The sequence below is a fragment of the Bos javanicus genome, chromosome 24 (genome assembly GCF_032452875.1).
Source record: "Bos javanicus breed banteng chromosome 24, ARS-OSU_banteng_1.0, whole genome shotgun sequence".
Classification (NCBI taxonomy): Eukaryota; Metazoa; Chordata; class Mammalia; order Artiodactyla; family Bovidae; genus Bos; species Bos javanicus.
Genome location: NC_083891.1, coordinates 29642759 through 30219474, shown reverse-complemented (window position 1 = coordinate 30219474; position 576716 = coordinate 29642759). Strand labels below are relative to the sequence as shown.

At 41.3% G+C, this 576716-nt stretch overlaps 3 protein-coding genes and 1 non-coding gene across 12 annotated transcripts; 1 reads left to right on the top strand and 3 right to left on the bottom strand.

Annotated features, from left to right (window-relative positions):
* Nucleotides 1–151585: 151585 nt before the first annotated feature.
* AQP4 (aquaporin 4) lies at nucleotides 151586–166160 on the bottom strand. 3 transcript variants are annotated; one of them, XM_061399696.1, is made up of 5 exons: nucleotides 166036–166160; nucleotides 162182–162596; nucleotides 161143–161307; nucleotides 160786–160866; nucleotides 151586–156530 (listed from the first exon to the last, which is right to left on the bottom strand). In XM_061399696.1, the coding sequence occupies exons 1-5, from the start codon at nucleotides 166065–166067 to the stop codon at nucleotides 156252–156254; spliced, it is 972 nt and encodes a 323-aa protein (XP_061255680.1). In that variant the 5' UTR covers nucleotides 166068–166160; the 3' UTR covers nucleotides 151586–156251. The 3 variants fall into 3 exon arrangements, with proteins under 3 accessions (XP_061255680.1, XP_061255682.1, XP_061255681.1); XM_061399698.1 differs by lacking the exon at nucleotides 166036–166160 and adding an exon at nucleotides 165486–165671; XM_061399697.1 differs by lacking the exon at nucleotides 166036–166160 and adding an exon at nucleotides 165018–165326.
* Nucleotides 166161–206606: 40446 nt separating this feature from the next.
* Nucleotides 206607–490578, bottom strand: CHST9 (carbohydrate sulfotransferase 9). 7 transcript variants are annotated; one of them, XM_061399688.1, is made up of 6 exons: nucleotides 490372–490578; nucleotides 442212–442422; nucleotides 359154–359192; nucleotides 326027–326068; nucleotides 239904–239941; nucleotides 206607–214681 (listed from the first exon to the last, which is right to left on the bottom strand). In XM_061399688.1, the coding sequence occupies exons 2-6, from the start codon at nucleotides 442330–442332 to the stop codon at nucleotides 213593–213595; spliced, it is 1329 nt and encodes a 442-aa protein (XP_061255672.1). In that variant the 5' UTR covers nucleotides 442333–442422; nucleotides 490372–490578; the 3' UTR covers nucleotides 206607–213592. The 7 variants fall into 7 exon arrangements, with proteins under 7 accessions (XP_061255672.1, XP_061255677.1, XP_061255676.1 ...); XM_061399693.1 differs by lacking the exons at nucleotides 442212–442422; nucleotides 490372–490578 and adding exons at nucleotides 330239–330335; nucleotides 365321–365441; XM_061399692.1 differs by lacking the exon at nucleotides 326027–326068.
* LOC133237383 (peroxisomal membrane protein 4-like) lies at nucleotides 466653–467460 on the top strand. Its single transcript, XM_061399429.1, has one exon. The coding sequence runs from the start codon at nucleotides 466681–466683 to the stop codon at nucleotides 467383–467385; it is 705 nt and encodes a 234-aa protein (XP_061255413.1). The 5' UTR covers nucleotides 466653–466680; the 3' UTR covers nucleotides 467386–467460.
* A 46278-nt stretch (nucleotides 490579–536856) lies between the features above and the next one.
* Nucleotides 536857–536963, bottom strand: LOC133237888 (U6 spliceosomal RNA). Its single transcript, XR_009733397.1, has one exon. It is a non-coding gene; the product is annotated as a U6 spliceosomal RNA (small nuclear RNA).
* Between the last annotated feature and the right edge of the window lie 39753 nt (nucleotides 536964–576716).

Genomic DNA, 576716 nt, shown 5'->3' with positions numbered 1-576716 from the left:
CCAGACCCAGGAATCGAACCTGGGTATCCTGTATTGCAGGCGATTCTTTACCAACTGAGCTACAAGGGAAGCCCCATAAGCCTTCTCATATCTGTGTCCTTATCCTTTCATTCCACTGATCTGGCTTCACCTCTTGTGTGATGTTGACCAGTAGTAGGTGCCAAGTACACAGTATGTACTCAAGTTCTTGAGAAACAAGGTAATAAATCCATCAATCCTAATTACAGTGTGAGTTTTCTTAAAATAACTTAACCCCAATACATTGATAAGTACTTCTGATGACACACAAATGACTGGGAATCAAAGATTTCTTTGCAGAGATTTATTTATGTGTTTGTTTGAAAATCCTAAATAGAAACCAGATAACAAGTGGATCAAAGCCCGATTGCTCTCAGGCCCCCAGGCCTCCATTGCCTTATCTCTGTCTCATCTCCCAGGGCTGTCCTAGAGGGGGCCTCCCTGTGGAATCCGAAGACTCAGAGGAGCCAGGGTGAAAACAATTGCCCTAAAGAATCGTCAAAATGAATGTCTTTATGCTTTTCAGTTTGATTGTTTCAATAATGCTTTTCTTTTTTTAAAGGGCTGTGTTTATAGTTCTAAATGGAATCTCAGGTAAAGTGTTTATCACATCGTTTCTGAAATCTCAGCCACCGCAACGCAGTGGTAATATCCCTGGTTTTCCAGGGAAAGAATCTAAGGGAAAATTTAAAATTATGAAGTGCAGAAAGCACCAAGTTTGTGCTCAGTTGGACTGAAGTCTCTGACTTTTCACACTCTGGTCTCTAATCACTCTATTTCCCAGGACTTCCTGGGGTGTTATCTTATTCCTAATTGGTGCAATCTCCTTAGCACCCCTAATTATACCATCTCTTCTTGCTTTTGGTGATCTCTCTCCTCTCCTTGTTTAAACACTGGATATCTTTCAAGTCCTAAGACAAATTTTGTCTCCTCTAAGATATAGTTTCCTACTACTCTCTCCCTTATTTAGATCCATGAGGTGTAGCATTTAATTGTTTTGTGTTAGCTTTTTCTTCCTAAATAGGTCACGATCTCCTTGAGGGCAAAGATTATGCTTTTGCCCTTCTAGTTTCTCACTCTGGAGCCTAAGTGATAGATACATAGTAGGTGCTGATTAAATATTTGTTGATTGATTTCCTGCAGAGGGGTAGATGCAAACTAAAGTGAAAGCATAAACCAAAGCTGTGATCGGAATCTCCCTTTGGGAAGATGCTCTTATGAGAATGGAAAACATTCTACCAAGAACCCTGTCAGCTAATGCTCTTCCTTGAGTGCCCTACTAATGTGGGGGGTGAGGTGGGGTGGGGCAGGGTTGCAGGAGGGCCCATTCTCTCCTGGAGGTTATGGGGCTGGCTATTGAGGGCTTCCAGAGGCATAGAGACTCTGGGGCTCCCGGCATTTGAGTAGGATGTAATAGAAAAAAGACTTGTATATTTATACCTGCACCCAGGTTTGGGGAATGTACATCCCTCACCCACAAACCAGAATGAAGAAGGGTTTAATTCTGATGACTTTCAGCTAGAGCTGAAAAGGGAGGGGATGAGAGAGAGAGGGAGAAAGAGAGCAGGAAGTGAGTCCTTCTTTGGGGTTAATAATGTTCTCTTCAGTGATTGAGCTTGGCCAGCGGTGAAAGGAGAAAAGTCACAGAATTAGCTCCAATCCCCTATGCATGGCCTCTTCACAATTTACTGAAAGTTTAGAAACTTCTTTCTGGGGCAGACACTGGGGAAGCTGTCCCTAAGCAATTCCTTGTTAAGATTCAAGTTTCCTGGTTCTAAAGAAAAGGAAGCAAATGAGAGACATTTGAGCAGGATTGGGATGAATGGGTGCAGGTGGGGAAAAGCTACTTCTTCCTCTTCTTTGGAGAGAACAAGGGTGTGCGGGGCTGGAGGTCTGGGTGGGCACACATACTTCAAAGTTTGATTGTGGTAAGAGGCTGAATCATTAAAACCACCACTACAGGCTGGTGCACATGTCCTTCTGCTAGTTCTACATCATATCAGTATTGTATAGGGAACTTGAGAATTTGAGGCAAGGGCTGATTGCTTTGTTCGAGACATATGAACAAGTATCTTTTAGTCATTCAATGAAAAGGGGAAACCAACTTGACAAGCCACCTCTACATACCCACACACAGCGAGGAAACGCCACAATAAAGAGAACTCCAGAAACTGCCAGAATACAGAAAGGTAATTACCTTAAACGTAATTACCTTAGTAATTACCTTAAACGTAAATGGGTTGAATGCCCCAACCAAAAGACAAAGACTGGCTGAATGGATACAAAAACAAGACCCCTACATATGTTGTCTACAAGAGACCCACCTCAAAACAGGGGACACATACAGACTGAAAGTGAAGGGCTGGAAAAAGATTTTCCATGCAAATTGGGACCAAAAGAAAGCAGGAGTCACAATACTCTCGTATTGTGACTAATTATCTCGTATCAGATAAATTAGACTTTAAAACAAAGGCTGTGAAAAGAGACAAAGAAGGTCACTACATAATGATCAAAGGATCAATCCAAGAAGAAGATATAACAATTATAAATATATATCCACCCAACATGGGAGCACCGCAGTATGTAAGACAAATCCTAACAAGTATGAAAGGAGAAATTAACAATAACACAATAATAGTGGGAGACTTTAATACCCCACTCACACTTATGGATAGATCAACTAAACAGAAAATTAACAAGGAAAAAAAAAAAAAAACAGTTAAAGGAAACTTCTATTACATTTCCCTAATCTTAGCAAACAGACTTGAAAAAGAAAATTCAATTTTATTATAAAAAGAAACTAGATACAGATAGATATAACTTAAATTTTACACAACTAGTTCCTCATTAAACTAATTGACACAAAAAAAAAAAAAAAAAAAGAAAAGGGGAAACCAAGTATCTTCACGTCTTTGGAAGCTTCCCTGGTGGCTCAGATGGTAAAGAATCTGCCAGCAATGTGGGAGACTCTGGGTTCAATCCCTGGGTTGGGAAGATCCCCTGGAGAAGGGCATGGCAACCCATTCCAGTATTCTTGCCTGGAGAATCCCATGGACAGAGGAGCCTGGAGGGATACAGTCCATGGGGTTGCAAAGAGTCAAGACTGAGTGATTAACATACTTTCAGGTCTATGGAAATTAGTAATAACCTCCCACAGACATAGACACCCACTGTAGTGTTAGGAGAGGCTGGTGAAAAAGCCACATGACTTGGTTGTCCATTGGCTCACTTTCGGTAACTGTTATCTGGAAAGCAAATACAGATTGCTTATTTATAAGACGAAATGGCCACTGCTGTGGAAAATGTAATTCTTAAGTGAAATCTTATTACCATTCTGGGCCCAATATGTTTCCTTTTATAGAATTAATATTTTCGAAATAACTCCTTTGAAATTATAATGGAATACGTGGAAAATTTACACACACACAAAGGGCTTCTTTCCTTTATTACTTCTCCTGGATCCTTGATTTTTGCCTCTGCTTAACATCTCATAGGATGATTTCTGTATCTCTTTCTGGACCTCTTCAGATGGGTCTCCTCCAGGGGGTTCTTAGATGTTGTAAAATCACATGTTCCATGGGCACATCTTGGGAGACTGTTGGGTGATACTAAGGGGTGAAGAGCAAATGAGGAAAGAAATGACATTTTTCTTTTTAGCCACATAGCCCAGCATGTGAGATCTTAGTTCCCTGACCAGGGATTGAACCCATGTCCCTTGCAGTGGAAGTGTGGAGTCTTAACCACTGGACCACCAAAAAAGTCCTAGAAATGACATGTTTGGTGGAAAGACAAAGACTGTGAGTGGATATGCAATGAGTTGATGGCTGTTGCCCCTGGTTCCCAGGAGATGTTCAAGGCAGAGAAAATTTCAGGCAAAGTCCTGGTATAGTTTTACCCATGCTCTGCTTGGCAGTCCAGCAGTGGGTGGGTTAGGAGGATCTCAAAGTGGAAAACACTGTCTGATGTGACTTTACCTCATTACCTACGTTTGAGAAGGAAGAAGGCAAAGGAGAAAAGGATGGAGCTCAAAGAGTATAGTGCAGAGGAGAGATAATGAGAGAGAGAAAACCCTGCCTCAGTCCTCTCTTCATGACTTCAAAAGTCCTCTGGTTTCAGGGTTCTCAAGTGTGGTCTGGAGACTCTGAAGGTCCCTAAGACCCTTTTGGGGATCTATGAGGGACCTACCTTTTTCAGTGACCGGTGTGAGGATGGATTTTCTTCAAATACATTAATTAAAACAACATATTGCATCAAACTGGGGGCTTCCCAGGTGTTGCAGTGGTTTAAAAAAATCCACCACCAATGCAGGAGATGCAAGTTCAATTCCTGGATTGGGAAGATCTCCTGGAGTAGGAAATGGCAACCCGTCCCAGTTATTCTTGCCCAGAATATCTCATGGACAGAGGAGCCTGGCAGGCTACAGTCCATAGGGTCACAAAGTGGTGGACATGACTGGAAGACTGAATATGCATGCAACAAATTGAATGCTGAAACAGATATCAGAATCTAGTTTTCTTTTCTTCAGACAGACATTAAAGAGATTTGTAAAAATGTAAAACAGAAGTATTCTTCTTATTAGTTTTTGTTCTGGAAAATATATTCTTTAAAATAAAATTTTATTTAATGTAGTTTATATTAACATGTCGTGGGCTTATTGTTTTTTTTACGTAAATGACTACATGAATATTTTTCAATTTTCTGTCTTAATTTCTAATACAGTCTGAATAGCTGGATATCACTCACATAAGCCAAAGCTTTTTGGAGTTCTTATTGTGAAGAATGGAAAGGAGCTCTAAGACCAAAGAGTCTGAGAACCACTTTTCCAGGAAGTAGGATTACTGCAGGGGCAGTGATCCTTACAGAAGGCAAATACATGTCAGGGACATATTAAGTCTATTAATAGAAAGATCAGTCCTTTTCTAAACCAACACCAGGATTGTACTGCCAAACACAAATGTCCCAGGTAAGTTGCAAGAGGTACTTGTGACAGGTACCTCCAATACTTTTTTCAATACTGAAGCTCCAATACTTTGGCCACCTGATGTGAAGAGCTGACTCATAAGAAAAGACCCTGATGCTGGCAAAGACTGAGGGCAGGAGGAGAAGGGGGCTACAGAGGATGAGATGGTTAGATAGCATCACCAACTCAATGGACATGAGTTTGAGCACACTCTGGGAGATAGTGGAGGACAGGGAAGCCTGAAGTGCTGCAGTCCATGTGGGTTGCAAAGAGTCGGACACGACTTAGCGACTGAACAACAAAAACTTGTTACAAGTAGTTTACTTTCCAGGTTTTGCAGCCCTGTTTGATCCCATCACATTCTTCCTTATTGACTCGAACACAGTGGCACTACCTTCCTCTTGTCTTCCTTCCCCTCTTGCCATCTACATGAAGCGCTCCATTCCACTGTACTATATAAACAGGGAGGTCGTGTACTTGGTCCAGAGGCTTAATCAAGAAATGAAAGCCAAGAGACTCATGTTTTGGACCCCCAACTGACATCGGAAAGCACGTAGCTAATGTAATTAGCAGATGAAGTCATCCCTTAAAAATGAATAATAGTAGTCATTCTGCCATGACGTTATTAATATAAAGAAAAAGAGCTCCCTTTGTATGTCTGTACATTCCTGGCCACTATAGTTTTCAGAGTGAAGCTGGTGAATTCCTCCTTCTCTTGACTGCTGAGTACGTTGGGATGCAGACGAAGCTGACTTTGGAGGGCGTGGCCTTACTCTGTGGGCAAATGGGCTTGCAAATCCTGAAACTCAGGGTTTTCCAAACGTACACACTGAGCACAGGCATCTCCGGAGGAAAGCAGGCCCTGCTTCCACGGGTAGACCATTTCACCAGATGGCAGAGAGTGAGGGGCTGAGTCACCATTGCCAAGTGATTTCCCCTGAGTTTCCCAGTGAGATGCTTTAGTTATTCTTTCCCAGTGAAGATGGGGACCTCTCTGGTGGCTCAGACGGTAACGAATCTGCCTGCGATGCAGGAGACCCGAGTTCGACCCCTGGGCCGGGAAGACCCCCCTGGAAAAGGGAATGGCTGCCCACTCCAGTATTCTTGCCTGGAATGAGCCCTGGAGGGCCCCCGTCCATGAGGTCGCAAAGAGTCAGACACGACAGAGTCACTAATATTTTCACTTTTCCTGGTGAGGATGAGAGTGAGCAAGCAGGAAGGTGAAGTGTGTTACTGCCCATGTAGCCCCCTCTGCATGGGTGGAAGCTCAGGATACAGGTCTAAGTGTTACTCTCAAACACATGTTCCCTCCAGAGATACCGAGTGCCTTCTCTGTGACGGCTCGTTACCGTGCTACTTGTGTGCTACTTGCTGCTTCTCAGAGATCAGCCATAATCAGGGAATTTCTATTGGGCAGCAGAGGAGCTGAAAGATAAAGCGCCAGTTCATGTGCAGTCTAGAGAAATCCAAGGCCTGCTATACAAGGATGACACACGCGTGTGAGAGCTAAGCCGCTTCAGTCATGTCCTACTCTGTGTGACCGAATGGACTGTAGCCCACCAGGCTCCTCTGTCTATGGGGTTCTCCAGGCAAGAATACTAGAGCGGGTTGCCATGCCCTCCTCCAGGGGATCTTCCCGACCCAGGGTCGAACCTGTGCCTCTTTCATCTCCTGCATTGGCAGGCGGGTTCTTTAGCATTAGCGCCACCTGGGAAGCCGGAAGGGTGAAGGGTGACATCAAGATCCAGCTTACAGACCTGTGAGCTCAGAGTCAGGTCAACAGATCAGCACCTCAGTGTTCTAGACACTGGTCCAGATATTGGTCTTGCCCCCTGGCTACATACTTGTAGGAACCAAAAGGTTAAGTAGCTTGTCTCAGTTTCTATAGCTGGTAAGTAGCAGTCAAGATGTGAACCTAGGAGCCCAGATTCTGGGCATGCAAACATGCACCATCCTGCCTTCACCCTGCAGCCTCATCATTTCATCTAATCCACTTTTATCAAGGGCTTTCCAGGTGCTGGGAGGTGGGTTGGGTACAGTGGAGTCAAGTACCATGTCTGCTTATGGTTCAGAGAGGATCGCTCAGGCCCACCATTGAACTTGGCCCATAATATACAGGGTCTCCACTAGAGAGGGCCCGTGACACCATCATTAACATGCAGCATTATATTCAGCCTGCAAGTCACCTGTCTGGTTGGCAACCTCAAGCTACCTCATTCTCAGTTCTCAGACTCCTTTATTATGGGCTGTCCTTTGAAACCATAATCAGAATCCTTCAATCAGAGGCAGTGGTCTTAAAGCAATGTGCACTATTTATGAAACTGCCAAGGGAATGTTCTTACCAGGCAAGGAGGATTAATCAGAGCTTGCTGGTGGCTTTATGTACGATTGCCAGTATACGACAGAATTTCTTGCTTGGCAGGGGTGGGAGACATGGGGGAGGTGGGGCTCTGCAGAAGGAAGGATGGCAACAGAGTCTCCAGGGACAGCATTTTTCTCAATATAGTTCCTCAAAAAATGTAATATATATATGATGACTGTATACAGTTTGGACTACCTTGATTATGGTTTCCTCCAAGAATTCATTATGTTGAAACACAGGCATTCGAGTAAAACGAGAAGAAGGTTTAAACTTGGCATGGTATAAAGGGTTTTTTTTTTTTTGGCAGGAGCATAGTTGTGAGAAACAGAGCACTTATTGTTTAGCAAGTCAGGGCCGTGTGCTGGCCAAGGAAATGCTGATGAAGTAGTTACTCTGGAGGGGTGAGGGGTGGAGGGTCTTCAGATGAAAAGAAGAGAGCGAATGGATAACCGTGCTGTGCTTAGCCTGCCCTTCAAGACATCCTTCCAACAGTTGAAGGCAATGGTATGCATGTGCCTGTGTGTGTGGTTAAAACTGGAAACACTGCAAAACCAACAAGGAACGCTAGTGCCCCAACCGCTCCCGGCTTGATGGTATTGTTCTATCTGCTTTGATTGCTATAGTGCTGTGCTATGTACAAGGCATATGGACATTCCTTCTCCTCTGAGTCCCACACCGCCGCCAGACTGCTGCACCTGGAGCGCTCTGAAGGAACCTCAGATGTTAAAACAGTGTGCTTCCAAATAGGGTATTTCTCAAACATAGTTCTCTCTACATGAAGATCTCTCTAGAATGTTTAAAAAAAATTAATTAATGTATTATTTTTGGGCTGTGCTGGGTCTTCGTTGTGGCACCTGGTCATTCTCTTGATGCAGTGCACAGGCTTCTCCTTGCGGTGCCTTCTCATGTTGCAGAGCACCAGCCCTAGAGTGTGCGGGCTTCATTAGTTGTGGCACACAAGCTATGTGGAATCTTCACAGAGCAGGGAATTGGTGAATTCACAGAGCATTGGCAGGTGGATTCCCAACCACTGGACCACCAGCGATGTCCTATCTAATATGCTGAAGGTAATGGACTGGTTCCACTGGAAAAGGAGTACGACAAGGCTGTATACTGTCACCCTGCTTATTTAACTTATATGCAGGGTACATCGTGCAAAATGCTGGGCTGGATGAAGCACAAGCTGGAATCAAGATTGCCGGGAGAAATATCAATAACCTCAGACACACAGATGACACCACGCTTATGGCAGAAAGTGAAGAGGAACTAAAGGGCTTCTTGATGAAAGTGAAAGAGGAGACTGGAAAAGCTCGCTTACAACTCAACATTCAAAATACGAAGATCATGGCATCTGGTCCCATCACTTCATGGCAAATAAATAGGGAAACAATGGAAACAGTAAGAGACTTTATTTTCTTGGGCTCCCAAATCACTGCAGATGGTGACTACAGCCATGAAATTAAAAGACACTTGCTCCTTGGAAGAAAACCTATGATAAACCTAGACAGCATATTAAAAAGCAGAGACATTACTTTGCCAACAAAGGTCCATCTAATCAAAGCTATAGTTTTCCAGTAGTCATGTACGGATGTGAGTGTTGGACCATAAAGAAAGCTGAGCGCTGAAGAATTAATGCTTTTGAACTCTGGTGTTGGAGAAGGCTCTTGAGAGTCCCTTGGACTGCAAGGAGATCCAACCAGTCCATCCTAAAGGAAATCAGTCTTGAATATTCAGTGGAAGGACTGAGGCTGAAGCTGAAGCTCCAATACTTTGGCCACCTGATGTGAATAACTGACTAATTGGAAAAGACTCTGATGCTGGGAAAGGTTGAAGGCAGGAGGAGAAGGGGACGACAGGATGAGATGGTTGGATGGTATCACTGACTCGATGGACATGAGTTTGAGCAAGCTCTGGGAGTTGGTGAACGACAGGGAAACCTGGTGTGCTGCAGTCCATGGGGTCGAAAAGAGTTGGACACGACTGAGTGACTGAACTGAACTGAACTGAACCTGTCATCAAACTAACTTGAACATTGCTGTTAAGCAGCCAGCCACATGAGAGGTCCATATGCTGAGCACTTCGTAGGGGCTAGGGGCTGGTTGATGCTGTACATAGTCCTCTTTGACCCTCATCCCAACTTGCACAGCTGGGTGATGATGAGCCATTTTATAGATGGGAAGAGAACTTTGATGACTTCTTCGAAGTGGTATTTCTAGGACACAAGATCAAGCTGGTCAGATGGCACCACCCTGCTGCTGGGGCCACCTTACTTCCTCCTGTGCAAGCTCACAGGATCCTCAGAGTTCCAAATTAGTGACTTTTACCCCTGGGTTTGGAGAATCCTAGAACACAAGATACTTTGTGTGTGAAAGAGAAGGCGAGATTTGCTAATAAGGATTGGGCATTCTCAAAGGATTTGCCTCCCATGTTTTATTATGAGGTTTTCTTTATTACAGGGAACTTGAAAGAATTTTATAGCAATCACCTGTATACTTATCACCTACATCCTGCCATTAGTATTTTATTATATTTGTTTTATTATCTATCTATCTATCATCTATCCATCCTTCTTTGTCTATGCGTATCTGAATCTGAGGCATTTCAAAGTAAACTGTAGCCTTCAGTGTGCGTGTGTGTGTGTGTGTGTGTGTGTGTGTGTGTGTGTGTGTACACTAAGTCCCTTCAGTCGTGTCCGACTCTGTGTGACTCTATGGGCTGTAACCCACCAGGCTCCTCTATCCATGGGATTCTTCAGGCAAGAATACTGAAGTGGGTTGCCATGTCCTCCTCTAGGGGATCTTCCGACCTAGGGATTGAACCTGTGCCTCTTACATGTCCTGCATTGGCAGGCAGGTTCTTTACCACTAGCACCCACCCAGGAAACCCAGACATCAGTATACTCCTCCCTAAATACTTCATGACACACATATTTAACTAAAGTTTAATTTTGTTTACATCTCTTTCCTTTTGATGTAAGATATACATGCCATGAATTGCCTGGATCCTAAGTGTGCATTTGCTGCATTTTGATAAATAGGGATATCTGTGTAATTCAACCCCCCCCTCAAGATATGAAATATTACCACCGCCTCAAAAAGTTCCTTCATACCATTTCCTGTCCCCCTTACCCCCACCCCCAGAGACAACCCCTATTTAGATTTTCCCACCAGTGTACTCTTGTGTGAGGCTTCTTCCACTTAGTATAATGTATTTGAAAGTCATTCATCCATGTTGTCTTGGGGCTTTCCCGGTGGATCAGTGGTAAAGAATCTGCCTGCAATACAGGATCCACAGGAGACACAGATTCGATCCCTGGGTTGGGAAGGGAGGAGGGCATGGCAACCCACTCCAGTATTCTTCCCTGGAGAATCCCATGGACAGAGGAGTTTGGCAGGCTACAATCCAAAATATTGCAAAGAGTCGGAAATGACTGAAATGACTTAGCACACGTGCATGTCGTCATGCATGGCAGTAGTTTGCTCTTTTTTATAGTTGAGTGGTATTCCTTGTATGACTATTTTAATGTTTATCCATTTTTCCATGGGTGGCTTTTTCTCAGTTTCCAGATTTCATGAAGAAAGCTGCTCTGAAGATTCTTGTACAGGTCTTTTTATAAATGTTTTTGTTGCTGTCAGGTAAATGCTTGGGAGAGGCGTTCCTGGGCCACAGGGTAGATGTGCTGCTGTGTCGCTTCAGTCGTGCCCGACTCTGTGTGACCCCACAGACGGCAGTCCACCAGGCCCCGCCGTCTCTGGGATTCTCCAGGCAAGAACACTGGAGTGGGTTGCCATTTCCTCCTCCAATGCATGAAAGTGAAAAGTGAAAGTGAAGTCGCTCAGTCGTGTCCGACTCTTAGCGACCCCATGGACTGCAGCCTACCAGGCTCCTCCGTCCATGGGATTTTCCAGGCAAGAGTACTGGAGTAGGGTGCCATTGCCCTGTACATAAGGTCTTTTTTCAAAGTGGTTACCTCTTTTTACTGTTTCACCAACAATGCATGATGATTCCGGTCATTTCACCAACAATGCATGATAATTCTGGTTGCTCCATTTTCTTTCTAGTGTTTGGTGTTATCTGTCTTTTTAAATGTAACCATTCATTTTGGTGGGTGTTGGGGAGAATAGTGACTTTGAAGCAGGGATGATGGTTATAATGGAGTGATGGATCACACGCTAGCACAAATAATAGTAGATCTCCTTAGAGTTCACTTAGAAACTCATTGCTTCAGCTCTCTAAGTTCCCGCCAGCCTGTTTTCTGATTGACAGATGGAAGAGCCGGGTTAGTACCGATTTTTAGGGTCATGCTCCTAGGACAATAAGCTCACTTAAGGCTTCTTTGTATAATCTGGATGCTCAGCTTTAACCCTTCTGACATTTCTTAGCTTTGTCAAACTTCTCAGGCTGGATTGCAATTTCTCTTCCTTTACAGAGTTTTCACTCAGAGAAAGGTTGATGGTTTGAATGTCAAAAGAGGCAGGCTTCCAATAAAATGCAGAAAAAACAGTTTTGAAGACCTAGACCTCTCTTTTCCGTTATGGTTACGTCTCCAGCCTCTTCTGAATCAGAACAATACGGAAAAAAAAAACAAACAAAAAAGCAAAAACAACAAAAAGAACAAAAAACAAGCCGGGTGTGAGGAGAGCTGCCCTTTGTACTCAGCTGCGGGGCTGGGTTGTGGGGGGTCATTTCACTCGTCTTGATTGGCTGCCTGGACTTCTGGGGACCCTTGGTTTCCTGGACTTTTGGGGGAGGGGCTTGATTTCCTCCCGTGTAGAAGGACCTGGCTGAAACAAATGACATTGAAGGTCTTACTTCTTTTTGAAATTTCAGAAAGACAAATTGGTTCTGAACAAATTTCTCTTTTATTTAAACATTAAGAAATGTTAAAATTTTAAGGTAAAGATGCCACTTAAAATTTTTTTTCAAGAGACCGAATACTATTTCCTACATCCCTTCCTGCACCTTAATGATACCCGTATACATTCATGGAAGCAGGTCTCTCTTTTATATTTTGACTTAAAGATTTCCTTAATGATTCTGCGGACTCTTACCAGATGTAGCAGCTGACACTGCTAGAAGGATTCTACCTAAAACTATACAAGTGCTGGGTGAGCTGGTATTTATTTAATATTGGCTCTGGGATCTTTTTCAACAGATGGGGTGTTTGAGGTGGATTCGTTGATTTCCCCCCAACTTTTGTTATTCTGTACTGTTCAGTATTATTCTTTTTTAAATTTTTAAATTTTAATTTTCTGACCGTGCTGCATGTGGGATCTTAGTTCCCGGTCCAGGGATTAAACCCACTCCCTGCATTGGAAGCACTGCACCACCAGGGAGGTTCCTGTCTAGTTTTATTCCATTTTATCAAAGTATAATTGACATACAACATTATGTTAGTTTCAAGTGTGCAACTTAATGATTCAATATATCTGTGCGTGCATGCTAAGTCACTCTAATTGTGTCCGACTCTGTGCGACCCCACGGACAGTAGCCTGCCCGCCAGGCTCCTCTGTCCATGGGATTCTTCAGGCAAGAATTCTTAAGTGGGTTTCCATGCCCTCCTCCAGGGGAATTTTCCCAACCCAGGGATCGAATTCATGTCTCTTGTGGCTCCTGCATTGCAGGCAGATTTTTTTACCGCTGAGCCACCAGGGAAGCACTGCAAAATGATCACCATAATAAGTCTAGTTCCCACCTGTCACCAAAGTTATAAAAAAAAGTTTTTTTTCTTGTGAGAACTTTTAAGATTGACTGTCTCAGCAACTTTCTCAGTTGTATTTTGGAATTGGGTGGTGGTGGTGGTGAAGAGAGTGTGAGGAGGATGTTTGGGTCATGTTCTGTCTGCAGGCAATCATTTTGGAACAGGAAGGAAGAGAGAGGAGGATATCTAGAGAGGATTGGCTTCAGGGGAAACCGGCAGCCTGAATTTCAGTTTAAACAAGATAAGGGTCGAAGAGATAGAATCTGCCGATAAAGGTGTTTTTTCTTGGCTGCTGTTACTGCCTGAAAGGGCTGGGAGGTTTTCCTGGGTGTTCATTCCCTAGAGGCCCAGGAAGAGAAAGGATCCTGATCACTGAGGGAAACTTCAACTACAGACACACTGCAGTCCCTCAATTTTCCCTTGCTGCAAGGTTTCAAAGCCCCCAATTCTTGAGCAAACACACCAGGTGTCTCTGTGCATTGGTTGAGATTTTTGGTACTGTAGCAGAGAGCACCGCAGACGATGCTGAAGGTCAAATGAAGGTAGAGAAACCACAAAACAGCAGGACACACCACCCAACTGCAAGCTAATTGGGAAGGAAATGGTTTCAAACTGACAGACTGTGGCCAGATAACTGAAATCTCATCGGGACAAAAGGTTCATGTCACTTAAAGGGGTAGCTTTGCCGACTTAAATTGTGCAAACAAAAGAAATGAAAACCCCCGATGGGATGGGGAGTTCTATTAGCCGATATTACCATCCTTGCTTTTATGCCCTCCTGTGTCACAAACCCTGAACATGTGCTGCGTGTCCTCAGGCATCCATTGGTTAATTTCTTTATTCAAAGTAAGGCAACAAGAACAAAAAGCAACAGCAAACCCCAAACAAATTACATACTGGGGCACAGACGGCATTAAGATGCAGTGCACAATTTTGATGTGTGGGTTTTTAGGAGAAATGTGTTTGGTCTGAAATCGTACATATGTTAAACACTAGACAAAGTAAGAAGCTGACACTGACTCTTCTGGGAACTAAAAAACACAAAACAAAACAAGAAAATTCTTTAAAGGCATCACCATGTTGAGAACCAGGGATCCTTGATAAAATGTCAGGTGATCCTCTGTAGCCAACAATAGCCATTTGGGGCTCGACTTTAATCAATGTCCCAATAAAGGTCACTGGAGGAGGCTAATTTTTCTATCCTATGGATGTGGTAAAAGTTAATTATATACTTAAGTATATCCTCTGGTTTTGAAGTCCTTATAGAGTGCCTACAAAAGTAACCTTGTATATATTCCCTTATATTTTAAAGCTGAATTGTAATGAGTGAAATAATATGAAATAATTAATGCTTTCAACACTGTGTTTAGTTGGGTTTTCAAAAAAGAAGTCATTATAATAGTACTCTGTGGTTGACTGAGACTTATCTACATTTTCCATGATGTTAAGGGAAATAGTAAAGTCCAGAAACATTAAGAACTTACTCATGTCACAAAAGAAGTTGAGATAGAGTCCAAGCCAACTGTTTTCTCTTGTCTTAAAAATCAGTTCATGCGTTCTTCTGTCATGAACTCTGAGAGTTCTGAGTGTTTTGTGGGTCATCAGTGTATTTCGATTAGTATCAGTGATATCTTAATGTTTAATTCTGGTTTGATGACCAGCACCTATGTTTAAAAGAAACAAATATGAGCTAGTATAAGAAAATTATAATCATAGTTACTTTTCATTTTATCTTCTGGATAAAACAGTCTTTTCAGAGAGATGTTACAACTATTACTTAAAAAAAAAAAACAGAAAGAAAAAGAAAGTTAAAGTAAAATACTTTTAGCTATTTATACATTTAATTATTAAAAAGATTTCCTTTGTGATTCATATTTATTACTTAGTCACTACTCCACAAGATTTCCCAAACTTAAGAGGATTTAGAATCAAGAACTTTCAAAGCAACATGTTATATTTATAGTGTTCCCAAGTAATCAAGGGACTTTCCCATCTTGTCGAACAAGGATGACAAGTCCATGGCACAAAGCACAATTCTGGCTGTTACAAAGTTTTCATTCATCCTATGGAATGTTCAGGAAAATACCAGGGGCTTGTGAGTGAACTTTCCTTACATAGCTATACTTCAGGTGCTTGACACATGAACACTGGTATTCCCATGAGCAATGTGACTTACCAGTCAAAGTGGATTTTATTAAACTCTAAATGCTGAAATGAGGACCCGCTGTACATGTAAAAGAGTGATTTGAAGGAAAATTACTTACCTGCTCTATATTTTCTTCCCTACCAATTCATCATAGCACCAGAAATGGCCAGTCTTTATAGCCATTTCTCTGGTTTAAGGCCCTGTGTCCAGAAGGTCCTTATTAAAATGCAAATATGCAACTCATCAATCCATTTGTACCTTAGCAAGGATTAGCTTATCAGATCAGAGGAAAGAGATTAGGGCCCCAAGGAATGGGAGATAGGAGGCCTAGTTTGATTGAAAAGGGGGTTAGAGAAAGTATTTTCAATAGGCCCTCTGCTGTCTTGACCGTGTGACTTTGTGAAGGTATGTTCTATTGCTTTAAATGTACCCTCACTGCCATTGACATTCAACTCTATCTCACTGTCCACTCCAATTCTTATCATTTTCCTGCAGGACTTTCCGGGCTACCTGGGAAGAGGTGAACTCTTCCTATCTGAATTCCTAACATTCATGAGCTGTATTATTTATTTATCAAGTCTTGTCTTTGTTGTAATTATTTTTATTTATGCATATCTTTTTTTCTAAAATAAAGCATTTCTAATTTATTTATGGCTGCCATGGGTCTTTGTTGCTTTCTCTAGTTTCGGCGAGCAGGAGCTACTCTCGATGTAGTGTGTGGGTTTCTCACTGTGGTGGCTTCTCTTGTTACCAGAGCACAGGTTCTAGGTACGCAGGCTCAGTAGATACCCTGCGGCATGTGGGATCTTCCTGGACCAGGGACTGAACCCGTGTCCCCTGCCTTAGCAGGCAGATTCTTAACCACTGGACAACCAGGGAAGTGTATTTATACACATCTCATTTACCAACTTTGGTGTCAGCTGTGCTCAGAAGCCAGGTTAGTGACCCAGAGGAAGAGAGAGGCTATTTTGGCTGGGGGTGGATGAGAAGCAGCAGGTGCTACCGGTCCATCCAGCACCCCAGCTTCTGTTGTGACACTTTTACGTGGATTCTCTGGATTCTGTCCTCTGCTTCTTCCCTTTAGTATGATGACTCCCTGGCTTTGGTTTTGGTTTTATTGTCCAGATAGTCTTCAATCTCTCGATTTGAGAGATAACAGGCCATATAACTTGTATCCATCAAGCCCTGAATCATTGCTGGGCCATTCTGGCAGGTGGGGTCATTGTGCTTTTGTTCTGATAGGCAGGTCTGCACAACAGATAAAGGTACCACTCTGGGAGTCACTATGGCTCTGCTTCCTTGGTCATAAAAAGATAGGTTCTGGTTCTGTCAGAACACAAGGTATCAGGTTCTGGCCTGATTGAGACTCTGAGAGAATCAGGTCAGTGGAGAATGAGCCAATGTGTGGATGGCAAGTCTAGCTACTCAACCAGTCCAAGACCTAGTCCCCAAAGAAATTGATGCAGGGTAGCCAAAAAAGTAACAGATGTCCAGCTCACCACATAAGTATGTTCACATGATGGGTATTCTACCAATGTCTATTGACTATGAAGTGTTTCCAGGAGATGGACTACAAGGAGGAGAATTCTGGGCATCCAGGGGGCAACATGGGGTCACTAGTTTGGGTACGGAATGGTCAAGGCTATTGAAAGGTGAGAAAATTTGCTCAAAAGGAGATTGGGGTAAAAAGTGTTGCTAATAGTGAAGATCCCACTTCATTTTCCCTGGGGCTGACTCTGACTAACATGAATGTATTCGCTGAGCCAAATGACTCTATAAAAATAATGTGTTTTCCAGCAATTTCCTCTTTTTGGGGGTGACACAGCACACTTTCTGGCTTTGATGAATCATCCAGATAGCAGGAGGCTTTAGTCTGCTTTCATACTAGATCAATTCCAAGCTCTCAAACTGGGTATTATAATTAGCAATGCAAACCTCCAGAGAATCATCTCTGAATATAAAGAAAATATTGCGTGGACCTTATAGAGGATTCTTGTGAGCTTATTCTTCTCCTTTTTTAACTAGTTTTTTGGTTAAAGGTGAGTGAGGAAGTCACTCTTGAGAAGCTTCAGTCTGAAGAGTCATCGTTATTAACAAACATAGGCCAAATGGTAGCAGAATTCTTTTCCCTGTTTAATGGTCCTTTATTAATTAGTTTGCAGTATTACGGAGACGGGGCTTCCCTGATGGCTCAGATGGTAAAGAACTTGCCTACCAGGGCAGGAGACACAGGTTCGAGCCCTCTCATTGTATGAGAGGGAAGATCCCCTGGAGAAGGAAAATTACAACCTACTTCAGTATTTCTGCCTGGAGAATCCCATGGATAGAAGAGCCTGGCAGGCTACAGTCCATGGGGTTGCAAAAGAGTTGGACATGACTTAGCTACTAAACAACAACAACAATCACAGAGAGAGAAAATAAGGCAATATTTCTATGGAAGCAGAAAAATCATCTTTCGGGCCATTTAGAGGCAGTGAGACTCAGTTTGCTGGAGCACTCGGGGAAATGAATGTCTACTCTTCTATACTGGTCTTGAATGTAGTGTGAACACCCTCCAGGGGATCTTTCCAACCCAGGGATCAAACCTGTGTCTCCTGCATTGCAGGTGAATTCTTTACCCGGTGAGCCACAGGGGAAGCCCCACTAACCAGACTGGTCTTGAACACAGAGTGAATAAGTTCTGGAATGGGATGAGTTTCCATGAGGATGGAGCCAAGATGGAAGAAGGCAGAGTCAGGAACTAGAGAAAGGGATGTGGAATTTTTGGTGACATTTTGGAAGCCTGGATCAAACCTTGCCTAAAGGCTACCTCTGTGCACTAATAAGTTTTCTTTTTTTCATAAGCAAGTTTGAAGTGGGTTTTTTTCACATTCAGTTAAGATTTCTAATATTCATAGCATTTAAAAAACATTTATTTATTTATTTATTCAGCTGCACTGGATCTTACTTGTGGCATGTGGGATCCTCAATCTTAGTTGCAGCATGCAGGATCTTTTTTGTGGCATGCAGGATCTAGTTTCCTGACCAGAGATTGAACCCGGGGCCTCCTGCATTGGGAGCACAGAGTCTTAGCCACTGGACCCCTAGGGAAGTCCCACTCACAGTATTTTCTTTTTTTTTTTTTAAGAACAGGCTTAACCCATGAAACAGATGCTATGATGAGAGCAATACTTTCAAGGATTAAGACTCTCGAAATTAAAATTTTAGGGGCAGCATTTATTTTCTCTTGAGTGATAGCCTTGCTTTTCTTGACTTTCATATAATCAGAGTCCTACTCTGTTTGAACTTGCAAACAAGCTCTAAATGAATGAAATTTCGTGTCTGGGCTACTGCGGGTTGAGAGAGGGTTGGGTTTGATGCAGGTGTTAGGACAGATGTATTTTGGCCATCTTGGGCTCAGGATTTCTACAAATAAGAGATGACTCTAGAGAAGCAAGCAGTGTGTTGGGTAAGAAAAGCCCCAGGCAGGAGGCAGGAGAGAATGGGGTTGTGCCTCTATTAGCTTGTGGCTTGGGGGTGAGGACTTGAAGTGCCCACGGCTCAGCTTTCTCATTTGTAAAATGAGGGGCCTAAACTAAATGATCTGGAAGGCCACGGCAGCTCAGAAGATCTATGACTTAATGAATTGAAGCACCCAACCGGCCCTTCTGGGTGGGTGAGAGTTTCTTCCAGGAGTACCCTGATGAAGATGCATTTCCTTGGCAGGAGATTTCTAGGTCTGTGGCTGTCCCATCTTAGAACAGGCATGTTGAGTGCCAATGAACTTTCATTCACATCCAGTGACTGCTTGATTTTTAGTCTTAGCCAGGGTCACATTTGCAGCTGCCATTGCATGAGAGGAGAAAAACCACGGATAAAGATAATCCCCCTACCTTTCCATTCATTTATTTAAAGCAAAAAATTGGAAGGATGAGCTGATTCAAATAGGCACTAAGACTTGTCTCAAGTCAAAAGCAAGTTGGTGGCTGGGCTGAGACCAGGGCCAGAGTCTGCTGACACTCAGTCAACTCAGCTAGAGTCAGTCAGCTCAGGAAAAGGACAGCTGAGAGCCCGAGAAAAATGTCACCTGCTTTGGAGACTTGCCAGAGGTTGCTCCCTCCCCCACCATAGTCTCTGCATTGGGAATGGGGAAGTTCCCCCTCAAAGTGACTTCTGTCCCCCGCTGTGAGCAGCTGAAGCAGCAGGAGCTGGCAGAGGGGCCTTTTGCAAAGTTCTTGGGCCGAGAGGGGAGGAGGAATCAGAATCCTCACCAACATCTTGACTCCTTACTTGACTACTCTCTCTTTCTGCTCTGTCTCTCGCTCTCTTTCAATTGAGATGTCATTTATGTATCATCAGTTCAGTTCAGTTCAGTTGCTCAGTCATGTCCGACTCTTTGCGACACCATGAATTGCAGCACACCAGGCCTCCCTGTCCATCATCATCTCCGGGAGTTCACTCAAACTCACGTCCATCGAGTCAGTGATGCCATCCAGCCATCTCATCCTCTGTCATCCCCTTTTCCTCCTGCCCCCAATCCCTCCCAGCATCAGAGTCTTTTCTAATGAGTCAACTCTTTGCATGAGGTGGCCAAAGTACTGGAGTTTCAGCTTTAGCATCATTCCTTCCAAAGAACACCCAGGGCTGATCTTTAGAATGGACTGGTTGGATCTCCTTGCAGTCCAAGGGACTCTCAAGAGTCTTCTCCAACACCACAGTTCAAAAGCATCAATTCTTCGGCGCTCAGCTTTCTTCACAGTCCAACTCTCACATCCATACATGACCACTGGGAAAACCATAGCCTTGACTAAATGGACCTTTGTTGGCAAAGTAATGTCTCTGCTTTTCAATATGCTATCCAGGTGGGTCATATCCAGATGTTTTCCTTCCAAGGAGTAAGCGTCTTTTAATTTCATGGCTGCAATCACCATCTGCAGTGATTTTGGAGCCCAAAAAGATAAAGTCTGACACTGTTTCCACTGCTTCCTCATCTATTTCCCATGAAGTGATGGGACCAGATGCCATGATCTTCGTTTTCTGACCCAGGTCAGTAGGTGCCCAATATGCTACTGGAGATCAGTGGAGAAATAACTCCAGAAAGAATGAAAGGATGGAGCCAAAGCAAAAACAATACCCAGTTGTGGATGTGACTGGTGATAGAAGCAAGGTCCGATGCTATAAAGAGCAATATTGCATAGGAACCTGGAATGTTAGGTCCATGAATCAAGGCAAATTGCAAGTGGTCAAACAGGAGATGGCAAGAGTGAACATCGACATTCTAGGAATCAGTGAACTAAAATGGACTGGAATGGGTGAATTTAAATCAGATGATCATTATATTTACTACTGCGGGGAGGAATCCCTCAGAAGAAATGGAGTAGCCATCATGGTCAACAAAAGAGTCTGAAATGCAGTACTTGGACGCAATCTCAAAAACGACAGAATGATCTCTGTTTTGTTTCCAAGGCAAACCATTCAATATCACAGTAATCCAAGTCCATGCCCCAACCAGTAATGCTGAAGAAGCTGAAGTTGAATGGTTCTATGAAGACCTACAAGACCTTTTAGAACTAACACCCAAAAAAGATGTCCTTTTCATTATAAGGGACTGTAATGCAAAAGTAGGAAGTCAAGAAACACTTGGAGAAACAGGCAAATTTGGCCTTGGAATATGGAATGAAGCAGGGCAAAGGCTAATAGAGTTTTGCCAAGAGAACACACTGGTCATAGCAAACACCCTCTTCCAACAACACAAGAGAAGACTCTATACATGGACATCACCAGATGGTCAACACCGAAATCAGATTGATTATATTCTTTGCAGCCAAAGATGGAGAAGCTCTATACAGTCAGCAAAAACAAGACTGGGAGCTGACTATGGCTCAGACTTAAATTGAAGGAAGTAGGGAAAACCACTAGACCATTCAGGTATGACCTAAATCAAATCCCTTATGATTATACAGTGGAAGTGAGAAATAGATTTAAGGGACTAGATCTGATAGATAGAGTGCCTGATGAACTATGGACAGAGGTTATGTATCATAGAAGCTACCATTTAAAAGTGTACAATTCAGTGGCTTTCAGTGTGTTCCTGAGACTGTGCAACCAAAACCGTGAATTGTAGAGCACTTTCATGACCTCCAAAGAAACCCTACACCCCATGGCAGTTACGCTTCTCTGCTCCCTCCTCCCAGCCCCCTGGAACCACTAATCTACTTTCTGTCTTTACCGATGATTTGCCCTACTCTGGATATTTTATGTAAATAGAATCATACATTACCTGGCCTTTTGTATCTGGCTTCTTTCACCCAGCAGAGTGTTTTCAAGGTTCATCTTTCTTGTGGGATGTATCAGTACTTCATTCATTCTTTTTTTTTAGTATTTATTTATTTTTGGTTGCTCTGGGTCTTCATTGCTGAGAGGGCTTTTCTCTAGTTTTGGTGAGCGGGGCTACTCTCTAGCTGCAATGCTCGGGCTTCTCATTGCAGTGGCTTCTCTTGTTGCAGAGCGTGGGCTCTGGGGTGCTCAGGCTTCTGTAGATGTGGTGCACGGGCTTTAGTTGCCCATGGCATGTGGAATCTTTCCGGACCAGGGATCCAATCCTGCATCAGCAGGTGGATTCCTATCCACTGTACCACCAAGCAAATCCCTTCATTCTTTTTTACGGATGAAAAAATATTCCATTGGATAAACATATCACATTTTATATCTGTTCGGCATTTGATGAACGTTTGGGTTGTTTTTACTTTGGGGCTGTTATGAATAGTGATGCTATGGATATTTATAGGCACTTCTTTATATAAAGAAATACATTCTGGGCGTACTTCTAGGAGTGGGGTTGCTGGGTCATTTGAAAATTATGTTTAACTTTTTGATAAATCGCCAAATCTTTTCCCACATAATTTATCTCTTTGTAACCACATGTGATCTTTATTTTTGGCTGGGTTTGTCCTTCCCTTATACATATGTGTGTGTATGTATATATTATACACACATATTTACTTATTTTTAGTTTTATTGGAGTATAGTTGATTTACAATTGTTGTGTTAGTGTCAAGTGTACAACAAAGTGATTCAGTTATACATATACACATATTCATCTTTTTTAGATTTTTCTCCATATAGATTATTACAGAATACTGAGTAGAATTCCCTCTGCTATTGAGTAGCTCCTTGTTGGTTATCTATTTTATCCATAGTAGTATCTATCTATTTGTAAGGCATCCTCAGACAGTCATTTTCCTTTTTTGAATTTCTTTTTCTTGGGGATGGTCTTGATCCCTGTCTCCTGTACAATGTCATGAACCTCTGTCCATAGTTCATCAGGTACTCTGTCTATTGGATCTAGTTCCTTAAATCTATTTCTCACTTCCACTGTATAATCATAAGGGATTTGATTTAGGTCATACCTGAATGGTTTAGTGGTTTTCCCTACTTTCTTCAATTTAAGTCTGAATTTGGCAATAAGGAGTTCATGATCTGAACCACAGTCAGCTCCTGGTCTTATTTTTGCTGACTGTATAGAGCTTCTCCATCTTTGGCTGCAAAGAATATAATCAACCTGATTTCGGTGTTGACCATCTGGTGATGTCCATGTGTAGAGTCTTCTCTTGTGTTGTTGGAAGAGGGTGTTTGCTAAGACCAGTGCGTTCTCTTAGCAAAACTCTATTAGCCTTTGGCCTTACAAATAGCTATGAAAAGAACAGAAGCAAAAAGCAAAGGAGAAAAGGAAAGATATACCCATTTGAATGCAGAGTTCCAAAGAATTGTAAGGAGAGATAGAAAGCCTTCCTCAGTGATCAGTGCAAAGAAATAGAGGAAAACAACAGAATGGAAAAGACTAGAAATCTCTTCAAGAAAATCAGAGATACCAAGGGAACATTTCATGCAAAGATGGGCTCGATAAAGGACAGAAATGGTAGGGACCTAACAGAAACAGAAGGTATTAAGAAGAGACAGCGAGAATACACAGAAGAACTGTACAAAAAAGATCTTTACGACCTGGATAATAATGATGGTGATCACTCACCTAGGGCCAGACATCCTGGAATGTGAAGTCAAGGGGGCCTTAGGAAGCATCACTACGGATAAAGCTAGTGGAGGTGATGGAATTCCAGTTGAGCTATTTCAAATCCTGGAAGATGATGCTGTGAAACTGCTGCACTCAGTATGCCAGCAAATTTGAAAAACTCAGCAGTGGCCACAGGACTGGAAAAGGTCAGTTTTCATTCCAATCCCAAAGAAAGGCAATGCCAAAGAATGCTCAAGCTACCACACAATTGCACTCATCTCACACCCTAGTAAAGTAATGCTCAAAGTTCTCCAAGCCAGGCTTCAGCAATACGTGAACCGTGAACTTCCTGATGTTCAAGCTGGTTTTAGGAAAGGCAGAGGAACCAGAGATCAAATTGCCAACATCTGCTGGATCATCGAAAAAGCAAGAGAGCCTCAGAAAAACATCTATTTCTGCTTTATTGACTAGGTCAAAGCCTTTGACTGTGTGGATCACAATAAACTGTGGAAAATTCTGAAAGAGATGGGAATACCAGACCACCTGACCTGCCTCTTGAGAAACCTATATGCAGGTCAGGAAGCAACAGTTAGAAGTGGACATGGAACAACAGACTGGTTCCAAATAGGAAAAGGAGTATGACAAGGCTGTATATTGTCACCCTGCCTGTTTAACATATGCAGAGTACATCATGAGAAATGCTGGGCTGGAAGAAGCACAAGCTGGAATCAAGATTGCCAGGAGAAATATCAATAACCTCAGATGTACAGATGACACTACCCTTATGGCAGAAAGTGAAGAGGAACTAGAAAGCCTCTTGATGAAAGTGAAAGTGGAGAGTGAAAAAGTTGGCTTAAAGCTCAACATTCAGAAAACAAAGATCATGGCATCTGGTCCCATCACTTCACAGGAAATAGATGAGGAAACAGTGGAAACAGTGTCAGACTTTATTTTTCTGGGCTCCAAAATCACTGCAGATGGTGATTGTAGCCATGAAATTAAAAGATGCTTACTCCTTGGAAGGAAAGTTATGACAACCTAGACAGCATATTGAAAAGCAGAGACATTACTTTGCCAACAAAGGTCCATTTAGTCAAGGCTATGGTTTTCCCAGTGGTCATGTATGGATGTGAGAGTTGGACTGTGAAGAAAGCTGAGCGCTGAAGAATTGATGCTTTTGAACTGTGGTGTTGGAGAAGACTCTTGAGAGTCCCTTGGACTGTAAGGAGATCCAACCAGTCCATTCTAAAGGAGATCAGCCCTGGGTGTTCATTGGAAGGACTGATGCTGAGGGTAAAACTGCAATACTTTGGCCACCTCATGTGAAGAGTTGACTCATTGGAAAAGACTCTGATGCTGGGAGGGATTGGGGGCAGGAGGAGAAGGGGACAACAGAGGATGAGATGGTTGGATGGCATCACTGACTCGATGCACATGAGTTTGGGTGAACTCTGGGAGTTGGTGATGGACAGGGAGGCCTGGTGTGCTGTGATTCATGGGTTCGCAAAGAGTCGGACACGACTGAGCAACTGAACTGAACTGAGTATCTATCTGTTAATCCCAAGTTCCTGATTTATCCGTTTGTCATGCCTCCCTTTTGTGTTTTTTATATCTGTGAGTCTGTTTATAAATAAGTTCATTTGTATCATTTTTTGAGTTAGATTTCACATATGAATGATATCATGTGATAACCACACGCAGTCTTTGGATGGAAAAAACAGTGCTACAATGCTTTTATTTATATATCTCTCTTAGAGTATGCTCGTTTTCCTTTTGTGCTCTAGTCATTATTGAGTTGGAAGGAATTTCAGCTTTGAAATTAGAAAGTCCACAGATGGTGCCTTCAATTTTCTGGGTCCTTAGTTTTCTCATCTGTAAAATGGGCCCAGGAGTGCTGTGAACCAGGAATGAAACAATGGTCATAGAACTTTTGGCAAAATCTTGGCACTTAGCAGACATTGGCTCTGCACTAATGCCCTTGACCTTGTCTAGGAGAGGTACAATGTCTCTGCGCTCTGTCCCTAGCACCTGGCAGGGTTCGTGACAGTAATATTTGTTCGGTACTTGGATGTTAGTCTTCCCAGGTGGTGCAGGGGTGATTTGCCTGCAGTACAGAAAATTAGGGCTTGATCCCCGGGTAAGGAAGATCCCCTGGAGTAGGAAATGGCAACCCACTCCAGCATTCTTGCCTGAGAAACCCCAGGGACAGAGGAGCCTGGAGGGCTGCATTCCATGCGGTTGCAAAAGAGTAGGACATGGCTGAGCGTCTGAGTACACATACACTTGGTTCACTAAATGAGTGAATGAGGGAATGAGTAAAAGCACACAGGAGCACAAGGATGCTTGCATATAGGTGGTATTCAATAGATGTCAGGTGATGGACTGAATGGATAAAAAAAAAGGGGGAAAAAAAGAGGGTTACAAAGGCAGGAAAATCGCTATTCTTAAAAAAGAAGTTTTCAACAGATATATTTTCCCTGGTATTTGGGAGGCTCTGCCTAAGATCACTCACAGGCAACATATGTGCAGCTGTCTCTTCCTTTTTGAAATTAATAGGTCTGTGCTCAGGCTGCTGTCTGTCTCTGTATAGGGGGAAACAGCCTTCTTATTTTTAGAGTAATGATCACGTGACCTTTGCCTGTCTGTCATCACTGGGATCCCAGGAGTGGGAAAGCCAGAGAGTGCCTGTCTGTCTTGCCTGAATGCTCCTGTTTGCTGCTTCTATGCACTGGCATCCCAGGCCATGGCAGGATGCAGTTTCAGACATGCCAGGGACAGCCTGGCACACAAGGAGATAAGACAGTTTAGCTGAACACAAATTGAATGAGTCCCAATCAAAGAGATTTACTGTGTTTTTAAAAAGACACTGATGTTGACTTGACTGGTGGAAAGGTGCATGGCGACTGTGCTGAGTGAGGGCCTTCTGTGAACCATTAAAGAAATGGGGTTTGGTATCTCAGTCATGATTGCCCAGGAATATGGATCAACCTTGTACTCCAAGATTAAGATAGGTTTTCTGGATAGCTGGCACTTTTAAAGAATGGTGCAAGTTTTTGTGACAAGACTTTAAAATGAACAGAAGACAGAGAGGAATCTGAGATGTCTGTTCATGAACAGGAATGATATTTTCGGCTGCGTCTGTGGAACGTCAGGCAAAGTGCAATCATATAGATAACTGGGGCCTCAGAGTCCTGTTGCGGGGAGGGTGGGAAGGAATGGAGGCAGTAGATTCTTACAGATGGTCTGTCCATATTGATCGAGTTCAAATGCTTGCCTCCTCAATTCTTCTTCCTTAGGAAGGCACGCGCATGTGCTTAGTGGATTAGTCATGTCTGACTCTTTTGTGACTGACCCCATAAACTGTAGCCCACCAGGCTCCTCTGTCTATGGGATTTTCCAGAAAGAATACTGGAGTGGGTTGCTATTTCATCCTCCAGGGGATCTTCCTGATGCAGGAATCAAACCCAAGTCTCCTGCCTGTCCTGAATTGACTGGTGGATTTTTATCACTGAGCCATCAGGGAAGCCTTGGGAAGGCGAGACCTGCTTATAAATTCGCCACAGAATTTGTAGCACGGGCTCTATGTGTGCCCTCTTGTTGGCTCACAGCTGGAAGGCTGGGCAGGTGGTAAGGTTAAGGTGTCTTTCTGAGGGGCTGGGCAAGCTGTGCTGGGTGGTGGGTATGTTGTATCGTCTCGATGGGGACCCCATTCTGTACATATGAGAGAACTCAGAGCTGAGGATGAACTGAATTGCTCTCCGACTGAGAAGGTTGCTGCTCTTTTGCTAGCAACCCTTCTGAGTCTGTGGCTCAGTATGGAGCACTGCCTGGCAGGAGAGGGAAATGGCATCACAGATCATGATGTTTTTTTGCTGGGACCCCATTTCCTGACTACAGTAAGAGCATCTCTGATGAGTTCTCCAAATTGCACTTTGAGCAGACCTGGGTTTTCCCTTGAGTGTTCTCCTGTTGCCTCCTAGGCCCTGGGCCCTGAACTCTCCTTCAAAAGAATCTTGCTTTTCCTCTTCTGTACATGGCACTCACTCAAAGATGTTATTTGCTAATGAATTATGCTACCCAAACACATTTGAAAAACTACTAGCCTGGTGCATCTCTTAAGTTCTCTTCTCACTTTAGTTCCTGAAAAAAAACAAACTAAAAATAGAACTACCATATAGCCCAACAGCTCCACTTCTGGGTATATCTGTAGAAGAAAACCATAATTCAAAAAGATACATGCACCCCAATGTTCATTACAGCACTATTTACAATAGGCAAGATATGGAAGCAACCTAAATGTCCATCAACAGTGGAATGAATGAAGATGAAGTACATATATACAATGGAATATTCAGTTCAGTTCAGTTCAGTTGCTCAGTGGTGTCCGACTCTTTGCGACCCCATGAATCACAGCACGCCAGGCCTCCCTGTCCATCACCAACTCCCGGAGTTCACCCAGACTCACGTCCATCGAGTCAGTGATGCCATCCAGCCATCTCATCCTCTGTCATCCCCTTCTCCTCCTGCCCCCAATCCCTCCCAGCATCAGGGTCTTTTCCAATGAGTAAACTCTTCGCATGAGGTGGCCAAAGTACTGGAGTTTCAGCTTTAGCATCATTCCTTCCAAAGAACACTCAGGACTGATCTCCTTTAGAATGGACTGGTTGGCTCTCCTGGCAGTCCAAGGGACTCTCAAGAGTCTTCTCCAACACCACAGTTCAAAAGCATCAATTCTTCGGTGCTCAGCTTTCTTCACAGTCCAGCTCTCACATCTATACATGACTACTGGAAAAACCATAGCCTTGACTAGACGAACCTTTGTTGGCAAAGTAATGTCTCTGCTTTTGAATATGCTATCTAGGTTGGTCATAACTTTCCTTCCAAGGAGTAAGCATCTTTCAATTTCATGGCTGCAGTCACCATTTTACTCAGCCATAAAAAGGAATGAAATAATGCCATTTTCAGAGACATGGATGGACCCTAGAGACTGTCATACAGTGTGAAGTAAGTCAGAAAGAGAAAAACAAATATCATGTAGTATTGTTTATATGTAGAATCTAGAAAAATGGTACAAATGAACTTACTTGCAAAACAGAAATAGAGACACAGATGTAGAGAACAAATGTATGACTACCAAGTGGAGAAGAGAAGGGTGGGATGAACTGGGAGATTGGGATTGACATATACACACTGCTATGTATTAAATAGATAACTGTTGAGAACCACTATTAGCTCAGGGAACTCTGTTCAATGCTCTGTGATGACCTAAATGGGAAGGAAATCCTAAAAAGGGAATATATGTATAATATAAATGATTCACTTTGCTGAACAGCAGAAACTAACACAACATTGTAAAGCAACTATGAAAGTGAAAGTGTTAGTCACGCAATCCTGTCTGGCTCTTTATGACCCTATGGACTGTAACCCACCAGGTTCCTCTGTCCATGAAATTCTCCAGGCAAGATTACCGGAGTAGGTTGCGATTTCCTTCTCTAGGGGATCTTCCTGACCCAGGGATCGTACCTGGATCTCCTGTGTTTGCAGGTGGATTCTTTACTGCTGAACCATAAGGTAGTCCAATTGGGGGGAAAAAAAATTGGAGATCCAAGTCCCCCAGCTGTTCTGGAAACCCTGATTTTCCTTTTTTGTCCTGATGAGTTTTTGAAATGAATCTTAGCTCCCTGTTATAATGAAGGCCCATTTCTACAACTTCAGAATCTGCTATGCTTCATATGGTCTAAACCCATGGGACTGGGGCTAAGAAACCTACCTGCTTCGATGAGAGGTTTCACGCACATGATGACCTCCTTCAGGAATGGGTGAGCCTCAGATTTGCATCTGACTCTGAAGTCACACAAACCCAGACACTTGTCATTATTCTGGGGTTTCCTGAAATGCCTCTGCCTATCTCACGACATAAGCCTCCAGGGCGATGAGAGAGACTTTTCTTTACTTAAAATATATTGCCGGAGAACTTGTGCAGGAGGAGGGGCTGGTAGGCGCAGCGACACCCTGTGACGGGCTGCCTGGCGTATATGCGAATGAAGTGACCATCTGCATCAAATAATTAGAAGCCGTCTTCCCTGACTGCTCTCCATGTGCCGGCACAGAGGGAGGGGAGGCACCCCTTTACGGCCGCTGCAGCCCGCGGAGGAGAGGCTGGGGTGGAATCACGCATCTTCTCCCACTTTAGGGCACACAACCTGCTGAGCGGACAGGTGCTGGCAGTGTGATGTCCCTGGGCATGGAAGCCGGCCTGTCCTCGGCGCTGACATCTATATCTCCGTCTCGCTGGATTTGAAAACTGACACAACATAAGGACTGTCACTCTCTATTAGATGATCTCCGCGTGCGTCTCTATTGCATTGGAAGCCCTGTGAGCAAATGTCTTGATCACAGCTGCCCTCTCGCTTCCGCTTGAGGGGCTCACCCCCCGGAAGTGGAGCAGACCCGGAAGTGGGGCAGAGGTCTAAGTTGGTGACTGGGTTTTGTCTCCTGGTTGTGGGCGCTGTCCCACATCTGCTGGCCTGTTGAAATGATAGTGAATTGGTTTTTCCTGTTTGATAATTCTGCCCAAGTCCCACCTTCCCTTTGTTAGCTAAATACGGTTGGCACTGAGACCTGATTTTTGCCTGTTTTTGTGCGTGAGGAGCTTTACGGTTAACATTTGCAATGGTTTGCGGCCCTTGGGAACCCAGATTTCAGCACCCTGCAAGGGTGACTCGGGCCGCCCACATGGTCACTCATGGCTCCAGTGTCTGACGTTGGCCCCCTGCCAGTCCTCTCCCCTCTGGCACCGTTCTCTTGTCTGAGAAAACCTCTGGCAGGGCGACTTCTGGCCTGACTAAGCAGACATCATCAGGTGAGTGTTCTGGTGCAATTTTGTGTAGCTGGGAGCCGAGCACCCACTTCTATTTGAGAGAAGCTAAGAGAGCATCTAAGAATTTTGAATGTGTGTTGTACGGTGGAGAAAAGATGACAGATGCATTTCCATTTGTGCTTTGAGGCAGAATTTTAGAAGGTCACTCGGGGAAAGGGGAAGGACTTCCATTTCATCATTTTAAAATAATGACACATTCAAGTGTGGCTAATGCTTCTGTAAAAACATTGGGAAATAAACAACTTTTTCTATCCATGCATCTATTTATCTATCATCTGTCTTTGTCTGTCTATCTATCATCTATATCCATCATCTATCAATCTATTTATCAATCTGTCTTTCTAAAAATGCAGCACTAATTTAATTTGTCTTTCTGGGTCACTACCTTGTAGGATTTTCCTGGGAAAAGTGGGGGACCTCAAGCAGAACATACGTAGACAAGAAAAATTTATTAGTAAAAAAAGAGTTACATTCTTAATGGGAAATCTCATGTTTGACTTTCAACTCGCTTTAGAGAACACATTAGCTTTTATTATAAGCCTTTTGTTGGCTTTCTGTTTACACAGTTCTTTTACATCATTATGTTATTTGGTTCTTCCAACAAAATTGAGAGAAGACTATATTATAATTTTTAGGTCAGGAGACTGAGCTCTGAGAGATACAAGAAGGTAAACTAAACACGCAAAAATATACATATGCATTCAAAGACAAGAGTAGGAATCTTCTTAGTGACCATGAACTATGAGGAATCCTGGACAGGTGGAAGATGGAAAGTGGAAGAAAGGAAACCCGATGTGCAATGCTCATAGAGAGGCACCGTGTGGAGGTAGGAGATTCTTGAAGCGGGGGTGCTGGGAAAGATACCACATACCTGTCTGGTGGTAGGTGATAGTTCCAGGAGCGAGATCAGGCCTTTTCTCTCGAATGCCTGAAGTGTTCCTGTCACAACTTCTGAAACAAGCTCAGGACACTTTGGGCTTGGCTCCATCTACACAGCACAAACTGAATAGAGATTTGGCAGCCTTTTGTTAATTTGAGCACTGTGCATCAGTGAAGTGTGTGATTCAGGATTAATTACAATTTTTTTTCTGGTTGGTCCCAATTCTTTTCTTTCTTGCTTGAGAAATAAGCGTTATGGCATTGTAATTTACATAATTATAAATTATGTAATAAAACTGACCACACAAGTGTCCAATTCGATGAGTTCTGACAAATGTATACAGTGCGTAACCACCACTGTGATCATGACATAGATATAGTTCCTCAAAAAGTTAAACAGAGAGCTATCATAAAGCCCAGCAATTCTACTCACAGGGACATACCCAAGAGAAATGAAAACATGTTCACACAAAAATTGTGATACAGATGTCTGTAGTAGCATCACCCCAAAAGTTTCCTTTTAATCACCCCCTAGATTTCCCTTGTTTAGCTTTGTAAGCATTCCTCTTTCCCTACCTCTTACATGACAATCACTAATTTGTTTTTTGTCTCTAGTTTTATCTTTTTTAGAGTTTCATATAAACAGAATCATACAGTATGCAGTCTTCTGTGATTGATTTCTTTTGTTTCTCTTATACTTTTGAATTTTATCGATATTGTGTTTTGTATCACTAGTTTGTTCATTTTATTGATGAGTAATATTCCATTAAATGAATATACTGCAATTTGTTTATCCATTCAACACTTGGTGGACATTTGTATTGTTTCTAGCTTTTGGTTATTATGAAAAAAACTGCTATGAACTTTTTGAGTATGAGACTTGGTACAAATGTATATTTTCATTTCTTTTCAGTAAATATCTGAGGAATTGTTGAGTGATATGGTAGAAATATCAACAACCTCAGATATGTAGATGATATGGCAGAAAGTGAAGAGGAACTAAAAAACCTCTTGATGAGGGTGAAAGAGGAGAGGGAAAAATGTGGCTCAAAATTCAACATTCAAAAAATGAAGATCATGGCATCTGGTCCCATCACTTCATGGCAGATAGAAGGGGAAAAAGTGGAAGTAATGACAATGACAGATTTTCTTTTCTTGGGTTCCAAAATCACTGTGGACAGCACCTGCAGTCATGAAATTAAAAGATACTTGCTCCTTGGAAGGAAAGTTATTACAAACCTAGACAGTGTATTAAAAAGCTTTGTATAGTCAAAGCTATGCTTTTTCCAGTAGTCATGTACGGATGTGAGAGTTGGACCATAAGGAAGGCTGAGTGCCTAAGATTTGATGCTTTTGAATTGTGGTGCTGGAGAAGACTCTTGAGAGTCCCTTGGACTGCAAGGAGATCAAACCAGTCAGTCCTAAAGGAAATCAACCCTGAATATTCACTGGAAGGACTGATGCTGGAGCTCCAATACTTTGGCTATCTGATGTGAAGAGCTGACTCATTGGAAAAGACTGAGATGCTAGAAAGATTGAAGGCAAAAGGAGAATGGGGTGGCAGAGGATGAAATAGATAGCAGCATCAACTCAATGGACATGAATTTGTGCAAACTCTGGGAGGTAGTGGAGGACAGAGGAGCCTGACATGCTGCAGTCCATGGGTTGGAAAGAGTCAGACATGACTTAGAGACTGAACAATAGCAACAAATGGTATGTGTATTTTTAACTTTATAAAAAACTGTTAATCTGTTTTCCAATGGTGCTCTACTAGTTTGCCTTCCCATCAACAATGAATGAGGGCTCTTGTTTTTCCACATCCTTCTTGGCATTCTATACAGCATAGTTTAACATTTTTAACCATTTTATGGGAATGTAATGGTATCTCACTGTGGGTTTAATGAGCATTTCCTTAAAGATTAATGCTATTAATCATCTTTTCCTGTGTTTATTTGCCATTTGTTTATCTTCTTTTACTGAACTGTCTAACAATTTTTTGTCCTGTTTCTCAGCTGGTTTGTTTTTCTTATTATTGAGTTTCAAAAAACTCATTCAAAAACATTAAAAAAATGAAGGTCATGGCATCCGGTTCCATCACTTCATGGCATATAGATGGGGAAACAAAACAATGAGAGACTTTATTTTCTTGGGCTCCCAAATCACTGCAGATGGTGACTGCAGCCATGAAATTAAAAGACACTTTCTCCTTGGAAGAAAAGCTATGACAAACCTAGACAACACATTAAAAAGCAGGGACATTACTTTGTCAACAAAGGTCCGTCTAGTCTAAGTTATGGTTTTTCCAGTAGTCATGTATGGATGTGAGAGTTGGACCATAAAGAAAGCTGAGCACTGAAGAACTGATGGTTTTGAACTGTGGTGTTGGAGAAGACTCTTGAGACTTCCTTGGACTTCAAGGAAATCCAACCAGTCAATCCTAAAGGAAATCAATCCTGAATATTCTTTAGAAGGATTGATCCTGAAGCTCCAATATTTGGCCACCTGATGTGAAGAATTGACTCATTGGAAAAGACCCTGATGCTGGGAAAGATTGAAGGCAGGGGGAGAAGGGAACAACAGAGAATGAGATGGTTGGCTGGCATCACTGACTCAATGGACAAGATTTTGAGCAAGCTCTGGGAGAAACCTGTATGCAGCTCAGGAAGCAACAGTTAGAACTGGGCATGGAACAACAGACTGGTTTCAAGTAGGAAAAGGAGTACGTCAAAGCTGTATATTGTCACCCTGCTTATTTAACTTACATGCAGAGTACATCATGAGAAACGCTGGGCTGGAGGAAGCACATGCTGGAATCAAGATTGCTGGGAGAAATATCAATAACCTCAGATATGCAGATGACACCATCCTTATGGCAGAAAGTGAAGAAGAACTAAAGAGCGTCTTGATGAAAGTGAAAGAGGAGAGTGAAAAAGTTGGCTTAAAGCTCAACATTCAGAAAACAAAGATCATCGCATCTGGTCCCATCACTTCATGGGAAATAGATGGGGAAACAGTGGAAACAGTGTCAGACTTTATTTTTCTGGGCTCCAAAATCACTGCAGATGGTGACTGCAGCCATGAAATGAAAAGACGCTTACTCCTTGGAAGGAAAGTTATGACCAACCTAGATAGCATATTCAAAAGCAGAAGCATTACTTTGCCAACAAAGGTCTGTTTAGTCAAGGCTATGGTTTTTCCTGTGGTCATGTATGGATGTGAGAGTTGGACTATAAAGAAAGCTGAGCGCCAAAGAATTGATGCTTTTGAACTGTGGTGTTGGAGAAGACTCTTGAGAGTCCCTTGGACTGCAAGGAGATCCAACCTGTCCATTCTGAAGGAGATCAGCCCTGGGATTTCTTTGGAAGGAATGATGCTAAAGCTGAAACTCCAGTACTTTGGCCACCTCATGCGAAGAGTTGACTCATTGGAAAAGACTCTGATGCTGGGAGGGATTGGGGGCAGGAGGAGAAGGGGACGACAGAGGGTGAGATGGCTGGATGGCATCACTGACTCGATGGACGTGAGTCTGAATGAACTCCGGGAGTTGGTGATGGACAGGGAGGCCTGGCATGCTGCGATTCATGGGGTCGCAAAGAGTCGGACACGACTGAGCAACTGATCTGATCTGATTAAGAATTCACTGATTTCAGTTCACTACTTTTTCCAGTTGAGTCTTGCTGTGCAATCACTGCCTCTCTCCTTGAGTTAGATGGGTTGGCAGGAGGAGGAGGAATGTTAGGGGATGGGGTGGGTAGTCTATGTTCCTTGTGTGGCCAAGACCGAGGAATGAGTCAAACTCGTATTTCTGTAGGCATCTAAATGTCTTTGTGTGGTAGAGAAGAGCTGGAGTCATTACATTCAATTTACTAATGGGAAACAGAGACCCAGAGGGGTTAAGTGCTTAGTCCATGGTTATTTGGGGAGGGTTCAGAGATAGAGAAGACCACAGTCCCCCTAATCCCACTGCTCTTACCGTTGTACTTCCTGTGTGGTCCAACGACTCAACTAAATGACATCTGCTCTTAAAAAAAAAAAATACAGATTTGCCTTTCTAAAGTGAATACATCTCATGAAGTGGATAAATCAATTTAAGATATTTAGTCAAATTAAAAAAACAGGGGGCCATAAAGTTAGTCCTCAAAGCAGAATACAACAGTAGTTCACAATAGCTTCCTCATTCCTCCTGTTCTTGAACTTTCTCTCTGTGGGGGAAAAATCTCAAAGTGCATTTATCCCAGGGTAGGAAATAATTCATGCCTTTGCAAGATTTGTTACCAGAAGTGTGTATGGAAAGAGTTAACCTTTATTTTCTCAACATTTTGAAGGTGTCACTTTGAAAATTATATATAATCTTCACTGCAAAATAAACTTCTGGGATTGTATAGAATACAACCATTTCAGACTCGAAACTCATCTGCCAATGGGGCCTTAGAAACCTGAGAAGCACACTGCTTGGTGTTTTATGATTTTTACAAGTCTCCTGTCATTTAATGAAAGGCAGGAAGAGCAGCTAAATCCTTAAAAAGATCCTTTGATTCAAGACTCCTCATGTGGTTAGTCTTTTCCATGTTATTTTGATCCATACCCAATTTGCAATTAATCAAGTTATATGCCTCTGAATTCTTCAAGGGTTGAAATGCATCATCTGGTAACTAGCAGCAAATTCGATATTAAGTTGCTTCCTCTTAGACTGTGTATCTGTCTGCTTTGTAAACCTACTAAGGGGCAAACACTTCTCATTGACAGGCCAACTCCAAATGATTGAATAGAGGCCATATTTAAATAAAGGTGATTGTAACCTATAAAAATGTAGAGTTTGATTAGGATTAAGGGACAAGCTTGAGATTAGCCCTCTTGAAGAGGCTAAATGTTGTTTTGATGATTCACTCCAATTATTATACTCAAGGAAATACAGTATATATATAATATATAGAATAATATACAATATAATATTATTGCTGTTGTTGTTTAGTCTCTAAGACGTGTCTGACTCCTTGTGACCCCGTGGACTGTAACCCACTAGGCTCCTCTGTCTATGGGATTCTCCAGGCAAGAATACTGGAGGGGGTTACCATTTCCTTCTCCAGGGGATTTTCCCCACCCAGGGATCAAACTCTTGTCTCCTGCATTGACAGGCAGATTCCTTACTGTTGAGCCACCAGGGAAGCCACATAATATAATATAGTATAGGAATTATACTTTGCAGCTCATCTGTGCAATAGACTAGTCGTTAGTCTAGTGACCACATGAGTCTGTGGTCACTGATTACTGTCGATGTGGCTCATCTAGACTGAGAGACAGCACTGCTTAGGGCTTCTTTTGGAGTGGTCGTTTACTTGTCATCATCAGAAATAGGGATAGAAAGGGAGGGGTCAGCTGCACCAGAGGCAAAGCACTCTTGTTTTTTATTTTTTAAATTAAAAAAATTTTTTGGCCATGATACACAGCATGTGGGAACTTAGTTCCCTAACCAGGGATCGAACCCACACCCCTTGCATGGGAAGCTAGGAGTCTTAACCACTGGACCACCAGAGAAGTCTCACAAAGCACTTTTGGGGATATGTGAGTGCCACAGATGTTTGAAGCAAATAAATATATGGGCCCTGAATTCTTTGAGTTTGTCCCTGAGGATGTTGGTGGGCTTGGTAAACCACTCACCTTTTGTGATCCTTTGAGTTATCTCTGGGTCTTTATCCTCTACATGAATACTGTCCCATAGAAATATAAAGTGGAACACATATATAATTTAAAATTTTCCTGCAGCCACATTAAAAAGGGGGAAAAACACCCAGGTCTATTTTAATAATCTATTTTAACTCAACGTACAAAATATTATCATTTGAGGGGCATCAAATGTCTGAAATATGATTTGTATTTATACTTATAGCGTCCCTCAAATTATACAAGCTATTTTTCTTTTTAAAAAAATATTTATTTACTTAGCTGCATTGGGTTTTAGTTGTGGCATGCAGGATTTTCAGTCTTCATTGTAGCATTCAGGATCTTTAATTGCGGCATGAGAACCCTGAGTTGGGGCATGTGGGATCTAGTTCCTAGACCAGGGATCAAACCCAGGCTCCCTGCATTGGGAGCACAGAGCTTAGCCACTGGACCACCAGGGAAGTCCCCAAGCTACTTTTGAAGTGCTCAATGGCTCGAGTGCTCGTGGCTGCTGTCACAATGGTATGGACATTTCAGCCTTGGTCCTCCAGTGAGCAAGAAGAAAGTGTAAATTGGCCTCTAGAGTAAAGAGAAACATTTCATAGTTATGTTCAAGTTTATTACAGATTATATTAAAATGTAAGGATGGACTTCTAAGAACTTTATAAACCTGGATTGATGTGTGTCTCTGGAGATCTAATGGGAGGTAGAAGGGAGAAAATCTAATATTACTGATCACCTAAAATGTACCAAAAACTGTGTTAGTTGCTTTGCATGTATTATTCATTAAATCCTCTCAATAACCTATGAGTGTTATAATTGGCCCAGTGAAAATTAATGAAACAGAGATGCAGTGGGATTAGGAAGCCTGTCCAAAATTAACCCAGTGATAAATCAATAGTGGAGTTGGGATTCTTCCTGAGCCAGGTTAACATAATTTCATTCATCCCAAGATTTTAGATTACCCTGTACCCAAGTAGATTTAACCTCAGATGTGTCCAAAATACCTGACTACAAAGCCCTCTAATACAAATCAAGAAACCATGGACATCATACAATTTCCAATCATAATTCTTATTGTCTAAGTTTTATTGCCTTTGTTATACATTGATGCTGAAGCTGAGTTCCAATACTTTGGCCACCTGATGGGGTGCAAAGAGCCGACTAAATGGAAAAGACCCTGATGTTGGCAAAGATTGAAGGCAAAAGGAGAAGGGGATGGCAGAGGATGAGTTGGTTGGATAGCATCACTGACTCAGTGGATATGAATCTGAGCAAACTCTGGGAGATGGTGACGGACAGGAGAGCCTGGAGTGCTCCTTGGGGTTGCAAAGTGTTGGACATGACTGAGTGACTGAAAAATAACAACAAAACAACAAATACATTCAGGAAAATGTATTTGAAGAAAAACAGAGATATTCATCTTATAAATAACAAGATAAATAGATAGATAGATGTAGATAAATAAATCACATTTAATGAATGGGGGACGCTGCTGACACAAGCCAGTTCTTGTCCTTGAGTGACGTCAGGCAAGCCTGACATTTGTCTTCTGGTGTCTCCCTGTCCTTTATCAATTAATCTTCTTATCAAACAGCTTTACAGTTTCTTGTATGTTTATTGGTTTCTGAATCTCCTACCAACTGTTTAACAGAGTCTAGAAAACACAGTTCTGACATTTGATCCAGGTTTGTTTGCCAGGACGCTGAACCTGGCTTTCTTTTCCAAATGGCTTGATGTCTGGCATGCTAATCAGAGTCATTTCCCTAGTTGGAAATACCTAGGTAAGATGCATAAAGGAGAATTGGTATGGCCGTGGCTCCTGAGAAGAAAGCATGATGACTGAGGACCTCTGGTCTTTGAAGGGCTTGGGGAGAGAGCAGAGCCTACTGAGAGAAAAACTATAAATCGAGCATATTCAAAATAACATGCAAATGAGCGCCAGGTCATTTTGCTATGGAAGGTCAGGTACTGTAAGTGGTGAGCAGACATGCCCTAATTAGTTCAAGATCTTCAAAGGACAGCACTGCGTACAGCCACAACCTAACCCGCAGGCTTTTTTACTAATTCAGAGAGCAGCTACCCAAAGCGCCTTCTCCAGTACTTCCCTGAAAATTCAAAGGATACAAAGATTAAAAGCCCAGGTTGCATTTGAAAATTAAATGTAAAGGAATGCAAACTATTTTTTCTGGTGACAGAAAGTGTGTCTCTGAATTATATTGGTCAGGCTGGACCCCTCACTTCTAGAGATATGAATAAACCCATTCTAGGGCTTCCCAGGTGGCGCTAGTGGTAAAGAACCCACCTGCCAATGCAGGAGATGTAAGAATCATGGGTTTGATCCCTGGGTCAGGAAGATCCCCTGGAGAAGGGCATGGCAACCCACTCTAGTATTTTTGCCTGGAGAACCCCATGGACAGAGGAGCCTGGTTGGCTACAGTCCATGGGGTCACAAAGAGTTGGACATGATTGAAGGGACTTAGCACGCTTGCATGCTCACACAGACTTTCAAGACTACGTTAGTGCAAAATGTGGTATGCTTTCTAAAGATAGCGCATTTAACTCTGAGACTAGTTTGAAAAGAAGATTACAAGGTGCCATATTTTTAGAATGTTTTCAAAATTGAGAGAGAAAAATAAAAGATGGCTGTGTGTGCTGTGTGTACAGTCTTGCCTGACTCTGAGACTCCATGGACTGTAGCCCCCCAGGCTCCTCTGTCCATGAGATTTCCCAGGCAAGAGTACTGGAGGAGTGGGTTGTCATTTCCTCCTCCAGAGGATCTTCCCAACCCAGGGATTGAACCCTTGTCTCTTGCATCTCAGGCACTGGTAGGCAGATTCTTTACTACGGTACCACCTGGGAAACCAGGATTGATATCTGGTCAGATAATCTGTTGATAATCTAACCAGCAGGACAAGCTTATTTGTTCTAGACATGGTTGTCTTTTTGTATGGTAAGCACTGCTGCTTTTGTAATCTTTCATTAGGAAAAATAAAAACCCAGATAGAATGACCCTCCCAGTTCAAACCAAATTGCCATAGTCTTTTGATGTATAAATGGAATCACATTCTTTAAAGCAGTGATTTTGAGTCACGTGCACCAGGTTAGATTGATTGTCAAATTTGGGGAAGGAAAAGAATTTCCCTCTGGGGTCTACTGGCAATTATTTTTCAGTTGTTTTTGCCCTGCCCTGGAGCATGAAGCCAATATCATTTTTAGGATCAGGTGAGTTTACCCAACATGATCAATTTCCTGTGATTGTCTGCTGCTGTCACTGCGGAGAGGGGAAAGCAGCTCTCCTTGATCACTTTGACACTAAGAGCTGTCATTTGGAAATTGACCAGGACGTAAAACTCTGAGCCTCTAATGACAACCACAAAGAGATCCGGAGACTAATGAAACCGTGGAGAGAGTCAGGGTTGTACAAAGTGAGTTACTACTGACTTATGTTGCCTCCGTTCCCTCTAATGAACCAGGGCGCTAGGTGCCTGGTGTCAAGCATTGTGTGTCATGCAACTAGAGTGTTCTGTCAGGACCTGAAGAGTAACACGACAGGACAGACACAGTGAGGATAATGAGTCAGTTCTCCCTGGTGCAGAACATCGCTTGATAGGGATGGAGGCGCAGAAGAAGGCTGCATGTTTACCATTTGGAGGAGCCATGCAGGTGCTCTACGGGCACGTTCAGACAGGGCTCCTTATCTGATAATTTCTTGGGTTTGCAGGGAACTAGGCCCAATCTCATGGGTGAAGTTGTCTTCTTGCTAATTCCTAAGTGCTTCTTATCTTTTTCTCGGAGTTTTGTTCCTTGGTTTTATTTCTGTCCTCCAGTCGTGTCTGTTTACTGGTGTCTTCCGTCCTTCTTCCTGATTTAACATGAGACAGCAAACACTTATTTGGAATTTATGAGATTTCTAATTGTCATCCAAAATCCTACTCTCAGGCCTATGCAGTGCACTTTCCACCGACAGCCGGTATGACCTGTAAAAACCTAAGTCACAAGCATGTTGATTAAAATCCCCTACTGCTGCTGCTGCTAAATCGCTTTAGTCGTGTCTGACTCTGTGCGACCCCATAGATGGCAGCCCACCAAGCCCCCCCGTCCCTGGGATTCTGCAGGCAAGAACACTGGAGTGGGTTGCCATTTCCTTCTCCAATGCATGAAAGTGAAAAGTGAAAGTGAAGTTGCTCAGTCGTGTCTGACTCTTCGAGACCCCATGGACTGCAGCCTACCAGGCTCCTTCATCCATGGGATTTTCCAGGCAAGAGTACTGGAGTGGGTTGCCATTGCCTTCTCCATAAAATCCCCTAAAAATCTTCCAAATTCCTTCCTCTCTAAAAGATCTTACAAGATGCAGCGTCCCCTCGGCATTCCAACTTCAGGTCATCCTCTGCTGCCGTCACTCACTACACTCCAGCCACACTGGTTTTCTTTCCTGCTTCTTGAATCCCTGCCTAGGTACACGAGGGTTTGGAATCGTGGAAGTTAGAAGAGTGTTTTAAGAAGGAGGACTCGGCCAGCTGTGCCAAGGTTATTGAGAGCGTGAGTACGTTGTTTAAGAGAATCACACACTAACTTCGGGAACATGGAGGTCACTGGAGCCTCAGCAGTTTCCTTGATGAGAGTAGAAGCTTCATTGTAGTGGGTGGAGGAGAGAAGGCGAGCAGAGGCAACTCTTTTGATGCATTTTGCTATGGAGGCGAGCGGAGAGCTGGGGCAACAGCTGAAGGGGGATGTGTGGGAAAGAGCAGTGATGCTATTTTACTTGCTATAGATGATGGATAACAGAGCACGTTTCTCTGCTGATGGGCTGCTTTGGCAGACAGTCTTTGAGATGCACAGGGATGTGGTGATTAAGAACAAATTCCTCCAGAAGTGGAGATGGGTGATGGAGGGTCTGTTCCTGCACAAGAGCAGTCTCTGTGGGTAACAGGAGAGAGGGCAGATATCAGTGGCAGAGATGTGAGTGGGCTGCCATGTTTGTTTGGGGGAGACAATGGATTTCCTTTCTGATGGCTTTCATTTTCCCAAAGAAGCCTGAGGCAAAGTCACTTGTTATGAGAGAAGGGATGGGAAGGGGTTACTGGACATTAGAGGAGCAAGAAAAGAGAGTCAAGTCCTCTTTCTGGAAAGTGGGAGTGTGAACTACATATAGGAGTGTAGCAGCATTTCCCCGAAGAGTTGAGCACCCGCTGAGGATTTGCGGTCAGGAATTTAAAGCGGAAACAGGAATGTGAGCTCTTTCTGGTGATAGTCAGCAGCTGGGTGTCACACCCAGTCAGCTGGGTGTCACCAGAGTGTGACCTCAGTGGTTGTGGTTGCACAGGCTTAGTTGCTCCATGGCATGTGGGATCTTCCCAGATCAGGGATCGAACCCGTGTCCCCTGCATTGGCAGGTCGATTCCTATCCACTGCCCCACCAGGGAGGTTTCCCAGAAACAATTTTAATCCTTATTATTATTTCCATTCAGAGTGACTGAGGTTAGTCCTCTGAAACTTGCCTCTGGCATTTATTTTCCTTAATGAACTGTTGGTACCCCAGGGGAATTGTGAGATAAGTTCTAGAAGAGCAGTGAAAGGCATGGTAATGTTCCTCCGTGTTTTGACCACTAGAGTTTGTAGAATTAATGTTTTGCCAGATGGATAGAAGACATTTTAGGGCTCTCTTAGGCTCTATGATGGTCAACGCTTTTTTTTTTTTTCTCCTAAGTGTTGAAGACCAGTAATATGTAATAAGTTCCTTAGAAAGTGAAAAATAAACCAGTTGTTTTACTATTGCTCCAGGCCCCAAACAACATGTATAATTGACTTCCTTTCTAATTGCTGTCTAACTTAGTCCTTTTTACTCATATTCAGTCTGACTCCCCATGAGTAGAAGAGGAGGATGTAAATCTGTGACAAGAAACCTATGAAAACTCACTTACAAGCAAGAGAATTTAGTATCTTAATTTGCAAAGAGATGGGAAGAGAGTTTTCTCAAGAAAAACACTGCTGAACTACAAGCCAAGTTAGGTCAGACTCTCCAATAATTTAAATACTTCAAACACAGGCAAAGCTAGACTGATTAGTACCATTAACATCTTATAGACTGATTGTCCAAATCCAACACCGGCTTCCTCCACTTGTGCAGCATTTTTAAGAAAATCACAGGTATCATGTCATTTTATGGAAAAATACTTTTGTATAGTTTTCAAAAAGATAAAGGCTTTTAAAAAATACAACCAGAATATCATTATCATACCAAGGAATTTAGTATTAATTCCTTAATATTATCAACTATCCAGTGTTTTTATTTCTAATTGTCTCAATAGTTTTTTTTACAGCCTTTTTGTTTATACTAAATTTATACTGTTACTTCTAATTCAGCTTTAGGACAGGCAGGATTTCTAGTCCACCTGTTTGATCTAGTCCTTCTGTCATTCTTGATGATAGATGTTTTCTTGGTAAGAGAGAAATGTTAAAATGGAAAATGAACAAGTCCAGTTTACTCTGAATGCCATCTTTTGAGTGACATGAGGTTTCTGATGGTGCAGGGGCTTCATGGAATTAAAATTTTGATAACTGAAGCAAAGACTTTATGGTTCATGGCATGATAAAACTAACTAGAGACAGAGGTACACTGTTGTCACAAGGAAACAAAAATATATTTTAGGAGCCCTGGAAAATTGAGTTGTAACAAATTCATAGTTTGCACCATTCTGCATTTTTGGTTAACAGGAGATCAATGTATTTATAAAAACATAAGTTACCTCTGTCCTCATGAGAATGATCCCCTTGTCATTTGGGTATTTGGTTTTGATCACTGAGGTCATTTAGTTTTAGTAATTAGTCCTTTGTATAGCCTTCCCTTGTGGGAATAATCTGTCTGCAATCCAGGAGACCTGGGTTTGATCTCCAGGAAGATCCCCTGGAGAAGGGAATGGTTACCCACTCCACTATTCTTACCTGGAGAATTCCATTGACACAGAAGCCTAGTGGGCTACAGTGCATGGGGTCACAAAGAGTCAGACAGGACTGTATGACTAACATTTTCACTGTCCATGGAGAATTCAAATGAGTCAACAAGTGTCTAAGTAACATTTTAACCAGATTGAAATCAATAAAAGATATTTACAGGGGAAAAATGGATTTTTGGAAATAATCGGCTTCTGATCTAAATTGATTTCATTGCTAAGGTTATTCAAAAATTATCAGACTATCCCATCGGTTTTTAGCAGACTTCAGGACCGTATGGTCATACATTTAGCTGTCAGTACTATGACTTGAATGAAAAATTATATGGAAATTAAGAAATATGAGGAGTATTCATGGTAAGAAAGAAAAGTGTTCACCTGATCTACTTTCTGTCCTTCATATTCCTTCAGTTTTTGTCTGCTGAACCCCTAAACTGCAGACTCAGCCTCAATCTGACCTTTAGTACTCACACAGTACTCAGTACTGCATGAGCTATTAGTCATCAGTCCTCACACAACCTTAGGCTGGAAAGGAAAATTGTCAGGAAATTGTTGTTCAGCACTCAGAATGATTCAGTATGAGGGGACCTGTATACATACTCCACATCCACTGACTATGACCTTGAGCATACTATAATGCCAGGTCTTTGGCTTGAGATTAGATAACTGGAACCCACCGAACAGTCTGGGGCATGAGCCAGGTTGTGTGGGGGACATGATGGCAGGGACGGGACACAGGAGACTTGTGGGGGACAGGACAAGGGGTTTCCTTTGCCCTTCAGGATTCTATTTTTTTTAATTAAAAATATATGTCTTTATTTGAAAAACATATAAGTTGATTTTCATAATGTATTTACCATAAATATTCAAGTCAGATCAAGCTTAAAAAGGAAAAAAATATATCATTTTTTCATGTGACTTTTTAAATTAAAAAAGCTTTAAATTTAAGTATAGTTAATTTACAATGTTTTAGGTGTATAACAAAGTGATCCAGTGATTATATATGTACATACACACACAAACACACACGTACATATATATGTACATATATATATTTTTTCGGATTCTTTTCCATTATAGGTTATTACAAGATGTTGAGTATAGTTCCCTGTGATATATAGTAGATCCTTGTTGTTTATATATTTATATATAGTAGTGTATATCTGTTAATCCCCAATTCCTTATTTATCCCTCCCCCAACCCCACCTACCCCAGGAGCTGATGATTTTGTGTTCTGTTCACTGCTCCTTATTTTCAATTTTTATAACCTGCTTAAAAATCTTTTTTAGTGTTACTGTCTTGCTTTGTTTTCCCACTTCCTTCTTCAGGGATAAGATCTCTACCCTTGAACTCCAACCTCATGTCTGAGTCTCTGCAACCCTCCAATTTCCCCCTCAGCCTTTAATGAGAGCAGCAGCCAGTGCTGAGGTTTCCTTCTGCCCTGCTCAGGGAACCTTGGGCATCTCGAATGTTGATGGCCACCCACAGACCTCCTGTCTGCTGCGTGCCTGTCCTGGCTCCTATGACTGGCGCTCTGCCCCTCAGGCTATAGGTGAGGACACCGGGGCCTGAGCTAGGCCAGTAACATGGGGAAGCAAAGTAGTGTGGGGACCTTTCCAAGAACCTGACCTTCTTTTTAAAAATTTATTATTAATTTTTATTGACGTGAGTTCGTGCATGTGTGCTGAGTAGCTTCAGTCATGTCCGACTCTTTGCTACCCTGTGGTCAGTAGCCCACCAGGCTCCTCTGTCCATGGGATTCTCCAGGCAAGAATACTGGAGTGGGTTGCCATTTCTTTCTCCAGGGGATCTTCCTGACCCAGAGATTGAACCCGGGTCTCCTGCACTGCAGGCAAATTCTTTACCATCTGAGCCACCAGGGACACCCTGGACTACATGAAGCCCATGGTAGATGCTCAACAGTGTGAGATATTACTGTTGTAATCAGTCTTATTAGTTCAGTTATTGGATGAATTATTTTCCTTTAGCTGGTTGACATTCATTCAGAGGCGCTGAATATCTGTAAAATGAAAACTTTTGGAAAAGAACATAAAAGATGAGCGATGTCACTATTGAAGTAAGAGGAGAGCTGACATTTCTCAACACAGAAGTCACTGGTGACTGTCACAAGAGCAGTTTAGGTGGAATGACGGAAATGCAAGCCAGATTAGAGCAAGACCCAAGAAAGAAAGAGCCAGAACTCACTGAGTTCTATATAGAGTCAGAGGATGTTCCAGCCAATTGTCACCCAAGCTTCGAGTAGTTCTGCTTGTCCCTGTGGTGACTTGCACCCTGCCTCTCCATGGGCACTGAGCTAGAGGGTATGTCTGGACAGAGGAAGCATCTGTCTTCTGATAAGTCCTTCCCTCTTCTGGTGCCTTCTCTGCTTCTAGTTGCCTTCTCTACTTATAGGTGCCTACTCAGAAAACATCTTCTAGAATGTTTCTTTCTGTTGAACTCAAATCAATTTGTACAGATCATTGCCTGGAGATCAGTTCCCCAGGCATACCCAGACACATGCCACCTTTATAGGAATCAGAAATTCCTGTAATTCTCTAGGCAAGAATACTGGAGTGGTTTGCCATAACCTCCTCTAGGGGATCTTCTCAACCCGGGGATTGAACCCACATCTCTTACGTCTCCTGCATTGGCAAGTAGGTTTTTTACTAATCATGTCACCTGGGAAGCCCTGATCCCTTATAGTAACAAATCTAAATCAGTCATAAAATTTGACCAAGGGCTGAGGTTGCTCTTCAGGGGACTACATGGATTGGTTGAAGTCTTTCAACCCAACTGTCCCATAATAGAAGTAAAGTACTTGGCATAATGTTCATTACACATTAATTTCCCTTTCCCCATCCATTGCCTTAGGTTCAGAATAATCTCTGCAAGCTGAGAACTGGGGGCCAATTTCCAGGACAATTTTATGCCATGAATTTCATACTCCTTTTAAACTTGGACCACCTCCGCCCCTGTTTCCTTGGGTTTGTTTGCCACTAAAGGGACATTATTCCTGCATTTCTTAGTATTTCCACTTCAGGGGGTCACCATTAAAGGCATGAGGACATTTCAGTTAGTACAAAGCTTGGAATTTATTTGTTTGATTTATTAAAAATACACCCTAGCCTCAGGGTCTCAGGGTGTGCATACAAAATACTTCAATTAGATTCAAACCAGCAGCTAAAATTTCCTGTTAAGAAATAGAAATATCAAAAAACAAAAACAAAAAAAAACCAATGCCAATAGAGAATGTAGCAAAAGTAGAAGGATAGGCCTGGTGCCATTTTTTCAAGGTCAACAAGCTGGCAGCCTGGTGACCAGGAATGGGTAAGAGCTGCCAAACGGGACTGGCCTCATGTGAGCTGAGTGTCTGCTCAGGAACTTGTAATTTAAAGGGCACTGGTCATCCATTCCTCAAACCCACCCTCAAAAATAAGTAAAACAGATTTTTGTTTTATTTATACATTGTGCTTTTCCAACTAGAGTTCTGCCCAAACAGAGTTCTTTTGTGTGAAATATCACCTTTAAAATAAAATCAGGCAACCTAGGCTAGTTAAAGAAGGAGGACATGGAACTGGAGGAATCAACCTGCCTGACTTCAGGCTCTACTACAAAGTCACAGTCGTCAAGACAGTATGGTACTGGCACAAAGACAGAAATATAGATCAATGGAACAAAATAGAAAGCCCAGAGATAAATCCACACACCTTATCTATGGACACCTTATCTTTGACAAAGGAGGCAAAAATATACAATGGAGAAAAGACAATCTCTTTAACAAGTGGTGCTGGGAAAATTGGTCAACCAGTAGAACACTTTCTAATACCATACACAAAAATAAACTCAAAATGGATTAAAGATCTAAACGTAAGACCAGAAACTATAAAACTCCTAGAGGAGAACATAGGCAAAACACTCTCTGACATAAATCACAGCAGGATCCTCTATGACCCACCTCCCAGAATATTGGAAATGAAAGCAAAAATAAACAAATGAGACCTAGTTAAAATTAAAAGCTTCTGTGCAACAAAGGAAACTATAAGCAAGGTGAAAAGACAGCCTTTAGAATGGGAGAAAACAATAGCAAATGAAGCAACAGATGAACTAATCTCAAAAATATACAAGCAACTCCTGCAGCTCAATTCCAGAAAAATAAACGACCCAATCAGAAAATGGGCCAAAGAACTAAACAGACATTTCTCCAAAGAAGACATACAGATAGTTAACAAACACATGAAAAGATGCTCAACATCACTCATTATCAGAGAAATGCAAATTAAAACCCAATGAGGTACCACTTCACACCAGTCAGAATGGCTGCGATCCAAAAGTCTATAAGCAATAAATGCTGGAGAGGGTGTGGAGAAAAGGGAACCCTCTTACACTGTTGGTGGGAATGCAAACTAGTACAGCCACTATGGAGAACAGTGTGGAGATTCCTTAAAAAACTGGAAATAGAACTGCCTTATGACCCAGCAATCCCACTACTGGGCATACACACTGAGGAAACCAGAATTGAAAGAGACACGTATACCCCAATGTTCATCGCAGCACTGTTTATAATAGCCAGGACAAGGAAGAAAGCTAGATGTCCATCAGCAGATGAATGGATAAGAAAGCTGTGGTACATATACACAATGGAGTATTACTCAGCCATTAAAAAGAATACATTTGAATCAGTTCTAATGAGGTGGATGAAACTGGAGCCTATTATACAGAGTGAAGTAAGCCAGAAAGAAAAACACCAATACAGTATACTAACACATATATATGGAATTTAGAAAGATGGTAATGATAACCCTGTATGCGAGACAGCAAAAGAGACACTGATGTATAGAACAGTCTTTTGGACTCTGTGGGAGAGGGAGAGGGTGGGATGATTTGGGAGAATGGCATTGAAACATGTATAACATCATATATGAAATGAATCGCTAGTCCAGGTTCGATGCATGATACAGGATGCTTGGGGCTGGTGCACTGGGATGACCCAGAGGGATGGTACGGGGAGGGAGGTGGGAAAGGGGTTCAGGATGGGGAACACATGGACACCCGTGGCAGATTCATGTTGATGTACGGCAAAACCAATACAATACTGTAAAGTAATTAGCCTCCAATTAAATAAATCTAGAAAAAAAATGAATGAATCCACAATTTCCTCTACATTGTTGACTCCAGTCTTCTGAGTGAATGGGCACTTTCCGGAGGAGGAGAGAGAAGGAGATTTGGGAGCTGGGATATCACAGGGAAAGGTAGGGTTGGATGGGGTGGTCTGCTGAATTTGATGTAGGTGAGGGTCCTGGGTATCAGGGCACCTGGGATTCCAGTTCCAACTATGGGAGAAAATTACAAAAATCTTTACACATTATTCACTTGCCAGTTTTGTCTATCACAGAATTAAAGAATCTTCCAAAGAAAATCTGTAGGGTGTTTGCAGGTTCAGTTGGGAGAAAGTCATATGAAAGCTGGAGCTTATTTTTACTCTTGTGATATTTCAGAAGATGAGAATAAATACTTAATAATCTTTAATACTTGGAACAGAATATGATTAACGGGCAAGTGAGATTGGCTGGCACATGCAGTAGAGCAGTGGTTCTCAAGCCACATTCACCCTGATGGCTTGCTCTAAGTTTCTGATTTTCATAGATCTAGGGTGGAACCAGCATTTCTTTTTTTCTCCTTCCTGCCTGCCTCCCTCCCTCCCTCCCTTCCTCCCTTCCTTCCTTTCTTTCTTAATTGGAGGATAATTGCTTTCCAATGTTGTGTTATTTTCTGCTGTACAACAACGTGAATCACTTATAAGTATACACATATCCCCTCTCTCTTGAGCCTTCCCCACCCCACATCCCACCCATCTCGGACATCACAGAGCACTGGGCTGAGCTCCCTGTGCTATACAGCTGCTTCTTACTAACAATCTATTCTATACATGATAATGCATATATGTCAACGGGGACCAGCAGTTCTTAACAAGTTCCCTGCTGATGCTCTTTGCTGCTGATCCAGAGATGGTACTTTGAGAACCACTGCAGTAGAGACATTTACCTGGAGGCTAGCTTTGAGCAGAGAATGTGCCGAGGATGACAGAGCTGAGGTTTATTTTCGGAAAAGAGATTATAAACTTACTCTGAAATGGAGGACATGTGTGTGTCAGTTTCCTAGGGCTGCTGTAGCAGGAACCCCAAACTGGGCAGCTCAAAACCACAGAAACTTACTGCCTCACAGTCCTGGAGGCTGGGGGTCTGAGATCAAGGTGTCAGCAGGGCCGGGCTCTGTCGGATGGCTCTAGAAGGGATGCCTGCAACCTTTAGTGTTACTCGTAAATGGGTCGCTCCAGTCCCATTATGGCCTTCTCCCAGTTTCTTTTCCGATTATTTTTCCTTTTTGTGGGTTGGTGTCCACAGTTCCCCCTTTTATAGGAACACCAGTCATGTTAGGTTGTTGTTATTGCTCAGTCGCTCAGTCGTGTCCAAATCTGTGACTTCATGTATTGCAGCACGCCATGCTTCCCTGTCCTTCACCATCTTCTGGAGTTTGCTCAAAGTCATGTCCACTGAGTCGATGATGCCATCCAACCATCTCATCCTCTACTACACCCTTCTCCTCTTGCCCTCAATCTTTTTCAGCATCAGGCTCTTTTCCAGTGAATTGGCTCTTCATATCAGGTGGCCAGAGTATTGGAGCTTCAGCTTCAGCCTCAGTCCTTCCAATGAATATTCCAGGTTGCTTTCCTTGAGGATTGACTGGTTTGATCTCCTTGCAGTCCAAGGGATTCTCAAGAGTCTTCTCCAACACCACAGTTCAATATTAGGTTCAGTTCAGTTCAGTTCAGTTACTCAGTCGTGTCCAACTCTTTGCGACCCCATGAATCGCAGCATGCCAAGCCTTCCTGTCCATCACCAACTCCAAGAGTCCACCCAAACTCATGTGCATCAAGTCAGTGATCCCATCCAACCATCTCATCCTCTGTCGTCCCCTTGTCCTCCTGCTCCCAAATCCCTCCCAGCATCAGGGTCTTTTCCAATGAGTCAACTCTTCGCATGAGGTGGCCAAAGTATTGGAGTTTCAGCCTCAGCATTAGTCCTTCCAAAGAACACCCAGGACTGGTCTCCTTTAGAATGGACTGGTTGGATCTCCTTGCAGTCCAAGGGACTCTCAAGAGTCTTCTCCAACACCACAGTTCAAAAGCATCAATTCTTCGGTGCTCAGCTTTCTTCACAGTCCAACTCTCACATCTATACATGACCACTGGAAAAACCATAGACGGACCTTTGTTGGCAAAGTAATGTCTCTGCTTTTTAATATGCTATCTAGGTTGGTCATGACTTTCCTTCCAAGAAATAAGCGTCTTTTAATTTCATGGCTGCAATCACCATCTGAAGTGATTTTGGAGCCCAGAAAAATAAAGTCTGACACTTTTTGCACTGTTTCCCCATCTATTTCCCATGAAGTGATGGGACCAGATGCCATGATTTTAGTATTCTGAATGTTGAGCTTTAAGCCAACTTTTTCACTCTCCTCTTTCACTTTCATCAAGAGACTTTCTAGTTCCTCTTCACTTTCTGCCATAAAGGTGGTGTCATCTGCATATCTGAGGTTATTGATATTTCTCCCGGCAATCTTGATTCCAAAGTGTGCATCTTCCAGCCCAGCATTTCTCATGATGTACTCTGCATATGTTAAATAGGCAGGGTGACAATATACAGCCTTGACGTACTCCTTTTCCTATTTGGAACCAGTCTGTTGTTCTATGTCCAGTTCTAACTGTTGCTTCGTGACATATAGATTTCTCAAGAGGCAGGTCAGGTGGTCTGGTATTCCCATCTCTTTCAGAATTTTCCACAGTTGATTGTAATCCACACAGTCAAAGGCTTTGGCATAGTCAATAAAGCAGAAATAGATGTTTTTCTGGAACTCTCTGGCTTTTTTTGATGATCCAGTGGATGTTGGCAATTTGATCTCTGGTTCCTCTGCCTTTTCTAAAACCAGCTTGAACATCTGGAAGTTCACGGTTGATGTATTGCTGAAGCCTGCCTTGGAGAATTTTGAGTATTACTTTATAGTGTGTGAGATGAGTGCAATTGTGCGGTAGTTTGAGCATTCTTTGGCATTGCCTTTCTTTGGGATTGGAATGAAAACTGACGTTTTCCAGTCCTGTGGCCACTGCTGAATTTTCCAAATTTGCTGGCATATTGAATGCAGCACTTTTACAGCATCATCTTTCAGAATTTGAAATAGCTCAACTGGAATTCCATCACTTCCACTAGCTTTGTTTGTAGTGATGCTTCCTAAGGCCCACTTGACTTCACATTCCAGGATGTCTGGCTCTAGGTCAGTGATCACACCATCGTGATTATCTGGGTTGTGAAGATCTTTTTTGTACAGTTCTTCTGTGTATTCTTGCCACCTCTGCTTAATATCTTCTGCTTATGTTAGGTCCCTACCATTTCTGTCCTTTATCGAGCCCATCTTTGCATGAAGTGTTCCTTTGGTATCTCTAATTTTCTTGAAGAGATCTCTAGTCTTTCCCATTCTGTTGTTTTCCTCTATTTCTTTGCATTGATCGCTGAGGAAGCCTTTCTTATCTCTCCTTGCTATTCTTTGGAACTCTGCATTCAAATGGGTATGTCTTTCCTTTTCTCCTTTGCTTTTCACTTCTGTTCTTTCACAGCTACTTGTAAGGCCTCCTCAGATAGCCATTTTGCTTTTTTGCATTTCTTTTCCATGCGGATGATCTTGATCCCTGTCTCCTGTACAATGTCATGAACGTCCATCCATAGTTCATCAGGCTCTCTGTCTGTCAAATCTAGTCCCTTAAATCTATTTTTCACTTCCACTGTATAATCATAAGGGATTTTATTTAGGTCATACATGAATGGTCTAGTGGTTTTCCCTACTTTCTTCAATTTAAGTCTGAATTTAGTAATAAGGAGCTCATGATCTGAGCCGCAGTCAGCTCCCAGTCTTGTTTTTGCTGACTGTGTAGAGCTTCTCCATCTTTGGCTGCAAAGAATATAATCAATCGGATTTTGGTGTTGACCATCTGGTGATGTCCATGTGTAGAGTCTTCTCTTGTGTTGTTGGAAGAGGGTGTTTGCTATGACCAGTGATTTTCTTAGCAAAACTTTATTAGCCTTTGCCCTGCTTCATTCTGTACTCCAAGGCCAAATTTACCTGCTACTCCAGGTGTTTCTTGACTTCCTACTTTTGCATTCTAGTCCCCTATAATGAAAAGGACATCTTTTTTGGGTGTTAGTTCTAAAAGGTCTTGTAGGTCTTCATAGAACTGTTCAACTTCAGCTTCTTCAGTGTTACTGTTTGGGGCATAGGCTTGGATCACCGTGATATTGAATGGTTTGGCTTGGAAACGAACAGAGATCATTTTGTTGTTTTTGAGATTGCGTCCAAGTACTGCATTTCAGACTCTTTTGTTGACCATTGTGGCCACTCCATTTCTTCTAAGGGATTCCTGCCCACAGTGTTATTAGTAATAATAGGTTAGGGTTATTCTAAAGACCTCATTTTACCTTGCTTCCCTTCTGTGAAGACCCTATTTCTGGATAAAGCCATATTCTGAGACACTGGGGGTTAGAACTGAAGCCTATCTTTCTTTGGGGGAATGCAATTCAACCTGTAATATTGTGTTTAACCAATACCATTTCATAGCATCAAAATAATACATTAAGGCCCATATGCATTGGGTACTATTGGAAAATAAATTAACTAGACACAGAAATGTAATGCCTAAGGCAGGCTTTGCTGATAATAGGAGATGTAGTAGAGAAATATGCACAGTTTAAGTATACACACAGATGGCCAGACTTTGAACTCTTCTTTGGTTCTGTCCAAAATGGTGAATTGCCACCTTATGTGTGATACTATGGCTTTTGGACATACCTTTATTATAAGTATGTCCTATAAAACCTACATTCTGTACTTCCTTGGCAGTCCAGTGGTTAAGAGTCCACCTGCCAGTGCAGGGGGCTTGGGTTTGATCCCTGCTCCAGGAAGATTCCACAGGCCCCAGGACAAGTGAGCTTGTGCACCACAACTACTGCGCCCTGTGCTACAACTGCTGAAGCCCGCGCCCTAGAGCCCATACTCCTCAACAAGTGAAGCCACTACAATGAGAGAGGAGTCCCTGCTCGCTGCAATTAGAGAACGCCCGTGCACAGCAATGAAGACCCAGTGCAGCCAAACATAAATAAATGAATGAATGAATATACTGTTTCTTAAAAAGTTATGACATTCTATCATAGCTACTTAATTATGTTAGTCTCTCTGAAGTACAAGCTACTTCAAGGTAGGGCTGTGTTTAAATGTATTTATAGTCCTGCACTCTGGCACATAGTAGGCTCTCAAGGCGTTGAATGAAGTCCATAATAAGCTGAGAGCAGTCTGGGATTTGGGCAGATGTTTCCAGGTGCCCTTGCTCACACGGCAGGTAGAGGAAAGTGAGAATAGATGAGCAGAGAGTCTGCTGCTGCAGCCAGGAGCCACCCTCCACAGATGCTAAAGTTCTTTGAAGTCTCCCTTTCACTTTAAAAATTAATGTGGTTTTTGCATGTGAATCCATAACACATCCGTGTTTGTTTTAATACAGAACTAGTGTTTCAAATTACTTAGGTGAATAGTTGAATTTCTCCCCCCTCATTCAACCCATCTTCAGTTGGAGACACGTTGTATCCTGTGGGAGACATGCCATGTTTCTCTTAGGAATGTAGAGACCCCACCCCCACACTCCACTAGGCACCTGCTAAACAGCTGAAGGGGGCTTTCCAGGGGGTTCAGTGGGTAAAGAATCCATCTGTGATGCAAGAAACACAGGAAACCTGGATTCAGTCCCTGAGTCCAGAAGATCCCCTGGAGGAGGGCATGGCAACCCACTCCACTGTTCTTGCATGGACAGAGGAGCCTGGTGGGCTAAAGTCCATGGGGTCACAAAGAGTCGGACATGACTGAGTGACTGAGTACAGCACAAACAGCTGTGAAAAGAACAGGGAAAGCCAGTGGAGTGGGAATTCTATGGGAATGAAACAGGGGACAAGGAAGTATATGGCAGAGCTGCATAAACTCTCGGGGAGTTGACAAAAGAACGCATAAAGGACAGAAAGGATTTGGAAACTATCTTTGGAGAGGGTTGGGCTAGCCTAAAAGCTGGTGGTTCCAGATTCGATTTTCCCTCACATTGGAGATGGCTTCTCAGCAGGTATCATCCCACCCCTTTAAGGCAGTCATGCACATTAGTGTAGGTCTCTAGGCTAGGAATTCAAAAGCAATCAATCTAGTTGCAAAGAAAAAAAAAAAAAAACCCACAACTTGAGGAAGAATGAGGATGCAGGAGAAATTTGCAACCCATCACATGACATCTGCTGGCAGACTCGGCTCTTACTGTTAGAAGTGATTCTGACACTGTTCTGTGGCAAGAGCTGGTTAGAACTTAAAGTATTTTATGGGTCATAAGACTCTGTGGCTCTATCTGCATAGCTGCCCTAAGGAATTGTCTATTCAGGCCTTCCCCTGTCCCTTCCAAAGCTTGCTTTTCACGAAGAGTGGGCAACCAGAGAAGTCTTCGTCCAAAAACATTATATAATGCCTCCAGGAAATGCCATGACAGTGTACAGCTCATGAAATGGAAACCCTAGCACAGTGACCTTTCTCCCAGATATCCTAGGACACACTTCACACTTCACTGGGCAAACATCTCTCCTTCCAAATGGATTCAGCTCTAAAGATTTCTGCCCTCACTGGGGGCCAGGAGACACAATAGGTTGCAGAAGTGGCAAAGAGTTTTTTCCTTTAATAAAATGATCATCTAATATTTCTACAAGCTGGAAGTATACATGCATTTCATGGTTAAATAGAAATGTGCTGAAAAAAATATAACAACCTAGTGTTTGCCCTGAGGAGGTAATGGTATAAATGATGCACTGCAGAAAGAAAGGAAGATATTCACAATCCTGGTACCCACCTATCATGTTGCTCTATTTTGATTCTTGTTTCACATTAGTATACTAGTTAAGAAGGGCTTCTCTAGTGGCTAAGATGGTAAAGAATCTGCCCGCAATGCAGGGGACCTGTGTTCGATCCCTGGGTCAGGAAGATCCCCTGGAGAAGGGAATGGCTACCCACCCCAGTATTCTTGCCTGGGAAGTCCCATGGACAGAGGCGCCTGGCGGACTACAGTCCACTGGGTTGCAAAGCATCAGACATGACTGAGTGACTGAGCACACATACATGCGTGCACATACTAGTTAAGAAAGATGAAAAGTGAAAGTCGTTCAGTCATGCCTGACTCTTTGTGAACCCGTGAACTGTAGTGCCAGGCCTCTCTATCCATGGGATTTCCCAGGTGAGGATACTGGAATGGGTAACCATTCTCTCTTCCAGGGGATCTTCATGACCAAGGAATCGAACCTAGGTCTCTGGCATTGCAGGCTGATTCTTTACCATCTGAACCACCAGGGAAGCTGATTAAGAAAGACAGACAGATATCACGATTTTTGAACATCATCTTGACCATGTAAATGTCCAGGTGTTACACTTGTTAACCTACTTCGTTTTGAGAGAGGCATATAAAATGTATGATCCGATTCATGCAAAATTTATTTAAGCATGTTAACTTTGTGTGTCTTTACTTATGAAGCCTCAGGGTTGATGAGCAACACCAGGAAGAAGGAAAAAATAAAAAAAACCTTCTTGCTTCTGGGGACTGTTCCTTTAAGAGTAATTATCCTGCTAGTAATGATGACAATGAATCCTGCACAAGTGTTTATTTTGAAATGACAATAGAATCTATGTGTCCTTGAAAATTTGAATTCCTGTAAGAGTTGTTCAAAATAGATAAAACTAAGAGCCTGGGTGTAGATGTTTCTTTGTGGCTAATTAGTGAACTATCTTTTCTTCTAAACACAAAGAAGACAGGCTGTCTCCAGCAGATTAAAGGGTCAGAAAGTTCTAAGCCAGTTTTTGTCACACTTGGGCAATGCACCTGCTCTTTTTTCAGCTCTATGATATTGACTTAAATTATTGTCTGTTATAATATTGCTCAAATTTATACAGACAGTTCCTGTGCAATTAAAAATGTGTATTTTTAAAAAATAATTGACTAAGGGACTGCACAGATGCCCATTAGACAAAAATCACTAATTACAGTGTTTAAGTCTTTTATATATTTGTATTATTTTTTGTCTGCTTAATCTGACAGCTATTGATAGAGGTATATGTATTGGTTTTCTAGGGCTATGGTAACAAATACCCATAAATTTGATGGCTCAAAAAAACAGAAATTTATTCTCTTATTGTTCTGGAGGCCAGAGGTCTGAAATCAAGGTGATGGCAGGGCTCTGGGTCCTCCAAACCTGTAGGGAAGAATCTGTCCTCTTCCAGCTTCTGGTGGCGCCCAGCTTTGCCTAGCTTGCGGCTGCATCACTTGGACCACTGTGTCCATCTTCACACGGCTGTCTTCTCTGTGTCTGTGTCTTCTCTCTTGTCTTTCACAAGAAGATGTCTTATTGAATTTATTATCAGGGCCCACCCAGATAATCCGGAATGGTTTCACCCGTGATTTCGACTGCAAAGACACTTTTTCCAAATAAGGTCACATGAACAAAGTTTGGAGGGGAGGCAGGAGGGGGCCACTCTTTTGGAAATCTCAATTTAACCCATTACAGCGTAATAAAATTTCCCACTCTGCCCATCGCTTTTCAACTTCTTGTGCCTCTGCCAATATTTATTTCATGTATTTTGGGGGTGCTGTTATTAGGTACTCGCCGGTTCAGGATCTCTCTCCATTAATTGTTTTTTGTTGTTGTTTATTTAAAAATTTTTTTGGTCATACCATGTGACATGTGAGACTTTAGTTCCCTGGCCAGGGATCAAACTCATGTCTCCTGCATTGGAGGCATGAAGTCTTAACCACTGGATTGCTAGGTAAGTCCCTAATTTTTCTTTTTATTATTATGAAAGATCTTCTTTATGCTCTTGCTCACCCCCCCCTTTTTTTTTTTTTTTGCTTTAAGATCTGGTTTTCTGATATGAATACAGTTTTTCTAGCTTTCTTTAGGTGAGTGTTAATAAATGTTGTATCATTTTCTATGATTTCATTTAACTTTTTGTGTTTTATTAACTTTTAGAAGTGTTTTCTGAGAACAGCTTAGAGTTGAACTAAAACTTTATAAAAACATATTCAAAGTGGAGAATGTGGTACAATGAACCCCCATGCACCCATTAACCAGATTCATTAATTATCAAAATTATATCACATTTGGGCTTCCCTGGTGGCTCAGATAGTAAAGAATCTGCCTGCAGTGCTGGAGACCCAGGTTCGATCCCTGGGTCGGGAAGATGCCCTGGTGAAGGGAGTATCACATTACTTCCCCAACCCTTTAAAAATGAATCTTTTATTTTCTTTTCAAAACTATTTTAAAGCACTTGCTATATATCATATCATTTCACCTTATGTATTTCATATGTACTTCTAAATAATGTGAATATTTTCATTCTTACATAATGGAATACCATTATTCCATCCAAGGAAACTAATAATAATTCTTGGGTATCATCTATACCCAATATACAGTTTAATTCCTCCAGTTTTCTCCTGATTTCTTACAGTTGATCATTTAAATCAGGATCTAAACAAGGTCCGTGTTTAAGCTGTTTGTTACATCTCTTAGCTCCCTTAATATTGAGTGTTCATTTTTCTTTCATGCTCTGGACTTATTTCAGAAACAAGTTAGCTTCCTATAGAATGCCTTGTATTCTGCATTTATGAGGTCTGTGTTTCCTTTGTGATATCATTTATCTTGTTCTACAATCCCTTGCATTTTCTTTGAGTGAAAATGATCCAATATTAGAATTTCTGTCTTTTAACTGGTGAGTTTGATCCATTTATATTTATTAGTAAATGATATTTACTATGTGGATGATATTACTGATATTTAAAATTTATTTTTACCATCTCCTTTTATGCTTTCTATCTGGTTTTTCTTTATTTTTTTTACTAGCTTTTCTATTTTTAAAAATTCCTCACTTTATTCTTTGTTACATATTTGATTTCTATTTGTTTAGTGGCTATCCTTAAAATTTTAAAATAACTCTTTGACCAGACCATATCTACAAGCAATCAATATATTTACCATTTTCTGTACAATCCTTCCTTTCTGGAAACTATAAGCAAGGTGAAAAGATAACCCTCAGAATGGGAGAAAATATTAGCAAATGATAATATTGACAAAGGATTAATTTCCAAAATATGCAAACAGCTCATATAACTCAATGCCAGAAAAACAAACAACCCAATCAAAAAGTGGGAAAAAGACTTCAACAGACATTTCTCCAAAGAAGGCATACAGATGGCTAAGAAACACATGAAAAGATGCTCAACATTGCTCATTATTAGAGAAATGCAAATCAAAACTACAATGAGATATCACTTCCCACCAGTCAGAATGGCCATCATCAAGAAGTCTACAAACAATAAATGCTGGAGAGGGTGTGGAGAAAAAGGAACACTCTTGCACTGTTGCTGGGAATGTAAATTGATGCAGCCACTACAGAAGATGGTATGGAGATTCCTTAAAAAACTAGGAATAAAATCACCATATGACCCAGCAATCCCACTCCTGGGCATATACCCTGAGGAAACCAAAAGTGAAATAGACACACGTATCCCACTGTTCATTGCAGCACTATCTACAACAGCTAGAACATGGAAGCAACCTAGATGTCCATCGACAGATGAATGGATAAAGAAATTGTGCTACATGTACACAATGGAATAATAGCCATAAAAAGAAATGCATTTGAGTCAGCTCTGATGAGGCGGATGAACCTAGAACCTATTATACAGAGTGAAGTGAGTCAGAAAGGGAAACATAAATATTGTATTCTAACACATATATATGGAATCTAGAAGAATGGTACTGAAGAATTTATTTACAGGACAGCAATGGAGAAATAGACATAGAGGATAGACTTATGGACATGGGGAGAGGGAAGGAGAGGGTGAGATGTATGGAAAGAGTAACATGGAAACTTATATTACCATACGTGAAATAGATAGCTAATGGGAAATGGCAACCCACTCCAGTATTCTTGCCTGGAGAATCCCAGGGACGGAGGAGCCTGGTGGGCTGCCGTCTATGGGGTCACACAAGAGTCGAACACGACTGAAGCGACTTAGCAGTAGCAGGGAATTTCCTGTATGGCTCAGGAAACTCAGACAGGGGCTCTGTATCAATCTAGAAGGATGGGATGGTGTGGGAGATGGGAGGAAGTTCAAAAGGGAGGGGATATATGTATACCTATCACTGATTCATGTTCATGTTTGACAGAAAACAACAAAATTCTGTAAAGCAATTATCCTTCAATAAAAAAAACAAATCCTTCCTTTCCTTTCCTTCCTTCCTTCTTCCCTCTCTTTTTTCTTTCTTCTTCTTTCAAAGCTCAACTATGCAATTTTCTTGCATTACTTCTAGGTTGTAAACCATTTCTGTTTTAGTTTAATCTACTATTTTCTAGACTTATTGAAATATCAAAGTAATTAAAAAAAACAAGTGAATGAATATGTGTATTTATATGCACGTACCTCTGCTTTCTTTGGATCTGACTACTGGGCAAAGCAGTGCGGGGTGTGCCATGTGGTGTTTAAATTCTCCTATCATGTCACTTATAGATCCAGTTTTAATGTTATTTCTTGCAAAGTTTTTATAGACATAAACGTGATTGGAGATGCTAAAACTGTATGAAAGTGCTCTATTATATTACACAGCTTTCCCAGTGATACCAAGAATGCTCACATTAATATTTATAAAGAGTATCAAAATAGAAACTTAAAATTAGAAACAATCTTTTATAGAGATCCTTGGATTCCAGAATATTTGGCTGGTTTATGGAAACTGGTTTTAGAAATACTACTGCTTGGCTTAGTCCACAATCAAATTTATAACTAGCTGGTTTTAGAAAGTATTCTCTTCTGCAGATCTAACTCAGATCTTAGTTCCTCTGTGAAACTGTGTGTAATTTGGGAGGGTGTTTAAAAAAATTAAGCCTACCGTATTAGTCAGGATTCTCCAAAGAAAGAGATCAATTGCAAGCAATTGACTCACACCACTGTGGAGGCTGATAAGCTCCAAATCTGATGGATAGGACTGTAGGTTAGAGACTCAGAGAAGAATTGCACTTTGAATCAAAGACCATTTGCTGGAAGAATTCCTTTTTGTGGCTCTGGGAGGTGGGGGAGGTCCTCTATGTTCTGTTCAGGCTTTCAACTGATAGGATGAGGCCGATCCATGTTATGGAAAGTAATCTGTGTTACTTAAATGACTTAAATGTTAATTCCATCCCCAAAATACCTTCACAGAAAGATCCAGAATAATGTTTGACTCACTATATGGACACTGTGGCCCAGCCAAGCTGACATAAAAGTAACTGTCACACTTACCTTATAGTTTTTGTCTATGGCTGGATTACCCATGTGTTTTGCTGTCTGCACTAGACATTCAGGTATGACCTAAATCAAATCCTTTATGACTATACAGTGGAAGTGAAAAATAGATTTAAGGGACTAGATCTGATAGACAGAGACCTGATGATCTATGGATGGAGGTTCATGACACTGTACAGGAGACAGGAATCAAGACCATCCCCAAGAAAAAGAAATGCAAAAAAGCAAAATGGCTGTCTGAGGAGGCCTTACAAATAGCTGTGAAAAGAAGGGAAGTGAAAAGCAAAGCAGAAAAGGAGAGATATACCCATTTGAATGCAGAGTTCTAAAGAATAGCAAGGAAAGATAAGAAATCCTTCCTTAGTGATCAGTGCAAAGAAATAGAGGAAAACAACAGAATGGGAAAGACTAGGGATCCCTTCAAGAAAATTAGAGATACCAAGGGAACATGTGATGCAAAGATGGGCTTGATAAAGGACAGAAATGGTATGGACATAACAGAAGCAGAAGATATTAAGAAGAGATGGCAAGAATATACAGAAGAACTGTACAAAAAAGATCTTCATGACCCAGATAATCACGATGGTGTGATCACTGACCTAGAGCAAGACATCCTGGAATGTGAAGTCCAGTGGGCCTTAGTGGGCCATCACTATGAACAAAGCTAGTGGAGGTGATGGAATTCCAGTTGAGCTATTCCAAATCCTGAAAGATGATGCTGTGAAAGTGCTGCACTCAATATGCCAGCAAATTTGAAAAACTCAGCAGTGGCCACAGGACTGGAAAAGGTCAGTTTTCATTCCAATCCCAAAGAAAGGCAATGCCAAAAATGCTCAAGCTACCACACAATTGCACTCATCTTACACGCTAGTAAAGTAATGCTCAAAATTCTCCAAGCCAGGCTTCAGCAATACATCAACCGTGAACTTCCAGATGTTCAAGCTGGTTTTAGAAAAGGCAGAGGAACCAGAGATCAAATTGCCAACATCTGCTGGATCATCGAAAAAACAAGAGAGTTCCAGAAAAACATCTACTTCTGCTTTATTGACTATGCCAAAGCCTTTGACTGTGTGGATCACAATAAACTGTGGAAAATTCTGAAAGAGATGGGAATACCAGACCACCTGACCTGCCTCTTGAGAAATCTGTATGCAGGTCAGGAAGCAACAGTTAGAACTGGACATGCAACAACAGACTGGTTCCAAATAGGAAAAGGAGTACGTCAAGGCTGTATATTGTCACCCTGCTTATTTAACTTATATGCAGAGTACATCATGAGAAACGCTGGACTGGAAGAAACACAAGCTGGAATCAAGATTGCCAGGAGAAATATCAATAACCTCAGATATGCAGATGACACCACCCTCATGGCAGAAAGTGAATAAAGAGCCTCTTGATGAAAGTGAAAGAGGAGAGTGAAAAAGTTGGCTTAAAGCTCTACATTCAGAAAACTAAGATCATGGCATCTGGTCCCATCATTTCATGGCAAATAGATGGGGAAACAGTGGAAACAGTGTCAGACTTTATTTTTCTGCGCTCCAAAATCACTGCAGATGGTGATTGCAGCCATGAAAGTAAAAGACAGTTACTCCTTGGAAGGAAAGTTATATCCATCTAGATGGCATATTCAAAAGCAGAGACATTACTTTGCCAACAAAGGTCCATCTAGTCAAGGCTATGGTTTTTCCAGTGGTCATGTATGGATGTGAGAGTTGAACTATAAAGAAAGCTGAGCACAGAAGAATTGATACTTTTGAACTGTGGTGTTGGAGAAGACTCTTGAGAGTCCCTTGGACTGCAAGGAAATCCAACCAGTCCATCCTAAAGGAGACCAGTCCTGGGTGTTCATTGGATGGACTGATGTTGAAGCTGCAATTCCAATACTTTGGCCACCTCATGCAAAGAGCTGACTCATTGGAAAAGACCCTGATGCTAGGAAAGATTGAGGGCAGGAGGAGAAGGGGATGACAGAGGATGAGATGGTTGGATGGCATCACCGACTCAATGGACATGGGTTTGGGTGGACTCTGGGAGTTGGTGATGGACAGGGAGGCCTGGAGTGCTGTGGTTCATGGGGTCGCAGAGTCGGACACTACTGAGTGACTGAACTGGACTGTCTCCCACCAGGGTAGTTTTTGGAATTTAGTAGATGCTGGATACATGTTTATTTAGTAAATTAATATTGTAAAAGGGGAAGCAGGGAAAGAAACTGAAATGTGTTTCAGTCATCTGATCTTCAGATCAGATCAGTCGCTCAGTTGTGTCTGACTCTTTGCGACCCCATGAATCATAGCACGCCAGGCCTCCCTGTCCATCACCAACTCCCGGAGTTCATTCAGACTCACGTCCATCGAATCAGTGATGCCATCCAACCATCTCATCCTCTGTCGTCCCCTTCTCCTCCTGCCCCCAATCCCTCCCAGCATCAGTCTTTTCCAGTGAGTCAACTCTTCCCATGAGGTGGGCAAAGTGCTGGAGTTTCAGCTTTAGCGTCATTCCTTCCAAAGAAATCCCAGGGTTGATCTCCTTCAGAATGGCCTGGTTGGATCTCCTTGCAGTCCAAGGGACTCTCAAGAGTCTTCTCCAACACCACAGTTCAAAAGCATCAATTCTTCGGCGCTCAGCCTTCTTCACAGTCCAACTCTCACATCCATACATGACCACAGGAAAAACCATAGCCTTGACTAGACGAACCTTTGTTGGCAAAGTAATGTCTCTGCTTTTGAATATGCTATCTAGGTTGGTCATAACTTTCCTTCCAAGGAGTAAGCGTCTTTTCATTTCATGGCTGCAGTCACCATCTGTAGTGATTTTGGAGCCCAGAAAAATAAATTCTGACACTGTTTCCACTGTTTCCCCATCTATTTCCCATGAAGTGGTGGGACCAGATGCCATGATCTTCATTTTCTGACTGTTGAGCTTTAAGCCAACTTTTCACTCTCCTCTTTCACTTTCATCAAGAGGCTTTTCAGTTCCTCTTCACTTTCTGCCATAAGGGTGGTGTCATCTGCATATCTGAGGTTATTGATATTTCTCCCAGCAATCTTGATTCCAGCTTTTGTTTCTTCCAGTCCAGCGTTTCTCATGATGTACTCTGCATATAAGTTAAATAAACAGGGTGACAATATACAGCCTTGATGAACTGCTTTTCCTATTTGGAACCAGTCAGTTGTTGCATGTCCAGTTCTAACTGTTGCTTCCTGACCTGCATACAGATTTCTCAAGAGGCAGGTCAGGTGGTCTGGTATTCCCATCTCTTTCAGAATTTTCCACAGTTTATTGTGATCCACACAGTCAAAAGCTTTGGCACAGTCAATAAAGCAGAAGTAGATGTTTTTCTGGAACTCTCTTGCTTTTTCTATGATCCAGCGGATGTTGGCAATTTGATCTCTGGTTCCTCTGCCTTTTCTAAAACCAGCTTGAACATGTGGAAGTTCACGGTTCATGTATTGCTGAAGCCTGGCTTGGAGAATTTTGAGCATTACTTGACTAGTGTGTGAGATGAGTGCAATTGTGTGGTAGTTTGAGCATTTTTGGCATTGCCTTTCTTTGGGATTGGAATGAAAACTGACCTTTTCCAGTCCTGTGGCCACTGCTGAGTTTTCCAAATTCGCTGGCATATTGAGTGCAGCACTTTCACAGCATCATCTTTCAGGATTTGGAATAGCTCAACTGGAATTCCATCACCTCCACTAGCTTTGTTCATAGTGATGGCCCACTAAGGCCCACTGGACTTCACATTCCAGGATGTCTGGCTCTAGGTGAGTGATCACACCATCGTGATTATCTGGGTCATGAAGATCTTTTTTGTACAGTTCTTCTGTGTATTCTTGCCATTTCTTCTTAATATCTTCTGCTTCTGTTATGCCCATACCATTTCTGTCCTTTATCGAGCTCATCTTTGCATGAAATGTTCCTTTGGTATCTCTGATTTTCTTGAAGAGATCCCTAGTCTTTCCCATTCTGTTGTTTTCCTCTATTTCTTTGCATTGATCGCTGAAGAAGGCTTTCTTATCTCTCCATGCTGTTCTTTCGAACTCTGCATTCAGATGTTTATATCTTTCCTTTTCTCCTTTGCTTTTCACTTCTCTTCTTTTCATAGCTATTTGTAAGTTCTCCCCAGACAGCCATTTTGCTTTTTTGCATTTCTTTTCTATGGGAATGGTCTTGATCCCTGTCTCCTGTACAGTGTCACGAACCTCATTCCATAGTTCATCAGGCACTCTATCTATCAGATCTAGGCCCTTAAATCTATTTCTCACTTCCATTGTATAATCATAAGGGATTTGATTTAGGTCATACCTGAATGGTAGGGAGGCATAGATTTTCTGAGTTCTTAGAAATAATTTATTTGTAATATTGGTGATTACAAAACTCATGGTTTGTTTCAAACCATGTAATTTTGATACAATTAACTTATACTGAGGGGGCCTGCTACACATTGGATATTATGCTAGGTGTCATTCATGTTTCTCAACAGCTGTACTAAGGTATCTGTGTTGACCAACAAATTCTTACTCCCTTTTCCTGGAGAAAGCATGGAATATTCCTTTTTTTTTTTGCCATGCCACATAGCGTGTAGGATCTTAGTTCACCCTCCAGGAATGGAACATGTGCCCCCTGCAGTGGAAGTGTGGAGTCCTAACCTCTGGACTTCCAGAGAAGTCTTCTGGAGCATGCTTCTTTGTGCCCTTCCTTGTTTCATTCTGAAAAACCTCTAATATAATTTCAGGGATTGATTTAAGGCTTTTGGGGGGATGGGGTGGAGGAAGCAGTGGTCTTGAATTTTTCCATCTCAAATGCAGGCATATTGAATTGTTTCAAAGAAATCTCATGCAGTTTCCCAAGTTCCTGTGTATGTGATTCTTTGTCTTCCTCGCAGTAGTCCCCGGTGGAGACATTCGAGTATTTAACTATGGTTCTGAGCTGAATTGCGTCCACTCCAAATGTATGTGCTGAGGCCTTCAAACCCAGTATTTCAGAATGTGATTGCTGGAGTTAAGGTCTTTAAAGAGCTAGTTAAGTTAAAGGGAACTCATTTCAGTTCAGTTCAGTCACTCAGTCGTGTCCGACTCTGCAACCCCATGAATCGCAGCACGCCAGGCCTCCCTGTCCATCACCAATTCCCAGAGTTCACTCAGACTCACGTCCATTGAGTCAGTGATGCCATCCAGCCATCTCATCCTCTGTCGTCCCCTTCTCCTTCTGCCCCCAATCCCTCCCAGCATCAGAGTCTTTTCCAATGAGTCAACTCTTCGCAACTCATTAGGGTAGACTTGATCCAGTATGCATGGGGTCCTTATAACAAAAGAAGGTTAGGACACAGACACTTAGAGAGAAGACCAAGTGAAGACCCAGGGAGAGGACTGACATCAAGGAAATATGGCTCAGAAGGAACCAACCCAGCAGACACCTTGATCTTGAACTTCCAGCCTCCAGAAATGAGAGAAAGTCAACTTTTGTTGTTTAAGCCACCAGTCTGGCCACCAGCAACCTTGGCCAATGAAATGACCATGGATTTTTCAAAGATATTGTTTCTTATCACAATCAGATTCTTCTTTTTTATTTTTTCATTCCTTTTGCAGCCAAAACTTGCTCTCCTGCCTGGCTTCTGCAGTAAGAGGCCTTGCAAAACTTGCTATTTGGAGCAGAACATACAAAGCTGAAACAACTCTGAGAGTGAGATGAATCTTGGCTTTGAATCTTTTCTTACCACTGTAAATGGCTACAGGGTTTAGGCTAAAGTATTTAAGAAGGTCCTGGCACTGCTTTGCATTTGATCAGCAAAAACCATATGCAGTGGTTGGGGTGGGGGGCGGTGTGCCCTGCTCTGTTTTGCTGGATGACTCTGGTGTAATTAAGGATGCCGGTGAAAACCAATCTGATGTTTTGGATCTGGGCAGGGGCCAGTTAGCCGCAGTCTCTATCTGTAGATTGTAGCCAACTTTGCAGTCATTCTTAGGAAAAAAAAAAAAAGCACAGGCAGGTCAATGTAGTTTCATTGTTGCACCTGGAAATCTAAAGGAAAATAGCCTACTGGGGCAGTATCTTTAACCTTCTTCTAAGCTTAATAACTTTATTATTGTTAGCGATTTCATGTGAACCACAAGAGACTCCCTTTCTTCTTTCTCCATGGATTCTTTTACTTCAGAAAACATGCAAAAAGTATACATAATCACATGTTTGTGTGTTAGTCACTTAGTCATACCCGACTCTTTTCAATCCCATGGACTGTAGTCCACCAGGCTCCTCTGTCCATGGAATTCTCCAGGCAAGAATACTGGAGTGGGTTGCCATTTCCTTCTCCAGGGGGATCACATGTTTAAGATGTATAATTTTAGTGTTTTTCAATACCGACATATAGGGGGAAAAAAATCTTAAGACGTCTTCCTTCTTTCTCCAAACATTGATGCTATCTTTAGTTCAGATGATTAGATAATGAACATGTTGCATGAAGAGGGTTATGTGGTCACTGCTGAAATTCTTATGTGTAGTCATAAGACTACTTTTGGATATCTTTTTCAACTTCCTGGATCCTCTTAAAGTTCAATGAAAATGTATCTCTTTCTATCCTTGATCAAACAGCTTAATCTTCCCCTGTCTACGATTTTCAATTATACTGGCTTTGAAAGGTCTGAGGACATTGTATTAAAGACATCGCAAACAGTCTGGCATTATTGTAAGCTGTGCAGACTCAAATCCCGCATGAAACCTAGATCTCAATTTATCATCACCCCCAGGCATGTCTGCATTTTCTATAAACAAATTGGAATTATTTCCCCTTTTGATCTGGATATACTAAAAAAGAAATTTCTCATTTTGGGATAGAAGCTTGGCTTTTTTTTTTTTTTTTAAGTTAGTGAAGCTTATTCCTGATAGAACAGTGGAATTGGGAGTCCACCAGCCCTGCAAGTTTCCCGCCTCTTTCTTTTAAAGAAAATTTTTTTAATTAGAGTATAGTTGCTTTACAATGTTGTATTAGTTTCTATTGTACAGCAAAGTGAATCAGCTATATGCATACATATATCCCCTCTTCTTTGGATCCTTCCCATTTAGGTCACCACAGGGCACTGAGTAGAGTTCCGGGTGCTATACAGTAGGTTCTCATTAGTTACCTCTTTTATATACAGTATCAATAGTGTATATATGTCAATCCCAATCTCCCAACTCAGTCCCCTCCCCTTTTCCCTTGGTATCCATACGTTTGTTCTCTACACCTGTGTCTCCTATTCCTGCTTTGTAAACAAAGTCGTCTATATCATTTTTTTCAGATTCCACATATATGTGTTAATATACTGTATCTGTTTTTCTCCCTACCTCTTTCTTTAGCTAAAGAAAGGACTTGAGGAAGGAAATTAACCTCAAGCCTCTTTCAGCTTAAATCCAATAGACATCTCCCATGCTGGCAAAGGCAGGTGATAGGGAATCAGAGAGGAGACAATATTAAGTGTTATCCAGGGGACTCCTCGTTTTAAGTAGAGAACTCATCACCTTTAGCCTATCTTTCCTCCATCTTTGAAACCGACATTGTCAGTTTCAGACCAGAGCACATGCAGAGTGGCAGCTTGTGAGCGTATCTATTCCTTTTCCTTGTTCAGGTTTCATTATCTTTTTCATCCAAGGTGAGCATGAGCTTTTAGGCAGGGCTCAGAAAACAACTGTTTGGCTTGAATACAAGAATTTTCTTACATTCTTGCAGGACTGATTTTCTCCATGCAAAGCACAAAAATTTGTTGTTCAATAAATTTCCATCTCTTCCCCAAGTACAATAAATTTGGTTATTTATCCAAAGCTTTGTTACACTGAAAGAGAGCACTGCATTGAGGTGATGCTTCAAAGGGAGCAGCTTTGACACAAAGAAGTAACATGTTTTTGTTTCCTGGGTTTATTAAAAGATACCTCCTTTAGATCAGAGTCTGAATGCCTGTATGTGGTAAATAAAAACCTGAAATTTTAAAAAGTGAAATTTTTTTTTATCCAGTAGAATTCTCTGTGTAGGTCAAAGAAATGCCAGACTTAACAGATGTCTTACACTGTGCCCTGAAGGTCAATAAATTAGAGTTTTGTTGAACCAGGAAGAGGAAGGAATTCCAGAACTTCAGGTCCCCAAATGGAAATGCCCCTTAGGACAAGTCTAAACTAGGGAAATAGCACTGGAGCTCTTCCAAGGCAGTTGGCCCAGTGCAGTGTAACTCATTTCTGGGCCCCCTGAAGCTGTTTGTTCAACTCTGCAGTCTACAACATTACAGTGTCAAAGGGAGTTAATCATTAGCAAGTGTGAATAATGTCAGTATAACAAGGCATGATTGCAATTCTCTCTGCCTTGACAATGTTTTGCGCGTTTGTCAGAATAAAAAAACAAAAACAGAACCACCATACACACATCATGTGACCACATGTGAATGTGAAATGTTGCATGGAATCTGGGGAGCTGTTAACTCACTTTCTAGCATTTTAAATCGCCCCTCTCATTTTCCTGGAGGAGAGGATGGTGTGGTATTCTCCAGATGAAATAAGGGTTCCTGACTGGCCTGGGATGGTCTGATCTAGCTCAGGTAACTGATGTTCAGAGAACTGGTCTTTGGAGAAGGAGCTAAAGATGTAGATGTATGACCCTCAGCCTCGCCATTCTCCCTCTCCTATGCCAAAGCCACCACATTACGCTTGAGAAGTAATGTGGACCCAGCTGTGATCCAGAGCCTCATATGCCTCCTGCGTGTGTCCTGGGCTGGGGCATCACAGTGAATCCAAGACCTCTCTCTGAATGAGAATCATAAGTGCCTTGGGTTCTGGAATTCTGAGGTTAGGGACAGGATGAAAAGCAACATTCCAGCAGCACTGAAGGACTGATTTTTATTTTTTGGCTCATCTGAATTCTGATTGAAAAAAGGATAGTCATCCTAAAACACAATCAAGAATTCCAGTAGCCGCTCAACATGGCTCTGCGGTTTGGTTTCAGAGTCAAGGGGATGAAGAAGCACTCAACCAAGCTCACCAAGGTAACAGCTGCGTCCCTCACTCTGGGGAGTTGCTGAACATGAGTTACATGTTATATCTTGGATAGTCATAAAGTTCTTCCAAGAAGATGCACAGGCTTCATCTCTTCCTCGGACCAGTGCCCCTCAGAGATGCCCTTCTTCACTTAATACAGCTTCACGGATTCCTTTTGTTGCTCAGTCCAGAAAGTCAGGGCACAATGAGTCAGCTGCAAATCCCAAGATCTCAAGGTACCTTTCTCCTCTCTCTTCCTGCTGCCATGGGCTTAGTTCAACCCTTGTAATTTCTCTCTTGCTAACTTTCATGATCCTCAAACTCTAACAGGATGCTACTAGAGTCACCTCTTTAAAATCAAGACTTGATCCCGGCACTCCCCTGCACATTCTGTATACCCTTTTCCTGTGGATAAATCCAGCCCTTGGGTTGTTGTTTAGTCTCTCAGTTGTATCCGACTGTTTATGACCTCACGGACTGCAGCACTCCAGGCTTCCCTGTCCTTCACTATCTCCTGGAGTTTGCTCAAACTCATGGCCCTTGGGTACAGTCTGCCATTTACTTTCTAACTAGGGCTTTGCCGCCCACTCTGGTCCCATATTTGTTCTCTGTAGCTTTAAACCACATTCTCAAAGTTTATGTATCATGAACTTCCACACCTCCTGTCTCCTTCAAGCTGTTCCCTCTACCTAGGACACCCTCTATGCATGGCCAGCTTGAAAAAAAGAAGTCTCGAAGAAGCTAAATCTATTCGTAGGTGTATATACATATATATATATATATATATATAAACCAAAACACGTGTATTTGAAAAGATACACACATCCCAACGTTAATTGCAGCATTATTTATGATTGCCAAGATATGGAAGCAACCTAAGTGTCTATCAAACAGATGAATGGATAAAGAAGATGAGGTATATACACACAATGGAATAATACTACTCAGCCACAAAGAAGAACGAAATTTTGCCATTAGCAGTGACATGGGTGGATTTGGAAGGGGTTATGCTAAGTGAAAGAAGTCAAACAGAGAAATAAAAATACTGTATGATCACTTATATGTAGAATCTAAAAAATACAATAAAGTAGAGAATGAAAAAAAATGCAGACTGACAGATATAGGGAACAAACTAGTGGTTACCAGTTCGGGGGCAACACTGGGGGAGGGGTGGTAGTGACAAGCTATCGGGCGTAGGTCAGGCTCAAGTGTGCATTGTCCAACGTGGGGAATGTAGCCAATATTTTGTGTATGTGCTCAGTCACATACATGGCTCTGTGCTCAGTCGTGTCCGACTCTTTGCTACCCCAAGGACTATAACCCACCAGGCTCCTCTGTCCATGGAGATTCTCCAGGCAGGAATACTGGAGTGGGTTGACACACCCTCCTACAATATTTTATAATAACTGTAAATGGAAAGTAACCTTTAAAAATTGTATAAAAAATTTAAAAGTTGTTCTTTTACTGCCATTCTCTTTGTCCCCTCTCTTACTACCACCACCTTAAACTGAGTACACCCTCTATATTCCCTAAGTCCCTGTTAATTGCCTATCAGAGCATTTACCACAATGTACTTATGTCTGTCTCCTTTTAGACTATAAGGGTCTGGAAGGTAGAGGTTGTAATCACTTTTTCATCCCCATCTCCTGACACACTGGTTCTGAGTCCTGCAGAAGTTTGTTGAAGGCTAGCTGAAGAGAGCTGAAGGCTAGCTAGCCAGTTGTTAGTGTTTATGTTCAAGTAGATAGACTTAATTCAAAATGTCATGCTCGGGCTCAGTGTTAAAGAATCCTCCTGCCAGGTCAGGAGACACAGGTTTGAACCCTGATCCAGGAAGATCTTGCATGCTGCGGAACAACTAAGCCCATATGCCACAACTACTGAGTCTGTGCATTTCAGCCCAGGGCCCAAAATTCCTGAGCCCATGTACCACAACTTCTGAGGTCTGCCTGGCCTAGAATCCGTGCTCTGCAAGAAGAGACACCACTGAAGTAAGAAGCCCATGCATTGCACCTAGAGTAGCCCCTGCTCTTCACAACTAGAGAAAAGCCCATGCAGCTACGCCATAAATAAATAAAATTTTAAAAATGTCATGCTTGGTTAGATTGCAAAGTGAAATGGTCCTCACTTAGTAATTCTCAGCCTTGCTGCACTTTGCAATCACCTGGAGATCATTAAAAAATACCAAGGGCAAGTTGGTCTCAGGGGAAGAGGAACAGGTCTGTTTGGGAGCCGTAAATCCAGGTCCCCTTTCCTAAGATTCCCACCAAAGGGCCTGGGGTAGGACGGGACATCAGTACTGAAGACACTCCCAAAGTGATACTAATATGTGCCAAGTTTGACATTCATAATTCTCACTGAACCCACTGTATTAAGGATACATTGATATTGTTGGTGTCTTTCTGACATTCATAGCTTTTTCTTCTTTCTACTCTTCCAAATACAGAGACCAAACACAGAGAGTCGGACCAAGTATGGGAGTTGCTCTCAACCCTGGCCTCACAAGAGAATCATTACTCAGGAAACTTAAAAAATACCTATTTCCCAAAAAGAAAGAAGAAAATAAAAAAAACAATACTGATTCCTGGACGTATACCTTTGCTCTTAAAGGACACATCGACTTCTCTGTATTGCTCTGGATGGCAGCCTCCCAGTAGACCCATTATTGCTCTCTGGGGAGAATGATACTTTGTTTTAAAGATTGTCAGGAGTCAAGGAAGGAGAGAGACTGGGAGAACAGAAAGGGGAGAAAAGGAAGGAGAAAAATAATTACATATGACCCTTCATGGGAATGTTACCAATAATAGATTTAGGTTTCATTTAGAGACACTAAAAATAAGCCATGGAAAACTGTTTTCTCTGCATGTTTCTTCGCCACTGACCCTTGTATTGAATGGTAAATTGTCGCAATGTGAACGGGTGGTCAAGACTTCACAAGAATTATTTAACATGCTCTGAAATACATTAATTCTTCAAGAGATGGGAATACCAGACCACCTTACCTGCCTCCTGAGAAATTTGTATGCAGGTCAAGAAGCAACAGTTAGAACTGGACATGGAACAACAGACTGGTTCCAAATTGGGAAAGGAGTATATCAAGGCTGTATATTGTCACCCTGCTTATTTAACTTATATGTGAAATGCCAGACTGGATGAAGTGCAAGCTGGAATCGAGATTGCCAGGAGAAATATAAATAACCTCAGATATGCAGATGACATCACCCTTATGGCAGAAAGTGAAGAGGAACTAAAGAGCCTCTTGATGAAAGTGAAAGAGGAGAGTGAAAAAGCTGGCTTAAAACTCAACATTCAAAAAATGAAGATCGTGGCATTGGGTCCCATCACTTCCTGGCAAATAGATGGGGAAACAATGGAAACAGAGACAGACTATTTTCTTAGGCTCCCAAAGCACTGCAGATGGTGACTACAGCCATGAAATTAAAAGACCCTGATCCTTGGAAGAAAAGCTATGATCAACCTAGACAGCATATTGAAAAGCAGAGACATTACTTTACCAACAACGGTCCGTCTAGTCAAAGCTTTGTTTTTTCCAGTAGTCATGTATGGATGTGAGAGTTGGACTATTAAGAAAGCTGAGCACCGAAGAATTGATGCTTTTGAGCTATGGTGTTGGAGAAGACTCTTGAGAGTCCCTGGGACTGCAAGGAGATCCAACCAGTCCATCCTAAAGGAAGTCAGTCCTGAATATTCTTTGGAAGGACTGATCCTGAAGCTGAAACTCCAATACTTTGGCCACCCGATATGAAGAACTGACTCGTTGGAAAAGACCCTGATACTGGGAAAGATTGAAAGTGGGAAAAGAAGGGGACAACACAGGATGAGGTGGTTGGGTGACATCACCGACTTGAGGGACATGAGTTTAAGGAAGATCTGGGAGTTGGTGATGGACAGGGAAGCCTGACATGCTACACAGTCCATGGGGTTGCAAAGAGCTGGACACGGAGAGCGACTGAACTGAAATACAATTCTTCTATTGCTACAGATGTTTGATTTTATTTTACCTCTAAGAAAATATTTTACAATTCTGCAAAAGAAGAAAGATTTCTTATATGCCTTGGGATCCCCCTCAAAATATTTAGTGATGAATTTTGCATATCTTGTGTGTGTGCTTAGTCGCTCAGTTGAGTCAGACTCTTTGTGAGCTCATGGACTCTAGCCTGCCAAGCTCCTCTGTCTATGGGATTTTCCAGGCAAGAACATGGGAGTGGGTTGCCACTTCTTCCTCCAGGGTATCTTCTGGGATCCCCTGGGATCAAACCAGTGTCTTCTGCAGCTCCTCCATTTCAGGTGGATTCTTCACCACTGAGTCATCAGGAAAGTCCCTTTGCATGTAGCAAATGCCCATTAAATACTTATTGAATGAATGAACAAAGGTATGTTTGTTCTTGATATTTTCAAAAAGTGGTTTGGGTTCATGCTTTCTGATATTTGGCATCTATAATTCTATGTTTGTGTAGTTGAAAGATTCATGCTTATTTCTTCTTAGTTAATAAAGGGAAATTGATTTTTTTCCCCCATAAAACATTGCAAATTTTTTTTCTAGGAGAAAAATTTGGAGAATGGTTCTACATTTTTCAGGTTTAATTAAGAGCCAAATTGGATGTGCTATAGAAAGTGGGGTAAAATATATTTGAGCTACAAATTCTGGGTCCTGATCATTTTCTTACTGTCTTTGCTCACATTTTTCATACTACTCACCCTAAATGGTCATCAGAGCTGGCCACCTAAGAAGAAGATGTATCTGTAGTATGTTAAATCTTTAATTTCTCAAACAGTAGAAAAGTGTTCTAGTCTTTTTCTTTGGCTGCTAATATCTTTGTTAGCAAAGACATATATCAATGATTAACCAGTATTATCTAGTCAATGTGGGAAAATCAATAATTACTAGTCGCTGCCCCCACACCCCCACCCCAGCCCATTTCTCAGGTTTTAGATGCATCTTTTTTAGAGACTGAGGACCAGGACGGTCAGATTAAAAGTAGCCTTCCCACCCTCTTCTCCAGAGGAAGCAATCTTTCCCTTTCTCTTTCCTTCCTTATAGTGCAAGATGTTTTCAAAAGATACTAATAGTGCAAGATATTTTCAAAAGATACTACTGACTTACCTGAATGGTTTCCCTATTTTTACTCCATTATAGTAGCATTTTGGGGTTCAGACTTTGAAGTTTATAACTGCCTGTGTTCTTGCTCTGGCAGAAAGACATTCTGTCCCTTGGGCACCTTGCTGCTTCACTCACTGTTTTGAACTACAGCCATATGGGTGTGTGATAAATCTGTCCTGCTCAAGAAATCCAACCAGAGCAAGCAGGGGGATCCATCTGGATGCTCTGTGGCTCTCTGAGGGGTGGGCAAGCACCGTTCAGCATCAAGCAGACCATGATCGCTTCCAGGTGTCACCAGAGAACCTCTTAGTGAGGATAGCTCATGTGTGCGCGCCTGTCTGCGTAGGTGCTCAGTTGTGTCTGACTCTTAGCGACCCCGTGGACTGTATAGTCCACCAGGCTCTCTGTCCATGGGATTTCCCAGGCAAGAATACTGGAGTGGATTGATTGCCCTTTCCTTCTCCAGGGGATCTTCCCAACCCAGGGAATTTGCCTTTCTTGAATCTCCTGCATTAGCGGGCGGATTCTTTGTCACTAGCCTGAGCTCAGGACACCCTATTCTGAACCTTGATCTCTGGCCACATTCTTTCCTAGTGGGTAGAAGGGAGTAAAGTTAATGGCGGCCCCAGTTCTCACGGGACTGAAAATTTCCAGTTCTAATTGTGCTGCTGCATGTGGGGTACGAGAACTAACTACATGGGCAAACAAACTACTCCATCTCAGTAAGACACTTGGGAGTTGGGAATTTGAGGGGTCATACGGATTGGATGATCCAGTGTTTAGGCAGTATTGATGGAACCACGAGTTCCTGGATTGCCAATTAGTCATCTTCATCCTGGTTCTGTCTTTAATCTGCCCTGTTCAGCATCAGTTATCAGTGATCTGATGAGATCATTCGTGGCACACTGATGGTTTTAGTTGGTTATGGGAAGCAGGATGAATTTAGCAAATACATTCAATGACAGAATAAAAATTAAAAAATACTGGATCAGTGGGTGGAATCTAGCCAGATAGATTTCAATAGGGGTAAATGTAAAGTCTCATGTTTGGGTTCAGCACACATACACACACACACACACACACTTGTACTATCGGTGGTTCTTGTCTTCTAAAAGGTGAGGGAGATGTGTTCTAAAGCCTGGACTTGGGTGTGGCATTCAGGCGTGGGGGCTGGGAGTGTAGACGGCAGGTGGCGTTGTCCCAGGGAGATGCTGAATGAAAAACTGGCCAAGGGACTGCCCTGGTGGTCCAGTGCCTAAGACTCTGCATTCCCAATGCAGAGGGGCCCGTGTTCCATCCCTGATCAGGGAACTAGATCCCACGTGCTGCAACTAAGGCCTGGTGTAGCCAAATTAATTAAATATGTTTTTTTTAAAAAAAGGCTGGCCAAGCCACTCAACAGTAATATCCAAAGAGGTTGACGGTGGGGTGGGGAGGGAGCATCAGCCAACAAAGGCAGCCAGATAGAGATCTGTGACGGAGACTCCTTGAAGAGGGAGCAGGAGGCAGGTTGCAGGCAGAGCCCGGGGCAGTTCCTGTGCCGATCCTCGCTTTTATCTGTTGCAATGACCTTAGGCAAGGGTGGCGAGGGAACAGGTAAGGCACCTGTCAGGTGTGGACAAGCATAATTACAGAAAAGGGCAACTGTCTCTAGGAGTAGTGTATAGAAAAAAGGCTCAGGCATTTGAGTTGAAAGCATGACGTGAGTGAAGCTTAGAATGCGGTTGCTGAAATAGCTCATTTGCTGTTAGGCTGCACTGATAAATGGGGAAAGTATTTACAAGAAATCCTGCTCTGATATCACCTAGTGAACTGACCCAGTCCTGGGTAACACACTCTGCAAAGACCATTGACACCCCAGAAAGTACCCAGGAGAGAGGCTTCATTCACTCATTTATTCAGTTAACAATGACTTTAATGTGCAGCTCTCCAGGGCTAGGGACCGGGCTTGGTGCTGTGTATTGAGAGATGAATGAAATGGGTGACTCTCTAGAGTCATCCTCTCTAGAGGATGTCTAGAGACAGATGATAAACAAGATACAAACAAATATCCATGTAATTTCAAATTTTATTAAATGCTAAGGATGCAGTGAAATGCGTTTTTGTTATCTATTGTTGAATTACAGTTCACACTAAAATTTAGTGGCTTCAAACAACCACAGTCATTTATTTTGCTCACAAATCTGCCATTTGTAGGCAGGACTACAGTGGGAATAGCTTATCTCTGCTGAAGATGACACTAGTGGTAAAGAACCCTCCTGCCAATCAATACAGAAGACATAAGAGACATGGGTTTTATTCCCGGGTCAGGAAGATTCTTTAGAGTAGGAAATGGCAACTCACTGTAGTATTCTTGCTGGGATAATCCCATGGACAGAGGAGCCTCACAGGCTATAGTCCGTGGGGTTGCAAAGAGTCAGGCACGACTAAAGTGACTTAGTGCATACATACTCTGAGCACAGCATCTGCTGAGGTGGCTTGATGGGGTTGAAGCACCACTTCTGAGACAACTGACACATACTTGACACTGGCTGTTCTTTGGGAGCTCAGCTGGGGTTGTGGCTGAGGACCTCATCTCTATTCTACCTGAGGCTCTTCATGGGACTGCTTGGGCTTCCTCACAGCATGGTGACTAGGTTTCAAGAAACTGCTGGGCTTTTAAGGTCTGGGTGAGAAATGGCAAGAGTCACTTCTACCATATTCTATTGATCAAGCAGTCAAGTCCACTTAGATTCAAGGGCATTTAGTTCAAGAGTGGTCAAAAGCCCAACTCTTGATGAGAAGAATGTTAATTTTTTTTTAAGTAGCCATCTTTGATGTATCACATGCCGTCATTTTATAATTTTCTATCTTTAAGTCCAGTGTCCTAGAGAAGGTTGATTATTGCCTGCAGATTTTTCCTATTATTAGTATGTATTGACATTAGAGGTCATGGGATGTGCTGACTTAGTTGTGAATTTATGGCTTGACTAACTCATGGGGGTTATTAACAGATTATATGTTTCTCCCTTGCTTATATATTTTCTTTAAGAAACAACATCTTTATTAAATAAGAATAAAACTTCAGGTATCAAATAAATATTTGATAAATCCAAAATTACATATGGATCCTGTATATTTAAAACTTAAAAAGAAAAATCAATAGCCCTATAGTTAACCTTGTTCTTTCATCAGGTACTGAATCATAGGAGGATTTTTTTATGCCCTTGTGGTGGTGATATAATCACTATGTCGTGTCTGACTCTCAACCCCATGGACTGTAGCCCTTCAGGCTCCTCTTTCTGTGGGATTCTCCAAGCAAGAATGCTGGAGCGGGCTGCCATTTCCTCCCTCAGGGGATCTTCCAGACCCAGGGATTGAATCCAGGTCTCCTGATTTATAGGCAGATTCTTTATCGACCGAATGACCAGGGAAGCCATTTTATGTTCTGGTAGATTGTAATCATGTCAGACTTCATATCCAGAGCCCTTGGAAGTGCTTTCTTTGACTATCATGATTGTCAAAGGCATATTAAAAAAAATCATGCTTGCTCAGTTGTTAGCCAAGGACTGGAGGTCTTTTTTGGCTTTCTCATTCTTCCTGTTTAGTTAGCTTCCCCCTGCTGGGTGAAGGAGGAAGCACCTGGTTTAAATTCCTTCTAAAGCAACTTACTTTCCAGGGATTGCTGGGTAAGTTAACCTTGCTGGGATTCTTTTTTCACAACCAGAAAATGGAGATAACAATACTAACTGGAAAGATGTTTTGGAGGATGTAATACGTTACCTTAAGTGAATCACCTGTGCACGTAGAAAGTACTCAATGAAGTCTGGTCTCCTTTCTCTTCTCCAGGCTCTGACTGGTTGGTGTCTTTCATGGCAAAGTTGTAAGAAAGCCATGTGGGAATGCTAGCATATTTTCAATAGTCCTCACTTCACTATCACCGCCAGTGACTGGCGACCTTTGAAACCTTTGGGGCTGAAACACGATTTTGCTGGTTAAAAAAATTCCGTGCATGGTGACATGCATACACACACTGCACTGTTTCTCTCTCTGTTCTCTTAGTGGTGAGACGCAAAGTCGAGTTCACTTAAAATCTTGTTGCAGAGTTCTACTACAATAGAAAACCGGGGCTTCCCTGATGGACCAGTGGTTAAGAATCTGCCTTACAATGCAAAGGACACCGGTTCAATCCCAGATCTGGGAAGATCCTACAGACTGTGGAGCAACGAAGGCCCTGCGTCACAACTACTGAGCCAGTGCTCTAGAGTCTGAAAGCTGCAACTACTCAAGCCCGCGCAGCTTAGAGCTTGTGCTCCGCAATAAGAGAAACCACCTCATGAGAAGCCCCTGCACCACAATGAAGAATAGCTCCCGCTAGAGAAAAGCCCGAGCAGCAACGAAGACTCAGCACAGCCAAAACTAAAAATACATAAACCTTTAAGACAAAACAAAAACTAACCAGAACCAAGTACTTAAACCAAATTTGAACAGAAAGAAGATTGTGAAGCACGTAGAAGCTTTTTCTCCACAGTAGCAAATGTTTCCTTTATTTTCTTCCTTTCGCTGGTGACCTTGTGTTTCCTGCTCTCAACCGTGCACAGGGGAAGGCAGCCCCCTCTCAAGGTCAAGCTCTGAACTTAGCAGACACTTGCCACATGGATCTCAGAGAGCAGCCTGGTTTAGCCATTCCCAAAGGTTTGTTTATTCCTGGGATAGATTCTGTTTGCAACCGGCAGCTCAGGAGAGAAGAGAGGAAGGAATTACCTCGGATGGCTGGAGCGGAGAACTAATGAGGGGAAGGCTCCGGGGCTTTGCCAATGGGGCATCTGGCTGGAAAATCTGTGGATGAATCAGCACAAGTGGATGCTCGCTGTTACAAAAATGACCAGAATCACATATTCTAGTCATCACTGCTGATGGTATCACATTAGGAGTGAAAAGCTGCTGTGAAAGAATGCTCACTTTTCTTGGTGGTGAGAGGTAGGAATTCAGAAACCTTGGACCAAATCTTTTGAAAGCAAAAGGCCAGTCTTCAGACACCTTTTAAAGCCAGCATTCTGACTTCCAAATGGTAGGCTAGCTCTATCAGCATTATAAATGGATGTCATTATAAAGATGTTAATACCTATCTTTTCTCCTAGAATCATGAAAAGCACTACCCTTAATATAGAATTGGATATTAAAAGCCGTTTCTTATCCATGTGTCCTAAAGCAATCAGTGACATCCATGATTAATTAGCAGGGGTGATTCCTGGAATGCTAATTGTCATTCTCTGATACAGAATCACAACCTGGGGATTCTCTTTTCTTTTTTCTATTTGACTCTGGGTATCCAAATCTAAACATTGTTTGCTCAAGACGACTCATATAATTTACACGCCCAGCAATTACGACTGCCAAATATTTTGTATTTTGTATAGCCAAATGGCAACTCAAAGTCACATTTAAAGGGTATGAAAAAAGAAATCACATTTAGAGCATGATCTTATAAGTTCAGTAGGGAATAGGAATTAAGGGCACAGGCTGTGCAGTGGGACAGACTTTGGAGAAGAATCCAGCTTTCTCATTTCTGCTGTGTGCCTCGTTTAACTTCACCAAACCTCTTTTTCCTCATCTGCAGTGTTGGATAGTGATAACAACAACTTAGACAGGTTCTAATGTGGGATAAATGAGATAATCTATAGAAACAGTTCAGCACAGTCCCTGGCATAGGACAGATTTAATAAATAATAGATATTATTTGGGCAAAAATATATACAGTGCACATAATCTTGCTATATGACCTTGCAGAAGATATTTAGCTCCCCCCATTTTATTTATTTTTTTTTTTAAGATTTTTTTGATGTGGACCATTTTTTAAGTCTTGACTGAATTTGTTACAATATTGCTTCTGTTTTAAGTGCGGTTTTTTGGCTGCCAGGCATGTGGAATCTTAGCTCTCCAACCAGGGGTCATACCTGCACCCCCTGCAGTGGAAGGTGAAGCCTTAACCCACTGGACTGCCGGGGAGGTCCTGGCCCCTATTGCATAAATTTTTATTTTCTTATTTCTCAGAGTTGCTTAACTGATTCGGGCTTACTATATGCTATCCTTTATTGGTATTTATCATTTCACATGCCTCTCATTGTCTTAAGTGCTCTGTTATGTCTTAGAAGGAGGGACTGTATTTCACGTTGGTTTGTAATTTCCACTGTGATTAAACTGGTGGCTTGTATACTGTAGGTGCTCATTCAGTGCTGCTTGATGGAAATGGTGGTTGAATAGTAGTATGTGGTGCAAAGAAGCCAAAGGTCAGAGATTCAGGCTTCATGTGCATGAGAACGCTTGAAGTTTGCTGGAGGAAAGAATTCTGTTGTCTTCTAAATTTTTTGGGCACACGGAACAGCATAGCATGTGGGATCTTAGTTCTCCGAGGAGGCATCAAACCTGTACCGCCTGCATTGGAAGGTGAAGGCTTAACCACTGGACCACCGGGGAAGTCCTTCGTTTTCCCTTTATGGTCAGAGACTTCATTGTCCATCCTGTTCGGTCGTTTCACCCCTTCTTACCCTCATTGTATGAAAACATGCAGATGAATAGATACAAATACATCATTGCTACTGGCAGTACATCATTATCACTGATGACTGTCTTTGTTTACAGAAATCTTCATGGTCAAGGAACTTATTACTTTAACTTTGGATAAAGATGTTCAATGACTATCACGCTTTATTTTTATTGTGGCAAAAGATAAAATTTACCATTTTAATTATGTTACATGTTCAATTCTGTGGCATTAAAAAAAAACCCAATCCATTTTTATTTATTTTTGGCACCAGGGATTGAACGGGCCCCCTATAATGGTAATGCAGGGGTCTAACCACTGGGCATCCAGGGAATTCCCTCTGTAACATTAAGTGTCTTAATGCTTCCCAAGTGGTAATAGTGGTAAAGAACCTCCCTGGCAACACAGAGACAGGTTTGATTCCTGGGCTAGGAAGAGCCCCTGGAGGAGGACATGGCAACCCACTCCAGTATTCTTGCCTGGAGAATCCCATGGACAGAGGAGCCTGGCAGGCTACAGTCCCTAGGGTCTCAGAGTCAGACATGACCGAAGTGACTTAGCACACAGGTAGCACACACATGTTGTTGTGCAAACTTCACTATCATCTCCAGAACTTTATCTTTACCAACTGAAACTCTGTTCCCATTAAAAAATAACTGCATTCTTCCCTCCCCTGGCAAACACCATTCTACCTTCTATCTCCATGAATTTAAATACTCTAAGCATCTTATGTAATCTTCTCTGGTGTCTCACATGGTAAAGAATCTGCCTGCAATGCAGCTGCTGCTGCTGCTAAGTCGCTTCAGTCGTGTCCGACTCTGTGCAACCCCATAGATGGCAGCCCACCAGGCTCCCCCATCCCTGGGATTCTCCAGGCAAGAACACTGGAGTGGGTTGCCATTTCCTTCTCCAATGCGTGAAAGTGAAAAGTGAAAGTGAAGTCGTTCAGTCGTGTCTGACTCTTCTCGACCCCATGGATTGCAGCCTACCAGGCTCCTCCGTCCATGGCATTTTCCAGGCAAGAGTACTGCAATGCAGCAGATGTGGGTTTAATCCCTTGGTTGGGAAGATCCCCTGGAAAGGGAAATGGCAACCCACTCCAGTATTCTTGCCTGGAGAATCCCATGGACAGAGGAGCCTGGTGGGCTACAGTCCATGGCGTCACAAAGAGTTGGACACAACTGGCGACTGACACTTTCACTTTCAAGCATCTTATGTAAGTGGAATTATACAGCATTTGTCCTTTTGTGACTGGCTTATTTTACTTAACGTAATGTCCTCAAGTTTCAACCATATTTTAGCATATGTTAGAACTTCCTGCCTTTTCAGGACTGAATAATATTCCAGTGTATGTCTATACCACACTTTGTTTATCCATCTATCTATCTGTTGATGGACACTTAGGTTGCCTCCGCCTTTCGGCTGTTGTGAACAATGCTGTTTGAACACGGATGTATACATTTTGTTTTTGAGTAGTATAGACTGTTATTATGTGCTTGCATAACTGTCAGCTCAGTTCTTTTCATGTAAGGATTCATGCTGGTCACCATCCTGTAGTCGGAGAAGGCAATGGCACCCCACTCCAGTACTCTTGCCTGGAAAATCCCATGGACGGAGGAGCCTGGTAGGCTGCAGTCCATGGGGTTGCTAAGAGTCGGGTACGACTGAGTGACTTCACTTTCACTTTTCACTTTCATGCATTGGAGAAGGAAATGGCAACCCACTCCAGTATTCTTGCCTGGAGAATCCCAGGGATGGGGGAGCCTGGTGGGCTGCCGTCTGTGGGGTCACACACAGTCGGACACGACTGAATCGACTTAGCAGCAGCATCGTGTAGTGATCCCTTTTCGTTTCTCCCTGAATCACTCCATGAAGTCTTTTCTGCTTATAAGGACTGGTGTCCACAAGACGGGCTTTCCAGGTCCCACCTGCCAATGCAGAAGATGCAGGAGACTTGAGTTTAATCCCTGCATTGGGAAGATCTCCTGGAGGAGAAAAAGGCAACCCATTCCAGTGTTCTTGCCTGGAAAATCCCATGGACAGAGAAGCCTGGAGGGCCACAGCCCACGGGGTCACAACGAGTCAGCCATGACCTATCGACTAAGCATGAAGCACATCCATAACACCTGTGAGTTTGGCCATTCTACCTCTATTCCAGTTCCTTTATTCAGAGAAACACTTAGGAAGAGTCCTTGTTGCTTAAAAATTAAAGCTTGGCAATTGTCTGCTTGGGTTGGGTTTGTCCAAAGAAAGAAAAATGTGAAAAATCAGACAAACTTCAGACAAGCCACAGTCCTACTTGCTTCAGACACATCCTGGAAATGTAACATCCCCCACCCTGGGCCAGCAACGTGCCACCTTCTGAACTGGTATCCAACTTCCACGTTGTTTACAAGGAGAGGGTTCTGGCTGCTCTGATGCTCTGACTCAGAGAGCATATGGTGACCCCAGCTCTGTTGTAAAGAATTCAGAGATCCCAGAATTGATTTTTTTTTTCTTTCTTAAATCTGAAGACCAGGGTTCCTTTGAGCTATGAAGTCACAGGCTCTAGCATTTGCAGACGTCTGGTGCCGGCATCCTCTTGTGCGGCTGAGCCTCCGGAGGAGGAGAACAAACCTGCTCATCTCCCGCTGGTGAGACCAGGGAAGCAGTTCTAACATTTTTGAAAAGAAGCCAAATCGTTCCTCTTTTGACCCTGCTGCAGCTTTCGGGGGTCATCTTTTTGTTTACCGTATGTTTGCTTTTGATTTAGGTAAGTCCTGGTGTTAGTCGTTCAGTTGTGTCCGACTCCTTGCGACCCCATGGACTGTAGCCAGGCTCCTCTGTCCATGGGATTCTCTAGGCAAGAATACTGGAGTGGGTCACCATTTTCTTCTCCAAGGGAATGTAGTAGGTCCTGGAGACATAGCCAAAACAAAGACGAGGAAGTCAAACAAACAAATGGATGCGAAACAAAAGAAGGACTTTAATCATTTCCAGGTATGATCACCCTGATGGTAAGATGACTCTCAGCTTTTTGGGTGACGTTCTGAGAAGCTAACCGTGTTCTACCTAACAAGAGTCATCTGTCGCCTTATCACACACCCAGCAAGTGCCAGGCGCCTTCTGTGCTTTTCTCCCAAGTCCCCCTTCCTCCTCCATTTCCATCTTGGTGGCCTAAGGGACAGGCAGTGTGGGCACAGGCTTAGTGGGGGCCCAGGCATCCTCAGGCGGCCAGTCTGCGGGGACTGAGGAATGTTGGATACCTGGGGGCCTGGAGGATGAATGCCTGGCATGTTGAAAACTGTCAATCTATGGTTCTTGGAAGGATAAATGAATGGAAGAGAAATGTCTCTGACCAGAGATACAAATTGCCAATCTACATCTAACATGAATTTCACTCTGCAGATGGAGAGACTGAGTTATGGAGAGATTAATTGATTTACACGGGCTCAGCCAGCCAGCTACTTAACATCAGAAACAAGACCAGACTTTATGTTTCCAGGCTCAGAGCTGAAAGTGTTTGTACTAGATTTATGCTCTTGCTGACCCGTCCTGCTGATGGCCACTTTGATAAATCATCTCAATTAGAAGCAGATGTTATCATGGTATATCCAGAGACAGGTCTTCCTGGGGTTCCAAACAGGGAGGTCGTGTCTTTTAATGGTTTCCTGTCCCCGTGTGCGGCTGTGTTTGTGCAACTCTCACAAACATACAAATAAGCAGACAATAGTAACAACAATAAAAGCAACAAAACTAGTTCCAGTGGCATTGCAGATTGCAGAAGTACCTGAGGATAAAGTCGTATTCTTTTCCCTAGACTAGATTGTGGTCAGCTTTGCTCGGAAAATGAGCAGTAAGATGAAGAGCCTTGTTGTTGTACAGGGGAGTCAGAAATCACTTACCCAGGAATGGAAGTATCTGGGAATCTTGGTCTGGAAAACAATAATTACAACAACCTTTCTTGCCTTTATGGCATCTGGTACTAACCATCCCATTCTGAGAATCTTGACTTTCATGCAACCATTTTCTTAAATTATTTCTTTCTCATTTTAGTATTCACACGGCTTTTATTTTCTTGTAATAGCTTCCCTTTTGATTATAAATTTAATACATGCAAATTTTGCAGGAATTTGGGGAAGATGTTTAAAGGTATAAAGATAAAATAAAAATCAATGATCATTCATTACCCAGAAATAATTGTTATTGACATTCTGGGGTATACTCTCCCATTCTTTTATATATATATATATATATTTAAAATTGGGATGTGTTATATATTTTGTTGTACAATCTTTTTTTTTCTGCTTAAGATACATTTTGAGAATTTTTCCATGCAATTGAATACACTTCTAAAACACAGTTTTGTTTTTTTTTTTTTTTAAGGGATGCAGTGCTCTCCTGTACATATTTACTCAACCATTTTTTATGATGGAATTAAAACAGAATTCTGACTTATATAGTTCATATGCATATGGATAATATAGCATCTATTTTTATACCTGTAGACTTTCTTTTAGAAATGCATTTATTTTGAGCAATCAAGCATTTGATCTTACTTTTGACTCACTCTTTCCCCTTGGGAAACTGGAATTGGAGCAAAAATGAGAAAAGAAACAAGATAATGACTAAAGTTGAAGCAGTTAATGTTAATTAAACTGTAAAACTTTTCCTTCCTCCCTTCTCTCCTCTCTCCCTTTTCTTCCTTCCCTCCCCTCTTTAATCAACACCAACTGCGTCAGGCAGTGCACTCGCCCACAGAATATCAGTAAGCAAGGGCTAGTCCCCACTTTAATAAACACATGACAGAAGGAGAGGACCGCAGCCTACCTAGTTTCAGCGAGAGAGTGGAGGTGGTGGCTACCTGGGATTATTAGCCTCGCAGCAAAGGTAAATTAGGTCACCATTGACCTGAGGTGGTCGTGGAGTGTAGCTGAAAGAGGAGAATGTGCACGTGTGTGAGTGTATGTGCGTATGTGTGCACACATTTTCATGGTCCGCATGTGGTAGAGAGGAAGAGGTTCGGATGAGCTGAGTGCCTTTGACTCATACGAGAGACTCAGGGCTTCCAATTTCAGTTCCATCCTGAAAATAATAACATAAAATTCCTACTCAAGAGTCCAGAGTTTCTTTACTAGATCAGTCGTGTCCGACTCTTTGCGATCCCATGGACTGTAGCCTGCCAGGCTCCTCTGTCCATGGGATTCTCCAGGCAAGAAAACTGGAGTGGGTTGCCATGTCCTTCTCCAGGGATCTTTCCGACCCAGGGCTTGAACCCAGGTCTTCTACACTGCAAGCAGATTCTTTACCATCTGAGCCACCAGGGAAGCTGTGGTGGGTATGAGCCAAATTGCAAACTGTTGGTACCAGACAAGAAAATGAAAAAGAAGAGGGCTTGCCGACAGCAATCCCCCAGTCTCTTGCTTTGCTCCCAGGGTCAGACTCTCTTCTCTCTTGAGTGTGCTCCCTCTTGGGGTAGATGTGGCTGAGGCTCACGGCCGGTCATTAAAGAGTCTCTGCTAACAAAGCAATGGGGTGGATGGGGTCTCGGGGTGCTGGCTGATGGGGCAGGCTGCCCACACCGTGGCAGTCTGGCCTTGGTATGGTCAGGATGCGGGCTCCTACAGTGCCCACGCCCCCTCACCTTCTTGCCTGCCCCCAGGCTTCTATCAGAACCAGGCAAGCTTCCCACTGGCCTGCCAAAATTCTGATTCCATTGAGACCTCTCTTTTGTTGACTTTGGCTCTTAGAAGCCTCATCAAGGACCTTTTCCATTATGGAGCAGCTGATTTTCTCATTTAGTTATATTCGGGGACAGAAATATTTTTACGGCCGTGACTTACCGGCCAGTACAGTGTTGTCTTTGATTCAGTTGCTCCAAATAAATACTCCTCCTAAAAAAGAACTGGATAACTAAACATATTTTTAAAGCAAATTCCCCATAAACCAGTAAAGCAAATATTTTGAGATAGAGATATACACATATTAATAGAAAAATGTTATAATTATCTTTATAAATCTGAAAGTGGTTTAAAATAATGTTTTCTAAAATTATGACTTTTTCAGTAGTTAGAATTTGCCGTATGCAGTGAGATAAATTTTGAATTCCTTTTGAATATTTTGGAAAAACCTGGGGTTTAAAAAGGTTAAATAACTTGTCCAAGGTTACCTCGCCAGTGAGTTCCAAAGATGGAAGTTGAAATCTAAAGGCTTCACTTTTAAACAATTTGCATGTTTTAAAGATACTATTTTGTGAACAATATGCCATGGAACCACAAAATTTCATTTAATACTCATTGTGCCCCTCTGAGTTCTTCTTTTACTCACAGGGAAACTAAGGCCTAAAGAGATCAAGGGAACTGCTCCAGGTGCATGGTCATTGTTTGACTGATCAAGAATCTAACCTTTATTTATCTGGAGGAAAAAAACAACAACAAAAAAATTGACTTTTTGAAAAGATACATGCACCCCAATATTCATATTAGCATTATTTGCAATTGCCAAGTTATGGAAGCAAACATCTGTTGACGTTTATGTCCATCAACAGATGAGGATAAAGAAGATGTGGTGTATATGTGTCTGTGTATATATATACACAGGAATACCACTCAGACATAAAAAAGAATGAAATTTTTCTATTTGCGGCAACATGAATGGACTCGGAGAGTATTATGCTAGATGAAATAAGTCAGACAAAGAAAGACAAACACTGTGTGATATCACTCACATGCAGAATCTAAAAAAATAAGACACACTAGCAAATGTAACAATAAGAAAACAATCACAGATATAGAGAACAAATTTTAACCAGTGTGGAAAGGGAAGGGGAGGAGCAGGGTAGGGGGAGGGAATTAGAGGCACAAACTATTATGTGTAAAATAAATCAGCTCCAAGGGTATGTTGCACAACACAGGGAATATCGTCAATATTTTACACAAACTTCGAGTGGAGTATAACCTTTAAAAATTATGAGTCGCTATGTTGTTCACCTGTAACTGATATAACATTGTACATCAGCTATATCTCATTTTCCTAAACAAGTAAATACAGTGCCGATACAGGGCCAGGAGATAGGGAAGGGTAGGGAAACCTGGCATGCTGCAGTCCATGGGGTTGAAAAGGCTCAGACACGACTCAGCGACTGAAAAACAGCCGTGCCTGTAACAGCACCTAAAGTGTGTGGGGCAGTCTGCTTTAGTGGATCTTGATGCCACAGCTGTATTTCCTGGCAAACTGAAAGAAATGAAGACAGTTAAAGGAAAAACATTTCAAAAAGGAGCCTCATCCTCAGTCTGACTCTAATGCTCAGTTGCTTAGTCGTGTCTGACTCTTTGTGACCCCATAGACTGTAGCCTGCCAGGCTCCTCTGTCCATGGAATTTTCCAGGCAAAAATACTGGAGTGGGCTGCCATTCCCTATTCCAGGGGATCTTCCTGACCCAGGGATTGAACTCATGTCTCTTGGCATCTCCTGCATTGGCAGGCGGATTCTTTGAGCCCACAAAATTCCAGTGCACCACAGTTTCTTCTGGAGCCTGTACAGTTTGGAATATTTTTGGTTTCTCAAAACCTTCTTTCACCGTTGTTAGTTCTCAGACTTATGGACCCACTGGAAGCAGAAATAAGCTGCATTTGGACTGGGAGAAAAGAAAGAAACCATGAAAAAAAATCTGGGCAGAGTCAGAGAAAGGATTTTTTTTTCCCCCCAACCCAATTTTCAAATGATTTTTGAATCCTTTTTTTTTTTTTCCTCTTTCGATCATATTCAGAACATGCTCCCTTTATTTTCAAACCTGGCTGGTATAATTTTGTCACGCTAATTCAGATTTTCATAATCTTCACTTAAAATCACCAAATGCGTGTGCCCGGTGTTTGCAACAGCAGCCTGGAGTCGTTTCTCTGGGAAGGGCTGAGGTGATGGCAGGGGCACTTTTCTCCTAAAGGACAGAAAGATGAAGCTACCAGGAGCTCTGACTCAGGACAAGATCCAGAAAAGTAGGACAGCCTGGAGGGTATTTGGCATATAACAAGGTTGAGTTAGATCCCAAACGAAGCGAAATCAAAGCAGGCTGGCCTCCCACTGGAGATGGGAGTCTGCCTGGAGCTGACAAAGCCCAAGCTATAGAGGGGCTTCAGGACAGGAAAGGAAATGAAGACATTCCTCAGCTCCCCACCCAACCTTCCTTCCCCCAGACCCAAAGATGCTCGATCGCATTTCACGCTAGGTGAAAACAACACACAGGCTGCCTGAAGATGCCTCCGTCCACAGGTCATTTGGGCTTGGCCCAAAGCCAGTTCTTTAAATGCACCCTCAAAGGAAATCCTAAAGGAAGTCTCTCCCCTGCCAAGATACATATGTGTGCAGAGCGCATAGATGTGCATTCTGGAGATGAGGAGGCCGGCGAGGAGAGGTTTTGCTTGGAGCACCCCAAAAAAGCTCCTGGCCACGGGACCGGAGAGGGAAAATCTGCGTGTGTGAATGAAGTCTTTGCCAACTGGTTGCTGTGGGGGAACAGAAAATGCTTCCTGGCCCAGAGTAGAATCTTGCAGCCAATGTGGGAAGGGTTGGCCAAGGTTTGCTATGGGAGTTTGCATCCTTCAGGCTGGCAACGTCCTTGGCACCTAGGCAATGAAAGCATCCATAGTGTGAAGCTGCATCTTTACTTATTTGATGGCTGGGTGCTTCTCTGTGTCCAGGTTGCCCCTGGACACAGAGTTTTTATCAACTAAGGCAACTTTGTGAACACAAGCAAATAGATGAAAGGATGGTAATATTAGGGAATGTGTGCTGTGCTTAGTTGCTTAGTCCTGTCCGACTTTTTGTGACCCCATGGACTGCAGCCGGCCAGGCTCCTCTGTCCATGGGATTCTCTAGGCAAGAATACTGGAGTGGGTTGCCATGCCCTCCTCCAAGGGATCTTCCCAACCCAGGGATTGAATCCAGGTCTCCCACATTTCAGGAAGATTCTTTATTGTCTGAGCAACCAGGGAAGCCCAAGAATACTGGAGTGGGTTGTCATGCCCTCCTCCAGGGGATCTTCCCAACCTGGGAATCGAACCTGGGCCTCCTGCATTGTAGGTGGATTCTTTACCAGCTGAGCCACCAGGGAAGCCCATTAGGGAACATGTTATTGTATAAAACGTATATACACATGCACACGCCTACCTACCTTGGTGGTGGTTTAGTCGCTAAGTCATGTCAGATTCTTGCAACCCCATGGACTGCAGCCCACCAGGCTCCTCAGTCTATAAAATTTCTCAGACAAGAACACTGGAGTGGGTTGTCATTTCCTCCTCCAGGGGATCTTCCCGACCTGTAGACTGAACCTGCGTGTCTTGTATTGCAGGTGGATTCTTTACCACTGAGCCGCCGGGGAAGGCCACTACCTACCTTGGGATCACAGCTAATATCCCAACAACTAGTGTCTTAATAACTTCCTAAGATGGTCCTTGCGTTCAGAAAGATTTTTATCTTTGACTAATCACATTTTAAAATGAAGATAAGCCAGTGACTGTTAGGCCGAGATTTGGGTTTGATTGTTCTGGAGCAGGTCTGGGGTTTGGGTTGTTATTTACCTGTTCCTCTAGTGGTTCCAACATTCAGGTGGGGCTGAGACATCTGTGGAGAAGCACTTACAGGTCATCCTCAGTTACTTCCTGCCTCATTCCTACTGAGCTTAGGGGTGAGTATGGGGGTGGAACTCTGAGTTCAAGCCAGGTTATCATATGCTCTTATGACAGTATTGAGGATTTCTTGTGTATTTTAACATCACACTTTTCAGATACAGGAAATCAGTTTGACCTACTGATTTTGTGGAGCAGGTCTCCAAATATGTTTAAGAGGCTCCACAGCCCTACGTGGCCATGTGGAAACCTTTGGGTTCATGGGTGATGCCAGTTCTTGCTGTAACATTGATGCCAACTCTCCTGTCAGGAGACATACCTCAGATAAAACATACTGGCATCTTTTTTTTCACCTGTGAAATGAAGAGAAAACCAAATATAATCAATATTTGGCTGGGCTTTACTCTCTGAGAGAATTCCATGGGTCAGTAATTACCCTTTTCAAATGACCACAATTATATTGTGCTTCCTGTATCTATATTTGTTTGTTTCTATTTCTTTTTTTTAGCAGAGGATGTGGAAGTACATGGGTAACTTGGTCAGAGTTACCTGGTTATGACTGGACCAGCCAAGTCAGTTTCAGATCACAGTGAGTCCTTCTCCCTGGTTCCACATGGCTCTCTGCTCAAGCCTCAAGAGAAAGGCTTATTGACACACAGACTGAGAAAACTCCAAATGTCTTCAAATATTAGGGCATTATTTCTGGCTCATTTGTACAATTCGAGGAGTCTGAATTTATTAAGCTATGTTCCATAATACAGTAGAATCCCACATTTTAAAAGTTATATATGTAATATATAATACATATCATATAAAATAGAATAAAAATATTTATAATTGCCTTTCCTAGGATTAGTGAGTAGATAATAACATTGCATACATGGTCTGGATCCTATAAATTTGAGAAAAACCAATACAGATTTCCCCTATGACATCCTAAAAATTAATCATAGTACAGTTTGGACATTTTAGGTAAGTAGTATTTGATTTCAAAATATTATTTACTTATTTACAAATATGCACATGGTTCAAAATTTGAAAGATGTAAATGATTAACAGTAAAAAGCCTTTCTTCTATTCCTCTCCCAGCTGCCCATTTCTTCTTCCTGGATTTGCTCAGTGCTACTAGTCATGTCCAACCTAGATAGCATATTCAAAAGCAGAGACATTACTTTGCCAACAAAGGTCCGTCTAGTCAAGGCTATGGTTTTTCCAGTGGTCATGTATGGATGTGAGAGTTGGACTGTGAAGAAGGCTGAGCGCTGAAGAATTGATGCTTTTGAACTGTGGTGTTGGAGAAGACTCTTGAGAGTCCCTTGGACTGCAAGGAGATCCAACCAGTCCATTCTGAAGGAGATCAGCCCTGGGATTTCTTTGGAGAGAATGATGCTGAAGCTGAAACTCCAGTACTTTGGCCACCTCACAAGAAGAGTTGACTCATTGGAAAAGACTCTGATGCTGGGAGGGATCGGGGGCAGGAGGAAAAGGGGACGACAGAGGATGAGATGGCTGGAAGGCATCACTGACTCAATGGATGTGAGTCTGAGTGAACTCCGGGAGTTTGTGATGGACAGGGAGGCCTGGCGTGCTGCGATTCATGGGGTTGCAAAGAGTCAGACACGACTAAGCGACTGAACTGACTGAACTGAACTAGTCTCTTGTAAAGAGAACTTTTATTTATAGTATATTTAAGTAGAAATGGAGGATAAAAAGTCTTATTCTCATTGAAAGCCAAAAAAAAAAAAAAAAGTACTTAGTGACAAATGGAGGGAGAAAATGGCATAATCTTTTTTTTTCCTTCTTGTTTCATTAAGGCAAAATTAACATACAGCACTGTATAATTTTAAGGTATATAGAATAGCCTTCCCAAGTGGTAAAGAACCTGTCTGCTAATGTAGGAGATGCAGGGTCAGGCAGATCCCCCTGGAGGAGGGCATGGCAACCCACTCCTATAATCTTGCCTGGAGAATCCAATGGACAGAGGATCCTAGTGGACTATGGTCCACAGGGTTGCAAAGAGTCGGACACGACTGAAGTGACTTAGCACACACACATACAGTATAGTGATTCGATTTACATATATCATGATGTGATTATCACATATTTAGTGAACATCTATCATCTCATATAGACACACAATTAAAGAAATAGAAAAAAATGATTTTCCTTGTGATGAGAACGCAGGGTTATTCTCTTAACAACTTTCATATGGAACATACAACAGTGTCAATTATATTCCTCATGTTGTACAGTCCATCCTTGGTACTTATTTATCTTATAACTGAAAGTTCTTATAAGCTTTTGACAGTCTTTCTCCAATTCCCCCTCCCTGCACCCCTCAGGGACATCATCTCTGACTATGAGTACTGCAATATTTATCACCAAATGACTTTTTTTGTTTTTGACTGTGTTGTGTGTCATGTGGGGATCTTAATTCTCCCACCAGGAATTGAACCCATGCCCCTTACATTGGTAGCACAGAGTCTTTAATCATTGGACCACCAGGGAAGTCCTGCCAAGTTACTTAAAAAAAACAAACTTTTAATTTTATATTGGAGTTAACCAATTAACAATGTTGTGATAGTTTCAGATGGACAGCAAAGGGATTCAGTCGTACATATATATTATCCATTCTTCCCCAAACTCCCTTCCCAGCCAGGCTGCCACATAACATTGAGCAGAATTCCCTGTGCTATACAGTAGGTCCTTGTTGGTTATCCATTTTAAATATAGCAGTGTATACCTCCAAATGACTCTTTTCAATCTCTATCAATGGCTACTCCACTATCGTGCCTTGTCAGGAGATGCTAAAGAAATAGTTGCTCATTTAATTGGCTGTTGGTAGGATGCTATCTTTCTTATATATCACACCTTCTGTGTACTTTCTCCTGTTTCTACATCCTCTGTAGAGGGTCTAGTATTAGGCAAGTTGGGCCTCCTGACCTTTGATTTCCCTGCTCCCTGAACACCCACCTTACCTTGACTTGGAGAATCTGGAGTTGCTTGCCTGCATCTCACCACGTGTGCAGTCCGGATGCTGCTTCCGCTCGGGTTGTACTCATGGTGGCACTTTCTCCTGAGATGTGGGGCAGGTGAGGGCTGAGGCGCTTCTCCTGCTGGGTTAAGAGTTGCCTCCTACTTTCCCAGCAGGAAAGAAAGCCCGGTTGCGGTGAGGAAGCAGTTTTTTAGCCACTGCTGCATGTCAAATAGGGCTTCCTATTGTTTTGTTTACCTTCTTGTCTAATTCTGTGATTTGAGTTCCAGGAGGGTTTTGCCAGGTGGCAAATATTCTAAGTGACTGGGAAAGAGGGGAGAAGGGAGAAAGGGCATGAGGGCTCTATCTCCACTGGCAGAACCCTGACTTTCATTCCCTCTCATCTTTTCCTTCTTTGATTTCCTTATTTTCAAAAACCCTGAAGAATATGTGAAACAGGCTGGGCTGGACAGGTTGAAGCTAAAAAAGCTGTTTCCTTAGCAACTGTAGCCGTATGAAAGGCTGGCAAGGATTCCTTGTCTCATTTTTCATTTCATTTTCTGCAGTTCCTGAAAGGAGGTCAGATGCTCTGTGTTAAGTTCACATTGCAGTTTTGCTTTGCGGTACCTTCTGTCTCATAGCTGGGGAAGGCAGAGCTTGTGCAAGTCACTGACTGCTTTTGTTTACTTCAGTGAGAAATGATACATCTACACACATAGTCACATTTTGCAGCCAGTTCTCAAAGAATCATAACATATTCATTTTATTTGTGAAGAGTTCAGAAAGTGTCAGAAGCAACGGATGCATCAGCTGCACACATATTTGCAGGTCATCAGTCTCGAATGAGAGCTATTCTGATTTCAAAGTCATATCAGAATATTTTTGGTAATGGCAAAGGGCACCTTTTTTTAAAAAAAAATTCGGATTAGTTCCTCACTAATCGATTCCTCTTCTAAAATTATATGCGAGATATAAAATTGAAGTTTATGGTTAATTTCCAGTTTCCAAATTCAATTCAACAATATTTATTGCCTCTCTGTTTCACTAAGAACTGCAGGGGATAAGCAGATGTGGTAAGATGGTCTGTGCCCTCAAGGAGTTTCAAATTTAGTAGTGGGAATAAGACAAATACGGCGTAATTACAACTACAAGGGAGAAAGTGATAAATGGTGCAATGCGGTGGTTATCGACCTCGACTGCAGATTGGAATCACCCGAGGAGCTATAAAAACACCAGAGGTTCCTCCCCAGAGGTTCTGATTTAATTGGTCTGAGGGGGATGTGCAGCCGGGAGACGGGGATTTCAGAATAGCTTGCCAGGTGATTCAAAGACACAGCCAAGGTTAAGAAGTACTGGCAAAGAGCGTCCAAGAGATGTCTCAGAGGACACATTTTGGCTTGGTTGGGAGCGGAGAAGGCTCAAATGTAGCACTTGAGAAGAACCCTTGAAACGTGGGTGTGATTTCAGTATGTACAGGAATTGGGGTGTGAAAGGTGATGTCTGAGAAGAGGAGAAACATGAGAACAGTCACTGAAGTGTGAAACCCGGAACCGGAAGTAGGTCTCTATGATCGGAGCGCATCACCTGCGCATGCACGAGCATCCCAAGTACGGAGAACTCAAGCTAAGTGATTTCAGTATGTAGAGGAATTGGGGTGTGAAAGGTGATGTCTGAGGAGAAGAGGAGAAACATGAGAACACTCACGGAAGTGTGAAACCCGGAACCGGAAGTAAGTCTCTATGATCAGAGCACATCACCTGCACATGCACGAGCATCCCAAGTATGGGAGAACTCAAGCTAAGAGGCAGACAGAGGAGACGGAGGAATAGAGACGTGAGGTAAGTAAGGCAAGAAGGACCCTGAACTCAAGGTGGCACCTGGTTCAAGTTTGGTCTTTCTGCTTTTAGTTGTTCCTCGAACTCTTTGGGACTTTGAGTCTACTTGTGATGGAAGAGGAGTCTAGCGGAAGACGAGAAAAAGAGCTAATTGTGGGAGAAAGTGTGAATTAAATATCTGACAATATCGCCATCTTTTAGATTCAGGAGGAACGTTGAAGATAATTCAGTTATGTTTGTTTTCCAGTAGAGGAGGCCCTAAAGGAACCGACCTGTGACAACTACCGGATTAGTTAGTGAGCCGTCGTGATTCTGAGGTCAGCGGGGTGTCCAGGTGCAGATGTCCAGCGGGCAGTTTACAGGCAGGTCTGAGGCTGAGGAGAGAGGTCAGGGAGAGAAGTCCAGTTCTGAGAATAATTTGCAATGAGGACTCGAGGGCGAGGGAGGCATGTGTAAAGGAAAGGGAGAGTGATATTTAGATGAAAGGAAAATTCGAAACCAACAAAAGAAGCATAGAATTAGCATCTGAGAAATAAAAGGAGATTGAGAAGAACTCAGTGGTACAAAAACCAAGAAAGATGTTTTGGGGAGGAGGGGTGCAAGATGCTGTGCAAAGTGCTGTGGGTGGAGAGGCTGGAGCTTCCAGGCTGAGTGGACTCCCCTGTGCTTGGCTTGTCTGTGTAGTGGCGGGTGGGTCATGAATGAATGGCACTGTTGAAGTTACCGCAAGCTCTTTTCCTGGGCTGGAGAACCCTTCTCCAGGTCTCACTTGAGTCATTTCTCATCTATCAAAACACAAAATGGTTGCAGTGAAAACCAGATAGACTCATGCATTTTTGAGGAGAAGAACAGCCTCAGATTCTCCAATTTCAAGTCAGATCCATGAAAAAATGACATTCCATAATACAACCTTGAAAAAGAAAATGAATAACTTATAAATGAGGCCATAATTAGCTGTCTTTGCATTGTTTAAGTCATTTACAAGTATAAGCCAACCAATGGGGGTTGTGAGTCTGTGGATAGATTATGGGTATCATAGTTGCTATACAGGTCAAGAGAAAGAGGATGACTGAGGTGCTGGGGGTGGAAAAAAAGGCAAGGACTCTGGATTTTCCTCTTGGGGAATGGAGGCAGCCTGCTCTAAGCTGTTTAGTAGTTTTGCTCAGCAGTGAGAATACCAAAGGGATCAAGGCCCCCACAATCCTCACGGCTGCCCAGAAAGAGAGAGTTTATGAACTGGGACACAAGCTATCAACAAAAGGAGAAATGCTTTATTTATTATTCACAGCCCGTTGATGTGGGTGGAAGAAGAGAGTGAAAAAGCTGGCTTAAAACTTAACATTCAAAAAACTAAGATCATGGCATCTGGTTCCATCACTTCCTGGCAAATAAATATGGAAAAAGTGGAAACAGTGGCAGATTTTCTTTTCTTGGGCTCTAAAATCACTGTGGACGGACTGCAGTCACAAAATTAAAAGATGCTTGCTCCTTGGAAGAAGAGCTGTGACAAACCTAGACAGTATATTAAAAAGCAGAGACATCACTTTGCCAACAAAGGTCTATCTAGTCAAAGCTATGGTTTTTCCAGTAGTCATATACGGATGTGAGAGTCGGACCATAAAGTAGGCTGAGCATGAAAGAATTAATGTTTTTGAATTGTGGTGCTGGAGAAGACTCTTGAGAATCTCTTGAACAGCAAGGAGATCAAAACAGTCAATGCTAAAGGAAATCAACCCTGAATATTCATTAGAAGGGCTGATGGTGAAGCTGAAGCTCCAGTACTTTGGCCACCTGATGTGAAGAGCCAACTCACTGGAAAAGACCCTGATGTTGGGAAAGACTGAGGGCTGGAGGAGAAGGGGATGACAAAGGATGAGATAGTTGTATGGCATCACTAACTCAGTGGACATGAGTTTGAGCAGACTCCGGGAGATAGTGAAGGACAGGGAAACCTGGTGTGCTGCAGTCCAGGGGGTCTCAAAGAGTTAGACATGACTTAGTGACTGAACAGAAACAGTAATTATTCACTAATCTCCAAGGTCCTTGTGCTATTCAGAATCAACATATTCTCTGTAATAAAGGTTTAACAACTTCTGGTTTGACGTAGCTGTGCTCATCCACACATGTACAACATCTTTCTAAGGGCCAGGAAGGAAAAATATACCAGAGCCACATCCCCTCCAGTCCTTAGAGTCATCTGGTACACCTCCCACCCCAATGTACGAATTACCTCATGGATCCTGACAAGGGCTGCCTAATCTTGCGTGTTTCTAATGATGAAGAGTTCATCATCTAATAAAGCACCTCATTTTGTTTTTAAGCGATTTTTATAGTCTCCAGGAAATTTTGCCACATGTTGAATTCTACCTTTCTATAGCATAAGTCTTGCACCTTGTCCTAGGTCTTATCTCTTTTAGAGTCTGTCATTCCCCTCAAGCTCTTTCTCTATTAACTATTGAATGTGTATTCTACAACTGGAGTCATTTTCATTTGCTTTATAATTTTAAAAACAGAAACAAAAATTTGCAGCTTATGTACTCAAACTAAAATTCTTTGATAGGATGTCTATGTCCATTGGGGGCCCTCCATCCCTTTAAAAGGGACCTTGAAGTCAATACAACATTGGTCACTTGCTTTCCTAGTTAAGCTTAAACAGTCTAGGCTACTCATAGTAGTTTTCCTGAATTAAAAAATCTAGTGTCTTTGACAAATGTCTGTCTGTGCAAGGACTTCCATTCCTGTGCTAGACCTATTGAGTGGAGCCAGTCTACAGCATGAAGTAATGGCACCACTTTTTTCAGTGGTGAACTTAGGAGACGTCTGAGCTCTCAGAAAACTTAACAGTTGTCACTTATGTAGGTCCATTTGCACTCAAATCTCTGAACTCTTTTTTCATCATCATCTTAGAGAGAAGGGACCATGCTAAATACTTTTTTCCAGATAGTAAGGTACCTGGTAGTCACAGGTGAGTACTTGGCAAATTCCTGCTGAGTTGACTTGAATGGAATCTGCTTCAGTAGGTTTCCCCTTTTCCCTGAAGTCACATTTTCCTGTGGGAGTATTGGTGGGGTTCCTTTCCATAAAATAAGAAAGACATCTTTTGATAATCTCTAATTCTGTGGGATGTATTTGGATTCTCCAGCAGTTCTTTGCAAGACTAGGTCAAGAATGCTGAGAGATGTTATTCAAAAACATTATTTTTTGAAATTGATAATTCAAAAGGGAGAAAAGATGGGATAAGTAGCTAACGAGCAGACACAGTAGATCAGGAATCTATGTTAGCATGTTCCTCAGGGTAGCAGAAACTCAATCTCTCAATTTCCAAAATGTTTACCTTTTTTTTTTTTTTTTCAATCTGGGTTCTTCTGGATGTTTAGTATACCTGGATGACTGTTTTCACCCACATTCATTTATCAGATAAATTTATCAGATAAGTAACACTTTTTTTTCCTTTTGGTGACAAGGACGAAGAGATATGAAAATAAGTTGCAAATGACTTTTTTCATGTGTAGTTTTTCAGGGCATTTTCCCTGATTCTCTGACATAAGTATAAATGTAATATGACTTGATATGCGAGACCAATATAAATTAGATGCTACTGTTTGTTTTTAAAGCTTTATTTATTTATTTTTGGCTGTGCTTCATCTTCGTTTCTTTGCATGGGCTTTCTCTAGTTGTAGTGAGCAGGGGCCACTCTTTGGTGTGGTGCACAAGCTTCTCATTGCAGTGATTTCTTTTGTTTTGGAGCACAGGCTCTAGGCGTATGGGCTTCAGCAGTTGTGGCTCCTGGGCTCTAGAGCACAGGCTCAGTAGTTGGGCTCATGAGCTCAGTTGCGCCGTGACAGGTGGTATATCACAGACCAGGGATTGAACCAGTATCCCCTGCATTGGCAGATGGATTCTTATCTTCTGCACCAGGGAAGTCTGACCCTGCTCTTTTTATTTTAACAAATATCTTGATCATATTCAGCTCTGTTACACTGATCCCAATAGGCAGTTCTTGCTAGTATCCCTTGGCTGGTATGGACTCATGAGCAGTACCACCACCACCCGAGTTCCCCGGGAACCGGATGCATCTGTAAGTCCCTCTCTGTCCATTCTCGGCAGCCACTCTGTCAATTTACTTAATGATTTTTCCTCTTGGCTTTTTTCGTAGGCATTGATGTACATTAACAGAGAAGGCAATGGCACCCCACTCCAGTACTCTTGCCTGGAAAATCCCATGGACAGAGGAGCCTGGTAGGCTGCAGTCCATGAGGTCGCTAAGAGTCGGACATGACTGAGTGACTTCACTTTGACTTTTCACTTTATGCATTGGAGAAGGAAATGGCAACCCACTCCAGTATTCTTGCCTGGAGAATCCCAGGGATGGGGGAGCCTGGCGGGCTGCTGTCTATGGGGTCGCACAGAGTTGGACACGACTGAAGCTACTTAGCAGCAGCAGCAGCAGCAAATGTACATTAATGGTAGAAGTTTTATGTACAAATAAAATTTGACATGATTTTAAAATGTTGGGTTGGCATTTAGTGGATACTTCTGTGCTTCCTCTGTAAATTGTAGGGCTGTTAATTTTATTGGAAGGCCAGTCCTTGGAAGGAAAGCCAGTGACAAAGTACCTCTCCTGGTCCCCTTAACTTTTTTCCGAGGCATGACTTTTCCTATCATTTCAAAGAAAGGACAGCTTAGTCAATGGCTGTCATCTGGGTGTCAGGATTTTGGAGAGGTGAACAAAAGGAAAGAGTGTGAAAAAGAATGCAGGGGTTGTTTAAACAGAAGACTGTAGAGTCTATGACTGTGTAAGAGAGGAGAGGCAGGTTTGGAAAGCAGACATATGAGTTGTGTCTGACTCTTTGTGACCTTATGGATCGTAGCCTGTCAGGTTCCTCTGTCCAAGGGATTCTTCAGTCAACAGTGTTGGAGTGGGTTGCTGTGCCCTCCTCCTGGGATTCTTCCTGACCCAGGGGTCAAACCCATGTCTCTTGCATCTCCTGCATTGGGAGGTGGGTTCTTTACCATTAGCACCACCTGGGAAGCCCAGACATCTGAGGCTTTTAGACAAATTAACAAAACATCCTCTCTCTGGCAAATGTTGTGGTGAAGACTTCTTGCGTACAGTGGAGTGTGGCTTGAATCCAGATGTTCTTGAATTTTCATGTGTAGATTTAGATGAGTTTGGGGGAGAGCCAAGGCCTTTTTTTCAAGGTCTATTTCCAATGTCTTCCCCCCCCTCCCCAACAAAGCCTTCTCCAATTCTCCTGAAGATGGCCCCTGTCTTTGAATGTCCTAGAGCATTCAGTATCTCATTTTGTTTAGACATTCTCCCTCATTACTCTTCATCTCCTTTGCTGGAATGGATGCCCCCTGAGGGCAGGGCTGACCTCTCATCAGCTGTGTGTCTTCTGCTGGTCTTCGTGCAGGAGGCGCCCTCCAGACGCTGGAGTTGAGTTGTGTAGACTGGGATTGAAAGGGTGGGAAAGAAAGCAGGTCAACTCTGAAAGCCTCTTGCATTTTTAAGAGCTGGAGAGCACTCCGGAGGCCACCCCGGGAAGGAGCCGGCTGTGTCATGATGCGAAGGAGCTGCCTTCTTGGATGGCTGTGAAACCCTGCCAGGGCATCTTTAAGTGCATGACTCCTCAGAATCCTCAGTGCTCTTGGGCACAGCTAGACTCTGAGGAAGAAGGTGACTCTGTAGAGTAGTTAGCAAACATTTAACCTCCAAGTGCTGAGGGTAGGAAAGGAGAAAGCCTGGGGGATGAGGCCAGCTCGGGGTCCCAGGAAAATAGGTCAGAATTCTGAGTGGCATCTTGGATGTTTAAAGAGAGTGACATCCTTCTCTAGGTAAAGTCTAGCAGATTGAGTGGGTGTCCTGTCTCTGCTTTATTTCCCAAACCCTTTCAACTATGCTGATCTGTGGAATCCTCCAATAGAAGGATTTTATCTTATTCATCCCTGGGTGCCTGACACTGTGGGAGTGGAGTGGGCAGATCCATCCACTCCAGTTACTACAATAATGTCCATGTTCCTGCTTCTGCTTTGATGTTGTCATTCTGTTAATAAATGCTGACTCTTTAAGGACTGCTCTTGTTTTTGAATTTCTAAACTGCCTAGCATGATGCCTTATGCCAGTTAGGTTTTTTTTAAAAAAAAAAAAAAAAAAACTATAACAATACATTTTCAGTAAAACTATTATTTCACAAATGCTTTAATTTTATATACTAATTAAAAATCAAGAGCATTTCATTTTTGACATTGTACTTAATTTTATTCCATTATTTGATATTTATAAAACATTAATGTGTAAAATAATGATAGTTTAAAAATCATGAACCACCACTTAATCTAAGAGCTATAATGTTATTAAAAACTTCCATTTTGCTGTATATTTTTCTCCTCCCCCAAACTCTGCTTCTGTTCCATAGATAACAATTCCCTTAACAGTCCTGTTTATCAGTCCATTGCATTTTATCTTAAGTACAGTTTTATCTCAATGTGTATATGCTTACACAATGTACTATTTAGTTGCATTTGTTTTTAAGTTTTATTTTTAAAAAAACTGTCATCTTACATTTAGGTTTCTGAAATTTTCTTTTCTCTACTTGAAGTTACGTTTCCAAAATGTATTCATGCTTTTGGAGGTAGTTATAATTCATTAATTTTCATTGCTACATTATATTCTATGGTATGAAAACACTATGGTTGTTTCATCTTCTTGTTGATGGGCCTTTGGCTTGTTTATTGTTTTTGCTATTATACTTTATGGATGTAAACCAAGAGCAGTAATTTGGGGGCATATCCACTTAGGAATGAGAGCTTCCTGGTGGCTCAGATGGTAAAGAATCTGCCTGCAATGCAGGAGGCCTGGATTTGATCCCTGGGTTGGGAAGATCCCCTGGAAAAGGGAGTGGCAATCTACTCCAGTATTCTTGCCTGGAGAAGCCCATGGACAGAGGAGCCTGGTGGCCTGAGTCTGTGGGGTCGCAAAGTCGGACACGACTGAGTGACTAACACTAACTAACTAACCACTTAGGAATAGGGTCTATTAAGTGTTTGACCTGGCCAGACACTGCCAAACTGTTTTCCAAAGTGGATTAGCACTTATTCTTCCACCAGCCAGCTATGAGATTCCCTGTGTCTGCTTTTTCCACAGCCCTTACTACTGGCAGTCTTAGCTTTTCTTCCTTTTTCTGTTTCTGTGCTTTATCATGCAGATGAGATTCAGGGTAGATTTTGCAACTTTGCTTGTTGAACTGCATTGATCAGAAGTTCCACAGATGTCAGAGCAACAAAATTTTAGAGCTTGATGGGATTTTGTAGAATAGATTGTCTGAGAGAGCCAAGGACCAGAATACAGGAGGCTTGCGTTCTCTCTCTGTGTGCGTATATACACATCCATCTCTCTGTATCTATATTATCTGTATCTTTATCATCTATAACGGCTTCCCTGACAGCTCTGTTGGTAAAGAATTTGCCTGTAATGCAGGAGACCCTGGTTCGATTCCTTGGTCAGGAAGATCTGCTGGAGAAGGGATAGACTACCCACTTCAGTATTCTTGGGCTTCCCTTGTGACTCAGCTGGTAAAGAACCCGCCTGCAATGTGGGAGACCTGGGTTCGATTCCTGGGTTGGGAAGATCCCCTGGAGAAGGGAAAGGCTACCCACTCCAGTATTCTGGCCTGGAGAATTCCATGGACTGTATAGTCCATGGGGTCACAAAGAGTTGGACACGACTGAACGAGTTTCACTTACTTATCATCTGTATCTATATATTTAATCTATGCCTATATATTTAATATACATACATATATATATATGGATATATATATATATATATATAAGAAGAAGGGAAATGGCAGCCTACTCCAGTATTCTTGCCTGGAGAATCCCATGGACAGAGGAGCCTGGCGGGCTACAGTCCATGGAATCTTAAGAGTTGGACACAACTTAGTGACTAAACCATCCATATATATTTAATCTATCTATTATATCTATATCATTTATTTCTATCTGTATCTCACAATTGTTTGTGTATGTTATGTATTATAAAGAACAAACATATTGATGTGTTAATATTATTGCAGTTACCATGCAGGAAAGGAGGGGAACAGGAAAGGAAAAGACAGATGAAAGTGGTGCAGGCTGGCAGATTTACTAGTCTCTGCTCCACTAAAGGGATTGTGGGTTGTGGGGTCATTACCAATTGGTGAACATCATACAAGGGGACCCGTGTGTGTGCATGTATTTGTGTGTGTGTATACATGTGAGTGTGTGTACATGTGTGTGAGGAAGATGTGTCTGTGAAAGAAGAGTACAGATGAGAGAAATTTCTGGAGTTTATCAATAATCACAGATTTGGGAAGCTAGAGAAGGCAATGGCACCCCACTCCAGTACTCTTGCCTGGAAAATCCCATGGATGGAGGAGCCTGGTAGGCTGCAGTCCATGGGGTCGCTAAGAGTCAGACACGACTGAGCGACTTCACTTTCACTTTTCACTTTCATGCATTGGAGAGGGAAATGGCAACCCACTCCAGTATTCTTGCCTGGAGAATCCCAGGGATGGGGGAGCCTGTTGGGCTGCCGTCTCTGGGGTTGCACAGAGTCGGACACGACTGAAGCAACTTAGCAGCAGCAGCAGCAGCAGAGAACTGAAGAGAGAAGAATCTAGTGATATTGTCATTGCCCATGCATTCTTTTATGGGTCACTGAGAAATATAATAAAGGATTTGAGTCATCTCTGAAGTCCTGTTGGAGACCTTGACGTGTTTTCTTGAACTTGACAAAACTTTGTGATGGAACCAAATGGAATGCAGAAAATTTCATTATTGTATTTACACATATCCTAAAAACTGGGCTCCCCAGGTGGCGCTTGTGGTTAAGGATCTGCCTGCCAATGCAGGAGACACAAGTGGAGTGGGTTCAGTCCCTCGGTCAGGAAGATCCCCTGCAGAAGGAAATGGCAACCCACTCCGGTATTCTTGCCTGGGAAATTCCCTGGACAGAGGAGCCTGGTGGGCTGCAGTCCATGGGGCCATAGAGAGTAGGACATGACTGAGCGACTGAGCACAGCACATATCCTAAAAACTCTAAGCACAATAGGTTGAAAAAAACCAACTTGTCATGATGATCATTGCCTTGTTCTCACTTAAAGAATAAAATATAAATGCTGTATGCACAAAATATAAGGGAGAGTTGCCTTTTCAAGTACCACTATCTCCTTATAACCAACAGTTCCCTTTTAAAACATTTTTTTAATATAAAAATATAGTATCCACTGAATCCTGGATGTATGTCAACTAAAAAAAGACAGATAAGTAGAAATACTCTTCTACTGAATCTCAATATTAGCTTTTGGTTTCAGGTGTAATAGTGTCATTGTGATTGGCAACATCATTTGAATTTATTTTCACTTCTGTGCATTTTGGAATTCTCCTGTGCCTTGTGAATTAGAGCTCAGTTGTATTTAGCTGGGCTGACACGTCCCTTGTCAAATCCACTAACTCAAGCCGAGTTGTAACAACATTTCTTGATACTCCTCTTAGGGACTATATATCTATTTGTTTACTTATTTAATGTGACACTTCTTTAGCGGCTACTCTTTCTATTTCTGGTTGTAACCGGAAATCCTTCTTTTGTACAGTGAGCAATAAAAAAAAAAAAAATCTACTCGGATATTTAAACCACTGCATTCACTTAATACATGTCTCTTTTAACCTATAATAGAGGTATAAAAATATGGGCCCCTGGAGTTTGGGGGAGAATGGATACATGTATATGTATGGCTGAGTCCCTTTGCTGTTCACCTGAAACCATCACAACATTGTTAGTCGGCTATACTTCAGTATAAAATAAAAACTTTAAAAAGTGCCATCAGGTTTTTTGGGGCTTCCCATCTGGCACCCCTTGAGAAGCATCATCTTAGATAATGCTCTCAGGGCGACTGGTCCTGTTCCAAGTTCTCCCTTTTCATTTATAAAATGTCAGGTGCTATAACAGAGAGAATCCCTTACCGAACTCAATTTCTGACCTCCACTTACCCTAGAATTCCCTGGCTTGAGAAACTCCATTTTGCACTGGCAATCCCCTTGTTTCTCTTCACAGACGGTTTCTCTGTTGCCTCGCCTTCCACCAATCTGTCAGACAGTCACCGATTTTTCTTCCCTGGCACTGCACTGTTACCAGTAATTGCAGAAACCATTAATAACATGGGTGGGAGGGGGCCAGAGGGAGAGGGAGGCGAGCCACAAAGGGAGTCAGCAGTGTACACAGCCCACAGGCTTTTCCCTCCCACACATATGATTCACTGTTGTTCCCGCCTCACGTGGGAAAATGTTGTCCTGCTGAAAATACACCTGGAAGGCAGCTCTGCCTCAAAGATATCACATATGCATATTAATAACACACACTTTGTCGTGCCTAGAGTTGTTTTTAACCAAGAGAGCTGAAATACACCAGCCACTTTCTCATCTCCTTCTGTGCGCTGCTGGATCCCTGAGTATGGGCTCGGGTGGCTCCTGCCTCCAAAAGAGCAGGCACAAGGAGGAGTTCCTTAGGACCGAAATGGAGAGGGAAGGAAGCTTCGCTGGATGAAATTAGTCCATCTTCCAGGAAGATTGAAGGAAGAGTTTCAGCACAGGAAATGTCCCCATGTGTCAACAAGAGGGAGCGCAGGCACAGGAGTGGAGAAGGACCTGGAAAGGAAAGTCAGAGGCAGACAAGAGAACATATGAGAAAAGGTCTTTAAAGATGCACAGTGTTAGTTGCTCCATTGTGTCTGACTCTTTGTGACCCCACCAGACTGTAGCCCACCAGATTCCTCTGTCCTTGGGATTTCCCAGGCAAGAATACTGGAGTGAGTTGCCATTTCCTTCTCCAGGGGATCCTCCCGACCAAGGGATGGAACTCTGGTCTCCTCCATTGTTGGCAGAGTCTTTACTGTCTGAGCCATCAGAGAAGCCCAGAGGTGCACAGGGAAGTCTTAAACCCTGAGATGAGTTTCCACCATCCTGTCTGCCATCTCCCAGTTTGCTGAAGGACTTTGCAGTTTGCTTATATGAGAACAGTTTACCTATTTTAACTGGGATGAGTGGAAGGTTGAATTTCTCAGAACAATTTAGTGTTGTCTACCAATCCAGTTCCCACCCCCTGGGGTCCGTTGCTGCAGAAGCTCAGGTGATGCTTTGGGCTCGGCAGTGAGCCACACTGGCTAATGGATATTTGGCTTCCCTTTGTTAGACCAGCACAAGATGCTGGTATAGTCTTCCTCAATGGCTTGTTAGTTGGTTGGAACATGCTGCTAATGAGACCAAAGTTAATGTCTCTGAAATCTGGTGGTTTAACTTTATGTAGAAGAAAATCTCTTCCATGTTCACAGGATTTACTCACAAGGAGAAGAGCATGATGGATTGCTCAAGAGAGGGCCACCAGCCTCAGTGGAAAACCATGGACAAAGCCTAAGCTGGTCCTGTGTTTCCTAACACCTATTCCTTTTTTCCATTTTGGAAAGAAAGACCCTGTGACCCGTCACTTCTTCCTTCAGCAGTCTTCTAATATTCTCAGTGTTTTTAGACTCTTCCCACCCTAATCACTGTACACAAGATGGCCAATTGGAGTTCTACTCAGGTCTCTTAAATCAGTGGCCCTGAGATTAAAACCCAGTGCTTTTGTACTTAACATCTTCTGGGTTTGATCCTGGGTTTTGCTTCTAATTTTGACCGTTAATCCTTCTTATCACTGAATGCTTCAATCAAATTGGACAATCCATTAGCCCTCAGACTATTTTCCATTTTTCTTACCTCTGCATCCCTTCTGCTGATGTTACCCCTGGTGGGAACATGTCTCCCCATTTCTGTCTCTGAACATTCTTCCATTTCAGGGCACTGTTCAAATGTCACCAGTTCCAAGAAAAAGTTTCTGTTCTCACAAATGAAGACAAACTCTAAGTGTCTCTTGTGCTTGGTTTGTATCTCTTTTAGGACATGTATGATTTTTATTCCTTCAGTAAATATTAATTAAATATCTAGAAGTGCTAAACACTATGGTACATGGAAAGTCAAATATGAACATATGTAACCTCCTCACGTTAGTTAAGGATATGCTGGTTGCTCCTCTGGGAAACAGACCCCCAAAGCTTAGTGATTTAACATGACAGTCCAACCTGGTGCTACTGGTTGAGTGGAGGCTCTTCTGTCTCTGGTGATTTAAGGACTTTGTTAGTTTTGTCTGTTGACTTTTATCTATTTTCTCTATTATCTGTAATATACACAATAAGTTAGTTGCATTACAAATTAGCCCCCAAACTGTTGGCTTAAGAAAATATTTACTATTTCACAGATGCTGTAGGTCAGGCATTTAGGAGAAGTTTAGCTGAGTAGTTCAGACTTCGGGGTTTCTCATGAGCTTATAGTCAAGCTGTTGTCTGGGGCTGCAGTCACCTGAAGGCTTGACTGGGGCTGGTGGATCCATTTCCAATGACTCATTCATCGTCCTCACCAACTGCCCATTGAGTGTACTTATGGCTACAGACTCCAGTAGTCCTGCCTGGGTAATCCCATGGACAGAGGAGCCTGGCAGGCTACAGTCCATGGGGTTGCAAAGAATCAGACATAGCTTAGTGACTAAACAACAACAACAATGGCCTGATAGCTGGCTTCCCCCAGAGAAAGAAACCCCAGAGAACACAAGAAAGAGTCTGATTCGATTCCAGAAGTGAGTCCCTAAGTTCAGCTCACCCTCAAGGGGGTGAGAACCAGGCTCTGACTTTCAAGGCAAGGGTATAAAGAACCTATGGACCTATTTTTCTCTTTTGCACTGAGGGCTTGTGGGATCTTAGTTCCCTGGTCAGGGATAGAACCCGGGCTCTTGACAATGAAAATGTGGAGTCATAACCACTGGTGTGTGTGTGCGTGCTCAGTTGCTTCAGTCGTGTCCAATTTTTGTGACCCTATGGGCCATAGCCTTCCAGGCTTCTCTGTTCGTTGGATTCTCCAGGCAAGAATACTGGAGTGGGTTTCCATTTCCTCCTCCAGGGGATCTTCCTGACCCAGGGATCGAACCTGCATTTCCTGTGTCTCTTGCATTGGCAAGCAGATTCTTCACCACTGAGCCACCAGGGAAGCCCCCATAACCACTGGACCACCAGGGAATTCCCTGTGGACCAGAGCATGGGACCCATGCTCCTTCAATTCTGTGGGGCTCTGTCATCTCCTAGAGCCTAGATCCTTCAGCTTCCAGCAGATGGAAGTTGAAAGCATGGAGAAGGCACTCCAGCTTCTTAAAAGCACTGATCTGATAGTGACACATATGATGACTATTCTCCTTTAAGTGGGGAGTAGTACATGGCCACCTCTGAATTCAAGGCTGACTGAAAAATGCCATCTGGGCTGGGCAATCATTTCCCAGTGACAGCCCTCTGTACCTGCCACCCTTCCCAAATGTTAGCTTCTTCCAGGCAGGAACTGTCTTGTCCTTTGTATTCCTTATTATACAAATAGCACAGACCTTGTGTGGAAGAGGTGCTCTTTAAATATTTCATGAACAAATGAATCCATGAAGGATGGGATGGTAGCATTATTTTTCTGTATATTTCAAAAGGTAAACCTAGGCTACCTTCTGTCTAGAATCCACATCAACTCTGCTACTTAAATCCTCTTTACAGCTGAGCTGTGGTATATGTGTCTACGTTCAGAACTATCTAGGCATCATGGTTCTCTTGTTATTTCTTATGAATTATTTATCTTCCCTCCTCTGAACTTTCTTCAAATGGCACATTGCAAAGGACTAGTTCTTTACTAAAGAATATTATATAAAGGCAAGAATGTTCAAAGCTTCTCTGCATCACTACACAAACAATTCAAGTAAGATGCTGCCAGATACTGAAGAGATGGGATCACAGGGTAGCAGAGATAAGAAATAAATTGTCATAGCAACCAGAAGACCTGAGTTGGGAGGACTGTACTTCAACTTAAAAGGTAGTTCTAAGAGCTTAAATATACACAAAGAAATGGCTAATTGCATAAAGATGTCATTCAAATCAGAAGAATCTATTTAAACTTTTCTGAGTGAATATAATTTGGAAACATAATGTGGGAAAGTATCAAATAAGAGCATGAATGAGCCTTCACCATAATGTTTAATAAGAACAATAATTTATGATAATTGTTGAATTCCATTTATTTACCAAAAAATAAGATATTGTTCATTTGGGAATTACAATGATGTTGCATGATTGGTGTAGAAAAATTGAGGTGGGAGGCAGGCTCAAGAGGAAGGGCATATATATGTATACATATGGTTGATTTACTTTGCTATACAGCAGAAACTAACACAACATTGTAAAGCAATTACAGAAAAAAGAAAATTTTAAAAATGCAGAAAACAAGAAAGGGGATGAAAAAATCACCCTACCACTCCGAGTAATTTTAAAAATATGTTTAATGTATATATAAATATGTACAAGCATGCTATGTCGCTTCAGTTCAGTTCAGTTCAGTCCCTCAGTCGTGTCCGACTCTTTGCGACCCCATGAATTGCAGCACGCCAGGCCTCCCTGTCCATCACCAACTCCCGGAGTTTACTCAAACTCACATCCATCGAGTCAGTGATGCCATCCAGCCATCTCATCCTCTATCGTCCCCTTTTCCTCCTGCCCCCAATCCCTCCCAGCATCAGAGTCTTTTCCAATGAGTCCACTCTTCGCATGAGGTGGCCAAAGTACTGGAGTTTCAGCTTTAGCATCATTCCTTCCAAAGAACACCCAGGGCTGATCTCCTTCAGAATGGACTGGTTGGATCTCCTTGCAGTCCAAGGGACTCTCAAAAGTCTTCTCCAACACCACAGTTCCAAAGCATCAATTCTTCAGTGCTCAGCCTTCTTCACAGTCCAACTCTCACATCCATACATGACCACTGGAAAAACCATAGCCTTGACTAGACGGACCTTTGTTGGCAAAGTAATGTCTCTGCTTTTGAATATGCTATCTAGGTTGGTCATAACTTTCCTTCCAAGGAGTAAGAGTCTTTTAATTTCATGGCTGCAATCACCATCTGCAGTGATTTTGGAGCCCCCCAAAATAAAGTCTTACACTGCTTCCACTATTTCCCCATCTATTTCCCATGAAGTGATGGGACCGGATGCGATGATCTTCGTTTTCTGAATGTTGAGTTTTAAGCCAACTTTTTCACTCTCCTCTTTCACTTTCATCAAGAGGCTTTTGAGTTCCTCTTCACTTTCTGCCATAAGGGTGGTGTCATCTGCGTATCTGAGGTTATTGATTATTTTTCCCGGCAATCTTGATTCCAGCTTGTGCTTCTTCCAGCCCAGCATTTCTCATGATGTACTCTGCATATAAGTTAAATAGGCAGGGTGACAGTATACAGCCTTGACGTACTCCTTTTCCTATTTGGAACCAGTCTGTTGTTCCATGTCCAGTTCTAACTGTTGCTTCCTGACCTGCATATAGATTTCTCAAGAGGCAAGTCAGGTGGTGTGGTATTCCCATCTCTTTCAGAATTTTCCACAGTTTATTGTGATCCACACAGTCAAAGGCTTTGGCATAGTCAGTAAAGCAGAAATGTTGCTTCAGTTGTGTCCAGTTCTTTGCAACCCGATGGACTGTAGCCCACCAGGTTCTTCTGTCCCTGGGATTCTCCAGGCAAGAATTCTGGAGTGGGTTGTCATGCCCTCCTCCACAGGACCTTCCTGACCCAGGGATGGAACTCGTGTCTCTTATGTCTCCTGCATTGGCAGGCAGGTTCTTTATCACTAGAGCCACCTGGGAAGCCCATGTATATATATATGTATATATCTGTTTCAATCATATGTATATTAAAAATTGAGATTATATATTTTTCATTTAGTACTTTGATTTTACTTACATTATCTCATAACATTTCCCCATTTCTTTCCTATTCTTTAAAACATTTAGAATTACTGCATAATGTTTCATAATTTAGATATATCATAATTTTATCTAACTATTGCTATAATGTTTGACATCTCAATTATTTCCATACTTTTGGTATCATAAATAATTCTATAACTAACGTTGTGGTGTAAGCAATATTTGTCACAGAGTGGGTGTTGGATAAGGGTTTGATGAATAAACTACAAGATACAAATATTTTGGCACATTTCTGATAACTGATATTATGTTCCTAAAAAAATGAATTATTATCAATTATCTAGAAGATTCAGAGAAGGCAATGGCACCCCAGTCCAGTACTCTTGCCTGGAGAATCCCATGGATGGAGGAGACTGGTGGGCTGCAGTCCATGGGGTCACTAAGAGTCCGACACGACTGAGTGACTTCACTTTCACTTTTCACTTTCATGCATTGGAGAAGGAAATGGTAACCCTGTCCAGTGTTCTTGCCTGGAGAATCCCAGGGACGGTGGAGCCTGGTGGGCTGCTGTCTATGGGTTCGCACAGAGTCAGACATGACTGAAGTGACTTAGCAGCAGCAGAAGATTTATTAAGCTTCATTTTGACTATTTGGAATAAACTTAGCTTCTAATACTTGTGTTGTAGACTCTCCTATGTGTATAAGTAATAGTTTGCAAAACATAGGTGAGGGAGCTGGAACCATCCCGGGTACAGAGTCTGATCGGTCAGAGGCATCTGCTGGTGTCTGGTGTCTTTTCTTACTGCCCACAGGAAAGTCTTCCATGTGTGGGGGGCTTCAGATTTTATCAGGTTGTGATCCGCACAACCATCCTGCAAGGCCAGCAGGCCAATCTCCCCCCACCCCCAGCCCATTTTGCAGCAAAGGAAAGGAGACTCAGTTTGTGAGTTAAAATTCAGCCCAAGGATCTGAAGCTCATCTGGTCTCTTGTTTCTAGAACACACGCCAAAGACCCAAGACCCTTATGTATTGGCTCCTGTTTCTCAAGACAGTCCTCCAAAAATAAATTGGACCAGCATAGAAGGCTAATCTTTTAATTTTATTTTTAAAGGTTTTTTTTTTTTTTTAATGTGGACTGCTTTTTAAAGTCTGTATTGAATTTGTTACAATGTCGTTTCTGTTTTATGTTTTTTGGCCACTAGGCAGGAGGCATGTAGGCTCTTAGCTCCCAGACCAGGGATCGAACCTGCGCCCCCTGCACTGGAAGACGAAGTCTTAACCACTAGACCACCAGGGAAGTCCCAGATCTTTTAAATTGTGTGGCCTGTTTCTCATTATTAGGAGTCTTGAGGGACTTGCTATTATGATTATTAACATGTAAGGCTTTTCTTATGACAGTAGAAGTTGTAGCTTTTTCAGTTTTCATCCTCAAACTCTGGAAATGACTGTGACACCTGGTTTCCTTTTGCTATAAGGATGAGAGGGAGAAATAGGCATATAGCAAACAATTCAAAAAAATCCTTTTTAAAAGCTTTGGCTTAATAGAAAATAGAGCAAAATTTCACAAAACTATTATGGAGGCAGGTTAGCATAATGAGGTCTCAGTGCCTGAAGGAATGCAGCCTTCCTCTGCCAGCCACGTGGCAACCTCAGAGCGGTAGGGAGGCGGGGGAGACTTGTGACCACTCCCAGGTTCATTTTAGGGGAAAACAGGCCGCTTTTGGACTTCCCCATTAGTAACACCTGATTGAACCCTCAGGTTAGGCTTAGAAGATGTCAAAAGTGTGTGTGAATTAGGCATTTAAAATTAGGTGTCACCACTCTGACTGTACAGTAGAAATGTCTGGGGAGATTAGAAAAATGTATGGGTGTCTGGCCCCACCCTTGAAAATTAAAATCAGCATCTCTCGGAGTAGGAGCAATTGTCAGTAGTTTGCGAAAGCTCTCATGTGATTTTGATGTGCAGCGGGGATTGAGATTCAGTATTTTAAACTTTGTGAGCATCTTCCCGCAGGGTAGAGGTGGATGGATAAGAAGATTCAACAGGTGGGCAGATGGGAGGTGAGTGGATGAGAACAGTTCCCCAAAAGTTTCTCTGAATTATTGGGGACAATGAATTTTAAGTATTTTAAAAATTGTGTTAACCCCTCTCTCTGCCTCATTACCTGCAATCACAGGGCCATCTTTTATATCAAGAGGATGGTGTGAGTCTCCATTGAAGATATTTAGGGGACCCTGGGGAAGTAACACAGGCCCCCTCCAAATTACTAACCTCCTCATCTAGACTTCAGACATCCCGTTAGACTGTTTCCCTTGAGGTGCCATTCTTCCCCTGCATTACAGAAAGCTTTTCTAGTGACTAAATTATAATGATTGGTTTACCAAGTACCAACCAAAAAGTTTTGAAATCTAAAAGTCAGACAATTAAGGGTTGAAAAGGCAAATATTTCCAAGCTAGACCTAGGCTTGGAAGCAACTGACAATTGAAATTCTCAAAAATGTCTTTATAAAATAATGTCACAAGTAAGTAGATTGCAAGTCTCATCACCTTTAAACCCAGCGCCATCCACATACAAAGCCTTCCTGAGCTCACGGAAGACACACCTTAGGCTCCAATGGTTTACATTTCACAATTGGAAGCGCAAGAAAATAAGCTGTGACTTGAAAAGGTACATAGTGACTCCCTCCCCAGCCTCTGGATCTCAGCACTATGGGCTCAGCAGCCTAGCCTTCTTTGTTTCTGGAAAATGGGGAACAAATGTGACCTGGGCTGCACGTAGCTGCAAACAGATGTGGGCAGCAGCTCCCACCCCTCCCCTGGCTTCCCCACCCTCTCCCGTCTTGGGCTTGTTCTCCATTGTTTTCAATCAGGGCATTATTTTTCTTAAATATCATTTCTCCCGTCTCTAGGGATATTGCACAGAAACTTACTAATGAGAGTCTTATGTGATGTCACCATGGCTCTTGCACGTGTTGGGTGATTTGCTTAGTTTATCAGACATCCAGAAGCTAACAAGTGACAGGCATGTGTGTGAGTATTTAGCATTTGCCAGCATGGCAAGAAATCTTCCAAAGTGCCAGGAGGAAAAGCCAGCTTGTGCCTCAGTTGCTCGATTTTAGCACCTCTTGACCTCATCATCTCACTGTTTTGAGGCACCTAACTTAGTGTCATTGCAATTGCTGTGAAAACAACTCTACAGGAAGTCACACCACGAAAAGGAACACACCAGGTGGCCCCTTCCACAGTGTTGCTGTGGTGATCCCTTAACTGGAAAAAAAAAAAAAAGCTTCACTACCCTGTTATTCATCCTCCATCCCCAGAAACTTTGAATTTTATACACACACACACCACACAGACACATCTGATATTAAAAAAAAAAAAAATCAGAGTTGTTGATGCAGAAATGACTTACTTTCAACACCTGCCAAGGGGTGGAGCTGCAGAACCACAGACCACGGTGGTACTGCGTGTTCTATCCCGTCAGGACTGCTTTCATCCAGGATCTAGGCTGCTGCTGCTGCTGCTGCTGCTAAGTCGTGTCAGTCGTGTCCGAGTCTGTGTGACCCCATAGACGGCAGCCCACCAGGATCCCCCGTCTCTGGGATTCTCCAGGCAAGAACACTGGAGTGGGTTGCCATTTCCTTCTCCAATGCATGAAAGTGAGACGTGAAAGTGAAGTCGCTCAGTCGTGTCCGACTCTTTGTGACCCCATGGACTGCAGCCTACCAGGCTCCTCCGTTCATGGGGTTCTCCAGGCAAGAGTGCTGGAGTGGGTTGCCACTGCCTTCTCCGAGGATCTAGGCAGATCCACCTTTTTCTTTTCAAATTGGAGTATAGTTGATTTACAATGTTTTGTTGGTTTCATGTGTACAGCACAGTGGTTCAGTTAAACATATATCTATACACACACACACACACATATATATATATACTTTTTCAAATTCTTTGCCCTTATCAGTTCAGTTTAGTCGCTCAGTCATGTCTGACTCTTTGTGACCCCATGGACTGCAGCACATCAGGCTTCCCTGTCCATCACCAATTCCCAGAGCTTACTCAGACTCATGTCCATTGAGTTGGTGATGCCATCCAACCATCTCATCCTCTGTCATCCCCTTCTCCTCCCGCCTTCAAAAATTTGTGCTTATAAGTTATTACAGAATATTGAGTATAATTCTTGGTGCTATATAGTAGGTCCTTATTGGTTATCTATTTTACATATAAATATATCTACTTTATTATAGATATATCTTTTTCCATCCCATCAGTACTGTGTTTATCCATGATCCCTTGCGGTTCAGATGATAAAGAATCTGCCTGCCAGGCAGGAGATCTGGGTTTGATCCCTGGGTTGGAAAGACCCCCTGGAGAAAGGAATGGCAACCCACTGCAGTATTCTTGCCTGGGAAATGGGGAAACAGTCCATGGGGTCGCAAAGAGTTGGACACAACTAACACTTTCACTTTTAAACAGATCTACCTTTTATCTCTTTTCCTTACTTAGTTTTAGGTTCTTAGCCTTTTTATTTCCTGGTGCATTTACCCTGATTATAAATGGGTGTGAATCCCTTCACAATTCATCCCTGTGATAAGATCTGAGGGGGAACAGGTACTTAAGGACTCAGCCCTCAGAGAATCCATCTTGTTAAGACAGGTACATGAAATGTAGAGAACTAAGTGGTTAGGGAAAACGGTGATGCAGAAATTGTGCATCAGTTTGTTCACTTTAACAAGTTTGGTTTTAAACCTTTGTGCAGGGTTGCTGCTGAGTTTAAAATACAGGGCTGATGGGGAAATTAAAGGTGTCTGGAAATTTAGCCTAAAATTCCTGGATTTGAAGGGACACAGGCAAGCCCAGACTTTTCTTGTTTTTGTTTACTAAGCATATAGCAATGTTACGTGCTTTTTAGCTGTCATCACATCTAGTTGGTCCTTAATCTGGATTTTAAAATTTAGAAGCATACTCAAGATCTTCACTACAGGCACCCCTCTGGTGGTCCAATGTTTAGGACTCTGAGCTTCCACTGCTGGGGACTAGGGTTTGATCCTTGGTCATTGAACTGAGATCCTGGCCAAAAAAACCCAAACAAATAAAACCGAAAAATGATCTTTACTAGAGCCATAAAAAATGAAAGCAAGGGTAATCTTTGTAACTGTGATGAAGGTATTTATGCTCTTATTGCATTAAATTAAAGAAGCAACGTGAGATTTTTTTGTGTGATAAAATCAGAAGCAATTGGTGTCACCATTAGGTGGCGCACTCCAGCCACCGATTGCTTAGGCTTTATGGAAGCAAGCGGTGCCACCTAGGCGGAAATTCCTGGACCCTTCCACCTTTCCTTTAACCATTTAAGATTGCAAGAAGACAATCTGTGTGGAAACCGGCAGCAGGCATATTTTATGCTCCTCTGACACTTTTTGTTTTAACATTTGGCTTCTAGCTGCACCGACTGCTTCTCTTTGGCCCCACGCGGTTTCCAAGCCGGCTGCCTCCGCTGCCTTCGTTTTCCTTTCTGCTGCAGCAGCATTTGCACTGGCAACGGCACAGTGCATGTCAAACCTGCATTCAATTTGGATTGAAGTCTCTATTTTTTTTTTTTTTTTGTATTTGCAACATTTGCAGTGGGTTGAGAGAATGAGTCTGATGGGAATTGAGTCTGGTGAAGAGAATGAGTCTGGTGAACAGTGTTCTAGCATCCCATCCCTGCCTGTCAACGTTAGGCAAAAATAGAAAAGAATAGTTAAAAGGAGAAATCATGGCAATTATTAGGAGTCTCAGCATCTGCTAATGGAACACTTTTCCTTTAATCATGTTCTATAATGTGCAACCTTTACTTTCCCGGGTCACACTGGCTAGAAGGACCAATTCCCCAGCGCAGTTAATAATAATCAGGGTGGAGATCACTGTCTTTGAGTTGCCTGCCTTCCTCCTGGAGGTTTCTGGTCACACTGGCTCCTTTCCTTGGCGGGCTTTTCTCTTCACCTGGCATTCTTTACTCCAGCGTCTCACTCAAAGTAGAGACTTTAAAAAAAAATTGGAATATAATTGCTTTACAATGTTCTGTTAGTTTCTGCTGTACAACGAGGTGAATCAGCTGTGTGTATGCATATATCCCCTTTCCCTTGGCCCTCCCTCCCATACCCCTGCCGTGACTCTCTAGGTCATCACAGAGCACCGGAAGAGACTTCTCTGCTGCCAATAATCTGCCTGCTGCTCCTGTTTTTTTTTTTTTTAATTAATTTATTTTTATTGAAGGGTAATTGCTTTATACTATTGCATTGGTTTCTGCCATACATCAGCATGTATCAGTCACACGTACATGTATGTTCCCTCCCTCTGGAACCTCCCTCCCACCTCCTGCCCCTTCCCACTCCTCTAGATTGTTCCAGAGCTCCAATTTGAGTTCCCTGAGTCATACATCGAATTGCCACTGGCTATCTATTTTACATATAGTAGTGTATATGCTGTTGTCTCCATTCATCCCACCCTCTCCTTCCACCCACCCACCTGTGTCCATAAGTCTCTTTTCTGTCTGCGTCTCCATTGAAAGTGAAAGTGTTAGTTGCTCAGTTGTGTCCGACTCTTTGTGGTCCCATGGACTGTAGCCCATTAGGCTCCTCTGTCCATGGGATTCTCCTCTGTCCACGTAAGAATACCGGAGTGGGTTGCCATTTCCTCCTCCAGGGGATCTTCCCAACCCAGGGATTGAACCTGGGTTTCCTGCACTGCAGGCAGGTATTTTACCATCTGACCCACTTGGGCAAGAAGCTGTTGCATCTCCATTGCTGCCTGCAAATTTAGGTTCATCAGTACCGTTTTTCTAGATTCCATCTCTATACATTAATATATTTGTTTTTCTGTTTCTGACTTACTTCACTCTGCTTCTGTTGTTTTTGTGGATCCGTTGCTTGTATCATTGAAGGTGCTTTTCCTGGGCTCCCAGAAGGTTGACCCTGGGCTTTCAGGATCTTATATCCCTCTTACTCTAGGAACTTGGAGCACATGCCCCAAGGCTGGATTGGAGAAGATTTATTTCAGTGGCAGCACCAATTATCGAACTCAGAAGTGTCCCTTGTCACCAGCAGGCAAGAATAAAGCCCTGGCTTCTTGAGTCATGACTTCTTCCTGTAGCCATATGGCCCAAGTTCAAGGATCTTAGGTAAGTTACTAAGCTCTCTCTGCCTCGCTTTCCTCAATTATAATATAATATTATAATAATATGGAGAAGGAAACGGCAACCCACTCCATTACTCTTGCCTGGAGAATCCCTTGGAGGAAGGAGCCTGGTAGGCTAGAGTCCGTGGGGTCGCAAAGAGTCGGACACGACTGAGCGACTTCACTCACTCACTATTTATAATAATAATATAATAATTCCTCATTTAATTCCTCATAAATAATATAATTTCCTCACATAATAATATAAAAAAAGTTCATCACGGGATCAGCTTTTCAGTTGTTGTGAGGATTAAATGATTCAGTGCATGTGATGGCTCCTCTGTCCATTGGATTCTCCAGGCACGAATCCTGGAATGGGTTGCCATGTCCTCCTCCAGGGGATCTTCCCGACTCAATTTTACAGTGCCTCAGGAATTGACCCTGGGTCTCCTGCACTGCAGGTGGATTCTTTACCGCTGAGCCACTGGGGAAGCCTTGCAGCTCTAAATTTCCTTTGTTAAATCAATCTGAGTTGAGCTTTTGGTCACTTGCATCGTAAAAGTCTGTCTCTATTGTTATGATGCAACCTAGTGAAAACATTCCTATGATAGAAACACGTCATGGTTTCTTAACATCAAATTGGAAAATTATTACTGTTTCATTGGTATTTGCTGCTGCTGCTGCCAAGTTGCTTCAGTCGTGTCCAACTCTGTGCGACCCCACAGACGGCAGCCCACCAGGCTCCCCCGTCCCTGGGATTCTCCAGGCAAGAATACTGGAGTGGGTTGCCATTTCCTTCTCCAATGCATGAAGGTGAAAAGTGAAAGTGAAGTCACTCAGTCCTGTCCGACTCTGAGCGACCCATGGACTGCAGCCTACCCGGCTCCTCTGTCCATGGGATTTTCCAGGCAAGAGTACTGGAGTGGGGTGCCATCACCCTCTCTGTCATTGGTATTTAGATGCCCTGGAATACCTAAACATCGTAAAGCTTTGTGTATTTACATATGACCTCTCTTGATATGCAAATCTAGAGAGGAGTCATTTGTTAAATTGTGTTTCCAGAAAGACGTTCATCTATCAATTAGAAAATGGCCTTGAACGTTTCTAAAGTAATTCGACGCACATAGATAAAGCTCGTGAAATGTTTAAGAAATTAGGTTTTCTGGATAAATGAATTTCTGATTAATTGAAATTAATTAAAGCTCTCCCCCTCCAACACACGTGACCTACTAGTTCGTCTCTGTAGAAAATCTTTGTGAAATGTATAAATGCACTTTCTTTCATTAGTAATTACAGTATAGTGAGCATAATTGCATTTTTGATGATTAAGAATTTTACAGTGCCTCAGGGTTATGAGAGTATAAATTCTCATTGTACAGTATTTTACATAGAGAAATTCAGGGAACTGGGCTAAATATGGATTGATCCTGGGATATTTACTAGATGTTTATTTTTCCAAACCTCCAATATCTACTTACTAGATTTCATTGTCTTTCATTTTTTTCTATAAAAAATAATGTGCAAAAAGTTTAACAGAGATTTTGGTTAGCTGGGCTCTTGTTAAGGAATATTTTGTTTTATTTTTTCAATAAGCCATTTAAGCACAGAAAATTTTGTTATATTTTTTCAATAAGCCATTTAAACACAGTAATTGCACACTAACTTATTAATGTGGAACAAGATGGAAAATGGAAAATGTGGGACAAAAGGGGCCTGACATTGACAATAGGAGCTTCAGTGATGAAGTTACACTGGGGGTTGAGTTTAACTGTGTAGAGTCTCAGAAATGACCCAGGATGTTCAGTGACTGTGAGTTCAGGATCCCAGGGCATCCAGCATGTAGGGACCATGGTTCATTCTTGTCAAGCGTTTTTTGTAGAGTGGAGGCCCAGCGGTTCCAGATCTTTACATATCCTGTGGCTCAGCCACAGTCAGGACGTATAACCAACTCACGGTTGGTTATATAGGGAGTTTGACATGGAGGGACCACATCCAGGAAACACTTACTGTTCGTGGCAGTCTTTTCTCCAGGTTCATTCTTTCTAGTTCCTTTTCATCACTAGACTGGTAAGCTGTAGAAGATTCAGAGATTTGGAACCAAGGCCAGTAGTTCCTTTATTCCCATCGGAGGTATGATTAATAGTCAGAGTCAGAGATCAGACGTTGCCATAACATCATGTGGAGTCTTAAGGGTTGAATTGCGTCTCCCCACCCCCTTCTGTTTTCATATGTTGAGGTTCTCACTGCCAACACCTTAGAATGTGACTATATGTGGAGATAGGGTCTTTAAAGACATAATTAAATCAAAATCAAGCCATTGGGGTGAACCTTAATCCTATATGAAGGGCATTTTTTTTTTAATAAGAAAAGATTAGGACATCCAAGTACAGAAGGAAGATTATGTAAAAATCAAGAAAGAAGACAGCTGCCTATAGCCAAGGAAAGAGACCCCAAGAGAAACAACCTTACATACATTTTGGTTTCAGACTTTTAGCTTTCAGATATCCTTAAGGCATCCTCGTATATGTATACGTATATCTTTAAATAAAGACCTTTTCTCAGATATTCTCTTGTCTGCCTCTGATTTTCTTTTCTAGATCCTTCTCTCACTTGTGTGTGTAGTCACTTCAGTCATGTCCGACTCTGTGTGATCTTAGGACTGCAGCCTGCCAGGCTCCTCTGTCCACGGGATTCTCCTGGTGGGAATATTGGAGTGGGTTACCACGCCCTCCTCCAAGGCATCTGTGTGCCTTTGTTTCCTCTCTTATTGATACATGGACCATTTCCTGTGCTGAAACTCTTCCTACAGCTTTGGTCTTCCTGGAAGATGGACTAATTTCATCCAGCAAAGCTTCCTTCCCTCTCTATTTCATTCCTAAGGAATTCCTCCCCATGACTCTTCTGTGTCTCTACTAGGGGCAGGAGCCATCAAAGTCCATGCTCGGGAATCCTGCTACATACAGAAGGAGGTGAGGAAGTTGCTGGTCCATTTCAGCTTGTTTGGTTAAAAACAACTCTAGGCACTACAAATCATTTCTGTGGTTTAAACCATTCAATCTGTGGCATTTTCTTATGGCAGCTTAAGCAAACTAATACATGGAGTTATTCAAGAAAGGAGCAGGCCAACCATCAGTGTGTGTATTCAAGGATGGGATGGAGAAATTGTACATCAAGGCAGAAGGATATGAAGACCTGTCGTATCATCCAAGAAGCAAATGTCAGGTTGCACGACATGGAATGTCGCTGGCTGGGGATCAGAGGTGGTTGTGGGTCCTCCCCTTTCTTCTCCATCCCCTTGAGGTTGCAATTCTCCTCTTTCTACTCCCATTCCAATATCCGGTTATCAAGAGGCCATATTCTGCCACAGTTCAGAAGCTGGCATTGGACACGTTTTCAGTTTGTTTTCATATATTTTTTTTTTCCCCAGCGTAGTCTGTCCTTTGCTAGGGTCATCTTTCATGTGAGTTGATGTTATTGACCTACCATCTGCAGGGCATGTACGTTGAGTTTTATTTACAGTAGCGATGATGAATTAAGCTTGAGTTAGTGAACTCACCAGCCTCCCTTGGGAAGATGGCTTTGCATTTGTGGAGAAATAACAGAGGTTTCCTGGAAGAGAATGTATTTGCTGGAGGACTGGTAAGATTGAGACACAACCTATAATTGGGGGGACTAAATTCTCTTCATGCAAAGCTGCTGCTTTTCTCCTTTAAAAAAATCAGATTTAACCTCAGTCATGCCTCAACAGCACCATGCAATGCTCATTTCGGTTCTAGACAAAACCTTTTACTTCCTGAGTCAATCAGCTACCACTGAGCTGAGCACTACAGGGATTATAAAGATGAGTTCAACAGGGTTGGCAATCTCAACATCCCACAGGGGAGACAGATAGGAGTGATTCTAACATGAGAAAGACTATGAAATGAGCTATAATAAAAGTATGAATGGATTTCATTAAGAGGAACAAAGGAGGGAGAGGATGTTTCCAACTTAGAAGGCATCTGGAGGAGGAAGGGATATCAGTTGGGCCTTGGAGGAGTTAGAGATGTGTAATAGACACAGACTAGGGAGGCGAGAACAGCGTGCACACACACACACACACAGGCTGGAGAGAGCAGGGCCTGCTCCAAAGCAGAGAAAAATCCAGTGAGACCACGTGTGGGTATGTAGTGGTCAGGTAGGATGGGAGGGGCTGTCTTAAGGGAGACTGGAGCTGGAGGCTGGGCTTGGCTGTGGATGGCTCTGACTGCCAGATCAGAAGAAGGTGGGGAACCAATCAACATCTTTGGAAAAAGGAGTTGATACGGTTATACTGATTTTAGGAAGATCATTTTGGAGATAGAGTGGGTGGTATGGGTGGGAGTTGGGGAGCATGACAGACTGAAACTGGAGGACCCTGACTGGAAGCTACTGCAATCCTTCAGATGAGAACTGCTAAGTCATGACCTAGGAAGATGGTGGGAAGGACAAAGAGATACGGACTCAGGAGTTGTGGGGACCCAGGGAGAAGGTGGTGCTAATGACACTCAGGGTTAAATGCAATGAGGAACCAAGAGGAAGGAAGGAAAGGGGACAAGGTTTATTTTAATAAGATGATAAAGAACTTGTTTTTGAGTATGTTTAATTTTGTATGTGTACATGTTCAGCAGGAAAACGATGCTTGTTCCTTGAAGACTAGGTTATGTCTCATTCACCTCAGCCTCAGCCAGAGGCCAAGTTTTCATTTATTTGCTCATTCATTCATTCATCCATTCAACCAATACTGAGTAAATGCTCATTTTGTACTAAGCTCAGAACGTGGCATATAGTAGAAGTAAACAGTTGTTTTTTTAGCTGAACTAAACTGACTCTGGGAGTTGGTGATGGACTGGGAGGCCTGGCATGCTGCAATTCATGGGGTCGCAAAAAGTTGGACACGACTGAGCAACTGAACTGAACTGAAGCTGATTTTTATGGATTCTCATGCAGTTGAGTTGTCATTATATCGAGAACTTCTAATCGGTTGGTTTAGTAAGACTGTTGGTTCCATGGGGAAGGGATATATGGGTGGAAATAGAAGGGAGAGTGGAGTTCATAGCCTCCATCTATAAAAGTCACACACAGAAGTGCCATGGGTGTCCACCTGTCCTCTGCTGGATCTCTCAGCCCAGAAGTGGACAATGAACACAAAGTCTTAGAGATCTTATATACAGACATTTTCCAAAAGCAGGGGGAGGGATGGAATTAGAGTTGAGTCAGTCACTTAGGTATTTATGCCTATGTCAGAAATCTGTAATTTTAAAGATTACCTGTATTTATACCTCTTGTGTTTTCTTTGTACTTGAAAGCTACCTTTTTTCTTAGGTGTTGGCATTTCTCAAATTCCGTCTGTCTTTGTTTGGTGAGAGACAGAAAAGAAGACCCCCTTTAGATTGTTTTCTTTCTTGGGTTGGAAGTTTATATGGAGAGCATCATACTGCAGGGGCTCAGCGGGGTGGTAGCCGGGATCAGAAAGGAAACAAGCACAGTGGGAAGGCAGAGCCTGGGGGAGCAGTCAGCGTCTGTTGCACAGAATCCTTTTCTACCTGGGGTTCCTGTTGCAAAGGCATTGGGGGTTTGTGTAGCGCATTGGATAAGAATGTGGGTGTGGGAATCAGAGCCCTAGGTTGGAATAATCCCAATACAGATCATGTGTACTTGTGCCAATTATTTACTCTCTTTAGGCTTCTACTTTCTCATTTAAGATAAAGATAATAATCATATCTTCCTTGTCTTCTAACATGAAATACTTTGCTTAATGTCTGTGTTCATTTCTGTTTCCCCCTTGAATGTGAACTTCACGGGGACAGAGATTTCTATTTGCATTGTTCTCTGATGTCTCTCATGTACTGAACACATGGTTACTTGGAGGAATCTCCAAGGTAAAAGAAGCAGGAATGGTGGGCAGGAATGATTAGAAATGTAGAAAGAGAATAAGTTGGGAGATGGTTCTGGAAGCCAGTGTAGGAAAGGGTTCCAGCAAGGGGATGTTGAGCAAGGCTTAATCTTAGGAATCTGAGGAAAGATAGAAAGAGGTAGGCCCCAAAGGAAAAATCACTGGATTTGATAACTAGAAAGATATTGGTGGCTTAGAGAGTCTGAATGTCATTGGAAAGTGGCAGAAACACCTGATAGTCAGTGATGAGAAGTTAGAACTTAGGGCATGGTGACAATGAATTACACCTCCTGTTTGCAGAAGGTTGGTAAAGAAGAGAGGCAGGATGGGCTTGATCTTCAGGGCAAAAAGTGTTCAAGGGAGAAGCTGTATTTTTAGACCAAGGAAGGAAGATGCCCAAGGTGAAGGAGAGACAGAAGATGTGAACAGAGGCAATGACCCATAGATTAAATCTTGGGAGGGAAGGAGGTGGATAAAACCCTGTGGGGGAGGGGATAGAAATTAGCCTTAGAGGACACTTCTGGTTAAACGAGGATAAAAAAGGAAAACTATGAAAAGAAAGGAAATTTGAGGCTTAAGGGAGGATAGTTGAAAGAGTTCAAACGGGAGTCACCTATCATCTCAGTGACTTAGTAGCAAGCAAAGTCTGATTGCTGAAGAACTAATGCTTTTGAATTGTAGTACTGGAGAGGACACTTGAGAGTTCCTTGAACAGCAAGGAGATCAAACCAGTCAGTCCTAAAGGAGATCAACACTAAATATTCATTGGAAGGACTGATGCTGGAGCTGAAGCTCCAATAGTTTGGCCACCTGATGTGAAGGACTGACTCATTGGAAAATACCCTGATGCTGGGAAAGATTGAGGGCAGGAGAAGAGGGTTACAGAGGATGAGATGGGTGGTATAATCAACTCAATGGACATGGGTTTGAGCAAACTCTGGGAGATAATGAAGGACAGGGAATACTGGTGTGCTGCAGTCCATGGAGTTGCAAAGAGTCAGACACGACTTAGCGACTGAACAACAATAACAACAACCTCGAGGTGGATTAGTGGGAGCCTGAGGAAGGTGGGAAAGAGCTGGAAACTCACTAGGGGTCAGTAGAGACATCGATAAGATTGCTCAGTGGACTAGGGCCAGGTGGAATTAGAAGGCAGGGATGTGTCTCGATCTGATCTACTCAGTAATGTGACTCCCTCTCCCCAACCCCCACCAAGGCCCCAAATGGGGATTAAAAGCAAAATGGTAACTGGAATCATGTGAGATGACAAATTGGAAGGAGAATGGAGAGATGGATAAAGGATTAATGACTTCCTGAAAACCAGCCTCCTGAAAGTATGTCTGAAGCAATGGAGCAAGAGTAATAAGGGATTGAGTCACACTGGAAAGAGGCAGGAATTGAAAACCTTGAAAATAAAGACCAGATTCAGCAGCAGGTAGAGAACATGGAAGAGGTGGAAAGTTTGGTGTGCTCATCAGGTCCAGTCTTTCTTCTTCTTTTCTCCCCAGAAAAAAGTGTGGAAGTCATGAAGCTGGATGTTTTCGTGGATTAACCTGATAAATAACACCCTTTGTACTTTTTGGTGCACAAGTACACATGACTGTTACCTGGTGATAATAACTCATGGTTAGAGTAGAAAGAGCTGAAGATCTATCTGTAACAAGGAGATGGGAGGGGGCATTATCCCTCATCTCAATCACGATGTTCTTTGAAGTTAACCTGGGAAATAGAATCTCAGTTTGAATTTTCCTTCAAGTTCTTTTTCATACACATGCTAAGTTATGGCAGGGTTTTTTTTTTTTAACCCCCTTAAGTTTTTATTTCTTCTTTCCTTGGCTGTACGGAAGTCAAAAGTGGTGTCTTTCAACAGAACACAAGAGGTAGTCTTATGAGTTGAGGTGCCCTGAGTTTATGGGCTTCGGGTTGGCTGAGTGTTACCATTGATTCGTAGTAGGTCAGAGTCCAGCTACCTTCCTACCTGCATTTAAGGAGCTGGTCCAGGTAGTAAGTCTCTTTTCACCTTGGCCCAGATAATAAGGTCGCTGTCCATGCTGCTCGTATCTAAAAGCCATCAAGGAGAGAGAGACACAGAAGCCACGTTCTCAAGACGGAGGACACAGGCCCTGTCCAGAAGCCACTGGGTGATGCTGCTGGACCAAGACTGCCCACGTTTTTGGGATGCTGATATGAGTCCTTTCTCTTAATGTGGGGACTGCTGCTGCAAGTCGCTTCAGTCGTGTCTGACCCTGTGCGACCCCAGAGACGGCAGCCCACCAGGCTCCCCCGTCCCTGGGATTCTCCAGGCAAGAACACTGGAGTGGGTTGCCATTTCCTTCTCCAATGCATGAAAGTGAGACGTGAAAGTCGCTCAGTCGTGTCCGACTCCAGTGACCCCATGGACTGCAGCCTACCAGGCTCCTCCATCCATGGGATTTTCTAGGCAAAAGTACTGGAGTGGGGTGCCATTGCCTTCTTATATAATAATCTTTTTAAGGGTGGAAGTGGCTGAGGTTTCTCTATCACCTCTCTGAAACTTACCAGGTTATATCTCTCTCTCTCTCTCTCTCTCGAGTGGCCAGTAACTGCTCTGAGAAAATAGTAGACTAAGAGTGACTGAAGTGAAGCCGCTCGGTCGTGTCTGACTCTGTGACCCCGTGGACTGCAGCCCACCAGGCTCTTCCCTCCATGGGATTCTCCAGGCAAGAATACTGGAGTGGGTTGCCACTCTAGGGGATCTTCCCGACCCAGTGATCGAACCTGGGTCTCCCACGTTGCAGGCAGACGTTTTAACCTCTGAGCCACCAGGGAAACTGCTCGGGCTGAAAGGCACCATTGGTATTTGAATAATAGTTTCCATGTTACAAAGAATTTTCACATGTCAAGTAACAACAAACTCATACTGTAGAGCACTGGGAACTATATTCAATATCCTGTGTGATAAACCATAATGGAAAAGAATATATATATAAAGACTGTTTATGTATGTATAACTGAGTCACTTTGCTGTACAGCAGAAATTAGCACATCATTATAGATCAACTATACTTCAAAAAAAGATAAAAACAAGCAAACAAATAAGAATAAAACCCAAAGACTTTTCACATAGCAGTGACTTCACATAGCAGTGACTTGTAGTGTAAGCCAAGACATCACATTGCCTACAAAAGTCCATATAGTCAAAATTATCGTTTTTCCAGTAGTTATGTGTGGATGTGAGAGTTGGACCATAAAGGCTGAGCGCTGAGGAATTGATACTTTTGAATTGTGGTACCGGAGAAGACTCTTGAGAGTCCCTTGGACAGCAAGGAGATCAAACCAATCAATCATAAAGGCAATCAACCCTGAATAATCACTGGAAGGACTTATGCTGAAGCTAAAGCTCTAATACTTTGGCCACCTGATGTGAAGAACCAACTCATTGGAAAAGACCCTGATGCTGGGAAAGATTGAGGGCAGGAGAAGAAGAGGGCAACAGAGGGTGACTGACTCAACGGACATGAGTTTGAGCAAACTCGGGGAGACAGTGAAAGACAGGGAAGCCTGGCGCCATGCAGTCTATGCAGTTGCAAAGAGTTGGACATGACTCAGTGACTGAACAGCAACAACAATAGTTCCTTGTACAACTCTGCTAAGACAGTGATGATTGTGTCTAACGGGAGGAAGCTGTGGGGATCCCGGAAATGAGCCTCTTAGTGGTGTGATTGTAAGGTGGCTCGTCCTTTCTTAGAATCTAAAGGGAGAGTAGTATGAGCAGGACTGTAAAGTTAAAAATGGATGCAGGAATCATTGCTGATTAAATAGAACCAGAGGGATATGAGTATGAAAAGAGAGGATGAAGCCTGAGATGGAGGTAAGGAAAAGTAGGTTATATTACAGAATTCACACTTGGCAGATGTTTGCAGGGGGTGTGGTTTAACCTGGCTATTCCTAAGCATATCATAATAGAAGTTTATTCTATTTATTGGGAAAAAGTTATAAAATGATTAGTTACCTAACATATTTTTTTTCCGATGTGTCATAGAACATATGTGTGACATAGGCAGCTGATGTTCGAACAAAGATATCAACTTTCTCTTTGATGAGTAACTGATCAGATCACATATAGCTGACATACCCCAGTCACCTTCATACCACAGAACAAGGTTTGTTTCAGTTGTTTCGTCATTGAAGGTGGCCCATTAGGACTGGCTACTTGGAAATCAACTTGCAATGGGAGCATTTTTCACTGTGACAGCCAGACGACCTCAGAACTGTAAGCTGCCAGTCTCTGATCTTCTACATAGAAATAGTCACGGCTTCTCCAAATGAAGACGGAGAGGGAAGCATGTTGCCGTGTTTTGTTCCTCAGCTTCTAAGATGTAATAGATTAAACCAAAGCAAGAGTCAGTGTTCCTGATCCTGTCTGTGGTTTGCCTTTATTGTTCAGCAAAAGGAAGCTTCACACATGGAAAACCATATGTTCTATCACTTTTCAACTTGGGATGTCTCATCTGGGGGTGGTTTGAGCCCCCATCCCTCAAGACTTTTTTATGACTCCAAGATTAAAAGACCATACTCCATCTTATTTTATCGTATCTTTTGTGAGAGGCATGGAAATGTAACTCTTAGCGGAGGAGGGAATTGTATGCCATCTGAGCTGGAAACAGATGCTAATGTTAACCTCTTGGCAAGATCACTGGCAAGAATATACACAGTATTTTTGTATCTTTCAAACTGAGGACGCCCCTGACAATAAAAGCAAGTACAGATTACCTCAATATAACCCCCCCAAATACCATTTTCATGTGTAATATCATAACATTCCTCTTCTTTTACCAAAATCAAACCTTTAGTTGGTTGCTCAAGCAAAAAAAAAAAAAAAAAAAGCCAATTAAAGTAGGGGATCATAAAAAAATATGTTACACAAATCTTATAGGCATTATTTAAACTTGAAACTCATAATTGTACACTAATTCGCCAACCTTGTGAAGTAGGTCATGACCTTGTCCTTGAGTTGGGACCTGCTGATGCCTGTTCTTCCTTGGAGCTTATGGACTAGTGATACCCACACAGCATCATTTACAATTTTCAGCTTCAGTTTTTTTCTCTTTTTTTAAATATTTTTTTTTCTGCTTGCAGACTTACAATACCCTCTCTCTCTCTCTTTTTTTTTTCTTATCTGTGTCTATTTACTTGTTTATTAGTTTTATTTCTGCCTGCACTGGGCTTTCATTGCTGTGCACGGCTTTATCTAATTGCACTGAGCAGGGCTCCTCTCTAGTTGCAGCAAGTGGGGCTTCTCCTTGCAGTGGCTTCTCTTGTTGCAGAGCATGGTCTCCAGAGCACACGGGCTTCGGTATTTGTGGCTCATGGGCTTAGCTGCTCTGAGGCATGTGGGATGTTAGTTCGCAGACCAGGGATGGAAACCATGTCCGCTGTATTGGCAGGCAGATTCTTAACTACTGCACCATCAGGGAAGACCCCAGCTTCAGTTTTTTAAGTGAAGGGAGAAATTATAGAAATTCACAAGACAATCTGGTATCAGGATTCTTCTAGTTATTTATGATAACTCGCCTCAATCTCTTACAGTTGTCTTGCTCACATTTAATACAAATGCCCTGTTTTTACTGTTTCTTTGCAACACACTTGATGTGATTTTGCTGCAAGAGATCTTTCGCTCTTTGTATTCATATTAATTCCTTTTAAGAATCTTCAATTAAATTGCGTAATTACAGTAGCAAGTACAAGTGGGAACCCTGGATTTAGGAACAGCCTCTTGCCAAGCATCCAATGCGGGGGTCCAGACAGACTTGTAAGGGTACACTGATGAGGCTACTAGTTGTGAGGATTTGATATTCAGCGGGCGCCAAGCAGTATGTTTTACCAAGGGCAATGAGTGCCTCAGTTAGTCTCTCCTGATGGGATGGAGGCTGGTGAAGAGAGCGTTTTTAAAAAGCATTTCCATTAAGTATGTGGGCTTCCCTTGTGGCTCAGCTGGTAAAGAATCCACCTGCAATGTGGGAGACCTGGGTTTGATCCCTGGGCTGGGAAGATCCCCTGGAGAAGGGAAAGGCTACCCACTCCAGTATTCTGGCCTAGAGAATTTCATGGACTGTATAGTCCATGGGGTTGCAAAGAGTCAGACACGACTGAGCAACTTTCACTTTTATTACGTAGGTCCCTATAGGTCCATGGACTGGCTAAGAGTCAGACACGACTGAGCGATTTCACTTTCACTTTTCACTTTCATGCATTGGAGAAGGAAATGGCAACCCACTCCAGTGTTCTTGCCTGGAGGATCCCAGGGAAGGGGGAGCCTGGTAGGCTGCCGTCTATGGGGTCGCACAGAGTCGGACACGACTGAAGCGACTTAGCAGCAGCAGCAGCAGCATAGGTCCATGGTCAACTCTTTCATATTCTTTTATTGCATCAACATGCAGAATGGCTGCTCTTAGCTCACTCCTTTTACCTTTAAACAATTACAATATAGTATCCTTTAAAATCTGGTCTTGCCTTCAGGAGTTAGTGTGTCTTTATTCAGGCAATAGAACTGTGTAAGTTAATGAAGTCTGTGACACTTCTGAGTGCAGGGTATCTCACATTCCTTTTAGTTTTTTCCTAAAAGACATCTGCATTATAAACAATGGGAAATCTCTGTATGCAACCATAAAAGTAAAAAAAGAAAGCCAGAGTGTAATTTAATGTTGGAAATCAATACTGTAAGCCTCTGATTGAATTGAGAGGTGAAGATGACATATATGTCCCTGGGTGGACTAGAAAATGTTGGTGCCTGCAGTCGGTCACAGAATATCCAGTCACATGTGTTTCATTGCCTCTAGTATTTGCCAGCTCTAGACTACACCTGTTCTGACTAATGAGAGGGCCATCTTGACTGGGAGCCCTCTGAACCTTCCCATGGGGCCCCTTGTGCTTATTCATCCCTTGACATCAGCCTTCAGAGTACATGATACAGAAATCTTAAGGAAAGAAAGAGGACTGAAAGGATGTTGTGTGCTCATCTGGCTAAACTCTTAATGTCTGATGATTATATCTGATTTTTAAGTCATTCTGAACTCTATCTGCAACCCTGCTCCCTTTTATCTTTCCTCGGCATCACAACCTTTACTACAAAGCTTATTTCAAGGGAAAACCTCTTAGAATTTAAATCACTCCTGCTTCGTGCCAGCTTGTTTGTTTGGGATACCAGCTTACAAGGTGTCCTTTGAATGATTGCTTTTAGTGAAATCAAAGTGACTCAAGGAGTAAGACTTTGATAACAGAATATGTGTTTTTCACTACTTCATGGGTTCCTTTTGCAACTTGATGGAGTCGCAAATGTGAAAACTGAAATGAATCATTACAGGTAAGAGGATTGAGGCTTGTGACCGACAGTGTGAACAGATTTCTAAAGGAGCACCAGCAAGGCCAGAGGAAGTGGTCATTTTGTGAGACTTCAGAAGCAACCTGGAGTCAGATCTGTGACTCTAGAATGTTCTCAAATTGGGGTGATGGGTGTTCTTTGTTGTCAGATGCCCTGGGCTACAGCAGGAAGAGTGCTTCATGTCCTTAGGGGGCGTTTGCTTGCTTTTGGAGGGATTCTTAAAGTGGTGGTGACTTTGGGGAGTTAACTAGGGATTAAGTGGGATGGATAGAAGACCGTCCCCTTCCATGCTGGGTTGGTACCATGGATGCAGGACCCCTTACCTCCATCTGCAAGCCCTCTGGAGCTGGTCCACCTGTGATGGATGTACTTCCTCTTGGTTAGAAAAGGCATCTTCAGCTCAAAACCTACATAAGGAAGTAGCCTTACCATTCTTTGCATCAGAGTGAACACATTGTCTTCCCATGACTTAAAAGCAGAAAAAGTCACTGGATGTCCATTTATCACCTCTAATAAAACATCAGATCAGATCAGATAAGTCGTTCAGTCGTGTCCGACTCTTTGCGACCCCATGAATCGCAGCACGCCAGGCCTCCCTGTCCATCACAAACTCCCGGAGTTCACTCAGACTCACGTCCATCGAGTCAGTGATGCCATCCAGCCATCTCATCCTCTGTCGTCCCCTTCTCCTCTTGCCCCCAATCCCTCCCAGCATCAGAGTCTTTTCCAATGAGTCCACTCTTCGCATGAGGTGGCCAAAGTACTGGAGTTTCAGCTTTAGCATCATTCCTTCCAAAGAAATCCCAGGGCTGATCTTCAGAATGGACAGGTTGGATCTCCTTGTAGTCCAAGGGACTCTCAAGAGTCTTCTCCAACACCACAGTTCAAAAGCATCAATTCTTCAGCGCTCAGCCTCCTTCACAGTCCAACTCTCACATCCATACATGACCACAGGAAAAACCATAGCCTTGACTAGACGGACCTTTGTTGGCAAAGTAATGTCTCTGCTTTTGAATATGCTATCTAGGTTGGTCATAACTTTCCTTCCAAGGAGTAAGTTCCTTTTATTTTCATGGCTGCAGTCACCATCTGTAGTGATTTTGGAGCCCAGAAAAATAAAGTTAGCCACTGTTTTCACTGTTTCCCCATCTATTTCCCATGAAATGATGGGACTGGATGCCATGATCTTCTTTTTCTGAATGTTGAGCTTTAAGCCAACTTTTTCACTCTCCACTTTCACTTTCATCAAGAGGCTTTTGAGTTCCTCTTCACTTTCTGCCATAAGGGTGGAGGACTTATTATGGACAAGGCAAGGCACATGCACATTTCCATGAACCTTTCATGTATCTTTAGTGATTTAATCATCCCCTTTCTACAAAGGAGGAAGATGAGGTTTAGAAAGATAATGGCCCCACAGCTGGTAAATGGTGAAGCTGGGACTTGCAGTTCTATCTAGTTTTAAAAATAGTGATCTTAACTAGGGGCATTCTGGGGTTTTCCCGAGTATCATAAGATTTACTCAGTATTATTCAAGTTAGAGAAATGAAAGCACATAGTGTTCCATCGAACTTCTTCAGTTCTTGGGAAGGAGAGCAAAATGAAAAGGTGGATACTTTCCCTGATCATATATGAAGATTGTCTTCTATGCTGCCAAACAGATGACATATCATCACCATGTATTTATTCAGCATAAGGACAAGGAAGATAAATTAGTAGCTATTGTCTCACAGATAGGAAAGAGAATGGAGAATGGAGAACATTCTAGAATAATATGAAGTGTAAACTCAACTGAAAGAAGACTGTTCTTGCTTGCACAATAACTGGCACCCACCCTGGTCATCGCAAATGTCAGTTGCTGGGTGCTAATGGTGAACCATGCTTGTCCAGATCCCCATGCCCAGTGAGCTTTCCTTTGGTCCCCTTTGGCTCCATGTTTGGCAGGGGCTGGCACAGCTTCTGTGGTCCAGTTTCTCCATGGCCTTGTTTTCTGAAGCTCTCTCACAGCCCACATTTGGACAGGATGGCCATCCCAAGAAATGAGAGCAATTTCCTTTGCACATATTTGCCAGGGTGTGGCTTAACACAAAGAACGATTTTGTAAATAATTGGACAACATTGTGATGAATGTTTTTAAACAAAACAAAATGAAAAAATACCTGGAAGACAGAATTGCCAAGCTCAAAAGAAATCCAGATGGATTTTCTGACCTCTTTCTGCACCAACATTTCCTTTATGTTCTTGGAAATAGCTGGAGAGAGTTTTATATCTGTTCACATTTCAATCCTGGGACTTGGAAAGTTTCTCTCTTGTGCCTCAAAGAGCAGCGCGTGTCGCTATTAAACCTGAACTGTCTGGACAGCTGTGAAGATGGAAAAGAAATACCATGCGTGGAACATTTTCATTTTGTTGTGTGTATTGCTTATTGTGCAGCTGGTCTGAATTCTCTCTGCAAAGATGTTATGCAGCTGTTTCTCTGAGGCACAACCTGGGGGCAAGTATCAACTCATCACCTCTCACGTTTCTGATCTCAGCAAGCCAGTTTGGCCTTAACTCTGCTGTGTATAATCACAAAAGATCACAATTTATTGGAATCTTCTTTAGGATACAATATACGAACTCACTCTCAGAAGTTGCTGGAACACAGCATTCCATTCTAAGAGATTTTCTATGCCCCGCCTCCCCCCATGCCATTTTCACAGTTGCCATGGTGACACTTTTGCTCTGATGACACCTCCAGGATTATTGCACCATCACAGTTATTTCTTCTGATAACTATTGTTGCTTCTTGTCATCAACATCATTTTGCCTGTCGGTTCATCACACTCTGATCCTTAACACCTGACCTCTGGGGAACATCTTCCCAAAACAGTTACCAGAAGAGCAATTACCCTACATCAGGTTTATTTATTTTTTCTTTTCTTTTCAAGTTTCCCACCATGTCAATCTAGTCCTTTCAGGATATATGCGTATCAAGTTTGTCCTAATACCAATATATATGTGGTTTGTTGCCAGCACTTCTTGCTTTTAGAGAAGGAATGTATGCATACATTCCTGCATGTGTGCATGGGGGGTGTTATACATCTAAAGCTTTCTAATATTACTAAAGGAAATTTTCATTAGACACTGGAAACGAGTTATTTAGGGAACAAGTTTTAACAGACAATTATCTATCAATAATTATCTGCCTCCAGCACTGTGACTCTCCTCGAGGCTTTCTTAGGGTGACATGTCAGTGAGACTCCAGTTCTGCTGTGACACCCTGAGCCTTTGAGATCTTTCTAAAGTTGGATTGAAACCCTACCCCCTCAGGTCTTGAGAGTCTAGAACCCTCATTTTTAAGTCCCCACAAGTCCCACAGCTGTCTTTTTTGTGCTTTCCACCTCTGGGCCCCTGTGTTGATACCAGTTGCTCCTGCTGGATCTAGGAAAACACTGGAGGCAAATTCAGTGTCTTCATCAATTTCTAGGGGAAACTCCCAAGGAGAAAGCTTGCCCTCTTGCCCTCTCTCTCTCCTTCCACCCCTCCCTCTCTCCTTTCTCCTTTACTCTTTCTTCTTTCTGGCTTTCCCTCTCCTTCACTCCCCCTTTCCTGTCTCTTTTGATAGGAGGCAAGGCTTTGAGGATCTGGGGAGTTGCTAGGAGTCACTTCCTAGGGGAGCAGGTTTCCACCATCTGGTTCCCAGCTCCACCCTGTCACCTCCTTTCTTCGTCTCTTCTTGTTACCTTGCCACAAGGCACACTTAAGAATGTCTTCCCCTTGTCTCCTGTGAGGCAGCAGTCCCCAAAAGGAATTCAGTTTTTTCTACTTGGTTTCATTTTGCCCATAGATACATTCATAGCAGGCTTCCCAGGTGGAGTAGGGTAAAGATTCTGCCTCCCAGTGGAGGAGATGTGGGTTCAATCCCTGGCTGTAAAATTCATCACAAAGTGTCCATTCTTATCACAAACTACAGCATTTCCACCCTTGGGTCCCAGACAGGTCTTTGTCCTTTGTAATTCTTGCCCTTCACACACTGCAAGGATGGGGAGGGGACAGGGTCTTGGTGTGCCTGGCCCCAACGTGAGGTGCACACTGGTGGGTATGTCCTCTCAGCTTTGATCAGAGTCTGGAGTTTGGACCATGAGCCTTCTGACCAGAGCCTTTTAGAAGGATTGGGATCGTTCCTGGCTAGGACAAGGAAGCTCATTGTCTATGTGCCTAGTGCTGTCAAAGCTGCTCTCTCTGGCCCATGTGAAGACAGTGAATCTCCTGGATAAAACAGTTGATCAATGTAAACACATTTTTATTCATCAATTCCCCAACATTTCATCAATTCCCAAAAACGTATTGAAGACTTGCCTGTCTCCTGGGCATCAGGGAGACACACATCTGTCACCAAAGCACTGTCAGAATCCTCAAAGAATCCTCAAGGTGTGTGGTGGTGGTTTAGTTGTAAAGTCGTGTCTGACTCTTGTGGACCCCATGGACTGTAACCCACCAGCTTCCTCTGTCCATGGGATTTCCCAGTCAAGAATACTGGAGCGGGTAGACAATTTTCTCCTCTAGCAGATCTTCCTGACCCAGGGATAGAATCCAGGTCCCCTGCATAGGCAGGTGGGTTCTATACCAACGGAGCCACCAGAGAATCTCAAGGTATCATGGGGAACAAATGTGAAACCCAGAAACTTTGTGCAGCCTGATGATGGCGCACCATGGACAGTGCAGAGAAGAGGGCTTCAGAGCAGAAGATCAGGGAGTCTGCTGGGCTGCAGGATGGGAGTGGGCAGTCCAGGTAGAGGACATCGACTCTGCAGTTTGGCCTGGAGGTGGGAAGAGCGTGCGTGTTCAGGAAACGAGGCTTATGATTAGGAAAGAGATGGCAGTGTGAGTGGAAACTCCAGAGCCCTGGTTCTCATGCGAGAACTCATGGAGGAAAGCTGCTTGGACGAGCTGATTCAAACGGACTTATCCTAGGGACAAACTTTCCTTGGATGTAGATTCCTAGTGAGGAATGCTGGCTGCAAGTGTGTTTACTGCTAAATATATATTTGTCCTATGTTTTTATTTTAGTGGTGGGGCTTCCCTGGTGGCTCAGATGGTAAAGAATGTGCATGCAATGCAGGAGACCTGGATTTGATCCCTGGGTTGGGGAGATCCTCTGGAGAAGGAAATGGCTAATCATTCCAGTATTCTTGCCTGGAAAATCCCATGGACAGAGGAGCCTAATGGACTCAGGCCATGGGGTCACAAAGAGTCGGACACCACTGAGTGACAAACCCTTTACTTTATTTTAGTGCCAAGGCTTATAGTTGACTTTGTGAAGATTAAAGGGAAGAATGATGCAGCTCTAATGGAAAGATCTTTTTCAAATACCTGCGAAACACCTACAGTTTGTACTTTTGGTGTTCCCTAAGATCTCAGTTTTGGGCTGACTGCTATTTTAGTTCTCAAAGTTTTTAGTTTAGTGGCTTAGTTGTGTCTGACACAAAGAGTACCTAAGAAATATACCTTCAGAGTTGAAAGCTTTGTAATGTAGGGTTAATAGTGTGAACTCAGATGTAACAAACACTAGATATGAATTCAGTCTCTCTCTCTCTTAATTCTTAATGCGGGGCAAGTTAAGTCTCACTCTCTCTTTCTTTTTCTCTTGATCTCTCTGGATTTTCTCATGTTTCCTCATGCCACAGAGCCCTTTCTCCTCCTCTTTCACCCAATTAATTCCGATATAACCTTCTGATCTCATTTCAAATGACACTTCCACTGGAGAGCCCTCCTAGATTAGGTCAAATCTCCTTGTAAATGATGTCAAAATATGCTGTATCCTTTATTTACTGAATTTCTGTTTGTAGTTGTTTGTTTATTTCTGATTATTTAATTCACGTAAACCTCCAATTTTATACTATTGCTCACTGTGGTGGCCCACTGTTTATCATAGTGTCTGTCACATAAGAGGTATATGATCAACATTTTTGAGCAAATAGGTAAATAAATACCTCTGTAAGAATGAGGACTACATTTTATAATGCATCTAAGTAGTTTGGCACAGTATCTGGTATATCCCTGCTGGCTCAGTGGTAAAGAACCCCCCTGCTGATGCATGTTTGACTCTTTTGTGACCCCATGGACTGTAACCCACCAGGCTCCTCTGTCCATAGGGTTTTCCAGGCAAGAATACTGGAGTGGGCTGCCATTTCCTTCTCCAGGGCATCTTCCCAACCCAGAGATCAAACCTGCATCTCCTGTGTTGGCAGGTGGATTCTTTACCACTGAGCTACCAGGGAAGCCCAAGAGCATTTGTTAGTTAATAATAAAATAAACCCTTCAGTGAAAAAAAATGAGTATCGGTTATCAGAATTATTCTTAATCCTGTAGTTTTACAATTCTTTACTCCTAGAGTAAGCTGGATAATGAACAATTTGCATGTCTTCAGCTAATTTGGGACTTCCCTGGTGGCTCAGTGATGAAGAATTCACTTGTAATGCAGGAGATGCGGGTTTGATCCCTGGCTTGGGAAGATCCCCTGGAGAAGGAACTGGCAACGCACTCCAGTATTCTTGACTGGAGAATGTCATGGACAGAGGAGCCTGGCAGGCTATAGCCCATGGGGTTGCAAAGAGCTGGACACAACTGAGCAACTGAGCATAAGCAGCTAAGTTCCAATAGTTCTGTTTGCTAAGTTTTGGTAGTACAAATGCTTTCTTTAAGTTCAATATTATGCCCCAGGCTTCGATTGAGTGTTGGTTTAAGAAATGGAGATTTTTGAGGTCATTTGTGAAACCACGGACAAAGATTTTCTGCAGTATGGCCATCAGGAGCAGGAGTTTTGGGGGTCTGGATTGTGGTCTTTTCTTTCTAGCTGTAGCCACGGGCAGCTTATCTCTCTGTGCCTTTATTTTCCAACCTGAAAAGCAAGGATGATTGTCTTTCTCACAGTGCCATTATGACGATTAAATTATGATTCATAAAAAGTTTAGGAGAATGCCTGGCACATAAAAAACATTCGATACACGTTAGCCATTATTTTATAAGGACTTATGGGGTAAAGTAATCCTGGAATTTAGTACAAAACTAAAAACTAAAGTAGTAACCCCTAAAGAGTTAGTATTTTTCCTTTTACAACATGGCAGGTTTAATACAGTCCATAGCATTTCCTCTTTTGACTTGATATCAGAAATTTTAGAGCTATTAATAAATTTAGTATTTATGTGTAGCAAATATCTCATCTCTAAATCGATATACTAAGTACCATTATGTCTATGGTTTCCCTGATGATTCAGTGGGTAAAAAATCTGGTTGTAATGCAGGAGACATGGGTTTGATCCCTGGGCTGGGAATATCCCCTGGAGAAGGGCATGGCAACCCACTTGCCCTGAAAAATCCCATGGACAAAGTAGCCTGGCAGGCTATAGTCCATGGAGTGATAAAGAGTTGGATATGACTAAGTCTATGTATGAGTGTATATATTAATACATTACTGTCTTAGTTATCTATCTTGTGTCCCTGGATATCTTTTTTTAAAAGTTAAAATCCACCTCAAATTCTTTGTGGGGATTACAAATGATGAATTCTTGAGTTTTATAATAAGAGGTTAGAAAGAAAACATGTTAGATGATATTTATGTCAGATACATTTTGTGTGATCCAAAATTTCTTTATAACCCTGCATAAACTTCTCCGCTCCTCTGTGAATAACTAAAAGCAAATTAAGTATTATTGTGGGGATGATTCAGTACATAAATTCTAATTTAATATGTTGTGAATGCTTATGACCATAAATTGCATAATGATTACTGGCAGTATTTGAAAAGTCCAAATTATTTTCCACTGTTTATATCATAGAATCATAGAAATTTAGAACAGCATATTATTTACTTTTCATATTTTGCTTGACCAAACTGGCCAACTTAATTTTCTGTTAATCTAGTTTCAATTTCTTCTTAGAAATAAGACAAAGCTACTGGCTTTTCATAGAATTATGGTGCTGAAAGGTCTCTCCAGTTGGATATTTCATTTGACTCCCTATCAAGGTCAACCTCCCAACCACTTGAAATAGAAGGATAGCATGTTAAAATCTTTTGAAAAAGAAATGTATTTTAAAGATCTTCACCCATAACATCTGTCAAGATTTAGCATTTCTGTTCTTCCTGCAAATTGAATCTAAAAGTCATACCTCTTCTGGGTAGAGAGCAGAGAAAGAATTGGTGACCATTTGTTGTGTAACAGCTCATTGCAGAAAGCCAGTAATGGCCAATTTATTCATTCAATCATCAGCCAGCAAATATTTACAGATTGTTGTTTCAGTGCCACGTGGGTGCCACATTTTCTTGGGAAATCTAGAAGTTGACAGAAAGAGTGGTGAGCTGCTTTGATGCCACAGAGAGAGCATTTTTCTATGTGGCATTTTATTTGCATATTATATATAGAGAGAATTTATTGACTATGCCAAAGCCTTTGACTGTGTGGATCACAACAAACTGTGGAAAATTCTGAAAGAGGTGGGAATACCAGACTACTTTACCTGCCTCCTGAGAAATCTGTATGCAGGTCAAGAAGCAACAGTTAGAACTGGACATGGAACAATAGACTGGTTCCAGATTGGGAAAGGAGTACATCAAGGCTGTATATTATCACCTGGATTATTTAACTTATATGCAGAGTGCATCATGGCAAATGCCAGGCTGGATGAAGCACAAGCTGGAATCAAGATTGCTGGGAGAAACATCAATAACCTCAGGTACGCTGATGACACCTCCCTTATGGCAAAAAGTGAAGAGGAACTAAAGAGCCTCTTGATTAAAGTGAAAGAGGAGAGCGAAAAAGCTGGTTTAAAACTCAACATTCAGAAAACAAAGATCATGGCATCCGGTCCCAGCACTTCATGGCAAATAGATGGGGAAACAATGGAAGCAATGAGAGACTTTATTTTTTGGGGCTCCAAAATCACTGAAGACGGTGACTGCAGCCATGAAATTAAAAGACACTTGCTCCTTGGAAGAAAGCTATGACCAACCTAGACAGCATTTAAAAAGCAGAGGCATTATTTTGCCAACAAAGGCCTGTGTGGCGATGGTTTTTCCAGTAGTCATGTATGGATGTGAGAGTTGGACTATAAAGAAAGCTGAGCACCAAAGAATAGATGCTTTTGAGCTGTGGTGTTGAAGACTCTTGAGATTCCCTTAAACAGCAAGGAGATCCAACCAGTCAATCCTAAAGGAAATCAGTCCTGAATATTCATTGGAAAGACTGATGCTGAAGCTGAAACTCCAATACTTTGGCCACCTGATGTGAAGAACTGAGTCATTGGAAAAGACTGATGCTGGGAAAGATTGAAGGCGGGAGGAGAAGGGGATGACAGAGGATGAGATGGTTGGATGACATCACCGACTCAATGGACATGAGTTTGAGTAAGCTCCGGGAGTGTGGTGATGGACAGGGAAGCCTGGTGTGCTGCAGTCCATGGGGTTGTAAAGAGTTGGACACGACTGAGTGACTGAACTGAACTGGACTGAGAGAGCATTTGCCCAGGGAGAAAGGGCCAGGCTGCACCATCTTAATTCCTACTGACCCAGGCAGATTTCTCGGTGGTAATGAATCCTCCTGTCAGTGCAGGAGACACAGGAGACGTGGGTTTGATCTCTGGGTGGGGAAGATCCTCTGGATAAGGAAATGGCAACCCGCTTCAGTATTCTTGCCTGGGAAATCCCATGGACAGAGGAACCTGGCAAGGTACAGTCGATGGGTTTGCAAAAGAGTTGGACACAACTTAGTGACTGAGTAAGCACACACAGGCAGGGCAGAAGACTGAGTGAAACACTGAAAGCCGGAATACATCCCCTTCAGTTCAGTTACAGATGAGGAGTTCCTAGAGATGGCGATTCCAAAGAATTAAACAACCAAAGAAAACTAGAATACAGCCCAGGAGGGGAAAAAAATCAGAAGTCATCATTTACCAGAATCAGAGAAACCAAAGCTACCTAACAGTATTTTATTTGTTGAATTTGGTAGCTCTGTTGGCTTACTTTCTCCTGTGCCTACAGCTTAATGAGCCACTGTCCAAAGGGAAAGGGGTGAACAGAGAAGGACAGAGCCGAAGCTAGTGCACCTCCTTTTTGTAAGTCAGGGAGCTGCCAACCACAGACTTTATTGAGGTGGAGAGCGAGTCCTCTTAACTTGGAAGAAAAATTGAGGAACTGCTTAATATGTTGAGCAGGATACTTTCTATATTTGTGGCTCTGGTTTTGTGAATTAAAATGATCATATGATTGTCTTCATGTAAGTCAGCAGAAAGTCAAGGGAATCTGCCAAATTTCCTTCCAGGAACAGGGGATGCATATCATCACTAAATAAAATAAAGGGACAGAAAAAAGACAGTAATAAAATTATGTTTTGGTCCCATCAGCACCCACGAGTCTAATGGGTTTGTTAACATGGGAGTTACAGCAGAGACATTTAATGTAGGCTCCAGGGGGTTCTCTGAGGAAGTAACATTAAACAGAGAGCAGAAATCTGTGCCAAGATGGCAAATTAAAGTGTTTTTTTTTTCAGATTAAAGATTTTAAAGGGGATTTTAATGGGGAATCTCCCAAAATCCCCATAAAACAATTCTAAAGTGATTAAAAAAAAAGTATTACCCCCCAGGGCTTCCCAGGTAGTAGTGGTAAAGAGCCTGCCTGCCAGTGGAGGAGATGCGGGAGACCCAGGTTCAATCCTCTGGAGGAGGGCATGGCAACCCACTCCAGTATGCTTGCCTGGGCAATACAATGGACAGAGGAGCCTGGTGGGCTGCAATCCATGGGGTTGCAAAGAGTCAGACACGACTGAGCACACACATCTGTCATGTTCTTGTGTTAAACCCCAAAGCGTAAGAACAATAGAGGAAGCACTATCTACAAAATTTTGGAACTTGGGAAACAGATGGATGAGTGAGAAAGGACCAGAGAGAATTGAAAGTTAAGTTCTAGGACAGAAAGAAGAAACCCAGCTTCATTACTCAGACTCCACAGCTTAGAAAGGGGTACCACCTGGATCTTCCAGAAGTGGGGTGGTTAGGACGACTAAAATGAGAAGGATTGATTGAAAGCTAGTTTTTGAAGTAGTAAGACTTTCAGATCACCTTTCCAGCTCACTGACCAACAACACTGGCAAGAGGAGGAGGATTAACTTTTTCCAGAGAAAGAAGCTGGGTTAAATTAAGGGTGGAGATACATCCTGAGAACAGGGGAATAAAGTGAATGTATACAATTCTGGAAGGACTGATGCTGAAGCGGAAACTCCAATACTTTGGCCACCTGATTCGAAGAGCTGACTCATTAGAAAAGACTGTGATGCTGGGAAAGATGGAAGGCAGAAGGAGAAAGGGGAGGCAGAGGATGAGATGGTTAGATAGCATCGCTGACTCAGTGGACATGAGTCTGAGGAATCTCCGGGAGATGGTGAAGGACAGGGAAGCCTGATGTACTGCAGTCCATGGGGTTGCAAAGAGTCAGACATGACTGAGTGACTGAACAACAGCAATGCGATTGAGACCAGCCCCCTGCCTTCCTCCCGTGTTCAGTTTCCAGACTCTATTGTCCTAAAGCAATCAATATGAACTCATGGCTGGGAGTTGGGGCTTTGGGTTGGACTAGCTGAGCAGCTCTGAGCTCTCTCCAGGACTCCACATTCACTTGTAATGAATCAGTTTCTGGCTTAACTGGGGCTGGATGGTCTAAGATAACCTCACTTACATGTCTGGGGCCTTAGCCAGGATGGCTGGAAGAGCTGACCTTCTGTTGCCAGTGGTTCTTCATCTCCCAGTTTACTAGAATGGGCTTTACACTGTGGTCTCAAGGCAGTGTCCCAAGGAATTGGGGGCTGAAGCTCGAGGCATCTTGAGGCCTAGTCTCAAAAGTCACACAATAGTTGCATTATGCTGGTAAAGCAAGTTATAGGAACAGACCAAATTCAAGGGATGAGAAATAGATTTCACCCCATGATGGGACGGTTCACATAAATAGAAATGGTATGAGTTCTTATGGCCATCTTTGGAAATAAATCTATCACAGCTTCTTTTTAAGAATAGAGATTATTTTCTCAGATGAGATTAAACAAATTGTTCTCAGACCCTTTCCTAAACCAGTCACTGAAGAAGGTGATTAAATTACCCTGATTGGGTAAGCCTAAAAAAGGTTGACTTCCTAGACCTGAAGACCCATTATTTTCTGATTCTTACTGAAAAATATGTGTAGGGAGTTTGATAGAAAAATAATCAATATCTCTTAGATTTTACTAAAGAAATATAATTTCATTTTTAGAAGATAACCTTTGAAGATAATGATTTAATTTAGAAGATAACCTCTACAAGATGAAAGATATGATTTCATTTAAAAAAGATAACCTTGAAATATGATTTCATTTTTAAAAGAAGTTTATTATTCTCACTTGGAGGGAAGCAAGACTGAATGTAAGTAGACTACATATAGCGTTTCTCAGTCTCAGTTCTATTGAAATATTGAGCCAGATAATTATTTGTTAGAGAGTGGAGGAATGTTCTTTGCATTGTGGGATGTTTAAAATAACCCTGGCATCTACTCATTAGGTGTCAGAAGTTCATCTCCAGTGTAACAGCAAAAAATATCTCCAGACATTGATAAGTATTATCTGGGGATCAAAGTCACCCCTGGTTGGAATCCATTGGGTTCAGAGGCTAATACAATTATGTAGGTGATGATTTCATTGGTCTGAACCAAAGTAGAGGCAGTAGGGCTGGAGGCAAGAAGGATTTAAGAGATCTTAGATTTGGCAGATCATTGAATGGGAAGGGGGGACCACATGCGATGACTGCCATGTTTTGGCTTAAATAACTCTACAGTTTGGCATACACAAGAGGAGAAACAGGCTGGAAGAAATCAAGGCAATGAGTTCAACTTGGAAGAGGCTCCATTTGAGGTGTCTGAAGAACATGAATGAAGATGTTCAAGAGGCTGTGGAGTAAAGATCTTGAGCCTGGCCCAGCCTCAGATGTACTTTTCTTTGCTTCTGTGATTTTAGAAAAATACATGTGAACTTACATTTAAAAAAATTTGGAGACTTCATATTCAAGTTTGAATTTCCAGTTTGTCTAAAATATTAGAAGCTCTGGCTGCACTGGGTCCAAGGTCTTAGAGGACAGAAATCTACAAGCCAAGTTTACTGCAGCAGGTCCCAGACTCCCCAGTACCTTCTTGACTCCTTTCTATCACTTGCTCACTTACCATTTTAAAAATTTGAGTGTAGGACCCTCTTGCCTTGGGGGACATTTCTGCTCTTGGACATCAACACAGATGTCCAAGATGTGTCCCTTGCCATCCCCAGGAAGAAGTTCTGTCTCAGTTAAGATAAACTTGCTCCCACTTCTCAGCCTAGATCCAAGGAGTGCGTCACAACTGAAGCAGAATTATTTTTTTAAAATGGCAATGGAAGAAAATAAAATGAGTTTGTTGTATTCAACCTCTCTGCTTTTGTGCTTTTATTTTATTTTTTATTTATTTTTTTTGCTTTTGTGCTTTTAAAAATATATATTTATTTTAAATGGATTGATTGCTTTACAATGTTGGTTTGATTTCTGTCATATAGCAACATGATTTAACTATAGGTGTACATATGTCCCCTCCTTCTTGAATCTCCTTCCCACCTCTTACCCTTTCCCACCCCTCTAGATTATTCCAGAGCCCCTGTTTGAGTTCCTTGAGTCATACAGCAAATTTCCACTGTCTATCTATTTACATGTGTTAGTGTATATGCTTCCACGCTGCTCTCTCCATCCATCTCACCCTCTCTTGCGTCTCTCCTGCCCTTGTCCGCAAGCCTGTTCTCTATGCCTGCATCTCCATTGCTGCCCGGTGCTTTTAAAAAATATATATATATATTTTGGCCAAGCCACGTGGCATATGGGATCTTAGTTCCCCGACCAAGGATCAAACCTCTTCCCTCTGCATTGGAAGTGTAGACTCCCAACCACTGGACCAAAAGGGAGCTCCCTCTGCTTTTGTACATTTTAAGCCAAAATTTGTGCATTCTGAAGGTTACTAAGAAAAGAAAATGAAACAATCAAGAATTCAGGCAATTAAGTGTTTTCCCAACATTAGGAATTCAGTAGTCATAATTTATCACCCCTCATTCTCTCAGTGTTTCAAGGAAACATTTTCCATTTATGTTCATTTGTTTTTCCAAATGCTTCTTAAAATAGCCTTAAATGTACTATTTGTAGGTCAGTGACAATGCTCTTTTAAAACTGCTTGAATAATAGAACAAAATGACATACCTCTTACAGAACAAAATGGGCCATAATAATGTGAGAGAGACCATGTACAAAGGGATGTAATGGTTAGAATTAAAATGACGTCTGACAATTACTTTCAATTTGAACGGAGGTGAAGAAAATCAGAATTACAATACTCTTGTGATTAAACTTGGATGAGATGAAAATGTCATATTGTTTGATGAGAATTTTTTATTAGAGTTCAAAGAATATGAATGATTTAACTACAATGTACCAACACCACAGGGCTGAATACTCTTTATCAGTTTTCCTGACTTTTCCTTACAGCAGATCACTAGAGAAGTGCCAGCCTCTCTCCTTCTTCTGTTCTTCTGCCACCGTTTTCAGAAGATTGGTTTGTGAAACAGCAAAATCCTTTGTGATAAGTTTTGACACTGAAATCCTGTGCCTGCGTGCTCAATCGCTTCCGTCGTGTCCGATTCTTTGGGGCACTGTGGACCATAGCCTGCCAGACTCCTCTCTCCATGGGATTCTCCAGGCAAGAATACTGGAGTGAGTTGCCATTTCCTCCTCCAGGGGATTTTCCTGACTCAGGGATCAAACCTGTATCTACTGCATTGGCAGGTGGATTCTTTACCACTGAGCCACCAGGGAAGCCCCACCAAAATCTTGGAGAAGCTTAATATGGTAAGTCATCTCCAAGATCCTTGTGCTGAGATGAGGCTCATCATTTTTCCTTTTGAAAGAAATACATTATAAAGGCAAGGTTTCTTGTGTGAGATGTGGGGAGATCCTGCTCTCACCCTGCATTTGTTGCTAAAAATCAAAATTCGGTGAGTCCTTTTATTCCATGGGAGGAGTCTAGGTATTTCCCTTTAGCTTGAAATGGCAGCACTGGGATCACAGGTTTGATAGTCACTCTGTTGTGTCCGACTTGTTTTGACCCCATAGACTGTCTCCTCCCAGGCTCCTCTATCCATGGGATTCTTCAAGCAAGAATACTGGAGGGGATTGACAGTTCCTCCTCCACGTTGTCCTCCCATCACAGGAACTGAATCTTCGTCTCCTGCATCGGCTGGCAGGTTCTTTACCGTCTGAGCCGCCAGGGAAGCATGAGGTTTTGACTATTAAAATTGTTGAAGACGATGCTTGTTCAGTTCTCTTTCCAGTACTGATTCCATCATAGGATGATAACTCAGCACAGGGACTCACCTCTGTCTGCACAGGGGCAGAGGCTGTCCTGACAATTCCCACACTGTGGGAGCAAGAAAATAGGAGCCCCTGTCCTCTGACTTTGCTCTTAGTGAGGGACTCCTGTCTCCCCTCCCTCCCCCATGATCATCCTTTTTCTTATCTTTCCCCTTTGGGATCCCTAAATCAATTAACTAATGCTTTTTTTTATTGGAATATAGTTGCTTTCCAATGTTGTGTTCGTTTCTACTGTACAAAGTGAATCAGTTATATATATCATATTTGTCCTCCCTTTTGGATTTCCTTTCCATTCAGGTCACCATTTGGGAGCCCCAGATTTAAACAAATATTTCCCCAGTCACTGGTAGTACATCTCTATCCTGTATTTTAAAAGATTTTTGTCTTCTGAAAGTCTGAGTCAAATTAGGTGGGAACTGAAGCTACAGTTCTGAGGCTTGAGCACAAAGAGGTAAGGACTTACTGATGACAGTCATTCTACTGATTCATTTCCCAAAGCTGTTGCCATTGTAACAGTGTTAGTACTTGGCTCACTCATTGTTATATTCATCTATTTATTTTTGGCTGTATAGCACAGTGTGTAAGATCTTAGTTCCCTGACCAAGGCCTGAACCTGAGCCCTGGCAGTGAAAGCTCTGAGTCCTAAGTGCTGGACTCCCAGGGAATCCCCACCTTTATTATTATTATTTTTTTGCAAATAAAATCGATCCACTTTATAGGCCAATATATAGGATAAGTTATCACATACTATTAGTTCAATTTATTGTCAAACAACATTTTATTGCTTCCTTTTTAAAAATTGTATGTTAAATAAAATTAATAAATAAATTATAATTTATTAAAGCTTTCTATAGGATCTTGAACAAAATAGGTGTGTTAGCATACATATTGATTGGGTGATTAGTAGGTAAAGAAGAACTAAGATATATATTAATAATCTTAATGAAGGGCAGAGAGAAATTGTCGGATTAGGTAAATTAGGTAAATTAAAGACCAGTTAGGAAATCTGGGCTATTGATAAAAAGTGAGCAGTATCTGTCATACCCCTGTTCAAGAAAATAAAGTGGGTTTTTGGCTATTCAGTCCCTTTCAAAAACACTTTAAAGTTCAGCTGATTTATCTTTGTAGCATTTGCATTGGAGGGTTTCAGTCTTCCTTCAGAGGTGGTCAGAATGATAACCAGTGGTCAAGTTGTGAACAGCAGAGAGATTCAAACATGCTGAAGTCTAGCATGTAAGAATCAAAGGCTTGGAAAAAGCAGATATGAATGTTGACATGACTGGCGGCCTGAAAACCCCAACCTCAGGTAAGAGACAGTACAGGACAGCTACTAAGAGTTGAGTCTGTGGGACAGACTGCCTGGGTTCAGATCTCACTTCCCCCACTTGGTAGCTGACTTTGAACTATTTACTTACCCATCTTAGACCTCAGTTTCCTCACCTATAAAATGAGAATAATAGCAGTATCTACTTTGTAAGGTTTCTTTACATAGTGTTAAATATATGTCTAGTGCACACTACATGTTGTCATCATTATTGAATTGTGGAAGACCTAATCAGTACCTTTGCAATCAATCCTCATCTCTTTTTTCTGGACCAAATGAAAATCATCTTTAGTGGTCTTTATAATATTTTTGTAAATAAAAATCAATCAAAAATTTTTAAATTACCCAATCTAACGAAACACATTGTAGCAGTCAACTCTATTCTCTTATTTGGGATCTTGTCTAAGATTTGTAATAGGTACTCCAGATCTATAGTACTTAACTTATTATCCCTCACTGATGCTGTATATAAAGATTCCCCCTAGTGTGGAGAAGGTGTTTCTTGCCACTTGATGGCTGATGGGAAATTAGGCTGATGGATGGAAGAGAGAACTTTGTGTGACTTAGGGAAACAACATGAGGGATTGGGATTAATAGGGATGTGAGTTCCTGGTTTTGCTTTAGCACTAGGTACAATTCTGAGTAGTTTGCTTAATCTCTTTGACGCTCATCTTGGGAAATGGGAAAGATAGTAATGCTTGCCCCACAATGAGTTTTGAAGAGTGACAGATTGAGACCAATATTTAGAAAATCGGACACCCCATGTATGCTCATAATTGATAGTTATTCTAATCTGTGCATTTCTCCTCTACCATTTTGATCCTTGGCCAATATTTTTTTAAAGGAAGAAGGCATACAGGCTCTGATTTCCATCTATTCTCAGATTAACTTACTTCTTCCAGACTGGAGAGTTTCTTTCACTCATCCATCCATTCATCCATCTATCCATCCACCCCTCCATCTTTCCATCCAATCATCCATCTTGCATTTACCGAGCACTGTGCTGGGGGCTGTGCTTAGCCACTCAGTCATGTCTGACTCTTTTGTGACCCCATGGACTGTAGCCTGCCATGTTCCTCTGTCCATGGGGATTCTCCAGGCAAGAATACTGGAGTGGGTTGGCATGCCCTCTTCCGGAAGATCTTCCCAACCCAGGGATTGAACCCAGGACTCCCACATTGCAGGCAGATTCTTTACTGTCTGAATCACCAGGGAACCCCTTGTTGAGCACTAGCTATGTGCTATCACTATTCTGTGCTCAGAGGTTGCAAACATTATGCTCATGGTTTCTCAGAGACCTCTGAACATGTGGAGGCAGCAGAACTCAACTAGCTTTTAGGGGTCTTTAATGTCTTCTTGAAACCCAAGGAATGAAGATGTAGAAAAAAACTAAAAAATATTAAGAATTAATTCAGGTGACATACTGCTTTGGACATTTTCCAAGCAGCATAATTATCTAAAATCGAGCTGACATTTATTTTCTAGCTTCCCATGCTTGTTAAAATACTTTTCTTGCTGAAATACTCATAGAGCTAAATTTCATCTAACATCTGGCCATCATATAAATATAGCAATTAAAACATGTCTCGTTGCTTACACATTAGGTATACATTTTAGAAATCCAGTTAGTGTTTTATTCTTTCTAAAGTGCATTTTTCCCTTTTCTTTTCTTTAGTGTTTGAGCTAATTTTGGACTCCTAACTGGAACTATATGCATTCAAATATTTTGCACACACCTATACAGTAAAAACCAACTAGATCAAGGTATAGTGCTTTGTGGTATTTCCTAATGATTGAGATATTCTTTAAGTTATTTATTCATTTATGCAACAAGCATTTATTGAGAGAAATGTCAAGCCTAATTCTCAGTGCTGAGAATAAGACATAGTCTTAGCCCTTAAGGAGTTTAAAACCTAGTAGGAGAGACAGAAACCTACACAAATGATTTCACTACAATGTGACAAATGCAATAAGAGGTTCACATCCACCTGGCTCTTAAAGGCAGCATTCACCACTCTTCCGATGGGTTGCATGTTACATAAATGATTGTCCTCAATCCTTCCCTGAAGGTCTGTAACCTCTCAAAATTGAGAGGTTCCAACCGAGAACCCAAGGGAGTAAACTGATACTCACTGAGGCTACGTTATCCATCTGGGTAGGCAGAATTTGCCAAATGCCCTGAGGATGGATCGTCTATTTTGCAATACCAGCCTCATTTGAGTCACAGTTGTTTAAGTCTTCACTCTTTGACTCTCTATAATGATAGCTGATATTCAATGGTCTGTTTTGCACAGATGTGAACATTTAGAATTAAGCCCACAAAAACATTTTCACTGTCTATATGAGGACCTAACATACTGTGTACTCTGTAGGCTCTCAGAAATATATTTTATTATATGGATTCCACAACCATTTCATTTGGTGTTGATTGTACTCAAATATCTAAACCTCCCGGTCCTTCTCAATGATGCTTCAAGATGAAATGAGCAAAAGCTGTGGATGAATTTTCAAAATCATCAAACACAATGCTTACCTTTTAAAATATTAAACACTTTATTTGCACAAGCTTAGTAATATGAGATCAACATAATTCATGGAAATCAACCACAGTGCTAACACTTTAATAGATTATTCCAAATATTAGACATTACAGTTTCAATCTCCTTAACATTAGCTCTAACACTGGAATAACATTTCAGTTAATGAATAATTGTGAATATAACCATATGTTCAGTTTATTCTCACCAGTTTATCATGAATTACAATTTTATTGTGATTTGAGTCATAAAAGTGATAAACAATTGTTTATATAGTTTTATAAATTGCATGTTTATTTAATTAATCCTGAAGAGAATCTAGAAAGACATTCTGATGGGTTATATAAATTCAGTGTATTTTTTAGCTCTTGAGTTTTAACATGCATAGGTAATGCTATAACTGCTTTAAAGTTTAATGTTAATCGTACATGTTGCATAACATTTATTTGATCTGTATTTTCATAGGTTATTGTCATTTGACAAAGTGAGCAGCCACAGTTTTAAAGCCCTGGATTAAATATCTTGCATGTATTTTAGGGAAGAGGGTTTCAAAAGTTACAGCTGTTTTGGAGTGATCTGTAAAGTACTATGAAAGCAATGCAAATGTACACAATTTGGGGTAAAGAGAGTGTTACATTACACTTTCCAGAGAGTAAACACACTTTTCTAATAATTTTGATGCCATCAACGTATTGGGAAAGACAGAATGACTTTCAGGTATCAAATAGCCTGAGTTTGCATATTCTATAGTGCTTATGATGAGAGTTTATATCAGCTTTCTCTTGTCTGATAAGTTGGTCTGTTAGGCTCGCGTTGTCATTCTTAGCTGTCACAAAGGCAATTTATCTGTCACATGTTCACAGCATGTGGAAACAGTGTCAACAGGCTGCAACAGAGAGCTTCACTGGGATCAATTCTAGTATTTGAATGTGCTATTCTATTTTGGAATATTTTGGTTCATTATGGAGTTTAAATCAGTAAGTGAGTTGCCTGGTTTCATGGTCTAAGAAGAATATTCTGTGCTATCTAGAATCAGACCTCTAATAATTAGATGGCTTAATTCCGTCATGTGCTGGGTGCTGTGCTTAGTTGCTCAGTCGTGTCTGACTCTTTGCAACCCCAGGGACTGTAGCCCACCAGGCTCCTCTGTCCATGGGATTCTCCAAGCAAGAATACTGGAGTGGATTGCCATGCCCTCCTCCAGGGGATCTTCCCAGCCCAGGGATCGAACCCAGGCCTTCCGCAATGCAGGCGGATTCTTTACCATCTGAGCCACCAGGGAAGCGTGTTAGCAAAATACTTCTAATCTTGTAAAATCTTCAAGACTGAGCCAGCACCTACCAACTGCATCAGTAAAAGGATCAAAAGGGGGAAAATACAAGAATATAGGAAAAACATCAAATGGCAGAAATGAAGTGTAAGAATGTTACATTTAAGCAACTATTTAGATACCAGAAAATACTTCCTTCCAGTATAAAAGTTGAGAACTCTTTGAAGAAAATGTCATCTTCTACAATGAAAACATACTTTCAAACTCTGGACCCCCAATTTTAAAGAAAGCCCTGGAAACTTAAAAAATAACTCTTACCCTTTGTACTCCTTTGGCAAACTATATACATTTGCGATGTAGGGACCACCTTACAATTGGGGCGGGGGGCGCTTGTTGTACTTTTCCTTAGGGAAGAGGCGGCTGGCATCGTTTCCTGGCTGGGTATAATTCATTTATGTCCTTCCAGTTTTTTCTCTCTGATCTCTTTTCTGTATATCTGTCAGCAGCACTCTCCTGGGAGCAGCACGATGCACTTCATTAATAAGAAGGGATTAAAGGAAAAAGCCCCAGTCTCTTAATACACTTGGATAATTTGGTGTCATCCACAAGGCAAAAGACCCCTGCTGCATAGATGTCATTAGAAAGGTACAATTTCATTACTTTTTACTGGTAGAGCCTTGAGTGAAATACAAAATATGTTGTCTCATATGCGGGGAAAGGAAAGTGCAGAAGCTTTCATTCGCTGCATGCCCCTAAAATAGTAGAAGGCAAAAATATATTCGATGGTTTTTACATTTATATGGCCTTCCCTTAGTACTCCTTGAACTCATGCTTCTATAAAATATTGAACAAAATAAAGATGAAAAGAAAATTATTTATATCCTTAAATCACAAATGAAATGTATATATATATTTTCTCAACTAACACACTTGTTTTGAATACCTACTATGTGCCAGGTACTCTGCTTGTTGCTGGAAAACAAATGACCAAAATATAATTCATGAGGGTTTTTTTTTTTTCCAGTGATAGCTTATCAAATGCTCTAACTGGAAGTAAGTGTAAAATTGACTGTATAAGAAGTAAACCATATGGCTGAATAAAAATGATCCTATACCAGTAAACATTAAGTGTATTCAAAATGTTTCCTTTTTTCCCTTGATGTGTGTGTTAGTTGCTTAGTTGTGTCCAACTCTTTGCAGCCAGGCTCCTCTGTCCATGGAATTCTCCAGGCCAGAATACTGGAGTGGGTTGCCATTCTCTTCTCCAAGGGATCTTCCTGACCCAGGGATCAAACCTGTGTCTCCTCCATTGCAATCAGATTCTTTATCATCTGAGCCACCAGGGAAGACCCTTTCCCTTGCTAACCTAACTTATTTTTGAACTGGCATGTTTGCCTATGGTTGATAGCATTATCTTTTGAGCTAAACCACTCCCAGTTTTAAGCCTTTAATGATATATTGAGCAAACATGAAAAGATGGGCATAAACCATCCTTAGAAATACACCCTAGTTCCTATAGATGCTGTCCCAAGCAGGAAGCAGCGTGCCTCAGTGATGGAGGGTGTGGACGGCCACCAAAGGGACCTGGGATTTAGGCACCTGCCAAAAAGATGACAGTGGGACTTCTGGGGACTCCCCTGGTGTGATGTCTCTCTTGGAACCTTATGCATTCCTTTCCTAGCACCGAAGAGAATCAGATTTAATAGTGGTCCATTATCTCACTGCAACAGACACACAACTGCCATTAACACTGAAAAGTGACACGCAGTTGGAACTGTGTGTGGGAGAAGAAAGCCCTTGATTATCAGCTATTTACAAGCCACTCTTTGCAGTGATAGGTTTTTGCTTTACTATTAGCTTTTGTTCAGTGAAATCGACTTTTGCAGCTCTTTGTCTAAAACAAAGGCTAGAACAGACTGGGGTTTAGATGACAGCAACTGGCATTTCTAGAGACAATTTTACCGACATAAGGCAAAGCAGTACAGGAAAAAAAAAAAAAAAGCAACCCAAGTTATTTTGACAAACAAATGAGTCAATAATGAAAATTCTTAAAAACCACATTGGGTTACATACAGTATCTCTACAAACGAAAGACTGTCATCTAGTCAGCTTGGAATACAGAGGATTTTGATGTCCTCACCCTTTTATTTTGCAGTCTTGTTGTTCTTGTCCTTCGTGCATTTTAGTTCATTAAAATATCATTACGTGTATAATGAAGATGATCAACAAAGGCACAGTGAAGATTATCAATAAATGTCATGAGAAGTGGGAGGGTAGCAGCGATTGGGGCTGGCAGGACCAGTGTGTACACCTTCTAGAATGAGCAGAGCTTAATAATTAACAAAAACTCAGAACTCAACTAGTTATGTTCTTGTTATCAAAAATATGTCTCAGCTAATGTTTAAGTACAGTTAACCAAAATTACAAACAAACAAAAAAAAAACCCAGTTTTGCCAATAAATTAAAAAAAAATAAGCAAATGGTTAAGTGGTTACAAGTTTAGATTGTTAAACTCATGTGGTGTATTTGAGGACATGCACTGAAAACAGATCATCTGAAACCACCCTACAGATTGCCTTTTTCCACAGGATTTTTGTATGATGGGAAGTTTCCACCCACCCCCGTATAATTTTTCAGGTCTGTTTGTCCTGAGTCTCAATAGGTACCTTATGATGTAGATGTTTTATTAGGTGAATAAACATAAAGAATTTTATGAACATTATTCAAATTTCTGGGCTTTAGATCCATATTTACCCTAGAGACAGTGAGGAGGAGGAAGAAATATTATGAACTGAGTTTGGGTTGAAAGTTGGGTATTTGAAATATAAATGAAAACAACTCATTAGCAATGACTCATTAATATTCATTTGCCGAGGTAGTTTAAACATAAGGGATTGCATGTAAAAGAGTTTGTTATATTTTCTCTCTCGAATGTGCAAGACTCTGTGACATACTCTGCATTTTGCCATTGACAAACTGGATTTAAAAGAATAAATACTCAGATGAGGATTGGCAATACCAGTTACAAGGAAGAGGAAATAAGCTGATAGGTTATGTCTGTGTGATAGGTATGTCAGGCAAGCCTTAACAAAATCTTGATAGCATTTTAAATTGATTATCAATTAATGTCAAATAGATAAACTAGATACACATTTGCTTTGGGGATACTTCAAAAAGATTTTTTTTTTTTAGATTTGAAATTCATGATAGGTTTCTTCCAGTCCTCCTTGGTAAATAATGAAATATTTACTGTCTAGACTGAGTAATATGACATGAAACAACAAACCTGCACATGTCTAATTTATAACAAATCTGTTTCCTTAATGGGTGGAAGGAGATCTGAGGACAGTTCTAAGGGCTCTTGTCTGCTTTCAGTGCTGCCTGCTAGTCATACTGAAGACAACACCTCTCCAGATGGGTCTTTCCCTTTCTTCTCCTCCCCCCGGTCAATGTCGATCACGTGCACCACTCCGGGTTTTAGAATCAAGTCGTCGGTCTCTACCTGACTCCTGTTGTCCTCCACCTCCATGTAGCTCCCTTTTGTTTGCTGGGCAGCTTTGCTGAAGGCTTCTTTAAATCGACGTTTGAGTTCAACATCTGGACAGAAGACATACTCATAGAGACCACCAGCAAGGACAGCTCCTATGATTGGTCCAACCCAATATATCTGGGAGAAAGATGGAAGAGTTATAGAGCGTAAGTAGAGTAAAACTATTTCTCTGAACAATGCATGAATATAGAACTTTGCTGATTTAAATTGAGAGCAAATATGGCATGCATAAAAAGAGACCCTTGGAAACAAAATAAGAAAGCACGTTAAATCTACGTCTGAGATCCATATATTACTAAATAACATTTTGAACAGAAAATAAGAAGACTGTTTCCTCTTTTCTTTTCCTGCTTTCATTATGTTCTTTCCATTGTCAGATAATCCTGAAAGATAGGTCCTCTTTGGTGGTACTATAAATTAAAAAGACACTAAAACTTATTTAACTAAAATAGAGAAAAAATTTTCTGGAAAGTATCAATACTTGTTTTCTTAATATTGCCATCTTATATTGGTTTTCTACATAATCACAATCATGGTACAGATCGTACCACTTGGGGCTTTAATTATTCAGTACAGCATGATAAATGGCATCTGAGGTCTACCGCTTAGCAATTTTGTGACTGCTTGCATCCATTACATAACCTCATGAACACTTAATTCCATCAGGTGCAAAACAGGAATAATAATAATACACACCTCACCGTTGTCAGGATTAAATTGAAATAATACTTGTAAAGTACTTAAGAGTTCCAGTTTCATAGTAACTTGCTCCTTTCCATGTTTCCTAGACAATTTAAAGATGTATGGGTCTAGGCTGGCTATAAGTCACTTTCCTTATGTTACATGTTTTTTTTCTCTGAAATTTGGTGATTTGTTTTAAGAGAAAACCTCAAGGTTTGTCCATTGATCTTCTTGCAGAGTGCATTTATCCTCATGGTTCTTATACTGATGACTTGGTGGAAAAATCTGTGCTGAGTTTATGGATGATGGTGAGTAGAGGATTTGCCATCCCATAGGATTTTAATTCAATAACTAGAAGTTTCTATCATATTAGTTATGTGTCTAGAATAAACTAAGTTTTGAGATTGGATAAACTCTAACATTTGCTTTAGAGTACATGTAGACTATAGGATCTCAGACAGTAAAAATCTGCCTGCAATGCGAGAGACCTGGCTCAGGAAGACTCCCTGGAGAAGGGAATGGCTACCCACTTCAGTATTCTTGCCTGGAGAATTCCAGGCAAGAGGAGGAGCTTGGTAGCTAGGTTACAGTCCATGGGGTTGCAAAGAATCAGACAAGACTGAGAAACTAAGATTTTCACTTTCAGATTGTGGAGCATTAGACGTTCATTCAGCAGATGGACTTGAGCAACAGTTGTTCAGTCACTAAGTTGTGTCCGACTCTTTGTGACCCCACGGACTGCAGCATGCCAAACACTGTTTATTGAGTACTTTCTCTGGGCTGGCTGTATTCAGTGCTTAACTTGTATTAACTCATTTTATTCTAACTGATCTTTGAGATAGATATTATTATTATCCCATTTTATGGGTATGAAAATGGATATGCAGAGAGGGTAAGAAGCTTGCTTAAAAATTTATGCTTAACAAGTGGTTGAGCTGGGATTTCAGGTCTGTCTGATTTCAAAGCTCTTTCGAACCATTATGCTGTTTTCTATTATACTCGCTAATGGTAAAGAACCTGCCTGCCAATGCAGGAGACATAAGAGACAGGAGTTCGTTCTCTGGGTCAGGACGATCCCCTGGAGAAGGGAATGGAAACCCACTCCAGTATTCTTTCCTGGAGAAGCCCATGGACAGAGAAGCCTGGTGGGCTACAGTCAATGGGGTCGTGAAGAGTTGGACACGACTGAAGAGCTTAGCACAGATACACACACACATGCTACACTTCTCTCATTTGGAAAAAAAAAATCAGATGAATACTTCTGGGTTAAAACACTCTGTGGAAATTAAATTCATTTAGCACCCTCATTGCACAGTCTAAAGAAAATTCAAACTTAAGCTGAAGCGGAACACATACACTTTACAGGGAAATTGTTGACAAAGTGGCTGCAAGAACCAAGTTCCTTATCTTGAACATGAAAGAAATCATGTCAGAGTTGACCTTCTTAATGCCCTTTCAAAGGGGAAATGAGAGCCCTCCTCTAAATGTCTTTGTGCTACATTCCTTTGGTAAGATCTCATTTGGTATGCTCTATTCCATAAGCTCCAAATTCCACAAGAGAGACAAAGGACTGCTAAATAATTACAGTTCCTTCAAAACACTTATTCAGAAGACATCTGGCTGCATGCTCTCAAAACAAATCTCAGTTTCAAGTTGCTATTTCCAAAGTTATAATGCCCCTTAACTTTTAAAATTCATAAAGGTAAAGAATTTTTACTGCTAAAAATCCAGAAAATCCAGAAAAGAAGACTAAAAAATATTATTATACCACACGCAAAATTCATCATTAATATCTTGCTATTTTCATCTATCAGTCTACCTATTTACAGATATACTTTAATTGTTAATTTTACACAACCATTGTTACAAAACGGACATTAGTTTTCAGTAGGATTAAGTGTTATAGCAACAAGGGGAACCTTAGATTCAGTCAACAAGCTAAGGATTTTTTTTTGCCACTCAAATTTTAACTAGTGTATCACAACTCAAATAATTAATAAAAACACATGTTTTCATCTACATTTTAAAGTCCTCATGGATTAAAATTTTTCATTTTTCTAAATTTCAAATAGAAAAATTGTTTGAGTGTATAAGTTGAACTAAAAGTTGTACTTTTATCATAAGATCTATATACTGTGTTCCGTTGCTCAGTTGTGTCCAACTCTTTGTGACCCCATGACACCAGGCTCCTCTGTCCATGGGATTCTCTAGGCAAGAATACTCGAGTGGGTTGCCATTTCCTCCTCCAGGGGATCGTCTCGACCCAGGGATCGAACCGGTGTCTCTTGCATCTCCCAAATTGGCAGGTGGCTTACCACTAGTGCCACCTGGGAAGCCCTGAGATCTATATACTGCGTTTCCATTCCTGTTAATGTGGCAAGTCCTTAGAGACACACATGGGAATTTCAGTGGCAAAATGACCAATTGCATGGATAGTATTGCTGACTAAGCTTTTTCATGGCCGGGTCCAAATCCTTGCTTTTGATCACTGATGTTCATGCTTTTATTTAATGGGATAGATTACTCATAAAGACTTGGTACACTTTTCTTAGAAGTGAAAGCACATAGCAGTGGGGCAGTTTCTTCTCATTTGCAACATAGATCACGGATGAATGCATGTGACTGGGTTAATAACCCCTGTATGCATGACATTAAAACATAAGCGACATCTATCACAGAAAAGAATCGAAAAAGAATATATATATACATTCATACATTTGTGTGTATAACTAAATCACTTTGCTGTACACCTGAAACTAACACAGAATTGTGTATCAACTATACAGCAATAAAACAAAAAACATTACATTCGTGAATTAAAAATAAAAGGTGTAAAAGAGCATTCACAACATATACATGAAGATAAAAGTTAGCCCCATTTGAAGCTGGCTTATATACACCTATTTTTATTGGTTGTTGTAAGTCAGTATGTAAAAGATCTTCAGAACTGTCACATTATTCATTTAAGGGATTTACATTTCTTTTTGGTAAGAAACAATTGAAAAGAAATCGACTGTGGTATCAATGGATACCGCTGCTCTCTAGAAGCACTGCCCCCACATTAAGTAGGGTAGGCATGAGGTGTGAGAATTGTGTCTTTCCTGAAAGTCACTTATTTTTCCAGCTATGGATATGGTGATAATAGCATAAGCTCTGGCACTATCCATTCCTCACCATCTGCAGTTCACATGCTCCCAGCTCCTATACTGTTAATTGGGTTCATGCTTTTGTAAACAAGAAGGGTAAATATTTTTGCTACGTGCTTTTAAGCATTTCTCTTTTTCTTCTTTTTATTGTTTCGCAAGCATATTATGTGTCATTGCTGGGAAGGGTTTACTTTCAATTATTTAAACATCATATTCACTTCACCACCCTGATTTTAATTTGTTACAGCCAGGCAACCTCCATATACAATATATTCTGCCAAAGTCTATCAGAATACAGTGTGCAGAGCAGCGGTTAAAAAAAAAAAAGACTATCACTAAAGGCTCAAAAGAGATACGAAATGTTTTACAGCAGATAAAATCTGTCCCAGTCTGTCCCTAGTCTTAATGAAAGATGTAATAAAGTGGTGGTGGTGGGGTTACAGTTGGGTGAAAGAGAAACTAGTGAGCAAAATAATGGGAAAAAAAGCTCTATGGCTCATTGTCCTCAACTTTAGGAAAATAGGAACAATGAACATGATGGTTACCCAGTGGTTCTCCCAATTTCCCATGATAACTGCAGGTCCAAAGGATCGGGCGGGGTTCATGCTGGCACCAGTGTAATTGATCTACAGGGGAAAAGAACACAACTTCAGACATTGCTGAAACAGGGCTACTAACAGGTAGCCTTCATGGTATTATGTCACTGTTGGCCAAGTCAGTTAGAGGAAGGTTAGCAGCCTTAGCAACATTCTCATCACAAAGTTAGCAAAACAATAACCTAAAATGGACAGAAGAGGCTGGATACTAAAGAACTACAGCTGTGAAACGCAACATCTTCAGGCCAGCTGAAGGGTGAGGCTAAACAACGTGGATCCGTTATTTAAGGGAACTTGGAAACTTACTGCAAATAAATGTCCAATTGCAACAGAGATCCCAATGGCTAAAGCTATGGAACCGGTGACATCAGTCCGTTTGGAATCACAGCTGGCAAAAATAGTAAACACCAACTGAAATGTGATTATCAACTCCACCAGGAGACCGTGTCCAGCGCTAAGATTTCTGTGAACCTGGAGACAGAAAAATACTCCATCTGAATTGACAAGAGAACCTTTTCTGTGATAACATATCATTGTGAAAGGCACATTTTATTCCTATAAAAACTGATGGTCAGTTTGAGTCTTCTGTTCCACCCCTGATTGAGAGATGCATCTCCCCCCTCAAAAATAAATACTTATTTTGGGCCAGCACAGATAATTAATTAATCTTATAATGACCAAGTGGGAGTTTGTGCTGAATGTTCTTCTCTACAAAGAAAGCAAAATATGCTACTGCTGCACTTAAGTTATAAAAGAGTTTCTTGAGAGTCTTGTAATTTTATAAGGCAAAGATTAAATTTATTAATTAGGTTTAAATTAATTAATATATACTTCAATTAAAATTTAACTGTGTGTGGTTTTTTAATCAACGCCTGTGCTGAGCTAACAAATGATATACTTAATCAGCTAAGAACAAAACCAGGATCAAATGCCAATTCATTTTTTTGAGTGTGACCCTTGATGTTTTAAACCTCATGTTCATGGTAACAAATAAAACTGTTCCTTCTGCTAGTGAACCAACAAATAATTGTAATAAAAATGTCTTATGTTATATATATAGTCAATGCAGTCACTGGGATGGAGAGAAAGAGGAAAAAAGAACCCAACACAATTTTTGTGCTGCCCAGACTTAGTGCTATTCAAGTCATTCAACAGCAAATAATGACTCTATATGATATATTCAGTGTGGCTGGAATCAGTTTGCACCCCTATTAAGAGTTATCAGACAACCCCTGGGAATAAATTAGCAATTTTAGGAAAGACTCTAAGGTCACCAGGGTGTCATTTAGCACTCCATATAAGCTGCCTGGAGTCCGAGACTGAAAACAACAGCTAAAGATGGTACCGTGGTGACTCCAAGGCCCCCCACCACACTGGGAGGCGTGACCAGGTAGAGAATTCCGGCTCCAATGATGGCGCCCAGGCACTGAGCTGCAATGTAGAAGACAGACTTGGCGATGCTAATCCTCCTGGTGCACACCATGGCCACCGTCACAGCGGGGTTGATGTGGCCACCACTGATGTGGCCAAAGCACTGGACCATAGTCGCGATGCTGAGTCCAAAGCAGAGGGAGATGAGAACCATGTCGACAGGTAGTGGCTTTTCTGCTCCACCCCAGTTGATGGTGGATCCCAGGCTGAGCAGGACAAAAATAAGCATGGCCAGAAATTCCGCAGTGACTGCCTTCCAGAAAGTTTGTGTCCAGACCCCTTTGAAGGCCACCATGATACTCTCTCTTGTACACAAAGGTCCACACTTACTGAAAAGAAAAAGCAAAATTGGCATCAGAAGCTACTGAATCAGAGTCTCCTGAGATGATGGCCAGGCCCTCGGGCTCCCAGGTGGCTCAGTGGTAAAGAATCTGCCTGCCAATGCAGGAGATGTGGGTTCGATCCCTGGGTCATGACGATCCTGTGGAGAGGGAAGTGACAACCCACTCCAGTGTTCTTGCCTGGGAAATTCCATGGACAGAGGAGCCTGGCGGGCTACAGTCCATGGGGTCTCAAAGAGTCTGACACAACTGAGCCACCAAACAGCAGCAGCAGGCCCTCAGTCTTGCCTATTGTGGGGCACCTCCCACCAAAGTTTATTTGCATATAAAGCCTCCCTCAAGGTCATCTGCATACAAAGAAAGGATGCTTCGGGAAAATCTCCTTAGCTACTTAATTATCTCCTTAATTAATAATCAAGAGATTGTCATTCTGATCCCCTTTGATTTAATATCCAAAGATCATCCAGTTTCACTGAAAAATTATCTGAATTGTCCCTAGAAAGGAAAATATCTGGATCAAGTTCCTTAAAGAATTAAGTATATTTACCTTGTAGTTAATTCCCTCTGAGCAACTTTTTACATTTTCAATGTACTTTTTACACGTCATTTCTATTTGGAACCTACGGCCATAAGAAAGAGAGGTCTTTTCCAGTTTTGCACTTTCTGGTTCAAATGGCATTCTGGAAATGGATTTTGAGAGCTGACTGTCCCTTCTCTCCTCCAGTGGAGACTCTGATGAAGGGGTGTTCTGTGAGGAAGCCAGGAAGGCTATCTTTTGAGAATGTCTTTTGACTGATACGGGCAGTGGGGACTTGCACAGCAGAGCTGGGACCCAGAACTGGGACGAGGATGCTGCCGTGCTCTCCCGGCCAGCGTGGGGAGAAGTCCTAGAGCCCGCCTGGTCCGGAGGTCCAGCGCAGGCCGCCCGGGACCAGGAGCGCCCGGGCGGGGCGGCTCCGGGAAGCCCACCCACCCCTGGGTCCCAGGCATCTCGTCCGACACGGGGGATAGATTAGAAGTGCATTCTGGCCTCTGCGGTACTTCTGCAGGGTTGAGGGACTGTCCCTTCTTGGGCTTGACTCCCCATCCCTTGATGTTCACCTCTGATAAAATCCTCCCAGAGGGATCCTGGAGGCCAGCGTGTGCGGGCAGCACCCCCGGCACCCTAGCCGCCAACTGCGAGGGACAGCGACTTGGGGAGAGGGGCGGAAGGCCGCTGGGCGAGGGGAAGGTGGTCAGGAAGACCATAGGCCTCAAAGCAGGAGGCTCTGGAAAGCGGTTTTTCTCTAGTGTCTTCTTGACGGCATTCTCTAAATCTGCCGGTACCTCTTCTGCGGGAGCTTGCTGTGCCTTGAGTGGGTGGGGAGGATTGGTGGGGAGGGACGTGAAGGCTGGGGGGAGCAGCAAGGCAGCCTTTGGGAAGGAGGACCCTCTCTTCCTCCACTGTTTCCCTGCTAATACCTTGGGATCTTCACAGCTGAGAAGGGATGCGCTTTGAGGATATTAATGGCAAGACATGACTAGGATTCCTCTTGGGGGACAATCATCCCAGTGACCCCGTTTTTCAAGACATTTGCCCTTATCCTTGGTCTGTGATGGGGTAGGAGAGAGTGATGGAATGTGGAAAGCATTTAGTGAGACTCATCCCAGGGGACTATGAAAAGGGTAATGCGAGAAGGTGGGCTTCCCAGGTGGCGCTAGTGGTAAAGAACCCACCTGCTAATACAGGAGACTTGGGTTCCATCCTTGGATTGGGAAGATCCCTTGGAGAAGGGCACAGCAACCCACTCCAGTATTCTTGCCTAGAGAATCCCATGGACAGAGGAGCCTGATGGGCTACGGTCCATGGTGTTGCAAAGAGTCGGAAACGACCGAAGCAACTTAACACACCCAAAGGCAGGCAAGAAAGCCAGGTATTTTAACAGATTAGAGTTATCGCAGTTCTTCTGAGCATGGGCGCTTCCCTCCCCCATCGAGTCCCCAGGATCCTAGTCTGGTTGAGCCAGTGGGTGAGAACTGTGCCTATAAGCGCCAGGGGAACCCTGCCTTGACCTTTAGGATCTTGACTCAGCCCCTGGTTTGACATGGGGCTTTGCTACAGGGCTGGAAAGCGAAACCCATTTTCTGCCCAAGCCTAGGTGGCTCCAGAAGGGGACCAGCCAGCTCCGTCTGTCTGGAGCATCCCCTATCCCAGTGAACAGCTCTAAGCAAATCATGCAATTAGGAGAAACCCCAGCTGGGAGGACACTGACATCACACTCCCTAGAGAAAGAGAAAATAAAGAGACCAAAACAGTGCTTGGAGCGAGGCAGCCAGCGAGGGTGCCCTGGGGGAGAAATGACAATATCCCAAAGGGGGAGAAATTCACAAATTGAAAAAAGAAGTTTCAAAAGTGGCTTTAGAACTTACCAGCAGCCCACGGCTGTAGCCAGGATGGCAGAGGGCTAGGTGCTATGTCAGGGGCTGGTCCTCTGTGGCCAGATTTAGTGGGAAAAAAGGGAGAGGCAGGAAGCTAAGGCAGCCAGGTGGGCAGGACTCGGCAGGTCCCATTCAGCAGCCACACAGGGAGCCCAGGGAGAGGCATGCCCTGGGGACAGGCCGCCTCCTCCCTGCACCCTCTCCCTCACCTTCCCTGCTCATTTTCTGCACCTTCTCAGAGACCCAATCTCAGAAGCTCAGTTGCTCTTTCAGCTTCAAGACTTCATCAGCCAGAGGAATAAAAACAACCCCCCTCCAACCTCTGAAGTAAACAAACAGACACCTTGAGCATGCCTTTAGTTTTCTTTGAAAATCCGCAGAATCTGATCTCTTTCCGGGGCAGAATGACCAACTTCAGAGGGCTGTGAACCCCAGGGTCCCCTGGCGGCACATACATACCTCTGTCTTGACAAGCGCTCAGCTCAGCTCTTTCGCAGCCCCTCTGAGTTATCTACCGGTCAGTGTTCCCTTCCCTGTTCACACTCCCTGGAAATGCATCAATACCATTTGTTGTGCTTTTTCCCCTTTTGCTCCAGAACAAAGGGGGTTTGTTGATGTGACCGGGTTATAGAGAGCCCGACAACATTACTTACTAGCCGAACCCCCAGCCTGATCCACTTCTGGACAGCTGAGCCCCTAGATAAGTGATTTTTCTGATGAAAAATACTAGATGATAGATTTACCTCCATAGACTCCATAGAGGCATTTTCTTGGGCTATAGGTCTCCAATATATGGAGGATTTTTGCTGTAAATCATCCCCCTTTTTCTTCTGCCCTCTCTCTGCCTCTCTTATGAGTATGCCCATACCCAGCCCTGGAAGAACCACCTGCCCTAGAGTTTCCTTCTAGATTCTGCCTGAGCAGCACACGTATCTGTAATAAAAGAGTCCCGAGTTTCATCTTTCATCCGAGCCTCAGCATTGTTCCCTTAAGGCAAAGAAGGACTTACCCCCACCGCCTCGCTGCGGGTCTGTCACTCATGCCTCCCCCGGCCAGAGTGCAGCGCTCACATTGCCAGCCCCAAGGCTCCCAGTGCGCCGGGAGTCAGATTACGGCCACTTGTCTGATTGGGTTTTTGAAGTCTTAGGGGTGGAAAGATTCGGCACCATGTGGCAATCGCCAAGTTATATTTGAACTTGAAATGACTTTCTCTACCTGATCGTTATAGACACAGGACATTTCAGGAACACAAAATGCTGGCTCACCTAATCCTTGAAAATGAGGCTTTCCCCAAATCTTTATTTGAAATCCTCCCACCACAGGGAACTGCTGAGAAATTTTGTTGTTGTTGTTCTGTGTGCAGTCGAATTTGGGCGACTATTAAGAGCATGGATTTGCATTATCCAGCAGTTGAGATGAACGGAATGAGATTCAGGCTTCGGTGCATTTGTTTTTGAGTGGCGACATAGCCAGTGGGTTCTATGCGAAGTTTTTGCTCACAGAAGCAGTTTTTAAAGTACTGCAGATCACTTCAGGTCCCTTGGAGCCTGTGCAGCACTGATTTGAGTAACAGGATATAGGACTGCCTTAGAGTCTCACCTGACTGTTACGTTAACAATTGTTGGTAAGAAGTAGCAAATTTTAAACAGATAAACGTTGGGTGGCACAAAATTATTGGGAACTAGCTGCTTCTTGTTGTTCAGTCACTAAATCGTGTCTGACTCTTTGTGACCCCATGGACTGCAGGATGCCAGGCTCGTCTGTCTTCCATTATCTCCCCAAGTTTGCTCAAATTCACGTCTGTGGATTTGGTGATGCTATCTAACCATCTCATGCACTGCTGCCCGTGTCTCCTTTTGCCTTCAATCTTTCCCAGCATTAAAGTCTTTTCCAGTGAGGTGGGAACTAGAAGTAAATTTAATATCTAGAAACCCAAGGACAGGACTGACTTGACTGCACCATTTGTGGGGTCCAGTGAAAAGTGAATGCAGGACTCCTTGTTGAAAAATTATTAAGAATTTCCAGTTTGCAGCAGTAGGATATGAAAGGAAGTACGGGACCCTTCTAAATGCACAGGTTGTGTGCCGGTGAGGCAGGCCCGGCTAAAGAGTTTGGTGAGCTCTGGAAGGTCTGACAGTTAGTGCCTGCATTACCATCTCATTTTTTTCTTTCTTAAAATGGACCACAGGTACCTAGGACTGAAATAATCATCATCCTTGATACAGGGCACTCTGTCATCACTGGTACATTTATGGCCCTCTTTTATTTTATAATTACATTATTTTAATTAGTTACTTTTTAATAGTATAATGATCATCATACTGGCAACTAGACCTGTGATAATAACTCACTATGGGACCCTCTTTATCCCCGCCCTGCTTCTCTACCTACCATCTCATTTCACATAGGAGCTTCCTCTTTTCCCCCAGAATGGACTGTGGCAAGAAAGAAATACAGGAGAGAGAAGAAAACAGTTATGGTTTCACATCATGGTTACAATTTCTTGTTTTCTTGTCTCTTTTGGATACTTGAGAACTGGGAATGGTTGAAAAGCTCTCATGAGAAAGAGGGATTACAATTTTGAGTGTGAATTTCAGAGGAGCTCTTTATTTCTGTTTCCAGCATTCTCAGATAACAAAGATTGAATTTATATCCTTTAAGAATGTGGCTGCATACTGATGGCTGTTCATCAGGGGTTTCAGCCTTTGAAAACACATGCAAGTCAGAACAAACTCTGGTAAGAGGGCAACAGAGAATTTATGGCAATCTGCAAAGAACACTTAAAATATTTCCTGTTCATCCACCTTATTAGGACTGACTAGAATGCATTCTTTTTTTTATATAGCTGAGTAATATTCCATTGTATATATGTGCGACAATTTCTGTATCTATTCATCTGTTGATGGACATCTAGGTTGCTTCCATGTCCTACTGCGAAGTTGGTTGTGAAGTTGCTCAGTCGTGTCCGACTTTTTGCAACCCCAGGGACTGTAGCCTGCCAGGCTCCTCCGTCCATGGGATTTTCCAGGCAAGAATATTGGAGTGGGTTGCCATTTTCTTCTCCATGTCCTATAGCTATTGTAAAAAGTGCTTCCATGAAGATTGGGGTACAGGTGCCTCTTTCAGTTATGGTTTTCTTAGGGTATATGCCCAGTACTGGGATTGCTGGGTCATATAACACAGTATTGTAAAACAATTATCCTCCAATTAAAAAAAGAACAACAACAACAAAAATTATTTCCTGTTGATTGTTACAGCTGTTTACTATTCAGATTTTTGAATGAGATTTTTTAAAGGTGCAAAATGTTCTTTTTTTTTTTTTTAATTTGAAAACTTTGATTTGGACATTGGGTCAGAAGTGCTTGTGAGGTCTTTGAGTCCAAGAAACAGTGTTGCGAGGTTTAAGTTCTTCCTTGAGAATGAGGCCTGTGGTGCTAGCCACAGAAACCTACCAAATGTGGCATTCTCTAGGGCTGCTGGTCAGCAGGGGGGACATTTTTCAGGTCCACTCTTTGTAAATTGCACTCGGCTCATTAGCATTCACTCCATGGTGGTGGCAGTTCCCGGCACCATTTTACAAAGTGCCAACAGAACTTGGTTACCACAGTTTCTCAGACCCTTTCCCTTTCTTCTGGCTGGCTGATCACTGCCCTGGTAGAATGTGTTGACAGTCCAGTTCCTAAGCGATGGCTGTTCCCATCAAGGGAAGGGCCACCCTAATTGGCATCAACTCACACTTATTAGTACTCTCAGCAGAGAGGTTCAGAATTGACCAGGGATTAACCCTTCACTTCCTGGAGGTAGTTTTTCTTTTCAGATATTCTTTATTATCCTTTCTATATTTGAGATGGTAATATTGACCTTCCTATGCTACATTCAGTCTACCTACTTCCCTGGCTTTTCTTTAAACTAGGGATAGAAACTTCCAATAGGACTGTTTATGGCAATGCATACAGGATACAATAATGAAAGAAATCAGCTGTATTGGACTTATGATCGTGCAAAAAGTATGAGGTGGGAGCCCTGGTGAATATAAGTAATAGCCTCTAAGTTGACCTGTTTTGAACTGGCTTAGGACTAGAACCAAAGATTTGAAATCTAAATTTTTTTTCCCCACTGGTAACCTTAAAAAGGCCTAAATTCATTTAAAGATGGAATAACAATTTATTGATGAAGTTTTCTTGACTTTCTTACCTTTAGGAAAAGGATGGTAACCTGGGACATTGATTTAAAATCAGTCTTGTATGTCAAGCAAACTTGTGAGTTTTTAGTTAAATAGCTTTGTGAAGTTGTGGGTCAGTAACATATGAAAAAAATGAAGGCATGATAAATGTAAATTACAAGTACTTGACAAAAACTAGTGGATGAATGCACTTTGTTCCTAATTTTTAATCTCTTACATCATGTTGTTATGCTTGGGTGCTGATGTATATCTGTGGGATTTGTAGACCCCTTTCCCCACCCTGGCCCTCAGAACTTTTAGTATTTCTTCATGTGTTCAGAGATAGAAGACTAACACAAACATACTAAAAACGCCAGCAAGGCCTCAGGATCAGATAGGAAGTGTCTCCAGGCTGGCAGGGACAAGACTCAGTAGCAACTCACAAATCTCATCTTCCTTTTCATGAATCTCAGCGATAGGAATCCCTGCAGAGCACTTATGTATCAGCAAGTTCATTAAAAACAAACAAAACAACAGCAGCAGCAGGGCAACCACAGGCACAGGCACCACAACACAGGACTTCAGTGGAAAGAGGTGTTACCTTATTATTGTTACAGTAAGGCAGAGTGGTTGCTGGAAATATGGCGCACCACCCAAAGAGAAAAATAAAGATAGCAATCAAAAAACATAAAGGAATCAAAGAAAGTTTGACTTGCCTCCCTTTCTCGGTGAGGTGAAACTGACAAACCCTGGGTCTTTGCACCGGTGTGGACCCTTCCGCTCTATCGCTGCCCCTCCCCCATCACCCCTTCAGTCCAAGTTTTCCCGTTAGTGATAGCCGGTGCTCTTTCCTTGATTCAGGTCCAGGCCGACCCTGCTTTGGCTGGTGAGTTGTACTCTGCTGACATTTAAGGCAGGAATTCCCTGGGAAAATAGTCAAGAGATTCTTTTGGTGCCACTGGCAGGGTTCCAAAAGGTTTAGGGTTCCCCTCTCTAGGCAAATGGGCAGAGAGAACGGGAGGGATGGAGAGAGAAACAGAAGGACTTTATTGAGTGACTGTGTTTCATCCGAAGCTTGTACAAAAAAGCAGAAAGGTGGTTGGATGACAATGCTTTTCTTAGCCCTTATCCTTTACCCAGCTTCTATGAGAGTTCAGAGTTTGGTTTGGGCGTTTTAAAGGCTGCTCAGACATCCACAGTGGGAAGTCAGTTTTCTCGGAAGCAAAGGACTTTGGGATCTAATGGGTTGGATCAGAATGTTTGGAATGGTTAATAATCTGTAAAGTGTAGTCTGTAGTAGTAATTGTTCCAAAATGTAAATTAAATTTGAAGGTTTTAAGAGCCAAAACAGCATTTTGGCAGTTATCACTTATACAGAGAGATTCAGAATCCTCATGTTATTAATAAACTAAGAAAGATAATCCCAGTTTCAAGGAAAGAGCAAAATGCTTAAAATTCAAGGGGCTCTCACAGGAGGAGTAGACCAAAAAACAAGAAAATTAAAAGAAATGCTTTTAGAATAATACTAGAAACAGAACATTTTCTAAGAAAGGAGAAGAAAAGGTCATAATCTGTGACCATAAAAAATACAATAGACTCTCAACAGTTTAGTTACTTAAGAATTTTCTCGGATGAACCTTATGATTCAAACAAAGTTTTCTGTTTCTTTCCTGAATGATCATTCATACTACTCTTTAACCTCTGTACTTCCTACTTCGTTTTCTCATATAGTCAGAAGAAGTCTATGTGTGAAGAAATTCACAGGGCCTCTTAGAGGTGTCAGGTCTCACTGATGGTTTCACCACTGCCTAGGAATATCCAGTGCTACCCCTCGGCCCATATGCCTGTTGTGGGGGACCGTGCCGTGGCCACACCTTGTCAGCTCCTCTAGGGAGCCACCTGAGGTGACCCTTCCATCTTTAATCCCTTTCCCTTCTCTCTGCCACATGATTCTCTGTTTCTTCTTTAAAAATTCCTCAGTATTTATTCCCTCCAGGAAACCTGCCCTTTGCAGACACACTGGCTCTCATCACTTAAAATATAGCAACCTGTGAACCTATGTGAAACCCTACAGTTTTTAATAGGCAATGTGTCTGTATTATTCAGCGGTGTTTTGACGCAAGTTTACCCTCTCTTCTTGATACGAACTGAAGCTGTGGGCTATATGCTGTGCTTAGTTGTTCAGTCGTGTCCGACTTTTTGCAACCCCAGGGACTGTAGCCCTCCAGGCTCCTTTGTCCATGGGGATTCTCCAGGCAAGAATATTGGAGTGGGTTGCCATGCCCTCCTCCAGGGGATCTCCCCAACCCAGGGACTGAACACAGGTCTCCTGCATCACAGGCAGATTCTTTACCATCTGAGCCACCAGGGAAGCCCAAGAATACTGGAGTGGCTAGCCTGTCCCTTCTCCAGGGAAATTTCCTGACCCAGGAATCGAACTGGAGTCTCCAGCATTGCAGGTGGATTCTTTACCAGCTGAGCTACCTGGGAAGCCTTGTGGGCTATATATATCATATTAATTTCTTACAGTGATGATGATTATGATGGATGGACAGTAATGATTTTGGTGATGATACCATTGTGCAGTGGAAGGATAAGGGGTAAGAGCTGCCAGTCTTAACTCAGTCACTTAATTCTTATTGGCTGTATGCCACTTGATGTTTCTGAACCCTGGTTCTTCATCTGTGAAATGGAACAAAGCATTTTATGTCCTCTCTTTTTGTAAAGTTGTTTTAAGTCCAGATGCCCTCCCGACCCATTTTAGTTTTAGACCACCTCATGTGTGCTTGCTTGGGAATTCCATTTAGGAATTTCCCAAATTCCATCACAGAATTGTCCCCACCATACCAGAATCATCTGTTTACTTGTCTGTAATTGAAATCAGGGCAGAGAACACTCTCAATAATCATAGTAATTAATTAGACTTGGTAATTAATTGCTGTATCCTCAGCCTGTAGTATATCTCCAAGACACCCTTTAAAGACTGAAATCATTGTGGAATAAATAAATAAGTGAATGAGGCTCAAATAGGGTGATACTAGCAGGAGAGTTTTGCCAACAGAATTGATAAGTATAAATAATGATCATAAGGATGTTTACGATAAAAAGGCATTGAGTTATGTCAAGAAATTTATCTGTGTCAAACCTTGAAAAAGTAATTTTTCTTGACCTAATTTCCCCATTTATAGAATGAAATGGTAACTCTTTTCTAACTCAAGTGAAGGCTTCCCTAGTGGCTCTCCGGTAAAGAATCCACCTGCCAATGCAGGAGATATGGTTAGATCCCTGGGTTGGGAAGATCCCCTGGAGAAGGAAATGATGACCCACTCCAGTATTCTTGCCTGGGAAATCCCATGGAGAGGAGCCTGGTGAGCTATGGTCCATAGGGTCATAAAAGAGCTGGACGTGACTAAGTTGAACAGGACAACAACAACAGCTCAGGTAAAAACCTAGAAACAGTAAGTTTTTAATGTATGTACAGTGCTAAAAGTATTAACATCAGTGTTAACATTTTATGAACTTTATATGGGCATAAATTATTCCAAGACCACATTTTGGAGTTTAAATCAGAAGTAATATTTTAAAAAACCTCTATCTTATGGATAAATCCAAAATATCTCAGTGAATTTTATTTAAAAAAGAAGAAACTGCCTTTATGTTATCTGCTTATTAGCTTAGTAACTCTTCAGGGATGATAATGACATTTATAACTCTCACATTTCCACCGAGGCTGAGTATTGCTGGAAAAATAATACTGCTGGTATTGGTCATTTTACAAATTTATCATTTCCAGAGTAAACTTGGGCTTCCCTGGTGTAGCAGTGGTAAAGAATCTGCCTGCCGATGCAGGAGACATGAGTTTGATTCTTTGTTGGGAAGATCCCCTGGAGAAGGAAATGGCAACCCACTCCAGTATTCTTGCCTGGAGAACCCCATGGACAGGGGAGCCAGGCAGGCTGCAGTCCATGGAGTCACAAAAGAGTTCAACATAACTTAGTGTCTAACAACACCACCAACAGAGTAAACTTGCTCCTCAGTGTCACTCAGCAATCCTATTGGTTCAGAGGTATCTGACTCTCATTCTCCTGTCAGGAAAGAGATGAAAATTGTTTGCAACCAGGGACTTTAGCAGAAACAGGAAATGACTCTGGATTTCCTAAGCAAAGTGGACTTCATTGAAGGGATGGGTGCGTGCATGCTAAGTCGCTTCAGTCGTGTCTGTCTCCTTTTGACCTCCATGGACCATAGCCTGCTAGGCTCCTCAGTCCATGGTTTCTCCAGGTAAGAATACTGGAGTGGGTTCCCACTTCCTTCTCCAGGGCATCTTCCCAACCCAGGAATTGAACCTGAGTCTCTTACGTCTCCTGCACCAGGAAGCAGATTCTTTACTACTAGCGCCACCTGGGAAGCCCAAGGCAGGGTCAGAAGCTGGGGCAACACCTGCACCTCAGCCGCTGGGATGTCTGCTGTCCTGGGTTCTTTTCTTCGTGCATAACTGCCCCAAGGTATAAAGTCCCAGGACCCAGCCCTGGATATGAGTCAGGGAGAGAGATGGCTTCTGTAGAGGGAAGAGTCACCAGGAATGATCCTGCTACCAAGGCTACACACAGAGAGTGAGAAGAAATCATGGTGGCAGCTAACACTTCTATAGATAACTCGTTTGGGCCTCACTTTTTTTTTTTTTTTCTGTGCAAGGTAGGATCTTAGTTCTCCCACCAGGGATCGAACCCGTGTCCCCTGTGTCGGAAGCGCGGAGTCTTAACCACTGGACCGCCAGGGAAGTCCCCGAGCCTCAGTTTCTACCATCCCTGACATCCTCTCTTCTTTCTGGTCATATGAGACTGTATTAGTTTGTTAGAGTTGCCATAGCAAAGAACCACAGACTGGGTTGTTTAAACGACAGACATTTATTTATTTTCTCACAGGCTAGAAGTCCCTGCCTAGATAATTCAGACTTTGTTCTTTAAAATTCAGGTTTTACTTTCTCTATTAAACCTTCCCTGTTCCTATAGTTTTGTCTAGATGCCATTTCTCTTATATTTCACAGCACCTTCTAAAATAGCTTTGTACTCCTCCGACTTCCAAGCATGTGAATACCAAATTCCCTTTACATCCCTCCCTAAGAGACGCAGGTTGCCCCAGTAAGAACGTATGAAAACCAAAGGCTTTATAACCAGTACTTGACAAAAGATACTAGGAATTGTGCTTGGGGTTTCCAAACAGGGTTGCATTAGTTATAATTACTGGGCTCAGTGGTAAAGAATCCGCCTGTACTGCAGGAGAAGCAGAAGACTTGGTTTGATCCCTGTGTCGGGAAGATCCCCTGGAGAAGGAAATGGCAACCCACTCCAGTATTCTTGCCTGGGAAATCTCATGGACAGAGGAGCCTGGTGGGCTACAGTCCATGAGGTTGCAAAAGAGTCAGACACGACTTAGTGACTAAACAACAACAAGTTATAATTACACTGCTGGATAGTTCGTGGCTTACAGCTCTGTCTCTAACTCAAGAAATAAATTCCTTGGGGCAGAGATTATGTGTTAGTTGTTTATGCAACCCTGGAAAATAGAAGACGGTCAATACATTTTGGTTGGTTGGATGAATAAATAAATGAATGAGGAGTTTACAAAAATGGTTTCACACATTTTTCAGTATGTTTATGAAATAAGCAGAGTGTTACTTCTCTAGTTTCGGTCTAAGTTAGTGGAGAATTTAAGTGACCCAGAAGGTCAGAAGTTAATCAAACCAGATTTGTCCTATTATATATATTATACAAGTGTATTTTTTGGCTACTGTGGGGCTGTTGGCTGCTCTTTAAGCATATTCATTCTGTCAGGGTACAAGTGTACCTTTTGATTTATTTAAAAGATTTAAATGGAAATTTATGTTTTGATTTTCTTTTGAAAATAGAATAGTTTGTGGGAAAATTGGCTAATTTTGGGATCATTTGACAAAGTATTTTAATAAACATAGAGTTATATCCTTGTTAACTGGTTAAATTATTATTTTTTTTTTACTATACAGTTTTTTAGATTATTAGTTTTTAAAATAACATGTTTATTTCTAATTGTAGTGACTTTTAAAGGTTTAGGGAACCAGGAACACCCTGACATAAAGAACTATGTTACCCATTGATATCTGAGAGGGATTAGTCCAACAAAGTGTTGTAACAAGGACTAAACAGTTTTATAGACATACTCAATATATAGTTTACAGTTTTGTTGTGATATTTTTCCACGTACAAGTCTTTATCATCACCCAAGGGGGCATATGAAAATCAGTTTATGAACTTTCAAGAGCAATACAATTCTTCTTTATTATTATTATTGCTAATAATCCCATTTAAAAAATGAGAGCTTGTTGAGTAAATGGAAGAGCTCTATGATGCCTGGTAATACCAACATTATTCCACCTCCATTAGTGGGTCGTGTCGCACACCTCACAGAATAAGTATGCAGACTTCATATACCCTTCTCACTCTGCACAACATTTTGAGTAGAAAAAGACAAAAGGCCCATTGGGTTGTCAGAATATCTCTTTCTATGGAAAAAGCTCACCAAAATCAACCCTCCGTCAACCGCAATTACCTACCAGAGACCATTAACCCTACTTTCCCCTGTGTAGCCAAATACCCTTAAAAAGATCATTTCCATTTGTTGTCTCTTTTCTCATGCTTTATCCTTTGCAATCTAATTTTCTGTTCCTGTCGCTCCCTGTGAACTGCTCTCCTCGTGTTCTGGGGCCTCCTCTGTTGTGCGACTCTAGAGGAAATGCTCCCATCCTTACCTCCCTTGACTCTCTGCAGACCTGACCCTGCCCACCACTCATCCATCATCATAATGTGCCAGGTCTATGCTAAGTGCTTGACACGAGAGGGTTTATTTAATCTGGGTGGCATCCTGATGATGGAGCTCTGATTATTATTCCATGTTACAGATTAAAACAAAAACAAAACCCAAAAAAACAAGTACCTGAAGTCATACAGCTCACAAGTAGAAGTGTAGAGTCTCAAACCCAGGTCTCCATGACCCCAAAGCTACAGGTCTTACGCACCACAATCTACCCCCTTCTAGAAACACCTGCATCTCTTTCCCATGACATCATTATTCAGGTTTGTTGTTATCAATTTCTCAAACCTTTATCATTTCTGTTGTACATTCACTATTTTTTTTCCATATTGGAATCAACTTTTCACTGCATATATATATATACATATACACACAGTTGACCCTTGAACAATGTGGGTTTGAACTGCATAGCTCCACAAACATGGATTTTTTTTCAATAGTTAACATTACAGTTCTACATGATCTGAGGCTGGTTGAATCCATGAATATGGAACTGTGGATCCGGAGGGTGAACTGTAAGTTATATGTCCACTGATTTTCGATTGCTTTGAGGGTAGATGGCCTTAATTCCTGAGTTTTTCAAGGGTCAGCTCAGATTTTTGCTCAGAACCAATCTGTGCAACAATACCATCCATCTGATACACTGGCTAGATTTTTTAAATGTGTATGAATTTCAGTATATAACTTTCAGGAAAGTCCATTCTGTGTATCACCTCAAGCCGTCTTGCTCACCATCAGCATATGTATGCCACCTCCATTGTGAGCAGTGACACTATTTTTGAGAAAAGAGGTAAGGAAGAGAGGATTCAGGAGGAAGTGCTTTCTGTCAAGATGGAATGAAAAGAGGAGGAAAATGAAGATTTGTGTGCATCTCAATTGATGGTGGTAAAAAATGGTTGGCCCTTCAGGCCATAGAGGTTGAGGAATGTTTGATAGAACAGCACAGAAATCATTACAGAATTAATTACTTCGGGATAAAGGATGGTGTTTTTCAAGTGAAAGGTGCGGGCCCTACTGTCCTTGGGTATCTGTTATGCAGATCAGAGAGCAACTGAAGTGGCAGCGGTACTGGCCTCAGACCCTGCCAATAGGGCCCTGCCCTGGACCCCTGATTTAGAAGGCTCTGCCCCAACTCTGTGGAGAAGGCAATGGCAACCCTCTCCACTGCTCTTGCCTGGAAAATCCCATGGATAGAGGAGCCTGGTAGGCTGCAATCCATGGGGTCACTGAGGGTCGGACACGACTGAGCGACTTTACTTTCACTTTTCACTTTCATGCATTGGAGAAGGAAATGGCAGCCCACTCCAGTGTTCTTGCCTGGAGAGTCCCAGGGATGGGTGAGCCTGGTGGACTGCCGTCTATGGGGTTGCACAGAGTCGGACACGACTGAAGTAACTTAGCAGTAGCAGCCCCAACTCTGAGTGCATTGTCCTCCTCTGTACAGAAAACTTCTCTAGATCACAGGGTCCATGACTGGGACTCTGGAATTCTCTGCTCTCAGGGTTTGGGCTGGCCTGGCATCCCTCCCCTGACCTGGATCCCACTGCTGATGTGCACAACCTTGGTCCCAATCGTGCCCAATGAATGGCTGATTGTAGGTATGTGTGTATGGAGCTTGAACAGTGGGGTCCAAACTCATGCATATGATGCTTCTCATGGTATAGCATGGCACTATGGCTGGGAAGATTATGGGGGACCCTGTCATGCAACTATCGGGAGTAGACTTGATTACCCCAGACTCAGAGAACTGAGCCAAGGAGAGAGAAGTGATCCTCAGAGAATAGGAGCATCAGTCCAAAGGGAACATGTTCTGCAAATTCCACCATGAGCACCTTTATTTATCAGTCTCTGGAAGGAAGAGAATTAGCTGGCATTGTGCCAAACATCATAATGCAGACTCTACTTAAAGTAGGAACTTGTCTACTTAAAAAAGACCAAGAGATGGAGTGTTACATACGATTAGTACCAAGACAAGATTCACTTCATGATGGAAGTCACCTTCATGACCATTTTAATACAGAACCAATTGAAACATGCTAAATGGGACATGGAGCGACAGCAAAAGTAGTGCAAACAGGGTGACAAAAAGGAGCCTGACTGGGATGAACCTAGAAAATCTTCCCTCACCTGCGTCTGGCTAAGATTTCCCCCAATTCTTAATAAAAAAGAAAATAGAAGTTCATGTAGAAACTATACTAAATGTTGTTGCTCTTTGTTTCAATCAGATACAGATATATTGAACAGACTCCATCTTTCAGGTCTTTTGCAAGGTGCTGATATACATAAAATAGTATGAAAATCAGTTCCTGAGGGAACTGAGTGGGAGAAGAGACTTCAGGTGGAAAAGACTTAAGATAGCCAAGATCTGGATTAATTTGTCTAGGAAATTTGCTAGGGAAGGGAAATGAGATAAATAATAAGCTTTGGGTCAGTTGGGAGTGCATTATAAGTTAGCATGAATTTGTAGGGAGGCCAGCAAGATTCTGTGATTTTCTTTAGCAGAGATCTGCTGTCAGGGAAGGAGCAGGAAAACTGAGTGGAGGCGGGTATGTCAAGTTTGGCACAGAGATAGCTTAAAAAAATAATCCAGGTTCAGTGAGAACAGCACAGAAGAGGCTGCCATGCCACCTGGGCTAACTGTCATCATCATCATCACTAACTTTTTTTATAAACTATATAATACTTCCTGTTCTTAAGTCTTTATTTTGTTCTATTTTTTATTTTTTAAATTAAAACAAAACCTTTTTTGGCAGTGTGGCATGTGGAATCTTAGTTCCCTAGTCAGGGTGGGACCCATGCCCCCTGCCTTGGAAGAGCAGAGATTAACCTCTGTTACGTCTTTAGATGCGTCATTTCTGGGCTTGTAGAAGTCGTGTGACCACAGGAAGGTTAGTAAGCTGGGAAGAGTGGAACGGCAAAGTGATTCCAGGGCTTGATGAAGATTCCAGAAGTTTGTGTCCAATTGCTTCAACTTACTCTGGAGATGAATGGAAATTTCAGTGTGAGGAATTTAAAGATTTGATGATCCCAGAATGAACGTCTGAAATAGAGTATAGTGATCTTCTCAGAGAGACTTCCCTGGTGGCTCAGTGGGGAAAGTATCCACCTGGAAAGCAACAGGAGACTCAGAAGATGTGGGTTCGATCCCCAGGTTGGGAGGATTCCCTGGAGGAGGAAATGACAACCTACTCCAGCATTCTTGCCCAGAAAATCCCATGGACAGAGGAGCCTGGTGGGCTACAGTCCATGGAGTCTCAAAGGAGTTGGACATGACTGAAGGGACTGAGCACGCATATACTATCTTCTCTGAAGGTTGTTTAAAAACTGAATGCATCATTTTGGCTGTTTTGGAGTATTTTAGATGTGGCCTTGTTTGGAAGTAGGTTATAAACAAGGTGATCATCCCAGATCCCTTCCCATCTTTAGGGATGTGAAATTAAGCTGGCACCTTTTTGTTTTGTTCGGATTTAGGTTTCTACTGATAGAGAAAAAAGTGATTTATTTAGAATTGAGAAGATAGATTTTCAAACAGAATAGTTTGGCTACCTGTGCTGTGGTTGAGAGCTGTAGCTGTCTGTGAAAGTATTTCCTTTATCATGTGAAAAAAAAAACAAACAAAAAAAAACAACCCAGTCCAGATCAGGTTCATCTTTTATTTGGTTAAGATTTGGTAACATGGCCATATTTGAGGGGAATTTGCTATCCTGTGCAGAAGATCTTAATTGGCATTGATCATAACTAACTTTCTGACTTTTGTTAGAAAGCACGTGGGAAAAAAGAAAGAGTTGAGCCTACCTGGCTGGTTTGCTTGTTTGTGACTATGGAACAGTCCTAATTCAGATACCATGAAAGTCAGCGGACCGTGCAAGCAGAATCATCTGTGAAGTCAATTGTTCATGCACAGCAAAACTTGCTTTCAATTACTGAAATCAATTTTTCCCAATGCCTCAAAGCAGGGACCATTCTGAGGCCTTTGAAAGCAATTTTTCATATTATTTCTTTGCAGACTGACACATCACTCTGCTTTGTAACAGAAGAGCTGACTTAAAGCTGTTGGTTTGCTGCTATGGCTAGCTACCTCTGCCCAGGATCCCATGATCCTCTAGACCAGCAGTCCCCAACTTTTTGGCACTCAGAACTGATTTCACGGGAGATAATTTTTTAATGGAAGGCTGGGGAGGGGATAGTTCAGGCAGTAATGCAAGCGAGGGGGATCGGATATAAATACAGAGGAAGCGTCACCCACTTGTCCACCGCTCACCTGCTGTGCAGCATAAATTCTAACAAGCCAGTACCCATCTATGGCCTGGAGACTGGGGACCCCTGCTCTAGACTGTTCTGTGCCATATGGTGGTACCTACCCCAAGACGGCTCTCTAAATAGATGTGGGTGATTAAAACTTAAGTGAATTTATGATTTGAACCAAGGAAATTCTTTCCCCAATATTGGTGCCCATGTAACTGCGCTGATTCCTTAGTCAGTGTGACTGCTTGGAAGATTGTAAGAACCGAGCAAATGACTTTTAAAGAATTTTCATGTTTTACATGTGTAGGTCACCTACTTGAAACCTTTTTTCCCGGTTTAAATTGTTTTCTAATTAATGTGTTATGTGTCCATGGATAATCTTGAAACTGTAAGAAAATTATTTTTTTCTCCTAGTGATAAATACTGAGTTCACTGCATTTCTCAGAATACAACCTTGATCATTGGTAGCCAATGCTCATCTCTCTAGTCCTCTTGTCTAGAAAGATTAGCTTAATATGGAAAGGAGTATGTGTGTGTGTGTGTGTGTATGTTTGTGAAATAAAAGGGAAATCCACTGTGCTGTATGGTTAGTTTCTAGATAAGTTTTGTCTTGCAAGTGATAGTTTGAAAGTACTTGGAATTCTTGGATTTACTACAATTTAAAATCTGTATTCAGGCACATTGCTGTTAATACTGAAACTTTACAGTCTCAAGTTTGAACTCCAATAAGCCCATATCTCAGAGCTTATAAAACTGTATGAAAGATGCCCTGAAAGATATTTCTTGGCCAACCACCAACCATGGTGTGAAATGGAGAGCTGGAGGTGGGAGAATTGGGGATGGTTGGGAGGAGGGGTCCCAGAAGACAGTGTTTCCTGAACATAGGAAGGTCAGCAGGGCTCATGTAAATGATGCCACTTTCTCCTTGTTCACATAATATCCAGAAGCTGTGCTGGTTAGTCAGAACTACTACCTTGGTTTTCACAGTGCTCAGGGGTATACGTACACTGCCATAGAGAAAAACTTTCTTGAATATATAGTATGTGCCTGGTACTGTTATCCCTTCTTAGTTTTTTCTTGCTTTCCTTCCATGTGTATTAGCCATTTTTCGCTCCACCCCAGATGAGATCTTATTTTCTACCTGCGCATGAATTGGCCCTGTTTGTTTCCCCAACATGCTAGGAGCTGTTAGATAAGCTCTTTCTTAAGCAACAGTCATTAAATAAGTATCATTAAATAATCTGTGAGCCATGATTCCTGCTCATGAGTTGAGATAAATACATGTCAAACAATGAATAACATCATTTTTCAAATTACTATTATATGATGGCATAACAGAAGCAAGGTTGCATATTATAGACAATGAGTAAGAAGGATGTATCTGTGTTGATTTGTTATCAGATCAGAATCTGGTGATGTGTTAATTGAACACTTTCTTGGTTTATCCATTTGGACTACTTCTACTGAGGAAGTAAAAACAGAAAAGATGAGTGGGCTTCATTTTACACTGATACTGTGGAATAGAGAGCCTGGGCCGTGTAGCATGCTAAAAATTACGGATGAACCATTTTTAGATCAATTTGGATGGCTGCGTTAGAGAATCCAAGATCCAACCAATATCTGTCACTATCTTTACGACATATAAGTGACTTTTGTTGAGGTGTGTCATTGCAAACACTGCCTACAAGGCAATTCATGGACAGAGTTAAAAGAAGGTACATGTTAAGAAGCTAAGTTTCCCTTGGAGAGAAGTGGTGAAGTGATGTTGTGAGGCTTACTGGTCACAGTCCCAAATTTAGGATAAAAAAATTCCCCTTTTGTTCAGTATTCAAGTTGGGTATTTGCCCTGCAAGAGACAGTCAACTGCTGACTTTACTTGAATGTACTTGGAAAGAGAAGGACTTAAACTAGCCATGAACAGAGAAGAATGCCAGGTTTTCTGGAAACATCGCCAAACCCCAACAATTTCTCAGAATTTTCGGAGGCGCCAGAGGAGTGTTTGCATTTCAATGGAAAAAGTTCTGAAGCTCTGAAAACTATTGTCAGTTTAGTTTTGCATTGAAAGGCAAAACCATTGCTGTGAATAAGACACAGAAGCACTTGCTAGAGCTTTGTTGAGAATTATAAAGGGGACCTCTGGGAAATTTTAATTGTTCAACCCTTTGCCACAAACCAAGTCAAAGAGGATTAAGTCATAATGACAAATAGAAAATAAAAGTACTGTTAACTTTATACAGAAGTACCCAAAGTTTGGAGTTGCCTTCCACTAGCCTGGGTTAGAAAGAAAGGCAGAAATTTCTAGGTTTAATTAAATGTCATAGCAACAACATTGCAATAATATAATAATACTTCTCATAAGTACATACTCATCGTAAGTATTTCATCTTCTCACACCTACAGGTACCTAGTTAGGTGGCTTGGAGGTGATAGCATTTATGAGAGATCATTTTTGAGAAAATATAATACTATTTCCAGTTGAAATATGGGAGGTTTTTAAGTAGACCTATAGTAACAATAAAAAGTAAACAAAACTATTTTATGTCTAATTCTACCTCAACAAGCTTGAAGGTGGCACTGTCCAGTAGAAATATAATGTCAGCCAATAAAATTAAACATTTCTAGTAGCTACCAAAAAAGTAAAAACAAACAGGCAAACTATACCACTGTACTTAATCTAATACATGTAAAATAGTATCATTGCAATATGAAATGAATATAAAAATTAGTAATGAAACACTACATTTTTTCGTTCTGTTTAAATTTTGTATGCATTGAATGCTTACAGTCACTTTCCATTTGGAAGCTAAATTGTCATTGGAAATACAGTTGACCCTTGAACAATTCAAGTCGGAATGGCCCAAGTCCATTTATAGACAAGTTTTTTTTTTTTTAATAAAAACCTACGGTACTGGACGAGCCCAGGTTGGTTGAATTCCCCAATGTGAAACTGTGGATACGGAGGGCCAGATATGAGCATCCATGGACTTTGGTGTCCATGGCGGGTCCTGAAACCAATCTCCAGCAGATGCTTAGGGATGACTGCCCTTGGCTGGTGTTCAGATGTCTAATACTCATATTTGAAAGAGTAGATGAACAACTATACTTGAAAAATTTCCTGAATCGAGTAACAGTTTTTATTTTAAACTGATTAAAATGAAATAAAATTGAGAAATCCTTTTCTCAGTGTTACCAGCCCCATTTCAGGTGCTCAGGAGCCCACATGTGGCTAAGTGACTACTTATTAAATGATGCAGCTCTAAGAAGTTGCTCAGTTTTTAAAAAGTTATTATGCTGCAATTTTATTGTTTCAAACATTAGCTAGTCAAGTGAGCATCTGAAATTGACTTGCTATCTTTTTACATAAAAATATTTGGGAGGTAATACAAACGTTGTATGAGCTTTGACCTATTCTTTGTTTAAGGAATTTGTTTCTCTGTTTAATATTAAGTGCGCATATATTGTGAGAAATTTCCAAAACCTTGAGCAAACTTGGCCTGTGGGGCCCAGGGAGTCACGTGGCTATGAGGTGCAGTAGCTGTGGGAGGAAGATGAGGAGGTAAGGCAGGTTAGAAAGAGGGACGTTCTCCCACCAGTCTCAGGAATGTGAACATTGCCTTTCAGGTAATGTGACATCACCACATGTTTTATGAGTATTAAAATAATGCTTCTTTATTATAAAAATTAACAACATTCAGATAAGCCTGAGAAGATTATAGAAGCCATCCATAATTCCACCACCATGAGGTAACCTCTGGTAGCAATGAACATACTTCTTGGTAGCTTTATGAATCTGTTTAGACAATGACTGTTTTCTAGAGGGTATTTTACAATCCAGGGGTCCCCAGCCTCCGGGATCTAGTGCCCGGTGATCTGAGGTGGAGCTGATGAAGTAACAGAAATAAAGTGTGCAATAAGTGTAATGTACTTGAATCATCCCCAAACCATCCCCTCCACCCTGGTCCACGGAAGGATTGTCTTCCATGGAACTAGACCCAGGTGCCAAAAAGGTCGGGGACCAATGAGGTCCTGTCCTGATGGCTTGTAGGGAAACTGCTCAATCATGAGTTATATCTCTGTCTTAAAAATACTTTCTGTTTTAGTATTCAATCTTTTCAGATTTAAGACTCTATCAAGGCTAGTTTAAATAGTTTCTTTGAATAAGACGACTCTAGTTAAATACTCAGCCTTCCAGATTTCTGCTCCTTTCCTTCCCCTTTCCAAAATGACAACTGACTGACTCTATGAAGCAAGTCACTTACCCTTCTGGCAGTGAGCCTGAGCTCTGCCTCAGAGGGGCTGTTCGTATCTACTCCTTACTAGTGACTTCAAGATGCCGCCGGTTCCTCTGGTTTCTTTTTTCTTTTTTTCTGATTTTACCTTCATTTACTCCTTTATAAAAAAAAATTTTTTTATGGAAATATAGATGGGAATACTGAACCACCTGACCTGCCTCTTGAGAAATCTGTATGCAGGTTAGGAAGCAACAGTTAGAACTGGACATGGAACAACAGACTGGTTCCAAATAGGAAAAGGAGTACGTCAAGGCTGTACATTGTCACCCTGCTTATTTAAGTTATATGCAGAGTACATCATGAGAAACGCTGGACTGGAAGAAACACAAGCTGGAATCAAGATTGCTGGGAGAAATATCAATAACCTCAGATATGCAAATGACACCACGCTTATGGCAGAAAGTGAAGAGGAACTAAAAAGCCTCTTGATTAAACTGAAGGTGGAGAGTGAAAAAGTTGGCTTAAAGCTCAACATTCAGAAAACTTAGATCATGGCATCCGGTCCCACCACTTCATGGGAAATAGATGGGGAAACAGTGTCAGACTTTATTTTTGTGGGCTCCAAAATCACTGCAGATGGTGACTGCAGCCATGAAATTAAAAGACGCTTACTCCTTGGAAGGAAAGTTATGACCAACCTAGATAGCATATTCAAAAGCAGAGATATTACTTTGCCAACAAAGGTCTGTCTAGTCAAGGCTATGGTTTTTCCTGTGGTCATGTATGGATGTGAGAGTTGGACTGTGGAGAAGGCTGAGTGCCGAAGAATTGATGCTTTTGAACTGTGGTGTTGGAGAAGACTCTTGAGAGTCCCTTGGACTGTAAGGAGATCCAACCAGTCCATTCTGAAGGAGATCAGCCCTGGGATTTCTTTGGAAGGAATGATGCTAAAGCTGAAACTCCAATACTTTGGCCACCTCATGCGAAGAGTTGACTCATTGGAAAAGACTCTGATGCTGTGAGGGATTGAGGGCAGGAGGAGAAGGGGACGACAGAGGATGAGATGGCTGGATGGCATCACTGACTCGATGGATGTGAGTCTGAGTGAACTCCGGGAGTTGGTGATGGACAGGGAGGCCTGGCGTGCTGCGATTCATGGGGTCACAAAGAGTCGGACACGAATGAGCGACTGAACTGAACTGATAGATTTACAATGTTGTGTTAATTTCTGCTGTATGCACAGTGATTCAGTTATACGTGTATATACATTTGTTCACATCCTTTTCCATTACGGTTTATCACCGGATGTTGAATACAGTTCCTTTGTTACACAGTAGCCGTCTCTTCTTCTGAATCATGTATTGGTACCCATGCTGGAGTGCCTAGTCCTTCCCATTTGTTTCCAATAATAAGTCTGTGTTTCCTAGTGGTTTCTTCATCTCAAGTCTGATAGTCCATTTATCCTCTCAGCATCCTTGTGGCCCCCTCTGGATTCCCTCTAGGTGTCACATAGGCTATAGCGAGCCAGAAATGCTCCCTCAGACACACCTACTATCCACCTTCCCCTGCTGCTTGGCTGTCACCCATGTCCTGCTGGAGATTGCTAAAAGAAAGGCATTTCCAGGAGACCTATTGCCTCCTCCCCAAGTTCCCAGGTCTAGGCGACTAACTTCTGGCTCATTCTACCTCTCTCTGCTATTTGCGCCCTTAAGCCTTTGGGCAAGAAAGAGTGGGCTTAGTTCCTCTATGTCAGCAGTTCTCAAAGTGTGATTCACAGATCCCTGCGAGTCCTTGAAACCTTTTCCAGGGGCGCAGAGGATCAACACTATTTCCATAAAAATATTGAGAAATGACTTCTGCTTTTCACCGCGTGACGTTTCCACTCATGATGCAAAGCAATGTAGGTAAAACTGCTGGCTCCTTAGCACAAATTGAACTTGAACTTAGCACAAATTGAGGCAATGGCATTGAACTCTATTGGTATCATTGTATTCTTAACATCACACAGTAAACACACACACACACAACCTCAAGAGACAAAAAAAAATTAAAGATAATCTGCTAATTTATTTCCCTTAGGAATGTCCTTGATATATATATATATATATATATATATATATATATATATATATATATAATTTCAACTTTCAATTACACATTTTTGGAATTTTCTATGTGGCTAACTAGCAAGTACAAATAAAATATTTCTGATTTATGTTGAAACATGATGGGTGTTCTGAGAAAACACACATGTAATTATTTGAGTTGTGAACTGAATTATCAGTTTTTTTTCCCCCATGGAACCATTTTTACTTGAAAGAACAACTGATAGACAAACTCTGAGTAGTCAGAGTTGCATTTTTGGTGGACATTTTCTCAAAAATGAATGAAGTGAGTCTGTCATTTCAAGGAAAGTAATTGGAAGTATTTGCTGCCACTTTGAACTTTCAGCCAAAAAGTAGTTTAGAAAATGTGTATCACCACCAGTGAACCTGACTGCTTCCCAGCACTTCAACATTTTTCTGATGAGATGTGTGATGATGGTGATTTTTGATATTGTACAATGAAATATGTCAATGGTAGAAAAAAACTCCGTAACTCGGCAAACTAATATTCTCCAAGTGATCAATGCACGATGTTTAAAATCATGCATAGGTTAAAGATTCATTCAGAGTTCAAGATGAATGAATGAACTCTAACGTAGCAGTGTGAATGTTCATTGATATGGGATCAAATTCCAAATTGTAGCTCGCATTTAAGAAAGTATTAGCTGTTGAGTTTTGACATAGTATTAAAAAAGAATATCCATGCAAAGGTCATTAAAATACTCCTTATTCTAGATACATATGTATGTGAAGCTGGATTTATTTTCTTGTACATTAACCAAAACAATATGCCACAACAGATCAGAAACAGAAGAATCCAGCTGCCTTCCTTTAAGCCAAACATGAAATAGATTGTCAAAATATAAATAACTTCCTACTCATTCTTTTGAAGTTGGAAAGGTTTTTTTTTTTTTTTTTTCCCCCCATGAAATATGTAGTCTATTTAGTGTGGTAGATTTATTATATCTTAGGTGAATTAATAAATATTTTACAATGCTCTCAGTTTTAATCACTAATATGATATCTAAGCTTGGGCTACTATAACAAAACATCAGAGACTGAGTGGCTTAAACAACAGACATATATTTCTCACAGTTCTGGAGGCTGGAAGTCCAAGAGCAAGGTGGCAGTGTTTGGTAAGAACGCTCTTCCTGGTTTGCAGATGGGCATCTTCCTGCTGTATACTTACATGACAGAAAGTTCTCACATTACTCTTATCATGAGAGCCTTGCCCCCATGACCTAATCTAACCCTAGTCACCTCCCAATGACGTTACTCCAAACACCATTGCATTGGAAATTAGGTCTTAGCATAGGAATTTTGGGAGAACACATTCAGTCTATAGCATATGGTTACTATCAATAGATGTAATTCACATGGTCTTCTCAAGTGGAGCTAGTGGTAAAGAACCCTCCTGCCAATGCAGGAGATATAAGAGGTGTGAGTTCAATCCCTGGGTTGGGAAGATCCACTGGAGAAGGAAATGGCAGCCCACTGCATTATTCTTCCCTGGAGAATCCCATGAACAGAGGAGCCTGGCGGGCTACAGTCCATAGGGTCACAAAGAGTCAGACGTGACGGAAGCAATGTAGTACGCACGCAATCCACATAAACAAATAACTGTCAGTAGTTAAAACAGCAGAAATGATTAGGGTCCTCAATAATTTTAAAGAATTGTGAAAGTGCTCTGAGACCAAAAGTTCGAGAACCACTGCTCTCTCTTTGACCTTGTTTTTATTCATTTTGAGGCAATTCTGTGATCTAGTCACCAGTCTGGTTTCTTATACTTAGAGGCTGGTTGGGAGCCATAGGGGACTTCCTTGGTGGCTCAGATGGTAAAGAATCTGCCTGCAATGTAGGAGACCCAGGTTTGATCCCTGGATCAAGAAGATCACCTGGAGAAGGTAATGGCTACCCATGCCAGCATTCCTGCCTGGAGAATTCCATAGACAGAGGAGTCTGGCAAGCTACAGTCCATGGGGTAGCAAACAGTCGGATACAACTGAGTGTAACACACTTGGGAACTAAAGAACTTTTAAAAGTTAATCCTTGTCTTGGCAAAGAGTAGATTTCAAGACTATTTCAAAAATTCTGCTTTAATAACCAAAAGCTGAATATTGCCTTTGTATTTCTCTTCCTGTTTGCTTTTCTTCTTTCAGCCAGAACAGGTCTCATCCTAGGTACTCAGCTCCAGTCCTGACTGTGGACAGGTTCCAGACACAAAAATGTAAGGAAAAAGGATCTGACTGTGTTTCAAAAACATTACCTCAGTAATACACATTCAAAAACATACACACAATATTGAAAAACTTAAACCCTATTATGCAGACTCATTGATGATTCGCCCCTCTCCTTTGTCATGAGCACATTTTCATATCATGAATATTCCTCAAAAGTGTGATTTGTGGGCTTCCCTGATAGCTTAGTTGGTAAAGAATCTTCCTGCAAGGCAGGATACCCCAGTTTGATTCCTGGGTCAGGAAGATCCCCTGGAGAAGGGATAGGCTACCCATTTCAGTATTCTTGGTCTTCCCTTGTGGCTCAGCTGGGAAAGAATCTGCCTGCAATGTGGGAGACCTGGGTTCAATCCCTGGGTTGGGAAGATGCCCTGGAGAAGGGAAAGGCTACCGACTCCAGTATTCATGAATATTCCTCAAAAGTGTGATTTGTGGAGCTTGTACAGTATTCTACTGTAAGATCAGTTCATTAGTTGTGTCTCCTGCCACCAGCAAGGTTTAGACAGAGGGATGATGTTTATGTTCTAAGAAGGTAACTCTAATGATAATACTGAGACATCCAGGGAAACCTGTCAGAAATCTAGAGTCTACACTTGCTCCCCAAGGGAGAAGCTATAAATTTAATCACACACAACATGGTCTACAAAACCAAGATTTCTAAAAGAATGAAAACAAGAAGGCTCTCTCCTCTGATACACCTTTTTTTTTTTTTTTCAAGATCATAAGAGATATTTGCTGTTTGCTTATACGACTGTTTCTGTTCTCACCAGGCCTGAAAGCGTTAAGTGATGTTCCAAGAGTCCACTGGATTCTAGACTTCCTCCCCCTGCCTCTAGTAGGCAGTAGTATCTCTAGTTTTTTATGTTGTGTGTGCTCAATCACTTGGTCATGTCTGACTCTTTGTGAACCCATGGACTGTAGCCCACTAGGCTCCTCTTTCATGGAATAATCCCAGAAAGAATACTGGGGTGGGTAACCATTTCCTCCTCCAGGGATCTTCCCAACCCAGAGATCGAACCCATGTCTCCTGCATTGGCAGGCATATTCTTTACCACTGAGCCACTTGGCAAGCCCAGTTTCTTATGGAATCAGAGTCAAATCCCCTTGCCAGTGGAATGACTCCTTTCTTTGCCTTTTCCTCCACAGTGACAGGAGGAATTCAAGTGTTCCGAAACTTCATGGGACTTATAATTTCTCCTTACTGAAGATTTCCTCTCTGGGAACCAGTAAATCCAGCCCAGTTGTCTAAATTTCCAGGAAATGGGAAACACAAATTCTGCAAATCATTCACTGTGACTAATAAAGAGAGGAACAATCCTTTTTCCACCCAGAGCCTCGTATTTCAGTTACTAGGACACAGCTCTGTGATTCAGTATATACGCTGTAGGACCCAGGGGCAAGGGCAAGAACCCACCTAGACAGGTGCCCTTCTCAAGCCAGTGCCTCAGCTGAGTCTCTTGTAGGCCATTTCATCTTCTCTTGACTATTTCTGGGGAAAGCAATGCACGGTCAGTCTAGTGGATTTCACGGTTGTGCACACACACCGTCATACCTCACTGGCCATAAATGAATCTCTTGATTGGAGGCAGTGTTGGGTGGGACACATTAGTAGATCAGCCTTTTTGAGTGCCTTCGGGGAGCGAGCTCCGCCCCTGGCAAAGGTCATGAGGAAGGAGGCTTGGCATACGCAAAGGCGGGATCAAGCCTCAGGAGTCTCCCTGGAAATTCTCGAGCAATCTACCCCCCAAACCAGAGTCTGCCTACTTTCTGCTTTGTGCTTTCACCTACACCTCTGACTTTACAGGGGGCTGTCCCCCACTACCTCTCTGAAAAAGAGTTAGCTTACAGCTCCAGTTAATAATTCCTGGGTGTGACAGTGTTTCAACCTACAAACTCCCTTGGAAGTCCTCTAGCCTGCCTGAATAGGTTTTTCCGGCCACATGTGATTGCTCAGAGCCTCCAAACTGTGAGAGGCATGAGATGTTCTAAACTGTCTAAATACAGATTCCTTTGAGCAGTCAAAAGATTGATTAGAAATTGTATTGGTGAAGGGATTTTCACTTGTTGGGCCAATATTTGTTGCTAAGTCTCCATATCCCTTACCTGCTGTGTCCCTGGCAGTGTATTGATTAATATAATTGGTGTAAGTAGTAGCTTTAATGTTTGTAACCTGGGACCCTTGAGTTAATTCTTTTTCTTGTTATAGCCCACCACACCTTTGCTCTGTAGGAATGCAACTTTATCTAATGCTTTTTGGAGGCTGGCGCCTGACTTTAGAATAATCACCTTTAGAGAAAAAGGCCTCTGGGCCAGAAGATGATGCAAATCACCTAAACTTTTGCATATGATAAGTTTGCAGGAAGAAAGCCTGGCTTACTGCGTGACTCTACCCCTTCCCCCATTATCCTCTATGCATAACTTAAGGTATAATAACTACTTTGGAAAATAAAGTGCGGGCCTTGTTCACCGAAACTTGGTCTCACCATGTCGTTCTTTCTCTTACCTTCTGGCTGAATTATTCAGCCTCTTTTCTCCACTAAATTTCTTCACTGAGCTATCCTCATTCTATTACTCTTTATATCCTTAATTAACGTTTAATTAAGCAATTGTTTCCTGATCCTCGCCGACGCCGTCCCCGCTTCGAATTCCCTGGATCAGCCGGGGCTGGTCCCCGGCAAGTGCCCTGGAAGATGGTGCAGTGATGGCATAAAAGACAAACCTACATTTCGAATAGACAGGTGGTGCAGGAGCCACTGGAGACCCAGGATCCATCCCTGGGCCTAGAAGATCTCCTGGAGTAGGAAATGGCAACCCACTACAATATTCTTGCCTAGAAAATTCCATGAACAGAGGAGTCTGATGAGCTACAGTTCATGGGGCCACAAAGAGTTGGATGTGGCTGAGCAACTGAACATACACACATAGATCCCAGAAGCTCAAATTGTTGCTCCCTCCAGAGTGGAACAGGACCAGTACAATCAATGGATGACAAGTAGCTGCCCGGTCTTTGCTGCAAGAAGAGAGGGCCATCAGCAGTGGAAGGAACTAGGTCTATTTTGGTAATAGAGAGTCAGGCTGTGGGACCCACGCATTGCCTCCATCCTTGCTATCATGGTCACTCTGCTCATGGGCCTGTTGTACAAGCTTTGAGGAGGCAAAGCTGAAAGGCAAACTGACAGCCCTTCTGACCACGCTGTTGTTGAGAGCTTCCCTTGGGGTGAATGCTCCCGAGACAAAGATCTTCACGCATTAATTAGCATTGTTTGTGCTGTTCCCATATATCCACCTATCTTCTCCGCACATCTCACTTTCCTTATTCTTTCAGCCTTATTGCTTTTTTTTTCAGGCCTTCTTTGAACAGAGTTGAGCTACTTAGTGGTCTCTCTTTTTTTTTTTTTTTTTTGGTCTCTTCTTAGAACTGATGGAGAAGCATCCATGCAATAGAGACAGGTGGCATGGGAACAGAAATCACTGGTTTACCACCCATTCACATGATGTGATTTACTCACACCTAGATCTGCCAGATTAAAAACAGAACATTTCTGTTGTATATTGGATCACTGCTGCACATATCTGATCTTATAACCCTGTGCATCTGATAACACCCCATTTTTTGATAGGAAGCGCCAGTTACTGGAGTTCCCCAGGGGTCCCATGGCCAGGTAGAGCTTCTATTAGGTGCTGTAACCAGTTTCCAAATGGAAAGTAGTCTTAAACTGGCGAAGGCATGGATTTGCTCCAGAAACCCAAGAGGTATGTAGTACAGCTCTTCTGTTGGGACTTTCCAGAAATTCTCTACAGCATCTTTATCCATTGTGGATACATAGGTACCATCAGATACACTGGGTCACGTGGCAAGTGGAAGAGCAGCTTTTGCCCAAGCCCAGGGTTGCTTCCAAGTTTTCTGTTGGTCTGAGCTTCAGCTGAACTGACAGTCTCCTGGGTGTCTCCCAACATGGACCATACCAGTGTCCCAAATTACAGGATTGGCTGCCTCTAGAATCCAGAAAGTCTGTCTGTGAACTCAACCTCTTTCTTAATGGTGGGAGATGCAAGGTGCAACCACTTGTCATTTCCACAGATGGAATGCCCCGTATCTGTCAGACTGTTATACCCCCACCCCAACCTTTTATTGAAGTGGGATACTCCTAAATTTTCATGGGGCTTATCTCGCTATTGCACACATATATCTTCTTTGCAACCCCATGGACTGTAGCCTACCAGGCTCCTCTGTTCATGAGATTTCCCAGGCAAGAAAATTGGAGCGGGTTACCTTTTCCTCCTCCAGGGGATCTTCCTGACCCAGGGATTGAACTTGTGTCTCCTGTATTAACAAGCGGATTCTTTATCACTGAGCCACCAGAGAAGCCCAGGACATCCAGAGAACTTGCCATTTCCTGTTCTACTGGGCAAGTTAAGCTGATGTTATCAGTGTAAGTGAGCCAATATGATGATTTGCAGAATGCCAAGTTAATCAAAGTCTCTGCGGAGCATACTACAACGAAAGACAACAGAATTAACACAGCCCTGGAGCAAGACAGTGAATATTCTCTCTCTTCTGTGTGAAGGTGATCTGTGTTTGATCTTTTCTATTGAAGGAGAAGAATGCTTTCCCTAGATCAGAGTCCACAAAGCATGTGTCAGAGGCAGTGCTGATTTGTTGCAGTAAAGATACCATGTCTGGCCAGCGATCATCTGGTTCAGATTACAGTAGCCTTTGAATAGGGAGGTGATGGAGAGCATCACCCTTGCACCCTTTAGGTCTCTGAGGGCTAATCTAAAACTCCTCTTGGGATGTGGTGGTGGTTTTGGTTTAGCATGTTGGTCAGGGATGGAAGCCATTTTAGGGGATTCCACTCATTTTTTCCTATCATAATGGACAGGACCACACAGCTAAGGGGACCAGTGTGAGACATTATGCCACTTCTAAGGCTATCTATTCCAATTACAAACTTGGAGACAGAAAACACAAACACAGGGTAGGTCTGTGAACCCGTTGGACTCACTGGAAATTAGATACAGGTTGAATTTCCATTCATCGCTAGATCTCCATAAGCCTCTACTCTTACTGGAGGAGCATAATGGGATTTGGGGTCCTTAAGTATCAGTGTCACTTCAGACCCTGTATCTTACAGATGTGGAAAAGTCTGGATATTTTCCTAATGGGTACTTGTCTTAACAAATGGTGGCAAGTCGCTTTTTGAAAAGATTAGGGGAATATTTACCATGTATTCTTATCATAGCTTTGCAAGGCCCTTTCTCAAGGGGATAAGAGTTTTGTTTGGACCAAAAAGCTCTGTCTGTAAACCAACATAGGTCTGGAAACTGCACGAACATCCATGATTTTTCATTGGGGCAAAGGGTATCACCATCTGCTCTCTTGGTGTCAAGTTTTTTGACTACATAAACTGAGCAACATTGTGATCAGTTGGCCATCTACCTTACCTCTACATTCAAATGACCTATCTATCTATTAACCATTGCTGCAGATCACTGCAAATCAAGCCCCCTGATGACCACCCCAGTCTTCTTGTCCATTATGGAACCACATCTACTTGTTTCAGAAAGTCCAGTGTATACCTAGCTTCTACAACCCTCCACACCATCACCCCCAGCCGTATTATAGAGTCTGGTTCTCTCACAGCATCTTCAACTGTCAATCCTACCTTATGGAAGATTTTATTGAGCTTCTAAAAAATGCTGGCGTCTACTCACTAGGACGTTTAGAAAAAGGAGTGTTTTTTGATTGGTCCTGGTTAACACAGTCCAGTGGTGAGTTCCATGGTTTTACACATTAAGTCCATTTTAACAATTTCCCATCTGGAGGTGTCTGACCCCTTCCTTGGTGCTGTGCCAACAGTTCTGGGATCTCCATTGTATTTTCTGTAGGCCATCAGCATACTCAACATTCAAGGAACCATACCAACCAACTATTAGGATTAGCTCAAGGAACCTTTGCCAGACAGCCTGGGGAGTTCCAGCATGTGCATAAGTTACCCTATCCGACTTTGTCTTTTCTCTTGTCCCCACCTATCTAACACCCTCAAATTTCACTCTCACATGTGTTCCCCGGATTCCTGCTGATAGATATTGTTGATGCTTTCAGCATGCAAACTATTTTGTACCAGAATGTCCCCTCTTGGGCTGTGTTGACTTTAGTATCAGCTGGAGGTAACAAGGGAGTAATGAAAGTTCTTGAGAGAAACAGGCTTCATCTTATCCCTGCCTTCAGTGTGTTTCTGTGTGATCCTCGTGGAAGGTGAGGCTGTTGTCTGGCTGGGTGTTCAAGGCTCTCCAACTCTCCCACGTTAAGAACTCCCATCCCAGATCTTAGTGTCCAAACAGGGCCTTCACCTTGATATAGAGGAACAATTGAGGATGTGTGTTCAGCTCAGCCACCGTCACGACTTGATCTTGGGCTGATTTCTCAGCAGAATCTACCTTGATGCTTCAGGAATTGAAAGTCTTCAAAACTTCCACAGGCTCTCTGGCTTTGAAAGAACACCCTGAATTGGTGGTAGGCCACCCAGAGTCTATCATCTTTTCTCTTCGAGGTTTCAAATGCTGTTGAAAGAAGCCAGCCTCCTCCACAAACCCTTATACTTATCATTTATTTCAGTGACTCTCCTTCCACTTGAACCTCATCTAACCACTAACTATCCACAGGTAAAAGACTTAGCAATGGTCTTCAGGCCACCTGAAGAGACAGGCACCCAGGGAAGAACCATTTGATGATGGAGGCAGAGATTGGAGGGATGAAGCTGCAAGATTAGAAACGCCGAAGTTTGGTGGCAATTGCCAGAACCTAGGAAAAAGTCATGGGACAATTCTCCTTCAGAGTCTCCACAAGGAACCAACTCTGCAGAAACCTTGATTTCAGACTTCTGCCCTCCTGCACCTTGAGTGACTAAATCTCTGTTGCTTTAAGCCATGCAGGTACTTTGTTACAGCAGCTGTGGGGAACTAAAATACATCCAGGTTCCTAAGAAAGCAGCATCTGAGGCAGAGGTTTTATATGCTCATCCTGGGCTTCCCCAGTGGTTCAATGGTAAAGAACCCATCTGCCAATGTAGGAGACACAGGAGACGTGGGTTTGATCTCTGGGTCAGGAAGATCCCCTGGAGAAGGAAATGGCAACCCACTACTATATTCTTGCCTGGGAAATCCCATGGACAGAGGAGCCTGGTGGGCTACAGTCCATGGGGTTGCAAAAGAGTCAGACACGATTGAGACACACCAAACAACAACTACCCTGTATCAATACAGTCAGTACAATCCCAGGGAGCTGAAGTGAGGGCCAGCACAGGGAATCAGGGATGGGACGATGGCCAGTTCAGGATATGATGTCTAGCTGGTTGCCAGGAGAACCACTGGGAAAAAAATGTATAAATAATGTCTCAGTACTGCCTGTTGAGGAAATAAAGGGAGAATCATATGTCCACTTGGATACACTTCACACTGATCAAAAGCTCTTTCCATCTGGTATTTCTTTTTATGATTTTTTCTTGATGTGGACCATTTTTAAAATCTTTGTTGAATTTGTTACAATACTGTTTCTGTTTTATGGTTGGTCTTTTGGCCATGAAGCATATGGGCTCTTAGCATCCCCAGCAGGGATTGAACCCACACCCCCTGCGTTGGAAGGCAAAGTCTTAACCACTGCACGGCCAGGGAAGTCCCCCCATTTGGTATTAATTCTACTCTCAAGCGGTGCTAGTGGTAAAGAACCCGCCTGCCAATGCAGGAGACATAAGAGACACAGGTTCGATTCCTGGGTCAGCAAGATCCTCTGGAGGAGGGTGTGGCGACCCACTGAAGTATTCTTGGTGGGAGGATCCCCCGGACAGAGGAGCCGGGTGGGCTACAGTCCATGGGGTCGCAAAGAGTCCGATGCGACTGAAACAGCTGAGCACTCACGCACGCACAGACGCCTCCACGTAAAGGCTGCGTATGCATTGGTGCCTGCTGTTCAGAAAGGCTTGCAGAGAGTAGCAGCGTGCTTATCTGAGAAGATCGAGGCTCAGCCTGCTCAGGGTGCGGAGTTAACGGAAAGAAAGGGGCTGAAGATGATGGATAGAATAGGTTTTCCTTATTTGCTTCAACACTGTGGTTAGGAAGCCCACTATTTTAAATGATTATTCTTATTGAAAACCAACCCTTGAAAGTCTTCTGAACTTCAGTTACGTGTACATTGAGCAAGACATGGTTTCTGCCCTCAGGTAACTTAGAATCTAACAGACGGAAGGCCCATTTTCATATTGTTATAATACAAGTCATGATACGCTGTAAGGGAAAGGGCACAGTGCGATGCTAACAGAAGGGTAGTGTGCGAGATTCGTTCCTGCAATCATTTCTGCAACAAATATTTAATGAGTGCCTTCTCTGGGGTTACAGAGATGAACAGGATAAGGAATTCAGTGTACTGGGGGAACCAGACACATACAGAAATGATTAAAATTCTGCAAGTGCAAAGATAGAGATACACATAGGATCTAATGGGACAATAACAGTAGTTAAAGTTTATTGAGCACTTATCAAACACTTTACACAAGTTTCCCACTTATTTCTCACATTGACTTTATAAGGAAGGTATTACAGCCCTCATTTTTCATATGAGAAAACTAACATTCAGATAAGTTAAATAAATTGAAGAGATCCAAAAGTTTGAAAGTTGAAGACATGGGATTCAAAACCAGTTCTTAAGATGACAAGCCCCAGGCTCTTAACCATCATAGCATCATAACCATGTTGCCCAGTAACACAGGCGCAGAGCATCTCCTCCAAGCCAAGGGAGGGGGGGAATGCCTCCCTGAGCTGAGGTCAGGGATCAGGAGGTGAGTGATCCTCCAGAGAGGGACAGGATGAGTAAAGACCCAGGAGGCAGGACACCACTCACTGTCAGGGGACCACAGCCATTCTAGGTTGTTGAAGAGGAATCGGGAGGCGGGAGTTGGCAGAAAATGTGGCTGGAGAAGAACTGGGACCGTGGAAGACACTGCGCATGTGTTAGGAGACAAAACTGGATGATTGAAGCCACTAAGGAGCTTTAAGTGGAGAAATGCCAGGCTTGGGTTTACTTCTCTGAATGAATACAGCAAAATAGAGGATGGCGTTGAGAAGAACAAGAGTGGGAGACCATTTAGAATGTATTGCAGTGTTGCAGGCAAGAGAGGGTGAGGGCTTGAGCTAGGAGAGTGGCAGAATGGCTGGGAGGAGAGGAGAAGCTGGAGAAGCATGTAGATGGTGAAGTTAGTGCGCTTTCTCCTGGCTAGGGGGCATCAGCGCAGAGAGAAGTCTGGTTTGACTCCTGGGTTCCCGGCGTGAGAGACAGAGGAGATGGATGATGATTACATCAAATAAGGAAAAAGCAGATTTGGGGGCTAGATGATGAGTCTAACTTTAGTCCCGTTGAGTTGAGAGTGCTAACAGGCCATCTAGGTGAAGAGGTCTAGTGGGAAGTTGGAAATCTGAGTCAAGGATCACTCCAGACGTGTGGACTGAAGACGGGGATATGGGAGCCATCAGTCTAGAGGTGGAGTTACAGCAAGGGGAAGAGAGATTCCCCAGGCAGAGTGGGTAAAGCACCTAACTGAGGGACGGTGATGAGGGAAGGAAGGGGTGGGCTCAGAATGGGGGGATGGGAGGCAGCATCGGGTTGGAGGGGGCATGTGAGGAGGCCATTGAAGACAGAGAGGAATGTAGTGACGCGGATGGACCTAGAGTCTGTCACACAAAGTGAATGAAGTCAGAAAGAGAAAAACAAATACTGTATATTGATGCACATATGGGGCTTCTCTCAGAGCCCAGTTGGTAAATCATTTGCCTGCAATGCAGCAGACCCAGGTTTGATTCCTGGGTCAGGAAGATCCCCTGGAGAAGGAAATGGCAACCCACTCCAGTATTCTTGCCTGGAAAATCCCATGGACAGAGGAGCCTGGCAGGCTACAGTCCACAGGACCTCAAGAGTCAGACATGACTTACCAACTAAACCACCACCATCAACGCATATATATGGGATCTAGAAAAATGGTACAGTTGAACCTATTTGCAGGGCAGGTACAGAGATGCAGGTATAGACAAGCAGACATAGAAAGTGGACATGTGGATACAGATAGGAAGGGGAGGGTGGGATGAATTGGGAGATTAGGATTGACATACATATACTACCGATCAATGCAAAGAAATAGAGAAAAACAATAGAATGGGAAAGACTAGAGGTCTCTTCAAGAAAATTAGAGATACCAGGGGAACATTTCATGCAAAGATAGGCTCAATAAAGGACAGAAATGGTAGGGACATAACAGAAGCAGAAGATATTAAGAAGAGGTGGCAAGAATACACAGAAGAACTGTACAAAAAAGATCTTCACAACCCAGATAATCACGATGGTGTGATCACTCACCTAGAGCCAGATATCCTGGAATGTGAAGTCAAGTGGGCCTTAGGAAGCATCACTACAAACAAAGCTAGTGGAGAATTCCAGTTGAGCTATTTCAAATCCTGAAAGATATGCTGTGAAAGTGCTGCACTCAATATGCCAGCAAATTTGGAAAACTGAGCAGTGGCCACAGGACTGGAACAGGTCAATTTTCATTCCAATCCCAAAGAAAGGCAATGCCAAAGAATGCTCAAACTACCACACAATTGCACTCATCTCACATGCTAGTAAAGGGCTGCTTAAAATTCTCCAAGCCAGACTTCAGCAATATGTGAACCATGAACTTCCAGATGTTCAAGCTGGTTTTAGGAAAGGCAGAGGAACCAGAGATCGAATTGCCAACATCCGCTGGATCATGGAAAAAGCAAGAGCGTTCCAGAAAAACATCTATTTCTGCTTTATTGACTATGCCAAAGCCTCTGACTGTGTGGATCACAATAAACTGTGGAAAATTCTGAAAGAGATGGGCATATCAGACTACCTGACCTGCCTCTTGAGAAACCTATATGCAGGTCAGGAAGCAACAGTTAGAACTGGACATAGAACAACAGACTGGTTCCAAATAGGAGAAGGAGTACATCAAGGCTGTATACTGTCGCCCTGCTTATTTAACTTACATGCAGAGTACATCATGAGAAACGCTGGTCTGGAAGAAGCACAGGCTGGAATCAAGATTGCCGGGAGAAATATCAATAACCTCAGATATGCAGATGACACCACCCTTATGGCAGAAAGTGAAGAAGAACTAAAGAGCCTCTTGATGAAAGTGAAAGAGGAGAGTAAAAAAGTTGGCTTAAAGCTCAACATTCAGAAAACTAAGATCATGGCATCCGGTCCCATCACTTCATGGCAAATAGATGGTTAAACAGTGGAAACAGTAACTGACTTTATTTTTCTGGGCTCCAAAATCACTGAAGATGGTGATTGCAGCCATGAAATTAAAAGACACTGTCTCCTTGGAAGGAAAGTTACGACCAACCTAGATAGCATATTAAAAAGCAGAGACATTACTTTGCCAACAAAGGTCCGTCTAGTCAAGGCTATGGTTTTTCCTGTGGTCATGTATGGATGTGAGAGTTGGACTATAAGGAAAGGTGAGTGCCAAAGAATTGATGCTTTTGAACTGTGATGTTGCATAAGACTCCTGAGAGTCCCTTTGACTGCAAGGAGATCCAACCAGTCCATCCTAAAGGAGATCAGCCCTGGGTATTCATTGGAAGGACTGATGTTGAAGCTGAAACTCCAATGCTTTGGCCACCTGATGCGAAGAGCTGACTCACTTGAAAAGACCCTGATGCTGGGAAAGATTGAGGGCAGGAGGAGAAGGGGACGACAGAGGTTAAGATGGTTGGATGGCATCACTGACTCAATGGACATGGGTTTGGTTGGACTCTGGGAGTTGGTGATGGACAGGGAGGCCTGGCGTGCTGCGGTTCATGGGGTCGCAAAGAGTCAGACACGCCGGAGTGACTGAACTGAACTGAACATATATACTACCATGTGTAAAACAGCTAGTGGGAAGCTCTTATAAAGCATAGAAAACTCAGCCTGGTGCACTGTGATGACCTTGATGGGTGGGTTGGGAGGGAGGGAGATGCCAGAGAGAGGGGATATATGGATACATAAAGCTGATTCACTTGTACAGCAGAAGACTAACACAAAGTTGTAAAGCAATTATACTTCAATAAAAAAGCAGAGAGACAGAGAAGAATGGATTCTTCAGACACTGCAAATAGTATGAACAAAATTAGGAGAGGAGCAAGCAATGTAGTTTGGCTGGATAATAATGGGTCTGATGCCTTTATCAGGTCATACTGGATAAAAATTGTATTGTTGAGGGTCTTAAAGCCATGCAATGAGAAGCTGGGAGCAGAATGATGTTGTGGGAAGTTTATTTTCAAAGTGTGTAGAGTAGATTAAAAAGAGAAGCTCTATGTACAAAGGACATTGTTCAGTTTTAAAAGAAAGGCAATTCTGACATGTCTATAGCATGGGTAAGCCTTGGGGACATTTTACTAAGTGAAAGAAATCAGTCACAAAAAGACAAATATTCTATGATTCCGATTATATGAGGGACTTAGAGTAGTCAAGAAAAGGTAGGGATTCCCTGGTGGGCTCAGATGGTAAAGAGCCCATCTTGCAATGCAGGAGACCCAGGTTTGATCCCTGGGTTAGGAAAATCTCCTCGAGAAGGGAATGGCTATCTACTCCAGTATTCTTTTTTATTAATTTTTTAATTTTTCATAATGGTATATATTTAATGGTGTTTATCATTAGTTACTGTAATTTAAAAAAATTAATATTTAAAAATCGGAGGCTAATTATAATATTGTAATTTTTTTTGTCATATATTGACATGAATCAGCCATGGGTGCACATGTGTTCCCCATCCTGAACCCCCATCCCATCCCTTTGGGTTGTCCCAGTGCACTGGCTTTGAGTGCCCTGTTTCATGCATTGAACTTGGACTGGTCACCTATTTCACATATGGTAATATCCAAAATCACTGCAGATGGTGACTGCAGCCATGAAATTAAAAGACGCTTACTCCTTGGAAGGAAAGTTATGACCAACCTAGATAGCATATTCAAAAGCAGAGACATTACTTTGCCAACAAAGGTCCGTCTAGTCAAGGCTATGGTTTTTCCAGTGGTCATGTATGGATGTGAGAGTTGGACTGTGAAGAAGGCTGAGCGCTGAAGAATTGATGCTTTTGAACTGTGGTGTTGGAGAAGACTCTTGAGAGTCCCTTGGACTGTAAGGAGATCCAACCAGTCCATTCTGAAGGAGATCAGCCCTGGGATTTCTTTGGAAGGAATGATGCTAAAGCTGAAACTCCAGTACTTTGGCCACCTCATGCGAAGAGTGGACTCATTGGAAAAGACTCTGATGCTGGGAGGGATTGGGGGCAAGAGGAGAAGGGGATGACAGAGGATGAGATGGCTGGATGGCATCACTGACTCGATGGACGTGAGTCTGAGTGAACTCCGGGAGTTGGTGAGGGACAGGGAGGCCTGGCGTGCTGCAATTCATGGGGTCGCAAAGAGTTGGACACGACTGAGTGACTGATCTGATCTGATCTGATCTGAATATACATGTTTCAATGCTTTTCTCTCAAATCATCCCACCCTCACCTTCTCCCACAGAGTCCAAAAGTCTGTTCTTTATATCTGTGTCTATTTTGCTGTCTTGGCAATAGGGTTATTGTTACCATCTTTCTAAACTCCATATATATGCATTAATATACTGTATTGGTGTTTTTCTTTCTGACTTACTTCACTCTGTATAATAGGCTCCAGTTTCATCCACCTCATTAGAACTGATTCAAATGTGTTCTTTTTAATGGCTGAGTAATATCCCATTGTGTATATGTACCACAGCTTTCTTATCCATTCATGTGCCGATGGACATCTAGGTTGCTTCCATGTCTTGGCTATTATAAACAGTGCTGCGATGAACATTGGGGTACACGTGTTTCTTTTAATTCTGGTTTCCTTGGTGTGTATGCCCAGCAATGGGACTGCTGGGTCATATGGCAGTTCTATTTCCAGTTTTTTAAGGTATCTCCACACTGTTCTCCATAGTGGCTGTACTAGATTGCACTCCCACCAACAGTATAAGAGGGTTCCCTTTTCTCCACACCCTCTCCAGCATTTATTGTTAGTAGACTTTTGGATCGCAGCCATTCTGATTGGCCTGAAATGGTACCTCATTGTGGTTTGATTTGCATTTCTCTGATAATGAATGGTGTTGAGCATCTTTTCATGTGTTTGCTAACCATCTGTATGTCTTCTTTGGAGAAATGTCTGTTTGGTTCTTTGGTCACTTTTTGATTGGGTCATTTGTTTTTCTGGTATTGAGCTGCATGAGCTGCTTGTATATTTTTGAGATTAATTCTTTGTCAGTTGCTTTGTTTGCTATTATTTTCTCCCATTCTGAAGGCAGTTTTTTCACCTTGCTTATAGTTTCCTTCGTTGTGCAAAAGCTTTTAAGTTTAATTAGGTCCCATTTGTTTATTTTTGCTTTTATTTCCATTACTCTGGGAGCTGGGTCATAGAGAATCCTTCTTTGATTTATGTCAGAGAGGGTTTTGCCTATGTTTTCCTCTAGGAGTTTTGTAGTTTGGTCTGACGTTTAGATCTTTAATCCATTTTGATTATTTTTGTGTATGGTGTTAGAAAGTGTTCTAGTTTCATTCTTTTACAGGTGGTTCACCAGTTTTCCCAGCACCACTCCAGTATTCTTGCCTGGAGAATCCCATGGACAGAGGAACCTGGCAGGCTACAGTCCATGGAGCCGGATATGGCTAAGCAACTAACGCTTTCACAGAGTAGTCAAATTCAGAGAGACAGAAAGTAGAATGTGGATACCAGGGGCTGGGGAAGGGGAGAGGGAGTTATTTAAATACTAATGGGTAGGAGGTTTCAACTTTGCAAGAGGAACAAAATTCTGGACAGATGGTTGTGATGGTTGTATAACAATTGGATATACTTAATGCCACTTAAAAATGATTAAGATGGTAAATTTTAGATTATGTGTATTTCACCACAATTAAGAATTAAAAGATAAAAATAGAGAAAAAAAGCAAAGAGAAGAGTGGTGAGGGGTGGGGATTTTTCTAGGGGCAGTTTCTAATGCTAGTGTGACTAGAATTGCATAGGGAGCAGTAGAACTCATAGTGGAAACATTAAAAGGCTAGGATTGTACGTCAGAAATGGTCAGATGTTGACAATGTCATGTGGTTCAACCTCACAGAGAGGAAAGGAGAGACATGCTCTAACGAAGTCATGAAATGTACATTCTTAACCATTTAAGTTAAATTGCAAAAAATTTCCCGAGGCACTTGCTTTCAAACTAATAACATAAATAGCAAATACTTTCCATTTTCTATTATCTTAGGTTGATTTGAAAGAGGCTTTTTAGTTTTTATTGGAGAAACTCAGAGTGCCTTTGCGTAGGTCAGTGTGAAGTTGAGTTGCCAAAACTGCCCTCAGTACACATTTGTCTTTTTTGTCTCAAAAGGAGAAAATTTCCATCTCCCCATTTGATCCTGAAAGCCTTCAAAAGTCTGGGCAGTGCCAGGCTGTCCCCATAACTCACTCATTTCAGCTCTAGTTCTTGCAGTTGGCAGCCCTGGATGCCAAGTTTCTGCTTCAGCGCTGGTCACAATCCCATGCTGGACTTTGGTACCAACACCTGCTGATGTCTCAGTAGAGAGTTTTAAACTTTTCAACAGAGCAGCACAATGAAAGAAGCAGACTTTATTATCACCTGTAATCAATCAGGATATGAAAAAAAGAATCACACACATATAAGTGGTGCTCCAACTTTGCTGTATATAAGACTGATCCCAGGAGATTGTTAAAAAATTTTCCCAAGTGAATTTCAGGAGATTCTGATTTAGTGCATTCTGGGTGTGCAGTGCGGGAGACCTGGATTTGATCCCTGAGTTGGGAAGATCCCCGGGAGGAGGTCATGTCAACCCACTCCAGTATTCTTGCCTGGAGAATCCCCATGGACAGAAGAGCTTGGCGGGCTACAGTCCACAGGGTCACAAAGAGTCGGACACGACTGACTGAGTCACGGAGAATGCATGCATGCACACACTATATAGGTTGCCAGATTTTTTTTGCTCTTTGGGGACGGAAGTCCTGGCTATTGCTTTCCATGGCTGTGTTTCTGTTTTCTCCAACCATCTAAGTGTAGAAGTAGGAGAAAGAGAGGCTGGGGGACTGAGAAACAGAGGCAGCGGAATGCTGAGAACATCATTGGGAATGCTAATGTCACTCAGGATAATTGCAGGCATGGGGTGGAGAGAAGTGCTATGAGCCAGAGACAGAAATCCTCAGAGAAATCTGGGAAACAGGCAGTTTTCAGAGTTGAGGAAGAGTGGGTTCACTTTCAAAATAGGAGGAATTTTTGCAGGAAGGTCAGGGACTGACAGTCTGGGCGTATCAGTGTGAGCCACTTTTTGTTCCTAGATGCCCAGCTTCTGGGGACATGGGAGAATGACTCATCTCTGAAGGGGATGGGAAGGACTGCTGTGGCCAGGGGGACCCAGTGGTTAATACAGAAGGATGCCAAAGAAAGGCACTGGACTTCTCCCAACATCTTGTTGTCAATCAAAAGTAGTTTATTCGAACAATGAAATATTGTTTGGTCATCCCACTGTGTAGAAGACCAAAGGACAGACAGCATTTTGAGTGAGGATAAGGAAATCCAGAATGTGATGGCCTCCCAGAGTGCAAAGCACAACTATAGACAAAGAAAACATTCAGAAATTCCTTTGGAAGCTTGGTGGACAAAAACACACATTTTCAAGCAGGGGTTAAAAAGTGGGACACTTAGGGGTCGGCCAGGTGAGGTAAGTGAGTGACGATGGCTGGGTGGTAAGCATGAGCAAGAGAGACCTCCAGGTTTGTCAAAAGGACTGATCTGGATTCTACATGTTTTCAGGCAGGCAGGTAGGCTGCAGGATAACAGAAATTCCCTACCATTGATGAAAGAGTCCCAATTTTAAAATGTTGCAGCTAATTCAAATATTAAATCAAATGCACTGTAGGTCAAACCAAACATATCTGTGGCCAGATCTGGACTGGAGGTGGTCAGTATGTGGTCTTAGCAAGTGAGCCAGATCATGGTAGGAAGCTGGCTCTGGGGCCAGTCATTAACCCCCTGTGACTCTCAGTTTCCTCATTTACAACAGGATGAGTGGGATAACACCTATTTTTCATATTTGGGGGGATGGATGAACATACTCTTCATGTAGTTAAAGTGAAGGTGTTAGTTGCTCAGTCGTGTCTGACTCTTTGACCCCATGGACTGTAGCCTGCCAGGCTCCTCTGTCCATGGGATTCTCCAGGCAAGAATACTGGAATGGGTTGCCATGCTCTCCTTCAGGGGATCTTCCCCACCCATGGATCGAGCCTGGGTGTCCTGCATTGCAGGCAGAGTCTTTACCATCTGAACCACCAGAGAAGCACATAGTTAAGTTAATGTACATATTTTTCCAGGGTCTGCTATCCAGTAAATGGCTGTAAATGGCTCTTATATTGACCAACATCATACATTTTTTTTTTCAAAATTTCCTCTGCAAAACTTCATAAATATATAATCTTAGAAATGTACAAGACTGCTGTATGCACAGCTATACTTTATGTTAGGGTGTGACTGTTAGCATAGAAAAGGCATGTGGCTTGGGTCACTTCCCCCAGTTGCCCAACTCTGGATCCTTCTCTTTAATCCATTGGTCCTACAGATAACTGAAAGTTGTAAGGCAGAAATGTACACATTAAACACTAAGAGAAGCGGTAGGTGAACCTTTACACGACATCACAAAAACATTTATTAAAGGAGCTCTTTCCATGCAGCGCTTTGCTGGAAACTATGTGAAGTGAATTAAACAGATGCACTCTTGGAAGACTAAGACACATACCAATGACAACAGAGACTCTGTATGCATATAAAGAGGGATATAGCAAGTGAACAAATTAATGAGGCAAAAAACAAAAAGGGAAGGAATACCTGCATTCATTGGTAAAATAAGAATCTGATGCATATCAGGAGAAAATCGTTCTTTTTCTGTTGATAAGAGTGCTCATAAAGAGATAAGATTTGAAAACTGAATAATCTAAAAAGATTCCTTGGTGAGTGAATATGAAATAAATGCCCAGAGAGAGAGTATTTCAAATAGAGGGGAAGACCTGAGCAGAGGCTTAGAGATGTGAAAAGAATGGGATTCTCTGGTGGCTCAGGCAGTAAAGAATCTGCCTGCAATGTGGGAGGATCGGGTTCAATCCCTGGGTAGGGAAGATTCTCTGGAGAAGAGAATGGCTACCTGCTCCAGTATTCTTGCCTGGAGAGTCCCATGGATAGAGAAGCCTGGCAGGCTACAGTCCACGGGGTTGCAAAAAGTCGGACACGACTGAACGACTAACATGTTGACTTTAAGTGGATTTGAAGAAATTTACCTGGAAGAATAAGATCCTGGTGAAGAACCAAGATGGGAGCACCGAGGCAATTCTGAGAGTTTAATGATGCGGGACAATAGCCTTCTGCTGAACTGAGAGCTGGACTTCCTCAGGTAGAGTGCCCCACAGACCCAGGGAAAGTCTACCTTCATCTAGCTGAGCACTTATTTAACTTGACTTTTTCATGGTGGTTTTCAGTTGGTTTAAGTCAAACTGCTCCTCTGTTCTTTTGTACAGTCTTCCTGAGTCAGTTTAGGGTTATCGAAGCTAAACTATTTTTGGGGATAGGCAATCAGAATGGCCCAGCAGGTGAAGAATCCACCTGCAATGCAGGAAATATAGGAGTCATGGGTTCCATCCCTGGGTTGGGAAGATCCCCTGGAGGAGGAAAATTGCAACCCATTCCAGTATACTTGCCTGAAAAATCCCACGGACAGAGGAGCCTGGCAGGTCCATAGGGTTGTAAAGAGTCACACATGACTGAGCACCGAAGCATACACACACACAACTACCAAACTAGTATCTGGGGATAGGCACTCAGGAAAGAGACCAGCATCGTTGATCAGTTTTTAACAGTAGTTATGGAACTTTCACTTGACCGACTTGCTGAGCAAGGCCATCTTCAAAGGCCATCAAGTGCCGACCTATGTAAAATTGGCTGAATTCCCTCCCTCTTGGACTATATTCCCCTTGACCTTACCTACTTCTGGAGCTGTTTGGATTTTCATGTCAAAATTACATTTTGTTTGTGTTAGGCTAAATTTGTTTCAAGGACTTTTTCCCCCCCCTCTTTATAAAACATTGTGACTCATGATCAGCTAGGAATAAAAAAAGGGAGGGATAGGAAGCCTAAATTTTTATAAAATCTTTGAATCTGTTAGCTTAACTTAGCAGGAATAAAGAAATAAGCTGATTTGAAATGTCAAAAAAGTTTCTGGGTGCCAATATATATTTCTTGCCTTTGGCTGTTCTGAATATAGGTAAGAGAACACAATCAATCAGCTACATAGTACTGTACTATAGGTTTATAATACTTTTCGCATAAATAATACATGAAACATAAACACAAAAATAAAGCATTTTTAATCTTACAGTACAGTACTTTGAAAAGTATAGTAGTACAGTACAACAGCTGACATACAGGGGCTGGCATTGAGTGAACAAGCAAGAAGAGTTACTGACTGGGGGAGAGGGAGGAGGTGGGAGATGGTAGAGCTGAAGGGTTGTCAGCAACAGGAAATGGAGGGCAAACAGCAATTTCACTCATGCCTGATGTTGATAGAATGCACGTTTGGAGTTTTGAAAATTCACACTTGAAAGCTGTATGTAGGGGACTTACTGTCTACTATTTTAAGAAGCGTGTTTGGTAGTGGTATTTTCTGGTTGAAATCATTCTCTCACCCTACCTAATTACCAGTCATGCCTCTTTAAAGCATACCCTATTTTAGTTTCCTTTATTATATATGGGAAGGGGGTGCATATAACAACATCTATATTAGATAGGTAGCTCAGCTGGTAAAGAATCTGCCTGCAATGCAGGAGACCCTGGTTTAATTCCTGGGTCAGGAAGCTCCCCTAGAGAAGGAATAGGCTACCCACTCCAATATTCTTGGGCTTCCCTGGTGGCAAAGATGGTAAAGAATCTGCCTGCAAGGCGGGAGACCTGGGTTTGATCCCTGGGTTGGGAAGATCCCCTGGAGGAGGGTATGGCAACACACTCTAGCATTCTTGCCTGGAGAATCCCCATGAACAGAGGAGCCTGGCAGGCTAGTCCATGGAGTTGCAAAGAGTCAGACATGACTGAGCGACTAAGCACAGCACAACTTAGATTGACTATGGAGATTAAGTTAATGCATGAAAAGCACTTAAGTATTGAATAACTATTAGCTATGATTATGAATATTATTATTAACAATTATGATTAAGATTGAGACCCTAACGGTACGATCCTAACAGTAGGACTAAATTATGTTAGCCATGGTCTGAGGTGGTTGCATGCATGCTAAGTCACTTCAGTCATGTCTGATTCTTTGTGACCCTATGAACCACAGTCTGCCAGGCTCCTCTGTCCATGCGATTCTCAAGAATACTGGAGTGGGTAGCCATGTCCTCCAGGAAATCTTCCCGACCAAGGGACTGAACTCCCAGTCTCCTGCATTGGTAGGTGGGTTCTTTACCGCTAGCGCTACCTATCTACCATTAAATGCCTTGGTCAACCATTCTTCAAATATCAGAACACTTTGGGGATGTTAGCCAGGGGCAAAAATTTCTGCTTCACCATATTCTATAAGACCTAGAGTTTTAAAGATGCCCCAAGGGGCCAGATGAGCATTCAGAGTAGGGAGATGTTTACCGTAACCCAGCCTACTAATTCCAACTTCTACTAATTCAGCAAGCGATCTTTTCAAAGAGAAGTCTAGTATTCAAAAATTCTCTGTGTCTGCTTATAAATTCCCTGCAGCTAAACACTAATACACAGTGTTTGGGAGATAACACCTTTTTGAAGAATAATTATTCCTGAAAAAGTGTAAGTCTTTTTTTGCACTCTGTAATTATAAATGATGTACAACTAGTTCTTGAATTGCTGGATAGTTATAGACTGTGAAGTTCAATAACAAGTTGAGTGTCAGAGTGTTGGGTGTCCTGTGTGTACATCTCCATTGAAGTTGGTGGCAGTTTCTGGGCACAGTCACATCAATAATGCCCATCCATAGGTAGTTTCGGAGAAGGCAATGGCACCCCACTCCAGTACTCTTGCCTGGAAAATCCCATGGATGGAGGAACCTGGTAGGCTGTAGTCCATGGGGTCACTAAGAGTCGGACACGACTGAGCGACTTCCCTTTCACTTTTCACTTTCATGCATTGGAGAAGGAAATGGCAACCCACTCGTGTTCTTGCCTGGAGAATCCCAGGGATGGGGGAGCCTGGTGGGCTTCCGTCTATGGGGTCGCACAGAGTCAGACACGACTGAAGCGACTTAGCAGCAGCATAGGTAGTTTACCAGGTTAAATAACTGTGATTCTGGGTGTAATTGCCCACTTGTTACCCTAAGAGTAATTCCAGACAGGAGAATAACAGAGTGAAGGGGCCTGTGTTACTGCTGCCCATAAAAATAAATAAGATCCTTAGGGTTTAATTAGAGGACTAACAATTACACCTAAAGCATGCTAATGTTCGCATGGGAACATTGGACATCTGGAAGATGAGTCCAGATTTGGTCACTTGCCTGTAGGAAACTACATCCAAGAAATGGTGAGTGTCCAGTGCAGCAGCGATGCTCACATTTGGCATTTTTACACAGGCAGATATGACAAAGGTGAACATAAGCTGGTCTGAGAGATACAGCAATTCAGGGGAGATAAATGGGACTGCAAGGAGATCCAACCAGTCCATTCTGAAGGACATCAGCCCTGGGATTTCTTTGGAAGGAATGATGCTAAAGCTGAAACTCCAGTACTTTGGCCACCTCATGTGAAGAGTTGATCATTGGAAAAGACCCTGATGCTGGGAGGGATTGGGGGCAGGAGGAGAAGGGGACGACAGAGGATGAGATGGCTGGATGGCATCACTGACTCGATGGACGTGAGTCTGAGTGAACTCCGGGAGTTGGTGATGGACAGGGAGGCCTGGCGTGCTGCGATTCATGGGGTCGCAAAGAGTCAGACTCAACTGAGCAACTAACACGCACGCAAACACAAATGGGAAGTGTATTTAAAATCCCGGGATTATGGCAGCTTCTTTGACCCTAACACAAAAAGATGTCATTTAGAAGGAAGAACAGGTACATAAAAATGTTCTTCCTTCATAATAACACACATGGCCCCAGGAACTCAACCACACAAGATGCCGGCTGGCATCAGAGAGTCCACTGAAGAAAAGAATGTCTACGGGGCCTCTAATGGTTACAGAGGCTCTATAGAAAGGGCCAGGAAAGGAACTTTTACAGCATAACAGCTTTTTTTTTTTGGCCATACCTCTTGGCGTGGGGGATCCAGCTCCCCAACCAGGCATTGAACCCACGTCCCCTGCAGTGGAAGCGTGGAGTCCTACCCACTGGACTACCAGGGAATTCTCAGAAGAGCTTTGATACAGAGCACTGTGTATCATTTTCTTCCTTTCACCCCTCTGCTCTACCACCAATGCCAAACAATCATATATATATATATATATATATATATATATACACACACATAAATGATTGTGCATATATATATGATTGCATATGTATATTATATGATTGTGTGTATATACACAGAGTATATTCCATAGTTTCAAGCGCATTAGAGATGCTAATAAGAGACAGGATCCTCATTTCCACCTTCTTTCCAAGTTATGAAAAGAAAGGTTTTTTGTTCTTTATATGGTTTCAAGAGTAACTTTGAGAAAACTGCCTCTCCCCTTTATATCAAACCCATGTAAAACAAGTTTTGTGTAGTTTAGGCATAAAATGTTAGGCTTCTTGGCATATTTTCTATTCTTTCGTTCTTTTCCTCCATAAAAAGCTAAGCTCAGTGTCTCTAAGTGACTGGGAATCCTCTCTACACGGTATAGCAAAATCTAAATGATACCATTTAGATGACTCGAGTAAAACTCCTCAAAGACAGAGAGCACAGCTTAAGTGCATGGTTTAGAGGCAAGAGTAAATGGAGTGGAAAAGTAGTAAAAGTTGGGTTTTAGAAGGTTTAGTACTTACGATCTGGCGGCCCATTGCAGTTCCCCTCTCCTCAGGAGACAGATGGAATGGGGCACGTGAGTGTTAAGAGGGAATCAATTCATGAAAACTCAGCCATGAAATGGAAAGTCAAAATGAAATAAGCATGAGTGTAGCTATATTGGTCTATTAATATTCAAATATTAATACCTCCTTTTCTTTGAGAGACATTGCTCAATATTTACTGACAAGAAAGAAAGATAGTTGGAGGAGAGGAATGTATTCAAGAAAAGTGTTTAAACAGGGTTTGAATGTGTGGTTTGCTTAACTCTGTGTAATTGTCGGCCAATTAGATTTCCCATCCAAGTGCATCTACCAGTTCAGGGTCTCTTGGAAAAAAATTTCCAAAATGCATTACAGCTTTTCATAGGGGTGACACACAGTCTTATTTTCCTAAGACTCTGACTATTTGAATACAATAGTATTTGATTCTGTTAGAGAATAAACATGAAAAATATTTTGTTTATGCATAAGCCTATTAAAAAAACGTTTCTAGGGGCTCTCCTGTTTATTCTGTAGAATGTAATCTATCTTTGAAGTGGTATATTAGTTTTTAAAAAATCATTCCCAAGCTGAATAATTAGACAAAAGCTATTCTTAGAGTACATTCCCATCTAAAGCTATGCACATGATGCTTTGATTCAAGTAATATTCTTATAAAACTTTGTTATTGTTTGAGGTCTATATTCAGAGTGGCAACTTTTGTTTTTGATGCTATTCTTATAAAACTTTATTATCATTTGAGATCTATATTCAGAGTGGCAACTTTTGTTTTTGATGATTATTCCATCCTGAAACAATTTCCCTTCTGCCCAATTAAACCAGAATAAGGAGCACATTTGTATCTGATGAAGGTTAAACTTCTCCATCTCGGGCTTCAAAAGGGAAGACCTTTAGTGATGCCATTCATTTTGTCTCTGCAAAAGGGCTCAAAAGAAAACAGAATCAGTTCCCTTAAGTTTTTCTGGAAGAGGAAGGTTGCTTTTGTTGCTTTGATCTTAGCATGTTGTGCATTTTTTATTGGCTGTCGAATATAAAAAGCCATCGCCTCATCTGGTTTTTCTGCTATATTCTCATATTGTAAATCACATAATGCCTTCCAATTTAAGTAAAACATTCTGGTCCAAAATGCCATTTCAGAATTGATTTATCATTACAGTTGATGGAAACATTTCCAGGGGTGTAAGAAAACTATCCAATGTTTGATTCATATGCCACAGACTGCTAAAAATATCTCCATGCGCTTTAGACAACAGATTCCAGGATGGAGACATACACTCATGCTATTTTCGATCGTTTTTCCTACCCTTGAAAGAGACAGTTGTAGCTTATGTAGCAGCTGGCTGGGTTATTGCTTCTATAATATAATCCATAATGCAAAAGCAGCTCTTTTCCAAACATTCTAGAGTAACTGAAGTTGTTTACATGTCTCTGTTAGGTAATTTTCCTATAACTTTGTGCCAATTGGTTTCATACTATTTGGTAAAAATCTTCATTCAATCAAGACAACTGCACTTAGTTAAATTTTTTTCATAGAGAGAATTATAGGAAAGTTACAGCTAGCTGATTTGAGGCCATCGGCATAAAGTCAATACAGAGTTTTAGAAAAAGAAAGCAGACTACAAAAATGGAGTTGTATAATTAAACATCAAATAGTCTAAGTAATAAAAGTCATAGATTAACTGTCTCTCAGTTCTAGTCAGATCCTTTAAATACTGTCCCACCACCTGAGCGTTGGTTCTTTTATCAGAAGAGTGCCTGTCTTTAAAGTTGGGAAATTTCAGTTCTTTTGGAGCTCCGATCAGCTGTAAAAAGTAATTGGCGTCTTCTTCCAAAGTTTCAAATTTCCCTACAAAATCGTAGTGGATCAAACAGGGATAGCAGAGTTTGCTGACCTTTTCCCAGTGAATGTCCATTCCTACTGGACGATGCGAGTCCAGCAAATAATGGATGAACTCTCTGAACTTGACTCCAGATCCATTATTTAATGCTTCTTCACAGGCATTCGGCCGATATTTCTTTATAATTGCCTTTCCAAATACTGGATGGTAATAACTATTGGGGTGTTCAAATTTGTCCCTAAATGCTGACACTAATCTTTCCATGGGATCACGAACAAACACAGCTTTGGTGTAGGTGTTTAAACGACTATAAATCCCCTTTAAGTCAAAGCTGTCTAGCTTTTTCAAGTGCTTCCCGTAGTGAACAGCATCATGGGAGATGTTGTACGCAGAGGGGGCCAAGCCGTTGAGCACCATCAGAATTCTCTTCCAGTTGGAGCAGCCAGCCTTGGGTACTTCACAATACAAGATCTTGTGTTTATCCTCTACGTAGATCCTGGAGACCATGTGAAAAACATGGGATTGAGGACGACTCACCCCACCATATTTCTTGCAAAATTCCTGAAGGAAAGACCTACGTTTTTCTTGAGTTGCATCAATTCTCTTCCATTTGCTGTCTGTGACTAAGCTTTTATTTAAAGGCTGAATGTCTACCGACCAATTCGTTTCGCTGAACTTCCTGAAGAGGATCTTTGTCCCTTGCTGTTTTTCAATCAACTGAATTGTTGGTGACCCTGGGTTCCTGCTCAAAGCTGGAGCCTCTCCTTGGGAGTGGTTGGTCTCCGTGAAGACCCTAGTAGGGCTCTTGGAGTTGAGTAGATTTGCCAGTTTATCCTTGGGATCCTTGAGCATGTGGGACTTGGGGTTCTGTTAAAATAGAGAATGAGAAATGTTGAAAGAACATTCACAAATATGGGTATATTGATAAGGAGCTTAACATTATTGTTTTAAAATGCTATCCAGGGGGTCACATTTCATGTAAGCTGCCAGAACAGTTTAGCAAAGCATGAAGAATATATGGTTCATAAGCTTCTTAATAGAAAATGTAACAAGGAAAAATGGTATCCGGGCATCGCTTTGAACCAAAGCTTCATATTGTACAGTGTATTTATTTGGGTTATTATTATGTTATTCATTTAATATTCATGTGGTGTATTACTTTAATAGATTTTCTCATGCACAATTATCTGTACATTATTGGGATAAAACTATTAGTTGTTTAGAATGTATTTATTTGGCTGTGACAGGTTTCAGTTGCAGCATGGAGGACCTTGTTCCATCATGCAGGCTCAGTAGATGCGGCATGGACTTAGTCTCCCCATGGCATGTGAGATATTAGTTCCCTGACTGGGGATTGAACCTGCATCCTCTGCACTGCACGGTGAATGCTTAACCACTGGATCACCAGGGAAGTCCTCAAACTACTGGTTATTGATTTGAATCTATGGTCACAGTAAGTTTGTTATTATTTTTGTACCATCTTTGTATTCGTGGCTGTCAATTATATAATCTTGTGCATGTATGAGTCTTAAGTCACTTCTGTTGTGTCCAACTCTTTGTGAACCTAAGGACTGTAGCCCGCCAGGCTCCTCTGTCCATGGGATTCTTCAGGCTAGAATACTGGAGTGGGTTGCCATTTACTCCTCCAGGGGATCTTGCTGACTAAGGGATCAAACCTGCATCTCTTTGTGTCTCCTGCATTGCAGATGGATTCTTTACTGCTGAGCCACCAGAGAAACCCTCATACAATCTTACAAAATGCAGAAAAAGTATACACAAGATAGAAAGGAAAAAGCCCTGAATTTTCTATCTTAACTTTGCCTGTAATGCAATAAAATATAACTCCATCATTTTGTAGGTCAATGATTCTTGAGCTATTGAAGTGTGTGACCTTCAAGCATTGACTTAGTGCATCTGAATGTAGATACAAAATGTAGCTGCATTTGGATTGAGATTTTTGTTATTTTTTTTGGGGGGGGACATTCTATAATGTGCAGAATATAGCAAGGCCAATTAAAAAAGTCTAACGGCCACTTCAGTTTTCCAAGCACTTGCAAAAACTGATATATAATTTTTTCCCTTTGGAAAATGTTTTATTTTTCTAAAATTCATTTATCACAATAATTTCATAGTATCATACAGTTCCATTCATGTATGAGACCTTCCCTCTTTCCTAAGTGAAGAAAGACTAGGGAATCCAGAAATGTCTACTCGATGTCCTGCGATACAAAACTGTATCAAAAGTAGGATGAGAATTTAGTCCTCTTGGTGGGATGGTTCAGCCCACTTACCGTCTGTTCTTCATCTGAATATATCCTTCCTACAACTCTCAGAAGTGACTTGATAAAAGAAGTCTTGGGAGACAGGGTTTACAAGGTGGCTTCCTCTGATAGTGACACAAATTTTAAGAACCTTGACTTTTACCCTGGGTAAACTACAGAGGCTTTGGAGAGTTCTGAGCAAAGAAGTAACATGATCTCACTTGGACTAGAAAAGGATGGCTGAGGAGACTGAACTGAAGCTATACACGTGGGGTTGTCAGCAGGGTATTAGAAAGATGAATGAAAAAAATGATGTGTTGGGGGACTAAAGCGTGGGACTACCAGCCTAGGGAGAGGAGGGAGTGGCGGGGAAAGTTTCCTAGCAGACTTGTGTATATATACCTAGAGGGAGACAGCTACTGATATAGATGGATTTAGCATTTTGTTCTCAGGGTCAAGAACAGTCTATAGTCTCTAGTAATTATTTGTTACATGGAGGAAGGAAATGTATGACTTGGCAGATTAGGTCTTCAAGGATGATTAGGAATTTTCCAGCAAATGGAGCAAAAGAGCAGAGGAATGAAGCACTGTATATGGGAGCCACCTCCAGGCATCACAGTCCTTCCATTGGCTGAGCTTCAAGGAGATATGCTTCTTTCTGGTGGAAGAAGGTTGACTGAGTAAGCCCTGACCACCATACACCAACTTATAGAACTCCATAAATTAGTTGCCAAGACCCACCACACCACTGAGCCAACTATGTGGAGTTTCAACTCTAAAAGCATTTGTCTGCCATCTTCTCAGAGACTGCCAGGGTGACCTGAAAGCTTTGAGTCCCTCTTTACCCTGATCAACAACTTGTAGTCCACAAAGTTTTCACTATAACATAAAAGTTGACTTGAGGTTTTGAAATGGAGCACGACCCCATGGTTCTTGCCTCCCATGTCCTCTGCTGGCTTTTTGTCTGTGGAAAATATTTTTGCCAACAAGTAAGTTTAATCAGGGAAGTAAGAACATGAAGAAGGAACAGAAAACAGTCAAAGGTGACCAAGCAATAATAGTTTAGTCAGTAAGCAAAGCCAAGGACTTTTAGATCCTCCTCAAGGGCTACCCAGGCAGCCTGGGTTCGACCCCTGATATGGGAACTAAAAGTATTGTTTGGGCTTCCCTGATAGCACAGTTGGTAAAGAATCCTTCTGCAATGCAGGAGACCCTGGTTCGATTCCTGGGTCAGGAAGATCTGCTGGAGAAGGGATAGGGTACCCACTCCAGTATTCTTGGGTTTCCCTTGTGGCTCAGCTAGTAAAGAATCCGCCTGCAATGCGGGAGACCTGGGTTTGATCCTTGGGTTGGGAAGATGCCCTGGAGAAGGGAAAGGCTACCCACTCCAGTATTCTGGCCTGGAGGATTCCATGGACTGTATAGTCCTTGGGGTTGCAAAGAGTTGGACACGACTGAGCGACACTCACTTTCAAGGGCTACAGATAATATTCTGAGCCATAACCTGTGAGCTGTCTTATAGATACTGAAACCCCCAGTTTCAGTAGGGTTTCACTGAAGTGAAGAAGTCAACCACATGATGACCAGACTGCAGCCATGATGTAAGCTGCCACAATTCTGAGAACTGGCCTCAAGGAATTGGAAACAACCTGACCCTGGAACTGAAGATTAACTGTACCTAAAACAATCAAGATGACGCTAGTCAGACCATTGATGACCAGTTTCAAGATGACTGTCAAAGCTGACTATGCTGTTTCTGCATATATTCCCCCCATCTATAAAAGTTCTTGCCACCTGATTGTCTTGGAGGGGGGCGGTCGACCTTTGGACAGACACCTGCCCACCCCCCAGTCCCTGTTCCCAGCATCCAAAATAAAGCAAACTTTCCTTTCCATCAGCCTGGCCTCTTTAATGGCATTTGAGTATCGAGCAGTCAGTCCCCACTTTTGGTAACAGTCTGAAAGATCACAGGGTCATTCACGGTGGCACGGGAAGTACTGAGCATAGCCCTGAGATCAAACTGCTGCTACATTTCTGCTACTACTGCTTCAACTCCAACGATAAGCAATAATCGCTCTTATTATTGTTTTACTATTCATCATTGTTGTAATAGTATTTCATCCCAGTGACCTAGTGAATTTCAAGGCTCCCCAGTTGTCCATTATTATCCAGGCTGTAATTTGTGTGTCTACAGATGGCCCAATTAATTCTCTCCCTGCCCCATTAACAAAAACAAAAATGAAATCAGCCCTCTGATCGCCCTCTGGACCTTCTGCTTGTGGTCATCAGATTTCCCTTTATTCTTCAGGGACTTCTGGAATGTTTGCTTTCCATGACTTTTTCTGATGACTCTTGCCCTTTTTCAAGTAGATGAAACTTCACTTCTTTATGCCACTTGTCTCTCAGGCCAGAAGATGGGGAGCTGCTTGCTTGTCCTTTCTTGTAGCTTCCAGGACACGCCCCCAGCCTGCCCTCCTGCTTCTGGGAAGCACCTGGGTCCTGCTCCACCCCCTTTTCCTCTCCCTATCTGGTCACCTGCTTTTTCCACTGACCTTTCCACTTCGTGCACTGAAGACTTCAGCTCCAGGCTCAGACTCTGCTTCTTCATCCCCACTTTGTCATCATGTGTAGTGACTCCGACACCCAGTAAACTCTCTGCTCCTTGACCATCTCGCCTTTCACAGAAGCGTCTCCACTTTACATGGACCTTGCTATTGCCAGAGTCTGCACCACCTCCATCACGTCTCTGACCCCTGGCATCTAACCATCCAGTTAGTTCATCAGGGCTTCCAGTTCTGCAATTCTATGAACACTTATCACTATCTTATTCAAGCTCTTAGCAGCCAGCACGCCTGGTGACTCTCAGAAGTCATCTCTGTAGGGAGGTGTTCCTTGTACACCTTGTTTAATTTGTGTTCCTCTCTGAGATTTTCTCTCACTGAACCCTGCTTATTTTTCTCATACTACTTATCATGATATGAAATGATTTTACTTACTCCTATGCTATTTCCACCCCATCCATCTCTCTTGCCCTAGAATATGACTGCAGAAGTCTTATCTTTCTTGTTCTTTGTTGGATCACTGGTATCTAGCATGTTACCTGATGCATAGATGACCAATAAATAATTGTTGAATGAGTAAATGTGATTATAATTTAACAATGGGCTTCTAAGGAGTCATTTTTTGACCTTGTTGAAGAAAACCAGAGCTAATCAGAAGATCAGGGTTAACTTAGATAAATAATTGACTGATTCTTGTTAAGGGGCCGAAAATCTGTATTCAAACAAATCTTTGGCAGAAGAGAAAACAAATAAAAGAGGCACAAGGAGAGCTGCTCATGCTAAAGTAGGTGTGGAGGTGGGACCCTTACCGGCCTGCCAGATCAGATTGGTTCAAAGTCACTCAGTACTGCCTGGGAACTCCTGGCGGCTGGCCAGCCATCTGGACTCCCAGGCCTCACTGTGACGCCCTGAAACAGAATCTGGGGAGGGGGCTCTTGATTCTAATTTACTCTACATACAGGTGTGCTTTCCTGCTAAGTCGCTTCAGTCATTTCCAACTCTGTGTGACTCTATGGATCTAGCCTGCCAGTCTCCTATCTCCATGGGATTCTCCAGGCACGCATACTAGAGTGGGTTGCCACGCCCTCCTCCAGGGGATCTTTCCAACCTAGGGATCGAACCCTTGTCTCTTACAGTCTTCAGAAGACTACTGGTTCTTTACCAGTACTGCCACCTGAGAAGCCCAACACAAGCAATAATGGCAGTTGGGGTCCACTGTACTGGACCATAGCAGTGGAAGGTGAGGAAAAAAAAAAAAAGAGTTCATCTCATACCATTCAGGAGAGAGATTCCCAAATATGCCAAATGCGAGTATTTCAGTAAGCAGAGGTAAATGCTTTACTGTAGGCAAGGTGTCATGTCGGCCCTAACATGGACCAGTTGAAATACCCTTCACAGATACCCACTTCCCTTTGCTGGAGGTCCGTATTTCTCCAGACACTTTCCAATCACCAGTATGGCTGGGGAGATGACTGCACAAGGGAAAATTTCAGTGCTCATATTGACTTCAGTCTCCTACTGGTTTACTGAGTATCAATCTGTTTCCTTAGCTCTGATCAAATCAAGGTATGAACAAAGGCTTCACTCCAGGCACCCCATGAGGCTTCTGGGTGAATGGACATGAGACCCTCTCCCAGCAACGCCTCATTTCACTATCACTCACCTTTATAAAAACAATTACTAGGATCTTGTGACATCCCTCCTCTCCCCTCCCACCCCTGCCCTGCCTCACTCTACTTGCCTTTAAATCACAGCAAAGACTGAGGGGTTTGGACCACTAACAGAAAGGTTAATAGTATTTTTTTTTTTGGCTGTGCTGGGTCTTCACTGTGGTTTGCAGGCTTAGTTTCCCTGCAGCAATTGGAATTCGAATTGCCCAACCAGAGACTGAACCTGAGTACCCTGCATTGGAAGGTGGATTCTTAACCACTGGACCACGAGGAAGTCCCAAGGTTAATGGAATTTTAAATTGGAGGCTTAAACCAATGAATTTCCATCATGATGGTGATAATAACAACAGTAACAGTAATAATAAGAGGAAACTTACATTCCCATTTTCCTTCAGGGCACTTGGTTCAGACTGTCCCTAAAGCAAATGCATATAAAGTCAAACTTATCCTGTTCCTCCCCAAATTAGCTCCTCCTGCACTATCTTCTATTTCTGAAATGGTTCTAGTACATTCTGGTCCCCACTGACAGAATCTGAGAGATGCTTTGACAATCAGAAAGTAAATTGGTTAATTTACATCTCATAAAGTCTTTCAAAAAAACTTTTCTTTTGTACTTATTATTTCTTAATTGGAGATATTCTTTAGTAGCCTCCTAATTGGTTTTCCTGAAAATTACTGCCAAATTAGTCTTCTTAAAATATTTTATTTTTCATCCCTTAAAATCTGGAACTGGTTCAACTACAGATATGGGGTAGGAAATGGCAACCCACTCTAGTATTCTTGTTGGGAAATCTCATGGACAGAGGAGCCTGGTGGGCTACAGTCCATGGGGTTGCAAAAGAATCATATATGACTGAGGGACTGAGCACACACCAACATATAAACGAAAGTCTTATTTCCTTAGTTGGCATTGGCAGCCTGTCACCACTGGATCTCTGCTCACTCAGTGGTCTGCTCCTTTCGTGATGTGTTCTGTCCTTTACTTGCTTCTAGCAGTCTCTCAGCATCCCCTATCCATGCTCTCCCCCTTTATTGGGACTTTCTGAATCTCCTAAGCTGAAAGTCCCACTTTCCTCATTAAAACCACCCAGGTCTCTAGAGAGGGATTCCACTCTCTTTAAAACAACTTCAGCACTTAGTCTGTACCACCTGTAAGGAAAATAACTTTATTCCAGCCTACACTGAGATTTGATCGTCTCACCGGAGAAACTCTTTTCAGACACAGCTAAATTGTAAACTCTGACATAAAGCTAGGGTTTTCCAAGTGTGCCTTTAAAGAGTGGATATTACTGTAAAATTAGCTGAAAGACATGTAACCACAGATGAAAAAAAGAGTATTAAAAGAAGTGGAACAAAAATTGTGGAATATACATGAACTCTGCAGTAAATGTGAAAGCCTCTCCTTAATTTTTAAGGTCTACTGTACCTTTATGAAGTCTTCTCTGATCTCCAACATTTAAATTAATTGCTCTTCCTCTTTCCCCCTCAAAGTTATGGAACCCCTACTATACATCAGGCTCTGTGCTAGATGACAGTGATGCAGTGGTGGAGAAGACAAATGTGGTCCTTGACCCTGTGGAGCTGATATCCTTATAGGAAAAAAAATCAGATAATTACACACTTAATTAATATATTGCCACAGTGGCAAAGGCTCCAGCAGGAAGCTGTTGGAGGCTGGGAGAGCAGAAATGTGAATGCAGGGTACTAAGATAAGTCTGCTCAGTCTGCGAGTCGGGTCCTCTGTTTAGCACTTTTTGTTTCTTGCCTGGAGAATCCCAGGGACGGGGGAGCCTGGTGGCTGCCGTCTATGGGGTCGCACAGAGTCGGACATGACTGAAGCGACTTAGCAGCAGCACCAGCAGCCGTTGGTTGTTATAGTTGGTTATTTAGGTGACTAGCTTTCCAATTTATTTAAGTTTATTAAAGGTCAGAGTACAGTCTAATTTTTTTACCTCTCCTTTCTGTTTGCACCCATTCCCACTAGTGCCTTTTTATTTTAGATTTTTCATATTACATTTTCTAAGTCACTTTCCTGAATATATGGACATTCTATTATGTGATTGAACTGCTTTTTTAAAAATTTATTTTTAATTGGAGGATAATTGCTTTACAATATTGTGTTGGTTTCTGCCATATAACAACGTGAATCAGCCATAGGAACTACTTTTGCCTTACTTTGTCCTTTTAAAATTTATTTTATATTGGAGTATAGTTGATTAACAATGCTGTGATAGTTCCCGGTGCTCAGCAGAGCAACTCAGCCATACATATACATGTATCCCTTCTCCCCCAAACTCCCCTCTCATCCAGGCTTCCACATAAAATTATACAGGGTACATTCTTATAAATCTGTATTATTGCCATAAGTATCTGGAATAGTATTTTGCATAAACATATGTTTTGATTCAATGGAAGCAAAAGCAATATCATTCCTGTACTTTCCGTTTTTCAGGCAACTAACTTACATTGGCTTTATGCTGTCATGAGTTTCAGTTCTGCAATACTTTATCTGCTATTGTGAGGCTGATGGAAACTATGTGCTCAAGGATTTTGAGCATTCATTTGATACACATTGAACTTTTGCTGTATGTTGTTCTTGGCATTGTAGAAATGGATGAAGGAGATAAAATTTACAGTCCTGTGAGGAAGCCAAAGTTTAACTGGGTTGATTTTAAAAAGCAGCTTGTGAAAAAGTCGTGACAATTGCCATAATGAAAGGATGCATAGGGTATTTGGGGAACAAAGAAAATAGTACTTAATTTTTCTCAAGAGCTGTTTTGTGGGGCAAATCTCACAGAGGAGGTGGATGCCTGAGAGTCTAGGAGGATGACTGGGAAGCTGACAGGTGGACCAGCCAGGATGGGAAGGTACCATCAGGGGGACTCTTGGGGGACCAGATTCAGATAGGAGGAGAGGCAAGCAGGTTGGAGTCATCCCAGGAAGGCCTTGGGCCCATATAGAATCTAGACTTTGCCATGTAGGTGACAGGGATTTTTGAAGGCAGGGACTTAGAATGAATATTCTGTAAACAGCAGCGGCAAGAAGGCATGCCTGGAGAAAGGGGATCGTCTAGAAGACAACTGAGACTGTCCATCAGGAATTCTTAGGAGAACTCAAACAATGGGGTCAAAATGAAGAAGAAGGAATTATTTGGGGCCAATTTAGGAAACTGATCAGACTGGGAGAGTGGCGGTAAAGGAAGTAGAGAGAATGGATTCCCATCTCCCAGAGAGAGGACACAGAAGCAGAGGGTTATGGGAGGCTGGGGTGTGGGTGTGGTGGGTACTTTAACTATCTTCAAGTTCAGGCCTCTGGAGTTGGAGGTGCCTTGGGAAATCTGTCAGTATCGGGACTCCAAAGCTGGGTGTACAGATTCGGGAAGTGTTGGCTGGTGGAGGTGCTAGCTGAATGTATGGGCTTTGAAAGTATTTCCTAGATAGAGGGGCAGATGATCACAGTGTCTGCTGTTTACTAAGTGCCTGCTATGTGCAGACCCATTGCACACACCACCCCCTACTGCCATGAGAATCTTCCACTTCCGCTTTTCAACTGAAGAAACGGAGCCTCTTCACTGAACCTGTTTAAGGCACACAGGGCTTTAGCACAGGTAAGAGCCCTGTCCCAGGAAGCAGTCAAGGCCCTGTTTCCTCGCCATCCGCTGCCTAGTAGCCCGAAGCTACGTGAGCCCTGGCAACAGCCACGCCGACTGTGACGGCAGCAGTGACTCTGGCAGGACACATTCCATTTGTCCTATTTGGCTAAGCATCTGCCAGACCCAGATCAGATTTGTCCATGTCAGCATCTTTGAGTGACACACACGCCCCGCTGGCTGAGTCGCCGGCAATATTTGACAACTCAGCTTTACTCAGGGATGCCTCTTCAAAGCCCGCTCCAACCCTCTCAGTCCAGAGCGGGCGACCCACACTTTGGTGGTACCGTGGGCTAATAGGGCCCTGTGTTAGAGGGTGGCCTGGGGCACTGGATCTTGCCCGGGGGAATCTGGGGGTGTGCCAAGAGGGATTTCTTTTCAGGATTTCAGGCTGAGAAAGAATGCAAAGGAAGACTGTAAGCCATAAACTCACAGCAAAGCAGGACAGAGAAACAAGAGAATAGAGTGGGTTACCTAAGGAGGGGGTCAGAGTGAACAAATCACGGACAAAACAAAGTGATGATCGATCTGTTTCAGTGGACGGTGGTATGGATGGTCTTATCTCTCCACGCGTTGTGCTTATGCGCATGCTCGGTCGCCTCCGATTCTTCACAACCTCAAGGAGTGTATCCCTCCAGGCTCCTCTGTCCATGGAATTCTCCAGGCAAGAATACTGGAGTGGGTTGCCATTTCCTACTCTAGGAGATCTTCCTGACTCAGGGATGGAACCTGAGTCGCTTGCATTGGAAGCAGTATTCTTTACCACTGTGCCACCGGGGAAGCCCTGATCTCTTCAGGTATTAAGATAAACTTTATCACCTTCATTTTAAGAATATTATTTCATTAATGATAATATCTGAAGCTTTTTTGGAGGTTTCCAAAAGACGTAGTTTCTCCTGAGTATGACAATTTGATTCAAGATGTCACTGAAATGGCTGCTACGACGTATCAATGGCCATAGACAACTCCTTTGGTCTCCCTTTCTTCTCAAGGCCAGGTGTGAGCGGCACTAGTCCGGATCATTTAGTCTGAGGCTGGGAGCTTTCAGTCGGAAATACTTCATCCTCCAGAGCTGGTACGGAATGAGCTCCTGCTGGACTGCGAGGATCACGGAGGGGCGCCTGCCCCCTACAGCCCAGCCTTGGTAACTGCAACTGTTCGAACGGAGCCGTGGGGAGTGAAGAGGTGGGGAAGGAGGAACTGGGGACAGTCCAACCCTTCCTGTTCCTTTCTTTAGGCAGAGCCCCAGACCAGGGAAGCAGCATTTACCTGGGGAACTGTTTATTCTCCACCCACTACAGAGTCACTTGAGCCCCTGGGACAGCAATGCCCACTGGCAAATAGCAGTGACACCAGCAGGGCTGGTGATGACGTCCAACCACACTCCTCTTATATGGAGACACTGATGGACAGGATTCTGCCTAACCTACTTACAGAGACACCGCTCTCATCAAGCAAACAGGCGAGCATAATTCTCTAAAGGTCCTTCAGACACTGCATCCTTGCCCCCCTCCCCTTGCTATGATTCTATAATCTGTTTCTTGGAAGGAATAAACACGTGTTGACATACCTTGTTCAGAAACAACATCACAGTCTATTAACTCCATTATTCCCCATGCCAGAGAATACTGCTCAGGGCAGGAGGAAGGAGGTCTCGGGCTTCACACTGGGGATTTTCTTGGGCCCTCCCATAACTGTAGCCACTAACAACTAGACTATAGCCAATACTGTAACAGGATGAAAGTGGATGGATGAGCATCACTCACTTGTGAAACCCACAGAAAAGGCGGGCACTTCTGGACCAGTTATCAGACCCAGGGGAAGACTCCCTTGCATTACCTGAGACTCATATATTGAGATTCCTAGGTCCAGACCATGCTCCCTCTTGAGCAAGGGAGCACGATATATCTATATATTTGATATATTTATACCAAGTGGCAGGGAGACTGTGAGAGCTCCAGTCTCCTTTAGCTACACTGTACCTGCTAGACCAAGGGAAAGGATGGGTGGGGAGGGTGGTTTGGGGATGAATATTGTCAGAGGGCTTCACCTGTGTCACGTGCTGCTCAAACAAGTGTATCCTCCCCCAACTCTGTCAGGTGGTTATGCTCACATTCCCATGAGACTTACTCAGTATCTTACAGCTGGCAACTCCTGGAGCTAAGGTTAAGATCCAGGCTTGTCTGACTCTTCCGTTTGTCATCATACAGCACATGTTTACCCCACAAGGCTCTCAGTGCCACCACGTCTTTATTTAGAAGATGATGGAATTTCCTTGCTCTGAGATTCAACTGAATATTATCTTTTGTACTGAGCTACCCTGAGGTGGCTAGATGTATCTATGTCAGCTTCAAATAGACTGAACAGTGGACATCGCCAAGCCTTTGATTGCTTCTCTTCTCCAATTTGAATTAGATAAGTTGGGTACCAAGAACTGATGCTCTACTGGACAGTCCCAAATAATTAGCTTGGTTGAGCGGGTCCTGGGCTCTTGCTTCTAGAATATCACGATGTAACCATGATGCTGCCTGGACTTTGGGTTTCCTTTTATGCTGCATAAAGCACACAGAGATATTGATCATCTGCTTAGCTTTTATGTCTCAGAACGAAGCTTCTTATCTTCACAGCATCTTTATTTCCTTTTCTGCTTCTACACTCCTGTTAGACACACCTATCCAGGCTTGGTGGTTTTGGAGGGGTTATGTCTTCACTCCATCCCTGGTGGCCTTGTTAAGAAAACTTATTTTATATTATTACAGCATTTCAGCGACTGTAAGTCTGGGAAAACTGTAAGTCTGGGAAAACTCATCATGGGCACTGCTGAGCTGTGTGCCTGGATCAGGGATGAAAGGAGGAAAACAGAAGGTATCTTTCAATTCCTGGTAGACTCCCAGTGACAAGTGAACCTTGTCCCCATGGTTTTTGAGACACTGGCTCTATGATGCCGTCTCCATTAGGATTTATACGTTGGGGATAAATGTCCACTTCTTGCCACGAGTAAAGGGATGCCTGAGTGTTGAGCTGCAGCATCTTCTACCTCCCCAGACCCATTAGCAGGATCGTCTCTACTCTGGACCCCAGCATAGAACTCATTTTCAGTAAAGTCTAGTTTCCATGTTCTAAGTTGGTAATTTATCAGATGGTTGGCCCCAAAGACAGAAACCGTAAGAGTTTTGTGTATTGCATTTTGGTTATTTCCTGGGGGTCCTATTGCCCTCCAGGCGGTGGTCTGCAAGGTAACTGCTATCATTCTGCTCTACTAATCTCCTCTCTTACCTACATCCAATTACTTTCCTGTTGGATGTCTTCTTTAAGGTATTTCCAGCTCCCAGCCCCGCGTGGTTACAGAATGAGGAAGATAACCATGGAGGCCCACAGGGCCCCAGAGCACTTTGCACAAAACCCCTGAGAGCCAAGGTAGGTTGTGAGACACACATTTCACACCCCTTCAGCCAGACAACTTGTGAAATGGGACGGAGACCAGACTTAGTAAATTTTTATCCTTTTCATGCTTTACTGGTAACTTTCAGTTGACCTTAAACCAGTACTTTCTACCAAATCAATCTCCCTCACTGGAATAGGACAGCTAACCAATCAACCCGGGATAGTTGACTCAGCCTCCCCAGAGTAAGAGAGATAATGACGCTGATTTTATGGAGTCATGAAAAATAAATGGGACAAATACACAATGCTTGCCATGTACATATTAGACAAAAGGCTGAGAAGTGATCTGGCGTGTGGTATATACTCATTAAATGTGATTTTTAACCACGAATCGTCTTCCTGCAGTAACCCTGGGGACCTTGCATGAATCCCTGTCTCAGGTTGTTAATTTGCTTCCCACTCCCAGACACCAAACTCTTCATTTTTTCTCTAAACTGTTCATCCCACTATCAGTGTATCACCTGTGCGTGTGTGCTCAGTTGTGTATGACTCTTGCAACCTCATGGACTGTGGCCCACCAGGCTCCTCTGTCCATGGGATTTCCCAGGCAAGAATACTGGAGTGGGTTGCCATTTCCTCCTCCAAGGGATCCTTCTGACCCAAGAATCAAACCTGTGTCTCCTGTGTCTCTTGCACTGGAAGGCAAATTCTTTACCTTGGCCATATATTTTTTTTTTCACACCCAGACTATCAGCATAGCCTGCTGGCAGAATTAAGTGATGCATTCATTTGATGAATACTTATTATAATCATTTAATATGTGCCCTGTTTAATGGCACTGGGGACAGAGGACCAGACAACTCTGACAAGGGTCCTGTTCTTAGGATACTTATATTCTTGTGAGTGAAGGCAGATAATGAACAGATAAATGAGCAAAAGTTTTGATGATGATATGCGTGATGTAAAATAAACACTGAAACAGAGATTGTGGTAGAGCATGGGAGGCAGTAGAGTGGAGAGACCCCATGAACTAGGGCTCTAGGGTCTGGATCTATTTGTGGAGAAGCTGCTCGAGGTGGGATCTGAATGACAAGAAGAAACCCCAGATCTGGGAGTCGAGCACTGCAGGCAGGGTCAGTGAGGGCAAAGGTCCTCCAAATAGGAACGAGCCTGGTTAGGCAAAGGGACAGAGGGCAGGCCAGCGTGTTGTTGTGTAAGTGAGAAGGGCCCAGGCTTCCCTGGTGGCTCAGTGGGAAAGAACCCGCTCCACCAATGCAGGAGACCCGGGTTCGATCCCCGGTCCCGGAAGATCCCACATGCTGAGGAGCAACTGAGCGCATGTGCCACAGCTATTGAGCTTGTACTCTAGAGCCCAGGAGCTGCAACTACTGAAGCCTGAACCCCTAGAGCCTGTGCTCCTGCAACAAGAGGAGCCACCGGGATGAGAAGCCCTCACACTGTAATTAGAGCGTAGCCCCCCTTGCCACAACTGGAGATAAGCCTGCACAGCAACGAAGACCCAGCTCAGACACAAATAAATAAATAAATATATTTTAAATTAAGGGCTCAAGAACACAAGATAAAATCAAAGAGGAAGGCAGGATCACATGCCATAGGAGCACCAGGTCAAGGAGAATTTAGGATTTAGGTCATGGAAAGGAAGTAGGATTTTATCAGAGGTGTACTATGAGCCATTGGAAGTTTTAGATAGGAGGATAACATGATGTGATGGACAGTGCATGAAGCTCAGTCTGCTGGCCAAGTGGAGAATGGACTGGGGGCTGCAGAGTGGAAGCAGAGAAGCTTGGAGAAAGGTTGGTAGCTGCTCAGAGCTGATGGAGTCAAAAGGAAAATACAGGATATAGTTTCAAAATCCTACATTGATTTTCCTAATTTTCTTAACTCCAAAATTTTCAGTGTCACCACATTATATTTCCTGCTGAATCAAACCTGAGAAACTTTGGTTTTCAAGGTTCTCCCCGATCCTTCCCTGGCCACTTTTCATGGCTTGTTGACTTCACCAAACTCTCACACCGCCTGCTTTGTGTAGTTAATAAGCAAGGGAGTAATAACACACTCTCTGTGCAGCATTGATGGTGTGTTCATCTTCTCTTTCAAGGCATAAGTTCCCTTTAGAACAGGCTCTCTGCTGATCCTTCCCTCTACATCCTCCATCATATTTAGCACTGCTCTAAATGCAGGGTATGTGTGGAAACTGCTTACTGATTGATGAAAAACACACATCACAAGCATTCGTTTCTTCAGGATTTCTCTCGTATGAACAGTGGTGATTATCTGTCAATATTCATTGCACCATTGAGCCAATATGCAACACATGAATCATCTCGGAGATCAGCAGATGAAGCTTTCTTGTAATCTTTCCATTTTGCTGAGATAATTTCACTTGGTTCGGAGTTTATGAGGCCATAAGTGGCTCCCATCTGTTGATGAACATATTTCTAAGAGTCATTTAGTCTCAAGTATGAAATACTTGAGGGGAATTAAATAGTAACTTTTATATAAAGTGTCATCTCAGTAACAGAACCAAGATTGGAAGCATGTGTTCAATTTTAGTCTTTCATTTTCAAAGCTTTCGGTCAGGCAAAGAATTAATTTCATTTGTTTACAAAGCAGATTATGCCTAATAAAATCTATTTTGTTTATGGTCACATTTTAGACAATCCATTGCCTTAGCAAATGAGAGAAATCTGATTGGCTAATTAGTCAACATAGTAAATTTCATTATTCCACATACACAGAACATTGGCCTAATTGAATTATCCAGTAATAGTATGAAGGATATATTTCCTTTTAATACATTTTGAGCAAGGCTCATACCAGTGATGAAATAGTGAAGAATCTTGTTTATTCCATCCTTGTTTTGATGATCAACCACAGAATATAACATAAGACTTCTGTGGATAATAACTTTTTCCATATTAAGGGAAATAAAGCAAGGTAGCAGCTTTCACTGGGATCCTTACTGGTACTCTGAATTTTCACCAATTGTCTGTGCATCTTTTCTTTCCTGGAAACTTGTTCTTTGGTAAGTGCTACTTTACAAAAGAAAGTTTCAATAGAATTAGTTTTAATTTATGCATTATCAAAGAGATAGTTTTGATCACGTGCTCTAGTTATAGGTAGAAAAACTATCTCAGATACTTTCTTTCACTCCTGAGGTTCTGATGAGGACTATCTCCTCAGCAAAATACAGAGACCCATAAAAGTCTATAAACAATATCAGAGTTGCCCATGGGATCTGCCGTGAGGGGCCAAAACCATTTATATAACATGGATTTTACAGAATTTGCATTGTATTAATGACACTACTAATTATTTTTTTCTTTCTGGGCTTATAGAAATATTTATTGTGGTCAAATGTTGTAAATAGTGAAGTTCAAACTGATAAAGACAAAAAAGGATCGTAATTTGTAAATACAAAGGAAATAGCCATTTTAGCATCATTATAGAGAACAGAGCTCAACTTAAGCTATCTATAAACATTATCTTTAATCTATATACATTATAGAAAATTTCTGATTCCTTGATCACTATTTATTTCTTAAAATACATCTTTATGTACACAAACATTTTTTTCAAAATGATGACTACTTAAGTGCCTCTTTCACACAATTTCAGAATATATCAAGTTTTCACTTGAGTCCTTCATTCAGTGGTTTATCATGAGAAGAAAGAATAATATGGATAACATAGTTTAAAGGTAGATTTAAAAAATGTTGTATATGAGAATGTATACTCAAACATGATGACAGATAGACTCTTTGGCCCATCTGATCCTAGTTTTAACCCAAGAAGTAAGAGACTTTCTGCAGGGAGGAGGTGTTTTGAGTTTCTGAATGTTGATGGGTCTCCACTACCTGCTCCTGACTTGTAGAACGTGGTTACGGAGGTTAGTTGCTATGTGTTGAGGAAAATCCCAAATGATGGTGCAGACCATTTGGCTCATAACATCTGCTGAGCTGAAAAACTGCAGTTACCCAGTAAAACTCATCTTCAGGTATGTGTGTGCATGCTCAGTCGCTTTAGTTGTGTCCAACTCTTTGTGACCCCATGGACTGTAGCCTGCCAGGCTCCTCGTCCATGGGATTTCCCAGGCAAGAATACTGGAGTGGGTTGGCATGACCTCCTCCAGGGGATCTTCCCTACCCAGGGATTGAACTCGAGTGTCCTGTGTCTCTGACATTGCAGGCAGATTCTTTACCCAGTGAGTCATCTGGGAAGCCCCCATCTTCAGGTGCTAACAAATAGGAGGGGGTATGATTAGAAAACTCAAAACAGAGGAGGAAAAACAGGAGAAACAGATTGACTAGAAATCCCTTGTGGAATCAGTTTCCCTGGACTGCTTAGTGATAGCAACTTAGGTGGTAAGATTCATTTACACTAGATGGTAAACTCACTGTTTTCATCCTTTTTAATAGGAGCAACATTTCCAGCAGTTTCAGAATCCATATTTTCTCACATGATTACATAGACAGTAACACATTATGACTAGCAGTGAAAACCTTATGAAAGAGTTTTCAGAAGTAAAGTACTTTTCTGGAAAACTGAAGAGTAAGAGAAGATTTCATAGTTGTTAAGAATACACGCTTCTGTTTTAATTCTTGTTTTATGTCCATGATAGTTTGGTCTGGGCTCCGCTGAGGAAAATTGCCAATGGGCAACAGATTATCCCAATGTACACCTTTCTTTTTTTTTAGCTTTAATCTCTTTTCAGGTGACAAATAACTTTTCTCTTAGACTAGATCATTTGATTTTTTCACCTAATTAAAAAAGTAATTTAATGCTCATAAGGAGTCCCAGAGTATGTGCTCATCTTGATAGTTAAAGCATTTAAAAAGAAGCTTTTTAAAAAAGATCTACCACACCATAAATATCTGTGTTCTAGAATCTCACAACCAATTGCTTCAGTACTGGTGTTAAAATTGGAGTACTGCTTAGGGTGGTCATACGTGGAATCATCTAATTAATAGAACTTTCAGAACAAGTAATAGGACAGCACAATAGCAAAAAGAAAGGATTTCAGAATGCGATCCATCCACATAGATTCAGACTCCAGCTCTACCACTCATCATCTGTGTGCTTTTAACTAAAGACACTTAAAGCAGCAGAGAACAGCGGCTGGTGCTTACATGGTTGGGTTGGATTGCCAAATCCCATCCTTGATCTCAGGCAAGCCTCTCAACTTCACTAATTTTGACTCCTTGAATTTGTACCTGCCTTCCAAGGTCACTGCTGTGAGGTTTAAATGAGAGAATTTTATGTATAATACCTATGCATAGGAAGTTCATTAAACACTTGGTAATCATATTACTAACTAACACTGTCTTCAATTGTGTCCAACTCTCTGTGATTCCACGGACTGTAGCCCACCAGGTGCCTCTGTCCATGGGATTCTTCAAGCAAGAATACTGGAGTGGGCTGCCATTTCTTCCTCCAGGGGATCTTCCTGACTTCCACATCTCTTGCATCTCCTGCATTGCCAGGCAAATTTTTTTTTACCACTATCACTACCCGGGAAGCCTAATAATTATGTTAACCATTGTTATTATTCATTTAGTGCTAAGCATGGCAGGACCTGAAAAAGTACTAAATCTTTCAAGGGTGTTTCCACCTGTCGAGAAAGGAGATTAAAATACTCATCATCCTAGGCTTGCTATGACAAATAAACAAGTTACTGGAGCAATTCTTGGTCACAATTATACAGAAACAATCTAAGTGTGAATGATCTCGAGTGAGAACAGGTGAGTGAGAATTATCTCATATCTGGATTGCTAATAGTTCTCGCAGTGTCGCTAATAAACTGTTTTCCTTATTCCAATCAGTATTTTTTCTATGGGTTTTCATGCTTTTAAAACACCTGAGGGCTGTCTTCTCCTCCCTCTGTTTGTCTTGACAATATAGTTCCAAAGACTATATTGTCTTTTTCCACTAGACATCCTTACGTAGTGCTTTAACTTTCTCGGCTTCCAATAAAAGAGGTGAGTGCAAGCCCTTTGACATTTACACCTGGGTATCTTCCTGATGTGAAGCCTTGTGACCTTTCGTACAGCACGTCTTTCATAAATGCTTCTTTGTTAACCATTAGTGCACCACTTTTGGATAATTTCAGTCTTGCTTTCAGGTATTTTAAAAAAGACTCGTACATTGAATGGTTTTTTAAAAGCACAACTTCCAATTCTAGAAGGCAATCTTAGAAGAGAATGAGGGGAATGGGATCTTTACCTGTTGCATTAGCACTGAACCTGCCAAGAGAGACGCTCTGTAGGTCAAAGTTGTCTCCTTGAGTGCATGGCCATTTTGATAAGAATAGTGCAAGGTAATGTAATCCCACTTTAAATTTAGAAGTTGTAAAGTTCACACGACACTGAAAAGAAGCAGCAGTGAACAACGGTGCCATGCTTACAGTCAAGAAAAAAATCTCAGGGGCCAAGTCTTGATTCAAGCAAATGTTCAGTGTTCTCCAGGCGGTTATGGGATGTGGAAATAAAGGTGGGGTCCCCTTGCTCTTTGATTCTTGTATTCCCCGACTGTGTGACCATCATTTGTAGAGACCATGGGCAGCCTTAGCTGCGCCTTCTGTTTTTGGTTTAGAGTCCTGACATGGGAGGCAAAGGACAATGCCTGGTTTCTGCCTTATAAGAGTCAGTGTAGTCTGCCTGCATCCAGCAGTCCCTCTGGTTTCTAGGATAATAAATTACTGAGTGAAAGAATTGACATTCAACCAGCAATTGGTCAGCAATTGTTCAAGTTCTAATCGTGAGCACAGAAATGAGCCAAACATGATTTCTTTCCTTTGGTGCAATACTGTTTCATTACAAAATCACATAGGAATATCCATAATTAGAATATAGAGTAGAAAATGCAAGGACCTATGCCAAAGGGGCAGAAAAATAACAGGAACACGAAAGAAGGAAAGATTACTCTAAGCCCTGAGATGAGGAAAGCTTCATGGAAGAGATGATACGGGTATGAGGTGCTGGAATATGAGTAAATGTTGTACCTGCAAAGAAAAGGGTGGGTATATTGGTGAAACAACTTTAAATAGGGTACGTTAGCCTGGCGGGTTATAGTCCATGGGTTCACAAAAAGTCGGACATGACTGAAGCAACCTAGGACACACGCATGCACATTAGCTCTATACACAGGAGAAGAAGCTCTATACACAGGGAAGTAAGTCCAGGGAGGCAAGGGGCATGCTCTCCAAAGCAGATCACAGGGCCATGGATAGGATTTTATCCTATAGATGACAGGTGAGTGGGTTTCATCTTGGCTTTTTATTGGAATAACATGTTGAGTTTTAAGTTGTAGATGTCTGATTGATATCATATCAATAACATTTATGGGGCCTAGAGCGGGAGGATGAATGGAGGCCCATGCACTGTATGTCTAAATATTCAAAAGTTTAAAGTAAGTGATACTCAAGACCCTGCCTTTGTTTTTATCCAGGGTCTGCAGTCTGTCCCAAAAGATCACTTGGGCTTGGAGGCTAAAGAAGCTCCCTCTCCCTGAGGACTACCCTTCCACAGGGGTCTGAGTGGTCCTTCAGGAGGAGAGTGGGGCAGAAACTGGACTCAGCTGAGGACTCCTAGGCAGCGTCTGGATCTGTTCCCACCAAGGACAGGATGACGCAGGAAAGCTCATTAGGTTCTGGGAAGGGCAAGTTCCCTCACTTCATGTCTCACTTTTCTGACCTGGGAGTGTCAGGCAGCTCTAAGTACCACCCAGAACTATACCGCCCACTGCACCCACCTCCCAAGCAGAGGCGAGGGCGGAAGTACCATTATGGGAGGATCGCTGTCTGCCTATACATCCTCCCACTTCTGGGGGGTTGGGGGTGGGGTGGCTACCTGGAAACCGAACCAGCCTTTCTGTTTCTCTGGTTTCAAAGGGCACAGGCTAGACATTGTCATGCTGAGTGAAGCAAGTCAAACAGAGAAAGACAAACATCATATGACATTACTTATATGTGGAATCTAAAAAAATGGTACAAGTGAACTTATTTACAAAAGCAGAAACCGAGTCTCAGATGTAGACCACAAACTAATGGTTGTCAGGCGGGTAAGGGGAGGGAAGGGGTAAATTAGGAGACTGGGATTGCCACATACACTCTGCTATGTATAAAACAGATGAGTAATAGGACCTACTGTAGCACAGGGAACTTGACTCAATACTCTGTAATGACCTATATGGAAAAACAATCTAAAAAAGAGGGGATATATGTATACCTATAGCTGATTCACTTTGTCGCACAGCTGAAACTAACACAACATTGTAAACCAACTATACTTCAGTAGAAGTAAGAATCTGCCTGCAACGCAGGAGACCCAGGTTCGATTCCTGGGTCGGGTTTGATCCCTGGGAGAAGGGAATGGCAACTCACTCCAGTATTCTTGTTGGGAGAATCCTATGGATAGAGGTGCCTGGGAGGCTACAGTCCATGGGGTCAAAAAGACTCTGACACAACTGAGAAACAAAGCAAAAAAAAAAAAAAAAAAAGTATTAATTCGCCAAAGGTTCTAATGATCTACTATCCAAAAGGCACAAACAGAAAGTATTCTATTTACTACAAGTTTCAATTGCCTACTAAATAAAAAGGCAATTTTTAAATCTTAAGTCAAAAGGTTTTATTATTCCCATTCTGGTACTGACCATTTGCTACTTTGATTTGGAAGGTATTCTGGGTAGTATTCTAAGGTATTATCTTTAATCTACCATATTATGGTAGACTACCAAAATTATGGGGAAATCTACAGATTTCACCTCTACAAGGCGCATTTTTCAGAGAGAAAATCATGGCATCATTGAACTGCCAAAGGGACAGCTGAAAAAAAAAAATGGGTCATGCATTCATCTCATTCTGCCAAGCGGTTCACTGCTCATTTTTGTCCTCTTCTCGTAAACAAGCTGCGTTAACAAGTTACTTGAAAAAAGCATACTAATTTCCCCAGTGAATTACACAGGAAAGAATCCAGCGTTCCCTCCAGAGAACTCAAATAGTTGTTTGTTCTCTGAGCTCAGGTGTGGTAAAATAGCCATGGGCTAAAAATGCATGCTGGATATTAGCCAGCAGGCTAGAACTTTCCCTCTGCTCCAGTCCTGATTTCTCACGTTGGTGTGCAGCTTGGAGATTGCTTAATGGGGAAAAAAAATAAAAAACAAAAAACCAACAACAGGACTTGATTTTCAATTTCAATTTAATTACACAATCTATAGTGCCTAGTGGGGAAGGATTTCGGGGCAAGATTAACGCACACCAGTGTTCCATTTTACATTCCTTTCTGATAAAGAACTCTGTATTGATTAGCCAAAGTGAGTATATAGACATGTTTTACAAGAGTCAAATTCTTTGGGTATCAGAAGGGGAGTGTGGATGAAGAAGGACAAACTTCCAGTTATAAAGCAAATAAGTCTTGGGCTGCAATGGACAGCACAGTGATTATAGTCAATCCTATCATACTGTGTGTTTGAAAGTTGCTAAGAGAGTAAACTCTGGGAGTTGGTGATGGATAGGGAAGCCTGGCGTGCTGCAGTCCATGGGGTCACAAAGAGTCAGACACAACTGAGCGACTGAACTGAAGAGCATAAATTTTAAAAGTCATCACAAGAAAAAAAAATGGTTTGTAACTTTGGATGGTGACAGATGGGAACTAGACTTACTGTGGAGATCACTTCAGAGAATAAACAAATACGGAATCATTATGTTTTGTATATACTATACAGACTAATGTATGTAATCAGTATATTGTTAATATACTAATTATAACTAATATATGTAACTAATATAATGTTATATATCAAGTATACCTCAATTTAAAAATAATTAAAAAGGAAGTGACTTCATTTTAGCCCAAGAATACTGGACTGAGTAGACTATCCCTTCTCCAGCTGATCTTCCCGACCCAGGAATGGAGCCAGGCAGGGTCTCCTGTGTTGCAGGCAGATTCTTTAACAGCTGAGCTACCAGGGAAGCCCAACTAATATAATATACCTAACTAATATAATGTTATATGTCAATTATACCTCAACTTAAAAATAATTTAAAAAGAAATGATTTCATTTTGTGGCTCTTTGCCAGACTTTAGATAAATTAAAGGTATAAGATGGCTTTTATAAGAGGTATAAGATAAATTAGAGGTATAAGGCCTTCCTTGATAGCTCAGTTGGTAAAGAATCTGCCCACAATGCAGGAGACCCCTTGCTGGGTTGGGAAGATCCCCTGGAGAAGGTAAAGGCTACCCACTCCAGTATTCTGGCCTGGAGAATTCCATGGACTGTATAGTCCATGGGGTTGCAAAGAGTCGGACACGACTGAGTGACTTTCACTTTTCAAGATGCCTTTTAGAATTATATTCCCAGTGCATTCTTTTTTGTTGTTTATTTTGTTCTTTTTTTTTTTTTAATTACTTTTAACTGGAGAATAATTGCTTTACAATGTTATGTTGGTTTCTGCCATACAACAGCGTGAATCAGCCATAAGTACACATACAACCCCTCTCTCTTGAGCCTCCTTCCCACCTCTGACTCCACCCCTCTATATGGTCACAGAGCACTCCTGGTGTATTCTTGAGAGTGGGGAGCACCTCCCTATGTGCAAGAAGAAAGAACAGAAATTCCATTGTAGCATCAGAAATACCAGCTGGCAGACACTGATTGAACAATACACCTATCTGTCCTGAAAATGACTATATAACTAATACACTCAAGACCCTTACCTCTGAAGACTAAAGAATTTCACTCTTTTACTGGAACCGGGAGACATGATGCTTTTATCTGGCACCAAATCCATGTTTAAGATTATGAGTAAATATTTGATGTTCTATTCTAGTATCTACATCCTCGATTAGTTTAGCCAAGGGTACAAAAGAAAGAAAATACAGGAAATGAAAATCTACCCCTGAGAAGTAGTCTTAATATATTTCTTGACCAACTGTTTTACCTTGTTAATAAAGAAAACAGTTCTCTTTATAAGGAAAAATGTTCCCTCTGTGACTTAAATAAACAAAACGGTAATAATGAACTTGACTGGTTAACTGTTGCTCAACCTCACCAAGCCACTTGAGTATATACAAACAACTGAAATACAATGCTAAAGACACTAAGCTCAATAGGCAAATAAATATTTGAAACGACTAACTGACTTTAACATTACATGGGGATGGCATTTTCAAGTTTTTAAGATGGCTGAGACTGAGTCAGTATTTACAGCTCTATTCAAAAGCAAAATGGTGCCCAATAAGCATTACATTTTGCCTACTGAATTTGCAAGATAGGAGGTCAGTCACAAGGAAGGACAATTTTTAAAGCCTGGTGAATTACAGGACGTCTGGCACAGATTAGGTAGAGCTAGGGAGAAGGCAATGGCACCCCACTCCAGTACTCTTGCCTGGAAAATCCCATGGATGGAGGAGCCTAGTAGGCTGCAGTCTATGGGGTCGCTAAGAGTCAGACATGACTGAGCAACTTCACTTTCACTTTCCACTTTCATGCATTGGAGAAGGAAATGGCAACCCACTCCAGTGTTCTTGCCTGGAGAATCCCATGGATGGAGAAGCCTGGTAGGCTGCAGTCCAGGGGTCGCACAGAGTTGGACACGACTGAAGCGACTTAGCAGCAGCAGCAGCAGCAGGTAGAGCTAGAACTTAATTTGGTTGGAATGCCAATGGGAACCAGAATTGGAATTTATTTTGAAGTCCGTTAGGAGGAGACGTTGAAAAATGTACCCTTGACTGGTATAAATGCAGATGAACCATTCTTCCCCTTGACAAGGATGAGGTGACAACAACAAGACTTGGAGATGTGTGTCTATGAATGAAAGCTGTGCGTGTTTTGCCACAGGCCAGTGGCTGCGTCCCCTGGGTCTAGTGGCAGCACTGGGAAACACTGCAGCCAGATTGGCCCATGGGAAGAGGGTGAGGCGGGGCAAGCCTGGCCAAACTTGGTTTGGATCTATGGCTGCATGTCTTAAACCCCTTAAGCTGTTGTACAGAATGACTCCATCTCCTGGTAAATATAAAAAAATTAATCAAAAAAAGACTGGATAAGAAAACAGTGAAGCAGGCAGGAGGACACTAGCTACATGTGGGTAGAAATCAGAGACCAGATAGAAAACCAATTTGTACATTTCTGCGGCTAAGGCTTTAGTTCTTAACTGTTGGGGAGGGAATGACTGGATGAATTAGAACTTGAGAAAATCACTGAGGACAGTCACCTTAGTTAAGGGAGAAGTAGATAAAAGTATCTCTTTGCAGCCATGATAGAATCAATGCAGAGGTCATGACATGCTCTGAGGGCTGCTTACATCAGAGCTGGCAGAGTCCATCCTTGGGAAAGATGGTGTGGAGGGGAGGAACGAGGTGGGGGAGACAGGAAAGTGCACGATCACCCATATATGATCAATTTATTTGTTCTCAGAACCAATAAGGTGTATTGCTCATACCCAATAACTAGCAATGCCTCCTTTTAAAAATATTTACAAACGCTTAATTAATTAGTAACATTTGAAGCAAAATTCTACATCCTGGTTTATGAGAAGTGAGGAAATACCTGGTTGGTGATATGTTCCTGGATTTTTTCTCTAGTCACTGAAAAAGAAAGCAAAAAGAAAGTCAGCATTAGTACTGGTCTTGCTCTGTTCTCACTCAAAATTCAGAAAATGAAAAAACAAACAAACAAAAAAAAAGTAGGCTCTTCAATCCAGCCACTGTCACAAAATACCAGGGCCAATTTTGGAGTTTCTAGATAATAATTACCAATTTTCTTCATTTTTAATGGTACTGCCCAATTGGACACTCTTGATATGTTTCGGTATTTAGATGTCTTTTGTCAGATAATATGCAGTGTATAAGAAGAGTGTATAAAGAAGAGTTTTTTGGAGGGGGGACTTGCCTTTTGAATTAGATCACCAATGTGGACAAGAAGAGAGGGAAGAACATTCAGGAAGGAGAGAGCATTTTGGGTCCAAAGCAGGGAAAGGAAGCCAGCACGGCCAAAGTGAAATAAGGGGAGGTGGGGTGGTGTGAGATGAAGCTGGACAGACAGGCAAGAAACATTTAGCAAGAAAGCTCATGTAGACCATTTTGGGGAGATTGATGACCTTCCCCAAAGTAGTGGGAAGTCAGTTATGAAGGGAGTGTAGCCCAGGGTGTGAGTAGGCCCACTGGAATGCCTGGGTCAGCTGTGCATTTTCAGAGGACCACTCAGGGCTGGTTGCTACCTGGAGGATAGACCAGAGGTGGTGTCAGGGGCGGCAGCAGCACCAGGAAATCTTAGTTTTATTTCCTTAGGAACAAACTGAAATCTGAAGGAATTCCAGTGAAAAGTAAGAGGCCAAACAATCAGATAATCATAAACTAATCACAATGTCCCCTGGACTCTAGAAAATGGAGTAGATGGTAACCTGACATCTAATTTACAGCTCTGTCATTTATTAGATTTAGGGCCCGTTATGCCTGGAAAATCCCATGGATGGAGGAGGCTGGTAGGCTGCAGTCCATGGGGTCGCTGGGAGTCGGACACGACTGAGCGACTTCACTTCACTTTTCACTTTCATGCATTGGAGAAGGAAATGGCAACCCACTCCAGTGTTCTTTCCTCGAGAATCCCAGGGACTGGGGAGCCTGGTGGGCTGCCGTCTATGGGATCGCACAGAGTCGGACACGACTGAAGCGACTCAGCAGCAGCAGCAGCAGCATTCAATGTTCTGGTCCTGTCTGGTCATGTATACCAAAGAGTTACTAGTGTTTACCCCTCACCAGATTTGGGAGGATTAAATAAGTATGATTTTTGCACACAAAGGATAAGAGAAAGATATTCCAGGGAGTGGGACTGAAAGAATAAAGTCTCAGAGGCAAGGAGAGGGTGTATTTGGGTGAATCATGAGACATTTTGAAAATCTGAAAGTCTGCCCAGCCAAACTGGAGAGACAACAGTAAGTGCAAAAGACCAGAGGTCAAAAGGACCAGATATTCACATGAGACCAAAGTGACTGGAGGGTAGAAAGGGAGAGGAAATGACTCAAGCACAGTACCTCTGTTGTGTGCTTTATTTCTAATCTAATGGCTGCTGATCTGACAGGCTCTTTCAAATGTTCAGGTTTTAGTTTAATATTAAGGCCTCATACTAGTCAAATGGGCTTCCCTGGTGGCTCAGAGGTTAAGGCTTCCCTGGTGGCTCAGAGGTTAAAGCATCCACCTGCAATGCTGGAGACCTGGGTTCGATCCCTGGGTCAGGAAGATCCCCTGGAGATGGAAACGGCAACCCACTCCAGTATTCTTGCCTGGAAAATCCCATGGATAGAGGAGCCTGGTGGGCTACAGTCCACAGGGTCGCAGGGTTGGACACGACTGAATGACCTCACTTTCTAGTCAAATGGCCATCATTGAAAAAAAAATCTACAAACAATAAATGCTGGAGAGGGTGTGGAAAAAAGGAACTCTCTTGCACTGTTGTTGGGAATGTAAATTGATTCAGCCAAAATGGGGAACAGTATGGAGGTTCCTTAAAAAACTAAAAATAGAGCTACCCTATGACCCAGTAATCCCACTCCTGGGCATAAACCCTGAGGAAAGCATAACTCAGAAAGACACATGCACTTCAGTGTTCACTGTAGCATTATTTATAGTAGACAGGGCATGGAAGCACCCTAGATGACCATCAACAGATGAATGGATAAAGAAGTTGTGGTACGTATATACAATGGAATATTACTCAGCCATAAAAAGAAACAAAATTAAGTCATTTGTAGAGATGTGGATGGAGAAGGCAATGGCACCCCACTCCAGTACTCTTGCCCGGAAAATCCCATGGACGGAGGAGCCTGGTAGGCTGCAGTCCATGGGGTCACTAAGAGTCGGACACGACTGAGAGACTTCACTTTCACTTTTCACTTTCATGCATTGGAGAAGGAAATGGCGACCCACTCCAGTGTTCTTGCCTGGAGAATCCCAGGGATGGAGGAGTCTGGTGGGCTGCCGTCTATGGGGTCACACAGAGTCGGACACGACTGAAGTGACTTAGCAGCAGCAGCAGCAGCAGAGATGTGGATGGACCTAGAGACTGTCACACAGAGTGAAGTAAGTCAGAAAAAACAAGTATCATATATTAACACATATATGTGGGATCTAGAAAAATAGTACAGATGAACCTAGATCCAGGGCAAGAATGGAGACACAGACGTAGAGAATAGATATGTGGACACAGGGGGCAAGGGGGAGGGTGGGATGAATTGTGAGGTTAGGTTTGACGTAGATACCCTACCATGAATAAAACAGAATGCTAGTGGGAAGCCGCTCTATAGCCCAAGGGAGCTCAGCTCAGTGCTCTGTGATGACCTAGATGGGTGGGATTGAGGGGTGGTGGGAGGGAGGCTCAAGAGAGAGGGGATATAGGTATATATAGGGCTGATTAATTTCGTCATAGCAGAAACTAACACAAGACTCTAAAGCAATTATACTCCAATGTAAAAAAAGACCTTAGGGGCTCTTCTCTGGCCGGCCCACCTCCTCTGATGATTCTTGGTATCAGCCCATTGTTTATTTCTTTCCCAGCATTTATCACAACTTGCATTTATTTTGTCATTTGTACGTGTGTTGCTTCTTTGCGCATCTCCTTCTACACTATAAGCATCCTGTGGTCAGGGACCCTGCCTATCTTGGTTTATTTCTTTTTTGTCTTTCCATTTTCTGATTTGAGACTATATTACACAAATTCTGGCAATAACATTTTATTAACAAGACGAGATCTCTTATCAAGAAACCACGTTTAAAAATAGAGCAAGAAAAAGTAATAATGATTTTTATGAGGGGGCTGGTTTTATTACAAGTTGAAGAGCACTAAAAAAAGGTTTAATTTCCTACATTTTACAGCAGTGGTTACTAACATTGAAAGAATGTGGGTCCCTTTAAAATATCATGACAATTGCTTATAATTTTGTTATTTATTAAAATTCTTTTATGTACATGCGTGCTAAGTCGCTTCAGTCGTGTCTGACTCTTTGCGACCCCCATGGACTATAGGCCACCAGGCTCATCAGTCCATAGGATTCTCCAGGCAAGAATACTGCAGTGGGTTGCCATGCCCTTCTCCAGGGGATCTTCTCAATCCAGGAATGGAACCCATGTGTCTTAGGTCTCCTACACTGGCACGTGAGTTCTTTACCACTAGCCCCACCTGAGAAGCTCCAATGTTTTATGAAGTGTCTATAAATTCAACACCACCTAAAAATGAGTCTGTACCTTTTAAAGAGATCTATTTTCTTCCTGTATTTTATTTCTTTTTTAGATTAATTTTTTGGGGAGTCTAGTTGATCCATCTTATTTACTGCTGTATCGAGGGCCCGGTGCTGGCACACTTGAGGTATTCAATGCAAATTTACAGAATGATTGACAGCGTTTTCAGTCAGGGCTGGTTTGTATCAGTTCTCACATTTTAAAGGCAGCCGTTCCTGGCTCTTGCTCTTTAGTGAAAGGAAAGATTCAGGGGTTAAAACTCATTAGATGAACCGTATGAATGCCTGAAGTTGACTACTAATAAATTCTAGCCCATACCAAACACTTGGTTTTGTGATAGCCACCATTTTTGTCTTAGTTCCCAGTTGATTTCCCAAGGATTTTAAAGTATCCTAGTAATAGTGATATGTCTAATCTTCCTTTCCCCCTCCTTTAAAATATAACATTTATAGTAGCCTTAGGGCTTCCCAGGTGGCTCTAGTGGTAAAGAATCTGCCTGCCAAAGCAGAAGCCACAAGAAATGAGGGTTCGATCCCTGGGTCAGGAAGATCCCCTGGAGGAGGGCATGGCTCCCCACTCCAGTATTCTTGCCTGGAGAATACCATGGACAGAGGAGCCTGGGGGCCGAAGTCCACGGGACCAAAAAGAGTCGGATACACCTGAGTGACTGAGTACGCAGTAGCTTAGTTTTGTACTCCTAACATGAAAGTGAAAGTCACTCAGTCATGTCCGACTCTTTTCGACCCCATGGACTGTAATCCATGGAATTCTCCAGGCTAGAATAGTGGAGTGGGTAGCCATTCCCTTCTCCAGGGGATATTCCCAACCCAGGGATTGAACCCAGGTCTCCTGCATTGCAGGAGGATTCTTTCCCAGCTCAGCTACCAGGGAAGCCATACATGTTCAAGACTGTGGGAACTGAAGTGAAGGACAGAGAGTTAATTCTAGATAACTTATAACACCAGGTTTTATGCTTTTCCTGAAGGCTAACAATATTTTAATTGTTCCTTTAGTTTGAATTTACCCAAATTTCCACCATTCTCTTTCACTAAGCTGCTATTTACCAAAATAAGGCTTCTCAGCATAGCTACCCAGAAGACTCAGGCTTCTCTTTAATTGCATTGTGGAATCAGGGGCTTTGAGGAGGGTGGCAACCCCAGGGCAGATTTGACCCAAGGCCCCCAATTACAGGCAGGAACCCAAGACACAAACCTGGGCTGTGTGTCTTGGGATGTCAAGACAGACAGGCTGGATGTAAGTTTCCCAAGCAAAAGGTCACAATGAGTCCAGGATTCAGGGCTTCTATGCAAATATGGAAGAGGTGGATGATAGCAGGTGACGTACATGGCAGGGAACACATCCGTGTTTCAGAGGGACTTAGTTCCACATCATGAACAACTCAGGCAACAAGGCAGGAGCCACGCTGGGGACTGAGGGATAAGGCAAGGGCTGATTCAGAAGGCAACAGAGTAAGGTTCCAGTTACTAAGGTCAGAAAGTCAGTTGAGGATCATGGGGACTAGAGCCAGACAGACCATTACTTGAGATACAGCTATTTAAATATGAGAAAAATGATCTCCTCCCTTGAGCTATTAAGACTCTAATAAATTAAAATATATAATTACAGTATTATTTTGTGACTGTAGTGGTTATGATTGCAACTCATGATAATTTTTTCTCTTGCTCACAGATAGTCTTAGCCTGGTGGAGATGTAAATGTTCCCTGACCGAGACAAGAAAAAAGGAGGGAATCCCACTTAAGGAAAACTGAAGTCGTTCCCCAGTTTATTCAAATCGTATTTGAGAGAGAGGAATGGAATTCAGGGGATAAATTGTAACTGCATAAGCTTTTGCTAATAAAAGATTAAGAAGTATGTGGTTTAGCATCTTTTAATTATTTTTTTCTAGCATCTTGAATATACAGTGTTTGAAATCTCTGGTTGGATCAACATTATTTTGCTCAGAGGTTTGTGGACTTTGCATACTGATTCTTTCCTGTTTCCAAGTACATTTGCTTTTAGGCTATTTTTATTCACTTTAAAGGAATTTTAATAACTTTCTGTTGACAGCATGGACAGCTGGTCTTGAGAATTAAAGAAAATTCACTTGCTGACTGAGGAAGGAAGTGACATCAATGAGCTTCTAAAGTCAGCCCAGAGGGGGAAATTGGCTTGTGAGAGAGTAGCCTTGCATGGCACTGTATTTATCGAGCGATGCCTTGAGATGCAAATTGGTGTATCAATCAAACCTATGGTGCCTACTTCCAACCAACTGAGTGCAAAGAGAAGGAACATTGCCCCGCAACACTGAGGAGGAAAAGGATGAGGGATATGGGAACCCAGGGGCGAAGTGAATTATGGGAACTCACAATCCCCTCTCTGGGCGGATGCTTCACTCACTGTCAAGCCTCAGTTTCTTTGTCTAGAAAATGAGTTTGATGTAAGCTGATGGTTGAAGTCAGTCCATTTCTGTGACAGATGGCTAATGAGACTGTGTACTAATATATACGGTAGAGATGTTATCTCACCACTTTGTCCCAAAGAGTGCTATCAATCACTTTTTATCTCTCACTAAGAGCAACCTAGAAAGAGAAATCTTTAAGTGTCATTTGTAGCTACTGGGCTTCCCTTATGGCTCAGCTGGTAAGGAATCTGCCTGCAGTGTGGGAGACCTGGGTTTGATCCCTGGGTGGGGAAGATCCCCTGGAGAAGGGAATGGCTACCCACTCTAGTATTCTGGCCTGGAGAATTCCATGGACTGTATGGTCCACAGGGTGGCAAAGAGTCGGACACGACTGAGCAACTTTCACTTTGTAGCTACTACCTTCGTTCCTTGGTATTTTTAAAATTGGCATTCATTGTGTATTCTACTGCAGAAAAAGACACCAAATCTGGAAGACACCAAACCTGGACTTTAAAGACTAATGACAACGGTAATAGCAATTATCATTGTCATCATAATGAATGACTTAATTCTTCACCCTTGTTAGAGACCTGCCCTCTGGAGCTGCAGTATCCATTTTTCAAAGGTCACTGCGGTGCAAGTGGAATGTGTGTGTGTGTATGTGAGGGTTGCATCATGTGGGTGTACAGGTATGTGTATATACATACACACACCTGTGCAAAAGACAGGCAGAAAAGTACCTTAATACATTTTATGGTTATGAGCTGAAAAATAAAATCTGCTGATTATTTCTTAGCTCAGTTTATAAAGTGCTTGAGTGCTGGTTCAATAAGAGTTAAATAATATGAGTTTGATTTTGCAATCTAGAGTCAATGGGAATTTTATTCATCCCAAGAGATAGATGCATTCAGGCTGCCTTCTTTTCCTTGTCTATAAACATATTTGGGGTATTAAACTAAATTTTCAAATTTTACGAGTATAAATAGGTAACTTGAACCATTCAAAAAATATTGGTTAAGTAGAGAAAAGAAAGGATGGGCTTTCAACAGCCATAGTCTTCAGGCTAAAGGATTTTCAGATTATCCTCAAGCAAACTAATCCTACAGCAATATTTTAATGAGCATCTATTATGGAAATGGTGTTCCAGAAGTATAGAAGAAAAGTAGAGAAAGCAAGATGACCACCCCACAAAATGACAGCATGTAATCATGGAGCTGTAAAGGATTTATCAGTAACTTGTATAGGTAGTCAGATCAAAAGGTATTTAAATCTTGATGTAGTAGTAACGGCAATGGATTCACCTTCAGACTTTTCTAGTCTTGGTTTTGCCACTAACAAGCTGTATAGGGAAAGTGAGTCACTCAGTCGTGTCCGACTCTTGGTGACGCCATGGACTGCATAGTCCATGGAATTCTCCAGGCCAGAATACTGGAGTGGGTAGACTTTCCCTTCTCCAGGGGATATTCCCAGCCCAAGAACAGAACCCAGGTCTCCTGCATTGCAGGCGGATTCTTTACCAGCTGAGCCTCAAGGGAAGCTGTTGGCATTTAGTAAATAACTTCACTCCTGTAGTTCTTGCTGTTTCTTCAGAACAGTAATCACAATGTTGCAAGTATTGATGGTCTCTAAATTTGTCTCTAGTTACTTAAATTCTTTGACCTTAAAAAGAATGAGGGAGATTGAAAATTTCCATAGAATTGGCACAAACAGAAGACAGCTCAAGAGGGAGGGGATACATGTGTACTTATGGCTGAGTCACATGGTTGAATAGCAGAACCTAACACAACACTGTAAAGCAATTATTTTCCAATTAAAAAAAAGTAAAGGATCATTTATTAAAGTCAAAAAGAAAAAAGAAAAGAGGTCATGTTTGGTGGAGGAACCTGAGGAGGCTTCATAGAGGAGACAGCATTTGATCTGGGTAGTTCTATTAATAAAAATAGATTGGAGGAAAGGTTTTTCACCTGAAAGGAAAATCACAAGCAAAAGCGCAGAACCAGGAAATGTATGGGGTGTGTACAGGGTAGTGAATAGGACTTTTTGACTTTAGTGAAGTCTGTATATTAGCAAGTAGTCAGAAGCAAGGCAAAATGTGTGTGATGGATCAATATTAAGGAGGGTCCTAAAAACTTCAGGAGAAATTTTGACCTTTATTTGGTAGGAGAGCCCTAAAAGATTTTTGAGCCAGAGAGTGATCAAAACTGTTTGAAGAAGATGAATCTAACAGTGCTATCACTTGAGGATGGGAGACACTGGTAAGGAGATGGCATGCTAAGTCGTCTCAGTTGTGTCTAACTCTTTGCGACCCTATGGACTGTAGTCCGCCAGGCCCCTTTGTCCATGGGATTCTCCAGGCAGGACTACTAGAGTGGGTTGCCCTGCCCTCCTCCAGAGGATCTTCCCAACCCAGGGATTTGAACCCGTGTGTCCTGTGTCTCCTGCACTGCAGGCAGGTTCTTTACTCCTGACCCACTGGGGCATAATGTGGGTGAAAGTGAGATACTCTGTGTGACTAGAATGGACTTCCTTCTGCTGGGGGCTGGGCAGCAGGGCAGTGGAAAGAAAAGAACTAAAGATGATCAAGATCTTGAGCTCGGGTGCTTGGGAGAAAATGCTCTTAATGCAAAGGTGGAAACAAGGAAATAGGGACAGTTTAAAGAAGCAAATTTGGTGAGTAATGGTGGAGGTGGGATGATTAGCTCAGTTTGACCTTTGTTAGGTTTAAAAACACCAGGAAGACATCCTGGAGGAGGCAGTAAGTGAGATCAGGAAAGAGGTCAGTTTCCAGGCCATCTTCCACAGAGAAATGCCAGGGGGAGCTACTAGATGCAAGACTCTTTTTAAAATTTACACAGAGAAATAATGACCAAATTAGAACTTTGGGAAACAGTTGTGATTTATTTATATTTGATTATGCCTCCTTAAGTAATGGAATGCAAATTTGACATCATCTGTGCTGTGCATAAGAGATGCTGTCTCTGAGCTAACCCAAAACCTAGTGTCAGGAACTAGCAAGTTCCAGGTCCAGAGCTTAAGTCCTCACTGGTCCCGGATTTGAGTCAAAGGCTTTGATTCGGACACCAATTCTGATGTGTTTCTCCTTTAATACAACAAACAATGAACTGAATTCTCCACAGATACTGACTGGTAGGGTTTCCCAAGTGGTGCTAGGGGTAAAGAACCCACCTCCCATTGCAGGAGATGTAAGAGAGGTCGGTTCGATCCCTGGGTTGGGAAGATCCCTTGGAGGAGGGCATGGAAACCCACTCCTGTATTCTTGCCTGGAGAATCCTATGGGCTGAGGGCTTGATGGGCTATAGTTCATGGAGTTGCAAAGAGTTGGACACGACTGAAGCGACTTGGCATACATGTACATACTGACTGACTAGTTCACAAATTTAACTCAATTCTGACATTACCTCCCTGAAGATAGAGTCAGATTCTGCAGGTTAAGGGCTCAGTCCCAGATGCCTGTATCCACACACCAGTCCCACGACACACACGTGTGAGTGCACATACACACACACCTCACTTCAGATGCCAGCTGCAAGTCTAGCTTGTCCACTGGGCTTCTGACCTGCCAGCTATAGATCAGAGATCCTTACAACCCCTCCCTGAAGTTTGATCAATTTTGTTAGAGTGGGGCTCATAACTCAAAGAAACAACTTACTAGATCACTAGTTTGTTACAGAAGGATATAACTTGTGCATGCATTGTGCTCAGTTGCTCAGCTCTGTCCAGCTCTTTTTGACCCCATGAACTGTAGCCTGCCAGGCTCCTCTGTCCATAGGATTTCCCAGGCAAGAGTAGTGGGATAGGTTGTCATTTCCTACTCCAGGGGATCTTCCCGACACAGGGATCGAAACTGCATCTCCTGCACTGACAGATTCCTTACCACTGCGCCACTTGGGAAACCTTGATATAACTCAGGAGCAGCCAATGGGAGAGATGTACAGGGTGAGGTATGTGGAAGGGGCACAGACCCTCTCCGGGGGCACAATTCTCCCTGAACTTCCACTCCTTCTCCAACCAGGAAGTTCTCTGAACCGCATCCCTTTGGGCTTTTCTGGGGGTTTCAGCACATAGGCACCATTGATTAAATCACTGGTCATTAGTGATTATACTCAATCTCCAGGTCTTCTCCCCTCCCTGGAGTTCAGATGTGGGACTGAAAGTTCCAACCCTCTCATCACATGGTTGGTTCTCCTGGCAACTGGCCTCCACCCTTAGTTCAGTTCAGTTGCTCAGTCGTGTCCGATTCTTTGTGACCCCACGGACTGCAGCACACCAGGCCTCCCTGTCCATCATCAACCCCTGGAGTTTACTCAAACTCATGTCCATTGAGTCGATGATGCCATACAACCATCTCATCCTCTGCTGTCTCCTTCTCTTGCCCTTCAATCTTTCCCAGCAACAGGGTCTTCTCAAATGAGTCAGCTCTTCGCATCAGGTGGCCAAAGTACTGGAGTTTCAGCTTCAACATCTGTACTTCCAATGAATATTCAGAACTGATTTCCTTTAGGATTGACTGGTTGGATCTCCTTGCAGTCCAAGGGACTCTTAGGAGTCTTCTCCAACACCACAGTTCAAAAGCATCAATTTTTCAGCACTCAGCTTTCTTTATAGTTCACTCTCACATCCATACGTGACTGCTGGAAAAACCACAGCCTTGACTAGATGGACCTTGGTGTGGGGGGGGGGGTCCAAAAATCACCTCATTAATATAATAAAAGACATCTTTATCACTCTCATCATTTAGGAAATTCCAAGGGTTTGGGGAGCTCTGTGCCAGAAAGTAGGGACAAAGACAAAATACATCTATTTCTATTATACATCACAACATCGGCAAATTGTAAGTTCTAGGAAAAGAAACTCAGGACTATTCCATTTTTTATAAACTGAGACTTAATGAAAGTTTAGGATTTTTCTAAGGACACCAAACTTAGTGATGGTCAAGAGTGAGGCTTAGCAGTCAGAATTTCTGGGCTTGATTCTCAATTTCTCTACTTTCTGTCTAGTTGGCCTTGGGGAAAAAACAACCTCTTTGAGTTTTCTCATCTATAAAATAAGGATAACACCTATAGTATATAATCATTTTTTGTAATTCAGCAGGTTAATATAAAGGGCTTAGCACACTACCTGGTATCTGTCATGACTCACATCACAGGAGACTCCAGCTAAGGATAATAAAACCAGATTGTTTAAAGCCAAGATGGAGTAACAAGAATTTTCAAGAGAGCCAAGTATCCTATTCTGGAATAACCAAGGAGTATGGGAGAAAACTAGGGTTAATAAGTATTTTCAGTGTCAAAAAAAGAGATGAAAGAAAAATTTAGTCAAATTTAAATGATTAACAAGTAGTCAAACATCTAAGAGTTTCAGCTTGGCCAATGCAAATGCGTGCAATCCTATTTTCACCTTGAGGCATAATTGCATAGGCAGATATCCAAGTCCTGCCCTTGGCCTCCGGTCCCCAGCCTGCCACACAGAGGCACAGGACAAAGAAGCCTGCAGCCTTGTCCCTGGTGTGGGTGGAGGGGCCAGCCGACACAAGGACTTCCCTGGAGAACTGAGGGGTGGGGGCGTTGGTGCTCCTAGTGAACTGATTCTGGTTCTCCAGCGATACGTGCTTTGAGAAGAAGAATGTGCACAATTTCCTAGGTACCTTTTACCACTTCTTCGAGTGAACTATGATATGGCTCCTGAAAAAGACTCTCTCCTTGATTAGACTTGAATCAGGTTCCTCTGACCGTGACCTGTGTCGTCTTCTGCCAGCCTTGCCCAGTCTTAGCAATAATCCTACTGAGTCCCCTGAAACCTTGATCCGTGATCAAGTTCCTCACCTGTAACTTTGAGGTGTAAGTCCTTGGCTGGCCTTTAGCTAGAATCCTGTTTGGTCGGTTTAGCAAGAATCCTCCTACCCTTAAGGTCGCCTCTTAGTAATTTTCCATCCATTGACCCCATACTCTGCTCACTGGCTGTAAGTCCCTACTTGTCTTTTGAGCCCATCCCTCTCTTCTCTTACATACCCTTATTGCAACAGTCCTGAATAGAGTCTTCCTTGCCATCTTAACAAGTGTCGGAAATATTTTTTCCTTCAACACACCTAACATTTTATCATTAAATTCATTTTTTTCCTTTATATCCATCTCGCTTGTCCAAAAATGACTTTTTATTAATTTCTTGTTAAGTTTGCAGATCCCGTGTGCTCGCTAATTCTAATTATTCCTGGTGGTATCTTAAAGCCTTAGTATACAATCAGGGAAACTGTAAATCACACAATCCATCAATGCCAGACCCTGGACTTCACAATGTCATTTACAGTAGGATCTATAATCTTATTAAAAGTAAGGTCTCCTCCTGCTACCTTTGAAAGCAGTAAGAAATATGAGCTTAGGTTTCAAAAGTCAAATATAGATGTTTGAAATGGGGTTCCTTTTTTCTTTCAAATTCAAGCATGATTTTTTGTTTAAATGCTGAATTGGGATAGCTGATTTTTTAAAGGTAATTTTTAGAGTATTAGAGACTACAGACATTATGTGAATTATATGAATTATATGACTACAGACAGTATATATGAATGTTTTTCGATTACCTTTTCTATACATCAACACTTAACCAGTCTAGGCTGGAACTAGTTGAAGGGATTGTCAATAGGCTGTAATAGTTAGTTTATCTCCCAGCTCTTGGTACACAATGCAAACATATCTGAGGAGGGGCGGTTTGGATAGAGCAGATTACAGTTCTGCGGAGAGAAAAAGGGAAGCTGTGCCTTTGTCAGTGGCCCCTCTGTGTGATCAGTGGGTCGTGCCATGCGGACGGCCTGTGGTTCAGGCAGCAGAGACCACACGTCAACAGGCAGCTCTTGGTGGCTCCACGTGACATCATTATCCCCAGGATCAATCTACTAGACATGATCCTATATCATATCCATAGGAGGGGGTAGACTTGTGATGCTTATGTTTTTATTTCATCTCCTTTACATTTTGGTATTTTTTTTGGCATTTTAGGGAATTTTGTCATGTTTATTTATACATTTCAGAGGTTCTAAGTATATTATCACACTTCCACATGCAGGGTAGGGAACAAGGGAGTAAGGGGGAGTGGGGATGGTAGTAGGCTAGCATAGGGAGGTGTCATAAATTCAATTCTGTGGTGAGAACTTTTTAACACCCAGTTAAAAAGTAGAAATAACAAAGGTGAACACAATCTATGGTTGTATCATAGCCATTTCTTCTTTAATCAGATATTTATTTCACACCATTAAAATCAACTAGGGGGAAATAATTGAATAGTCATTTAAATTATAATTGATTCCCAGCTTCTTGCCTTTTGTAAAAAAGGATTTGGGGGGCTTTAAAGCTCACCATTTTTTTCACTTAGCAGGGAAATATGTTGCTTATTCTGTTACAATGGTGACAGAATAATTTTCTTTTGTTTTGTAATTTTTCCTTTCTATTTGGAAAATATATATGTCTGATTGAATTTGGTTGGTCCCATAAAAGTAGTAATTTAAGGAAGTAACTTAAACTCATGAATCCCTAAGCCATTTTATACACTAATCGTCATATAATTTTTTATTTTAAAATCTCCCATTCTTTTTTTTTTTTTTCTGGAAAGAACAGACAGCATAATTCAGAGTTTTATGCTAAAAGCAAATCATACTCATTCTTGTAGAATGAGAGTGCAATGCTGAATGCTTGCATCACTATAATTCTTCTTACATTTAAACATGCCCAAGTGGCTTAAGTAAGAATTTAAGGTGCCAGTTTCTCTCTCTCACTGTTTTGCCCATTCCATCCTTTTCTGTTAACCAAGTTAGGGTCAATACTATTTTGGTAGTTTGAATCACCAATCACAGTCTTATACAATTAGAAAATTCTTTCTCCTACTTGTGAAAATTTTTTTCTTATGTTAGACAATATTTACATAAAAACATGATGATGATTCTTGGCTCCAAGAGCTGAATCAGGTTGTATTTCTTTTGTAATAGCCCTGACATTGGGAAGGGTCCATTTCATTATTTATCTTTATGGTTTATATTCCAAGAACAAAAAGCATCACAAAGAAATTATAAGCCTGACACTCAGCAGATTTACTGTCATTAGTAACAGTGGCATTATAATCTTGAAACTACTGAAAGTATATTGTAGGAAAAAGACAGTAAGTAAGTATATTCTTAGGAACTCAAGTTTTCAGTGTAATTTTCAGAGAAGGGACAAAGGAAGAGGGATTCTAAATTTGAGTTGAAAATATATGAAGCCATCATTTAGGAAAAGCAAGCATCCTTAGCAGCTTGTTTAACACCCAGGTCTTAATTTCTATGTGCTGTGAAGTGAGTGAGTGAAGTCGCTCAGTTGTGTCCGACTCTGCGACCCCATGGCCTGTAGCCTACCAGGCTCCTTTGTCCATGGGATTCTCCAGGCAATAGTCCTGGAGTGGATTGCCATTTCCTTCTCCAGGGGATCTTCCCGAGCCAGGGCTCGAACCCCGGTCTCCTGCATTGTAGACAGACCCTTTACTGTCTGAGCCATCAGGGACGCCCTATGTGCTAGTCCTCATTAAAAGGAACCAGGGCTCCTTGTAGAAGCTGATTTCAGGGTTGCGGCAGGGAAAAGATAGCTTTTTGCTAGCAATTAGGAGAAGTACTCAAAACAAATGAAAGTGAAAGTGAAAGTGGCTCAGTTGTGTCTGACTTTTTGCGACTGTATAGTCCATGGAACTCTCCAGGCCAGAATACTGCAATGGGTAGTCTTTCCCTTCTCCAGGGGATCGTCCCAACCCAGGGATTGAACCCACGTCTCCCACACTGCAGGCAGATTCTTTACCAGCTAAGCCACAAGGGAAGCTCAAAACAAATGAGGTCGTACAAAAAGACTCAGGAACTAGCTGAAACAGTGTTTCGCTGTCCACATTAGGAAAAATGCACACCAAAAAGGAGAATGAATAGAACCGACTGTAATAGACTGCATGGGAAAAAATCAATGAGTTCATAGTTGTCCTCCAGCCTAAGGAAAAGGGATAGAAAGTGAAAAAAAGGGAAAGTTTCTTTATTAAATAATGTCATCTAATAAATGTGGAAGAAGTGACAGAATTAAGAAAAGATGTTTAAAATTCCCAGTGTCACAACTGATTCAGGCAGGAATTGTCAATAGATTTGCAAGAAGAATATTACTGCCATGAACATATTATTCCACGGATCTTTCAGTAGCTGAGAAGGAAAAATGTACTTTTAAAATAGAGAAATCTACTGTCTGTACTTTTAACAAAGGGATCAAACGTGGCATCACTAATAGTGAGAAAAGTGACAACACAGTATGAAATAGAACACTTCCCCACGAGGTATCAATGCCCCAAACCTTCAATCTGGTTTGGGCTAACTGCCAGTTTACTAAGGAAAGGAAAAATGTAAACTATTTTATGAGAAATGCTCAGAATGCAGGCCATCCTAGAGACAACGGACCTGGAATCCTAAACAACTCATACATACTTGGGGTTAAAAAAGAAGGCAATTGAATTTAGTGCTAAGCATGGCACAGAAAAGATCTGAAAACTAATGTTATTGATCAGAGTGTCTTTCTTCTTCTTGTGGCCGCACTGGTCTTAGTTGTGGCACGTGGGCTTAGTTGCTCCACGGCAGGTGGGATTTTAGTTCCCAGACCAGAGATTGAACCTGTGACCTCTGCACTAGAATGGGAATTCTCAGCCACTGGACCACCTGGGAAATCCCAAGGAGAGTTTCTTAAGAATGGTGGGAGCTGAGGCCAAATATCAGTGACTTTGGACGTGAGAAAATGAAAATGGGAAGGATGGGCTCCACAGACAAGAACTTTGAATGAAAATGAAAGTCATAAGATTGAGTCAATGCAGAAATATTAATGGAACCAAAGGACTTGAAAACAGCTTTGACTGAGACCCAGGAACTGGCCGTAACGAAGAGGTTGGACATATTGGAGACAGTACAGGAAAATTTGAGCAACAGGTCCTGGGTGGGCAAGTGGGCAATACACCCATCCAAGGCACAGACTTGGCCTTGAGCAGGAGGATGAATGCACATCCCCTGATACCGAAGGAAGGGAGTATGCAGGGTGTACACTGAGTCTGCAGGGACAGTGAGAAGCTGAGAGAGTGCATGCCTGTGGCTTCCATTTCCTCTGAAAATCTGGTAAGGCAGTCCGCAAAAAAATGAGAAGAGTGAGGATTTAAAGATGGCGGGGAAGGGTGAGGATCATCATGAGTGGGAATCGGGACACTGGGACACTGGGTGGTGTACAGACCTTCCTCATGTTGGAGAACATGATTTCCAAGTGACACTCAGCCTCCCTGTGGGATGTTCTCCATCTTTCGAGCAGATGACGTGAAAAGAGTGTTCAAGGACTACACGTTTCTGAAGAAGGGGAGATCTGAAGATGAATGTGAAGGCTCAGGCTAGGTTATGAATGAAGGGGGATGAAGAAAGAAAAAAAAACCTGCAGAGAATGGCAGCAAAATGGCAGAGATATCTACGAGGTCAAAGAACAGTTAGGTGGGCAAGGAGTGCCCTGAGATAATAATCACAAGATGAAATCAGAGATCCTTGTTTCTGATTTTTGAAGCAGAGCAGTTACAAGTCAAGATCAAAGTTGTAGCCATGGGAGCTGATGACTGAAGCTGAGCAGAGATTTAGCTCATGGTTGCAACGAAGTGTCCCCAGAACCACAGAATGTAAGAGTTACATGAGCAGGGCCTTTATTCCAATTTCCACCAGAAGAACTTTGAAAGCACTTTTGTCAGTGAAGGATCCAATTCTGGTTTACTGCCACTTTAAAAAGTTTGCTTTACTCACCCATGACTGATACAGGCAAAAACCACCAAAATATTGTAAAAGTAATTATCCTCCAATTGAAATAAATAAATCAATTTTTAAAAGTTTGCTTTACTCAAATTTTAATTGTTTTCCTTAATTTATTTTTATCCAAGTAAGACAACTGGGAAAGAGTCAACAGTGAAGCATGAATTCCCCTTACAGGGTTTATTCTAAAGAAATCCTCAGGGCAATGTATGAAACTGGGTCAGCTTGTGGGCTCCAGGCTGGGCAGGAATGAACTTGAGAACAACTAAGGAGAAACTCAGACAGAACTGGCAAAAGAAGTTCTGGTAAAACCTTTCAGGGGACTCTTAGATAGCCAGTCAAAAACGATGAAATGGATATAGTTGCTGCTGCTGCTGCTGTTTAGTCGCTTCAGTCGTGTCCGACTCTGTGCAACCCCAGAGACGGCAGCCCACCAGGCTCCCCTGTCCCCGGGATTCTCCAGGCAAGAACACTGGAGTGGGTTGCCATTTCCTTCTCCAGTGCATGAAAGTGAAAAGTGAAAGTGAAGTCGCTCAGTCGTGTCTGACTCTTAGCGACCCCATGGACTGCAGCCTACCAGGCTCTTCCGTCCATGGGATTTTCCAGGCAAGAGTACTGGAGTGGGTTGCCTTTTCCTTCTCCAGGGGATCTTCCCAACCCAGGGATCGAACTCATGTCTCCTGCATTGCAGGAGGATTCTTTACTGCTGAGCCACCAGGGAAGCCCTCCTTTCTAAACAGTTTCTCTTGACCTTCTCTCAACCTGAGTGTGGCCTCTGCTTCCTTTGGGACACTGACTGATACATGGTGGCTTTGGCCTGAGGGCTGCATTCCTGCTGGGCACTCACAGCGCTGAGGACAGGAGCATAGCTTGGGGTTGCCGGCAGATCCTTGGGGCACTGGGATCAAGGCCACCGTGGCAAATACCTGGAGAGGTGTCTGATGGAGTGAGGAGAAAACTGGCAGGTGGCAAGTGATAGATGGTAGTGTGTTTATATCAGGTAGGACAAACTCTGAAGACTTCTAGAAATCATTATTGAGATGGAGTGGAGTCAGAGAAACATAATTGGTTTTACGATGATAAAGCTTTTTGTTTGTCTGTTTGTTTTAAACTCTCATGCTGATGTTTTTAGGGAAAGACCCATCATCACTTAGATGAGAAAAATCAAGGCTTCAAAAAGTTGATTTGCTCATTTATTCATTCAGCAAATACCGAGGGCATATTAAGTACCAGGCAGTGGGCTGAGAACAAAGAGTGAACAAAATGAACTGAAGCCCCTTCCCTGAAAGAGCTAGGTGCATTCGAACCCAGGCTTGCTGCTGTTCAGTTGCAAAGTCATGCTCCCACTATTTTGTGACCCCATAGACCGCAGCACGCCAGGCTTCTCTGTCCTTCACCATCTCCCAGAGTTTGCTCAAACTCATGTCCACTGAGTCTGTGATGCCGTCCAACCATTGCATCCTCTCTTGTCTCCTTCTCCTTTTGCCTTTCTCAGCATCAGGGTCTTTTCCAATGAGTTGCCTCTTCACATCAGGTGGCCAAAATATTGGAGCTTCAGCTTCAGCATCAGTCCTTCCAATGAATATTTAGGGTTGATTTCTTTTAGGATTGACTGGTTTGATCTCTTTGTGGTCCAAGGGACTCAGGCTGTCCGACCTCTAAACACAGTATACTGCTGCTGACTCAGGCTGCCTCCTTTTTAAGTATTTGACAAAGTCTCGCTTTGTTGAAACATTACTTTAAAGACCCCCTCCTCCACCGCTTCTTGGGACACCACAGACCACGGAGCCAATTCTGCCTCTTGTCTTCCTTTAGACTCATACTTTTAGTTAAGCCTGGAAGTATCTCCAAGCCCCTAGAACTCTGCAGCTTGGTTAAGTCATTACTGGGACTATCTGTAAAAGCTGACACTCATGCTTACGACTGAGTCATTGGGTCTATTTGTAAGAACACAGAGAATGAAAAGATTTGCTGCCTACAAGCTCCCCCAGCTGTTCAAATGGAAAAACTTCACAGAGCCCTTGGGTTGAGTGGCACAGATTCAAGCTTATATTTTTAAAGAGGATTAAAACAAAAAATTTAGTGAAACAACTCTTTGTCTCGTCATCCAGAAGCACCTATTACAACTTAAGGAATATCCTGTAGCCCTAGAATACAATGACGACAGGCACAGACCCGCGTGTCAGACAGATCTGGGCTCCAGTATCAGTGCTTCTATTTACCAGCTGTGTGACCTCAGATGCTTACCTAGCATCTCTAAACCTTTATTTTTTTCCCTCCAAAACAGGATTATCCGAGTAATATCTCCCTTAGGAGGCTTTCCTGAGGACTGACTGATATTAACGCATGGCACATACTTGGCACAGCTCCTGTCACATAGCAATTCCTCAATAAATGTAGCCACTTCTATGAAGTGGGCTTACCCAGTGGCTCAGTGGTAAAGAATCTGCTTGCAGTGCAGGAGCTGAAGGAGATCTGGGTTCGATCCCTGGGTTGGGAAGATCCCTTGGAGAAGGGGATGGCAACCCACTCCAGTATTCTTGCCTGGAGAATCCCATGGACAGAGGAGCCTGGAGGGCTACAGTCCATGGGGTTGCAAAGAGTCAGACACGACTGAAGCGACTTAGGAGCATTATTAAGTGCCTTATCTCTTTGACTTGCTACCACATTAGGGAGGGAATGGGGAAATGGTAACACAATCCAAGTATTTTTTTTTTTAATTTATTTATTTTCAATTGAAGGATAATTGCTTTACAGTACTGTGTGAAGTTGCTCAGTCGTGTCCAACTCTCTGTGACCCCATGAACTATATATATAGCCCACCAGGCTCCTCCGTCCATGGGATTCTCCAGGCAGGAATACTGGATTGGGGTTGCCATGTCCTTCTCCAGGGGATCTTCCCAACCCAGGGATCGAACCTGGGTCTCCAGTATTGCAGGCAGACACTTTACCCTCTGAGCCACCAGGGAAGCCCAACAGTACTGTGTTGGTTTCTGCCAAACATCAAACATATGTCCCCTCCCTCTTGAACCTCTCTCCCACTTCCCTCCCCATCCCACCCCTCTAGGTTGTTACAGAGCCCTGGTTTGAGTTCCCCGAGTCATACAGCAAATTCCCATTGGCTGTCTATTTTACACATGGTAACATATGTTTCCGTGTTCCTTTCTCCATACATCCCACCCTCTCCTTCCTCCCCCTGCACTGTGTCCATAAGTCTGTTCTCTAGATCTGTGTCCCACTGCACGCATGGTAAGTTGCTCCAGTCATGTCTGACTCTTCGTGACACTATGGGCTGTAGCCCGACAGGCTCTGTCCATGGGACTTCCCAGGCAAGAATACTGGAGTATGTTGCTATTCCCTTCTCTAGAGGATCTTCCCCACCCAGGGATCAAACTTGGGCCTCTGGCACCACCTCATTGCAGACAAATTCTTTACCACTGAGCCATCGGGGAAGCCTGTGTCTCCATTGCCGCCCTGCAAATAATTTTATCAGTACCATCATTCTAGATTCCATATATATGTGTTAGTATATGATACAATCCAAGTATTTGAAGACAGTGCAGCAAAGTTCTAGTTTTATAAGAGGAAAATTTAAGTAAATTGAGCAAGAAACCATAAACTACATTAACATAAGAGAAATGAGATGTTGATGCAACTAATACAAGTTTGACATTTATTAAAGTTGCAAAGCTTTATAAAAAGTGGAGAGTGAATCTAAGTCCATATCAGGTACTTTTATGCCATTGCTCACATTTAATATAGCCATTAAATGTAATAATTTATGGATATACTTAGAGGCAGCTCTTTTCTTATACCCTTCAGTTAACCCCCTAAACATGACATTGTTAGAAACATTGTACATTCCTTCTCAAGCTCCCATCTGGTTACTGGACTGGAGTTTGAGGAAGGACAAGCTCCTTGTGCTTTGGTGTATTTTGATCTGTTTGTGCCAGTCCCAGGCAGGGAGAGGGGAGAAAGAACATTTTCTTCCTCCAGAAACAAATATGGTCCTTTTAGACTTCAAATTTCTTCTTCCCATTTAGTGCACATTACTTATAGGTGTTTTATGTTTCTTGATGCATTTGCTATAAGCAAGAAAATCAAAGCCAGGAGGAGAGCCATGGAAAATCTGGTGTCCCTTATGGCAGGGCTTTCTGGGTGGTACCGGTGCCTGGGGAGGAGGAAACAGGTGTGCCAGGATGCTGGCGCCGCCCCCTCCCTCCATGGGTCCCAGGTTTCTGGGCCCTTTGCGTGCCCCCTCCAGCAGCATGTGTACTGCACACCAGTACCACCATTATCAGACTTCCGTGGTGGCTTAGCGGTAAAGAACCCTCCTGCCAATGCAGGAGACGCAGGTTCAATCCCTGGCTTGGAAAGATCCCCAGGAGAAGGAAATAGCCACCTTCTCAAATATGCTTGCCTGGGAAATCCCATGGACAGAGGAGCTTGGCGGACTACAGTCCATGGGGTTGCAAAGACTCGGACACGACTTAGCGACTAAACAATAACAACCGCCATCGTACCAGGTGTGTGGTGTTGGGCATAGGATGGAAAGCCCTGTCTCGGAAAAGGGGAAGCTTTGAGCAGTGCCCTTTCAGAACAAGGTCAAAGGAATTGTGCGGGTTGATTCAGTAGTTCCCAGTACGGTACAAACAACCGCCACGGGAAAGACGACGCAATGAACAAACGTGCAAGCAGAGTCGTAATAATGGGAGGTCGTTTCCTTACTGGTTGACAGGCAAGGCCAGGTCAAGATGGTGGAGCTTTAGTATAGAAAATAAGAGCATACTATGCGAAGTCACCTCAGTCATGTCCGAGTTTGCAACCCCATGGACCGTAGTCCACCAGGCTCGTCTGTCCATGGGATTCTACAGGCAAGGATACTGGAGTGGGTTGCCATTTCCTCCTCCAAAGGAATATTCCTGACGCAGGGATCAAACCTGTGTCTCCTGCATCTTCTGCATTGCAGGTGGATTCTTTACCGCTGGGTCTCCGGGGAAGCCCAGAGAATAAGAGACATACCTCCTTTTCTGTTGTCTCCCTTCATTACCCCCAGTTGACCAAAGTCAACACCTTCTTGGGAAATTTATTAAACAGTGTAAAATGTAATACAAGGGCTCACTCTTGGTTAATAGCACTGGCCAGGCATTTGTTTGGGTTTAGAACTTTTCCCATATGCAGCAACACAGATGAACCTAGAGAGTGTCATGAGTAAAGTAAGTCAAGACAGAGAAGGAGAAATATCGTATGACATCTCTTGTATGTGGAATGTGGAAAGAAGTGATACAGATGACCTTGCTTGCAATACAGAAAGAGACTCACAAACTTAGAAAACATGGTTGCCAGGGAAAGGGATCGTTAGGGAGTTTGGGATGGGTATGTACACACTGCTGTATTCAAAATGGATAACCAACAAGGACCTACTGTATAGCACAGAGAACTCTGCTCAATGTTAGGTGCCAGCCTGGCTGGGAGGGGGGTTTGGGAGAGAATGGATACGGGGGTACGTAAGGCTGAGTCCCTCTGCTGTTCACCTGAAACTATCACAGCATTGTTAATCGGTTATACCCTAATATAAAACAAAAAGTTTAAAGTTTGAAAGAAAAAAGAATTTTCGGTGTGGCTGGACTATGACCCTCAAGTAATGCTGCCTGGGTGGCGGGTCGCAGCCTGTAGAGGCGCTGTGCCACTTGCCATGGGTTCACAAAAATCCTCGTCTGAGGTAGCATGTCCCGGTGCCCAGGGGGTGTTATTTCCACTTGCAAGAGCGGTCTGCTTTGGCGGGAGGGCACCCAACTTATAATTACGTGAAGATTTGTGAGTGGAAACACGAGAGAACTGGCAGCACATTACCCGTCCACTCCAGTGGCATCCCTGCTTTTTATAGGCTGGCATCCCCAGGCAGAGGGCCACCTGGCTCGCCCTTTCATTTGACCTTGGCCTGCAGCATGTGCTTTGGCACCCACAGACCCGAGTTCAAGTTTGAGCACTGCCATTCATTAGCTGTGCCACCTTGGGCATGTTATTTAACATCTCTAAGCCACGGACTGCAGGTCAGAGGGACGTGGATAATAATAGAACTGATTTCATGATATTGCTGTGAAGAGTAAATGAATAATATGTACCAAGTGCCTGGAAGAGCTTAAAATAGGCTCACTCTTTCTTTAGTCCTATAACGGCAGCAGTGCTATCAGAGATGGCTCTTCTATCAGTATAAGCAGATGCAGATGTTGAATAAGGACCCCTGAATCCCAATGCTGAATTCAGATCCCTGAATAAAGTCAGGGATCATAAGGCCTCGTGACCTAGTGGCAGGTCTGCCGAAGGACCCAAAAAAGAAACATCTCTTAGTAGAAAAAAATGACATTGAAGGAATAGGCAAAGGACAAAACCCCTATGGAATCCTGATCTATCAGCCAGTGACAAGAGACTGGCAATGAAAACAGAACAGATCAGTAGATGGTCTATCTTTTTCCATATGTCGAACATTATATGGACTGGCAAAAATATATTCTAGCTTATTCAAAATGCCTCTTTTATCCTTCTCAACTAATTGTCTGGTTTCTTTCTAAAGTTTCTGGCATTCCCAACTGATCTTTTAGGGTGGGAAGTGTAAGTTAAAAAAATTGAATATTGTTAATCATTTTGAATAAGGATTTTGTTGCTGAGATGCTTTATAAAATACTGCTGTGACAGCTATTAAAAAAAATCAAAGAAAAACTGTAATTGATAGGATACTTTCATTTTTGTTTTTCTAAAGAAATTTCTTTTAAGTCCTTGGAAAAGACCAGGCACAGCAAAAGTGAGTCAAACCTTGAAAAGTCTGTTCTTCTTGTAGGGCACTCTAAAATCAGAAATACACATTCATTTTAAGTTACAAGAATAGTAATCTAGGACTTTGGGGATTTAAGACAACTCATTTCCCTGCTTTAAATTCTTTTGAAACAACAAGGCAAGAATATATTATAAATATTGCATATAGAGCTTCTTGATTTGAATCAAATCCTTGATAAAACGGTGACACTGGTTTAGAATCTCACTCTTTCACCAAATGTGTTCACTCATACACACGTATGTGGATGCACACATACACCTACATATAGCTGTTCATTACTATTTCCACTGAATTAACCACAAATCTTTCTGTATGTCATCATTTCCTCAGCTGTCTCATGAGTTTCCTAGTTTCCTTGGTAATGTTGGAAATGATCCTGCCTCAGTATCAACTGGACAAGTGAAGGCCAGCTGGCTATCCTGAGGCATATGAATTATTTTCGTATATTAGGTTCTCCCTGGCTGACTTTAGATGATAAAAGAAGACTTTAATTTTTCCTCTCTGAATAAGATTCCTAGAAGTTATTGCATAAGTTTAAAAGATTCTGGAAATGTAAACAAATCTTCTGATGTTCCAGTTGGCAGATGCCTTGCACTGGTCTAGGATTCACATAATTTTAATCCAGGAATAATCAAGCACATCAAAAGTGAGTCACACCTTGAAAAGCACATTCTTCTTGTGGTGCACCCTAAACCAGAAATATGCATTTGTTTTAAGTTGCAAGAACAATAATCTAGCACTTTGGAGACTTAAAACAATTCATTTCTCTGCTTTAAATTCTAGTGAAACAACAAGAATTTGAGGGAGAGGTCATAAGGACAGAGTGACCTAAGTATTGAGGGCTTTATCCTTTCTCTTACAAAATTCTAGAGGCAGTCGTATTCACTGTGAAAAAATTTCCAATATTGAGAAAAAATGAAGTGAAAATTAAGAGAGTCACCTCATCCTCAGTATTATTCTCTCTCCATGGGCAGCTGCAGTTACCAGCTTCCTGTATAGTATTCTGAAAGTTTTTGTTGTATATTCAAGGATTTTTATGCTTGTCTTTTTGCTTTTAAGAAATGGGTCATGCAACATGTGTGGTTAAGCAAATTATATCTTTCTTTTATTTAGCAGTATATTGTAAACATACACTGTCAGTCCACACAAACATACTCCATTTTTAATAACTGCAATTTTAATAATTGCATTGGCGTCTACTAAATAGAAGTCCTGTCACTTTTTGGCAGGAAACTATTGTACATGTCAAGAAATTTCTTAATCGCAAGCAATTTGCCAATGAACTCTCATCTTCATGTGCTCATTTAAGTATATTCTGTAGGTTAAGTTCTTAGAATGAGAACTGCTTGGCCAAAGGGCGTAGATTAAAATTTTTGGCTGCTGTGGTCAAGTGACCATAAAAAAGGTTAACAAATTTACATTCCCACGAACAGTGTACGATAATGTGTCTTTCCCATATCCTTAGTCTATAAGGTTATCAAACTTTGAAATTATTGTCACTGCTATTTTGTGGCTTTAATTGGCATTTAAAAATTTAGGAGTCAGATTAATTTTTTTAATGTAGACTAATCATTTCTGATTACCTTCTTGTGAATTTTCCATGCATCTACTTTTCATGTACAGTAGTTCATTGTGGGACTTTCCTGGCGGTCCCATGGTTAAGACTCCATGCTCCTATTTCTAGGGGCATGGACTTGCTCCTTGGTTGGAGAACTAAGATCCTGCATGCCACGTGGTGTGGCTAAAAAGAAAAAGAAAATCAAACCCTGTAATAGTTCATTGAACATTAAAGAAATCAGATATTTGTGTGACAAACTCTGAAGGACTTGTAACTTTCTCTGTCTTTTAACTTGGATCATGGAAAATATTTTGTGTGTGGATATTTTTACTATTTGTGAAGTTAACTTATTAAATGTTCCACCATACTGCATGCATTTCATGCCATTCTTAGAAAAGTTTTTCCTAATTCATAGCTGTTCTTAAAAAATCAGCTATTTTTTCCCAGTATTTTCATGATTTTGTAATTTTTAGATTCTTTACATTTAAAATTTTGATATGTTTGAAACTAATTTTGGTGCAATGCTTTACGAAAAGACCTCAATATATTTTTCCTTTCAGATGGCTAGCTAGTTTTGCCCAAATGATTGAAGAATGCATCTTTCCTCCACTGATTTGAAATGCCACCTTTACTTATACAAAATTGTTGCTGCAGTCGCTAAGTCATGTTTGACTCTTTGCGACCCCATGGACTGCAGCACTCCAGGTTCCCTGTCCTTCACTATCTCCCAGAGTTTGCTCAAATTCATGTCCATTGAGTAGGTGATGCTATTTAACCATCTCATCCTCTGCTGTCCCTTTCTGCTTCTGCCTTCAATCTTTCCCAGCAAAATATCCACATGAATTCAAGCCTCCTCTCAAATCTGCTCTGTTGATTCCTTTGTCTATTGTTCAAATTCACACAGCTTTATTTTGTAATGCTACCCTCTCCTTTTTTGGCTGCTCTGGGTCTTTGTTGCTGCATGAAGCCTTTCTCTTGTTTCGGCCTGCGGGCTCTAGAGTGTGGGCTTCAGCAGTTGCGGTGCTCAGGCATAGTTGCCCCCCTGCATGTGGGATCTTCCCAGACCAGGAATCGAACCCATGTCCCCTGCCATGGCAGGGGGATTCTTATCCATTGGACTGCCAGGGAAGCTCTAGTCATCCTTTCTTATTCCTTCTTTTTCCCCCTGTTAATTCCAAAATAATATCAGGGTGGGAGTCTCTACACAGACTGAAGGTGACCTCTGGTTGTTAGTGTATATTTGGCAGTTGGGCTCACACATAAAAAAAAATTTTTTTTTCCAAAATAGTTTCCAAAAGACGACAGGGTCAGGCACTGTCCTAGGCTCTGAGGACAGCAGTGGAGAAGAATGAAAAGGTCCCTGTTCTTACTGAGCTGACGTTAGAGAAAGTGGAAGGAAATAAACAGTAAGCAAATCAACAAATATGTAATGTAATATTGTGTCATGAAGTGGAATGAAGAAAATAAATTAGGTGATGAGACAGTGAGGGGAGGAGGGAGATATATGAGATCAGCTATTTGGGGAAGGTTTTCAGAGTGATATTTGAGCAGAGCCCTGAGTTAGTTAAGCTTCAGTTTATCATATCTAATTTCATTCTAACTAGCTTGACCCTGATGCTTCAGTGTCTAAAATAGAACCTGCCATCTTTACCTTAAAATTGGCTTCCCTTTGGTCTTTACCATTTGGACCAGTGTTATCATTTAAGTCACCAGACCCTGAAACCTTCGAGGCCTTTCTGCTTTTCTTCTTTTTCCAAGACTGTCTGTCGGTAGAACAAGAGCACCTTCTCCAGAGCGTCTTCAATGTTGGTCTCTTCTTTGCCGTGGCCGTGACTGAAGCACGTGTTTCCAGTTTCCCACAATGAGATGAGGCATCTGCCTTCCCTGGTGGCTCAGATGGTAAAGAATCTACCTGCAATGCAGGAGACTGGGGTTCGATCCCTGGGTCGGGAAGATCCCCTAGAGAAGGAAATGGCTACCCACTCCAGTATTCTTGCCTGCAGAATCCCATGAATAGAGGAGACTGGTGGGCTACAGTCCAGGGATTCATGACTGTAAGAGTAATACACGGCCGAATCACCAACACACACTATCTGCCTCCAAACCGGTCTTCCTGCCTCCACTTTTCAGCTACTATCACCTGGCTGAAATATTAACATCTATGGCTCTCTGATAAAAGCCATTGATCTGCTGGTGGAAAGTATTCTGCCTTCAGAATGACACAACAGCCATCTGCACCTCAGCCTCAAGATCCTGCAAAATTCTTGAGGGCTGCACAATTCTCAACTCTTCTTTCCAAATCAACATTCACTCTATGACAGGGACTATTCTGAACACTGCATGTTTGACTCATTTAATCCTCAGAACTCATTGAGTTAGGGACTATTATGATTGTCATTTTACAGACAAGGAAGTAGAGGGGCAGAGAAGTTAAATGACTTGTCAGAGTCAATTAAGATACCTCGTGGGAAGCCAGGACTTCAATCAAGGAAGTCTAACCCTACAGTCTGGCTTCTAACCATAGTGGTATATGCTACCTTCTAATATTTCAAAACAGGATCCTGCTTGTGTGTGATTGATACTGTTCCTCTAGGCAGGAATACTCTCTCCTGGTGCTATTTCTGCTTGTCCAAGTCCTCATGAAATTAAAAGTCGCTTGTTTCTTGGAAAAAAGCTATGACAAACCTAGACATCATATTAAAAATCAGAGACATCACTTTTCCTACAAAGGTCTGTATAGTCAAAGCTATGGTTTCTCCAGTAATCAGGTACATATGTGAGAGCTGGACCATAAAGAAGGCTGAGTGCAGAAGAACTAATGCTTTCAAACTGTGGTGCTGGAGAAAACTCTTGAGAGTCCTTTGGACAGCAAGGAGATCAAACCAGTCAATCCTAAAGGAAATCGAACCTGAATATTCATTGGAAGGACTGATGCTGAAGATGAAGCGCCAATACTTTGGCCACCTGGTGCAAAGAGCCAACTCGTTAGAAGAGACCCTGATGCTGGGAAAGGCTGAACGCAGGAGGAGAAGGGAGTGACAGAGGATGAGATGGTTGGACAGCATCATTGACTCAATGGACATGAGTTTGAGCAAACTCTGGGAGACAGAGAAGGACGGGGAAGCCTGGCGTGCTGCAGTCCATGGGGTCGCAAAGAGTCACACATGACTGAGAGACTTAACAAAAAGTCCTCAAGGCCCAGCTCAGGTAGCCTCCCACCCCCATCTGTAACCAGTTTACTTTCAGTGGCTGTCTCCACCTCTGAATTCCCAGAATTATAATTTTAACTAATTAAATAAAAATGAAACTTCAATTTTATTCAACAGCTGTGGTGGAGGTGGCGGCAGGGCTGCAATGTATACTGGAGTGTCGGGGAGGCAATTGCATTGAATAAGGACTTGAAGGGGGTAAAGGAGTTAGTTGGGGCTATGTGGGAAGGAGGGCTCTAACCAGAAAGATACCAGCAGGAGCCCTAAAGTGACAGCATCTCTGCATGTCTGAAGAACATCAAGGAAGCTAGTTGGGGCAGGTGAGGTGGCTGGGGCAGGTGAGGACAACAGGGACTTGGAATTGAGGCCACATGGTGCCTTCCACTATTCTTGCTTTTACTCTGAATGACCCAGGGAGCCATGGCAGGGCTCTGAGCAGAAAAATGACATGATTTCTCTTAAGTTTAAGAAGGATCTGTGTTAAGAATGAACTGTTGAAGGGTGAGAGGGCTGCCATGATCACCCAGGTGAGAGCTGCTGGTGGCTCACTCAGGCTGATGTCACTTTTTCTTGCCATGGACTCTTGATTTCAGACTTCCTTTGCGGGGGATATGTGTGTGTATGTCTGTGTGTGTCCATGTGTGTGTGTGCACACACTCGCACTCAGTCATGTTTGACTCTTGCAACCCCAGGGACTATAGCTGACCAGGCTCCTCTGTTCATGGGATTATCCAGGCAAGAATATTGGAATGGGTTGCCATTTCCTTCTCCACTTTTCCAGTTTTCATTTCAAAGGTTGCATAGGGACTGAGAATGAAATCTGATTTCTTCTCATGACTCCCATGATGGCCTCTGCCTTCCTCCAGCTCCACCCTTTGCTACCTGCTTTTTGCCCATGAACTCTAGACTCCACTGGCCTCCTTCTGCTCACTTGATGACCTCAAATTATTTCCAGCCTTGCTGAATATCTCCTTCACCTGAAACACATACTGTCTCTCCTTCTTCATGTCTCAGTTCAAATGTCTTATGTGAAAGAAGCCTTCCCTGACCAGGGAGCATAAGGCACCCTCTTCTAGTTTTTCTTGGTCCCTGTCCGTTTACTTCCTTCATGGCTCTCATTACAATCTGCCCTTCTATCGCTTATTGAATTCCTTGTTCATCATCTGCTGCTGACCACTGGAATGTAAGCTCTGTGACCAAACAGCTGGGAGTGGTCTGTCCTGTTCCAAGTGTAATTTCCAGTGTCCAGAAGAGTATCTGGCAGAATTAGCTACTTGACAACAAACAAATGAATGAAGAGTCCCAAGGGGTAAGTTGGAGTCAGTGAGGCAAGGATGCAGGTCAATGGATACATGGTCCCAGGGGAATTCAAAGAGATTTTTGAAGTAACTCATAAAAACTTGAGGAGGTGATGCTTTAGATGGTGAATTGCTTTTTGAACCCCAGACTGGCTCTGAGCATGCTGGGCACTTAACATATTCTATTTTAATGATCTGTTTTTGTATCTGTTTCCTCTACCAGGGGCTATGTACTAGTCTTTCTTTTATGCCTGATGCCTAAGTGCTCAACAAATACTTTTTGTACCAAACTGTACTGACTGCTCATGTCTTCTAACTCTCTCGTGCTGAGTTCTCTAATTAGATCCTTATTAAAAATAAAATCTTATGAATCTTGTTGGGTCTTTGTGGAAAAAATGGTTTACACGCATGCCATGATCTTTGGGATACATCGAGATGTTTCTAATCAAGCCACCATCTGGACCACACATTATATTAACTCGGTTTTGTTGTGTTCCATCAATTCATGACAACATTACTAAATCTGAAGTATAGGATTTGAACTACAGTCTGTGACCTAGAGTTCCCTGAGATGTCTATTTCCTTTTTGAAGTTTTAAAGCCAATATGTTTTGAAATGAAAGAAATAAGGAACTAGTACAATGAAATCAGGGTTTAGGAACAGGTAGTGGACATTGGTAGGCATTAGGAGGCATGGCAAATTTCTCTGACCAGTGGAGCATGGTTAGTAACTGAGACACAGTTACCTTCCATTTTCTCCATTGACATCGTGCAGCCTGATGGGCTACTGAAAAGAAGAGCAAACATTTTGACAGAGGCAGGAAGGTGGGGAGGAGATGGAGGTGTGAAACGTTTTCTGATTGCTCAAACTGAGGTTGAGTTGGTTCCTCTGAACATGTGTTAAAGACTTTAGTACTGGCTTGAGCTTTTGTTTTAGCTTAAAACTTAATGTCCTATGTTTGAATGGTTTATGAAGGCTCTCAAACACTCCCCAAATCCTCTGTCTCGTCTGATCCTTCCAACAACCCATCAGCAGGTGGAACTAGAATTCACTTCAGTTCAGTTCAGTCACTCAGTCGTGTTTGACTCTTTGCAACCCCATGAATTGCAGCACGCCAGACCTCCCTGTTTATCACCAACTCTCAGAATCCACCCAAACCCATGTCCATTGAGTCGGTGATGCCATCCAACCATCTCATCCTCTATCATCCCCTTCTCTTTCTGCCCTCAATCCTTCCCAGAATCAGGGTCTTTTCAAATGAGTTAGCTCTTCACATCAGGTGGCCAAAGTATTGGAGTTTCAGCTTCAACATCAGTCCTACCAATGAACACCCAGGACTGGTCTCCTTTAGGATGGATCTCCTTGCAATCCAAGGGACTCTCAAGAGTCTTCTCCAACACCACAGTTCAAAAGTATCAATTCTTCAGCTCTCAGCTTTCTTCACAGTCCAACTCTCACATCCATACATGACCACTGGAAAAACCATAGCCTTGACTAGATGGACCTTTGTTGACAAAGTAATGTCCCTGCTTTTTAATATGCTGTCTAGGTTGGTCATAACTTTCCTTCCAAGGAGTAAGCATCTTTTAATTTCATGGCTGCAGTCACCATCTGAAGTGATTTTGGAGCACAGAAAAATAAAGTCAGCCATTGTTTCCACTGTTTCCCCATTTATTTGCCATGACGTGATGGGACCGGATGCCATGATCTTAGTTTTCTGAATGTTGAGCTTTAAGCTGACTTTTTCACTCTCTTCTATCACTTTCATCAAGAGGATCTTTAGTTCTTCTTCCCTTTCTGCCATAAGGGTAGTGTCATCTGAATATCTGAGGTTATTGATATTTCTCCTGGCAATCTTGATTCCAGCTTGTGCTTCTTCCAGCCCAGCGTTTCTCATGATGTACTCTGCATATAAGTTAAATAAGCAGGGTGACAATATACAGCCTTGACGTACTCCTTCCTATTTGGAACCAGTCTGCTGTTCCATATCCAGTTCTAACTGTTGCTTCCTGACCTGCATACAGGTTTCTCAAGAGGCAGGTCAGGTGATCTGGTATTCCCATCTCTTTCAGAATTTTCCACAGTTTATTGTGATCTGCACAGTCAAAGGCTTTGGCACAGTCAGTAAAGCAGAAATAGATGTTTTTCTGGAACTCTCTTTCTTTTTCAATGATCCAGCAGATGTTGGCAATCTGATCTCTGGGAACTGGAATTATTCTTTCCCTTTTATTAATACAGAGGAGGATAGGGAAGCTCTGAGCTTCAGGACAGAGCTGTAAGGTGGCAGAGGTGCCAACACAGCCCTTTGAATAGCACATCTATTGGGTCCCGTCAACCTGATTTTTCTATTTAAATCCATTGTTTTATTAGATCAGGTTCTCCGGAGTCAAGGTTTCAGGTGCAAGTGATATAGTGAAGATGGGCTCCCAAGAGAAGCCAATAAGGGGTGGGGGAGGAGGACGGGGAAAGGTGATTCCAGAAGGGCCAGACTCAGGTTGTTTCTTGGGGGAGGAGCATCATAGGGCATAAGTAACATCTCAGGATTTATTGCACCTTGATCTTTTTATTTGACTATAGTTATTCTACAGTGTTGGGTTAGTTTATGCTGTACAGCAAAGTGAATAAACTATATATATATACACATATCCGGGCTTCTCTGGTGGCTCAGCAGTAAAGAATCTGCCTGCAATGCGGGACATGCAGGTTTGATCCCTGAGTCAGGAAGATCCCCTGGAGGAGAGCATGGCAACCCACTCCCATATTCTTTCCTAGAGAATTCCATGGTCTGGGGAGCCTGGTGGGCTACAGTCCATAGGGTCACAGATCAGATAGGACTGAAGCAACTGAGCATGCACGCATACGTGTATCCCCTCTGTTTTGGATTTCCTTTGGCAAAGGAGCTGGCCTTCTCTATTCCTAGTGACTTCCATGATGGACATCAGTGGGTGCCCCCCCCACCTCCTTAGAAGAGCACCCAGTGACTGGGAGCAACCTTCTAAAGGGGGTTTGTTAGCAGTCAAGCATACTAAAGGGGGTCCAATAGTGTACCCTAAACTATGCCAACCAGGATGATTAAATGAGCTGCTGTAAGTGAGATCCATGAAAGCAACTCAGCATTTTTCAAACGCTACACAGATATAAGAAATCATTTAATTCTGATGCATTCCTAGGGCAGACTGATCATATAGATTCTTTCTTTGAATCAGAATCAGAGCCGCAGGAGGAGCATGGTAGGCTGCAGTCCATGGGGTCGCTAAGAGTTGGGGACGATTGAGCGACTTCACTTTCACTTTTCACTTTCACGCATTGGAGAAGGAAATGGCAACCCACTCCAATGTTGTTGCCTGGAGAATCCCAGGGACAGAGGAGCCTGGTGGGCTGCCATCTACGGGGTCGCACAGAGTCGGACACGACTGAAGCGACTTAGCAGCAGCAGCAGCCGCAGTCATCCAACTCTCCTCCCAAGGAATCTGATACAAAGATGCTTATTTAGAACAAGTGGGTGTGGAAAAGGTGGATGTTGTCTCACCGAATATACAGAAATTAATTTTATTCACTCATCCCACTCTGACAAAAGATCAAGCATAGAGACCAAGTGGTAGTGATGTGGTGACTTAGTTGCTAAATCGTGTCAGACTCTTGTGACCACAAGGACTGTAGCCTGCCAGGCTCCTCTGTCCATGGGATTTCCCAGGCAAGAATAGTAGAATGGGTAGCCATTCCCTTCTCTGGGGGATCTTCTCGACCCAGGGATTGAACCTGAGTCTCTGGCACTGCAGGCAGATTCTTTACTGCTGAGCTACCTGGGAAGTCCCAGAAACCAGGTGATTTAGCCCCAAGTCACAAAACTGGTAAGTGGCAGACCCTGAATGGGAAGCCAGGTCTCCTGACTCTTAGTCCAGGGTCCCTTCCAGGTCCCCACATGCCACGAAATCAGAAGCAACCTTGCTTTCCAGCTGGGCAGGGTTGAGGTGAGGACCTGGGAGGCCGGGGGTATTCTCTCCCTGGACTCTGGTTGTCAGCAGCCCTAGAGCCTGTCCAGACACGGATAGAAGACTCTTGCGCATATTTTTAAGTCCTCCACCATGGACAGGCTCTCGTAGGACGAGAAGAGAAGCGCTGCTGTGACTCAAAGTCAGAGGCTGCCTGGCACGGCAGTCACAGGTACACAATCCACATCTCACTGGAATGGGAAACCATCCGATCTGTAGGCAGGAGGAATGGGCATTGATCATGAGTTTAGAAGAGGAAAAAAAATCCATCTCCTTTATTCTCCACCATGCAGCCCTATGAAGTGTTACTGCTAGTTGCCTGGGTTAGAGGCTTTATTCCACGTACCCTTCCCCTCCTTATAAGGGAGATCTTATTTGAAGGGGAGAATGAGAGGGAGATGAGAGATCTGCGGAGCCCTGTGCTTCAGAGCATGTTCTCCAGGCCCTTTCAGTCAGTGTGACATGGTGGGCCTGAACCACGAACATTCCCCCTGGGAAGTCACAGAATCATCTTAGGAGAAGTCCAACATGCATAAATTTCGTGAATTTCTATGGGAAATGTGCAACTCTACAGAATATACGTTACTTGTTAATATATAAAGCCAGTGAATTTGTACTGAAGTTAAAAAAAAGAAGGTTAAACTGAACCCAGATGGACACTGTCTAGACGCTCGGGTTAGAGAGATTGGGTCAAATACGGTAGCAGGCCCTAAAGCAGTAGCTTGCTGCAGGGAGTACAAATCTATCTGCATTTAGTCTAAATGTAGAGTGACCTTTCACTACCAAGCCTTGAGCTTCAAGTTGGCTGCAGTTATTGGAAATCACTTCCAAAGGTCATTTGCAAAAAAACCCCATAAAAAACAGTAATATAGATTTAAAGATGCCTCCCATATATGCAGAAAACCAGGTCTGCAATGCTGGTCAGAAGTAATACAGGGGAATCATTGTTGCAGTGATGAGTTTGGAAAATAATCTAAAAGGTCTAGGGCGACACAGATGGGGCAATTTCATTTTCTCTCTTTATCCATCAGTAGAATTGTTCCTGTGTGTATCACTATGCTATTTACCAACACTTTATGGATGGCAGAAAAATAATATGCAGCATTATTTAGGAGGGAGTTATGGAAAACCGTTTTGCTTTCATCAGATGAGGAATAATCTTACCCTGTAGCCAAGCAGAGAACATTACAATGAGTAAAATTCCTCTTTTCATTCCAAAGGGTGATATTTATATGCAAGATGTCCAACATGTCATTAGAAAATTTTCAAAGGGCATCAAGAGCTGAAGTCACTAGGGCATGATTACATGTGCCACCTTAACAAGTTTTTTAAAAAATCTTCATTGGGTCTGCAGGAGCTCAAATACACTCTCCCGTTCATCAGTGATGCTAAATGAGGCCCCTTTTCAGACATAGCTAAAGGAGAGCAGGTATGTGCATGTGTTAGAAATAACACACACTTTGATGATTCTCAAAGACATTCTCTTTTCTCATGCTTTTTTTTTTCAGTGAAAAATGATGTTTAATGTGTAATATCGAATTATTTTTCTTGAAGTCAAAGCAGAACTGAATAATAAATTACTCTGCTGTATTTAATTAGGCATCTCTTTGTCTCAAAGATTTCCTTTCCCCTCTTCCTAACCAACCCCTCTTTCTTTCCCATTTCTCTGATGTTTCTGTGTTAATGTTTTTTTTTTTGCTTTCTTGTGCTCCAGAATAATTCCTTAAGGACAATGACAGCATCTATTCAGATGATTTATTCAGGATGCATATGTTTATTAAGTATTAAATCAGAGTATTAATAATCTTTTTGTTCTTTGCCCCAACAAAAATGTATGGAGCATTTATTGTATGCCAGAACCCTCCTAGACACTAGCGCCCACGTAGGAAATGGCAACCCACTCCACTATTCTCTGGGAAATCACATGGGAAATCCCATCGACAGAGGAGCCTGACGGGCTACAGTTCATGGGGTCACAAAGAGTCGGACACGACTGAACCCGCACGCACACACAAATTAAAAATAAACCTCCTTCTCTTCCCTCACGAATGTTGGTCTGCTTTTGTTAGTTGAGAGCTGCCTTCCATTTGGTATTTGTGACCTGGAGTAACACGCACTATATTCAGAAGAAATCTGGGTTCCAAAGTTGCTTCCAACAGTCACCAGCCTTGTAACCGGAGGCAAGAAACTTCATCTAAGTCTTACTTTCTTCAACTGTAAAATGAGAAAAATAATAGCGGTCCTATCTACCTCACAGGGCTGTGGAGAAAATAAAAAGAAAAAACTTTATGAAAATGCCTCATAAATTTTAAAGTGTTATGCAAATTTAAGGCACTAATGCATTTAGTAAATGGCAGATTCAATGGCTGCTCAGTGCTAAGTAAGGTGGATTCTCTACAAAGAGATGAATCTAAGAGAGGACAAGAATTTTCTAGGTGGCTTATGTAACACACCCTATGTGTGTGTGTGTGTGTGTTTGTGTTTTAAAGTATGGGCCATTATGTCAGGGTACAGAAAGGTCTTTCATTCTTGAGAATGTTATCCTGTGCAGTTGTGTCCTGGACAAACAGCCATTCTGTTTTGTTGTGAGAGTTGGACCATGAATCATTCTCCTATATAATGTGAACACTTGGTGCCCTTTATCTTCCTGAATGACAACTTCTTGCATCTTTTTTTCATTATAAAAGCAATATGTTCATAATTGAATACTTGAGAAAGACCAAAAGGGGGAAGTGATGAAAACACCACCTTCCCAGGTGGTAGTAGTGGTAAGAGATCCACCGGCCAATGCAGGAGATGCAGGTTTGATCCCTGAGTCAGGAAGATTCCCTGGAGGAGGAAATGGCAACCTGCTCCAATATTCTTGCCTGGAAAACTCCATGGATAGAGGAGCTAGTGGGCAATAGTCCACGGGACTGCAAAGAGTTGAACATGGCTGAACGACTGAGCACGGCATCACTATCCTTAGAAAACCATGACTAACACTTTATTTCTTTGCTGTCTCTCTCTCCTTCTTTTTTTCCCTATGCATGTATTTTTTTGGTTGTTTGGTTTTATATAATTGTGGTCAAATTGCATATCCAATGTCACAGACTGTTTTTATTTCACACATAACATTATAAAATAAGAAATTTTCTCTGCTTCCATTTTCTTTCTCCCCTCTTGTCATTCAAAACTCAAGGTCTGCACCATCCTTTTTTGGCAGCTTAACATGTTTGGCTAGTTTCTTGTTTGTTTTGTTATTTAAAAGTTTATTTTATTGAAGTATGATTGATTTACAGTGTTAATATATGCTGTACAGCAAAATGATTGAGTTATACATACATATACATTCTTTCTTGTATTCTTTTCCATTATGGTTTATCACAGGATACTGACCATAGTTTCCTGTGCTATTCAGTAGGACTTTATTGTTAACATGCCCTGCTAATTTGATTTATGTGGATCTCAGTTACATTCTAATAATGTGTTTAGACCACCACTGGAGACCATTTCCTACCTGTAAGATAATTCAGTCATCTGTATTCCCCAGTTTACCATGAACTACTTTGAGGAGGATTTGTGTATACCTGACTTTGTGTACACAGACCCTAGCTCAGTGCCTGGCATAGGTTGTTCTATAAATATTTGTAGACTAAACTACTGAATGTTGAAATAAAGTCTTGGCAAAATCATGAGTGTCTGCTCTTTAGTCCTTTAGTAGATAAACTATAGTTTCCTTTAAAATCCCTCTGTTGCTAGTTTTAAGACTGTAACTACAAATAACTATGTCACTGACGTTCTTAAATATATTTTTTCATACTTCATATTTTTTTAAAACTAAAGCTTCAAAGAAGGTAAATTTCAGGTGTAAACATTTTTTTTACTTTCGACGTATATTTTCTGATTACTTTTGAAGAGGTGGCATCTGTTTTCACCATTTCTAGTCTATCTTAATTTCAAGTGATTGCAGCCATGAAATTAAAAGACGCTTACTCCTTGGAAGGAAAGTTATGACCAACCTAGATAGCATATTAAAAAGCAGAGATATTACTTTGCCAACAAAGGTCCGTCTAGTCAAGGCTATGGTTTTTCCAGTGGTCATGTACAGGTGTAAGAGTTGGACTGTGAAGAAAGCTGAGTGCGAAAGAATTGATGCTTTTGAACTGTGGTGTTGGAGAAGACTCTTGAGAGTCCCTTGGAGTGCAAGGAGATCCAACCAGTCCATCCTAAAGGAGACCAGTCCTGTGTGTTCACTGGAAGGACTGATGCTGAAGCTGAAACTCCGGTACTTTGGCCACCTGATGCAAAGAGCTGACTCATCGGAAAAGACCCCGATGCTGGGAAAGATTGAGGGCAGGAGGAGAAGGGGACGATTTCCGGGAGCCAGCGTGAGGAACTCCGCCCGTGGCAAAGGTCATAAGGAAGGAGGCTCGGCATACGCAAAGGCGGGATCGAGCCTCAGGAGTCCCCCTGGAAATTCTCGAGCATCTACCCCCAAAACCAGAGCCTGCCTACTTTACTGCTTTGTGCTCTCACCTACACCTCTGACTTTATGGGGGGCTGTCCCCCACCACCTCTCTCTGAAAAAGAGTTAACTTACAGCTCCAGTTAATAAAGTTCCTGGGCATGCCAAGGGTGTTTCAACCTACAAACTCCTTTGGAAGTCCTCTACCCTGCCTGAATAGGTTCTTCCGGCCACATGTGATTGTTCAGAGCCTCCCAACCGTAAGAGGCATGAGATGTTCTAAACTGTCTAAATACAGATTCCTTTGAGCAGTTAAAAGATTGATTAGAAATTGTATTGGTGAAGGGTTTTTCACTTCTTGGGCCAATGTTTGCTGCTAAGTTTCCATATCCCTTACCTACTGTGTCCCTGGCAGTGTATTGATTGATATAATTGGTGTATAGGAATGTAAGTAATAGCTTTAATGTTTGTAATCTTGGACCCTTGAGTTAATTCTTTTCTTGTTATAGCACACCACACCTTTGCCCTATAGGAATGCAACTTTATCTAATGCTTTTGGAGGGTGGCACCTGACTTTAGAATAATCACCTTTAGAGAAAAATAAGTTTTCTGAAAAAAGGATCTTAAAATGTTGACAGGCCTCCTGGCCAGAAGATGATGTAAATCACCTAAATTTTTGCATATGACAAGTTTGCAGGAAGAAAGCCTGGCTTGCTGCTGACTCTACCTCTTCCCCTATTATCCTCTATGCACAACTTAAGGTACAAAAACTACTTTGGAAAATAAAGTGTGGGCTTTGTTGACCGAAACTTGGTCTCCCCATGTCGTTCTTTCTCTCACCTTCTGGCTGAATTCCCATCTGGGGCGGGGAGGCACGTCAAGCCTACTAATTCTGCCTGGGCTTCTAAGATCTGATCGGGGAGGCCTTAGTGTCTCCTCTCCTTTGGGAGAATGGGAGGACGCCTGCGGATTACGTAGGTGATGCAAATTCCTTATTTTGGAATTTTATTATTTTTCCACGTAAACCAAGTTATTCAGCCTCTTTTCTCCACTGAATTTCCTCACTGAGCTATCCTTATTTAACCACTCTTTATAGCCTTAATTAACGTTTAATTAAGCAGTTGTTTCCTGATCCTTGCCGACGCCGTCCCCGCTTCGAATTCCCTGGATCCACTGGGGCTGGACCCTGGCAGACGACAGAGGATGAGATGGTTCGATGGCATCACCGACTCAATGGACATGGGTTTGGGCGGACTCCGGGAATTGGTGATGGACAGGAAAGCCTGGTGTGCTGCAATTCATGAGGTCGCAGAGTCGAACACGACTGAGCGACTGAACTGAACTGAGTCTATCTTAGCATCTATTAAGACTTCATTAAGGGACTCCCTGGTGGTCCAGTGGTAAAGAATCTGCCTTCCAATGCAGGGCGATGAGGGTTTGACCCCTGACTGGGGAACTGAGATCCTACATGCTGTGGTGCAACTAACCCTGAGTGCCACAGCAAGAGAACTCTGTGTACTGAGCCTGAACACTCAGCACAGGAAAGGAAAAAAAAAAAAAAGACTTCATTAAGACAGCACAGATATTTCTTCCTCCAGGAAGCCTTCTCTATTTCCCTACCACTTTGACCTATGCAGCTTAGGTTAGCCTTCTCTGTACTTCTATATAACCCTCCACTGTATATTTATAATACTTGAATACAGTTATGTATTTACTCCTCTATCTTCCAGATAAGACTATAAGCTCTTTGAGAGCAAGAAGCAAGTTATACTAATTTTTACAGTCCTCAGTGCCTGGGAGAATAGTATATTCTCAATATATTCTTGTTGACTGCAAGTGGCTAGTGTTTAATCCAATTATATAATAACAGTGATCTATAAATAAAGATAATAATGACAATGATTATTATGTACTAAACATAACGTGGAGGGCAGAGAGATAGAGAATTAGTGGAATTCTTCACTTCGGAAATCTTGACAGAATTCATGTTCAATACAGACTCTAATGTCTGGTTATTCAACAATTAACACACTGGAGTCAGGAAGTTTCACAATAATGACTTTTCCCTTCTCCATCAACCTGCCTTTATTCTGTTTCATACATCAGACTTCCTTCCTCTAAACATTCCGAGGGTTTACTGCTTCAGCATGCAGATTCAATTACTGGTAGAACTGCCTAAGGCAAGCAGCCCCATCAGGTCCAAATCTGTTAAAAAAGAAAGTCCACACTTCTCTTGAGAAGAAAAAAGGGTCTTATAATTTATAACAGTTAATAATGAATATTTTATCAAGGGCAGAAAATGAGCAAAGCGGTATAAAAGAAGTTATAGAATTATCTCGTAGCGACCCATTGGCCAAAACAGGAGCCTGGATATTCTATGTCTTAAATCCGAGTGCAGAAAAGATACACAAGATGAAGGGATCTTAAAGAATATATGAAGTGCCCTTCACTTTTTTTTGGTCATTCTTCAAAATGCTGATCAATCCTCATCTATATAAAAATGATCCTTCCATATTTAAGGAAAATTCTGCTATTGATAGCAATAGACTAAGGCCAGGAGGCCCTTTTTTCCTTCATTTCTACACACATGTTCATAGCTAAGTTGGAATACTGGATTTTTTTCTAGTTTCCCAAATTAAGAAGTGGATTGGAAATTAGAATTGGTTGCAGACTGAATTTTATATGTTAAAGAAAAGCTTTTGGTTTAGGAGAGAAAAGGATTGGGAGTTTGGGATTAGCAGATACAAACTATTATATATAGAATGGATAAGCAACAAGTTCCTAATGTATAGCACAGAGAACTATATTCAATATCCTGTGATAAGCCATAATAAAAGAGAATATGAAAAAGAATATATTTATGTATAATAGAATTGCTTGCTGTACAGGAGAAATACACAGCATTGTAAATCCAACCAAACTGCAATAAAATTTACAAAAAAGAATAGTTTGCCTCAAGACCAAACTGCTAAAATAAATAAAAGATTTTGGTTGTGAAATAAATTTTTTTTAAGCATTGGTAAGATAAAACTAAACGCTCCTTTTTTACAGGGCTAAAAACATAAATACACCTAACCAGGGCAAGTCATTCATGTCTAAATGCTGGCTTATCAACCAAAGCTTGCCTGTGACCCATGCAGATATGACGTATATTCTTCACAATGAGGTACCCATCTCCATTCCATTCACAAAAAGTAGTCAGTCAAGTCTGGCCTCAATCGACATGTGAACTGCTGACGGTACTGAGCTGTAGCCAAGTATTTGCTAAGTGGCATGTTTAGAGTGAAGCGCCATCAATCATTCAAGTGTTACTAATTTCCATTGTAATGAGCACTTGAGAACGAACAGTAAGTTCCTTGTTCAGGAATACATGTGCGATCCTGCTGGTGAGCACCGGTAAACATGTATTCTTGCTCAGACTCTCAGTGCTTGCCTCTGGCACATGGACTTGGAGGTATGATTTCTACGGGTAATTATCCCATATTGTTTTTGTTCACTGCTTTGTCGTTAACAAAGCCTCCATGGTATAACCTCGCAGATCCAGTAGAAGAGGAGGCCCGACAATTTAATTGTTATTATTTCAAACACTTAAAGTTCATATTTTAATTTTTTAAAATTGGGGTATAGTTGCTTCGCAATTCTTTGTTAGTTTTTGCTGTACAAAGAAGTGAATCTGCTATATGTATACATTTACCTGCTCCCTATTGGGAAGCCTCCTACCCCCATCCCCGCCCCATTCTATCCGTTCATGTCATCACAAAGCACCAAGCTGAGCTCCCTGTATTCCCTAAACATGTCCCTATATAGCAGGTAGGTTCCCACTAGCTATCTTTTATCTAATTTCTGACAGTCCCCCTATCTTTGTCAGCAAATTCAGTGGACTGAGCCAATGTTCTAAACATCTGTTGAAGCCAGTCCCTTTCCTAACCACCCCCTCTCCAATTCTGTCACAGCCCTAATGCAAGTTCTCATCAACTCTCTCTTGATCGGTTTTAACATTTCTTGTAACTAGTCTTCTGCACTGCAGTCTCCATCCTCCATTTCCCACTTCCCAATCAATCCTCCACACAGCAGTCAGAGTGACCTTTAGAAAAACAAATCTATTATGTTATTTTCCCTCCTTAACATCATTCAATGGCTTACAGCTGCCTTCAAGATAAAGTACAAACTCCTACACAGAGTAAACAAGACCCACAAGGCTTTTCATGGGCTGGCCTTTGCCCAGAGGCTAGATTCCAAACCTCTAAACATTGAAAAGATTGTGGTGGCTCATTTCCTGGTTTCTTCATCCATATGTAATTAACAAAAAGAGAGGAAGAAGCCAAGAAACACCAAACGCATATGGATGCTGTAGTTGAAATGGTTTCTTAAAACATGTCTGATTAAAAAAAGTTGGAGACATTTATCAAAGCTAAATACCTCTCAAATTGTCCCCCTGGTGCTCCTAAATTTTTACTGGTGCTCCTAAAATTTTGCATACTTAGCCAACTAGAAGATCTAGAACTATAGATGTCTCTCCAGCAAAAAACATTCAATCACAAGGAACAACAGCAGTAAGAAAACTCCACTTATGCCATTAAATAACTTGTTCATTCAATCATTCATTCATGCATCCATCCATTCATTCACTTATGGTGAATTCACTGTATGCCAGGCACTGTACTTGGCCCTGCTGGGGACTGGGAACGGATGAGGGATGGGATGCTGTCACTGGCTTCAAAGGGCTCACAGTTTAGAAGAGGGAGGGGAAAGGGATGTCAGAGTCCTTGAGAGCTTCCAGTTTTCTTTTGAACACCTCTTGTGACAGGTCCCTTAGTGCTCCTTGCCTCCTTGAAGTCTCTATTCCCTGTACCTTGTTTTACAATTACTTTTCCAAAAGAGAGTCCTTTAAATATTTATTGATTTACTCAAAAATTATAGAATTCCTTTCCCCATGAGAACTCTGTTCCCCACTCAAAACATTGCATTGAACTCCTACACATGCCACACGCTGGGAATGCAAAGTCCCTGGCCTTAAGGTCATCCCAGCCTAGTGGCAGATACAGGGAAGCAGACGGACAATGACTAAGCAGTGTGACAAGAAGCATGACTGGTGGATCGCATCTGGAACTCTGTGTGTGCACGTATGTGTAGGGGGAGAGAGGATCTGAGCCCAAGGGAGGTATTAGTCAGGCTACAATCTTGATGGGGATCTGGGCAGAGATTAGCACCCACCTGGGGGTGTGACCAGGCACGGCAGGTTACAGGAACCTTTTGTAGTGGAGCATGACTGGAGAAACTGCAAGCCCTGCACTAGGGGTGTGCGTCAAGTTTTGTGACCCGGAGAACTCATTAACACACTGTTGTTTTCTGGGTTCCACTTTCTGGATTTCTGATTTAGTAGGTCTTGCGTGGGGCCTAAGAATCTGTATTTCTAACTAGTTTCCAGGTGATGCTGATGTTATTGGACTGGGAAAAGCACACTTTGAAAATCACTGCCACAGACAATTAAGGAACAAATCACAAAAAGTTTTATATATAAAAATCATATGTACCCTATATATAAAACTATAGATACATGTGCATATATACATACACATATAGACACACTTACCTATGTATATATACATGCACACACATGCATATACATGTATACATGTATACACACACATGTATGTGTGTGTGTGTGCCAACTCGTGTCCAATTCTTTGTGACCCTATGGACTCAAGCTGCCAGGCTCCTCTGTCCATGGAATTTTCCAGGCAAGAAGACTGGAGTGGGTTGCCATTTTCTATTCCAGGGGAATCTTCCCAAGCCAGGGATTGAACCTGCATCTCTTGTGTCTCTTGCATTGGCAGATGGATTCTTTACTGCTGCACCACACGTGCATATACATACACATATATATAGAACTACAAGGCTTCATAGTTATTCCAAAGTGAATGCCTTTTGCAATGCAATGAATTGTTACTGAAGCCTGCTATGTGCAAAGCGTTATTCAAGGTCCTGTTCTTTTCTAGGGTCAACCCTTCTTCTTTACCGTGGTTCTTAATCCATTTGCTGTCTTGGTTTTCCATAACAAAATGTAATTATCCCTTCTGATGACAGTGACTTAAGCATGCCTTTGAAGTCAAAAGACCTGAGCTTAAAACCAAGAGATTCATACCTTACTAGCCATGAACAGTGGGAAATGTATTTAATTCATCTCATTGAGCATTTATTCATTTATAAAGCAAGGAAACATCTATCTAATAGAGATTTTCTGAGGATAAAATGAAGTATCAACTTGCACACTGCCTGCAGCATAATCAATGCTCAAAAAGTGCTAGTCCAGAAAGAACGGGCCTTTCAATTAACTATGCTACAGCAATTGGTTACTTCTATTTTGACCCCTACTTCACACCAACAAAAAAATTAATTCCAGATGGGTTGTGGAACCGACTGAGAATGGGAAACAATAAAGCTTTTAGAACAAAACATTGGGTAATATCTTCATGAACTTGGAACAACCAACAGTTTCTTAAACAGGGCACAAAAGAACCAAATCATAAAAGAAAAATGTGAAAAACTTGGCTATGTTAAACTTAAGAACTTCTGATTATCCAAAGACATAATAAAGTAAAAAGGAAATCCACTAATAAAGAGAAGGTATTTGCAATGCATGTATCTGACAAACAAATTTATATAGAACTTCTATAAATCAGTAAGATAAAAGTCAACCACTCAGAAAAATGGGAAAGACTTTGAAAAGGCACTTTATAAAAAAGGATTATTAAATGACCAAAAACATGAAAAGGTACTCAACTTCATCAGTCATCAGGGAAATAAAAACTGAATAAATACATGCTCACCAGTATGGCTAAACTTAAAAAGCAAAAAATGTCAAGTGTTGATGAGGATGCTGGACAAAAGGAATCTCATACACTAATAAAGGACAGTATTTGTATAACCACCTTGGAAAACTCTTTCTAATTATTATTGACCAAAGTCGAGCATATGCTGTTCCCACTAAATGCAAACATCATAGAAATTACTTCGAATAGTTTTTTTTAAAAAAACTTTAAATCGACATTCAAAATCTAAGCTGGGACTAAGCACATGCTAGTTTTTAACTTTAGAAGGACCCTGAAAAGAGAGTTGCTTTCCTCTGTCTTCCTCTTATTAAATGAAGACAGTCTACTGTGTATCTTAACGGCATTTAATTTTAGTTCTGTAATTATTTAGCTGAGGTTGTGTTTCCCTTATTTCTGTTGAAAGTTCAGTTTCCTTTTAAAGAAAGAACTAAAAAAATCCAAAAGTTATAAAAGACCTTGTTTTTAACAGTTTTAATAAGAAGAAATTATATTGTTAATGGGTAATGCCCACCTGGAGATAGAGCCAGATTTTCAGGGCTCTGCTCACATATTTGATCCCCAAGGACTGGGTCTGAGTCCAGCCTGAGTCCAATCAAGCTTTGTGCAGCGTTGCATCCTGTGATGTTCATGAGCCCTGTCATGCCGGACGCTGTGGGCAGGCCTGGGTGGCAGCACAAAGAGAGAGTTCACAGTGCACTGTCCATACAGCCTCATACTTTGTGCTTATTTATCTTAAGCACTATGTTTGGTGTTTTAAAATATTTATTTGGCTGTGTGGGTTCTTAGCTGCAGCCCATAGGCTCAGTTGTCCCCAGCATGTGGGATCTTACTTCCCCAACCAGGGACTGAACCTGTGTCCCCTGCACTGGAAGGCATATTCTCAACCACTCGACCATCAGGGAAGTCCCCGATACTTTGTGCTTATGCTCTCATCACTTATACTCTGTAAAAGTGACTCTTAGCCAACAACGTCCTTTTAGGGGAGGCCTCTGGACACAGGAAGTGAAAGAGAGGAAAGGTCTATTCTTCATCAATGCTTTCATAAAGATGGTTAAGAGTTATGGGAGAAATAATCGTACAGAGGACAGAACCAACCTCCATGGGCTAGAGTGGCTGGAAGGGAGGAGGTTGGATTACTGCCCCAAAGATGTTAGAGACTGGGCAGTCCAATAATGTGCTAGACGGACTCAAGAATGTCGACTAAGTCAAAGGACAACCTTGGATTTCTAAGTGTCTCTTGTTCCTTGAGTGTGTATGTATGTAGTGTGTGAGTGCACACCTGTGTGATTACGTGTGTACAATCTGTCAGAGGTTCTATCTATGTGTACATAGCAGTGTGTATATACTATGCCTAATCTCTGAATTTGACTCTATGCTGCTTATTAGACAAAAACTAGAAGATTAGGGTTTTTTTTTTTTTCTAGAAAAACTAAAAACTTAACTAATTTGGGCCATATTTTTCTGTTGTCAACAACAATCCTTTCAAAAAATGTCCCCCAAGTGTCAGAAAAATATACAGAACTTAAAAAAAAATATTTTAAACATCTCAGCAACATGAGTCATTGCATAGGTCTTGAATTCTGGCCACCTGAGTTCCAATTTTCCTTTTCCACTTGTAGGCCGAGTGGGCAAGTTGCTTCATTCTATGAGCTTTACTTTTCTGGTCTCTAAAAGGGGGTAATAGCAGACTTTACTGACAGGGTCATAGACTACTCAGGATCTACCCCCAGAACCACTGCTCAAGAAATGTGAGCAACCATGCAGAAGTGAAAGAGATTTCCCTAAAGTAAGTAGTTCTCTATGACATAACTATAAACACAATTCTAAATAGAGGAAGTCTAGTCTTCAGTTATAAAACCACAATGTTCCATATTATCTATTACAAAGCACAGCAGTTAAAATGCAGTCTACCTTTCTAAACCATCTGTGAGAGTTTGGTCACTTATTATGACATTGTTGTTGTTGTTTAGTTGTTAAGTTGTGGCCAACTCTTTTGTGACCCCATGGATTAGACTGGCAAGCTCCTCTGTTCATGGGATTCTCCAGGCAAGAATACTGGAGTGGGTTGCCATGCCTTCCTCCAGGGAATCTTCCTAACCCAGGGATTGAACCCAGGTCTCTCGCATTGCAGGCAGATTCTCTACTGACTGAGCCACCAGAGAAGCCCATCTGTAGTCTACTAAGAGCAATACCATCATGTCTAACAAAACAATGCACATACCTTAATATAAAAATTGTTTATTGCTAAAAAAATAAAACACCCATCATCATCTGAGCCTTCAGTTCAGTTCAGTTCAGTCGCTCAGTCATGTCTGACTCTTTGCGACCCCATGAATCGCAGCACGCCAGGCCTCCATGTCCATCACCAACTCCCGGAGTTCACTCAAGACTCACATCCATCAAGTCGGTGATGCCATCCAGCCATCTCATCCTCTGTCATCCCCTTCTCCTCCTGCCTCCAATCCCTCCCAGCATCAGAGTCTTTTCCAATGAGTCAACTCTTCGAATGAGGTGGCCAAAGTATTGGAGTTTCAGCTTTAGCATCATTCCTTCCAAAGAACACCCAGGACTGATCTCCTTCAGAATGGACTGGTTGGATCTCCTTGCAGTCCAAGTGAATCTCAAGAGTCTTCTCCAACACCACAGCTCAAAAGCATTAATTCTTTGGTGTTCAGCTTTCTTCACAGTCCAACTCTCGCATCCATACATGATCACTGGAAAAACCATAGCCTTGACTAGATGGACCTTTGTTGGCAAAGTAATGTCTCTGCTTTTCAGTATGCTATCTAGGTTGGTCATAATTTTCCTTCCAAGGAGCAAGTGTCTTTTAATTTCATGGCTGCAGTCACCATCTGCAGTGATTTTGGAGCCCCCCAAAATAAAATCTGACACTGTTTCCACTGTTTCCCCATCTATTTCCCATGAAGTGATAGAACCAGATGCCATGATCTTGGTTTTCTAAATGTTGAGCTTTAAGCCAACTTTTTCACTCTCCTCTTTCACTTTCATCAAGAGGCTTTTGAGTTCCTCTTCACTTTCTGCCATAAGGGTGGTGTCATCTACATATCTGAGGTTATTGATATTTCTCCCTGCAATCTTGATTCCAGCTTGTGCTTCCTCCAGCCCAGCGTTTCTCATGGGGTACTCTGCACATAAGTTAAAAAAGCAGGGTGACAATATACAGCCTTGACGTACTGCTTTTCCTATTTGGAACCAGTCTGTTGTTCCATGTTCGGTTCTAACTGAAGACATTACTTCAGTGAGACTTCAGTGAGTCGTAATCTTTTTACTGGTGGAGGGTCTTGCCTGGAAGTTGCTGGATGGTGACTGGTCAGGTGGTGAATGCTGAAGGCTGGGGTGGGTGTGGCAATTTCTTAAAACAAGACAATGATGAAGTCTGATGTATTGATTAGCTCTTTCTTTCATGAATAATTTCTCTGCAGCATGCAGTGCTATTTCACAGCATTTTACCCACAGCAGAACTTCTTTCAAAACTGGAGTCAGTTCTCTCAAACTTGGGCTTCCCTTGTAGCTCAGTCAGTAAAGAATCTGCCTGCAACCAGGAGACCTGGGTTCGATTCCTGAGTCAGGAAGATCCCCTGGAAGAGGAAACAGCAACCCACTCCAGTATTCTTGCCTGCAAAATTCCATGGACAGATGAGCCCAGCAGGCTGCAGTCCATGGAGTCGCAAGAGTCGGACATGACTTAGTGACTAAATCATCATAGAAGCTCTTAAACTTTTCCACTGACTTATTGACTATGTTTATATAGTATTCTAAATCCTTTGTTGTCATTTAAATAGCATCTTCACCAGGAGTAGATTCCATCTCAAGAAGCCACTTTCTTTGCTCATCCATAAGAAGCAACTCTTCACCCATTAAATCTTTATCATGAAATTGTAGCAATTCAGGGACATCATCAGGCTCTATTTCTAATTCTAGTCCTTAACTCCTCAAAGTCACCCATGAGGCTTGGAATCAACTTTTTCCCAAACTCCCATTAATGTTGCTATATTGTCCTCTTCCCATGAATCACGGATATTCTTAATGGTATCTAGAATGGTGAATCCTTTCCAGGAGGTTTTCAATTTACTTTGCCCAGATTCATCACAGGAATCACTATCTATGGCAGCTACAGCCTTACAAAATGTATTTCTTAAATAACAAGACTTGAAAGTCAAAATGACTCCTTGAACCACTGGCTGCAGAATGGATGCTGTGTTAGCAGGCATGCAAACAACATTAATCTCATTTTCATCCATGCCTGCCAGCCCTCTTGGGTGACATTGTCCAATGGGCAGTAAGAATTTTTTTCTGAGCATTAGGTCTCAACAGTGGGCTTAGAATATTTAGTACACCAGACTGTAAACTAGGTAACTTGCTGCAGCTTCTGCGTCAGCATCAGCATTTGCAGCTTCACTTTGGACTCTGGAGCTTCCCAGGTGGCACTAGTGGTAAAGAATTCGTCTGCCAATGCAGGAGACTGGAGAAGGCAATGGCACCCCACTCCAGTGCTCTTGCCTGGAAAATCCCATGGATGGAGGAGCCTGGTAGGCTGCAGTCCATGGGGTCGCTGAGGGTCGGACACGACTGAGCGACTTCACTTTCACTTTTCGCTTTCATGCACTGGAGAAGGAGATGGCAACCCACTCCAGTGTTCTTGCCTGGAGAATCCCAGGGACGGCGGAGCCTGGTGGGCTGCTGTCTATGGGGTCACACAGGGTCGGACACTACTGAAGTGACTTAGCAGGCTTAGCAGATGCAGGAGACACAGGAGACGTGGGTTTGATCCCTGGGTCAGGAAGATCCCCTGGAGAAGGAAATGGCAGCCCACTCCAGTATTCTGGAAAATTCTGTGGACAGAGGAGCCTGGTGAGCTATCGTCCATGGGGCTGTAGAGAGTCGGACTCTGCTGAGCAACTAAGCACTGAACAAACTTGAACTTTGATATTATGGAGATGGCTATTTTCTTTTTGCCTGGGAAATCTCATGGACAGAGATGCTAGTTTCAAAATAGTCAGACATGACTTAGTGACTAAACAAGAGCAAACAACATTTTCTTCTTAAATCTCATAAACCAACCTCTGCCAGCTTCGAACTTTTCTTCTGCAGCTTCCTCACCTGCCTCAGCCTTCATAGAATTGAAGACAGTGAGGACTTTCTCTGGATTAGGCTCTGGCTGAAGGGAATGCTGTGGCTGGTTTCATCTTCCATCCAGACCACTTGAGCTTTCTCCATATCCACAATAAGGCTGTTTCGATTTCTTATCATTTGTGAGTTCACTGGAGCAGCACTCTGAATTTCCTTTGAGAACTTTTCCTTTGCACTCACAACTTGGCTAACTGTTTGGTGCAAGAGGCCTAGTTTTCAGCCCATCTCAGTGTCTGAAATGCCTTCCTTGCTAAGCTTAATCATTTCTAGCTTTTGATGTAAAAGCGAGAGATTTGATTTAAAGTGTGACCTTTCTGTTCACTTGAATGCGTAGAGGCCACTGTAGCTTTATTAATGGGCCTAATCTCAATATTGGGCCTCCCTGGTGGCTCAGACAGTAAAGAATCCACCTGTAATGTGGGGACCTGGGTTTGATCCCTAGGTTGGGAAGATTCCCTGGAGGAGGGTGTGGCAACCCACTCCAATATATTTTTTTAATATTTACTTATTTTTTAAAATTTATTTGGCTGTGCCAGGGTCTTACTTGTGGCATGTTGGATCTAGTTCCCTGACCAGGGATCGAACCCAGACCCCCTGCATTGGGAGCCCGGAGTCTTAGCCACTGGACCACCAGGGAAGTCCCCACTCCAATATTCTTGCCTGGAGAATTCCCATGGACAGAGGAGCCTGGCGGGCTACAGTCTACGGGGTCACAGAGTTGGACAGGACTGAGCGACTAGGCATATAGCAACCTCGATATTGTTGTGTTTCAGAGACTAGGGAGGCCCAAGGAGAGGAAGAGAGACAGCAAAACAATCAGAATACACACGACATTCACCCATTAAGTTCAGTGTCTTATGTGGGTGCAGTTCATGGCACCCTGTAACAGTTACAATACGAACATCAAAGATCACTGATCATGGACCATCATAACAAATATAATAATAACAAAAACTTTGATATACTGGGAGAATTCCCAAAATGTGACAGAGAGACATAGTGAGCTAATGCTGTTGGAAAAATGTCATGGATAGACTTGCTTGAACACACGGATGCCATAAATCTTCCATCCATAAGAAATATAATATCCGTGAAGTAAAGCAAAGCATAATAAAATAAGATATGTCTGAATAAAGAAACCCAGAGAGGCGATTAGGTAGTCAGTCACATCAAATGGGAAAGAATTTCCTATAAATGCTGGAAATTCCTGGATACCATGTGGAAATATACAGGGAGGACTTCTTAGGCCATGCTTGTTCCCTAAGCGGATGAGGTGTGTTGCCCAGGGCATCGATGGAGCTTTCTCCGGGCGGCTGAAGATTTTGGCCACTCCCCAGTCTCCATCCTCTCAATCTGGCTGTCATTCCATCTGAAAGAACTGGAGTTACTTTTCACTTGGGAGAACATAATAAAAATCAGTTCTTCACTACTAAATAAGGATGGACAGCCCTTCTCTAGGGAAGAAAAGCAATAACTGATCACAATAATGAGATTGTGCAACAAGCTTTGAAAATGCTTAGCCCGCATTTATACAGAACAGGATATGCTTACACTTCAGATACAGCCATCAGATTTATGCTTCAGAGATACCGCGTAGGTAATAAATACAAGCATCACACTCTACTGAAACCACTTCGCTTTTTTCAAAAGATAAAAATAGTATTTGCTTGTTCACTTCATATTAAACTACAGTGTTCAAAATATTCCACTTTGGATTTTCAAAATCAATTTTGGCAGGATTAGCCCATAATACAATGATTCATTTTCCAAAGGAAATACCACCAGTGATGCACTGCACTCTCAAAACTTGTGTTCCAAGCATGATATTAGATTTTTATTCCATATCATCAAAACTGACTTTTCTGGGTCTCATAAAGTGCATTTCCAAAAGTAATTAAATGTTTTATAAGGTCAAACTCAATATTTAATTTTAAATGTAAACAGAACCAAAATTTTAAGGGTTTATGTTAAGAAAACATTGGGAGTTAGAGAAAATGAAAGGATTTCATTATAGTGTATCTTTGTCTATATCTTTAGAAAGTTGTATTTTTCTCTTTAACTTCCTACATTTTAACCAAAGGGATAAACATTATCCTGCCTTTCAGGGTTTTTATAAGTATTCCAATTTATAAAATACCACAGAGGTAGTAGTAGTATAGTTATTGTCATTTAAGTAGAAGGTAAGTCTATTGATAAAATTAAAATAAAGATCCAAAAAACATGTAATTAATTTAAATGGATACTTAGGTGTTGGGTGAGAACAATGTGTAATGACATAAAGCTAATTATTTAGTGGCAGGTTATAAAATAGAGCAGTTGTTATAAAATAGAGCAGTTAAAACAGGGGTAAAAAAAGAGGCCCATAGGCAGAACAGCAGAATGAAATTAAACAGAAGACAGCTGAGGGCGGCCTCAGGTACTCGGCAATAATGTGCTTGCGAATGCAGAGTTCCAAGCTGTCTTTGTTGGTTTGGGGAGCAAATACAGAATGATACCTTCCATCTTCCTCCTACCATGCCTGGTGGATCATATTACTGACACCTCCATATTGATCTAACCGTGCTCTCCAGATTCAGCCAGACCTCTAAACCGTCTAACCACATCTGCTTCACTCTTAGTTCCACACATGGAACTGTGGATTTGTTGGACACCTTGCTGCTGCGTTGCTTCAGTCGTGTCCGACTCTGTGTGACCCCATAGACGGCAGCCCACCAGGCTCCTCCGTCCCTGGGATTCTCCAGGCAAGAACACTGGAGTGGGTTGCCATTTCCTTCTCCAATGCATGAAAGTGAAAAGTGAAAGTGAAGTCGCTCAGTCACGTCCGACTCTTCGTGACCTCATGGACTGCAGCCTGCCAGGCTCCTCCGTCCATGGGATTTTCTAGGCAAGAGTACTGCAGTGGGTTGCCATGGGCTTCGGCAACTTTTGCAAGGAAAAAAAAAGGCAGTTGTGCAGGAGTCTTTTGAGAAAAACATGATGTATTTGATGGCTGAGGTGTTTACTCATGAACGAATCTTTCAGAATTTTAATCTGGGCCTGTTTTCACATTTCAGAGAACTCAAATGTAGAAAATCCAAAGTGATTTAGCTATTCTTTCAAAATTAATTAACCAAGTGATATTTAACTTGAAGGACTTCTCAGGTGAGTCAGTGATAAAGAATCCACCTGCCAGTGAAGCACACAGGAGACTCGGGACCAGTCCCTAGGTTGGGAAGATCCTCTAGAGAAGGAAATGGCAACAGACTGCAGTCTTCTTGCCTGGGAAATCCCACGGACAAAGGATCTTGATTACAGTCCATGGGGTTGCAGAGTCGGACACGACTTAGCAACTGAGCACGCACACATGCACACATTTAACCCGAAAACACAAAGATGAAGAAACCCTACCACAGGAGGCCACAACCTAGAAAAATGGTTGTAAAACCTTCCTCATTGTGCAGCACTAAACTCTCACCATCATGCATTCACTTACTTGCTCTTTCTATGTATTTATCGATCTATCATCTATCTATTATCTATCATCATCATCATCTATCAACTACCTAGCCTCTAACATTGTGGTAGAATATTTTGAGCTCATAAAATTTATTCCACCCCAGAACAGAGAATTAAAAAAGATAAAAATTACATATAAGTGGAAGTTCTAGTATTTCCTTCCCTAATATATTATTGTGTATACCTCTTGAGGTACAAGCAACCCACTTAGGAGATGGCTGCCTGAAAGGGATATAAAGACATGTGAAGAGACAACATAAGAAGGCGTAGAGACTGAAGCAACTAATCCACTGGGAGAACTGGCAGGACATCACAGTGGAAGTAGAATTATAAACTGGTTTTTTGAAGAATGAACAGGATACAAAACATAATACAGGAAGTGATGATGTGTGAGTGCACGTGACTAGTGGATCATTTTTGACACTGATGTTTTTCATATTTGTTTGATTATTTATTTAACGTCATTAAACTTTTTATTCCATTAAAATTCTATGTGGAAGCCCAGAACGTAATATAAATAAAAGCAGAATTGCTCTGGTTAAAACAGGAAGTGGAGTCCAGAGAGAGCACCTGTTTAAGGCTGAGAAGGTTCTGTGGAACTCGGAACTCCAGACTACTGTGAAAAGCCACAAGAGAGTTCTAAAATGAATAATTTTAGACAAGAGAGTTCCTTAAACAATGAGTTTCTCAGCTTCCTGGTGGCACTAGTGGTAAAGAACCTGTCTGCCAGTGCAGGCGACATAAAGAGATGTGGGTTTGATCCCTGGGTTGGGAGGATCCTCTTGAGGTGGGAATGGCAACCGACGCCAGTATTCTTGCCTAGAGAATTCCACGGACAGAGACTGGTGGGTTACAATACATAGAGTTGCAAAAGAGTTGGACATGACTAAAGCAACTTAGTACACACTATATTGTTTACAGTTTTGGAGAGTATAATTGTGATGTAAATTTGGGGAAAGTGAAATTTAATCTATTTCCTTTAAATATAGGTGCTTTTTTTTTAACCTTCCCTTGTAGCTTTATTTTTAAAATTAATTTATTTTAATTGGAGGCTAATTACTTTACAATACTGTGGTGGTTTTTGCCATACATCATCATGAATCACCCGTGGGTATACATGTGTCCCCCATCCTGAACCCCCCTCTCACCTCCCTCCCCACCCCATCCCTCTGGGTTGTCCCAGAGCACCATACATCGAACTTGCACTGGTCATCTATTTTACACATGGTAATATACATGTTTCAATGCTATTCTCTCATATCATGCCACCCTTGCCCTCTCCCCCGTAGTCCAAAATCTGTTCTTTACATCTGTGTCTTTTGCTGTCTTGCATAAATACAGGTGCTTTTATGCTTACTTATTTATGGCACACAAGATACCACACAAGATACCAGTATAAATGCCAAGTTTCCAGTTTGTAACCTTCCGTTAGAAGTTCCTGAATTGAAAAAAATATCCCCGTGACACGGTAAAGAATCTACCTACTATGTGGGAAATCTGGGTTCGATCCCTGGGTTGAGAAGATCCCCTGGAGAACAGAATGGCTATCCACTCCAGTATTCTTGCCTGGAAAATCCCATGGAGAGAGGAGCCTGGTGGGCTACGGTTCATGGGATGGCAAAGAGTTGGACCTGACTGAGCAAATAACACATACATACTGAATGTAGAGATTTATAATTTGGATGTGCATTTGATTTGATAAAATATTTTTCTTCTCTAGTTCAAGAAAATGAGTAAACAGAGTAGTAATTATATTTCACAATGGTCTATTCACTTAACAAACATTCATCGAACGCCTGCTTTCTGCCAGGCACTGTGTTGGGTCTTGTGAAAACATGTGAAACTCACCTGTGGTCCAGTGGAAGGAGGCAGGCAGTTAAATATAGTAGAATGACATAGAAAATACACATATAAAAATTAATATGTGATTGTCAAATAATAATACCACAAGTCATGCTGAAATTATACTTTACATATGTACACCGTTATATACTGTATAATGGTATATGTCATAGTTTAGACATACATTATTATTAAACATTTTCGCTGTGTTTTATATAAAATTGGGTCTCAACATATAATATTATGTGTTCTATACACTTTTATAATTTCTTTGATTAATAGTGAACAACATTTTTAAATTGCTTGTTTCCATATTGTTTTAACTCTCACTGATTAAAAAAGATCTACATATTAGGATTATTAACTCCTTTCAGTTGAATGTTGTGTAATCCTATTTTTAGACAAACTTTGTGTTAGTATTTCTGATATCCAAATCAGCAATTGGCAGCACAGTTTTTCAAAGGAATAATTTGTGGTCAACTTTTGAATAAACTAAAGAGTTTTCCCTTGGTTTATAAGGTGCTGACTTTCCCAGAAAATTTGGTATCTCTTAAGATAGCAAGCTATGGTTTTTCCAGTTGTCATGTTTGGATGTGAGAGTTGGACCATAAAGAAGGCTGAGAGCCGAAGAATCAATGCTTTTGAACTGTGGTGCTGGAGAAGACTCTTGAGAGTCACTTGGAGAGCAAGGAGATCAAACCAGTCAATTCTAAAGGAAATCAACCCTAACTGTTCATTGGAAGGAGTGATGCTGAAGCTGAAGCTCTAATACTTTGGCCACTGATGTGAACAGCCAACTCACTAGGAAAGATTTTGATGCTGGGAAAGATTGAAGGCAAAAAGAGAAGGAGGCGGAAGAGGATGAGACAGTTAGATAGCATCACCAACACAATGGACTTGAATTTGAGCAAACTCTAGGAGATAGTGAAGGACAGAGGGACCTGGAGTGCTACAGTCCATGAGGTTGCAAAGAGTTGGACACGACTTAGTAAGTGAACAACAATAAAAGATTGCAGTAATTTTTTTGTGTTTATATCTCAAAGAGAGGTGGGGTCTAGGACCACCAAATGATAAATATGTTTTTCAAGTGCAAGGATTTCAGAAAGCCACGCATAACTGGGGTCACTTTCTTTTTAGACGGAATGGACCTGTGCATAGAAAGGCTATCTAGCAGTATTGGTTTCTATTGACGAAATGTCAGTGACCTGCATTTTCTGTGACAACAGAAAACTGTCCTCAGAGACTTTCAGAAAATCTTCCCTGAAGGTCATTTCTCCCCTGAGGAAATCACTACTCTGCTGAATATAGTTAGCTCCTTCTGGTGTATATATTAAAGCATATTATAGGGCCCTGCATTAGGACAGTCTGCTTATAGAACACTAGTCCAAACACTGCTCTTTCCACTCATGGACCACTGTGGCATTTTTAGGAGCCGGGAAGTAGATGTGATACAGAAATGCAATCTATTGCTATAATCAAGAAAAGCAAATGTTCTATCTTCCTAAGGAGAAGTGTTAAGGAATATTAATGATTTTGTAAATAAATATATAAAATGTGAAGGTAAGTCAGCGGAGTAGGGCTGTGTAAGAGGAGAAGACAAATGGCAAAAATGTAGAAAATTAAGATTCTTTTCCCAAGTCAAAAACAGAAATTAAATTAATTTATTTATTATAATTCAATCATGGGGGTTGACTAAGCTGGATGGACATCTTAGGATTTAATTTGGTTTGAAATACATGGAAACAGGAGCATATCCTAAAAATAATTTTGAAATTATTTTATTTTTTATTAATTTTTAAATAATCTTGTGAAAAGTGGCATCCGAAGTAACATTTTTTGTTGGTCTGAACAAAAAGTTTATTTAAAGGGTGAGGACAAGGCTGGGTGCCAAGGATGGCTGATTGAAATCAAAGCTTTAGAGTAATCTGCATAACAATTACACTAATCATTTTCCTACTGGAAAAATTGATGATGTGTAGACTTCCCTATGACCACATGGTGAGTCAGGGGAGCAAGGAACCAAATTCACGATTCCCAGTCCCAGACCACCATTTCATTATTCAAGAAGACCTAGATCTATCGCTCATGGGGGGTTAGCCCAAAGCTCACAAACTAGGTCGGTGGGTGAAGTGTTTCAATTTATAGGACGAAATGATGGGCACAGACCTGGTAAATTGTACTTGCAATTATTTTCTTAATTATAACTGCAGGGTAATTTCCACAGATAGGGTGCATAATATAGGAAGTTTTTTTCCCCTTCACATATAAGGAGTAGGGCAATTGAAGGTCTCCCATCTTTGCTCTAAGGTGTTGCTTGAGATATCCAATATCTGCTAAATACAGACTTTGTGATTTAATATACTTTACAACTTTCTCACACGCCAAGCAAAAGAAATGGTGAATTTGGAAAAGAAAATCAATTAAACTGGTTGTTCGGGGACTTGTGGACCAAAGCGAGCTCTCCTTTGGCCACAACTTTCACTCTCGCATTTGTGGTTTTAGTCTTGCACACATACCACAAAAGGTTTTTCTGCTTGTTTCTGTCCTGTCAGAGGCTAGTATGTAAGAATGGGGTTTCTTCCCTCTTATTTCTCCCCATTTATTCCATTAGTGTGATAAACGATTCTTCTCTGGCATCAGATAACATGCTGTCTATTACTATCAAGTTTAGGTAAAACAGATCCTGGAAACACATTTTATGGGTTTCTGAAGGAAATAGGGATGTGAGTGGTTAAAAAGGAGAAAAAAAGAAAATAAGCCACAACACAGGAACAAAACTAAAACTGGAACTCAATCTAACAGCTAATGAAAACAAAGAGGAACAATAAAGGGGGAAGAACAAAGCCAGGCGTAATGGGAGGAAAAATGAAATGAAAGAGAGAGGCTGTAAAAATGAAGACCAAGGAACTCTGGGCCACAGAGGAAGGGGGGCAAACACCCTCAGGGCCAGATTAAAGGAAGGGATGAGGGCAGTGGGAAAGAGAGCAAGAGGAAGCCACAAAGGGGGCTGAGGAAGACCAAGCTCTTGTCCCTGCTGTTTTTTGTTCTTTCGTCTTGTTATTTTCCCCTTTCATATCACATTCATGCTTCCAGCGGTAAAAGACAGAGAGGGAGAGAGAAGACAGGATTCCTGACCTCAAAACTATGCCTGTTTTATTTTATTATTTTATTTCAAAACTTTTTATTTTATATTGGAGTACAGTCAATTAACAATGTTGTGATAGCTTCAGGAGGACAGCAAAGGGACTCAGCCACACATTTACAAGTAGCCGTTCTCCTGCAAACACCCTCCCATCCAAGCTGCCACATGACATTGAGCAGAGTTCCTTGCTGGTTATCATTTTAAATATAGCAGTGTGTACATGTCCATCCCAAACTCCCTAACTATCCCTTCCTCTCACTGTAAATGCTCCTTCTCCAACCAACGTGGCACTTGAAAACAGTCCATCAGAAGGTGTCCTGAATTCTTACATCCCGAATCAGGTATTTTCTCCTCTCTTGAAAGGTAAATGTCAGTAATTGTTCTATTTCAGCAAGTATTTTTGGTAATGCTGATTTTATATCCCTAAGTGCCCCCTAGTGACAAGGTCCAATTTCAAAATCTCTTTCACTGTAATTCTGTCTAAACATTTCCTTTTCCCAGCACAAATGTTGCTGTCTCAGGGACAAAGCATGTGACTTATTATCAGTTTATTTTAATTAGGCAGAGAAAAACGTTTCTTGAGTAGCTGTAGGATGCTGTAATAATGAGTTATTTATAAATTAACTTACAAATTGGAAAAAGTGATTGTCCCCTATTATAAGAGCAGTTTTCCCTCAGTTATACTTATTGGCATGATAACCCACTCCAGTATTCTTGCCTGGAGAATCCCATGGAGAGAGGAACCTGGCCAGCTACTGTCAATGGGGTTGCAAAGAGTCAGACATCACTAAAGCAACTTAGCATACTATTACAAAACAAACGATTTGGGAATGGGATTACTCACATCCCCCTCCATTAAGTTTTATTAAGACTCAGATTTCTGCATAGTTTCTTTTCATTCATCTTGTGAAACAAAAAAAGCAGAATAGACAAGAGTGGCCTGTCTCTTTATAACTCTTTTCCAGTTATGCTTTCTGATCATGTCTGCTAGCCCTACAGACTGTGTGGTAACTAAGAAGAAAAATGTTACTTAGGCCTAAATCCTAATTTAATAACTTTCTGTGGAATATGGGACATGCCATGTAATTTCTTTAAATGTCAGTTTTGTATCTGCAAAATGGGAATAATAATAAAAGACTTATGGGGATTAGATAAGATATTACAAATTAAGCTCTTAGCAGCGTATGTGCAAATAATTTGTTGTTAAGTCATTCAGTCATGTCTGACTTTTTGCGACCCCATGGAAGCACACCAGGGTTCCCTGTCCTTCACTGTCTCCTGGAGTTTGCTCAGACTCATGTCCATTGAGTCAGTGATGCCATCCAACCATCTCATTCTCTGCTGCCCCTTCTCCTCTTGCCTTCAATCTTTCCCAGAATCAGAACCTCATGAACAGTATGAAAAGGCATATATTTAGGGCTACATTGGTGGCTCAGATGGTAAAGAATCTGCCTGCAATACAGGAGACCTGGGTTTGATCCCCGGGTTAGGAAGATCCCCTGGAGAAGGGGATGTAACCCATTCCAGTATTCTTGTCTGGAGAATCCCATGGACAGAGGATCCTGGTAGGCTACAGTCCATGGGGTCACAAAGAATCAGACGTGACTGAGTGACTACACTTTCACTTTCATAAATGATAGTTTTTAAGATGTGTAGCCCAAGAATCGACACAGACCAATCTTGTGTCTTCCTTCTCTCTTGAAAGATAATCTGGTAGAAACAATCTCAATGCCCTGAAGCACAGTCACAGTGACCTTTAAATAGATCATATTTACTTCTAATCAAGGCTATTTTTAGATTCTCTTTAGAATCTAAGTGCTCAAGAGCTTAACTACAACAGTCAACCTACCCAGCTCTGTTGTATCATATTTAACAAACTGAATAAAAGAGGCAAATGGAAGATATTAAAACTTTTTCTGTAGATCCGTTCACACCTTTACAGATTCTTGTCTATATCATTCTCATTTTATCCATGAGGAAACTAAGACAACACAGGTCACATATGGGGAAGAAATGGGGAAGGGACAGCCCGTTTGGGGAAAAATTCAAAACCTCCTGGAAGGAGTGGGTTTCCCATGTACAAACTCCCACACTCCTTCCAGGAGCAGGACCCTTAAGAACAGAAGGGTGTTCCCCTTGTAGCCCCTGAACCACTATTTTTGATGGAAGTGTGTTCAACTTCTTAGTCACTTCTGGGGTAGAAACAAGGGTAGGGAACAACCACTCGGTTGATAACTGATCTTGAGTGAGAATCCACATCAATTTCAGTATAGAATTTCTACATCCACCTAAGAGGAATTTCTTCTATTTCTTGTATTCAGAATTTTTAGCTTCAAATATTTGTTTGCACTCTCTATACTTGCCCCCATTCTATCTCCATCCCCTATTTATAGACCTCATTAGAAGGAAAACTGATTAGCATGAAGGGAAAAGAATCACTATACACTTGGAATTTTCTCTCTGATGTAATCAGAATAATAGACTTTAGCCAATGCCCTGAAGAGGTGAGCTGCTCTAGGCTTTATTAATTTCTCTTATATATTTGCTCAAGATCAAATGCTCATTGATGAATCTGTTTTCAAAGATGTTTTAAATTCACACCCCAGGCCTGCAGAGGGTATGTTATATTCATAGAAGTCAACCAGTTTCAAAGAATTGGGGCAAGTAGGTATTTTCATTGTTCTGAAAACCTCTAACAGTGCACAGATTGTGAACTGAGGTGAAACGGTGTTCCCTGTCATATAAATTTTTATTGTGATTCTATTTGGCCTGTCTTCATATCCATTCACTTGATTTTAGGTATGGCTGAGATATCCCCGGTTCTTTAACCCCATAACACCCTAGTGTGCCACGTATATAGAGAGCTGCAACAAGCGTTGCTAAAAATTCTTTTCTACCCCCAGTTGTAGATTTCTTCTTTTACACTAAAATTTGTCATCCTCGTCCCCTTTCCAGATTCAAATGACTTATGTGATTACTTCTCAGCCTTTCTAGGATTGCTGCAATTTTAGAAGTTACTGCAGCTCCAACTGTCACCTAAAAAGGTGCATGGAATGGTCTGATCTCACTGTCTGGAGCAAGTCAGACTAGCAAAGACAAACTGTTTGAGTAGCTTCAGCGCTGGTGAACAGGACACTGGTGAGACAGTGTTTCCTGAGTCGGGAAACTTCTGATAATATCAAGCATGACTTCAAAGTAGGCAAGAAGGTATGCGTTTAACAAAGTAGGCAAGAAGGTACGTGTTTAACACTCCAGTCCACACTCAGTGTGTGTGTTCTCGTTTATTCCAAAGAGCTAGCCTCAACCTCTTCAAAATCCAAGTCCAGTGTGTACACCCTCCATTCTACTAACAGTGTCTTCTCAGTGGAGAAACTCCGCCTATGTTCTCATCCACCAAAATGCTAATTGTTGATGATATGTTACCTCTGGGCTTAAGCATTATCTTCAAGAATGTCGGGAAATGACTGCCTTCTATTACAGAATAGCTTGGGCATCAGAGAATAGGTGGGGGAAATATATTTGTGAATGTGGAGTGCCTTTCAAAAATAAGGTAAAGGTCATCTAAGTTTGACCTTGCCTTAGAGAGATGATGAAACATTGGTGGATTCAAATTCTTCTTGGATGCTCCTCAACAGCTGAGCAATCCTTCGATTTAGTCATACATTGATGCTGTATTTGATTTACCTTAAATAGGGTGCTAATTTAAAAAAGAAAACTACTTTTATAAATTTTTACTTTATTATATAAACTACAGAATGCTGGCTATACATGTTTACATATCTTGTACATGGAAACTATTAAATAAGAAAGTGGTAATATAAAAGGCCAAGGCCATGCAAAAGAATCCATCGTTACTGTAAAATTTAAATCAGGATAATGTACCTATATATCTATTTATTTTGGGAGTTATTAACCTCATAAAGCCAGGAGAATCAGAACCAGAAATGTCAAAGTTCAACTATGTTAGAGGTATCTAGGTTATTGAGATATACTTTCTATTGTGCTTGGAGAAGGAAATGGCAACCAACTCCAGTATTCTTTTATTTTATTTTATTTTTAAACTTTACAATATTGTATTAGTTTTGCCAAATATCGAAATGAATCCGCCACAGGTATACACGTGTTCCCCATCCTGAACCCTCCTCCCTCCTCCCTCCCCATACCCTCCCTCTGGGTCGTCCCAGTGCACCAGCCCCAAGCATCCAATATCGTGCATCGAACCTGGACTGGCGACTCGTTTCATACATGATATTATACATGTTTCAATGCCAGGCTCCCAAATCTCCCCACCCTCTCCCTCTTCCACAGAGTCCATAAGACTGATCTATACATCAGTGTCTCTTTTGCTGTCTTGTACACAGGGTTATTGTTACCATCTTTCTAAATTCCATATATATGCGTTAGTATACTGTATTGGTGTTTTTCTTTCTGGCTCACTTCACTCTGTATAATAGGCTCAAGTTTCATCCACCTCATTAGAACTGATTCAAATGTGTTCTTTTTAATGGCTGCAACTCCAGTATTCTTGCCTGGAGAATCCCATGGACGGAGGAGCCTGGCAGGCTATAGTCCATGGGGTTGCAAAGAGTCGGACATGATGGAGCGACTTCACTTTTCTATTGTGCTTAGTCGCTTCATCATGTCTGACTCTTTGTGACCCCATGGACTGTAGCCCACAGGCTCCTCTGTCCATGGGATTCTCCAGGCAAGAGTACTGAAGTGGGTAGCCATTTACTTACAACTAAGTTTAAAATAGAACTTAGAAAGGTAGAAGATGAATGATGTCAAAGTTCACATTTGTAACACTGCACATAAACTTCTCAATCTGCACCACATCTGTGAAAATGAAAACACGAACCAACAAAACTCATCCACTTTAGAGAGATGTAGCCTGGTGAAGTGCGCATTATAACAGTTGGTACTGACTCATGTGAGCTACTGAGTCTCCAAACAAATGGAAGTAAAGCCCTTTGATATTCAGTGTAAGAATAATGCAATGGATTCATGGATTTAAATTCCTCCTGTATGGCTTATTGTTCTCTTAATTCCTCTTTGTAATTTAGAAAAAAGCAGAGAATCTGCTCAACACTCTGTAATGGTCTATATGGGAAAAAGAATCAAAAAAGAGTGGATATATGTTTCTGTATAACTGATTCACTTTGCTGTACAGCAGACACTAACACAATATTGTAAATCAACTGCACTCCAATAAAAAAAAATTCATCATGAACTACAGTCAAATACTGTAAAAAAAAAAAAAGAGAAAAAAAGCAGAGAGCTTATAGCCTTCAAGAAAATGGGTTAAGACTAGCACCAAAATAGAATCAAAATTGTTCTATATTTTATGCAGATTTTTCCTTTTAAGATGGAAAACCTATCACATGTAAACTTGGAGTGACTGGGAAGTAGATTTCACAAGAGAGAAAGAAAAAGAGAAGGTGCATCATTCATTCATTAAGACCTTCCATGTATTAGAATCCACGCTAGCTGATGAAGGTTCAGGGATGAATACAGTCTGGTGGGGAAGATATAGCACAGAATTATTCAGATAATCATGAAATTACAATTGTGGTAGCTGATAAAAGGGAATAGAGGACAGGAAAGAGCAGGGACAGCAAGTCTAGTCAAGAGGACTTGGGGGGATGAGAGAATTTCCCAGAGGATTTTATCTGAGCCCCAAGGTGAAGTGTGGAGATGGGCAGGGATGGCTGGGATGAGGAGGGCAGAGAATTTCAGGGATAAAGACAGCACGTGAGAGAACAAGCCTATGGACACCAAGGAGGAAAGGGAGGTGGGTGGGATGCATTGGGAGACTGGGACTGGCATACAAACACCACTATGTACATAACAGATAACATAATTCGAATCTACTGTACAGCGCATGGACCTCTACTCAGTGCTCTGGGATGACCTAAATGGGAAGGAAATTAAAAAAAGAGGGGATATATGCATACACATAGTAGGTCCATTTTGCTGTTATAGCAGAAGCTAACACTGCATTGTAAAGCAACTATACTCCAATAGAAGTTAAAAAAAAAAAATGAGAACAGCACATGGTCAGGAAGGAGCTTTTGTGATGAAGCTGCTAAGAGAAGCTCAGTGCAAGAGAGGGACTGTCAGAAGTGGGTAATAGGAAGTAGGGAGACGGGTCTGTAGGAAAAGGGTAGATAGCACAGGATCATGTAGAAGGCTGTGCTTTTTTTTTCTAAGGACACTGGGAAGCCTCTGAGGCATTTCAACCTATGGAGGGACACACTCAGATCTGCATTTGGTAAAATTCATTCTGGCTGTGACGTAGACAGTGGGAGAGAGAGGAGCCTGACCGGACATGGGGAGAGAAGTTAGGGAGCTGTTTCCAGAGTCAGTGAGATGGCAAGTGAAGAAGCCCAGAACAAGACAGCACCATATCCATTCTGCAGGTAACACTAACAGGAACCGAGTATGAGAGCTGAAGAGGCCACGCGTCAAATCCCACATTTTCCGCAGGAGCAACTGGGTGACATTTACTGAGATGGGGGATGTTGGAGGAGGGGCAGGTTTGAGGGAGATAGAACAATAACACCCCATAGTCAGAGGGTTAGATGTCTCTGAGGTTCTGAAGACAAGTGGAGAAGAGAGGCTGGCTTATAACAGGGAAAGAAATCACTAGGGAAAGGGGAGAGGCTGAAAAGCCAAGTGGATCTGCAGGCAAGCGAAGAAAAATCTAGTGTGTAAAATTAAGGTGGAAGAAAACAGATCCTCAAAGGGATGGAAGAAGAGCAGAGAAGGAGAAGGAAAAGCCTTTTTTTTTTTTCAAGGAGAAAGCAGTAAGATGAAGACAGGTCAGGTAGAAGAGGGGCTTCCCAGATGGCACTGGCGGTAAAGAACGCACGTGCCAATGCAAGAGACGCAAGAGACATGGGTTCAGTCCCTGGGTCAGGAAGATCCCCTGGAGGAGGGAAGTCGGAAGAGGGCACAGGATTCGGAAAAGACCTTCTTTTCTTTTTTAAAGGAGAAACTAGAGCATTGTGAATACTGAAAACGAGCAGCCATAGAGAGGAAGAGCCTGAAGATTCAGGAGAAAAGGAGTCACTCATTCAGGGAGGTTTACGGGAGGACAATACAGAGAGGACCGGAGCAAAGGTTGGGACTCACCTTGATGCAGGTGCATCCACTTCCTCCTTCCCCCATCGTAACACGAGGAGAAGCAGATGGGAAAAAAGCAAACTGGCTGACAGATTTTGCATACATATCTGAGCTACTTCTCAGCGGGTAGCCTCTGACTTCTCTGAAACACAAAGCCAGGTCCTGCAGTGACAAGGAGTGATTTGGAAGATGGGGCTGGTGGGGGGGGAGCAGTGTGTGAAGTTTCAAACCAGAGGAGGTTATTTCAGAGAATGACCTAGCTAGAGAAATAATTCGGAATGGTCAAGGAGTCCTTTTAAGTAGTTTTAACAACAGTGAATCGGTTGGAAGCTGGAGAATATCAAATGTTGTTTAGTCGCTTAAGTTGTGTATGACTCTTTTGCAACCCCATGGACTGTAGACTGCCAAGTTCCACTGTCCATGGGATTTCCCAGGCAAGAATACCAGAGTGGACTGCCATTTCCCTCTCCAGGGGATCTTCACAACCCAGGGATCTGTGTCTCCTGCATTGCGAGAGGATTCTTTACCAATGAGCCACCTGGGAAGCCTCAATATAGAGAGAAATTGTAAAGCACCATGCCCCACTTACACTTTCCCTCTTAAACATGCTACATTAAGACCAATCTCTAGTTCTTTTGGTGATTGTGATTCTCCACAACTTAATAACCATCACCAGATGGTCAATACCGAAATCAGATTGATTATATTCTTTGCAACCAAAGATAGAGAAGCTCTATACATTCAGCAAAAACAAGATGGGAGCTGACTGTGGCTCAGATCATGAACTCCTTATTGCCAAATTCAGGCTTAAATTGAAGAAAGTAGGGAAAACCACTAGACCATTTAGGGATAACCTATATCAAATCGCTTATGATTATACAGTGGAAGTGACAAATAGATTCAATCTGATAGAGTGCCTGAAAAACTATAGACGGAGGTTCATGTCACTGTACAGGAGGCAGTGATCAAGATCATCCCCAAGAAAAAGAAATGTAAAAAGGCAAAATGGTTGTCTGAGGAGGCCTTACAAATAGCTGAGAAAAGAGGAGAAGCTAAAGGCAAAGGAGAAAAGGAAAGATATACTGATTTGAATGCAGAGTTCCAAAGAATAGCAGGGAGAGATAAAGCCTTCCTCAATGATCAGTGCAAAGAAATAGAGGAAAATGATAGAATAGGAAAGACTAGAGATCTCTTCAAGAAAATTAGATATACCAAGGGAATATTTCATGCAAAGATGAGCACAATAAAGGACAGAAATGGTATGGACCTAACAGAAGCTTAAGAGATTAAGAAGAGGTGGCAAGAATACATGGAAGAACTATACAAAAAAGATCTTCATGACCCAGATAACCATGATGGTGTGATCACTCACCTACAGCCAGACATCCTGGAATGTGAAGTCAAGTGGGCCTTAGGAACCATCAGTACGAACAAAGCTAGTGGAGGTGACGGAATTCCGGTTGAGCTATTTCAAATCCTAAAAGATGATACTGTGAAAGCGCTGCACTATTATATGCCAGCAAATCTGGAAAACTCAGCAGTGGCCGCAGGACTGGAACAGGTCAATTTTCCAGTCCCAAAGAAAGGCAATGCCAAAGAATGTTCAAACTACTGCACAATTGCACTCATCTCACATGCTAGCAAAGTAATGCTCAAAATTCTCCAAGCCAGGCTTCAACAGTAAGTGAACTGTGAACTTCCAGATGTTCGAGCTGGATTTAGAAAAGGGAGAGGAACCAGAGATCAAATTGCCAACATCCATTGGATCATCAAAAAAGCAAGAGAGTTCCAGAAAAACATTTATTTCTGCTTTACTGACTACGCCAAAGCCTTTGACTGTGTGGATCACAACGAACTGTGGAAAACTCTTCAAGAGATGGAAATACCAGACCATCTGACCTGCGTCTTGAGAAATCTGTGTGCATGTCAGGAAGCAACAGTTAGAACTGGACCTGGAACAACAGACTGGTTCCAAATTGGGAAAGGAGTACATCAAGGGTATATATTATTACCCTGCTTATTTAACTTATATGCTGAGTACATCATGTGAAATGCCAGGCTGAATGAAGCACAAGCTGGAGTCAAGATTGCTGGGAGAAATATCAATAACCTCAGATATACAGATGACACCACCCTTATGGCAGGAAGCGAAGAATAACTAAAGAGCTTCTTGATGAAAGTGAAAGACGAGAGTGAAAAAGTTGGCTTAAAATTAACATTCAAAAAACTAAGATCATGGTATTCGGTCCCATCACTTCATGGCAAATAGGTGGGGAAACAATGGAACCAGTGGGAGACTTTATTTTTTGGGCTCCAAAATCACTGCAGCCATGAAATTAAAAGACATTTGCTCCTTGGAAGAAAATCTATGACCAACATAGACAGCATATTAAAAAGCAGAGACATAACTTTTCTGACAAAGATCTGTCTAGTAAAAGCTACTGTTTTTCCAGTAGTCATGTAGAATGTGAGAGCTGGACTATGAAGAAAGCTGAGTGCTGAAGAATTGATGCTTTTGAACTGTGGTGTTGGAGAAGACTCTTGGGAGTCCCTTGGACTGCAAGGAGATCCAACCAGTGAATCCTAAAGGAAATCAGTCCTGAACATTCACTGGAAGGACTGATGTTGAAGCATCTGATGTGAAGAACTGACTCATTAGAAAAGTCCCTGATGCTGGGAAAGATTGAAGGCAGGAGAGAAGGGGTCAACAGAGGATGAGATGGTTGGATAGCATCACCAACTCGATGGACATGAATTTGAGCAAGCTCCAAGAGTTGGTGATGGACAGGGACACCTGGGGTGCTGCAGTCCATGGGGTCACAAAGGGTCAGACATGACTGAGCAACTAAACCGAATTGAACTCACAACTTAATAAATAATATGGCTTTGAAAGGTGCATTTTGATTAGAAGTTTCAAAGTTTTAGGTGGAAACACTTAATTGCAAAAAGTGAAAATAACTGCAAAAAAATGCTGTGAAACAAGCTCCTCGACTGGCCAGCAGTCATACCTTTGTTCAACTTCCCCAGACCCATTCTCCTCTATTTGCTTCCTTCCCTACCTCCCTTCCTTGCTCTCTTACTCCAGTAGAGAGCAGGGAGTCCACTTGACTCCCAGCATGGTGCTGAACTTGCAGGAAGGAGTCCGTAATACTGGTATTTCTAATTGTAACTTTCATGCCCATGAAGAGAGTCCATCTTCAATGGCCTTTCAATCTTGAGACATAGAGCTATGGCAGGTTCTGGGATTTTTCCCTTTGTTTTCTTTTTTCACTTTGTCAAAAATACTGAAACTCTAAATTGGAGACCCAGGGAATCACTTGCAAGCACTCTCTCCCTCTCTTTCTGTGCTCCTCTCTGTCACACAGAAATATGCTCCTACATTTGAGGTAGGTTTTTGCTCCAAATATCAGGTGAAGAAAGGACCCCCTGTTGGTTCAGCATTCTCCTGCAACTTGCATGTGTGTGTTGAAAAGGATCTTAGAGACCATTTTATCTCCTCTCTGGCTTGGATTGCACTCCATGATACGGATGAGAAACTTACAATGGTTTAACTTGGAGCCCCAAGAGGCCATTCCTGGAACTGATGACCTTGGTCATCTGTGAACAGGGTACAGATCTGAAACCTAGGATGTTAGTTCACATAAACCCTTCTGAGATGGGTTCATCTTTTTCTTTGCCCACAGACTCTAGCGTGGTACTCTGCATGCATTATTGCTTAATGAACACTAGGTAATTTGAATTTGCTGTTCAGGATCCTTCAGTAGCAAAATGATCTTTGGATCAATGGAGGTTTCCAAGTCACCATCACACTAAGATCTAGGTTTTAATATTATTTCCCTTCCTTCAGTTTAGAATGGAAATATTACAGAAAAATGGGTGAAATAATGCCAGTGAGTATGGTAATAAATTCTGACATGTGGCATGCAATCTGTGAGGGGATTCTTTCACTTGGTCCTGTACTTTGGGGAGTAATGGAGTGGAAAATTAAATTAAGTAAAATAAGCTGTTATTATTCCGTGGCTCTGTTGAAAAGGGTACCATCAAATACTTTTAGATACGTATCTTCCGAAAGCAACTTCTGAAGTTTTTTCACGTTATTGAATTGTGAAAAAGTGTTTTCTCATCTATTTTATGTTTTCCTTTTCCTTTCTTTTTGCCTTTGGTAGAATCAAATCCATGGTAACTTACTTTGGGTTGCCTCAGAAATACATATTTAGATCAGAAGCCTTCAAGGTGAAATCCGAAAGTATAGGTTCTAAATTAAGTCAGAGAAGTAACAAGGTAATACTTTTATTGTTTTCATTTATATCACCCTTTAACCTCAGATTTCTGTGCAGGCTTATATGTCTTAGATGTTGCAGATATTTCTATATTTGCTTGTTTCTTTATTTAAACATAATTATATCATATTTGATAATTAATTTTATTTATAACATGCCCAAATATACTTTTTTCTTTTCACATGAAGTAAATTTATCCATCATCACAAAATGATAGTTGACAGCTGAAAGCAGGACCTAGTATCCTTGGCTTTTAGCCCAGGGATTTAAGTGATGTCACCTTTCATGGTCTATAATGTTTTTCTCATTTTATCTGTCCTCTTCCAGGCTAGTATTGTTTTAGTGGCATATGAAGAAAGACATCCCTTTCTCCTTGTGCACTTGACTAAAGTAGTTATTGACCATGTATGAATGGGACTTGACTTTCAGTAATTGTAAGTGTCATTTAAGAGAGACGTTTCCTTATGTTCTGCAGGCACAAACTCAGGGCACGTGGAATGGGAGGAGGGTGGGGTTTGGGGTCCCACAGCCACAAGTTTTATTCTAAATCCGCACCTACTATCTGTAGGCTGAAGACAGGAAAGGTAATTCCTCTTCTACAGCACATCATTCACTGAAATAACACTGTTCTCAGTCGGGTGCCCAAGTAGCATTCTTAGAAACATGTTTTACACGTGTATCTTTAAATACTTCCCTACAAGAAATTAGAATGGTCAAAACATCCATGAAACAAAACAAAATACTTTGTCCCCCTGCTCCAAAATTAACCACCCACAACTCTTTACACACCATTATTTTATAGAGAAAATGAGGTTTGGAGAGGTCAAACAACCTGCCCGAGGTCCTACAATGGACTGGAGCTTGAGCCCTGTTCTATCAGATTCTAGAGTCCAAAGGCTTGTAACGCCCAAGGGAGGGAACAGGAGACAGCATCAGTCTCAAAGCCAAAGGAGGAAGGTTGATGGTGGGAAAAATGAAATAGAACTAAGCAGTACCCATCTTTTACCTACATGTCCTTGTTCAAGGTCACCAATTAATCGAGAAACAGGTGGTTTCCAAGCATCTGATATGGGAAAGGCAGGGAATTGTAGCCTGTGGCTGTTTGTCAAAGAATTATAGACTACGAAACTTGAAATTAAATTAGACCACATGCCCATGGAAACTCCAGTGTGCAAAATGTTAGGCTAGTCCTGTAGTATAGATGTTACCCCTGTAGTACTCCTCCATCAAGGCTAGGATAGGGGAGTCTTAGCTGTAGATCAAATTCTTTTACTTATTGTATCATCTTGGGAAAGGTCATTTAAACACTGTTTATGAAATAATGGACTGTATGATTCGACTAGTAAAGGCTTATATGACACATGTGATGTATCCAATAACAGCAAGTGAAATGGTGTTCATAATTTCTCATTCCATGAATATGTGCAGCATGTGAAGTGAAGTGAAAGTCACTCAGTCGTGTCTGACTCTCTGTGACCCCATAGACTATACAGTCCATGGAATTCTCCAAGTCAGAATATTGGAGTGGGTAGCCAGTCCCTTCTCCAGGGGATCTTCCCAGCACAGGGATCGAACCCAGGTCTCCTGCATTGCAGGTGGATTCTTTACCAGCTGAGCCACTAGGGAAGCCCAAGAATATTGGAGTCGGTAGCCTATCCCTCTCCAGTGGATCTTCCTAACCCAGGAATTGAACTGGGGTCTCCTGCATTGCAGGCGGATTCTTTATCAGCTGAGCTACCAGGAACACTTGCCAAGTCTGTGCAATAGCTAATTTTCAGTACATGTTACATATGCTGAAACCACTGTTCATCTCAAAGCTCTTTAACACACAATGTTAATACATTCATAAATTATTAAGCTGTTTATCCTTCTAATATTGTATGAACAGTTGTTAACTTAAATATACTTTTATAATTTGATTTCTTGTTTGGCATGAAAAAATTAGCAAAGTATTCAGACAAGAAAACCACAGCTTGAGCTTGAAGCCCTGGATATAAGACATGAAATTTAAATATATTTGTAAGTATCTGAGACTATTTCACTCTTCCAACAGCCACTAAAGATTTAACTCAAGAAAGAGTTTGGTTTAAAAAATTAGTAATCATCCTTACAGTACTATGCAACTGACATCATTATTCTGAATTTCTCTAGTTGCTCCTCTCATTTGAATATATTACCAGCAAGTGTTGTCTGATATTTAACTTATACACATTTTGTTATGATCACTAGAGACTAAAACTTTCACTTTAAAGTTTCAATTATCTAAATGACACATTTATTCTTTGAAAGTTAATCTCTTGGCACAGAGCCTTCAAATAACAGTCATGGAGCAAATGTTAGCTAAGTCAAATTTATCAAATTGGTTGTCAACTTTTGCTTTTATGTAAAAAAGCACACCCTTGGTAATATCAATCCCTTGGAAAAGTTGATGAAACAAAAAGTTTAAGTTCAAGTGTGTTCATAAAAGTAAAAAGCTGTGACTGCAGTAAGCAGTATCATAAATGAAATATGTAAGTGCAGCAAATATTAAATACTAAGATTCAAGAACTGTGCTACCATGCCATCATTCACAAATATGCAAGAACATGTACACTTCATTAAAGTCAATGGAGTGTACCCATTCATCTTGGCATTATTCATAATTGAAACACTTTCAATTTTAGTTAACACACACAAAACTAATTTAAAAGTCAAATGAGGAAATTAGGTCTATGTTCCCATATTCCAATTCCACAGCAATATCAACCAGCCAAATTTAGCCCTAGGAGGTATGAAAAAATATCTAATACAGTGAATGGAAAACCTTTCAAAGAATCACAGATCTGTTGAAATTAACCATTTTGCAACCAACTCAACAAAAATATATTTAGTGTTGTAAAACAGCCCTCAAACAATTGTTATGAAACAACTGAGCTTATCTATAGATTCACTTCTGGATTTCAAGAGCAGTGAATCAAGAACTAGAGTATTAATGTAAGAAATACAGCTCATTTCCTAAATAATAATAAAAAAAAACAACTATACTGAACAGTGATTGAAAACTATTTTCTGCACACATATTATAAAGACCAGAGGGGATCTTCTCCTGTTTTAAATCTTTATTTCTGCCATACCCTTCCTATTTGCTTTTCCAGTTTTCACCGTTCTTTTAGTATCTCTCTTTTTTTCATTTTTTGGTTTATTGCTTTATCAGCCCCCACTGTGCATGTCACCAAGGACTCTTTCCTTCATCCTTTGGTTGTTTATCTCTATGTGAAGTCTTTTGTCTCCCATCTCTGAAGTTAACTGTTCCGGAATATTTATTTCCATCTGAGCTTCTCTCTCAAACTCAGTTTTATTTATTGTCATTTGCAGATACTGAAGTGAAAGTGAAAGTGTTAGTTGCTCAATTGTGAACCACTCTTTGTGACCCCATAGACTGCAGCCAGGCTCCTCTGTCCAAAGGGTTCTCCATGCAAGAATACTGGAGTGGGTAGCCATTCGCTTCTCCAAGGGATCTTCCCAACCCAGGGATCAAATCCAGGTCTCCTGTATTGCAGGGAGATTCTTTACCATTTGAGCCACCAGGGAAGCCCTTACAACTAAAGCTCAACAACAACAAAAAAGGTGTTAAAATTCCTTGACTTTCCTGCTAAAACATTTTTGTAACTGTTACATTCAGGCTTTTTTGCAAGCTCATAACCCTGGTACAGTTGTTCCTTGGTACACAGGAGGGAACTGGTTTCAGCGTCCCTATGGAATAGGGGCCCTGAAATAGATACTAAAGTCTGAGAATGCCCAAATCTGTTATATAAAACAGCATAGTACAGTCGATCCTCCACAAACACCCCATGTTTAGTCATTCTGACACCTTTCTTTCTGAGGGTTCCGGTCTCCTCAACATGAGGAAACATTATCTTATATTCTTCCAAGTTTAAACAATCACCAGAGAAGGAGTTGTGTGCATGTCAGTGTAGGGAGCGTGCATGCACCCATGGGAGAGGGTAAGGGGGACGCTTATCAGAGAAGAGGAGAGGGGAACTCTGCTGGACCAGGTCAGGGCACAGAGGCAGGGAGAGGATGCTGGCCTTGACCCTGCAACCAGATCATTCATCTGCCTGCCCAGAGCCACGTTGTAGCTTCCAGCTGCAGCCCTGCCTCTCTAGAAGACTCTATTGGGAAAGGTACATGCTGGCAAATCATATTTTATCTACACTTCCCAGAGGCAGGAAATAACTTCAAATGGCAGAGAGAGTCACATAGGAGCTCCGCTACCCCACAGCAAACCTGACAATGGAGAGAGGTCTCTGCACAACAATTCTTGGATTCCTGTCTTCCTTTCCTTTACGACTCAGCACAATGTACACAAATTTTTTGAAACTTCATTTAGTGGAATTTCCTGCTTCTGGTTTCTTGCCGTTCAATCCACATTACCTGCTTGAGAATGATCTATACCTGGCTGGTGTATGGGAGATGTGGTGTCCCATGCATGGTCTCATCCTAACTTCTGGACATTAATTCCTGACTTTGCCTCACCCTAATGCTGGGACCCTGGCCTTCTCCCTACTTCTTCACTATGTCTGTGCAAGGCACCTCATGGCCCTGATGTGGGTTCTAAGTTTAAATCCCCTTGGTCAGCATGTCCCTCTCTGCTCCATGTGTCTATGGACCTCCTGTCCTGAGAATTCTGTTCAACAGACACCAGTGAGTGATCCCCTTATTCCAGGCCACATGCCATCAGTCATCACTTATCAATATAAGCTGAGACTCTTCAGAGACTCCAAACAACAGTAACATAATTAATAATCCCTTATTCTAGCTATGAATACCCCATGCTCCTTTTATGAGGAATGTGGGCTTCAGCTGTAAGGTAGAAAGAACAGTCTTTGTCAACTTAACTCCTGACCATAGTCAAAAGAAGCCTTTCCATGACCTTGCTGCTGGTCTTACCCTGTCTCTCTCTTCTGCTCACTGCCCCTACCCTAGCCTGGATTACATGGCTCTTACCTGCCTAAGGCTGTCACCTGAGCGGCTTGTCCCGTAAGACTGTTCTTCCCCACATGGCTGGATCCCTGTCAACCAAGTCTCTGGTTAGATGTCACCTGCTCAGGAAGGCCTCCCTACAGGTGGTTCTCCCTGTTACTGTTGTTGGTGGTGCCCTATAGTATCTGCAGAGCATCTAACAAAAATTTTAAACAATACCTGTTTACTTGACTCTTCTCATTCAGGTAAGAAGCACCAAGAGGTGGGTACCTGGTCTGCTTCTTCACCACAGCGTATCCAACATCTAGCACGTGTACGTGTGTGTGTGTGTGTGTGTGTGTGTGTTAGTTGCTCAGTCCCATCTCTTCATGACCCCATGGCTATAGCCCACCAGGGTCATCCATCCATGGGATTTCCCAGGCAAGACTCCTGGAGTGGGTTGCCATTTTCTTCTTCAGGGGAATCTTCCTAACCTAAGGATCAAACCCTTATCTCTTGCATTGGCAGGTAGATTCTTTACTACTGAGCTACCAGAGCTTCCTGTTTAAATTTGTATCTTTTTCATAATATATTGCATGTATTTAAAATATTACAAATTTTGTATATTTTAATCAATGTATAGATAAATGATATTATTTGGAAAGTCTGATAATTTGCTATCATCCTTTTTCTCCAGAGATAAGGATAAAGAATAAAAATAGCATGGTTGGGCTCCTTGGAGTTAAAGTCATTGCTCAAGGACAGTGAATAATGCTATAAAATCACTTGTACTATAAAGATCATTATCTAAAGTCATTATCATACACAGGACATTCAAACCTCACATTGAGATTTCTTTCCTAGTCTTTCATTTCTAACAATTCTCAAAACACCAAGACTTACTTTCTGTTTCTTAGAGAAAAAGAGGATACATCAAGGAGATACTTGAAAATTAACAAGTAGTCATAAATTTATAAAAGTACAGAGATAGCCCTGTGTTTCAGTTATTATAAACATGCCTCTTTGTTTGCCTACAAAATGTCCTTATTATTATTCTCAATGTTTAAAGTTGCTATCATCACTTTTTGAGTAAGAGCAGACTATGTTCACAACCTTAAGGTAAACAAAGATTTCTTAGGACACTAAAAAGCATTAACCGTACTCTCTGGCTAGTTTAGCTGGTTCTGGGTCCAGGTCTCCTGTGCTTTAGAAATCCCTTCTTCACTGGGCTGTCAGTCTTCTCACTTCTTTTCAGCTTGGCTTCTGCCCCAGAGACCTCTCCTGGGGTCTCAGCTCCCTCCTTGCCCACGTGTGCAGTAGGTCCCCAGCCTGGACCCCTGAGTCTGCCCCCTGGCCCGCTGGTCCCCTGCTATTCTAACTGCCTGCGACTCACTTTCACAGACAATGTTTTGTCGTCACCCCATATCCCTCCATCAATCTCCCAATCTGACTTCTTGTCCTTCTTCAGTAACATGACTCCCGTTTATCCAACATCAGATCTCAGAGAGGCCCAAGTTCAGTGATTTGCCTTTAGGTATTTAATACATTCTTACTAATTCTACCTCTGCTGTGAATTAAATTGGGCTTCTCTGGTGGTGGCGCCGTGGTAAAGAATCTTCTGGCCAGTGCAGGAGACATAAGAGACGCATTTCGATCCCTGGGTCAGGAAGATCCCCTGGAAAGGAAATGGCAACCCACTCCAGTATTCTTGCCTGGAGAATCCCATGGACCAAGGAGCCTGGTGGGCTACAGTCTGTGGAGTTGCAAAGAGTTGGACATGACTGAGCACACAGCAAGAATACTGGAGTGGTAGCCTATCCCTTAGAGAAGGGATCTTCCAGACCCAGGAATCAAATAGGGGTTTCCTACATTGCAGGCTGATTCTTTACCAACTGAGCTATCAGGGAAGCCTGTTTACAACTATCAAAACTCACTGAGTCAGACAATTACCTGTGTATTTTATTGTATATAAATTGTACTAAAAAATTAAAAGATTCTTTTATTTAAAACAACATTAACACTAAACATCATTCAGAGTATTTGCTTATTTTCCAGGCATGAGAAATATTAAGAAAATTCTTATTTTATTGAATTTTACATAACTGGTTTATAATGTATGATGACTATAGTAACTTATCCAGTTTCATTAGATTAAGCCTCAATTTGTTGTGAAGTTCAAAAACATAGAGAAGTACCAAGAGAAAAAAAAAACCCCACCTCTCAAACAAACAAAAACCCTTGCTCTGAACCAGGATTACATTTTTAAAGATGAATGTCATTGCTACAATATACCAGCAAGGGGAGCAGTTACACTTTGAGAACAATTTCATCCTCTCACCACTGAATTATTCTATAGGGCACTTTAAAGAGACCAAAAATTGACTTTTGGGTGTAGCCACAATGGAAATGACAGATCATTTTAATGCAAGAGAAAAAGATTGGAAACCTTGACCCTCTAGATTACTTTGCACCTCAATGAGAAGGGGAAAAACAGATCAGCTTATTAAAAGAATATGTTCATGAAATTCAGGTACCAGAAAAAACATTTAAAAGAACAGCTAAATTAACTGTGGGCTGCCACTTTTCCTTGGTTAATCATTCCCATATGAGAATAATAATGTCCGTCCACCCCCTTCTCCCACAAGAGAAAAAGACCCCCAAGAACGCCACTCTTCTGATGGATGTGGACATAGCAGCATCCATTTGTGTAGAATTTGCAAGCTGTTCGAATACTGGAGTCTGTCTGAGCATAGGCAAGGCTGGCAAAGGGTAATTTTTTAAAATCCTGAAGCATAAAGGCTTTTCAGTTGAGATGGTTACGCCATGAATCTGAAGGTTTATGTTGCATTTTTTATATATATCACCGTGCTCATCAATTCTTATAAGATTTGTAAGGCTTAATGCTCAGCTAAGCTGAGGAAGCCTGTAGAAAAGTCTCTAACTATCCCTTCCTGTCAGGTTCGGTAATCCTGGATTTACAGAAAAGAATGTTCTGGCTGACAATGGCAAGCATGTCCCCCAAGGCACATGCAAGTGAAGGGCTTGGTAGGGACACTTACAATATGGATAACTGCCCCCTTTACACTCTAACCTGCATAGTAACCCTGGCCTTGATTCTAACATCATGTGTGGTGTGTCAGTTGCTCAGTCGTCTCTGACTCTCTGCGACCCTATGGACTGTACCTGACCAGGCTCTTCTGTCCATGGAATTCTCCAGGCAAGAATACTGGAGTGGGTAGCCATTCCCTTCTCTAGGGTGATCTTTCCAACTCAGGGATAGAACCTGGGTCTCCTGCATTGCATGCAGATTCTTTACCATCTGAGCCACCAGGGAAGCCCCTCTAATATCATGGCACCTTCTCAATTCTCCTGGTTCCCCAGAGAAGCTGAGCACAGAGGACACAGCATTATGTGCCCTGAAAAATGCCCTGAGCCATGCCCAGGGTTGGGGATGGATTCCCACTTGTAGGAAAGCCGTATCTCTACATTCTGCAGTGCTCATGCATCTGAGCTGTGCCTTCCTCTCTGGGAGTCAGGTGAACCCAAGAACACTGGGTAAACAGAAGCAGGAGTCCCTTCTGGAACTGCGTAGGAGAATGCACCAACAGAATGCAGCTTTAGAATGTGAGCAGGTGTGTGCGCTGAGTCTACATGGGCACCTGCAGGGGCACCAGGAGCAACTCTTCCTTTAAAGTCGCACTTCACTGCAGCCCTTCCACAAGGGCAGCCCTCTGTCCTAGGAGAGGAGCCAGGGCTGGACCTCGGCAGGAGGGAATGCTAGCAGCATGGAAAGGGCATCACCCATGAAGGTGGGTACCCTCTGCCTGGGACATAAACCCTGCCCAGAGATTCTCCTTATAAAAATCCAAGGAACACTTCTCAGTTCAACGTCCCTAAGAAAGGATTTGGAATTACTACTCCCACTCATGAAATAGAAGGAAATCACTTTTTTCTCCTCCAGTTTCTATAAATGGAAGTCCAAGGAAGTAGAGGGTTCAGAGTAAGAAGATTCAAGTTTAGACTCTGCCTTGAACATTTTCTCCAGACCCCTAGATCTGTGATGCTACAATCTGAACCATATTCTTGCTGGCAAAGAGTCATGGGGTTGCTCCACACTGAACTAGCATTTCATTACGCAGCAAAGGAGTTTTGAAGAACAACGAAGCAAACAACCAAGCAAACATAGAAATGAAGAGCTGTGGCACACACAGTCCTAATTTTGAGCTTGCCACTGAATGGACCTGAGTTTTGGGTTCTTCCAAGTCGGACATAAAACAAAAGACTGTCTCCCAAGAGTTACTAAAACCTGTGAGATGTATCAAGTGTAGAGATGAAATATAAAGGGAAAAATAAACAAAGAACCCAGAAATGGGAGACATGCTGGCTAGAGGAAGAAACAGAAGCAAGATGTAGTTAGAGCAAAAGACATAAAAAATAGAGATGCCTGTTTATGTGTTTAAAATTTTAATTTAATTTTTCATCACTATATAGTTGACTTACAGTATTAGTTTCAGGTGTACAATACGGTAATACAAATTCTTATAAATTTAGCACCATATAAGATTATTATAATGTTACTGACTGTATTCCCTGTGATTTGCTCATCTTATAACTGGTATTCTGTTGTGTTTGTTTAAAATGAAAGGTGAGTTGCTCGCTCTAGCAGATCTGCTTGTATACAAACCAGGAAGGAATAATTGGCAGTTGTAGAGGGCACATTGGTCTGGTTGACATGGCACCAGGTGATTAAAGCACATTCCAGAAAGGGCTGATGTGTGTTTGTGTCAAGTGGGAAAATCCCAGCCTGAAATCCAATCAGAAGAGTTGTATGGGGCTTCCTACTCTCGAGGAGGTAGAGATGGGCTACACTTCAGCATGGCTCTTGCCCCGTAGGGAAGGGCTGTGAGGGGGGAGTGAGGATGTTATGTGATCTAGAACCATCTATCTATCCATAGGTGACTGCAACTGACTGGAAGGAACGTATAGGAAGCAAAGTACTTCGAAGTGAATTCTAGGTGACTCCCTGTTGGCAGTCACAGGAGGGTGGGCTTTGGGAACCAAGTCTGAGCGAGAAGAAAGAGCTTTGAGGTTACCCACACTCTAAAGAGTCTCAGCAGCTGTATTTTCACAGAAATGTAGAGTTTTGTCTGAATTTGACAGGGTTTTCCTAATGTTTCAATTATTATTCATGAGAAACGCTGGGCTGGAAGAAGCACAAGCTGGAATCAAGATTGCCGGGAGAAATATCAATAACCTCAGATATGCACATGACACCACCCTTATGGCAGAAAGTGAAGAACTAAAAAGCCTCTTGATGAAAGTGAAAGAGGAGAGTGAAAAAGTTGGCTTAAAGCTCAACATTCAGAAAATGAAGATCATGGCATCCGGTCCCATCGCTTCATGGGAAATAGATGGGGAAACAGTGGAAACAGTGTCAGACTATTTTTGGGGCTCCAAAATCACTGCAGATGGTGACTGCAGCCATGAAATTAAAAGACACTTACTCCTTGGAGGAAAGTTATGAACAACCTAGATAGCATATTCAAAAGCAGAGACATTACTTTGTCAACAAAGGTCCATCTAGTGAAGGCTATGGTTTTTCCTGTGGTCATGTATGGATGTGAGAGTTGGACTGTGAAGAAGGCTGAGCGCTGAAGAATTGATGCTTTTAAACTGTGGTGTTGGAGAAGACTTTTGAGAGTCCCTTGGACTGCAAGGAGATCCAACCAGTCCATTCTGAAGGAGATCAGCCCTGGGATTTCTTTGGAAGGAATGATGCTAAAGCTGAAACTCCAGTACTTTGGCTACCTCATGCGAAGAGTTGACTCATTGGAAAAGACTCTGATGCTGGGAGGGATTGGGGGCAGGAGGAGAAGGGGATGACAGAGGATGAGATGGCTGGATGGCATCACCGACTCTATGGACGTGAGTTTGGGTGAGCTCCGGGAGTTGGTGATGGACAGGGAGGCTTGGGGTGCTGCAATTCATGGGGTTGCAAAGAGTCGGACATGACTGAGCGACTGAACTGAACTGAACTGAAGGTGCTTATATATATACATCAGTTCATTTCAGTTCAGTTGCTCAGTTGTGTCTGATTCTTTGCGACCCCATGGACTGCAGCACCTCAGGCTTCCCTGTCCATCACCAACTGGAGTTTCAAAGTACTGAAACTCCAGTTTAAGCTTCAGCATCAGTCCTTCCAATGAATATTCAGGACTGATTTCCTTTAGAACTGACTGGTTTCATCTCCTTGCAGTCCAAGGGACTATCAAGAGTCTTCTCCAAAACCACAGTTCCAAAGCATCAATTCTTTGGTGCTCGGCTTTCTTTATAGTTCAACTCTCACATCCATACTGGAAAAACCGTAGCTTTGACTAGATGGACTTTTGTTGGCAGAGTAACGTCTCTGCTTTTTAATATGCACTCTAGGTTGGTCATAGCTTTTCTTCCAAGGAGCAAGCGTCTTTTAATTTCATGGCTGCAGTCACCATCTGCAGTGATTTGGGAGCCCAGAAAAATAAAGTTTGACACTGTTTCCACTGTTTCCCCATCTATTTGCCGTGAAGTGATGGGACCAGATGCCATGATCTTAGTTTTCTGAATGCTGAGCTTTAAGTCAACTTTTTCACTCTCTTCTTTCACTTTCATCAAGAGGCTCTTTAGATCTTCTTCACTTTCTGCCATAAGGGTGGTGTCGTCTATATATCTAAGGTTACTGATATTTCTCCCGGCAATCTTGATTCCAGCTTATGCTTCATCCAGCCCAGTATTTTGCATGATGTATTCAGTACATAGGTTAAATAAGCAGAGTGACAATATACAGCCTTGACATACTCCTTTCCTGATTTGGAACCAATCTGTTATATATATATATATATATATATTTATAGACACACATGCATATATATGTACATATATATATATATATGTAATTGGGATACAGTTTGTTTTACGATGTTATGTTAGTTTCTTCCATGCAATGAAGTGATTCAGCTATATGTATACATATAGCCTGGGATATAGTGCTTCCCAGGTGGCACTAGTGGCAAAGAACCTGTCTGAGAATTCAGGAGACATAAGAGATGCGTGTTTGATCCCTGGGTAGGAAAGATCCCCTGGAGAAGGGCATTTGCAACCCACTCCGGTATTCTTGCCTGGGAAATCCATGGACAGAGGAGCCTGGTGGGCTATAGTCCATGGGGTCACAAAGAGCCGGACATGACTGAAGTGACTTAGCAAGGAAGCACACATACATATATCCTCTCTGCGCTGGACCTCTCCACCCCCCTCCACTCCATCCCATCCCTCTAGGTCATCACAGAGCACCAAGCAGAGCTCCCTGTATTATACAACAGGTTCCCACTAGTTATCTATTTTACACATACTAGCACCTTGAATTAGTATATTCTTCTTGAATATATTCACTCACTGCATGAAGCAACCAAATTCCCCATGGAGGAGTGTAGCTCCCATTAATTAAAATATAGGTACAGCCTATAGTTTCTTTATTACTTCCATTTGGCATATGAAGGACATTCTCCAGCCATTCAAATCTCTCTCCGAGGGAAGTTAACTGTCAAGGTAGATCTTGGCAATTCTTTCTTGGGGTCCCCAGTGCTAACTAAGAATTTAAGAGGACACCAGACATCATCCTCTTGGCTGGTAGGATAACCAACTTCCAGGTATGGGAGAGGAAGTGTGGCCCTGCCTGCTGTACCCAGTGAATCCTGTTCTAAGGTCTAGAAGGGGTGCTGATGACCTGAGGGACAAGAAACATGCAGACGGGCTCTTTTTTACTTGGTTCAAATGCCACTGTTCTATTCCAGGGGAGATAGAAATGTTTCTCACTGTCTCGTGTGCTAGGGAAAAATGAAAACTCAAGTGGAAGAGAGGCTGGGGTAGGGACTGTGAGCCAAGGGCGGTCAGTGAGAGGGTAGGAGAGGCAGGCAAGGGTCTGGCGGGTCTCTGAGCAGACAACTATGTCTGGAGCTTAGCTGGTAGGAGAGTAGACAACCTTGGCCTCTTTGGCAACTCAGCTCTCTTCCTTGATAATGATCAGAGCCATAGGCTCACAGGCAGCTGACCCTTAGAAAACAGTCTTCTGCCAACTCAGGGTAGAGGCTGGAGAACAGGTCCTGGAATATCAGTCTCCAAGCTTCTCAGATTGGAACTCATCAACGTTCTCAATTGTTCTCTCAATGACACAGTGCTTGCTTTGACCTTCCCCGACTCAGGCCATTGAAACATCCCGATTGGCTGCTCTGGGACACATAAATATGACTGTACTTGCAAAATCATGCTTTCATAAAGGGTTCTTAATGCTGCTTAAAAACCACTTTCACAGGGCTTCCCTGGTGGTCCCGTGGTTGAGAATCCACCTTGCAAAGGAGGGGACACTGGTTTGATCTCTGGTCCAGGAAGATCCCACATGCTTCAGGACAACTAAGCCCGCCCATGTGCCACAACTCCAGAGTCTGTGCCCTGGAGCCCGAGAACCTCAACTACTGAGTCCATGCATCACAGCTACTGAAGCCCACACACCCCAGATCCTGTGCTCCAAAACAAGAGAAACCACCACAATGAGTAGCCCACGTACCACAAAGGAGTAACCCCCTGCTCTCTGAATCTAGAGAAAACCCAAGTGTAGCAATGAAGACCCAGCACATTCAAAAATAAATAAATATTAAAGGAAACACTTGCACATGTCCCTTTCCAATCTTCATTCCTCATTCTGTTTTTTCTGTCCCCCTGGAGACAAGCTCCTATTCACAGATGACAATCATCTCGCAGCTCTCATGTATAGAGCACCTTTGTATGAATATGTTGTACAAGCTTGTCTTCAATAATCGCAACAATCCATATAAGCTGTGTACTGTTATCCTCATTTTATAGACGAGAGCTCAGTAAGTGAAGCCAACACTGAAATGTACGTGGGTTATGTGATCTGCCCGTGTTACATGACTCACAGATTCTGGAGCAGGGATTCAAACTTGTGCCTTTCTCATAGGCATTCCACACTCATCCAACAGCAAAACGGAAAGGAGACTGAAGCTCTCAGACATAAACTCCCTCGAATCTCTTTGTATACACCTTCAAATGTTTATTTATTTATTTATCTCCCCTTCTCTCCTCTAAGAAGGAGAAGCCTATTCTTGAAAGTTCTCTCAATTGTCCACAGTTTAATCTATTCCCATTTCTCTACATTTCAGCTTTCTACAGACAACTCTCAAATCTTTCTGTGAGCTCCAGCTGGTGTTTCCAACCTCTAAGGAAGGGCATATCTTAGCAATATACCATTTAATAGACCATATATTGTTCCCCACCTCCTCAGCTCTCCACCTCAAACATGCCTGCTGGTTTTCTTAAGCAATCCACATATTCTCTATTTCCATATGTTGCTCACACTGATTTGAAATGTCCTTTTCTCTACTTGTAGACATTGAATTTATGTTTAAAGAATGAGCTCCAGTGTTATACCTGCTATGAATATTTCCCTAACTTTTTAGTCAAATTTAATGGTATCATCTCAGTGTTCCCTAAACACTCTGCTTATAAGGATAACACATCACTTATCACATGGGAAAACTGTCTCCATCTCTCCTTCAACTTACGGGCTGCCAGCACAGTGTAGACAAGAAGACAGTTTTATTAATCTCTACACACCTTGAAGCAATAAGCGCGGCCCTTGGCTAAGTGTTTGTTGTATGAATGAATGAATGGTGATTTGGTTACTGCTCTGACTTTTCAACATGCCACAAGGAGGGCATGATATGATTTGGGGGTTATTTTTTTTTCCCCCTAAATCTTCACTATCATCTTGGGAATTTGTCTTTCTTGCTTTGTGAAAATACGGTTTTAAATTAAAAAAAAATTCCTTTGGTATAAAATCACAGAAAATAAAAGGGAATGCTACATCATTTTTCTTGTAAAAATAAATGCATGACTGTCATCCAGGTGATCAATGTTACAGATAGGCATTCAAAAAATTAAAATGTATATTTGTCAGTTTCAAAAATAAGATAATAAGAATTGATCCTCTTCTATTAACAAACATTTATGTCCATATATAACACACAGTACATTTCAGTAGACTAGAATACTGAGTTTGGGGAGGTGGGAAGAAAAAGGGGACGTGAGCCTGAACTACAGAAGTCAGATTTATTGAAAGCAATGCACTTTTATTACTTTCAATACTCTAATCTGCCAATAACGCCTGTCTAAGGAGAAAGCCACTAAATGACATGCATCCTTATTTTACAGCTGAATCTTTTTGCCTAAAGACCACCGTATGTGCCAAAACCATGAAAACAATTATTCTTTTAAAATAGGTTACAGCTGTTTTCTCTGTTTCTTGTATCAAACCCATGCCATGCTGACAATTCATAAGTAAATTTCATCTTGGTCTGGGTCAAACTGTCAAAAACTGTATAATCAAAATACCTGAATGAAGAAGGTTTTACTGAATTCTTAGAGGAAGACATTTCTGGAAAATAAAGAATATAGTCCAATGTCCCAGGGAAGTGTTATAAAATAAAAATAGGTAAAATGTGAACTTTTTCAAATAAGATGGATATTAATTATTCATTAAGCTAGATATAACTGGAATATATCTTCAAAGTCTATGATTTCCTCTGTAAATTTATTGAGGGCAAGGATCATGGTTTGCTTGCTTTTCTCCCCTATCCTCCAAGACTTTATAAAACTCAAATGCCACCTAGGCTGTGCTTTCTGGTGATGGATCATCAGAACAGGTATTTAAAAGTGACGCTACAGGGTTTTCAGTTATTGTGGCTTTGGGGCTTCCCTGGTGGCCCAGATGGTAAAGAAACTGTCTGCAATGTGGGAGACCTGGGTTCGATCCCTGGGTAGGGAAGATCCCCTGAAGAAGGGAATGGCAACCCACTCCAGTATTTTTGCCTAGAGAATTCCATGGACAGAAGAGCCTGGTCAGGTACAATCCATAGGGTCGCAAAGAGTTGGACACAATTGACTGACTAACGCTTTTGCTTTGCTTGTCTAAAACTACTTGAGACCCAAACATTATGGAGAGTTTACTCACTGATTCTGGGTGTAGATTGCAAGTAATTTACAGGTTCCCATCCTAGAAAAGAAGAGACAGGAAATGCACATATTACCATCACCTGCAAAGACATTTTAAGAAACTTTCTACATTGACATACCTCAAAGTCTCTGATATTTTATTGCTAGCCAAGAAAATCATGGGAAGGGAGAGGGTCATGATATAGAATATGATATCCCTGTGTTTCTAGGCTACTCAAGTGGTGGCGGGCTTGATATCACATATTAAGAAACTTGGCATTACCTTTAAACTTTGCCACAGAAAAGACAGCTTTGTGCCTATACCTTCTGCCTCAGAGAAATTGAGCTGGGACTGCTAGGGTAGGCGGAGATGGAAAATATTCATCTTGGGATTTCCCTGGCAGTTCAGTGGTTAAGACTTTGCCTTCCAGTGCAAGGGGTGAGGGTTTGATCCCTGGCTGAGGACCTAAGATCCCCACATGCCTCATGGCCAAAACACCAGAACATAAACAACAGAAACGGTATTGTAACAAATTCATTTCAAGGAAGAAAATTTCCTTGGATTCTTTGCATTCTACTCCATAATCTACCAAGGTGTTGATACACAATTATAGTTTCTGTTTAAAATTTCTGAGTACATGGGATAGATCTGTGCATAAAATTGATAGCTGGGATAGAAACACCATGTACATCTTCTGGTATGGAATATCCAATGGCCCACTCTTGGATAACTGGGGTTGTGAAGCTTGAAAGAGTAAATGAACTGAAGTCTAGGATAAAAGGACAAAAGCTTTTTGAGGGATGAGATCCTATGGATATTTTTATATCATCCAGAGATACTGGAAGTTAATTCTATAGTGAAAAGCTCTAAGAAAGAAATCTTGAGGGTTCCCTTGAGCCAACAATTTTTCATCCTGATAATCAAGAAGGACGACCTTTTCTGCCAGATGAAGTTGCTCAATGTAATATGGAATATTTCTTCTGGTTTAGTCATCTCTGGGGAGAAGTGAATCTCAACTCATTCTGAGAACAAGTTGAGGGAACCGCAAGATGGTAATTATATGGCTATTCAGACTTTTTGCTTTCTAGATTACACTGGTCCAATTCCTCTTTTAAAAAAACATATTATACGTAGGCTTCCCACTTCCCAGGTGGCACAGTGGTAAAGAATCTGGCTGTCAATGCAAGAGAGCAGCAGGAGACATGGGTTCGATTCCATGTCAGGAAGATCCCCTGGAGGAGGAAATGGCAACCCACTCCAGCATTCTTGCCTGGGAAATTGCATGGACAGAGGCGCCTGGGGGCTACAGTCCGTGCATGTGTGCTAAGTTGCTTCAGTTGTGTCTGACTCTTCGGGACCTCACAGACTGTAGATAGCATACTGTCTTGTTTTTCAAAAATATTCCTTTCAAAGTATGTTGATAAAATTTGAACAAATACTTAAGAATGATGAGGCTTATACATAGAATGGTAAGCTTAGCTCTCTGGTCCTGCTCTTCTGCTCCATTTAAAAAACTTGCTATCAGTGTAATTCATATATAATATTGTTTCTCTAACCTAAATTGAAAGAAAGATTCTATCAGTGCTTGTTTGCATAATTATTCTTTCATCAAATTTCATTTGTGCTAAAATATACCAGTTTATAGTTATGTCAATTAATGCTATTCTAGTAATAACTTTATAAGGGAAAAGAATCTGAAAAGGAATATATATATTATATATATTTAAACTGAATTACTTTGTTGTACATCTGAAACTATTACATTGTAAATTAACTATACTTCAATAGAAAAAATATAAAAGTAAACAAAAATTTAAAAAGATTTTTAATATGCTATTCTATCTTTAGAATGATTAAAAAGTACATATAAACAATATATTGAGTTGTATTATCATGAGTTTCCTGGGATAAGGTATCAGCAGTGCACTTGATTTAGTAATTTCTGCATTTTGGATGAAGGCATTTATAAGTCATTTGTATAGCTCATCAATAAGTTATAGGTCTTCTGGTACAACTGATCCTCAAGGGTTGGAACTTGATATGTAATCCACTGCTTCGGCTCACTTTGATGCGATTGCAACTCTCTATTTACTGGTTCACCCATGTAACAATAGCATGATTAAGGTCACACTTGCGTGGCTTGGTGATAACAATATTGTTTAGGCTAGGACTCAAAATCTTCCCTCATTCAAAATTGATTTTATCCGGCACATCTCATTGTTGATGTAATCTGTCATGTAACCAGGGAAGGAAATTAAATTGAAGTGGAAAAAATGGCTATTCAAAGAGTCAAATGCAGTTGCTTCTTTATCTCTTATGGTATTCTGCTAAGCAGTTTACTGATTGCATGAGAAATGGTTCTCATCAGGTATTGCCTCTAAGCCCTCAGGTTTATGATAATCAAGTCATTTCCTTTAAAAACGTGGACATGGTGGCCTCTTTCCCCATCTCTGTGATGGCTCAACTAGAAAGGCTATGCCAAGGTCATCTGCCAGTTTCTTTTTTCTTTTTTTATTAATTGTAGGAAAATAACACATTAGATCTATCCTCAGTAAATTTTAAAATATACTGGATGGTATGTTGACTGTAAGCTGAGCATATCTCTAGAACTTTTTCATCCTGCATAACTGAAACTCTATAGCCACTGAATAGTAATTTTCCATGCCCTTCTTTCAAGCCCCAGGAAACTATTGTCTCCCAACTTCTCAAGGGTCTCAGGAAACCTGACCCTGGGGCCTAATAATAAGATTATATTTCTGGGCAGGATATACTTTGATGTTCTAGTTTGGCTTTCACTCATCACAGACTGATGGAACAACATACTGGTTCCAAATAGGAAAAGGAGTACGTCAAGGCTGTATATTGTCACCCTGCTTATTTAACTTCTATGCAGAGTACATCATGAGAAACGCTGGGCTCAATGAAGCACAAGCTGGAATCAAGGTTGCTGGGAGAAATATCAATAACCTCAGACATGCAGATGACACCACCTTTATGGCAGAAAGTGTAGAACTAAAGAGCCTCTTGATGAAAATGAAAGAGGACAGTCAGAAAGTTGGCTTAAAGCTCAATATTCAGAAAACAAAGATCATGGCATCTGGTCCCATCACTTCATGGGAAATAGATGGGGAAACAGTGGAAACAGTGGCTGACTTTATTTTTTTGGGCTCCAAAATCACTGCAGATGGTGACTGCAGCCATGAAATTAAAAGACACTTACTCCTTAGAAGGAAAATTATGACCAACCTAGACAGCATATTAAAAAGCAGAGACATTACTTTGCCAACAAAGGTCCATCTAGGCAAGGCTATGGTTTTTCCTGTGGTCATGTATGGATGTGAGAGTTACACTGTAAAGAAAGCTGAGCGCCGAAGAATTGATGTTTTTGAACTGTGGTGTTGGAGAAGACTCTTGCGAGTCCCTTGGACTGCAAGGAGATCCAAGCAGTCCATCCTAAAGGAGACCAATCCTGGGTGTTCATTGGAAGGACTGATGCTGAAGCTGAAACTCCAATACTTTGGCCATCTCATGCGAAGAGTTGACTCATTGGAAAAGACCCTGATGCTGGGAGGGATTGGGGGCAGGAGGAGAAGGGGACGACAGAGGATGAGATGGCTGGATGGCATCACCAACTTGATGCACATGAGTTTGGGTGAACTCCAGGAATTGGTGATGGACAGGGAGCCTGGCGTGTTGCGATTCATGCGGTCGCAAAGAGTCAGACACAACTGAGTGACTGAACTGAACTGAACTGAACCACAATAACAGCTAACCTGTACTGAATTCTTGTTAAATATTAGACATTACGCTGAGCACTTTATGTGAACCTCATCTAATCTAATACCAGAAGAATCCCTTGGAGCATGACCTGGACTTCTGCTTATGGAATAAAACAATGTATTTCTTTTTTACATAAACTGCACCTATCATCATTATCATCATCTACATTTCCTAGTTTCAGTCCCATTAAAGTGGATTGAGAACTGAAAGACACAAAGCAAAATCCTTTTAGATTTGAGTTTTTTCCTAATATTTTACCATTTTATTTTCACACCTGATTCTGTAGCATTTTATTTTTAGTAACTCAACTTTGAGTCTTACCAAAACAGCTTCATAGAAATAGCAACTGTTTTATGTATCTGTATGTCATTGGTTTTATATAACTTAGAATTAAAGTTATATTAACAGATACAATGGGGACAAACACAACTAATCTTGGTCCATATTCACCCTTACTGGTGGGATCAGAAGTTACAGGTGGGCTCAGGGGACAGCAGGTGAGACCCTGGTGGCCAGCTGGCTGGAAGCATCAGTCAGTAGATTATATCTAGGAAAGGGAGAGAGTTACTTAGGGAACTCATTTAAGGAAGCTAGTTCAAAGAACTTTTATTGCACTTGATACTTTAACTAAGTACGCATTACTTTGATAAAAATCAAAAGATAATTAAAAAGAATAGAAGCAGAAGGAGAAAGAGAGTAAGTTTAGGGAGCTTTCCCAGGATGAATAAACTAGAGTTAGAACTGAATTTGGCTCCAGAATTCAGCCTCCAAGTCTAGCAATTCAGTATTCTTTCCCTCCATCCCCTGAACCTCAGCACAGAGAAAACTCTGGAGGGTTGTGTGGGCTATTACCACTCAGGAAGGGGGTTTGAGACCACTTGCACATGGTCAGCAAGAGAATACAGTAACAGAAGAGAGAAGAAGCCAGAAAGTGATGAGAGTCTTATAAGTTTGCAAAAGAAGAAACCTGTATAGAGAACAGTCTTTTGGACTCTGTGGGAAAGGGCGAGGGTGGGATGATTTGGGAGAATGGCTTTGAAACATGTATAATATTATATGTGAAATGAATCGCCAGTCCAGGTTCAATGCATGATACAGGATGCTCGGGGCTGGTGCACTGGGATGACCCAGAGGGATGGTATGGGAAGGGAAGTGGGAGGGGGTTCAGGATGGGGAACACATGTACACCCGTGGCATATTCATGTTGATGTATGGCAAAACCAATACAATATTGTAAAGTAATTAGCCTCCAATTAAAATAAATAAATTTATATTAAAAAATAAATAAAAATAAAATATATAGTACCAAGAAAAAAAAAAAAGAAGAAACCTGTGATTGTGTTAACCTTAAGTTAACCCAAGTCTTTCTTGATCTTGGGCCTCCCTGGTTCAAAACAAAAGGGGTTTCAGCAAATATATTTGGCCAACTGATACTGCCAACTATTTTCAGAACCGGTTTTTGCAGCTCTGAAATTGAAGAAACCCTGAAAGGGCACCCCTCCCTATAAGCAAACGATAAACAACACAGAAGAACCGCTGACCCAATGGCCCCATGGGAAGCCAGGTGTGGAAGCAAACTTAGTGGAAATCTGTGATGACAAATAGCATTTAAAATGAAGTAATTTGAATCTCAATCCCACTTTCTTCTAAGCCTTGGGCTTTATGGTTTCTATTTCCATTAAGTCTTTCTTTGAGTAAGACAGCACTAGTTTTGAAGAACTTCCTAGCCTCTGGTAAAAAAGAAACAAATCCAAAATGGATTCACTCATGCTAAGCCCATGTCACCAAGCAGAAACTTAAGACTTAACCTAATTGTAGCTTGAATTTCCCCCAGGAATGTAATCCTAACCGGTCAGTTGGGAATTTTCTGGTCAGCACTGATGACGTAATTAGCCACAGAGACCCTTTTCATCCACCAAAGGAAGATGCTGTAATCTGATCCTTCCTTATCCCTTCCTCTTTCTGCCTAAACAACCCTTCCATCTTGTACAGCTCCCTCAGAGCTCCTCTCAACTTGCTACATGGAATGTTGCCCAATTCCTGAATTGTTTAATAAAGCCAATTAGATCTGCAAATTTACTCGGATGGATTTTGTTTTTTAACACCTCCTGGAAGGGATGATTTTAATAGCTGCTTTAAAATGCCTCAGAATGGCTTATGCTTCTCCATTAAGTATTAATGATTTCCAGTTTATGTTAAATGCTTCCTATGTTTTTGTCCTTGGCATTTCCCAAATTGTTTCCTTCAAGAAGAATATTAGAAAGGTATTAAGATTTCTATGACTTCATAAGAAATTCATAAGAAGGTTAAGATCGCAAGTGGCTATCCTTTCCATAAAATTATGCTAAGTGGTGCAAATGGTTCAGACATGGGACATCACTTTTATGCACTTTCAAAAACAGCTACTTCAATTTTTAACTGATGTGGCTTATAATTATTGCAATCATTGGGCTATAAACACAGTTGAGATTTACAGTCTCCTTCATATAAAACAGTATGTCATTTCAATATCTTTTGGGAAACAATATTCGTGTTCAGTCGCTCAGCTGTGTATGACTCTTTTGTAACCTCTGAACTGTAGCCTGCCAGGCTCCTCTGTCCATGGGATTCTTTAGGCAAAAATACTGGAGTGGGTTGCCATTTCCTTCTCCAGGGGATCTGCCTGACCCAGGGATCGAACCTGTGTCTCCAGCATTGCGGGTGGGTTCTTTACCACTGAACCCACCAGGGAAGACCAATTATAAATATTTGTTTAATTAAAATGTATGCAAAAATAAGGAGTGAATGGGTAAACTGTTTATTTCGTTTTCTAAATACTGCAAGATTAGTTAACTAAAGGAAATACACATGAAATAGAGAAGTAGGGCAAGAGCAAATATCCATGTGTGTACAGAGCACTCCTTTCCAGGAGCCCCGCGCTAGCCGACGCAGCTTCTGTGCTCTGCCCTTGGCTGAGTGCGGGCTCCCCTTGCAGAAGCCCCAGCACTTTACAGTATGAAAGTGAAAGTCGCTCAGGTGTGTCCAAGTCTTTGCGACCCCATGGATTACACAGTCCATAGAATTCTCCAGGCTAGAATACTGGAGTGGGGAGCTGCTCCCTTCTCCAGAGGATCTTCCCAATCCAAGGATCGAACTCAGGTCTTTGCATTGCAGGCAGGTTCTTTACAATCTGAGCCATCAGGGAAGCCCAAGAACAACTGGAGTGGGTAGCCTATCCCTTCTCCAGCGGATCTTCCTGACCCAGGAATCGAACTGGGGTCTCCTACGTTGCAGGCAGATTCTTTACCAACTGAGCTAGCAGGGAAGCCCACTTTACAGTATGCTTTGTGTAAAACAGAGTACAGATCTAACCATATGCAGTGAGGCACTGAGAGACAGGAAGAGCCCGAGCAGCAGCCTGGAAAACGAGAAGAGTGCTGAAAAGGGGCATGTCTGACTCTGCAACCATCCCAGGGGAAACCACCGAACTCCGCCTTGATGAGCCCTAATTCCTCACCTACAAAATGTGTCCATTTTGGCTTTGGGATTCTAGGAAACGGGGTAGTCACCAAATTTTTCCTATTCATGTTCTATTTCATCAGCTGTGCCCCCATAAGTGCTGTCATATACATCGCCTCCCCTGATGGTCACTGCTGTCTCTTGCTGGCATCTTATCCCGCCTCACTCCTGCCAGGCCATCTCACAGAAATTTCACCCCCTCTCCTGTCTCTCACTCTCCCCTGTACTTGATTCAGTCCCAAGTATATACACAAGCTTAGCTCTGACCTCTCCTGAACTTCAACTCTGCTTCTCCAAATTCTAGCTTCCATATGGGTGTTCTATTGTTGGATCAAATGCAACCAGACTTGAAAGAAACTCGTAATCCTTTCCCCCAAACCACAGGTCCCTCTGAACTTGCATGTGTGTGTCTATTATACAGACTTCTCTGCCAGTCAGGCTTGCGAACCTGACATTCCCCCTCATCTCCTCCCTACACCCGTCTCCAGACAATCACCTTCTGATCTTTTCTTTCTACATCTCAACACTCATTCTCTTTTATATGAGCCCCCCCATCAATCCCGCCAAGAGCCTGAGCACATCAAAGTCTAGACTATTGCAGTGGTCTCCAAACTGATATCCTAATTTCAATCTCCACCCTAATATTTATTTACCAAATTAATCATGTAAGAAATTGTTTTGCTCATGCTAATCTCCTCCTCTAAACCTCTCTTTGCTTCTCACTGTTACCAGATCTCATCTAATGCTGCACTCATCCAGTGCTCATTAAAATAAGATCACTGCTTATGTGCAACTCCCTATACAAGGCCACTATTTTCCCTATACAAGGCCACGTTCATTTCTAGTCCTAAGTCTGAAAGAGCCAACTCTCTTCCTTGTGTTTGACAAAGCCCCATTCCTTCTTTAACCTTGATGACCTCATCTCTCTGTGTTTAGGATGATCCTAACATGAGTAGGATGAGTAGTTATTGCTCATTTGGGATGCGGGCAAAGCCAGGAGCAAAGAGCATGCCAGCCTAGGCACTGATGGTTGAAAACTCATTTGTTCCTTGACCTGACCTGGTAAGTACTAGATGCTTATTCCTCCTTTACAGGTGAAAGCACAGCTCAGAGAACTTGTAGAGCTCACAAAGCTGCCAAGTGTTGGATCCAAAACTAGGGGGATCCAGCCACAGAGTGCAGGCTCCTAACCCTTTTGCCACCATCTACAGAAGCCTCCTTTGTGATAGAAATCATTGTGTCAGGTGTCAGTCCCACATGCAAGCTCATTAAGGGAAAGCACTTTGTACTCTGAACCCCTGACTAGAACACAGAGATGCTGGGTGTGAGGATGCTAAAAGGCGCAGGAAGCTTTTAGCGGTAAAAACAATGGCAAACCTGCACAAAGTCTGCCCTGCTTAAAATACATGGAGACACACACCTTCCTTCTTGAGCTTTCCTATGTTCTCTTAAAAGCACTGCTGCATATTTCACAGGTCAGAAAAGGGGTAAAAGTCATAATAAAAATATCTGGTACTTTTCCACGTTTCAGAATGTCAACCAGACAATGAGGAAAGATCTTCGAATGCTGTAACCTTTCTCCTTCACTATCTTTTCTTCTTTTGTCATTCTCTCAACAAATATTTGTTTCATGCACATTACATGCCAGAAAAATAAACCTCTGGGTGTTATTAACATTTCCATCCCAGATGCTAAAAGACAGAGGCAAGTAATAAAAAGTAATATTAAAAGTGATGAAATGACTCCTAAAATGTATTGTGATCACAGCATAAGCTAGCCATTAGGGACTTGACAGGTATTTTCTCCCTTAGTCCTCTATTATTATCTCCATTTTGCATATAAGGAGACTAAATTGAGAGAGAGTAAGGTCATATGACTCCCAAGGGACAGAGGCTGGATTCCAGCCCTGGTCATTGAAGACTAGAGCTTGCACTCTTAACCTTAACTTTGGAGTAGATTCAACTGCAAGGCATGCAGAGGGCATATGCAAAAGCAGTTTCACTTCCTTTGAAAAGGGTCCCACACAGAGTGTCGGGGGTCCCACACAGAGTGTCGGAGTCCAACAGGGATGCTCTGAATGTCAGCAGACTGCATCCAAAAGCAGGTGTGTGACTTTTAACAAGTTACTCTCTTGGGGCTTTATTTAATTCATTTGTAAAATGAAAAATTAGCAGCAGGTCATCTCTGGACTTCCTCCCAAACACGGATCTTACACAATTCTAGAGCAGCAGCTGTGGAGCAGTGAGAGTTCTCTGATTTGGGAGTTAAAAGAACTAGGCTTGTTTTAATAACTGGCACCCTTCATCAAAGCCCCCAGCACAGGGCTGTGCATCCATCCCTTCTGGCTTGTCTTCTGTTGACATCTGCCTCGAAGACAATCACCCAGCCAGACAGCATCTGGAAATACAATGATCTGCTCTCTTAACAGATTTTTAAGTGTACAATACGTTATTGTTGACTATAGGTACAGTGTTGTTACTGCAGGACTGGAAAGCATCTCGCTTGACTGAAATTTAATGCCTGGAGATTAATAACTCTTATTCCCCCCTGCCCTCAGCTTCCAGTGACCACCATTTCATGCTTTGATTCTATGACTTTGACTATCTTAGGTACCTCATGTAAGTGGATCATGTAATATTTTGTGTTTCTGCTATTTCACTTAGCATAAAATCCTCAAGCTTCATCTTGTTGTCTGTTGCAGGATCTCCTTCTTTTTAAAGGCTGAATAGCATTCCACTGTATGCATATACCACATTTTCTTTATCCATTCATCTGTGAATGGCCATTTAGGTTGTCTCCACATCTTGGCTATGATGAGTAATGCTGCCACGAACATGGGAGTGCAGATATTTTAGATCCTGATTTCAATTCTTTTGGGTAAATACCCAGAAGAGTGATTGCTGGACTATATGGTGGTTCTATTTTCAATTTCTGAGGAAGCTCTATACTGTTTTTTCATAGTGATTGCCCCAATCTGCATTCACACTGACACTGTGTATGTAATTACCTAAGAATTCAAGATCAAAGTCCAATTTCTGAATTCTTTATTGCCTTGTTCTATGGCTAGGTGTTTTGCTCTTTGACTGTGAGACTTGCACTGATGTCCAATATTCCCTTGTTTTAAGTTCTTCTTTTTTCCTTTATTTTTTGGCCACACCATGTGGCACACAGGATCTCAGTCCCCCAACTGGGGATCGAACCTGCACCCCCAGCATTGGAATCATGGAGTCCTAACTGCTAGTCTGCCAGGGCAGTCCCTCCCTCGTCATAAATTCTAGCTGGAAAAGAGCTACTCTCATAAAATAATGTACCTGATTTGGAAGGGCGTTCACACCATTCCCTCCCTTCTGTGCATCTTTGGGATTGTTTTGCTAAATAGCATGATCCACAACAAGCCTTTTATTTTCATCCGAAATACAGACTCTTTATGCTTTTGACCTACAGACTTTCTTGGAGTAATCTCATCCACTCTGTTGGCACTGATGATAACTACGTTTATATCACTGACCCCCCACATGTCTAAACTGTGTCTCTCACCTGAGCCTCAGGCTGAAATAAGAACATGCTCAGTGCACATGCCTGTAGGTCTCCCCAAGCAATAAAACTGTGCCTCCTCCAGTCTGAAGTCCTCCTCTTGTAATCATGCTCCTGGCCCAGTGCTCACTCTCCAGGACTAGTGCCCTCAGTCATCCTTGGAATTCCTCTCAAATCCCTCACCCTCACTTGCTATTAATAACCATGTGCTGTCTATTCTTTCTTCAGACTTTTCTTAAATCCACCCACTTCTCCAGCCTCACTGTCCCTTCCCCAGTTCAGGCTGCTATCATTTTTTACCTGGATGATTGCAGTAGATCATCAACAAGTGTCTTAGCTTGGGTAGGTAACAGTGATCTCAAATTTAAGTTATCCAAAATAGAGAGCTCCTCTTAACCTCAGCTCCTCACTTTAACATTATCCTCACTTTCTTGCGGTCATTGGAACTGAACATGCAGTACCTCTCAGGTCTGCACGTGTTACACTATTCATACAAGTTCTCTAAAAAATAGAAACTAGTCACGTCTTAGCCTTGGTGTTTACATTTCTATTAATATCAGCAAAGATGAACCAAAAGTTTAATCCTGTCTTCTATCTTAAGTGTAAATCTCTTATTTTTCACTTATAACAAATATCTTCTGTTGACACTGTCTCATGAGTGACAATGCTACATTTGATACTTTGTTAGTAGAAAGAATATGACGTCTAATTTATACTGCATGGGATCCTACTGTATTGAATCTGGGTACAAAAGATTCTCCAAATCTTTTGGAGAGAAAAGATTAACAATGCAAGCTGATCAGAGGCATCTATTTCTGCCAACAATCATTATGTTACTTCAAAACAGGAATAACGAAATCCATCTTTCAGATCATTTAGTCTTTGACTGACTTTTACAATCTCTCAATAACTTTACTACCAAGTTTGCATATGTCCTGAAAAATTCACTGAAATTCACAGATTGTGGTTATAATTAGAATACTAAGAATAGGACATTATTGGTTCTTCAGTGTGAAACCAGGATCTAATCCAGATGTGTCAGTAAGTTGTTATTTAAAGACTTCTGCTATGGAGTTAAAAAGTAATCATTTGATTATTTCTGTTTTATTTTTCAAATGTGGAAGAGGAAAATGATTTTTTCTTATTTCCTTGATAAACACCAGAAAGGTAAACTGAATTCTAGGAATGCATTTACATTTTACCTTTAAAAAATACTGTACATTTGCATCAAGATAAAGAAAGGAAGAAGAAAGAGAAACTCTCTAATATATTCAACAATCAAAAACATCATCCTCTGATTTAATCATAACCATTTATGTATTGGGTATTTTAGGTCCAAAATTATTTTAACTGAACCACTGTCATGATTTTGTAATACCTGTCATTTAATACTAAAAAAATCAACAATAGTTACATATAAATTAAGTATGAGTTACATATTTTTAATATGGGGCAATTTTTTTTTGGTTTATACTGATTATTCTATGAACATGCTGATTAAGGATATTTTGAATGCTATCACTTGGCTTTTCACAAATTCTCTTCTAATTCCCAGGAAGTCAACACACAGCTGTCCTCTAGCAAACAATGACCACTACTGTTCGTCGCTGCTGAGAAGGCCTGGCTATAGCAGACCCTGGGAAAGCATGCAAACACTTGTTAGGTTCATTTTGCAATTAAAAAAAAATTGAACATTCCATGAGAGACTGTCACTCATATCCTATTATTTTCTAAAGTGCAGAGGCCCCTATACTAATGGCAAAAAAAAAAAAAAAATTTCTGATAAATGTGCTTGATTGCAATTAAAAGAGATGCAACAGAGAATCATGTTAAAGGTGTGAGATAAATGTTAATGACATCCTGCATCTTTTTTCAGTTGAATCCCCCAATTATTTCTAAATGTGGACTCCCATTTGCAACCCCACAGAGGCAGGCAGGAGAGGAACTGTTTATTGAAACTATTTTTTTCCTTGTATTTACATGCATTTAGAAGGTAACAGCAGAACGCTGAAAATCAACAAGCACCATAAAGACAGAATTATCAAAGAAATACTGATTTTTGCACTTTGTTTTAAATGTTGCAGTGACCTGAAAAGGTATTATAATATTTGTTATCTCTTTAGGCAAATAGACTCATTCCAAGGCAATCAATGCAAACATTTCATGCAAAGATGGCTCAATAAAGGACAGAAACGGTATGGACCTAACAGAAGCGGAAGAGATTAAGAAGAGGTGGCAAGAATACACAGAAGAAGTGTACAAAAAGATCTTCACGACCCAGTTAATTACAATGGTGTGATCACTCACCTAGAACCAGACATCCTGGAATGTGAAGTCAAGTGGGCCTTAGGAAGCATCACTATGAAGAAAGCTAGTGGAGGTGATGGATTCCCAGCTGAGCTATTTCAAATCCTAAAAGATGATGCTGAGAAAGTGCTGCACTCAACATGTCAGCAAATTTGAAAAACTCAGCAGTGGCCACAGGACTGGAAAAGGTCAGTTTTCATTCCAGTCCCAAAGAAAGGCAATGCCAAAGAATGCTCAAACTACCGCACAATTGCACTCATCTCACACGCTAGTAAGGTAATGCTCAAAATTCTCCAAGCCAGGCTTCAGCAATCCGTGAACCGTGAACTTCCAGATGTTCAAGCTGGATTTAGAAAAGGCAGAGGAACCAGAGATCAAATTGCCATCTGCTGGATCATCAAAAAAGCAAGAGAGTTCCAGAAAAACATTTATTTCTGCTTTATTGACTATGCCAAAACCTTTGACTGTGTGGATCACAATAAATGAAAATTCTGAAAGAGATGGGAACACCAGACCACCTGACCTGTGTCTTGAGAAATCTGTATGCAGGTCAGGAAGCAACAGTTAGAACTGGACATGGAACAACAGACTGGTTCCAAATAGGAAAAGGAGTATGTCAAGGCTGTATATTGTCACCCTGCTTATTTAACTCATATGCAGAGTACATCATGAGAAACGCTGGGCTGGATGAAGCACAAGCTGGAATCAAGATTGCCGGGAGAAATATCAATCACCTCAGATATGCAGATGACACCACCCTTATGGCAGAAAGTGAAGAAGAACTAAAGAGCCTCTTGATGAAAGTGAAAGAGGAGAGTCAGAAAGTTGGCTTAAAGCTCAACATTCAGAAAACGAAGATCATGGCATCTGGTCCCATCACTTCATGGCAGATAGATGGGGAAACAGTGGAAACAGTGGCTGACTTTATTTTTTTGGGCTCCCAAATCACTGCAGATGGTGACTGCAGCCATGAGATTAAAAGACGCTTACTCCTTGGAAAGAAAGTTATGACCAACCTAGACAGCATATTAAAAAGAAGAGACATTACTTTGCCAACAAAGGTCCATCTAGTCAAGGCTATGGTTTTTCCAGTAGTCATGTATGGATGTGAGAGCTGGACTATAAAGAAAGCTGAGAAATGAAGAATTGATGGTTTTGATCTGTGGTGTTAGAGAAGACTCTTGAGAGTCCCTTGACTGCAAGGAGATCCAACCAGTCCATCCTAAAGGAGATCAGTCCTGAAAACCCAGGACTGATGTTGAAGCTGAAACTCCAATACTTTGGCCACCTGATGCGAAGAGCTGACTCATTTGAAAAGACCCTGATGCTGGGAAAGATTGAGGGCAGGAGGAGAAGGGGACGACAGAGGATGAGATGGTTGGATTGCATCATCGACTCAATGGACATGGGTTTGGGTAAACTCCAGGAGTTGGTGATGGACAGGCCTGGTGTGCTGCAGTTCATGGAGTCACAAAGAGTTCGACAGGACTGAGAGACTGAACTGAACCGAAAGGTAATCAAGATTCATCTATCATGGACCTGAAGGCAAAATTCAGAAAATACCATCCCACCCCCTGTACTTCCCCCAAACAATCAAAACAAATAATTTTTTTTTAAAGTGTGAGATTTCTCTCCAACTGAAATACAGCTCCAGTGATTTGCCCTTAACTCAGAGTCATAAATAATAAATATTCTTTTAATAGTTCTTCAACAAATGAATGAATAAATGAATGACTTCACTTCCAAATGGAATTAGGATGCAGAAATTTATATGCAGAACTAATGAAATCTGTGCTTTAATTTATGGATAAGAAAGTGCTCATGGATCCAGGTTGGCTAGAGTCAATCCTCTGTACTTCAAATGCATTGTGTAAGGTTCTCATATCCTTCTTCTGTGTGTTTCCATTTTTCTAGTTCTCTCCTGCCCTCCCCTTACAATTCCTTCCCATCATTCTCAGGGACCTCCTTCCTTCAGAAACTCACAGAGCCATTTTCAGCGTGTGATAATTTAACAAGGCCACTTGTTCCTTCATTTGCTGAACCAATAATGACTTCTTTCAGGTCCTGTGGGAGGTCCCAGGGACAAAAGAGAACCATACAAGCAACCTCTGTCTTTGTTTTCAATACATTTTCCCATTTCATCCAAAAACTTAGCTCAGAAACCAAACAAATAGAACCTAGCACCAGCAAGGATCTTAGTCTCTACACAGGCATTCCAGGACAGGGCTTGCTGCTGATACAGGCTCACTCAGTGAGACCCCAGTGCCATGACGGTCCTTGGTAGATGGAACGCATTCAACAATGGAGAGCTTGCTAAGTACATTTAGGAGCTCACCCAACAAATACATATTCAGCACTTACTAGCACCAGGTGATAAGGCTACACTGCGCTGTCCAGCAGAATTTCCATGATGATGAAATGCTCTGCTCTGCACTGTCTTCTGTGGTCGCCCCTGCCACATGCAGCTATTGAACACCTGCTGTGTGCTTAGTACAACTTTGGAAGTGAATTGTAAATTTTAATTAACCTGAATTCTAACTTAAAGCTGAATGAAAAGATGCTCAACATCACTATTAGAGAAATGCAAATCAAAACTACAATGAGGCATCCCCTAACAACAGTCAAAATGGCCATCATCAACAAATCTACAAACAATATATGCTGGAGAGTGTGTGGAGAAAAGGAAAGCCTCCTACACTGTTGATGGGAATGTAAACTTGTACAAGCACTATGAAAAACAGTATGGAGGTTCCTTAAAAAACTAAGAATAAACCTACCATATGAGCCTGCAATCCCACTCTTGGGCATATATCTGGAGAAAACCATAATTCAAAAAGATACATGTGCCACAGTGTTATTGAAGCACTATTTACAATAGCCATGGCAAGGAAGCAACCTAAATGTTCACTAATGGAGGAATGGATGAAAGAGATGTGGTACATATATACAAGGGAATATTACTCAGCCATTAAAAAGAACAAAATAATGCCACTTGCAGCAACATGGATGGGCGCAGAGATTGTCATACTGAGTGAAATGAGGCAGATGGAGAAAGGCAAATATCATATGATATCACTTATATAAGTGGAATCTAAACAATGGTACAAATGAATTTCTTTACAAAACAGATGTAGAAAACAAACTTATGGTTATGAGGTGGGGAAAGGGTAAGGGAATAAATTGGGAGACGCTTCAGATTCTCAGTTGTGTCTAACTCTTTGCAACCCTATGAACTGCAGCATGCCAGGCCTCCCTGTCCATCACCAACTCCCGGAGCTTTCTCAAACTCACGTCCATCAAGTCGGTGATGCCATCCAACCATCTCATCCTCTGTTGTCCCCTTCTCCTCCTGCCTTCAGTCTTTCCCAGCATCAGGGTCTTTTCCAATGGGTCAGCTCTTTGCATTAGGTGGCCAGAGTATTGGAGTTTCAGCTTCAGAATCAGTCCTTCCAATGAATATTCAGGACTGATTTCCTTTAGAATTGCCTGGTTTCATCTCCTTGCAGTCCAAGGGACTCTCAAGAGTCTTTTCCACACCACAGTTCAAAAGCATCAATTCTTTGGCACTCAGTTTTCTTTATGGTCCAACTCTAACATCCATACTAGACCATTGGAAAAACCATGGCTTTGACTAGACAGACCTTTGTTGGTAATGTCTCTGCTTTTTAATATGCTGTCTAGGTTAGTCATAGCTTTTCTTCCAAGGAGCAAGTATCTTTTAATTTCATGGCTGCAGTCACCATCTGCAGTGATTTTGAAGCCCAAGAAAATAAAGTCTGTCACTGTTTCCATTGTTTCCCCACCTATTTGCAATGAAGTGACGGGACTGGATGACATGATCTTAGTTTTCTGGATGTTGAGTTTTAACCCAAATTGAGAGACTGGTATTGACAAAAACACACTAGTATATATAAAATAGGTAACACTAATAATAATGACCTACTGTATAGCACAAGGAGCTCTTCTCAATATTTTGTAATGACCTACGGGAAAAGAATCTAAAAAAGATTGGATTTCTGTATAACCAATACACTTTGCTATATAGCAGAAACTAACACAACATTGAAAATCAACTATAACATAAAAATTAAATCAAAGCAGTGTACAACAGTTTTCTATTAAACACACTTTGTTGTTTTGGTGGGACTACATTTTTCCTTAACTTTTGTATCATATGATCTATTAATTTTCATTGTATGCCTGGCAAATGCATAGTTTCTAACATTACATTTATAATTTTAGTATTGATTACATTTTCAAATGATAATATTATTAATATACTAAGTTAAATAACATATTCTTAATCTCATCTATTTCTTTTTACCAGAGAAGGCAATGGCACCCCACTCCAGTACTCTTGCCTGGAAAATCCCATGGATGGAGGAGCCTGGTAGGCTGCAGTCCATGGGGTCGCTAAGAGTCGGACACGACTGAGCGACTTCCCTTTCACTTTTCACTTTCATGCATTGGAGAAGGAAATGGCAACCCACTCCAGTGTTCTTGCCTGGAGAATCCCAGGGACAGGGTAGCCTGGTGGGCTGCTGTCTCTGGGGTCGCACAGAGTCAGACACGACTGAAGCGACTTAGCAGTAGCAGTAGCATTTCCTTTTACTCTTTAAAATGTGGCTATTCAAAAGTTTGAATTTATATCTATGGTTTGAATTGTATTTCTACTGGACAGGGCTAATTTAGAAGAAAGCAAGAGAGAGGGAAGAAAACCAAATAAGCAAACAAATAACTGTGAAGCCTAGGAAATCTTATAAATCTAATAATTTTTTCTGCCTAAGTTAAAATCTTTTTTTTTTTTTTTTTTGCCTAAGTTAAAATCTTATAAGGTACCATATGATCACAATGAACTGTGGAAAATTTTTCAAGAGATGGGAATACTAGACCATCTTACCTGCCTCCTGAGAAATCTGTATGCAGGTCAAGAAGCAACAGTTAGAACTGTACATGGAAAAACAGACTGGCTCCAAACTGGGAAAAGAGTGCATCAAGGCCGCACATTGTCACCTTGCTTATTTAATTTATACGCAGAGCACATCATGCAAAATGCTGGGCCAGATGAAGCACATGCTGGATTCAAGATTGCTGGAAGAAATATCAGTAACCTCAGATATACAGATGACACCACCCTTATGGCAGAAAGTGAAGAAGAGCTAAAGAGCCTTTTGATGAAAGTGAAAGAGGAGAGTGAAAAATAGGCTTAAAACTCAACATTCAGAAAACTAAGATCATGGCATCTGGAGCCATCACATCATGGCAAATATATGGGGAAACAATGGAAACAGCAACAGACTTTATTTTGGGGGGCTCCAAAATCACTGCAGATGGTGACTGCAGCCATGAAATTAAAAGACGTTTGTTCCTTGGAAGAAAAGCTATGACCAACCTAGATAGCACGTTAAAAAGCAGAGATATTACTCTGCCAAAAAAGGTCTGTATAGTCAAAGCTATAAAAGTTTTTCCAGTAGTCATGTATGGATGTGAGAGTTGGAACATAAAGAGAGCTGAATGCCTAAGAATTGATGCTTTTGAATCGTGGTGTCTGAGAAGACTCTTGAGAGTCCTTTGGACTGCAAGAAGATCCAACCAGTCCATCCTAAAGGAAATCAGTCCTGAATATTCATTGGAAGGACTGACGCTGAAGCTGAAACTTCAATACTCTGACCACCTGATGAGAAGAACTGACTCATTGGAAAAGACCCTGATGCAGGGAAAGATTGAGGGCAGGAGGTGAAGGGGACAATAGAGGATGAGATGGTTGGATGGAATCACTGAATTGATGTACATGAGTTTTAGAAAGCTCCAGGAGTTGGTGATGGACAGGGAAGCCTGGTGTGCTGCAGTCCATGGAGTCCCAAAGAGTCGGACACAACTGAGTGACTGAACTGAATTGAATCATATGATCCAACAATTTTAATTTTAGGTATATACTGAAAAGAAATGAAAATGCAGTCTTGAAGAGATATTTGTCCCCTCATGTTCATAGTAGCATTATTCAGAATAGCCAAAAGGTGGAAGCAACCCAAGTGCCTATTGATGGATGAATGGATAAACAAAATTCATTATACACATTGAATAGCATTCAGCCTTAAAAGGCAAGAAAACCTCGACACATCCTGGAGCATAGATGTATCTTTGAAGATATTATGCTAAGTGAAATAAACCAGTTGCAAAAAGACACTGTATAATTCCATTTATATGAGGCACCTAGAGTGATCAAATTCATAGAGACAGAATGTAGAATCTTATGGGATGTAAGATTTAGTGCCCTTCTAGGTATTGTGACTCACTGGAAAAGACCCCGATGCTAGGAAATATTGAAGGCAAAAGAAGAAGGGAGTAGCAGAGGATGAGACAATGAGATAGCATCACCGATTCTATGGACATGAATTTGAGCAAACTCTGGAAGATAGTGGAGGACAGAGGAGCCTGGTGAGCTGCAGCCCATGGGGTTGCAGAGAGTCGGACTCGACTGAGCGACTAACACTTTCACTTCACTAATAACTCCATGGTGAAGATGTATAAGCAAATGCAGGTCAGCAAGGATAGATTCAAGAGACAGTCTGTGAGGACTCAAACAAGATAAAGATGTTGAAACAAATACCATGGGCTGTGGTCAGGATCATCATCTATAAATGGTTCAAATGGAAGCCAAGACACTGATGATCACATGGAACAAAATCTAATTATTTTTTCTGAAATCAGTCATGTAGTAATTCATGGCCCTGCATTAGCCCCTCAGTATAAATGAGTTGATCAGATTAGTGAGCTGTTTCTAAAAGAGTCCCCTGGGCTCTGGTTTCCCCCCACAATATCTACCTCCCTTCCTGGTTCTCTCTACTTCAAACCAGGCTTTGCCTCTCTCAGAGTCCCTGCAAGAGCCACTCAAGCCATAACCTCACTTCTGAGGTGAGCCGTCTACAGGCGTTTCTTGTTTCCTTAGAGTCTCCTGGCTTCTCTCCTGCCCTCTAAATCCTCTTATCGGGGAATTTTCAGTGAGATAGTAGGACAATTTATACGATTGATTACTGTATTACTCAGCTCAAATGACTATGTTCCCTGTAGATGGTTTTCAGTGACAGAGCATACAAGTATATCACTCACAGCTGATTAAAATGTTTGTGATCATTTCTATGGAAAAAACAACCAAAAAAAAAGAAAAGTTGGGCATCTGTTCTTTTGGTTAGAAATACAAATTCATTGTTTTCTCTGTGGGAAAATCAGGTATGACTTAAGACTCTGCTAACAAGAAACCCTCAGGATCACCTATTCTCTATTTCTGTGGGCATGTTTAATCCTCTGCCAGTATGAGTGCCAGTTTTAACTAATCAAAATATGCACTGACCTAGAATGCTCGGGAATGGAGCAAATCGGGTTGGATGAAAGTGTAATTACTATTATACTGACTAATACACACACCTCGGATGCCCTTTGATGCAACTTCCACAATAAATTCAAACTAGCATGAGCCTAATTTTATTGAGAATGGCTTTGGCTTATACTGCCTTAATGAGCTCTATCATATAACTCCTGAAAGTCTATTTTTACTTGAGTCTCTTTCCATTTTAATCGGCAATTCCCTGTGGGCTTTCCTACAGAATGTTTAAGATGAAAGAGCGAAGTAATTTTTGGCTAACAAAATTACAAACCTTTTCTTCATTTCTTCTTCTGGATGAAAGGAACACATTGGTGGTTCAAGAATCAACCCAGATGAAAGTTCTTCTTCCCTTCTACAATGAGCCACGCTGCTTTATTTTGATGCAGCTAAAGAGGATATTTCTTCCCTGTCACCTAAAGAAACCATGTTTCCGGTCTCAATTGTATGTAAATAAATCCTGCTCTGTGTACCATAATAGCAATCCAAAATAAATTCACAGAGGGAATTTCAGAGAGAGGTTTTTATACCCGCACTTTGACCATGAAGGGTGATGCAATTTCTCCCACATTAGCTATTTGTCGTTTCAGATTTGTTTAATTTGCATACACATTCTGTTTTAAATGTAGTGTTATGAAAAAGAAATTTAGGGATTTTCAAAATAAAGCGGCACAGCTGTTTTGTTATTCAGTCTCCATCATAAATTCAACTAGCTGGAAAGTGAAGCCTGTTTTAAAATAAACTCTTCAGGTTTCCTTTTAATGAATAGCCCGTGTGTTTGTCTTCCATTTTCTGGATGGAAAAATATATCTAAGATACTTATTTCACTTGATGATAAATATTGTTCTGAAACCACAAAACCCAGGGAACGTTGGTTATTTTTTAATAACCAACTTTGGGACTTTGCTGTCAATCAGATGGAGACCCAGGACTGTGCTTGTCAGTGTTTAACAGCTGATTCTCCAGGAATAAGCAAACGAATCAACCAACCCTGGTTTGCCAGTTTCCATGGTGCAAATCCTTCCACCGTGGCCAACTGAGGTTATCTACATGACCTCCCTGAGCATACAGTGGGAAAAAGATATGTACAAACCAGTTCTTTCCAGGTATCTCCCCATATAACTCAAGCTGCTTCTAGCAATCGCCCTGCTTTGAGGCCATTTCTAGCTCTACCAGTTGACACATGGGGTCAAAGCAAGTTATTTAACTTCTCTACATCTTGGTTTTCTCATTTTTAAAATGTTGACCATAAACAAAGTTTACAGAGCCATTTTGAGGGTAAAGTAAAAGGCAGTGAGTGCAGAGCCTGAACTAGTAGGTCTCAGTAAACAGGATTCCCTGACGTAATGACTTAACGATTCTGTCCCTCTCCCTGCTCCTTTTTGAAGGCAAATTCTTCAAAAGAACAAGTGAGTATTTGTTTTCGTTTGTTCTCTACTTTCTCCCTCAACCCACTGCTACCTGGATTTCACTAACAGAGCTCCTAAAAAGTAATTTCTTTGTGGTAACCAGGAGATCTTTTTTCTCTCGAATCCAATGAACATTTTCCGGGTGCTTATTTTATTTAATTGCTCTGTGGCATTTCACATACTTGACCAATTTCTTCTTCCGTCTTCCTCCTTCTCCTGGATTCAGAGACAGAGGATACTGTTGATTCCCACAAGACAACACTGATAGATCTTTCTTAGGCTCCAGCCTCTGGCTTCTTTCACTGTGTTCTTTGCTCACGTTAGGGATTTACCAAGGACTCACTCCAGGCTCTTTTCTTCTTACACCCTCATTTCCCTTTGGACAGCTTGTTCATAGCCAGGGCTTCAACTCTTATCCAGATACTGACGGCTTGAAAGGCAAGCCTATGTCTCAGACTCCTCTCTGGGGTTCCAGTCTTGTAATGTCTGCTGCTTATTTAACATTCTTGACATTTCTACCTTCATATTTCATACATCACACTACAATCAACAAAGATATAACTCAGTTTATCATTTTCCCCACCAGATTTGTCCCTCCTCCAGTGTTCCCCACACAGGATGCACTATTCACCTTAATTCTTAGTCTGGAAACCTAGGCATCATCTTCCTCTACCTTCCATATCCAACCAAACAGGCCAATTCTGTCTTGTAAATGTATCTGCATTCATTTCCTTAGCGCCTTCGCTAATGACACTGTCTTAGTCAAGACCCTTCAGACCTTCACCCTTCCGTTCTTACAATTAAAGAGATATACTTCCTGATTTCACTGTCTCCAGTCAATTCTCCTTCTAATCCAGACTTCCTCTGGAGGATTTTTATAAAATGCAAATAGACTATGTAATGCCTTGCCCTTCATCAGCTCCTGATATCTGCTGCATAAAGTCCAAACTCCATGGAAGGGCAAAATGGCCCTTGTTCTCACTATCTCATGCTTACTTTTCTGACCACATTGCTTGTCTTAGTTTATTTATTACTGTGCTACATCCAGTCTTACTTAACCACAAAGCTTCCTTCAACAGGCCATGCTTCTTCTTGTCTTTGTCTTCCTGGAAAGCCAGCCCTTTCGCTTTTTCCACCTCAGTTCAGTTCAGTTCAGTTGCTCAGTTGTGTCCGACTTTTTGTGACCCCACGAATCGCAGCACGCCAGGCCTCCCTGTCCATCACCAACTCCCGGAGTTCACTCAGACTCACGTCCATCGAGTCAGTGATGCCATCCAGCCATCTCATCCTCTGTCATCCTCTTCTCCTCCTGCCTCCAATCCCTCCCAGCATCAGAGTCTTTTCCAATGAGTCAACTCTTCACATGAGGTGGCCAAAGTACTGGAGTTTCAGCTTTAGCATCATTCCTTCCAAAGAAATCCCAGGGCTGATTTCCTTCAGAATGGACTGGTTGGATCTCCTTGCAGTCCAAGGGACTCTCAAGAGTCTTCTCCAACACTACAGTTCAAAAGCATCAATGCTTCAGCGTTCAGCCTCCTTCACGGTCCAACTCTCACATCCATACATGACCACAGGAAAAACCATAGCCTTGACTAGACGAACTTTTGTTGGCAAAGTAATATCTCTGCTTTTGAATATGCTATCTAGGTTGGTCATAACTTTCCTTCCAAGGAGTAGGCGTCTTTTAATTTCATGGCTGCAGTCACCATCTGCAGTGATTTTGGAGCCCCAGAAAATAAAGTCTGACACTGTTTCCACTGTTTCCTCATCTATTTCCCATGAAGCGATGGGACCGGATGCCATGATCTTCATTTTCTGAATGTTGAGCTTTAAGCCAACTTTTTCACTCTCCACTTTCACTTTCATCAAGAGGCTTTTTAGTTCCTCTTCACTTTCTGCCATAAGGGTGGTGTCATCTGCATATCTGAGGTTATTGATATTTCTCCCGGCAATCTTGATTCCAGCTTGTGCTTCTTCCAGTCCAACAGAGTAGCCATCATGGTCAACAAGAGTCCGGAATGCAATCTCAAAAACGACAGAATGATCTCTGTTCGTTTCCAAGGCAAACCATTCAATATCACAGTAATCCAAGTCTATGCCCCAACCAGTAACGCTGAAGAAGCTGAAGTTGAATGGTTCTATGAAGACCTACAAGACCTTTTAGAACTAACACCCAAAAAAGATGTCCTTTTCCACCTAGTGAATTCCAATTATTTCTTTAAGTACCAGCTCAAATCTCCCCTCTTCCATGAACCCTTCTTTGATATCCTCATAACACCTAGTATGTGATTCTCTAAAAGGCAAACTTGATACTGGATTCGGAGAAGAAGATGGCAACCCACTTCAGGATTCTTGCCTGGGAAATCCCGTGGATAGAGGAGCCTGGTGGGCTGCAATCCATAGGGTCGCACAGAGTCAGACACGACTGAAGTGACTTAGCATGCATTCATGCATTTGAGAAGGAAATGGCAACCCACTCCAGTATTCTTGCCTGGAGAATCCCAGGGACAGAGGAGCCTGGTGGGCTGCCGTCTATGGGGTCCCACAGAGTTGGACACGACTGAAGCGACTCAGCAGCAGCAGCAGCATACTGGATTATAATCATGTCTATGCACCTGTTTTTCTCACCCAGCTGAAAGTGAATGAATTGAAACATTAATGCCATATCTTATTCACCACTTCATCCCCCATATCAAGCACAAAGCCTGGATCACAAAAATATTTAGCAAATTGAATGTATCAACTTATAAACACTTCCCCAGATTTATTCTCTTTCCCCTTTGTGGTACCAAATGAGATGGAATCAAGATATGAGTTCTTTTTTTAATTGAGATCTAATTGACATTAGCATTATATTAGTTTTAAGTGTACAACATAAAGATTCAGTATTTGTATATATAGCTAAATGATTACCACAATAAGTCTAGTTAACGTTTGTCACTGCACAGAGTTACAGGTTTTTTTTCTTTTTTCCTTGTGATGAGAACTTTTAAGATCTACTCTCTTGTTTTGTTGTGGTGGTTGTTTTGCTGTTTAGTAGCTAAGTCATGTTGGATTCTTTGCTACCCTACGGACGTAGACTGCCAGGCTCCTCCATCCATGGGGTTTCCCAGGCAAGAATACTGGACTGGGTTGTCATTTCTTCCTCCAGGGGATCTTCCCGACCCAGAGATCAAACCCACAGCTCCTGCATTAGCATGAGCATTCTTTACCACTGAGCTGCCAGCGAAGCCCTCTACTCTTTTCAGTTCAGTTCAGTTCAGTCGTTCAGTCGTGTCCGACTCTCTGCGACCCCACGAATCACAGCACGCCAGGCCTCCCTGTCCATCACCATCTCCTGGAGTTCACTCGAACTCACATTCATGGAGTCGGTGATGCCATCCAGCCATCTCATTCTCTGTCATCCCCTTTTCCTCCTGCCCCCAATCCCTCCCAGCATCAGAGTCTTTTCCAATGAGTCAACTCTTCGCATGAGGTGGCCAAAGTACTGGAGTTTCAGCTTTAGCATCATTCCTTCCAAAGAAGACCCAGGGCTGATGTCCTTTAAAATGGATTGGTTGGATCTCCTTGCAGTCCAAGGGGCTCTCAAGAGTCTTCTCCAACACCACAGTTCAAAAGCATCAATTCTTCGGCACTCAGCTTTCTTCACAGTCCAACTTTCATGTCTATACATGACCAGTGGAAAAACCATAGCCTTGACTAGATGGACCTTTGTTGGTAGAGTAATGTCTCCAAATATGTAATATAGTATTATTAAATGACAAGAGCTTTTGTAAAGTCTGAACAAGTTAGGATGATATGCATTTTCAACCTTGATTCTAACTGGAATACTGATTCTCAAAGTGAGAATAAAACATGTAGAATATTACAAAATATTAAAATCCAAGAAGTGTAGGCTTTTTAAGAATGACAGTTCATTTAAAAACATATTTGTCACAACATAACCTGGCTGATCGGAGAGGGCAATGGCACCCCACTCCAGTACTCTTGCCTGGAAAATCCCATGGATGGAGGGGCCTGGTGGGCTGCAGTTCATGGGGTCGCTAAGAGTTGGACACGACTGAGTGCCTTCACTTTCACTTTTCACTTTCATGCATTGGAGAAGGAAATGGCAACCCACTCCAATGTTCTTGCCTGGAGAATCCCAGGGACGGGGAAGCCTGGTGGGCTGTCGTCTCTGGGGTCAACTGAACTGACTTAGCAGCAGCAGCAGCAGCAACCTGGCTGATAACTCCATATGTTTAATGTTGGTCATCAATAATTAAGACAATGACAAACTAGGTCTCCTCATGCTTATTTTTGAGAGTTTCTTGATAGTGTATAAGAACTATGACAAAAAGCACTACAAAAATAGTAACAGTGCAGATAAAAATCATGCTAAATATGCATGCACTTGAAAATTTGTGTTCAATAACTGAGTACCCAGTAAGAAAGTGAACATGCTATTCCCACACAGATGGAAGGATTTATTCAGCATCTAACACTTTTAAATCTGAATGACTGCATGTACAATGTATGTTTAAAGTTTTAAAAATGAGATGCTATTGCTGTTTTAGAACATTTCAAAGAAGTGAAAAGCCCAGTTAAAGAGTAAGTAGCAAGAACTGAGCTTGTAAAACAGATGTTCTACCATTTGCTGAATTTCCAATAATAAGTTTCACCTTTGAGTTGAGAGAAAAATAACACTGTTCTTTACCAGTAACTTTTCACAAATGATGCAAAGGAAAAAAATTCTTAAATTTTTGTGATGCTCTAATGTCGTAAATGGGACTGGTGATGGAAGTAAAGTCTGATGCTGTAAAGAGCAATATTGCATGAGAACCTGGAATGTTAGGTCCATGAATCAAGGTAAATTAGAAGTGGTCAAACAGGAGATGGCAAGAGTGAACACTGACATTCTAGGAATCAGTGAACTAAAATGGGAGAATTTAATTCAGATGACTATTATATCTACTACTGTGGGCAAGAATCCCTTAGAAGAAATGGAGTAAGCCTCATAGTCAACAAAAGAGTCCAAAATGCAGTACTTGGGTGCAATCTCAAAAATGACACAATGATCTCTGTTCGTTTCCAAGGCAAACCAATTTATATTACAGTGATCCAATGCCCCAACCAGTAATGCTGAAGAAGCTGAAATTGAATGGTTCTGTGAAGACCTACAAGATCTTCTATAATGGACACCCAATAAAGATGTCCTTTTCATCACAGGTGACTGGAATGCAAAAGTAGGAAGTCGAGAGCTACCTGCAGTAACAGGCAAATTTGGCCTTGGAGTACAAAATAAAGCAGGTCAAAGGCTAACAGAGTTTTGCCAAGAGAATGCACTGGTCATAGCAAACACCCTCTTCCAACCAAAATCAGATTGATTATATTCTTTGCAGCCAAAGATGGAGAAGCTCTATAGAGTCAGCAAAAGCAAGACCAGGAGCTGACTGTGGCTCAGACTATGAACTCCTTATTGCAAAATTAAGACTTAAATAGAAAAAAGTAGGGAAAACCACTCAGAGAAGGCAATGGCACCCCACTCCAGTACTCTTGCTCAGAAAACCCCATGGATGGAGGGGCCTGGTGGGCTGCAGTCCATGGGGTCGCTAGGAGTCGGACATGACTGAGCGACTTCACTTTATTTTTTCACTTTCATGCAATGGAGAAGGAAATGGCAACCCACTCCAGTGTTCTTGCCTGGAGAATCCCAGGGACAGGGGAGCCTGGTGGGCTGCCATCTATGGGGTCGCACAGAGTTGGACACGACTGAAGCGACTTAGCAGTAGCAGCAGCAGGGAAAACCACTGGACCATTCAGGTATGACCTAAATCAAATTGCTTATGATTATACAGGAGAAGTGACAAATAGATCCAAGGGACTAGGTCTTATAGACAGAGAGTCTGAAAAACTATGAATGGAGGTTCATGACATTGTACAGGAGGCAGTGATCAAGATCATCCTCAAGAAAAAGAAATGCAAAAAGGCAAAATGGTTGCCTGAGGAGACCTTACAAATAGCTGGGAAAAGAAGAGAAGCTAAAGGTAAAGGGGAAAAGGAAAGATATACCCATTTGAATGCAGAGTTCCAAAAATAGCAAGGAGAGATAAGAAAGCCTTCCTCATGGATCAATGCGAAGAAATAGAGGAAAACAATAGAATGGGAAAGACTAAAGAAGTCTTCAAGAAAATTAGAGATACCAAAGGAACATTTCATGAAAAGATGGGCACAATAAAGGACAGAAATGGCATGGACCTAACAGAAGCAGAAGATATTAAGAAGAAGTGGCAAGAATACACAGAAGAACTATACAAGAAAGATCTTAATGACCCAGATAACAACGATGGTGTGATCACTCACTTAGAGTCAGACATCCTGGAATGTGAAGTCAAATGGGTTTTAGGAAGCATCACTACAAACAAAGCTAGTGGAGGTGGTGGAATCCCAATTGAGCTATTTCAAATCCTAAAAGATGATGCTGTGAAACTGCTGCACTCAATATGCCAGCAATTTTGGAAAACTCAGCAGTGGCCACAGGAGTGGAAAAGTTCAGTGTTCATTCCAATCCCAAAGAAAGGCAATGCCAAAGAATGTTTAAACTACTGCACAATTGCACTCATCTCACACGCAGCAATGTAATGCTCAAAATTCTCCAGCCAGGTTTCAGCAGTATGTGAACTGTGAACTTCCAGATGTTCTAGCTCGATTTAGAAAAGGCAGAGGAACCAAAGATCAAAGTGGCAACATCCATTGGATCATCGAAAAAGCAAGAGAGTTCCAGAAAAACATTTACTTTTGCTTTGACTAGACCAAAGCCTTTAACTGCGTGGATCACAACAAACTGTGGGAAATTCAAGAGATGGGAATACTAGACCACCTTACCTGTTCCTGAGAATTCTTTATGCAGGTCAAGAAGCAACAGTTAGAACTGAATATGGAACAACAGACTGGTTCCAAATCAGAAAAGGATTATGTCAAGGCTGTATGGTAAAGAATCGAGCTGCCAATGTAGGAGACATGGGTTTGATTCCTGGGTTGAGAAGACACCCTGGAGAAGGAAGTGGCACCCTCTCAAGTATTCTTGCCTAGGAAATTTCATAGACAGAGAAGCCAGGTGACTACAGTCCATGAGGTCACAAAGAATCAGACACAACTCAGCAACTTAACAATACCACCATCTTAAATGAAAAGAATGCAAAGTCATTTTGAAACATTCATTATCATCCCTACTGATAACTCCATTCTCTGGTCCATTAGGACTATTCTTTACTTCATACTTAGCTGAATTTGAAAGTGTTCTCCTTTTTGGAAAAATTGGAATAGTATCTGTTTAACCGATGGTGTCTCTTGATAGTCTAGCTTAGTAAGCCTTGTAATACCTCTTTTTCTAAATAATAATTTATGAAGCATTTTTCTCTGCAAGAATTCTTCTTTGTGTTTTTGTTGTTGTCTTCTAAAAAACAAGAATTCCTAACCTCAAAAGGGATTTTTTTTTCTCCTAAGAGAAAAGTAACTTCACATTCCATAGAGTTTTTATGTAGAAATCTATGGAACATAGCTGGTTATTTTTTTCTATTTTTTTGATCAGGACAAATAGATAATTGTTGATGTTGGGAACTTGCCTCCTGGCATTTTTCTATTTACCATTTCACCTCCATATATTTTTAATATTCTTTACCAACCCAAACAGCCAAATTTAGCTTTGATGTTGCTGGCCACATTTTATGAATTTGACATGGGTTTCCAAATTCAATGTCAAGATGCATATGCTTTGAATTATCTTTTGAAAATGGCTAAGCTTACCATAGCTTTTGAAAAATGGTATCAGGTTATCCATACTCTCTTGTGACTCATTCCTGGCTTATCAAAAAGAGCATCATACTTGAAACTACAGCCAGGGCTGCAATCAGGACACAAACAACTTTCTCCCACAAGAAGCTAAATGGACTATAGAATAATTTTATTTCACTGTCTTTACTAAACAACTCAGTCTAAACTAACAAACTTTGGGACATGATTCATTCAGTTACATAATGAAATATGAGCCATTTAGGAATTTTTGTAGTGTTGATCCATACGCAGATTGTAGAGCTATTTTAATAAAGAACTGACAGTAAGTAGAATCAGACACAAAATTGAGAACCTTAGGAATGATCCAACCAACTTTTCAGGAATTTCTTATCAACATCTCTTGCATACAACAGAAATTAATACTGCATCATAAAGTAATTATATATACTCCAGTAATAAAATTTTTAAAAAACTACTATAAAAAAAAATCCCTTGCAAGTGATGGCCCAACTTCTGTAAAGTGTTACTCACATAAGTTTATTCTTCCCAGTCCTGGAGAAGTTTCCTAGTTAGGAAGTTATTTCTTTTTTTGAGTAAAAACACACCTCTGTAACTTTCATCTTAGTGCAAGATTCTTTAAACAAAGAATTAACCAACCCTACTCACTCAGTAGGGCTTCCCTGGTGGCTTAGTGGTTAAGAATCCAGCTGCGGTGCAGGAGACCGCCTGCAATGCATGTTACACAGACTGGATCCCTGGGTCAGGAAGATCCCCTGGAGGAGGAAATGGCAACCCACTCCAGTATTCTCGCCTGGAGAATCCCATGGACGGAGGAGCCTGGTGGGCTACAGTCCATGGGGTCACAAAGAGTAGGACACGATTGAGTGACTTCACTTTCACTTTCTTTCTTTCTTGCCTTGGAAACCCCACCGACAGAGGAGCCTGGTGAGCTACAGTCCAAGGGGTTGAAGAGTCACACAACTTAGCGACTAAACTACTACCATTACCAGTCACTCAAAAATTGAGGGTCCTGGAACTCCCTATTTTTCTCTACCATATTTATTCTTCTAAATTCTTTCTCCCGCAGCTGGGAGATGGACCCACTATAAGCAAAAGGGTGCTGGGTTGTGCTTAGCTGCTCAGTCATGTCCAACTCTTTGTGATCCCATGGACTATAGCCCACCAGGCTCCTCCGTCCATGGAATTCTCCAGACAAGAATACTGGAGTGGGTTGCCAAGCCTCCCCCCAGGGGATCTTCCCAACCCAGGGATTGAACCTAAGTCTCCCACATTGCAGGCAGATTCTTTACCATCTGAACCACCAGGGAAGCCCCAAGCAAAAGGGTGTACTGTCTAATTCAGCAGGCAGGACACAGAATCTGAGCAGAATGGAAGATAATGAATACAAAGAAATCCAGGCAGGAAGTAAGAAGCAGGAGTGCCTATGATGTTATTGGTATCTCAGGCACATGCTTTACAAAGATGCAGACATTCAGAGAAGAACCACAAACTGAACATGGTTATACTTCTGGCCACACTGGCAATGGTTATGTCTCAGTTTTGAAAACTCAGACTGTCTTTACGAATGCAGATTTCCTGAGGGCAGGATCTGTGTTCTTTGAAACGATGAGGAGCCAAAAAATTTTCCCCAATAATTTGAGCTCTGTGTGCCAGTTATCCTTGACTTCACTTCCTCACAGAAAGTTTCTTCCGTTTTCTCACAGAAATAGAACATACTGACAAGCTGCAGATCAGTTGAGGCAAGTTAGCTCCATTAAAGAAGGGAGTTTCCTCAGAACCCTGGTAATCAGTGTTTGCCTTAAAAAGACGGTCTAATTGTTGAAAAATATTTTACTAAGCAAGAAACCTAACACTTTGTTGAAATGATTGCACTTTGATTTGGAAAGAAAGCTTAGGAGGGTGGGACTCTGGGAAGAATAAGGAATGAAGAAATCTGAGTTCTTCTCTTGTCTCTGTTGCTAGTCCCTTATGTCACCTTGGTCACGCAGCATATTAGAACCCACAAGCATGGAGGGGACTTAAAGAGGCATCTGGTTTAACACTTTGCCCAGCTTAGCTTTCATCTCAACAATAAAGTTTCTTTACACCCATACCTACAGGATCAGAGCAATAGCGGTTCAGAAACAGTATAAACAATTTTCCCCCAAGGAGCAATAATGGAGGTGATCACATCTGTGAGGACGCCAGACACTCTCTTGACTTCACTTTTTTTTTTTTTTTTGGCATTCATGATAAGGTTTTAAAAGAGCCACAGGGAGAAGGCAAACAATAACATTTAAAAGGGAAATCGTGTCTAAGATGAACCCTAACAATGGGAAGGAGAAAAGAGACAGGGGCTTAGACTACTTTAACATTTTTGGTTTTGGATTAACACAAATTTTGGCTTTCTGTTGACTGCATTGTTTGCAAACATTAACACATCATTACCAGATCAGAAAAAAAAAAAAGGAAGTTGAAAGAAGACAGTATTTGGGAGTAACACGTTGGTGAAAACTTAGCAAGGGAGGTGGGAATTCCCTGGTGGTCCAGTGCTTAGGACTCCATGCTTCCACTGAAGCGTGCGAGGGTTCAATTTCTGGTCAAGGAACTAAGATCCCGCATGTGGCAAGATGTGGCAAAAAAAAAAAAAAAAAAGTAGTAAATAAAAATAAAAAACACTCAGTTAAAAAAAATAAAATAATGGTTAAAAAATCTTAGGATGGGTGGTGGGCATGGGTACATATGCCAAATTAGAATTCTCTGTGAATACTGACAATTTTCGGGCACTGGGAACTGGAAAATTGCCCTTATGCAAATATTTACTTGGCAAATGAAACTTTATCTTACCATACATGATTTTAAGCCAAAAGCCTAGTGATGAAAATATGGAAATGTCAAAATGTATTTCTGTATCAGATAGCAAATATTGGCCCCTACTATGTGCAATGGCACTGTGCCAAAGCACCATTTACTTCTGCATATATCTTAGGATTTAGAAGTGGAGAAATCTTAAAATTCCTCCAAAATGTAAAGACTCTTCTTGCTTAATTGACACCACCCTGAAAAACATCAACTACATAAATGACTTCAAGAAAAATAATTAAGGTTCACAGATATTTAGGGAAATGAAACAGCTGTCAACAACTACAACCTTCACATTTTGAAGTTGGTGGTTGCAACACTTACTTTTTAAATAGGTAATCATGGAAAAATTGAATAACATGCCATCTCATTTTCATCTGAGTAGAAAGGTGGGATGAAAAGGACATGACTTATGTGAAAGTGAAAAAGCAAAATGTGTTCATTTATTTTCATTAATTCAAAGTCAATCAAGTCTAGATTTATAAACTACTGCATTTTTAAGGTGAGTTTTTGAATACTATAATGCAAATCGGTTGTGTTTTTTTCCAAGGTGGAAGTAAAAATATGACATAAAGCTGAGGCCAATTGGTCAGCATCTTACCTGAAGTCGCTCTTTGTTCTCTTCTCTTCTCTACTTTCCCTGCAATAAGAAGTGGCGGATCAGTTGCAATATGCAGCTGTGAGAAAATGATGTAACTAAGACAGAAGCCCAGTTTATCGCAATTTCCAGACACAGTCACTAGGTCAGCCATGTTCAACATTTTTCCCGAGATGACTGGGCACAGAGGAAAGGGCTGAACAATATTTTCGAATCAATTTACAAAAGTCAAAAATTAATGAATATGCATTAAATATGCTGCTGGGTTTTAAAAAATCTTGTTAGAGCCATTTACTCAACAGTAAAATTAAGAGTGCAAACCCCACCCATAGGACAAATCCCCATGTTCCATGTGCGGGTAAACACGTAACTAAGATAAGACCGTGCCCTCTTATGACCTACTTGGGAAGATAAAGGACAGAAAATACGACATGAAACAAGATGCGCCCTCAAAGGGCATGTGCGTGTGTGCACAGTCATGTCTGACTCTCTGCAATGCTGTGGACTGTAGCCCACCAGGCTCCTCTATCCATGGTATAAATGTTTAAAATACTAGAGGGTGAAATGATTAGTTTTAAGAAATAAAGGGGTGCCCATGAAGTTATGGAGAAAACTTAACTTAAAAATCAAATATGGAGTATTTGATTTGAACCTTAAAGACATATGTAATTTGGGGAATTTTAAATAAGGAAAGGATTAATTCTTGACCAAAGAAATAGTATAGATTCTGTGCATGCATACATGCATGCTACGTCACTTCAGTTGTGTTTGACTCTGTGACCTTATGGACTGTAGTCGGCTGGGTTCCTCTGTCCCTGGGATTCTCCAGGCAAGAATACTGGAATGGGTTGCCATGCCTTCCTCCAGGGGGCCTTCCCAACCCAGGCACTGAACATTCGTTTCTTACATCTCCTACACTGGCAAAGTGAAAGTGAAGTCGCTCAGTCGTGTCTGACTCTTTGTGACCCTATGGACTGTAACCCACCAGGCTTCTCCGTCCATGGGATTTTTCCAGGCAAGAATACTAGAGTAGGTTGCCATTTCCTTCTCCAGGGGATCTTCCTGACCCAGGGATCAAAACAGGGTCTCCTGTATTGCAGGCGGACTCTTTACTGTCTGAAATCCCATTGGCAGGCAAGTCCTTTACCACAAGTGCCACCTGGGAAGACCTATGGGTTTTGTAGGACAGGGCTACTTGAGCAAGAAGGGTCACCTTTAGGACTTGCCTTAAGAACTCAAATGAACAGAATTTTGCACAGGAGGAGGGCTATCTGAGAAGTTGGGCAAGAGGTTGAGTATATCAGTGGGAGCAAAGAGGAGGGAAGTGATGGGTGCAGAGAGGAGATGGCAGGAAAGCAGAGCTCACAGGGCCCAGGGGTTTACAAACTGTAAGTGCAAGGGAAAAGGAAAGGTCAAAATGAATGGCTATCTAGGTGTCTCTGGGTGTGGTGATGCAATTCAGGGAAATGGTAAACATGATGGGGACATGGGAATGATGAGTTCAACTTTAGGCTTAATGAGTTTGAAGTGCTACGGGGACTTGGAGCTTGGGAGGGTGATTGGAATTGAAATTACAGATGTAGAAAATGGCCATCTTAAGAAGGTGGCTGGAGCTGAAAGGGGAAATAGAAACATATAGGCAGACACAACAGGGAAAGGTCCCAGACTGAAGACAGGGACCAAGAAAGCAAAAAACACGATTTGTGCTTTGTGATGGAGGATGAGGAGAAGACAGAGGAAGCAGAGGTCCACGAGACCAACCGAACAGAGTCAGGTACCACAAATAAAGTTTTAGGAAGTATGGAGTGGGGCTACCAACAGCATCCGAAGCGGCTGAGTTCACGAGGTTGTTGCTAGACTGTGAGAGAGAAGTTTTAGCAGAGAGAGGGTGGGGAACATGAGAGGCCTTGAAGGTCTACAGAGTACTGGGTGATGAGGAAGATGAGGCCGAGGAGGAAATGACTTGTCCATGATACCTGCCAAACATGAGTGAGATGGGGCGATAGTTTGAGCAGGAGTTAAGTCAGGTTTCTGGGATACCTTAGCATGTTTATGAGCTTAGATCAGAAGGTTGGCACCAGGGCAATGGTGTGTGTAAACGCCCCTGTTGAGGTGAGAGCCTTGATTCTGTGATGGGTAAGCAAAGGCCACCCTTCTAGCCATCACTTTCTTGTTAGTTATTAACTTTTCACAGATGGAGCTGGTTACTGAGAGGTTATGGAAGCTGCATGTAAACTTCCCACAAGGCCTTTAAACTATAAGGTAGAAAACATATAAGCCTTCTCTTGTGTAGCTGCCCGAAGGGGAGAATTTATTTAACTGGCATCCTGATTAATTTCATATTCTATTCATTTGAGTGATTTTCAGAGTACTTGTTTGATGTAATTTGTTTCAATGATTCAAATAGATAAATGGCATTAATAGCACATTTAAAGGTTTCATTCATTATCAAGTGTGATGGGATATCTCCTCATTCAAGATTTTTATTGGGCAAGCCACTATGTATGCTTGATTATAAATTTTTGTATACTAGGGGCCTCAAACATTTTCATGAATTTTTACAAAAATGTTATTCAAGTCCTGAATTATTAAAAAATAATTTAAAAAAGACATTAAAAACTATTCTCATTGGAGAGTCTTTAACTTGTATGAGTCATAAATCCTGAAAGCTCACAATGAATGTACTGAAGGTAAATAATGGGTTATGGTAGACAGTCTCGAAGGTGATCCCAATGATCTTCCCTCCTCCAGGCATTTGTATCCTTGTGTTGTCTGCTCCCACACTGAATCAGATTGACTTGTATAACCAGTAGGATTTTGTAGAAATAATGTGATTTCAAGGCTGGGCCTCAAAAAACATTATGGCTTCTGTTTTGTTCTCTCTCAGATTACTTCCTTGGAGAGAAACCAGATAATATGTTAAGAAGACACTCTTCCTAAGGAGAGACCCATGTGGCAAAAAACTGAGGTCTCCTGTCAATACTACTGAGACCTCCTGTCAATAGCCAATGAGAAACCGAGGACTCCAGAACAGCCAATGTGCAACTGAGGCCTCTAGCTAATAGCCAATGAAGAATTAAGGCCTCCGGAATGGCCAATGAGCAACTGAGGCTTTCAATTAGCAGCCACTGAGAAACTGAGGCCTGCTGCCAGCAGTCTTTATCGACTTGCCAGGCTAATGAGCAGCCCCTTCTGCAGCCCAGCCCCAGTCAAACCTTCACATGGTTGCAGCTCAGGACACCTTGACTGTAACTTCATGGGAGACCCTGACCCAGAACCACCCAATCAGCCACTCCAGAGTTCCCCACAGAAACTGTGACATGAAAAATGTCTGCTGCTGTTCTCAACTGCTAAGTTTTGGGTAAATTGTCATACAGTAATACACAACTAATACTATGGGATAATTTTATTATGAAAGTTTGGGTTAATTTATCAATTAATAGAATATGCATGTGTGTGTGTTAGTCACTCCATTGTGTCTGACTCTTTGTGACCCCATGGACTGTAGTCCACCAGGCTCCTCTCCGTGGAATTCTCCAGGCAAGAATATTGGAATGGGTTGCCATTTCCTTTTCCAGGGGATCTTCCTGACCCAGGAATTGAACCTGGGTCTCCTGCATTGCAGGCAGACCCTTTACAAACTGAGCCATAGGGAATATGCATTAAAGGATGTTAATTTTTGCAGATAGATCAGTCTCCCTGCCTTTCTCATCTGTAAGGTAGAGATCAGAGCCTGCTTATCTGGAATGTTGTGAGGATGAACTAATTTCATATGCAGAGCCAGCAGGAAGTGGAGGTTACATACAAAATACTGGCATTCAAGGTTTCAGAAGGGAGGCTGGAAGGCATTGTTGATAACAATTTTTCACTGAGATGTCAAACAGTTCTCTGCCCTTATGACATATGAAAGGGCTCTGTAAACTGTGGCATTCTATATAAATGTTATGTATTAGTTTTATTATGATATTAGTTCTGGTATAGGAAACAGATTTCTGTTCTTAGTTACATATACACTAAACTTCAAGTTAGAAAAATAAACACTGGATAAATAAGACAATCTTATATTTATCAAGAGACACAGAGATTACACCACTTAACTGTAGATAAGCCTCTAGGTTTCTTTTTAAGTCTCTTTATCTTGCTCTGTATGGGTGACTGTATCTCTCAGTGTTCACCATCACTGGGAAGAGATGATGCCGAGACCTATGTCTTTAGCTCCAAAGTCCAGCTAGGTGTTAGGTCCACTGGAAATATCTATATCTGCATTTTCTACTTCACAAAAGTCCTTAAGTCAAATCATTATATTCCCCTCCAAAACTGCTTATCTTTAGTGCTATCCTGCTCAGGCAATTGGACATAAAACCTAAGACTCATCAGCTCCTGCCATTCACTCACCCTCAGACCGTTCTGTTCTCTCTACAGGGCCTATCAGAGCTGACCTCTCCTTACTCACTGCCACTGACCTGGTTCATAAACTTGATAATTCTTCCTGGGGTTATTTTCTATAGGCTCCCAACTGATTTCATCAGTTTTATGGATGGTTTTTCCATCCTTGTGGTTTGATCCCTGTTAAAAATACACATTCCCTCATATGAAACTGATGACCCTGGAAGACTTGGTCATGACCTACCTTCTGCTACAACCCCTGAAACACCGTACAGAATACTGACCAATTATACCAGGAATTGGACCTCCCCCTCCAACTCCCTGTGCATGATGTTTATACTTCCTGGAATATCCTATAATGTCCTTCCTGCCCATCAAAACTCTATTCATCCTTCAGAGCTTAGCTCAGATGCAGGCCCTTCTGTGATGTCTCTGGCTTTGTGTCACTCCCCCCAGCTTCCCATTCCCTGCAGAATTAATCGCCCTTCTTTCTATGCTCCTTTAGCCTTTGGCTTCCCTCATAGCTCAGTTGGTAAACAAACAGCCTGCAATGCAGGAGACCCTGCATTGGTTCGATCCCTGGTTGGGAAGATCCCCTGGAGAAGGGAAAGGCTACCCACTCCAGTAACTGGGCCTGGAAAATCCCATGGACTGTATGGTCCACAGGGTTGCAAAGAGTTGGACACGACTGAGCAACTTTCACTTTCACTTTTGCCTTTTATTTGTTCCTTTGCTACAGCACCAACTCCAGTGTTTGGTTTATAATCAGTTGCGTGTTTATTTCCCAACTTTACTGTTTTCCTTTAGGATAAGAGGTGTATCCTGTGCCTCTCTCTGTCTCCTCATGCCTCACAGTGCCTGGAGCACAGATGCTTGGGATTAAGTGGACATAGAGTTGTGTAATATCCCAACCCTCCTTAAATGCTAAAGAACACAAAATCAATTTTAGTGTTGCTAACATTGAGTGCAAGTACAACCAAGAACAGAGCTTTTACCGGGTATCTACATTACAACTGACAACCTAGGAAACTATTACATTAGAAAAGTGGGTGATAAATTAAGAGAGGCTTTCAGAATAATGAACATGCATTTTGCCCTAGTTGTGCTTTATTGTACCAGAGACTCTACTTGAAGAACAAAACATTAAAGTATGGTGCGCACCTTACTTCTCTCTAAAGCTGGATATAGGACTTCACCTGTGAGGAACCAAAATGGACAGTAATCTCATAAAAATGGAATTTGAAGGGTCTAACTTTTTTCTGAGAAAATGTATTTAGTTGAATATTAAAATGGCACATCTCATGATGATTTATTTATATAAACGGAGTCGATATTTTTAAAAGCTGTTTTAGACTTGGGGTTGATATGGTTTTAGGGAGTAACATTAAGTATATACCCACTTGTAGCACATTTCAGTACTTCATTACGTAAGTAGTTCCTTAATTGAAGTAATGGTTTCTGGTCTTTTCAAACAACAGGCACATAAATGCCTAGCCAGTAACGACTCACCAATAACAAGCAGGGCATTTGTATCACAACTCAGAATCTTATGTCACTTCTAATGAAAAGAAAATGTTGTGCATGCATACATAGGTATTTATATGTATGCATATATACAAATAGTGGGTATACATGTATATATATGTACACATGTGCACGTACATATGAAATGTATGTCAATATGTACACATACATAGAAGGCATTACATATATGTACCTGTGACACATCCTGTAATTTTACAACCAGACATAGTCTAATCTCCAAAATATGCTCTTTCTTCTACCTGCTTCCATGGGTGTGTAATAAAGTCTGTCATAGAATCTTATCAAGCTTCCCTTACTGCACACCAGTTTCTCAGGCGCCAATTCTGAGTGTGTGTTCACTCGCAGGCATTTCATCTGCCCTGCTCTGAGAGGTATTATTAATCACATCCTGTTGCTAGGATACCTGAGAATGTTCATTTATGTCCGATGTTTCTTTGGCAAAATGCACCATGAAGGAGGCATAGAATCATGACAAGGAAAATTACTGTGCACATGCTACTCATTAAAAAAAAAAAGCAGAAAGGGCAGGGAGAGTAGCATAGCTACCAGATAATATAATGTGAACTCTTATGAATTCTTTTTTAATACCATTTTGTTTCACTTAGCTTTTAATGGAAAAATGCTGGCAATATTTCTAGATAATGACAATCCGTAGTACTTCTTTACTTCTTAGGAAAAGTGGAAGGAGGTAGGGTTTTAATTTTGTTTACTTTAGAGAAGGGGCTTTAAGATTACTCGCTTTGGATGTCTCCATGAGAGATGGGGTTACTAGGTCACAGTGCTAGTTGATTTGCAGAGATAACCTAAACCCCAGGTTACCACTATTGGCATGTTTAGCTATCTTAATGAAAGACTTATGAGAAAAGTAATCTACAGAATATGCATTTGGGTAATGGGAGAAAAAATACCTTTATCAATATCTCTAAAAAAATTACTGTTGTTTTGGATATTAGTATTCCAAAAATTCTAGCTTATCTTTGGAACATGAATATATAAAATTCACCTAAATGCAAGATTTTCTTAGTCAATCTCTTCCCAGAGGAAATGGCATGATATAGTGAAATAAATGCCGACTTTGGTGTTAGATGGATTGACTTCTTGTCTTAACCACTGGTACCTATGGCTATGTTAACCCTGGGAACAAATCATAGAGGATTTCCCCAAAACTTGTTTTTTTCTGTTTCCTCCTCCTTTTTCCAGTACGGTGTGTGTGTGTACAAGATGTGTGTATACACACACATACACACACACTGTACTGGAAAAAGGAGGAGATATATGTGTATATATATATATATATATATACACACACACTATCTGTTTATTGATACACTATCTATCTATTTCTACCTACCTACCTCTTATATTTCAACTGAAAGCAGAAACAATTTTGAGTTTTACTTCCATTATTTTTCTAAGTGGTATTAACAGAGTTCTATTATTGTAATCATGCTAATAACTGTAGCTAATGTTTATTAAACAATATCTATGTGCTCACTGCTGTTATCAGCACATTATATATGTTAATTTATTTTATCTTCACAGTATTATGAGGCTTGTATTATGTATTATGAATATTTTATTATGTTTATGAATACATAATTATGTATTATGAATTTTAAACCTATTTTCAGGTAAGAACACATGGTAGAAATTTCTTAAATAACTTTGCCAAATCACTGACTTACTAGTGGCAAATAAATAATGAGAGGACAAAAAATAGTTGGGGTGAAAAGGTAGGGAGGAGTAAGGAGTGCGATATCAATCCGTAAGCTGTACATAATCAGTCTCTAGGTTTGAAAGTTAGCTTGAATAAATTATTTTTAAAAATATTTGTATAGACTTAAAAAAACTAGCTGCCTATTATTTATCAAATTATTTGCTTGAATGAATAAACTGCTTATTTTAACTGCTAAGTGCCTGATCATAGTATTTCAGGAGCAGAATGTCAGAAAGATCTTCAGATTTTGAACTTTTTTTTAGTAGATTAGTATTTATTTAGTTGTTGTTGTTCCATCGGTAAGTTGTGTCTGACTCCTTGCGACCCAATGGACTGCAGCACGCCAGCCTTCCTTGTCCCTCATCATCTCCCAGAGTCTGCTCAAACTCATGCCCACTGAGTCAGTGATGCCATCCAACCATCTCATCCTCTGTCGTCCCCTTCTCCTCATGCCTGCAATTTTTCCCAGCATCAGGGTCTTTTCCAATTTATTTAGTACCTACTATGAATTTGGCACTCTAATAACACTTATAAATCTTCACAATAAGCTGAAAGCTATTTTAGGCTTGGTATTATATGACGTCATGGGAAAATATTAAATATAGAATATATACCCATTTATATATTACATTTCAGTGCTGAAGTATAGAATTACTTCCAAGATTGGAGTGATTGCTTCTCATCTTTTAAAACCACAGGTTCATACATGGCAATCCAGTGACGTCTCATGAATAATGAGCAGGGCATTTGTATCACAACTCAGTATTTCATGTCACTTCTACTGAAAAGAAAATTTTGTGCACACATATAGTTGTATGAATCTCCCGACTCAAGGATCGAATCCGGGTCTCCCATGTTGCAGGCAGATTCTTTACTGTCTGAGCCACCAGAGAAGCCCATGTATGTTTTCAGTTCAGCCACTCAGTCATGTCCGACTCTTTGTGACCCCATGGATTGCACCACGCCAGGATTCCCTGTCCGTCACCAACTCCTGGAGCTTACTCAAACTCATGTCCATTGAGTCGATGATGCCATCCAACCATCTCATCTTCTGTCGTCCTCTTCTCCTCTCCTCTTCAATTTTTCCCAGCATCAGGGTTTTTTTCCAATGAGTCAGTTCTTCACATCAGGTGGCCAAAGTACTGGAGCTTCAGCTTCAGCATCAGGCCGTCCAATGAATATTCAGGACTGATTTCCTTTAGAACTGACTGGTTTTATCTCTTTGCAGTCCAAGGGACTATCAGGAGTCTTCTCCAACACCACAGTTCAAAAGCATCAATTCTTTGGTGCTCAGCTTTCTTTATAGTCCAACTCTCACAACCATACAAGACTACTGGAAAAATCATAGCTTTGACTAGACTGACATTTGTTGGCAAAGTAATGTCTCTGCTTTTTAATATGCTGTCTAGGTTGGTCATAACTTTCCTTCCAAGGAGTAGGCGTCTTTTAATTTCATGGCTGTAGTCACCATCTGCAGTGATTTTGGAGCCCCCCAAAATAAATTCTCTCACTGTTTCCATTTTTTCCCCATCTATTTGCCATGATGTGATGAGACCAGATGCCGTGATCTTAGTTTTCTGAATGTTGAGTTTTAAGCCAACTTCTTCGCTTTCCTCTTTAACTTTCATCAAAAGGCTCTTCAGTTCTTCTTTGCTTTCTGCCATAAGGGTGGTGTCATCTGTGTATCTGCATTACTGATATTTCTCCCAGCAATCTTGATTCCAGCTTGTGCTTCATCCAGCTCAGCATTTCTCATGATGTACTCTGCATATAAGTTAAATAAGCAGGGTGACAATATATAGCCTTGACATACTCCTTTCCCTATTTGGAACCAGTCTGTTGTTCCATGTCCAGTTTTAACTGTTGCTTCTTGACCTGAATACAGATTTCTCACTTATAAAAATAGTAGGTATACACATATATATGTGTGTGTGTATGCATATATATATTGGGGGCTTCCCTGGTGACTCAGATGGTAAAGAATCTGCCTGCAATGTGGGAGACCTGGGTTCGATCCCTGAGTTGGGAAGATCCCCTGGAGAAGGGAACAGCCTCCCACTCCAGTATTCTGGCCTGGAGAATCCATGGACACAGGAGACTGGCAGGCTACAGTCCATGAGGTTGCAAAGAGTCAGACCCAACTGAGTAACTTTCACTTCATGCATATACATACATATAATGCATTACACATATGTGACATAATGGAGAACGAAATGGCAGCTCATTCCAGTATTCTTGCATGGAGAAGTCCATGGACAGAGGAGCCTGGAGGGCTACATACAGTCCATGGGATTGCAAAGAGTCAGACATGACTGAATGAGCAACACACACACACAAACACATGTGACATACATCCTGTAATTTTACAATCAGACATAGACTAATTTCCAAAACATACTTTTTCTTCTAGCTTCTTCCATTAGTGTATAACAAAGTCTGTCATGGAATCTCATCAAGCTTCCCTCACTGCATACCAATTTCTCAGTCGCCAATTCATGGAGTAGATTAAAATGACTTCCATTTTCCAGTGAAGAAAGAGTCTCAGAATATTTTTTGAAACAGGCTCAAGATCCCAATTAGTGACTAGCAGGATTAGACTATGAACCCAGAGATTTGCACTTTTTTCTGAGCAATATAAGTAATTTGGGGCAGGTCCGTAGAATGGTGAAGGGCTCTTCTGCTTAATCAATGTGCATTATTTACCCTCTTTAAATTGTATTTATCTGGAAATGGGGTTAATACTAGTTCCTACTTAGGGTAATTGTGAGGATTAAACAAAATTTTAATAATAATATAATTTAATTTATATTTAAATTAAATATAATTTAATAACAATCCCAAATGTTTTGAGTGTATAATACAATCACATTTATAAGGTTCTCACTTCACTGCCTGGGGAATAGCAATGTAACGTGTCGCCAGGTGCTTCTCTTTATGAATGTTCCATGTCAGGTGTTCCCTGGTAACATCCAATATTTCTAAATATTCTCAAGGTCAGTGGCTTTGTTTACAGAAATATTATAAAGTTCAGCCTTGGAGTCGCACAGAGTTGGGCACGACTGGAGTGACTTAGCCTCTAGCCTCAGCCTTGGAGAGTTTCTTTATATTTTTACCATCACTTCTGTCTCTCTTGCTTTCCCTTAGAATTTCTAAGTGAGAAATAGCTTTTTACTTTGGTGAATTCCTTTTCTCTCCTCCTCATGTTGTAACTCTTTCCAAATACAAACTGGTTTGATGAAACACACAATTACATGGCAAGACTCTCCCCAACTGCAAGCTCAGATGACATGATATTAGAGCCCAGCGTGTGTGGTCCAAATCCCTGCCCATATCTGGTACTGACCAGCAGCTATGGAACTGTCAGCAGTCTAATGTGACCTAAATAGAAAGGGAGAGCTTTTCTAGAAACCAGAGGACCTCAATGCCAGAGATAAGCAGATGATACCTCTCTAATGGCAGAAAGCAAAGAAGAACTGAAGAGCCTCTTGATGAGGGTGAAGAGGAGAATGAAAAAGAACTTGAAACTAAACATTCAAAAAACGAAGATCATGGCGTCTGATCCCATCACTTTCTGGCAAACACACGGGGAAAAAGTGGAGACAGTGACATATTTTATCTTCTTGGGCTCCAAAATCACTGTGGATGGTGACTGCAGGCATGGAATTAAAAGACACTTGCTCCTTGGAAGAAAAGCTATGACAAACCTAGACAGCATATTAAAAGCAGAGATATAACTTTGCTGACAGAGGTCCATCTAGTCAAAGCTATAGTTTTTCCAATACTCATGTATGGATGTGAGAGTTGGACCATACAAAAGGCTGAGCACTGAAGAACTGATGCTTTCAAATTGTGGTGTTGGAGAAGACTCTTGAGAATCCCTTGGACTCAAGGGACGCAAGTAGGTCAAACCAGTCGATCGTAAAGGAAATCAACCTTGAGTATTCACTGGAAGAACTGATGCTGAAGCTCCAATACTTTGGCCACCTGATGTGAAGAGCTGACTCACTGGAAAAGACCCTGATGCTGGGAAAGACTGAGGGCAAGAGAAGAAGGTGACAACAGAGGATGAGACAGACTCAATGAACACGAGTCTGAGCAAACTCCGGGAGATGGTAAAGGACAGGGAAGCCTGGCGTGCTGCAGTTCATGGGGTTGCTAAGAGCTGGACATGATATAGTGGCTGAACAACACTGCCAGAACTTACTCCTTAAAACAAATAGTAAGATCTTGAACAAGCAACTTGACTTTTCCAAGATTCAAAGGTCTCTTTAGTTAGGTAGGTAAATAGTACTATTTTAAGTACTATACTATAGGGCAGGAACAGAGGCGCCACTGTAAAGACCGGAAAGCCGAAAAACAACAAAGACCTGTTGTATTGCACAGGGAACTCTGCTCAATGTTATGTAACAACCTAAATGGGAAGAGAAGTTGAAGAAGAGTAGATACATATATATGTATAATGGAATCATTCTGCTGCACACCTGAAATGAACACAACACTGGTAATCAACTATGTGTGCACGCATTTGAAAAGTGAAAGTATCAGTCGCTCAGTCGTGTCCAACTCTTTGTTACCCCATGGGCTGTAGCCCTCCAGGCTCCTCTGTCCATGGAATTCTCCAAGGCAGGAATACCGGAGTAGGTTGCCATTTACTTCTGCAGGGGATCTTTCGGACCCAGGGATAGAACCCAGGTCTTTTACCATCTGAGCCACCAGGGAAGCCCTGTGCATGCATTTACTCCAATATAAAATAAAAAGTTTAAAAATGACTGTTAAACACTGCATGGTTTCTGTTTGGTTAGTTGTATATAAAGGCAGAGGAGTTTATTATTGACATCTGGATTTATGCTGATGCTGAAAGGGTATTGGCCTCAGTAAACACTGTGATGAGCCTCTGTGCCGCTGTGGACCCTCTGCCGTCCTCCAAGTTGAGAAAAACTCCTCTTGCTCTTATGTCCATTTCTATGCGCTGAGCTGATGTGTCGCTAGGATGCTTAGGTAGAGAGAGCCGTTATGAGCACACTGCCTGCTGTGAGCTCCAGACAGTGTGGACTGAGCCACAGAAACTGGCCCTTCAGAAACATATCAATACCAATAGATCTGGGCCTCCGAGGTTGGCCGTCTGACTTGGCAGGGCTGACACTCCATCTGCGCTCCCTAGCTCCGGGGTCTGCGGATGACGGGTCATCCGTCATCGTGCGGAGAAAGCCTGAGAAGAACTGAATACTCAAAGATTTTTCCTGGGCTGACCCCTCTGTAGAGAAATAGGAAAAGCTGTAGGAGAAACAACAGTTTTATGTTCTCTTGGAAATTTTCAAGTACAGAATATCTTCCCACTTATCCACTTAACAAGCACGTGATTAATGTGACAAGCAATAGTTCCTTTCAGATTCCCAACACTGGCCTGGGTGAATTAAATCTTAGAGTAAACCTTCTGATTTTCAGCACCTCATTTTTGAAGCAGTTTTTTATTGGCACAGAAGTTTTTTTGGTAGACTTTTAGATGCTGAAGTCAGATTAGGAAAATAAAAATAAAAACCAAACCCAGTGATAGCCAGGTCTTAAACATCTCTGAAAAACGGGAATGCTAGTTTTACTAATATACGCTTCAGTTAGTGACCAAAGCAGAGATGTGTGCATTTGCACTTTCCTTTGTACAATAATATGTTTCTTGTGCATTAGATGTGAATAACTATTCTTAAATGACAGAATATTCTAGATGTCCTTGGAATCTTCATTATATAAAAGAAACAGGAGTGAATTATTTTGCAAAGTAAAGCATATATTCATAATATACTTATTGGGCTTCCCTGGTGGCTCAGCTAGTAAAGAATCTGCCTGCAATGCAGGAGACCTGGCTTCGATCCCTGGGTTGGGAAAATTCCCTGGAGAAGGGAGCAGCTACCCACTCCAGTATTCTGGCCCTGGAGAATTCCATGGACTATATAGTCCATGGGGTCACAAAGAGACACAACCGAGCAACTTTCACTTCACTCACTTCATACTTATTCACTCCTGTGCTAGAATAACAATGACCTTGCTTTAGGAAGTGGAGTCGATTTTCTTCCTACTGAACTGTCCAGGCCTTCATAAATTGCTTAAAGAGTAGATTACACTGGAACTGCCAGCTTTTTGGCTTGGGACTTGAAAATCAGGTAGCTCCCACTTTCCGAGTCTGATATTTGCTCTGAGAAAAGCCCTTGAGACCACCATGCTGTGAGGAAGCTCAAGCTAGCCACACCTACAGGCCTGGTGGAAAGCAAACTGCCTGAACCAAAAATGACCAACAGCTACTGTTCCAGCCATGCCAGCCTAGGTGCCAAACATGTGTGGTGATGACGCCATCCTGGAAGTGGATTTTCCAACTCCAGTCACCTGAGTGAACACCACATGGAGTAGACAGATTGCCCAGGAATTTTACAAATTCCTAACCTACAAAACTGCAAGCAAAATGAATGTGTGTTACACCACTAAGTTTTGGCATACTTTGTTACACACTGAAAGATAATAAAAACAGCTCCTTTTCTATTCTGATAGCAGGAATTATTGAGGTACCGATCAATATGAGCTGCCCAGGTGGCTCAGTGGGTCAAGAATCCACCTGCCATGCAGGAGATGCAGGGGACACGGGTTCGATCCCTGGGTCAGGAAGATGCCATGGAGGAGGGCATAGCAACTCCCTCCAGTATTCTTGTCTGGAGACTCCCATGAACAGAGGATCCTAGTGGGCTATGGTCCTTAGGGTCACAGAGAGTGGGACATGACTGAAGCGACTAAGCACACACACACACCTATCAACACATATTGATTTTTTTCCCATAAAGCAAGGCTCACCTAGATTCCTTCTTTCCTAAGATGGCTTGTTCAACTATACCTATAGATATGTTCCATTATTTTAGCATTTAAACTTATTGCTTTTCACAAAAAACCCTGTTATTAGTAACAGTGTGGTTAATTTATGTAGAATCTATGTAGATTAACATGTACTTCGGTTTTATAAAAAGTATTACAATATCACCCTTTGTCCAGATTATCAATCAAAAGTAAAGTGGCGACTCGCCCATTACGTAGCATCTTTTCAGAACTTGTAAACCATCAAATGAGGCACCCATTTGAAACAACAACATTTAAATATTCATCCAGGCTTCATAAACTTTCTCGTTTATGGCTGGAATTATACAGAAACCCTTTGAACCGAACCACTGAAAACATTCAACAGCCATTTCTGCTAAATAATTTAAAATTATCTTTCTTACCCTAGGTAGATTTACTTTTAAAGGATAAACTGGTAGAATCTATATTGAATTAAGAGCTTTAATATTATTTAGGGTTCATTTTCTGTATGAAGGCAACAAGGGGAAACATTTCACTGAGAAAGGTAATGATACGAGTCCAGTCAGACCCAACGCTTGTGAAGTCGGAGTTGGTTCACTTTAAACACAATTTATTTGGCTCACGGACACAGTCCTGCCCAGCTTTTCATCTGAAGGAAACGAGCATATTTCACTACTCTCTCATCCTCTTAATCATCTCCTCATTAGCCTGTGAAGAAAGCTTTTCGAGGCCAGAGGTGAGCTTCATTTTACTCTTTGAGATGTCAGCACCATTTTCATTCCCTCTAGCCCCGAGTTTTTTCTTTTTTAATCTTTAAAAAAATCCTCATCATACTCATCTTTCCTTCACACTGACCTGCATCAAAGGTTTGGGCCTCAGACATTCAGGGAAGCTCTTATTTCATGGACAGAAGGAAGACAAGGAAGAAAGTGTGCTTAGATGAGTGGCTATGGATTTACTGTTTTCAGGCTTTGCAGCGTACTTCGTGATCTGGCAGAACTATCCTCTGTAGAGCTGGTTGACTACTCAAAAGTTTACAAGAAAAGTTGTTAATGATCTAGTCCATTTTATGTGTAGGGGAAGAGGCTCGCCAATACCTGGGTCCCTCGGAGAAAGCAATGAGAGAGAAATGCTGTTGAGCCCCTGTGGTGTGATGCGTGGGGAGTTCAGCACTTTATGTTTGCAGCACACTGTAAAGAGCGAGCAGAGAGGGGGATGGACCTAGAGGCTGTCATACAGAGTGAAGTAAGTCAGAAAGAGAAAACGAAATATCGTATATTGATGCATATATGTGGAATCTAGAAAAACGGTACAGAGGATCATAGGATCAAAGCAGAAATACAGACACAGATGTAGAGAACAAATGTATGGATACGAAGGGAAAGGGTGGGTGTGGGAGGAATTGGGAGATTGGGATTGACATATATACACTATTGGTATCATGTACAGAATAGATAACTAATGACAACCTACTGTATAGCACAGGGAACTCCACTCAGTGCTCTGTGGTGATGTAAATGGGAAGGAAATCCAAAGAGGAGGGGATACGTGTAAACGTTAACAGCTGATTCACTTTGCTGTGAGCAGAAACTAATACAACAGGGTACAGCAATTAGGTTTGTGATGTGCGCTCAGTCGCTCAGTCGTGTTCTACTCTTTGTGACCCCACGGACTGCAGCCCATTAGGCTCCTCTGTCTATGGGATTTTCCAGGCAAGAATACTGGAGTGGGTTGCCATTTCCTACTCCAGGGGATCTTCTTGACCCAAGGATCAAACTTGGGTCTCTTGTGTCTCCTGGATTGGCAGGCGGATTCTTTATCACTCACTAAGCCATCTGGAAGCCCACAAAGCAACTGTACTTCAATAGAAATTAATTAAAAACAAAAAAAGGTAAACAAGAAATTCACCGTCAAGGGAAGGGCTGTGGAAAGCAGAGACTGTCAACTGGTACAATGGATGCAGCCTCCTGCAGGGGCTGGAGTGGGCCTTTACCTAATAACAGAGACAGAGCGGAAGACACTCCAGGAGGGAAGGGAAATAAATATCATCTGAACACCTAAGGCAATAAGCTATTTTCTGGCAAAATCTTTCATTGATGTTCAGTGTGAGATGCTGATTTCAGAAAAAGCAAACCAGGCACTGAGACCGTGGAAAGGGAAGCTCCCTTTGATGCAGTTTACCCAGATAGATGGGGCTTCCCATGTGGCACTAGTGGTAAAGAATCCGTCTGCCAATGCAGGAGAAGCAAGAGACCTGGGTTCGATCCCTGAGTCGGGAAGATTCCCTGGAGGAGGGCACGCCAACCCACTTCAGTATTCTTGCCTGGAGAATTCCATGGACAGAGGAGCCTGGCAGGCTACAGTCCATAGGGTCACACAGAGTAGGGCACAAGTGAAGCGACTTAGCACGCAGGCACCCAGAAAGACAGGAAGAGCAGCATCCCCGGAGGAGGGCACAGGCCAACACAGGAAAGGAGTGGGAGCACTGAGAGGAGTCTTCTCACCAGCTTCAGCCACTGCAAGCTTAGATTTGCACAAGACTCAGAGTCTGGCACTTCTGGGGAGGGGAGTGACTTCTAGCTTGTTTACTACGGCAGGCACAGCTGAGTGCCTGCCCTCCAGTCATGCCCCTCTTGTTCCATGCTGGTACTCGGCGCTCCAATCACATGGATGACACGGATGAAACATGACTGACATAAAGTAATCATCGTGGTCCCATTCCCCTTGCTTTAGGTGGTCATTTGACATTTCTGGCCAATGACATGTCAGATGAATTCTTTTCAAGAATTTCATGGCAAGGTTTCCCATGCCAATAACAAATGACAGGTAGGGGAAAATATCACATTTTCTTTCAGTGGCTGTTGTTGCATCTGGGAATGATGCTTGGGACAGGAGGATAACACCACTCACTGCAAGGACGACTGAAGGGAACAGATCCCAGGAAGGTGTCTCAAAGGCTCTGAACTCATGTACCATGGAACCACCCCAGCCCGAGATTTCTTTTTATGGGTTATCTAACCTTTTTGTGTTTAAGTGACATTTTTTAGGTACTTGCAGCTGAAAGCATCCTATATTGTATACAGGTCAAGCACAGAATAATGGTATCCAATGCTAAATAAACTAGGGAGGCAAAATAATTATTTAGCTACATAATGAATATTGTTAGTTTCTCAGTTGTGTCCAACTCTTTGTGACTCTATGGACTGAAGCCCACCAGGCTCCACTGTCCATGGAATTTTCCAGGCAAGAATACTGGAGTGGGTAGCCATTCTCTTCTCCAGAGGATCTTCCTGACCCATGGATCAAACCCTGGTCTCTTGCATTGCAGGTGGATTCTTTACCATCTGAGCCACCAGGAAACTCACTTAGCTACAAAGTCTATGCTAAATGAACTAAAATTAAAATCTGAGGGAAAGGTAAGAGCATTTTAAGCTAGTTCCAGGAATTTGGGGTAAGGCTGCTCCCCCGCTGGGACTATACTTTAAAGGGTCTGGTCTTGCACTTTTCCACACAGGTCACCTCACACAGGAAAGAAAGGACCAACATGTTTGCCCACAGATTCCATTGCTTACCTGGACCATTCACTGAGCACCTGGGATGCCAGAATTTCCTGGTCAAACATCCCTGAGGCCCTACAGGGTCTGTATGGGCTTTCTGCTCAGATTAGAACTCTAGAAGGTGCGGGGGGTCGGGGGATGGGGATCAGACTGCACCATTGGTACCAGGCTTGTAGCGGGGTGTTCAAAGGATGCTTGGGGCTTGGCAAATATGTGTACAGACTGGTCCCAATGCATGTGAGTGAGGCCCTTCACAATGCTGGAGCAGCTGTGATGGAGGCTTAAGAAAACGGGGTTTCCGCTGGTTCTCCTGCCCCAGATGCAGCAATCACAGGGCAGGCCTGTCATGACACAAACACAGAGTGTATTTCTGAAGAATGCACAGAAATGTGCTGTGCTGAGTCGCTCTGTCCTGTCTGACTCCTTGCGACCCTATAGACTGTAGCCCACCAGGTTCCTCTATCCATGGATTCTCCAGGCAAGAACACTAGAGTGGGTTGCCATGCCCTCCTTCAGGGGATCTTCCTGACCCAAGGATCAAACCCATATTTCTATGTCTCCTGCATTGGCAGGCGGGTTCTTATACCACTAACGCCACTTGCGAAGCCCACACAGAAATGATGAGCCTGTAAACACAGCCTCACTGAATTCTCACAACAGTCCAAGGGGAGGAAGGGGAAGGTACTTTATCAATAGCTTATAAATGAGGAAACAACAAAGGCTCAGAAAGGTGAATTTGCCTAAGTTTACCCAGTAAAGGTTAGATTCTGGATTTGAATCCAGGACTTTAAAAGATCACACTGTTTACCACATATGATTCCTCAGATTTTTCTGTACAAAACCGAAAGATACAGATTATATTAAATTAGTCTTTTTATTTGTAAAGTTTCCATTTCCTATCCCCAAAATTCTTAGCAAAGCTTACTCTAGGTGGGTAAAATGCAAAATGAAATCCAATCAACTTCTTTATAAATGAATCATTGTTAAATTTATCTGTGTATCAAAAACACTGAGGGATTGGGGGCAGGAGGAGAAGGGGACGACAGAGGATGAGATGGCTGGGTGGCATCACTGACGTGATGGGCATGAGTCTGAGTGAGCTCCAGGAGTTGGTGATGGACAGGGAGGCCTGGCGTGCTGCGATTCATGGGGTCCCAAAGAGTCGGACACGACTGAGCGACTGAACTGAACTGAACTGAACTGAAAACGCTCTTAATAAACACTATATGCTGGGATAAAGTAAATAAAGTGGAACAGGGTAGGCTTTTTCTTCTCGCATGGTCTTATAAAACAGAGACGATCCACTGTCATTTGTATAAAACGTTCTCTGAAGTTTTTTGGAAATGGGTCAGTTCTATTCTTTTTCCCTTTGTTGTGCAAAATATGTAAGTTTTATTTTCCATAACGTTACCTGAACTGGTTGCTTACATAGCCCCAATCTGTCACTTTGATTTTAAATTCCCCAATTCACTATCTGTTACAGATTTCTGAAAAAAAGTTGCAAGGTGATTTGCATTTTAGGGGGTAAATTTTAGTTTTTTTTTCTTCCAGTTGAACCAACCATATTTAAATCTGGGTGAGGGCAGTGGAGGGGAGGCCAGCGGGGTTGTAGACCTTTCTAGTGTTGCTTTCACCTTTCCTGGGGCTGTTCTGGAAAGGGAGATGTCATTTCCATGTGTGTACGACCCACTTACGGGCTTCCCTGGTGGCTCAGTGGTAAAGAATCCGCCTGCAACGCAGGAGGCCTGGGTTTGATCCCTGGGTCAGGAAGATCTCATGAAGGAGGAAATGGCACACTCCAGTATTCTCGTCTGGGAAATTCCATGGACAGAGGAGCCTGGGGGCTACAGTCCATTGGGTTACAAAGAATTGGACACCTCTGAGCAACTAACACAACAAGAATATGACCCACTTATACTCTCAGGAATACCTAAGAGATTTCTCCTAGAATGCTGAACATCTATAGAAAACACTTTGATAACTTTTTTTTTTTTTTTACACCGCTGTGACACTGACAAATATTTTGGAGAAAAAAAATCACTCCTGAGTATTAATAGGCAGGGTAACATCAGTTCCTGAGAAACTGGTAGGAAATCCTGAAAAAGTGATAACACAGATATAGAAAACACTCTTTCATTTCAAAAGATGAACAAAATCTTACAAAATCCAGATCACACAGCTGTAACAGCCACGCCTTAAAAAGGAGAAAAAAATCAGGTTGTGAGTTCTGCCATCATTTCCAGAGTCAGCCTGATAAAGCCAGGTTGCTGTGTCTGGCTGGCTTCCAACAATATCTACCCATCCGGATGCCACCAGGATTATTAACACAGTCGCACAAATCTTATTCCTAAGATTCATTTTTGTGGTGCAAAGTACCATTTGGGCTTTAAACCAAATGACCAGGATAGCTTCAACTCAAGACAGTTCAAAACCTGAGTGTCCAAATGATGGCCCCATGGCTCGGTGAACTATTCATCTAAAGAAATACGGTTGGTGCATATTTTTATTTTCTTGCCATTTCAGAAATATTTGACAGAATTGCATATGACATCATAAACATTTCAAAGAAGCATGGAATGTAGAGGTTTCTGGTGTTCAGCTGATCATGCCTCTGGTGATGAGGCACATTTTCATTCTCTGGCTGGTCCCCAGAGACTTTCGCTTAATCCCGTATTCAAGAGGACACTGCTCGGGGTGAGGCTGGCACTCACGGGTACATGTTCACCCGACAATGCACACACAATTTGAAATAGACTGCCGCTGGCATAGGGCAGGAGGAGAGAAGGCCAGAGCTGCTGGGCTATTTGTCATCTCAAGCATTTCAAGCGTTTGCACACCACCTCCTTAGCAGGACACATGGGGTATGTGTCCCCTGGCAAGATGTTTAGTGAACACAAATAAGGGCTGTAATGTATCCACCCGAGGGGAGAGACAAGACCCACCACTGGAGCTTTTCTTCCTGCATTTAAGGGACAGAAAACTCTTCAATAAACATCTTACTATTTCAACCTAAAGGCTGAATAATTCCGTGGAATTGAATTAAAAAGATATGGCTGATTCATGTTGATACATGGCAGAAACCATCACAATATTGTAATTATCATAAAAAAATAATAAAAAAATAAAAACAAAATAAAAAAAGACATGAAAATTGAAAAGGTTTGCTGGTGATATATACTCCACAATCATTTGGTCTGACTCTGGTCTGCTTTCAAAGGAATACAAAGGTCTTTGGGGTTATTTTTTTCCCAATTCTGGAAAAACAAGAATTTTAGACCTTATTTTTATCATCTTGCATTTTTCATGACCATTGTGTGAAAATAAACATGCTCTGAAAATATTTAGGTAACAAAATAGGGTTTGCTATTAAAAACAAAACAAATGGAAGCCGCTTTTTGTCTTCCAGGGGAGTGGCAGAATGCCATTGCTAGGGAAACTGGTTCTTTAGGAAAATTCCCTGGCACCTTAAAAACCCATTTTGGTTATGAAAGTGAGATTTCTGGGATAGTTTAGTTGAGAGCATGCAGAAAAGGAAGGGTGGATTTTTCTGTATAATGATATAAGAGGAACTGTGGAGCTATTCATTAATTATTTTTGAAAGGTTAAGTAACTCTGAAGAAAGTACAAGGAAAAATGGTCTAAAAAGGGAGGGGGTAGGTTCAGGTTTATATATGAATATAGGGATCGGTTGGAACCTAAGGAAAGATATAACCAATAAGCAATTCCCTTTTAGGAAAAGGCCAAGAAACGCGTAGAACCACAATGACTACTTTCAGTGTAAGTTGTTTCCAATTCTGTGGCGTGCTGAACTCCATTCTCTGAACCACCAAAATCAATGAGTTAGTTAGGCATGATGGTGTGGCGTGAGCACGGCAAACGGTTTTGGACGGATACACTGTGTGTGTGTGGTTCTTGGAGATACAACATGGAGTATGAGGCCAAGAACAGAATGGAAGAGCTGATGAGCAGAAGAAATGATAAGCCCCCTGGGGTGGACAGAGGAGGCTGGACTTTGCAGGAGGTGAGGAAGGAGTCTGCTTACTTGGTTATCACAAGAATGGTCAACTTGTGACATATTAACATTGCTGTGTTGGTCACTCAGTCATGTCCAACTCTCTGTGACCCCATGGACTGTAGCCTGCCAGGCTCCTCTGTCCATGGGATTCTCCAGGCAAGAATACTGGAGTGGGTTGCCATTCCCTTCTCCAAAGGAGTTTCCCAACCCAGGGGTCAAACCCGGATCTCCTATATTGCAGGCAGATCTTTACCATCTGAGCCACCAGTACCATATTTAAAATGGATAGCTATAGGAAGCCGCTGTATGGTGCAAGGAACTTAGCTCTGTGCTCGGTGATGACCCATAGGGGTGAGTGGGAGGGAGGTCCAGAGGGAGGGAATATATGTATACATACAGCTGATTCACATAGTTGTGCTGAAGAGACTAATGTAACACTGTAAAGCAATTATATTCCAATTAAAAATTTTAAAAAAGAAGAGTAGAAGAATTTTGAATCTGGGCAAGGAAATAAAAAGAGTTTCTTAAAAACTAAGAAAAAAAGGCTCTCATATGCAGGATGGATAACAACAAGGTTATCTGTTGTATCTACTGTATTTAACACAGGGTGTATATTCAATAGCCTGGGATAAACCATAATGGAAAAGAAAACGAAAAAGAATAGCGGAAACTAACATGACACTGTAAATCAACTATACATTAATAACATTTTTAAAATGCTCCTACTTATTTGCATGTTTTGATTATTAACTGTTGGGTGTTAACAGGCAAAGTAGGGGGAGGACTTGCATTTGGATCCTCATTCTCCCACTTAAAAGTTACAGGATCTGGGTTGACTGCTCTCCCCTATGTATTTCTATCTTCTCATGTTCAAGACAGAAGAAATAATACTAAACTCTTAGGATTATTATAAAAATGAGAAGAAATGCTAACTATTATGTTCTCAATAAAATGCTAAATCTAAAGTCACAACTTTCAAGCCACGGTAAAATAAAAATCAATATGATTCCAGTAAACCTGGCAAGATTCCACTGTCCCCAGAATGCCTGAACTATTCACATACTTCCTGTATTCATTATTTAATGAAGTGCCTTAAATAGTTCTGGAGAAGGAAATGGCAACCGACTCGGGTATTCTTGCCTGGAGAACCCTGTGGACAGAGGAGCCTTGTGGGCTGCTGTCCATGGGGTCACACAGAGTCGGACACGACTGAAGCGACTTAGGATGCATGCATGCATTGGAGAAGGAAATGGCAATCCACTCCAGTATTCTTGCCTGGAGAATCCCAGGGACAGGGGAGCCTGGTGGGCTGCCGTCTATGGGGTCGCACAGAGTCCGACACGACTGAAGTGACTTAGCAGCCGTAGCAGCAGCAGCTTAAATAGTTGGTGATGATATTTCACACACAATTTCATTTAAATCTAATTGTCTTTTTTCATTAATGATGTCTCATATATTCTAAATTATTTGAATTTCATATGTGTATTTATTTGGTTATTAAAAAGATAAATAGAGTAGCCTCTAAAAAGATTAAGATAGCTATAAGTTGTTATATAACACAGGGAGCCAAGCTTGTTGCTCTGTGATGACCTAGAGGGGTGGGATGAGGGGAGAAGAGGGAAGGTCCAAAGGACGGGGATATATACATAGCTAAGGCTGGTTCTCATTGCTGTATGGCAGAAACCACATGATATTGTAAAGCAATTTTCCTACAATTAAAAAATAAATTCAGAAAAGATTAAATAAGTCTCATTATACTTTGCAAATATCATGACTTCCAGGAAATCAGCATGTTCAGTAAATATCTTCAAATCTTACTAATGATTATTTCTAATAACACCTTACATTTTTGTAGTGGTTTCTTTTTCATGTGTATGATCTCTTTTGGTCTTGAAGTCTCTTATTTTTTTGATCCATTTTTAATTGGAGGATAATAACTGCTTTAATTATTGTGTTGGTTCCTGCCATACAACACCTTGAATCAGCCATAGGTATACATGTGTCCCCTCCCTCTAGAACCTCCCTCCCACCTCCCACTCCCTCCCACCCCTGTAGATTATCACAGAGTGCTGGTGTGAGCTTCCTGAGTCACAGAGCAAATTCCCACTGGATGCCTCTGATTTTTTGTTGTTATTGTTAAGACTAAATTTTCTATGTTCAAAACATTAAATTCAAGTAGTATGATTCAACTTTCTAATTGCCTCTTGAAGGTAAGTACCATTTATCACTGTACCACCTGATCAATATTTTCCTAGTTCAACCAAAGTTTCAAATTCATATACTCACCTATGGGAATGTTCCTTATTGGTTATTTGGTTGGCAAACTGTACTGACATGTTGACATGTTACCACTGCTGCTGCTGCTGCTAAGTCGCTTCAGTCCTATCCGACTCTGTGCGACCCCATAGACGGCAGCCCATGAGGCTCCCCCATCCCTGGGATTCTCCAGGCAAGAACACTGGAGTGGGGTGCCATTTCCTTCTCCAATGCATGAAAGTGAAAAGTGAACATGAAGATGCTCAGTCGTATCCGACACTTAGCGACCCCATGGACTGCATCCCACCAGGCTCCTCCGTCCATGGGATTTTCCAGGCAAGAGTACTGGAGTGGGTTGCCATTGCCTTTTCCATGTTACCACTACAGACTTTTTTTTTGAAATCTATTCAGTTCAATTTTGTTTAGGAGATTAAGCATCTCTTTGGAGGGCAAAATACCTAGATCAAAACTGACACTGCATTAAATTTACAGGGCGATGCTTTCTGGTTTGGTAGTTATGCTTCAATAATATTTTGTGGCAGTAACAACACACTACTATCTGACATTTTCCTCCTCTTTAGAAATCTAAAATGGAAGAAAGAAAACCAAAAAAATATAAAAAGCCTTCTTACAACAGGGTCAAGGAATTCAACTATTGATACTAACTCAATTTTATTAATTTCAAAGCAGTGATAGTACCCAAAATATTTCTTTTCCATTTATCATTTTTATGAAAAAGTCAGTGTTTCTAGTCGTCCACCCATCTCCATTTTTCTATAGGTCTTGAATACCACTTTATACAATTAGAATTTAAAAAGGAGTACTTATAGTGAGCTTAAGAGTGTTAAATCTAATATATGTAGATTGGCAGGCCGCTTGATTATTCTGGGAATATCTATCCGGTTTTTAGTTTATGAAGCCCCTCTGCCCCTCAATCATTTTACTGCAGCAACATTAGGGCATGATCTGAAACACAAAGCATATTTTTTTTATAATCTGTGAGAAAACAAGCAAGCTATAACTATTGCATATTATATTACTTTGGGGACTCTTTAAAAATGATCCATTTCCCTCTCTTCCATACTCAGAAGACTCTCATAAATGATTACTTCTCCAACTCTAACTGTTTGTTTTTCTCTCTCAACCTCAATCATCCCCCTACAAGGAACAGTAATGAAGTGATAATAAGATCCCACAGACAACACAAATATTTTGTGGAAGTTAATCTGGAGAAAGTAAGAGGAATAAAGAGAGACAAGGATAATTTCTTTATGAGATACAGTTCCAATTATTTGTTTTCTAAAAGTGGTTTCTGACCACTGAACAAAGTTATGCCAGTCACACTCCAAACTGTTGAAAAGCTTCAAGATTTTCTGCTCCTTTTAGATTCACGAATGAATACTGAATGTAAATTAGTGCCATGTCCCCATAGTCCCTAAGCTCTCTAATATACCTTGCAGTCCCCTAAGATATCTTCATAGCTCAAAGAAGCAGTTATGCCACGTAGAGCACAGTCTTGTCTTCACTTCTCTGGCTCAATATGCTTGTGAGACAACTGCAAGCACTTATAAGAAATTTTTATAAGCCCTTCACATGGAAAAATAAGAAAATACATAACTTTTTAAGAATCAGAATGAAAGATTAGGAGTTCAGGATTAACAGATACGCACTGAAGAAAGTGCAAGTGTTAGTCCTTCAGCTGTGTCCAATCTGTGACCCCATGGATTGTACAGCCTACCAGGCTCCTCTGTCATGGGATTCTCCAGGCAAGAATAATGAAGTGGGCTCCATTCCCTTCTCCAGAGGTTCTTCCCAACCCAGGGATCAAACCAGGGTCTTCTACATTGCAGGCAGATTCTTCACTGACAGAGCCACCTGGGAAGCCCTAGGTATACACTACTATATATAAAATAGATAAATAACAAGGACCGACTGTATAACACAGAGAAATCTACTCAAAATTTTGTAATAACCTATAATGGAAAATAATCTGAAAAAGAATACATATATATATATATATATATATATACACACACATATGTGTGTATATATACTTGTATAACTAAATCACATTGCTATATTTGAAATAGGGCTTCCCTGGTGGCTCAGACAGTAAAGAATCCACCTGCAATGTGGGTAGACCTGGGTTCAATCCCCTGGAGAAGGGAATGGCTATGCACTCCAATATTCTGCCCTGGAGAATTCCATGGACTGTACAGACCATGGGGTTGCCAAGAGTCGGACATGACTGAGCAACTTTTACTTTCACGATTGAAATATGTGAAACTATTCACTTTCATACTTGAAACTAAAACATTGTAATGTTTTAACTTGAAACTTAAAACATTGTAAATTAACTATACTTCAATAAAAAAATTTAAAAACCAGAATGATATAATTTTTTCCCCAAAAGCCAATCTTATTCCCACATTCATATTAAACACAAAATCAGCATACTGTACCAAGCATGAACTCATGATGGATTATAGATGTCAACTCTTATACAGATATCAGGACAATAAGTCTGCTATACGTGAGTGAATGTACTCTAGATCATCTGTTGATATCCTAGAAGTTATAGGCAGTGAGACTAATTTCTAAATTCCAGCTATACTAATTCACTGTGATTTTTTGATAAACCTTCCTTAGATTGCTACAATGAAAAACAGAAGTAAGACAGGAAAATGAAGATTAAGCGGATACATGAAAACCCTTTTGGGGGACTACCCCACTGACGAGAGAAGCACCAGACATGAATTGCAACAAAATGAATACTGATCTAACTCGAATATCAGTAAACCAAATAGCGTAGTTCCTATTTCAGTCCAGGAAGAAGTACAAAACAAATTATTTCAAGAATGATGAGTTAAATAAATCAGGAGAACACAGCCTGGCACTTAAAGCGCCAGTGACTTTGAAATGTTAGTGACTTTAAAATCAATTATTTCATGGGAAGAAGTTTCTTGTCTCAGCACTCTCTGCCTATCTTGGCACGTAAAGAGTTAATAACAGAAAAGCTAATGTCTGCTAGAGAATAAATCAAATAATGATAGTTGTCTTAAATTATATTTAGAACTCTCTTATAGCTACCATCTGCCCAAAGTTTGACAATTAACAATGGTCCCAGTAAATTTATTTCTCAGAAGCAGTGGGCTCACATCTGCTTTAAGGACTTCATGCTTAACCTCTGCTGCAGCTGTCTTAAATCCTTCAGTTCAGTTCAGCTGCTCAGTCGTGTCTGACTCTTAGTGACCCCACGGACTGCAGCATGCGAGGCCTCCCTGTCCATCACCAACTCCCAGAGTTTACTCAAATTCATGTCCTTTATGTCGGTGATGCCATCCAACTATCTTATCCTCTGTTGTCCCCTTCTCCTCCCAGCTTCAATCTTTCCCAGCATCAGGGTCTTTTCCAATGAGTCAGTTCTTCCCATCAGGTGGCCAAAGTATTGGAGTTTCAGCTTCAGCATCAGTCCTTCCAATGAACATTCAGGACTGATTTCCTTTAGGCTGGACTTGTTGGATCTCCCTGCAGTCCAAGGGACTCTCAGGAGTCTTCTCCAACACCACAGTTCAAAAGCATCAATTCTTGAGCGCTCAGCTTTCTTTATAGTCCAACTCTCACATCCATACATGACTACTGGAAAAACCATAGCCTTGACTAGCTGGACCTTTGTTGGCAAAGTAATGTCTCTGCTTTTTAATATGCTGTCTAGGTTGGTCATAGCTTTTCTTCCAAGGAGAGAATGTCTTTTAATTTCATGGCTGTAGTCACCATCTGCAGTGATTATGGAGCACAAAAAAATAGTCTCTCACTGTTTTCATTGTTTCCCCATCTACTTGCCACGAGGTGATGGGACCATGATCTTAGTTTTCTGAATATTGGATTTTAAGCCAACTTTTTCACTCTCCTCTTTCATTTTCATCAAGTGGCTCTTTAGTTCTTCTTTGCTTTCTGCCATAAGGGTGGTGTCATCTGCATATCTGAGGTTATTGATATTTCTCCCAACAATCTTGATTCCAGCTTGTGCTTCATCCAGGCCAGGATTTCGCATGATGTACTCCACATTTAAGGTAAATAAGCAGGGTGACAATATACAGCCTTGACGTACTCCTTTCCCAATTTGGAACCAGTCTGTTGTTTCATGTCCAGTTCTAACTGTTGCTTCTCAACCTGCATACAGATTTCTCAGGAGGCAGGTCAGGTGGTCTGGTATTCCCATCTCTTTCAGAATTTCCCACAGTTTGTTGTGATCTGCACAGTCAAAGGCTTTGGTGTAGTCAATAAAGCAGAAGAAGATATTTTTCTGGAACTCTTGCTTTTGCGATGATCCAATGGATATTGGCAATTTGATCTTGGTTCCTCTGCCTTTTATGAATCCAGTTTGAACATCTGGAACTTCACAGTTCATGTACTGTTGAAGCCTGGCTTGGAGAATTTTGAGCATTACTTTGCTGGTGTGTGAGATGAGTGCAACTGTGCGGTAGTTTGAGCATTCTTTGGCATTGCCTTTCTTTGGGATTGGAATGAACACTGATCTTTTCCAGTCCTGTGGCCACTGCTGAGTTTTACAAAATTGCTGGCATATTGGGTGCAGCAGTTTCACAAGACCATCTTTTAGGATTTGAAATAGCTCAATTGGAATTCCGTCACCTCCGCTAGCTTTGTTCGTAGTGATGCTTTCTAAGGCCCACTTGACTTCACATTTCAGGATGTCTGGCTCTAGGTGAGTGATCACACCATTGTGGTTACCTGTGTCATGAAGATCTTTTTTGTACAGTTCTTCTGTATTTTCTTGCCACCTCTTCTTAATATCTTCTGCTTCTGTTAGGTCCATACCATTTCTGTTCTTTATTGTGCTCATCTTTGCATGAAATGTTCCCTTGGTATCTCTAATTTTCTTGAAGAGATCTGTAGTATTTCACATTCTATTGTTTTCCTCTATTTCTTTACATTGATCACTGAGGAAGGTTTTCTTATCTCTCCTTGCTATTTTTTGGAACTCTGCATTCAAATCAGTATATCTTTCCTTTTCTCTTTTGCCTGTAGCTTCTCTTCTTTGCTCAGTCCTTATGGCTTTATTAAAAAGTCTTAATAATGTTTGAACAAGGGGTCTTACATTTTTATTTTGCTCTGAGACCCACAAATTAAGCATTGAGTTCTGACTGGGTTAATATAACAAGCCTATTCCCACATTTGTCCAATAGGGAAGATATAATTTTGATCATGTTTCCAGGCATAAAGGTCTTAAACAGCCTATTGCCTACCAGGTAAACATGAAACTCCTTAGCCTGTTATTCAATACCCTTCAAGAAGTGGTTCCAATATCTGATTCCACATTTAATTTATCTGATTTCATTCATTCTTTCATTCATGCATTTGTTTAATGAAGATTCAGTCCTACTCCTCCAGTAACTGTGAAGAAAAGAAGTATGAATATGTCCTAACTTATCTGTGTCAGAGGTAAACGGCATTTCTTGTAAATTCCCCAACAGTCCTGGTTTTCTGAAATCTTTGCATTTGCTGGCTCCTCCTGCTTGTTCTTGGAGTTGTACCCCACCCTTATCCAGCTGTGTTCCCTGTTGTTGTTTCATCGCTGAGTAGTGTCCAACTCTTTGCAACCCCATGGACTGTAGCCTGCCAGTCTTCTCTGTCCGTGGGATTTTCCAGGCAAGAATATGGAGTGGGTTGCCATTTCCTTCTTCAAGGGAATCCTCCCAACCCAGGGACTGAACCACAGAAACTTGGGTTTGATCACTGGGTTGGGACTATCCCCTGGAGGAGAGCATGGCAATCCACTCTAGTATTCTTGCCTGGAGAATCCCCATGGACAGAGGAGCCTGGAGGGCTATATAGTCCATAGGGTCGCAAAGAGTCGGACACAACTGAAGTGACTTAGCACGCACCTGAGAAGCCCTTGTTCTCTGTTACCTGAAACAAAATTTACCAGGTTTTTCTTGTACTCCTTGGTAGGCTGGGCCAACAGTAGGTATTGATGAAAGTTTGTAGAACAAAAGAGGGGGGCACCCAGACTCTAAGCCACTGTCCCTCCCCACTGCCATGCGGGTTCCTATGCCAGCTCCACGGGGCCATTCTCTTTGTCACCATTGCCCTCCACAGTCCCAGCTTCGGCTGCTTGGCCTCTGCCGATTGGTCCTGGCTTCTGGGCTCCAGAAACATTACTGTCCTCCTAGTGCTGGTGGTGGTGGCAGGGCCCTTCTGCTCTCAAGCTTCTTGGAGCCCCACTATCCACTGCTGGGCTTCCCTGCTCTTCTAGAGCCTGCAACACCATCATAGTCTCTTTTTTCCTAATTGGATCCTGGTCTTTTCTTTCCTGAAATTATGTCTCCTTTCTACCTAACTTGCTCCTTGGAAGAAAAGATATGACAAATCTAAACAGTGCATTAAAAAGCAGAAACATCCCTTTGCCGAAAAGGTCTTTATAGTCAAAGCTATGGATTTCCTAGTGGTCATGTATGGACATGAGAGTTGGACCATTAAGAAGGTTGGGGACCAAATAATTGATGCTTTCAAACTGCGGTGCTCGAGAAGGACTCTTGAAGAGTATCTTGGACAGCAAGGAGATCAAACTAGTCAATCCTAAAGGAAATCAACCTTGAATATTCCTTGGAAGGATTGACTCTGAAGCTGAAGCTCCAATACTTTGGCCACCTGATGCGAGAGTTGACTTAGAAAAGATACTGTTGCTGGGAAAGACTGAGGGCAGGAGAAAGCCGTGACAGAGGATGAGATGGTTGGATGGCGTCACTGACTCAAAGGATATGAGTTTGAGCAAAGTCTGGCAGATAGTGAAGGGGGAAGAGTCAGACATGACTTCGCAAATGAATGATAAAAACAACCTAACCTTTCATTCACCCTTCAGGGCGCAAGTTCAATCTACCTTTTCTAGCAACAGTTCTTTTGTAATACTTACAATGTTTGAACTTATTTGGTAGCTGCTTATGCAGATGTGTCTATTGTCCTTGAGCACAGGGATATACCCTAGAGTAAATGAGATTTATCCTAAGACAAAGGTGTTCCCTTACCAAGTACTCAATAAATTCCTTGTTGTAATTCTCTAAATATAGCAGTGAGTTTTATGTACTGTATTTTTTTCAACTCAAAAATTTAATTTATAGTTCTTTGTGTAGAAACCAATATTTTCAAGGAAATATTTGCATTGCTCATATGAGTAAAGTGCTAACAAATCAACTGCCAGGACAAAATGGACTGTGAATTATTCATATGAAAGTGACATCATTGCTTGAAGACACAAATAACAGCCAGCATTAATATAGTCACAGAGATCTTGGGGGGTGGGTGGTGTCCATATTTTCATGATGCCAAAACTCTATTAACTATAGACATCTTCACAGTTAGTGTAAACAGTCTCTGAACTTGACCTTCTTTCTGCCAGACATACATTTAACATATGGCATATTTGATTATCCACGGGGCATATTTGATATGTTAATGTATCTCCTCTATTTGAAGATGATGCTTTTCCTGTTTACCATTATGTATGAGCCTGACTGTCAGGATGCATGTCTACTCAGTAGTTATTTCCATATTGCCTCGTGTGAAGACTGTTTTTTGATTGGGCTACAGCTGGGCTTTTGAGAGGCTGTTTTCAACTCTTGCTCTTAAGCTAACAGCACGCTTGTGAAGTCTCTGTTCAGAAGAAAAGCTGTTCCATCTTGGTTTGAAATGCGCCACCCTCACCTCCCTGTACCCGTCGCCTTCTAGCAATCTGTAGTGAAGCTTTATTGTCTGAAGTTCGGATACAGAACATCCTTAAAGCCTTCCTTAATCTTCAGCAGTTCCCTTTCTTTGAGATGTTGTACGACTAGGGTTGTCAACAAAAATTTCATGATGGGTTTGTTCCAGTGGACTTAGGATAAGCATGGAAGGCAGACCCTCTAAATGCCAGAGGGCTTAGCAATATCATGGTAATATTTACCATAAATGATGAAATGGTTTAAGTCTGTAAGGGGACATCTGAGATACAGAGGCTGAAGCTGCAGACCTGGGTGTCCTCATAGGTGACCTGTAGCTAAGATACAGCCTTGACACTGTGCCTCACAGATAAGCCAGTTCTGCTTGGCCAGATGTTCAGCCCCACTTGGGCCCAAACCCACAGTGATGAGATTCAGGGAGTCAAGTCAGTTTGTCCAGGCAGAGAGGGACAACCCTTTTCTTTTTTTTTTTTTTCCCCTTTTCTTAACAGAACAACAGGCAGTGTTGCTCTAACCCAAGACTTGGCAGAAGACTCTGGTCCAGTTTATATCCTTAAATTAAAGCAACTGATGGAATGAGTGGCTGGCAGCTTTCCATAAGAAGTGTACTTACTGCTCCTGCAGTGGGCTCTCTTTCTGTTTGAGAAGTTCAACCCAACTTTGCCCACATTTGTACTTTGTACTTTGGCTTTGTACTTTACCACTTTGGCACTAGTGGTAAAGAACCCACCTGCCAATGCAAGAGATGTTAGAGATGTGGGTTTGATCCCTGGGTCGGGAAGACTCCCTGGAGAAGGAAACAGCAACCCATTCCAGCATTCCTGCCTGGAGAATCCCATGGACAGAGGAGCCTGCCGGGCTACAGTCCACAGAGTCACAGAGTCTGACATGACTGAAGCGACTTAGCACTGCCTAGATTTTAGCAACTCAAAGTGCAGGGGACAAGTTCGTTGCCATAAGATGTGAAGAATCTCAGGCCACACTGTAGGACCTACTGAATCAGAAACTACATTTTAGCAAGATTTAAGTAATCTGTAAGCACAATTAAGTTTGTAAAGCACTATCTTAAATGACCAGGTGACTAGCTCTGAAAGAGCACCCGGGTCGTGTCATATTGGAAATGGGAACTTTGTGCTTGTAGGTAAACATATAGCTGGATGAGGACGGTGGAAATCACAGTGATCTGTCTCATGATGTTCTGTGTATTCCAATCGGCAGGGGATACTGAGGCCCCAGGAGTGGAGGGAGAGGGCTATCCAGGCGGAGTGGAGACCTGGTTCCAGATTTTCCATGATCTCCTCTGAGGACGTGCTGAACCTGAGAATAAAGTCCATGCTGGGTTAACAAGTTAGGCGAGCATGTGGGGAGTGACCGGCAGAGGAGCAGGGAAGTACAGGGTCTCAATGGGGATGCGGACACCTCAGACTGAGTAGCCTAGACTGCAAACAGTTCATGGAACACGGAAGTGACGTCATTAGAGACAGGTAGTCAGTTAAACTAGCCCTGGGACTACAGAGAAGTCAGGAACCCAGACAGAGAAGTTCCTAGGGACCACCTAGAGGGGTACCTAGGCAGAGAGAGGACTGTAGGAAGGAGGACCCAGGCGGCCATTCCTGGATTGATGGGGATTCAGTCACCACTGCGGCTCATTCACTTCTGCCCCCTCTGTGGTCCATCTCTTCAGGAAGCTGTGGCTTCTGATAAATTTCATGTATCTTTTGACACTATTTTACTTACTTTTCATGACTAAATCTATTTCTTCCTGTATAGGGGGCAGTCCATCATATTTTCTATTTCTCTGTTTGCATTTATTATCTCATCTTGTCTCATTTTTTCTAATCTCAGTTGTGTCCACAACTCTATGAAGAGGTGCACATATAATTCATCCTTGATATGTCGAAACTGATTTATAACTGTGACACAGAACCACTCGTCTCACCGAAGGTAGCATATATGGTGACAAAGTTAAGAACAGCACACAGATATTCATATTTTACCCTGGCACTTTTGAATATGACACCTAGATGTTTACCATTCCCTTCAAATGTGTGAAAGTTTATGAGACTAACATCCTTAAGTTATGAAGCGTGGAAGCAACTTTCTCCCAAGAGCTATGTTATTTTGAAAACTGATTTATTTTGGCCAGCCTAGCTTGAAGAATCTTTTCTGAAATTCATCTCATTTTCTTTTTTATTATTTATCTCCCAAATCTAAATCCACAAGTATACTATCTCTTCAGTAAATGATGGGGTCTTTAATGACTGGTATTTGCTTTTAAACAAAGACAAAACTATAAAAATGCTTTCAAGTTAATCAGATTTTGTAACAAATTGGCATTTAAAAAATAGCCTGAGGATATGGTGTTTTGTGTGTTCCTTTGCAGAAATGAATACAATGGAGTCAATTAATGTTATCTTTTTTTTTTTTGGTGACAAACTGTGGCTTTCTCTGATGATGACCGAAAAAGACTCCCCCTCCAGATCTCCGCCCCCGTATACCAAACCTTGACATTCACGTAGTGCTATCAGCTTGCCTCCAAGTAAATGGATTGGGTGGTTTGTGTCCTGATGTTGGTATTCTACTTGCACAAAACACAGACACTATTTTCTGCTCCTAGCTTTACATAGCAACAATTATTATTTAATATTGTCTGTTTTTTTTAACATATTGCTGAAGTTAGAAGGGAGAATATCAATATATAAGATTTATTAAATCCCTAATATATTATTAATACATAATAACACATAATTTATATTATGGCTTAGTGGTAAAGAATCCACCTGCCAGTGCAGAACACTGAGGTTTGATCCCTGGGTTGGGAAGATCCCTCAGAGAAGGAAATGGCAATTTCAGTATTCTTGCCTGGAAAATCCCGTGAACAAGAGGAGCCTGGCAGGGTCCAGTCCATGGGGTCACAAAAGTGTCAGACATGATTCGGTGACTAAACAAAAACATGTAACTATATAATATAGTTTATATAGCATTAATATAATAAATTATATATATTACCTAATATCTAATACACATAAATCATATATGTTTATGTACTGAAAGCACAACTGTAATACATAAAATTTGACAGCTATAATGCAATCATTGCATATAAGAAATAAAAATAATGCTTTAAAGAAAATGTTCACTCATCATATATATTTTTTTAATTTTTAAAAGGTAGGAAGTATAGATTGAAAATTATTGATAAGTAAAAATGAAGCGTTCCCAAACTGGTGCAGCAACTGCCTCTTTGCCTAGCATATATTACAGTTCTTATAAGAGGTGCTTTTTTTTTCACTGACATTTTATTAGTTACAAGAAGCTTCACTGGATGACTCATATTTGTCATAGTCATTTTACGAACTTGTTCAACCAGATAGCAAGTGTACTAAATCTCCACTTCTTTATAAATGCAAAGAACACACACACACTCACACACACACACAAAGAAATCCTTATTTCCAGAAGGATACCAAAGAAGAAAGGATAAAACAAACTCCAGTCTGCCAACTGGTCTTATCAGCCTCTGATTCAACATTGAGAAGATATATCCTATCTGACTTCAAATGGTCTGACAACCAATTTACTTCAATTATCCTTTTTTTAAGGTAAAATTCATGAGAACATAGATGACTAGACCATGATAACATGTAAAATCAGACTATACCAGGAGTGCTTTTTGTTTCTAATGAAGCTTACAAATCTCACTTACCAGGCATCTGTTACTCATTACAAAGCAGCTCTTCCACACACACACTGACTCCCACAAGTGCTAAACTTCTTATGTATTCTGTCAGAGTTGGAAAATACTCTTCACAAATGTATGGTGTGAGGATGATGAAAATTAATTACAAAATATCTAAATATTTAAAGATCTGCCGTATTTAAGGGTGTCTTAGGGTACCCTACTCCAGTACTCTTGCCTGGAAAATCCCATGGATGGAGGAGCCTGGTAGGCCACAGTCCATGGGGTCGCGAAGAGTCAGACATGACTGAGCGACTTCACTAGGGTACCTAAAAGCTTGTTATGGATGCCTAAATCCAAGAAGCAAATTTTAAAATCCCAGGAGATCCAACAATTTTATTAGCACTCGTGCCAAGGCCACGGCCCTCTGCCCAGCTCCTGATAGAGACCTAAGTCCACAGAGCTGAAACCCGAGTAGCCCTTGGAAGCTGTCCTGCCATGGCAACATAATTTACTGTGTCATTACCACTGTTCCCTTGTCCTCAACTTCAAAGCATGCGGTATCCAGGTGATAAATGATTGAATCTGACATTTCTCAGCATTCAAGAAGTACTCTGGTAAAAGGACTCAGCTCCTTTAACTAAATGTGCAATTTCAAGACAATAGACTCTATTTGAAAAGGATTAAATTCCTGAGAGTTTAGTTAAATGACATAATTAGACATTTTACGCTCTTTCTGATATGGGACAATTTCAGAAGCAGTAGCAGTAACTGCCCTGTTTAAGGCACCAGATTGGTTTTAATGCATGTGTCTACGTGTGTGTGTAATACAGGTTCACTTTAGTAGGCTTGGCTTTTATAGGTCTCAAAAGTGCACGTTAGTTGCTCAGTCACATCCACCTCTTTGCCACCCCATGGACTGCGGCTCGCCAGGCTCCCTTGTCCATGGAGTTCTCCAGGCAAGAATATTGGAATGTGTTGCCATTTCCTTCTCCAGGGCATCTTCCCAACCTAGGGATAGAACCTGGGTCTCCCGCATTGCAGGTAGATTTTTATTGTCTGAGCCACCATAGGCCTCAAAGGTTCCATTTAAAAATTATTTTCAAAGAGGAAGTCTCAAGAATGCTCAGAATGTTTTGATACCTGACCAATAAGTGGTCCCTGGGATAGGTGTGGATCAGTGTGGCAACCAAGAGCTGAATGCCAAGGACATCACAATGGACAGACACTCTCCCCAGCCCCAGTCCTGTGCCAACTCCTGTTTAAAGCCAGTGAGTGTTTTTTGTGTTTAGCAGAGCAATTCCAGGATAGATACCTGTCTACAGTTAACACAAGTGACTCCATGCTTCCCTGTGCATGACCTTGGGGTCTTGCAAATGTGATTCCATTGAGAATATAAATCCTGCCTGGAAGCTTGCATTCTAGGCACCAATCACTCTTTTCCCCACAATCAGGCCAATAAGATGTCTGAAAAAAAATTAGTACAGAGGTTGTTCCATATTTTCTGCACACAGTGGGAAAAGGAGACAAGAGCCACATGCCCAATGAGGGGGAAGGAGGTGAACAGAAAGGGGAACCAATTATTTAGCCACACATTTAGCCCTTAGGAGAGGTGATTTGTCAAACAGACTCTAGTGGCCTTAATACAGAGTATAACTGCAGACATTGATCAGGGAGTTCTCACTCTACTGAAAGAGGCAGTCCATCTATGTTTTATACCATGTTCTTAGAAGGTGCATAAAATTCTGAATTTATAGCTTCACACGGTTCACTTAACCTACCAAGCTAGAGTTTATTGACTCATCTGTATGGAAACTTTGGAACAAATTTTCTTATAGTTATTGGCGGTACCAATGATGTTTCTTCATCTTTACCAACGTTCAGAATTCATCACATTAACAGAAACAAGAGGAGTTATGGTCATTTTAATTACCAAGTGGATGAAAATCAAGGAACATTCCAAATGCCTAAAATTCTGATGGGCAGACTTGAAATGTTCTTAGAACGCTTTAAGTTAGACACTAAACACATAAAGTTGAATATACTGTACATATTGGATTATATAGTTTCTTTTCTGTAGAGTTAATTTCTGCTCCATGGTGTTTTGATAAGGCGAAACATGTTTTGATAAGGTGAAATACCTTCTTTATCTGAATCTTCCACAGCACTCAGCACAGAGCCTAATAAATCCTGTTCAATGAGTCCTTGAACACAAAAATTCTGTTTCATAATAGATAATGGTGTGGATAGTAGGGGAGGGAGCCTTTGTTTAGAGATTCTTATTGCAGCAAAGAAATAAACTTCTTTGGGGAAAGCCACCATGATCTACTGGTTGTTACATTTAGGATTCCTTATTCAAAAATTTTACAAGATGATTCTACAACTGTTAGGCTAATCTAATCACATAGAGATGTAGTGATTATGTCTATGAATCCTGCAAATTTTTAAGTCCATATGTCTAAAATGTAAGACTGTATAAATATTCATAACTGGCTAAAAACAGGCAAATAATGTATCTTGCTCATATAAAGACAGAAACCAATACAACATGGTAGAAGGAATTCATTACTTTGTTCAGTATTGTTTGTACAAGTGACAGTTCTAGAGTATGGTACAGAGGCCAACTGGATCAGAGCCTGGTTCTCTGGACGTGCTCAGTGGCTTGCGTAAAGCACCCCCAAACAGGTGCCAAAGTCCTCATTCAATTGGCCCCAGAGACAGAGTTTCCTGCCCTAAGGCTCTTGCCTCCTCCAGTCTCCACCCTCCGGTCACCTCCTGCTGGAGAGCTGGAACAAACAGGCAGAGTGTGCCCTTCTTTGACCTCAACTGGGAACATATGTGTTGCATGACACAAAGTTTTGCCACTCTGTATTCATCCCCATGTGACATTAAAAGTGCCACAAGTATTGATTTGGGGATTATAAATAATTTTCAGCAAGGAGGCACATTTGCATATTTAGAACTCAAAACTAATGAGGATGGACAGTATTTGTAAACCTCGCATCAGTACAGGTCATCAAGGTTAGGACTAAATTCAGGGTGGCTCATTTCCAAGACTAAGACCACATAGACCTGAGCTTCCCCAAGTTGGTTTCCCCTACCTGCTGTGGCAAGGCCTCTGGGAATGCTTTGGGGGCCATCCTGACCCCTCCGCTAATGTTTGCATTCAACACCATGTTTATCCTCATGGTCTACCAGCACGTATCAAAATGGATTATGGGCTTTCTTCTTGGAAAACATTAAAAGATTTTTAATGTAAGTGAAATATTAACTTCACACTCTAAATTATAGAGTTAGTTACAGATAGGTTTACCCAGGTGGCAAAGTCATAAAAAATCCTCCTGTCAATGCAAGAGGTGCAAGTGATGTGGGTCTGATCCCTGGATCAGGAAGATCTCCTGGAGAAGGAAATGACAACCCACTCCAGTATTCTTGCCTGGAGAATCCCATGGACAGAGGGGCCTGGTGGGCTACAGTCCATGTGGGTTACAAGAGTTGGACATGACTGTGCACGCATGCATGCGCACACACACACACACACACACACACAAACACAGTTACAGATAAATTCAGGATGGTAATTTGCGGGCACTTCAGTTAAAAAAAAACTTGTTTTCTGATAATTGCAACCAGAGGAATTTTTCTTCAAATGATCTTCCAGAGTAAAGGATATCATTAGTTGAAGAAAGTGGCTCTATCACAACATGTGGAATTTCTCATCAGTTTTCTCTCTTAATCCTCTTTGATGACTGAAATTTGTATGATGAAAATTTTGCATTTGCTTTACTTTTTCAAGTCACCACAGTCTAATGGTTGTTACATTTAGGATTCCCTACACAAACACTTTACAAAATGATTCTACAACTGTCACGCTAATGTAGAAGAAAACACAGAAAACTCACATCAGGACCTATACCCCATGGATGAATGTTAAACACTGTACTAGTTTGCTATTGCTCCTGAAATGACCTATCACAGACTCAGTGGCTTAAACAACACAAGTGTATTAGTATAGAGTTCTGTGTCTAAAATATGCAGGCAGGGCTGTGGGGCTTCGGAAGGTGCCCAGGGAGAATCCTGGCCTTTGGAAGCTTCTGGTGAGTGCCACTGCCCTTGGCTCCTGGACTCTCCTTCATCTTCAGTCAAAAGTAACATTGCTTTGACTTCTGCTTCCACCCCTCCATCTCCTCTGACTCCAACCCTCCTCTGTCCCTCTTATGAGGAGCTTTGTGATTATCCAATTGATCGGATAATCCAGAATGATCCCCCCATCTCAAGGTCACATCTTGTTTTGCCATGTATGGTAGCATATTCGCTGGTTCTAGAATTGTCATATGGACATCTCTGGGGCCATTATTTATCTGACCACAAAACTAACCTGGGTTCTCTGGTGGCTCAGTGGTAAAGAACTCATCTGCCAATTCAGGAGACTTAAGAGACATGAGTTCGGTCCCTGGGTGGGGAAGATCCCCTGGAGAAGGAAATGGCAACCTACTACAGTATTCTTGCCTGGAGAAGCCCATGGACAGAGGAGCCTGGGGTCTACAGTCCATGGGTTTGCAAAGAGTTGGACACAACTGAAGTGACTTGGCATGCAGGCACAAGTGTTACATATAGTTCAAAGACACTGAGGCATGGTCTCTACAGTTAAAACTTGGAATCTGGTCAGGAACTGGTGAATACTACAACAGCCAGGGAGTTCAGAGAAGGAAGAGATTGGTTACCAACTGACCAGAAGAATCTCAACTTGTGTAGGTAATACCTGCCTTTTCTTTATTTGTCCATTCTCTGGAAATGCCATTTCCTTCTCTTGTACTTGGCTGACTCCTGCTCATCCTTTAAAATTCAACAGTCACTTCTTAGGAGACACATCCTTTGATGCCCTAAGCAGAGACGGTACTCTTATCATGTTAAATAAATAGTTTAATTAATTGCATCTCTCACCAGACACCCTGATGACTCAGTGGGTAAAGAATCCACCTGCAATGTAGGAGACACAGGAGATGTGGGTTTGATCCTGGGGTCAGGAAGGTCCCCTGGAGGAGGAAATGGCAAGCCACTCCAGTATTCTTGCCTGAAAAAGTCCCATGGACAGAGGAGCCCGGCAGCTACAGTCCAAGGGTCACAAAGAGTTGGACACGACTGAGCCACCAAGTATGCATGCACATCTCTCCCTAAAAAGAGCTCTTGTCTTCTAGAAACTCTTGTGCTTCTTTTTTTCATTTCTGTATCCTCAACACCTTGTGATGATTTGTGTACAGTAGACACATGGCAAATATTTGATAAATGAATTAATGGGGCGGGCATTGGGCACAGAGGACATAATGACTGATTATATCGTCTTGGGCAGTGAGGATGTCACGTACAGTGAGAAGGTGAGTCACTCACTGAAGCTGGGTGGAGGGCTTTTCCAACTAAGTCATGGAGGAGAGGGAGGTTGGGAGGAAAACCTAAAGAGAAGTCAAGGATGAAGCTCCTCTTGGAAGCCTGGGTAAGCAGAGAGACACTCATGGCCATCTATTATTAACAGGAATAATACACAAGGATGGGGAGGTGGAGGTTTGGTGTGGAGTCATTATGACTTCTTTCTTGGCTTCATGAATCTAAAGAGTTTAAGGCAACAGCTCACTGAGATGAACAGAAAATGGTAAGGTGGAATTTAGGAGAAAACTTGGGGTAGTGTTTGGAATTAATCTTCGGAGGAGTAACAGTATGAGCTACAAGGGTTGCTTGAAGGAAAAGACAGTCAAAAAGAAAGAGAAGAAGGAATCAGAGACAGAATGTTGGTGAGTATATTCGGAGGGACTTAGCTGAAAGGGCACTTTTAAAATAAATCAACAGCAGATGAAGGATGGAGCCACTGTTCTCAGGGGGACTGCTCATCATCTCTGAGCTGCTAAACGACAGGAAGCGTGTGTGTACTTGGCCTCACTATCCTGTGGGGATGGTATCTGATTTCCCAACTTTCCTAGATGACACACCTGCTGAGGGCAGGGGCTTATCTCTGCATCTCTGTGTCTCCCAGATGCTGGATTCTGCTCTTCACACAGTATATTTATCAAGAGAGTAATAAATGAGTACGATTCAAGTGTGGTGGTATTTTTTAAAATATTTTTTTAATCCAGTTTCTCCTGTTTGCCGCAGGTCCTGGAATGGAAAAAAAAAGTGGGGGGGTGCTTACAAAGGAGCTTAAAGACACTGTGCACAGGCCAGAGGCTAAAAGCACAACCAGTGTTAATTCTCCGTCTTGTTTGCAAAGCGGACCCGTGTGCAAACACTCTGGATGCTGCTCAGCTGAAACTTCCTGCTACATGATACCTCTTGGGTTCAAATAAAGGACAGAAGCCTGCACTTAATTAAAAACATAAACAGGAGCTTTCTGTTCCACGATGAGATTTAATCCTAAAGTCATCTGCACGTGTTTATCAGTCTGAATACCCCTCACAGGAGGTAGTCAGTTCTCAAGTTACTAGACATACATATGCTTCAACAAAAGGTCTACCAAGTTTCCCTTAAAAGTGGATCTCAAAACGTTAAAGACTAACATCGCTCATAGAACAGGATTCAAAAGATTGAAGACAAAGGACATTCATACATTTGAATATGCAAACAAAAAAAATCTGCTTTTTGGTATGTGTGTGCTTATGTGCTTAGTCGCTCAGACATGTCTGAGTCTGTGCAACCCCATGGACTATAGCCTGCCAGGCTCTTCTGTCCATGGGGATTCTCCAGGCAAGAATACTGGAGTGGGTGGCCATGCCCTCGTCCAAGAGATCTTCCCAACCCAGAGATTGAACCCGGGTTTCCCACACTGTGGTGGATGCTTTACCATTTTAGCCACCTGGGAAGCCCCTGCTTTTTGGTATAGTCATAATAGATACTTGAAAAATTGATCAAAATGTTCATGCTTTCTAGTTAAGTATGAAAGAAATGACAATTTATTAACTTTAGTAAGTTGTTTTGCAGACAATTCTCAGAGCTAGCACTCATTAAAAAAATCTATTATTTATTGGCTGCATCAGGTCTTAGTTGCAGCAACGGCTCCCTAGTTGCGTCGCACGGACTCCAGAGTGCAAGGGCTTCAGAGCTGCGGCGCATAGGGTTAGATACGAAGGTAATTAGATACTAAAGCATGTGGGATCTTAGTTCCCCAACCAGAGACTGAACCCACATCCCCTGCATTGTAAGGCAGGTTCCTAACCACTGGACCACCAGCGAAGTCCTGCTTCGACTCACATTAAGGCAAATATTGGATGGAAAAACATACAAGGTGTAGATTGTGTTGCTACCACACCCAAGTAAGTGCACATTCCTTTCCAGCCACGCAGCGATCTTTCCATGTGTGTTCTGTGACAATAATCATCTAACTGGCCCATTAACCTTTTTAGCTGATTCCTCTGTGCTCAAGGTGGTCCTATGAATGACAAGAAAACTGAAAAATAAAATTAATGGATGAATTACACTATTCAGGAACTGGGATTAATTATTTCAAAGCAAGCCAGTTTCTAAGCAAAACTTCTGGGCAAACATTTCAAAAGCTTTTCACAGCTGGTTCCTACTGTCGTTTCCTTGAAGTTTTAGCAATAAGTGGAGAAAAGACCACCGTGGGCATCTTTCTGCCTGAGGGAGCAAGATGACAGTGTAAGAGGAACACATTTAGGCTTTGATATGTCCAGTTGAAAGGGCACTCAGGCTCCAGAGAATTTTCTCTAAATGCTTATTTTGTGTGCTGTGTGCAATTTGTTGTTTAAATCCCTCTAGGAACCAGGAGATTTTCAGATGCGTTTTAGGGAATGGTGATTTTTCAGGGTGAAACAATATCATACTTCGTTGGTAGACGTGTTGGATCAAGTGTTAGAAAGGTTATTAAATCCTACGGTATTGCTTCTTTGCAACCCAAATGATAATGAAGGCTTCTTAGAGAAATACAGAACCAGTGCGAAGAGATTGCTTCAAGCAAAGGTATTAAATCGAATCTGAAGAATGATCACTCTCTATACTCATCAACTCTCACTTAGCTCAGCATTAAGCTTGTTTAAATAGAGACTGGAAAAGAAGTAATACAATATCTTTTCTATTTACCACTCATCCTCATATGTAGAATTGTGACGAACTTGTTCTGCATGATTAAAATTTAACATCAGTTATAACTTATTTGGCCATGAATTGTTCTAGGCTCATTCTGAGAGAAATAAAAAAGCACATGCAAACTCTGGGTGAGAGGAAACATTTCTTTTTGTATTACACAGTTGAGATACATACAACTCATGATCCCATTGTCTCTGAAGATGTGTTTTTCTGAGAGAAATTATTTTTTGCTTCTAAGATAAATACTTTTCAAAGACATATTTGATGGAAAGTGTTCATCCTTCTCTGTGAGAAAAACAGGTCTCCCTGAGAAGCAGGCCAATCTGTTAAATGACTGATTTACACAAAGCCAATCCATCAAAAATCAATCTGTCGAATGATCCATTTGCCAATTTTTTTCTGAGTGTTAATTTCATCACGTCTCTTTAACCTCTTTTCCCACCAGCTTATCGGTTGGCCTTAGCTAATATTCCTTTGGCAGGTTTCAAAATTCAGATGTCTAGAATATCTGGAACTTCTGCCTCTGGTCTCCTGTGTTCCCACCACACCTGTGATTTTTTTAAATCTACCCTTACACTTGCCTCAACTCCTACCTCTGGCTCTACCAACCTGTTCTGGACCTGGTTTAATATGTCTACATGAAATTGTAAAGTAAATTTTTCTTGGACTGCAAATGTGGTGAATTGGCCCTTTCCAATTAACTTGTGGAAATGATTTTCAGAAAATTGATTTGGAACCCCCTAAACTACCCAGGGGGCTTCCACGGTGGCTCAGTGGTAAACAATCTGCCTGCAACAAAGGATCCTCCAGAGATATGGATTTGATCCCTGGGTAGGGAAGATCCCCTAGAGGAGGGCATGGCAACAGACTCCAGTATTCTTGCCTGGAGAATCCCATGGACAGAGGAGCCTGGCCTCTACAGTCCATAGGGTCACAAAGAGTCGGGCACGACTGAAACAGCTTAGCACACACACACATGCAAACTACCCAGGGCTTCCCAGGTGGCTCAGTGGTAAAAACATCTGCCTGCAATGCAGGAGACGTGGGTTTGATCCTTGGGTTAGGAAGATCCCCTGGAGAAGGAAATGGCAACTCACTCTAGTATTCTTGCCTGGAAAATCCAGTGGACAGAGGAGCTGGGTGGGCTATAGTCCATGTGATTACAAAAGAGTCAGACACTGACTTAGTGACCAAACAATAACAATAAAACTATCCAAAAAAATCTCAGAATAATAATATCCCTATTGAGTGCTTTCTTTATGTCTGGCCCTTCATAAGTATAACATCATGGAATTCTAATAGTAAATGAAAGCCTTTTCTAACATACAAGAAAACTGAGGGTTAAAATAATTACATAATTTTCCCAAGGTCACAGAGCCATTAAGCAGCAGAATCAGGATTTGAATCCAGCCTATCAGACTCTAAAGCTAGTGTGCTATATATTAAACTAAACCACATTTCAAAACAGTGTTTTTAATAAAGGTGATAATTACTTAAAAAAACATGAAATAATTTCTGACATGTTTCCTGATGGGAAGCCCTGAAGAAGCCTAAAATTGGGTAAAGGATGTGTATTTCATACACTTTCAGAAATTCAAAGCCTTAGTGAATACTCAAATGTGTAAGATAAGATTTTGACGAGTGTCTACAAGTGTCTTTGCAAAGGAAGAGGAGGTGTCAGAATATGAGAGCTGGGTGTGTGTTAAATCCCTTCAGTCGTGTCTCCAGGCAAGGATACTGGAGTGGGTTGCCATGCCCTTCTCCAGGGGACCTTCCCGAACTAGGGATCAAACCCAAGTCTCCTACAATGGGAGGCAGGTTCTTTACCACTAGTGCCATCTGGAAAGCCCTTGAGAGCTGGATATTCTTTCTTAACCAGAATATGAGGTCTCTTAAAATGAGCTGGTTGGTCTCTTAAATTTTCTGTACAAGATTTAAATGAAACAGAAAGCAGACCCTTAGGAAGTGATTCATGGACAGCAAGTCTACTATATGAAGCAGGAACTGAGGTGTGTGTTACACTGTCTTGAAAGGATGTCTGTAAAGAGAGTGGGAGCCCTCCATGCTTTCTACTTCCGCCATAATAAGACCCCACCACAATTAACTGGAATATCTGGAAGTCAGCTCTCTTGGACTGGCCTCTATTCTCTTCCCCAGAGGCTATTTTAGAAATTTATGTTTATTGACATCAGAAATGTCAGCACAGGGCTGGTAGGAAAAGGAGAAAAAAGACTTCAATGAGTCGCCAGGAAGCTTGTTTCCGTCGTGTCATTCCCGCTGTCAGTATCCGTCACTTTCAGTGCTCATCTAGACCCGACATTTGCAGAAACACCGGCAAAATCACCTTCCTGAATGAGCTTCTTTGCCCTTTTGCTGAGTGTCCTTGCCCTTTTGGTTGGTTCTCCAGTAGCAGGCGGGGGCAAGTCACTCAGTCATTCACTCTTAATATTTACCGAGTGCCTTCTTTTTATAAGAAAATGTCCTGGGCATATATCACTTCAATATTCTTAACAGATGCTGCTTTGCAAATTTATAAGAATTTGAAATGTGCAAAACCATAACTTAGAGTGAATATATCTTCACATGAGCCTGCCCTCCCCTGCTCCAAAGACTCCAGAGAATTGCTAGGAACATTTTCATACAATGACTTTTGGGATTAAACCATGAGTATCTAATAGTATTATTGGCTAATAAGTTTAGTTAGATAACTTTACTAGTATCTATCTTCCCAAGGAATCTAATGTCCACAGCAGTCCCCTAGGGAATGGCATCTGTGGAAAAAGATTGTGTGTGTGTGGCGGGGGGGGGGGGGGGGGGGGGGCATGGCTGCCTATCAACCTCCTTCTTGGTCCCCAGACAGAACCCAAAGTGACCTTTGTGTTAACAGGCAATCTCCCGACATGTTCAAGTATTACAGGACAATCATGTTAGAGATTCTTCAACAGTTCAATTCCTCCTACTTGGTGACTCTTCAAGGACAAATGATCATTTTCAGAGACTTGGGAAGCTTTTGGAAACTTATGTCCTTTAGGTATAACACAGGCTCCCACTTTATGATAGTGATGATTCCCCCATCATCTCAGAATATGTCATACTCAGAATTTTGCAGACTGCTGTGTCCATAGTTTTGGACTCCGCCTAATCAAAAGCAAGGAGGAATTTACATACAGAAACAGGAGAACCTTATGAGCAAGGAAGGGATTGAAAAGAAAGGTGTACTGGGCAAAGCTGAAGGACACAAACTCCTGAGAAATGTCTTCTTTCCATTCACATTACACTTACCCATAATTCACAACTTGTCCATTTACCTACTTATGGGTAAATAGAATGGAAAGAAGACGTGTTGTTAATATACTGAGTTACAGCCTTTTGTATTCCATTTCCAGCTTTCATCACTTTTTTTGATGCCTATAGGCTAGGAAACTTCCATTAGGAGAAGGGGGCTATCTCTGCAAGTTGCTCCTAAACTGAATTCCATCTTTGAGATGCACAGGTTTCCAAACATGCTACAGAGAAGAGCTGCCACGTAGGGTCTCCGAGACCTGGCACTATGGTTTAGAACCTTTCTGAATCCTAATGCCTAGGTCAGTGGACTGGTGGCTGAGAAGTTCTCAGTCGGCCCTTGAGCACCTCCGTACACAGAAGTAAGAAGAAGCTACTCCTTAGTGACTGGCTGCAATAAAGTGTTATTATTTTACTGGATAATAAAACATATCAATTCATAGTCTGGTTAATTTTCCAGTTTCCAACTTCATGCTATTTGTGGCATACCAATATTCCACATAATTGTTATGGCAACCCACTCCAGTACTCTTGCCTGGACAAGAAAATCCCATGGACAGAGAAGCCTGGTAGGCTACAGTCCATGGGGTCGCAAAGAGTTGGACATGACTGAGCAACTTGACCTCTTCGTCTTTTACTTTCTTTTGTGTTTTTTTAAATCAAGGAGATTGTGACATGATTAAATCATGCTTTTCAAACTGAAAAGGCTAATGCCTTTAGGCTAAGTCAGAATCAAACATAAAGAAGCTTATATGGAAGCATGCCGATTTTAGGTTAAACATACACTGGAGTTATCTTCACATTGGGAGAATGAAGGGGTGCTATGGAAGCTATTTTCTTCTTATTTTTATTTGTATGTTTCTTATAAATGTATTTGGGCACTATATGTGAGAGTGGTTGCTAAAGTCGCTTCAGTCATGTCTGACTCTTTGTCCCTCTATGGACTGTAGCCTGCCAGGCTCCTTGGTCCATGGACTTCTCCAGGCAAAAATACTGGAATTGGATTGCCATGCCCTCCTCCAGGGGATCTTCCTGACTCAAGGATCGAATCCACATCTCTTATGTCTCCTGCACTGGCAGGTGGGTTCTTTACCACTAGCAGCACCATAAACACATAGCTAAAAAACCTTATTTGCTCTAGAAGATAGAATGAAGGGTTGGCAGTGGGGCAGACATAATCCTCAAAAACAGAGACCCCTTGACAGAACTGGGCCATCTCATCACATTCACTGTGGGGGTTTGGAACAGGGGACAACATTACTCAGCATTGTTAAATAAAACAGAAAATCTTATTCAAAGAAAATCTTTACTCTCATTTGTTTTTAGTATGTTTATTTCCCATGTTGCCAATGTACTGAGTTACAGCCATCTGTACTCCATTTCCAGCTATTATCACTTTAATATACATATATATCAAACAAGACCTTTCTTATATTCCAAGATTCATAATAAATACTGACATGAGAAAAATTTAGAAGTCTTGTCTGCCAGGTGATAACATTAAAGTGACAGCAGCAAAATGCCTATGACTGAGTTCTCAGTTTCCATTACGAAATTGTTAAGGAGATTTAGCAATCTCCTCTCACAGGTATGTTTATCTTGGTATTGATATGTATTTATACAGAAGGTAAGCAATGAAAATTACAGATGACATTTCATTTTGAATATGCCAGATTTGGATTTCAGGAAGCTAGAGATAAAAGAATAGCAGAAGTGATCTACCATGTCCTACATTTATACCGTATGGGCCAGACACAATGCTTGAACTTTGAAATTTCAGTTAACCTTCATGGCAACCTGATGAAGTCCAAGCTACAAGTCCAAATTTATAAGTGAGTAAAATGAGGCTTGGACTTCTTTGGTGGCTCAGATGGTAAAGAATCTGCCTGCAATGCAGGAGACCTGGATTTGATACCTGGGCCAGGAAGATCCCCTGGAGGAGAAATGCCTACCCACACCAGCCTGGGAAATCCCATGGACAGAGGAGCCTGGCTGCAGCTCAAGGGCTCGCAAAGACTTGGACATGACTAAGTGATAAACACTTTGACTTCTTTTCAAAATGAGGTTAGGTGGCTTACCACAAGTCATATAGTCAGCAAGTGTCTAAGACAGGACTCACACCTGTTTTCAGATATAAAGCACATGACTGTCTCCATATTTTGAATAATATTATGTTGCCTGATAAGATAATTGCAACCAAATAAGATGAGGTGATTTGTACAATTTTTACAGCACAACTAAAACCCAGGTTTTCTATTTCCAAGATCTGCAATCTATCTACTACACTAACAATAGGAGGCCAATTTATATTATAAAATATTTTGAGAGTAGATTCCCTTTAACATAAAGGATGCAAATCTTGGTTTTCCAACATTGAATAAGCATTGGATAAACAGTAGGACCAAGGGTTTCTTAATGTACAACCACATATTTACAGTTAAAAAACAAGAGCTACTCTGAAGGAAAAGCAATGTCTGTTGTAATTTTTTCATGATTTTCCAGTCTGACATAAATGCCAATAGAACAGTCTTTTAACTAAAATTAAGTTGAATGGAATTCAATCATGAGTGAAATTTCTGGTGCTTTAACTCTATGGGCAATAAATGTGAAATTGTAACATGTTAAGGAAATCAATATGGTGGCCTAAAAAATCTTTCCCGCAAAATTCAGATTTTAAATACTTTTAGCAAAAACAAGCAGGAAAAAACCACAGTACATCATTCAGATCCAAGTTGTGGAGCTTGAACAGCAACTAATATACCCAATCCTTTGCCACAGTCCAGGATTCACCCTAATTAATTTTAGCATCTCCCATTGGTTGATACAAAGGAGATTGCTGCAGACAACCTTTATCAGCCAAGTCAGGTATATTTTTCTATCTGTGAAGAACACTGCTTGTTTTAATTCACCTCCTTTAAGAATAGTTTGCACACTTGTCAAGAAAACTATAGGAAAACTTTGTTCCCAGACACAGATAAAGTCTTGTTCTACATGCCCTAATCTCTGGTGATTTATTAATGCCAGAACCCAAAGCCCTGAAAAGACAAGCACAATTGATTTCCCTTGCATTCTAGTAACTAGAAAACACTAATCTCTAAATTACTGTTAAACCTCAAGTACATCAATGTGTAAGATGTAACCTATGCAATGTTAAATGTAAGATTAACCACAAAATTTGTGACTCCCCCAAAATTAACTTTAGCTTTAGCATTTGGGAGACAGAGCTAAAACATAATTAGTTGTTTAGAGAAATGGTGAAGCAGTACTGAAAATTCTGAAAACCACCTTATTTTCAATGCATAATTACTTTCGAATACCAGACAGTGAAGTTAACACTTCCACAGAGATAGAAAAATAATTTTTTTTTGTTTTAAACATCCTTTTCTTAAATATCAGTGCTTCTATTACACAGATGATGTCATTATAAGTGACATTTCTGCTAGCAGAATTCCCAAGGTTTTTCATTGTCATTGCAAAGGTTTTGAATTACCTTTCTGAGAAACTCTAATGTATTATTGCAAAATTATATTAAGTGTGGATATTCTTAGACTGAAGATATACAGTGCCCTTAGTCTTCATGTCAAATCAAAATAGCTCCAAACTTCCAAGTCTTTAGTAATCAGATATCCCTGTATTTAGAAATCATACTATACAGTTGATGCGTCATAATTATTTATGGATAAATTAGAATCTATTGGAAAATACAAATGGCTTCAGGAGGGACATGTAAGAAAACTCTGCTGAAAGGCACAGATGCTGTTGTAACTGGGCTTATGTATCATCCGCATGGATTGAAGAATTTTTCCAACACTTCAGTTTGTGTCTGCATCTGTATATGTGACCAGAGAGTAGTATCAGTGTTTCTTAAAGTTTGATACTCAAGATTAACATTAGGAGAGACACAGATGACTAAGTTTAATATGCGTAGATACAAACTCATTGGATCATTTCCAGAGCTGTGGATGGACCTAGAAACTGTCATACAGAGTGAAGTCAGAAAGAGAAAAAGATATATATTAACATATATGTGGAATCTATGAAAGTGGTAGAGATGCACCTATTTGCAGGGCAGGAAGACAGACGCAATTGTAGAGAACAGACGTGTAGACCAAGGTGGAAGGGCAGCTTGGGATGAACTGGGAGATTGGGATTGACATATATACACTACCATGTGTAAAACAGATAGCTAGTGGGAAGCTGGTGTGTAACAGAGGGAGGTCAGTTTGGTGTCCTGTGATGATCTAGAGGGGTGGGACAGAGGCGTGAGAAGGAGGCTCAAAAGGGAGGCGATACGTGTATACATATAGTTGATTCAGCTCGTGGTACAGCAGAAACTCACACAACATTGTAAAGCAAGTATGTGCTATGTTCTCAGTCATGTCTATTTGAAGCCCCATGGACTGTAGCCCACCAAACTACTCTGTCCATGTGTTTCCAGGCAAGAATACTGGAGTGGGTTGATATGTCCTACACCAGGGGATCTTCCCAACTCAGGGATCAAACCCATGTCTCTTGAGTCTCCTGCATTGGCAGGCAGATTCTTAACTACTGCAAGTATACACCAATCAAAAAAAAAGAAAAAGTCCATTAAACAATTCAATTAGTAAAATTTCTGTACTAATTTATGGATATCTTTGTTTAGGATGACTCTAAGTAAGCATCTTATAAATGAACTTGAGGAAAAGTGTTAGTAATTTACAGTACAGATAGTACACTGCTAGAAAAAAACTGTGATGCTTAATGCTTGAGAAATAATGGCTATGATTTTCCCTATTTGGAGATTCAGTCTACTTTTGTCCAGTAGCACTAATTTCGGGAAAATGACTACTCTCAATAATAAAAAAGAATAAGATTAAATCATTTTCACTCCATCCTGAACAGTGGGTTTTTTTTTTCTCTGTGAGTATGTAGCATTCTTTATTGATGAAATATGGAATATTGTTCAGATAATAATTAACAACTTCTTGGACAAACATATTATCACATGAATATTTGATGTTAACACATTATTGATGGGGGATTTTTGCAGAAACTAATGCCTGCGGCTGGTGATTTGTTATGTCAGTGAACACTGAAACACTCTGGTCAATAATGTTTGGGTAACAAAAAACATATTAATTCATCTCTGGCCAATAAGTTGGTAAGAACTTTATTTACATAAAAGTACTCTTTTCCTTTGGGCAAGATTAGGTTCCCCTGGGATATAACTGCATGGGGCTTTCCAGGTGGCTCAGTGGTAAAGAATCCGCCTGCCAGTGTAGGAGACATGGGTTCAAACCCTGGGTTTGGAAGATCCCCTAGAGAAGGAAATGGCAACTCACTCCAGTATTCTTGCCTGGGAAATGCCATGGACAGAGGGGACTGTCCAGCTATGGTCCATGGTGTTGCAAAAGAGTTGGACACGACTTAGTGATTAAACAACAACAAAACAATACTTTCACAGCACACTGGACTGTTCGCTCACAGAAGTGCTCTCAACTATAATATTTGTTTGTGTGATTATTGGTGTAATGTCAGGCATCTCCCCACACAGACTCAATGCTTCATTGAAGGGAGGAACATTGTCTGTTTTATTTATCTATTTATTTAAAATTTTTTTGGCTGTGCCTCATGGCACATGGGATCTAGTTCCCTAGACCAGGGATTGAACCCATGCCAGTGCACAGGAAGTACAGAATCAACCACTGGACCACCAGGGAAGTCCTGTTTGTATCTGTTTTAGCCAAAGCTATGCCCCATTGCTTAACACAATGCCTGGGACTCTGCGCTTTTTTATTTTTTTAATGTACTGGATTGTAAAGCACAATCTGTTTGTGATTATCTAGAAGTAATGAGGTAAAGCAAAGCAGTTATCAGTCTGTACAAAGGGTATTTTCTCGTTAAAAAGAAGAATCCTCAGTCCAGATAATGTGATAGGAGTCAAACGTGTTCTGTCATTGGCCAAGTCTGCAGCTGAATATGTACACAGTGGAAAAATGATGGGAAAATTGCCATACGCATAATGAATAGAATCTTGGAATTCTTTGTCTTGAAAGCACCTTAGAGATACCTTCTCTAGTCCTTTCCCTTTATGGTAAAGATGACTAAACCGAGGTATAGAAAGAGACAAGTAATTGCCTCAAGTTCACATAACAGGACAGTGGAAACAGCCAGTGCCTAATTGTGGTCTTAGTGTCCCATGATGCTTGGTCCCTCTGCTCTGGGCTCTTTCTCAGCCACGAGTCCCCTTTCTAAGTGATCAGTCTCTGTTAACCTCTGCCTGTGGGGAGAGGGGGCACCACTGGTTCAGCCTCACGGCTCCCTTCAAGATGCTGAGGCACAAGGTTCAGGGCTCAGTCAGATCCCTCCTTACAAACTCCTAAAGCCCAACTGAGATCATTGGAAACCCACTGTCAGAAAAACAGTCCCGTCTGATAATCCATATTGCAAATAATCTGCATGTGGCTGAAATGGTTTCCACAAAGGTGTAAGGCCAAACAAAGGGACTGTTAAGTGGGGCTGACCAAATTCAAGTTCATCCTTTGATATGACCATTTACAAGCAACAAGAATTGTTGGAAAGCCTTGGACTCCTTACATGGGAGAATACAGATGCCTTTGGTGAGTCAAGCCAAGTGGCCTTTTGTATTGCAGATTTTTTTAAATCATCAACTGCTGGTCATTAACAGACTTCAAGGCAATAAATTACTGTAATTGTGATTAGTGTTTTTCTTGCTCTCACATGGCTGTTTGGAAGCATTCTTGTAACAGGTACAAAGAAGCCAGAGGCTCATTTACCCTGAACTGTATTACATGAGTTTCAGGATTTTCTGAAGCCTCACTTGTCAATATTACCTGATACAAGGGAACGAGAATACAATTTATTTTAACAAACCTTGAGTGCGTACTTTGTGAAATGCTCCTTGAACAGCAGAACATGACATTTAAATTTTTCTTTCTATTGGACTTTTAATAACTATTATCATTTTAAAAGCTCATCACCACTGTCTCACCTCCATACCCACCATTAGAAGAAATACACACAGTGCACCTAATAAGAGCCAGGCACTGTGCTGAGCAACCAACGAAAAGGCTTCATTACAGGTAATGTAATTAAATTCCTACATCTCTCCAAGATGGTCTTTCAAATCACAGAAATTGAACTGAATACATTGGGATATGGAATCACAGCATTGCCTGATTCTTCATGGTGTCTGAGTAAAAGGTTGTGTGTCTAATTGGTTTACAGATGCAAGATTTCTTGCCTTCTGCTATCCTCAATGGCACAGGCTCTTTGCTTGCTTTTCATGGGTAGAAATTTATATTAGAAGTTGTTACTTTAGCATTCTGTGTGCTAAAAAATCAGTTTTAATGAAGATCTTCTCCTTAGGCTATTGTTAAAGTCAAATTTCACTCAGGCAAGAGACGCCACTGGGAAGCATTCACTCAGCATCTAGAAGGTGATTCTTGGAATATGTCATTACGATAGTCTCAACCATACTGGTTACTGACTTGGGTGGCACATCTCTAGTGAATAAGAAATAGCTTTGGCTAAGCTACTGATTCTGACTATTTAAACTTTGAAAAATGATTGATAGTGCTTCGAGACATGTATTTCCACAATCTTTCAAATCTAATTTTGTCAACTAGAGTGAAGCAAGGGGCAGAGGAACCACATAAGGACAAATAATTATATCCATTATTATCTAGAATGTGGTGCCTTTCTGTGCTTTTATCTTGCTTCCTTGAAGAAAAATGAAATCCTACTCAGTGCCCGACCCATAGTAGGCACCCAAGGAACTCAAGATACAGTTGTTCAGTGAATAAAAGAAGCAATTGCTAGTGATTTTAAGCAAATGAACTATCACCTTTCAGTAATTCATGGGAATGAAGTTTAACTAACTCAAGGTTCCTCTTTTCTTCCCTTCCATCCTTGCTTTTTCTTCTTTCCTATTTCTTTTTTCTTGCTAACAATACCTGAAACAGAGAGACCATTTGAGGTCTTAGAAATAAAGGGATGTTTTAAAGAAAAAAAATTATGATCATGAAATTAAACACAAACTTCCATTTCTCTTCAATCAACGAAGTTTACAAAACAGACAGAAATGATTAATATTGAGTTTTTCAAGGTCCTATACCTCTTCCTCTCCTGAGATGACTCACTCTGCTTACTTTAAAGAAAACAAAGGAAGGATTAATGTCTATCTTTGATTGGCTTCCTCTGCCCTGATTTCTAAGAAGAGTTTTGTCTTTGTCAGAACAATCTGAGGACTCTTCTGTGATTCTGAATCTGGAGAATAGATGGAGAAGTACATCAAATAAAGGACCAAGAGAAAGGAAGGATTTTGCATGTTGTTTATAGGGAGAAAGTTTTGGAGGTCCAGTGTATGAAGGAAGCTCAAGCAGCCATGAGGTAAAAGAGAAGAGAAGGGAGGAGAAAGGAGAGAGGACAGAAACTTTTAAGAAGTATCACTATGTACAATGAATTAGCACCTCTTCATGTAAGAGACTCAATTTGACATTGAAGTTTTATTTTAATTTCTTGGCCTACTCTTTTTCACATGATGCTGTGTAAAACCTGGTCCAGGTGGTATGTGCTGTGCTTAATTGCTCAGTCATGTCCAACTCTTTGAGACCCCATGAACTTTAGCCTGCCAGGCTCCTCTCTGTCCATGGGGATTCTCCAGTCAAGGAGTGGGTTGCCATGCGCTCCTCCAGGGGATTGTCCCAACCCAGGGATTTAACCCAGGTCTCCCACATTACAGGTGGATTCTTTACCATCTGAGCCACCAGGGAAGGCCAAGAATACTGGATTGGGTAGTCTATCACTTCTTCAGGGGATTTTCCCAACCCAGGAATCAAACTGGGGTCTCCTGCATTGCAGGTGGATTCTTTACCAGCTGAGCTACCAGGGAGGCCTTAAGAGCAATCACAGAAGTCTGATTATTTGAATCAGAAAGGTTCTGTAGCCCTCAACCCTCATACATATAAAAATCTGCAATTCCAAATTCAATGTGATAGAGTAGACAATGAAAAGTCAGAATGAGACTTTAAAGTATAAGGATAAACATATTTCCAATGTAGGAAAATTGCAAAACATTAATGGATACAAGTTGTCAAAAATATAAAGTTTAGCATTCTAACTCACTTTGTAAATTTTACATTTTACTTCAGCAGAAGCAGGCTATTTTGCTCATAAAACTAAAAAAAAAAAAAAAAGAATGTCTAGAGGAAAACTTCTTTTGATGTAGCTAGAAACTCAAATAAATTCTTGAAAGATTAATCAATGCATAAATACCTGGGAAACTCAGTCACACAATTGTTCTTAGCGATTGGTCTGGATCATCACCCAAAGTATTGACTGCCCGAACTGCGTATTTTTCTAGCAGTTTTGTTTGCCTCTGAGGAAGCAGAGACAGCCCCACACTAAGGGTAAAATTTGCTGAGCTTAAACAAAATCATTAACTAAGGATCATTCTTCTTCATTTCCCCTCTTAATGATTAGCTCCATTTGAAAACCAGCCCTCTCATTTTGTTAATGCTATTATTGGAGTTGGATAAATTCACCGACCAGCTTAACCAATTTATTCCTATTTGTAATTGCTGTCTTACAACAGCTTTCTTATTCCCTGAGACTTTGCATATGACCTTAGGAAAACACGTTGATAACTTGCATAATAAAACTTATCTACTAAATTTTGCATATATGATCAAATATTTTTAACTATGCTGAATGAGATATTTAATATTTACAGCTTGGTTTCTGGCTAATGGTAAAAAAAATGTAGGATGAAAGCTTAAAATAAAGATTGCTTATTTACACAACACATTCTTTTGCTATGCAAGTTCTATGTTAAAATTTGAAATAATACACTAAGAAATATTCTTTTTAATCATTTTTTTTTTAATTTGGCTATGCTGCTCAGCCTGTGGGATCTTAGTTCCTCAACAAGGGATTAAATCTGTGCCACTTGCCTTAACCATAGGAACAGCAGAAAATTCCCTCTTTTTAAATTTTCATAAATTCCATGATTGACAATTTATCAACTATTTACAGCAGTTGACAAATTTGCCTACCTATTTAATACCCTATTTTCCATTAAATAACCTTTTATTACCTAGATCTTTCTCAAAATTCAAAAGGAAAAAATAATCCTGGGATTTTGGTTATACAAATATCAGAGTAGGTCATATACATACATGAGTGGGTGGGTATATATTTGAAAACAAAGCTAAATAACTAGTGACTGGTATGACTTTGTTGTTGCTCAGTTGTTAAGTCATGATGGATCCTTTGTGACCCCATGGACTGCAGCACACCAGACTTTCTGTCCTTCACTATCTCCCGGAGTTTGCTCAAACTCAAATCCATTTAGTCAGTGATGCCATCAACCATCTTATCCTTTCTCGAACCCTTCTCCTCCTCCCCTCAATTTTAGGATCTTTTCCAGTGAGTCAGCTTGTGGTATCAAGTGGCCAAAATATTGGAGCTTTAGCTTCAGCATCAGGCCTTCCAATGAATATTCATGGTATGGCTTAGAGATGACATTAAAAGATAAGGAAGATTTCCATGGGTGAGAAAAGCCTCTGGGAAGGAAAGGCAGAAGGTCTTTGGGGGAATTAAGGATATGAAGACTAGAATAGTAGAGTGGTCTTGAAAGGTAGATAGTGGCTACACACTGAATTGTATTAAAACTTGCCTATGGAATCTTGAGTTCTGGTTCATAGGCAATGGAGAGTTACTGGAGTTTTGGGCAATGGTATGAGAGTCGGACATGACTGAGTGACTTCACTTTCTCTTTTCACTTTCATGCATTGGAGAAGGAAATGGCAACCCACTCCAGTTTCTTGCCTGGAGAATCCCAGGGACAGGGGAGCCAGGTGGCTGCCGTCTATGGGATTGCAGAGTCGGACACAACTGAAGCGACTTAGCAGCAGCAGCATGAGAGTGACTTATTCTAGGAACATAAAGGAAGATAACCTTTGCAACAGTATCATAATTAATCTAAGAAAAACAAAAACAAAACAGATATAGGACTTCCCTAGTGGCCCAGTGGTTAAGACTTCGCCTTCTAATGCAGGGGGTACGGGTTTGATTCCTGGTCAGGGATTTAAGATCACACATGCCTCCTGCCCAAAAAAAATGAAATATAAAACAGAAGCAATTCAATAAAGACTTTAAAAATAGTTCACATCAAAAAAAGAAAGAAAAGAAAGAACGGATCTGCTCAGAGTCCCTCTGGCTATGGTTGCTCAGTTTCAGTTCACTGCATAGCAGTGCAGCATGGGTACCATCTTGACACCCGGTTTTTATTTATCAACAGCACAGAAGATTCATGTTGAGAATTTTCTAAGGACTCATTGTTTATGAGTCAGTTTTGTCAGTTAAATGCTCACTAAAACTATACAAGAAGAGAGCTATATAACAGATGCTGTAATTCTACAGTGGACAGGCATGTTTCAGGAACAAGCTGGAGCTGGATAAAAAGGTTGAACATTTCAGATTTACACTGTGCTTCTTAACCAAGTGTTTGCTGCTGCTCCAAAGAATAACTTTCTTTTTCAAAATAATGCTATTTTTTTAAATCAAGAATTATCTGAATAATTTGGGAAAAACTCGGAGGAAGGAGTCACGGGGAGTGTAGAAAAAATTATGCCCTATTATTTCTTATCCAACCAAACAGAAAAAGTCACTATTAATCATAAATATGATGTAACATAAAGATATTATACTTATTAATGCACTTCTTATTGGGATATATGTCATTTTTTCACAATTCTGGTCTTTATAAGGTCCAAGGGAGTATACACTTTATTTCTCCCAGACAATTTTAAACTCAAACATCTTTACACTATGTCCTTGTTACATAAAACATTGATATTTAGCATTCATGCATGCATGCTCAGTTGCTCAACTGTTTCTGACTCTTTATGACCCTATGGACTGTAGCCCACCTGGCTCCTCTGTCCCTTGGATTTCCCAGGCAAGAATACTGCAGTGGGTTGCCATTTCCTCCTCCAGGGGATCTTCCTGACCCAGGGACTGAACTTGTATCTCCTGAATTGGCAGGCTGGTTCTTTACCACTGAGCCACCTGGGAATCCCCTTTGCATTCATGAAAGTGAAAGTGAAGTCGCTCAGTCGTGTCCGACTCTTTGCGATCCCACGGACTGACTGTACCCTACCAGGCTCCTCCATCCATGGGATTTTCCAGGCAAGAATACTGGAGTGGGTTTCCATTTCCTTCTCCAGGCGATCTTCCCAACCCAGGGATTGAACCCAGGTCTCCCACGTTGTAGGCAGACGCTTTACCATCTGAGCCACCGGGGAAGTCCCCTTTGCATTCATAGATAAGCCAAAATATATGATAATTTTCAAGATGGTTATGGGATAATTATAGAGTAAGGAGGTCAGAAGTCTTGAGTTGTATTCGTAATAAGATGCCAATAGTGTTTCTAGCAAATCCCAGTACACAGCAAGATTTATGTAGCAAATAAACTGAGCATGTGAAAGCAGATAATATCACAGTGTCAAGAATTCCTGCCCACACCTGGGACGGCCTCCGGCCACCTGGGAGCTCAATCTCATTAAGTAAGTCCTTAATCAAGGCACAACTATCTTTTTACAATTTTCTTTTCTCTTACAAGCCCATGGGACAGAGCCTCCTGGTTCCTGGAATTTGATGTCCCTCTTTATCCTGGCAAGTGTCATTTGTTCATAGTGTGAAGGAGGTGGGTTATTTTAAATTTTGCTGAGAAGCTGCTCATTTTCACCTTAAATTTAGACAGCAAAATACTGAGTGATAGATCTCCTGCTCTGGACCAAGATAAGCATGGGCATGTGGCCACCATGGAAGATGATGCAAAGCCTTTGACTAATCTGGCTGAGATCTGCATCTTAGTTAATTGTTTGGTCCCAGGGTAGCACTGATGGCTTGCCGATTCCAGCGGAGCACACGGCCACCTGTGCCGGGGGCTTCTCCAGCGCTGGACTCTAATTGGTGCTGACGCCAGGTGCCTCCCTTCCATCGCCTTCTATCTGAATCAGTTCATCATCGCCACTTCATCTGTCTGACAGCAGCTCCTGGAGAATTCAAACATTGACTCTGACAACTTTTGTTTTTAACCTCAAGGCTGTGCCCTGGTTGCCTAGGTGAATTTGACAACTTGATGTTTCTCTCCTTAATCAGGGAAGGCTCAGGACCGTAGACTCTGAGCCTTTGGCACCTGTGAGAGAAGTTAGGGCTTCATGTGTTACCCATTAGCGGGAGGGGAAGCTCCCGACTGAGGAGAGACACGGGGTGGTTGAATTTTCTTTACTTAGGTGGAAGCCAAGTTGAGTAGTTTATTACCAGGGTCGTCCGGGAAGCAGACAGAGGAAGACAGAGCTCCTGCCTCAGGGTTTAGAGACATTAAAATAAATCCTGATTGCAAAAGTGTAAATGTTCAATGTAGAGTTTTATGGCCTAGTTTTTGGTTTGGATTGTTTGCTTTCTGCCACCTGAAAAAAGTTTTGTTTTGCTAATCTGCTCTTGTCTGTTCTGTGTAACTTTCTCCCACTTAGCCTGGGCTCTGCTGTTTCTTCTTGCTTCACACCATGCCTGCGTCTGACATATCCTCCCATTTCCACCTGATATTTTTTTTCCTACCTAAAATCCTTCTGTTCCCTTCACAGGTTTCAGGCTCTCTGACATTTCTGTATTAATTAGGCTACTTTGGGCTATAACTAACAGAAATGTCCAACTCGAACTGGCCAAGACATGAAGATATTTATTTTCTCACATAAGCGGACGCTCAGGCCCCAGGCCAGGTACCATCTGGGCCATATGTCATCATGGAGTCAAATTTCTTCCAGTTCCCTGCTCTGACCATCACAGTCTTGGCATCCTGATTGAGGCGTGTGTTCCCTCATGGTCACAGATGGTCACAGGATGGCCTCCACTGTTTCCATGCTGCACATCCAGAAACAGAATGTCTCTGGGGAAAAAGAGACGGGGCGGGGGGAGGCCCTGTTCATTCCCTATCTCACGTCTTCCAGTAGATATCCTTTTATGTTTGGGGGGCTAAATTTAAATCATATGCCCATTCCATCACCCATGAACAACCAGTGTAAAGGTGACCTTAGACTAGTGGTTCTCAAATTGTAGCAGCATCAATATCACCAAGGGATTTGTTAGAAAGGCCAGTTCTCAAGCCCCACCCAAGGCATACAGGATAGGAACTCGGCAATCTGTGCTTTAACAGAGCTTCAGTGATTCTGATCCAAGTGCAAATTTAACTTCCACCACTCATCTGGGGTAGAGTGGATTTAGGAGTCTACTGCTATGACCTTGCCAATCTCTCTCGTGGAAGAGGACTGAGTTCCTGAAGTCATTGTTTTTTAAGAACTGGTTTGTTCCCAGGTGGCTCAGTGGTAAAGAATCTGCCTGCCAACGCAGGAGAAGTGGGTTCAAGTCCTGGGTTGGGAAGATCCCCTGCAGAAGGAGATGGCAACCTACTCAAGTATTGTTGCCTGGGAAATTCCATGGACAGAGAAGCCTGGAGAGCTGTAGTCCATGAGGTCACGAAAGAGTTGGACATGGCTGAGTGACTAAACGACAAAGTTTTAATTTTGCATTTCTTCTGTTATATTTATCTCTAATTACATATTCTGTTCTCTTTAATGCTGCTATAAGTGGAATTCTTAATTCCACTTCAGATTGTTCACTGCTTATATGGAAATACAAATTATTTTTGTATATTGATTGAATCCTAGAACTTTGCCAAACTCAATTTTTTTTGTGTGGATTTCCATACTTAAGATGGTGTCATCTGTAAATAGAGATATTTTTTTTCTCTTTCAAATCTGGATACCAAATTTCACTTTCCACCAACATTTCCCGATTTTGAAGACTCTTTTTTTAAATGACCAAAGGATAAGGGACATACTCAAATAATACGTGAAAAATGCATGTTGTTTTCAAATTACTTGGATATTTAGGATAGGAAAAATTTTATCTATCTTATGTTAGACCTTCTGCTAAGTGCTCCTACATTATTTAATGTGTTTACACCAGCCTTGGAAGCAAGTATTAATAATCCATTTGATGGATGAGAAAACAGAGGTGGAGAGACTCAACATCAGGGAGTTTGAAATCTGCACACAGAGAGGGGATCTGAACCTGAGCTGTCTGACTTCAAAGCCAGACTTAGAAACTCTTTCCAAGTAAAAGTACTCACCAAAATATCCTAGGAAGATATTTAATTAAAAGGAAACAAAATAACAGCAACACCTGTAGATCCACAGTTGGCTGTGGAGAAAGCAACTCACAAAGTCCCCAGAGTCCTGCTCAAATATGCACTGCCCTGGGCCTTCTCCTTTCACTTAGCCATGGAAGATGCACCTCAGTTCTTCCCAAGGAGCCCTCAGTCTTGTCAGAATGGCCACTATTCCTCTGATGGTTCTGTCCCCCATTATCCATCCCACCCACATAAAAATCTCCAGGTTTATATAGTTTTCATATCATAGTTTTCAATTGTAATGAAAATGTTAATGATTTCTGTTGGATAATTAATGAAGTGGATTAAGAGTTAGGTTTTATATGTATTTACATGAATGTGCCATGATTTGGGTTTAACAATTTCCTTTTATCTTCTCATTTTGGAACCAAAATCTATGCCTGTCAGCACTCAGACACTGTCATGAGTTCTTGAAAAGATCATAGACTCTGGGAATGGGGCTGATGAGAGTTGCCTTTGGATAAAATCACAAACTCCATTTCATCTCCTCTTGGATCCAGAATTTCTAAGTGATTGATCCACCCAACCAACTACATCTACCTTCTTGTTTTAACTAACAATGTGCACCCATCACCTCATGGAGTTGATAAGACTAGGAGCACATGCAAAAAAGACCTGCTTTTCATTAAGTCATTCAGCCACATTACAGAGAAAGATATGCCATTCATTGAACGATCAGAAAATATTTAATGGTTATATAAGAATCAGTTACCTTTGAAGCAGGAATGGGAACCTTTTGGAATTCTGCTTGATGCTTTTTGTTTTGTTTTGTCCTGGGTGCTAGTTAAGTGTGTGTGCACTTCGTAAAAATTCATCAAATGGTATGCTACTATCTGTGTACTTTTTTGTATGTTTGTTATACTTCAATAAAAGTTTACTTAAAAGTTTTTTTTTTTTAAATTTTGAACTTAGTTTAAGAGCTCCTAGTAATCTGAGCATCCAGAATATGGGGGTCACGGTTTGATGACCACTGGAGTGAAGTCTCGTTAGGGACTTCCCTGGTGGTCCAGAGGTTAAGGCTTCACCTTCCAGGGCAGGCGGTGCAGGTTGAATATCTGGTGGAGGAGCTAAGATCTAAGATCCCACATGCCTCATGGCCAAAAACCCAGAACTTAAACAACAGAAGCAATATTGTAGCAAATCAATAAAGACTTTAAAAATGGTCCACATAAAAAATGTTTTTAAAAGTATTTTCCAGTGTAACGTTTTGTGAAAAAAGAAACAACAACAAAATACTTCCAAGAGCATTCTATCCTCTCTCCTGTACTTAGCTCTTGTTTCTCTGGCTAATGGCCAGTTTACTTGCCCCTTTCCTGTGGGTCCCCAGCTATTTTCACAGTTTAAGGCTCTGTTTACTTAAGTCTATACTTAGCTTGCAGGTGATAATTGCTTCCTTATCAGTTTTTTTGCTATTTGCTCTCTAAGCCTGTTCTTAGGTTCTCTCTGCCTTTTTTCACTTGTTTCTCCTTTTAGAAATCCCATCCAGGGAGATGTCTCCTTAGGATTTATTCCAGGCATCACTGGTTGCTTAAAGGAGACTCCCTTTACACTCATTCAACAGAATTATCACATATTTAATATGTGATCAGGCACAGTACAGCATGCTGAGAATACAGAGGTAAATAATCAGATGTGGTCACTCATTTATAATTTAGTGGGAGAGAGCAGTACCAGACTATCAAACAGTCACACGAGTAAATGAACAATTTCCAGTTATGGCAATTGCTCGAAGGAAAACTACAAAGTGCTGAAAGAGAGTGTATCCAGGGAACCTAGTAAAGATGGGTAGATCAGGGAAGGCCTCATGGAGGTGTTAATATTAAACTTGAGAACTGAAGTGTAAGTGGTAGTGAGTGGGGAAGATGGACAGGACTACTCTAAATACAAGAAACAAACTTCAGAATCACTGTCAGGTTTTAAGCTTTACATTTCATCCTAAGAAGGTTTGTTAGTCAAAAATAAAACATGTCTTTCTACTATAGCTGAAACAGATACAGAGGAAACAGATGCCTATATTAAGAGTAGATTTTAAGGGAATTCCTTGGTGGTCCAGCGATTATGAATCTGCCTTGCAAGGTAGAGTACTCGGGTTTGATCACTGGTTTCGGAGCTAAGATCCCACATACTGCAGAGCAACTAAGCCCTTGTACCGCAACCATCGTGCTTGAGAGCCCCAACTAGAAAGCCTGCGCACCTCAGGGAAAGATCCCACAAGATGCAGTGAAAATCCCACAGGCTTCAACTAAGACCCAACATAACTAAACAAACAAATATGTAAGGGTAGATTTTGGAAAGGGGTAGGGGCTTCCGCAATGGCTCAGTGGGTAAAGAATCTGTCTGCAGTGCAGGAGACATAGGAGACACTAGTTTGATCCCTGGGTTGGGAAGATCCCCTGGAGGAGGGCGTGGCAACCCACGCCAGTATTCTTGCCTGGAGAATCCCATGGACAGAGGAGCCTGGTGGATTCCAGTCCACGGAATCACAAAGAGTCGGACATGGCTGAGTGACTAAGCACTACAGAGAAAGCAGTGGCTGAAGGAGAGAACAGAGTCACTACCACTCAGCCTCCTCCCAAATGCTCTCTTCTTGATCAAATAGGACCATTTTCATGACCAGATGGCCACAAAGATTTTAAATATATTATTTTTTTTCTTCATGTTCATTACTACCACTTACCTCATAACTAAAGTCCTCCGACCCCTAGCCATTCTGCTTCCTGCCTGCTCTCAGGATCAGTGGCTCTTGAGCCTGTCACTCATCAGAATCACTTTGGCCATTATAAACTGTAAGGTTCCCCCACCAAATTCCAGAACTAGTGAACTGGGATGTCCCAGGGTGAGACTCAGGTAATCCACATTTTAACAAAAGGTGCTCCAGTGATTGTAATATGAAAAAGGCTTGAGAAACCCCAGTATACTACTAGCTGTGTGCCCATGGTCAAGTTACTTACCCTCTCTGTGCCTCAGTTGCCTCAACTGTAAACTGAGAATAATACTGGTATCTACGTCATGCAGTTATAATGAGTATAAAAAGTGGTAGAGAATCCTGACTTTGGGTAACATACCTGGATAAGAAAGACAATCACTGAAGGGAATGCCAGTTTAGGGACTTACACAACTCAGGATTGTCCCATAGACAGGAGGACTTCCATCGGATCATCTCTGGACATCACTTTGTGAGCATCTTTAAGAGCTGGACAACTCCACCACTAGAGTTGAAGGTGGTAGCATGAATATCAGCTACAGTTTAAAAATCTGCCTTCATGCCTTCTTCTGCAGTATGAGCTCCACAATCCCCACCTCCTTGATTGGCACAAAGCTGTCAATTATCAGACCATATTTTCTGTGAGCCAGGGGAAGGTTAGGTTGGCTGGTCTGAATATTTATGTCCATGGACACAGGAACTGTAGCACAAGACCTTGCAGGATGGATCAGTCTATTTTCAGTAACTGATGTGGACACCAGGGGAGGAAGCAGTCTCTTCTTTGAAACTGCAATCACTAAGGATAATAAAAGACTGGGATCTCCCATGGGTATCTCTGCCATCAAACTCAGGCACCTGCTGAGGAAGCCACCATGCATTGGAAAACAAAGCCAAGAGAGGAAGCCAGAGATGGAGGGAGTCTTCACAATCAACTTGCTGGAACTCTGGATCTTGCTCGTTCTGACACCATATGACTTACCAAGCCTGGGCAGAGACTAAGAAAGTCTCCTGTGCAATGTATCTATCTATTCGTCCACTGGTTTTACCTACATGGAGATGGATTTCTGTCACTTGAAACCCAGCATTCTGCACAATACCCTTTGATGTTTTTCTGACATATTTGTAGTCAATGTGGCTTCTTCCACAGTGCTGTGAAGTTCTGTTTGAGAAGAAAAGCTAAGATTACCTCCAGCTAACAATCTCAAGAAGCAAGAGCAGGAGTCTAGATGGGAGATGAAGGCAGGACTGTCATCGCTTCAGCTCTCTATTTTACAATTACTGAAGAGCAAACATCAAGGGCTTCCCAGGTGGCACTAGTGGTAAAGAATCTGCCTGCCAATGCAGGAGACCTAAGAGACACAGGTTCGATCCTAGGGTCAGGAAGATCCCCTGGAAAAGGGAATCCACCCTAGTATTCCTGCCTGGACAGAGGCAGGGATAGAGGGCATGCTCCTCCATGGGCAGAGGAGCCTGGTGGGCTACAGTGCATGTGGTCACAAAAGAGTCAGACACAACTGAGTGACTGAGCATACACACAAACATACTTAAAATGAACTCAGATAAATTTCAAAGTTTAAAACTATTTCCTATTCTGCACTGATCAGAAACTCTGTTATTGCCAATATATGATCCCAGATAGTGTGGGTTTATCTCTTCCCTTAAACAAAACAACCTTAATAAAAATGCTATCCCTACAGCTTCAGTGAGAGTCTGTGTCTTACAGCAAAGCTTGGCAATATCGCATTCTATTGTGTGTAGAACTCTATTCAAAGCTACATCGAATACAAACTGGAATGGAGTTACAAACAGCATTAAAAGTTAATGAAAAATCACCTTTGTATTTGCAGAACAATAAAATAAGTAGGAAAGGAAATTAATTAGGTTAGGCTAGTTACAGTTAAGACTTAGGTAATTATTTTGAATTTGAAATTTAGATCATTCTCCCCTCTCCTTGATGCAATTATCCATTACACTTACTACTGCACATTTTCATGTCAAGCTAGCCAAAACTCAAAAATAAAGAGGTTGGGACTGCAAGAGAGAAGAGAAAAGAGGCAAATTTGACACACATGGAAGCAAAAGAGTGCAGGAAAACATCAGCATTTATTGCACCATCTATCACTAAGAGTGTGCAGGAGCGCCATGCTATCTTTATTTGGTCATAGGATAGAAGATATGAACCCCGTACATCTTCAGTGTGACTCAAAGAAGCAAGTGCTGGAAGAACCGAGTTGTAAGCGGATGAAAACACCAGTGTTTCAGAGCTGAAAGGAAACGGGAACAGCAACTGGTATAATTCCCTGTGTTTTAGGTCAGGAGGCACATTTGGGTGGGCTGAGGACCCTGGTCAAGGCCACACAGCTACCCAGGTGGAGTTTCCTCAGTGCTAATTGGTGGTTATTTCCCTCTCTAAGATATACAGCTATCAGGAAAAAAACACCCAGATCAGAGAGTGTTCTTCCATTAGACATATTTCTCAGACTCTCTAATACAATTCTGCCAGACGCTGAGTATGTCCATTCCACTTCTGCATCCTGGAATTGCAGAAAGGACCACAGGATGGGTTTGGGGATGACCCACATACTGTGAGATGGATCTGAGCGTCTGATGACAATGATGTTTGGGTCTCAGAAATTGGTGTCAATTCAGGGCCCTGGTCCTTGCACACGTGTGCTCAGTTGTGTCTGTCTCTTTGTGACCCCATGGACTGTAGCCCACCAGGCTCCTCTGTCCATGGGATTTTCCAGGCAAGAATACTACAGTGGGTTGCCATTTCCTACTTCAGGGGAATCTTCCCAACCCAGAGATCGAACCCGAGTCTCCTGCATTAGCAGGCAGGTTCTTTACCACTGAGCCACCTGAGAGGCCCTCCAGTTCAGGGCCTATGTCCAGTAATTCCCCCAAAGACTGATCATTTCCTTTTCCCTAAGTCATAGTCACCTGGGTAAAAGGCCATAGTATCCAGTGGCATCTTAATGAATCTTTTGTTTAAATGAAAATTTACATTTGTAAAAGATAGTCCTTCATGCCATAGAGCATCATGTCCTAGGTTCAGTTCGGTTCTACAGAATCAGAAACAAAACAAGATGAGAAGTCTGGGGAGGGCAAGAAGGAAATGTCAAAAACAAGGGAAGACTTACTCATTTCTCCAGGACACCCTATTTAGTCCTCAGAACTGCTGGGGAGCAACTTGCCCCAAAGCAGACATAAATACTGTGGCAAGAGAAGAGCCATTTTATGCACTGACATCAAGCGTGCAGGCCATTGGGGTATGAAAAGGTAGCCAGAATCTGGCAACAAGGCCACTCTTTGCAGACCACCATCTCCATCCCTTCATGGATCACAGCCTTGTCATGGCAAAGGGGCTTGCATAACTTGATGAAGCTATGAGCCAAGCCGTGCAGGGCCACCCAAGACAGACAGGTCATAGTGAAGAGTTCCTGCAAATCATGGTCCAATGGAGGAGACAATGGCAAACCACTCCATTATTCTTGCTGCGAGAACCCCATGAACAGAATGAAAAGGCAAAAAAGACATAACACCTGAGGATGAGCCCCTTAGATCAGAAGGTGTCCAATATGTTACTGGGATGAGATGCTTAGATGGCATCACTGACTCAATGGACATGAACCTGACAAACCCCAGGAGATAGCAGAGGACAGAGGAGCCTGGTGTGCTATAGTCCATGGAGTTACAAAGGGCCAACTTAGCAACCCAACAACAACATCTCCACAGCCACAGGAAACCTTGAGTCTGTGTGTTTCAGAGTGGGTCAGGCCGGTTGATACACTCTACTGTCGTTTTTCACAGAGCCCCCTCGCCCCCCAATCCCCACCCAGAATCCTCCCTCCTCCTTGCAGTCCTTGGCTGTCCATGACTCTCATGAACATTCCAAGAATACAAAGGCAGACAGACAGATGCCCTTATAAAGTCCTATGAGCCTTGAAAGCGAAAGTTGCTCAGTTGTGTCCAACTCTTTGTGACCCTATGGACTATACAGTCCATGGAATTCTCTAGGCCAGAATACTGGAATGGGTAGCCTTTCCCTTCTCCAGCGGGTCTTCCCAATCCAGGAATTGAACTTACAAAGGAGGTTTCTGGAAGGAATGGCAACACAATTGTTTGAAGTTGATGTAACGAATTACATAGTAGTGCTACTCACTGTACACCCCCAAAATGTAACAACCCAAAGGGTCCTCAAAGTCAAAACTGCATAAATGAATATTTAAGAGTTCCAGATGCTAAAAATACACCTGAGATCTCATTTTCTTCTTAATCAGAAATTGCTTCGGGGAAGAAGGCTCTTTGCCTTCTGGAATCCAACATCAGCCAAGTTAACTTGGCATCTTGGCAAAAATCAAGGATAACCTGACTCTTGCCAATTGTAAACAGAGAGCATAGAATTTAAATGTAAGAGCTACAGAGGAGGAAAAAGCTGCCTACCTGTTGTTGTGAAATGAACAAGACTATTTAAATTTTATCAGATATTGCCTTAGTAGAATTTGAATATGGTCAGATTTTTTCTTTTTTTTCAAATGGACATCTGTCATTACAAACTCAATCATGTTAATGTGAAAATATTTCAGAAGAATGAGAAACAGAATTAAAACCTGTTAAACTTTTTCAGTACTACTAGTTTTCCATTTAAGTGCATCACCGTTTTCCCCATCTATTCTAGATTGCTCATAAGTCTCCACATTTCTACCAAATCTCACTTTTTGGATATGGGATTTCAGGTTGCAGTTATGTCATTTTCCCTAGCTCAGGGTTAGTGGAAATACCTTGGAGCCAAAGCAAACTCGGAGTCTCTACTTAATTTTCTGCCAGTGGTTCGGTGAATGGACTTCTGATTTCTGTTGATTATGGAATCGCTTCTGGGGATGGATCTAAAATGCAGCCACTGACCCTTAATGTCAATCATAAAATTCTGGGTCCAAAATTCAGGGTCAATTTCATTGTTTACAGTGTATTTCTGGTGGCATGATCATAAGCAGCCCGACTGCTTTATGGATTCACCTCTCTCCTGAGCAAACTTAAAAGAAGGCTTAGTAAAACCTCCATTGGTTTATTGAGTGTATAAGGGCTGCCACTCTTGTCTTCTACTAGATATTCTTTGGCCTTATTCATCTGTGGGCTTCCCTGATGATTCAGATGGTAGAGAATCTACCCGAAATGCAGGAGACCCGGGTTCGATCCCTGGATCTGGAAGATCCCCTGGAGAAGGGAATGGCTACCCACTCCAGTATTCTGGCATGGAGAACCCCATGGACAGTGGAGCCTGGTGGGCTATATAGCCCATGGGGTTGCAAAGAGTTGGACATGACTGAGCGACTAATGCTTTCACTTTTTATGCATCTGAAAAGAATTCTAAAACTGAATTTTTAAAGTTAAAAAGTAAGAGTTTCTTAATATGACTAAATACACCTTTCTTAGCTAATTACTTTGTGATGGGTCATGTAATCAACAGAAATCATGGAGACTATCTTATGATAAAAATCATTTGTGTCTTAAAGTAATATTTTATAGTACAAGAAATGCAAGATTGTGTGAGTCTAGTTTATATGAGCTCATAATTCATAATAAATTGGTTATAAAAGTAATCTGAAAGCTGTTTCCAGGACCATGAAATAGATAAATATTCATGTCTATTGTTTTTCATTTGCAAACAACTATTAATTGTCACTTTACCCACACAGCACATAATAAGCATTCTGGAATTCTACACTTATCACTGTGATGTTTTTATTAAGAGTATGTTAAGGTATTTGCACACGTACTCGACCACAGCACGGAAAGCTGGATATTTTGCCTCTGTTAGCGTTCCTACTCTGACTAGATCAGAACCATTTTTGATGTCAATTTCTGGCCGTCTCAATTTTTAAAAAATTAATGAGGAAAATTCTCTCCCATCAAGAATCGTTACTAAATATGTAGCCAGCTGCCACCTACAGAACAGTTAAATATCACCTTCAAAGAAGAAAAAGGCAACTGGGCAGGGTGTATTTTGTTCTATCTCTAAGATGGTCCTAACAAACAAGAAACTTCCCAAGATGCTGGCTGTCAATGTCACTGGTGGCAATGCTGCCTGCACAGTCTTCTTTACTTCTTTTAAAACTTTTAATTTTATGTTGGAGTATAGCCGATTTACAATGTGGGGACAGTTTCAGACAGACAGTAAAGACACTCATTAGCCATACATATATACATGTCCCCATTTTCCCCTAAACTCCCGTCTCATTATGGTAATATCTACAGCAACCAAGCTCACAAACACAGCTAGAAGGTTGTGGCCACACCAAAGATAGGTTGATATACTGTGAGTCCTGCAGAAACTGTCAGCTCTCTTGTCTCTGGAATCTCGCCCCCAATTCTTCCCATTGAGCTCTTTCCTGGGGTCTCTTGTGTTCCAGGCACAATGGGTCCTGACCCTCAATGAGGCTGCCAGTTGGGGAGACAGACATGGAAGCAAATGTTTACAACTCAGGCTGAGTCAAGTCATGGGAAATGGGGATAAAAGCTTGAGAATAGGAAGGGGGCACTAGTGATGAGTTCTGTCTGCTGCATTAGCACAGAACCATTTACTTTCAGTCCTATTTATATATATATATAAAACTCAGTATAAAAGGACAGAAGCTGCTTCGAGGGTTTCAGCTTCTGAGCTGGCACTAATGGTAAAGAATCCTCCTGCCAATGCAAGAGACACAAGAGATACAGGTTTGGTTCCTGGATCTGGAAGATCCCCTGGAGGAGGGCATGGGAACCCACTCCAGTATTCTTGCCTAAAGAATCCCCTGAACACAGGAGCCTGGTGGGCTATGGCCCATAAGGTTGCAAAGAGCTGGACACAACTGAAGCGACTTAGCACTTAACAAGCAGCATGAAATGGGACCCTCCTACAAATTAGTGGAGCATTAGTGAATATTACAAATGCAAAGCCTAACTTTGTGAACCCCAATGTAATGAGAAAGTTTGGAAAAGTCATTGAAATAGTCAGAAGAAAGAAGTCTTATCTGAAATTTTCTTTCGTGATGACAGTAAAGCCTTCCCAAAGTACAGGTGTCTTTAACCCCCATTCTGGGGTAGCTTCGAGCCTCTTTCCAAGGAGACTGCCCAACAGAATCTTCTATTCTTTAACACCGAAGACCCCACCACTCCCACCCTCACCCCACTTCTCACCCCAGTTTTGGTTAAACTGATACATAAACCTCTGGTGGTGGTGGTGGTGTAGTTGCTAGGTCATGTACAACTCTTGTGACCCCATGGACTGTAGCTTGCCAGGCTCCTCTGTCCATGGGATTTCCCAGGCAAGAATACTGGAGTAGGTTGCCATTTCCTTCTCTAGATAGATAAACCTCTACCTCTGGCTAATCTGCTAATTACTCACTACTGAGTACTCCCACACACATAATAAACTTTTTTCCTATTTAAGGGAAAAAACCCAAAAACCTCAGTATAAGTTTTGGCAATCTGTGACTCAGGGAAACAGAACACTTAGTGAAAAATAAGGTTCTTCTTTTCACATTTTATTCCTCTTTAATCTGTGATGATCCGGATATCATGAAATTTCCTATCAAATCTCTTGGATGCTTGATTTACTCTTGAAAGGTATGTTCCCAGAGACCTTGGTTCTGTACTCTTGAACTTTCTTTTGAAGTCTGTGGCTTTTACAACAGTCAGTTCTTCTCTGTGCAGATTTTTCAACTGGAGAACAGAAAACTGTGTCTTTCTCTCTCTCTTCATAGACTATATATGTATAAACTATATATATAAACAGAACATATCTATATGTTCCTGGTGATGCATCTGGTTGCTAGACTTCGAGACTGGGTTTGAGGATTGCTGTGTTCAAGCCGCTTTAGGAAACAAACCAAACACGCGAAGCGTCCTGAATCCTCTTCTATCTCAAGGGGAAGAGGAAGAGTATTGGGCAAAAAATAGGAAGTTATCAGGCATCATGTTTTAGTGCCAGGTCTGTTGCTTCCTGACTGTGCAAATGTAAGCCTCTTGGTTGCTCCTCTGTACACGGAGGAAGCTGGGACTAGATGATGCTTTGGTTTTTGAAATTTATTTTTATGAGGAAAACTAGACAGTCTGAACTAGGTGGTATTACATACTGAACCAATAACCCTAACAGGAGCTAACTTGCCTATCACCATGACTTATTTAGTGAGTGAGGTCTTTGCACCTATAATCAAAGTCCACACTAATGACTGGTAGTTATTTGAATTGATTCTCAATGAACTGCTAATCACCCTGTTGGTATTTACCAATAAAGCAAGCAGCCCTGTACCTGCAGGTTCTATGTTTTATATTTGTATCTTTCCATTCAGAATTCTGAATGGAAATCTGTGTGCTCAACTAAAATTTCTATGTCTATTTAATGTACTAGGAGTATCATTAAACATCTGTAGTGTTTTAAGAAGTCCTAATTTTGATTTGCAAAAGCTGAAAAGAATATATAAAGTAACAGAATCTTAAAGATGATATTATGTGAACAGAGGAACCTGGTAGGCCACAGTCCATGGGGTCAAGAGTCAGACATAACTTAGTGACTAAACCACCAACCACTCAGCCACCTGTAATTTGCTTCTCCCTGTAGACTTTTTCTTAACTCTCTATCCCGCCTTCTGAGTCTCCTGTCTTCCTGCGAGCTGCCTCCTGCATTTGCCCCATATCCCAGAAGCCACACTACTAGAAATTAAGAAGTAATTGTCAGAATTGCTTAAAATCTGCAGAATTTGAATAATACTCAGTGGCCAAGGTTTTCTACAGAGTTGATCCAATCAAAGTAGATTTTTATAAAATCTAATAATGATAGCTGAGAGAATAAGAATAAACATGGAATTTAGAGGGTGCTGGCGGTATATAACAAAGTGAAAATTGACATCAGAATCTGAAAGTGGGTGACAGGCAGGTGAATGAACATCAGTGACCAACATACAAGTTCCCTGCCATTGGGAACAGAGGTAGAGCATATGTAAATATATAAAAGGAATGCTTACAGATAGACTAAGTGTCATGAAATAAGTTTTAAGAAGTAATAAACAGGTACTGGTAGATATACCATCGGAGTATGCCAACTTTATATAGGATGTTGAGAGAAGGTGATATTTAAGCTATACTGTGAAGGAAAAGGAAAAGCCAGTAATGGAAACAGGGAAGGAAAACATGTTCTAGGAAGAGAGAAGAGCTAACTCAAAGGCCCTGAGATGGGAAAAATCACATAAAAGGAAGACAGGATATGGAGATGTCCAGAGGGGAGCTGTGGGAGCAGATATTCATTTGATTTAAAAAATGGTTGCAGCTCTCATCAAAATCAGAGGAAGTGACTCAAACAAGTGACTTTTAAAAGAAATGAGATTTTATTTTCCCGAGGATATGATTGACAGTAAGCATAATGTCTTTCCAAGTTATAAGTGGCTTTGCTTCAGGTCAGGTATAAAAAGATCCCCTGAGAGAAAATAAAATTTCAAAACAGCAACATCAAAATGAGGAAGAACAGCCTGATTCTGAAGGAAAAGAATATACTTTCTCATCAGAGAGGTGCAAGAGAAAAGAATTATGCCAATCTAGTCTAAAAGTCTTCACTTTCACTTTCCACTTTCATGCATTGGAGAAGGAAATGGCAACCCACTCCAGTATTCTTGCCTGGAGAATCCCAGGGACAGGGGAGCCTGGTGGGCTGCCATCTCTGGGGTTGCACAGAGTCAGACACGACTGAAGCGACTTAGCAGCAGCAGCAGCAGTCTAAAAGAAAAACTTTATATGCCACAAAATATATTTAGTTTGAAAAAAAGCAATACAGAATCTTGTTAGAAATACCAAAGCATAGAGGTCAGTTTGCCTATAAGGTCCTGCATCAATTAACTGTCTGAGAAAAAAGAATAAGGTGGCTTTACTTTGTCTAAAATCAGAAGCTTATAGCTACTAACTATAAAGTTTTCATACCAACAAAGGAGTGTTAAAATATAACCTGGGCCTACTGATGTTAACTGTACTTTTGCAAAACAAAAAATTAAAAGTAGCCATACACACATGGAAGATTTGAGTAAAATCTTGGCTTACAGAAAGGTCACATCATTGACCAAAATGAACATATACTTTAGACCAATCATGTTCAAGATTGGAGTCTTACAGAGCCTGGATTGGTGGTAATGAGTTTTGCAAAGGTGAGATTATAGCTATGTGATTCTTTTATATGCTGCTGCTGCTGCTGCTAAGTCGCTTCAGTCATGTCCGACTCTGTGCGACCCCAGAGATGGCAGCCCACCAGGCTCCCCCGTCCCTGGGATTCTCCAGGCAAGAACACTGGAGTGGGTTGCCATTTCCTTCTCCAATGCATGAAAGTGAAAAGTGAAAGTGAAGTCACTCAGTTGTGTCTGACTCCTAGCGACCCCATGGACTGCAGCCCACCAGGCTCCTCCATCCATGGGATTTGCCAGGCAAGAGTACTGGAGTGGGATGCCATTGCCTTCTCTGTTTTATATGCTAGGTATGATAATTTATAGCTAAACAATTGACCTTATATGTTAATGCTGAATTTTCAACTAAATTCAGATATCAGTATTTAGTGTAAATCAGAAAGAAACTAGTAGAAAAAAATGTCATTAAAGGTATGAAAGTCAAACAAGTTTTTGTTTAAGGTAAACATTTAAAAATAGTATCAATTAAGAGCTAAAACATTATTGGTCCTGCCCAAAACAAGCAATCTTGAAAAGAAAGCTGGAACAAAACTATATTACAAGGTTATAGTGACTAAAACAGTACAGTACTAGCATAAAAATAGACACATAGATGAAAGAAACAGAATAGAGAGCTCAGAAATAAACACCCAAGTAAATGGTCAATTTACGACAAAGGGTCTGAGACTATACAATGGGGAGAGGACAGTCTCTTCAATAAATGGTGTTGGGGAAACTGGTCAGTGACATGCAAAAGAATGAAGCTGGACCACTACTTTACACCATACACAAAAAGTTACTCAAATGGATGAAAGACTTGAACACAACACCTGAAATCGTAAAACTCTTGCATGAAAACATAGGCTGTAAGGTCTCTGACCTTGTAGATAATTTTCTGAATCTGTCTCCAAAAGCAAAAACAAACAGGTTGAACTACATCAAACTAAAAAGCTTTTGCATGGCAAAAGAAACCATCAACAAAATCAAAAGGAAACCTACTGAACAGAAGAAAATATTTGTAAACCAAAACCCAAATATATAAACAACTCATACAACTCAATAAAACCCCAAACAATCTGATTTTTTAAAAAATAGAAAATCTGAATAAATATTTTTCCAAAGAAGACATGCAGATGGCCAAAGGGGCATGCAAAGAGGCTCTGTGTCCGTCATCATCAGGAAAATGCAAACCAACACCACAATGAGATATTGCTTCACACTTGTTATAATGGCTATCATCAAAAAGACTAGAAATATGTGTTGGTGAGGATGCGGAGAGGAAACCCTCATGTTACTGCTGGTGGGAATGTAAATTGGTGCAGTCACTTTTGGTAAACAGTTATGAAGGTTCCTCAAAACATTAAAAATAGGACTACCATATGATCCCATGTTTCTATTTCTGGGTTTTTATCTGAAGAAAATGAAAACACTAACTTGAAAAGATATATGAACTCCCATGTGAGTCTCAGTGAACTCCGGGAGTTGGTGATGGACAGGGAGGCCTGGCGTGCTGCGATTCATGGGGTCGCAGAGTCAGACACGACTGAGCGACTGATCTGATCTGATGTTCATTGCAGCACTATTTACAGTCCCGAAGTCATAGAAACTCGTATTTATTGGCATATATTTTTTTAGGTTTCACGCATATTCAGAAACCATCACAAAGCAAGAAACATGCATTCTATAACCATTTCGACACCAAAACCCAGAGGAAAATATAAACTAGGCTGTATAAGCCTTTAAATCTCTATGGTCGGATCAAACATTCAAGTAGTTTCAGAGGGGTTTCTTTCAATTAATTTGTTCTAGTGCTTTCACAAGCAAGTTCATAAAAATGTGGAAGAGAATCAAAATGTACAAAACACAGATATAAATGATTCCAAGGCCTTAATGAATCCAGGAGAGAAAGATTGCTCATAGCTTTGTTTTTGTTTTTATATTACAGATAGGGACTTGTAGGATGGCTTTGAAAACCATCTTGAAATAATATGAAATCAGCAAAATTTTATTAACTCTACTAATTTCAGACTCAGATTTTTTTTTCCCTCTAAGTGTAATGTAAAGCTGATGACAGCTCATTGGTGTTATGCAATGTATTTCCTTTGTCAAGGTGAAGAAATGTTGGTTTACAGAAAGAAATTGAATGTAATTTTAAGCAATTTACTTTTAAAGATGAATACAACTATTTAGCAGAGGATATTTTAAGGAAATGCAAAATAACAGCTGACTGGCTGTATGTCAAAGACTAAGATATATTTCTTTTGTATTCAGCCTATGTTTTTCCTATATGGTATATTTTGCAAAAAAAAAAAAAAAAAATCCCACACAGCATGATTATTTTTCTACCTTTTATAAAAGATAGAGCCTGTTTATTCATTTAGTAGATACAGAAATTTGGTCTATAATTGAACTCCTAGTACTCTCGCCTGGAAAATCCCATGAATGGAGGAGCCTGGTGGGCTGCAGTCCATGGGGTCGCTAAGAGTCGGGCACGACTGAGTGACTTCACTTTCACTTTTCACTTTCATGCATTGGAGAAGGAAATGGCAACCCACTCCGTTATTGCCTGGAGAATCCCAGGGACAGAGGAGCCTGGTGGGCTGCCGTCTATGGGGTCGCACAGAGTCGGACACGACTGAAGCGACTTAGCAGCATACAATGGAATAGGCTTCCCTCATAGCTCATTCAGTAAAGAATCCATCTTCAATGCAGGAGACCCTGGTTTGATTCCTGGGTGAGGAAGATCTCCTGGAGAAGGAAATCACAACCCACTCCAGTACTCTTACCTGGAGAATCCCATGGACAGAGGAGCCTGGTGGGCTACAGTCCATGGGATCGCAAGAGTTGGACACGATTTAGCAACTAAAGCACCACCATACAACACTTTGGCCACCTGATGCGAAGAGCTGACCCACTGGAAAAGACCCCTGATTCTGGGAAAGATTGAGGGCAAGAGGAGAAGGCGTGATGGGATGAGACGGTTAGATGCCATCCCTCACTTAATGGACATGAGTTCGAGGAAACTCAGGGAGACAGTGAAGGAAGCCTGACGTGCTGCAGTCCATGGGGTCACAAAGAGTCAGACACGACTTAACAACGGCAAACAGCTGACAGGTGAGAGCTGGGAGAAGAACATTCCAGATCTGAGACTTGGTTTGGTAGAGAAATTGTGATGAAGCCGGAAACACTGGCCAGGGAATTAAGGTGAGGCTGTGGAGCAGGAGTTGGCCCCACCCATGGCTTTGCAAGCTCCAGGGAGAAGTTTTTGCTAAAGGGACTGAGCTATCACTGAAAAGTTTTAAACATGGGAGTGTCATCGTCAGATTTATATATTTAAAAAACAGGTTGTGAGAATCAAACGTTGATCTTTAAATTGTTTGTAAAGCTGGCATTCTGATTCTGCAATGACGGGGTCCTTCACTCTCTCTTATTACACATACAAAACAATTATGCACCACACCTTTTGTTACTTGCTGTGTTTAGCAGTAACAGTCTACGTAGAGAAAGAACATCAGATTGCAAAACAGTCTACCTAGAGAAAGAGTACCAGATTGTAAATTTCAACAGCGGTTGGGGGGTAAAAAATAAGCCATTGTTGTGATTTCTCCTGAAATGGCCCTCCTGGCTATTGCACCTTACACGGGCATGTATCCTTTCGGATCTGGTCCTCTGCTGACCCTGCTCCTAATTTGACACTGCTCCTTCTAAGACTTTTATCTGCTCAGCAGTTCCATTACTGACAATTGATTGGGCTCTTTCTCCTGGTCCTAACTCATTACCTTGCCTCATAAAGAAGGACCAGACTCCTTCCTGTCAAAATGAACTGTCCTTTTGTACCAAAGCCTTGGCCTGGACTCAAGACCATTTTCCCCCTTACAATCCAAGAGACTATAGTCTCCTTGAGAACAGGGGTTATATCTGCTTCTCAATTACATCTCCTGTTTTCATCACAGGGCTTGGCATCTCCCATTGTTACATCTTCAATAAACGCTGTTGAATGAATGAATGCCCTGACCTTGGGCAGCCTGTACCGATCTGATATCACTCTGGACCAGAATTCTCCTGTCTGCCACTCATCACTCTCCTTCCAGTGTCTACACTGTGAAGCATGATGGCTCTGTGCCAGTTAGACTCTCCCAACTATTTTAACCAGAGCTGAAACTGAGCCTTTTTTCCTATCTTAATCATTTAAGGCACAAGCTTGGGATTGTTTTCCTCAAACGTGGCTGAGTCTTAACTTGGATAACTCAGAAAAAAAAAACCAAGTCTGCAGATACTCTGCATCATTGCCAGGATATTAGCAGTAATAAAGCTCACATCCATTGGCCTCACTGCTTGCCAGGCACCATGCTAACTGCTTTGTAGACATTGTCTCCTTTGATCCTCACTGCAGCCCTACAGGGAAAAGATTATTACCCCCATTTTACAGATGAGAAAATCAAGGCTAGAGTCACAGAGCTAACAAGGAGATCTGAGATTTTCGAGATTCCTCTGAATGTAAAACTTGCACTCTTTAACAGTTAGGAGAAAAATGTACAAAATAAAACTGATAATAATACATCCACATACTGAAAATTAACACAGAGAAATGCATAAATTAATTGATAATGGTACTGAAAAATGGATGCTTATCTGAAACTCTTTGTTGTATAATTGGATAGATTCTAATTTCTCTGTCACACATTTTCCCTCTTTGCCTCCAAAGTATCTGTCTATTCATAATCTTCTATTAGTACACAGAGCACATTTGAGATTTTTTTCATAATCTTCAAGCATTTTATTTTAATAAGAAGCAGCCCAGGAAAACTAGGAAGGCAAGAAAACAATCATATCTTACTGGATTTTAAAAGCCTCAAAAGAAAAAGTGTATGAAAAGAACCTAAGAGCTCTTATGGTACAACTGAAATGTACATGAGATCAAACCATCCAGAGCTTTAAAATCTGCTCTACTTACAGAGGAGCAGACATCTTCCAAAGTGCTGTGAGTGACAGTTTTAAAGTGTCCAAAACTCAGATTTCTCTTTACCATCAAAGCACACATTCAGGTATTTTCTGACTTAAAGAGACTGCCTTAAAAATATGAGTGATCTTCCTCTCAAACCAGGGCTCTGTAAGAACTTAGAGGGGTGGGAAGGGGTGGGGGATGAGACAGAGGTTTCAGGAGGGAGGAGATATATGTCTAACTATGACTAATTCATGTTGATGTATGGCAGAAACTAACGCAATACTGTAAAGCAATTATCCTTCAATTAAAAAGAAATATTTTTTTAAAAAATGTGTGCTGTTCCTGATGTTATCTGAAACAAATATAAAATATACAGCGAACTGTCTACCTAGAAAACTACAGAATTATAATCTAGGGACTAGCCTAGTGTAAGGCAAAACTCCAGATGAAGTCTTACTGAAGAATAATAAAACATTTCTTCAGTAAAATAGTTATCTAAAGGAATCCTGGTTCTAATGTTCATACTCACTGTCATGAGTAGATTGTGAAATATTATGTAATTCACTTGGGATATATTGAGAATAAGAGAAAGTACTTCTAGCAAATCACAAGCAAAATTTAAGAGAATAAATGGGAAATGTTTTAGCAGCTTATCTTCACTGGGGACACTAATTTCCCAACTTGAAAAATTTATGAAGTCAAGAAAAATTTTTTAAATTTTGAAAAGAATCTAACTTGTAGACGAGAGTACCTTCGATGAACTTATAAATATAGCTTAGATTTACCAAGTCAGTGATTTTAAAACATAGTATCAGTGATGTATTATATATATGTTTATCTTTTCTGTTTTTTTTTTTTTTTTTTTTTGATTAGGAGGTTCTTTTAGGACTTAAAAGGCACAGGAGAACCTGGGCATGGATCATACTTTGAAGATGCTTAGCTCTGTATCTATGGACATGTCGCTTAAAAGTTTCAGTTTAAAGTCTCAGCTCCTTCATCTGTGCTCTAGGGGGTAATATTATTCACTTTTTCACATTCACAGAGGCAGTGTGTAGGGTAGAGGCATGGATTTTGGCGAGGCACAACCTGGGTTTGAATCCTAGCTTTTCCTTTGCATCTCAGCCTACACATGTGGGGCCTTGAATATCTGCCTGAGCCTTAGCTTCCTCATCTACAAACTTAGAACATCATGTCCAGTGAGATATCAATAGGATAAGGGAAAACATCTAGCACATACTAAGTTTTCAATAAATTGTAGCTATTGATGTTCCTGGATAAGTTTTGTAAATTGCATTGTATATGTCATGTTATTATACAACTAGACTGTTTTTTCAGATGTTAGGTAGATTCTTACTGACAGACTAAATCATAACATTTCTCCATTAGTCTGTATATATGAATATATTTTCTTTTCCAATTGGAGCTTTGTTGTGACACTTTTCTCGAGAAATTCATTATGAGACTATGACATTAACAAACCTCCTAATAATGAAATTCCTGCTTCTTCCTCCATTGCTGCATTCCAGTCTACAGTCAGCAATGAGTTTTAATTCACTCATTCAACAAACACCTACTGAAGGCTTACTATGTGACAAGATCTATGCTAGGAATTATATTGCCAGAGGAATTAGCCTATTTATTTTATCACATATGGTTTCATTCAATATTGTTTAAGTTATTATGATAAAATATTGCAGTAATATAGAAAACAGAAATATTATAATGCCTACAATGGGAATTAAAAATAAGTTTTGACAATATGTTACATGTTCTCTAGAAAATAATCACATGCAAACTCTTTTCACAAGAGTTACCATAGAAATAAATAATTTCAAAGTGTCCATGAGGCTAAACCAAGGAAAGGAATTTTAAAATGGAAACACTTTTACAATTACCATTATTTATGACTTAGTATGGAGTTATCTTTCAGAGCAGATTCTTAAGGGCTTTACATCTAGAATGATTTTCAAATAAGCCACAATTGTAAACAATTAAGGAATTGTTCTGCTTTTACTTTATTTTTCTTAACTGTCATAGGCCATAGACTATTTCTACCAATGGAAAACAACCAAATTTCACAACACTTATGTATATATATTTCTGTGGTGTTCTAAAACATTTCCCTGCATCATTATAAACATAATCCACTGTAACAGTAATTGAGTGTCCCCAAAGTATAGCAAATTACAAACTGAATAATCAATGTATTAATACAAAATGAGTACAGTACTAGTAATCAACTATGGCTTGTGGACCAAATGTGGCCTACCACCTGGTTTTATAAATAAAGTTTTATTGGAACAAAGCCTGATCCATTTGTTTACATAACAATATTTGGCTGCTTTTGTGATCTACTGGTTGTAGATAGAGACAACTGTAGTTGTGATAGAGACAATATAGCCTGCAAAACCTAAAATACTTTCTATATTTTTACTGAAAAGTTTTGCCAACCCTCGCTTTATAATAAAAGTATGAAAGAATTTCTACACCAACTGGAGTATTAATGTAAAAATTTAAAAGGAATTAAGAGAGAGAGTTTGCTGTATACTTAGCTCTTATTAGGCTTGTGCTCAATGCCAGAAGACACATCAAAGGTAGGATGAGTGAGTAGATGAATTCTCTACAAGCAGTCCTTGCTGAAAGGGCTGTCAAACCACTGGCCCAAGATAATAAAAATTCCAAGAATGGTCCCAAGGGACAGAGTAAATGCTCACCAGAAATGTATAACCATGCTTTCTTTGGGGAGCTGGAGGTTTTGTGTCCAGTGTTTTGTGTTGCTGGAAATCTTGTGACTTTGTATATATTTATAAACACCACAACTTATTTACCTGAAAATGACCATTATAATTAAAAATAGGGGGAAAAAAGTTGAGGTTTTACCTGGGTGTTGTTCTTCAATGCAGACTTGCAAGTACATGAAGAGGAGGAGCCCTGCTACACCAAACAGCAGCACCGACAGGAAGACTTGTTTGGGGTTCATGACCAATTCAGAGGGTTGCATCTCTCCTTACTTCTGAAGAGCACATGGTTTGGTTTCCCCCAGAGCTTCAATCCTTCCTTTTTCCCTTAAGCGCTCATTCCACAAAGTAACCTAGAATTTTAAAAAATCCACACTGTAGCTTGCTGATGACATTTCTTCCCAAATATGGTGTAAATATGCAGTATATAATGATTTCCCAGGTGGCTCAGTAGGAAAGACTCTGTCTGCAATGCAGGAGACCCAGGTTTAATTTCTGGGTTGGGAAGATCCCCTGGAGAAGCAAATGGCAACCCACTCCAGTATTCTTGCCTGGGAAATCGCATGGACAGAGGAGCCTGGTGGGCTACAGTCCATGGGGTTGCAAAGAATCAGACATGACTGAGTGACTAAAACGTTCACTTTCATGCAGTATATAACTGAGAATTTCCATGAACTTTAATAACACTCAGAAGACAGGAAAGACTATAGTTGATGTCCCTGGAATGGCAATTTTCTATTTTGACCTTTATCTTATCTAAGTAACATGCTGTGCTGTGCTTAGTCACTCAGTCGTGTCCGACTCTTTGTGACCCCATGATTGTAGCCCACCAGGCTCCTCTGTCCATGGGGATTCTCCAGGCAAGAATACTGTAGGGAGTTGTCATTCCCTCCTCCAGGGGATCTTCCCAACTCAGGAATCGAACCAGGGTCTCTTGGATTGCAGGTGGATTCTTTACCAGCTGAGCTACCAGGGAAGTCTCAAGTAACCTGCTATTTTATAGTTAATAAGTAACAGCCTATCATTTAATTAGGGGAAGCATACCAGACTTCAGGTTATCTTAAAATGTTTGTGAGTGGAAAGAAGACTCTCAGAATAGATTTTTGAAAGAGGGATCTTGAAAAACACGTTCCTAGAATGAAGGGGGAAAACACCACTTCATGTCTTAAAAATATATAGAATTCAAAAATGAAGGGTTCAATCATCATTTCTCTCCATTTTAAAAGTTAAGAGTCTCTGGACGTCCCTGGTGGCTCAGTGGCTAAGAATCCGCTTGTCAATTCTGGGGACCGGGGTTCGATCCCTGGTCTGGGAAGATTCCACGTGACTCAGAACAACGAAGCCTATGAGCCGCAGCTCCTGCAGCCCACCCACCCTGGAGTCCGTGCTTGGAGACAAGAGAAGCCACCACAATGAGAAGCCCGTGTGCTGCAGTGAAGAGTCGCCTCCACTCGCTGCAACTAGAGAAAGCCAACGCAAAGCAGCAAAGACCTAGCTCAGCCATAACTAAATAAATAATAAAAGAAATGGCATTTCTTCCAATCCTTCTTTTAAAAACAAAAAAGTCAGAGTCTCCTATTTAAAGAGTACACTTAAAATCCCTCAAAAGGCATAAAAGGATAAATATGAAAAGTTCAGAGTTCCATGGCCTCTCCCTCAATTACACAGGAATAGAGAAGTTTACCTCAGATTACAGAAATCTACCTCAGTGATAAAAGGTTACTAAAGAAATATTGCAACGACATTATTTTAAGAACTATCACATTTAGTGGAATCCTAACTTTTTAGTTTTTCTTTTTTAAAGCTCCATCCACTTTTGAGAATGTGATGAAAATATAAATCCTCTCCTTGGAAAAATAAAGACATAAAGTCTTGCGTCAAATGTCAGTATGTTTACGGACCCTTACTGGAACTCAAGTTAAGAAGCCCTCAGTTCAGTTCAGTTCAGTTGCTCAGTCGTGTCCGACTCTTTGTGACCCCATGAATCGCAGCACGCCAGGCCTCCCTGTCCATCACCATCTCCCGGAGTTCATAAGAAGCCCTACTCCCTATGAACAGCCATACAAATATGCAGTAGCTTGTATGGTGAGCTCAGGTAATTAGCACCCCATCTAATGAGGCCAAGGTCATGGCACTGTGTCTAAGGCTGGTCAAAGACCTTGGCTCCGTTCCTTGGCCACGTACCACATCTCATCTTTGGATGAGCTGAATTAATGGTTTCTTAGCGTGAGGACATCACACACACTGCTGTGTCTAAAAATTCTCTCTCCTTTCTCTCCAAAGATGTCTCAAAAACTTCTGAAAGAATATTGATTTAGCCTTTTTAAGAGGCGTTTGGTGAGGTGCCAGGTAAAAGTTAAAATGTGCTGTGGCAGATTGCTAGCCTGCTGAAAGGATAATATTTAGCTATTCTTGGCAAAATCAATTTTCACCCAGATGTTGGGCTTCAAAGGTAACCTTTGAGGTCAGAATTAGACATGGATATGGCAGTAAGATCTCTTGATTAAAAAAAAAGAAACAAAAGAAATCCACCAAATAGGTAGAAGTGTTTATGTAATACAACAAAAAGTCATATTATAGATACGTTTCTTCCTTCATATTTTAATTATATGCAGACGGGGCCAGAGTAAGAGCAGTGATTGTCAGAGGAGCTTTCTTGAATCCACTTCTCTAGTCCCTTGAGGAAGGGGCAATGGTTAACGTTTTCACATGTACTTTTGAGGATTTCAAGCACTTTCTTGATTTTGGTCCTGGAGGAAGTTTTTAAATAAGTACAATAACTCAGAGCATGATCGTACTGCGTATTTGGTGGGTGATATTCTGCTCTTATTGGCTTCCAAGGTGGCACTAGTGGTAAAGAATCCACCTGCCAAAGCAGAAGACCTAAGAGACGCGGGTTCCATCCCTGGGCCAAGAAGATCCCCTGGAGGAAGGCATGGCAACCCACTCCAGTATTCTTGCCCGGAGAATCCCATGGACAGAGGAGTCCGGTGGACTACAGTCCATAGGTTCATAAAGACTCAGATAAAATTGAAGTGCCTGAACACTAGCATTTACTCTGCTCTTATATTGATTCAAACCTGAAATATTACGGACTTTCCAAACATATGCAACAAATAGCAATTCCGGAGAGAGATCTGCAATTTGAGGAGCTCTAAGATCAAATCCCTCAAGGAAAACTCCAGGCCACATTATGCACTTGTCCAAATTTCAGGCTGGAAACTTGAGGCATAGAGCTTGCAGTCTGTAATATGCACTTGTCCATATGTCGGCCTGGAAACTTGGGGCACAGGGCCAGTTTCCTCTTTTCTCGATACTGCAGCTAAACAATGAACAGACATCATTCCCGAGTCCACAACAAGATTCAGATAGGAGGAAACCAGTTAGACCAAATCTACTACTAACAAAGAAATAGTTGTTTACAAGGAAAAGAAGAGACTTTTACAATCTGTCTACATAATTAAAACTTATCTCGGAAGAAAGAGGATAGAAGAGAGCTCATAAATCAGAACAGAGCCAAAGACCTGTGGGAAATGGTGGGTGTGAAAACCAAAAGAAGTATTCCTTGGGGGTTCACAGAGGAAAATTATTACCTATGATGCTGGAAAAAAAGATTAAGGATCTGCCCTTCCTTTCTTCAGGAGATGTTGCTATACTCTGACATACCCTCCTGGGTAAGAAGTCGGGAGAAAACCCATAATTGTTATGATGGCAGATGTGAGAGGAACTGAGTGATTAAAGCCACAAGGCAGAAAACCAATCTGGTGGAAAACGGAGAGATACGTTTGATTTTCTCCCATCTCAGTCCATTAACCCAACACTGGCATTAGGAAATGGCTCTCATTAAACAAAGGTGAGGCACGAGGAACAGCATATTGCTTTAAGCAAACTTCAGGTCAGTTGTGATGGGAAAACACACACCTATTTGGACACCATGTATCTACCTCCATGCCTGTGGAAAAAGTGCAGACTACTGGAGATTGAAATTACTTAGAATAATGCTATTTTACGTACCAGCATTATTCAGCATTTCCACGGTCAAAGGCTCCCTGTATTTTGTTCAATCCTTCCTTTCCTCGCTCATAAGCACAGTACCTTGAGACTAACAGGTACCCAACAATGGGCTGCACTGAATTGAATTTGGAGCTCCAATAATAAGACACAGTTAGCTTTCTAGTTGTACTTGTAAATCCTTAGTTCTAAACTTCAAATGGAGAAACAGACTATTAAAATACTGAAAGGGTCTTTGTGACTTTGTTAAAAAAAAGTGCATATTTATTTTTATTTGCATATCTTGTGGATTTATCCCTAGTAATTAGTAGTGTTAGCAACTCAGTCATGTCCAACTCTTGGCAACCCCTCGCACTATAGCCTGCCAGGCTCCTCTGTCCATGGAATTCTCCAGGCAAGAATACTGGAGTGGGATGCCATTTCCTACTCCAAGGGATCTTCCCAACCCAGGGATCAAACTCGGGTCTCCCGCATTTCAGGCAGATTCTTTACTATCTGAGCTACCAGGGAATCCTTAATAATTGCAAAGATATAAAAATAATTATTTCGCTCCAGTATTTCTTTTCCAACACTTTAGAAATTATTCTTTCCAATAACCAAGACTACCAACAGAAGCATTTTGGGATTACAGTGTAGCAATTACTAGATGGAGGCAATTAATTTAAAAGGAAAATTGAGTTATTCAGTTCAGCAGAAGCCTATAGTATTAAGGAAGGAAGTTTTGTAAGGTCAATTTAGACCTCGTTAGAAGAATCCAGAGTCAGGGGACCACTTGTCTCTACTCTCAGCCTCCACAGGACCTCACAGCATTGCTTCTTCCTCTCTCAAAGCAGATTCCCTGTTTTCCATCTCTTTCCCACCCTGTAAGAAAACACAGACCATCAGGGACAAACTCCCTTAATTTACTACCCCACCAGCACAAAGTTTACTATCGCTTGGTTCCACCGTTTGTTTGCCTCTATCTCTGATGAACAAGTCCTCACTCCCACCTCCATCTCTTCTGGGCTGCTGTGAAGTGCAGCTCCATTACTTAGAAGCCTAGGTATCAGTTTGAACTTTCTTATCCAATGACTTCCCCTTCTGTAATCCCTCTAGCCATCGCCCCATTGCTGTCACTCCCAGCAAGCTTGAAGACAGAAAACTCTGTCTTGACTGCCTCTGGTGCCTACTTTACAGGCTTCCTCCACCCACAACTACCCAGGAGGCTGGAGAAGGTACCATGTAGCTCAGAAGTTGTGTAGGGATGGAAAAGTTATAATACCAGGGGTTTCAGTTTTGCTTTGTATTTTTGCTATTCCACTTTCCTCTTCTATGCATTTCCTGTTTATATTTCCTTCCCATTGTTCTTATTTTTTTTTTTTTCTCATTGGATGGGAATTCTTCATCAGCTATGAGTATTATAAAAATCTTCCTGTCTGCAACTTCTTCTTTCCTTCCTCCCTTCCATTGCTAGTGGTGTGATTGTTTTATCATGCAGAAGTGTAAAATAATTTTTTTTTTCATTTTCCTTGCTGATTTATCAGCTAGGGTCTTGAAAGAACAGATGTGATGTACTCGAAACCAAGACACTGGGAAACAGCTTACAAGGATGTGTTCAGGGTTTTAGGGAAACCAACAAGAGGAAGAGCAGTCTTCAAGGTCAAGGAGCAGCAACCACTCCAGGAAGTGAAAACAGGAAGTAAGGCCATTATTCGTGGAGCCTGGAGAGGGGCCGGGAGGGGAGCTGATGGGAGCTGTGGCCTGTTGGACAAGGACACGGACAACACGATGTTGCCAGGTGTTAAGGGAACCAGAAGAAAAACTACCCCATCTGCAATTTCCTCCTGTCCTGAGACTTCATGTCAGTGATTCATCTGGCAAACCTGACTGATGGCCTGAGGACCAGACAGCCTTTTCTGGAGTACAGTACCCTGAACTTCCTAAACCTCAGCGCAGGGAGGGGGATGGCGGAAATGGACAGCATCCAGCTCAGTTTGTGACTTTTACAAATTTTCTAAGATAATATTTCTTCCCTTCAAATAACATGATTATTCTTTCATATATCCTTTCAGGGATTTTAAAGGTTTTACTCTTCGTAATTGGAACCTTAATCCAATTGGAATATACTTTTGTTTATGCTATAGGCTATTCATTTTACATGGACAACTGTCTAACTCTACTTTGAACCCGCATCTCTTGCATCTCCTGCACTGGCAGGCAGATTCTTACCACTAGAGCCATGTGGGAAGCCCTATTTACTGAGTAGTTTATTATTATTTTAAAACTTATTTATCTACTTTGGCTGTGCAGCACAGGATCTTAGTTCTCTGACCAGGGTTTGAACCTGGACCCTTAGCAGTGAAAGCACAGGATCTTAATCACTAGACCACCAGGAAATTTCCAGTAGTTTGTTATTTTACTATTGATTTTTAATGCTGATTTTGTATATTTCAAGTTCCTATCCAGTAGTCATGTATGGATGTGAGAGTTTGACTATAAAGAAAGCTGAGCACTGAAGAATTGATGCTTTTGAACTGTGGTGTTGGAGAAGACTTTTGAGAGTCCCTTGGACAGAAAAGAGATCAAACCAGTCAAACCTAAAGGAAATCAAATCTGAATATTTATTGGAAGGACTGATGCTGAAGCTGAAACTCCAATACTTTGGCCACCTGAATGGGCAGAACTGACTCACTGGAAAAGACCCTGATGCTGGGAAAGATTGAAGGCAAAAGAAGAAGGGGACCACAGAGGATAAGATGATTAGATTCATATCCACCAATTCAATGCACATGCATCTGAGGAAATTCCAGGAGATAGTGGAAGACAGAGAAGCCTGGTGTGCTAGAGTCCATGGGGTCGCAAGGAGTCATACACAACTTAGTGACTGAACAACAAAGTATGTTTGTGCAAACATATGGGCCTATATTTGAGGAATGGAAAATCAATCTGATTACTGATTTGATTTTGTCAATGGTTATTTATTTATTCATTTCACTTTTCTTTAGTTATCTTTAGAAAAGTACATTGCCTAGACAACTAGCATTTCCTTTTAATGTCCAAATGTATAAGCACAGAGTTGTTCATACTATTTTCTTATGACTTTAAGGGTGTCTTTCATAGCTGTAAATATAACCCCGTTTTCATTCTCAGTACAGGATTTGTGCTTTCTTCTACTTTCTTTGGACATTCTTGTTAGAGAATTGTCTGTTTTATTTAAAAGTATATTGCAATGCCTCTCTGTTGTTTTTTGTCTTCTAGTTATTGATTTCTTCTCTTATCTTCATTTCTTTCTTCATTCTGCTTTTTTCTTTAGGGATATCTGGTTTCTTTTTTCCCCCAAAGTTTTTGAATTGAAAACTAATTTATGTATGTCAGATCTTTTTCATAAAACACTTTATATAAGCTTACTAATTTCCTCCAAAACAGCTTCTGTTGCATATCACATGTTTTCACATGTAGTATTTTTAGTCATCCACTTTTAAATATATTGTAATTTAAGTTATCATAAACTGTTGTCTTTTGTTCATTTTTATTTTTTATTTATTTTTATTTTTTTGATAGGCAAGAAGTAGATTTATTAATATAGGATGCTTATAAGAAATGCAAGCGAGCAGGCAAAGAAGCTCTGCCCTGAGGATTGAGTGAGCTACAATTTTATAATGAAAAAATGGGGGGAGGGGAAAAGACCATCTTCTTCAAGTAGACATAGATGCAGATGTAAGGCATACATTGTGAGCTCCTCCTTCATTAGCTCCTCCTTCTTAATAGGTAGAGAAGTGTCTGATCCTATGAGGTCAAAGTAGGATTATCAAATTACTAGAAGGGTGGTGACATTTTTCTTCCATCTAACGGCCTGGGGCATATCTCGTGGTTTTGTTTATGGTTTTACAGTTCAGTTCAGTTGCTCAATCATGCTGACTCTTTACAACCCCATGGACTGCAGCACGCCAGGCCTCCCTGTCCATCACTAACTCCCAGAGTTCACTCAAACTCATGTCCAATGAGTTGGTGATGCCATCCAAGCATCTCATCCTCCATCGTCCCCGTCTCCTCCTGTTTTGGATCTTTCCTAGCCTCAGGGTCTTTTCACATGAGTCACTTCTTCACATCAGGTAGCCAAAGTTTTGGAGTTTCAGCTTCAGCATCAGTCCTTCCAATGAATATTCAGGACTGATTTCCTTTAGGATGAACTAGTTGGATCTCCTTGCTGTCCAAGGGACTCTCAGGAGTCTTCTCCAACACCACAGTTCAAAAGCATCAATTCTTCAGTACTCAGCTTTCTTCATAGTCAAACTCTCACATCCATACATGACTACTAGAAAAACCATACCTTTGACTAGCTGGACCTTTGTCCGCAAAGTAATGTCTCTGGTCTTTAATATGCTGTCTAGATTGGTCATAACTTTTCTTCCAAGGAGCAAGCCTCTTTTAATTTCATGGCTGCAGTCACCATCTGCACTGATTTTGGAGCCCCCAAAATAAAGTCTGTCACTGTTTCCACTGTTTATTTTTAAAATGGATTTTCTCCTTCTTCAGTTTCCTAAGGTTATTAAGTCCTCTCTATTCTGCTTTCTTTGAATCTAAAGATTTCCCTTTCTGTTTGGTAAGTAGTAATTTAAATTTTTTCACAAAAATACCTTCTTAACAATAAATTCTTCTAATAAAGTTTACAGTGCTCACAGAACTTTAGCATGTTTTAAATATGTGTTGAACAATGTCTTCTCACCTTGGTCATACTTGAGCTTTTCTATTTAATTTCAATCATTTAAAATATATTTAGTATTAATTATTAAATAATTAATTAAATTTACTGGTATGTTATAAATTTCTGTGTTCAGTGTTAGTCAGCCGAGATCAGACTGCCCACCCACCAACTGTAAAGATAATACATTTGTACTATTTAAGCCACTAAATTTGCTATGATTTTTATAGCAGCAAAAAAACTAATATAGTACATTACCATTACAAAATAATTTTAAAGGAAAACAGTTTGTGAAATTGCTATGAATGGGTAGCACAATACTGATTTTTTCAAATAGGTTTCACATGGTTTCTCAGACCTGTGTTTCATGGTCCATTTCTGTAATAGCTCCATTGCTCAATGTGTTTTGTCATAAGGAACACAGAAGCATATCCCTTCACTAGACACTAATTTGTAGGTGCTTCCTTATGCATTTTGTTGCTTTGATTTTCTGTGTAATTTATTTAACAGGTACCTTCTACTTTTAGCTATTGCAATTAAATTTTAATTACAATTAAGGTCTATAACAAGACAAGCTTTTGCCCTTCTATTCTTTGTTTTAGAAGAAAAAGTTTTAAACTCATATTTTACATTCTCGTGTTCAGTGTAAGGTTCTTTGCTTTATTTTGGTTTTTGGTTTTGCAACAATAGTCTATTTCTAAAGACTGCATAAGACTAAAACCAAAGGCCCTTGTTTGTATTAAATAGGGGAAAAATAAAAATACCCATACAGATTATTGTTGAATGGACTGTATCTCAGTTCTCATTTTTACTTGTTCCCCTACTCCAAAGATGTCCAAGCATTAAATATGGAAAATACAGAAATAGAGTTATATTAGTTATATTTTACATTTGTTTAAGCACAGTCACAAGAACTTATAGCATGTATTTATATGTCAATCAGGAATCACCAGAATCACATTCTGGAAACCAAAGGTAAACACAGTAGCAAATTCTGTTTCATTAAAGGGTCCCATAAAGATAGAGGGAGTCCTTGAAAAGTTTGAGTCCTGGGAGAACAGAATGGCAATTTGAGTGGTCATTTCTAAGATGACTTGAAGGAGTTATTAGAGAGGGATTATGCCAGATAAGTGATAACTACAGATTGAATAAAGGGGTGGTCAGCAAGTCCAGTGAAATGATTAAATTTTAGTCACCATAGTAGTTAACAAGGTAAGCTAACAAGTGTTAAATAAAAGATGGCTTCCACAACCTCAGAATCTGTCAATAGATAAATGGATAAAGAAGATGTGATGTGTGTGTGGATATATATACAAACATACAATGGGATAGGTGTGTGTACACACATACAATGGGATAAGGGGGCTTCCCTTGATAGCTCAGATAGTAAAGAATCCGCCTGCAATGCAGGAGACCCCGGTTCCTGGGTCAGAAAGATCCTCTGGGGAAGGGTTAATCTACTCACTCCAGTGTTCTTGGGCTTCCCTTGTGGCTCAGCTGGTAAAGAATCTGCCTGCAATGCAGGAGACCTGGGTTTGATCCCTGGGTTGGGAAGATCCCCTGGAGAAGCGAAAGGCTACTCACTCCAGTATTCTGGCCTGGAGAATTCCATGGATCATATAGTCCATGGGGTCGCAAAGAGTGGAACACAACTGAGCAATTTTCACTTAATGGGATAGGAAATATAAAAAAGAATTGAATATTTTTGCAGCAACATGGATGAATTTGGAGTGTATTATGTGAAGTGATACATGGAAAAAAAACAAATACTGTATATTATTTATATGTGAAATCTAAAAAATATAGCACACTAGTAAACGTAACAAAAAAGAAGCTGACCCACAGATAGAGCAAACTAGTGGTTATGGTGGCAAAGGAGGAGAGGCAGTACAGGAGTGGGGAGTGGGAGGTACAAAATATTCAGTGTATGATATTGTACAACATGGGGAATATAGCCAATATTTTGCAATTAGCTTTAAAATTATATAAAAAAAATAAAACAAATTTTAAAAAAAGATGGCAGGCCCTCCACAATTGGAATCAACTGTGGTGTAACCAATAGAAACGGATCACAGAACCCTTGGAGGCACTAGGGGAGAACCCTTCATTGCTTCTTCTGACTTCCAGTGGCTCCAATCTCTGCTTCCAACCTCACATAGCTCTCTCCTTTGTTTTATAAGGCTATTTGTCATTGGGTCTGTTGCCAACCCCAAGATAATTCAGGATGAGCTTAACTTGAGATCCTTAACTTAATTATATCAGCAACCCCCCCTTTTCCAGATATGGTTACAGGTTTTGGGAGTTAGAATGTGTCTATATCTTTTTTAGGGTCACCATCCAACTCACCAAGCCAGGCTTTGCCAGGCCACGGTGGCTGTTTTGGAGGCGATTTAATCAGAACCAAACTCAGTGCTTTGGATGGATGGTCATGAGCTGCAATGTTTTCTTTTGCAGTGAATGCGAATGAGAAAGCAGATAGTTCCTGCTGTTGTTGGAAGCCTTCTGGCAGCCCTGATGGAAGCCAGCCTATAAGACAAGGCAGCAGAGAGGAAGGCAAAGCTGAGAAACCTGCAGAGAAACAGAGGAACAGCTCTGACTGGACCCCGGAGGGACACACTCTGCCTCCGAATTTATAAATTAGAAGAGCCAATAAAGTTCCTTTATTTTACAGTGTATTACAAAGCAATTCTAAGACCAGTGAGAGAACTGAGGAATAAGCTATATGTTGGGTGTAGCAATTTCAGCAAGATAATAGGAAATAAATGAAAATAATAGTGCTAGCATTTATTGAACAGTTAGACGTTCCAGGCTCTATTCTGAGCATTTTATATTGATTATTTAATTTAATTCTCACAATAACTCTATTATCTCCCCAGTCAGGAAATGTGCAGGACTGGCTCATGTAACCACATGGCGTGATGCAGAGTTCAGTGGGAGGTGAGGCAAGAGATGGAAGTGGACCACAGAGGCCCTCGGCGTCAGCCTATGGGGACGACATTTGCTCTGTGGACACCAGGGGACAGAGGGCAGGTGTGAAGAAAGTGGAAGGATCAGGTATGCATTGTGGGAGGATCACTGGGAAGCAGGCAGTGAGGAGACAGGATAGAAGGTCAGGAAGACCACGACTGTTCAGGTAGAGGATAGTTGCTGGTTGGGAATCCCCAGGGCAGGGATTGGACTAGATTTTGTTCCAATCCCAAAATCTTTCTGTCCTCCAATTCATACACGTCCTCTAGTCTTTCATTACTGGAGGCAGTTTATCACAGTAGCTAAGTAAGAAAATTCCGAAGCCTGATTGCCGGGTTCAAATCTCAGCTTGATGACTTACTGGTTCAGTCCCTCAACTTATTATGTAAGTAATAAGCTGAAATGCCTATATGCCTCAGTTTCCTCACTCCTAAACTGGGAGAATAAAAGTATTTATCATGTGAGGTTAATGATCTGAAATGCTGATACATAAGAGATATTTAGCTGGAGGAGGAAATGGTAAGCCACTCCAGTCTTCTTGCCTGGAAAATTCCACAGACAGAAGAGCCTGGCGGACTACAATCCACTGGGTCGCAAGGAGCCAGATATGACTGAGTACACAGGCATGCAAGAGATATTTAGAAGAATACCTGCCCCACAGAGGTTGTCTACAATATTAAAATGTTAATATCTTTATATTCCAGATATCTGGCACAGGGGCAGCTACACTGTAGTTAATCAATAAATATTTTTTAAAAAATAAATAAATCAATAAATATTTTTACTTCAAAGGCAGTCTGTTTTTCCTGTTAGAAAGGTTTATTCTTTCAATTCAGGAAAATTCAAACCAATCAATAAACATCCATTAGGCTAGGATGGACTCAGGCTGGATGTCAGACACTGTAAGCAAAGCCAAACAGAGTAAGATTTAACCTCTGCTCCTCATCATGGAACATTTGAACCTAAGCTCTTCACAACTGGTACAAGTTGGTTTTAGTAGAGCCTTCTAGAATAACTCATAACAAATCTGTTCTCTCCTTTATGTGACAGACTTTCCAATTATTGAAAACAATTATCCTGTCTACGCTTAATCGTTTTTACTCTAAGATAAACAATAAATATGCACAATTCCTTCAGCCATTCCTTATGGGACATGGTTTAGGAGTAGTCAATCAATTTAATCATCCTCCTCCAGACACATTTGTGTTTGTTAATGCTTTTCTTTAAATGCAGGGCTCAGAAGTAGATATAATAATCCGAGCGTGATTGAATGGATGGGTGATGTTATGAGAATCAGCACCATAAAAATAATGGCTACACTTGAGAACATTCACAGATACAATGGGAGAATAAAACAGGTTACAGGTTAGAGTCTTAGAGATTCCCTTCAGTTCAAACAGCAGGATAATGGAAAGACCTTCTTTAAAAAAATTTGAAGGAAAGGATTATGAAGTAGGAAACATGTCAAAAAGAACATGCAATTAAGAAACTAAGGACATTATTACATGGCAGACTGTAAACAAAACATTTGTTTAATAAATAAATGGAGAGCAAGGATTTAAGAAATGTAGGCAAGAAAATTATCTATGAAACATGTCACCCCCCCCTCCCAAAATGGAAACAGTGATCAGAAAAGATGACTACACCAATGTGAAATTATTGAGAGAAGATCAATAGGATTTGGGGAAGAGGAACTGGAAGATGAAAAATTTTTTTTTTCCAACCATGAGTTTGAAGTGCTGGAAGAGAAAAAGGATATGTGCTTTAATGCAGCGCACAGTAGAAAGAAATAGTTCTTACATATACAAATGTTATTCATATACCCATGAACCTTAAATAATAATGAGGTACTTTGGGTGCTATGCATTTGTTTTCTGTTTCAACGATAGCAGGACCTGAGTTTTCACAAAATTCATGTCTGATTCTTTCCTACCCTGTGAACTGTAGCCTGCCAGGCTCCTCTATCCATGGGACTGTCCAGGCACGAATCCTGGAGAGGGTTGCCATTCCCTCCTCCAGGGGATCTTCCCAACCCAGCGATCGAACCCGCGTCTCTTATGTCTGCTGCATTGGCAGGCAGGTTCTTTACCACTACCGCCACCTGGGAAGGTGGACTTAACTTCTCAATGATAGCAGGACCTGGGTTTTTCATATCAACTAAAGGAAGAAGTTGCTTTTCAGGGAGATAGACCAATATATAAAGGCATTACAAAATCTAGTGAGTTTGGTGGGGCACTATAGCTGAAAAAAGTGACATGATTCGAAAATAGGATAATGTAGACATGGGTGACTAAGAAAGAGAGCCAGAGAATTTTAAAAGCTTCATAGAAATATATTTACTTCCAAATGTCCTCAAAAGACAAATGAAACCCAGCATGTAATTAACTATCATGTAGATATAATATTGACATTGTAGATAAATAATTAAAATCATAGAAAAACAATTCATGATACCTTTTTAAGTGAAAAGGGCAGCTTATAAAACTGCTGGAACATATAGTTTGCTAATTATTGCAGTTCCACCCCTCTCGTAAAACTGTAGGACTGCATTCTGCCTTCCTTATGATTGGTGGCTCAGACGGTAAAGCGTCTGTTTACAACGTGAGAGACCTGGACTCGATCCCTGGGTTGGGAAGATTCCCTGGAGAAGGAAATGGCAACCCACTGCAGTACTCTTGCCTTGAAAATCCCATGGACGGAGGAGCTTGGTGCAGGCTACTGTCCATGGGGCCGCACAGAGTCGGGCACGACTGAGCGACTTCACTTCACTTGTCACTAGTGCGAAAAAAACCAACAACAGACAAACAAGAACAACCCTAGAGTGCTGAAGAGGGAACAGGTGGGGAACTGCCCTCAGTCCAGTGGTTTGGGCACTGTGTGCTCACTGCCAAGGGCCTGGATTCAATCTCTGGTTGGGGAAGTAAGATCCCACAAGCCCCGGGGAACAGCTCAACAAAAGGCAATGGGCAACAGAATGTTAGGAAGTCATCTTGATCTTTCCACTTCTTCTGAGTAAGCAGGATTCCCATTATGATGCTGGCTACAATATAAAACACAATGGATCAAATTGGTATTGAAATATTACTTTTTACACTAGCAGTCTCTGTACTTAATTATGTCCAACACTGAAGACTACTTCTAGTACGACAAAATTCTGCAACAAAAACTTAGACAAATAGTTTGGCATTGCTTTACAGTCTACAAACTGTCTTGATCTATTTTCAAATTAGTAATTTTGTGATGAGACCATAAAACATAGATTGTTTTATTATTACTGTTGTTACTTGATGTTACCTGGATGAAATCTTTTCTCTGTTGTCACCTATATATTACATTATTTCTAAATTCCCTTCTCTGCTCATCCCAGTAATAATAATGCCCTTGTAATAGTATAATAATTATAGAGCATCCTGCTTCCTTACACTGGATATGTTGGGTAGTTATTTTTATTAATAATTAGCCAGACAGTCAAAAACTATTTGGAAGATGACTTTCCCCCCTCACTATACAGTATCTAGACATCTGGTATGCTGCCATTCTATAATGTCTCTTATAGAAAGGATAATATTGCTTTCCATAAAATAGCAAAATTCTAAGGCTAACATAATCCTCTATAAAACACTAGAAATATGTGTATATTCTAAAATGAATATAATTTGTTTCTTATGGATCGCAAAGTTTGTGAGCCAAGCACGCAAGGCTGGCTTCAAGCAATCTCATGCAAATATTTATTAAGTTTTACTATGTGCGCCCTCTCTTTGCTCTTGTTTCACATTCCAGCCCATCTGTGCTTTGCCTGCAACCATTTACCAGAGAAACAACATGAAACAGCAAAGGTGCTCATCTACAAATCTTGGTTTAAAAATGAGAAATAAATTAAACTTGCAAAAATATCTACTGACAAAAATCATAGCATAAGCTCTTAAGGCATCTCCAAAGAACACACCACAAAACTGCTTATATGAAAATATCAAAGTGACTGCTGTAGGTAGTTATTGAAATATGTATAGTTAAATTGAGAAGCCTGAAATGATGGCAACAAAGCAAAGTAGGAATAATATATAACTCTGAAGATTAGAATCCCATAAAAAATGCAGGAAATATGACAAAATATGTTAAAAAAAGAGAGTTGTGAGATTGAAGGCTATTACAAAATTGTGACTAATTAGTGATGCTTTGGGCTTCCCAGGTGGCGCTAGTGGTAAAGAACCCACCTGTCAATGTAGGAGACACAAGGGACACGGGTTCAATCCCTGGATCAGAAAGATCTCCTGGAGGAGGACAGGGCAACTCATTCCAGTATTCTTGCCTCAAGAATCCCACGGACAGAGGAACCTGGACGGCTACAGTCCATGGTTTGCAAAGTGTGGGACATGACTAAAGTGACTTAGCACGCACGCACACAGTGATGCTTTTAATGCTATTATTGTACTGGTTAATTTAAATTAATTTAGTTAACTAAGCGACGAAGAGGATGTCTAGTCAAATCTAGTAAGTGAAAGTGAAGACGCTCAGTCGTGTCCGACTCTTTGCGACCCCATGGACTGCTATCAGGCTCCTCCGTCCATGGGATTTTCCAGGCAAGAGTGCTGGAGTGGATTGCCATTTCCTTCTCCAGGGGATCTTCCCGACCCAGGATCGAACCCGGGTCTCCCTCATTGCAGGCAGATGCTTTACTGTCTGAGCCAGTAAAGGGACAGATTAAATGCATGTATTCCTTCCTCAAACTCCAGTAAAATGAAACTGAAAATGGTAGAGGGGGGAAAAAAACCTTGCAAAGACATAAGGGAAGAAATGATTACTAGAAAGAGAGAATAATAAAACTGTAGAAGATAAAATGCAGGCAGAAGAGCGATAACCAACTTAAAAGACCACAAATGTTGAACTCAAATTATTCCCATAGATACCAACAAGAAGCAAGATGCTGTGTGCTACAAGCCCAGGAAAAGTGAACTAGGTTCCCCAGAAGAGGAAAGGCAATGGTTAACCAGACGAAAAGCAGGGCAAAGAACAGGAAAATATGAAACAAACACACAAAAAAATAGAAAAGAACTATAATTTACATCTTTAGAGAGATAAAAATTGGTTCCATCAAATGGCACAAGGACCCTATATTTAATAAAGAAAGTAAAGGAAATCAGAGAGCAAACAAAAAAGCTCTTGCAAATGAAAAACATAACCAAACTGAAAACTCAACATACAAGTTAGAAGATACATTAAGATGCCTTCTCAGAAGGACAAAAAGATAGGAAATTGAACATGAAAAAAAAGTCAGGAAATAGGATTAATCTAAGGGATTCAAAATCTTAATAACAGAAGAGATCCAGGCAGCAAGAACTGAGAAAAGGATCAATGGTGATAAAATTCAAGAAAACTTCAGGGACATGTGTTTCTAGATATAAAGGGATTACTAAGTATTTAACACAATGAATATGAAATAAACACACCAAGGGAAGTTGTATAGACAATTGAGAACACTAAGAATAAAAAAAAGATTCCATGGGTTACCAGAGAGAAACAAATGAGTGGATCACAACCAGATCACATCTAGAGGATCAAGAATTAGAATAACATCAGACTTGTCAATAGCAACTATTAGAATAAGGCAATGGAGCAAGAATGTCTTCAAAATTCCCATGGAAAATTATTTTCACTTAAAATTTTACTAAATGCTACCAAATTCTATTGAAGTCTCAATCAAAGGTGTGGTTAAAAGAAAACATTTTCAGGTAAGTTTTCAAAAAAATTTACCTCCTAACAGGCTACAAGAGGACCCGACAAAGCAAGGCAATAAAACAAGAGGAAGAAATAAGATACAGGAAACAGGAGACCCAGAGAAGGAGAGGGATGATGTAAGAGAAATTTCTGGTCAGTAATGAAAAGATGAAAACTGTGTGCAGATTTTTTTGATGGTGAGCAGTTCAAACTGGAGCAGGACAGAGGCATGGCAGAAACTTTTTAAAAAGATAAAACTTGTAAACTAGCTAATTTGTCTGACCATCTTGACAGAATATTTAGACAGTGAGGAAGAGTTTGCTTGAATCAGAGATAAACACTTAGAACATTAAGCAAACGAAAGAGTAAGACATTATTAGGACTTCCCTGGTGGTCCAGTGACTAGGATTTAGTGCTCCCAATGCAGGGGGCTCAGGTTTAATCCCTGGTCAGGGAACTATTAATAAATCCCACATGCTGCAACTGGGAGTTCTCATGCCTCAAATAAGACCTGGCATAGCCAAATAAATTAAAAAAACAACAACAAAAAGATATTATTAACTTCAGGAAGTAAAAAAATACAGGAAAGGAAAATTAGATAAAACTGCATAGTTAATGCTGCAGATAATGAGACAGTCCTGACAACAAAAACACTGAGTATGTATCTCAACAAAACGCTATCTCTATTGGGAGGACAGAGGGGTTTGAAGGACAAGTATGACTATATGTGGCAAGATGAGAAAGGAAAAAGGACTAAGCTCTCTTCTATCATGGTAGAAAGTCAATAGGTAAAGCCGAAAACTAAAACTTCAAGTTCTAAAATGTGGATATTGTTTTAGAGACAAGGAAATACCCCCCAAACATGAAAGTTCACCCATCATAACAGGTAGAGCCAGAATACAAAAAGAAACTTGGGTTTTTCTGTCCTCAAATTACATAATTTCCACTAAACTTAAGTGAGAAAGTAAAAGTGTTAGTTCCTCAGTCATCTCCTACTCTTTGCGACTCCATGGACTGCAGCCTACCAAGCTTCTCTGTCCATGGGATTTCCCAGACAAGAATACCGGAGCAGGTTGCCATTTCCTTCTCCAGGGGCTCTTCCTGACCCAGGGATCGAACCCATGACTTTTGCATAGCAGGCAGATTTTTTTTTCCATTTGAGCCCAGGAAAACTTAAGTGTACCCTTCAAATAAAACTTACTGAGTGATGCCAAAATTATGAAACATTAAAATTTTCTCAAAATAAGCTGATTTACTTTTTTATTAGTTACCAAAAGTCAGAGCTGACTAAATAAACTGAAAACCTAAGAAAGATGTAAGGGGCTACTTGTCTTGAGAAAATATTCCATTTTTCAGCACTGGGAAATACTTTTACATTATTTATCCACATATCTTAGGAACTCACAAATGGGGACATCAACACAGAAATATTCTGTTAATTGATCATTCAAGCAACCACAGAGAACTTTCTTTCCTAGGGTTACAATTTATTCCTGCCATTGCAAAACACATCCTCTGAGTTCCAAACCTTGTCATGAAATGATCTGTTGACGATTCTGAAAGGTCTCATATCCCTGGTTTCTATTGTGATCTTTGATTGTTCAACCTTTAATGACCTCACCCACTTCCCTTTTTCTTTCTTTGGAGTTCTACTCTCTTTTCTCTTCTCCATCCCCCATGAAATAATCAAGTTTCTACAAAGATGAAAGCTTAATCCATGTTTCTAGTTCTAATAAATCACCTGTTCTCATCCTTTTTTCTAAATACTGACTGTACATTGTCCTATTTCTCACAGTTTCAAGATGCCCAAATTTCTTATACAATTGACCCCTGAACAACACAGGTTTGAACTGCACAGGTCCATTTGCACACAGAGTTTTTTTTTTTTAAAAAATAAATGTAGTATGTGTATTTTCATTCTATCAGATCAGATCAGTCACTCAGTCATGTCCAACTCTTTGCGATCCCATGAATCACAGCACGCCAGGCCTCCCTGTCCATCACCAACTCCAGGAGTTCACTCAGACTCACATCCATCGAGTCAGTGATGCCATCCAGCCATCTCATCCTCTGTCGTCCCCTTCTCCTCCTGCCCCCCAATCCCTTCCAGCATCAGGGTCTTTTCCAATGAATCAACTCTTCGCATGAGGTGGCCAAAGTACTGGAGTTTCAGCTTTAGCATCATTCCTTCCAAAGAAATCCCAGGGCTGATCTCCTTCAGAATGGACAGGTTGGATCTCCTTGCAGTCCAAGGGACTCTCAAGAGTCTTCTCCAACACCACAGTTCAAAAGCATCAATCATTCTATAGATCTTAATTAATAAAGTTCAGGAGAATATTTGTGTTTAATTAAAGATCACAACATGTGGAATCAGAAAAAGTAGGATTTGAGTCCTGATTCTGCCCATATGGTTTCAGCTTCCTGCCCTTGGGTGAGTCATTTATCAATTCCTTTATTTTTGAGGCTGAGATAGCAGTGTGCAGATTTTTGACTGTGCAAGGGTTGGCACTCCTAACCCTCATGTTGTTGTTCAAGGGTCAAGTGTAATAACTAAAAAGGCCCTTTCTGATCTACCTCTTGACTACTCTTTTAATCGCTCATAACTCTGAAGCCCCTGTTGATTCAGACAGTAAGAATGTGCCTGCAATACAGGAGGCCCAGGTTCTACCTTTGGGTCTGGAAGAGCTCCTGGAGAAGGGAATGGCAATCCACTCCAGTTTTCTTGCCTGGGAAATCCCATGGACAGAGGAGCCTGGTGGGCTACATCTGTGGGGCTGCAAAGAGTTGTACACGACTGAGCGACTGAACACTTTCACACCTCTACTCAAACTCTACTCTCAAGGTGCAGGCTAAACTATTTAAGTTTGTAAGAACTAATTGTATTCTCTTTTGTCCCTGGGCACATGAACATTCTTGTCTTTCTCTTTCAGACCCTCACCAACCTCAAGCTGGTCTCTGTTCTTTAGGACTCAACTTTAAAGTGAAACTCATGGTACTCTCATGCTAAATACACTGCCTTAGACACAGTGAATGGGGGTATAAATACGTGTTTCATAAATGAATATAAGGACTTCTGGATAAATAACTTACCTCCAGATAATTTCTTCAGTTCAATGGAAATAATGCTGCCTCAATCTTTCTTAAATACTGCTTATTCAGTGTTTTCCTTTGCTTAAAATATACACACTAGTATATATAAAATAGATAACCAAAAAGGACTTACTGTTTGGCACAGGGAACTATGCTCAATATTGTGTAATAACCTATCTTGGAAAATCTACCTACTAGGCTCTACTTAAGTTGGTAAACATAATTTTGCAACCTCATTTTCTGTTGCTCCCCAATGTAAAGCCTTCTGTCTACTGACTCCTGAGCACTCCACACTCATCTCTACATCCATCAATTTGTTTTCACTCTTTATTCCATTTTTCATAGGACTTTTCCCATTTTGACTTTCTATCCTACAAAGCCAGCTTGTCCCATAACAGCTTCTTTGAATCATTCTAGCCCATGTTAATGGTAATAGCAACACTTTAGTCATTCATGAAATATATTTTAATGATTTGTTATTTGACAGGCACTGTGTAGATACTGGGACACAAAAGTTAGCCAAGAGAGTGCAAGAAAAACAAATTAAACATTGGATTAAGAAGTGTGACAAGTACTAAAAGCAAGAGTCAATGTATTGAATACAGGTTATAATGACCAGCAGATCTCCTTTACACATGTTGGTCAGAGAAGGCATCTTTGAAGGGGTGATGTTTAAGGAGATCTGAAGTACAAGAAGGACAACAGTTCAGTTCAGTCACTCAGTCCTGTCCAACTTTTTGTGACTCCATGGACTGCAGCACACCAGGCCTCCCTGTCCATCACCAACTCCAGGAGTTTACTCAAACTCATGTCCATTGAGTTGGTGATGCATTCCAACCATCTCACCCTCTGTCGTCCCCTCTCTTCCCACCTTCAATCTTTCCCAGCATAAGGGTCTTTTCAAATGAGTCAGTTCTTCACATCAGGTGGCCAAAGTATTAGAGTTTCAGCTTCAGCATCAGTCCTTCCAATGAATATTCAGGACAGATTTCCTTTAGGATGGACTGGTTGGATATCCTTGCAGTCCAAAACATGGTCCACTGGAGAAGGGAATGGCAAACCACTTCAGTATTCTTGCCTTAAGAACCCCATGAACAGTATGAAAAGGCAAAAAGACAGGACACTGAAAGATGAACTCCCCAGGTAGGTAGGTGCCCAATATGCTACTGGAGATCAGTGGAGAAATAACTCCAGAAAGAATGAAGAGACAGAGCCAAAGCAAAAACAACACCCAGCTGTGGATGTGACTGGTGATAGAAGTAAAGTCCGATGCTATAAAGAGCAATATTGCACAGGAACCTGGAATGTTAGGTCCATGAATCAAGGCAAATTGGAAGTAGTCAAACAAGAGATGGCAAGAGTGAATGTCAACATTTTCAGAATCAGCTAACTAAAATGGACTCGAATGGGTGAATTTAATTCAGATGACCATCATATCTACTACTCTGGGCAAGATCCCTCAGAAGAAATGGAGTAGCCATCAGAGTCAACAAAAGAGTCCTAAATGCAGTACTTGGATGCAATCTCAAAAATGACAGAATGATCTCTGTTCGTTTCCAAGGCAAAGCATTCAATATCACGGTAATCCAAGTCCATGCCCTGATCAGTAATGCTGAAGAAGCTGAAGCTGAACGGTTCTATGAAGACCTACGAGACCTTCTAGAACTAACACCCAAAAAAGATGTCCTTTTCATTATAGGGGACTAGAATGCAAAAGTAGGAAGTCAAGAAATATCTGCAGTAACAGGCAAATTTGGCTTTGGAGTACAGAATGTAGCAGGTCATAGCACTGGTCACAGCAAACACCCTTTTCCAACAACAAGAAGGACATAGTCATGTGCAAAGATGTGGTGGTAAATGGAAAGAATTCTCCATAGAGTGAATCACGTGTGAAAATACTCTGGGAGAGAAAAGGACTTAGCATATCCTAGGAACTAAAAGAAGACAATATGGCTTGAGCTTGATGAATAAAAGGAAAGCCATCTAAGATGGGCTTGGAAAGATAGGTAAGGTCACCCAGTTCATAAGGGCAACTCTAAAAAGCAACAGATAATGATAGACTATTTATAACCAGAGGAGAGAAAAGATTAGATCTATGTCTTAAGATCACTTTCGCTGCTATATGAGTAATGAACTGAGAAATTAATCAGCCAGGAAGGGGGCTGTTGCAGTCTACAAATATGGATAATGATGACTTGGATCGGGATAACAGCAGTAGAGATAGAAAGAAATGGAAAAACTTCAAATTAACTTTTGAGGTGACACTTGTGATAGGGGAAATCTTCAAAGAAGAGCAAGAGCTCAGATTCGATCATGTTGAATTTTAGTATTTATGATAAAACCAAGTCAAGGTACTAGATAGGAAATTAAATATGCAGGTCATGATTTCTGGGCAGATCAATTTCTAAGATGGGTCTGGTTCTGCATAATCCCCTTCTCTTGAGTCTGAATAAGACCGGCAATTTGATTTTAATTAATAGCATATGAAAAAGGTAACAGACATTGCAGAATTAATGTCCTTAATCAATTGTGTTTGAGTTAATTAAACAAGAGATTACTTCAGCCAAGAGAAAGAAGGAAATCCTGCCATTTGCTATAATGTAGATGAACTTGGAGGATATCATGCTAAGTGAAATAAGCCAGACAGAGAAAGTCAAATACTGGATGATCTCACTTATATGTGGAATCTAGAGAGAGAGAGAGAAGATGAGAATGAGAATAGAATGGTGGCTACCAAAGGCTAGGGAGCTGGAGAAATGAAGAGTTGCTGGTCACACTTGTAAGATGAATAGAGATGGCGACTATAATTAATAATATTGTATTGTTTACTTGAAATTTACAAAGACAGTATGTCTTAGTAGTCTCATCACACACACACAAATTATATGAGATCACGGATATGTGAATTAATGTGATTGTGGTAACCATCCTCACAACAGGTATATCAAATCATCTGTTGTACACAAAGAAAAAGATAACAAAAACAAAAGCATCCTATGGGGGCCTGACTTGATCAGGTGACCTCCTTAAAAGAGGGTTCAGAACTTCCGTGAAGTTAAGAGATAGATACTCCCCTACTCGCCCTGAAGAAGCAAAAAGCTAGCTGTGAATTTCCTTTGGAGAGGGATGGTCTCTAGGAGCTGAGGCCCTCAGACCAATTGCTGTAATGAACAGAATTCTGTCCATAAACTCAATGGGCCTGAAAGAACACCTCAGGCTTCAGATGAAAAACGTGGCAGAGCCAACTGCCTGACTGCAGCCTTGTGGAATCTTAAGCAGAGGATTCAGTTAGGTTGTTCCTAACTTCACAACAAGGAAAGTTATCAGAGATACACAGAAATCTTACGTAATAATAAAGGGGTCAGTTATCTAAGAAGACATAATTCTTAATGCGTATGTCTGATGGAATTACAAGGAAAAACAGATGAATCCATTTTATAGTTGGAGACCTTAATACTCCTCTATTAGAAATGGACAGATTCAGCAGGCAGGAAATTAGTAAAGACACAGTTGAATCCTGGGCTTCCCTATTGTGTCTCAGCTGGTGAAGAATCTGCCTGCCATGCCAGAGACCTGGGTTCAATGCCTGGGTTGAGAAGATCCCCTGGACAAAGAAAAGGCTATCCACTCCAGTATTCTGGCCAGGACAATTCCGTGGACCGCATAGTCCATGGGGTTGCAGAGTCAGACACGACTGAGCAACTTTCACTCACTCACTCACTCACTCAGTTGAACTCTATAATACCATCAGTCAACTGGATATAATAGATTTCTACACTATTTTATCTAACAGTGACAAAAATACAGTCTTCTCAAACTCACACAGAACATTCACCAAGATAGACCACCTTCCAGGCCATAAAACAGGCATTAAAAAGTTTAAAAGACTAGAAATCATAAAATACAATATCTGTTCTCAGATCAGAATAGAGTTAAATCAGAAATTGATAAAAGAAAGATACATGGAAAAGTCCTGAAATACTTGGAGATTAAATATCATACTTCTAAATAAAATATGCATTGACCAAGAAATCTCAAGAGTAATTTAAAAATATTTTGAATTAAAAGTGAAAACATAACACCAAAATTTATAAGATGAGGGGAATTTATAGCATTTAATACATATTTTATCTAAAATCAATTGTTTATGCAACCCCGGCTGTCAGGGCGTGAGTCCTGCTCCTTGTCTACCACCCTCAGCGACGCCTGCATTATGGTCGCCCCACCGCAGCTGCGGGCTCTGCTCTTTGCGATCAACGCACTATTGCGCAAGCGCTGCTACCACGCAGCACTGGCCATGCTTAAGGGCTTCCAGAACGGGGCAGTCTATGGAGCCAAAATCCGGGCCCCTCACGCGCTGGTCATGACCTTTCTTTTCCGGAGTGGCAGCCTCCGGGAGAAGCTGCGTGCCATCCTGCAGGCCACGTACACCCACTCCTGGAACCTGGCCAAGTTTGTGTTCCTCTACAAGGGACTCTGCGCCCTGCAGTCCCACGTCCAGGGAGAGACCTACCAGGCACATTCATTCGTGTCTGCCTTCATCGGGGGCTTGCTGGTGTTTGGAAACAACAGTAACGTCAACAGCCAGATCAGCATGTACCTGCTATTCCGCGTCCTACTTGCCCTGTGCCGCCTGGGCGTGGAGAAGGGCTTCATCCCTGAACCCAGGTTGGACCCGTTTCCATGGTTCACAGGGCTGGTGTGGGGGCTGGTGCTGTGGCTCTTCGAGTGCCACCGGCCAACCCTGCAGCCCTCGCTGCAGTCGTCCACGACCTACCTGTACGAGGACAGCAACGTGTGGCACGACCTCTCGGACTTCCTTATCTACAACAAGAGCCAACCCTCCAAGTAACAGGGCCCCCAGGTGCTCAGGAAGGCTCCTGCACCCCAGTCGGGTGGTGGAGGTGTCCAGCCGCGGTTTGAGATTGGCTCCACCTGGCTAACCATCCCAGAGGCTCCTACCTTTCAAGATCTGGGGTCTCAGACTCTAACTTTTGTTAGCCCAGGGCTCCATTTGGCGAAATGGAAGCTCTGATTATCAGTTGTCATTAGGTACTCTTGAATAGTGAAACGAGCCACCGAATCAGGCTGAGGAACCTTGGGCACGGTGATGGCTGCTGACTCTTGAGAGACCAGGGAAGGTCACACCCCACCCTGGGCCTCAGGGATCATTGAGCCCAGACGAGGGCACTGAAGTCTCTTTCTGGTGGGTATGTTCTCTGACCATTCTTCTGTAAAAGAGGGCTTCTGGCTGATGGGCAGTGGGTTGCAAAAATGCATTTTTAGACAATACTCAGTTCCTTGCCTTGGGTGTTCTATTGTAGAAGCTCCAGTGTTTCCACTGTCCCAACAGAAACACAGTGTGGGACATATGTGACTGAGCTTTTTTTAGCAGCCACAGTTTTTAAAAAGTAGAGGGAATTCCTGGTGGTCCAGTGGTTAGGACTCCGCTGTCACTGCCAAGGGCATGGGTTCTATCCCTGGTTGGGGAGCTAAGATCCCACATGCCACAAGGTATGGCCCAAAAAAAAAAAATGTGGGGAGAGAAACAAGCAGAGGAGATTAACTTTAATTTTATCTTTGAACCCAGTATTTCTCAAATGTTATCATTTTAATGTGTATTAAATATAAAATTTAATAAAATACTTTACATTCTATTTTTCTTATACTAAGTCATCAGAATCAGGGGTGTGTTTTACACTTTCAGCATTTTTCAATTTGGACCAGTCACATTTCAAGTGCTCAGCAGCCACATGTGGCTAGTGGCTGCTATATTGGACAGCACAGATTAGAACGTTCTATCCTCGCAGAAAATTCTAGTGGACAGTGCAGATACAGAGCTAGAGGACCTGGGTTTGAGTCCCCACTGGACTGCTGTGTAACCTTGGGGAAGGTTCTTCTCAGAGGCTCAGTTTCTACTAAAGTGAGGATAAACATAGTAAAAAAAAAATCAATTGTTTAAACTCCTGCCTTAGGAAACTAGAAAAATACCAAGCAATTTCCAAAGTAAGCAGAAGAACAGAAATAATAAAAAAAAATAAGAATGGAAATCATGAAATTGAAAACAAGAAATCAGCAGAGTATCACCAAAACCACAGCTGTTTCTTTGAAAAGACCAATAAAATCAGTAATCTCTAGCCAGCCTAATTAAGACTAGTTAAAAGGAAGAGGATACATATTGCTATTATTAGAAATGAAAGAGAGGACATCAGTACCTATCCCATGGAAATTCCAAGGATAATAAAGGAATGTTAGGAACAACTATATGTCTACAAATTTGATAATTTAGGTGAAATGGGCCAATTCCTTGAAAAATACAATCTGCAAAAATTCACACAAGACATGACAATGTGAATAGATTAGGTACACATCCACCAAGGACACTGTGTCAATAATTAGTAACCTTACAAAACAAAGTATCAGGTTCAGATGGGTTCACTGGTGAATTCTATCAAACATTAAAGGAAGAAATTATACCAATTCTCTACATTTTCTTTCAAAAGATAGAAGCAGAGGGAACAATCTCTAACTCAGCCACTGAGGCTAGTACCACGCTAATACCAAACAAAGCCAGTATAAAAAAAAAAAAATTACAGACCAATATCTCTCATAAATGTAGATGTAAAAATATTCAATAAAATATCAGCAAATCAAATCCAACAATGTATAAAAAGAATTATCAATGTATTTCATGACAAGTGGATTTATCCCATGCATGCAAGGCTGATTCAATATTCAAAACTCAATTAATGTAACCCATCACATAAACAGATGAAAAAAGAAACATCACACGAGTGTATCTACAGAAGCAGAAAAAGCATCTGACAAGCTCCAACACTCATTCATGATAAAAACTATCAGTAAACCAAGAATAAAGAACTTCCTCAACTTGATAAAGAAAGATACAAAAGACCTCTGGCTAACATGAGAAACCTGCTTTCTCAGTAAGATCAGGAACAAGGCAAGGATGTCTCCTCTCACCACTGCATTTCAACATCATACTGAAAATTCTGATTAATGCAGAAAAATAAGAAAAGGACATAAATGGTATACAAATTAGGAAGGAAGAAATGAAATCATTATTGCTTATAGATGACATAATTGTGTACGTAGAAAATCTGAAAGAACTGCCAAAAAACTTGTGGAACTAATAAGTGATTATAGCAAGGTCATTGGATATAAGATTATTTGTAAAAGTCAACTGCTTGACTATATATCAACAATGAAAAAGTAGAATTTGAAATTAAAAACCAGAATACAATTTATATTCGCTCAGACAATCATGTCTGACTCCTTGTGACCCCATGGACTGTAGCCTGCCAGGCTCTTTTGTCCATAGGATTGTCCTGGCAAGAATCTGGAGTGGGTACTGTTTCCTCCTCCAGGGGATCTTCCTGATCTAGGGATAAAACTCAGATCTCTTACGTCTTCTGCATTGGCAGACGGATTCTTTACCACTAGCACCACCTGAGAAGCCCACAATTTATATTTTCTATAGTTGTTCAGTTGCTAAGTCTTGTCTGACTCCTTGCAGCCCCATGGACTGTAACATTCTAGGTTTCCCTGTCCTTCACTATCTCCTGGAATTTGCTCAAATTCATGTCCGCTGAGTTAGTGAGCACTCCTCAATTAAATGCTTAGATACAAATCTAACAAAAGATATCCAAGATACATATGAAGAAAAATGCAAAATTCTGATGAAAGAAAGCAAAGAACTAAATATATGGAGATATTCCATGTTCATAGATAGGAAGACTCAACATTCCTAAGATGTCAGTTCTTCCCAACTTGTCTATAGATTAATGCAATCCCAATGAAAATCCCAGCAAGTTATTTTATTGTGGATATCAACAAACTGATTCTAAAGTTTATATGAAGAGGTAAAAGATCCAGAATAATAAACATAATAATGAAGGAGAAAAAGAAAGCTGGACAACTGTGACATTACCTAACTTCAAGACTTAATATAAAGCAGCAGTAATCAAGACAGTGTGGTATTGGTGAAAAAATAGAAAAATTGGTCAAAAGAATAAAATAGCAAGATATTTTATTATCTGGAATAATGTTTCCAGATATCTATTTCTGGAATCCCAGAATTAGATTCCCAGAAATATAGTCAACTGGAACAAGTACGGTGCAAGAGGGTATTTTAGACAAGACACAGTGGAACTGCAGTCTGCCCACTCCACCAGCTCTTGCCATTCCACATCGCTGGCCCTCTTGAAACATGAAAAGCAAACCAGAAAATGACTGGACTACAGACATCAGAAGTGGGCAAGGGCAAAGGGGGTGAGGAATGAGAATCAGGCAAACAAAAACTCAGGAAGTATAGTATACATGAGTCCCCTAGAATAAACTCCTTGATAATGAAATCCAGCAATCCACAAGATAAATCAAAATAACTCAGAAAAGGAAACAGCCATGAAAGGACTGATTCTGAGCACTGATTCATTCAATTTAAGTATGAAAATAGGAAATAATTGCATAAGAATAAAAATGTAACAAAAAGTCTTAAATGAGGGAAGGGAACTAGAAGGATCCTTCATTGTATTTTTATTTTGTGAACATACAGTAAAACTGATGGAGGGGTATACAGTTCCACGCAGTGTTATAAATGTACACGGTTCATAAAAAGAATGTTCATCTCTTCTATATTTTATTTTACTGCTTAAGGACTTTTATAAGCAGCTGAATAGATACCACAAAGCAAACAATCAGGGATTCCAATACAAAACGCCAAGAAGACTTCTCAGGTAATGAGTAGGTATTTATTTATTTCTGATAACTGTGATTTTGAGTGTAGTTTAGCACACCACTGGTGACAGGTTATAGAACTCTACTTTGCTATTTCCTCTGTGATTGCAATGTTTGGAATATATACAAATAGAACAACACCATTTTCCATTGTTTGTTACACTGATCCTTTCTGAGACTTTAGGTAAAATGACCTATTAAGCATCATGAATGAAAAATAGTTACATACTTGGGCAAGAGTTCTGCATTCCATGTGCAGGGAATTCAATATACTTATAATATCTAGAATTACTCCCCTAAGGCACGATCTCTCACGTGGATTTATTATCAAAAGGTTCTATTTGTGCAAGTTCTTATTATCATATGTGTATATTCAATAAACTCAGAGTACAAATAGCTTCCAGCTAATAATTACCTAACAAATTGTTCACATAGCTGTTTGCTTTTAAAGCCAAATTCTCATGGAAGTTTGCTTCTCCTATTGCTGTAAATTCAAACAACTTTTAACTTACATTGTTCATGGTCTTAGAACTTTTTTAAAAATATGAAACAACATATATTAATAGTTTAATGAGATCACAAAATTCAGTTACACTCAGCCCTCAAGTCTTAAAAATGTGTCCCTCTTATGGCAGCATGTGTGTTCACTGTCTTACTACCAAAATGTTTATGAGTAGCTTGGAGTGGGGGGTTGGGGGCAGTTGGGGGGAGTGAGTGGGGAGCTCAATGGTATAATAGCTAAAGCTATTATTACCTTTATTTGAACATAGTCCAGACTTTTAAGAATCAACTCTCTCTCCCAAATAATTTACTATTTTTCCCTTATTAAAAACAATCCCAAGTTTTACCTAATTCTCTGTCTTAATAGAAGCTGAAGTTTAATTTCATATCATAGTGAAATTTAGCCTCTAGCCACTATAAACTGGAAGTATCAAGAAACCGATTCTTGAAGATTTTTCAAAAACTCAAATCTCTTCTGCTTGTTAGAATTTCTAATAATTTATGACTAGCATATCAAATGGTACTTCGGTGGCTCAGTGGGAAAGAATTCACCTGCCAAAGCAGGTTCAATCCCTGGGTCCATCCCCTGGAGAAGAGAATGGCAACCCACTCCAACATTCTTGCCTGGGAAATTTCCATGGACAGAGGAGCCTGGCAGGCTACAGTCCATGGGGTCAGAAAGAGTTGGACACAACTGAAAACTGAGATCACACAGACACAAATGAAATATAAGGGAAAACAGCTCTATTGATAGCTTTACCTTTGGTTTATCTTAAGATACAAGAAGATCTAGAAGTTCTTTTTCCATCATGTATCAAGACGCACTATTCCACTTATTCTGAATAAGTGCAAGGTACATATCAAAGCAGTCCTAAATGTTACCAGGAAAGTATTCTTACAGGAAGCTGACTTGAAATACCACATCATATCCTTAAATGATAGGAGGAATATCTTGGATATTTACCTTCAAGTTGAAACCTTTCTGAAAAGATATTATTACAAATTCTATAACTCTTAAATAATTTAACCTCTTACTTTGTGCTTCATACAGAACTGACTCTCAGTTTTGACTAAACAGAGAGCTTTGTTTTCTGATACTTGTAAATCTATGATATTGGGCTCTGATATTCCCAGGTGACTCAGTGGTAAATAATTTGCCTACCAATGCAGGAGATGCAGAAGACATGGGTTCTATCCCTGGATGGGAAGATCCCCTGGAGGAGAAAATGGTAATCCACTCCAGTATTCCTGCTGGGAAAATCTCATGGATAAAGGAGCCTGGCTGGGTATAGCCCATGGGGTTGCAAAGAGTCAGACACGACTGGGCACGCAAGCAAAAAATTGGGCTTTAAGTACCTGTTTACAATACACAAACACTAACAGTGCTAGTTTGCCTTCTAGATGATGTACAGCTGAGAATCACACTGGATCCTAAATCCTACTGGGGCCTCGGCCAGATCTATTCTACACTGCACACTGCATTCTGCTACGTTGTGGATCTTTCAGTGAAAGTCACCAGTAATCTTACACTCCGTTTTACAGGCAAGCATGAAATGTTAAGCAAAAACATGGAAGAAGAAAAAACATATTACCAAGTTGCCCAATTACTCCTTAAAATTTTACTTGTTGAAAACTTCTCATGTCTAACAGAAAAATGGGAAAAATACTACTGTATCTAATAGTTACTGATCATATCCTATTCCGTATTATCTCCTATATTGCCACTACATATTTTTTAAGGATAGCTTTTTCTTAAGTGTGTAAATATAAATTATGGATAATTATGGAATGCTGAATGAAGATATTTAGGTACTTTGAAGAGGACACTTGACTAACTGATCAATGAAACTGCTTTCACCTATGCTAACTCACTTCAACACAATGTGAGAACAACTGCATCTGTTGGAGAGTTGGTTTAAAATCACAGAATAGTTTACCCAATTTTTATTTTGAAAACCATCTATGGAAAATTAGCAGTACTAGCACAGAATCTTTAATTTGATTAAATAATTTTTAACATTTGGCCACATCTTCTTTTTTCTGTTTCCCATATTTAAAAAAAAAAAGTTTTTACCAAATCACATGAAAGAAAATGGCAGAGACCATGAAATTTCATCCCTGAGTACTTCAAAGTATATCTTCTCTCCCAAAACACATTCTCCTACATGATCCCAATAGGATTACAGGATTTAACATGAGTGTAATACCACATATGATCTACAACCCAAATCTAGATTCCTTCCAATTGGCCTAATATATTCTCTACAGTTATTTTATTCTCATTCAAAATCTAATCATGAAGGATATCTTGCAATTAGTTGCCATTTCTTCAGAAATGCGTGTGCATGCTCAGGCTTGTCCAGCTCTTTGCAACCCCATGGACTGTAGCTGCCTGGCTCCTCTGTTCATGGGATTTCCTAGGCAATACTGGAATGGGTTACCAGTCCCTCCTCCAGGGGATCTTCCTGACCTAGTGACCGAACTCATGTCTCTTGCATCTCCTGCATTGGCAGACAGATTCTTTACCACCGAACCACCTGGGAAGCCTGCCCTTTCTTCTAGTCTCTTTTAATACTCAACAGTTTTCCCAGATTATTTTTAGTGACGCTGACCTTTTCGAAGTGTCCAGGTCAGCTGTATTGAAGAATATTTACCAATCTAGATTTGTCTGATTGTTTCCACAAGGTTAGATTCAGGAGAATCACTTCTGGCAAGATAAATTTAGAGGGGACTGTCATGTTTTACATGTATACTGTATCAAGAGATAAATGACATCCGTTTGTCCACTCTTGGTGACATCAAGTGTGGTCCCTTGGATAAGCAGGTGTCTGCTTGTTATCATCCTATAAAAGGACTTTTCCCTCCCTGTATTTAATAAGCAATCTGAGGGCTGACATGTAGAGTTAGTGTGACCATCCTGTCCCCATCAACCATTCACCCAGGGGTGGATTATCCTTTGATTATTCTTGTAACAGTAGTTGCAGAAAGTGGCTTTATAGTTCTAGCCTCTATTGTAATCATTTGCTTATACTCTTCAGTAAAACAGCTTTTCCTTCTGTTTACCGAATCTACGCACTCTATGGGCTCATGGATTCTTATTCAATGTGTCCTAATCCATAACATACATTAATACTTTTTATCTTCAAATGATACACAAGTTCGGCCAGTGGGTACCCCTAAAACCTTGCTCTTATGTCCTTATGTGTGTCTACCTGCTTTTGAGCAATTCCTTGTTTTGGGGGGACAAAATATCCCAGGCTTAACTGATACTCCTCTAAAGTAGTTCAATCAAGTAGGCTTTACATAAAAATAAGACTAATTCAATTTTAATGCAGTGATTTGAATTGAGGCACAAACAATTAGAATAGTACCCAGAACACAGTAGGTGCCAGGCAGTATCTTAGGTGTCTTCCTTAACTAGTTTTGACACAGTTCGAAGCTTCTGTGCAATTCATAAAAATTCAGACTTTAACAACATAGATTTTTATGTTGCTCTTTCAAATTCATCTATTTATTATTTTAATCTTTGTTCTCCTTCATTTTGTTTATTTCCACATGGAAATCATATAGATAGGAAAACTCCAAAGGATTTTCTTTTTCTTTTCTCCAATGTGGTATAATCTTAGATCACTGACTAATGCCAAAACATGCACAAACAGCACAGCGTAAATCCCCCATATAGTAAAGCCTTTTACAATTCCTGAATTTATCAAGGGAAATAATGTAAAGAAATGTCTGGCCTTTTTTTTTTTTTGGTAAAAAATTCAGTAGACCAACCTCATTTTATAAGCAAATGTAGCACTAGTGAAGTTACCTCTGAATGAATCACTGAAAGGAAAGAGAAACTGAAGAAGAGTGTGATATTTGAAGAGGTCACAAAGCAAGTAAAATAGGGGGCCTTGTAGCCTTCAAGTTATTTATTTATGTATTTATCTTAGAACGTGTGGGTGGGTGTGAGGTGTGTGCTTGTGTGTCGTACATGTGTATGCATGTGCACACTGGGGGTTAAAGACAGGATGCCCTGCTAACATTTACTCAACAAAGACTTACTGTACTTCCACTGAGTGAGCACTGCCATATTTTCCAGGAATATAAGGACCCAGATAACTAGACAGGTCCCTCCCTTAGGGATGAATTAAACAGTTTCATAGATAAATGTGAATTTGCAACTAGCTGAGATGAGGGATGTGCATGTGAACTCAGTTGCTCAGTTGGATCCAATCCTTTGTGACTCCATGGATGGGAGCCCTCCAGGCTCCTCTGTTTCTGGAATTTTCCAGGCAAGAATATGGAGTGGGTTGCCATTTCCTTCTCCAGGGGATCGTCTCAACCCAGGGATTGAACCCACATCTCCTGTATTGGCAGGTGGATTCTTTACAACTGAGCCACCTGTATACATAAATATATATCCATATTTATAAATATATATTTACAAGCATATATATAGATAAATAAATCCATATTTATATATGGATATATAAAAATGGATACTATATGTATATATAAATATGGATACATGTATGCAAATACAAAAACAAATATACATCTGTGTATATTATAAGGGGATTTGGCTCAGTCTAGGACATTAGCAAGGATCACCTGAGGAAGGGCCATTTGGGTTGACATCTGAGTCAACCAAGAGTGAACTAGCCAATGTTTGGGTACCTGGGTTTATAGATGTGAGAATGGGAGAGAGCAGAGAGACTCAGAGCAACTGGAAGAAAGACAAGCAGCTGAAGTAGAAGGAAGGAGTGGAGATACTGACATGAAACTGGAGGAGCACAATTTTGGTCTTTATCTTAAAGCAATAGCAATCCATTTAGGTGGCATGTGTAGCTGAGGGAGTGACAGTTATCATATTTGCATCTTGAAAATCTCCTCTCATGTTACTGGAGGATGGATCTGGAGGGGGAGCAATATGGATGCCACACAGTGGATGGGGAAAGCTGAGACTTGGGTGAGGAACCGAGGAAGGTATGCAACATCCTTTGAAGGGAACAATCAATGACTGGGTGAGAGCTTTGATATGGAGTGGATGGAGAAGGAACGTCAAAGATAAAATCCAGACTGGGAGCTGGGGAATCCTGGGGGTTGAGGTGAGATGGGCAGAGACTACAAGGTTGATTCTGACATATGTTTCATTTGATGTTTAAGATGGGCAGGAAGAAATACAAAGTACAGAGCTGGATCTATATGTGGAGAATTTAGAGGGACTTTCAGAGCCATAATCAGGTTTTGTAGAGTGCTCTGAATAAAATATATGCCAGTAATTTCAAGGAATCTTATTGGACAGCATGTGATAGTTACAGGTTGGGAAAACTAAAGGTGAATCAAAGTTCTAAGGTACTAGATGAACAACCTCTGCTACTCGAGAGTTCAGCCATTTGTAAATCTATCTCTATTCTAAATGCTGTCATAACTTCCCAATCTGCAAAATCTGGAAATATGATTTGCCAGACCTTTTAGCAAGTGACATATATATATACATATATGCACATATATATACACACATATAGAAATATACATATATACGATTAGCAAGTGAAAGCTAGCTAGCTATACCGAAGTCACAAAAGTGATAATGTAAGTCCAGAATTAATATTTAAAATATTTAATAATATGTATAACTTGGGCTCCGATCACAAATAACAAGTCTATAACAGTGCATTCAACTGAATGCCAAGCCCATCACAGTAACAGAATCTCATTCTCTGATGGGAAAAATTCCTAACTGAAAGTAAAGTAGAAATATTAGAAGGTAAAATACTTCTAATATTTAACACTAGAATAACATTGGTAGTTACTGCTTTTAGTCCAATAATGTCACTAACATCTAAACATATTTGAAATCTAAAACACTAAAGAATCTAGTTATTAAAAGAAATACACCCAGTTAGTGTAGTCACGTAGTAAAAGAAATGTTCAGGATACATATGAAAATGGGAAAGACAACTTTGCCAATTCAAATGAAGAACATCACACTTACTCCTGCATTGAGAAAACTGATTTGGGACAGGGGAGAGAGAGAAAACTACCCTTATACTAATCTACTCTCCAAGGGTGCTGTGGGAAAATCAAACTTATTTAGAGAGATATTTCTAAAAATTTGTGCTCACATTTTAATTTTGAAATCACTTGTCTAAGTATGTGATCGATGTCATCATTTTATGTAAATCTTTGTATCTGCTTAAAGTAACCTATTTGTAAGGCCTCCCCAGACAGCCATTTTGTTCTTTTGCATTTCTTTTCTATGGGAATGGTCTTGATCCTGTCTCCTGTACAATGTCATGAACCTCATTCCATAGTTCATCAGGCACTCTATCTATCAGATCTAGGCCCTTAAATCTATTTCTCACTTCCACTGTATAATCATAAGGGATTTGATTTAGGTCATACCTGAATGGTCTAGTGGTTTTCCCTCCTTTCTTCAATTTAAGTCTGAATTTGGCAATAAGGAGTTCATGATCTGAGCCACAGTTAGCTCCTGGTCTTGTTTTTGCTGACTGTATAGAGCTTCTCCATCTTTGGCTGCAAAGAATATAATCAATCTGATTTCGGTGTTGACCATCTGGTGATGTCCATGTATAGAGTCTTCTCTTGTGTTGTTGGAAGAGGGTGTTTGTTATGACCAGTGCATTTTCTTGGCAAAACTCTATTAGTCTTTGCCCTGCTTCATTCCGTATTCCAAGGCCAAATTTGCCTGTTACTACAGGTGTTTCTTGACTTCCTACTTTTGCATTCCAGGCCCCAATAATGAAAAGGACATCTTTTTTGGGTGTTAGTTCTAAAAGGTCTTGTAGGTCTTCATAGAACCGTTCAACTTCAGCTTCTTCAGCGTTACTGGTTGGGGCATAGGCTTGGATTACTGTGATATTGAATGGTTTGCCTTGGAAACGAAATGAGATCATTCTGTCATTTTTGAGATTGCATCCAAGTACTGCATTTGGGACTCTTTTGCTGACCATGATGGCCACTCCATTTCTTCTGAGGGATTCCTGCCCGCAGTAGTAGATATAATGGTCATCTGAGTTAAATGCACCCATTCCAGTCCATTTAAGTTCTCTGATTCCTAGAATGTTGACATGCACTCTTGCCATCTCTTGTTTGACCACTTCCAATTTGCCTTGATTCATGGACCTGACATTCCAGGTTCCTATGCAATATTGCTCTTTACAAATAGCTGTGAAAAGAAGAGAAGCAAAAAGCAAAGGAGAAAAGGAAAGATATAAACATCTGAATGCAGAGTTCCAAAGAATAGCAAGAAGACATAAGAAAGCCTTCTTCAGCGATCAATGCAAAGAAATAGAGGAAAACAACAGAATGGGAAAGACTAGGGATCTCTTCAAGAAAATTAGAGATACCAAAGGAACATTTCATACAAAGATGAGCTCGATAAAGGACAGAAATGGTATGGACCTAACAGAAGCAGAAGATATTAAGAAGAGATGGCAAGAATACACAGAAGAATGTACAAAAGATCTTCACAACCCAGATAATCACGATGGTGTGATCACTGACCTAGAGCCAGACATCCTGGAATGTGAAGTCAAGTGGGCCTGAGAAAGCATCACTACAAACAAAGCTAGTGGAGGTGATGGAATTCCAGTTGAGCTATTCCAAATGCTGAAAGATGATGCTGTGAAAGTGCTTCAGTCAATATGCCAGCAAATTTGGAAAACTCAGCAGTGGCCATAGGACTGGAAAAGGTCAGTTTTCATTCCAAACCCAAAGAAAGGCAATGCCAAAGAATGCTCAAACTACTGCACAACTGCACTCATCTCACACGCTAGTAAAGTAATGCTCAAAATTCTCCAAGCCAGGCTTCAGCAATATGTGAACCGTGAACTTCCTGATGTTCAAGCTGGTTTTAGAAAAGGCAGAGGAACCAGAGATCAAATTGCCAACATCCGCTGGATCATAGAAAAAGCAAGAGAGTTCCAGAAAAACATCCATTTCTGCTTTATTGACTATGCCAAAGCCTTTGACTGTGTGGATCACAATAAACTGTGGAAAATTATGAAAGAGATGGAAATACCAGACCACCTGACCTGCCTCTTGAGAAACCTATATGCAGGTCAGGAAGCAACAGTTAGAACTGGACATGGAACAACAGACTGGTTCCAAATAGGAAAAGGAGTATGTCAAGGCTGTATATTGTCACCCTGCTTATTTAACTTATATGCAGAGTACATCATGAGAAACGCTGGACTGGAAGAAACACAAGCTGGAATCAAGACTGCTGGGAGAAATATCAATAACCTCAGATATGCAGATGACACCACCCTTATGGCAGAAAGTGAAGAGGAACTAAAAAGCCTCTTGATGAAAGTGAAAGTGGAGAGTGAAAAAGTTGGCTTAAAGCTCAACATTCAGAAAACGAAGATCATGGCATCTGGTCCCACCACCTCATGGGAAATAGATGGGGAAACAGTGGAAACAGTGTCAGACTTTATTTTTCTGGGCTCCAAAATCACTACAGATGGTGACTGCAGCCATGAAATTAAAAGACACTTACTCCTTGGAAGGAAAGTTATGACCAACCTAGATAGCATATTCAAAAGCAGAGACATTACTTTGCCAACCAAGGTCCGTCTAGTCAAGGCTATGGTTTTTCCTGTGGTCATGTATGGATATGAGAGTTGGACTGTGAAGAAGGCTGAGCACCGAAGAATTGATGCTTTTGAACTGTGGTGTTGGAGAAGACTCTTGAGAGTCCCTTGGACTGCAAGGAGATCCAACCAGTCCATTCTGAAGGAAATCAGCCCTGGGATTTCTTTGGAAGGAATGATGCTGAGGCTGAAACTCCAGTACTTTGGCCACCTCATTCGAAGAGTTGACTCATTGGAAAAGACTCTGATGCTGGGAGGGATTGGGGGCAGGAGGAGAAGGCGACGACAGAGGATGAGATGGCTGGATGGCATCACTGACTCGATGGATGTGAGTCTCAGTGAACTCCGGGAGTTGGTGATGGACAGGGAGGCCTGGCGTGCTGCAATTCATGGGGTCGCAAAGAGTCGGACATGACTGAGCGACTGATCTGATCTGAAAGTAACCTATAACTGAGTCATAGCTTTAATCCCATTCGTTACAAAAAAGACAAGTTAAGTGAGGTTTGAACTCCTGAAACTAAGGCAGTAGTAAGCGTAACGTTCTTCATTTGAATCGGCAAAGTTGTCTTTCCCATTTTCACGTGTATCCTGAACATTTCTTTTACTACATGACTACACTAACTGGGTGTGTTTCTTTTAATAACTAGATTCTTTAGTGTTTTAGATTTCAGTTTAGGGGAGTATTGAGGTCCTAAGGTAAAAGGAGACACTATGATTGGAATGTGTTCTGTTTATTCTGACGAAGAAGGTTTTCTCTTGTGTGGCACTATTATAGGTACAAAGAGGAGGAAGGGCTTTACTTTGACAATCTTTGCCTCCATTCTGTGCAAGAGTAAAAAGCACACCAAGAACAGGCAGATATCCCAATAAAACTGCGCTGTCTATAAAGATCTTTGTGTTGCTGAAATGAAAAAAGCTCCTTATTTTCCTTATCACTGCCACAATCCAACCCCCTCAATTTCATCTTCCTTCAATCCCACTGTACCGGTAGGTTCTTATTAGAAATTGTAACAAAAGTGGATCAAAATGAGTTAGAGGTCAGTTTGAATGTTGAACTATTCAATTGACCAAGAAGCTTCCAGTAAGAATGAACACTATACAGCAAAATAATCATAGATCAAATTGTGTTTTGTACAATCCCCTCATCCCTTTTGTAGCAAAAGCTGCCGCTCTTGACTGGGTAAAACATGCCCTTCTATGTAAAGAATCTTGTGATTGTGTCAAAGCAACAAGTTATTCACACACACATACACATACTGTGATTTCAATCTTACCTGTTAAAGAGCTTGCATTAAAAACTTTCTTTCTTTAAAAAGATTAAGTAAAAAAGAGTAAGACATATAATGTTACAAAAGACACCTTAGAGGAACTCACCACGGAATTTAAGGAAAAACAAATCTTCCTTACAATTTGGCAAATTCAAGATGCTTGCAGTAGCTAACACTGAAATGACATTTTCTAATAACTCAGTTCCCAAGAGCAGGTCTTACATTATGGTCTAGTAAACAAACCAGAAGAAGTAAGAAAATTTGAGTTCCACTCTCAATTTCCTCCTTGCTTCTGGGATCCCATACTCTCTCATAAGTTGTGTATGTGGGCAATCTTCAGAAGTCTCTAGTCTCTCTGCAACACTATATCTTACACAAGAGGAGATGTCGGTGTGTTTTCAGTGTGGAAACAGCACACAGACAAAACACACCTAAGACAGACAACAGAATTGTCTACACCTCTGCTTCTCTAGCTCAGGGGCAAATAATCCGCTTGCCAATGCAGGAGACATGGGCTCGACCCCTGGGTTGAGAAGCTCCCCTGGAAAATCCCATGCACAGAGGAGCCTGGTGGGCTACAGTCCATGGGGTCACAAAGAGTCAGATATGACTGAGCACTCAGTACATATGAACCCCACCTCCAACTCTCATATGCCAGCACAGGACATACTTAACCAAAGTAATGCAAAATAATTCTAATACAACAGTTTATTTGCATTGGTAACAAATTTTGGCCTCTGCTATGGACATACTTCACAGCACTATGTTTTATGATGCAACTTCCAATACTGGACCAGTGCAGTTCTTTGCTTGCATAAGCATGTTTCAAGGGCATTAAAAATATAATATCAAATAATGCCTCCTTTTCCTATTTTTCGGTGCCTGAAATTTTGTACGTATATAACATATATAACATGTACATCTATAACATATGCATGCATATACACACATGTGTGTGCATGTATATATTGTCTCTCTATACAGAAGCCTTCAATGCTTTCTGGAGATATGCCTTTACACAAGGTTAAGGTGTGGGAGAAGTAAAATATCCAGCTTATTAGTTTGTCGACATTCACAGTCACCAATAAAAGATAGATTCCTAAGAGAAATAAAGAAGTAGTAAATCTGGGTGGGGGGCTCCCTGGTGGCTCAGATGGTAAAGAATTGGCCTCTAATGCAGGAGACCCAAATTTGACCTGTGGGTTGTGAAGATCTCCTGGAGAAGGGAATGGCCACCCACTCCAGTATCCCATGGACAGAGGAGCCTGGTTGGCTATAGTCCATGGGGTCGCAAAGAGTTGGACATGATGGAGCAACTAGCATACACACTTTATAAAGGTGAGAGAGAGAAAAAGATCAGAACATGAACTTGAGTTTGATGGGCAGTGAAATTTGTAATCCTGGTCCACTAAAGGCAGAGACCAGTAAACAATGGATGGTCCCACTTAAAAGAAGTAAGGATTGGGTGAGGATATGAAAAATAACCCATGCCATCATAAAAATCTTGTTTATCTATATCTACTGTTTTTCAGATTCTTCTCCCTTGTAGGAATTACTAACACAACATTGTAAATCAACTATATATTTTTTATATAAATTTTATTTTATTTTTAAACTTCAACTATATTTTAATAAAAAATGAATAATTTTTTTTTAAACCTGACAATCTTGTTAATCTAGCCCTGTGACTCTCATCAGGGCCAGACTGCCCCTAGAGAATATTTTGGGAAGGATTTGAGGTTTGTCACATCATTAAGCAAGGGGCGTTCTGTTCATTCTTAGGGACTTTTTGATGAAGAATTTCCCCTAAATATCTCAAACAACAGGTTTCCCTGGTTGTTCAGCTGGTAAAGAATCCACCAGCACTGCAGGAGACCCTGGTTCAATTCCTGGGTCAGGAAGTTCCCGTGGAGAAGGGATAGGCTACCCACTCCAGTATTGTTGGGCTTCCCTGGTGACTCAGATGGTAAAAAATCCACCTGCAATGCAGAAGACCTGGATTCGATCTCTGGGTTGAGAAGATCCCCTGGAGGAGGGCATGGCAACCCACTCCAGTATTCTTGCCTGGAGAATCCCCATGGACAGAGGATCCTGGCGGGCTACAGTCCACAGGGTCACAAAAAGCCAGACATGACTGAGTGACCAAGCACACAGCACATCTCAAACAATATGCAGTGTTGCTTCCCAGCTGGCTCAGTGATAAAGAATCCATCTGCCAAGCAGGAGACCCGGGTTCAATCCCTGGGTCAGGAAGAGCCCATGAAAAAGGAAATGGCAACCCACTCCAGTATTCCTGCCTGGGAAATTTCATGGACAGAGGAGCCTGACAAGCTACAGTCCATGGTGTTGCAAAGAGTCGGACACAACTTAGTGACAAGCAGTGTTCCCCTGAACTAAATTTGTAATGAATATCAACTTGCAGAATCTGGTACATAATCATAACTAAGCATTTTAAAGGAATTTCCACCAAAACCCCGGTGGCTTACAGCAAGGCTGCTGTAAGTAATAATTCAATCATTTTGTATAATCTTTCTCCTAAATCTAGAATTAATCAACTACAATATTAATAGAAAATAAACTGAAAAGGGCAGCATCAGCACTGTCAATAATTTCCATTGTGGAAATATTGTATTTGTTTTTATTGATGGTATGGTGGGTAGTCTGCAGAGTCCCTTGACATAGAGTTCACATTAGTAACAAGGGGGAAATGTCGCATAAAGCAGTGTGGGGATTTTGGTGGAACAGTATTAACAATGTTTAGTTTCTCATTTGCAAAATATCACACTTCCACGTTTTCTCCGTTCTGTCTGTAACGTGACTTGGCATATTTTCCTACAACAATTACCATCATTTTCTTCTCTCTGTTATCATATACAAATGTCTGGCTTATAATCATCCTAATGCTACTTTTAGTCCATTCTCCTTTCATTTCCTGTACTCCCTGTATGGAAGGTCTTCTGATGTTTTTATTTGTGTTAAATCCAAATGTATTCATTATATAAACATACAAGCAAGCTTCTGACCTCTTTACTGTGCTCCAGTGAAGTTACCCTTAAACACTAGCACAGTGAAATGCACATTGTACAACAGATTATTTTTATTTTATTGCTCCTTTTCATGACAGATATATTCAGTGATCATATTACTGATGAATTACATTTCAAGACACCAAGGGGGTGACCCAAAATATCTGTTATTAAGAGGAAGACAGGGGTTCCCTTGTGGCTCACTGAATAATCTACCTGCCAATGCAGGAGACACAGGTTCAATCCCTGGTCTGGGAAGATCCCACATGCCTTGGAGCAACTAAGCCTGTGCACCACAACTACTAAGCCAGTACTTTAGAGCCCAGGAGCCATGAGGACTGATCGCACGTGTCGCAACTATTGAAGCCCTCTCGCCCTAGGGCCCGCGCTCCACAAGAGAAGCCACCGCAATGAGAAGCCCGCACACTACATCTAGAGTTGCCCCCACTTCCTGCAGCTAGGGAAAAACCCGTGAAGCAACGAAGACCCAGCACAGCCAAAAATAAATCAATATATTTTTTTTTTTTAAAAAAGAGGACAAGAGTCTAAGAGGGTTGAGGACTACAGTTTGGTCCAGAGTGAATGACAGTCAATGATGGAAGACAGAAAACCTACAAGGCTCCTGTGTGTCCCTCTGTACCACTTCACTTCCTCTCGTGTACAGCCGACACCCTGATGGCCAGAAAGAGTTAACTCCCCCATCCAGCTACTACTCTTAAGTCAAGGGAGCTGGACGAGGAGTGAGTCCAGTTTCCAGTATCTGCTCTGCCACTAACCACCGGGGTGACCTTCAGCAGCTCACCAGGATGGCTGCGGGCCCCTATCTCCTTAACTGTAACATAAGGGCACTGGAATAAACTGCTCTTAAGGTCCTTTCCAGCTCTATCACAAAATGCATAATTTTGATTCCAAGATTTAGGCACTGCTCAGAAGAAACTGATTCCTTTAATAAATGTATATAAAATAAATCCTGTGGGTGTGAATTATCTTTCCAACCACAATGTATATTTTCAAGTACTCAGTCAAGTTTTCTAAAAAATGTCATGTCTTATGAAAAACAAAAATGCCCTCTTAAAAAAGAAGCGCCCCTACACTTGATAGAGCCAGCACATTTATTAGGAGAACAGAATCACCAATCTGAAGGGGACAGCTACTTTTCCAGTTCCATCCTGCTTACTGCTGTAAAAGTCACAGTTTTATGTTTTGCTTTGAATTCTTGAAATAAAAACGATCTTATCTATCTGCCTAGCCAATCATATATTCTGGCAGCTTTAACCTTCCTCATAGAGGGCTTTTTAAATTGTAATAGTCCACAGAGATAACAATTCAACAAAATCTATATACAACTGAACACTGACCACAGAGGAGGTGTTTAAGAGCAAGTGCTATGGTGTGAATCAACTTCTTGTCCAGGTAACTATTTCATCTACAACCAATTTTGCCCTGGAGCTTTTGAAAAACACAATAGAAATCTGTTAAATTGGCGGTCTTGCTGAACTTCAACTACTTTTATCTACCAGGTCCTCCATAACAATAGGTATTCGAGAGCTTCTTTTTGATAAAATTTTGATTTGGAGCCTAGGTGCAGAGAGCAAATGGACCAAATTCCTTATTCTGATGACAACTTGCTATCTTTGCTTTTGAAACATATGCATAAAAATAAGGCATCAGAGTATTACCTTAACATATACACATGTGCATGCTTTAGGAAAATTCCAGGCTTAAAAAAATTCAGTTTGGTGAGATTTAAAAATTAGAATATTTCTAGTTGGTTTTCTGAAGCACCTATTATCTTCTGAAAACACCATAATCACCTCTGTTACATACAAAGTGGGGATGAATTTCTCAAATTTTGATTGAAGGGCTTTTTCTAGGAACACATCTAATCCTTAACACAAATGAATTAAGTAGGTATGGAATCAAGCCTTGGTCACCTGTCTGAGAGTGATATACAATTTACTGCAAAGTTTTCATAGCAGGTTTGCTTGTTTCTGTCACCTAGCTTGTTTCTGGGCAAGTTGTCCACGTGCCCCCCACCTTATAAATTTTGCATTTGAGATATGTAAGCTCATTTAAAAATTAACCTAAACCAAACAAAGTAATTAGAAAGGCAACTTGCCCACAGTAACAATGAATATCTTTTTTGAAGTCAAACATACAATACATTCCAAAGACAAATGACTTTTTAAGTAACGATGATTTTGGATTATCTTTGCCTCTATTCCTCTCATTAACATGAATAATTTAGAGTGCTTACTATATGTGATGAAGCTGTTCCCCCTCCATAATTCATTTTTAGTACAAAGAAAAATAAGATGTAACACAGCCTTATGTTTTTCCAAAGGTATAAATTAGACCATATTTTTTAAAAGCAACTTTACTTTCCAAATTACCTATAGTTTGGGTTCATTCTTTTCAAGGCTATCCTGGGAACAAGTAAGGAGAGTCTTGTGCTTTCAAGGCTAGGGCAGTACAGGGCAGTGTAGCAGGTAAGAGGGCGGAAATCAACCTCCTCTGGCTCCTGATACTCTTCCAAGTAGGCATCAATTATTTGAAAAATGTGAGCAAGACTGCCAGTATCTTTTTTCTTAAAAATATGAAAGTGCTTTGGGACATTACACCCAGATTTGAGTAAAAAGAAATTCCCAACGTTTTGAACACACTGAAGGAACAATATTTTTATTATTATGCAACTTTGATTTTAAGTAATAAAAATATCCTAATATTGCGGTTCCAGCTAAAGCAAACATCCCTCAAATGGGAGAGCATTTCAGGATTGGGCGTAGAAGGACTCAAAACCTCAAATCTTACTTTAATGAGGACATGAACAGAACTAAGAGTGTGACTCTATATGCTGATTATATACAAACTCATCCAGATCTCCTAACACAAATCTAAAGAAAACTATGTAGACATATTTTATTCATATCCGATACAATACTCTACATTATGCATACCCAATATTTGTGCAGGAAATAACATGTACATCCTAAGTCTACTTAATTTGGGGTTTGGAATATTACATGAGTCTCCCATTTTGACAATTCTTCCTGGGAAGATGTTATATCCTTCTGGAAACCACACTAATTTTCAGGAGTCATGGGACTGTTTAAGGCACTGCTTGAGAGCCCCTATGCTACCCTTGTGACCAGGAAGAAAAGGAAAGAATGTCATCAGGAGAGGCCTGCAGCTGTACTAATTCTCAGCCTCTTGCTGGTAACAAAAAGGTGGGGGCCGGGAGGGAAGAGCAATGAGATTTCACTGGCGTATACACCAGCCTTGGCCAAAGGCTTTCCAACTTTTTTGATTTCTTCTTTCATTGAAAATAAAATGAGAGGAGCTTACAGGGTAATCAGCCAAACACAACAGTTGCTGAACTTGGGTCAAGATCAGATACCATAGTAGCTTTAGGGATATTCATGGAAATGTATGAAATGAGGATGTATGTTTTGATACCTGTGAAAATAAACCACTGGGCTTTAAGTGAGTGGGAGAGAACAGATGGTTGGTAATGATTTAAAACATTTATGTTTTTGGACTGTCACCAAGCCTCTGTATTAAAAAATATGGTGTTGTAGTCAATACATATCAACAACTCTCTGCAAGGCTCATTTTCTGAAGGATGCTACTATAATAAAAGACATGAAACCTATATGAGGCCAGAGGAAAATCCTCCTCGTTTTCTCAAGTCATTCAATGCATGTTATTTCTTACGCAAGATATTTGATCAAAATGTTTCTATGTGATGAGAGGACTTAAATTTTTCCTCAACAGTTGAGTCAACTACCAGCGCTCATGTATTGTATTCTTTTTGGCTGCGTGGGATAGAACTGTAATTTTGTTCTGTATATCTGATTCACGCTGATTTGAAGCCCCTTAAAAAAAAACAAAACAAAAAACCAACAACCCTCTGAGCAATCATAAAATCTGGGAGTCCAAGATACCCTTGCCCATGAAAAACAGTAACAATCTCCTTATCCTCAATTTGGGAGCCAGGCATATGGTATTATAATTATGTACTGGAACCTGCAGGTGCCAGGCCACCCAACTAGGAAGACAGATAAATATCCACTCACACTGTATTTTAGTGTATACACACACACACACACACACACACACACACACACACACATATATGTGTCAGCCTAAAAGAAGCCTACATCCTGTCCTTTAAACTCAATGGAATTGTGTCAAACACAGATAAAACTGTATACAGAGGGATTAACGCAACGTTTGCGGTTAAACTTAAAAAATAAGTACTGCTAAATGATATTCTTAGTTACTAGAAAAACTGCTAAAGGAGAGTCCTATGAAAGCCCCAGAGTCCCTTGGACTGCAAGGAGATCCAACCAGTCCATTCTGAAGATCAGCCCTGGGATTTCTTTGGAAGGAATGATGCTAAAGCTGAAACTCCAGTACTTTGGCCACCTCATGAGAAGAGTTGACTCACTGGAAAAGACTCTGATGCTGGGAGGGATTGGGGGCAGGAGGAGAAGGGGACGACAGAGGATGAGATGGCTGGATGGCATCACTGACTCGATGGACGTGAGTCTGAGTGAACTCCTGGAGTTGGTGATGGACAGGGAGGCCTGGCGTGCTGCGATTCATGGGGCCGCCAAGAGTCGCCAAGAGTCGGACACGACTGAGCGACTGAACTGAACTGAACTGATGAGAGCCCTACCGTGTTTGGATTTGGTCGTGAGAACAGAATGGGGGGAAAGTCACACCAGCGCAGGCTCTGTAGGATTTCCTTCGTAACCCTTTGAAGACCCTGGGAACGGTTCAGGACCGGTTTGCGGGTGGGAGGGAGTTGGGGGCGGACCTGCAGGAAGAGGAGGAAGACCCGCGGCCGCTCCAGCATGGCTCCTGTGAACTTAGTTGGAAATAACTCCTGACAGGTATCAAAAACGACAACCTCGAGCCTCCTAACAGAAACACGCGGATGAGCGGGATGTGGGGACGGGGCAGAAGAGAGAGCGGGGGGCCGTGTGAAAGTGACAGCTGGGGCCACAAAGCCACCGCGCAGCTTCTACTCCCCCCAGCCCACTTCGATCTTCCTCCCCAGGGCGCCCCCAACCCCTCGGTCCGGCCCGGCCCGATGGAATCTGGGCTCCCACATGGCCCGCAGCCTCAGCAGGAGTCTCTGCGTGGTCTCGGAGTTTGGGACAGATGCAAAAAGGGGGTACCCCAGCAAAGATGCTCTTCTTGGTGCCAAACACGCCGGAGGACCGGATAAACCGGCAGCACATACTCGAGACAGCTCCTTCTGGTGTCTTCTTTCCAGTCTCGGCCCGGAGCGGGGGCTCCACGCGAACCCCGGGTAGCAGGGTGCCCCGCGGAGCCCAGGAATCCAGCACAGGTAGCTCCCAAGTTTTCAGGCATCCTTCCTCCTCCTCCGGCCCTCCCCAAGTCTTCGCACCCCCTTCATCTCCCGGATCCTCCCTCCCCTCAGCACAGTCAATAAAGTGAGCGGGAGTGGGTTCAAATGGGGCGGGGGTTGGGATTAGAGGTAGAAAGAAAAGATGCCTCCAGCAGAGGTGAAGCACTTGGAAAGGGGAGATGCACTTTCCGCACACCCAGACCTCTCTCCGCAGGGAACTAGCGGCGCCCTGCAATCTCGGTCCCCCTCCCTCCCAATCCCGGACCCCTGCTCCCCTACGCGCCGATCCCCCGCAGGTACCTCGCAGGCGGCGCGGGCAGCGGAGGGCGCCGGCAGGTAGTGCTTTCGTGGAAGCGGAGCTTCGGCCGGAAAGTTCCCCGATCTCCGGGGCAAACTCTCGCGGACTCCGCCCCACCGCGGAGCCGCCGGGTGGGTAGGCAGCAGCGCTGAGCGGGAGCCGGGGATGCGCGGAGCCCGCCGCTCGCGCGCGTCCGTCAGCCGGGCTGGGGCTGCGGCGCCGCCTGGGCTCCCGGCCGCCCCCGCCCCGCCCCGCCCCGCCCCGCGGCTCCGCCCCCCGCGTCCGCCCGGCACCCGGAGCCCCTCATCCCCCAGACTTGCGCGCCGCCTGCCAGGCCTGCCAGCTCGCCGGCGTCCGGGTCTCCGCCTTCGTCGCTCTCCGTGCGGCTCACTTTGTGGCCTCACCTCTGCTGGCCGCGTGCCCTCTTTCCCAGCCGCAGGGCTCCGGTGCCACCCATTCTTGGTCCAGGGAGTGATGGTCTCCGGCGTTTGTTGCCTAAATCACCTTCTCTTCACCTCTGCACTGATTCAGGTTCTTTCCGAAGTGTTCTAGAAACACCTGAAGAATAAATTTATAGGTTAGTAGCTTATGGCAAGCTTTGAGTCCAAAGTCTTAGCATTTCTTTTGCCTGACAGATCCATCATCTGTGTATCCACCTATCATTTATATATCTCTATCTACCTATCTGTCCTTTAGTCTTATCCAGCTCTTTGCGACCCCATGGGCTGCAGCCCACCAGGCTCCTCTGTCCATCGAATTCTCCTGGCAAGAATACTGGAGTGGGTTGCTAGTTCCTCCTCCAGGGGATCTTCCCCACCAAGGGAATTAACCCAAGTCTCCTGCATTGGTAGGGGATTCTTTACTGCTGAACCACCTGGAAAGCCCACCTATCTAGCTATCTATCCATCCGTCTATTATTTATGTTTATGTAGTATTTTATACCTAGATCTGTATGTATCCCTATGAGTGCCTGTATGCTCAGTTGCTTCATTGTGTCCACTCTTTGCAATCCTGTGGACTATTGCCTGCCAGGCTCCTCTGTCCATGGGATTCTCCAGGCAAGAATACTGGAGTGAGTAGCCATGCCCTCCTCCAGGGGATCTTTCCGACCCAGGGGTGGAACCTACCTCACCTGTGTCTCCTGCATTGCAAGCGGATTCTTTACAGCTGAGCCACCACGGAAGCCCATCTATACCTATATCTCTATCTATATATGAAATAATAGGTCAGTAAAGTCTAGGAGGGATATATGAGCCCTGGGTGAATTGGGTAGCAGGTGTGTGTAACACAAAAGGGCTTCTGAAAAAAAGAAGAAGAAGAAGGCAAAGTGGCCCTTTACTGTATCCAAGACTCGGTAGCTGTCTCAGGCCACACACTTCAAAATCCAGCAAGCTGTAGTTGGCAGACCAAGGTTAGAACAGATTTTTTTTTTCTTATCATTAAAAGAAACTTTATTGAAATCTAAAATTAGTCCCAAATATTGTGTAACAACAATTTGACCAAACTAGGACAAATAAAATTAACATAACCCTTGCTTACTTTGCATTCAGATAGTTTTATGCATTAACAAAGAAAAACTAATTTTTTTTTAAAGTAGTCAGTAGCTAAACCTACCTCAATGCTATATCAGAATACATATTTTTTCAAAGAAGATTGTTATCAATCTACATTTTCAGTAGGTCCATTTAAGTGGGTGAGAAATAACACATCTGCTGGTAGTAAACTTTAGTTTGGTGAAGAAATATTATTGCCAGAGTTGTTTGCCTGATTCTGGTTTCTTTTAAACACAGCCTGATTTTTGTTGTTGTTGTTACAAGTTATTAATTTGTTTGTCTGCTGGTTTCTTATTAACAATTAACTTCAATTCCTGCACTGAAGTCCTTACTCATCTCTAGAGTGAACCTTTTTCTGCAGTTGGACTTTTAAAGAAACAAGGTAGTGTCCTGAGCAATATCTAACTGGAAATTGATGAGGGCTTGTTGAAAGAATTAACCGATGTAATGTAGTCATTTTGGGTTTGGTCCCATGGGTGTCATTGCATGTTCTATGAGCTCTTGAAGTTGTAACCATCTATTACATCAGAGCGGTGAAGAAATCCCAGATGGGTTCAGGAGACCCTGACACTAGTTCTTGGCTGCTTCGAGTCATACAATTTCTGTGGCCTATGCCTTCTCATCTGTAAAATAAGAGAGTCAAGCAGGAATATAATTATAACTCTATTATTTGTAAATTCTCCAACTTTTTTGTAACCCCTGGGGGAAACTGCATGGTCAGGTCAGTTCTCATGGAATTTGCCCTGATTAATGGGCTTCCAGACTTTCCCATCATTGTGGAATTTTCCAGGCTTTAGAATCTATCTTATTCATCTATTATAACAAATCCAACATTTTGAACTGTGAACTATCTTTCATTCCTACGTCTCTGTCCAAAGCTACTAAAAAATATTTTAATGACTAAGGAATTTGCATTTTGTGAATTTCCATTGTTGGTTTTTAAAGGATCAAAGAATCACCTGAAAAGCATTCCAAGCATCAGTATACAATGGATCGTCTCATGGTATCTGATTATATGGTTATGATACCACATGAGAGTTACATAGTTAAGTGAAAATAGCACCTTCTTAAATTTTTGTGGTTATACTAGTTTAATTTTTACAAACTGCATTATTTCTGAAACATTGGTTCACAGCACGTTTCTGAACTCTTCAGTCTATTAATTTTGTTTAGTTCTTTGAATTTCTTAAAATGTTTAACTATTGATTGTTTCTGGGCAAGTATGAAGCTTATGGATCATTGATCCTTTAATGTGTAGGTTGGTAACAATTATAGTCATAAAAAATTTCTGCATCAAATCCCAAGGTACATTTGATGGCAAGAGTGCCTTTGTAGAAAGGGGACTTTGTCATTCATAGGTTTATTTGTGAAGTACACACAGTGCAGCTATCATTGAATTAAGTATAGGAAATGCAAACTTCACTTTGAAAATAGTGTAACTAGTAGTAGAATGAGCAAGGAAGTTCCCTGGTGGTCCAGTGGTTAAGAATCCACCAGTGCAGGGGACACAGGTTCGATCCCTGCTCCAGAAACTAACATCCCACATGCTTCAGGGCAGCTAAGCCCGAGAGCCAAAACTACTGAAGCTTAAGCACCTAAGAGCCCATGAACCACAACTAGAGAAGCTTCCACAACTAGAGAAAGCCCTTGCGTAGGAACAAAGAGCCAGTGCTTCAAAATGAAAACCCAGTGCAGCCCAAAAATAAATAAAAGAATGAGCCAAGTGAGGAGCTCATAGTTTATGAAAGCTGTGTGTAAAGAGGATGGGATAGAAGAGTAGGAAAAGAGTAGGGAAGGGTATTTTCCCAGTGTCTCTATGCACACATAAAAAAAGCTACTTTAAGGTATGAGTACAACACTATTATGGGATACCTCTTGCTCTTTTTGAGTTTGAGTTTTTTAACCATGCAGTTTCTAGCGATGACTTGGCTTAATGAATAGCCAAGATAATAATTCAGCAGAAATGTATTAAGCACAATGTAGAAGGCCATATGGGGGTTGCAAATACCTCTAGACCATCTTATTTATGGCCCCAACTGTTTTGTTGAGAGAAAGCAGAGATATATTTACCTGGAAAGAATATTTTTTTACATGAGTTAATGCAGGATACACCAGAAGCTATCATAATTTCCCTTTAACTTTTCTTGCTCTTATTCCACAGAGCAGAAGTAAAAAAAGAAAAATAATCAAAGAACATCGTTTATGTTGATTCACGATCAAGAGAACGAAAAGAACCCCACTGAACCAGGCGGGGGGATGGCAGAACTCTTCTAATAGATGATATTCAGACTTTATCCAGATTTTTCTGGGGGAAGGGAGATCAAAATAAACAACTTCTAGGGAAAAAGAGGCTTCCCTGGTGGTCCACTGGTTAAGACTTCATTTTCCAATTCAGGGGGTGTGTGTCCAATCCCTAGTCAGGGAGCTAAGATCGCACATGACTCACAGCCAAAAAATGACAACATAAACAACAGAAGAAATATTTTAACAAATTCAATAAAGAATTTAAAAATGGTCCACATCAAAAAGCTCTTTTAAAAAATAAATAGAAAGCTTAATTTAGTGTGATGAAATGGTCAAGAGTACTAGAGAACTGGATTTGTTTCTAATAAGTTGCAGAGGACGATATAGTTAGATTGCATCACTGACTCAATGGACATGAATTTGAGCAAGCTCCAGGGGATAGTGGAGGAGCCTGGCGTCCTGCAGTCCATGGGGTCACAAAGAGTCAGGCTCAGTTTAGGGACTGAACAACAACAAAGTTGGGCAAGCCTGTTCTCCTTGGGCTCATTTTATCCCCATGGAGTGCATGAGGTCATGGAATTCAAAGATCAAGGCCCCAATGATCCTTCCAATTTCAGAACTTCTCTGATATCTGATGAAGATCACTTCTTTTGATCAAGCTATGCTGATGATTCTTCAGCTTCACATATCAGTGGATCTGCATAATGACGTCCAAAGTGAATTCTAATCAGAAAATAAAAGGCCAAGGTAAGCTTTTTCTTCAGTAGATGAAATTCAAAACAAAAATGAGAGAAAGCTAGAGGAATGTGGTACTGGTTATCCAGCCTTGATCGATAGGATGCTGGATATGGCACTGTACAAAGTAACACTTCCTCTCTGAAATGTTAGAAGAAAAAATCTTTTTGTTTCAATATCAGGATTAAATAGGAAAAAGACAAAGCATTCAAACTTTACAGACTTGGAGGAGTCTGGGAGCATAATGATTTATTTACTTCCTGTTATACCCAGCACCATATTACACAATGTTTGCAGTTTGAAGTTGACCAAAATTACTGGGCTTCTCTGGTGGCTCAGATGGTAAAGAATCCACCTATAATATGGGAGATCTGGGTTAGATCCCTGGGTTGGAAAGATCCTCTGGAGAAGGGAACGGCTACCCACTCCAGTATTCTGGCCTGGAGAATTCCACGGACTGTATAGTCCATGGGGTCACAAAGAGTCAGACATGACTGAGCGACTTTCACTTTCAAAATTACCAAGTCATGGGGAAATAACAAGATTAGGCTCTGTGAACTCTTGTCTTTAACACTTTTTTAGGGGAGAAATTATTTTCCTAAAGAAATCAAGAAAAATATTAAGGACCGGATATATGAATAACGAAAGCACAAATCAAGTATCCAGAAGAATATTGAAAAAAATGAAAAGACAAAACACATGACTGGGCAAAGCATAAGATTAACATTATATGAGGAAAAAATATGATCCTAAAAACTTAAAAACTTTAAAATAGGTTGGTCAAACAGAAAAACTAAAAGATAATTATAAATGAAAATGAAAGATGTGTTGCCATTATTATTATTTATCTGCTGCCTAAGTAAAGCAATGATTCAAGGTCAAATAAATTAGAATAGTCAGCACCTAATAGTGTTGGTAAATGGAACAGGTCAATAAATATATATTGATTGGTTGATTGAATAAGAACAGCTTGCAGTTATTTTAGGAAAATCAAAGTCACTAGGGGAGTTATGTCTGTAATTTTTTCAACCAAGCAAGTTTGAATTTCCTCTTAAAAATAACAAAAACTAAACCTTTCCAAATAGTCACTTTTAAGTCTTAAGCAATAAGATTTTATAAAAATTTTATAAAATAGTGTTTATGTGGAGAAAAACCTAAATTAGAAACATGTAACATGTGGAAATCTAAATGTACCTCTGTATAAAGAAATATTTTACAGCTTTGATGGTTTTTGATAGGCCATAGGATTAGGGAAATCTCTATGTGAAAAATTTACTGGAAAAATGAAATACTTTCCTCTGAACCAATATTTGGACACATACTTTTTTTATTTCCTGACATGAGTTCAGTTTTTGATGTGGTCGGTTAAGATATGAAGTGATCTTGAAGATGACTTCAAGACCCTAAGTCAAAATAAAAAATCACTTGCAGTGGCCTGCATTGATGAGGGGCCTTCTGTATTATAAGTTTCAAAAGTGTCTAAAATTAGGTTAGTGATGGAGTCTTAATATTTTACTAATTAATTCACTAAACAATGGCTGTCTAGTCAGTGTGGGTACTCTGTATTGGTGTCTTGGATATAAAAGTTAATAAAATATAATACTTTTTAATAAAGTGATGACTAATGAATTCAAATCACATATTATTACATTTAGAAATGCTAAGCCTATAGAAAAAAAGATTCACTGAGTGTTAAAAAAGAGCAAAATGGCAAAGGCTTTGAACGATATCTGTTCAATGATTGTGTGTGTGTGTGTGTGTGTGTGTGTAAATTTGTGTTTGAAAGAAAGCAAGCAAGCTCTTAAAAGATTTGATGAAATCATGAGAGTATGTCAATGATGTATCCTGAGATAAAAGATGGCATTTGAGGGCAGAGAGTAATTCTAAATCCACCCCTCCCATGCAATGAAATATTTCCTTGTCCAGCACTAGGAGTGTTTGTGATATACGGTTCACCTCACCAAATCTAATATCATTTCAACCCTGAGGGACACAGACTATGGTGACTATCCTAGCTTTTTCTGAGGACTTCTTGTTGATTGTTCATTCAAAGTGGATACTGTTAACAGGAGGATTTTTGTAAAAATGAAGGTAAATAGTGATTTTTGAAATCTAATGTATAAGATGAAAAAAAAAAACATGTAAAATTCAAGAAAGCTTATATCTGGTAGCCTCATAAAATATAGCATATAATATCAGCAATGTATTACAAATATTATTTTCTAAGGTTGATACTCAAAATAGCTGAAAACAGAGCCAACTCAGCTTTAGTATCATTAAATTCATGTGATTTAGTTATTTACATCTCACCCTATGTCAACTGATAGTCATTGTTAATACTATTTTGGTATTTAGTATATTTAACAATCTTTTTTCCCCTTGTGTTAAAAAAGGAATTAAATTTTTTTTCTCATAGTACTTAGAAAAGAGAAGAAGAAAAAAGTTAATATCGACTAGCTATTTATTTTCTTGCTTTTTGTCTTTGTGAGACCTACTGACAGTGGGATTTAAAACTTGAAAAACTGCCTTATTCTAGGGGAGAGAGGGCTTTATTTCAGGCTTATAATTTTGAAAGTAACTTGAGCCTTAGATACTAAGATAAAAGTAAACAAATTCTGGATAAGATCTCTTGCTTAAATCCACGTACATTGGAACATCCAAGAATGAGTTTTCCGAGAAACAATGTGACTTTATGCAATGCTCTTAAAAAGTTGTCAAATTTAGGTCCACGAGGAATTATAGATTTACTTGTGGATGCGTTAGCTGTTAGAATATTAACAATACCTTAGTGATATTATATCACTCTTCCCCCAAGATCTCTTACCTGTGTCATCTTTTCTTGCCTTTCTTGGCTCACGTTCTATGTTCTAGCCACTCTACTGAGCACTTTCATTCTTAATTTCAAAACACCAAGATTATTTTGAAAAATTCTCCCCTCACAGTTCGTCTGTATTATAGCTACTGAGTCCATGTAATTTTTCAGTATCGAGTGACACCTTTTAGAAACTTTCACAACATCATAGCTGATACATCTTTATGCTTTATTTTTCACTTTGATTGGAGGGACTATTTAATGAATCTGCACAGAGATGGTCAATTTGCATTTTTCAGACGTATTTGACAGCACTCAGGAAGTACTAAATCACTTATACATAATGCACATGTCCTGAAAACCTTCCTATTATTTGTTTTCCAACCACCAGTAACAGCAAAGGAGTAAAACACCAGTATGTTATCTTTTGAACCATCCCTATCTCTAGGCTAGCTGTTCCAATACCTTCTTCCCCAGCATAGGCATTCACCCATATCTGTTTGCCAAGTTGACTGGAGTCTTTCATGGGAGAGGAAGGTGAAATGTGTTTCAGCCTGGCAAAGAAGCAGGAAGAAGGGCAAAGACTTTACAGAAAGATATAGAAACAAATATGGCTCAGTTTGAAGACTTTATTGTAAGTGTGATAAAGGCCAGGAAATAACGTGTAAAAATAATGTCCAACAGGCACTCCCTCACTATGAATAAATTTTTAAATCACCCTTTGGATTAAACGTAATAAAGTGGTATTACTTTTAATTGAAATGACTTATCCTTGGCGGTGAACACAGAATAGCTAGAGCCTGTGGGATGAGCAAAGAGCAGCCCAGAAATGATCTTACATGCGATGAAAAAGCATCACGCAGAGAGGAAGGGAGAAACCCAGTGTTTGTTATTCCTTCCTACTCTCCGTGAATATTTAGAAAGCATATCTGTTGATGGAAAGAACTAGTAAATATTTATAGGTACCATTACCTATCTTAGGTAGCCTGTCACTTCAGCAAATTAAACTGGCCTCTTTTAAACATTTGTTTTTAAAATTTAAATTGTACCTGCGTGAGAAAATTGCTTTTCCTCAAGTCATCTCTTTCTTGTTGTATATTTCTTGTCTGCAGGAAAATAAAATAGAGGACTATATAGGATATGGCATCATCATTGATGACTTTTACCCACTGTATAAGCATAAAGACTTCCCTGGTGACTCAGATGGTAAAGGGTCTGTGTACAATGTGGGAGACCTGGGTTCGATCCCTGGGTCGGGAAGATTCCCTGGAGAAGGAAATGGCAACCCATTTACTTGTACTCTCGCCTAGAAAATCCCATGGACGGAGGAGCCTGGTGTCCATGGGGTCGCAAAGAGTCGGACACGACTGAGCGACTTCATGACTTCACTCACTTAAGTTTAAAGAGTTGCTGGAAACATAATGAAAATGGAATTACAATGCCAACAGAATTAGAGGTAAGAAGGCTTAATAAGACTGACTCCAAATTGCAGGTAAGAGTGTTAATGTGTCAGCACATTCTGAGAAGATTCTTATAAATTGTTCTGGTAGTTCATAATCTCTGATAGCTTCCTAATCTCAGAGAACAATGAAAATGGAAAGAGAATTGGGAGGAAAAGTACATGGTCATACCAAATGTCAATATAGTGCCTGGCCTACTATAAGCAAGCATGAATTATTTATTGACAGAATCAAGTTAAACTTAAAATAAGTTTTATAGAAAAGATGAAATAATCTAGCATTATTTAAGCCATCTTCAAAATTTTTTAAACTGAAAAATATTTTAAAGAAAATGGGCTAAGATTGACAGCATCAAGGATCATAAAATATTCAGTTCAGTTCAGTTCAGTCGCTCAGTCATGTCCAACTCTTTGCGACCCCATGAATCGCAGCACACCAGGCCTCCCTGTCCATCACCAACTCCTGGAGTTCACTCAAACTCACGTCCATCAAGTCAGTGATGCCATCCAGCCATCTCATCCTCTGTCGTCCCCTTCTCCTCCTGCCCCCAATCCCTCCCAGCATCAGGGTATTTTCCAATGAGTCAACTCTTTGCATGAGGCGGCCAAAGTATAAAATAGACAAAAGATAAGGTTTCTTTTGTCTATTTATTTATCATATATTTATTGAGCATCTCCCATGTTCACAGTTGCCCCTCTGGATTGGCTGGTAAACAAGAGAAATAAGATCTCTGCCTTTATGTCATTTACACTCTAGTGAGAAAAGGATATTAAATAAGCATACAAAATAAATGAATTATGTTGTGAAGGAAATAAGTAGGTTTATATGATAGTTAATAGGGGGAAAGGGCACTGAGGTAGAAGTTTAGGAAGGAAGGTGACATTTGAGCCGAGTCCTTAAAGATGGAAAGGAGTCAATTAAGCCAAGAGCCTTGGGAATAGTTTTCTGGGCAGAAGGATCAGAATGTGCAAAATCTCTGAGCTGAAAAAGAGTTTGGTGTATTCAAGGAACAGAAAGAAAACCAAAAGGGCTTTGAGGGGCAGGACAAGTTCCCATGAGCTGAGGCTAAAGACATCAAAGGGCCCCATTCATAGAGAGCTCGTGGCCCCATTCATAGAGAGCTCGTGGACATGATAAGGCATTCACACTTTTATGTGTGGAGTGAAGCTGTTGAATGGTTTTAAGAATCAGATCAGATCAGATCAGATCAGTCACTCAGTCATGTCAACTCTTCGCATTAGGTGGCCAAAGTACTGGAGTTTCAGCTTTAGCATCATTCCTTCCAAAGAAATCCCAGGGCTGATTTCCTTCAGAAGGGACTGGTTGGATCTCCTTTCAGTCCAAGAGACTCTCAAGAGTCTTCTCCAACACCACAGTTCAAAAGCATCAATTCTTCGGCGCTCAGCTTTCTTCACAGTCCAACTCTCACATCCATACATGACCACAGGAAAAACCATAGCCTTGACTAGACGAATCTTTGTTGGCAAAGTAATGTCTCTGCTTCTGAATATGCTATCTAGGTTGGTCATAGCTTTCCTTCCAAGGAGTAAGCGTCTTTTAATTTCATGGCTGCAGTCACCATCTGTAGTGATTTATATTTCTTGATGCTGGGTGTAAATGAACAGCAGTTTGAATTAACACAGAGGTTGTATTATTGTTTCATGGGTTCAAACATCTTTTAAAAATGGAACAATTTCTCCTTGAAGAGTGTTCTCTATAAGGGCCTACCTTTATGTGTGTGGCATAGTTTATTAATCATAACACGAGGATCCCTTACATCAGTGACGTAGACACACACACACACAACATAAGCAAGTCAATTATTTTTGTGTCTTGCTTACATCTTTAACCAGAATCATAAATCCATCTATAGGTGTGTGCTTAAATTTAGAATCAGTCCTATAATTAATTCTGGTGATGTTTTGCATACAATTATGAGTGGATTTTTGATTTGGCTAACGTGATCTGAAGAGGAACGATTTCTCCAAATCTCGTTCAGTTGTTATTGTTGTCATTCCCACTGAAATTGTGGACCTGTTTGAGCTTTTACAACTTTGAAAAACAGCAACTCTGAGACTTGCTTGGTTTTACTATTTGTTAAAAAGAAAAAACAAAGCACCCAGTAGGAGCTGCACACCCATGAACTAGATCCCACAGACCCTCTGATGACAGGAAACAGCAGGCCCTAGCTCATGGCCCAAAGAATGTTGGCTGTGTTCCTGGTATTTGAGCTCCTTTTTGACTATTTTGCTGTTGCTTTAATCATGTTATAAAATTGTGGGTTGTCCAAAACCCTGAGGTATCATAACTCAAGCAGTTATGCAGGAAATTTGTCAGCTTAAAATTGCAGGAGATGTGATGGGAGGGGGTGTTAGTTAGAGTGGCCTTAACAAAGCACTGCAGACTGGGTGGCTTAACCCACAGATATGTAGTGTGTCACAATTTTGGAGCCTAGGAGTTCAAGGTCTAGGGTCGATAAGGTGAGTTCCTCCTGAGGTCTCTCTCCTTGGCTTATATACGATCATCTTCCCTACATCTCACATCGTCTTCCCTCTGTACCTGTCTGTAGCCTATCTCTTAAAGGAACCATAAGTCTTATTGGATTCGGGCTCCCACTAATGACCTTGCTGCTGCTGCTGCTGCTAAGTCACTTCAGTCGTGTTCGACTCTGTGCGACCCCATAGACAGTAGCCCACTAGGCTCCCCCGTCCCTGGGATTCTCCAGGCAAGAACACTGGAGTGGGTTGCCATTTCCTTCTCCAACGCATGAAAGTGGAAAGTGAAGGTGAAGTCGCTCAGTCCTGTCCAACTTTTAGCGACCCCATGGACTGCAGCCCACCAGGCTCCTGCAGGGATTTTCCAGGCAAGAGTACTGCAGTGGGGTGCCATTGCCTTCAAATTACCTCTTTAAAGGGGCTTCCCAGGTGGCTCAGTGGTAAAGAATCTGGGTCAGAAAGGTCCCCTGGAGAAGGAAATGGCAACCCACTGAAGTATTCTTGCCTGGGAAATTCCATGGACAGAGGAGCCTGGTGGGTCCATGAGGTCGCAGAAGAGTTGGACATGACTTAGCTACTAAACAGCAATAACAACAAAAAAATCTCATTAAAGACCTTTTTAAGGTAAGAAATCTGAAAATTTAAAGGAAAGATATTGGGACTACCCTGGTGGTTCAGTGGTTAAGAATCCATCTTGTAGTGCAGTGGATGAGTTTGATCCCTGGTCAGGGAAGTCAGATCCACATGCTGTGAAGCAACTAAGCCCATGCACCTCAACTACTGAGCCCATGCACTCTGGAGCCTGCTTGCCATGACTAGAAAGATGATGTGCCCCAACAGAAGATCCTTCATGATGCAATGAAGATCCCACATGCTGCAATGAAGAGTGCCTAATGCAGCCAAATAAATAAATATTTTTTAAAAGGAAAAGTATTAACAATTTTTTTATGCAGACTGAACTCACTAAGCTCCACTCAACCTTGAACTTTTCAACTTTCATGCAATGTCAATTTGCAGAATGCCATAGCCTACCCTTTTTGAACTACCTTATTCAATAGCTCTAATTTCTCGTGTATGTGTGCTAAGTCACTTCAGTCCTGTCAGACTCTGTACAGCCCTGTGGGCTGTAGCCACCAGGCTCCTCTGTCCACAGAATTCTCCAGGTAAGAATACTGGTGTGGGTTGCCATGCCTTCCTCCAGGGGATCTTTCTGACCCAGGGATTGAACCTGCATCTCTTATGTCTCCTGCATTGGCAGGCAGGTTCTTTACCACTAGACTTAGGAAGCCGCAATTTCTTGTACAAATTAAAATAAAGGCTATGATACCTAGAGACCCCCTTTTTTCCATTGTGCAAAGGAATTGCAATGGTTTCAAGGAAGATGACTTCAAAAGTGATGGAATTATAGTACCATGTGGTGTTTAGACCTAGAGTGAAAAGTTTAGAAACATGCACGGTGGGAAAGGAATATATGAGGCAAAGTAATTTTAACTATTTCACTAGAAGGTCAGATTATTATAAAAAGTTGTATTGTTCATTTAAGCAGTAATTTGAAATTTACTGATTACAAGGCTTGTTCCCATGTGGTAGAATTTTGCCCACGTGAGAGTTCACTGTCTTGATTCATAGTTTAAAATTGTTATTATTTTCCAACTCTCAAAATATTAGATCACAGTGATGGGTATTTTTGGCTTTCCTCTCCACATCCAAATACCACTTCCCCATCCTGCCCTAGAGACCCACTTTGTCAGAGGGCAAGTCTGTATGAACCAAATCTTCAGATCTCCTTGTCTTCTGGCTTCTGGGTAAGTTCTGCCAGTGGGATGCTGGTGCAGGCATTCTACTCTCTTTCTGGATGATTTTCTTAAAAGCAGCCCACATGTTTGTAAATCATCTGCCTATTGAATTTTCCTCAATGTACCCCGTTGGTATGCCATCCTACCTGCATTCCTCTGTACCTAGACAGACTTATCTCCCAAAGAATAAATCTATTTCCAGTTCAATTACATTATTTAGCAGATAAGAAAGCAGAGTCCAGAGATTTCCCTGGAGGTCCAGTGGTTAAGGCTCTGAGCTCCCAATGCAAGGGACATGGGTTCGACCCCTGGTCAGGGAACTAAAATCCCATATGCTGGTCTGTGCAGCCAAAAGAAAAAAAGAAAGCAGTGTCCACTCTGTTGAATTGATACAATCATTCTTTCTCACATTAAACATCTTTACTGGGTGTCTACCATACTCCTGACACCATGTTTAGGGTGGGGGCTGTGAGAGAACGGGGTCTCAAGGAACTGAATATCTGTTGTGGGAGAGCAAAGGGAGGCAGTCATGTTAGCAAAAATGTTAGCAAAAGAAGACTAGAGGGTCACCTAACCTTGGGAGAGTGGTCAGGGAGCATCAAGGAAACTTCCAGAAGTGGTAACTCAATTCAAATTTGAGGAGTAGGATTGGAATCAAAGAGGGGGAATGAGGGAAGGGAGACTTTTGAGTCACAAGAAAACATATCTGAGGAGGTCCAGGGTTGAGAAAGAGCATGGTGTGTTTGCAGCACACAAAATAGCTCAGTGGAGTGAAGGATATGAGGTTTCAAATGTTAGCAGGGGTTTTGTGTGTTTGGGGGCTTCCCAGGTGACACAGTGGTAAAAGAAGCCACCTGACAATGCAGGAGATGCAAGAGTTGTGGGTTTGATCCCTAGGTTGGAAAGAGCCCCTGGAGTAGAAAATGGCAACCTGCTCCAGTATTCTTGCCTGGGAAATCCCATGGACAGAGAAGCCTGCCAGGCTACAGTCCATGGGGTCACAAAGAGTTGGACATGACTGAGCACGAACACCTAAGTGTGTATTGTTTTAAGGAATCTGAACTTTATTCTAAAAGCAATGGGGAGAATGAGGTAATAAGCAAGAGAATAACACCCCAGAAATCTCACACTGGCTGAGCGTGCAAAATGCTCAAGGCTGGAGGCACAGAAGCCAGTGAGGGAACCATTGCATTAATCTAGGCAAGAGATGAGAGTGATCTGAACAAATGCTTGGGCAGTAGGAGAGGGGGAAGTGGAGTGTCGGGAATGATGTGATCTATGGAAAACTTGCCAGCAGTGAAGCAGGTAGCACTGTAATAAACTGAACTTCAGAATATACATAGCTCTGCTTATCAAGAAAAGTTGAACTTTAAACTTATTATAACCTTTCAGGAATTTCAGTCATTTTTTGTTATTGCTGAAACAGCCATTGTTAGAAAGTTCATGGAAAATTGAAGTTATAGTCTTTAGAGTGATTTGAGTGGGGCTCATTGATTAGTTGGCCCAAAATAAATATTTGCTGGGTGAAATAATCATCTGCCTTTTAAAAATAATTTACCTTTAGTGCTACTAGATTTCTGTTATATGTTTGCAACTTCACTTTATCATTCTAGTCTTAAGAAGAATAAAATCACATAATGACATTAAAAATTAATAATTTACAACAGCCCTATGTGGTGGGTATGGTATTCTTGTAATGAACTTGTAAAAGGTCTTGGTAGATTGTAATACAATTGAAAAAAAAATTGCAAATGCTATCTTTATGATCCTTAGCACATAAATATGTTTTCTTTATCTATTTTTTAGGAAGTCCAGTATGCATTGAACTGTGAGTAAGATACCACATTCTCTTTGATAATGATAGTGATAGTAGGGCTTGGTAGAAAGAAATTTTTTATCTTTATTTTAGGACAGAAGGATATTATTTACTAAATTTCAAAGTTTTTGCACTGATTATCACCTTGGTGACTTGAAAAAAAAATTGCCCTAATTCCAGAAATAACTGAAAAAGTTATTAGAAACACAAAAGATCTTCAAAAATATTTTTAATGACCAGGATGTATTTAAGGAAATAACATTTTTAGAACTGTGTAAGATATAAAAGCAGTAAAGACGTTTGAAAGCCACTTCAATTTGACTTGGATTATAAATGTATTCGGACCAAGCAAATCTACATCATTATGTTATTAATCTTCCTCAAATCCCAAAGAAAATAGTTGGTTTACTAAGGACTTACATATATGATTAAGTTAAATATGATCCTTCATAAATTCCTATAATCTTTTAGTTGTAGCTGGCTTGAAATTGATAAACAGTTCCATTTCTGGTTTAATGTTAAAATATTTGCTGGTGGTTACCATGTTTTCATTCACATTTTTTCTTGCTCAATGTGTATTCTGGTCATTTTTGTGTGTTCATTTGTCCCCAAAGAGATTTAAGCGGTGGATAACCTGTTGTGTCCTTGATGACATTATTCGCCTATTTTTTTTTTATGATCATAATTCAGTTCAGTTCAATTCAGTTGCAAAGTCGTGTCCAACTCTGTGACCTCCAGATCGTAGTCTGGAGGTAGTGGATCGTAGTCCTCCAGGATCCTTTGTCCATGGGATTCTCCAGGCCAGAATACTAGAGCAGGTAACCGTTCCCTTCTCCAGGGGATTTTCCCCAGCCAGGGATCGAACCCAGGTCTCCTGCATTGCAGGCAGACTCTTTACCATCTGAACCACCAGGCAGGCCCAATACTTTGGTGGCTAACATTTATTTTTCCATACGCTAGTAGAGAAAACCGTTTATTTTTCTTGACTTTTTTTTTCATTTTTCTTTTATCCATGAACATTTATGCTTTCAATGATTATATTCTGGAGTACTGGCTCATTTTTGTCTAATATCAGTTTTCCCCATGTGTATGCCTTTATCTACATTAGTGTTTAAAATATTCCCTGTTGAGTTGAATAGTTTCCGTGATAAATGATATTATATACTAAATTAACATGCTATTGACCACTTCTTATATGGCTAAGTTCAATCCCAATATACATGTAATACAGAACTATAGTCGATATATTATATATTTTAGAAAAGGAAATATACAACTTGAAAATTTGTTAAATGTGTATATGCCAAATATTTAGAACCAGTGGACTAGTTATATGACAAACTAACCATTTTACCAAAGCTTTCAGAAAAAGCTTTTTTATATTTAATAAGTTAAAATTTTGGTTTATATTTTATTTTTGCAGAATAGACTAGGTCATGATTTCTCTTGCCTTTAAAAGTACAAGTGAAAGCTAAATCGCTCAGTTGTGTCTGACTCTTTGTAACCCTATGGACTGTTGCCTGCCAGGCTCCTCCACCCATGGGATTTTCCAGGCAAGAATACTAGAGTGGGTTGCCATTTTCTTCTCTAGGGGATCTTTCCAACACAGGGATTGAACTCAGGTCTCCTGCATTGTGGGCAGACTCTTTACCCTCTGAGCCACAAGGGAATCCCTTAAAAATGAAGTCCTTGAAAATCATTACAAGGGCTATAATGTCTTATAGAAAATCCTGTGGACTCAGATATGCTCCTTATATTCTCAATCTACCACCCTCTTCCATGTATAGAATTCAATTCTGAACTCAATTTCTGGCAATAGCTTTAAAAAGTAAACTGGAATCAAACTATAGAATCTGCATATAAATTGGTAGGCAAAACATAGTTCAACGGTATTCTATTGCTGTGTGACAAAGTATCACAAATTTATCGGCTTGGTACCATATCTACGTATTAGCTGACAGTTCTGTAGGTCAGAAGCCTGTGCCTGGCACACCAGGTTCTCAGCTCAGTGTCTCCTAGACTGATATCAAGGTGTTGGCCTGGAATCATTCCTATCTGTACCTCGGGGTCCATGTCCATTGACTGAATTCAGTTCCTTTTGGTTGTAGGAGTGAGATCCCCATTTTCTTGCTGGTTGTCAGCCGGGGGTCACTGTTGGTACCTAGAGGCCACATATGGGCTTCTCTAATAGTGCAGATGGTAAAGCATCCACCTACAATGCTGGAGACCTGGGTTTGATCCCTGGGTTGGCAAGATCCCTTGGAGAAGGAAATGGCAACCCACTCCAGTATTCCTGCCTGGGGAATTGCATGGACAGAGGAGCCTGGCAGGCTCCAGTCAATGGGGTCACAAAGAGTCAGACATGACTGAGCGACTAACACACAGAGGCCACATACACTTGTTACATGTGGTCCCTTTCATCTCTAAAGGCAACATCAGCGAATCTCTTCCATGTTGATTTCTTATTGCATTTCAAATCCTTCTGACTTCTCTTTCTCTCTCTGTCTGACCTCTGGAGTCACATTTAAAGAGCTCATGAGATTAGACCAGGCCCACCTAAATGATCTTTTTATCTGATGGTCAACTGATTTTGGTACTAACCTGCAAAATCCCTTCCTCAGCATTCCTTCCATTAGTGTGACATGTACCCATGGCTGTAGTTAAAATGGATAGCCAACAAGGATCTACTGTATAGCACAGGGAACTCTGCTCAATATTATGTAACAACCTCAATTGGAAAGGAATTTGAAAAAGAATAGATATAGGTATATGTATAACTGAATCACTTTGCTGTACACCTGAAACTAACACAGCCTGGTAATCAATGATAGTCCAATATAAAATTAAAAGTTTAAAAAATGAAAAGATTAATAATAAAATAAAAGAGTAACTGGGACACCATATGTGTATATCTGGAACCGGGAAACTTGTGGGCTGTCTTAGAATACTTACCACAGCCAGCAGATGGACTGAAAACTTACACAGCAAATGGCCAGATATGAAATGGTTGAATGGCCATCCAAACTGGCATCGTAATAAGGTAAATCAGAATAGGTTTGTTTGTTTGTATCACTTATGTGAGCCCATCCTTCAGGCAGCATCACTGACAGTGTTAGTAATGTACCATTTTCCAGCTTGGGATGAGTGAATTTCTATTTAATTCTCAGTATTTAGGGTGTTTAGATGGTACAACAGTGTCCTTATATATTGTATTAACTTTTGGAAAAAGGGAAAATTGGGACCGTTGGCATTATGTCAGTTCAGTCCTAGAGGTGCCAATAGATCTATGTTCTCAACTTAGGCCTGCAACTGCAGTAAGAGCCCAGCCTACACTCATCTGAATGGACTGTCCCTGACTAGACTAAAGCAGGGACCATGGGAGAATCTCAGACTGTAATTTTATTTCTTGCCACTTAGAAATGAAGCGGCTGTTGGACAGATGTAGTGGCAATCCACACCACGGCGGTCCTGCTGACATACTGGGAATTAGAACGTGTCAGGCCCCACGGCTTCCACTGATGCAAAGCAAGGACAGGCATGCTCTTTCCTCCAGCCTTGCAGCCCCAAAGCCCACAAACCTAAGGCATGGCTTCTCTGACCTGGCAGATTTCTGACTCTCCATCAGGTAGCCAGGGTGTCTCATTATATCTCTGACCTCCAATTTTTGTAATGTTTGGTTACATGTCTAAAGTAAAGTTCCTCAGCATCTTACACTGAGACTGAGTCATGGGGTTTTGCTTTGTTTTATGCAAAGAGCACTTTGGTGGGCTGTGGCAGAACACATGTTTTAAAGAAAGGCTGTGAGCCCAACACCAAAAGTCTGGAAGGAGATCAGGAGGAGGCAGTGATGAGAAGGGAGAGAGGGAGGCATACACTGATGGTATGTGGTGTAGACTGATGGCTGAACTTCAAAGACACGCAAGGAGTAAGTGAGGAACAACAATGTCTGTCTGAAATATATGTATATCACACTTTATATACCAAACATATAAAGTCAGATTGCATCGTTCAGAATGGTGTTATTCGAAAAAACCATCACAATTGTACCAGTCCTGAGCTTGCACTCTGAAATTTTATTTTCTTTAAAGCATCCAGAGTTAATCAGAGAGTGTGCTTATAAAAAACTCAAATGCAACTGTATTTATTTTCAACAAGAAATATAGCTACCCTGACGGAGTAAGACTGAGAGCTCGGAAAGCATACGGAGTATTTCATAGTATTTTCAGGAGGTTGTTGGTAACTATGGAAAGAAGCAAAGTGGTTTATTTACAGACTCACTCCCCCTGTGGCTAGTGGAGGACCATGCTGTGAGAGTTGATTTATCAAAAAGACATCCACCTGACAAATTGCCTGAATCATGGAGTTGGGTTTATCATGACACCCTCTTTCCTGGGCCATTATTAAAGACTGGGATACAAATTTTCAAACTTTCTCTTTGCCCCTTCCCTCATCTATCACCACTATAATTTCCTCCTGAATTCTAGGCACACAATCTTCTTCGATTGACTCATACTTTTTTTTCCCTAGATGGATTAATATCATTGATTAAGCTCTAGCAACCTCTTTTACCAATTTGTCCTAGTCATGGATGATATATACACTTAAGGATACTGGATCACATGCTTCCCATATCTTCTCAGCTGCATATTAACAATCTATTCCCATGTTCCAGGGGCATCTTACTATTGCCTTCTGAGATCTGACTCTGATCCATGTTTTGTTTAACTGGAGAGTAAGTGACATAGTCCACAGTATGAACTGAATTTCTAACAGCAATTTCTTTTAATGTGTTTATAAAATGTCCTGCAGTGATCTCTTGCAAGGTGATGCTCTTTGACCTTAGGGAGCCCTAAGAGACATAGCACTAGACACATTTACACTAGAGACATAGCACCTCAAAGAGGACAGATATCTAAGTGGCTTCCAGGCAAAATGGCGACTGAAGGAGGTCTTTTCCTTGCTGGGGTCTGGCACGCTCTGTATTTTGCTCTATCACTCTGCATACACTGAAGTTTTCTTTATTTTGGAAAGCAGCAAGGTTTCATGGATAGATCAAAAACAGATTAACTTTAGCTTTATACTCTGAAAATTAGAACTTCACGGACTATCTCAGAGAGAGCTGTTAGAGAAACTAACATAGCACAGCGTAGATTTCCAAGAAATATCACAAGTAGTTAATCAGTTACCTATTGTCTCGACATTCTACTTGTCTTGAATTTTTTGGATATTATTAGAGCTCAGGCACACACCATAAAACACCTTTATGTCTTAACAGAGGTGATGGGTATGTTTCTCTGAGTGGTGCATTAAGAATCCCACAACCATCCTAAAAATATAGGTGTGCTTGTTTGCTTGAGAAGCTAAATTCTTTTATGTTATTAATATTAGCATAGGAGAACAGGGCATCAGAGGATGAGATGGCTAGATGGCATCACCAGTGCAATGGACATGAAACTGGGCAAACTCTGGGAGATGGTAAGGGACAGGGAGGTCTGGCGTGCTGCAGTCCATGGGGTCACAAAGAGTTGGACACAACTGGGCGACTGAACAACAACCGTTAATATTAAATGGGAGTCATGAGGCCATTTCCAAGGAAAAACCTATTTCTCCTATTATTTTTCTCCTAAGTTTCCTCAATGCAATTAAGCTCTTAGTTTTGGAGAGAGAAAGAAAAACTTTTCAAAGGTAAGAAGACAGATAAAAACAAAATACAAAATACTGCCTTTAATATTTTACATATTGTTTCAAATGATTTCGGAGAAGGCAATGGCACCCCACTCCAGTACTCTTGCCTGGAGAATCCATGGACGGAGGAGCCTGCTTGGCTGCAGTCCATGGGGTCGCTAAGAGTTGGACACGACTGAGCAACTTCACTTTCACTTTTTACTTTCATGCATTGGAGAAGGAAATGGCAACCCACTCCAGTGTTCTTGCCTGGAGAATCCCCTGGTGGACTGCCATCTATGGGGTCACACAGGGTTGGATTTATCCCTATACTAAATACTTAAAACTCATTTATATAGTCCCCATATAGCATCTTAGAAAGTCAATATCTGTCTCTCTCTCCCTCTGTCTGTCGGTCTCTCTTTAACTTCACAACAGGTTTGCAGGATTTTAATACAAGTCATAGAAGTGCCATGTGTAATGTAAAGATGAAACAGGTGAGGTCAAGTGAAAGATAAGTAAGCATCTTTCATTATAAAACAATGAAAGAGAAATTCGAGTAAAGACAGAAAGCAGAATAAAGAACATAAACTAAGCTTTGATATTGATATTCTCTCTCTCTGCATTTCATGGCAATCTATTTATCGACAAAGTTTGCTGACTGACAAAGGCTTTCATGTGAATAAAGTGTCAGAGCAAATGCCTGAGGATTTTGATAATTCATTGAATGGTACTGATCATTCATCAGCCTTAGATCTCCTGCCCCCACCGATTATATAAGCTGAAATATTTTAAATCATTTATCTTCCAATTTATCCTATGAAACTCTTAGTTATAATTCTTACACTTTTGGAAGGAAATAATTTATGTGCTAAAAAAACCCTATTCTCATTGTGGTATATTCTGCTTTCTAAATAAATTTATTTATCTTACATTGTTATTGTTATAATTATTAAATACAATGCATGCTAAGTTGCTTCATGCTAAGTTGCAGCCATGAAATTAAAAGACGCTTACTCCTTGGAAGGAAAGCTATGACCAACCTAGATAGCGTATTCAAAAGCAGAGACATTACTTTGCCAACAAAGGTTCGTCTAGTCAAGGCTATGGTTTTTCCAGTGGTCATGTATGGATGTGAGAGTTGGACTGTGAAGAAAGCTGAGCACCAAAGAATTGATGCTTTTGAACTGTGGTGTTGGAGAAGACTCTTGAGAGTCCCTTGGACTGCAAGGAAATCCAACCAGTTCATTCTAAAAGAGATAAGTCCTGGGTGTTCTTTGGAAGGAATGATGCTAAAGCTGAAACTCCAGTACTTTGGCCACCTCATGGGAAGAGTTGACTCACTGGAAAAGACTCTGATGCTGGGAGGAATTGGGGGCAGGAGGAGAAGGGGACGACAGAGGATGAGATGGCTGGATGGCATCACCGACTCGATGGACCTGAGTTTGAGTGAACTCCAGGAGTTGGTGATGGACAGGGAGGCCTGGCATGCTGCAATTCATGGGGTCGCAAAGAGTCAGACACGACTGAGTGTGTCTGAACTGAAGTTGCTTCAGTCATATCTGACTCTTTGCGACCCTATGAACTGTAGCCTGCCAGGCTTCTCTGTCCATAGGATTCTCCAGGCAAGAATACTGGAGTGGGTTGCCAGGACCTCCTTTAGGGGATCTTCCTGACCCAGGGATCAAATCCATGACTCTCCTTCATTAGCTGGCAGATTCTTTACCACTAGCGCCACCTGGGAAGTCCCATTAAATAGAATAAACATAAGTAAACTTCTGTTAAAATTATTGTTTTGGTTTTATATTCTAAGCTTCTGTAATTTTATTTAGGTAGCCAAGGTTTAATATTCACATATATGTATTGTTTTGTTTATGTCATTATTTGCTGTATCTACCAAATAATAATTTTCTGATGCAAAGGAACAAATTAAAAGTAAAAATCTTTGTGTTTCCTCCATCTTCTAATCTAAACCGTAAAAGAGTGCTTCATGCATATATATATATAAGAAGGAGAAGTTACAGGTCAGGTAGAGGTTACCTGGAGAAGGCAATGGCACCCTACTCCAGTACTCTTGCCTGGAAAATCCCATGGATGGAGGGGCCTGGTGGGCTGCAGTCCATGGGGTCGCTGAGGGTTGGACATGACTGAGCGACCTCACTTTCACTTTTAATTTTCACGTATTGGAGAAGGAAATGGCAACCCACTCCAATGTTCCTGCCTGGAGAATCCCAGGGATGGGGGAGCCTGGTGGGCTGCCGTCTCTGGGGTCTCACAGAGTCGGACACGACTGAAGTGACTTAGCAGCAGTAGCAGAGGTTACCTATAGCAGGGTGGAGTTAGTCAATGATAAAAGGAAAATGTTCCAGAAAAAAGTAGCAAATTAATCTTTCCATCAAAATTACTGTTAAATCATAGTAATTACCAAAAAAGACACATGAACACCATATCAAATATTTCCCTTTTTGCCTTCATTTTAGCTACTGAGAGGGCAATCACACAGAATGATATGTATTTTGTGTAGAAGGCTTAGCATGTACTAGTCATGAAGTTGGATGAAACAAAAGGAACTCTCCATCCATAAGTAAGTTTCAGAGAAGTCCAAATCTGTTGAAATGGATGTGACTTCTAACCCAGGCTAAAGGGTGTATGCTTCTCAGGAACATGAGTAATAAAAATAGTAATTAACTGAGGAATTAAATAGCTGTTAATTATGAAGCCAAAGATATTTTAGCCAAGCCAACAGGATAAATCAAAATGTCAAAATGCTCAGCAGATGGAAAGAAGTGGTTGGAACTACTAGTCCCTTTGGCAGTTTCTGCTGTCACTTCATGGCACTTCCTGAAGCAGAAAATTACATTTCTTTTAGTTTTTGGAGACGTTTCAGGAGCCCTTGATGTCCATCAGTGAATATTACCCCCACCCTGTGCAGTGCTGGAGATTAAATTTAAAAGAAGCCATAGACAGCCAAGGAACTATGGGCATAACTCCTTCGCTTCCCCTCCAGCAGCGTTCACGGCCAGTCAAGGGAGAGAAACAGAACGTCTGAGGCCTGGTTTGATCATGTGTGCCCAGGGCCCTCAGATTCTACATGTCTGTGCCTTGGAGTGATGTCCTCATGAAATGTGAGGTAATACAGAATCTCCTGAGGGCACATTTCTAGTGGAAGCATAGATTCCCCTGTGGACCTAGACCTGATTAAAGTCGTCTACAAAGCCCAAAAGGCTAGAAGGGGCACAGCTACACCTGCTCCTCTGAGATATCCAAGACAGGTTTTGGAACCATACATTCTAATAGCGAATGTTCTTACGATGAGACTGGCATAGAATTAAAGGAATCCAGGAAAACCTCTAGCTTAACTTTCTCATTTTATAGCCAAAGAAGCTTAATCCAGGTTACATGTCTTCTTGTATTGTGTACATATAATCTACAACTCATGAACTATCTTTTCCAGGATATTCGCATATGTAACTACTTTCATAGAAATGATTGAAAACTTTATTGAAAAAGCAGAAAAAATTTTCTCCAGAATCTGTGTATCACATTATTGAACTGCTTAAACATCTTTATGGTAATTTTTTTAATGAACAAAGTTACAGATGTTGTTAATTCATTGCTCACCTGAAGTTCAGAGTATGTCTTTAAGAATGAAAGATTTATTTCTTGAAGTGATATTGATTTTTCCATTAAAAATATATGCATTATTTAATGGCAAATTTCTTTGGGATAAAAGATAATCTGTAAGCTCTATGTAGTTGGAAATTATTCTCTCGTGTGGACCCAGTAAGAAGCCTGGTTTCACAACAAAATAAAAACTATAACCTGAATCTACCATAAAATGACTCTTGAAAGAAATGACATTTCTCTTATCCATGGAGGTAAAAAAGCTGTTGCTCTATGCTCTGGTGAAAGATTCTTTCAAAAATTCATTTGTAATGAAGATTCATTGTTTTCCCAATTTAATTAGAGAAATATTTATATATCCATTAACCATTATCAAATAGTACGTATTGCAAAAATGCAAATAACATTTTTAGCCGTTAGATTTTAGGTCTTTGACAAAACAATGAAGGAGATATGCCTTTTCTAGAGGGTTCTCAGTACCTCAGACCTCTGCTGGTCACCAATCTTCCTCCTAAAGGAAAAAAATATAGAATTATCCCTCTTCTGCAAGACTGTCTTCATGTGAGGAAACACATCTTTGTAAATAGACACTGTGTGTCTGTGCTCAGTTGTGTCCGACTCTTTGTGACCTTGTGGACTGTAGCCCGCCAGGCTCCTCTGTCCATGGGGTTTCCCAGGCTAGAATACTGGAGTGGGTTGCCATTTCCTTCTCCAGGGGATCTTTCTGACCCAGGGATCAAACCAGCATCTCCTGTGTCTCCTGCATTGCAAGCAGATTCTTTACTGCTGCTCCATGGGGAAGCCATTAGGCATTATGTATGCAAGTAGACTGTTTTCTTTTTATTTTCTTCCATATCAAGAGCATCAGAGACTTGATTTTTTCTCAATAATTCACACTATAAATTTATTTACAGAATTTATATCCACTGGTAATAGTGCAAATACTATTTGATCTGAAATATAACTGAAATTGTCTTGTCACAGAACAGTGAGAGAACTGTAGCATTCTAATCTGGATCTTCTCCCCCACCCCTAAAAAAAGATGTACAAAAACATTTAAAATGAAAAGGACAGTCAACCAAGAGAAATAAAATTTTAGCAATACCGTGAATTTTGGGGTCAGTGGCAACAGTTACATTGCATTACTCATGGGAAAAAAAGCCCAGAGTTACAATTTCAGAAAAATAAATAAAAAGTGAACTTCACTATTCTTTGTTGAAAGCCTGGTTTAGAAAATAAGAGTCCAGAATTGTCTAATCTTTGAGAATTGGAACCAGGTTGAAATGTCAACACCATTGCCATGTTGTTGTGGTCAATGTTTCAATAACCCAATCCACCAGCAGAAATTTAGGGAAACAGACAGGAGAGTCTAACCAGAAAGGAAGTGAGTGGATGGGTGGCTTTTTGGAATCTGATTGAACCTCTACAAATTATTCTGCCGTGGCATGCCTGGCGGCTCTGCCTTCACAAACAGCCAATGTGGCCGAGCATTAAGCTGTCCATCAGAAAAGGGCTAATTATTGAATTAAAAGGAGAAGCTTTACATGACTGCACCATTAACTTGATGACAGTTGAGATATGAGCCAGATCCTTTTGTGTTTGTTGGTTGTATTTGATTTTCATGTGTTTGTTCATTGCCACACTTAGCAGTATTGGGCTGCTCTAGTGTAGAAGATAAAATCCTTTAATACTCTATTTAGAACTACAGGAGATGAAGCTTGATCAATACATTTTATGAATCTGTAAACTATCACAGCGTGGACTGTTCCTGAAGACTTTCCCCTGGTGACATGGCTATATTATTCTGGGGCCAGAGGCTCAAGCAATATTGAAATCCTGCTTGAATTCATCTTCTACAGACCATAAAAGTGACAAGATCCCCAAAGATTTACATTTTTTGTGCTATGGATTAATCAATCTTGCAGGTGGAAAGAGAAGGATCTTGGTGTGTGTGCTAAGACGGTCTTTTCAGCCTGAGGAGAGTGTAAAAAATTAATTTCCTTTTTCTGAGAAAAGTGGTTAGTGAGGGTGACTCGTCTAAATCAAAGAAATGCAGTTAAAAGTTTCTTTTTGCCATCTGCCTTTTGATAGATTCTGACAATGATGTCAACAGCACCATAAAGAAAGGTCTCCAGAATGCTCAAGTTTATGGAAAATAATTCTTTGACAACCACAAAATAGCAACTGATTTGTTGTTACGGTTAAACTCAAATCCTGATGAAGACATGGTTCTGTTCAGAATTGTTACCAACTGCAGTATTTATTATTGGTGTTCAAAATGTGAAGATTCATACAGATGATTTTGTCCCATCAAATTATCATATGATCTGTCAGAACAGACATGCCAAAATAGACTTTTTTAGCTATCAAATTTTTCATTATTCATCCTCTAAAAATAAAATGGTATTTTTTTGCCCAAGAGTCTTATCAATTATTTAATTGCACTGGAAACTAAATTATTTTAATTTTGCCTTGGAAAGTTCTTTAGCATAAAAATGCCACTGATAATTTTGAAATGTCATTGAGTATTTTACCAAGGATAAAGGATATTTTCTAGAAGTGTTTGACTCACCTCTCCCATCGATTTATGGAAGTGAAGATTTCCTTGCAGAAAGGAGGGATAATAGAAACTTCTTTCAAGTATTTAGAGAGCTTTAATTCCTTAAACTTTTTAGAAGCACAACTTGGCTGCTGCTGCTAAGTCACTTCAGTCGTATCCGACTCTGTGTGACCCCATAGATGGCAGCCCACCAGGCTCCCCCATCCCTGGGATTCTCCAGGCAAGAACACGGGAGTGGGTTGCCATTTCCTTCTCCAATTCGTGAAAGTGAAAAGTGAAAGTGAAGTCGCTCAGTCGTGTCCAACCCTCAGCAACCCCATGGACTTCAGCCCACGAGGCTCCTCCATCTATGGGATTTTCCAGGTAGGAGTACTGGAGTGGGGTGCCATTGTCTTCTCTGAAATATCACTGAAATTCAGCTTTATTGCTAAAGATGGCGACTTCTTTGATAATGCATCCTTTATTGTCTGTCTTCCTTTTTCTCTTACTTCCTCATTCTTTTCCCAATTTCCTGAGATCACTTCCTAAATAAACTCTAAAAGGCACTCTAGTCCTCACTGCAGGGTTTGCTTCTGGAGGCAGTTAACTGAAGACGTTTGGTACTAGAAGTTAGACAGTGAAGTGATAACTTCTGATGCATCACAACATCATCTTTCTAAGACTTCAGCTGTGGAATGAGATACAAGATCAAGGAGATGAACTGGCTTCTGAGATACCTCTAGCATTCTGAGAGCAGTGAGGAGCAGTAAAGGAGCAGTGATAATTAGAGAGACTGGCATTAGTTAATTATTGTTAAGTTGAAGTGAAGTTCTGAGGGAAGCTTCAGGTTCACCCAACTGTCACCTCAAGGCATGAAGACATCTGGAAAGTCTTTATAGCGGTGCTTAAAGGAATCCTTATCTCCTATAATTGGAAGATAGCAGTGGTAGTGTTAGTGACTCAGACGTGTCTGACTCTTTGCAACCCCATGGACTGTAGCCCGCCAGGCTCCTCTGCCCATGGAATTCTCCCTTTCCAAGGGCTCAAAAAACAAATAAACATAAAACAAACACAATATTATAACAAACTCAGTAAAGAATTTTTCAATCGTCCACATTGAAAAAAAATCTTAAAAATATTTATTTAGGAAAAAAGGGATAGTTTCTTGGAACTTCTTCTCAAAGGGACCTGCCACCATTTTTAGAGTACCTAAACCCACGGTCAGAGGAAATAGTCAAATCCTTCTAGGACTCCTGGATTCAGCACTGGAATGGAACTGATACCAGGGGAATCACAACACCTTCACGGCCCCTTTCACTGGAGCAGGCAGGGTGGGGAGGAGTCAGATAGAAGCCAAATGATAAATGGATTCCTGGCCCAACCTGTCTCACAGTGGGTCTAATGTGTCCACAGACCCACCGGGGTCATTTGCTTAGGCCCTGAGTGCATAATTGAATTTGATATATTTGGCAGCTGGAAGACACCCCGATTTGTTCTCTGATCTGTGAGGTGAAAGCTATCATGATAGGAAAGGCCAAGTGGAAGCTGCTGACACACCCACGTCCCTCCAGGCCGAAAAAGAATGTTGTAAGCAAAGCTGTGTCCTGAGAGAAAGGGCCAAGATTAAAGACATCCTCGGAGACTTGAAAGATCTTCATCATATCTCTGTTTAATTCATCAGTCTCACTCTTGGTAAAACAGGTGCATCAAAAGACCATTGTAAACTTGACTGAGTCTTAACCCCAGTCTCAGCTCTAATGCCAGATGTTCTGTCTCTATAGAACAAATTATTTTTCAGTCCCCAAAGAGGACAACCAGAAGTTTGCATTCACTCAGAACTTCACTTAGAACTGACACCATATCAATGATCTTATCCCAGGGTTTTGTGAAAGCACCTACTCTCTTTCATGGTGCAGTCCAAAAGGAAATTCATCATCTAGACATTCCCCCCAACACTGCCCTGGTCCACCAGACTGATGACAGTATGTTAATTCAGTTGGGAAGCATGAAAGGCAAGCATTATGGATGCCCTGGTAAGAAACATTCACACTGGAGGTTAGAAGCTAAATCCCTCCATTAACAGAGGAATGGATAAAGAAGATGTAATGTATATATATACACACACACATATATACATTAATACAATGGAATATTACTCAGTCATAAAAAAGGAATGAAATTGAGCCCTTTGCAGAGATGAGGGTGGATCTAGAGACTGTCACACAGAATGAATTAAGTCAGAAAGAGAAGTACAAATATTGTATATTAAAGCAAATATATAGGATCTAGAAAAATGTAGAGATGAACCTATTTGCAAAGCAGTAATAGAGACACAGACATAGAGAATAAATGTATGGATACCATGGGGGAAAAGGATGGGGGATGGGATGAATTAGGAGACTGGGGTTGACCTATTGATGTGCATGCTTGCTAAGTCACTTCGGTCGTGGTCCAACTCTCTTCAACCCTATGGACCGTAGCACACCAGGCTTCTCCGTCCATGGGACTCACCAGGCAAGAATACTGGAGTGGATTGCCATGCCCTCCTCCAGAGAATTTCTCTGACCCAAGGATCAAACCCACATCTCCTGTGGCTCCTGCATTGCAGGCAGATTCTTTAACTCCTGAGCCACCTGGGAAACCCATACACTATTGATAATGTATAATAAAATAGACAACTAATGAGAATCTACATAGAGCACAAGGAACTCTACTCAGGACTCTGTGGCGACCTAAATGGGAAGGAAATCCAAAAAACAAATCTTACACACACACACACACACACATAACTGATTCATTTTTCTGTACAGCAGAAACTAACACAACATTGTAAAGCAACTAAACTCTGATAAAAAATTTTTTAAAAAGCAGATAAACCTTAGGTTAGGAGATAAGAGGCAGGTGATACAGTGAAATTTTTAGAGGTCCAGTTGCCTGGGGTCCAAAGATAAGTGTTATACCTTTACTCCCCTCCAGATTTTGGAGATAGCACTTACCACACTTGGTGGTAAGTAGATTACATGGAGTCTTTGACACCTTGGAGGGTAGAAATTCGTATTTATCTGGACTGACACGTATTCCAGTGTAGGCCCCTCTTTTCTCTCCACAGCACCTCATCCGGCGCAGCTTTCTGAGAGTTCACAGAATGCTGGTGTGTGATCATGAAATCACCCATGATATTGCCTGGGATGAATGGGCCCACTGTACAGGGAAGGAGGTGCAACAGGAAACACGAATTTACCCATCTTTTCCATACACCTCATCAACCACCAGCTGCCAGCCAGAGAGACCATCAGAATGGCCTCTTCAAGTGTTGCCTCATTTTCTCTACACCACTTGCCTTTCTCCTACAAATATAGGCTGGGACCCCTTTCCAGTGGGCTTCCCTGCTGGTTCAGTGGCTAAGAGTCTACCTGCCAGTGCAGGAGATTTGGGTTCAATCCCTGGGTCGGGAAGATCCCATGGAGAAGGAAGTGACAACCCACTCCAGTATTCTTGCTTGGGAAATACCATGGACAGAGGAGCCTGTGGGCTACAGTCCATGAGGTTGCAAAAGAGTCAGACACAACTTAGAAACTAAACAACAACACTCTTTTCCAACAACCTGTATCTTGAATCCTCCAAGATAACTGGAATCCTGCAGTCTGAGCTTGTTTTCAGGGGCACCAATCTAAAGCATGGGTGTAATAACTGCATGGGTTCTTGTCATTTTGTCAACATCATTCTTTCTCTTCTAAACATGCCTGCCTTGTTCCACTCCATTTATGGGGCTGCTTTAGCAAAAGCATTTGTCTCCAGCCAGCATACATCAAATTTTCCCGTAGACACCAATTCTTATAATCAGGACACAGGATTTATTAAATTTATTTCAGACTCTGAACTTGACTTTCATTAGGTCTGGCCTGATTTATTTTTAGTGCCTTGAGCCAGTGCTTACTTCCACAGGAAAAAGCATATTGTAGTAAATTAGGCAGGTTTTATGAGGGGCATATAGATAGTCTTGGGTTTGAATCTTCCTAGCTTATTTTATATTAATGCAGGATGAACTCAGTTTGAATATCATAAACTCTGAGCCAAGTTTTACTCTATGTATTCTGAGAATAATAATATGTATTTTGCAAGGCTCTTTGCAAACATATATTTAAAGCGATAGCTCAGTGCTCAGCACATAATGAATCCTTAACAAAAGTTCATTTTCCTCTACTGTTCACCCTAGCTCAGTGGATAAACTCTCTCTTCTAACCTTCAAAGCATTCATGTTATAGAATAGAAATGATGTAGAGGGATTAAAGGAGATAAAGTGAGGGGAGTGCTGGTACACACAGTAGATGCTCAATAAACCTTAGTCACTTTCCCATACAGTGCTGTTTCCATCTCCTTTAAATTGTCAGACTTTTAAACGTCTTTATCTAGTCATTCCTGGAGAGAAGAACAGCATATTTCTTCATGAGACCTCAGTTCCAGCCATTTCATTTCTGTTTCTTTTTTTAACCCAGCCCCCTGCATTGGGAAGGCAGAGTCTTAGCCACTGGGCCACCCGGGAAGTCCTGAACCATTTCTGTTTTAGAGCAGTAACTCATGACAGAACCTTTCACCCTCATTCCAGGTTTCCCTCATCCCCTGGCTTACTGCATGAAAATTGCTTCTTTCCTTTCACTCAATAATGATCCAATTGGGAGGTTACTTCTCCACAAGCCAGACAATTCCATTTTAGGAAGATGGTGGTGGTGGTGGTAGTGGTTTAGTCCCTAAGTGGTGTCCAGCTCTTGTGACCCCATGGACTGTAGCCTGCCAGGCTCCTCCGTCCATAGGATTCTCCAGGCAAGAATACTGAAGTGGGTTGCCATTTCCTTCTCCAAGGGATCTTCCCAACCCATGAACTGAAACTGGGTCTCCTACACTGCAGGCAGATTCTTTACCAACTGAGCTATGGGGGAAGCCCGCATCTTTAGGAAGACAATGGTAAATAAAGAGATGAGATATGAAAGCCAGAGTGACGACATGGCCACTCATGAAAAATTTCCACTGTCAGTGATGGCTGTCCAGTGCTCTGGCTTTCAGGAAAGTGGTCCAGGCTCCAGAATGGGTACATAGGATGGCCAGTGGCTTTCCAAGGATAGAGCGGTGAAATCGGTTCACCCATCTGCTGGCAAGAGTGAGGTGAATTGTCTGTAGTGGATTAAAAAACCCAGGTGGCTCAGTGGTCAAGAACCCGCCTGCCATTGTGGGGGACACACGAGACTCAGGTTCAATCGCTGGGTTGGGAGAATCCCCTGGAAGAGGGCATGGCAACCCATTCCAGTGGTCCTTCCTGGAGAATCCCATGGACAGAGGAGCTTGGCGGGCTACAGTCCATGCAGTTGCAGAGTCAGACATGACTGAGCACATGCACGCAAGCAAGATTTAAAAACAACAATACAACCGATCAAAAGTTGGCCTACCCTCCCTCTTCTTTTTCTTATCACAGATGGCAACAATTCCTAATAATGCTAGTGCTAAAAGCTCTCTGAAAAAATCTTTTGTTGGATGACTCAATAATTACTGTGCTACTCCTGATGGGTTTATTACCCATCCTTTAGTGAACACTGCATTCTGCACAGAGTTGATTTATTGAACCACTGCTTCCATCCACTATACAAAAGGATTACCTCCTTGCATTCAGTTCAGCATCCTGGCTCCAAGCTTGTGGTGTTTTTTTGCCATTGTTTTTCAGTCACTATGTCGTGTCTGGCTCTTTGCCACCCGATGGGCTGCAGCACGCCAGGGTGCTCTGTCCTCCAATATTTCCTGGGGTACTTTATAGATTTCTGCATTTAGACAGTAGGTTTGAAATCAACATGCTGGCCCAGGGAAGCATATAAAGAAGAAACAGAACTAGAGTTATTTCTGTTCCATCATTCTACATGACCACTGTTGGGGCTCAGGGCTGGCCTCTCCAAAATGTAATAATAGATTGATTATTTTGAATTAAAGTTAGTCAAGGGACTTCCCTAGTCATCCAGTAGTTAAGAATCCTGCCAGTGCAGGGGACATTGGTTTGATCTCTGACTGGGGAACTAAGATCCCACATGCCACAGAGCAACTAATTCCATGAGCCACACTACTGAAGCCTGCTCACCTAGAGCCCGTGCTCCCCCACAAGAGAAGCCACCGCAGTGAGAAGTCCGTGCATTGAAACTAAAGAGTAGCCCTTACTCACTGCAGCTAGAGAAAGCCCTTGTGCATCAACAAAGACCCAGCACAACCATAAATAAGTAAATAAATAAAACAAATATTAAAATAAATAAATAAGTAAATAAAAAATAAATCAAGTTATTCAAGAAATGGCCAATGCAAAAGGGACACTCTGACCTTCCTCTCTGATTCCTTGAAAGCAGGAAATAGATCTCTGGTGTGAAAAGTACCCTCTTCCCCTGCATCTGGAGATAAAAGGGCACCCTTACTCCCCAGAGACAGGAAATTTGGGGCAAGAAGCCTATATAAACAAACGCTGTTACTTATTTATTTTACTACCCCAACCCAGACTTTCTAGATTCTTCACTAACTAATCACCCAAAGCGTAAAATTCTTGTCCTGTCCATGCCTCACAAATGCATTGTTTCTTTGTCTAAAAAGTATAAAAACTGGCTGCTTGGGTCCCTTCTTAAGTGCCAGGTCTATGAGACCTCCATGTACACGAATTAAAATGTTTCTTTTTCTCCTGTTAATCTGTCTTATGTCAGTCTTGGTGTAAGTCCAGACACAAGAACTCAAGGGAAGTAGAGGGAGAAATTTCCCCCTTTCCAACACCATTCATGCTTAAATGTAAAACAGTGAAAGAATACATGCAAACTGTGAAGTGTGTTACTTTATTTCAGTAAGTAAAACTTGAGGTTCATATGAGAAATGTCTTTGAAATCAATTATTTCCTGATTGTTACTGAAAATCACTTTGTAGTACAGAGAAAAGAGTATTAAAATAAGACGCACTTTGGGTGTCAGATATGTTTTGTAGGCCACTGCAATGAATTGTGATGAATCACAATCTGATGAGAAGAAGACTTTCTGGTTTTACTTTTAATTAGATATATATAACTGTTCCCTGCTTATTTAACTTATACCCAGAGTACATCATGAGAAACGCTGGGCTGGAAGAAGCACAACCTGGAATCAAGATTGCCTGGAGAAATATCAATAAGCTCAGATATGCAGATGATACCACCCTTATGGCAGAAAGTGAAGAAGAACTAAAGAGCCTCTTGATGAAAGTGAAAAAGGAGAGTGAAAAAGTTGGCTTAAAGCTCAACATTCAGAAAACTATGATTAGGGCATCCGGTCCCATCACTTCATGGCAAATAGATGGGGAAACAGTGGAAACAGTGGCTGACTTTATTTTTCTGGGCTCCAAAATCACTGCAGATGGTGATTGCAGCCATGAAATTAAAAGACGCTTACTCCTTGGAAGGAAAGTTATGACCAACCTAGACAGCATATTAAAAAGTAGAGACATTACTTTGTCAACAAAGGTCCATCTAGTCAAGGCTATGGTTTTTCCAGTGGTCATGTATGGATGTGAGAGTTGGACTATAAAGAAAGCTGAGCGCTGAAGAATTGACACTTTTGAACTGTGGTGTTGGAGAAGACTCTTGAGAGTCCCTTGGACTGCAAGGAGATCCAACCAGTCCATCCTAAAGGATGAACACCAGTCCTGGGTGTTCATTGGAAGGGCTGATGTTGAAGCTGAAACTGAAATACTTTGGCCACCTGATGAAAAGAGCTGACTCATTGGAAAAGACCCTGATGCAGGGAAAGATTGAGGGCAGGAGGAGAAGGGGACGAAAGAGGATGAGATGGCTGAATGGCATCACCAACTCAATGGACATGGGTTTGGGTGGACTCTGGGAGTTGGTGGTAGACAGGGAGGCCTGGTGTGCTGCAGTTCATGGGGTCACAAAGAGTCAGACACGACTGAGTGACTGAACTGAACTGAGTTTCCTTTACCCACACATGACATCAGAATGAGATACAAGTATTTTTTAATATAAAAAAATGACAGTATGAAATAGCATCTACACGTAAGTTGTCACAATAATGATGTTCAATTTGGCATTAGTTCAATGACATAAATCAAAAGCATATCACATTTACTCTACTCTCAAAATAAACAAAAAGACTCAGGAACTGAAAAGTTAGGGAAGAGCTTTCCTTCTGCTGCATGGGCGGTAAAGCATCACAGTACATTTAACCTTGAGACCCTGGCTCCTGTGGATGTACACATAGAGTCGCGTGTCACTTGCTTTGCTATCAATAATCGTTTCCCCAGTAAATCTTTATCCAATCACACAGGACAGAATTCATGTTCAAAATCACACTGGTGTACACAATCATGGGGAGGGGACACAAATAGACTGCAGGGGATTGGGGTCTCACCAACTCCCCCTCCCTACCCCTGTTCTTGGCAAGATCACTTCTCTTATCACTGCTGCTTTATTCTTTGGGTTTTGAGGCTAGAATTTAGGATTGTGTACTTTGTTTTTTGGGCTTCCCAGGTGGCACTAGTGGTAAAGAACCCACCTGCCAGTGAAGGAGATGCAAGAGACCTGGGTTCGATCCCTGGGTTGGGAAGATCCCCTGGAAGAGGGCACAGAGGTATTCTTGTCTGCAGTATTCTTGTCTGGAGAATCCCTATGGACAGAGGAGCCTGGCGGGCTACAGTCCATGGGATCACTAAGAGCTGGACACAACTGAGCGACTAATCCACACATATGTACACACACACACATACACACACACACACACACATGAATACTGTGAATGAGCTTCTGGTATTGGGAAAGCAAACGTATTACAAATTAAGGTATATGGGCAATTTCTTTGTTTTTCTTTCTGTTTTATTGAATGTATTTATAATTCCCAAAGCACAAAAGTCCCCTCACAGCTGCTCTTATGTATTTATAAAGAGAATTCTGAATGCCAACATAATGTCTAAGATAATACAAATACATAAATAGCATGTTTTCCCTTCATGAAGAAATAATAGCAAAATTTGGTTTCCATGTAATGGTACTATTGAATTTACTTTTAAGGAATTCTGCTTAGGAATATTTTGGAGACCAAAAAGATAAAAAAGAATGCTTATAAACTAAGCAAAGATTCAAAATAATTTATTGTCACATTATTGTTATTATTAGATTAAAAGGGCTGGAATTGGAATTTCAATCATTGGAATGAATGATGGATCCCTTATTTTTATAAATGCAATTAACTTTTAATTTAAAAAAATGTTTATTTTTATCTATTTACTTATTTTTGGCCATGCTGGATCTTCATTGCTTTGAGGGCTTTTCTCTCATTGTGGTCAGTGGGGGCTACTCTTTAGTTTCGGTGCGCAGGTCTCTCTTGCTGTGGAGCAGTGGCTCTAGAGTGTGCAGGGTTCAGTAGCTGCAGCTCCTGGGCTCTAGAGCACAGGCTCAGTTTCCCTGAGGCATGTACAATCTTCCCAGACCAGGGATTGAACCTGTGTCTCCTACATTGGCAGGTAGATTCAGAATTAAATTGAAGAAAGTAGGGAAAACCACTAGACCATTCAGGTATGACCTAAATCAAATCCCTTATGATTATACAGTGGAAGTGAGAAATAGATTTAAGGGCCTAAATCTGATAGGTAGAGTGCCTGATGAACTATGGAATGAGGTTCGTGACATTGTACAGGAGACAGGGATCAAGACCATCCCCATGGAAAAGAAATGCAAAAAAGCAAAACGGCTGTCTGGGGAGGCCTTACAAATAGCTATGAAAAGAAGAGAAGTGAAAAGCAAAGGAGAAAAGGAAAAATATAAGCATCTAAATGCAGAGTTCCAAAGAATAGCAAGAAGAGATAAGAAAGCCTTCTTCAGTGATCAATGCAAAGAAATAGAGGAAAACAACAGAATGGGAAAGACTAGGGATCTCTTCAAGAAAATCAGAGATACCAAGCGGACATTTCATGCAAAGATGGGCTCGATAAAGGACAGGAATGGTATGGACCTAACAGAAGCAGAAGATATTAAGAAGAGGTGGCAAGAATACACAGAAGAACTGTACAAAAAGATCTTCATGACCCAGATAATCACGATGGTGTGATCACTGACCTAGAGCCAGACATCCTGGAATGTGAAGTCAAGTGGGCCTTAGAAAGCATCACTACGAACAAAGCTAGTGGAGGTGATGGAATTCCAGTTGAACTATTCCAAATCCTGAAAGATGATGTTGTGAAAGTGCTGCACTCAATATGCCAGAAAATTTGGAAAACTTAGCAGTGGCCAAAGGACTGGAAAAGGTCAGTTTTCATTTGAATCCCAAAGAATGGGCAATGCCAAAGAATGCTCAAACTACCACACAATTGCACTCATCTCACACACTATTAAAGCAATGCTCAAAATTCTCCAAGCCAGGCTTCAGCAATATGTGAACTGTGAACTTCCAGATGTTCAAGCTGGTTTTAGAAAAGGCAGAGGAACCAGAGATCAAATTGCCAACAATCGCTGGATCATCAAAAAAGCATGAGAGTTCCAGAAAAACATCTATTTCTGCTTTATTGACTATGCCAAAGCCTTTGACTGTGTGGATCACAATAAACTGTGGAAAATTCTGAAAGAGATGGGAATACCAGACCACCTGACCTGCCTCTTGAGAAATTTGTATGCAGGTCAGGAAGCAACAGTAAGAACTGGACATGGAACAACAGACTGGTTCCAAATAGGAAAAGGAGTTCATCAAGGCTGCATACTGTCACCCTGTTTATTTAACTTATATGCAGAGTACATCATGAGAAACGCTGGACTGGAAGAAGCACAAGCTGGAATCAAGATTGCCAGGAGAAATCTCAATAACCTCAGATATGCAGATGACACCACCCTTATTGCAGAAAGTGAAGAGGAGCTAAAGAGCCTCTTGATGAAAGTGAAAGTGGAGAGTGAAAAAGTTGGCTTAAAGCTCAACATTCAGAAAACGAAGATCATGGCACCCGGTCCCATCACTTCATGGGAAATAGATGGGGAAATAGTGGAAACAGTGTCAGACTTTATTTTTCTGGGCTCCAAAATCACTGCAGATGGTGACTGCAGCCATGGAAGTTGGCAAACTTTTTCTGTAAAGGGTCAGACCACAAATATCTTCATCTTTGAGGACCATATGGTCTCTGTGACAATGACTCAACTCTTTTGTAGGAACACAGCCATGGACAATGCATTAATGAATGGATGTGACTGTTTCAATAAAACAGTACTTATAAAAACAGGCAGTGGCTGAATAGCAAGAGGCCATGGTTTGCTGCTTCCTAATCTATGCTGATATTTAGCACTTAGTTCTAAACTAGATGTTTAAGAATATAAATTCTTTCACAAAAATATTAAACCCATGAATAAAAAATTAACTTTCCTTAATATTTCAAAATTGATTATTTTAAATTAAAAAATGAAATATTAATTTTAAAGGTTCATGTTCTGTCAATATCATTTCTGAGTTTTAGACTCAAAATTAAGAAGGCATATGCTAGGAACATGAGATGGATACATATATTTTTAACTGAATACTGTTGATCAATAAATATTAATTAGCCTAATATATTGTGTAAATCATTAACAACAGCCAATAGTAATTAATATCTTAAGAGTTATAAATTATAGCTCTTTGGTAGTACAGTTCTATTAGACCCTATGTAAAGCAATTGTTACCTTTGACATTTAAAGTACTTAAGCATTCCACTACTAGAAGTGGTACTAAGAAAATCACGGAAAAGAGGTAAGCAGGATTCTAAGTTAGGACATAGACACTCCAATGTTAAAATATTCCTGTGCTGTGCTCAGTCGTGTCCAGCTCTGTGACTCCATGGACTGTAGCCCACCAGGCTCCTCTGTCCATGGAATTCTCCAGGCAAGAATACTGGAGTGGGTTGTCATTTCCTTCTCCAGGGGATCTTCCTGACCCAGGGATTGAACCCAGATCTCCCACATTGCGGGTAGATTATTTACCATCTGAGCCACCAAGGAAGCCCAAGAATACTGGAGTGGGTAGCCTATCCTTTCTCCAAAATATTTCTACCTGTGCCCAAAAATTAGCTACCAAAGAGGGGAAGAAGAGATTTTCTTGTAGTATTAGAAAGCAAAGAATGCTCAAACTACTGCACAATTGCACTCATCTCACAGGCTAGTAAAGTAATGCTCAAAATTCTCCAAGCCAGGCTTCAGCAATATGTGAACCGTGAACTTCCTGATGTTCAAGCTGGTTTTAGAAAAGGCAGAGGAACCAGAGATCAAATTGCCAACATCCGCTGGATCATCAAAAAAGCAAGAGAGTTCCAGAAAAACATCTATTTCTGCTTTATTGACTATGCCAAAGCCTTCAACTGTGTGGATCACAATAAACTGTGGAAAATTCTGAAAGAGATGGGAATACCAGACCACCTGACCTGCCTCTTGAGAAATTTGTATGCAGGTCAGGAAGCAACAGTTAGAACTGGACATGGAACAACAGACTGGTTCCAAATAGAAAAAGGAGTTCGTCAAGGCTGTATATTGTCACCCTGCTTATTTAACTTATATGCAGAATACATCATGAGAAATGCTGGACTGGAAGAAGCACAAGCTGGAATCAAGATTGCCAGGAGAAATCTCAATAACCTCAGATATGCAGATGACACCACCCTTATGGCAGAAAGTGAAGAGGAACTAAAAAGCCTCTTGATGAAAGTGAAAGTGGAGAGTGAAAAAGTTGGCTTAAAGCTCAACATTCAGAAAACGAAGATAATGGCATCTGGTCCCACCACTTAATGGGAAATAGATGAGGAAACAGTGGAAACAGTGTCAGACTTTATTTTTCTGGGCTCCAAAATCACTGCAGATGGTGACTGCAGCCATGAAATTAAAAGACGCTTACTCCTTGGAAGGAAAGTTATAACCAACCTAGATAGCATATTCAAAAGCAGAGACATTACTTTGCCAACAAAGTTTCGTCTAGTCAAGGCTATGGTTTTTCCTGTGGTCATGTATGGATGTGAGAGTTGGACTGTGAAGAAAGCTGAGCGCTGAAGAATTGATGCTTTTGAACTGTGGTGCTGGAGAAGACTCTTGAGAGTCCCTTGGACTGCAAGGAGATCCAACCAGTCCCTTCTGAAGGAGATCAGCCCTGGGATTTCTTTGGAAGGACTGATGCTAAAGCTGAAACTCCAGTACTTTGGCCACCTCATGCGAAGAGTTGACTCATTGGAAAAGCCTCTGATGCTGGGAGGGATTGGGGGCAGGAGGAGAAGGGGACGACAGAGGATGAGATGGCTGGATGGCATCACTGACTCGATGGACGTGAGTCTGAGTGAACTCCTGGAGTTGGTGATGGACAGGGAGGCCTGGCGTGCTGCGATTCATGGGGTTGCAAAGAGTCGGACAGGACTGAGTGACTGCTCTGATCTGATCTGATGACAATTATCGTTCTTTTTAGGAGAATTAAAATCTCAAGGATTGATCATGAGCAAAGGTAGGCAGCAGACTATGAGTTTTATCCTCAGTCTCCCTTAAAAAAAAGATAAAGGTGTGTACTCAGTTGTCTTCAACTCTTTGTGACCACGCAAACTGTTACCTGTTAGGCTCCTCTGTCCATGGGATTTACCAGGCAAGAATACTGGAGTGGGTTCCCCTTTCCTTCTCCAGGGGATCTTCCTGACCCAGGGATCAAACCCGTGTCTCTTAAGTCTCCTGCCTTGGCAGGTGGGTTCTTTATCACTGAGCCACCAGAGAAGCCCTTTTCATTCACCAAATGCCAGTTTTTCACCTTAGCAATAAGTATGCTATGCCTGCATATCTTATCTCCCATCAAAATCTCCACACGAGAAGGAATCCAATGTTTACAGTATTTGCAATTCTTTGTGAGAGTTTTTAAATGTCTAACTTAGTTTTTCACATTTCAGTTCAGTTCAGTCTCTCAGTCATGTCTGACTCTTTGCAACCCCATGAATTGCAGCACGCCAGGCCTCCCTGTCCATCACCAACTCCCGGAGTCTACCCAAACCCATGTTCATTGAGTCGGCGATGTCATCCGGCCATCTCATCCTCTGTCGTCCCCTCCTCCTCCTGCCCCCAATACCTCCCAGCATCAGGGTCTTTTCCAATGAGTCAACTCTTCGCATGAGGTAGCCAAAGTATTGGAGTTTCAGCCTCAGCATCAGTCCTTCCAATGAACACCCCGGACTGGTCTCCTTTAGGATGGACTGGTTAGATCTCCTTGCAGTCCAAGGGACTCTCAAGAGTCTTCTCCAACATCACAGTTCAAAAGCATCAGTTCTTCAGTGCTCAGCTTTCTTCACCATCCAACTCTCACATCTATACACAACCACAGGAAAAACCATAGCCTTGACTATACGGACCCTTGTTGGCAAAGTAATGTCTCTGCTTTTAAATACGCTATCTAGGTTGATCATAACTTTCCTTCCAAGGAGTAAGCATCTTTAAATTTCATGGCTGCAATCACCATCTGCAGTGATTTTGGAGCCCAAAAAAATAAAGTCTGACACTGTTTCCACTGTTTCCCCATCTATTTCCCACAGGAAATGACAACCCACTCCAGTATTCTTTCCTGGAGAATCCCATGAACGGAGAAGCCTGGTAGGCTACAGTCCATGGGGTCACAAAGAGTCGGACACGACTGAGTGACTTCCCTTTTCACAGTACAAAAAGAAAAAAATTCATCCTCTGCTAAAATATTTCAGATAGTCACAAAGAAATTGAGCAGCAAATTGTCAGAAAAAAGAATATTTTAGTGATGGCAAGGTAGTCATCTTGGGATCCCTGAGGCCACATCTTTTCGGCTATTGCTTATTCAGACTCTGAACCAGGCCAGTCCTGGTAAAGATGGTGTATGGGGTAAATCCAAAGTGTGATTTTTGAGTATAACCTAGGAAAAAAAAAATCAAATTAAGAAGTTTTAGAAGCCACAGAGCACTCAATCACAGAACTGTTGTAATCATAGCTCATTGGAAAGTTAAAGTGTGTTAGTTGCTCGGCCATGTCCAACTCTTTGTGACACCATGGACTATAGCCCACCAGGCTCCTCTGTCCATGGAATTCTGTAGGCAAGAATACTGGAGTGAGTTGCCATTCCTTTTTCCAGGAGGTCTTCCCGATTCAGGGATAGAACCAGGGTCTCCCACATTGCAAGCAGATTTTACTTTCTGAGCCACCAGGAAAACCACCAGGGAAGCTCATTGTAATAAGATTTTTTTTTCCTTCTCAAGAAGAGCAGCCACAGGGTACATTGAGGGTTAGAAAACTGTTTTACCAAAGGACACCCAGTTTTACACACGGAAGCAGAAAACTTATCAAATGGAAAGCATTCAAGGATTCTCAGTTGATTGGTTTTAGAGATTTTAGGTTTAAAAAAAAATCTAGGGTAAAGGATTATAGAATGAGACTTAGAAATTTGAAATATTTGAGGCAATACTGAGTTTTGAAATGTTCACCCCAAGTCTAAACAAAGAGCTATCAAAAGTCAGTGTAAGAAGCATAATGCTAAATTGCTCCTATGATAAAACCTGTTCCATTTGCTTCACAGTACGCTGTTTCTGGCAAAAGGAAGAGTTTTCAGTATGAAAACTCGGGAGCATTCTGTGAAGGCAAGAGATGCATTGTTTTCAATAAAACACAGTGAAGCTTCAGCTTGGTAATCTGTGTGCAGGAGCCACCTCCATCAGGAAGATCCAGTTCTCTTGTTCCTTTTCCTGTTGGCTGGTATTTTGAGAAATGAGACACATGGCAAGGAGAGGCCTCGTGATTGTTTTCAGAGGCCAAATGAAATGATGCACTTCAAAATAAAAATGAAAGTGGAAAATATAATTTAGGCATAGAACATTCCTGAACTAATTTAATTGTGTATTTCTTTAAGGCAGACAACCACCTGGAAGCAGTCATAACAACAGCAACAGCAAATCGATTTTGGTGAGAAAACTAAGTTAAATATTAAGATCTAATAATACACCGCCTTGGAAGCAGCTGTGAGTTTATTTCCTTTTTAGAACAGTGCTAATAGTTTACAAATGCACCATGTATCTATGATCCCCACTGAAAACAGAATTATTGATTTCTACTAAAAAAAAAAAAAAAGAAAGAGCATAAGTACATGTCTCTAAGGCTTGTAAGAGTTTTACTGTCATATCAAAGATTCTGGAATAGGAAACAGCAACGTACTCCAGTATTCTTGCCTGGAGAATCCCCATGGACAGAGGAGCCTGGCGAGCTACAGTCCAAAGGGTCGCAAAAGAGTCAGATACAACTGAGTGACTAAACAACAACAACAAAGATATTGCTGAGAACTTTGAGTTTTTTAAAATTTTTATGGAAAGGCTGAGTATTGAACTTTGAAATGGTGTTAATTGAAACATCAAATAATGTGTGTCTGAGTATCTGTGTGCTGTCTGCTCAAAAAAACTTGGTTTTTCAGACAGGTTTATGATATTAGAGCTAGAAATTAGAATAAAGGGTCCCTTGACTCTAGTTAGTACCTAAAGAATTAAGATGTTTCAAAATTTTGTGTTTAAAAAGAAAAATATGCTTGGATCAGGTTTTCCCCATGCCAAATAGTATTGTTTAGTTTTTGGAACTAAGGATGTTTTACACAAAAGTGATCACAGAAGTGGCTGTCTAGGAAAGCTGAGTTTCAGTCTTTGAGCCAAAATCAGCTACTATATTATAGGGCTAGAGAAGATGCTTACATGCTCACTAGAGAGTCAACCTAATTTTTCTCTTTAAATATAAAATAAACACTACGGTGTTATTTAAGTGATGGCACCCCACTCCAGTCCTCTTGCCTGGAAACTCCCATGGGCGGAGGAGCCTGGTAGGCTGCAGTCCATGGGGTCTCGAAGAGTCGGACACGACTGAGCGACTTCACTTTCACTTTTCACTTTCATGCATTGGAGAAGGAAATGGCAACCCACTCCAGTGTTCTTGCCTGGAGAATCCCAGGGACGGGGGAGCCTGGTGAGCTGCCGTCTGTGGGGTCGCACAGAGTCGGACACGACTGAAGTGACTTAGCAGCAGCAGCAGCAGCAGCAGCACAGTGTGTACGGCTGTATGTAGACAGTTTCCCACACACTATTTACTGAGGATGTGTCAGTACCTGCTTTCTAACTCTAGACATTAGGCTCCTGCTTCCAAGGAACTTCCAAAAGTCTGCTTCTAAATGTCTAAAGTTATAATACAACTTAAATTGAGTGAAGATGGGACAGTGTTATGTGATTTTTATCAGGTTTCTTTCAGCTCTATCTGTAATTGGGGATATGTTAGAAAGAGGCAATGGATATACAACGTATCTTTTACAAGTTTTAATTTATTAAAAAGAGTCCAGAAGTAATTAATCTGGAAGAGTTCTACAATTAATCTCTATTAATTATCAACTAATTAATAATTTGCTAGAACCCAGGATTTGAGTAATATCAATTTTGCTCTAAAACAAACACCAATTGACCTCAGAAGAATTCCTACTTGTATCAGGAATAAAATATATATATATTTTTAAGAAAAATGGTATTTTGCATTCTTCTCAGTGGTGAAAGCACAGTAATTCAAAACTAGCTTTGTATCATGTGAACAGCCATCAATTGTTAAAGAACTCAAAAATGTATTTCCTGTACAATGGGTCAGGCCTAATACACTATCAAATCACTCTTGGCTAAAAGAGTATGACATTTTCTTCTTAAAACTAAGATGGAAATCTATTAAATTAAGATTTTCTTCAGGAGATCAATTTTCCATTCTTATTTCAATTTGTGGCATGAGTGAAGTATGGTGTTTTAGTAGCCTGAAGATGATGACTCAGAGGGGTGTCTACTCAAGACTTTTCTGACCATTTGATAACAGGCATTTTTGGAGATTGTGGCCATTCTATGGCTCCACGGCCACAATAAATTACAACCTGCCATTTTCAAATCTGCTCTTGGGTATTATTTCATTGGCATTAGCATGAAAATACATTTCTTCAAGATAAATGAATTCACCCTAAGAAAGATGGAAAATTAAAAAAAAAAATCTCTAGTTCTAGGATATGCCATTCTTTTTTTTTTTTTCTAATTTTATTTTATTTTTAAACTTTACATAATTGTATTAGTTTTGCCAAATATCAAAATGAATCCGCCACAGGTATACATGTGTTCCCCATCCTGAACCCTCCTCCCTCCTCCCTCCCCATGCCATCCCTCTGGGTCGTCCCAGTGCACTAGCCCCAAGCATCCAGTATCGTGCATCGAACCTGGACTGGCAACTCGTTTCTTACATGATATTTTACATGTTTCAATGCCATTCTCCCAAATCTTCCCACCCTCTCCCTCTCCCACAGAGTCCATAAGACTGTTCTATACATCAGTGTCTCTTTTGCTGTCTCATACACAGGGTTATTGTTACCATCTTTCTAAATTCCATATATATGCATTAGTATACTGTATTTATGTTTTTCCTTCTGGCTTACTTCACTCTGTATAATAGGCTCCAGTTTCATCCACCTCATTAGAACTGATTCAAATGTATTCTTTTTAATGCCTGAGTAATACTCCATTGTGTATATGTACCATGGCTTTCTTATCCATTCATCTGCTGATGGACATCTAGGTTGCTTCCATGTCCTGGCTATTATAAACAGTGCTGCGATGAACATTGGGGTACACGTGTCTCTTTCCCTTCTAGTTTCCTCAGTGTGTATGCCCAGCAGTGGGATTGCTGGGTTGTATGGCAGTTCTATTTCCAGTTTTTTAAGGAATCTCCACACTGTTCTCCATAGTGGCTGTACTAGTTTGCATTCCCACCAACAGTGTAGGAGGGTTCCCTTTTCTCCACACCCTCTCCAGCATTTATTATTTGTAGACTTTTGGATCGCAGCCATTCTGACTGGTGTGAAATGGTACCTCATAGTGGTTTTGATTTGCATTTCTCTGATAATGAGTGATGTTGAGCATCTTTTCATGTGTTTGTTAGCCATCTGTATGTCTTCTTTGGAGAAATGTCTATTTAGTTCTTTGGCCCATTTTTTGATTGGGTCGTTTATTTTTCTGGAGTTGAGCTGTAGGAGTTGCTTGTATATTTTTGAGATTAGTTGTTTGTCGGTTGCTTCATTTGCTATTATTTTCTCCCATTCTGAAGGCTGTCTTTTCACCTTGCTAATAGTTTCCTTTGATGTGCAGAAGCTTTTAAGGTTAATTAGGTCCCATTTGTTTATTTTTGCTTTTATTTCCAATATTCTGGGAGGTGGGTCATAGAGGATCCTGCTGTGATGTATGTCGGAGAGTGTTTTGCCTATGTTCTCCTCTAGGAGTTTTATAGTTTCTGGTCTTACATTGAGATCTTTAATCCATTTTGAGTTTATTTTTGTGTATGGTGTTAGAAAGTGGTCTAGTTTCATTCTTTTACAAGTGGTTGACCAGATTTCCCAGCACCACTTGTTAAAGAGATTGTCTTTAATCCATTGTATATTCTTGCCTCCTTTGTCAAAGATAAGGTGTCCATATGTGCGTGGATTTATCTCTGGGCTTTCTATTTTATTCCATTGATCAATATTTCTGTCTTTGTGCCAGTACCGTACTGTCTTGATGACTGTGGCTTTGTAGTAGAGCCTGAAGTCAGGTAGGTTGATTCCTCCAGTTCCATTCTTCTTTCTCAAGATCGCTTTGGCTATTCGAGGTTTTTTGTATTTCCATACAAATTGTGAAATTATTTGTTCTAGCTCTGTGAAGAATACTGTTGGTAGCTTGATAGGGATTAAAAATATGGAACGCTTCACGAATTTGCGTGTCATCCTTCCGCAGGGGCCATGCTAATCTTCTCTGTATCGTTCCAATTTTAGTATATGTGCTGCCGAAGCGAGCACACCATTCTTTAGATTTAAGATGAGTTGACATCTATTTGCCTCATTAGTTGCTGGAAGCAAGTTGATCAAGTAGCATTTGACTAACATTATGAAATTACAAGCTCTCTTTTAATGACCCTGGTTATGTATTCATTGGCTATATGCTTGTCCTTCTTTATTGGTATACAGATTACACATGTAACATATAATCAGTCAAACAATATGGAGTGCTCACATTTCCCTCTGTCTTGAATTAACTTCTGTTTTTCTCCTGAAGACATTTGTGTGTATCTCAACATGTGTAATTGAGTCAAAGGAGAATATGATGAATGTGGAATGATTAATTGTTATATCAACCAAGTGCATTAGGTATTATTGTAATCAAATATGAGTCTGTAGGCTGTGAATTTTCAAAATGGCAGAACAAAACAACTTGGAGCAAATAGACTTGGTTAATCCTAATTGCTTTCTTCTTTAAATATAACATGAACTCACCATATGCTATCAAATTCAATTTGTGTTTTATTGGGATACATTGATTGCTTTTCATATCAACTGGAGCAGAAAGTTCTTTACAGTAATCTATAAAACCGGTATAGCCAATATTTTTTAAGAAAAATACTGTCATGTGTGAATAATAAAACTGACTAATCTCGGACAAGAGGATAACTCTCGACAAGGGAATTCACCTAAAAATGACTTGATTGTAAGTAAGAAGGTCATACCTACATCTCCAGCACTGTATCCCTGAAAAATAAGCAAACTCTCCCCAAACAAGATTTTGTTTCACTTCGATAATTCTGTTCTTAAATTTCTTTCTGGAATGCCTATGAAAACACAGGAAACACCAAACTAGCTACTGGGAAGGACTGAAATCTGACAGGTGATGGAATATCATCAGACTCCTGCAGAATTGGAAGTAATGTTGCAAGTCATTTAGAGTAATTGCTTTCTATACCTCAATTATTTCAATACCATTTTCATAATCTTTGCCTATCCCCAACCTAGATGGCATATTGAAAAGCAGAGACATTATTTTGCCAACAAAGGTTCGTCTAGTCAAGGCTATGGTTTTTCCAGTGGTCATATATGGATGTGAGAGTTGGACTATGAAGAAAGCTGAGTGCCGAAGAATTGATGCTTTTGAACTGTGGTGTTGGAGAAGACTCTTGAGAGTCCCTTGGACTGCAAGGAGATCCAACCAGTCCATTCTGAAGGAGATCAGCCCTGGGTGTTCTTTGGAAGGAATGATGCTGAAGCTGAAACTCCAGTACTTTGGCCATCTCATGTGAAGAGCTGACTCATTGGAAAAGCCTCTGATGCTGGGAGGGATTGGGGGCAGGAGGAAAAGGGGACGACAGAGGATGAGATGGCTGGATGGCATCACTGACTCGATGGACGTGAGTTTGAGTGAACTCCAGGAGTTGGTGATGGACAGGGAGGCTTGGCATGCTGCGATTCATGGGGTCGCAAAGAGTTGGACAGGAACTGAACTGAACTGAACTGATACCCTTCTTTATGAGTTCCATATCCTTGCTATAAACAATTACTGTAACCTTGGTGGCTTGCTTCCTTAATTCTGTAAGTCAAAAGTTGGACACTGGTCTCATGGCTAAAATCAAGTCTTGGCAGGGCTGCAGTACTTTCTGGAGTTAAACCCATTTCCTCATTTTCTAACTTCTAGAGGCCACCGCATTTCTTGGCTCATGGTCTGCCTTCTTCCATTTTCTGAGCAGCAACATTGCATGTCTTTGACTCTGCTTCTGTCCTCATGGCTCTTTCTTTCCACAGCTGAGAAAAATTGTCCTCTTTTGAGGACTCATGGGAATTAGATTGGACTCACTCAGATACTCCAAATTAATATTCACATTTCAAGGTTGTTAACCTTAATCCTGTCTGTTAAGATCACTTTTGCCATGTAAGATAACATACACATTGGTTCTAGTGATTAGGATGTAGACATCTTTGAGGGGTTGTTTTTCTCATGAGTAGCATTACAATTGTATTAGCACCAATCTCAGGCTTTCCTATAGGCAGTGATGGAAGGATTGAAACCATAATTAAAAGGGGAATCTAAAGTTCTCACTAGGCCTGTCAGTGATTTGGAATGCTAGGGCCTTGTAGTGCCAAAATTCATTTCATGACCCACTAATTTTTCATTTGTCTCCCCAAAATCTGTGTCTCGTGTTCTGAGACACTCACAGGTTCAAGGCTCTATTGGTGCAGGAGGCCCCCTTGATGAAAACCTTGCACCTTGCCCATTCAGTCCTGGGTTTGGGCACTTTTCAGTGATCAGATTTTCAACTGACCACATAGTTCAGTCATTGTCAGTCTTCTTTTTTTTCTAATATACAAACACATTACAGGTGGTGCTTCATTTGAAGATAAAGTATTTCTTAGGGATGTCTACCTATTTGTCCTAGCCCTGTGCTCTGTAACAATACAGAGCAAGTTGAATTACTCAGCAGAGTAGACAGAGAACACATAAGAGTTTAAAAAAAAATAATAAATCAGACAATCTGGGTTCAGGACACAGCTCTGCCACTAACTAGCGAAGTATTTTGGAACAACTTTATGTTTTTCAGGTTGAAGAAAGAGGAATGGTAAACTAATATCAACACCTACTGCATAGGACTTCCCTAGTAGCTCAGTTGGTAAAGAATCTGCCTGCAGCACAGGAGACCCAAGTTCAATCCCTGGGATGGGAAGATCCCCTGGAGAAGGAAATGGAAACCCACTCCAGTGTTCTTGCCTGGAAAATCCCATGCGCAGATGAGCCTGGTGGACTACAGCCCATGGGGTTGCAAGAGTCAGACTCAACGTAGTGACTAAACCACCAGCAGGACTTTTGTAAAAATTAAGTGTGTGAATGATATGAAATCTTTTAGGCTACAAACTTGGTGACCATGCAATAACTGATTGTCCAAACTGAAACATTTTTGAGAGTGAAAGAGAATGCTATTGATAATTGTGTTGCTATCACAGGCATCAATAGGTATTGGCCTAGTAACTAGGGTTACAGGTTCATACTCTACGTAGGAGAGTTCATTAATTTTCATCATTACTTCCTGTTTTGCATAGAAGTCCTCTAAATTCAAAGTCAAGTAATCATGTCAACTCTGTTTTTTTTTTTTTTTAATTGTTGGTTTTTAGCTTAAATTGGTCCACTTCTTTTAAACCTTTCAAGATGGTATGTCACTTAGACTCCTTTTCCTGATCAACTTTCTATAGATAAGGTATGATTTTTTTTTAGTCCTTTCTCGACATCTGCATTTTTCTAGATTTCATATATATGCATTGATATACAGTATTTGTTTTTCTCTTTCTGACTTCACTCTCTATATATAACAGGCTCTAGGTTCATCTACCTCAGTTCAACTGACTCAAATTCGTCCCTTTTTATAAAAGAAACTGAGGAAATGATCCTGTTCACCACTGCAACGGAAAGAATAAAATACCTAGGAATAAACTTACCTAAGGAGATAAAAGACCTGTGTGCAGGAAACTGAAAGACACTGATGAAAGAAACTGAAGATGACAGAAACAGATGGAGAGATATATCACATTCTCATATTGGAAGAATCAATACTGTGAAAATGACTATGCTACCCAAAGCAATCTGCAGATTCAGTGCAATCCCTATCAAATTACCCATGGCTGTTTTCACAGAACTAGAACAAAAAATTTTACAGTTTGTATGGAAACACAAAAATAGCCAAAGCAATAGAGAAAGAAAAAGACCTCTAAGAATCAATCTTCCCGACCTCAGACTACACTACGAAGCTAAGGTAAGCAAGACAGTACTGTACTGTCACAAAACAGAAATACAGATCAGTGGAACAAAATAGAAGGCCCAGAGATAAACCCACACACCTGTGGACACCTTATCTTTGACAAAGGAGGCAAAAATATTCAGTGGAGAAAATATAGCATCTTCAATAAATGATACTGGGAAAACTAGACAGCTACATGAAAAAGAATGAAATTAGTACATTTCTTAACACCATACACCAAAATAAACTCAAAATCGATTAAAGACCTAAAATGTAAGGCCAGAAACTTATTATAAAACTCTCAGAGGAAAACATGGGCAGAACACTGTTTGACATAAATTGCAGCAAGATCCTCTTTGATCTACCTCCTAGAGTAATGAAAATAAAAGTAAAAATGAACAAATGGAACCCAATTAAACTTAAAACCTTTATCACAGCACAGGAAACTATAAAGATGAAAAGACAGCCCTCAGAATGGGAGAAAATAATTGCAAGTGAAGCAACTGACAAAAGGTTAATCTCTAAAATATACAAGCTGCTCATGCAGAAAAACAAACAACCTAATCAAAAAAATGAGCAGAAGACCTAAACAGACATTTCTCCAAAGAAGACATACAGATGGTCAACAAACAAATGAAAAGATGCTCAACATCACTCATTATTAGAGAAATGCAAATCAAAACTACAATGAGGTATCACTTCACACCACTCAAAAATGGCCATCATCAAAAAGTCTACAACAGTAAATGCTGGAGAGGGTGTGGAGAAAAGGGAACCCTCTTGCACTGTTGGACTTCCCAGTGGCTCAGTGAGACGTAGGTTTAATCCCTGGGTTGGGAAGATCCCCTGGAGAAGGAAATGAACGCCCTCGCTGGTATTCTTGCTTGGAAAATCCCATGGACAGAGGAGCCTCATGGGCTATAGTCCAAGGGATTGCAAATGAGTCTGACATGACTTAGGGACTAAATAACAACAACCTCCACTGTGGGTGGGAATGTAAATTGATACAGCCCCTATGGAGTACAGTATAGAGATTCTTTAAAAAAAAAAAAAAAACAACTAGGAGTAAAACTACCATATGACTCAGCAACCCTGCTGCTGCACAGGTGCTGTGCTTAGTCACTCAGTCAAGTCTGACTGTTCGCGACCCCATGGACTTGACACTCCAGGCTCCTCTGTCCATGGGATTCTCCAGGCAAGAATATTAGAGTGGGTTGCCATGCCCTCCTCCAAGGGATCTTCCCAACCCAAGGGTCGAACCCAGGTCTCTCTCATTGCAGGTGGATTCTTTACCACCTGAGCCACCAAGGAAGCCCATGACTACTGGAGTGAGTAGCCTATCCCTTCTACAGGGGAACTTTCCAACCCAGGAACTGGGGTCTCCTGCCTTATAGATGGATTCTTTACCAGCTGAGCTACCGTGAAGCCCACTGCTAGGCATATACCCTGAAAGTGAAAGTGAAGTCACTCAGTCGTGTCTGACTCTTTGCAACCCTGTGGACTGTAGCCTACCAGGCTCCTCCATCCATGGGATTTTCCAGGCAAAAGTACTGTAGTGGGTTGCCATTGCCTTCTCCCAGGGGATCTTCCTGACCCAGGGATCAAACCTGGGTCTTCCGCATTGCAGGCTGACTCTATACCCTCTTAGCCACCAGGGAAGCCCCTACATGCCTTGAGAAAACCATAATTCAAAAAGACACATGCAGCCCAATGTTCATTGCAACACTATTTACAATAGCCAGGATATGGAAGCAACCTAGGTGTCCATTATTCAGTTTTGTTCCTAAAAGTCAGCAGAATGTGGTGTGTCTGTGTTCAGATTTCAGCTCGGCCCCTTACCAACTTGGGTACATTTCATAACCTCTCTGTCTCAGTGCTCTCATATACCTGCTTCGCATGGGTGTAGTAAAGATTAAAGAATTAATATCTATCTCTAAAGGCCTTAGATTCGCACCTACCACACATAGACATGATGTTGTGTTGTCAAATAGAATAAATAAATGAGGTTACTGTAACTGACATTATTGAAGGACAATTTGTGTGTGTGTGTGTGTGTGTGTGTGTACATTGGACATTGGAGATAAAGCAGTAAATAACAAAGGCATAAAGGCACAGTCCCTGCCCTCAGGGGGCTTACAGGATAGCAGAGACAGAGGGTATTAAAAGAGCATTGCTTAAATTAATGAGTTTCAAGTGTGACTAGGGCTATAAAGGAGAAAAACAAGATGCAGTGAGAATGTTTCACCACATTTGGGGGCCCAACTTTATATGACCAGTGTAGGCTACAGAGGGACCATATGTCTCCCATGCTGACACTGGAAACATATTAATTAATGGAAAAATTAATTAGCTTCTAAGCAGTTGTGTCAGACTGTGAGCTTCTGTAGAGCTTGTGGCCATCAACACCCTCAGGTCTTTCTTTACATGAGCTGCTGTCAAATGGATCTCCAGTTAAACTATAACTCTTAAACTGATTTTTTAAAAGCCCAAATGGAGATTTCAAATTTATTTTTAACAAAGTTTGTCTTGATGTGTTTAGCCCTTTCCAGTCTGTCAAAATAATCTCTGATCTTGATTCTTCTTACACAGTGTCAACGCTTCAAATTGTCATCTTTAAATTGGTTAAGCATCCTTTCTATGTCTTATAAAGGCAGTTGTAAATGTTCTAGATTTTAGGTCTTTCCAGTTTATTTTAATTTTTTATAGAAGGAAACTTTTTTCTAATACAAAATAAAAAAGATAAGGTTTAAAAAGTTAAAAATCTCTATAATGCCTCTGTGATAGTAATATTATCAAATTTTATGTAATACCATTGCCCTCTTTTATAATTGGAGAAAAATATACCAAAGAAATAAGAAGCATATGGCATATATGTTTTTGAAACTATGGAGCACATACACCATGTCTTTAAATTTTCTTCCGCAACACAATTTTAAAATGTTGTGTCATCTTTTTTTCCATCTGCATTTTATTTAACAAATGCTTCAGTTGGAGTTTTACTTTATTTCTATTTTCTTGCTATTATAAATAAAGCTGTGATAAACATCTTTATAGATAAATCTCTAAATACATTGCAAGCCGGGAATTTTTACAATTTTCATAGAGATGTTGTGTAAAACAATGACTTCTACAGTTGTTTGCTCTAGCAACCTCTGTTCCTTGACCATCTGGTTTAAAATCCATCTCAGCCTCCTCCCCAGACACAGTAGCTCCTGATTATCTTTCTCTCCCCTGTTTTCCTCAGAGCACTTATCATAATTTAACATGTTATCTAATATTCTTATTTATCTGCTTCTGGTCTATCACCCCCTCACTAAAATGTAAGCCCTCTAGGGAAGGATTTTTGTTTTGCTCCCTGCTATATTGCCAGCATCTAGTAGTAAGTGATCAATAAATGTCTGTTGAAAGAATGTAAATGGGTCTAGTTTCTTGGGGATATAAAGTGCTAAAATTACTCCATAAACACATCTCCCTTCCCGTTACTCCACCCCTGCTGATCAGTTCTCTGCTGATCAAGTACAGTGTTCCTTTCCACAATTATGATGATAATCTTCACCTATTTATTTTTATGTTTGGCAAAGGATGCTCCCTTTTCCTCCACCCTGGTCTCTGGAGGGCATGAGATCACAGTAAAGCTTGCCTTATATTACTCAGGGATTTCCCAGATAGTTCAGTGGTAAAGAATCTGCCAACCAATGCAGGAGATGTGAGTTCGATCTCTGGGTCAGGAAGATGCCCTGAAGAAGGAAATGGCAACCCACTCTGGTATTCTTACCTGGAAAATCCCATGGACAGAGGAGCCTGGAGGACTAATTCCATAGGGTTACAAAGAGTTGGCCATGACTGAAGCGACTTAGCAAGCAGACAGAAAAATAAATCGATTAATTTTATGACACAAAAGGAAAACTTAGGAAATGTTTTGAAACCCAGTTACATAAAACAGGATTCTCAGAGAATATGTACATTAGACTATATATTTATATTTCTAAATAGAATATAATTCTAAGTAATACAACTGAATAGAATTCTACCATGATGTTATCCTTCCATACTATTCCTCATCTTCTTTGACTTTTAATTATTTTACCAATCTTACCTACTGAAATGCATAAAATACTTTCTCTTTCTTTTTCATATCCAAGCTGTGGAATTACACAGGCATAGTTATAACAGTGTTGTTTTTACAGAATCAGTAATAATATGTTAACTTTTCATTTTGTGCATGGCTATTGTTCAGGGACCCATAGCATGAGTGTGTCAGCCTACCAGAAAAGTTTCCTTCTGTAGTGTTTGTATTGGGTGCTTCTGCTGATAATTAGCTACTCTTACAGTTACATCAATTTCAAACTGCTTCACTCTGATAATTTGTGATCCCATTCCTGCTTTGGGCATGTTGGTCGTCTGTCTGAATTTAGTGTGTAAATTCTGAATGACCAACTCTTCTATTCTTTGAGTTATTTTTCCACTTTGTGTTACTGGTGAAAATTAGCAATGATGGGTCAAAGAAAATTTAAGAAATGACTATTATCCAGGCTGCTCCTAAGAATACAAACTATCTAGAGGAAACGAGAAAACATAATCTACATACCATTCATGTATTTGATAAATATTCATTCTGATGAAGAAGGAGATCCCTGGCCCCTGCTTTCACTTTCAGTGAGCTTTCGGTCTTAATTCCCAAACACCTTCCCCCTCAGTGGCCTAGTCCTGAAAGTATTCTTGATGTCATTGCTATCCATGAGGGAGGGTTATCATTCCAAAGCTCAGTTCATTTTCACTCCCTATCAGATCAGATCAGATCAGATCAGTCGCTCAGTCATGTCTGACTCTTTGCGACCCCATGAATCGCAGCACGCCAGGCCTCCCTGTCCATCACCATCTCCCAGAGTTCACTCAAACTCACGTCCATCGAGTCGGTGATGCCATCCAGCCATCTCATCCTCTGTCGTCCCCTTTTCCTCCTTCCCCCAATCCCTCCCAGCATCAAAGTCTTTTCCAGTGAGTCAACTCGTCACATGAGGTGGCCAAAGTATTGGAGTTTCAGCTTCAGCATCATTTCTTCCAAAGAACACCCAGGACTGATCTCCTTTAGGATGGACTGGTTGAATCTCCTTGCAGTCCAAGGGACTCTTAAGAGTCTTCTCCAACACCACAGTTCAAAAGCATCAATTCTTCGGCGCTCAGCCTTCTTCACAGTCCAACTCTCACATCCATACATGACCACAGGAAAAACCATAGCCTTGACTAGACGGACCTTGGTTGGCAAAGTAATGTCTCTGTTTTTCAATATGCTATCTAGGTTGTTCATAACTTTCCTCCAAGAAGTAAGTGTCTTTTAATTTCATGGCTGCAGTCACCATCTGCAGTGATTTTGGAGCCCAAAAAATAAAGTCTGATACTGTTTCCACTGTTTGCTCATCTATTTCCCAAGAAGTGATGGGACCAGATGCCATGATCTTCATTTTCTGAATGTTGAGCTTTAAGCCAACTTTTTCACTCTCCTCTTTCACTCTCATCAAGAGGCTTTTTAGTTCCTCTTCACTTTCTGCCATAAGGGTGGTGTCATCTGCATATCTGAGGTTATTGATATTTCTCCTGGCAATCTTGATTCCAGCTTGTGCTTCCAGCTCAGCATTTCTTATGATGTACTCTGCATAACCCCCTATAGGAGGAGCTAATTACAGCAGAAGCAGCTAATTAAAATGCTGCAGAATGGCACTTTGTCCGTAGATTGCATTCTAAGTAGCTTCAATTGTGTCAGACTCTTTGTGATGCTATGGACTGTAGCCAGCCAGGCTCCTCTGTCCATGGGATTCTCCAGGCAAGAATGCTGGAGTGGGTTGCTGTGTCCTCCTCCAAGGGATCTTCATGACCTAGGGACTGAAACTGCATCTCTTCTGGCTCCTGCACTGCAGGCAGATTCTTCATTTCTGAACCACCAGGGAAGCCCAAAGACTGGTAAATTCATGGATCACTAAATAATAACATGTATGTTAAAGTAAAAACTTGAATATATTATTACTGCTTCCTTTTGAAGCATTTTTTGTTAATTTTATTGTAGTATAGTTGTTTTACAATGTTGTATTATTTTCTGCTCTACAGCAAAGTGAATCAATTATACATATGCATATATCCACTCTTTTTTAGGTTACCTTCCTATTTAGATCACCACAGAGCATAGTAGGGTTCCCTGTGCTATACAGTAGGTTCTCATTAGTTATCTATTTTATATATAGTGGTGTATATATGTCAGTCCCAATCTCCCAGTTCATCCCACCCCTGCTTCCTCCTTTGGTAACCATAAGTTTGTATCTACATCTGTGACTCTACTTCTGCTTTGCAATTAAGTCACCTATACCATTTTTCTGGGTTTCCCAGGTGGTGCTAGCAATAAGAATCTGCTTGCCAAAACAGGAGACATAAGAGACTTGGGTTAGATACCTGGGTTGGAAAGATCCCCTGGAGGAGGGCATGGCAACCCACTCTAATATTCGTGCTTGAAGAATCCCATGGACAGAGAAGCCTGGTGGGCTATGGTCCATAGGGTTGCAAAGAGTCAGACATGACTAAAGCAGCTTAGCACACAGGCAAAATTTTTTCTAGGTTCCACATATATGTCTTCCTTGATACAATGATTCTATAACTATTGATATGGATTCCCCACTTGTTTGTTTATAAGTAGTGGAATGAAAACTCTTGATGTAGAATTGCCACAAGTTTAAATGCACAAAATTCACACAATTAAATGTCTTTTATTATAAATATGCACAAATCCAAACCGAGGAATTATTTAAAATATGCTTAAATCATTTAGCCATTTAATACTTACAAGAAATTGTTATTTTGGAACTAAGTATTTCATGTGCCTTCTGTTAATTCTTTCTATATCTGAAAAAGATCTCATTTCATTTATTATTGTCTTACTAATTTTTAACATGGCCAAGGTGAGGGGAGGCGGCCAGGAGGAGCAACCCCATGTCCAAGGAACAGTGGTTGCATGGGCGCAGGAGGGCAGAGAGGAGCTGCTCCATCTTCAAGGTCAGGAGGGGTGGCCATGAAGAGATACCCCTCGTCAAGGTAAGGAGCAGCGGTTGTGCTTTGCTGGAGCAGCCATGAGGAGATAACCCACGTCCAAGGTAAGAGAAACCCAAGTAAGATGGTAGGTGTTGCAAGAGGCCATCAGAGGGCAGACACACTGAAACCATAATCACAGAAAACTAGCCAATCTGATCACATGGATCACAGCCTTGTCTAACTCAATGAAACTAAGCCATGCCATGTGGGGCCACTCAAGATGGTAGGGTCATGGTGGAGAGGTCTGACAGAATGTGGTCCACTGGAGAAGGGAATGGCAAACTGCTTCAGTATTCTTGCTTTGAGAACCCCATGAACAGCAGGAAAAGGCAAAAAGATACGATACTGAAAGGGGAACTCCCCGGGATGGTAGGTGCCCAATATGCTACTGGAGATCAGTGGAGAAATAACTCCAGAAAGAATGAAGGGATGGAGCCAAAGCAAAAACAATACCCAGCTGTGTATGTGACTGGTGATAGAAGCAAGGTCCAATGCTGTAAAGAGCAATATTGCATAGGAACCTGAAATGTCAGGTCTATGAATCAAGGCAAATTGGAAGTGGTCAAACAAGAGATGGCAAGAGTGAATGTCGACATTCTAGGAATCAGCGAACTGAAATGGACTGGAATGGGTGAATTTAACTCAGGTGACCATTATATCTACTACTGCAGGCAGGAATCCCTTAGAAGAAATGGAGTAACTATCATGGTCAACAAAAGAGTCTGAAATGCAGTACTTGGATGCAATCTCAAAAACGATAGAGTGATGTCTGTTCATTTCCAAGGCAAACCATTCAATATCATGGTTATCCAAGCCTATGCCCCAACCAGTAACACTGAAGAAGCTGAAGTTGAATGGTTCTATGAAGACCTACAAGACCTTTTAGAATGAAGACCCAAAAAAGATGTCCTTTTCATTTTAGGGGACTGGAATGCAAAAGTAGGAAGTCAAGAAACACCTGGAGTAACAGGCAAATTTGGCCTTGGAGTACGGAATGAAGCAGGGCAAAGGCTAATAGTTTTGTCAAGAGAAGGCACTGGTCATAGCAAACACCATCTTCCAGCAATACAAGAGAAGACTCTACATATGTAGAGTCTACACATCACCAGATGGTCAACACCGAAATCAGACTGATTATATTCTTTGCAGCCAAAGATGGAGAAGCTCTACACAGTCAGCAAAAAAAAGACTGGGAGCTGACTGTGGTTCAGATCATGAACTCCTTATTGCCAAATTCAGACTTAAATTGAAGAAAGTGGGGAAAACCACTAGACCATTCAGGTATGACATAAATCAAATCCCTTATGATTATACAGTGGAAGTGAGAAACAGATTTAAGGGACTAGATCTGATAGACAGAGTGCCTGATGAATTATGGACGGAGGTTCGTGACACTGTACAGGAGACAGGGATCAAGACCATCCCCATGGAAAAGAAATGCAAAAAAGCAAAATGGCTGTCTGGGGAGGCCTTACAAATAGCTGTGAAAAGAAGAGAAGTGAAAAGCAAAGGAGAAAAGGAAAGATATATGCATCTGAATGCAGAGTTCCAAAGAATAGCAAGGGGAGATAAGAAAGCCTTCCTCAGCAATCAGTGCAAAGAAATAGAGGAAAACCACAGAATAGAAAAGACTAGAGATCTCTTCAAGAAAATTAAAGATGCCAAGGGAACATTTCATGCAAAGATGGGCTTGAGAAAGGACAGAAATGGTATGGACCTAACAGAAACAGAAGATATTAAGAAGAGGCGGCAAGAATACACAGAATACTGTACAAAAGAGAGCTTCATGACCAAGATAAACACAATGGTGTGATCACTCACCTAGAGCCAGACATCCTGGAATGTGAAGTCAAGTCAGCCTTAGGAAGCATCACTACGAACAAAGCTAGTGGAGGTGATGGAATTCCAGTCGAGCTATTTGAAATCCTGAAAGATGGTGCTGTGAAAACGCTTCAGTCAATATGCCAGCAAATTTGGAAAACTCAGCAGTGGCCACAGGACTGGAAAAAGTCAGTTTTTATTCCAATCCCAAAGAAAGGCAATGCCAAAGAATGCTCAAACTACCGCACAATTGCACTCATCTCACACACTAGTAAAGTAATGCTCAAAATTCTCCAAGCCAGGCTTCAGCAATACGTGAACCGTGAACTTCCTGATGTTCAAGCTGGTTTTAGAAAAGGCAGAGGAACCAGAGATCAAATTGCTAATATCCTCTGGATCATAGAAAAAGCAAGAGAGTTCCAGAAAAACATCTATTTCTGCTTTATTGACTATGCCAAAGCCTTCGACTGTGTGGATCACAATAAACTGTGGAAAATTCTGAAAGAGATGGGAATCCCAGACCACCTGACCTGCCTCTTTAGAAACCTGTATGCAGGTCAGGAAGCAACAGTTAGAACTGGACATGGAACAACAGACTGGTTCCAAATAGGAAAAGGAGTATGTCAAGGCTGTATATTGTCACCCTGCTTATTTAACTTCTATGCAGAGTACATTATGAGAAACGCTGGGCTGGAAGAATCACAAGCTGGAATCAAGATTGCCGGGAGAAATCTCAATAACCTCAGATATGCAGATGACACCACCCTTATGGCAGAAAGTGAAGAGGAATTAAAAAGCCTCTAGATGAAAGTGAAAGAGGAGGGTGGAAAAAGTTGGCTTAAATCTCAACATTCAGAAAAGGAAGATCATGGCATCTGGTCCCATCGCTTCATGGAAAACAGATGGGGAAACAGTGGAAACAGTGTCAGACTTTACTTTTCTGGGCTCCAAAATCACTGCAGATGGTGACTGCAGCCATGAAATTAAAAGACGCTTACTCCTTGGAAGGAAAGTTATGGCCGACCTAGAAAGCATATTGAAAAGCAGAGATATTACTTTTCCAACAAAGGTCCGTCCAGTCAAGGCTATGGTTTTTCCAGTGGTCATGTATGGATGTGAGAGTTCGACTGTGAAGAAAGCTGAGCACCAACGAATTGATGCTTTTGAACTGTGGTGTTAGAGAAGACTCTTGAGAGTCCCGTGGACTTCAAGGAGATCCAACCAGTCCATCCTAAGGGAGATCAGTCCTGGGTATTAATTGAAAGGACTGATGCTGAAGCTGAAACTCCAATACTTTGGCCACCTCATGCGAAGAGTTAACTCATTTGAAAAGACTCTGATGCTTGGAGGGATTGGGGGCAGGAGGAGAAGGGAACAACAGAGGATGAGATGGCTGGATGGCATCACCAACTCAATGGACATGAGTTTGAGTGAACTCTGGGATATGGTGATGGACAGGGAGGCCTGGCATGCTGCGATTCATGGGGTCGCAGAGTCTGACACAACTGAGCGACTGAACTGAACTGACATATAACATTATATTAGTTTCAGATGTAGAACCTAATGATTCCATTTTTGTATCTATTGTGAAATGATCATCAAATAAGTCTAGTTAGCACCCATCCCATAGACAGAGGAGCCTGGCAGTCTACAGTCAATGGTGTCCCAAGTGTCAGATATGAATTAGCGACTAAACCACCACAGCACCCATCACCATACCTAGTTACAAACTGTTTTTTCTTATGATGAGAACTTTTAAGATCAACTTTTAGCAACTTTCACATAAGCAATACAGCGTTGCTAACTATAGGCTTACCATGGTCTTGCTAACTATGGTCTTACTGTTTTTTAAAGGAATTTTAATTTGTGCATTTTTACATAAGCAAAATGTATCACACATTAGAATCATTCATAGTCAACAGCTGTCATTTGTATTAACAGAGTTATTATACTCGTTCCCTTTTCGCATCCAAACTTGAAAAACTAAATGCTGACAGAGACTGTCAGGTCAAAAATGAACTCCTAATATGAAAACTGAAGTGGACTGCTACAAAACCTGGCTGTCAAAACAGGAGTTATGGGTTTGCAATGTAAATATAGTTAAAGGTACAAGTTATTCAGGCGTCCATCTGTCAAAAGACAGGATGTGCTATATCCTGTGGCATTACATTATATTCACTCCTAAGTATAAGGGCCAGGAAGACTTGTGTGACATCCTCAAGCAGAAGAGACAAGGTGCAAATTGCACTTATAGATTTTAATATTTCATGTTTTCCATGTTTCTTATGGTGATAATCTATTATTTTTATATTGAGAAAAGCTCCTTTCATTGGAAATGACAAGATTCTATTCCAAAATATAATCAGAATCATATTTTTGCTACAAGGAAAGAAGAGAACTGTTTACAAGATTATTTAAGGAAAGGAAAGAACTAATCTTTCCCTGGCTCCTTCCAGGTAAAGAAATAATTTTATGTTATCTCTGGGATAGCACTGACCTAGCACTAGGGATCAACGCTTGCAAAATGGATGTACTTCAGGTACCACCGTGGGCTGGTTCAGGTTAACATCTATACATTCAAAATAGGTAGAAATCCTCCATATCCAACATTTATGACATAGCATAGAGCATAAAATACGTAATTGGGGAATCAGCTTTTATAAAATTAAAAAATACAAATCTAATCAAGTGACATTAGGGCTTCCCAGGTGGCATGGTGGTAAAGAATCCACTTGCCAATGCAGGAGATACAAGAGACATGGATTCAATCCCTGAGTCAGGAAGATTCCCTGGAGAAGGAAATAGCAACCCGCAACAGCATTCTCACCTGGAAAATTCCATGGCCAGAGAAGCCTAGCAGGCTACAGTCCATGGGGTGGCAAAGAGTTCAACATGACTGAGCATGCATGCAAGCAGCAAACAAGCCACACTAACCATACAAGTTTAACAATTTGCTATCGTCAATTAAACATCTATTATATATTAAGCAGCAATGTAGAGATACTTATGTCATCTAATTGAATTACACCAATGCAAAAAGGATTGTCAGCAGAGAGAATTATCAATCCAGGCAGCATTTGTTAAAGAGACTTCTAAGGAAGAGAAATGTGCTTGAAAATAAAAGGGGCCAGCATGAAGTACATGTCACACCAGTTGTCTGTCAGTGGTGTTTGGGGAGGCATCCAGAGTTCTTCCATGAACTTTAGTTCATGAAAACAAGCACATTAACTATTTTTCCCCCTTCTATTTAGGGCACCAATTTTTAAAGTTGACAACCTCCTGCAGGGATGTTCTGAAAGACAGAGACGTCTTGTCAGAATTATAAATGTCCTTGGTGGATGAGGCAGAAAGAGTGGACTGTATAGGACGTTCTTGACAAGTCCTCAGGATCTGAAGTGGTAACTATCTTTTTAGCTAGGTTTTCTTTTTTTGTGGATGACAGGAGATGTTTTAAAAATTGTGAAGGACAGAACTTCTCTATTTAGTTACTTGTAATCAGGCAGGAAAGGGTATGCACACAATTTAGTACATAGTAGGTGTTCAATATATATTTATTTCATCTAATATTCCCTCCCTCATCACTGCCAATGATTTCTGAGTTAAGGGTGAATTTCCAGCTCTCATGGCTGCCAGACAGGGCATGTAGGGTTGCTCCATCACTGAACAGTTGGGTTGTGCCTCTTCCTCTTTTGCTTCTGACATGACCCATGCTCATGCCATAGTCCAAACTGAATTCATATGCATCTACATCTTTATAGATAGGTTGATAGCCACAATATAAGTATGTGTTCATGAAGTGTATTCACAAATATATATATGTGTGTGTATATGCATGCATACATATGTATGTGTGTGTATACATTTATATTTGGCATCTGTATTTGCCAGCTCCTTACCCTTCTTTGGGAAACTGTTACCCCTCCTTATCCCAACTCATGTTCTTACTCTCAGTTTAGATTTGGCTTTTACAGGAAAATGTGAACCTCTACTCACAGCTGTTCGGTTCCAGGATCATATATATCTAAACTTTCAGTGACTTTCTTGAATGTAGAGTAGGCTTACAACTTAACCAACATAGCCAAAATATAACTGCTGCTACTTCTCCAACCCTGACGACCCAGCCCACCCCCTAAAAACTATTCTGTTCATCTTCTGGAATTTTCCATCTGAGTAAATGTTGTTAACTGAAAACAGGTTTGCTGGCTCCATGCACAGCAAGCCAAATGCTAAGTAGTTGAGGTTTATAGCAGAGAAAGTTTTATTCACAAGACAGTCAAGTGAGAAGGCAGGAGAACAAATATCAGGTCCGTCCCCCACTCTCACACCCCCGCCAAAGCGAGGGCTTAGAATATTGAAGAGTGAAGACTATAGGGTAGTTGGAGGTGCAGGGGGAGGTGATTGAAGGCAGGAAAAAGGTGATGCAGTACCTGCCCTGCACAGGCATATTTAAGTTACATGCTTTTTCATGGACAAGCTCAGAAAATGGTGGCGTTAGCCATTCACTAAGAGTGAAGCTTTTGGCCCTCTGACGTCAAATGATTATGCATTGGACTCTTACATGGGTTCAGTCAAATGGTCACTGATATCAACCAATTTGCCCTGAGCAAGACTAGCTGCTAGGAGACTGTTACTATAGCAATCCATACATTAGAGGTGTTATCTACAGGGCATAGTTAAAAAGTCTCATGATATGCTGTTTAAGTTATTTGAATCTTGGAGGGTATGCAACCTGCAAGAACAATCAAAGTAAGCTTGGTCAGTGAAGGTGGGCTGCTGTTGTTTAGTTGATAAGTCATGTCCGGCTCTTTTGTGACCGCATGGACTGTAGCTCGCCAGGCTCCTCTGTCCATGATGTTTCCCAGGCAAGAATACTGGAGTGGGTTACCGTTTCCTTCTCCAGATAATCTTCCTGACCCAGGGATCAAACCCGCATCTCCTGCTTTTGCAGGTGAATTCTTTACCACTGAGCCATCTGGAAAGCCCAAAGGCGGGTAACAGGATATTATTAACCAAACAAATTAACAGCTTAAGGGATCAGATGGACTGTCCTTGGTTTCAGTGATATCACCACTTATTCTGTTGCTCACTTAAGCTCCAAACATAGATGTTTCCTGTCTCCCTTACACTTCTATACTGGATCCATCATAAAGTTTTTTTTGGCCCTATTTCAAAAATATTTTCTGAATCCTTCCTCTTCTCTCCATTTCTACTATATTACCACAATCAGTGGTAAAGAACACTCTTGCCAATGCAGGAGATGTGGGTTCGATCCATGGATTGGGAAGATCCCCTGGAGAAGGAAATGACAACCCATTCCAGTATTCTTGCCTGTCCCATGGACAGAGGAGCCTGGTGGGCTACAGTTCATAGGACCAGAAGAGTTGGACAAGACTTAGCAACTAAAACAACAACAAACAAGCCACCGATATCTTTCTCCTGAATTTCTACAAGAGCTTTATAGTTGATATTCCTGCTTTTACTTTTTCTTCCCCTCCTGCTGCCTAAGATACTTTTCTAGTACACTCAGAATAAAACTGATTTTACAAAGCCTCATAAGCTTTACTGTAACATCTTCCCTGGTGGCTCAGATGGTAAAGCATCTGCCTACAATGCGGGAGACCCGGGTTCGATCCCTGGGTTGGGAAGATCCTCTGGAGAAGGAAATGGCAACCCACTCCAGTACTCTTGCCTGGAAAATCCCATGGATGGAGGAATATGGTAGGCTAAAGTCCACGGGGTTGCAGAGAGTCGGACACGACTGAGCGACTTCACTTTCACTTTCATAAGCTTTCTGGCTCCTAACTTTGTCACCAATCAGTCACCATTCTTCCTTCACTAAAATAGTTTCACAAGCCTTTTTCGCTCTTTAAGTGTGCTGAATGTCTCTTTTGCACTTTACTATTGAATATTACCTCTGTGTAAGACTCTCTGCCTCTTGATGTTGTCCAGGGCTGATTTGATCAAGTCAGTTTAGTTCAAACATCACCTCCTTGGAGATACCCATTTCCGCCTTCCTTATTCACACGATCACTTCATCACCTGTTTTATTTATTTATAGACACTCAGAGATACCTGAAATCGCATTGTTCAGGTATCTGTTTGCTCCTTTCTCCCACTAGAATGTGAGCTTCCTAAGAGCATGGATTTTTCTGTCAGGTTATCACATGAACCCATCACATCAAACAGTGCCTGGTATTTGGTAGACATGGAGAAGAGTGAACTAAAGGAAGATAAGAATGGATGTATCAGTAGATTTCCCCCCAATTTTTGAAGCTGAAACTGAGACAGAGAATCAATTTCAATCTCTAAAGGCTGAATCCTAGACATAAAACTCAAAAGCCATTTGAACAAGGCAGTGAGCCAAATAGAAAAAGCAGAGACAGGAGCTAAAGATAGTTTTGCTGGTCTTCAACTCTCTTGCTAGTTGTTTTAGAGCCAGACGTATTCCTTCCCTTCCCATAGTATGATGCTTAATTTATTTATGAGGTATCCCAACATGATTGCAGTAAATTCGTCTTTTTTTCCTTACTTAATTTTAAAAAAAAAATTGGTTTCTAAGACTTACAATTAAAGAATCCAAGTTATTCTGGCATTTCTTGCCTCTTGCCTTTTCTTCTGCCACTGTCTCTTATCAAACTCTAAGCTCTGGTCATAATACACTTTCATCTCTTTCTCTTTCTGTCTCTTGGTCCTTTACACATGCATTTCTAGATGCTAAGACTATTCTTCACTAATTTGTCTTTGAGAAAACTTTCAGACACCCCAAACTTAGGGATTGCATGCTTTCTTCCACCTCATAGCTTCCCCTATTTATTCTCAGTGTTATTAACAACCAGGCTTGCATCTCTCTAAGTCTATCTCTTTCACTGTTGCGTTTTTTCTTATTTCCTGTGCATTCTTGATGCCTAGCACAGAGTTCAACACAGAAATCTACAATGACTGAATTAATGAAGGGCTGACTGAATGAATAAACAGAGCTACTTTGTTGGTAGCCGAAGCAGACTCTGTGCGACCCCATAGACTGCAGCCCACCAGGCTCCCCTGTCCCTGGGATTCTCCAGGCAAGAACACTGGAGTGGGCTGCCATTTCCTTCTCCAATAAAGCAGAACTAAGAGATAACAAAATAGAATTTGACTGTTGGTATTCTCCTTCAGTTCAGACTGTTTCCTATTGATGCTACTCTAATGTTTTGAACTGATTTGGGGGCATTCTGTTTACCTTGGACTTAGGCAAGATTTATACCTCCATTTTTCAATACTTTCTTTCCCCCTAAGGATCCTTTTAGTTTTCTGCTCATGTTTCCCTTTTGTACTCAAGAGCCTTATTTTCTGAGAGCTATTTTCCCCTAGTTTGAGGGGGGTTTTCACCTATCAGTGCCATTTGCTTTGCCACTTTGTCAAATTTTGGAGGTGTGCCAAGCTGCTAGGCATGCTTTCAAAATAAGATCTTGTTGACAACAAAAAATAAACTCACATCACCAAGATCATTTTCTATTTACTATATTCCTTGGAGTCATATTTCTGAAACCCTAAAGAAATCAGAATTGCTACCTCATCCCCCAGTGTTCTTCTTCTCCATACTCCTTCCAAAATCCTTTCGTGCTAGAAGGAAACAATTAAATAATCCAGGTTTCTTCAAGTTCATTTAATAGCTGAAAATAACAAATAGAGTGCTCAGTATATGTCATGTGCAGTTGTTCCCAAAGGGAAAGCATGTTTCAATTGCCCGTGACTGTGACCTGATATTGCACTCTTACTCTGTAGAATCTCAACAAATCTGTCTTCTCCCAGACTTGGTTCAATGAAATTTTCCCCATTACATTCCATGGATCCTTTAAGTGTAATGACACTAAACAACAGCCCTTTGTTTGTTTGGCTGGCAGCTCCTCCATGAAATTTGTACTATTACTGAATGAATTTGCAACATTACATGAAAACTGTCAAGGATTCTTCATAAAATTGGATTCATGACAATAGCATAGAAGAAGCAAAGTAGAAAAACCTTATAATGGGTAGGGATTTCAAGGAAGAATTTATAAATTGAAAATGAGTTGTCAACTACTGATTATTTTATATAATGTCCTGTCATATGAGAAAGCTTCCCTGGTGGCTCAGTGGTAAAGAAACTGCCTGTCAATGCAAGAGACTTGGGTTCGATCCCTGGGTTGAGAAGATCCCTGGGGAAGGAAATGGCACTCCATCCAGTATTCTTGCTTGGGAAATTCCACGAACAGAGGAGGCTGGCAGGTTACAGTCCTTGGGGGTCTCAAAAGAGTTGGACATGACTGAGTGATTAAATAGCAACGTCATATGAGAATCTGCCTGCTTCTCATGGGATTGTGATGGGAAGATAGGCAGTGGGGCAAAACAATGAACATCATTCTCAGCATTTTGGAGGATGATGTAGGGAGTACATTTTATCCTCAGAATTAGAGTAGTGCCTCAGAGGTTAAAGCATCTGCTTGCAATGCAGGAGACCTGGGTTCGATCCCTGAGTCGGGAAGTTCCCCTGGAGAAGGAAACGGCAACCCACTCTAGTATTCTTGCTTGGAGAATCCCATGGACAGAAGAGCCTGGTGGGCTACAGTCCATGGGGTTGCAAAGAGTTGGGCACAACTGAGCAACCTTACTTACTTACTTATGAGGATATGGGGCATGCTTACTATTTTTAATTCAGCTTTGGCCTTAGAGTGGTGAAGGATGGCAGAATTGTTTCAATTTTCTGATTCTTTGCAACCCCATGGACTGTAGCCCACCAGGCTCTTCTGTCCATGGAATTCTCCAGGCAAGAACACTGGAGTGGGTATCCACACCCTTCTCCAGGGGATCTTCCTGAAACAGGGACCAAGACAGGTCAACTGCATTGCAGGCAGATTATTTACCGTTTGAGCCACCATGAAAGCCCTATAACTAAAAATGAGACATGAATAAAGTCCCCAAATATTAGATTCTCAGGGCAGGAGGGGTTTTAGCATGGGAGGAATGAAAGGTATGTATTTTCCTCTTCATTTCCAGCCTCAAAAATAAGTCAAAAGAAGGTGAAACTCCCCCTCTACACTCTGTAACTCCACTCTGCTTTGTTCCCCACCTCTGGGTCCCCATCTGTGTCCTTCAGGTAACCAGTCCCTATGCCGGAAACCAAGCTTTTCCTCAAGTGCTTCTGCCAAAACTCATATTTCTTCAATAAAAATAAATATTAGAGAAGAAAATATTCTGATTAAACTAATTCACAATAAAGTGTGAATGACTGAAAGCAGCTGTGTGCTTTAGGCAGTCAGAGAAAGCTTACTGAAACTCCACAGTTTGTGTTGAACTGTCTTAAGCTTTAGCTCTATTATTTCACTCCCACCTTTAAAAAAATTTATTACAAAGGATGCCAGAATTAGGTTGTCTAAAGAACTTGTTAAAAGAGTGCAGCCAGCAATTATGGAGCCATGATTCAAGACACGAAAAAAAGATAAAACATTTTTTTTTTTTTTGGAAATACTTTTTTGGTGCCAAATAATTTATATTGTTTCAGATTCAGGCATTGGGAAAAGGAAAGAACTGATAAAAAGTCCAGAATTATGAGGAGAAATAAGTTGGAGGCAGATGGTTTTACTTAGGTATTTATTCTTACTAGACTGCAGATGGTGACTGCAGCCATGAAATTAAAAGACGCTTACTCCTTGGAAGGAAAGTTATGACCAACCTAGATAGCATATTCAAAAGCAGAGACATTACTTTGCCAACAAAGGTCCGTCTAGTCAAGGCTATGGTTTTTCCAGTGGTCATGTATGGATGTGAGAGTCGGACTGTGAAGAAAGCTGAGTGCCGAAGAATTGATGCTTTTGAACTGTGGTGTTGGAGAAGACTCTTGAGAGTCCCTTGGACTGCAAGGAGATCCAACCAGTCCATTCTGGAGATCAGCCCTGGGATTTCTTTGGAAGGACTGATGCTAAAGCTGAAACTCCAGCACTTTGGTCACCTCATGCGAAGAGTTGACTCATTGGAAAAGCCTCTGATGCTGGGAGGGATTGGGGGCAGGAGGAAAAGGGGATGACAGAGGACGAGATGGCTAGATGGCATCACTGACTTGATGGACGTGAGTCTGAGTGAACTCCGGGAGTTGGTGATGGACAGGGAAGCCTGGCGTGCTGAGATTCATGGGGTCACAAAGAGTCGGACACAACTGAGCGACTGAACTGAACTGAGACCAACTGTGCTACTTAAACTAGTTTTGTTTATTTCATTTTCCATTTTATTCTCCTCTACTTCTACATGTGATTGTACTTCGCAATGAATTAATCTGAAAGTTCCAAATTATTTATAGTTCTGACTGATTCTCTGCCTTTCCATTCAAATTATCAGGATTTCTGAGTAGAAAAGATATCCAACTTTGACATTGTTATGTCTCCTTGTTCGTTTTTTTTTTTTTTTTAATTTTTCATTGATAGGAGTTTGCAAAGTTCTGTAGCCAGTGGAGAAGGGAGGACATTAGTCGCAGGAGCTGTGGCTTCCAGCAACAGTAACTGTGAGGAGCATGTGGTAAGACTGAAGGAAGGAGGCTGGGAGATAAAGGAGGAAACCTGGGAAGTCTTCAGCCATGTATAGACTGGCTTTTGAACACTGAAATTCTCCCCTCCACCACTGTGATGTACTATCAATGATTGCTTCCATGGGTCGATGATGTGGTCCACAGAAAAAGTATATGTTGTCTAGTAAGAAAATCTGGAAACATCTAAAAAAAAAAATCTGTAAAATCACTATGGCTGAAAAATGCTTTTCTCAAAATAAATTGGTCTTAGAAATGGAGAATCTTCGTGTGACCTTGATTGTTATTTCCCGTTCCATAATACCTCACCAATTCTATTACATATGCTAAAAATATTCACCAAAGCTAAATGGTAAACAAAACACTACCTTCAACACAACAACAAAATACCCTTCTAGCTAAAGACTTTATATCTCTTGGTGGCATTTCAATTAAAACAAAAGCTACCCAAGGAAGCATGATAATGTTTAGTAGTCTCTCTGTGTTTTAAATGCATAGATAAAAAACAAATTCCCACTAAAGCAAAAGCGTATTACAATTCTCTTTAGATAGAAGGAATATATTCTCCAACACCAGAACACCCATGTAGCCTGGAGCTAATTCTGAGAGGACTTACTTTTTAAAGCTTGTAATTCATTTGGCTCTCACTCAACTGCCAGGGGATTTATGTACATTGTATCTTGCTTTCAAGCTCTTATTAAAATAATTAAAGAAAATAGATTATAAAGTCATATGTTGACACAATTTACTGCCAGCTTGTTTACTTTTATTTTCCATTGCAAGTAGCTTTTGAAAGCAATTTCTCAGATTATCCTCCCCCATGTGTCAAAATAGAAGCTAATTCTCAACATCAAACTCCCTTTCCTCCCTAGAGAACCTGAGAATATATGAGCTCTCTTATAGGAATTCAGAAACACCCTCTTGCCTGAGGACAGATCATCTGATATTGAGGCATGGGCTTCAACATTTAATGAATATCTCCAAAACAACGAACCGTGTGTGAACTGAGTCATAAAATTGAAGCCCATAGTCTTTTATACACCTTGGAAACCCTCTAGCAAAGAAAGGAGCAGTCCGTCTAGAAGAAGACTATTAATATCTTTAGTACCTTTTAACCTCAAAAATAGACTAGTTATGGTTAAGAACATACTCTTAGAAGTCACAAATTCAAATGGATTCAAATGGTGGTTCTGCCATTTTTAGGGTGTAACATTGAACAACTCACACTCCTTGGAGCTCTTTCCCCATCTGTGTCATAGGATTAATGATGTTTAGCTCTTATCTTGAAGACTAAGTGATGTTAATAATGAAAAAAATCTAAGTTAAATGCTGGCACATCAGTCAGTTCAGTCGCTCAGTCATGTCCGACTCTTTGCGACCCCATGAACCACAGCACGCCAGGCCTTCTTGCCCATCACCATCTCCCGGAGTTGACTCAAACTCACGTCCATCGAGTTGGTGATGCCATCCAGCCATCTCATCCTCTGTCGTCCCCTTCTCCTCCTGCCCCCAATCCCTCCCAGCATCAGAGTCTTTTCCAATGAGTCAACTCTTTGCATGAGGTGGCCAAAGTACTGGAGTTTCAGCTTTAGCATCAGTCCTTCCAAAGAACTGATCTCCTTGGCTGATCTCCAGGGCTGATCTCCTTTAGAATGGACTGGTTGGATCTCCTTGCAGTCCAATGGACTCTCAGGAGTCTTCTCCAGCACCACAGTTCAAAAGCATCAATTCTTCGGCGCTCAGCTTTCTTCACAGTCCAACTCTCACTTCCATACATGACCACTGGAAAAACCATAGCCTTGACTAGATGGACCTAGCATTAAATAAATGATTTTGTCCTAGGAGGCAGAGTCTGAGTTGGAAATTCTTGGTCAACAGTTTTATCGGTCAATCCCAATGTCATGTATATACTATTGATACTATGTATAAAAGAGATAACTTATTAGAACATACTGTAAAGCTTAGGGAGCTCTACTTAATGCACTGCAGTGACTTGAATGGGAAGGAGGTCCAAAAGGGAGGGGATACATGTATAGCTGATTCATTTTGCTATACGGTAGAAACTAACAAAATGCTGTAAAGCAACTATATGCCAATAGAAATTAATTAAAAAAAAAGAGGTTTGTTGGTTGAGTGCTCTCAGGAAGAGAAATAAGAAAGAAGCTAGCCAAATACGGTCTCTCCTGGGGACTGGCTTCAGCCTGATATCCCTGGGAAGTTCCGCAGCCCAAGACGCATGTCTGTCCCATTTAGAGGGGTGCAGAGGCACAGCTTCTCCAGCATGGGAACTCCCATTTGGCAGAGGCATATTTTGCAGAGAAGGGTGTGTCTTGAGTTGTTATCATAGCACTAACAGCAATGGATGAGGGGTGCACCTGCTGATAAAGGAGATCTGCAGGGGACATCACAGTGCCCACTAGAGTTTACTCTGGGCATTATTCAGATCTTGCTTATGCCAAGTTCATCTACCAAAGCACAGCTTCTCCAGGATTTTGGTGAGTCATCCTTATTGAGGAAACTTCAGAGTGGGAAGATTAGCTGGATGAATCAGAACATCTGCTGTTTACCATCGTTCCTTAGGCTTTAAGTCATTGGTTCCCTATCAGGCAAGTCCATCCCACCCCCAACTCCCCTCCCTGACCCAAGTTAATTGACAGTCTAGAGACATTTTGGGTTGCCATATCTGTAGGTTGCTACTGGCAACCCTACAATGGACAGCCGCCCGTGGCAGAGAATTATCCATCACAAACTGTCAAAAGAATTGTGGTTGAGAAATCCTGTATCCCTTCACTGCTTCTCCACCCAGTCTAGATTCTCTCTCTTCCATGTGCACATGTGCTGGCCCGGATGGCTTGTCTAGTGGGTTGACACAGACTTTCATTCTGAGGGGTCTAGGTTCTGTTTAGCATGCTCTATCAGATCATGGTTTTTGCATAAGCCCATTTGGTTAAAAACAGATATGGAAGTACCCATGGATATTCCCATGAAACATTTGAGTTCAAAATATGCCTCAACTTGCCCCCAAGAGGCTCAGTGGTCTTCTTGAGGGATGGTATGATTCTGGGGTTCAGCCTTAGTCTGTGTTGCTGACAAGTCAGATATTCAAATGTGTCAGTAGCTAGAATGTAGCTATAGAGCCTGTACATAGTCCTATGGCTTGCTGCTGGGCCCACCTAAACTTTAGTTGATGGGTCATAATAGTACCTTCCAGTCACATGATCCCCTGCTATCCAGTGGTTAGAAGCTTAATTTTTACCATGGTTTAGTGACAGATGGTAAAATGTCTGCCTGCAATGTGAGAGGCCTGGGTTCAATCCCTGGGTCAGGAAGGTCTCCTGGAGAAGGAAATGGCAACACACTCCAGTACTCTTGCATGGAAAATTCCATGGATGGAGGAGCCTGGTAGGCTACAGTCCATGGCATCTCAAAGAGTCGGACATGACTGAGCAACCTCACTGGTTCACTAGTTCAGTAGCATTTCAGGAGCTGGTTTTTGTTTTTGTTTAATAACAGCTTTGTTAATATATAACTTATACACTCTAATTCACCATACTCTAAAACACTGTATCATTCAGTGTCTTTTTTAATTCATTCACAGAGTTGGAGAACCATCACAACTATCTGATTTCAAAACATTGTCAACATTATCAAATAAATCCTCATACCCATTAGCAGTCACCTCTCATTCTCTCAATTCCTCCAGGTCTAGAAAACCACTAATTGACTTTCTTGTCTCCATGGATTTGATTACTCTAGAAATTTCATGTACATGGAACTACATAACATGTGGCTTATGTATCTGGCTTCTTTTACTACATGTAAAGTTTTCAAGGTTTATCCATATTATAGTGTGTGTTGGTACTTCATCCCTTTTTGTGTACAAATGCTATTGTATGATATATAATGTGTACTCTTCTATTGTTAGGTGGAGTGTTCTTTAGATGTCTAGTAAATATAATTGGTTTATAGTACTGTTCAAGTCTTGTATTTTTTATCTTCTGCCGAGTTGATTTTTCCACTATTGAAAGTAGGGTATTAATGTCTCTAACTCAGCCATGAAATTAAAAGACACTTACTCCTGGAAGAAAAGTTATGCCCAACCGAGATAATATATTAAAAAGCAGAGTTATTACTTTGCCAACGAAGGTCCGTCTAGTCAAGGCTATGGTTTTTCCAGTGGTCATGTATGGATGCGAGAGTTGGACTGTGAATAAAGCTGAGTGCCAAAGAATTGATGCTTTTGAACTGTGGTATTGGAAAAGACTCTTGAGAGTCCCTTGGACTACAAGGAGATCCAACCAGTTCATCCTAAAGGAGACCAGTCCTGGGTGGAAGGACTGATGCTGAAGCTGAAACTCCAATACTTTGGCCATCTCATGCAAAGAGTTGACTCATTGGAAAAGACCCTGATGCTGGGAGGGACTGGGGGCAGGAGGAGAAGGGGACGACAGAGGATGAGATGGCTGGATGGCATCACCGACTTGATGCACATGAGTTTGAGTGAACTCTGGGAGTTGGTGATGGACAGGGAGGCCTGGCATGCTGCAATTCATGGGGTCACAAAGAGTCAGACATGACTGAGCGACTGAACTGAACTGAACTGAACTGAACTCTTAATATGGGCTTCCCTGATAGCTCAGTTGGTAAAGAATCTGCCTGCAATGTAGGAGATGCCAGTTCATTTCCTGGGTAGGGAAGATCCTCTGGTGAAGGGATAGTCTACCCACTCCAATGTTCTTGGGATTCCCTTGTGGCTCAGCTGGTAAAGAATCTGCCTGCAGTGCGAGAGACCTGAGTTCGACCCCTGGGTTGGGAAGATCCACCCCCAAGAGAGAAAGGAAAAGCTACCCACTCCAGTATTCTGGCCTGGAGAATTCCATGGACTAGAGACCATGGGGTTCCAATGAGTCAGATACAACTGAGCAACTTTCACTTTCACTTTCATCTCAGGCTCCTTGGTCATGGGATTTATATCTGTTATTTTGCTATCTGTTTACTGTCTTATGTCATTTTGTTATTTTTTCTCTCCATTTTACAGTGTGTTAATTTAATTCCAATAATGCTTTATTTTACTATAGTTTTTGAGTTATTTTCTTAATTGTGGCCCTGAAGACTATAATTAATATTAACATCTTAAAATAATGTATTTTGAATTAATACCAACTTAATTTCAATAGTATACAAAAACTTTGTCAATATCACTCTGTTCCTTTTCCTTCCATCTATTATTATCATAAAAATTACATCTTTTAACATTTTAAGCTCACCAATAGTTTTATAATTATTGCTTTATTGAGTTGTATTTTAAGTCAGATAGGAAGGAACGGAATTATGAACAAAAACACTCATACCTTCTTTTTTATTTACCTATGTTATTAATCTTTTCTTGATGTTCTTTATTTCTTCAAATAGATTTGATCTGTATTTAATGCCATTTCATTTCCATTTGGAAGGACTCTAGCATTTCTTGTGGTGTAGGTATCTATTAACAAATTTTCAGTTTTTCTCTGGTCATGTCTTCATTTCTTTTATATTCTTGAAGGATAGTTTTGCTTGACATAGAATTGCTGGTTGTTCGTCTCTTTCAGCTGGTTGTTCATCACTTTAAATATGATGTACCATTGTCTTCTAGCAGTCATAGTTTCGATGTTGTAAAAAGTCACTTCTTAATTGAATTGTAGGCCTCTGTGATGGGTCACTTTTCTTTTGCTGCTTTCAACATCTCTCTTGGTCTTTTCATGGTGTGACAGTATTTCCAAATGTGAATCTCTTTGAGGTTATTTTACTTGGATTTTGTTGAACTTCATGTTTAGATTAATATTTTTCATCAAATTTGAGAAGATTTGGTCATTATTTCTTCAAATATTCTTTTTGCTTCTTCCTTTCTCTACTCTCTTTCTGGGTCTTTGTCTTAGTCTGTTGGGCTTCTATAACAAAATACCTAGACTGGGTAGCTTATAAATAAGAGAAATTTATTTCTCACAGTTCTAGAGGTTGGGAAGTTCAGGATCACAGTACCAGTATAGGTGGATGAAGGCACTCTTCCTTGTTCATCAGTTCAGTTCAGTTCAGTCGCTCAGTCACATCTGACTCTTTGCGACCCCATGAATCACAGCACGCCAGGCCTCCCTGTCCATCACCAACTCCCGGAGTTCACCCAAACTCGTACATCGAGTCGGTGATGCCATCCAGCCATCTCATCCTCTGTCGTCCCCTTCTCCTCCTGCCCCCAATCCCTCCCAGCATCAGGGTTTTTTCCAATGAGTCAACTCTTCACATGAGGTGGCCAAAGTACTGGAGTTTTAGCTTCAGCATCAGTCTTTCCAATGAATACCCAGGACTGGTCTCTTTTAGGATGGACTGGTTGGATCTCCTTGTAGTCCAAGGGACTCTCAAGAGTCTTCTCCAACACCACAATTCAAAAGCATCAATTCTTCAGTGCTCAGCTTTCTTTATAGTTCAACTCTCACATCCATACATAACTACTGGAAAAACCATAGCTTTGACTAAACAGACCTTTGTTGGCAAAGTAATGTCTCTGCTTTTGAATATGCTATCTATGTTGGTCATAACTTTCCTTCCAAGGAGTAAGCGTCTCTTAATTTCATGGCTGCAGTCATCATCTGCAGTGATTTTGGAGCCCCCAAAAATAAAGTCTGTCACTATTTCCACTGTTTCCCCATCTATTTCCCATGAAGTGATGGGACCAGATGCCATGATCTTAGTTTTCTGAATGTTGAGCTTTAAGCCAACTTTTTCACTCTCCACTTTCATTTTTATCAAGAGGCTTTTTAATTCCTCTTCACTTTCTGCCATAAGGTTGGTGTCATCTGCATACCTGAGGTTACTGATATCTCTCCCGGCAATCTTGATACCACCTTATGCTTCTTCCAGCCCAGTGTTTCTCATGATGTGCTCTGCATATTAGTTAAATAAGCAGGGTGACAGTATAAAGCCTTGATGTACTCCTTTTCCTATTTGGAACCCGTCTGTTGTTCCATGTCCAGTTCTAACTGTTGTTTTCTGACCTGCATACAGGTTTCTAAAGAGGCAGGTCAGGTGGTCTGGGATTCCCATCTCTTTCAGAATTTTCCACAGTTTATTGTGATCCACGCAGTCAAAGGTTTTGGCATAGTCAATAAAGCAGAAATAGATGTTTTTTTCTGGAACTCTCTTGCTTTTTTGATGATCCAGCAGATGTTGGTAATTTGATCTCTGGTTCCTCTGCCTTTTCTAAAACCAGCTTGAACATCTGGAAGTTCACAGTTCACATATTGCTGAAGCCTGGCTTGGAGAATTTTGAGCATTACTTTACTAGCATGTGAGATGAGTGCAATTGTGCGGTAGTTTGAGCATTCTTTGGCATTGCCTTTCTTTGGGATTCAAATGAAAACTGACCTTTTCCAGCCCTGTGGCCACTGCTGAGTTTTCCAAATTTGCTGGCATATTGACTGAGGCACTTTCACAGCATCATCTTTCAGGATTTGAAAGAGCTCCACTGGAATTCCATCACCTCCACTAGCTTTGTTCGTAGTGATGCTTCCTAAGGCCGACTTGACTTCAAATTTCAGGATGTCTGGCTCTAGGTGAGTGATCACACCATCATGATTATCTGGGTCATGAAGATCTTTTTTGTACAGTTCTGTGTATTCTTGCCACCTTTTCTTAATATCTTCTGTTTCTGTTAGCTCCATACCCTAGATGGCACTTTTCCCACTGTGTCCTTAGGGTTTAAGGGGCAAGGGATTTCTGTGGGGGTCTCTTTGTATAATAATAATTCCATTTATGAGTGCTCCATTTATATGACATAAGCACTTTCCAAAGGTCCCACTTCATAATAACATCACATTTGGTATTAGGATTTCAACAGTATTTTGAGAGGACACAAACATGCAGATTATTGTAGTCTTCACATTATTTATACATGGATGTACTTGGTGATATCTCACACATATCTGAGGCTCTCTTCTTTTTTCTTTATTCTTTTGCTTTCTCTTCCTCAGATTGGATCATCTCAGTTGGCCTATCTTTTAAGTTCACTGATTCACTTCTGCCAGTTCAAATCTGCTATTTAGCCCCTCTGGTGAAATAATTTGTTATGTTATTTTTCAACTACAAAATTTCTGTTTTTTTTTTAAAAATAATTATTATATCTTCATTGATATTCTATATTTTATCCAACAATATTCTTCTACTTTCCCTTAATTTTCAGTCATGGTTTTATTTATTTCTTTAAGAATATAATAGCTGTTTAAAGTTTTTGTCTAGTAAGGCCAACATCTATGTTTCCTGCATGACAGTATTGTTTTTTTTCCTTGTATGTGGGGCAAATTTCTTATTTATTTACATGACTCATACTTTTTGTTGAAAACTACATTTTAAAGTATATAATGTGACAGTTCTGGAAATCAGATTACTTATCTCTCCAGGGTTTGTTACTGCTGCTTGCTTATTTACTTCCCTTGGATAAACTGACAAAATGTGCCTTCTTTATTATGTGTGGCCATTGAAGTCTCACCTTAGATAGCATAATAAACTTTGTGGCCAGCTAATGATTGGATAGAAATTTTCTTAAATGACTATACCAGTACATCTCCCAGCCTTGGATGAAGGTTTTTTAATTTGGTGCACACAGTCAAAGGTTGTCAGAATACCAGACCACCTGATCTGAAGCCTGAGAAATCTGTATGCAAGTCGAGAAGCAACAGTTAGAACTAGACATGGAATAACAGATTGGTTCCAAGTCAGGAAAGGAGTACGTCAAGGCTATATATTGTCACCCTGTTTATTTAACTTACATGTAGAATACATCACGAGAAATGCTGGACTGGATGAAGAACAAGCTGGAATCAAGATTGCCGGGAGAAATATCAATAACCTCAGATACGCAGATGACACCACCCCTATGGCAGAAAGTGAAGAGGAACTAAGGAGCTTCTTGATGAAAGTGAAAGAGGAGAGTGAAAAAGTTGGCTTAAAACCCAACATTCAAAAAACTAAGATCATGGCATCTGGTCCCATCAGTTCATGGCAAATAATAGATGGGCAGCAATGGAAACAGTGACAGACTTTTTTGGGGCTTCAAAATTACTTCAGATGGTGACTGCAGCCATGAAATTAAAAAAGACCCTTGCTCCTTGGAAGAAACATTAAGACCAACCTAGACAGCATATTAAAAAGCAGAGACATTACTTTGCCAGCAAAGGTCCATCTAGTCAAAGCTATGGTTTTTCCAGGAGTCATGTATGGATGTGACAGTTGGACTATAAAGAAAGCCGAGTGCTGAAGAATTGATGCTTTTGAACTGTGGTGTTGGAGACAACTCTTGTGTCCCTTGGACTGCAAGGAGATCCAACCAGTCCATCCTAAGGGAGACCAGTCCTGGATGTTCATTGGAAGGACTGATGCTGAAGCTGAAACTCCAGTACTTTGGCCACCTGATGCGAAGAACTGACCCCGATGCTGGGAAAGATTGAAGGCAGGAGGAGAAGGGGACGACAGAGGATGAGATGGTTGGATGACATCACAGACTCAATGGACATGAGTTTGAGTAAGCTTTGGTAGTTGGTGATGGACAGGGAAGCCTGGTGTGCTGCAGTCCATGGGGTCACAAAGAGTCGGACATGACTGAGTGAATGAACTGAACTGAACTGAACTGAGCTTTGAATCTGGTGGTATGACTTCCATGATATGCAGGCAGTTTACAACCAGGCCTTAGCCTTTACTACCTGCTTGTGAAGAGCCTCAAAGTCAGCCAGAAGTGAAAAAATATGGCCTTCATACATTCTTCCTGCCCAGGTACAGAGCCTTGAACTTATGTATAGTATTTTAATTCCTCAGAAATATGCTGGAGGTTTTCAAAGCCCTCAAAATGCATCTCTTTCATCAACTTTTCCTTTTAAATTATATAGGCAGTCTATTGTTAGTCCTAACTGGTATTATTGCCTCAGGCAGCTATGATGTTAAACAATTGTCACTGATTGTTTTTGACAAAAGCCTCAGGGATAAGGCTATTCAGGAGCTCTGAGTCAAGTCAAATAAAGACAAGCTCTGAGAATAGGGCTTTTCTAGGAATCTTCCAGACAAATCAAGTAGTGACACTTTTCTGAAAATAGAGTGTTTTTTGTATCGCCCTCTCTAATGGCCACTAAGCTGCTGGTTTTCACACTATTTTGTTTCTGAAGCTGGTGATTTTCTAGGCTACTGTGGTGTTGGGAATATTGGAATGGCGATTAGACAAGTTAAAACATCACGTAGCTGACTGTTGTTATCAAGATTCAGTCATTTTTCATGAATAATTACTCCTTGAGTTTTGCAAGTTTCTGGTTAATTTCCAAGCTCTGAAAAAGTCAATTTTGAAAAAATTTTGCTAGTGGCCTTGCTGCTTTAAGGATGGGCAGATTTTCTGAAATCATTATTCTGGAAGTTCTTCCTCTAAAAACTCTTTAATGGTGTGCACTTTCCCTGATGTGATTCCTTAGGGTCTGTGCTATAATTCTATTTGAGTTTGCCTGAGGCTGTATACGACATCTTTCTCTACCATAGACATCTCAAGTACCCTGAGATCTACTGGGTTAATTGGCCCAGCTGGTAGAGTTGAATGTATTACGGCCTGGACTTGTTACCACACCCTTTCTTTTTCTAGCTCCACTCATATACAACAAACTTCAATGTCACCCATAACAGTGCTCAACCAGTATTTACAAAGATGGGATACCTTTTTTCTAAAGCAAAGAAGCCTCACAGCATTGTGCTTCTTTCCTAATGATAAGAGGTGCAAAGTTCAATAACTTGTTTTTCTAGGACATGTCCTGGAGTGCTTCAGCCAACTAGATCCCCAACAAGTCTGTTAGGGAAAGCACACTGACTGAAACCGTCCACTCTGGCTAAGCACCATAGTAACCATTTGCATGAGTTGTTTTACAACAGGAGGTCCTGGTAAGGAACATGGAACTAATAAGCCACCACCAACCAGAAGAGTTTGGGAAAGGTCAAAAGGAGACACCACATGTCCAACCACCTCCCAGAATCCTCGCTGACATCCATCTTGGCTGAGCAATGTTGTACACCACCAAGAAGGACTCTGAATGATTTGTCAAAGACAACTGGGAAACTAACCCCATCAACATAAAACCGGAGACTGCGAGCCATGTGGCAGAGCAGTTCTCCTGGGTTCCCTTACCCTGCTGCTCTCTGCCCGGGTGCCCTTTTCCAATAAAGTCTCTTGCTTTGTCAGCAAGTGTCTCTTTAGACAATTCTTTTCTGAATGTTAGACAAGAGCCCTCTCTTGGGGCCATGGAGAGGGCCCCCTTCCTACAAGTCTGTTGATCAAGAAGCACCTTGATCTTTGTAGTTATTTTCCTCCCAAATTATGAAACATATGCATCTCTTTAATGAATCCAGAGTACTTATCACCTCTTTCTCAATGAACTTATTATGCATGATGTCATTAATATAGTAGACAAATGTGATATTGCTTGGAAAGTGTCAGATGATGCAGGCTTTTTAAGTCATATTTTGACAAATAGCAAGAGAGACAGAGATCCATGAGGAATGACCATGAATGTGTGCTGCTGTTTATCCTATGTGAGTGCAAACTAATTTTGGCCCTCCTTTTCTTGGAAGAATCTATTTGCATGGGCAAATCAAGTTTAACAACAAATTCTGAACTGGAGTGATTCTCTGACTCATCTGTTTGTATGTGGGGAGAATGGGCCATGGAAAGATTCTCCACTAGGAACAGAGGTTGCTTTGTGACCCATCCTTGCCCTCCGGTATTTTTGTAAATTGCACAGCAAGCTTTCCATCCCATTCTGTTGATTAAGATAGTTATACAGGTCCATCCAGATTTAAGGACCAATGTCACTAAAAGAGTACATAAATTGAAGTGAAATCGCTCAGTCGTATCCGACTCTTTGTGACCCCATGGACTGTAGCCTACCAGTCTTCTCAGTCTATGGAATTTTCCAGGCAAGAATACTGGAGTGGGTTTCCATTTCCTTCCCCAGGGGATCTTCCCAACCCAGGGATTGAACCCGTGTCTCCTGCATTGCAGGCAGATGCTTTACCGTCTGAGCCACCAGGGAAGTCCGGTATAAAAGAGTACATAAGGGATGAAATATAAATTGAGGTAGTCACCTTTGGAATATACAATTGGCCCAGCTTTATTATGATGGCATTTTATTTTCACATCTACTAAAATAGGCTTTAATTATTTCTCCACATCCAACTATAATGAATCCACTTGTTTCTAATCTAATTGTGTTTAGATATTGTTGTGCTATTTAGTCACATCTCTTAAATTGCTTCATTATTGCAATCAGCCCTGGTGTTCTGTGAATGAAATATTTTCATTATTAAATTCAGCTCCTTGGTATGTAACCTCTATAAGAAAAGGATGTTTTGTTTTTGGCTATATACCTAGAATCTAGAAAACTGTGGGACATATTCTGGGAACTCAGTAAATATTTGCTGGATGAATAAAGGGCTTATATTAGCTTTCCATAAGCATTCGGCAGGTAAAGTCCATTATCTGAGAGGCAAAACGGGGGGTGGTTAACAAAGGCCATTGATGAATCAAAAAAGACTGAAAATCGAGTAAGAAATTATCAAAGTTCAAGCAGCATGAGCATTGCCCTCAAGTTTTGGATCATTAAACTCAGCAGAAAAGGTTCTGCCTCACCTGGGACTGTTTTATTAGCCTCTCCACATGCGCAGCAGTTATATTTCTCTGGTCTTGGCATTTATAAAACACTGTTTGGCATCTATGATACATTCCCATCCTCTCACTGGCACCTTAAATATATTCAAAAAATCTTTCATCCATGTGATCGTATGTAATTACCCTACAAACCCTATAGATAGAAATTAATGGTTTCATTTTAGATAATTTCCTTATTCGAGATCACTAGATTATAAGTGGCACAGATTTGATTCAAGTTAGTTTTATTGTTTTTTTTTTTCCTCCTTTATCTCCATTATATTGATCAACATTCCAACTACCTACTCTGATTTACTGCAGTTTGGAAAGACAGAGACAAAACACATTTTCAGCCTGTGTTTACCCATTGGTGAAATGGTTCATGGAGGGTGATTTTAGTCACATTCAGATGGTTATCCTAACAAAAAAATATTTCTCCCACTGGATTACTGAAAATAATAATAGTTATAATTTTCATAGTTTTAATAGTAGCTAACATTTATTTAAATTTTACTGTATATTCTAAGCTGTTTCCTAAATGTTTATTGTTTAACATGCATTTTGCTAACATGGAAAAATATGTCATATCTTTCACTTAATACTTAGTGACAAAATTTAAAGTGTAAGTATCTGGTAAAAGAGTCACATTAAATCTTCCTTTATCCGTTTCATAGAAACTCTTGAGATCTGAGATCAAACCTGTTCTTCACCACACGCAGTGTGCTTGTGAGGACCTCATTTTCTGAACTTATAGCTTTTATGGTCTGTTTCACTTATTTGATACTTACTGTATTATTGTCTTGTATATGAGTATTTTTACAGAGAATTTTCTATTAAAAACAGCACAGTTTCCCCCTCTTTTGTACCAAATGTGAATAATAAGACTATTTATATATTCGTCTGAAAAATGTACTTTTGTTCTCTTTTGTTTCCATCTGCAAGGCAACTTAAACACATATAAACAATAAAATAAAACTAAAATCAGAACAGAAAAATACAAATCAGAATAGAAAGTAGTAAACAGTCCAGAGAAAGTAGAATGAAAAGGAGGTAAGTCCCCCTGGCTCTAATTAATCCTGAAGAGCAAAGGAAAGGGAAATTTTGTCATTCACCTGATTTTCATTGTTGGGGGAGGGAAAAAAAATGCATTAGCTCTCTAGGGGAAACAAATCATTTGCTGGCACTAAACTTTAAAATAAATTTCCATCGAGAAATGTCTTATGAAGACTCTGAACAAATTAATGAAAGATATTTCCAACAGCAGGACTTCCCTGTAGCTCAAACGGTAAAGAATGTGTCTGAGGTGCAGGAGACCAGGATTTGATCCCTGGGTCAGGAAGATCCTCTGGAGAAGGGAATAGCTACCCACTCCAGTATTCTTGCCTGGAGAATTCCATGGGCAGAGAAGCCTGGCGGGCTACAGTTCGTGGGGTTGCAAAGAATCAGACACAATTAAGCAACTAACACAAACACACATTTTCAACATCAGACTGCAGCACAGTCAGTAGAGTGAAATGGTTTTTCTTATATGTTCCTTATACATCTCTTAATGAATCAGACTTTATAAAATACAAGTCAGTTAAAAACGTCGTTCAAAGACTCAATGCTGCTGATCCAATGTTCACAAAATGTATCCAACTGTTTACTGATGTTTGTAGAGAAATGAGATGCTGCTTATAAAGGTTATTAGTTAATAAAAGTTCTTATTTTGCTCATGGCTTTGCCATCTGGGTGTCTGTTCCTTTCTTCACAGACTTAAGAGATTTAGTCAAATCCACAAATGAAGTGTTGATTTTCTAAAACAAAGTAATTGAGATTATTTCAATTTTCAGTTCCAGAACTGTTTTTGTTCTTATCCCTCTCAAAGCCCAACTTATCTTTGGGAAGATATCTAGGTGAGTTAACTCACTTGTACAAAAAACCCCTAAAGAAACAGTTTTTCTTAAATAAGGCAATGAACTGTCTGTGTGTATGCGTGGTAAATTTATTTATTGAAATAGAACAAAATTAAAGAAAAGTACACATCTCCTGAATATTCACTAGAACTGTCATAAAATAAACACAACTATGTAACCATGACCCAATCAAACAGTAGAACATTCTGAGTCTCCCAAAAGCCCCCTCATTGTCCTGATAAGTCATCATTCCCTCCTACCCAAAGACATCCTGACTTTAAATATCATAGCTAAGGGAATTCCCTGGTGCTCCTGTGGTTAGGACTCAGTGCTTTTGCTGCCTGGCCCCAAGTTTGATCCCTGGTCAGGGAACCAAGATCCTGTAAGTCATGCAGTTTGCCCCCAAATTTTAAATAAATATATAAATAAATACCATAGCTTAGTTTTCCCTTTTTTTGAACTTTTAATGGAAGGGGTCATACAGTTGGTGTTCTTTGGTGTCTGGCTTCGTTTGATTACTATTGTGTTCATGATTCTTATGTCCAGGCTCATGCTATAGTGTGTAGCTGTGGTCTATTCATTTTAATTGTAAATAGTATTCCATTGTATAAATATGCATGCTCAGTCACTCAGTTATGTCCAACTCTTTGCGACCTCATGGATGGTAGCCCTCCAGGTTCCTCTGTTCATGGCATTTTCCAAGCAAGAATACTGAATTGGGTTGCCATTTCCTACTTTAGGGGACCTTCCCGACCCAGGGATCAAACCCACACTTTATTTTACCCAGCTGAAGTACTAATGACCATGTGGGGTTTTCCAGTTGGGGCTACTGTAAATAACACAACCTTGAATGTTCTTGTGCAAGTCTTTTAGTGTCCATGTAGGAGAATCCCAGGGATGGAGGAGCCTGGTGGGCTGCCGTCTATGGGATCGCATGGAGTCGGACACGACTGAAGCGACTTAGCAGCAGCAACAGCAGGAGAGTAATTGCTGGATCACTGGAGATGTGTGTTCCATTTTGATTGATACTGCCAGTTTCCCAAAGTGATTGGACTAATTTAGACTCCTATCAGCAGTGTTCATCATCCGGATCCTTCACATTTGTTTCTGTCAATCTTTCAATTTGAGTCCTTCTGCTGCTTAGGTAGTGGCATACCAGTGTATCTTTAATTTGCATTTCTCTAGTGACTAATGAGGTTGACAGCTTTGTTATATGCTTACCGATCATTTAAATATCCTGCTTTGTGAAGTCTTTTGTCAGTTTTGCTATTAGCCTGTATGTCTTTTCATGAAATGGTGCTTAAATTTTCTAATATGCTACAGGTGTGAGCTCTACTTTTTCAGTTTCTTAACTTTTTATGAATGGACGTTTTTCATTTAAAAAAAAAAAAAAAGCCTAAGACATCAGTGTCTTCCTTTAAGTCAGTTCTTCAGTGTCTTTTCCTTCTCCAGATCCTAAAAATATTCTTGTTTTCCTCTAGAAGCTCTAAAGTTTTAGCTCTCACATTTAAATCCACATAGAATCTTGTCATCACAACTGAGGAAATAGTAGACATAATGATAAGAATAATAGTAGTTGCCATTTGTTCTGTGCTGGGTAGTAGATATCCTGGAATTTTAATCCTCAAAATAAAACCACAAAGTAGATATTGTCTATATTTGAAAGATAAAGGAATTGACGTTTGGGGGTGGTTAAGTACCTGTTGTCCTCATCATATTAATAGTAAAAGATGGAGAAACAATTCAAATCCCTGTCTGCCTCTTTCCACAGACAATATATTTATTATTTCACCAGATTTCTTTAAAGGGGATCCTGTTTGTAGACTGTATGCAATTGAGAACCTTAAAAACTACATAAATATCCTAAATGTAAAAACTCCAGTTTCTGGAGAAAGACCTCAAGTGAATAAAATAAAAATAAAAAGCAACATTTAGTGGAAATTCTAAAGCAACTCATCAATAAAATACAAAAGTATA

Coding starts and splice junctions, on each gene's coding strand:
- AQP4 (XM_061399696.1), bottom strand. CDS start 166,067: ATGAGTGACAGACCCGCAGCGAGGCGGTGGGG. Junction 162,597..166,035: donor CCCGCAGCGAGGCGGTGGGG/GTAAGTCCTTCT, acceptor TTTTCTTTTCAG/TAAGTGTGGACCTTTGTGTA. Junction 160,867..161,142: donor CAATTGGACATTTATTTGCA/GTAAGTTTCCAA, acceptor TTTCCCCTGTAG/ATCAATTACACTGGTGCCAG.
- CHST9 (XM_061399688.1), bottom strand. CDS start 442,332: ATGCAACCCTCTGAATTGGTCATGAACCCCAAACAAGTCTTCCTGTCG. Junction 239,942..326,026: donor GCAATCTACACCCAGAATCA/GTGAGTAAACTC, acceptor TTTCTTTTTCAG/TGACTAGAGAAAAAATCCAG. Junction 214,682..239,903: donor AGGAACATATCACCAACCAG/GTATTTCCTCAC, acceptor CTATTTTAACAG/AACCCCAAGTCCCACATGCT.
- LOC133237383 (XM_061399429.1), top strand. CDS start 466,681: ATGCAACCCCGGCTGTCAGGGCGTGAGTCCTGCTCCTTGTCTACCACC.